The sequence below is a fragment of the Struthio camelus genome, chromosome 13 (genome assembly GCF_040807025.1).
Source record: "Struthio camelus isolate bStrCam1 chromosome 13, bStrCam1.hap1, whole genome shotgun sequence".
Taxonomy (NCBI): Eukaryota; Metazoa; Chordata; class Aves; order Struthioniformes; family Struthionidae; genus Struthio; species Struthio camelus.
In genome coordinates, this window is record NC_090954.1 from 5,810,749 (window position 1) to 6,387,464 (window position 576,716).

General features: G+C 44.1%; 10 protein-coding genes and 2 long non-coding RNA genes across 44 annotated transcripts; 5 read left to right on the top strand and 7 right to left on the bottom strand.

The window, feature by feature from the left end:
* Positions 1-210: 210 nt before the first annotated feature.
* Positions 211-21,462, top strand: MYOT (myotilin). Its single transcript, XM_009670182.2, has 14 exons — positions 211-273; positions 832-973; positions 1,499-1,522; positions 2,041-2,160; positions 2,574-2,829; positions 9,624-10,226; positions 12,351-12,501; positions 14,971-15,072; positions 17,132-17,181; positions 17,752-17,884; positions 18,990-19,197; positions 19,662-19,827; positions 20,368-20,501; positions 20,945-21,462. Exons 1-14 carry the CDS (start codon positions 211-213, stop codon positions 21,115-21,117), a joined length of 2,325 nt encoding a protein of 774 aa, XP_009668477.2. The 3' UTR covers positions 21,118-21,462.
* Positions 21,463-22,886: 1,424 nt separating this feature from the next.
* On the top strand, positions 22,887-36,136 carry PKD2L2 (polycystin 2 like 2, transient receptor potential cation channel). Its single transcript, XM_068960105.1, is given in 14 exon segments — positions 22,887-23,301; positions 23,614-23,747; positions 24,951-25,207; positions 26,072-26,293; positions 26,955-27,183; positions 27,738-27,908; positions 29,485-29,666; positions 31,185-31,305; positions 32,145-32,246; positions 33,798-33,876; positions 34,005-34,060; positions 34,833-34,954; positions 35,480-35,593; positions 36,133-36,136. Coding segments are annotated over 14 exon segments (2,208 nt in total).
* A 2,706-nt stretch (positions 36,137-38,842) lies between these two features.
* FAM13B (family with sequence similarity 13 member B) lies at positions 38,843-90,279 on the bottom strand. Of its 6 annotated transcripts, none has more exons than XM_068959345.1 (25): positions 90,087-90,279; positions 79,148-79,314; positions 78,047-78,237; positions 77,383-77,595; positions 73,223-73,400; positions 72,484-72,628; positions 69,645-69,802; positions 62,964-63,005; positions 61,796-61,951; positions 59,652-59,784; positions 59,384-59,407; positions 55,908-55,975; positions 55,092-55,146; positions 54,506-54,653; positions 51,812-51,877; positions 50,459-50,669; positions 48,933-49,062; positions 48,348-48,429; positions 47,834-48,063; positions 47,387-47,470; positions 46,139-46,234; positions 43,190-43,273; positions 42,921-43,093; positions 42,402-42,503; positions 38,843-41,168 (listed from the first exon to the last, which is right to left on the bottom strand). In XM_068959345.1, the coding sequence occupies exons 3-25, from the start codon at positions 78,201-78,203 to the stop codon at positions 41,045-41,047; spliced, it is 2,859 nt and encodes a 952-aa protein (XP_068815446.1). In that variant the 5' UTR covers positions 78,204-78,237; positions 79,148-79,314; positions 90,087-90,279; the 3' UTR covers positions 38,843-41,044. The 6 variants fall into 6 exon arrangements, with proteins under 6 accessions (XP_068815446.1, XP_068815444.1, XP_068815447.1 ...); XM_068959343.1 differs by having other exon boundaries at positions 90,019-90,279; XM_068959346.1 differs by lacking the exon at positions 90,087-90,279 and adding an exon at positions 89,831-89,947.
* Positions 90,280-115,769: 25,490 nt separating this feature from the next.
* On the top strand, positions 115,770-120,568 carry WNT8A (Wnt family member 8A). The gene is made up of 6 exons (XM_009670192.2): positions 115,770-116,001; positions 116,094-116,127; positions 116,342-116,480; positions 117,506-117,631; positions 117,852-117,994; positions 119,047-120,568. Exons 1-6 carry the CDS (start codon positions 115,931-115,933, stop codon positions 119,605-119,607), a joined length of 1,074 nt encoding a protein of 357 aa, XP_009668487.2. The 5' UTR covers positions 115,770-115,930; the 3' UTR covers positions 119,608-120,568.
* Positions 120,569-139,598: 19,030 nt separating this feature from the next.
* On the bottom strand, positions 139,599-153,218 carry NME5 (NME/NM23 family member 5). Of its 9 annotated transcripts, none has more exons than XM_068959356.1 (6): positions 152,513-153,218; positions 147,113-147,278; positions 144,455-144,660; positions 143,989-144,089; positions 142,845-142,963; positions 139,599-139,843 (listed from the first exon to the last, which is right to left on the bottom strand). In XM_068959356.1, the coding sequence occupies exons 2-6, from the start codon at positions 147,239-147,241 to the stop codon at positions 139,757-139,759; spliced, it is 642 nt and encodes a 213-aa protein (XP_068815457.1). In that variant the 5' UTR covers positions 147,242-147,278; positions 152,513-153,218; the 3' UTR covers positions 139,599-139,756. The 9 variants fall into 9 exon arrangements, with proteins under 9 accessions (XP_068815457.1, XP_068815456.1, XP_068815454.1 ...); XM_068959355.1 differs by lacking the exon at positions 152,513-153,218 and adding an exon at positions 151,657-152,016 and having other exon boundaries at positions 147,113-147,403; XM_068959353.1 differs by lacking the exon at positions 152,513-153,218 and adding an exon at positions 151,657-152,015.
* Positions 153,219-157,753: 4,535 nt separating this feature from the next.
* HNRNPAB (heterogeneous nuclear ribonucleoprotein A/B) lies at positions 157,754-185,296 on the top strand. 10 transcript variants are annotated; one of them, XM_068960205.1, is made up of 9 exons: positions 157,754-157,882; positions 158,186-158,508; positions 161,642-161,810; positions 161,905-162,063; positions 162,480-162,611; positions 164,257-164,365; positions 164,459-164,611; positions 164,690-164,774; positions 184,582-185,296. In XM_068960205.1, the coding sequence occupies exons 2-8, from the start codon at positions 158,222-158,224 to the stop codon at positions 164,758-164,760; spliced, it is 1,080 nt and encodes a 359-aa protein (XP_068816306.1). In that variant the 5' UTR covers positions 157,754-157,882; positions 158,186-158,221; the 3' UTR covers positions 164,761-164,774; positions 184,582-185,296. The 10 variants fall into 10 exon arrangements, with proteins under 10 accessions (XP_068816306.1, XP_068816312.1, XP_068816307.1 ...); XM_068960206.1 differs by having other exon boundaries at positions 157,761-157,778; XM_068960203.1 differs by having other exon boundaries at positions 157,843-158,029.
* LOC104153606 (uncharacterized) lies at positions 163,731-164,210 on the bottom strand. The gene is made up of 2 exons (XR_696310.2): positions 164,072-164,210; positions 163,731-163,808 (listed from the first exon to the last, which is right to left on the bottom strand). It is a non-coding gene; the product is annotated as an uncharacterized lncRNA (long non-coding RNA).
* On the bottom strand, positions 165,496-177,381 carry PHYKPL (5-phosphohydroxy-L-lysine phospho-lyase). Of its 5 annotated transcripts, XM_068960201.1 has the most exons (13): positions 176,834-176,986; positions 174,746-174,864; positions 173,704-173,863; positions 172,942-173,016; positions 172,020-172,107; positions 171,810-171,926; positions 171,499-171,581; positions 170,972-171,197; positions 170,553-170,707; positions 169,898-169,987; positions 169,569-169,699; positions 169,065-169,121; positions 165,496-167,583 (listed from the first exon to the last, which is right to left on the bottom strand). In XM_068960201.1, exons 1-12 carry the CDS (start codon positions 176,890-176,892, stop codon positions 169,069-169,071), a joined length of 1,356 nt encoding a protein of 451 aa, XP_068816302.1. In that variant the 5' UTR covers positions 176,893-176,986; the 3' UTR covers positions 165,496-167,583; positions 169,065-169,068. The 5 variants fall into 5 exon arrangements, with proteins under 5 accessions (XP_068816302.1, XP_068816303.1, XP_068816300.1 ...); XM_068960202.1 differs by lacking the exon at positions 172,942-173,016 and having other exon boundaries at positions 176,834-176,987; XM_068960199.1 differs by lacking the exons at positions 165,496-167,583; positions 169,065-169,121; positions 176,834-176,986 and adding an exon at positions 177,311-177,381 and having other exon boundaries at positions 169,197-169,699.
* A 5,280-nt stretch (positions 185,297-190,576) lies between the features above and the next one.
* Positions 190,577-377,182, bottom strand: COL23A1 (collagen type XXIII alpha 1 chain). The gene is given in 30 exon segments (XM_068960214.1): positions 190,577-190,752; positions 190,755-190,826; positions 190,828-190,917; positions 190,920-191,012; positions 192,539-192,625; positions 193,288-193,341; positions 193,838-193,864; positions 195,063-195,116; positions 195,212-195,283; positions 195,885-195,911; positions 196,762-196,803; positions 197,549-197,611; positions 198,201-198,290; positions 198,807-198,851; positions 199,744-199,797; positions 201,097-201,174; positions 201,691-201,735; positions 203,063-203,125; positions 203,718-203,762; positions 204,590-204,616; positions 205,041-205,067; positions 206,273-206,308; positions 214,240-214,266; positions 214,957-214,983; positions 217,424-217,450; positions 232,391-232,417; positions 236,370-236,377; positions 242,395-242,439; positions 372,794-372,863; positions 376,957-377,182. Coding segments are annotated over 30 exon segments (1,689 nt in total). The 5' UTR covers positions 377,176-377,182; the 3' UTR covers positions 190,577-190,704.
* A 3,958-nt stretch (positions 377,183-381,140) lies between these two features.
* Positions 381,141-392,920, bottom strand: CLK4 (CDC like kinase 4). Of its 2 annotated transcripts, XM_068959590.1 has the most exons (14): positions 392,789-392,920; positions 390,752-390,811; positions 389,947-390,098; positions 388,623-388,848; positions 387,324-387,414; positions 386,863-386,929; positions 385,669-385,785; positions 385,397-385,563; positions 385,202-385,296; positions 383,933-384,062; positions 383,501-383,583; positions 382,928-383,007; positions 381,591-381,678; positions 381,141-381,496 (listed from the first exon to the last, which is right to left on the bottom strand). In XM_068959590.1, exons 2-14 carry the CDS (start codon positions 390,803-390,805, stop codon positions 381,359-381,361), a joined length of 1,488 nt encoding a protein of 495 aa, XP_068815691.1. In that variant the 5' UTR covers positions 390,806-390,811; positions 392,789-392,920; the 3' UTR covers positions 381,141-381,358. The 2 variants fall into 2 exon arrangements, with proteins under 2 accessions (XP_068815691.1, XP_068815692.1); XM_068959591.1 differs by lacking the exon at positions 390,752-390,811 and having other exon boundaries at positions 392,789-392,905.
* A 166-nt stretch (positions 392,921-393,086) lies between these two features.
* LOC138069098 (uncharacterized) lies at positions 393,087-401,730 on the top strand. The gene is made up of 2 exons (XR_011143905.1): positions 393,087-393,486; positions 393,568-401,730. It is a non-coding gene; the product is annotated as an uncharacterized lncRNA (long non-coding RNA).
* Positions 397,092-481,882, bottom strand: RASGEF1C (RasGEF domain family member 1C). 6 transcript variants are annotated; one of them, XM_068959522.1, is made up of 15 exons: positions 481,672-481,796; positions 448,861-449,442; positions 432,704-432,886; positions 430,696-430,818; positions 427,921-428,058; positions 422,486-422,698; positions 419,387-419,461; positions 414,834-414,929; positions 414,107-414,209; positions 413,925-414,004; positions 412,888-412,983; positions 409,023-409,118; positions 407,503-407,626; positions 405,403-405,475; positions 397,092-399,393 (listed from the first exon to the last, which is right to left on the bottom strand). In XM_068959522.1, exons 3-15 carry the CDS (start codon positions 432,878-432,880, stop codon positions 399,291-399,293), a joined length of 1,497 nt encoding a protein of 498 aa, XP_068815623.1. In that variant the 5' UTR covers positions 432,881-432,886; positions 448,861-449,442; positions 481,672-481,796; the 3' UTR covers positions 397,092-399,290. The 6 variants fall into 6 exon arrangements, with proteins under 6 accessions (XP_068815623.1, XP_068815622.1, XP_068815621.1 ...); XM_068959521.1 differs by having other exon boundaries at positions 448,776-449,442; XM_068959520.1 differs by lacking the exon at positions 448,861-449,442 and having other exon boundaries at positions 481,672-481,882.
* Between the last annotated feature and the right edge of the window lie 94,834 nt (positions 481,883-576,716).

Below are 576,716 nucleotides of genomic sequence, written 5' to 3' on the forward strand. Positions count from 1 at the left end.
CGCTAATTTGTTGTTCACAGTCCAGTAAGGCATTTTCTCTTGGAGCACTTGAATGGAGACTCTCCCTGGGGTACGTGATAGGCTGGTGCACAAACAGCAGATAAAACACTCTGGCGCCTTCCTCTGCTTCAAAGTAAAGCGCCAGCAACACAGCTGGGTTTATGCATGTGAGAAATGCAAACTATAAAATCACTTTTCTTTGCTATATAGATGCAGAGTCCCTCTACGAGCCAGACAGGGCCTTCCTATGGAACCACACCTGTGTTTACAAAGGTAACGAGCAAAGGTTGGCTGAATGACATCGCTTCTTCTGCGACTTCAACCCCTAGCATTAGACTTTGAGTTTGACTTCTTCCTTTAGAAAACCCCTGGGGGTGGGAACACTGGTTCATTTACATTTCAAAAAATCACCATACTTCATTAGCAAGGCTATCAAACTAGTATCTTAATTGGTAAATGATCCTGAGAAACAGAACCACTCACATGAATGCATCTCATTTGTTTGCTACAAAGGCTGAAGCGGAATCTCTCACAGTAGCCTCCCTCATTATTGGTCATCCACTAGAATTAGATTTTTTTTCTGCATTTTTGTTTTGATTTGAATGCATGAGCAAGCTAAAGCCTTTCAATGAGTGCTGGTCTACAGGCGAAAAAACCCTTCACTCTCAACCCACTTCAAATATATCTAGAATCAAATCAATTATTTTAAGTAAAATAAAAGAGTCATGCCATCATCTTATTCACTAAAGGGTGTTTGATTGCCTAAGTGTTTCTCCATTTAAGCAATTACTACGTATGTCAGCCATTTTACACCATTTTCTCCTCCTCCAGGGTCTACAAAACATCAGAGCTACGAAGGGTCAATTAGTGGTATTTGAATGTCGTATTCGCACCACGCCAACCTTACAGGTTCACTGGTACAGAGAATATGACCCGATAATAGATTCTGCAGATTTCCGAATACTGCGGAAAAGTAGGTATCGCCATGCCTCTCTGATGCACAGTAATTTTATCGGGATAGCGATAAGACAGGAACAAGAACCACTATGAAAATTAGAGCATAGTACATGTTCATAGAGATAGAAGTTGGTTTAAAAGTATCATATGATCTGCAGTTGCAGACCGCTCTATAGAGCCCGTCCTTTCCTTCTCTGGGGATGTGCGCGCAGACCAGGCGTGATGGGAAGGGACTGCAAGGACATTAGGTATTAGTGAAAGCACCACTGAGCCACGAAGGCACTGTCACAATATACTGTAACTAATGATCAATTCAGCGATCTTCTGAATCACCTCAGAGGAGAGGGGAGAGGGGTTTGTACTATCAGGTTTCGGTCAAATCTGAACTTACCCTAGCGGGACGGTATTTCTCTTGATGAACACAGAGAGATGGTTGTTTTGCAACAAGGGTGACAGCTGAGGTGGTGAGTGAAGGCTGAAGGTCTTTCTTCCGTTTTGGCATTTACAAGCATTTAATTATTCTCTCTCTTATTTTGAGCAGAGGCTTGCTCATCAGCAGCTCCTGGTAAGTACATCACACATCTTTTGTTAGACATCCCATCAGTTAGTTTACCCCAAGCTTAGTTTTTTCCCCTCATCTCATCCAAGATAAAACAATAAAACTGAAAGGGTGGCCAGAAGATACGGGTTCAGCAGCAGACTAACGGCTTTCAAGTACTTGGTTTTGACATAAGCTCCTGAAGGGCCCCGGTTTATTTAGTAACACAATCAAATTATCCTGTTTACATTCAGCCAAAGAAAAACATCTTGTATTCTGAGAGACACTGGAAACTTATCAATCATACTAACCTGTGGGATTTTCGGGGTTTTTTTCCTTAAAGTCACAGGCAGAAAGATCCTTCCTTCATCTTCACCCCTTCCAAATCCCTTGACTTCCTATGCTCTTTACACCACTTCTTTCTGAAAAGCCCTATGGCCACCAAGCCCCATCACCAATTAACTGTCCCTTCGGCAAGGACCAGGTCCTACAGGCTAACATTCGGCCCTTACAGTACAACAGCGTGCCTCAATTTGTCGTTTCAGAGGAAGTCTGCACATTGGTTATTACAGAAGCTTTTCCAGAAGACTCTGGGATATTTAAATGTGTTGCTGAAAATGAATTTGGATCAGCGGCATCTAGCGCACGTCTCTCTGTCTCCCCAGGTAAGCACACAGATCTCTGAGCTGAACAACCAAGCTCAGGAGCCTCTGCTGCCACTCAGTATCCGGCAGAGTCGCAGGTATTCGTGAAACAGAAACACTTGTGTAGGCTCAGCCAAAAAGAAACGCCCCAAAAGCATAGTCCGCTTGGGTATTTCTCAGGGTTGAACGCAAGTTGCTCTGCGTTTCTGCTTCTGGCCTTGCTTCCCCCTGGGTCAGCGTAAGGGCGACAAGGTGGAGCTGCTGTTCCCTCGCACAAGGGGTCTCCCCCCCAGACCTTCGCCCCTTCGCCCCACAGCTTAGCCCAATACACTGTCAGTATCGGCACCTGTTCATCACAACGCACAACTAGCCCAGCTCGTGCTCGGAGCCAGCTGCGAACCGAACGACTGACTTGTGCACAATTCCGTTCCCAGGAGCAAAAGACCTGGAGAGCTTTGCAGGTGCTGCCCCGGTGCCGGCCACCACGAACAAATCCACTTTCCCTAGAGGCAGCCAAACTGCCACCATGGAGCGAGACGCAGCTGGCCAGCCACCCTACGGCACCCGGCAAGAGGCCCCAGGGCTAGGCCGGCGAGCAGGATCCACCGACTTCAGCCAGATGAACTCCGAGAGCGAAACCGAAGATTTTCCTGGCATTTATGAGAATTCACCTCAGGCTTCACCTCTGCGGTAAGGCAAAGGGGAAAGTCACATCCCTAGAGTGGTTTTAAACAACAGTTAGAGGATGAGCTTTCTAGCGACCCCAGCAACGCAACAGCAAAGGTCCCGTGCCCCATACCCTATCCGGGCAAACACGCACACGCAATAACCTGAGCTGTTTGCCTAGATGTCATAGGAACTTGTTACACCAGCCGAGCTACAGAACAGCACAGGCTAGAGCTGACAAAGTACAGAACTGTCTAAAGGCTCAGGTAAGTGCCTAACGGTATTGTCAGAAGTGCCTACCTGTAAGCAGCTTTAAAAGCACGGCCACGCATAGCCACCAGGAAATGCCCGACGCCACAGTCGAGCATGAGACAAAAACCACAGCATCTAGGAAATTTCAAATCACAGTTCTGTTGCCACCGATTTCCTCCATAGCCTTGCCCAAGACGCATCGCTTCATGTTTCCGTCCCCTATTCTGTCAAGCAGCTATAGAAGTTGGGATGTGGGAAGCATGGCGCGCTTAGATTGCACCTGCAAAGCACCCTGTGGAGGAAAAGCACCGACCGGGTGATCCCACCGCGTACAGCGCGAAGTGTCCCCTGGCATGGTAGGCCCTGTTCAGCAGATGGAAATTTTCCTTAAGAACAAAGTATTACCTCTCGTAATAGGACTCAACCCAATTTCTGCCCCGAATGTAACTCTCAAGCAGCTATTTACTTACTGCATTGCTATTTAGCTTGTTTAATTACACCAGAGAAACAAAACAAGTTAGAGTTTGTGTTTTCTTAGCAATTCCACCCAAGATTTTTGCAGTGTTTTTCAGGAGTTCGTTGGCACTATGTAGGTCTCAAACAGTGGCAGTTCAGGGGTCCTGGGGGTTTCAAGCCCGGCACTATAGTTCCCCAGTACTTTTTGTGACTGTAAGGCAGACGTGTGCCTCCCCTCTCAGCTGAATGCCAGCGGGACATTACAGCGATACTATTACATTGTGTGTAAATGGTTGTCCGTGACAGAAAGCGTCCCGTGTGTTATAGATTATTTTTGGATGTACTCAGCCACTTTCATTAAACCAGTTATTTTAACAATTCTGAACACCCTCCTCCAAGCTCGCCACATGAGAGGTCACGTTTCAACGTGGATTTCTCTGTGCACAGGAGACTTTTATTGAAGAGCTGACTAAAAACAGATTTTGCTTCAATAAGCTGCAAATCTGTCAAAGGAGGATGTCAGTTTTGCTCCAGGCCCTTCCATGAAATCCAGGAAGGGCCCGTGAAAGCAGCCAGGACCCGATGCAGATCCCACTGCAGAGTCAAAGCCCTGGCTGAAGTTGGCTTGCTGACTCCTAGTCATAAAGCAGACTAATACGGACCAGAGGACGCTACGGTCCTGTAAAGCTGCAGAGGGCTTGCTTGTAACCCGCAGTGAAGCTGCACACGCGCTGTCATCTTCAAATATCACAAGCCCAGCAGACAAATACCTCACTGTACTCAAGTAAACTCATGCTCAACTACTGCAGCCCCAGGCACGTAGAGATACAGCTGAATTTGCTGGGGAGTATCTAGTGCATGTCAGCATCACGTTGCTGGTAATCTTTACACATGGCTTATTTCCAACAAGGCAGGCTCTTAACTACCTGGTGACCAAAAACAAAAGTTTGTTATACAATCTCTAGCATAACTGGAACCTCTTGGAAGGCATGGAGGCAGCAGGACACATTTTCTAGCTATAGTTGTAGAATAGGACCTGTTTTTCCACCCTCTCTCCAGATTTATCAGAGGCCGCATGAGGCCTGTACTTTGGCCTTTCTACAAAGCAACGTGCAAGGAGGCTTTCTTGCAGATGAGACTTGCTGTTGACTTTATTGCTGCAGCAGTATCAGTGAGATGTGTTTGGGTGTTTATTTTTAAAGTCCCAGCTAGTTTGATATGCAGTATCTGGCATCCTACATGAAGGGATATAACCCCTAAATGAGCTATGTAATAGCTTCTAAAAATCTGGTTCATATAAAATGTTTAGTAGCGTAGAATGCTTTTGGCTGACAGCGACGCTGAACCCAATTTTGGAAGGTATTTACATGCCTCAAGGTAAAGAGGGAAAACTGGAATTTCTAGAAATATCCACCTGTAAGCATTTAAATGCCCTTAAAAAAACACAACTTTGTCACCATGTGCTTTGAATATCGTTATCGTTATCGGACTTAACATTGTAAATGCTGCTGTTAATTCAAATTAAGGAAGAGGCACGCCAGTATTTGCAAGGTCAGATCTCTGATGATTAGCTGTACAGTAACAGATTTAGTCCTGCAACTCTATTACGTAGCCTGTGCAGCTGCAACCATATTACTGAGGCAAAAAGAAATACCAGCAAAGAACACGATGCTGGAACAAAGCTTTTACTGGGAACAGCTATGAAGTCCTTGTACTCATACTTCTCCAAATTATTGCTTGGCAGCGGCCGCTCTACAAAAGCTACAAATGCAAGTCTACAAGACTGCCGCTACCAGCTACTCCTTTTTGAGCCCATTCTATCTGCAGCTTACTGTTTTCCTTCTCCAACTCTTTTAAAAAAGCAGAAAAAGCAGCCCATGCTAGACTCTATACTGATTATTAACTTTATTAAAGCAACTTAATACAAGCAAAAGGGGAAGCTTAAGGCACTAAGTATACTGCCAGGTCTTTGGGGGGCAGATTTAAGATTACTCAACAAAAAAAGAAATATTCTTTAGCTTTTTCTAGCCATTTGTTGCTATATGATTCAAGCAAAGAGGAGAACCTGATCAGATGCGCTACGTCATCATTCACAGAAAGAAGACTGAAGCGGTACAGAAGAGCTAAGCTCTAACACTTAGCAGTGCTGGCCAGAGTACTATTAAGTTACCCTAGCATAAGCTATGAGGTTTATTCCTCTACCTTTATCAGCTGAGCTTCTAACTCTTCCAATTTTTTTCCTACCTTTTGGATCTCGTGTTTTTCCTGTTCCTTGCCTTTCACACGCGGAGTCCTAATTATGTCCAGCCTTTTAAATATACAAAGCTGTCTTTAAACTGATGCCTCGCAGCCACCTCCAGTCCTGAAGGAAGCCTGCTGCGCTCTCATTGAAGTCCACGGGAAGCCCGTGAGCCGGAGCGCAGAACCTGACCTTTAGCGTGCTCACAGCCTCCTACAGCCCAAACGAGCATGCTGCCGTGACCCTCGCTTATATTTTCTAGTATGCAGCTCTCCCTGTGAATTATTACCGTGTTTTCTGCTTAAAGAACAACAAACAGCCCCTCCAGACAACTAAGGTCACACCTCCTCCCTTAATCATCACGTCCACTGCGAGGAATTTAAATAAATTAGCGCTCAGTTAAGGCCTGCTCTGTAGAATTAGTCCACAAATGGCAGGCTGATGTTTAAATGCAGGCATTAAAGGTGGATTAACTATTAAAGATCACTGTGCAGACAGACTCAGTGCGGTCAAGGGAGAGAAGAAACCTGCAGGCCCCACACGGTCGGAGCTGCTGTATGCACAGGGCTGGGGGGGGTTTAAGCAATGGTATGCATGATATGTAAGAGTTTGCAAAGTATAATTAAGACAGTTAAAACAGTATAATGCTCAATTAAGACATAATTAAGTACTGAAGGGATACAAATCACTTAATCTGCCAGCACTCTCTCTTCCCCTCCTGGTGAAAACAGTATAGCTGGATCTTTTAATGCAAGTAAATATGTATAATAATACATACAAATAATATAATGCTATCAAACAATATTTTACTGTATAGTATAAGTATAGTTGTCTGTTTGTAAGTGTTATTCTATTTATGACTCAGGTTCTTCAGACACTTACACACCTGTTTAATTTCACCACCATGAGCGATGCCTCTGATTTTGATTGTATAGGTTACTGTAATACAGTAAAGCGCAGGAGCAGGGCAGATCGACCCAGGTAGTGATGGAGATGGCCGTGGGATGAGGCCCTGAGTGTGCTGCTGATTAATTATTTAAATGAGACTTGTATCTAACTTTCAGGTATCTATTGCCTTTAAGCAAACAGCCTTGAAAGCAGTTCCAAGTTTTCTCGCTACGGATGCAGTTAGCTACAGCCAGTTAGAGTGAATGAAGAAAGAAGAAATTTCCCCGAGATGCTTAACAGAGGATTTAGACAGATGGACACATTTGGGCACATGAAATGGTCCTTCAGTGCCATTCCCTGATAGAGAGGTGACCAGGGATGGGGGTGGTGAGGACCACACCAAGTGCTCAGGGGTTTAACTCCAGGGCAAGGGCTTTCCAGGAGAGATGCCACCTCAGAGGCTGCCACCCGCCCCGTCCCGGGGGTTGGCGGTCGCCACTAACTTCAGCGGCACCGGTCCCTTGCTGTGCACGTCGGTGCTGGGACACCACCACAGCTGGGAAGGCAGCAGCACCCTACCAGTAGGGGCTGGCCAGGTTTCCCTGCCCTTCGAGAGCTCTGGCCCCAAACCCAAAGCGGGGGGAACTAGCTCAGGGCACAGCAACAGGCCAAAACCGCAGGATTTCAGAAACAAAGCTTCAGCTGCAGACTGTGCTTGAAACAGGCCCAAATAAACCACACTGGTGAGCTATAAACCCCCTGTGCTGAGGCCAGGAGCACCAGAAACGCCTGCAAAGGCACTGAAACCCTTCTGTGGCTGGGATGGAGAGGCAGTCTGTTGCCACGGCCAGCAAGCAGGCCAGGGCACAGCTCCAGGCACCTATCCTGGCCTTGCACCCTACCAGGAAGGTCCTGCTCCAAAACCCAGGGTAACCTGGTGGGGCTCAGCTCCTCCTCAGGCCTCACAGCTGAGAGGCTGCTGGGGAGCAGGATTGATGCTGCTTGCACTGCATGATCTGCTGACCACAGGCACCTGCAAAAAAAAAAAAAAAAAAAAAAAAAAAAAAAAAAAGAGGCTCTGGCCTTTAAATGAACTGGTGGTGGGAGGGCTGGGTGGTGGAGACTCTTATTCTGACACTGGTGTAGGTAGGAGGACAGGCAGGTCCAGCGGGTGTCATTAGCTGGCAGCACATTAAAGCCTCTGGTCTTAAAATGCTATGCAGAGGACTACTATGACAGTTGGTGTCACTGAATGACGGTCCCTTCTCAAAATACTGGTTAAAGCCCAGGTGGCAACTTCTACGCTGTAGGTAAGGTGTAGGTTTTTTTCTTCATGTTACCTTTTATTTCATATCTGATTAGCAAGCTAGTATTGCAGTGCACTGGGTAACGTGGCATCTTTGAAAGTGTATGTTTTAAGGTACTGCGTTGTAAGTGTAGTGCAGGAGGCAAAGAAGGAAAAAATCAGTGATTTTTAAAAAGTTAAATGTTTCTACTATTGCATGTGCTTTTCCAGCTTGTAAAGTCAGCAGTCTGTTTGGATTTTGTTTTTTTCCTCTAAATCAAGGTGGGATGATTTGAGGGAAACGTAAGCGATTCCTCGCTGTGACAAGTGAATCCTCACAATGCAGGGCAGAGGGTTTATCTAGAAAACAAAGTAAGGGGCAGCTTTTGTTCATAGCCTGTAGATAAAATAAAGGAATCTGTATACAGGCAGGGATATTAAAAAAAGCGTAAAAACAAGATTGAAGCAGTTTTCTGCACCAATGAATGAGAAATAGCTTGGATGCGCTCCAAAAATTTGAGCTGGCTTCAAATTTCAATACATGACAAGGGGAAAGTTAGGGAGTTTTACTAGAAGACTTCCGTTTACTTAATTTTTAGCTAATACTGATAAGTAGGAAATGAAGGCTCTGAATCTTTAAAACAGGAGGAGTGATGCCTTCAGCTGATCCCCAAGGGAATTTATGACCTCATGGAACCCTCCTTTGGGCTCTCCGATGGAAGGAATACAATATACTGGGTTTATATATAGCAGCAAAACAGCTGATCTCAGTGGGACAAGATTACAATTTTTTCCAGCACATGTAACTGTGTAGATTTATATTCTCATTTACATTAGTAGCTTTTCACTTATCTTGGTGAGGGGCTATTTATTTATCCTGGAGCTGAAGTTGTTTGTCATTTTTTAACAAACTTAGTCAGATCCCTTTAATTAAACTTTCCTCTTTTGTAAACTGATGGGAGGCCCAGTTTAGATATCACTGACCTGCAAAATACATGCAGCACCTCTAAGCAGCTCTGCTCACGCTATTTCATCCTATGACTGCATCATTCTGGCAGTTACTAGCCATAATAACCAATCTCACAAATCGCTTCAAACAGAGAAGCATGGTCCTTGGCATTCCAACTCCTAATCTCATTTGGATATAAAAAGCTCTGAATCCAAAAACTATTACAGAAGAAATTGGTTTCAAATATTTAGTTTTAGGCTTAAAAGAAAGTGGAACCTGCTTCATGCTTCCCTACAGTGTAGTGGATTTCCTGGCAAAAATAGTGAATTCTGCACATAATAGTACATTTAGTATTTTGACAGGGGTACAAAACTGCAGGCCCCAAAGATCTTTAATTAAAATGATATGTGGCAAATTACCTTGCTTCGCTCTACTATCTAAGGTTGTCTGTAGACTTGGGCAGGTGACGGGTTGTCACAGTAAACCAATTGCTATTTCTTTTAGCATTTACTAGGTTCTTCCAGTGGTGAACACTGCAGCCGGGTGACTTATTACTGTAATCAGAAATGTTCATCTAGTTCTGGAATAGTTCTAATCAACCCCGAAACTCTCTATTTTAAGCTTAAGGTTTAATTGTCCATTGCCTGAACTTCATGCTCTTTGGACTGATAATGACTGCTCACAAAACAGCATTTTTGCAATTCAAATTGTGCCATACAATTTATTTTATCTGTATTGTCTTCCTTAAGGGAAAATCCACACCAAGACAGCCTCTATTCTGCAAGGCAAGGGTTCCGCTCTATCCAGGAGCCCAGCCAGGAAAGCTTTTGTGGCCTGCCATCTAATTTTTACCAGCCACCTACCCAAAGCCAATTGTCACCAACAAAAACCCAGGACAGTTGTGAAACTTCTCCTATGAGTGTCCATAATTTCCCATCCGTTTCCTCTATGTACCAACCAACCCTGTTTAACTACGAACGTCCAAAACACTTTATCCAGGCTAAGAGTGTGTGTCAAGGGCAACAGCAGCCTCCAGGACCCGCAGCCTCTACAGAGTCAAGTAGACAAATCAAACAGTCCTCCATCCTAATACAGCCTCGTAACCCTAGCGGGCAGAAACTTTCTTCCTCCTCATCGCTGAGCTCTTCAATCACGCTCTCCTCGCCTTCCTGTAGCGCCCCTAAGGAATCCACATATCCCGTCACACCTGCGTCTGCGCAGTCTCCTGCTAGCTCATCATCTGGGCACCGGCTTATATCCATGCCTAACCAACCCCCCGCAGCATTCCTGTGCTCAGTGCTACCCTCACAGCCTGATTATAACAGCCAAGCTCCTTCTCCTGCGGATCCTCAGTAAGTACCTACAGGCTTCTAACTCCCGCTTGCTTTGAACTAGATTTGCCTGACCTGGCCTCTGCCGTGCACTGACCAACCCAAATCCAAACATCCAGGGGAACATTGGTTTTGATGAAGCTAACGCAACAACTCTGTTCAACTTCTGATGTTCAAGGCAGGACTTTGCATGAGCAAAGTGAATGAGGTTAGGAGGCTGAACGCTCGCTCTTGGTGTCTGTGTTGGATAGAGGGCTATAAACCAGGAATTAAACTACACAGCAGCGATGTAACTGGCTGCTGTGTGTCTGTTGTTCGGGTTGCTTTGAACAGTTCAGTTTGATTGGGCGGACCCTGCTTGTGTAAAGGGTATCCAGGGCAGAAGATGGGCATTCATCTCAAATGAATTTCTGTCAACAAACATGGCTTATATTGGGGGGGGGGGGGGGGAGAAGTATTTCCCACATATAAGCACAGTTAAGATTCCTAGCAAGTCTCAGCAGTATTTCCAGGCTCCACATCATGATAGGCCTCTAAACTTATCTACAATACAGTTTTCATTAATCATACATGCTAACAAAAAGGCAATTACTTGAAATTTTTCCCCTTCAGACCAAAGATCAAATTCTTTCCTGGATATGTATTATATCATTTTGCGTTTGGGCTGCAATCCAAATATCTCTCAAGGTCAGTGAGATCTCAAAGGGAGCTGGGTCTTGCCTTCTCACCACCTTCTGTTCCTGCTAATATTAGCTGGAGGTCCTGGGGAAAGTCAATGCAGGTAACACTCAACTGGAGATATTAGGAAGGTGCTGGGGGTAGGAGGGGTTCATGCTGACTTGGATATAAACTTTGGTTTAAATGTCAGTTTGTATTCAGGAAATCTGACTGTTTCTAGCTTTTGCTTTTTTTTTTTTTTTTTTTAAAGCCACAGCACTGTGGTGATACCAAGTGGGTTAGCTGTGACACTGAGTAGTGTTTCTTAAAAGTACTGCTGATGCAGCAAGACAGTATATGTGGGTTAGGCACGCATCTGGAATAACTACTGAGTTTTGTGTGTGTAGTGTAGGGCTGTTTGTTTTCACAGCAAAGAGCTTTGATGCCTCACTATGCCTTTCGCCTAAGTCTCTCTGAATAACTAAAGGCAACATCGTGCGAGTCAAGGATTTTCCTAATCATTTTACAAATGGGCAAACAGGAACGTGAGACTTAACCTGTTGGCCTTGAGCAAGTTATAAATCCAACCAGTGCTGGGGATACATACCAGCATTATAGCTCTTCTGCCCTATTCTAGTCAGCAGAACAAACTCCCAAGCTACAGAAGGAAGAGGATTTGGAACAGAAATAACTGCCTGATACAATCACAGCCTACAAGGCCTGACTGCATTTAAAAAAATCGGGTTAGATATTGTCAGCAAAGAGCTGTGACCTCTGGTAGACCTTCACAAGTCATTTTGAAGGATGCTCCTCTTTCCCTAACGCCTTTCAGAATCAAGTATACCACCTAACTTACTACCACAGCCAAGATTTCACTGTGTCCCTTGATTATGGATTACATGGGCTCCTAGAGACCCAGCCTAGCTTGGGTAAGCGTGGCTAGTTAACATCTGAACAGAAATGCTGCATCAACTAACTTTTTGGTGCACAGAAGAAGAAAACAACTATAAGCTCTTTATTCACACTAATCAACTCATTTGTGAACCTCCTGTGGAGGTGCCGCACCCGAGGCATTTTTAACAACTGAAATATAGAGAAATGCAGTTTTTGAGGGAGAAGTTGCTCCTTGACAAACTCGCAAGGCTCAATGGAGTTAGTGGCTCCTTCAAAACACTGCTAGCCCTACTGCATGCATCAGACCCAGGACAGGGGCCACACCAAGATTTAGGGATGCTGCCCACAGCAGGCTATTGTGACAGTGTTGTCACAATAGGGACACTCAATGACTTGGTTAGACCATGATGCTTCCCCCTGAGGATTTTGACCCCTGATTGTAACATCTACCTCATGTATCTCCCCAGTGCCTTACAGGTTCATTTGAGCCACGGTGTCTAGGTGGCAGGTTCACGTTTTCGCGTGTATTCTATGAAGCTGTAGTAAATAGCCAAGAAAGCCTACAAAAATGCCTTTCTCTTCTTGTCTGAGTAGGTACTCAAAACCGATGTATAACAAACAAGCTAGTATCAAGTCTATGCAGAAGACATCAGACCACGAGATTAGAGGAACAAAAGAGGCCCTCATTCAGGACTTGGAAAGGAAACTTCGATGCAAAGACAACCTTCTGCAGAACGGCAACCAGGTAAGGAAAACTTGCTGATTAAAGGACTGGTTTGCTCTGACTCTTGTTAGTGCACACAGGGATTTGCTAGAGGCTAGCTCTAGTGCCCCAGAGGCTGGAGCCTTCCAACTGAGCAGGAAGCAAAAGAAAGTCCAGGAACAAGTGGATGGCAGACCACTTCCCAAACACCCTTACTTAGTACCTAGACAGGGCCCAGTGAGGGTTCTTTGAACCATTTATGACTACATAATTTTTTGTGTGAGGGGGCAGAATTTTTTCCATTAGAAATTGTAAAAAGTCTTCCAGCAGCCATTTTTTGGTCTAGGCTCAGGGCTAGTGTGAAAGGTGTGGTTTCTGAAAGATTTAAATTCAACTGCTTCAGCGCCCAGCATCCTTATTCATAGTTATTTTTGCTATTAGAATGCAAATGCCTGTGCTGCTGAGGTAGGTTTTGGGCCCAGCTCAACCATGAGAGAGGCTCCTTCCCAGTAAAGGAGCAGCGTATTGTTAGGGCATGATGAAAGCTGGCCTGAATGCGTGGCAGGAGAGACAGTAGCTGTAAATCTATCTGTAGGCAGCTACTGCGGCAGCTGACTGTCTGCAGCAGCTGACTGTCTGCAGCTCTTACTGACTTCAGTAAGAGCAGCACTGACTCCTGAAAGCCATCTGATGCAGCAGGATGGCTGAGCTGCTACTGTCTTTCCCTCTCATCCTGCCCTCTTGGCCAGCACACACTGTTCAGGCTGTTCTTGAAACTGTGCAGTCAAATTAATAAGGCCAGGGTCTGGATTAAGGAATCTGTATATCCAGAGAAAGGTAAGTATTTAGAAAGGTGGCACAAACTTGCACTTTCTGCTGCACATCTTGCTGAATGTCACATCCATAGACAACTTAAAAACCCAATAGGACTGCTTCAGGGTTCTCCAGGCATGCTGTCACCCTGATTCCCAGTGCTAGGGTTTCATAAACCACTCCCTGAATACTTACAAACTGGGAGAAGCACCAATGTTTGGAGACCTGTTGCAGCAAGCATCACATGTGGTAAAGCTCTTTGATTTCTCTTTATAGAAACAAAAACAAATCAAGGAAAACACCTGAGCTTTTATCTTAAAGGCTATCTCCTATAAGAAGGTCTCATTCTCAGCTAGAGCAAGCAGCTCTCTAACGCAGGAACCGTCCTGCTGGTTGGAGGCAGACTGTTAAAAGCCCAGTATTTACAGGTTCAGCACTCTTTCCGCTGAAGTAGAAAGGACTTTTGCAATTACCTTCAGTAGGAACAGGCTTGTGTCATACATATGACACAATTTAAATATTGAAGAAAAACAAAATACTAGGTCAGCTCTGAGTTAGCGTGTCCCTAACTGGAATGTCCTAGCTGCTTTAATAAAGCTTGCCACCGCAAGCCAGCTTTTCTTCTCATAGGAAGCCAGGCTAAAAATAAGGCTTATGCACTCACTGTTCTGTGTCCCCTTCCCCTGTCCTCCAACAACGTCTGAACCTATTGGCCAGTCTCAGCCACACTCGATACAACAGTCATGATCTCAGGGATATTAAGTTCCCACAGGTTTTGCAAAAAAGTCTCTTGCTCTCTTCTAAAGAAAAGTCCCACAAGACTCCACAGGCCTTTTTCTACAAAGGAGCAACGGCATATATGCCCCAGACACAGGAGAAATTCAGCTGCAGCTTGTCCTCACTTCACAAATTCCAAACCCAAGAGAAACTTGTGGGAAGCAAAGTTTCCGGCGTGCTGGTGCTCACAGGACTAATGTGCTCAGTCTCTTCTAAAGTAACAAAACTAATAGAGCTTGAATTTAACGCTCTTCATATTTATCCCTGTGTGCTGCATCCATACAGTAAGAACCTGATCGTTACATGACTGAACGCATTCTTGCCTCCTCTCAAGGCAGCACACAGCATTTAATATGGCAGCTGTAGGTCTGGCATAAACTTTGCTTGTGCTTTCAGAGGTATGGGCTGCCCTTCCTCATTACCCCGGCGCACACCATGCACTCCCACCTGGCTGTGTCTGCCTCTGGTGTGGCTCGTGGCTCTTGCCGGGAGAAGAGGCCATCATTAGCACCCATCAAGCCTTTAGTTCCTGAAGTAAATCCACAGCTGAATGACTTGGAAAGTTTTCCCAGTGCTAACAGAAAGGTACTCTGGGACTTACTCTGGCTTCTGCGATGATGCCATCAGTTACCCATAAATAATCCCAGTGCAGAAAGAGGAGGCGTGGAAGGCCACAGATGGTATTAGAAAGGCTTTGATGAACAGGCAGTTTAATCTTTGTGCGTTGCAGTGGTGTATATATTGAGGCTGACTCCAGTAGGCATCACGGACAGCAAACCCTCTGGATCAGATGTTGTGTTTCTATTCAGCCACTGCTTTCAATGACAACGCCCTGAACCTGGGGCATATTAATGTGCTCACGAGATGAACTGAAATAGTAAATGGACTTCTAACTAGACTTCCTCTCCGTTCCGCTTTAAGCGATTAACTTATGAAGAAAGAATGGCTCGCAGGCTGCTCGGACCAGAAAATGCTGCATCTGTGTTGGAAGCACAGAGTGAAGAAAGCACGCAGAACGCACAGGTAAACGGGAACCTGTCCCTAGAACAGTGATTTCCCAGCGATTGCGTTGCAAGCAGCTGATACTGCAGTGGGGAGGCGAGATGGGGTTTCCTTGGTGCCAGTGCAGACTCAGAGGAAAGGGAAGGGGACAGCTTTCACTAGCAGAGCTCTGTATAGCTGGATTTTGAGGGTGTTCTAGGGGGGGAGTTTGCGCACTCAGTAAGTAGTAGCAGTACTTGCATCCTCTTACTGGGCTGTGATCTGTAAGAATGACCTCTCCAGGCAGGAATTACAACAGCTGCTACACAGCACACTATACCCTGCCTGCAGCAGGCAGAGAGGAGCACAGCAAGGGACACAGGTACACGCTCTCCAGCAGCCTGAGCTCACGCTTGGCCAGGGCAACGGGATTTACACCTGTCACTGTTTGGAATAAGTGACTGACCATAAGAGGTCAGGACCTTGGAGTGGGTTTGGTTGGGTTTTATCCTTTCAAGGAGGCTGCAATCATTAAGGGAAGACAAAGCAGTTATTTTAGTGACCCACATGCTGATAGCCACGGATATATTACTACTGGCATGTTGAAAAACATTTTAATTGGGGACTTGCATCCTTCATTGGTTATTCAGAACAGGCTAGTTAAAAGCTTTCTTTGGCACATCAAAGTTAATGGAAACACGTCTGTGATGCGGCACTGGATACCTGTGTTACCAAAGAAAGCATCCCGCCTGCTGCATGCAGGTAGAGGGAACCAGCAGGCTGTCATACACCTTTCAAAATGCAGTTAGCAAAGCTCTCCTCAGTGCAAGAGACACTTAAGATCACAGCAAGGGAGGAACACACAGTTTGAGTTGTAATGAAACTGTTTCTTCCCATCAATGATGGCCTGATGTCAACAACAGGCAAGCAGGGAACACTATGGATGTCACAGAGCAAGGGAGACCTCATCTTCCACAGAGAGCAAGGAACTGTTCAGCCAAAACGGGATGATTAACGCCTTTTCAGGGATGTGCAATGCTCCATAAAGAGTGGAAGGAGAGATTGGCTTACGTTTGGGAGAGCTTGTTTGCATTGTACAGTCTTATTCTTAAATGTTGCTATCAGTGACTCATTCAGCCTCCTGATTCCTCAATAACTTACTGTACAGTCAGTCTTCATAACAGAGCACTAGAATTATCATCAGCAACTTCATCTCTACAGTATCACTTCACAAGACAAAGAGCAATTACACAATACTTGTCTTAACGAGCAGATGAAAGCAACTGCCTTTGAAACTCTGCTTTGAACTTAGTCCAGCAAAACCTTTATTGTGTCACTTCTGCTGAATTTGAAGATTGCCTCTATGCTTGAAGTTCAAACCCAGGCTTAAGTGTTCCACAGGACTGGGCTACAGAGCACAGAACCAAGTATCATAACGGCTTAATGCAAATACCCTAGAAATTTCCATGCAGCATTTACTCTATCTGATTCCACTGCTAAAATGAGTCCCTGGTAATAAACTCTACTTGTATTCTCCAAACATCTAAATTCCTAGCAGGAATCAATCCGGGGTACTTTAAAAGATCCTCTCATGTGATTGTGGAGTTGTGAGTAAGCTTAGCTGGGGGCTATGATCTAGCAGGAAAAATATTTTCCAGCTCAACATGTGTTCATTGCTCCTGGTACCATATTTAAGCAGGCACAATACAGTGTTCTTGCCAGCGATTCCACTTCTATTCCTGCAGTAGGGAAGGACACTCCGTACTCAGCTCTCATTTTAGATACTGCCAGTATTCCCCTCTAACAAAGGTTACCGGCTTGCCAAAAGCCTTGTGTGCCAAAGGCAATTACTGCACCTATCACCTGCGCAGAGTGATGAGAAGTTGTCCCATACTATTAATAGTACTTGTTACTGGCATGGCCAAAAATCTAGGGTGAAGACCAAGTATATTAGCTCCCGATGCAAATGTCTTTACACCTTGTCCCAATGACTTCTGAAGCATTCAGTTTGCTTTTAAGCAGTAGTCAGTTTACTATCCTAGAATGGTTTTCTGTTCAGTTCTCGAAAGATAAATTAACTTACACTCTTTTTCTTTCCAAGCACCAGAATACAGAAAACATCAGGTTGCAGGTTCCTACAACACACGTAAGGTAATGCATAAACTTGCGCTGAGCTACTCCTTAATACCTTATTTCAAATATTTCTAGCAAATGTTATTCTGCTTTTTATTCATTTTTTTCTAAAATGAATTACTAACTTCTTTTCAACTAAAACGTTACCGTTTGTAGGTGGTTCAACTGTGATCTTAATCCAGTCAATTCTAAGCATAAGGTTAAAGGTGTAAAGACTCCATATACCCAGGGCAAATATGCTTCATACTCTAGATGCTAGCACATCTCTACTCAAACCAAGTTCCAACAATGTACAGAGTAACTACAGACCTTAGACCATGATGAAACACAGCTTATGTTATTCTTACAAATTCTTTGGGATATTAGGCCAAAGATCACTCTTCATATGTGATGCTCCTATATTGAATCAAACAACTTGAGCGAGACAAATGGTTGATCAAAATTCATGCCTAACCTAAGAGCTGAAAAACAAAACAGAACTGTACTGGATGCTTAGGACTGCTGCGGTATTCTGGCTGCAATCAGTATGATTTGTGCTGTGGTAACTTTTGCACAACTAATGCACCTGGTATTGTGTGCTTTTTTTAGGAGCAGACCGTCCTCAAGAGGAGACGAACGTGGACACGACTCAATCCAGGAAAAATTTTTTCAACCACGTTTTACACAAGTGCCTGAAGACGTAATTATTGAGGAGGGGCGCTTCTGCAGGCTCGACTTTAAAGTAATGCCAGCCTTTTAGTTCAGCCCCACTAACTCTGGGGTGTGTGCAGCATCCAGGTCTCTGTGCTGCAGTGTATATGGATTTTAATAAACCAGAGCACTAACAGCCTAACAGTAGATAGTGCCCGGTCTCTCTAGGCCATGTGAACCAGGTAATAGAGAAAGGGGTTAATTTCTCAATATCTTCCTTTGGAAAATGTAAGTGGGATTAGATGCATACGAGTACGGTTAAAGCTAAGTCGTGGTAAATATGTACCACCACAGAAGACTCCAGAGTCGTCTTTAGGAAGAATGAATATCAAGGCCCTGCTTCAGCAAAGCATTTAGGCAGGTGACTTAGTGCTTTGCACTGAGGCTCCCATGGACTTTGATGGAATGGAGCCGTGTGTCCGTGAGGACTGCCTGCCTTTAATCAGTCCTGGGGGCTGTAAGTGTGTTCTTGCTGTGGCAGATAACCTTGCAAGGCAATGCACTAGTTGCAAGCAAACAAAACACCTGAATGGCCTGAAAACTGCATGACAACTGTACCAACTTTAGGGTGAGACAGAACCTAGGTCTTGCACACATGCAACTTTATTGCAAGGAATATTTCCTAATAGTGACTGTGGTTTGCTTTTTCCTAGTCCCACCCAAGGTGACTTCCAAGCCCTTTCCTCACACAGATGCTTGCCCGCCTTTGGCATGACCTTCAGCCATTTTGCTGCAAATTGTTTAACTTCTGAATGTTTTGGCAATATGGAGGATGTCTGCAGCATACAGCTTATTTACACATATTATCCAAACAAAATGGACAGTGATGTTTTCACTGCTGACAGTGTTAGTCCTGTGAGATTAAATCAAAACTAGCCAGCAGGATGGGAATGCCAAGGGTTTGCAGGAACAGCATCCACTGTCTTGTAGCTAAAGCTCACCTCTCTGGCTTGTCTAGAGGACTCCATGAGCCTTCCTCTCTGCTCAGCACCACCTTAATAGTCAAAACCAGACAAGACTGTAAATTTCCGCTGTAGGGGCATGATTCCATCATCTAATGGCATCAAACTCCCTATAGCATTGAAGAGCTTACGTTAAAGCGGTTTAACTCTTCACTTCTTTCCTCTCCTTTACAGGTTAGTGGGCTGCCAACTCCAGATGTGATGTGGTATCTGAACGGAAGGATGGTTCATCAAGATCAGTTCCATAAAATGATAGTGTCGGAAAAAGGATTCCACTCATTTATTTTTGAAGCAGTCAAATCATCTGATGCAGGGACATATGAATGTGTGGCTGTCAACCGCGCAGGGGAAGCTTCTTTCGCAGTAAAAGTGGAAGTAATTGGTAAGACACAGAGCACTAATAATTACCCAGCAAGCCGTGGAACGTGTCTGTAGTCTAATGCCTTTCTCTGTGTTTGGGACATTAAAACAACTGGGAAGCAGAGGTGGATCTCCACCTATTCAGGCTCAAATTATAACAAATGCTTTACCTTTTCCAAGCCTATTCTAGTACATATATTTAGGTCTCAATATTTCTTCAAAACACTTGTCTTGGGATATCTAGGCGTCCTGTCCAGAATTAGGGGGTCACTCAAATTTAATATTGATGGAATATGTTGATCCACTCTCTTCCTAAAGGGGACTGTGTGCCTGTTATATCCTGGTGCTCATGGGAACTGCCTATAGGCTATGGAATTACTCTGAGACATGTGTCCTCCTAAATGTACACTTCTAAAAAGCTTAAAAACAAAGCTTGCTATTGACATTCAATACTACTTATAATTCTTTCTCATCTTTCCTCTTTAGCAAAAGAGCATCATACTCCTCCAACTTTCATCTTCAAACCACAAAGCAAAAAAGTTTTTGAAGGAGATACAGCCAGACTTGAATGCCAGATCTCTGCCATACCAACACCCCGGATTTACTGGAAAAGAAACAATGAAATGGTACAATATAATACAGACCGAATAAGGTATCCTACTAATAAGTTGGCCGTTGGTGTGTTAGAAAACAATAACCAGTGTGTGTTAAGTCAAATTTGAATGAGCTGGTTTCTAAAAGCAGCAGCCCCTGGCTAGGTATGCCCCTCGTTTACTACACATGACAAACAGGCCCCTGTGTTGGACAGACGCAATGCTCAGAGTCTCGTTTGAGAGCACAGAAAGAAAAACTCTGTGACCAGATGCCACTCTGAAGGCTAGCGGCAACCACAGTGCCCATGGGTAAGCAAGGCTGTAGGACTGAAACGTGCAACATATTCATCGTGCTCTGAGGCAGCAGGCGCTACAGGAGGGCTTTGATGCCACTGGAACGCTACCACAATGTGAACTAGTGGTAATCTCACAACACGGCAATGCAGTGTTTATATCTAAAGGATTTGCAGTGCCCTGCAAAAATTGTTCTAGAGCTTTCTCAACTCCTCAGCACGTAGGCTGCCTCTCTGACTTCGCTGTCTTTGTCTTCTCTCCTTCCTTCTCCAAGTACTTATACGTAAACCCTTTTAATTTTCCAGCTTGTTGCATGACAATACTGGAAGGATTTGCCTCCTGATTCATAATGCAGACAAGAAAGATGCTGGTTGGTATACAGTATCTGCTGTTAATGGAGCAGGTGTGGCCACATGCCATGCCAGACTGGAGGTTGCAAGTAAGTACCACATCACAATACCTCAGACTGCAACTTAAGCAGCCACTTGCCTTTGTATTCGGAACAGACCCTGAAGATTAACTTCATGAGGTTAAACTCCTGGGTAGATTTCTTTCCCGAGATACTGATGTAGACAAAAAGTAACTAGTCCAGGAAGATACTGCATTTGTTCTGTGCCAAGATAATGTGTGGTGTCCTTTGTACATTGTCTATCTGCATCTGCTGTCTGCGCTATTTAAAGTCTGCAGTTTGCTTGATACCAAGAAGTAGGATGAATGTGGTCCTTCCCATCAGTCTCCAGTTAGTGGGATACGGGGCTTACCTGTTAAATTTGTCCAAGGGGTTTGCTGTTTTACATAGCAACCCATTTGCTTTTTATCTGCTATGTCGAGGGAGCCTAGGAAAACACTGAAAGACACTTTTTTCCCCCCTCTCTCTTGCAGCACACGCAAAAAAACCAGTTCCAGCCCCTAAGCAATTGCGGGTTCGACCAACTTTCAGCAAGTATTTGGCACTCAATGGTAGAGGACTGGATGTGAAACAAGCTTTCTCACCAGAAGGAGAGTTTCAGCGTTTGGCTGAGCAGTCTGGACTGTATGAAAGTGATGAACTTTAACTGGAAATGAAGGGGAAAACTCACTTGCACCTACGAGAGAGACTTACAATATAGATGCAGTTAGAGCAATCACCATTTAACTAGCAAAATACCTATCCATATATTTTTACTTTGACTCTTGCACATTCTGCTGTTCCAATTTTACCATGTTAGATTTTATTTATATGGGGTGGTGAATGTAACCATTTACTGAGTATTGTATTTTAACCGTAAAGCCCAAGAAAGCAGGGCAGTTAGTTTTTATAGGTGGTTTTAGTTACACCTGTACTTGGTTACATGCTAAAGTAGATTGGTTTGTACTGCTTCTCTAATATCACTCTTGATAATATCAGAACTCTGTACTGCCTGAATACTAAAACCAAATAGATTAGAGTGTTTTTATGAGAATTTGTCAAAGACAAATAAAATTTTAAATATCCAGTATAGGCTGCGACTCTTCCTTATTCGGGTAAAACCAGCTACTGATTCCAGCATCCACGGGCAGCTGGCAAAGCTGGATTCGGACCCGGCTAAGTCTGCCCTTGTTCCCCCCACTTTTCTGCTGTCCTCGTTTCTTGTCCTCTGAATACCGATAGCTAAAGCAGCATAACCTGGATGCTGACACTCCCTTAAAACTAAAATATTTCAGTGAGGCATCATGGGTATTTCGTCCCTTGATGCACTCTCACATATGACCCAAGGCTGCACTGTTTAATACATGAAGTGTGAAGGCTGCCACGTTTTCCCTTTTTGCTCCTTTAATCAAGGAGTGGCAGGGACTTAGCCAACCTGACCGTTGGCTCTCAGCAAGCTTGCTATCTATCTGAATTATTCAAGTGGTTTGTACGCTGCTATTTGCAACCATGTTGCTCAAAGACACCCCAAACCCGATTTTTGCCAAACTCCAGCCCCCTAATGTAGCTCTGCTCTTTGCAGCTTACTTGTTTTAACCTGCAGGTGCTAAAGGAAAACTTGCAAAGCTGGAGGCAGCCTGAACTCTCCTGTTAGCACACGCCATAACACTGCTGCGAGTCACCAAATCTCAACAGCATCTTAGAAGACACTTTTATTCTCTGTAGAAGAAATGAGGTCTGAATGTCGTGCCACTGTGCTGTATCATCACATCAAACCCCAAACACTGACCATGAAACTCCCGGCGTAATTCTGTGGCTTCACCCTTCTCCACCAGGCCGCCCCCCTGCAATTTAGCAGTTGCACCAAATCAACTCCGCTGGCTGGAGCTGCCCCGAGGCCGACTAAAGCCCGCTTGGCCCGTTTGCAAGGCACCGCAACGCTTGGAGAAGGGCGCGGGACCCGCGCCGCGCGCCAGCGTAGGCCTGGCCCGACCCGGGGCAACAGCTCAGCGTCCAAACAGCAACCCGCGCGGGCATAAGTACACGTTTAAACGGACGCACTCTTTGCCCCGCTGCTTCTCGCAAGGGGAAGGGAACTTCCTCAAGCAGGAAGCCGGCAGGACGCTAAGCCCAGAAGCCATCAGACATCGTAATTTAATCACTTAACGCCCCGAAGAGCAGCTCTCCGCGTCGGGGCGGGGAGCGCCGCCGGGCGCTGCCGCTCAGGCGTTACCGAGCCGCCTGACGGAAAGGTCTAAACCCCTAAGAAATAATAACGACGACAAAACGCTCAGCAGCCCCGCAGAGCGCAGGCAGCGGGACGCCGGCTGCGGCCCTGCCGTCGGGCGGGAAGCGTGGCGGCGGCGGCCCCTGGGCGAGGGCGCGGCGCCGCCGCCTGTTGCGATTCAAACGCGGGGCGCGGCGGGTGCCCCCACCATGGAGCCGCGGCCGCTGGCGCCGGAGCAGCGGCTCAGCGGCGCCGGTGCGTGCGCCGGCCCCGGCCCGCGACCCAGCCCGGCGCCCCGGCGGCTGCGAGGGCTCCTGAGCGCCCCTCAGGAGCTCGGCGGCCTGCGGGCACAGCTGGGACCCGCGTTGCCACCAGAAAGCAACATGGACTCTCGCGTGTCGCTTCCCCGCCCTGCTACTGCAAGCCACCACAGGCCCCTTAGGGGCCTCCGGCGCCACCCCGGTTCTGGCACGGCTGCAGTGCCGAGGACTAACATCCTCCCCGTCTCTCGCTCAGGTTTAGGCGCTGTGAAACCGCGGCCCAGTTACAGCAAAGAGCTGGAGCTGAAGGCGACCCTGCGGGAGCTGCTCATCTACGTCGTTTTCCTGACAGATCTCTGCATCTGTAAGTCTACACCTGAACGAGGTGCCTTCAAACCACGAATAGTTAATCCGAAGTCCGGCAATGAACGAGCTATACGTCTTCCAGTATGTAACGCTGGTCGGGGCGGGGGGTGTAGAGTTATTTAATCCTTAACTCCACCTGCCCCCCCCGCCCCCAGCCACAAGTGTCATTTATAAACCGAAATTGCTCTGCCTGCGTTTTGCTAGTAGCGTGAGCGCTAACGGTGGTTGAAGAAGGGACAACATGTTTAGAAGCTGTTGTCATCCCCTTCTTTCAGTTCACAAGCATCCCCTTTTTGCCCTTTCTCCCTAGTGACGTTTGGAATGGTAAGCACAGACATGTATTACTTGAACAAAGTTATGTCGCATCTCTTTCTGGAAACCTCTTCCTCCGAGGCAGGTGGGATTACTTTCAGGAGCATTGGCAGCACTGTTGATTTCTGGAAGGTAAGGCTTTCGTTGCAAATGTTTTCTTAAGGAGCAAGATCCCGGCGTTAGTTCAAAGCAGCACTTTTCTCTCGGTTCTCCTAAAATCTGCGGGCTAAATGTTGCACCTCACAGCTGACAAAAGTTGAGTAACTTCTTAAAGTAAATGTGTAAAACAAAAAAAAAAAAAAGTCTGGGCACACATAGTAATATTGATACTTCTGATGGAAAGCCTGGATAAACAAGGAAAATGGTATGCTAATTAACTGCTCCATCACATTCTCACTATTAGGCTTTAACAAAGCAGAAGAATTTGGGGCTTACATTTCTTTTCATTTTCTGTTGTTAAAAAAAGGGCAATTTTTATAAGCTGTACTTAGTGCGGTTTCCCCTGAGCCAGCCAGGGGAACCTGCCATCTTGGTTCACCGCACACGCTGTTAGCTTTGCGATCACGTTTCAGTGATGGTTGTAAAATATGGATCTCTATTTTTACTACTAGGTGAAGGACTCCCCAAAATTACCAGGATTGCCCAGCTGACATTGGAAAGCAAGGTTTCTCCCCCTGCTTTTCCTTAAAAATGAAAATACCTGGTTATAACAATTCATTTGGAGGAACCACACTCCCTCTTATCATTCTGTCTGCTCTGTGGACTATCTCTAGTCCATAAAATAGCGAGCCCTTGCTATACAATATGCATGCTGATGTACTAGAAGCGGTTGTAATGCATGATCAGATGGTGCCAAACCACAAGGGCGTATGGTTTGGGACTCTGAGTAATATTATCCCCAAGTATAATGCTCTTTATCTGCAGCTAAGGAACACCCATCAACGAGGAAACTCTTTCCCCTCCTTCAGAAATAAGTATTTCTTCATTTAGATTCAGATGACTAAAAACACAATCAGAAATATATATCTCAAACAGGTTTTCAGAGAGTATGATTAACGTCAGATTGCATCAGAACAACATAAAACACTTGTGTATTTAAACGTATTTGTTTAAAATTCAACAGACATAGGTTTTCAACAAAACCCCAGATACATGCTATCATCTTGAGCTGACGATAGCAAGTCAGCTATTACAAGTCTCTCACAGAATTGCATAGGGAATAAAATTAACTCACAGAAAAAAAAGTTGCAAGCATACCTTTGAAATAAGACAGCGTGTCAGTGGTCATTCAGCTTGCGTCCTAGCTTAATACGTTAACCTCGCTTGTATGTACAGTTTGCAGAAGGACCCCTCTTGGATGGACTCTATTGGGACAAATGGTATAACAACAAGACATTAATCGTCCAGAAAAACAGCAGCCATATTTACTATGAGAATTTACTGTTAGGAGTAGCCCAGATTCGCCAGCTAAAAGTACGCAACGGCACCTGTTCCATCTACCCGTATTTCCAGACTTTTTTAAAAGAATGTTACTGTGAATATCGCTATCGAGCTGAAGACAGGTCAGCTTTTGGTTTAAAGAACGGGTCTGAGTAAGTATTCTGCTTCAGATTTTCTCGTGGCTTCTTTTGGATATAAATGTATAAGAAATTTTCAAAATTACAATACTTTCAATTGGAACCAGGCACCAAACACAAAAATGTTTTTGAAAACTCCACTGTTAAAACCTAACTAAATCCTTAATGCCACTCTTCTTGAGTTAGTAAGAATTGTGTATGCAGTGCGCTGAGTTTTTCACTTGTTTACATTGAGACAAATCATGGATTTGGTTTTGTGCCAACGTTATAGACAGAAATTTGGCATGAAAAACTTATAGAGGCGGGATAGGAAGAACTGGAAACAGTGAGCCCAGTTCAGCAAAAGCATATGTTAATGGATCTCTCTCCACTGACATCTCTGGAGAAACGTTCAATTATACGAGGTCTGAATTTAAATCACGTGTTTATAAATTGAAATAATGCTAAAATGCCCTGGAAACAGAGCCACATGGGCTGCCTCACACATTTCATTTAGCATTGATTTAACCCAGTGAAAGAGCCTGTGAACATGCCACACTAACAATGAACTGTATGAACTGGAGATGTTGCATTTACTTATAAAGATTTTAAGGTAGTAAACCATCTAGCCCACTTTGGGCAAAGTCCAGATTCATAAGCAATTGCTGTTTTGTGAATGTACTGAATAGCTAAGAAAAATAAATGGGAATATTTTAAGGCCATGTGTCTCATGCATACTTGATGTAGAGAGGAAATAATTACTTAAAGGTCTATCTTAAAAAGTCAGTTGTGGATGCAGTGGAATACGAGACCTAACAAGAAATTTTATATAATAGAAATTAAAGCTTACTTCAGTCCAGTTTCCTTAAGACGAGTGGCTTTGTTTCCCATTTCTGATAGATGGAAATACGTCTCCGTCTCCTCTTTATCCCCATGGTACTGGGGATCTGTGGGCTTGTACAGCAACGGAGGATTTATATTCACCTTACCTAAATCAAAGCAAGAGAGCATGGAGAAGCTGGTGTTTCTCAGGCAGAACAGCTGGCTCACTAGAGGAACCAGGGTTGTGTTTATTGACTTCTCTATGTACAACGCTAACATAAACCTTTTCTGTATAATCAGGTGAGTTCTTACCTTTACTACATGTGAAATGCAGTTTACTGAAGCACGGTGCTTCCTTAAGGACACAAGGAAAGGCTATTCACCTCTGGCATACACAGCTGTGTTTCTTAAGCAGCAGCTGGCAAAACTGCAATTCTTTAAAAAATGCAGAAATCCAGCTAGTGCGGGGAGCAGACACAGATCTTTCATTTCCAGTTTTTTAAATAGGTGGTCTCTGGTCTGTACAGCTGGTTGCTGCTGCCAGTTGGAATTGAGTGCATAACCTTTCGCGAAGTCAAATATCGGGTTATTGGTCCTGTTGCCAGCTAGTGGAGGGAAGACACGAGTCTTAAACTCAGGGTATGGCAGAGAGTATCTGCACTCCTGAAACACTGTTTCTTTAAAGACTTTTACCAAACACCATCCCTTGGGTGTCTCAAGAGCTTCTTGTTTTGGTCTTAGCTTTCCCCACTACATAGTACTCTCTTCACAGGGAACTGAGCTTTACCTTTACAAGAGGATCTTAGAGGTGCGGGAGTTATCAAGTTGCCCATTTTGCATAAGCGTTTGACCTAGAGTCTCAATTAGGTATTATTAACATAGTAATAATTCATATTATAATATTAAGGGCTGAGATGATTTAGAGTAATGGTAACTAATACCAGTCCCCAATTTTTTCCAGGTTGGTGGTAGAGTTCCCTGCCACCGGAGGTGTTCTCACCTCCTCACATATCTACTCCGTGAAGCTCCTCAGATACGTCACGTATTATGATTACTTCCTGGCCTCTTGCGAAGTCACCTTTTGCCTCTTTGTCGTCACATTCATAATCCAGGAAGCTATAAAAATAACAAAACTGAAAGCGCAATATTTCAGAAGTGTCTGGAACTGGCTGGATATGCTGGTGGTGGTGGTGAGCTGCCCATCAACTCTTACCTCTGTGCTTGCCAGCCTAGGGCAGTACTGGATAGGCAGCCAATGAGCCAAAATAGACCAAATCTCTTCCTGGACAGAGTCCGTCACCCACTGTAGTACACTGAAGAGGCCATGTGGCCCGCTGGGGTTCACAACACCTGAACTCTTTTCCAGCCTGGCTGTCAACTTGCTCTGGGGCTCCATGTCCTTTCCATCCCTTACCCATCTTTTATGTTTTAGCTGTAACATTTGCAGAGTTGGGAGGCCCAAGCACAGAACCATACGGTTTACCATAGTAAAATTAGAATGTATGCAGTATATTACATAGAACAAATCCAACATTAGCATAGTACAATTACAAATAATTTGGTCAATAAAGTATCATAAGAACAGTTTATGACCAAGCATCTAATAAGCTCAGGTTCTTGAAATCTAATCTATTGTATCAATAGATTCTATTGTAATCAATAGAGTCTTTCCAGTGCAAAATGACAACTCTGAAGAGAGGGAGGTAACTAGACTTTAGTTTCACTGGCTTCTGCTTTCCTTCAGATATCTATCCTTGCCATTGCTTTCAATGTCTACCGCACTGTAGAAGTGTCACTGTTAATGGAAGAGCTGCTGTCTAATTCATCCGTGTATCCAGACTTTTACTTCCTTGCATCCTGGCAAGTCCATTACAACAACATGATTGCTGTCAATGTCTTCTTTGCTTGGATAAAGGTACTGGCTCTTACTCCCTTTCATTGTACTCGAGAATCCTAGTGTTTCGAAGCATATTATAATTTGCTCTTACCTTTCCACGGGTAAACTGTAAAGGTTGGGCTAAAAGGGGGAATTTTGCTTATAAGATTCCAGAAGAGTTTAAAATTATTTCATTGCTTAGAGAATTCTCATAAACATGGATCACAAAATTCCAAGGCTGTCTAAAAAAAAAAATTGTGCCTGTGGACAGCTGTCTCCATTGGAACAACTGGGAAATAACCATGCCCAAACAGCCTCCTCAAACTCAGTCTTTTTGTAGACCTGCTGTTACCCGGTCACAGCCTGACCTATACAGATGGCATAGCTGTAATAGGTGAAGCTATTCATAGCTCTCATAGATAAAAGCTGTGAAAACACTAGCTAGTTTTTAGCTACAGAGGAAGCCCAAATGTGTCTGAACTTGATTCAGAAACAGCTTCAGAAACAGTGCCAGGACTCCTTTAATTTCATTCTTACTTGCAAATGGATTTGCTGGTCTCAGGACAGAGCAGCCAGCTTCTCTAAGATTAAGGGCTACTCTTATTCCTAACCAGGTGCTCTGGAACCAAACCAGTCCTGCATGTTTGCATGCCGCTACCTCTAATCTACCAAACCCTGCAGATTAGAGGGTCTGACCGGGGTCTGCATCCCTTCCCTTGCACCCGGCACACAAGCAGCATCTCCAGTTTGATCTGACCTCAGGACTTCCAGGGACTGGAAGAAATGGCGCTCTCTGCCAAGTCCCAGGCTGCTTACGGGCCATCTCTCCTAAAGCATTTGTAAAGCACCCAGCACAAAACAGCTGTGAAACAGAAGGGGGAGATGTTCATATTTGCCAGAAGAGATCACTCTTTAGATCAAACCCTGCATACTTAAACATGCTCCATCTCTGCTCTCCAGGTCACGTCCTTTTAAAATAAACAGGTTTTTGGCCTTCCTCCACCTCCCAAGCCAAGGCTGCACGAAGAAGCAGTTTGGGAGCGCTGGCTGTTGACCAGTTCTGTTACAGCCTTCCTTGTTACGTCCCTTCTTTGCCCCAGCTGCACATTCCCCTGCATCATCCCCCTGCAAACTGGTTACTATTAATGTAGCAGCACAACTATGTTCCTAATTAACAACTGTCATTGAACAAGGACAGTCTGATTTTGTTCAGGCCCTGTTTTAGGTTCAAATTAAGAGAGACGGCTCCTTACCAACTGAGTCCCACAGGGAATCCTCAGATGCAGGAGGGTGGTGTGTCTTGTACATCTCCTTGACCGGAGGTCTACATCTGCCAGAGCTGATTACACATCCCAGCACCAGGAAAGACCTGTTCATGTAAGATTAGCTTCAGCAATTAAACGTATTCGCCCTGCAGAATGCTCCTCTTCCCCAGAAATACATCCAGGCCTAGTGCTTCTTTCAGACTCATACCACTAACATATCTAGCATGCAACTTATTTCCAGGTAAGATTTAATCTGTAAATTTTGATTACAGATGACATTCCAGAAATTCTGTTAAGAAGATATAATATTTTTTGATCTCCCAGTAACTGTTTTTTCGATTCTCTTGCAGATATTTAAATACATAAGCTTTAACAAAACCATGACTCAGCTGTCCTCCACTTTATCCCGCTGTGCCAAGGACATCATTGGATTTGCCATCATGTTCTTTATCATTTTTTTTGCATATGCACAGTTAGGCTATCTGGTCTTCGGGTCACAAGTTGATGAGTTTTCCACGTTTCAAAACTGCATGTATGCAACTTTCTAAACCTTTCGGTACAAAGACCCCAGTTGCTGCAGGTCCAGTCTCACCTAAGCAGAACTTCAGAATACAAGCCTCCAACACCTTATACCCGTTTTGCAGAGCGAAAGCAACTTGGTTGGCCCTAGAAGCTGTTTGCCAAAGCCATCGCATGTGCAGAAGACACAACATATACAGTAAACAGCTCAGAGAGGCATGAAAGGGGAAGCTCAGGAATAGTTCACTCAAGGGGCATCAACATCCCGCAGGCTCTCCACATAGCTTTGCAGGACAGAGCGCGTAACCAGACCCCTGGGCAACCTGGCAGGCCTGGGAGCAGGCTATTCTCTTTTGCTTCTTTGAAAGCTTGACATTACCCAGCAGACCCGCTGCTGAGTGTGCAATACTATTCCCAGCCTGCAAACAACAGTGGAAACTGCTTGAGAGACCCAAGTGGCTCAGAGTACAGGCTGGCCATCTTTGCATGCAGGAATTACAGCTCTTTTAAAGAAACATTCAGCTGCACAGCTGAAAGTCCCCAAACCCCACCTACAGGCCATGTTGTTTTCTCCCCCCAAAATTTTACAGCCACTCACAGGAGCAGCAGCATCAGATCAGTTCCCCTTGGAATTGGGTTTGATGATCCCTGCACCTTGGAGCAACCCTAACCCATCACCCTCAGTGTGCGCTCTCTTCTAGTCCATGACCATTTCACAGTAAAGCTGGTAAGAAGTCACTTAGAAAAATGCACTTGACTCTGCATTTGGCATAACCTTGGCCCTGCTTTTCTCTCTGCACCTCCTCTCTGGGTCATGCTCTGTATGGCAGGTGCAAACCTATGAACAGAGTTAGGCAGCATTTGTCCTGGGCTTCTCCAACACTGTTTTCAATGTTCTTAGCTGTTTCATCAAACTGCAGCTCTATCCATTCCACCTGGATAAGTGTAGAGCTCAATGCAGTATGTCAAAAATTTAGAGAAAGTTCTTTAATTTACCAAATTGTTTGACAGCAGCCTTTAGATGTAGAATTAACGCACTCTTAGAGCATAAAATTATCTCTCATTTTGCATCCACTTGGATGCGACATAGTTCTAAGATGCTGCAATACAAAGGAATAAAGAAATGCACTGTCTTACCTAGGAAGAAATCCCCAACATAGGGACCTATGCTATTACCTTCTCTACTAACAGATGATGTGGGATCCCGGAGCTAGAATAAAAGGGAAATGATTAAAGAAAAATACCAAGTGGTTTATCCAAAATGAAAGTATCTTCTTTTCTCATGTAAGATGTTTAAAAAGTCCTTTGCCCTTTCAAATTCTCATATACATACATACATACATATATATATATATACTGAATATCTAATGTACCATGTTATGCCGGCTTCCCTTCGATTTCAATGACTAAGATGATGGTGAATCAGTCTTTTTCAATTGTATTCAATCTATTTTTGTGTTTTGTAATGCTTAAAATACTGCTCTGTACAAGAAGCCAAACAGTCACGTCGGTCTCGTCTTTTTACTCACAGCTTTACACAGTTTCGTATTGTGCTGGGAGATTTTAATTTTGCAACCATAGAAGAAGCAAACAGCATCCTTGGGCCTATTTACTTCATCACATTTGTGTTCTTTGTGTTCTTCGTGTTGCTGGTAGGTGTCATCTTAACAAACACTTACTTATACTTTTGCATAAGCACCAGAGAAGTACTGCTACCTTCTGTTGCATAGTGCCTGAGGCAGTATCTCCCCCCTAAGAAAGTTGTGCCTTATACCACTGGCTTGGCCCAGCAGTCCCTCAGTATACCTGGGCAAACAGAGACAGTTTGAGCTCTTTTGCACAAGTTCCCAGCTGCCACGATGTGACCCAGGCCAGGAGTTACACAGCAGCATTGGTGTGGTGCTAGTCTAACGCGCCGGCATACCTGCACTGGGTTAATCCAGTGCCCAACTCTCCTTTCCTCTAAACAGCCACAAAAGGGGCTCTTGCACCAGGGAACAAGCTTGTTGCACCTTCCACTCTCCTGCAGCACTCGTTTCTCCAGATTTTCGTTTCTAAAAAAATTAACCAGAAGCTCTTAAACACTGCAAAAATTCAGCCTTGTCAGATAGGAAGGTTAAAATTAGACTTGGGTGGGACTCTGTAAGCGCAGGTATGCTTGACTATTTGGACTGGTGTTTTCATTAGTTACTTCAGGTTGAAACACTGTCTGGAAAAGATGCAGGTGCATGACACGAGGGCCATCACCTCTAAGGAAGTGGAGCTTTCAGTTAGTCCTGCAGACAGGAAATAACTGATTCCTCTCCAGGAACATTCCCTAAAACTTTAACAAAGAATTTAACCACATCTGGAAACATCTGCACCCAACAAAGCTCTTCAGTTCCATTAGTTACATGCCCGAGCATAGAACAGCCCCAAATATCATCATAGATGCAACATACTACAAACACAATTTGCTCAGAAAATGTCTAACTGCATCCTTCCTGTGCAGAACATGTTTTTGGCTATTATAAATGATACCTATTCAGAAGTCAAAGCAGATTTTGCGGTGATACCCAGTCAAGAATTTGTGATCAGTGACCTCATTAGACAGGTAAGTACATGCTTCTGTAAGTACCTTCCTTAATTCAAGATAGGAAGAATTATATTGCTACCTCACTTGTGAAGAGCCTTAAATTAGCTAGGGCCCGTAACCATTTAAGAACACCCAATGTTTGATTTTTTCGTTTAAATTTATGACAAATGTAGAGACACCCTTCTATCAAGCCCATAGGAACTAATAATGGGTATTAATGGTTTAAATAGCATATGAATTCAGGATGCAAGGAGCCTACCTTTACCTCAGCCTTTTAAAAGCAACGTGTAAGCCCAGCCTGCTTTGTGATATATCTTCTCATCAACTTTTCTTTAGAGTTTACCACTGCAGTCCTTCCGAACTGAGAAAGTAAAGAACACTGCACACACGTTTAGGGATGTTGTCCGTGTAATTGAAACAAAGGGGCCCCACACCAAAAGGATTTCTTTGGCTCTGTTTTAGGGATATCATCCAGGGTTACATGCTCTGCTGTGGGAAGGGTAACGTAGCCTGCTTGCACTTGCCAGGTGTACCTATAAGAGAAGAGCAGGGAAAGGGGATCACCACACTGCTCGAGTCAGGGAGCTGGTGGAGGTTTTTAAATGCAGATCAATGGCTAAATGCAGCTAGAGAGGAAATAAGGGGATAACAGAGACTGCCAGTAGTTATATATAGTTTTTAAGAATTTTATTACCAGTATAGCTTAATTTTTATTCTGTCTTTAGTCCAGATTTTTCAGCCTTGCCTCTTCAGTTAAAGGCTTGGAAAATTCCAAAATAGGCCTCTAAGAAGGATCCGGGAAAACTAAACAAGTACAACTGTCTATCCTTAAAATTGCACCAAGTTGAGATCATTTTTACGTGCCAGAAAGGAACACAATGGGGGAACAAACCTTTCCCTAACTTTTTGGAAGCGACCTCCTCCTTTCCTGTCAAACGCTCATGCCAAAGAGACCACACGTAGCTCTGTTCCTGGGACAAGTCAGCACCTCCACCTAGAGATCAGACTTCCACTGGGGAATACAGCATCACCAGTCACATAAATACAGGACTTGAGACACCTATATGTTCAGATTGTGTTTTTGCAGGTCTGCCTTTATCGACCTCTCTGTAGAGGAGGGCTAGCAGCCTCATTTGCTTGAAATTTTTCTGTAGGTCTGCATGTATTACACAGACCGAAATTACATTGCTTCTGCACAGCACAGCTTTCAGGAGGGAAGGGGGTCCGGAGTCCCTGGCCTGCAACAGTACAGCTTAGGATCCCGTACCCAGGCTCAGCCCCCAACCAATCCTGAACTATTGCAAGATTAAACGCCAGAAACATCAGAATCCTGACTGAATTTGCTCAGATACTACCTTCAGGGATTTCATGACAAATTTGAGATAGAGCAGAGTAACTGCTCTGAGCTGAACAAATGAGAGCCAAGAAGGCAGTAAGACTGGTGAGAATTGTGCTCGATTGCCAAAGCATCATGCTGACCGTCTGATCCTTGCCTTCCAGTCACTGATTGCACAGAAGTGTCTCCGGTTCAACTTACAGTTTGCTTAACATGCTCTGTTTTCCTTGTCTATGTTCAATAAGGCTCTTGTCAAGCTCAAGTTGAAGAAACCAGAGATGGATATAAAACCAGAAGAAAAGAGCCTGGAGAGCGTGAAAAGGTAGGCTCTCAGCCCAGGCTTTAGAGTTTGCTATTACTCCCTGCAACGGGCACACACCTATTCTCACAGGATTTCTGTTCCTTCTCATTTGTGTGAATGACAAGCACTGAATTTTCAGCCACTACAAGAAAAGATATTCCTAGGCTTTCCAAAGGGAGCGCTGCTGACGAAAAGGTAGGCTTTATTCTTTCCTGTTTTCTTTCCTGTTCTTAGAAACTGCTGATTACATTTCAAAAGTTGAATAATACAAAAGGAATCACAGTTATACCTACCATTACTTACAAAACTATTTCTCCACAGAATTCTATTTTTAACATCACAGGAATAGCATTCAAGCTACACCTAAAAATAATCACTAATTATACCCCAAAGTTCAAATGAAAGGTTGTCTAGGCTCTGTTCAGACATGGTCATACAATACGAGAGCAGAGCTGGCAGCAGGTTGAGGCCAATGTGTCTTAGCAGTGATATAGAGTTGTGAGCTGGACATTTGCCCAAATGTTAAATTAAAATAGATGTACGGAAAACACAAAGTGTTTTAAAGCAGCCTGTTGGGTCATAAGACCTTCTGGCAGCAGGGAGAAAGATTGCTGTAACTTTTTTTTTTTTTTTTTTTTAAACAAAAGGAAAATTCCTAGCTGGCGTTAGTAACCCCATAACCTGAGCTAACCTAGTGCCAGTACTTCTGAAGCATTTATTTAAAAAAGTACTTCAACAAGAGAGGGAAAAGTTAGTCATAAGCACTCTGAAGAGAAACATTTATTCTTGCATCCTTTCTTTTTGGAAGGACCAGAAATAAAAGGTACTTTCAGATGGAGAAGAGAGCATGTTCTTCCCCATGTCTTTCTGCATGGGAGAGAGTGTAGCAGGTGTCTTAGTAAGCCATACTGGCTTATTTTGTGCTGTTTTTTTTTTTTCCCCCCATAATCCCTCTGCTGTTGAATAGAGCAACCCAAAGTTGTCACAGCTACAGAAATGGAAAGAGAATTTTCGTCAGAAGCATCCATCTACAGAGGACATCGGCTCCATCACTTCTCAGAGCGCCATTTCCCCTGAAGAATTTCAGCAGTAAGTGTCAGAGTTTATTCTTGCACTCCTCTCCCCATCCCAGGGCAGATATCATCCACATATCACCAGACTGCAACAGCCCTGACTTGGATCAGCCAAACCATTATAGAGAGACAGCTTGAGGCACAGGAGATGAAAAGTGAAAAATTACGAAGTCAGTAATTTTAAGGGATTATATTAAGTGCTTTTATACTGTCTGGCAGTGGCTACCCTGAGAGAGAGAAGGTGGAAGCAGAAAAGATGTTTAGCAGAGCAGTTTGCAAGGACATTAGTCAAAAAAAAAAAAAAAAAAAAAAAAAAGAGGTGGGACTGGAATTTGAAAATATTGTCCCTTTTCCAGAACATCTCCTTGTGCCAGCCTGCAGAGGCAGACTGACTGTAAAACCTTTTGGCTTATGAAGGGGTATTTCAGCACTAGACCCTTAGGAGCTGTCACAGTACAAGTGAGCAAATAGGAAGGCTTATAAATAGAAGTTTAAGGGGATCCCTATCTCAAGGATTTGTTGCTATGTTTTTGTGTCCTAGGCTTTTCAGGTACACAGCTGAGTTGGAGAAGGAATTAAATGAGGTTAAAAGAAAACTCAGTAGAATTATGAAAAACATGTAACAGTTAAAGAGCACTTCAGAGACAGTCACAAGGTAAAATGGATGAGCTCATACTGGCAACAGAGGTGGCCTTATTCTTCACGCAATGGAAATTCAAAGTCAAGAAAAAGCAGTTGTTCTCCCCTAATCTTTTCTATTTCTGGATAAGAGAAGCAGGAACCTCAATAAAAGCATACCGTTGTTGCTTCACAATCTTTTCCATGCAAGTTACAGATGGCTTTTCAGCTTGGACAAAAACTTACTGCCTTTGCTACAGTTCTGGGTAGGAATCTCTGCAAATACCTGAATGACATTTACTCCGTGGCCTTGTTTTAGGAGTGCTGTGAAGCCCTGATACAGCTGCTCTTGGAACCAAGAGAGCAGATTACAAGCAATGGCAGCTTCCTGGGCCTGCTCTGTTCCCTTCTCTTGATTTCTGGCCCAATTTAGCTCAATGCAACCCTCAATTACCAACTAGAGTCCAGAACATGGTTCATTAGCCCAGACTTCTCTAAATTGTTTTCGCTACTGCATCTGCCGCCAGTACTAATGGTTATTTTACAACAATTCTTGTTCTGTTATTTGCAAAACAGGTGACTTATGCCTTCAAGGGGGGGAAAAAAAAAAAGTCTGATTCCTCTTTCAGGAAAAAAATAATTTTTTGTCCAGGCCTTAATAACTGGAACCACTAGAGGGCGGGTTGTTTCTCACACACACACACACACACACACACACCCCCCCCCACCAACATGAATTTTGCCATCATGCCCTTTTTATTCCTAATTCCATTTATAACATTTCCCTAGAGACACTAGACGTTCCTGGGGTCAGGTAAGCAAGCGGGGCAGAGCAGCACAGGCTTCTTTGCTCTACCACTCCTCAAACCTAAGTTTTCATCTCCACCAGCACAGTACCAGTCATATACGGGCTGCTTAGCCACAAGGCATTACATCGTACAGCTGTAAAGAATAAATACCCTTTCAAAACATGTAAGGATTGACAATAAGGATGATCTTTACTTTGTAGGCCAGCTATTTTGCTAGAACAAAGGCCCTCGCACAGCACCTGGGTTTCCCCCACTGCCACATTTATTCCTGGAAACAAGATAAACTAGGTGTTACGTCCAGGCCAGAAACGATCTGCTCATGCGTAGCCATTAATATTTGTTCTTTGCTGCAGCTGAGCTACAGGAAGAAATAAAACACATGTCCAAATGCTGTCTGAGCACACCGTAAGAAAACACGGGGCCATCAGCAGCTGCAACACCCCTGCACCTCGAAGGAAGTTCTGCTGCTGTACATCTCGGCGCATGGCAAAAACCCCCAGCCTCCAAAGCATTCTGAAGCAGCTATAAACCCTAGAAGGATTTACAATATTACAAAGCCTTATTTATGTCCTGCGGAGTACTGTCAAGGTACATGGCTCCAGTCTCTGGAGCTAGATCAAGGAGAAGGAAGCAGGCAGGCATTTGAAGAGACCCACAGAGAACATGTCACCTGTGTTCAGTGGTTTGGTACTTTGGTCTCCTGGTCCAACTGAGACATCCTCTCACTTCTGAGAGGGAACAAGTTTAAAAAAGAGCCACCTCTTCCTTTCTGTTTCAAAGGGTTCTCATTGCTATGCAGTATCCCCGAACACTTAGCCTAGGAAGTCTAGATCACAGATTATCTCTCTATCTTAATTCCTAAATAGCCTGACATGCAGGAAAGCCGAAGTATTGTCTGTAACATCTCTTAATTTTTTTCCCCAGCAACCCTTCTGATAGAAGGATATCTTGAAACTTTTAGCTACTTACCCAGAACTTTGTGGAAGAGCTTCCAAGCACTTCTCACCCTCTTCCATACCACAGGAGACCCTCTTTATAGCCTGCCTCACTTTTCCTGGCAAGACCCTATTCCAGCTCTCACATAGTAGTCCAAGAAAACCTCTTTAAAGAGGTAGAACTTGGAATACTATAGGTTCGTGCTGTCTCGGGTTCTTAGGCAAGAAACAGCCTTGAAGTTTTGCCCTCCTTCCCCCAACTGTTTCTCATCCATTTTGGTTAACAATCTTCAACACTGGGCAGTTTTCCTTCATTAAAGTCTTTCTTCACTGCTTTAATTTTAAGCAGCTCCCAAAAACCCTCTGAAAGATTTTTGTCTTCTCATTAGCATCCTGACTACAGCAAGCTTTACTGAGTAAATAACCATAAGGAAAGAGGACTGGAGAACAGATTTGTAGCAAGACCTTGCTCGTTCTTCAAGCGTCTCCTAACAGTGGGTTTATTTTTTCCCCATCTTTAGAGGAAAGCACATGCCAGCATCTTGGGATCAACAGTCAGTCTCACACATGTGCACAAGCTACTGTTTCACTGATCAGAGGGAAGGTTATTCTGTCCCACCCTGAAGAACATTCTGAAGGCTGCCTTCTCACTCTCCTCTCACTCAGTTGTTCCTCCATTGCCTAATTTTTATTCCCTCTGTTTCTTCCCGTTTACCTGCACACTGTCACACGTGCACAAGCAGACTCTCCATCTTCAGGAATTTTTCTGTCCTCTGCCAGGCCTCACACTGAAGAAAGAAGCATTCACACCAAATACAGCAGAGTAACTAGTCTGAAGGACTACAAAATCACCTCTCATACGATCTTATACCAACATACTATGAAAAAAATCAATTTGGTCCAGAAGAAAAGCACCCTCCTGTGTTTATAGGATTGCGTGCCGTGGCAACGTTTATCGGCCACGAATACAGAAGTAACTGCAGTAAGTGACACTGATTTTAAAGCTAAGAGATCATTATGGATATAGAGGCACAGTCAAACACTGCTCAGCAGCTGAAGGTGTCACACGCCACGGGCAGTGTTTTATACACAGGAATGGCTGAATCAGCTCTCGGCCCCATCTCCTCCAAAGGTCGCTACTGTTAGAGCCGGAGTGAGTGTGACTCTCCGTCTGCTCCTGTACCGTCACGCAGCAGGCTGGCACCCAAGCAGGAAATGAAGCCCGTATCACACAACACACCAAGCTGCCACTTCAAGAGCCAATTTAGTCACTTCCCTGCTGTCTCTGCTGAGGCAGAGGCACAGAGAGGCACAGGCTAAATAGGCGAAGTACTGAAAGTGCTGTAACTTAGCCTAGGGCTGCATCAGCACCTGGGCCCCGCCAGTTCTGGTGGCTCAGCAGGCAGGCTGTGAACTGAGACCTGCCTGAGCAACAAATGCCCCGAAACTACACATACATACAAGAATAGTGAAGGACGCAGCATCTGTCTTTAGGAGATGGTGCTGGAGAAAAAAGCACACCGCTAAACAAAAATAAGACAATAAAGGTTAAGGTACTTTTATTATAAAAGTCTATACAATGCGCACCAGACATAGCAATGCAATTATATCTGGTTTAGTTATATATATTCCATATCTATATATCCATATAGATATATAGGTTTTGCTTTTACCAAAGTAAAACTGTTATATCACAAAATGCCTAGTTCTACCATTTATTTATTGCTCAACAAGGATGGCACAAAACACACTCATAGCATAACTGTTGCCATGCTTATCTACGATACTGAATAAACAGCCAAACACTGCATAACAAACACAAAGCAGCTGTTAATTCTGAATTGGAACCAGTCTGATCACTCACTCACTTATAAAAATATTGGAATCATATAGATTTAAGCATTATAAAGGAGGAATATATTATTTAAAACATTTAAATAGTGCATATTGACATTTTGCATGTGGTATATAAAACACAAACATTCATGTACAACACTATACAGTACACATTAGTTTCAATGTTTGGATACACCCGTGTCTGCAAACTGATAGAAAAGTCAACTGAAGTGTACATTGCACAATGGAACTGAACAAAATTGATAAATGGTCTCAAGACTAGTTTAACCTCATAATTCTTTAAGGTCCCAAATCATTTTGCTGTTTAAAAAAAAGGCATACCACCAGTGCTCAAAAGTTTTAGTGCTTTTTATCTGAATTCCAAAATTACATACCTACAAGCAGAGTAAAACAAAACAAGAAGTATTCTATAGTACACAGATGAAATCTGAGCACTAAAAATCCTACTTTCAACCTATTTCATATGCTTCATGACAGAACAGCAAGCCTATGAGGTTACATGCTAGCCACGTCTTACTTTGTGAGAAAGTTCATTTTTGGTCTTTCATAAAGCAGTGTGAGTAAAAGCTCCGTTGACATTAGCCAGTCATAAAAACATGCAGTGAGAGCTGGTGCATGCAAAACATGGCCACAATCAAACTGATATACTGAAGAAAAAAATCTGAGAAAGCACCAGATGAAATTAACACTTAGATTTTGCCAGATCAAAAACAGCTGCTGATGGCTGTTGTAGAGCATAAAGCTAGCGAAATCATCATTCAGCACAGCAGATGAGATCATCAAAACATTATTTAGTTTCAACTCTGAAGCTAAATCATGCAAGGCCCATAAACTGTTTTGCTTACATCATAAAGGTTAGATCACTTAGTTCTCCAACCGTATAACAAAATCATGATAAACAGCAGTAATTTCCTCACTCAAAACTGACACAGTTCACCTTGTGGTGCATATTAGCTACACTGATTTTAGCCCTTGATACCATACTTGTTTCAGGTACAGTGGAATTTTAACTGACCTAAGCCAGGTCTTTTCTGCTGGAGCTGTGCAAGTCTGAACACCATCAGATTTTCCATACACTGAAATTTTCATTATGTTCCTCAAATCTTCTGAAAGTGGAGATGCAGTATCCAATTCAGACAAAACACTATGTCACCACTAGCTGATAAACAATAACTGGTAAAATGATAAAAATGAACAACAGTAACGTAAGTCCTGTAGGCAGCATGTGATATAACTTTTCAGTTTTCCAAGTTTTAAAAGACACTAAGCAAGGTCACTTTCTGGTTTGTCCACTGTCATCTTTATCAAGGAGGATATGTGACCACTAAGTAGCAAAATCCACAGATGTTTATTATTTACTGTGTGAGAGGTGCAATTTAGAATACTAGAAATTAAAGTTGTTCCACAGCAGTCCTTTGAAAGGAATTTCAGTCCAGTTTTTAAATGTCCCAAGAAAGATTTGTGTGTTTAATTTGCTGACTTTTTTCCCCATAATAAAAAATAGGCAACAGGAGTAGTTCAGTGTAGCATTACGACAGAGGTAATTTCTTCAGTAATGCAAAAGGTTGATAATAACAAAAGTCTCAAAGTTCTTGAATGCTAAAGAACACAATACTATAGTCTTTTTGGAACAAGATGCATCTGTAATACAAAATTTTGATGGAAACTGTGTTTGCTAAAGTTGGATAAAGCAGTCTCGAACTCAGAAATCTTATTTGCTCTCTAGACAGGACCTACTTACCCTTCAAACATGTTATAGTGGCACCACAATAAAGTGCACAAACTGGATTCTTTCAACAGTGCATGACAAATGAACACAAGCACCCAATAAGTACAACGGTAGCATAAGGAAATATTACGTTACTCAATGTTTTGGAGGAACATAATTTATATTGATTTTGAAGAGTCTTGTTTGCTGATAAGGACTTCTAACAGCCTAAGTTTGGCTTTAATTTTCTTGTACTCCCTGTACTCATCAAGCATTGGAACACGGTCTTCTTTCTGTACGTTCCTATTAAAAAAAGAAAAAAAAAAAGAAAAAAAAAGGGAAGCACACCTGAGTTTCATGAAGATCCTATATATTGCAGAAAGTCAAACACAAAAGCAGTGACGTGCAGTTAGTTTAAAACAGACAGAAATATTTTTGGCAGGTGGTTCACCGGTAATAGGCATATTATTATATTTTAGTTCCTTGCAGTTACAATTGCCATAAACTAAAAATACTACATGGAAAAGCCAGTGCATTTGTTCAGCACAATTGCCGTAGCATAGTTTATAAAGCTGTTTGATCATTTCTTCTGGAGTTTTTACTAACAGTTTATGCAGACTTTTTCATTTCAGGTCCTGTGTATACCTTACAGAAAAATCCAAATAAAATGTAGGTACTTTTATATTTTCACTGTATCAAGACTGACCCACAAACTGATAGCACAGAATTATTCTTATTTACTTACAACTGGAATATAGTAAATTAATTTAACTATCAATAATTATGTTTAAATCAACCATTCCCCGTTAACCTCATCATTTGCCAAAGTCAATTGGCGTTATGTCCCAAATTCAGTAAGCATATGATGAAGCCATGTTAGTGAAATTTTTATGACCAACTGTCCAGGAGTTTATGGTTAACAAGAAACACAACAGAGATTGTAGTTAAGTCAGAATTTACGTCAGTCAAAAAAATGATCTACCTCTTAAGTGCTATTAGTTTTGTTCATGAGGTGATACACCTTGAAAAAACTTCCTATTTGCATACAGAGGGCAGTGGTTCAATCAAATTCATGGCAACATACATTCAAACAAGAAGCCTAAAATAACTAAACGATACAGAGAAAAAATAAAAATGATCCACCTCCTTTACTGGTAAAGCAATTATCGTTGTCTGAACTGGCATACCGGAACAAACAGCAAATAGCCAAACTTTCCTGCCCAAGAAACACCTATGTTAAAAATAGAGGGACAATCTGAATAGTTTTTATAAAAGCCAGTTCTTCTAATTTCATTATTATGCTTTACAGATTTTAACAGAGGAAACAAAAGACTCGGGGGCAGGCTTCCTCCTCTACTAAAAAAATACATGAGCTATTACCAGTTGTACCTTGAAATCAATCTCCTTCAAGAAATTTTTCACAGTAAAGATTAAAACAGATTAGATTCCATCTGACAACATTCATTAAAAAAGTGAAGAAATATATCGCTACAGAACAAAGCTGCTTTCCAGCATCTATTTTTCTGCTAAACAAACCTTCCATTCTGTTGATAAAACTCCTCTTCAAATTCTCGTAAAGTCTTGCGTAGCTTCTTTTTTTCAGCTCTGGCTTTCCACAGTTGCTCCAGCAATTCTGGCCTAAAAATTCAAGTGACAGAAAATACTGTTGGCCATACAGTAAAATTTAAATTCTTCAAAGCACACTCAAGAACAACTGAACTAATACTAAATTGACCTCGTCTCCAAGGGGTATGGCAGCTGTTTGATGATGAAATACTGAAAGCAACTGGTAGTTAATAAAATAGTGCAAGTTTTCTGCTGCCTACACAGCTAAAAGAGGTTGAAGAGAATGTAAAAGATTAAACAATTTGCTGAATACCAAAAGATCTTAGTCAGACACGTCAGAGGAAAGAACACTCATTTAATCCAAACAGTTCCTGATAAGCGCTGAACTTGCCATTCCCCTCCACCTCAACTTCGTATTTGGTGTCATGATTGTAAGTGCAATCAACACAACTGCCGTAAAAGCATTAGTCATTTCTTATTTATACATACATAGAAGCAGCTCGGGTGCTTGACAGCCTAAGGTCCCGGGTCAGTTTCTCTTGACCATCTTCAACATCAGATTCTGAATTTTCAACTGGGCTTAAAACAGATTGTGTTTGGACAGCAGTTTTTAAGATATCATTCAGGTCTGTAGACAAACCATCACTTTCCTCCTCTTCTTCCTGAGCAGTCAAAGTAGAAATTCAAAACAAATATGAAGCATTTCGGTCCCTAATTGCATCCGCTGCGATATATTTTTAAAAATGCATTGTACACACCTTAATTTCTTCAAAAAAATGGGCAGTTTCACCTTCAATAATGGGCTGTAACATCTGCCCCCGCCTCTTGGTTGATGGCGACCCCTGAAATATTGAAGTTTGTTTCACTACATGCAATAAGGCATTAAATGCTGTGCGCAGTAAAAATAATTTTGGTTCAAGTCACTGTATTTATCGAGTATTTCTTCATTCAGAAAATGAGAAGACTGTAAACATACTTACAGAACACAAACAGAAAAACAACCCCCCGAACACCTCAGATGCCTGAAGTATCCTTGACATAAAAGCAGATGCCATAGCTTAAAATTTAAGTAAAAAAGCCCTGAATCTCTAACGAAATACTACTCTGCTTTATAGGATTTACAAAGTTCATCAAGTTCAAGTTATCTCTGAATTTCGTATTTACTCTTGCTCCACCCAAACCAACCACAGACAGATTACAGAAGTAAAGTTGCACAAAGCCAGAGCTATTCCATATCATCTTCCATGCACAAAGTGGAAACAAGAAAGCCAATTTCCCTTTCTGAACTACTCTAAGGTCCAACAATTGGATGCGCCATATAAACAGTATCTGTTGCCACCTCAGAGAGGAGATGCTTTGCACTTCACCCTGAACAGGTGTTAGCTACCTGCTGAACACTTGCTATTAGCCCCTGCTCCTGTTTGTCCTCTAGGACATCATAAGAGCAGCCAACACCGTGCCATTCACCAGTACAGATACTCAACAGATGGACTATTTGAAAGAAAGACAGTGGAACATGAAAGCTGTGTAGACAAAGATCTGCCAAAGAACTTGGTTAACGAAAGGTAAATAGCTTCCTTCTCCTTTGAATGTGTCTATACAGGATTCAGTATACATGATTCAGTATACTATGATACCGTAAGAGATACCTCATGGAAGCAAGTATCATAAAGTAATTCTTAAAATATCTGGCATAACATATAATGTAGTCTAGAAGCTACCACTGAACAATCCTTGCTTAGCAGAGAGTTCCACTTCTCTGTCTTACAAAGTTCAAAAGCAAAAGCCTGCTAAAGGTATTTTGCACTCACTGCCTACAGACACAGAATAGGAAATACATTACCAAGACCTCTTCTGAATTTAAAATAGCTCTGGTTGGGCATCACCTACCCCTCTCTTTCACAGCCAAAGCCTTAAAGGGGGGAGAGGATGCATCAGACTATGTGATATAGTCATAAGGCTAATAATAAGACTATGACATGTAACCTCAGCTGAAGAGTCACAGAAGTTTTTTGAGGTGAAAGATGGGATAAAACTCAACCAGTCAAGGGCATGACCAACAACCTGTTGTTTATCAGTCATGGGGAAATGTTGAGGAGATGAAAAACAGCCTGTGTTTATGGAATTCAGAAAGGCATACCGACAAAGCCTTTACCCTGCCCATAAGCTGAAGTAAAACTTCACCGTACACGCCACTTTTCTAAAAAAGCAGCTACTCAGAACATTTCTGCAGCATAACTGATGGGTTCATCAGTTACACACGATACAACTCCAGGTGAGAAAGGATCTTTTAAACTGATGGAAATAAATCATTCAGTTTCTTTAAAAATTTGGAAATATCTGGGTAAAAAGAGAAAAGAAAACAATAGCTGGTGACCTGAGGAAACAGAAAGGAGAAAAGTAAATCAAAGCCTGCTGCCTAGAAACTTGTAGGAACAGTCACAGACTTGATTCATTAGAACTCCAGATATACCTAAGAGAAATTACCTCTTCATTAACTGCACCACGGCAGCATAGAAAGACTTGCACCTACTATAGTCAAGGTGGCAATAAACCAACCTTTACGACTCCTGAAAAGGACAAAAAAAGCCCCCTATATCGAATTGTACACGTAAAAGCTGTCCTACAATTCAGAAAACTAACGGAATTCTCTGGTAGAATAAAGTACAAGGAGGTTTTACGGATTTTTGTCTCTGTAGCATGTGCAAGAAAGGAATGATCTTGAACGGGTCCCTGTTATCTCAACGCACTTCAGCTGAGAGGGGATTGCTAAGAACAATCAGAGTAAAATTAGACAGCAGATTAAGTTGCTGCTGAGTAAGCCACTGCACAGATACATAAATCTGGTGGAGGACTATCTCACGTCAGCTATGCAATCCCTTCCTTACGAAAAGGTCAAATAACGAATATCAAAACTATGTTGTGTTGCAAGTCCAAGTCAGCAAGCAAGATTTTGATTATAGTTTGTGAAGAACAGCCAGTTAGCTGTTTGTCATGCCACAACTTTTTACAGATCATTGTAAACAAGGTTACATCCATCTCCTTGCATAATATGGAAATCCTTCTCCTCCTCATTTCTTGCACACTATATTGTTCATAAGCGCCTGCAGTACAAGACTGGCATGGGGGAGGGGGAAGAACTGCAAGTTAGAAGTAAATGAAGTAAAAAAAAAAAAAAATCAAAAAAGCACAGATGTTTTACAGATGCTGCAGACATCGATAACATATCTCACATCAGTGAAACATGAAGGAATGAAATGGTTCTTAGGTCAATCCTTTCACTCATACCTCCGCTGACAATAAACTGCACTCTAAAAGAGAGGCAGGCTTTATTGCAACTAGTGTTACTATTCTTGGGAAGACTAAGAATACAACGTGTAGCATGGAACTATACCTAGCACAGTGACTTGGGAATGTCTCAGACAAAGTTAGAAGAGCTTATTTACTTCCACCAGGAACCATCTACTTTCTAAGAGCTGTCAAGCTCAAAGACAGCTTTGAACTGCTCTGGTCTCAGCAGTCAATCAAATGCCCCAAGTACAATGATAACAACATCTTGCATCTTGCAAAAGTAAGATGTGTTTTATGGAACAGTACTACTAAGTACTACTACAAACAGTACTACTTGTAAAGCCAGCCTAGCACTTTAAAAGTGGAAGGGGGAAAAAAGGGGGGAGGGGAGAATAAATAGTATTTGTTTTACTCACAAGGATAGGAGTAATGCTTGCTCTAGTTAACATTTGTTTTACAAGTCTGTATCTGTCATAAAGTGGCTTCACAATATGTCTTTCTTCTCTAGTAACCTAAAGGCAGAGAAACCACAGAATTAATTCCACCAGTCACTCAGTAATACACAAGCAAACACAAAGTGCATTGCTTCTCATACCAGGCCTCCAGTCCACTCCGATTATGAATATAAGACTAATTTAAATTAGTGTATGGTGGGGTTTTTTTGGCAGAGAAAAGGGTGGGTGCTTTTTTCCCCTGCTTTCTCACTTTGACTCTATATTTTTCAGATGAAGTTTAAAAGACTTCCTAAAAGTTAGGGCAGCTCCAGTAGAAGCAAACCTTCTACCTTTAAAAAGCTGTGGAAAAGAAAAAAAAAAAAAAAAGCGGGAAGACCAGTAAACTAGGGAGAAAACTGAGTGACTAGCAATGGTGATTCTACAGAAATGATGGGGGCAGAGGGAGAAGGAGAGGGATTAAAAAAAAAGAGAAAGATGAAAATACAGAGAGAGATCCGATTTTACTCTCAGTTCCTGATCACTGTCTGTACTAACATAGTCAATCTTGAAGACTAGCCTGAGGGTTCCTAGGATTTTCTCCCAAGGGGGTTTGTAGAGCCAGTGCCAATACTGCCAAGATGATCATTCTTCCTTCCTTGGTTTTTAGCACTGAAGGCTCGGGCAGACTGACACGGCAGTGCTGCTTGCCTAGTTAACGTGTCAAACCCACAAAGTAAAGATCTTGTGATTGGACTAATGATACTGACCACTTACTAAAATAAAATGCAAAATTTCAGGAATCAATTGTTAGTCACTTACTCTAACTTCCATATATCCAATTATGTAAGATGTACACCTCATGCTAGAAATATTAGTGTCTTAATTTGTTCGTGATACCCAGAATAACCTTTCAAGCCTTTTTCCAGGATCAACAGCTTGTTTTAAAGACTTCTCTCTGCTACTCAAAGAAATACGGAGCTAAATTACATAAATCACATTGCAAACCCCAATACTCTACCGATCTGTGGAAAAACTGCCTCTATAATTAATCATTACATAAAATTCTAATTTTTAGAAGTCAATGCAATAACTTCCTGTAACAGTAACATGGAAATTGATATATAACTTTGCGCATTCAGAAAAAAACGGTATTAATTGCTGCTGCTACTCCTGTAAGAGAGCTACTGCTGTCCACAAGTATATGGTTCGATGAAGTAAACCAGGCATTACCGGCCGTCCATGCTGACTTTCATAATACAGGAGGCTTTTCTGGAGAGATGTTTTCTCTTCTACCAAATGGTCCTTTGTCATTTTCTGTCAGAAGAAAAATTCACATTTAATCAAACACAAGTCACTTCAACAGCTTTTCTACATTACCAGCTATACAGATGCCTTAGCCAAACTTAGCTTAGCTAATAACACATATCTCACCTTCATTCATTTAAAACTGTCCAATATTGTCAGCAGATACTTGCAAATATTTTAACAAATATTGAGCAAGGAAAACATGGTTCAACTTGATCATTTCCTCACAGAGTCTGAAGTATGGGGGCTTGAGAAAGGCTTACTAGACAGAGGCATGATTTTATTGATAAAACAACGTTTTAAGTGTTTGACAGTGCTCTATTACCCTCCGCTATTATCCCAGTAACAGCCTAACTATAAGCTTATGCTTACTTTTATATCTTCTGGCAAACATCTTTCAACTCGTTTTTCCTTTAATCTTTTCAAAATGAGTTCAAGTGTAGCTTCCTTGGAGGGCTTCTTTTCTTTCTGCACAACCCGCATCTCATCTTCATTTTCTTCATCCTCTTGGTCAAGAGAGGAGCCAAAACTTTTTGGAAGTGTGTTACTTCGTGGACGTGTTTGAGGTATGAATTCTCCATCTGAGCTCTTCTGCTTCGCATCTGACGTGAGAAAAATTACCCGATTCAAAAGGTTAAAAGAAATATCTTTCTCAGCTACTTTAATTGTGAATAAAGGACGTAACAGTTTGCAAAGGCAAAGTTTCTCTATTGCTAAACTAAAGTCACAAGAATAATTTGATTTTGCTTTTATAATAGAATAGGTCAGAATCTAGAAATTAAAGATCTTTACTGTCCCATGGAATTTTCTTGAACGACGTAACACTTCCATTTTAGTGATCTAGATATTTTGCATTTGTATGTAAACTGTCATTCATAACCCTTACCTTTTATCTGTTTTCTCAGTTTGGTAAGTTCAGTCATCCATTTCAAAACTTTTGGATTGGCTGCAATATCACTATAGGATGGCTGAAAAGTAATACAGAGAAACTACATTTGTGTAAAGACAAACGCGCACTAAAGCTTTTTATACAGATTTCATTCAATGCTTGATAATAGTTAGGACAGTGAAGGTGACTAGTATGAAGGATGCTACTCTCAGTACCAGCTCAAATCTCAGTGCATAACAGACAACACTTCTGAAAATAAATTTGAAGCAGGACACCAGAGATTGAACAAGACTGAGCAAGAACTGAACAACTGAAAAAGATGCTTCTGTCTCTCCCTTTACCTCATCTGATATCCTCAGTCTCACTGCATAAATGTCACTATCTGCCCTTCTTTGGGCTCAGGCATTATGGCTTGTTTTCTACTACTGCTGTTTTTCCCTTTAATTTTGCGGACAGCAGCATAAAACAAAATTATTCATCTTTGTGAACTCACAGCTAGCCATCCAGTAATGAACTACTGGAAGTAGCTTAGCTCTACCATGAGGTAATTTATGCTGCATAAAAGCAGAAATGGTAACTTACCTTACTGTTTTTCTCTTTTTCAAATTGTTCCTCAAATTGCTTTATTTTTTTCTGTAATTTCTTGACAAGCTGATATGGAGTCTTGTCTTCCCTTTTGTCATCTTTTGAGCTAAAGGATGCTCTTCGTGTTCTGTATTAAAAACATTTTTACAGTGTCACTCAAGATAATTAAACCAGTGCAAGCAACTGTATTTTTATATTTTCTTTTCAGTAGCAGATGACTAACTTCAGTATTTTTTTCCTCAAGTTTACAATTCACTCTTTTCAAGTTTTCAGAGCTATTTATTTACTGAATCAAAATACCTTCATCCACTGCCTTCAAAAAATGTGACTTTTTTGCTTTCTAGTTTCTGAAAGATCTCTCCACACAACTAGCGGGATTATGTAGTTTGAGATACTCGAAAATGCTACAAAGAGTGCAGATCCTTATTAGTTTGAGAATGACAAGAAGAGCTATTACAATTGTAACTTTTCTGCAGGTCAGTCATCTGCATCTTTTTAACAGTATTCCTCAATCATACTTTCTTCTGCTGCTAAAGGGAGAAAACTTAGACAGGTATGCTTTTGCATCAATAAATCTATGTTGCATGAAGAATCAGAGATTCTGAACTTGGTCTTTCCTGTTCCAAATTTCCTCATTTTGTAGGATTACTACTTCCCTCACAAGCACAGAAACTTTTCTTACACTACTTCTCACAACAACAGTTCAACAGTTGTTGAACCATCAGGTCACCAAGTTATTTACAGTTTTGGAGGATCACAATTTCCAATGTCACACAAACAACTTGCAGCTTCTTTAATCCAATCAGCTTTCACAAACTGGGGCAAACGGGCTTGATCCTCTATGTCTGCAAGAAAGGACTTGCACGAAGAACCATATGTCTTCACCATACTGCTGTCTTGCAACTCTCCAACAATTGATACTTTCCTAATGCCCTCCTGAGTGAAGGCTTTCCACAGTCAAAATGAATAATCTTCCCAGATTATTACTGCACACTTTAGTTGCAATGATTTGTGCAGCTTGGTTCTCTTTACTGGGAGTAGATAACATGCTACAGGAAACAAATCTGAAATAACGCAACGTGAAGATAGATATTCATGCTACCGAAAACTCCCTCAAACTTGCAGAAGATCGGGGACCAGCAGTCCGCTAGAGACTGGTAAACAAAGATATAAATACTTCTTCAGCCCAGGAAGTGCCATTACAGTAGGTGCCAGCAGCGCTGACTGAACGCCAGGAAATGTGTCTGTAGGCTTGTCCTATTTTTATACTCTTTCCCTCAGTGTTTGCCAGTGGCCAATTTCAGAGACGCAACACCATCCCCAAGGAACCTCTAGTCTGATCCAGTACGGCAGTTCCTAGGTATGTGGAACAACCGAATGGCCAAATAAAGTTACATTTGACCTTGCTCTTTAATTAATCATATCATGAAAACCCATTAGGTTCCTAAACAGGTAGCAAAATTTTCATACTGGTAGTCCCATCTCCTACCTCAACGCTCACCAAATTGCATTAAAATACATACCTAACAAAAGAAAGTGCTTTGGATGAAGAATCTAATGTTTCTGGATCATGCAAGAAACGTTGGCTTTGCCCAAAATCCAAACTACGATGAGACAATATTGGGTGACAATCCTCTTCCAATGGATGATTAGTCATTCGTCCAGCCTGTGGGGAAAGCTGAGCTTCTCCAGATTCACTGTCCTCCTGCCAGGATTTGAAAGCAGGAAACGGATCTATAAGATTAAAAAAAAAAAAAAAAAAAAAAGACACAAAATGGTACTAGTCTTAAGAGAGTTATAAACAAGAGTCAGAAGGAAACACAAACGCGTACCCAATGCTTAGTCTTGTATGCTATACAGGATGTGGTGTCATACACAAAGTGAATACATACAGTGAAATACATCAGAAAGCTACCAATTCTGTCATATGACAACTGAAAGAAAAAGGTACTGAAATGAAGTATGCACACTAGGATCCCTTTTTCAAAGTGTATCTTAGGAATATGCATCTCTGAACAATTCAATAGTGTAACAGTACCTGATTCGCTGATCAGAAATTTGAAGGTTAGAAGAATATATTTTCTGTCTGTTGCAAAATACTGCTGTGGAAATCTATTTTTTATACACCATCCAGGTGCTTCAAGGATTGTCCTCTTGGTTTTGAACGAGGCTAGGTAAACCTGGCAATGCCTCTTTAGGTATTATACTCATGGTTTAGTCTTTTTAAATTAGGGTTTTTTTTAATTACTATTATTTAAATCCATTTTGACACCACTGAGAAAAAGAGATTTGTTAATTTCTGGAAGGTAATTTCTCTCTTAAGCAGGGGATTCCAAAACAACAGTACATTTTTTAAAGGCCCATAAAAGTTAATTGCTAACATTCCTTACAATTCTCAGACACAGTTTTCTTGCTGTCTAATAAAAAAGCTGACATCCTTCCAAGCATTTTAATTTAAAATAAACCCCTTTTTACTTTCAGAATGCAGTTACCGATATCTTCTAGTGCAAATCAGAAATTTGAAAACTGGGTTCAAAGTGTGCAGAACAACAATAAAACCCACAAAGTAATCTTTTAAAAATAAATAAATAAATAAATAAATAAACAACAACCCTTGTACCTGCTTTCCATTGTACATTTACTAAGTATTATGGGGCTTTTGTTTCATTTTAAGCTAGAATCTTGCCTGTTTACACAGTTTAAGATACAAGAAGAGGAACTTAAAAAAAAAAAAAAAAGGAAAGAAAGTAAAAAAAAAAAAATTGTAGATCAGAATATTCCCAAGATATAAGGGACAGCAGGTGAAGGGTTAGTTAGAAAGCAAACCATAAACTATCAAAAGGCAGATAACTGAACGTATGGCGAACCATACTTACCCTCCCCTTCTCTCTGCAGATGCATTGTTTTGAAATCAATGAGGGGAAAAGTGATAGGGCATGGCGCTAATAAAATGAAAAAGAATGGCAAAAATACTAAAGTGAACACACAGCACAGTCAGAACAAACCATACATAACATGTAAAGCAGGAAGATACAGTACCAGGGAAAAACATCCCATCTTTTGGGCCAGGCCCTGAGCACACTCAGCTTCCAAGCAATTTCAGTGGCAGGTAAGGATGCTCAGCCCTTAGCAAAATTAAACTGTTTACTGAAAGGGTTTACAAACAACTGACAAAGGAATAGTAAAGACTTACTGTAGTTTAATAAAAGTCTCATGCATCTCCATGTTAACAAAAAACAAGTTCTAAATACAGTTTTGCTCACAGCTCATAAACGACAGAGATGGTAGCGATTTTCAAAAAAAAACAGGACAAATGCAGAAAAAATCTACTCAGAAATGTAGATTAACTGATCTGCATTTTTTCCTCTATTAGGACAGAAAGCACACCATGCTCATTTTCAAGGGCTACATTAGTTATAGGCCTTTAAGTTTTCCATCACACAGGCTTTAACATTCGAAAAATTTGAACTTTGAAAGATTTGAACTAGTACAGATTGCGCTACAAAAGCAATCTACTTAAACGGAACGCCACAAAGACCTGCGCTGCCGCGAAGACCGAGGCCCTAATAAAAACTCTAGACAAGACAGAAGAATAGCCAAGCCTCAAGTACTTCACAATGAAATGCCACATCTTGCAAAATATCATGATTTTACTACCCAGAAATGATATCTTTATATACAGATATGCTACTTTCTGCTCAACGTAAAGATCACAAAATGATTTCGATATATGAAACCAAGGGGTCTTTAATGAACGGAATTAAAGAAATAATGAAAATGGAAGCCACAGACCTTACTGGAATACGCATTAAAGCAGGTTAAAACAGAGGGTGCAACAAAACAGAACATGTAAGTAAACAATTAACATAAATAAGACATCGAGAACTAAAGTTATCAACTTGAGCAACAAGAACAAAAACTTGGACTCGGTGTCTTCAGCTGCCCACAAATTGACTCCTGTGACATGACATACTCCAAACGTACCATTTGCCAGGGCTCCAGAGGACCAACTGGCAAATATCCGACAAATATAAAAAAGCCAATCACAAACCGCAAGCTTAATCATTTTACAAAGGGTTAAAGAGTAAATACGGATTCATGCAGGGAATTAACTTGGAAAACATGGAAAAGCAAGCAGAACACAAAAATAAGTGCTGTCAACACTGGTGAAAAACTAACAATTTTCTAAGTTACTACTACTCGAGCTTCAGGACAAAGCTTTATGTGCTGACATGCTACAACTATCAGCTGCACTGTTAGCCTAATACATTCGAGGAATATTTCATTATGTTTAATGTTTATAACACAGCAGCCAAAAAGGTAATTGCATTCATTCTTTGTTACTAGTGATTTATGAATGTTTGATGGTAACGTTTATAGAAATCTCAATAAATATCTAACACTGGAACAGCCTGTTGGAAGTAAACTCTCATCCCTCTGTAGTTAACCTGTACTACATTTACCACTACAATGTACAATTTTTATAAATACGAAATAAATGGACTTTGGTTATCCTACTGCTGGTGATGGTTCATAATATTTTAGCAAACTACATCATTTGCATTTTTTAGGTGCAGATAGATTGATAATTCAGAATACCAACACCAAGCAGAAGACAGGATATAACATGTAAAAAAGCATTTACATGTAAACAAGTATTTTGAAAATAAAATATTGTCAAGAGTGTTTTACTTGGCTAGGGTAGAGAGGGGTTGTGTTCTCACACAAGCGTAAGGACAGCCTAACTGGTTATTTCCAGACATTTGACCAGTAAAGCTCAATAAAGTCACAAGTTTAGGGACTTGCTAAACCTGGAAGACTATAAAGAATCAGTAGTTTACAAAACGTAAAGAAACCTCTCTGAGACAAAACTGTATTTCACACAATCGAAAGACCATTTTGCTAACGTTTCTAAGATCCAAACAGCAGACCAAAAGGGGCACAAAAATAATACCCATTTGCAACCTAGCTTTTATTTGAAAATTGAGAGCTGTTTCAATTTGTCCAATGACAAGAGAATCAACATCTGACATTCCTGATGTTTAAAACAACCAACAGATTTTTCAGACTACATCAAATATAAGTGGCTGCGTTTAGTAGTTTAGTCGTTTTAAGTCAAATTTAGCTAGTATTAGAACTTAAATAGTTTACATTAAAAAAAAAACCATAGACGAGGAAAAAACAATGTGAATACCAGCTATATGACACAATCACAGAAAGCATTTTTAAGGAACCTGAGATTTCCAGGGTTCTGGAAAACTTAAGTCACTTAAGTTCCTTTAAAAACCCCCGCAGGAAATCTAAGCTTTTTTGCTATCTGTAGTTGCTCTTTTTGAAGTTTTTTTTTTCCTCCACTTCCTAAGGACCTTTCTTAATTTAGTTGTAGACAGTTCTGAAAAAAGATGGGACCTATGTCATAACTTGGCCAACGTTACCATACGTATAGAAACACATTACTCGGACCAAATTGAAGAAAAAAAGCTCAAGCTGTCAAACTTCTTGCTCTACTTTGTTAAAACATTTTTATCTATCGTGACTAACTGTACGGCAAACTAAAGGGTGAAAGTTACCTTCCCATTTGTCACCATCGGATACATTCTTCAGATCTAGACGTGGTACTTGGACACCCACAGCTTCCTCAAAAGCATTAATGTTGCCATCCCTTGACACCTCTGAATCAGTATTTGCATTAAGATCACAAGTCTTGCTGGTTGAATCCTGTATTTAAAGAATAGAACAGAATGATTTTATTATTATTTAGTACTAAACTGGAAATCAGGTAACTAACCAGTGCCAGGTCCAGCACTTCCAGAAGTTTTCTGCAAAAAATTATTCTCTCCTATCTCAAATAAGGATACTTCTATATTCAATATAGAATTACAAACAGAAACTTCTTTTTTCCACAGGAGTAGTCAGTTACTGCCCTTGTAAAACATTCCTTACACCAGATGCATAAATATAAGCCTACTGTGCTGCCAAAAGTTTCTGTGCAGACACGTGATAAAATCTGACAGAGGTTATGCAAACCTAGCAGCAGGACAACTAATATAACAGAAGTTCTTAAAAGTTAAATTTATTGGTTTTCTTCATATCTATGTTTAAAAGAAATGCACCAAAAAACTGTGTATTTGTATACATACTAAATCACAAACTTACCAGAAACATCTCTGAAGATATTTTATCGTTGCCATCAAGCAATACACTATTTTGCCTAAAACCAAGAAACAGGCTGGTTATCATTTTACATGTAAATTCTTAATGAAGAGTAAATATTATACATTCCCCTTACACGTTATTCTTAGACACTCCAGTCCAGTTTTAACAGATACGCAATACATTTCCTTGAACTGATAACTAATATTCTGGGTAGCAAGTGTTACATTACTTTCTTTTTCCTTTGTACTTCACACAGAACTTCAAACTGAAGCATGTAAACAACAAGCCGTCTCAACCTCAGCTCAAACCTTTACTTATTTCCAAATTGGGAGCAAATATTTTGAAATTCAACTGCGCTCAAACTGAGATCTCAGTCAATGCTGAACCCAAACTGCAAATGACCTGAAAAATTTTCTGGTTAGACACTGTATTACCAGTATTAATTCTGAAATCATTAAGAGTCATAAAATGTCCCAAAATGATTTGAGGAAAACAGTAACAGCGTTTTCTCTTCCATCTCTCTTGCCCAGAACATAAGGGCTTATTCAAGAAACATGACATCAATCATATAGGTTGGTAATGAGTTTCTCTTTTAAGTGCATGAAGTTCCAAGCCTTTTATTTCATCATCATAAAAAGATAACTCCATCTTATCCTTACTGCTTTTACGTGTGAGAAATTGCGTGTTTCATTTTCCTTCCCACACTGTAACGTTATACTGCACTGTGACCAATTACCAGAGTTTGGTATACTTAAGTTTCCAAAGCTGAAGTTACAGAACCTGCCACTTAAGTGATAAAATGAAATAAATTCATACCTTTCACTGTTATTTTCTCCATCAACTTCTGCATCTTCATCACATGGTTTCAATAGCACATCTGCAGTCTGTTGGCAAAAAAGTACGTTTAGAAAGATTTGGGAATGGTATTCTTAGCTGAAAACATTTCTGCAATCATCACTGACCACAAAAAGCCCTAAAGAACAAAAACATTTTTTTTTTTTAAATTGTGTGGGTAAGAAATTGTACTTGCTAACCATGCAAAACTTTTACTTCCAAAGCAAGGCCAGTAACCAGCTGTTTTACACAGAAAATAAACATCCATCTAGGATGTATCACTACAAGACAGATAATGGCTTTCCATTTTCAGATGAACCATTTTTTTTCCTGTAATTTTTTTTTTTTTTTTAAGATTTAACCAACACTTTCACTACAAACTCTCAATCACGGCATTAAGTTTGGGGTGACTAAAATCATGGCAGCAAGCATATCCTAGTGTCAAAGATAATCACGTTGGCTGAAAACTTGTGCTCAGCATGCGTAAAATGAAACAAGTCTGACAGACTTTCTAAAAGGAACTACTAATCCCTGTTACTAAATAAAGCGCCCACAGAACTGGAAAGGGATGAAGAAACGCTGGCAGTTATTCTATGACACCATCTCACAAAATAAGTTGAGATGAATACACATCACCATGTTGTTTACTAAAGGCTGGCAAAGGAAAGACTGATTAAATATATAAGATTGATTACTTTTAGTATTCAAGCCAAAGGCCAGTACTTGCTTTCCTCAACAGCATTTTATTTGGGGGAACTACAAGTAATTTGCAATGTGAAACATATCCTCCTTAAATAACAGACTATATTTGATTTCAAGTTTTAAGTTCTCACAAATGAACTTTAAAGTGTATGAACATAAAACCAAAGATCACTCAGAGTTCAAACATACGTTAACATCTGCTAACCGTACAAGACTGACAGTATTATTTGCACTTTATCAAACATAACTCCATTATTCTGTTTACATTACTTCAGTCCTCTAGCCAAATTTCAACTGAAGGAAACAATTTCCAATTACAGTACACTTGGCATATCCCAACAGATAATGTCCTCCCTGGAGATGAGCTGCGCAACTCTTTCTTAGTCACGTTTGTTGCGGTTGTGGAAACAACTGCTTCTGTTTCCACTTCAGACCCAAAGAAGAGCTCGTGCACAAGAGTTCATCTCTTGTTTCCTCCAACCCTGTATGCCACCTTTTAAAACGCCTTTCAGACAAAAGAATGACAGTACATTTCCCTTTAGTATCCACCCTTGTGATATAACTTTCCAATAAAATTTGAAATGGTATCGTAACAAGAACGTAGAAACTAACATTTAGAAGAACAAAATTTCCCTCCAAACCTTACCACTGAAGTCAACGGACAGAACACACCACAAAGCAGAAAAGGCCGAGAACGATACCACGTATGACAACAAGAGTGCATCTATGCATAAGCACGCACCTCCCAAGCATCAAATTTCCCTTTCATATTCTCAGCGTGTTAATGTACATAGAACTGGGAAGCCCATACATTTCATTAGAAGCATAATTCACATTTCTCAGCTGTTCTTCCACTGAAACTGCAAAAATACAGCGAAGAACCACTGGTTTAGAATTTTGTTTCTCCATCTGCATCTGTATGTTTTGAGTTTTGATTCCTGAGGCTCAGCGTATATTTTATTCAAGAAATCAAGAAGTAAGGAAAGAGTTAGCAGTTAATATGTGCAATCCACTCTCTATTGCTCTTGAAAGCTTTCATTGTAAAAAGATTCAATATCTAAAACAAATGTCACTTTGGAGGAAAAAAAAAAAAAAAAACGAGACGAATTCTTAACAAACTGTCAAGAAAGAGACGTGGCAGAAGTATGCAACTCTTCCCTGTACTTTCAGAACAGTTCCTGCAAGCACAGTATTTCATCTGGATTGAATAAAATATCATCTAATTTTAACATCAATTTTTGTGCATTATACCCTACAGGATAGTAATCTAATAATTTTTTTATAACAAGATTTGGCATTAACGCATCAGGAAAGAATCTGGACAATCAATATGTTCTGTGAAATTTTAATTTATGGCATGAAATTCTAAAGCAATATGCTAGTATAACAGCAGTGAGTGAAAAATTTGGCTCGTTAGGTGATTCAAAAGAGTTGCTGAGATCCATGAGAGAACAGAAAGCTAGATGAAGAACGCATTACCACAGTGAAAAGGACAACGGCAATGTCTTGTTTTAATGACAACACAGGAGTCCAGGCAAGAGTCATGATTTCACTACTCTATGGCATCAGTTTCTATCTTTTGAAGTTCACACAACCATTAAAATCTTCCAGTTGCTAACAGTAAGTTTACTTCTCTAGTCGTCTTTCAGGAAACCCTCAAATTAAGTTAAGGGTTCACAGACAACAGCTTAAAAACCATCGTAGAAAGTTCCCCTACAAAATTCACAGTAAATCTCTTTATCCACAAAATTAATCATTTAGGGTTATGACAATAATAGTATATTAACTAAATGAGGAACTATGGATTTGAACTTCTCATTAGAAGTGCTTACTTGAGAGCTGCATATGTGCTGTATTTCATACAGAATTGCAGAGACTCTTGCATATTATTGTTATACTTTCTTTTTTTTTTTCTTTTCCTTTTTTTTTTTTTTTTTTTAAATCAACACAAATTTTACAGCATTGCTTCATTGCATAAAAATACTCTGGATGAGAGACTGATGTCTCATAGTTATCAAAAGTGCCAGTACATTTCAGGGCATCTTTAGAAATTCAGACCATACATACTACAAATCATCATGTCTGATCGTATGTGGAGGTCTAATGATTTGCAGCTCAAACCAAAGCTGAGTGCTGTACGAGGCAAACAACTATTTCAACATTCACATTTTCTACAGTAACATGCTTCCATCTAAACTGTATACAAGGCTTATTTCTTCCAGTGACTCAAAGCTGTTCAATTAAGTATAACGTATAAAAGCAAAGCCAAAGCTAAATCTATGACATCTGATGCTCTGTGATCTGCTGTTTACATTTTTGGCGGCTTTCTGAACAGCAACTTCAAGTATCGTAACATTTTGTTTTCTGAGCAAAAACAGGTGTAAAAATAAAACAGCTCATTTCATTGTTTCAAACGCATGCTAGCATCACATCTTAGATCACCGCGCCTCTTAAACGCATGAATTTTTTGTACTTCGAAACACAAACGGTCAATCCTGACACTTCAAAAGACAATTTAAGTGTTGAATCTTTTTAAGAAGGTCACAAGCCTCATTTTCTTTCTCTTCTTTTTTTGAGTGCGCACAGCAGTACAGGGGGATATAAGCGTCTATCATCGCATAATACAGTGATAGGTGTGGTTAACTATGGGTTACGCCACAACCACAGTGCTAGATTTGTTCCTCCTCAGGAAGCCTTTACTAACACAGATGCTATTGGCTAGAACCAGTGGTATGTCAGCTGATATATCAACTTACCTGAGCAAAAGAAAGGGCTGGTACCTGCAAAAGAGAAGAAAATCATTAGTCAGGGTCCAGCCAAGCTGCACCAAAGTACGCAAGAACTTCTCTGCACGTGTCTAAGAGAAACATGAACAGTAAAAAAGGGAATTAACTGCACAAGCAACAGAAAAGTACCATATAAAGCTGTGTCAGAGCTACTAGAAGAACTCAGATCTCTAAAGCACTTCCTTGCTAAAGTTGCAACAATTAGCTGTTTTCACGTACAAGAAGCTTTAGCTCTCACCTGAAGGCTTTCTTCCTCCTCAGTTACAGTACGTTTCATAGCTTCACTGTCCAAATTGGTGCTAACCAATATTTCAGAGCACTCTCCTGTGTTCTTACTGCCACCAATGTCATTATCTTCAATAACATCACTCCTAAGGAGACAAACAAGACAACCTCTCAGCAACCTCTTCTTCCACCTTTTAAACAATCTTTTTTTTTTTTTTTTTTTTTTTTTTTTTTACACAATACATTTACAATTTTCTTACACAATAGATTTTTTTTCAATAAAAATTTCTGATCAAAAACACAGCTAATAGCTTGAGTTTCAATCACATGTAGGCAAAGTTTAATCATTTTTCAAAAGAGTAGCTTATATATACTTAAGAGGTTTTCAACAACAGTATTTGACGGATATATGAAAATGTACTTATTTGATTCTTGTATTAAGGACCAGTCACTCACCCTCCACTATGCTAAGGAATAAAAGCGCCAACAGCTAAAGACATAAGGATGCATTGAACCTACCATGACTACATGAAGTTGCTGTTGACTACACAGCTGTCAATATTCCAGTCAGCTAATTTAAAGCTAGTATAGATATGTTCCCCTCAGTGAGGGATCCCATTATTTCTACCATTTAATATTCCTAAAATTCAGTTTAAGGCTTGTAACAGAATATCCAAACTGAAATGAACTTAGGTCCATATACTTATTGCATGCCAGCATTCATATTACCACATATTACCAGCTGTAAACCACTGCAAGTCTTTGACTTCCTTGCCTTCCTTCTCCTCTCTCACAAATTCCAACTTACTTGTAAAAATGATTTTCCTTAATCAGGTATATAGATATTAAACGGGACAGCTTGGAATTTTACATTTTAACTAATTTTTCATAACTCCTGCAATTATTTTAAGCTAGTTGTAGGGAATTTGCACTGGATTGCCACATTATCTATTCATTATTTACTTTTTAATTACTATTTGACTGTATGTACTACTTGTGTATAGTCCCCTGGTTGCGCCACTTTAAAGGACCCAGACGACCTCTTTCCGGAATGCTATCGTGTATCATCCATTATGCTTAATCCACAGTGTTATGATGATCAGAAGCATTTGAAATACAGTCCCAGTGCCAAAAGAGTATATTAGTTTCAAGTCTGCAGTGATGGCACTTTTAGACTTTGCTGCTGTGAAGCCAGCCAGCCTTAAAAGCACTTAGGTTGCAATTGAAGGAATTCAACAACTACAGATCTTTCAGGTGATTACAGACTTACTTAAACATTCCTTCAGGGAAATTTAATCTTTAACACTAAAACTCAAGTTAAAATTGATCATTACCAGCAACCATTACTCCTTGTTATTGTCCTATGAAAATTTTATGATCGATTACTAACTTCAGTCCCACCTGTTGTCACAGGTAAGACTTAGAAACAGTGAAGATTTGGAAAACGGTGTTTGAGTCTCTGAACACTTGACATATTTCAGGATCCAAGTCACGAAGGGATTTGGACAGTTAAGTCCTACTTAAATTACTGATATAGGCATTTTTGGAGTATGGGTATTAATTTGGATTTTTTTTTTTTTTTTAAATAAAACATTGTCAGTGATGTCTTGGCAATCACTACACCCATAACCTGGAAAAACTTCTGGTAAAAATAAAAGCTGATTGAATGGGACAATTCCATGCAATTAAACCCAAACTGCTCATTCCAATCAGTTTTAGATGTTTTGCGGCTACTGGCAGCCAGAGCAGTGCAATAGCTATGTTGACATGAAAAGATATACTAAAGAAACTCAGAAGGCATCTGCGATAGCTTTTATATGATAAAACTGAGTCATAAGTAACACAAATGAGATTAAAATGAATGCGTTGGGTTAAATTTAACTTCTTGTGCTACTTACAGGTCAGCAGTGAACCAGTTACACATTACAGTATTTTGAGCTATACCATAAGATCAATTTAAAATATTTGCTTAAAGAGCTGTTGATTACTTGCAGCTGATAGAAGTTGATTTGATTTAAAAATGCAAGATAAATTTAATAGCAAAACTTAGAACTTTTGCTTGGCGTTGATGCGGAGGAGGGGGAACAGGGTAGATTGTTTTATAAAAATTTAGCTATACAATACTATACAATCCATTACAGATACAAAAATTCTTACTGGTTGTTAGATCCTTCCTCATCCCTGTTGGGGTTTTTTGCTTCATTGTTACAGCCCGATTTCTGTTGCTGTATATGCTTAAGATCGTGATCTAAGCTGCTCTGCAGATCGAAAAGGTGCTGCTCCACAGCCGCTCTAATTGTTCTTTCTAAAATGCTAACAAAAAAAAAAAAGCCAGACAATTCATGTTAAGAACCTCTTTCTTCTTGCATTGATCAGCTGTGCAGAAAGGCAGAAATATGAAGTCTTATAAGACAGAGGAATCTTTGATGTCAAGTATCTCGATGCAAAACAAACATACTAATCTCTCCAAAAAGACGATGGGAATTACTGATCTATTATCATTTATTTAGTAACATTTACATAGGAAAGTATTATGAAGTCCATTAACAGTATTTCAAAAGAGTATAATTAACACATTACAATGATTAACCTATTAAAAAAAGACTATATGCAAGAAATTATACAAGGCTAATATTTCTGCTACAGTGAAGTCTGTCTACAGGTAGGAGCCAAAACTGAAGCAGGTACTATTGCAGCAGTCAGTTGTACTCCTCCTGAACGGGGCAGTAATCTCAAGAAGACAAGATCTAACAAACAGTCGAGACAAGGGTAAGTACCGGATGAAGGACAAAGAACACACTTTAACAAAACGGCATTCTTTAAACGCAAACTACTCTGACGACGGCTTCTTAGCCAGCTCATCCAAAATAAGAATATAAGGCCATAAAAAAGCCCCCCAAATCAATCTTAAATTATTTTATCACATCTTTTAGTCTGTGATTATTTGAGATCCTCTTCAATAGTACATGCAATTCCACTTAACTAGATTCAGTATTAACATCTAGAAGCGGTATTAAAAATACTAATGTGAAGACTTCTATAATTTTGGAATCAAACATTTATGAAGTATCTAAGTATAAAAACAAAATGTTTTGGAATCTAGATTCTACCATACTGTGGTCCACACTTCTGCAGTCAACAATATGGACACACAGCGCGCATGAGTATTAAATTCCATAAATGAAATACTTCACACTAAAAATGTGCTCATTCATAACTGTAATAAATGAAGCCTACTACATTTCTTTTTTCTTGAAAGCAGACATATCTACACACGTCTTCATAACAACAGGGTTCACAAGTTTTATATTTTCATTATACTTACTCTGCAGAGGCTGGCAAGATACTTATGGGAGAGATATGAGCACTGCAATAAAAAAGCAGCAAGTTAATGTAATGCAGAAAAAATATAACACAATAGTCTTGAAGATAGCAGAAAATAACTTTGAAAACACTAAAAAATACTGCATGTAATGCAGTTAATTAAAATAAATGTCATAAAGCAAACACACTGGTTTGAAGCTACATTATTTGCAAGGTTATTATTTAGATGCAGAAGCCTTAAAAAAAACCATCATAAGATAGAAAGTTGAAGCAGCAGCAATGCAGATTTCTGTCTCTTAAGAGCCAGTACTCAGTATGTTATGAAGCAATGAGCTATCAGAGGTATGGTCTTTCCCAGGGGAAATACTAATCACTCAGTTTCAAAAGATTTCCTGACATCTTGCTTAAGAACGTAGATTTTAACCTTGCTGCCTAAAGCAAATTCTAAATTACTCTGCTTCCCTTCACAGTTGCAATTCAGAGAAATCTTCACTGCCTGTCAGATTGTTGCATATTTTTATTCTGCAACCTTCAACAGATGCTGCTGCAGTCTCCAAGCACAGCTACGTTTCAAGTGCAAGGCAGGTACCTCCCAGAGGTTTTGGGACAGAGTAAGCCATTTGTAAAGCACCTAGAAATCTCTGAGCACTAGTCACCAGTCTGAGACTTTCAAGTCCTCGATAAATCAGTGTGCCTACACAACTAAGTTCAAATAAGCTAACTCATGCACATGCTTTCCCTCTTCAATTTTCCATTAACACGATCAAAATTCTCTTTGTTGTAACAGAATACTTACGAAATTTTAGGTAAATAAATACTCAATTCATGTGGGGGGAGGGGGAGGACATGGGACACAACACAATATGACAAAGGCAGTAGAAAGAAAGGGTATTTAACTAACAGCTGAAAGAAACTTTTCATCTACTCTTTACCTTGTAATAAAATGCACGGCAGCCAGAATGGATTTTCAAAATGACTTTCATGAATGCATAAAGTAAACCCTGAAACACGGCTGGGGTGGGGGGCAGACTCCAACAAGACTGCTGCTATTAAACTGAAGAGCTACTTCAAGGACATACTTTTGGCTGATATTAGCCTTGCTTATGCTAAACAACGTTGAACAGTCTCTCTGCTTATCTTAGAATAATTTTAATACAGCAAGGACTGTCTTACTTTGACCTTACAGAGTTTGTTAGTAGTACATCCTCTGCTAGAGAGGTAAGAAAATCAGACCACCTATTCCGGCAAACTTTCTATTTCTTCTTCCTCTAACTAAATGCAAAGTGGGAAGAGGTGAGGCAAAAGAACATGAGCAAGAAAACTCTCCATTAGATACTATCTGATTAGGAAACGGGTTAAAACAATTATTTTAAAATGTCCTTTTGCCTTGCACATATTGCACTCGGCAATAAAGTGCGCTGTGTTTGAATTATACCACTTAAAGATTGAATGAAGCTGGTAGTTCAAAAGGTATGTTTTGTTTTTAAATGGCCACACATTTTTGAAATCAAGCTTTTTTTTTGTTTTTTTTTTTGTTTTTTTTTTTAGGTGAAGAAGAAAACAAAGCAGATCTACTCCAAATGCTTGGATAAAAAAGCCAGCTCCAAACTACTATTTCAAAATAGATTTTTGCCATACAGCTTCAGAAAATGTATCTGATGTAGGAGGTTGATCTTGTAGCGACCAATTTCAAAACCGGTGGATCAAACAACTGAAAACATGCTTGAACACACTGACACTTTTTTTCAGTCCCCGAAATGGTAAGAAAAAGTTCAGACCTTGAGATACTTGCATTTCATTGACGTATCTGTGCACAAGAGCTCAGCACAGCCCTAATGCTTGCACAGAACGTTGAGTTTACTGTTTTTGTTTTGACAATACTTGAAATAAAAAAAATGAAGTAAAGCTGTAAGTTCAGCCCCATGAACAAGATAAAGTAGGGGAGAAGCACAAGCAAGAACTTCAGAGAAAAAAAAAAGAGATTTCAAAACAAGAAAAATGTAGTTTTAAATATATAATCCCAGAATTTTCAATAATTCTAAAAACACTGTATTGCAAAAGGTATGCTTACTTTTAGAAAGTACCAATACATAATTTTTCATGTTGAAGTAAATTTACTATTAAAATACAGTCACTTCTAGGACAAAGGAGAAAGAATCAGAGGCAATCAGAGCACAGGACACTGCAACACACTAGTCGTCGAACGGAGGAAAAAAATTCAGTCAAGGGCACAAGTACAAATACTATTTATAGGAAACTGTGATGACCTGGAATCCTTTTATTCTACCACTTGAGACAATGAAGAACTATGTCAAGAGAGGGGAGAATAAATTCATCTCCAAAGAATCCAAAAGATTTCAGACATGGCTCATAACAAAATTTCCATCTTACTAAGTAACCTTCAGCCCTTCCAGCACAGCATCGTTCAGCAGTGCTTTTATTAAGTACCTTTGCACGTATTAGAGGTACTCAGCAAAAGATGTGCATAAATCAGCAGCATTCCAAAGCCTGAAGAATCCTCTTACTACTCAAAGAATATCTTACAACTTCAACTAATCACTTCAGCAACTAAACACTTCTTGAAAAAAAATGTACCCATCACTCTCAGCTGAAAATTCATTACAACTCCAGAACTGATGTACCGTGTTCAAGACTACTTATTTAAAAGCTGTGATTTATACTGCTGTACAGAGTCTTAACGCAGCATGACACAGCAAGACACAAAGGTAAACATCTTTGTTTTGGAATACTAACCCACCCCGGAGAATCCTTTTTGCACCTTCTCCCTACCCATAAACAGTCCTGTTAAAAAGATACTGTATTTTTCCATCTCAAGGTAACTAAAGATAAAACACTTCAAAGTTCTTGCAAATTTACTGACTGTACGTGAGTTCATTTCTCATTTAAAAATATATATATATCGATGGTGCCATTATTTCATTTCATAATATCCCAATAATACATTTCATCTCACACATTTCTTTTAAGTCTAAAAACACTTATCTGCAATCGTTCCAAAGTAAAATTTTTCTTTAATCCATTTACCTGTGCAGCAGAACTTTGCAGGCCATTCTGAGTATTTTTGCTATCCCGAATGAGCACTTCATGTAAAAATGCTTCATTTGAAAAATAGCTAAGCGCGATGCTGCCTGTTGGTTGTGCATAGTGCTTGCTCACATTCAATGGCTGCTTGTCAGACAGCACTCCTGGAGTGCTGCACTAAAGCCTGCAGTCTAAATAGAAATAGACTGCAACATGAGGTCACTCCTGACAATACGCTGCCCAATCAACATTTGAAAGCTTTCTTAACATGTTGTTCACAGATCTTCTATTTGATTGAAATAGGGATAAGTATCTGGATATTAAACAGAGAGCTCAACCCAAAACAATATAATATATTTTCCATCACAATATAATATATTTTCCATCAATCCAATCCAGTTGTTATATTTGGTTTGTCTTACTATATACACACACCTTCTCTTACTTTTGTGGTGTATTATGTCCTCGCTCTCACTGACCAAGCTCATTAAAGCAAAAAACAGACAACAAAAATATTAGATAAGTAGTGAAGAGCTCCTCCTTGTCTCTGCATTTAACATGGAGAAAGCAAGCTGTTTACAGAACTTATTACTGGTGGTATCTCATCTTTTTATACATCTCATCTGAAAAGCCCAAAGAACATATTAAGAGTTTTATTTTGGTCTTGTAACTGACAATATTTGAGATGAACTGCAAAACCTAAAACAATTACTAACTGACAAAGCACAGCAATGAAGAAATTCAGCATAAAGTAATGACAGAAAAGGATTTTAAAGCGATTGTTTCAATAGCTCCTCTTAAAAATCAGCTGCAATGCTGAGCGAGTAACTCTTTTCTACAAAAGCTGGGACAACCTTACTGAAAGCGCCATGCTGAAAGCGTCTGATAAGGGTGAGTATGATGTTGCCTTTACCATACGTAAGGTCAACTAGCGTACAACAGATGCTCCCTGACTGGGTGACAGCCTTCAAGATCACTCAAAAGGTTTCTTTTAAATAACATTTTCACACAGTCACTAAACCAGACTGCATTAACGATTATCCATGTTCTCATCAGCTTTCTCACACACGCAAAGTCAAATTAACACCATGGTGTGCATGAAGGTCACACATTTTTAAAAGAACAGAACAAGAAAAGAAAAAAGGTAGCAAGCAAAATCATAAGTAAGTTATTATAAAAGTATTTAAAAGGAAGATCATATTCCTTGTCATATGGATCAAGATGATCTTCCAACAGAAGAAACGTGCAACCTTTCCCCAAAAATTTTCCATAAAGAGTCCCCAAAACATATAGATACCTAGTTCCCAAAACCTGACAGTAACAAAGATGCAACAAAACTCCAAATTAAGGAACTGTACGAATCATGTTCTTAAGATATACTTGTCTTCCTCTTTCCCTTATGCAGGCCCCACATCAATACAAATTTCCCAGGAAATTGGCATTACCATGTGTTTTCCTGCTTATTTTTTTATATCAAGGAACTAAAAAAATTATTAAAGGGGCATTAAATGCAAGTCATGAAAATTTTTACGTTTGTAAATATATTTGTTTTAATAAGCTTCGATCAATATATACTATCTCATTCAGCCTGCATTATGTCTTTTTATGCTTCCTGCAGTAGTTTTGGTTTTACAGTCAAGATCCCCTTTCTTCCTCTAAAGGGTTCCTCCAGATCCCTCTCCACAAATTATGCAAAATGCTAACCATAATTAATGCTTTTTAATTTTTAATTAACCCTAAACATAGTGTAAAAATGTATTTCTCTTCAGGCTATCAAATTTAAACTCTCAAACTTACCAAGTTTGTCACTATTCCCACACTTACACATTCCACAAGCACCAAAATACCTATGAATAGTACAAGTGCTTTGAAACTTTAATTGGAACAAGGCTGCTTTCATAGAAATTCAAATTTCAGGAACTCTTTTTAAGTTGCGGTAAAATTAAGCAGCTATATTACTGACAAGGATAATTAACAATTACTGTGTAATTTAACAAAACAACCAAATTAGGATTATTCCTCATCCCTCCCTACAAGTTGTTACATGAAATGCCCATGCCAAACACATACCACAGAGAGAAAAAAGTAAAATTCACTGTTCATAGAAGGTAAACTATAAGCACAAGTAAAGCAGACTTAAAAATATAAACCTGTGTATTACAAGCAAGTGCAAATAAGCTCTCAGATGGAAGTACAATTTTAAGTTGACGTATATGCTTTATAAGGATAAATCTTAATTAAAAGCTGACTCCCACTCTAATACTCCTGCCCTTATTAGATTTCGCAACTTCCAAGCTTGCCTGCAGCTCTTTACCAGCACAGCCTATCCAAACTGATCCCTTTAGAGGGTCAGGCTCCACAGTAGGTAATACAGGGCCTTCCAGCTTCAGCAGCGATTATACCTGTCAAGACACTGTAAGACCTTGGCTTTTCATGATTCTTTCTAATAACTCTTTTCTAAAATACAGGTAACAAACCTCAACTCGTATGTAAGTGTCAGACTCCTACACCGATATAACAAAGAAACATCAACCTCTGAGTTAACAGCAGAGTTTAAATAAATTGAAGAAGGGTCTTTAGGTGTTTTATAAATATATTAACAAGCCAAATTTCACAACACTCTGCACTGAAAATAGGGTATCCAGAACCTTCATTTCAGCTCAAATTAAAAAAGAGGCCTGAAGAAGTTTCTGGGTCATCAAATCAAGTTTTCTACAATCACAAGCAACCTATTTTATGAAATCCCATTTATAACCTCACAAAGAAATCATCTCTAAAGCGCTCAAGGTGTTTTCCACATTAGTGCTACTAAAGGCCATGCCAGGGCCTTATTTCTCAAAAGTCCAGGAAACCATCCTCCAAATTCCAACCTAAAATGGTCAATATTATCCACTTGTTCTCACCAACACTGTCTACTTGGTCATATACAGCTCCTACTCTTCCCTGGTGGTTGCCTCTAGTGCATTTTTAGGTAGTAGTCATACCTTCACAGTCTTCATTACAATTGTTTATGAAACACATTATAATGTACTCTAGTGAAATAAGGAAACACTTTCATTTAAAACCTGACAAGATTGGGCATTAAAAAAAAAAAATAGATCATCTCGATAAACAAACTCTTAAAGGCTTTAGAATGAATTAGAGCCATAATAAGGAAACAGCTCTGTTCTCCAGCACGTGAGAAAAAAATTGTCCTAGGATTTCCTACGATACTAGAAAATAACCTTGGTTTTCAAGCAATTCAATAAACATGAAAATAAGGGGGAAGAAAGGGAGTGGTAGCAAGACAGCACTGAACGGGTTTGGACCTGTCAATATTCAGATTCTTTTACGTCCCTGCTACAAAATTTACTCTTTAAAGTAACACTTCACAGTTTCATTAAAATATGCCCTTCTCCCTTCTCACCATAAATCATCACATTTAATCCAACTTAAGTTCTACAGACTCTTTCATCCACTGAACTTGGGAACAGGTTTTTTTTTTTTTTTTAAAACACATTTTACCACTACAAGAACTCCACCTACTTCTAGAGCCTTCTCGCAGACATTGCGACGTATCTCCAATGTCTGACAGCTTTTCTCACACACAACAAACCATACTCCAGATGTAAAATAAAAATTCAAGGTGGAAACGAGTTACCTTGTTGATGCTGTAACGCTCTTGGAATCCGAGATACTCCCGGTCATATCTAGATGTACCACAGCAGGCCTTTCTACAGGTTTCTCTGTGCCATCTTCTGGAAGCTCTTCAGACTGCTCAAGCTTCACATCTTCCTCCTCTTCCAAGAGATCATTTATCTATACAAAGATTTATTCACAAGTTATTTAAAGAGCTCCATGGAATTACAAGAGCATGTGAATTATAAAAACACCCCTACTTGTAAGAGGGGAATATATTCCAATTTTAGAAGAACCGGGCACACTATACTTGCTTTTAAGTAAAACCATACACTAGCCATCATAAGAAAGCTACATAACCATTCGAAATTGTGAACAAAAACCTGGAAAAAGCAGCACCTCTGAGGCAGTAAGCGTACACAAGGAGAATCAAGAAACACAACAAAATACTGGCCATGCTGAAGACACGTGGCACAACCTGTCCTTCTCCACCTACAGAACAGGGACGGGTCACTTTCACCTATTCCACAGGTACTGCAAGGCTTATTCATTCCTGACAAACATTTTCAAACCCTTCTATGGAAGGCCATACAGAAGTCTAAGACTCTGGATTTTCCATGTACTGAACAAATGCTTATAATGGCAACTATAAGACCACAAGTACCAAGATCTGTTCCTGTCAAGCCCATTTTGTCTGATATTTTTTGTTTCTAAATGTAGGGGATGATTTCACTGAAATAGTAAAATAAAGTCAATTAAGAAATTAAAATATAGCCAACTGACAACTAAATAGAGCCACATTCTTTTTCTACAGGCAAATGAGCCTAAAACTTCCAAACATGTGAACAACAGAGCAAAGTGATTCTACTTGATTCATCAAAACTCTGATTGATGCAGCAATCTCCCAAACCTGTAAAGCCAAAAGTAAAAGCATCAGCAACAGTCTCAAGAAAAGATGCTTTGTAATATCCACCATGTGAGTAGAAATGAAAACTACTGAAATAAGAGAAACTGAATCTTAAGGAGTTTAAGATTCCACAGAAGGTAGAGTGGAGGTACAGCCTCCTCCTCCTCCCCCCCCCCCTTTTAAAGGGGGGGGTACAATGGGTACAATGTGTCACATGGCACTACATTCAGGGCAAGCAATTTATTTACCCTCGATTTCCTTCTGTAATTTCGAGAGAACGTAACAAGACAGGAAGGGCAAGCCCACCCCTGCACAGGGGCAGCAGCCCTTCTGCCTGCCAGCCCCAGCAGGAGCAGGCCCAAACAGGAGTGCTCTGTCGACATCTGCTGGAGAGAACATGAAATTACGGGGACACCCTGCTAGGCCTGGAACTCGCTTCTGCTACATAGCGAAAACGTCTCCCAAAGAGACCAGGCTAAGACCTAACGAATCAGAAAAAAGTCCATAAAATTAACAAAGTATGAGAGCCTAGACCAACTAACTATACTTTAAAGAGTGGGCACTCTAACCCAAAGCAGTAGCTTTCAGCCTCGGATTGCAAAACTTGCAGCCTAGACAGATGAAAAGGAGTACACAAGACTTTAGTAAATAGTCTTCTGTATGTAGCAGGACTAGGCTAGTTTTCAGTGCTAGACACATTCTTGCTAAGAGCTGAAGAAACAGCAAACATTTGAAGAGCTGCATTTTTTCACTAGAGCAGCTAGCAGAGTAGCAGCTGCTCGATCCAGAACTTGCTGCCCACGCTTGGCAGTCTGGACCAGTGGGTGAGGTGTCTCCGCTGCAGCAAAGAGGAAGCAGTCAGCTGTCCTAGTACTTGCCTCATCTGTCTCACTAAAGGAGGGGTTTGTGGGATAGTTAGTCTTTAAAAATTCAATATTTTATGTTATTTTACTTAGCAACTGCTGGTGATTTTCCATTTTCCCTCTAAAGAAAGTGTACTGTTCGTCAAGCCACCAAGCACCAGAAAATTCAGTTTAAGATTTTCCACATTTCTGGGCAAGGGTGTGAGCCAAGATTTTAGTAGTAAGTTTGGAATCCACCTCTTCAGTTATACACAAGTACTTCTTCCATGTATTATCACTCTTACACCATGACTGGTTAAGAGTTAAAAATATTTGCCATAACAAATAACGTTGTATCACAATACCACACGAGCAGCTTCACTTCCCTAACAATTCTCCATCTGTGTTAGCTCCAGCATCACATTAACTTCATGAAGTTAAAACTTACCGAGAGGAAAGGCAGAATTAGCAGTAATGGATACCACCAGTCACAGAGACAGGTGAACTTGGCAATCCTGACAGCTGAATGAATACTAGGATCCAGAGTATTTCTATTCTGCTCAACTTTCTCTCTCTGGTTTTCAGCATTTTTCCCATTAACATCTAGATGATGACATTTTTAATTTTTAGAATCAAAAACATCATTCAAAAATTTTGATAGAGGGACACACAATCAAGTGGAATGCAAGATCCTGCAAGTTTCAATAAGATATACCGAGACATATTATAGACCAAGACTAACAAAGTGCGGTTTTTGCTTTCACTTACAGTAGTTCTCCATTAAAATAGTTCTCCATTCCTAAAAGGTAATTAAAAAGCTATACTACTTATATAACATAACATTGTCTATGTCGGGCAGGATATTACTGCTGTTTTAGCACATGTCGATTTTTCTATATAGCATAGCTATCCCCCTCTCATTGCAAGCCACAATTTCACAAACACATGTATGTTAAAAAATGCATTTAAGGATAGAACTAGGCTTTGTCAGTTTACAAGAGACTACTTGAAAGGCATATTGAAGAAAACATATTTCAACTTATCTTTCAAAAACATAAATGGCTATAATGGACACTTAAGTGATAAAATATTGCCACTTAAAATATTCTTACCTGCTCAGTTATTGAGCTTAAATCATTAGTAGATGAAAAATCTTCCTCTTCATTTTCAAAGAATTCATAGTAGTTCTCCAGAAGTCCCGCCATTATTCTGCTAACTATTTCTTGTTCTTTCAGATCCTCCACATCTGTGTAAATGCTAAAGATTCCAATACTATCTTAGTTTGAAAATCTAAATCCAACTAATTCCCCAAAGAACTCCTGTGAATGACTTCTAAGGGCTACACTTCTCATCATTTGCCCTGTTCCACTGTGAATACACAGAACTTCAAGTATAACTACTGCATTATAAAAGTTTATATCAATTTGTATTTAAGTGTGATAAAGCTACAAATATTTAGTTAGTTAATTTTTCATGAGGAATATTTAAAAGTCAAGTAGCTGGCTGTAGAGAGGAATCCCCCGTATACATTCACACCTTAACAGTTTTCTTCCAGAACTTGTCTTTCTGTAAATAGGAATCTTACACACCATCTTTAAAAGCTGAGCCTCAGTATAACTACTGTAACGCAACAACCAGATCAGCGGTTCCAACGCCACAGCTCACGGGCAAGCTTTTGCTTCGATCACAAGCAAAATCTGTAAGTGAAAATCAAGGGGTGACAGGAAAAAAGATACTACCCAAAATATACGGCATACTTGCTACTGTTACTAATGAACCAGGAAAGACTGGACAGATTTACACTCTCAAACGCACATAAGAGTACTGCACGAACTTTTATAACCAACTTACTGAAAGACATCTGGGCCAAAGACTGCAGCCAAAGAACTTGCTGACCAAATTTCTTCATGATGCGATGCTACATTGGCTAAAAATTTACACAGAAACTTTAGCAAACTGTAATTAACAGGTGGAAGCTGCTGCAAGAGGAACCTCAACTTTCTTCCAAATTCATCTTCATTATTATAATCTGTAAAATGTAATAAAAATACTTTAATCATCACACTAATATATTTGATTTTTTCACATTTGATACTGATCAGCCTTTGGACTCGGGACAAAAATTTCTTACTTCTGAAGCACAAATACTTTGACCAGACCAGAACCTAAAACAGCAGGATTTGAACTGCATTTGCTTGGTTTGAGTTTTTAATACTAGATTTCTCCATGGAAAAAGGAAAAAAAAAAAGCCAACCAAAAAAGAAAAAACTTAAGTGTCCATCCCACAAATCAGAAGGCTATTTACAGTGGTAGTACTTCATAAACAAGGTCTTTACTTGGCCCAGCATCTGGCCCTCTCATTTCAGTCGCAGAATTAGTTTAGTCCTCTCTGAACTTTCCAAAAGAGCCTGATAATTCCTGTTTCCTATTCAGTTACTCCTCGCCAGTGATGTCAGAGGTTCGGTGTGGTGCAAGGAAGTGGGGAAACATACCAGAAAACCTTTACAGTCTTGTTTTCAATGCAGGGTACCATCAAACACTTTCCCTCACTATAAGTTTAATTTCTGCTATGAAGCAGAAATTAACAGCCTAAATCGATGATTTCCACTGCACTTTCCTCTGCAAGGACATTAGTAGTTTCAGCATTTTTCCCCAGTTAATGCTCATTCAGTTTTCTGACTACATCGGGGTAGTTTCTCCATATTCTTTAGTTTTACCATTTTTATATAACAAAAGCTAGCTATTTAAAAGTGAAGTTAAAAATCAAGTTTAAAAGTTAAATTTTCTGTTTCAGAAGAACTAACCACTTTGTCACTTTTCCCTCTACCGGCATCCTCTTCTCAACAGATGAGAAATTCTGCTTTCTTTTATGGTGCCTAACTGATGAGTACAAACAATCTCAGTGTACTCAACCTAACACACGCTTACTTCTTGCTGGTTCAATTTCAGACCTGAAAAAGGGTCACCAGAAAACTTTCTCATTCTCATCCCACATCCGCATATCACTCATCAAAATATCTGTCGCATTATCAGCCTTGCAGGCAATGAGGTTAAAAGAGTTTACAACTGCTTACGACCTAACAAGGAAATTCCATATAAAGGAAAGTGTCAGGAAAGCAAAACAGGAGAAAAAATGATGCCAACAGACCTCCCTTTCCTCCTAAAACTTTTAAAAATTCTTCTTAGATTACACCAAAAAAAGTTTGAAGTTGATGAGTGGCCAACTCTGTCCCTCTAGATGAGGCAGCTGAGAGGCACACAGGTTCTTAGTAGTCTATAAAAGAAACAAGTAAATTCCCTGCTGTATATATGTAACAATACAAAACAGTAACTGTGTAGGCTCCATTTGCTCAGATACAGTCAATATCTGCAGTGTTTGAATTCACAAGTGAAAAAGCACCAAAAAAAAGAAAAAAGTTCTCCTAACACAGTAACACAATATGCTGAATAGGTTAATTGTTAGTTTTGCTCTAGATATATGTAAGGAAATGGAACAGCAAAAGGAGAAACTAAAGAACTCTTTCACATTCATCCTTCAAAAAGAAAGGGAGCAAGATAGAGAAAGGTGAGATATACACACACAGATGTTTAGTCTTTGCTAACCTGCTTTGAACTTTAGTTTCTAAAACAACAGCCAGAAACCTAAAGGGAGAAATACTTATCTGAAAATGAAGTCGTCTCAATGTGGTCCATGGATACACACTTCTGGGACACATGGCCTAGCGCATCGGGGTCAAATTCACACTTCAATTAGTAAAATCACTTGCCTTCGAGGAACCACCATTAGGCCTGCACAGAACGAGCCTTGAAGGGTATATAGGCCACACCTTGTTATATAACTAAGTTGTTGCAAGAACTAAGCTTAACCTCATGATTAAGACCACCTTCTCAAGGGGGAAAATGCCATAAATTACATATGGATCCAAAATTACTACCACCTTCTGCGTTTTCATAAGCAATTCCTCTAACTAAGATGCAGCTGATCTTGTAATCCTGGAAACTAATAAAAACAGACATGACTATCAGACAGTCAAAGTGTCAAAAACCAAACCCAGAGCAGAGGAAACCAAACCTCTAACTATAGTATCAAGAAACAGTATTTAAGGGTTTATCTGTACCATGGGAACAAAACATATAGTTTAAGTCTTTCTAAAATCGCTTTCTTTTTTTTGTAGTGTAAAATGAAGTAAGCTGTAAAAATAGTAAGCTGCAAGTGAAATACAGCATTCCTCTGCCCATTTAACCAGTGGAAAATAGACTGGGAATTATGTGCTCTCCTCCTGAAACAACCCACATGCAAATCCTTCCACCATCATCCATTCAAAGGTGGGAAAAAAAAAACTCGGAATTTCACACGGTAGTTTACAAGTCACAGAAGAAAATTACACTGTCATTACACCAAATGAGCATACCACATTTCCATTTCCAGTCCTGATAAGACAGTACTGCAAACTGAAGTGCACAGTAGTATTATCTGACAAAAAAAGCAAACATCAACATCCCACATTATTGCCTTAACAATTTCATTATCGTCTTTCGCTATATATCAGCTTTTCCAGAAGGAAAAAATGGTTTACTAGCTACTTAGATCCAATGAACCATAAACTTAGGAACACAAAACAAATAGCAGACACATCACTCATGAAATTTTGTCTACTGACATCCACTTCAGTTTCTCATTACTGCACTATAGGACAAATAAGCGCACAAAACCTCAACTTTAAGATACTTAACAAGTTTCTCCAGTCAAGAGCTGCCAAAAATGGTTTCCAGAGCAGGACTACTTGGTGCCTTACAAGAAATACATCAGTGTTCAGTCTCCACTCACCAGGTATCCAGATAACCACACCATGTTCAAAGTTTCAGGGGCTGTACAGGTTACAAAGGGAGGAAACTGAACCAACTTCTCACTCTTGGAGACGATCCTCCAGTGCGGCACTTACTAAGTGCAGTGTAACAGCATATGGAAAAATCCCACTCTGAACAAGCAGGACTATCAGGAGGGTTGTCAACTTCTGAACAGGAATAAACTCAACAACAGAAAACTAGATTAAAAGTAGATAAAAACGTGCCTCTTACAGAGCAAAACAAGCCAAGCACTTGAAAAGAAAGACTAAGCAACCCTGGAAAATAAGTAACACTCCTGTAGAGAGAGAACTAACAAAATCCTCAGTTATGTTACAAGGTGTGGAACACTGACATCTATATACCCTTTGAGGAACGCACAACGCATTACTAATGGTAGTGCTGCAAGACAAAAGTTTTTACTAGTCAAGTTATGAATCAACTCCAACACTACACAACACAGCAGAGGCCAAAAGACCCAGGAGAGTGGATACATACCGACATGTTGGGAATTAGAATAGAAAACACTGCGCCAGCATATGGGTGGAAACTTGAAAGGGTAAGGTTCTGCAGTAACTGAAAAATATACTTAGCAGCAATATGCTGGCAACAGGTTTTTTTCACCTACAAGTGAATTTCACACAGAAGAAAAACACACTGGAAGGGCAGATATGATATGAGTATAGGATCTGTTTGAGATCTCTTCTCTGCTACAAAAGGTCAAAGAGCCATTGAATCAAGAGCATAGGCAGAGCAAATGCAATTCAGAGGAAAGAAGGGAAAAAACAAAGAGTTGCCTAGCGCTTTTAAACCATCAGTGATGGGATATCGTCAAACACAACTTTGAATCCAGTGGCTTTGACCAATGTCCCAGTATTCATGCACATGAATGCAGAATACTCAGAATAAGCACGACGACGTACGCTAGTTTCACTATCTTCCTGCATAATGGATAAAGTGCATCTTCAGAGCCGCAATGACTTTCTGAAAACACCTATTTATTTGGGTTTTGTGCTAAGAGAAGATATATTTGACTTAAAACAAATGCATCTTGACACATACATTATTACACAAAACACCAAAAATCCGGCGTCACCAAGCATCTCAATTTAAGACTGGTTTTTAACTCTTAAAAAAAAAATACACTACTGAAAAATAATTACTACCTTGCGAAAGTTGCATCAAATGTACGTGCAAGCTGCCTGGGATAACTGGCTCCGGAAGTTCCTGAAGAAAAAATCTAAGAAGGCTGATAGCTGAGGGTACATCTGCTTCCTTAACCAGGTCCACATCTTCTCCATTATCATACCGCTGCCGAAGCCACTCCACTGTCTCAGCATTCCCATTGACTTGAAAAAGTCCTTCTTGTTCCAGACCCCCTAAGATAGATGAAAGTTGCAAAAATAAACTTTTCTGATATATCACATACACATAACAGATCCAAAACACTACTAATAATCCAAGATGCACAGTTCACACATTTAATGAAAGATTTTCATGACAACAGTTCTGCAAGATGTCCAATCTTCTCCCCAGCAAACACGTTCTTATGCCCAATTAACAATACAATAATAAGGTAAATATTAGCAATGTCAAAAATGTAATATTTCCTACAAAGTACCCTACCAGGCTGACTATACTACTCTCATCTAGAAAACAGTGGTAAAGCAGACATAACAGAAGGAGTAAAGACAGGAAATACGTCTCTCAAAAATCATGGGCAATTAAATACAAGAAACTTAAGAAAATAAATACTCTTTTTAAAAAGCTTATTTTTAAAAATAACAACAGCTAAATATATCATCTAAAGTATAGCAAGATAATACATACCATGTTCCTCAATATAGTCCACAACATGGCGGACTATGAATGGAACCTCATTGTCTGGTTGCCCTTCTTGCTGCAGCTCATCAAGTGGAATTCCAAATATTTTGTTAGCAAGAACAGAGTTGCAGTTACTCAAGGAAGGGGAGGAGCTCTTCCTCATATCTTTTTGCAGCCAAAAATCAAAGCTGTCTTTTCTGTCAGATAAGAAGAATTAAAGCCAAAATCATACTTCAGTGTATGCTGTTGAATGTACTCCTCTGTAACACAATGTGCTTTATTACCTAACACAAATCATCTCTAGTCTCCTAATCAGGGCACTGATTTAACGAAAAGTTATGTTATGATTTCACACACAGCATAACAAGATAAATGACTACTGCTGAGGTGTTCTGTTCAATCCTTAATAGGAGACAGAGAAGAAAACATATAACCGCAAAGGAAGCTCAGTAAAATTCTAGTTACTGCCTAGTTAAGTAAGCTGCAAGAAACTTCATGGAAGTGAGACTCTTCCGTACATTTGCTGACAGCATTTCCCAGTTAGACGATTACTTACACAATAAAGCTTCCACATTAACTCAAACTCAAGTTCAGAAAAGACTCTCACTTCAGGGTCACCTCAAGTAAACTTCCAATGTCTGCCTCAATTTCAAAATTTCACTGAACATAACCCTCCTCACCAAAACAGTTTCTAGGATGCTCAGTGATAACATTCCTCCCATCATGCAGGATCTTGGGCATTACTTGCAAGCCTTTGCTAGATACAGGTTCTAGATAACAAAAGTATTAACACAGACAGTTTTAAGTCACTCAGTTGACAAACTCTGTTACTTAGTCAAAACAAAAATTTCTTCTAGCATCCAAGAAAAAACTGTCTCGTTCAAAATGAAAACAAAAGAAAACATAGCTTGCTTAAACACAAGCTATCACTTTCATATAGGTTGGCAAATAGGACAAAAAGTACACATTATTAGTCAGAACACTGCAGCTGAAAAACTTAATTCTCTAACTGTTGTATTGATAAACTGCAATAGACCGGCCAGACTGAAACCCATACTTTCCCCTTTTTTTTAAATGCCCAAGTAGTATTAAAAAAAGAAAACCTACCTCAGAGTACTTAAACAGCCGAGTTTGAAAAACGTTTTCTGCGCCAGCTGCCCTCACTGACCAAGCATTCTTTTGTCATTTATGGTTGTTTAAGATTATGGCAAAAGATCAGCCTGTAGTTCCTCATTGAAGAATAGCAGAACTCGATCAGTACTTCAGCAGTTAATCTAAAAATAAGGAAAACACTATTAGACCATACCATTTTCAATAGCTTTAAACTCAGTCACAAGTCTAAAACATTTCACTTGAGGCATTCACCTTGTCCAATCATCACCTGCTCGTTCTAAATATAAGACCATAATGACCACACTAGCACAGTTCGTGTGGGAGCTCACAAAAAAAGCAAATCCGCTTTTTCACTTAGAAGTTAACCAATCTCAAAGCAAAAGATAGCATGGGACATCTTAGCTGTGAGAATCACGAAATTAAAAAAAAAACACACACCTATGTTTTCAGACTCATTCATGCATTCTTCAAAATAAATAAGAGGTAAGTAGGTTAAATAGGAATGTTTTAAAGTACCTACTGTACTAACGCATTTAACAGCTACAAAAAATCTTGAAGGATCTCAGGCACTGTTTGAGCACATTAACTATAAACTTGGCATGAATAAAAACTAAGGTCGAACTAAGGAAAAACAGTTAACCCATTTTCAGTGACACATATGATCTTTTCTAAAAAACCGATTATGTGTCCCAGTTGCCAGTTCAAAGTCCGAGCGATCATGAGATCTGAATACAGAAAGCAACTTTCCACAAATTAGATTCCCTAGAGTTCTCCTAATTTTTTGCCGTGTAATAAACACACACGTGTATATACACACGTACACATACAGCCAAATCTAGACAATAAAATGGGTTTCCCTGGCTTTAAAGGTATGTACTGAAATCTTACTGTTTCATAATGGGAGACTGATACGCAAATTCGTAACGTTGACCTTAAAAAGCGTCTACCCTTTCTTTGCTCCCACACACTGGCTCTTGTTTCTTTATCACATCAGAACCAATTAACTTCATCTTCACTTTCTAAGTCCTGACAACCTACTACTCTCATTCAGTATCAAAATGCCAACTCCATTTATTAGCCTGTTATACCAGGAATCCAGCATACTTCAGTTATTTTGAATAACTAACAATTTTTTGTGTTCCCAGTCCTCCCCACAGTGCACCCATGTTTTGGAGTAATCAGCCATAAGTTTCAGATGAGACTGCTTCTACTTTCCTCCTCAGATTTTTTTTTTTGCAGTGAGGCCTACAGGGAAAAAAAATTAACATCTTTCATGCTCTCAGGTGTTGAAATCTTTGCCTATCAATATGAACAATGATGGCTGATAGTCTTTCCTTGTTCTTTGTCGTCTGTCCCTAACCACCTATTGTCCCGTATTACGCACACTGCAAACCTGTTGTGCTCCTAGCACAACTGGGTCCTGGTTTGAGACCAGGAATCTAGAAATCACGACAACAGAAAATGAAGAATTATAATCCAGTCAACAAGCTTTGCCATTTTCTCCTTTTTCATAGATGTGTTTTGGAATAACTCACATAAATGAACTCTGTTAAGGCTGCATAAATTTACAAGTCATTTTCAAATCTATCATTGTGTAGTTCTTGGTTACTAAAAAGATGCTGTCAGATTTCAACCGTGAAGCAGTTGTGCTTCTTGACTTCCTTGTAATTTACGAAGACACTGCCCAGCCATTTTTCTTATTATTTTTGTGCGTTGAGAGTCAGTATAATCCCTGCGTGCAGAGTAGATTTCAATCACTCCCAATGTATCGTGTAGTTTTCAAAACACAGAATTATAAATACGGAGTGGTAAACAGTTGATCTCCTCAACTTCTACTGAAGCCAATTCACCCAAAACAATGAACTAGAAAGACTCATGATAGCCAGCTATGGGGTTAGTAGCAGCTGTGAAAAATCTTTGATGGAGCTGCCACAATGCTTCAGGCTCTGTTACTAAAACAAACAAACCTACCTTCAAAACAAATGTTACCTAATAAAATGATTAGGTAATTTATTACCTAAAACAAATTAGAAGCAACCACTTCTTTATGCCATCATACCAAATGATAAATGGAAAGTTGCAGCTCTCTTTTCACAGGTAACTGTTTAGTTAGCTGACAAAAAAAGCACAGCCATTTTTACTAGGTGCTGAAGACAAACAGGCTGCTTGAATATTAAATTCATTCAGGAGACATGACAAAAGAAGGAATTCTGTTTTAGCTAGCTTGGCCATGTAACAATGAGGTTGACAAAGCTCGTTTGTCTCACTTTCCACAACAAGATCAATTTATAACCCGAGCTTACATTTTAAACAAAGTTTCATATAGTTCATCACCCAGAAGAATTATTCAAATTTTCACTGTCTCACCTGCAAACATCTCTATATACACTTAAATATATCACTATATACACTGATTTCAGAGCTTTTAAATCTTTGCCTTTTAGTACTTTGGAGGAACCTTTACAGGCTGTGATATAGTTCACCTGACCTTTACCAGCTCTTGAAAAAGCTACAAATCTAACAAAAGTTGTTATTCTGACTTCCATCAGGTTTTACCTCCTGTTATTTCCAGCATTCTAAAACTGAAGGGCAGGCTTAGACACTGTTAATAATTAAATAGTGCATCTCTACTTTTGATATCGATCAATGGCTTTTGCCTTTGCCTTCCCTTGACTCAGGAAGCACACCACTTTAATACACACAAGTCTGAAAACCAGGACAAGCTATCGAAGCTTCAGAATTATTTCTGCAGAGCCTTTACTGAGCTTTTAAAGAAAAATTTAGTATTGCTTAATGTTTGTAATAGGAGCAAACATCTTAGAAAATAGCAGCTGACCCATTCCATCAACTACTCCTACTTTTGTCCATGTTATCCAGACCCTTTTGAACATGTGCTTTTTTCCTCAATTTCACAGCTTTCCTGCTTCACTAGTGCTATGTGGTGAAACACAGTAATTTTTAAAGGTAAATACCAAAACCTGACAGTTTATTATTAATAATACCAAAACGTGACTGCTTTATTAAAAATATTTTGGTTCTGCCCTTTTCCATCTGCCCCCTTGTTACTGCAAATGTTTAACAAAGATCACTTGAGTTACAATAACGTTTTACAAATCTTAACCATAGAAAATTAAAGACACTCCTTATTGTGACCACATATTACTCCACAATATTACAAGAGGATTAAAAAAAAAAAAAAAAACACACACACACACCCTATGTCCTATGCGATATCTTGAGCTCAAGCATCTTAGCCACAAGGATGAAGTTTTGTTCTGTATTTTGTATTTCACTGCACCCAAAGAAAATTTTTTTTCTTTTTTTCCCCTCCCCCTATCATGCAAGAACTTCATAGAGTTTGCTGGGAAAGCTGCGCCACAAATCTCATTTTGCCATCTTAATAGCTAGCTTGCCAACTAAAAAAATAGTCACACCCACATATGAAATACCACTACAGAAAATACAGAATGCATGGGTAATTATCGATATTTGAAGGATAAGTACGAAAATTTAGCCTTAAATTTGGCTCACCTTTTACATTACTGGCCAACCTACAAATATATGGGTATCACTTAAACTAAAGCCCTCGGGGCTCCACCATCTTTTCTGAAAAGAAAGGAACGAAGAGACAGAAAGTAAAATAATTTAAAGAATAACCAAAAAAAGGCGTTGCAAAAGGTAACCATGCTACAGGAACGAAAACATTAACTCTGCACGTAGAATTTCTGTACCAGGTCTCAACTATTTAAGGAACTCTTATTTACTTATTTTCTGTACCTGGAAAGTGCTCCACATTGTCTGTGGAGCCAATAACGAAGCCAACAACTCCTGCAGTTCTGCCTTATTTTTAATATACTGTCTTATAGCTAAGCATTATTTTGTGGGATTAGCAGACAGCACCTGTGATTTTTCTGTAATATATGAAAAGTAACATCTAAGATTTTAGAGAAAAAAAGAAAAAAACACCGCAGGGCAGCAACATCGCCTGGCGCTACTTCTCAGGAAAAACACCTCAAATTTAGACTTTGGCTTTATGGGACCAACTTTTTCAGTCCACAATGCTGCTGTTCTGTACCTACCCACTCCCTGCACTGAGAGATGTAATGGAGCACGTCCTCCTACACAAATACTAGGCCAATGCTAACTTACATCCAACTTCCCCAAAAACGTTAAACTGCCTCAAAAATTAATGTTTACTTTTTTTCTTTTTTTTCTTTTTTTTTTTACATTTGATAACTAAAAATAATACATTATGTGACCTACTTATAATCAGATAATTTCTGTGTTGTCCCTGGTGACGCATACAATAAAGTTAATGTACTCTTAAATCCAAAGAAAGCACTGAATTCCTTTAAATCTAAGTTCGAAATACTTAAAATTACAGCAGATTTCAAGAATTTCAAAATTATAGCCTAAACTTATGTCAGATTCCAACTTAGAATCATGGAAGCTTTCCTCATGTAGTGACATCATCCAGAAGCAGCAGCAGCTGCCAGCTGTGAGCATGAGCAAGAAGCATTTGCCTGCCTGGGAAATATTTGTGTACCAACTGGCTGCAGAGCATAGCCTCATTCGGTAACTCCTCTACCCCATACTATTTCATTTAAGCTAAAAAGGCAACGAGCGTTCTCCTCCTTGGTATCAAGTTTTATCAAGGTAAGAGGAGACTTCTTCCCCATCCTGTATGTAACACAGGTCACGATCATAACTCTTGTTAACCAATGACATCTATGCCGTTTGTGTACTCATAGTACTGTTAACATTTGCAATGGATGAAATGCTTTCAGACAGAAGAGCTTTTGCCCATGCAATTTTCAGCTTTTGTTCAGCTAACAAATACAGAAAGAACATTTTTGCTCATTTGAATTAATGCATTCAAAACTGAAAGCATGGCCAGGTGGGGGCAGGGGAAACAGCTTGGAAAATGAGCTTTCAGTAAACAGGAACAACAAAAACTCAGGACACAAAAGTACAAGTGATACTTGTCACAACAGCATAACTGAAGGAAGCACTCAAAAATAAAGATATATAGAATATCCTCCACAAGAACAAAAAAGGATATTTAATTTTAAAGATATATTTGTACCCATTAATATATTTTAGTAGTCATAACATACAATCTATTTACAGATGTTAAAAAGGGCGGGGGGGTAAAGGCAAGACTAGCTTAGCGTAGATTATTTAAAAGCAATATTTCCTCTTTCTGACTGTCAGTGAAATGAGCTACTGAAAGCCATTTTAGTTAAAAGGCTGGACTGGCAAATCAGACAATTGGTCTCGGTTATTATTTTTAATTTTAAAAGCTAGTCTTCTTAAGAGTACATTCTCCATCCCCTTAAAGGCATAATATTTTAAAATACATAACTACAGAATTCAACTTGCAGTGTTCAAGGAAACCATTTTAGATCAAATGTCTTTTCAAGCAGATGAGATTTTCTTTCTCCTCTCATTTCTTAGTATGGTTATTTTATCTTCACTGACAGCTTTGCTTTCTAGTTAAATAGGAACTGAAAGGAAACAAGATTGTTGCAGTTTTGCACACAAGCAAAAAAGCACTGACAGAAGTATTTAACCCTAGCTTTTATTAATAAGCTCACTCCTTGCTTGCATACACCTTCACGTGTACTCACACACACCAGACCTCAATGGAACTAGCTGAAATGCTGTACTATCTGCCATTAAAACTTCTACCTTGTACCTACATAGCCTCAGAAAATACTCCATCTGGTAATACTGACAAAACAAGCGCAAGCACAAAGAATACAGCATCAGATTTAGAAGATGTGGAATGAAATTTTTTTCTCCACCCCTGGAAATACAGTAGCAACCCTTGCAACTTACAAATTAGAACTATTCAAATTAAGCATTTATGTCATCACCATGGAAGAAAGGCAACCGAACAATTCATGAAAGCTCTTCTGAGAAATACATTAGTCAAATGGACGGACTTTTGGTTTTCATAGTTAAAACTTCCAAGCTAGGAAACCGTAGTGTTTATTGAATTTTAATTGAGGGGGGAAAAACGTTAATCTACAGTTTCAGCACGCTGAACTTGATTACATTTCCTCTGAAGAAAGTCCATCATCAAATACAGATCTTCGCCAGAAGTGTATCTAATGTCTGCCCCCCAGACATCAGTCAAGACTAAAACCAGAATTTAGGAAAATATTATGAAACTTCAAATTTGAAGAAATAAATGAGGCTTTTATCAACTGTACTACAGTCGTTTTAGTAACGCCTGAAATACAGTAACTGATTTAAGCATCACGCCCCAAAATTTACAATTTTTAAAACAGCAAGCTGAGATCACTGAAATTTGTTAGTTGATTTTCAAGCCTTCTGATACACAAAGATAACATTTTATATTCACTTACTAGATAAAATCCAAAGGTTTTAGCAGCATTACTGTAATTCACGATTCTTCTGTAACGATATCTTAGCAAGATGAATTAATAAAAACCAGAGATGCCAGAAAAAAGTAGATGTTTGCTAGCTGCTTCACACCCACCACTGAACGCTGCCAGATTTGCTCTCTCAGCTGCTGCTGCCAATGCACATGTGCAGAATTATAAGGAAACTTCCTGCTAGCACAATCCCATCACATTCTTAATGGCAGTAGTTAATAAATAAAAAGGCTTCTGTATCTTGTGTAACAGCTAATTATATTCATCCTACTTGCCTCCCCCAAAGTAAAGCCGTATTCAATCGCACGTATACTTGCCAATATCTCAGATAAAATACAACCTAAATGCAATGGCACTATAGAAGTACAGTAAGGTAACTCACAGGAAGAAATTAGCAGTAAAACTACGCAACTTTAGAGGTTCATATTATAAAACCAAAGCAGATTAACAATTGTCACTGCTGTTAAGATGGACTTCAGAACAGAAGTCAAACTACCTCAGAGACACCAAAAAAGCAAACTATAAATATATAATGCACTTAATTTATTATACATAAGTTATCCTATTACATACATTTATCGTCAGCCTGTTGCTCCCCCTCCCTGACAGGTAAGCAGAAATACACATTGGAACTCAATGCATTACAAAACGTGATACACAACCCATTTGCTACAGAAAGACTGCCTCTGTCATAATGCTGACCACGTGTCATCAAAATAAAGGAGTCTTAGTATCTTCACTGGAGGAGTAAGACATTTTAATGAGGAGTTCAATTCTCTAGCAATGACTATTGAATTTGAGCAAAAAAGAGATGACTGCTAAAGAAATCTCCTCCACAAGCAATTCTTGCAACTTGACCATGACCAAATTTGAAGATACTACCAGCCACCACAAGGTTAGAAAACACACTGTGGAACAAAACTAGATTAAAAAAAAGTAAAGTGGTAGGATTAGACCAATGACAAGAAAAATGGAGATTTAATGAACTGTGAAGTTCAATGATGAAGAAAAAAGGCTTTCTAACGTGCAAACTTAAAAACACAGAGGGTAAAGGAAGAAAGAACCATATCAGTAAGATCCCAACTTTCATCTCCTTTATTTTGTCCAAGAATTATCATTTCACACAATCGAGCACAGATTTTAATCCTTAATACACTGCAGGGAACATTAAACAGAAGAAATGTATGAACAGAGCAGCCAGCAAGACTGAAACCTGGACAATCAATATATGGCTCCCTCCAGATACTCTGTTCTGATGGAACAGTCAGTCAAAATTCCTTACAAATGTCCAGACAATTGACTAAAATAAGCCATTTAAACCTCCCAGTATAAAAAAAGAAAAAAAAAACACACACACAATCCATACATCCTTTTTTTGTGTGAATTGAACAAGTCTTTGGTACAGGTTGTTTGAACACAAGCATAATGCAGTATCTTCATTTTAAACTCCAATTTGTTATACTCTTTATTTTTTTCTTTTCTTTTTTTTCTTTTCTTTTTTTTTTTTTTTTAAAAAGACAAATATACTGGATATAAGATTTCATACATTCACAGGTGAGAGACTGTAAGAGTATAATGAGTCACCACAACAGAACTATTCATTTCAGTAGAGTCAGAATAAGGCCCTTGATCCAGCTGCAAAATATTATACATTTCTAGCAGTGAATGAGTCGACGCATATGTTGCAAATATCAGAATTTTAGCACAGTAATCACCTTTTAAACTATGTTTTCTAAGACTTCAAAGTAAATCAGCTCTACAAAGAAAACGTACACAGCAGAAGATTTGGTAATAAGTACATTATCATTTAGATTGCAAGAATATACAGATTTCATCTGAATTAACTGAACTTTCCCAAGTCCCATCAGCTGGCGAGGAACCAAAGACAAAACTACAAAACCAAGCCTGAATTTACTAAGGCCTTGAGATAGCTAGCCATTATTCTGAAATAAAGTAGTTATTCTCAAGGTAAGATTTGTAACTTATTGCAAAATAATACAGTCAGTGAGAGACTCAAACCTCAACTTCCCAATTTCAGATAACTGAAATAGGGAGCAATTCTGGGTACATTCTCCGCCCGAATATAACTTTGACATGAAACATACAGTTTCTCTGCTGAACAACTGATCAACTGATATATCAGTCACTTTAAAAACAGCATTACAAGTAAAAATTCTCACTCTTTCAGATTCCACCAAGGAGGAGATAATATTTCCCTCCATTCTCTAAGTCTTTTTCAGCTGTGTCGGATAAAACCTACTTTTTTCAGTTCTTAAGTAACAGTCCTTACATCTCAAAGGATTAACAAATATATAACTCTGTCTGCAAGGCAAGAGAAAAAGTTAAAGGTTTACAATCTTTCATCTTTACAGATCCAAACACTGAGTTGTCCTGCAAGAAGTCAGCTCACTCTCATCCTAATGGCTACTAATTTTTTTATTTTGTGTGCTAACCTGGCAGCAAAAATAATTTGGTGTCATGCACAAAATAAAAGGACAATTTAAAGGTATACTCTTACAAACAGCGCTTCTTCTTCCTTAATGCTGCAGCGTCTGTTGAAAAAAATTCACTCAGACTTGGCAGGTTTTACTGACTTTCTAACGAGCCCTAGAAGAAGGCATCACTGCTAAGCTATAGACATTTGACTGGAGATCAAAAGATTGAATATTTGAAATGGGGAAAAAAGGGGGAGGGGAAGCCACACCCACACAGAAAGTAGGTCTATCACAAAACTGACTCATGTATGTTCCAAACGTAAGACAACTGCTTTTGCAAACATGTTGCTATGTACATTAAAAAGAAAAGCTCTACCTCTGGCACAACTCTCATAATGAGCCATACACGACAAACGTAAATTCAAGTTATTTAATGAGCTGTTAGAAAGGCCTCCAATATTACAAGCAGTGAGTACAGTAAGAGTCCGTATCAAGAAAGACTGAGCAGACCAAAACTGTAATTTGCCAGATTCAGATGTTTTGTTGTCTGTGCCAGACTTGAAAGAACTAGAAATTATCATGTGAGGTCCTGTCTCGACAGCTTCTTTTAAAGTAACTATGAAATACTACTTGATTGCTCTTACTGGAAATATTACTGCATTATTTTAGGAAGATGCTTTCAAAACATTAATAGAAATATTTGTTATCATAATTTTGCGAAGACAAGGAAATGACCCCTACTGTGCTAGATAACCTACAAAATACAGCGAAAAAAAGTAGATAAAGACATTCTGAATATCTTCAGATATCATGCAATAAAAAAAAGCACATAAAGCAGCTTACTAGTAACGAGCAATAAAAGAAAAGCGAAACATAAAGGGGCTAATGAGACAGCAGAATTTGTTGTAATATAAGCCAACAAACTCGCTTTTTTTTTTTTTTTTTAATTACATTGCACAGAAGACAGATAAGCTGCAAGGGCAAATTTCTAACCTAAACACTAATCCAGTTCAACAATTTATTCTAAAGGCACGTACTAACCATCCCATTCCTGAGGACACTCAAGAATACAAGCCAAAAAAAAAAAAAAAAGAAAAGCAGTGTAAATTTTGTTACATTCAGTTTCATTCCTTTTACACAGGTAAGGCTAGAAACGAGTGACTACACTGTATATACTTTTCCATCCTTTACCTTTTCCTCCCCTTGAGCCTGCCAGCAATAACACATTTAAAAAAAAAATGTGAAAATGCAACCAGACTAGGAAAATCAGGAGCAAACCAGTTCTGGGCTAGAAGTTTAAGTTGTAGTGTTTGATGTTCAGGGTTTTTTTTTGTTTTGTTTTTAAACGTAGAAGTAGTATTCTATCACTGGAGTATCTCATATTAAAGTAGCTCTTGGGCAGCAAGAAGCATTTAAACATAAACGTTTAAATCCCTAAGGAGCTCCCAAGAACAATGGGAACCCACACTGGCAGAGTCCTCGGAAGACACATTTGGTCTCAGGCTGGAGCCTTAAATCTCCAAACTGAAATTCTTAGTGCTATAGCAATGCCTTTGCGGTCGCAGAAGGTTTAGGGACCACCCTTCTTGAACTTCTGGTGCCAACTTCGCTGGCGCGGAGCTGCAGGGCCAGCGCTGCCAGCGCAGCTCCCCTGCGGGAGAGCAGCGATCAGCCTCGGCAGACGGCTCGGGTGAGGGCGCCAAGGCAGCCCGGCGGGCTGTCAGCGCTCACGTGAAGGTGCCCCACACAGAGGCGCAAGCTGGGAAGCCAACGCGCCGCTTGACAGCTCCGTCCAGCGGCCTCTAGCAACTTCGGCACCGCGCGACAGTTCAACCCACCCCGGCTCCGCCGCCGCGGGCGCCGCGACCAGGCAGCTCCCGCGCCCCTTCGCAGCGCTGCGCCCAGAAGGTTCCTGAAGCTGCCGCGGAAGGCGGCGGGATGCCGGCGCCCGCCCGGGCCCGCCGCGGAGGGGGTCCCGGCCCCGGCCCGCCCGCGCAGCCGCGCATGCGCCCCGCCGGCCCCTCACCGTTGCCGGGTGACTCGCCCTCCCCGCCGTCCTCAGCACCGGCAGCAGGTTCCTCCGCCTCTTCCTACCCCGGGGGCCGGTGCGGGCCTCTCCTCGCCTCGGCGCTCGCCTCGTAGCCCTCCTGCCGCGGCCGCCGCCTCCTCCGCCGTCTCCTGCGGCCGCCGCGCTGCCGACCCGGGCGCCGTCCGTCCCCAGAGCCGCTGCGTCGCTCGAGCGCGCCTCCGCGAGCCGGGGGGTCCCCAACGGTAGCGGCGGCAGCGGGCGGAAGTGACGCGCTGACTGACAGGTGCAGCGCGCGCCCCCCCCTCTCCCGCGGGGTCACGTGCTGCGGGGCGGAGGGGGGGGGGAAGGGGGAGGGGTCGCCGGTGGCGCCGCGGCGGCGCTGAGGGAAGGCGGGAGGCGGCGGCCGCGCTGAGGGGAGGCGGCGCCGAGGCGAGGGCGGGCGCGGGGGCAGCGCCCTGCTGCCCCTCAGCGACGCCTCAGGCCCCGCGTAGCAGCTTCTTCCCCCCCCCCCCCACCCCGCCGGGGCGGAGCCGGCTCCTGCCCCGGCCTCGGGGCTCGCCGCCGCCGGGCGGGAAGGCGGGCGGCGCCCGGGCGGCCCCGCCGCGCCGCGCTGCCCTGAGCCGCCTCAGACGCTGACAGGCTGCGACAGGGAACAATTCAGGCACTGACCGAAGGATGAACTTGCTTATTTTTGCCCCTGCGGTGATTCTGCCTTCTGTCCGTGCAGATTCAGCGGTGCCCGGGGCGTAATCAAAAGCGTTAATACCAATAACTTGAGATTCCTGTTACATTTTTGTGTTCCTCATAGCCATACGCAATCTACAGGAAGCATTGGCGTATTTTCTCAGCTAAAAGAGAGCACCGAGCGCGATCGCTCCCTAGCTTTTCCCAGGTGTGAGCGTGCCAGCAGTAACGAAGCACCCTTAGACCATGAGCTACTGCTTTTTAAAATACAAAATTTACCACCGTAAACTAAGTTAGCATTAGTGAGCATGGCGATGCAAGCTTACACAAGGAGCGTTAAAAGCCATGCCTAACGGACTACAGCTCCGCACGCCGCGCTGAAACTACAACAGCTTTTTCTGTAATGCAGAGCCTGCAGCCATAGGTGGTGGGTTTAATAAGCATTTACGGAAATTCAGATTTACTTAGTAGAAATCCTCTTAGGAAAAGCTTTTTTTTTTTTTTCCCCATTAATAAAACACCCTTGCAAAGAAATACGTGAAAGGAAAAAATGACAGAAGTAGGAGGAGATTAATTGAAGCTTCTAAATTTCCAATAGCTGGGAGAGTTTTGTTTCAGGTTTTACAAAATGGATTCTAAATTTTAATTGAAGAGATGCATATTTTTGTAAAATTCATTAAGAGTTTTTACATTCTGAATGTGAAGAAGGGAGTCACAGTGCTGCAGTAGATTAGCTTATTTCTTGATCTAAAACTATATTTTTCTGCCAGAAGGTTTGGTATCATTGGAAGTTGCTGTACAAAGACAATAAAATGCACAGGGTCAAAGTAAATGACCTCAGGAGGTTTATATTTTCTGTCAGTCTGCTTCCACAGCACATTTCTCCACTGGAACTGTTAATAAGGTTTCCTCACATCAGGAAGAGGTTCCAGAATTTGTATTTTGTATACATAGCTGTGTTCTTTCTGATTCATTTAGCCTCATCAACAACAATAAAGATACTGAATCAGAACAAGCTGGCAATTTTGTTGATGAAACATGGGAGAGAACGGACTCCAGCTGGCTCTTCAGCAGATATGTTGGCTACTTGACAGGAATAAAACTGCAAGAAATCTGACACAGAAAACACATGCAGGGAGAGAGGAGACAGACAGTAGAGACAGGCAGGTAGGCAGGCGTTGCACAGCACCTGTTTGCTGGTTTTTGAGTCCAAGACAGTATATTCCCTGCTCTGAACTGGCTCCGAGTATGCCATTTCATGCCAGCTTGTCCTACCTCCTTTCAAATGCTTCCAATGCTCTTTGCAGGGGGCAGACATATGCAGTCCCAGGCTGCCATTTTAGGCTTTTCTGCTCTTTTTGTATTCTCGCATCCTAGTTCTGAAAGTTTTGAGGAGAACCTGGGAGTCGTGGTATTTCAGACTTTTTTTTTTTTAAGTAGTTAAAAAATAGAGGGGGGAGAGAGGGAGCAACTGAATGAGCCACTGCATGGTTACAACTCCATCACACAGCTACTGAAAGTATCAGCTTCTCAGGCTGCTGTTAAAAATTACTATGGAGCTCTCAGATAGCCGTCTCCATCCCTTTCCCACTATCTCCATGTGCATCTCATGTTTTATGGTAGCATTTTGTCATTCTCCCACTTACAGGATACGCAGACTGCAGCACAGCTTGCAGATGCCCAGCCTAGTTTAAGCAGCCTAGTCGTGACAGCACGGAGCTCTGCACAGGCTCGCTTACCCTCTCCAAACCCACGGGCACACACAGAGCAGCCTCAGCGTGAGCAGGGGTGGTGCAGGTGCATGGCTGCAGTCACATCACGTGGCACAAGACTGTCACCACAAGTCAGGACATATGACACAGCACTGCCTTGCACAGAGTCTGTGACAAGGCTGTAGTGTGGGGCTGCTCACAAGGAGATGGACCCGTTTCCCAGCTGCTGCACAGCTCCAGGAGCTGAGCAGGTGCAGCCGGTCAGCATCTGGCTCATAGGACGAAAGAGGCACAGTGCCGTGGCATCCCCATCTCATCAGTAAATCCATGCCCAGAGCCACACCCCTAAGGGTGAGCAATTTCTGCAGTTCAGTGTGTTGCCTTACAAGCCCAGCTAAGTTGCTCAACCCCAAAGTTACAGACGTTCTGCTGCTAGGCACTCACAAAGCAACTCAGTAGATCAGAAAAAATATTAGCATAATTCCCTTGTTTTCAGAAAAAGGTATTCATGAGTGCAAGTCATCAATGTAAGAGTATTCATCAGTATATGTCACAGTAGAACCATTTCTCCTTCACTGATCCCTAATATGAGACTCCTGACCTTTACAGAAGGCTTCAGAATAAATACGTTCTGAAAACTAGCTTCTAATCAAGTCTAATTCCAGCAGCAGCCCTACGCTGCTCCACATCAGAAATTGAGCAAATGAGAGAAAAATAGCCCCGTCCTGACTGTGCTCACCATTGAGCAAGGCTTAGCACAAACTTAATCAATTTTGCAATATCATCCAGTCTTTTGAAGTTTGATCGAATTGCACAATTCTTTACCTTCATATTTGATCATTATCTTACCGGAATAACGTGGAAATCTGATGCACAGCGACGCAAGACTTGGTCTGCTGTAATATCTCTATATTACATGCCAACAGTTTTTACTTGGGGAAGAATTATTCCTGCATTTATGTATCTACACACAAATTATTTGACGTTCCTGGACTTGGAAGTGCTTGGTTTTTGTCTCAGACGGACCCTATTGGTATTTTACAAAGGTACTGACAAACAAGAGTCCTTTCAACACAAAAGAAGGAATGGCAAACAGTAACACTTGTCAGCTGGTTGCTCTGCAGAAGACTTTCCTTTCCTCTGTGTTTTTTCCAGAAAGAGAGGCATGTCCCTGAACTGAGTGTTTACTTTGTTCCTCTTTGAGTGTTATAATATTTTCTTTCTAGCAAGCATTTTGTTTCAGGATGCCCAGCACAAGACACCTGGGAGTGCTGGACACCCATAACTCTTAATGGAGGCTCTAGGAAGAGCAACTACTCAGTTCTTCTGACTCATGATGTCCAAAAGGTCACCTAAAAATCAAAGTCCATTTTTTAAAGCTTTGCCCTGTACTAACAAGTGAAGCTTCACAACACTCAAGCGAACAGGTAAAAGGCAAAATCTGTTTTATGGAAGGAGAAACTCCACACAGAGACATCCATAGATTTTTCCAAGACAAATTCCATCCTCAAGACTGTCTGCCATTACTAGACATATATGTAAGGATTTTTTTTTAAACTTAATTCAATATCAAAGGCCTGTGTTCTATGTAAATGTCAGATGTCTTCACTTGGTTTTCTACTAGAGCTTTATCATTAGAGTAAACAATTACACAATTTTCCCTGCTCTTGAATACTTTTGGGGTCTGAATCTTGAGTTTGGAAGATCTGCCTTTAGAGTACAAGTCTAGGAATATGGGACAAACGTGGGTTTTAAGGCTTGTTCACATCTTAATTGCATGGCTGCAGACTTAACAGTAGATAATTCTTCCCTTCTTGAAATTCAAGACATCGTAAGGTTAATTCAGTCTTCTCAGTTCCATTTCCTCCCTTCTGTTCCCCTTCCCACACTTCCCCCCCCCCCCATCTGCAGACAGCTGAGTTATCTGAATTTTATGCAAGCTAGTATTCATCCAACGGGAAAAATTATCCAATGTATGCACCAGGCACAAGCAAAAATTACAGTATTGCACACTTTCGTTTTTCACTGCCTAGCTGCTTTTGTCTATATTCACCAATCTGAGCTGTAGACAGACATGAACACAAGCCTCAAAGCTACTTTCCACTGAAAAGTTAACTGAGCTTATAACTTGAATGGCCTCATCCCTTTTCAATTCCTGTTATTTGCACTTGGAAAGATCTTTGCTTCAGCTGCAGTGGTGCTTTTAGCTTAAGTTGTGGAAAGGCTACAGTTCAAGTAAGCACCATTTGTCTGCTGCCAACACATTCGTCTCTGCTGCTCCCGTGTTATTTCGTGGTGTGGTCCCTCTCACTCAAAGCAGACTAACTCCGGCAGAGTCAGTTTGAACGTACAGGGCTCAGGTTAACCCTGTCATCAAGACATAGCCTTAATAAGACTGTAGCTGTTTTCTATATCTTATCTATATTTATAAAAAACAAGCCATAGAAGTAGTTATTGAGCACTTTCTGTTATGGTCAGATTATGTAGAGATAGCCATCAAGAGGCTAAATAGTCTAATCTTTTTCCTTTAGACCTCAGAGGACAAAACCAGCATTTAACAGAGCGTACTTACAAGCTTTCATTTAACCAGCAAAAGTTAACAAATGTGGAATCTACTGATTACCACTTTCTCATGTTAATGGTAGTTTTTGGTGACCCTGTACATGCTATTTAATATGTATATGCTCCAGCTTTGTCTGCATAGCAAGTTTATGAAACTGGAAAAGGAATTCTGGAAAAGATGATATATGAATCCCTTCAAGTAGAAATAAAAATTTTTGGTCTGGAAAAAGCCTAGTATCTTTTCTAGCTGATCTCTGTGAACTATCTGCTGTGTTCCTCTGCTTGAGCAGCCTTGTTTCCTTAGACAGCCGAACCTTTTCCAGGTTTATCTTGTTCTGCCCAAAACCTAATACATCCTTAAGCTGCCAGGAGGTCCCAGGCTGTTGAAAGTGGAATAATTTTGCAACACAAAGAAAACTGCTACTTAGGCACTCATCAAAAATTCATCTACAATCCTGTATCCCAGAAGTCAAGGATATCACAGCTCCCTAACTAGCCCAGCACACAGCACAACACAGCTGGAAGTGACAGACTCGCCTATAGTACATCTCTGGAGTAGATTATCATCAATACATGAAATCTTGCTATTCCAGCTGCACACTAGATGCCACAATCTAATCCTTGTGCTATTTCATCTCAATACAGAATAGTGTTTTTCCTTTTCTTTAAAGGAAAGGGTGAGAAAGTCAACAGTGGAACGTCAGCTCCACCGAGAAGCACTGTGCTGGCGAATGCTCTCAGTGTTCATCCAGGACTTTTCTGTCTTGCTCTTTTCCTCAGAGCTGTTGCTTGCAAGAGATGCTACTGTTACTGATGTCCAGACACAGAAAAGGAGGATAGGGGAAAAAAAAAAACCTGCAAGTAAAGAGCAGAAGTCATACTAAACTAGCAATGTTAGGCCAGTACTCATCACAAACTGTCGTGTGTCCTATAGCATATTAAGTAATGTGACTAATACATCACATGCTTCTTTCCCCTCGCTGTCTTTCGGAGAGGAGCATGTGCGTTTTGTGTTAATTTTTCTTCCTCTGTCTAATAATGCACACACACATTGCTACATTTGCTAGAAAAGGCAAGGCCAAAGCCAAGTGCGTTGTTTTGGAAGAGTACCTACTACAGTTTTGGGTCAGTCTCTAAGAAAATTCAGTTGCAGGAATCTCCATTTGGCTGAACGTTTAAGAATCCACCCCATACTGAGCTTTATAAGACTCAAAAGGAGGGAAAGAGGACATTTCCACTCCCCCTCTCTTTGGTTTATTCTTTTTGCTCTTTGCTGCAACGGGACTCCTGGTAGCGGCTGCCTGAACTCCAGAGCTCTTTGGGAAACAAAGGCTTGGAAAAAATAGCCAGGGCAGAAGGACTGTCTACATTGAGCCTCTCCTCTTCCTCCCCTCAACCTCTGCACACACCCACTGTTAAAGGCTTAATGGCCTAGATAAGGAAACTGAAACACCTCAGCTAACAAAGTGTATACTGGAGAACAAGCATCAAGTGTTTACACACTAGCAGTGCAGCGTTACAACCACACACGCTGCCAAAGAGAGATCCCTGCCTTAGTTACACGCCCAGGATTCATTGTCTCCTAGCCTGGGAACCTGTCTCCGTTCCCAAACATGAATATTTTTTTTGGCAGCAAGACGGAACAAAAAGCACAAAGAGAACCAAGAAAATCCTTTCAGTGAAGCGGTATTCCTTTTTCTGTTCCACTAAGGATGGGAAACCTTCTAACGCGTATTAGCAAGCCCAACCCTGCTACCTTTCTGAAAAGCGCTCAGTTCTCATTGGAAACTAAAGCAATTAGGGTGGTTACAGCATCCGGCCCAGTGATTTTGACCTTGAAAAAATTAATCTCCTACCTTTAGCACCAAAAATACCACAACATTTTGAAAATGAAATCACTGTTATATTTGCGTGGGTGTGTTATTTCGAGACAGCACTAATGTGATTATAAAATCAGTTGTGTCAGCTTATTGGCTCAGCTACAGACCCTGATCTGCTAGAGCGTCTGTTCCTCTGAACGGCTGTTCGCGTTAGGATGCCTCGTCCCTCTTCAATTCCACGTAGGAATAGATGCAATCTGATTCCCACTGTTACACCGAAGAGAAAGAAACCCCCTTCTTCTTGCAGTCATCCACCCAATTTCCATGAAACTTGGCCTTTCCAGGGCACATCTCGTGCCAAACATGAACACAGCATCCCCCAAACCTGTGAAAATTGTAACCAAGCAAGTCGCTACACCCAAACCCCACGGAGGCCGGGCTCACTGGTTCCAAGTGCCAGCCACCAAGAGAAAAAGCTGAGCAGTGGCAGACTCCAAACCTCACAGCCTCTCGCCTTAAACACCCCTCAATTTTCCTCTTTACTTGAGCTCCCTGTAAACGTTTCCTCTCACCTATTTCTGCATCCTGGTAGCAAGTATTTGTTTTCCTCTGTTTTTCTGTGGGTGTCTGACAGACACTCAGTGGTTTGTGCTGCAAGGCATGGTTTAATGCAGTAAGTAGCAGGTGACTCACTGGTGTCAGAGGTTTTGGTCCTGGCAGATTTGACTCAGACCTTCATCTTTTGGCAGTAGGTTGAAATAAAATGCAGTTTACACTGTATCTGAGGCAGTGTTTCAGCCATGACCCTACCCATATGGCTTTATACACTTTTATCTGTCTAGGATCTGTAAAGATCCTATTGCACTTCTGTTTTGCTTGCTCTGTTGGCTTAGCAGTTCTTTCACATTTCTATATTTATTAGATCATTCAGTTGCCTCCATGTACCGCAAAGACTGTTGTGGTTCAATGTTAGGGCAATCATTTCAATACCAGGTTTCTCTCACTGAAGGTGGCGATTTTGAAATCCTGCCATTAAAAGTGTTCTACCAAATAATTGCTTCATGGATGGTATTAGCAAGAATATCCTAGCTCCCAGTGAGAGTAAGCAGTGCCCGAGTAAAACATCTCCTACCCATCTTTCCCTCCTGTAAGCAGCTCATCTCAATGCCCTGGGCTGTCTGTTCTGGCTCTCCCCTGAGCGCCTCCAGGCCAAGCTCCATACAAAACTTTCCGTATGAAAACTACACAGGGCTGTACCGCACAGGGCATGTAAACACGAGGTTTGAATCCAGCAATAAATGTTTTGGCCACAGTTTGACCACAGCACCATACTAATAAGCTGCAGAGACTTGACAGAGAGTTTATGCAACAGTCAAGGTGGTTGTTACGGAGATGAGTAGCTACTGATTTGAACTGACAGTGAGAACATAATTTCTCATAATTACATTACATGGACTAACACTGTTCCACGTTCCTCAAAATCCCAACTCAATATCAATTAAAAACCTAGTCATCTTCAGTTTACAAACCCAAACAACTTACCAAAAGTGTTTTTAATACTAGAACTGCCCAAAAGTTGGACACTTAGAATAGTAGTGGTGAAAACAACAAGCACGCCCACTCTGTCTTAGCTTGTTTAGAAAAGCCTAAGCTCTGCTGTGGATACTAAGGCCTGAGCCCTTGACTACGTCCAGAAACGTAGATTCTTCTGCTTCACTGTCCTGAGTACTTTGTTTGCTCTTTATATCTGAGTTTGTGCCAGTCCAAGTGGTTTCCCCCTACAGATCTCTTTCCATTATAAGAATTCTGTCACTTGTAAAAATGACTAGTCAAGTATTTATGAATATTCATTCATGAACTGCATGCATTGTTGAAACATTCAGATCACATTTTAAAGTTTTTTTCTGAACTTAGGATCTTCTAAATCTGGTGCCCCGCCTAACACGAAGAGGTTAATGCTGACCCTTTGTAAACAGACAGTAAGAGCGTTCAGTGCCAAATCTCAGCCATGGTTAATGCCGAATATTCACCCAGCAGCTGCCTTCCTGCTTATTCCCATGAGCTTTCAGTCAAAAACACAGCTTTCTATTTTTGACGATTGGTTGGAGTAAAGGGAGGGAAGCAGGCAACTAAGTCCTAACACTAAACATTACTCGTACGCACAGAAATTGATTTTGCGTGGATGGTCAGTGCAGAGGCAGAGGCAGCCAAGCCAAACTTTTAATCCTAACAAAAAGGTAGCTATACCACTGCCAGGGCAATTTCAGGTCCAGAAGCAGCGTAGCCAGGTTTGCACAGTCTTGAGCTCAGTGGGATCCACGCTATCTCTTGGGAGCTCCAACGGAGTAGTGTTATCCAGGTTTTTCCACTGTTAAGGTCCTCTGTTCTCCTTTACCTCAAATAATTCCGGCATGGCCATACCGAAAAAGCTCTCAGATAGCCATTTGCCAAGGCACTCAGCAAATCGTCCATTTTCTGAAGATATGGAAAATGGAATGGATTAAGAAAGGAATCACTAGGTGGGAAGTAAACCACTATTTATGAATGCTCATGAGTAAAAAGAATGATCATTTCTAGGTGCGTGTTCATATATTTTAATGTAAACACACACTGGAAAGAGATTCATTCCTTCAAACATATCCACTTTCTCAACACACGAGCCTCAAAAATGCTGTAAGTCTGTTATGCCAACAGAAAAATCCACGTTACCTTCGCAGGGCTCTGAATCAGCTGTATTCATCTGCCCAAGAGCTGTCTCACAGCTGCCCAATAGACGTCTGAGTTCATTGTCTAAACTCCCTTTATAGTCAGTAGAGAAAAATAGATCCTCCTAGCACACGATTAATTTCGGCCTAAATTAGACGCTTCAAACAGATCAGATGACTGGCACTGGAGAAGTGTTTATTTCTCTGCCTTGACTGTCAGGGAGTCCAGACAAGTAATTCAGGTGGAGACACCACAAGCTATACTAGATGAAACCCACCCCAGCATCTTCGGAAGATGCACATAGCCCTTCCCTCCCAAACTGGAGGGCCTTGAAAAACGATTCCCCAAACAGCAGATCAGGAAGCGTAGCTGAAGAACATGGACACGAGACTTTGTAGCCCGAGAATCGTCCATAACCCTCGCAAGCAGCCGCTCTAGGAGGCGGCTACACAAAATGCCCACGTGCTGCACCGTCTCTTCTCCATTCAGTTTTTTGTCTTAATGCAAAACGCATCTTGCAGCTGAGCCAAATACACCAAAGAGCTATTAACCATTTTAAAGATTTTCCAGAAATCACGTCACTCAGCACCTAGAGAATATTCTCCACACCACTGCTCAGCCTTCCTCCCTTCTCTGCAACTGAAGGGATTCCCCTGTGAGTGAGCCCCGCGTGATTCACGCCGTTGGGATGGGCTGAGCAGGGGGGAAGGCTACGTAAGCAGGATGTGCAAACGTGGCTTCTTGCACAGTCAAGGCAGGAAGGTCAACCATGGGCAACTCCCAAGGTCCTACCTGTAGAGCAAGAGTAGGTTAGGCTGAAGGAGGCACTATCAGGTGTTTTTGTAGCTCCCGAAATGGGTGGGAATAAAAGATTCTTTGTTCTTTCCTTCAGGACGCATTCCTGGCAGCAGCTTAGTGCTCGCACTGTTGTTTATCTCTAGATTTGGCCCTGGATTGCAGCAATGCTACCACACCTGTGTTTAGATTCCTCTCTAGCCAAAAGCACGTGCTCCTGTGGACCAAAACGTGTTCAGAATATTCCCCAAGCGCTTTGCTGAATGGGTCTAAAAACTACACACGAACTAATGCTGCAACATCAGCCCTTAAATCAGCTCCAAACCTCAAATCAACTCCAAACCTCTGCATTATACAAGAAGAGAAGGGCAGGAAGGGAAACTTAAATATTATTGTCTTGGTAAATGGGAAGGAAAAAAAGAAAAATCTATGTTGGCGGTTTTCCATGGTCAGCTTCTCCGTTCCCCTCCCTCATCTAATTTCTGCAGTGGCAATCTGTCCTTTTCCTAAATGCTGAGCAATCCCAGCGGTAAACTAATCAATATTAATAGCGATAGGATAGGACTGGGGGGGGGGGGAGGAGGAGGAGAGGAGGGATTAACATGACCTTTTTAAACTCACACTGCCTCAGACGGTCACGAAGCAGCTGAGGAGAAAGCAGCCAGACGGTAATGACATGTGGTTTTAGTAGCTTTTCATTTGTTTTTCCTGTGCCTATTTACTTCTGTTGTCTCAGTACAGATAGCAATGAAATCAGGTTGTCTTAAGGAAGGAAAAAAATATAATTCTATCTGCAATCTCTGGGCCAAATGCATCCTTGATGGGAACTCCATTGAAATCAGTGGAATAACACATAGGATGACTTTTATCTTGAATTTCTATTAAAAGCAGCAATTAGATTAGGAAAGTTTTGACAGGTGGAATGTTTAAGGCTGGTATTTTTTATAGATTTCTTTTATAATAGGGTATAATCAAAAACACCGAGCACGCGACTTGAATATTGAGTGAGAGAGCAAACAAAGGATTCTATGAACCAGTCTTCCTATTGTTAAGCACAAGCGTACACAGCAGCTAATCCAGATATGTATGTTTGTATGTATGTACTTAGGTTAGCATACACAGAATTAAAGAAAGAATCCTGTTAAAAAAATCATAATTCAAACTATTTGCTCATATTGGATTTATGGTTTATTGTAGACTTGCTGGCTACCAATATTCCTTAAAATAGAGGTTTATGTCAGGAGGCAACGTGGATTATTGTCAAATATGCATTGTCTTTACTTGGATATTTTTGTTTCCATGTTCAAGATATGATTTCTTTTGAGAAATCTAGATAAATATCTATTTACATCTTTCCTCTTTTGCTTTGAAAGAGCCACGCTTTAGGGAGAGGTCCCAGATTGAGGTGTTAGATATGTGTTGTTTTTGAATAAACGTTTTTATGGAATTTTCATATTTAGAGCAGTAAGTGCCTTGCAGATGGCTGATATCACAGCACTAGCAAATAAAGCCATGGGTGTGTTTTTCCTTCCTTTGTCAGGACCCATCATGTCCGACAAACCAGATTTTGGAGAAATTGAAACATTTGACAAGACCAAACTGAAGAAGACGGAAACGAGAGAAAAAAATCCTTTGCCCACTAAAGAAAGTAAGTGTTTATAAGGCTATCTGAACTAAGAATAGTAAGGACATGATCTGTATTGCAGTTGATATGCAAAATGAATACTAATCATCGGATTAATGGCTCAAACTCATCCCTGACTTGAACTGGGGATAATGCTAAGGCTTACATTACATGCTGGGCTTCCAAAGAAACAAACAGTTTGTGTTTGGTCTGAAGAATTCTTTCTGATGGGATTGATCCTGCTGCTGCTGAAAGCAAGACCAGTTTTCCTGCTGCCCACGGGTAGCAGGATCAAACTGTGTGCATTTGCCCCATTAGCAGCCTCTTCAGAGGCACAGATATGCAGGTGAACTTTTGCAAAACCCGGGCTGATGAGGCAGCATTCCCAGAAGGTGCCCGTGCACTGAGTTTAACATGCCATCAGGCACGTGAGCTGCTGCCCTCCGCTGGGCGACCAGTGTCAGCCCTGGGCAGGAGACCTCCACACACCTCCTGGGGGAACAAGGCAACCAGAGGAGCCCACCTCTACCCTGTCTAATAGGCATCCTCCCTTAGCAGAGGGCTGCACCCTGGGCTTTGCATGCACCTCACATGAGGAACCAGATGAGAGTTGTGACTCATGTTCAGCTTGGGATGTGTGAACGGCAGCTTCTCGGCATTTGGATTGGAGTCTTTTAGAAGGGCATCGCTAAGCAGAAAGAGAACCAAGGGCTCCTCTAGTTAATAAATGGTTCAAAGGATTCTACTCTGGATGCATCAATATTGATAGTTGTGGAGCCACCACACTGTCCCCCAACATAAGAAACCTAGTTTTTCCCTCTGTGTTTTCTATCTCTAGAGGGTCTGAAGCTGTAATGAGAGGGTTGCATATCATGAACTGCACCCCACTTGCTGCACTGACATGGGAACACAGGGGTGGGGAGGGGGAAGAAGAGGGCAGCATTTCCAGGCTCTGAGAACTTAACATCCTCTGGATATAAGAGTATCCGTAGAAATGTGTTCTGCAGAATCATCATAACGGTTATTGATGACGCTTTGTTTCCTGTGTTTTTTCTGGCAGCTATCGAACAGGAAAAGCAAAGTGAAAGTACTTCCTGAGCATAAAATTGAAGATGTGATGGCTGCTTCTTCAGTGGGGTTTTGGCTTCCAAGTTGGGGTTTCTTCCTTCCCCTTTTCTTTACTCTGTATTTGTTGTTAATTTAATTTAACAAGCACTTATTCATTTTGTGTTCTCTGGGAAAGTTTGTTTTGCATTGCTTCAACAAGGAATTTTGTATTTGTGTTTGTATTCTTAAAATTGTAATTCAAAGTTCTGTATAAACCCTACTATTTGCCAAAAAAAAAAAAAAAAAAAACAATTTGCATACAAAAATTGTTTTCCTAAACCTCACAATAAACAGGTTTCTTCTGATCAGCTGTCTTTGCCACTTGCCGAAATAGGGTTTACACTGCGACTCTTATAAGTATCCTTATCACTTGTTTGCATTGCTGCACTGTCTAGAGATCGCGGAGAGGTTGGAGAGGGTTATACTAGGCACAGACAGGTCCTCCTGGGCCCTTAAACAGCTACTCTGCACAAGCACGTACATTTGGACGCTGCAGACTCCCAGAGCTCTGCGAGGAGCTACCCCACAGCGGATCATCGATATCCCTCTGCAGGTGAGGGGGGAACAAAGCGCTGACCCGAGGGCAAGAAAACATCTACCTTTGCCCGCCCCATCACTCCCACTGCAGCTGCCAAACATTTGCTGAAGCTAGGGAAGAAGGGAGCATCCCTTCCAGGGCTGCACGTCACTCTTGGGTGCTGCTCATGCAGCCCTGCTACCTCTCTCCACTTCTGGTTGTCCTCAAGGAGGCACCATTCCCACAGACACTGACCCACTGCTGTCACAGCAGCATGGGGACGTCCCTTCCTTCTCCGTCTCTCTCAAGATACCGTTTCAGGGGAACTCTGAGAGACAAACTTCATATGCTAATAGCTCCTAACATTTTATATCCACAGCTTGGCAGCAGACACGATCAAGATGGGAAGCCATTGGCCACTTTCGGTCGTATCCAAGTAGTTTAGCGGTCTCAAAGACAAGCGAGTTCCTATAAACTCTATGAAAAACTTGGTGGCTGGGCTGAAGGAAGACTCAAATTAGCGTCCCAGATGGCAGAAAAGGCTGTAGCACCATCCCACTAGTTGTTTGCTCTCTTTAGCCTGCCAAGATCTAGGCAACCTTGGCACCAGCCACAGTGCACAAAGCCTTTCACCCATCTGATCCAAAGTGAAACAGAACAGTTCTGCTTATGCACATAGTGCACAGGCTGGGGGGGGGGGGGGGGGGAAGAAATGAGAATAATAAATATTGTACCAAGAGATTTGGGGGAACAAAAGAGAACATTCAGCAGCGAACAGGTGTGGGGCACAAACCTTGAGAGCAAACAAGGTTTCCATGAGTCTTCATTACCACTGGTGCAATAATATCCACACTCGTCTGTGGAGGGTTTGGCAAAATTTACTCTGGTCCATGTTCTGTTTTCAATTACATAATACTACGTTCCCTCTGGAATTTGCTATCATCACGGAAGAAGTGCTTATTCTAGGAAGATATATTGCTGTCACTGAAACTTCAAATTGATCATAATTCCACTGTGAAACAGGAATAATTCCGTGGACTTCAGTGGAGTTACTCTGGACTTACATCAGCGTAAAGCAAGAGAAACTGGCCTACAGGCTTCAGAAATAGAAATGAACGGTTAGTGTGGTATTTAGAAAGCTCTCATTTACTTAGGAGTTGTTTGACATTTGTTTGAGGAGCGGTTTGACATTTAACATGAATGGCAAAAACTGTAATCAAACAATAGTAACCTAGCCATAGAACAGGCGACTTTCAGTGGCAACAAAAAATAAGCAACAGAGCTGGCCGAGAGACCAAGGGGGAAAAAAATAAAAATAAAAAAAAAACACACGACCTGCAGAACTAGTGAGTTAGTTAGACAGAGCTTCGTTAACTTTAGTGGCACTCGCCAAAGGGCTAAGATGGGAATTTAAATCACGACTCATCAGTTAAAGGCTGCTGCTACAAGCAGCATTTTGTTATTATGACCAATCTTTTTACATATTCTCCTTTGAGGACCTCACTCCCCTTGACATTTGACTCTAAGGAGGTTTTTAAAGTGTCTCCTAGGTTTCTAGTATTCATTTTTAATTAAACAGGGAAAGACGTGAAAGGTTGAGAAACAAAGAAAATAGCTACTTTATTTGCCTTATGACTCATTCATCCCCATACACTGGTGCACCTCATTCCAGCTTGAGGGTCAGAGAGTGTTTGACATTATTTAAGTACCTACTTTGACGGCAGTTCCTTAAAGGAGAGAGCAGACTTAATACACAGAGAAGCACCTACTGGAAACTAGTACAGCCAAGACCATCCAACTAGACTAACCGTCGCTTTTCTGAACAATTGTTTTGGCAACAAATAACCTCAGTCTACCCACTCCTTAGAGAGGATGGAAAGCTAGGGTTCGTCCTCGCAGGAAAACTGCCTGCCATAGCAGTGCTGGTACGCTTTCTTTTGGAAGGGGAGCAACTAGACAGAAAGAGCTTGTCTACATGGGGATTCATAGGAGGACGGTTCTGATTGAAGAGCTATTGCCATCAGTATATAATTACCCAGACTACTACATTTTTTGGCTAGGAGACAGCATTTCGTTCCATGTAACGATCTCCCTCATTCTCAGCCAGCTCAGAGCATGTGCCAATTCGTGGAGCACAGTAAGTTACAAAGCACCAAAAACTTCTTTCACGCAACTAAACTAGTGGTGAGCATCTGGGACTCCAAATTCTTCCAGAAACTCCAGTTTTGGGCTCTCTTCTCAAGCGTGCGCTTTATGGGACTAGAAGAAAGGCCTGACCAAAGCAGGAAAACAATTTTCTGCTTTTGTTCAGAGCAAAGGATGGCAGTACAGCTCTAAGGGCAGATGAGAGAGACCAGAGCACTGCCTGCAGCTCCCGCGCTGCTGAGACAGGGAGTTTGTCCCCACGCTTCCCCCCGCGCCGCTCCTCCTGCTTCTGCCACTGGGCTCACTCTGCCCCCATCAAAACTCTTCCTGGTTTAGCCATTTGCATTTAAAGCCTGATACAGTAAAACCAAAGTCTTAACACTTCATTCATGTAGCTTATCCTGCTGAAAAGACTACCTGGACTAACAAAGTTTAAGCCCAGTTCCCCACCCTGAAATGAGACTACAAGAATCTGTCAAGCTACAGCAAAGTACATAGCAGCTGCACAACTTGAAAAGCACTTCAAGATTAAAGAGCCGTTCTTCCCACAATTCACCCTGTTGCCCCAGGTTAAACATTGCTTTATAACAATGTTTGGAAACTACGTTCTCTCATCAGCAGCAGTTAGGAGAGGCCTGACTGTCAGAGACCTGACACTGCTGGTAAAACCAAGACACGGCTCGCAGCCCGTAGCACGTTCAGCCTAACCCCAGCAACGCCACAGGCACTGCGCTGCGACGAAAGCACCAGCGATGCCTAACGCGGGTCATTCGTGCAGCGGATTGCAGACAGGAACCAGTATAGATACAGCTTGCGTTCTTGCTTTTGCTCACCTGCTCCTTAGCTCAGTGCTCTGCAGGAGCTTGTCCTGCTTTGTACAGTGCCTCTTTTAGTCTCTAGAAGAGGTAGAGCAGGAAAAATACCCCAAATCCCTAGCTCTTTCTGTTAGCCTGGGGAAGACAGGGAAGAGGAGTTACTGCAACAGTTCCTCTTCCTCATTCTCTCTTCCTGGTCACTTCAGTCCAGGAACAAGACTGGATTATAAGATTAAAATTCATCAAGAGCAAAGACAGGTCTGGCTTTCTGTTACTTCAGTCAAATAGCATTACACCCCTTACCCACAGGGGGCCACAAACCAGGAAGCTGCTACTCATTCCAGGCCAAGAGAATGAATTTTCACCATTCCCATCATTATGCTAGCAAAATATTTGTTGCTGACATTGGAAGAGAGCTATGAGATAAAGACAAATCAAACCAAACCCATCGTGCCCACCTAGGAACCACTTTCTCAGTCTTAGCCTGCTCCTGACCTTTGCTGTCCAGAGAAGCATCCTCAGCCTCCGAGGCTCAGTGCAGCTAACAGCCACGGCTTTGGGAGCAAGGCCCTTTCCCATCCCCACGCAGGTGAGCAGCTGATGGAGACAGCTTCATCAGCAAACCAGCAAGCTCCAGGTGGGCAACTGAAGGCTCTTTGCTAATTACCAACAGCCCTTCACTGGGTTTGGTCTTGGTCCCTTATATAAACATGCACTACCTTACAACTCCTCCAAAGGAAAAGCAGCTTCTGAGCTGATACAGTCACAGCAGAAAAGTATTATATAGAGCTACATGCCAGCTTTCCTCACGTCTCCATAAAGCCAGCCTTCCCTCCTCTGTCCTGGGGAGAGGGTCAGCCTTCCCAGGACCCTGGCTGACTTCCCTGGCCGGCGTGAAGCAGTGCTGATTGCTCTGCATGCCACAGAAACCCTCATCCCTGATTTCCAAGGGGCTGGACAGAGGAGCCCTGTGCTCCCATTGTTTTCACGCGGGCACTGTTTGGTTTCGGAAGTCTCGTTAGGCAGGTGTTTGATAACAGCGAAAGGTGGTTCAGGACAGATCCTGAACCCAGCTTTTCTGCAAGGCACATGTAGGTTGAGTTTCAGTTCAAGCCCAACTAGAACCATGTGGAGCTACCGCTCACCTGGAGATACCACTAACCCCAGTTCAGATATCGCAGACCGAGTCCTAGAGCGCGTGGGGCGGGTTTCCAGATTATGAAATGAGACCTGTTTGGGCATACTCCCTTATCTGGGTCATTAGCTCCCTGGTTGCTAAGGCATCCTGTAGCAGATGTTTGGGTGTGACCCTCCAGCGGTCGGGGCAATAAGCTGAGCCTGGGTGGCTGGGGTACCTCAGCAGGAGCCGAGAAGCCCGGGCAATGCCAAGGTTCGGGACGCTGGGGCTCTGGCTGTTTCTGCTCCGTCGCTGGTGATGACACACCAGGGGTTTCCCCTGCTAAGAGAAGAAAGGGGGAAGAGGAAAGGGGAAGAGAGAGGTTGAAGCAAGGCCTAAAGGAATGAGGAGGCTGAGGTGGGCTTGGCAGGACCGAGGACGGACGCTGCGTGCGAGGAAGAGGTGCGGGGAGCCAAGCCGGCGGCGGCGAGGGGGAGGAAGCTGGGGGAGACGCTCGAGGCAGCGGGAACTTCAGCAGGAGCACAGGCAGATCTCAAGCCTCTGCCTGGCTAGCCCTTCGTTTCTCAAAAACAGCATTAAAACAACGGCCTTTTAAAAAGCACTGACCTGCTGCTGCCAAGCTGGAGGGAGCCTCCTACACGGCAAACACGGACACAAAGCGGGCTATGTTCTCCCGGAGCGTGCGGACGCCGAGCCCAGCCTGCTCCGGCAGCCTCACCTGCTCCTGCGCGGCCGGGCGGCAAGCCCGCGCCGTGCTCCAGCGCCCCGAACGCGATCCTGGCCACCGAGACGTGTCCCAGCAGCAAAATCCACTCAGCCTTGAACGTGCAACGTGACGTGGACGTTTGGGTCTGATCCAGAGCGCGTAGGAGCAGGTGTGCGTGTGGGTACGTGCGTGCGCGGGTGTCTCTGTAGCTCAGATCCAACGCGGTCCAGGATGACAGCAGGGTAAACTCTCGTTTCATTTTGTGTGGCATGTATCTGTATCGGGAAACGTGGCTCCACGTGCTTTTCCTCTTTTCAGAAGCGATCATCTGAGAAAAAAACAGTTGCTGGGGATGGTTTGCGCACATCTTGTGTGCTCTGCTGACAACAGCTCTTGACAACTCCTACAATATATTGCAAATCTTCCAATGCTTCACGTTTTCTTCAAGGCTCTGCTCCAGAATTCATTCGAATGGCTGAGAATTAGGAAAAAAGGAGATGGAGCGGGGCAGCAAAAGGGCGTTTCTAGCCCCTGTGGTCACAGAGCCATGTTTGGGCTACTGCCCCAGGCACCAAACAAAAAGAACAGGACTTTCAAAATGAAGTAACCAACGCAGGGATTTTAAGCTGCGCTCATGAGTTCAGGGGCAGCTCAATTTCTGAATGTTTGGATTTGGCAAGGTTGCAACGAGCAGGGAAGAAAAAAATGATGTGTGACTCCAAGTGGGTGTTTTCAAACAGAATCTTGTTTGGGGAAAATAATCCTTCTTGATCTGCTTTGTTTTCTCGTGATGCTGGAAATAATTCTCCTCTTCAGCGAGAATAATTGCTTTTTTCTTCTTCTGCCTCACCAACAGGGAGCTGACACAGGTCATGCCTGATCCGGGTCGGTGCCCCCATCGCTGGTACTATGGTGTTCCCACCTCAAAGTGTTAAAGAAATGCATGAGCAGGCCCTATATCATAGGCTGAGCTTAAGGATCAAGAGAGTTTAAAATGACAAGAACAAGGCCGCTGAGCCGGGGCGCTTCTGCTTTGCTTCACGAGCTTCTAGGCACAGTTGAATCAGAGCGGCTTTCCCACCGCAAGCACAGAAACAAGGAACTGTCCTTTAAAAAATAAAGCTCCATTTCCAACATATTCATGCAACGCAAACACTGAGGCTTTCAGCAAAGCGTGCGTTGGGCTGGACAACCTGCCTGGGACCGGCCACGAGCCAGGGCACAGCAGCCGGTGCTGGGTGGGAAGCCCAGGAGCAGGGCCCTTCTCTCCAGGGAGAGGGATCAGCAAGGGCTAACAGCGCTATAAGAGCTCCGTAATGGCGCTATAATAGCTTTATAATAGCTCTATAATAGCTATAGCTTCCCCTCTGCTCCTCGGAGCCTCCTGACTGGTACCACCAGGAGCAACCCACGCGGGGCTCCTGCTAACGGCTCCGGCGGCGCAGCTCCAGACGGGCCCGCGGGCAGCGAGGATGACACCGCGCGCGCGGGAGAGCCGGACTCGCCGCTGGAGCGTCCCTCCCGTCCGTCGCGTGCTGCCCACCTCCGGGTCACGCAGCAAACGGGTGTTTTGCAGTTTGCTCTGCAGAAAGCTCCAGAACGGGGTGGGGGGAAAAAAAAAAAAAGGATCGTTTGTCCCCGAAGGAGGCTGCCCGGGCGGCGTGAGCGAGCGGGGGATCTGCCGTGACGGCGCGGCAAACGCAGGCCTGCCCGACCGCCCCGGCCGGGAGCCTCGGGGCAGGTCCCAGCGCTGCTTCCCGCCGCCGCACCGCTTCGCCCCGCGCGTTGTGACCCACCCAGCTGCAAACCATCGCCTCTGCTTTCCGGAGACCGGTTGAGCATCGGTTGAGCTTTAAGAGCCCAAGCATGATGCACGCTGCCAGGCTTCCCGTTTCATTTTACTTCCTCTCTTTTAACGCGTTTCAGATTTGCTGGGGGGGGGGGTTGAAACGTCGGGACGCCGGCTCGGCGGCGTTGGCCAGCGTGAATTTGCCTCCCTGTCCGTGACAGGTAACTCGAGGCTGTATGTCCGACGGCAGCGGGCTCAGCGCGAGCGTTAGCCCATCCAGGCCCCCAGCTTCGCTTGTTTTATAGCCGTAGGGAAGACTAATACAGCTTTAACTTAACCTCGTTTTGTAAACGTCGCGCCTGCAGCTAGCTGCAGGGAAGCCCCGCGCTCCTTCCCCAGCCCCGCCGCCGATTGCGGCGCGACCCCCCCCCGGCAAAGCGGCGAGACCCCCCTCACCCCGGGGGAGCACCGGCGGCTTCCCCCGTCCCAGGCTGGCAGGCGGCTCCGGTCGCCGGCCCAGCCGGGCGCTTGGGACGTCGGTGGCTGCCGGAGGCCGAGCGCGGCGGTGGCGGGGCTGCGCAGGATGGGACGGTGCCGGGGGGCCCGCGCGGGACGGGACCGCCGTGCCGTGCGGACACGTCCCACAGGGGGGAGCCTCGCCACCAGGCTGCGGGGACGCGGCCGGCGCGCCCTCCCTCCACCTCCGGCCCTCCCTCCGGGCCAGCTCCCAACCACGCCGTAAGGCCTCAAACCTGCTTCACCAGACCCGGAGATGTTGCTGCAAGTTGTCACCTGAGCCCGGGCAGCCCTCGAAAAGCTTCCTCCCACCTCCGATGGCGATAAATGCGGGGCCCCGGCTTCCTCGGCGAGCTGATTGAGGCGTACGTACGGATGGGACATCAACGCTCTGCTCCATTTAAAGATGGAAACAGTTGGGTAAACCGCTACAAGAAGGCAGGCAGGGCAAGGAGGGTTTTCGGCAGCCCGCGCGGCCCCGGGGACGGCCACCGAAGCCTTCGTTCCCTGCCTTTGGGATCGCCCCTACGTCACGGGCAGCTTACGGCGGAAATGAACGTTAAGTCTGAAGAAAAATAGTCGCAGCCCACGTCGCCGTTTCGCTCCGTGAGACTCCAACTCGCTCGGTCGAAGGCCGCCGGCCGGCCCTGTCACGGGGCACCGCCACCCGCTGTGACGGGGGTCTCCCGATGGGGACTTTGGGATTCGCATCCCCCCCAACCCAGGGAAACGTCGAGCTGGCAGGCAATGACCGGGAAGGAGCTGACGATTCCCCTCGGTATCAAGTGCCCCATCTCTTCCTGGCCATCCGCGGGGGCGGCACCTTTCCAGGAGGGGTGAGCCGTCCCCTCGCGCCGGCGGCCTCAACGCCCTGCTGCCTGACCCTGCCTTCAAGGGACGCGGCTCCTGCAGCCGGCGCGGGGCGGAAAGCCCGCCTGGGACATCTTCCACGGCCACGGATGCCTCCGACGTTCCCGAGGGCTCGGCACCTCGTCTTCCTCCCCTCGTTACAACCCCCGCGGCCGCTTGGCCACCTCCAGGCGGACAGGGAGCAGCCGCGGCGCTTTCGCGGCGGGCCGGGTGTCCCGGCGGCTAGCCTAAATCTCGGCCGGAGCCCATCTTTCCGTGCTTTGCCTCTAGCTGATGGACAAAATGAGTTATTTCCTCCATCTTCTCCTCTCTTCTCCCTCCCGACACCCGGGGCGCAGGGGCCGCAGAGCCCGGCGCAGCTTGGGACGCCCTGTCCGCACGTCGCCTTCCTCCCAGATTTACCTGGCCGGGGAAGCGACCACATCTCCAGCCGGCTGGTGGCTGGGAAGGTCAGATCCTGCTTCCTAGCTGGACTCGAAAGAAACAAAGCCCAGAACGAGGAGCCTGGAAGGAGCCTGGAAGCCTCCCTAGAAGCTCCTTGGCTTTGGCGTTGCCGTACGGTGCCGGGCGCGTGTCCGTCAGCAGCAGAGCCGCTCGCCTTGGAGCCGCTCGCGCCCGGCCTCTCCGCCAAGCGCCCGCGCCGTACCGGCGGCTGTTTCGGCCATTGCGACAGCAACACCACCACCGAAAAAACAACCCCGCGCCAGCCGGCGCATCGGCACTGCTGAGGAGGCCGGGGGGGCAGGAAAGGCCAGCGGAGACGGGGGTTTCTTAAAACTCTCCCGTCACTAGAGAAAGTCCGTCCTACAGCTGCACCGCTGGGTGTTTTAACCTTGTTTTCAGCCCGCCGGACACCCGGCCGCTTCTGCGTGCCCAAACCCGCCCGGAGAGGACTCGGCCCGCGGGCTGTGTGAGGCGCAAAACCCACTTCCCCGGCCACCTTCATCTGCCATGAACATGCGTTAACCCAAACGGTGCAGGCAAGGCCGGTAGTAACCTGGTTCCCCCCCGCCGCCCCGCACCCCGAGGAAGCGAAAACTGGGGCAGCTCGGGGCGGCCCCCATCAAACGCCGCCGGCTCCCACCTCTCCCGCCCGGGGCGGGTAAGGGGGGATGTCATCCCTCTAATTACCCAGGTGGGTTTTTATTGTAAGGGAGCCGGCAACGCAGGATTTGACGCGAGGGGTCCGAATGTGTCACCTGCCCGGGGCAATTTAGCGAGCGGGTAGCGTTTTGTTTCGCTGCCGCCGGCGGCCGAGGACGCGGGCCGCCGGGGCGAGCCGGAGCTTCGGTAACAGAGAGGAAGAGGTGCAGCCTTCCCGGGGACCCCGCTGCAGAGCACGGCCCTGATTTTCCCCTTCCCCCGACAGCTGCCAGGCTCCCTGCGAGCCGTGTGGCCGCCCGGACGCTCGGTGCCCCGGCCCCACACACGACACGAGTGCGCCAGCCTCAGCCAGCCTGGCTGTCGCCTGCAAAGACTCAGGCTCAGGCGCTGCCCTGAAGCCCCTGTTTGCTGCTCTGTGCGAATATATGAGTATTCGGAAGCCACGTGGACCATCTCTTCTTTCCTATTTGCACACGATTTTGCACGCAGCCTTCTCTAAATGGTCTTATCTTGTGTCTGTCTGCCCTTAAAAAGCACGTTCTGGCGCGAGCAAGGTTTCACGGGAGCACGGGGCTGCGTGTGCTGTTAATGTCCCTCGGCCTAGGGCAGGTCCTGATCTGTTTTAGGGCTCTGACCATCCCGTGCAAAGCGCTGGCTGCTCGGCCGCATTAATTTCTTTTGCTCATCCAAAACCAAGCCGAAAGCAAGTTTCTAGGCAGCGAGCAAGCCAAAGCATCGGCTCCTTCAGCATCTCACAAATTAAGCTCGCGCTAAGGCAGCCGGGATCAGCAGGCTTTTGGCCCTGGCGACTGCCGAGCCCCTGGCTCAGCTGCAACCCTTCTGAACGCAGCCTCGTTTCACCAGCACAAACGCCGGCCTTTAAGAAGCAAAACACTGAAATCAGCTTCCGAGTAGCCGTGCCCAGTGCAGCTCTGCGGGGAGAGGTCAAGAAAGCCAGCCGGCTGCTCCGTGCCTCAGTTTACCCAACTGCAAAACAGTTTATTTAACCTCTTTTGCTGCAAGGCCATTGAATGAAGAGCTCTACAAATGCAAAGCTTAGCGGCCCGCCGAGCCCAGACTCAGCTTTTGCATAAAGCTCTGCTCGCAGGGACCGTGCTGGACCCGCCGCAAACGTCAGCAGCGCTGCAGGGCTCGTCCGAACGCGTTTCTTGGTTTGCTGCCAGCCAGCGTGAGCGAGGACGGTGCAAGTGGCTTTCCAGATCCCTGTGGCTTTAGCTGCAACCGACCGTGCGGTGCTGCCCGGGGCGGCCGCCGCGCGCCCCACACCTTCCCGCCCAGGGAAGTGGCGATTTTTCTAGCGTGCGATAGGAGGATCCTGTGAGAACTGACGTAACAGACAAAGCTGAGTCTTTTTAGCTCTACGAGCTCTCTCAGACAAAAAAATAATAATAACCAAGCTACCAATACGCCCCCAGGGATGGACGCACACGAAACCAGAAAATGACATGCCTGCATATAGGAAACGCACAGCAGAAAGGCGAAGAGCGTGCACGGCCTTCAGTCCGTGAACTTCGCTAATACCTGGGGAAGGCTCTAAGCCCAGGAACTGGCCTTTGACAGCTCTAGCAAGTAAGATCTGTTCAGGATGTTAACGATTACAACGCTGACTCCCGGGGAGTTTTGCCGTGCCGGCAGGAATACACCTGATTTGGGCTCGTTTGGGAGGTATTTTGTGTTCATCACTTTTGAACCAACCTGCTTTTCTTAATCCTCTGGCCGCACACAGCCGCTTGCAGCATTGCTATACTGGCTCCAAGTTCCCGTTTTGCACGGTCCGGAGTGAGATGTTTCTTCGCTGGTGGCTAACGCGCTTACGGGGAGCAAGACACGGAGGGTCTCCTTGCCCTCCGCATGCGGGAAAGGGCACTGCGCTGCACGCTCCCCGGCACGGAGGAGGAGTGGGGAGCGTGCAAACACAGCCAGCAGCCCGGACCTGCTCTGATAGACCTGTGCTGGGTGTTTCAGAGATACGACATGTAAAAAACATACGGCGGGTTGCTTGCTCTGATGCGTTTGCCATCAAAACCACCTTGCAAACACAACTTGGGCAGCGCCTTCTGCCCGGCCGTAGCGCCTCCGGCGGCAGCTGCTGCCCCGGATGCAGGGTGGGCCAGCCCCGCCGCCCGCCGCGAGTCCCCGACCCTGTTGGATTTGCAGGACCGGAGCGGTTCCCCTTCGGCAACAGGACCCCAGGTTTTGCCATCTCGACCGTACCCATGGGGTGAATGAAAGAACGTAAGAAAACAAGGAAGATGGTGCTGGCACGGCGCCGCCGAGGGTGGTGCAAGGCTCTGCCGTGGGGCTGCTCATCCCGCAGGGATCGCTGCCTGCCGCCGGCTCCGTGCAGCCGTTCGCCCGCGGGCACGGGCAAGCAGACCTGGCAGCTTCCCTTAGCCAAATGTTGCTGTTACCCCGTCCACAGCATTACAGCCCTTCGTGGTAGTGCCCACAGCTCCTTTCAGAGGCTCTAGGATAAGGGCTCTCCTGCCCGAGGCACGGCCGGGTGAGCCGGACGAGACCGAGACATGCGGCCGCGGAGCTGCCGCCGCGGCGGGCTTCGCCGCAGGGAAGCGGCTGCCGCTCGGCGCCGTCGAAGCAGGGCGCCAGGCAGGGCAGCGACGCGCACGGCTGCGGGCGCGCGGGCGGCCTCCAAGCGCTCCCGACACAGGCACCGCTGTTCCCGGGCTGGGAACGCAGGATCAGAGAGGAGGAGGGGTAAAAAGCAAAAAGAAAAACAAAAACAACAACAACAAAAAACCCCCGTGCCATTAAATGAATCTCTGCAAATCGAGGAGACCTGGGAGGTCTGTCCCCAAGAGAGCTTTATAAAGCCCTCGGGGGGCTGTGATCGCGGGGGGCAGCGAGGTGGCAGGGCCCTATGGAAAGGCAGCGGCGTGTTATTTCGGAGGGCAAAAGCTGCGCCAGCCGAAGGGCCGGGGCGGGCGCGCATTGTTAGGGAAGTTTGCTCTCCGGCGGGAGCATCCCGGTGACACCGCGCGCTGCCTTTTGAAGTGCGGCGCTAGGCGTTGCCTCGTCACCCATTGGAGCAGCAGCTTTTTTACCCCATTAAGTCATTGGGTAGCAAATGAATGGGGGGTTTTGACTATTCACAACTTCACCTTATAAATATCAGGGCTGCAGGTTCCCGCGGCCGCCCCGGTCCTGCAAAGCTCACCTTGGGCAGGAGCGCGGCGAGGCGGCCCGGCTCGTTCGGGGAGCGCGGGCGCGGACAGCCACGCATCAGCTGAAAGCAGCAAACTGCACTTGCTTGGACAGCCATGGAGACAAACACCTTCCTCATCTTCTCCATCGTGTGGCTCTACTGGGCCGTTTTCAAGACAGCAGCGTGGTAGGGCGCAACGCAGCTGAAAGGGCGTTTTTTTAGGGCTGCTCTTTAGCCGGTGTTGAATTATACGATTCGTTTTCTTTTCTGTCTTTCAGGTCTGTGAATAATTTTCTGATGACAGGACCTAAGGTAATTAACGCACAGCCTATTAGGAATTTAAGTAGAGCAATCTTGTTTTGCAAAGGGGAAATATTACTGTTCCAAGGAACCGGATTTCCCAGAGCATCTCGGCTCCGAGTCCTGCTGAGCAATGAGGGAAAGGAATCGCAGCCCTTTTATGTCTGCTCTCCTAGGCAACTTGTAAAAGGTGCTGGGTTTTAAACGCCACTGTTTCCCGTGCCAGGCTTACCTGACGTACTCTACCAGCGTGGCGGCGGGAGCGCAGAGCGGGATCGAGGAGTGTAAATTCCAGTTCGGCTGGGAGCGCTGGAATTGCCCAGAAAGCGCCCTTCAGCTCTCCACTCACAACCGGCTCCGGAGCGGTAAGTGCACCTTTACCTACCTTACAGCACCACGCCGGTGGCTGCGATGCCTGCAGATACGAGCCAGGGCGCACGCCAAAGAGAGCTAACGCTGTTAATTAGACTGACGAAGAAGAGCTTGTCTGTCCCCCCCAACAATGTTTATTTTCCTCCATCTATACTAGTCGGTCTCATAAACAGTAACGTTTTTCTGTGAATACCAGCTTCTTTCCAGACCTGTGTACGTGCTAACCTTGCGCTCAGGGCTTTCGGCGGTGCTTTGCTGCGTGCTTGCTCCAGCCACTCTGTAACGCAGAATTGCATGGAGAATATTGATGGAGGCACCAGAACTTGCAATGGGGGAGAAGCACAGGAAAGATGAAGGGAGAAACCAGAGACATGCACTAGGAAGCTGTCTGCATAAGAAAGTTGTGGATATATTTGAATGCTATCTACTTCAACAAGCATAAACCTCTTTTCTTCCAGAGTAGCATCTTTACTTGAATCTGTTGGCAGCAGGCTGAAGCCCCAAAAGAAGCTAAATTAAAAGTGCGGGTCTAGACAGCTATTAGCACAGGGTTGCCCACTGAATGAAGCAAGACCAAATGCAATTTTCCCCAGCAGGCGAGTTCAAAGCATGAACAAGCCCCCCAAGCAGAAAACGGGAGAGAAACTGAGCACCAGGTGAAGGGAGCGATAATAAATCTTGGCAAGAGCAGGACGGGGGACGGGAGCATCATTGCAAGCTCCAGTCGTTACCAAGAAACTCCATCCCACACACAGACACCTGGATAATATAGTACCAGATTGCTAAAGCTCTTGATACTGAAGCCTGAAGAGACTCCGGGCCCAAGCACTTTGCAGTTTACGGAGGTTTTAATTTCTGCAGCACCTTATCTTTTGCACAAATTGCTCTGTATATTTTTTTTCCTTCTTTTTCTGCTACAGTGCTGAAGGCTTCACCAAAGAACTTAGTTCCCAATAAAACAGGACTGATGTTATGTACGTTTGCATATGACAGCTCCTTTTTTCCCCTCTCCCCCTAGCTACTAGGGAAACATCCTTCGTACACGCCATCAGCTCTGCCGGAGTCATGTACACCCTGACCAGGAACTGCAGCCTCGGGGACTTTGAGAGCTGCGGCTGCGATGACTCCAGGAACGGCCGCGTCGGTAAGCTGCGGTTTCTGCTCTCTAAGGCTGCTCTGCCCGCCTGGGTTGGATGGCAGCAGAGATTTCGGATCAAAAAACGAGAAGGGCTGTTAGCGTCTCTCGCTGCCGTGACACGCGCGCAGCCCCATTGATTTCAACGCAACTGCCTGGGCAGAGCTGGGCCTGAAGGTCCAGCTCTGTCCTTGCCGTTCGCGGGACAAAGCGTGCGTGGTTTTTGCAGGTGGCCGAGGCTGGGTCTGGGGAGGATGCAGTGACAACGTGGAGTTTGGCGAGAGAATTTCCAAGCTCTTTGTGGATGCTTTGGAAACGGGACACGATACCCGCGCCCTCATTAACCTGCACAACAACGAAGTTGGGAGACTTGTAAGTCAAATACTAAGAAAAAGTTACTGTCTATGTTGGAAATGTAAGCAGAGATAATCAAATAATTTTGGGTCCCATTCTCCAGCCCTCTATGCCAATCAAGGCCTTGCATTGCTTGCATGGGGAAAAAAACAGAGTCAGAATCTCACCCTAAATCTGAACATAAGGAGCTGCAGAACGATTCATTTCTGCTTTCGGCTTCAATAGCGTTGTGCAGTGCAGTGAACTACTAACACACATAGTTTATTCCAAAAGTAAGGTTTTGTACTCACATAGTGCCCACTGCTTGGCTGCTCTGTAGAGCAAAGCAAGCACTACCTTACTTTCTTGCAATATGCGTTTCTAAACTATTTAGCAGGGGGAAAGCCACATTTTAGTAAGAAGAGGGTAGCCAGCTCCCGCTTGCCCCCCACTCCGCACAGAGGCACACAAGCTTCCAGCGTCTTGCCAAACCTCCTTGTCTGTAAAAACAAGGATGGCAACACTTAACATACCTATCTCATAGGGCGTGCCGAGGCTTAATCTCACATAGATACCAGTGATTGGGACCTTATAAATACCAGAGAGAGAGAGATAGGTAGATAATATCTGTGAAGTGCTTGGCCTGGAGGAGATGCATAAAGGTTTAGTATAATTATTCCTCAACGCTGTTTCACACGTTTTGAATGAAATCTCTGTGAAGGATGATGGGCTGATACGCCAATGAGCGAGGTGATCCGCAGCTCGGGACGGCGTGAGGAGGGCACGACCCGACAGATGTGCTTTTTTCCTGGCCTGGAGAAATACCTCCTGCAAGGGCTGAATAAAGAGCTGGAGACAATAGTCGGTGCCCACCTGTTATCTGTCGCTTTTAATTAGCGAGGTGGACAGATGTTTGCCAGGAACTGAACTAGCAGCAGCAGTTCATGTCTTGGAGTGACCTGAAGCCATGTCCAGCCTGAGCCATATTTGACCCAATGCCCCAAAATCAGAAGTTCCTCATACATCATTTGTGAGATTTCAATGACCGTGATCTCCTGCTGCTTCTACCTTCTCTACTTTCTCCCATCAAGGCTGTGAAAGCAACCATGAAGAGGGCCTGCAAGTGCCACGGCGTGTCGGGCAGCTGCAGCATCCAGACGTGCTGGCTCCAGCTTGCTGAGTTTCGGGAGATCGGGAATTACCTGAAAATGAAATACGACCAGGCCCACAAGCTGGAGATGGACAAGAGGAGGATGCGAGCCGGGAACAGTGCTGACAGCCGCGGGGCCACAGCAGAGGCATTCAACAACGTCCATGCCACTGAACTTGTCTTCCTGGAGGACTCTCCCGACTACTGCACCAGGAACGCCAGCCTGGGCCACCACGGCACGGAGGGCCGGGAGTGCTTGCAGACAGGCAAGAACCTCTCACAGTGGGAGAAGAGGAGCTGCAGGCGGCTCTGCACTGAGTGCGGCCTCAAGGTCGAGGAGAGGAGGACGGAGATGGTCACCAGCTGCAACTGCAAGTTCCACTGGTGCTGCACGGTGAAGTGCGAGCAGTGCAGGCAGCTGGTGGCCAAGCACTTCTGCTCCCGCAGGGACAGCGCCACCACCAACCACATCAAGCGGAGGAACAAGGGCCACAAGAGATAGACAGTGACCCGCCGCCGTAGCAGCTGGACATTTCTTTTTCAGTTTTCCAAGTTGGGCAACAAGCATCATAGTTGAGGTGGGGAAGGAGTTTTCTCTCTCTCCCCAGGGAGGGACATCAAGGGGGCTCAGAGGGTGGCAGGGAAAATCGCGCAGTAGGATCGGGCCTTCAGCCACATCAACACCGCGAGGAGACCAAGCACAAGGCGCAGGCGCCAAGGGACCGAGGTCCTTCCTGTTTTCATGCGTTTCCCTTAATATTTCCTGCTAGCTTCTTTCTTGCGGGGAAGTTGCTTCATTTGCACGTTTGACAGAGGGAAGGAGTTTGCCTCTTTGCTGGGCGCAGCTCCTTGCACCACCGCAAGCCCAGAGCAGGTGGCCGAGGCCAGCAGAGTGGCCCCAGCCCCAGGAAAACCGAGCTCGGGATCCAGCGCTGCAGCAAAGCTGGTATCATCCAGCCCATCCTTCCCTGCCGCTGGCCGTGATCCTGCAGAAGCTGCCGCTCGGGGCAGCATATGACCCTGTGGTGATGCACGTGTGTTGCTTGTAAATATTTTTCGCAAAAAACTTATGCACTTTGTAACGTGAGAAGGGTTTTCACGGGGCCGTGGTTTGCAACTGCAACTTCTTCTCTTTGAGGGCTTTGATAGGTTTACAGACAATATTTACAGATTTCACTCAACTTTCCCCCCCCCCCTCTTTTTTTAAGTTTTATGGTTTGGTACCAGAACCCCTCCTTCAAAAGGGACAGTAGTTTCCTGTATTTGTACCAGATGAAATTAAGCAGTTTACAATTCCTGTACTTTTAAAAAATATCAGCAGATAAGAATTCAGAATTCTTTATGCATAACTGTTTATTAATAAGTTGTTTTATTGCTCAGCACAATCTGTTTTATCTATATATTTTGAAGGTATGCCTAAAGATTTAGGTTTCGGACCATATTTCGCAATAAACACTATAATTAAAAATGACTGGCTTGCAGGATTCCTACTAGTATGACTTCAGGTGTAAAATTGCCTGTTCCCCCAAGACTCCTCATTATTAACCCAAAAGTCACTGAAGTCGGCAAGGATTGTTTTTGGGGTGGTGGGGGTTTTGGTTTGGTTTGGTTTTGGGGTTTGTGGGGGGGGTTTTTGTTTGTTTGTTTTGGGTTTTTTTTTTTTTTTGAGACCTCAGTAAAAATCGGCCCCAGCCTTAAATCCCCAGAGGGTTTTCTTTACTACCCGTCGCTGTAATACCTAACCCTTCTCAAGCACTGAGTATGCAGGTGCTGCCTGGCCAAAGCCGATTTTTTCAGCCCCAAACGTCTCTGTAATTTGTCTCTGGCCTGACGGTCCTCAAACAAAGCGAGGGGCTGCCGCGCTTTGATGTGGAAAGCGTCCTCGGCACTTGCTGCAAAACTCTTTCAGGAGCCCGAGGAGCCCTTTGAACTAGGGGCAGGAGAGAAAACTCGGGGCGACTTGTGAATGCGTCTGCTGGTTCCCTGCTGCTGGGCGGCGGGCGCAGCCCCACGCCAGCCCCGGCGCCGCGGGAGCCGCACCTCTGCGGGACCCTCAGCTGAGCGCATCTCCCAATTGCTCCCTTTCCAAAGGCACCCAAAGAGGCCACGGCGCTTCTGCCGCCTTTGCACCTCGGCCAGGGAGGAGGAGGAGAGAGGAGCAGAAAACCAGAGCTGTGCCAGCACATCGCGCCCGCGCCGCGGATGCGCCGACTCCGCTGTCCGCGGGTTTCCCTACGGCTCCTCGCGCGGCCTCGGACGCACGCTTACGCCAAAGCGGGAAGCGCAGGGGGCAAAACGTACCCATTGGGAAAGCAAGGCTGATTCACACGCGTTTGAGGGAACCGCTCCGTGCGAAAAGAAAGCCGAAAGGGCCAAGCTAGCGTGCCGTCCGTTTGGGAGGCTCGTTTGGTGCCTCCAGAGCAGCTCTTTCCAAAACTTGCGTATCTAACAGGCCACGCTACCAGAGCGAAACACCGCCAGCTTTTTTTGCCCAGCTTTGCCCAGTGGGGTTCACCTGCAACTCGCTGAAACTTAGGCTGAACTGGAAATGCTGATAAAGAACAAACAAAAAACCCCTCTCCTGCGTTTTGCCTGCTGGCTGGCTTGTCTGCGCGGAGAGGCACCCTCGGGTGCCAGGGCTCGGCAGCTGCCGCCTGCCCTAGCCCTGCGTGTGCCGCACAACCCCTAGCCACGTTATTTATCTAGTTTGACCTTGAGCGTTCAGCTCTTCTGCAGGCCTCGAGGAAACGTTATTCCACCAGGATAAGTCACAAGCAGACGCCTAAACCGTCCCGCCGCCTGCCAGCGCGGGGCTAACGACGGCGGCAGAGCGGGACTGCACGCTGCCGGGCACCCGGCGAGCGCGGGACCAGAGCTCGCGTTTGTTTGTGCAGCCTTTTTTCAAGCTAACATCGCTGCAGAAGGCAGGAAACGATGAGTTTGCAAGTGTCCGTCGCGGCGCTGCTGCGTGCCAGACCTGCGCGGGGGGAGCAGGGTACGGACATACGGAGGTAGAGACTGACATCTACAACACATCCGCCACGTTCCCAGCAGCTAGGTCGCATCCACTTCATCCACAGCATGTATTTAAATGCTGTAGAGGAGCTGATCTTCCTTGAATTTGTCCAATTGCTTTTTTTAATCCGTTTACGTTTCTGGCATCCAGAGTACCTAAGGCGATGAGCCATTTTATGCAAAAAAACAAAGACATGACTGCACATGGAAGAGACCTCAGGAGAAAGTTAAGTGCCGTCCCATGATAAAGAGAGAAAGGAAACGTGTATAGCTTGCAAAGATAATACCGAGGTCTGAACAAATACAAAAGACAACTATATTACTTAGAGCTGCACCTTGACAGAGATACCACAGCCCTGCAGAACGCCGCTTTCCCTCCCTCCTCCTTGGTGCTTGGATACAATAGTCATCAATTCTCCCTACGTTCACCACAAAACAGAAACTCAGGATCATCTCAATCCGTCACCGCTCCGTCAGGGAGCCGCTGCACCTCGAGCGCTGGTACTCGTCTCCCCAAATAACGCAGGCACAAACACTGCGCGCACGGGGTGGCGCGGGGCGGCGAACCCCGAGGCTGCCCGCAGGACACAAGCCAACGGGCTGATAGCGCTTCGGTGGCGATTTTACCTGAACAGTGAAATCCTGCATATCGATTTTCAAATAAATAACGGCAGGCATTGCGGTGAAAGGCTGTCATCTGCCGGCTTGCAAAGGCTCTTTCTCTAACCGCAGCCAGGAAGGAGCAGTCAAAGAGACGGAGGATGTCTTTAAACCTGAATGCAGTGCAAACTCCTGATTACCTGAAGTCAACTCAAATTTGGGACACTAATGCCAACCACCTGTAACTCATTTCATGCTTGGTGGAAAGGATAAACTGGCCTTAAAAAGCCTAGAAGAGGACTCTGACTGCCACCCAAGCATGATAATGATTCTAATTACAATGAAAAAGCAAAAATCTGAATCCTGGGCTGGCTGGGGCAGACGCTGCGGGAACTCGCAGTAAAGCCCCGACGGCTGCCCCTGCAGAGCCTTCCTTGCAGCCGGCCTGGCACCGCCGCCTCTGCCCCTCGGGGCGCTGACGCCCGGAAAGGGGTGTCGGGAAGCGCAGACGTCCTGCGTTGGGGACGTAGGAAAAGGGCTGGGAGCATCACTGAGCATCCCGGAGAGCTGAACAACTCAGACAGTCCTGGAGCGGCACCTTCAGCTTTGACTAGACTTTATCAGAAGTGTTGTCAGCAAGCAGTACGTATCGCCATAGAAAGAGTAGCCTATTTTAAAAGAAAACTCTGTGACAGACGTTGGCTGGGCCTCAAATCACAGCTCTCTCTGTGTTAGCTTACTACCACCTTCCTCACGTTATATGTGTGCCTTTATTAATAGGGCTTCTGAAAATCGGCATTCTGATTTTCACGGTAACAGCCGGGGCTAAGCCAGCAAGCTTTGCAGGTCCTTCGGATTTAATCCAGGAAAATTCTCATCCGTTTCATGTGTTAACTCCCGAAAGCCTTGGTGTGCTCCTGCTGCCGTCCGGGCGCGCGTCTCCCAGCACGCTCGCCAGGAGCAGCGCTGGCAGCTCGGCAGCTGCAGCAGCCACCGGCTCCTTTCCTTGTCTTCACGTTCCTTCTTTCCACCATGTGGACATGCCCCCACAGCTGGCCTCGGGGCTCCCCGGGGCTAGCGGGTCCTGTTCGTACGGCAAGGTTGACTAACCTCCTGTGAGCACCACCTGCCCGAACCCCTGCGCCCCTGACAAGTCTTTACAGGAAAATCCAGAAACAGATTCAGTAGTCAAATGCAACAAATAACCACAGTCCTCACCAGTGCTCTGCCCACCCCGAACAGCCGGGGCATGAGCTGCGGCAAGTCACCCGGGCAGCAGGGCCTTCCCGCCGAAGCCGTCGGAGGTGTCCAGGCAGCCCCAGCAAGAGCGACCTTCAGCTCCGTACTAACCTCCACTGTGTTTATACTGCTGAAAGATAGGGGAAAGATTCATGGGGAAAAGTCTAAATCCAGTGAAGCCAAGAGTCACATCACTATAAGGCAACTGTAAGCAAGGCGAGAATCAAATGTGTTTAACTGACGAGCGCCTTGCTGATGACTACAGCAGGAACAGGACAGTGTCTGCTCGATATAATGACCAGCGTGCGAAGGAGAGGGAGCCGTGAAGGTTTCACGCCGAACGGCCGGCTTGCGTAGGTGGGCTTTGCATGGAAGTGGCTGCACTTCAGCCAAGGGCTGCTCATCTTCACTAGAGTCCCAGGCAAGCTGAGGGCTGTTCTCCCTTCAGCTGCGACTCATAATAGCCCTCCCCTGGAAAGCACAGCAGCGGTTCACCAACAGCCCTGCCTTCAGTAAAGCTGGCCTCACTTCAGTTGTTAAACTCTTTGCCTTGTGGGCTACCTTTAATTTATGCTGGCAGTGCCCTTTCATGGATTATAATTCTATATGAGATGTTTGTGCTGTATCCTCCCCCTGTATTAAAGTGTCAGGAATATATCCTTAGGCCATCCATCTTCAGCACTTCCGCGCGGGCTTGGCGATTCTCTGACATGAATATTATGGCTCTCAACGCAGCGAGTCTCCATCACTCAAGCTGACAAGTGTTAGAATCTCCCCTCTTGAGCAGGGCGAGCGACCTTTTCATATGCAGCGTAGATCCCCGGTCACGCTGCATCTGCTGCAGTGAAACCAGTGAGTGCCAGCAATTCCCTACGGTCTTAAAAAACAAGTCACAGGTCCTTTTCGACTTGCAAAACCAGCCCTTAGCATGACAAAGTTAAAGGGCCTTAATCAGCCCCTGCTAACTCCATCCTCACAGTGGAGGATGGAAACGCATCTGTGCAATGCCTTCCGCAGGATTTATTGACAGGGGTTTGGGGGGAAACAGGGATCCCTGGCTTGGTTGGGTGTATAGACAATTTTTGTATGACAAGTTAGTGACTTGGAAATCGCAGCTCTAACCTTAAGCTACATTTTTTAATTGAGGTGCTTAAAGTTAGATCCCTAAACCCCAACAGCCCGATTTTCAAAGCTGCTAAGCACTGATACTTCCCACAGTGAGCGCAGAAACTCCACTTAGCCTACGCCTTGGAGAGAAGCAAAGGGAGAAAGCGGCCCTTAAAAGCCCCTCCACCTTAGTCTTTCACAGCGATGCTGCCACGAGGACACTCTAGTCCACGTTGCTTGGCAGAAAGTGAATCCACTGAAACTGAGCTGCGTGACAATTCAAATTAAATCCATCCTACAAAATTCATCTTTTCCCCCTAAATCTTCGGCTAAACTGGTGCCTAGTTTTTTTTGTCCTCTCTAGGGAGCAAAGGTACTTTGCTCAGAGCAGATTGCTACCTTCCTGCTCCCAAGTTCTGCGCAGTGGCTTCTAGCCAGCGCAGCACAACCGAAACTTGTTAACACCTTTTCGGCTCAGTCTTATTAAAGCTAAGGCAATTAACAGCTTCACCATTTACAAAACAAATCCTCTTTGCAACACCTGAGAAAAAGAGTTACAAGTGTTTCCCAAACATTTCTCAGCTGGGGAGAACACCTACGATGACTGTCTACCATGATGTATTTCATCTGGTCTCTCTGCCTGTAGAGGACAGATCCATATTTACGACAAATCCATACTGCACTTTTATCAGCAAGCACAGGGGGTATTCTGGAAAAGTTTGTAATCCAAAGGCTAGTCCAAGCACAAATAGGCAAATAGCCAGGGTGTGAATTTACAGCTCACCTCGTAGTCCACGTTCACTTCTGGTGTGGACACACATGACTGCATACAAGAGCCTTCTGTGTAAGGTAGGTTGTTCCCCACCAGAGATGTCCACACAGGTGCCTGGTGATGAGCAGGTAAAGTATTGCTGCTTTACACCTCTGCAGAGTGAGTCACAAGATTTTTTTTTTTTCTTTTCCTGGTTCTCTGCTTTCTCCTAGGATATGTCCCATGCCCCCGACTTTGAAAATCAGTGCCCTGCCTTACTATGCAGTAAATGCCCTACTGTCAAACGAACCCCCAAGGAGATGAGCAACATAACAGAAGATTGATGGAACAGACAAGCAAATAAATGTAACTTGCAATGTACTTTCAAAATAAATTCTCTCTTTTCCTCTCCCACCCACTCTCCCTTCCTCCAAATACACACAGTGCCTTCCTTGCGATCCCTAAGTTGCAAACAGGAAAGGTGACGTTCCCTAACTCAGGGAGCCTGAAATATTATTTGGGTGCAGAGATGACTGTTGTGATCTGTGGAGTACTACTGATACTCCCCAGTGAAATCTGAATTTTCCAAGCAACAGATGCTCAACCACTTCACTCAAGAGCACCCCCAACCAAAACAGACTCAATCTAGAGACTTCTGGAGTTTAGAATAGATGCTGTCTAAAGCCCCATGTCTTGCCCTGGGGCCACAAGTCATCTCTTTCAGGGAATCTGAAATGCGGAGAGGAAGGAAGAGGGAGCTGGTGGCAACTCCAGGTGCAGGAAGGAGCAAGGTGCAATGACTGCAGCTAGGAAATGTTCAACAGATGCAATGAAGAGGTAAGAAGAGCAGCAGTCATCTGGGATAGAGTGGGACAGGGCCAGGAAATGCAGGAGAAGCAGCCTAAATCTGCTTTAGAAGGGGAATGCAGAAGTTTAGAAGGAGAAAAACTTGATGGGAAAAAGAGAAGGAAATCTGGGGTGGTATTTTAGATTTTCTTCTCTTCCTCTTTTTAGTCTTCCTTCAACGTCCCAATGCAGCAATCGAAGCCATTTGTGGGCACACCTAGGAGAGAATAGCTCGTCGGGGGACATACGACCACGGAGCCTGGACAGTATACGGCCCTTAATTTCCTCCTCTGATGCTTTCAATAGCTCATAGTATGCCATAAAAGATGATAATGACGAGGTCAGTATAAAGACTGTAAAACAGTGGGGAGAGGTGCAAATGGTAACCTCACTTGGGCTCAAACTCAGGCCATATATGGACTGAGTTTGCTGGTTGCAAGCTCTTCTGTTTGGGACAGTGACTGCACTCCACATCTCACCACACAGCCTGGCCGCTGGCTGCCCATGCTCAGAACTGAATTGTGACAAGTTACATGATCTGAAATGTTCAGGTTATGAAGTCAGTGGGACTCTTGGCACTGATTTGAAAATGCTTTAGATCAAACCTGACAGTTCAGTCAGACATGGTCAAGGACGAGGACAACAGTTCTCAGGTCCTTCCCAATTCTACAGACGTCTCCAATTCATAACACTACGGCTTCTGGCCTGACCCTTCTAGGCGCTGGTCCATCAAGAATATAGCTGACAGCTTTAAATATAGTAATTTATATTTCTCTCCATTTTGCTCAATACCATAAAGTTAACCCTACTCTGACCCAGATCTCCATGCCTACTTGTGCCCAGCAGAGACTTCTGCTGGACAACTTCCATCAACTGTTACAGGGATAAGGCACCTCCTCCCTATCATTAAGTGGATTTCTAAGGCAATAAGCAAGAGAATAATTAAATTAACTCAGCCCTGAGTACCTCCTGAGGTGCCGAGCATTCCCAGCACTTCAGCAGCCCTGAGGTTCTCTGGAAAGGGCAGCTGGCAGAGAGCAGGTAATACCGGCTCCTCGGCAGGTCACGCAGGTGGCTCCAGGGGCACATCTGTGCTGGTGCAGGAGCACCCGAGGTAGCTCGTCCAGGACAGGAGTGCTGGCAAGCACAGCACAGAGACGTTCAGGATGGCTTTGCTTCAGCCAGCTCAGGTCCAGAAGTAAAAAAACCTGCATGTATAGCGTGAAGTGCTTAGGCTGGTAAGCCCTATCCCAGCCAAATACAGTTGTACTTCTTCCCAGCTGGAAGCACTATATGCTCATGGTTGTTTCTTGGCCCAGGGGGCCTTCTCCCAGGGTGGTGCTGGGAATATAATCTCAGGTAGCAGTCTCAGCCTCTGTTTTACCAAATAGCCTACTATTTAAATTCCCGGTGAAACATCCATATGTTTTTGACAGCAGCACATTCATTCCTCCCCTTGCCATCTACTACAGACAGACTCAGGCTGCAAGACACGCATCTGGGTTTCAGACAGCGCAGCATCCAGCAGTGAGCAGGTCACAGACATAGTTCAGCTCCAGCTCCAAGGCGTGTGGTTGTGAGTCTGAGCCAGTTCTTGCTAGCAGAATCGGTGGCGAGGCAGAGGCCATGCATGCTGCAGAGCTTTATCTCACTCATCACCAGAGAGGTCACAAATCACCGTCTGATTCCCTTTAAGCAGTTGGGAGCGCTAAATTGTACCTCTTGTATCCAAACACCACCTACTCCAATCTCAGACCCAAACCAGGTACATTGATAAGGAGATAGTGTAAATGGTCAAACAGGATGGAGCCCAAAATTCACAATTTCCTGTGCTTTAACTCGGCAAGCGTCCTATCAGTAGAGGAGTCTTATTTAGATCATTTTAGATTATCTCACTTTCTGAAGGGGGCTGTTCTGAGCCAAAGATTTGCCACAGTTCTGCTTCAGTAAAGAGGATCTCAAATTTTGCATAAAACTAAGTACAGAGTGCTTTGTACATTTTCAGCACAATTTTAATTATAACACAAATATTTAGATAGAGTACAAAATACTGCTATAAAGAGAACTGATAATGGCAATCAGTTTCTTCTAATAGGAGGCCGAACTGAGTTTTCAACTCCAGATGGTCTTTGGGGCACTTCTGTATACTCTGTTCTCTAAAGAAGAATTAATTAATTTCCACATCTTCATGATTTGTTCAGTACTGTATGTTTAGCCACCCTGCTTCGTAACCAAGCTAACCACTGACAAAAACTCTTTGATTCGTTCCTTTGAAATTTGGCTGTGGGAGGACGCTGACCTCACCCAAGGGAACTATTTTCCTAGAGACAACATGTCCTAGTGCTAGAAATGCAGTTACATCTTGGTAAGCTTTTAAATCCACACATGAAAATTAACTTGTCTATCATCTTGTGAATGCACTTTAGCTTAATTTTAAGGAGACATAAATGCCTTAAAACATTCCATTAAACCAATACACATATTTTGCTTTATTTTCCTAGACAGGCTATTTCTCCATTGGGTATTTTCAGCTTTTGGGAAAAAAGTATCAGCTAAGGAGTCATGGAACAAAAAACTGTCCTTCAGGTACTATGCACTGCAATAAATGCCACCCTGGCTTGTGTTTTGAGTGACAGAGAGCTATTTAAACAGATCTGTTCACCCATTAGATACTTCCTTTTGACAGCCACGTGGCAGTGAAGAAAAAAGCAATGCCTGAAGGCCGGAAAAATTAAAACAAAAAGCAGCAAAGCACTGCTGAGAAAAGTAAATCAGTGCTTATAGGAGGCCTGAGAGACACAGGGTCCATGATAGCTGCCCTCAGGAGTAGTTTTGTCATTAGGACTGCAGATGTCTGAAGCCAAGCGGTGGAAGCTCGTGGCAGGCCTGTGCCCCATGTTCTCTAGTCTGTCAAGTGAACGTCCATCAGTCATCATTCAGCGTCTATCAAACAGGATAGGGGCTCCTCAACAAGCTTTCAGCTACAAAAGACAGGCAGGAGCAATAGGACATGAAATCCTCCCATCTCACCAGCGTGTAACGGTTTCTGCAATGGACCAAAGACATATCCTTTTTTTCTGGCACACCGAGAAAGACCATACAGTTCTTTGCTTGATGGAAGACACAGATTTTGAAGACAGCTAAACAAAACAGACCACTAAATGACTAATGGCAAAAAAACAAGCAAAACGCTTAAAAAGTAAGGATTCAGAGACACTAGCCTTTTTTCTTAACACTAGCTGTTTCTCTACAGCCATGTTTGCAGAGGTTTTCAATCTATTCCTCAGGGATTTGACTGTTAATCCACCTACCAGTCCTTGAGAAACAGGAAGAAATCTGCTGTGAGATTTCACCTGAGCTAGAAGTGGTCCTCACTTCTTAAAGACAACCCAGCTGGTAAGACAGTACTTTATGGTCCCAGAGGCTGCAATGGAGTGTTTTCCATTGCAAATCATGTTGTAACAAGTTACAAAACGTTCTTTTGCTGGAACGGCTTCAGCAGGCACAAAAAGCAGCAGCAAACCCTCTCCTTAGCCATTCATGAGCCCCAGCAGCCTCCATCAAGCAGGCAGGTGGAGGGGATGCTTGGCCCCACCAAGACTGTGCACATAAAAAGGGAAAGCCTCGTCTTCCAAAGACAACCTAATAGCAGGTGTAGGTGAACAGCAAATAGATAATCCAGCAGGACAAAAATGGTTCAACATCACCCTAGTGCTATTCATCCCTCCAGAGGTGCCAGGCAACAGGGAGACAGAAAGGCAAGTTTCTTTTGATTTGGCCTCAAACTCCCATTATTTAAAACAGCTCAAGGAATGTTTTTGACTCTCTGGCCGTTTGTCCACTACTATGCAAGAGTAGACAATTTGCTTCCTAGATTTTGTTGCACTGGCTGGCAGAGAAAAACATGGCAGAGTAATCTGTTTTCACATCAGTGTACGTTTTCTCATTACTTTGCACTATGAACTAATGCGTCTGAGTTTACATACCTAAAAACACTCCTTGTGCATTAATCGTGTAAGAGGAACAAAAACTTTTGTGCCATGCCAATTTATTGATACTTGCACTGGAGAGCCTTCTCCCCTAGGGTTGCTCACTCCGTAACACAGGACGTGTTGGTCAAGCGGGTTGGTGTGCCAGAGCAAGATAACCAAAGCTAGATTAATTGTCAGACTTGGACATCTAAGGGAAGGATGTACAAGAGAAGGTTGTAAGAAAGGGAGTAAATTTATGCTTCCTGCAATGGTGAAGACAGATGTATTGACTGGGCCTGAAAGGATTTGAGCAAAGACGACCTTTATCTTTTCTGCAGCATGAACCACTAGAACTAATAGGCTTAAACTAGAAACAGAGCCTATGGATGAGTTATGATTCCACTGAATTCATAAACTTTTAGCTATTTTAGTATCAAACCTCAGTTTTGAAATGCATTTTTGAGTGTTCCAAAACACCCCACTCACTGAAGCCTGCAATCAAGTAAACTTAGGATAAAGCTGGCAAGTCACCATGCGAAGACAGGCTGCTATTGACCCACAGCTTTCTGGGGACAGCTGATGCAGCAAGCAATGCAGAATAAGCCCAGTCTAGAATAAAGTATGCAGTGAGCTTTTATTGCTGCTCTAGAATAAAGTATGGAGTGAGCTTTTATTGCTGCTCCCTGCAGGCATGGCCCCATTTTTAGGTGGGCACTTTTCCTCCAAAGTGAGGGTCTAGGCACCTCCTCAGAAAATTGTCTCTGTAATTACAGTCATTCAAGGAAGCGTTAGCTCTTCAAAACTAGACAGTGACGACGCAAGGGCTTGATTTCTCCAAAGGAAAGTCAGCTATGACAGCACTGAAGTGAAGGACTAGACTGCTCAGCCTATGCACAGACTTCAGAATACCCCAGGGTAACATACCTCGGCCCTCCTAGCCTCTCTCTGTTGCAGCCTTGTTTAAAAGACGTTAGCCTTCCCTCACCTCCAAGGGCCTTACAAATTTAGCGGAATGGGTTAATTGTGACTCATCTTATTATTTCTTCCAAAGAAAAGATCCAGAAAGTTACTGCATTCCCATTAGGTGTCTGCACCCCCTACTGTGGCTTGAACTTAAGACACCAGAGGAGCTGCAATATTAGCTGCACAGGAATGTTTTGGTTTTCCCTTGCAAAACAGGCCCATCTCTCCAAGTGTGAATGTGCTTCAGTTACCAAAACACACTTGAGAGGGAAAAAGGGAAATTTCCATTTATTGTACTTAACTGAAGAAGTCCCACTTCTACTGAAACCGAACAAAAAGACATGCCTTAACATGTTCCCCCTTGCACTATATACCAAAATAGTAAGCAAATTTTTAGAAGACAATTTTTTTCTGTAAAGATTAAATTCCCTTAAGCAATCTGCCATCTCTGGACCAGTGCTCAAATCCCACGACCTCTGTGAGCAAAAGCAATTTAATGTTACACATGTGCGCACTTAAAAAAAAAAAAAAAAAGCCAACTTTAATTCTGCAAAAACCACTTGGCACCAGGTACTGATATTTTAGATGCACAAGAGGCTCAGCACATCTTAATGGCGACTTCTTAAAATTCTTTTGCGCTTACACTTTGTCAGCCATAAAGAAGAAAACCTGTAACAAACCAGCTAATCAATACTACATGAAAATGAAACAGATGATTTTCAATGGAACTATACAGATAAAGGGCCAATTTCCTGTCAGGGCAAGGGAGTGAAAACCAAAAACTTCCGGTTTACACTAAGAGGGCGACATCCTCAGCTCATACCCAGATCGGCACAATACCATCCACCTCAGCAAAACTGCCTAAGGATGTGGCCTATCATCGTCTTCTTCAATACCGCTTTAAGAACAAACATAATATTGCTCATTTCATTTTAAAAATATACACATTTCCCTCACGTTACCTGAGGAAGGTCACATCACCCAGCCGTATCCAGAAAACAGTGGTTAGAGAAACAAATAGCTAGGAAGTTGAGCAGTCTGCCCGTCTTCGCTCTCTCTGTCCACATCAGGCCTGCAAACCTCTGATTCTCACCCAAGGGCAGTTTTGTTCAGTAAGATTATTAACATTTGCAAGGTGGAGGCTTAGGGAAACGTTTCATTTTAGTGACTTGCAGGAACAGAGGAGGACACAGGTAGTTGAAGGTGAGTTTGCGGAGAACAGAAACATTTCTGTCCTCGTTTGGCTCTTTCTCTGCCTGTTTCTCTTTGCTTCATGGCTCCAAAAGACAGCTTAACTGAACACGTTGGGTGTTTCCATTTTGGATTTTCGCCCTTAGAGGCTGCAGACAGGAACACAGAACAGAACCACAAGACGCTTCTGTAAGATGTTAGACCAACTGACTCTTTCAGGTTATTCCGCAATAATTTTTTTCTTTGTTTAAATATGCCTTTGCTGGACTGAAGAAAACTGGACACTAATTTCTGATCATTGATTTAGGAAGTCCAGAAAAAGCCATTAATAGATTTGTCTTCAGTCATTAGTCATAGTGATAGCAGCTTTCCTGAACAAAACCGTGTCCATTAGAACATCATATGTACATAGAAATTCTCTGCACATATTTACACAACAGCCACTCTCTCTGAGGAAACCTTTCAAAAGTATTAAATGCCAAATGATCCAGGCCCAAACAACTGTCAAACTATCCAAAACGCAGGTGTTAAAACTCCCCATTTCTATGTACAGGTAGGTCCTTAAATGTGCAGTTCACAGCAGCACATGTGCAGTAACATCTGCCTGTGCAAGTACCCATATTTCCACTCCAAAGTCTAGCGCAAGCAACAGGGGCACAGGCACTAACGCTTTAAGAATGGACTGTTTAACCTAGCGGTACGCTATGTATTGGATGATCACGGGAATATTTGGCTGTGCTCAGGTGGGAAAATTGAGACATTAGCCACACAGAGGGGCTAGCGGACAAGTACAGAGCAGAGTTCAGTAGCCTTGACTTGTATTCTGCTCCAAAACAAAGACAATGAAGAGACCTCCTCCACATTAATTCAAAGGACGTTAGATAGGGCTACACATCCAATACATGGCGGTGATTCTCCTTAATTACAAGCCCGCGTTTTTCACTGAAGAGATATGCTGCTAAGTGGATATGACATACAGATGGAACTAAAGAGGTACAGATTTTATTCTCGATTCTGTTGCTGCTGCTCCAAAGAACGACTTGAGAAGAGTCATTCCCACCTGCACCATTTGTGTGCTGGTAGTTCCCTTGTAGATCATTCTGACATCTGCTGAGAAGAGATGATTTAAATAAACTCAATACGATCAAAACTAATTTGCGGATTACTTAACATTGTTCATTACTGGAATCCCGTGTAATCTTTAAAAAAGCACATTTTGCAGAGGGAATGAACAACTGGAACTGTAAAGATGCATCATGACTGCTCTGTAGCGTGGTGATGTTCTTTGCCGTATGTAACGATGAGTTAATAGCAATTATAACCCTAAGTTTGGAGAATGCCTCTACCTTGAATAAGCACTCAGGTGAGGCAGTTTTTATTGTAGTTCATAAAAACGGCAATAAAAGGCTTAAAACCATGACTGATCCTAACTACGTGAACCTAATAATCAGTATGATAAACTATCATTTACATGACTAGGAAATTGAATGGACATTTCATTTCCTATGCTTTTGTTGCTCCCATTCAATTGCACTGATGGTGCTATTCAGGGAGACCAGCATGGTGCCTGTTTACAAGAGAACTTTGCAAAACAAAGACAGTCACGGTCAAAACTTTGTTGGTGAATTCAGTATATTCACAGGGAAGACCTCTGAAGAAAAAAAAAGGAATTCTGAAATAGCCTCATGGGATAGTTTGGCTGGAAGTGATAAGTTAGCAGAGAACGATCTCACGGCTACCTAGATTCACTGTGGCCAGAGAAAGAAGCATTTAGTCTCCAAATGGAGAGGCCTGATCAAACTTTCCTTGTCCAGGCAAAATACCATTGCATAACTCCCCCTAGCAAAATGGCATATGAAATAAAGCATGCTGCAAGTAGAAAGCACTATTGTCCAAGTCTGGCTCCAGAGAAATCAGACACAAACCTCCTTCCTTTAAGCAGGGGTGGAGGATGTGCCAGGGCGACATCTGACAATACATTTTAGATGCATGTGTAATGTGCCAGCTGAGTAGCTCCCAGAATTAATCAGATTTTCATTCTTCACTTAAATAAGAGAATTGAATCTCTCTGGATTTACAACGAAAGAACTGAAAGCGCAGTTGGGGCCAATATTTTTAAAGAGTCCTTGCTATGCCATAACTTTTCACAGTTCAGTTGCTAAATTACACATTATAAAAATAAGTAAGTGCAATTGAGAGACTGTTAATCTCAGAAGTTTAAACATCAGCCTGTAATGACTGCTTTATATTGGCCCGTAGTAAACTACTTTATGGGGCATGCAGGCGATTTATCCACACGCGTACGTTAAATACGCCTGGGAATTTTCTCACATACAGAGATGAGGCCTGACACAAAACTAAATACGTACAAAACATTGCTGTCATTCACACTGCAACAGGAATGCCACCCAGTAAGAAACAACTTTTACAACACCTAAAAGAGATAAGAAACGATAGCCAGCATAGCAATAAGATGTTGCTTTTGGAAGTGCAGAATTTCCTACCCTGACAATCAGTGCAGATTCTGGAAACATAACAAAAAACAACCGTCTCCTTGCAAAGGAAATGAGAGCTTAGGCACTGACTATAAATAGATTATAAAGAAGCACGGGTGGTTTGCAGAGTAGTTTACCAAAGCCAAGAGAATTTAGAGCCAAATTAGGTTCTTGCATGTAAAAATTCCCTGGACTTTAGGGCGAGTTCATATGTGACTACTCATCCAGACAGTCTGGGGCTGACAGACTGTATCCAGCTGCCTCTTGCAATTTTTCTCTCTAGTAATACAGAGGATCCATCCAGGCTGACTCAGAGATCCCAAAACATGAAAAGACTTTTAAGTAGAGTAAACTTGACGGTGAAGAAGTCACAGAGATGATAGTGTCATTTTGTTTATATATAATCAGGTTTCCGAACAGTACCACAGCCGAGCAAGAGTGACTCAACCTAAAACCCATCACTACCTAAAGAGTCAGGTTTTGAAGTAACCAGGGGAGAAAATACGATGCCACGCAAGACACATGTAAGCATACTCCGCAATGCACTACATAAACTACTTTGTATAAGAGCATCACCTCCCTCCAGCTGTGAAACGCTCACAAGTAGTAGATTGAAGAAAATTCTTAATCCTTCAGTGTTATCATTAATAGAGTATCATTCACCAGCTTGTCTGCAAACTGCTTTCTTCTCCCGCTGACTGCTTCTGTCTTGCAACAATGCCTCATTTCTGGCTCAGAAGACCAACAATAGGCTCTCCCTGGAGTTTATGGCAGTGTCTCTATGATCACCTGGTAGGAGGCGGAATAACAATAATTTGACAGGCATCCTCCCAAGGACACTCTGCATATCAGTCACGCTGCTGACACACTCCACACCCAGGAGCGCATCCAGACTTCAGAAGCTTTCTAGGTACAGGCAGCCGCTAATGGTGGACCATCTCAAAGATAGCAGGCTTTTCTGTTTCACTAACAACAGAACAAGAAACTACCTATTTCCTGTGAGGGTCCTTGCGATGTCGTTATACTGGTTAGAGCTAAGCCTGAGTAAAACAAAGCATATCAGCTAATCAGCAGAGGGGTCTGAAGCCCTACTTCCAGCCCAAGAGCAAATCTACCAACTGCCATTTAAAAGAAAACAGCACGGCAAAAGCAATTAAAAGTTAACTCTTTATGATGTGAAAAGAGTTTCTCTTTCCAACAAAAGGAAAACAATTACTCTTCAGATTTATACACGAAAGCTTAAAAAAAAAATAAGGAAAAACACACTATTTTCCAGTATTTTATGAGGATGCACTGCTGTTGGGTATGGACAAAAACAACATTTGCAGTCCAAAACAAGACAATTTATCTTGATCTGACTGTTACGGCTTAACAAATTAAAATTAACTAAGGCCCTTGTGTCTTTAGATCAAATCTGTTATTCTAATATGGCACTGAAAAAGGTAGAGTTTATGTCACTCCTTCCCTTCATATAGTGATGAGTCAATCTTCTTTCAGTTTTATCACTAATGTACCAATTTTATTTAGACCACTGGTGTGTAAAGGAAGATCCAGATCAGTAACTTCAACGAAGGAAGAAAGAAAAATTCCCTCTTCCTTCCCTAGATGAGAAAAATGAAGGTTTGCAAAAGTTCATGTAAATTTTTTTTTTTTGCTTAAAGTTGCTGAGTGAAAGTCCTAAGGTCCAAACAATGACTCTTTTCTGAAGCTTGGCATGCTACAACGCTCTGACTTATGTAGGCAAAAGGGAACTGGCTTGGATTGGGGTTTCTGACATCTGTAAAGTATGTTCAAGGTTCCTGGCGGTTTAACCGGCCTATTCTTAAAGATAATAAAATCCCTTACGAGACAGGAAGGCTGAACCATCATATACTTCAGACTAGCTCAATTTGCATAGCTCTAAGGATAACTTCCAGGACAGGTAATAGCAAGCATACTGTAAGTAAAGTTCCAAGATGAAGTCGGCTGAAAAACCGGAATTATGGGAAAGAGAGACTGAACGGCTGTTTTTATGGACATAGGTTTGTGTGAGCTCTATTCCAGCACTTAAGCAGTAAAACTAAATGAACCCATTCAATGTTAAATATACCCAATACAATTAAATAGGGAAGGAAATTATTTTGACCATAGAGCGAGAGAGGACGGGTCACTAGCTCCCATAGAGAGTAGTTTACCTTGCTGACACCACATCCTAAGACATGATTTAGTTCTTCTGTTTTTAACAAAGCCGTGTTTTCTGTGATGTGGATTTATGTCATTGGCCAAGCCTGGAACACTCTGGGCCAAATGAAAACCTAAAGTCCTAAGGAAAAGTCAGCAGCACTTCTTCCAACAGCCTCTCCTGTGGTGGTGTCACAGCTCCCCCAGGGGACCAGGCCGTTATGCCCACGGTCTGTTTTACGTTCCCAGGACTGACCTTCTGCCCACATCCTGCTTGCTAATGCAGATTCCTCAAGATCTCGGCCGTGAGACTTGCTGCATCAATACTTGATTTAGGTGTACAGACACAGTGGGTCCACATGGCAACCAACGGATGAAGGTAGCTTTTGTATTTCTGCCTTTCCTTTAGGCAAATGGGAAGTGAATGCCAACCAGCAACAGAAGCTGTTAGCTCTAACAGTAGAGACTAACTTCCATAATAGATATTGGCAACAACATTGGCAACATCAGCTGCTTTTGCCTTTCCCCTGGCCCCTCCTGGTATACCATAAGGGCCTACATACTCCTTATGGAAGCTGATGAATCTTCTACACGTATAAAATAACACAGGTCTGACACAAGTAGAAAACTCCAACAGTAATATAAAGGAGATATTCATTGTCGAGCAGAATCACATCAAGAGAAGTAAGCAAATACCATAGTAACTAACAAAGTGTAGGAGAACATGTTCTGAATTCAATGAATTTTTGTTTTTGTTTCTAAAGAAACATCCATCTCTGTCCATCTCTAAAGAAAAAATTTTGGTTTTGCAGACAAGAAACCACAAAGCAAAAGTATCCTATGACTGGAGCAATCTGACACTTACAGGTGGCAAAAACAATTATAGGCAAAAGAAATTGGTTATAAGCAGATCTGTTTACCGGTGTTTCTAATCATCTCCTATTTTTTTCTTCATATTTGAGGTTTGGTTTTTGTTCCGTCTGTTTGTCTTTTGGAGGGTGGCGAGGTTGCAAAAAGTCACAGTTGGTTTTTTTTAGGTCTCATTATTTTCGGGAAAGGTCATCTGAATGTTTATCCTTTGAGGTGGCAATACTGGTACTTTCCACTGAGAAGACAAATAATCAGCTGGAAAAAAAAATTAATGCTACAAATGACTTATGTTTCTGTAACTACTCAACTTGGAGAGCAAGGTCTTTTATAAAATAAACCATGAAACTGCTTGTTTGTTTAGTATTGGTCAAGCATACTAATACTGCGAAGTTGTGAGAACTATTTTGTTCTCTCCATCCTAGCCAGAAAAGCCATAAGATACAAAGCTTGAAGATAACAGCGTAAGCACAGCTCTAAAAATGCAAACGAACAGAAAAATTCTGTTCAATTACTTTATAAAAAGCGATCTTGCACTACCGTGCAGGATTAACCCACTGTCTTTTGAATAGCATGGCCCCTAACCCATTCTCTTGAAATTCTCTAATAGAACAAACTAAAGTGTAAACAACAACGAGGAAAACAAAAGAATTCAGCATACCTTTTAACAGCAGTAGAACAGAAATAACATCCTTTAGGGTGAGCTGTTGCAATTAAACAGCTTTCTTCTAAGCAAACGTTGGAAGACACCATCGCTCTTTGCCAGAAATATACCTGCTTGTGACTTTTAATGGAAATCAAAGACTGATTTATAATCATTGTGCCTTTTGCCAGTGAGACGGGAAAGATGCATTTAATGTCTTCCTCCAAATTATATTCTGACAAAATACCTCAGAGACAAGTGAACCACCTTTAAGAGTAACCTTAGCTAGGTGGTTTAATCAGCAATTACAGCACTGAAATCACTAATGTGCACCCAGGAATTGTTTTCTATGTTACATCCAGGTACCTCCCTTCATAACGGAATGCATGTCTGCTAAACAAGTGCTGCGACACAAGTCTCAGTTTCACAAAGTAGAGGTCAGCTGAATGCCACTGAGGAAGCTGCAGTGGTGTAAATAATTTCCTTCTCCCAGACAGCTCAATCAAGACAACTAAGGAAAACGGCAGTTAAATAACACCTGACGATGATTCTTTTTTCTTTCTTTTTTTAATTAGCTGGCACAATAAGTTTTTCATGTGATTCTATAGTCACTAAGTCAGCAGAAAAACTGCTAGAACTGTTAAATCCTTGTTCAGTGTAAGTTTATTTATCCTATGAAGATACAGGAAGTTATGACAATAACATTTACTACAGAAAATAGTAATTACACATCCAAGAACTGCACTGAAAATGATAATTCATATCTTTAACTTGGAATGCTTGAGATGGTTTCCCTTGAGCTCTCACCCTTGAGGCTCTGCCTCAATGGTCTGATGCTGCAGCCTAGGTTTATTGGGATTGTGTTCAATCAGCCATTCAGCAAGCCAAGTCTGTGGAACAAAAAGAACATCTTCAGTGTTCTGCTTTTTTTCTATAAAGCATATGGGAGAAAACGAAAGGCATTATTTGAAACTTACAAAGACTCTCCTACTGTACTGAGAAATGAAAACAAATAACCTATTTTCTAAATGTGAAATCTTCACAACTTACATCGTTTTTGAACAATTCATACTGATCTTTAGAAGACAACTTTCCTGTCAATGTCCGTCTTTAAACATTTCAGCAATACTTCAAATAACCAGAAGAACTCTGTTTTGGAATGAGGCTGTAGAATATGCACAAAAGTACTTAATGAAATATTATTTCTAATAACATTTACAGATACTTTATCTAGTTCTTCCATTAAATGTCATGGTTTTCTGCACTGAAATCACCTTATAATGCCTAAAACTTAAAAATGAAACACTGTTACTTTTTGAAATTCATTTGTAAGCTTTCCAGCAAATTGTACTTAAAAAACAATGTGGGAGGGAGGAATGTCTTGAGTTCTAACTTCATCTGCCAATGGCTTGGCTTGGCCTTAGGCAAATTAACCTCTTTGCCTCAATTTCTCCACTTGTAATGACAAGTTTTTAACACATCCTTATTTACTTCACAAGCCTGTTGACAATTTGTTTCTGCAATGCTAAGTACAGCCAACTTCATACTATACTGTGAAGTGGAAGAATTGATAGAAGGGTAGACCAGTAAGGTAAGTAACACTCTCCTTGTAATGCCAGATACAAAAAGATTGGTTTGTAAAGAGCCTGAGATAAACAAGCAGCGCACTAAGGCAATCCTCACAGGTTTGTCAGTGAGCAATAGCAGCAGAGCAGCGAGAACTCGAGACAGAATGGGGAGGGGGAGGAAAAAAAAGCCTTTGGAAAGACTATTTAGGAAAATTCGAAAATTTTAAATGATTTGAGCCTGACCAAATTTACCCTGTGTTCCTCACGGAATAGTCTGAGACAATATCTGTGCTGCTAGCAATTATTTCTGAGAGGACAGGCCAAGTTTCTGAAGCCTGGAAAAGGCCCATCTTATAGAAGGAGAGAAAGAAGGGCCCAACCACCCAACTTCAGTTTCAAGAAAGAATACTAGAGGGGAAAAAAAAAAAGTCCATCAATCTCCCTGTAAGTCGGCTAGCGGGTAACAAACTGTTAAGCAATAGCTAATATGTATTTGTCAAAAACAATCATATGACATCAATTTTGTCTTCCTTCTGTGACAAGGTCACAGACTACAGACAGGAAAGGAGTAAATAACAAGGATCATGTCTTCATTTTATTAAAGCTATTGCCACTGCCTCATGTGACTTTCTTACGAGCAAGGAAGGGATACATGGGCTAGATGAAGCTACTGTAAATTATTATACAACTGTCTAGAAAACTGCTCAGGATGTAGAGATTAATTGGAAACAAAATTATCAAAGGATTAGGAAATGTCAAGGTAGGTATGACAGGAAAAAATCAGTTTGTTTTGTACAGTGAAGAAATGACTGAAGGGAAAAAGATGGTAACACTTACTTCAAATATACAAAAGACTGCTGCAGAAAGGGAGATATTGCACTATTTCTAATGTCCTCTGGGGATAATAAAAAAAAAAAAAAAAGTGTTTAAAATTGGAGCACAGCAGAAATAGGCTAAATTTTAGGGAAAGCTTTTCAACTAAGTATAATTAACCACTGAAACAGATTGCCTAGGGAGATTGTAGATTCTGCTGAAGAACAGGCCAGACAAACATTTGTTAGGAATGGCTGGGTACAACTGGTCTGGCCTTTGGGCAAACGGACAGATGAAATGACCTCCTTGGGAACCTTCCATCTCTATTTTCTAGATGTCTGTAGGAACAGTGGTAGACATACAGATAAAGTGAAAGGATTATAAAGCCAGAACAATAACAGTGTGTTTAATCTGACCTCGTGTGTATCACATAGGCCACAGATAGGTCTCTGAATTATTTTTAAGTCTTTTTCTTCTGAAATGTATCTTTTAGAAGAATACAATCTTGATTAAGAAACTGATAATGATGTAGAATCCACCACAACTGCCAGTAAGTTGTCACACTGATTAATTATCCACATTCTTAAAGGAGTACTAGTGTGAATGACTGAACTTTCAGAATGAAAACAACATTTACCATGTTTTTTCCAGAAGAAAGAAAATTAATGTTGTTTAGAGCCTGGGGAAAAAAAAAAGGAAATTAACTCTACTCTTTCCACTCAGAACTGCAATTTGGATGAGATCCTCGGTTAAAAGCAATAATTTGTGAGAGAAGGGAAAGAAAGATGCATCAGCTTGAACAATCAGAAAGGGTAACAAGAATTTTCTGTAGGTCAGTCTGATCATTCAACTCAACGAATACGCAGTTTCACTCAGAAGCAGCATAGCTTTGCTGGTGAACTGCAGAGCAGCCCAACCAAATGCTAATTAATGCACGTATAGCCAAGATAATTCCTTATACTAAAGAAGGATTGATACCACTAAATTAAATAAACACAACAATGACAAAATATAGACAGCCGTGCTGAGAACGCCAGCGTGTTTTACGCAACTGTGTAGCTACTTCCAGAGTGATTAGTATCTAATACCGTTTAGTATCTACTGCATCAGAGACGTTTCACCTCAAACTTGTCCCAGAAACAGTAAATTAAGTAAAGACTGACATTTGACATCATATGAGAGCACCTGTTTACCTTTCCTGCCATCATATGCGAATTCTGTAACAACTATGGGTTAGAAATATTTTTATAGAAGTCTCCTGAAAAATACTATCATTTCATCAAAGCTGATTTCATTTAGTCCTGGCCTTGGTTTTACCTGTTAACCAACCAGTCAACTTCTTGGAAGGCAAATGTTATTCTGTCTACCTTATTAGCAGACAGCTGAAATAAATAGCATAGCTTAGCCTTTAACAAAAAAAGGCAGCTCTTCTATAAAAAGGGATCACGAATATTAATATAAAGTAAACGTATCACAAGCATACAACGCAATACAGATATACTGTGCATACCATTGGATCCGCTGGCTTCTCTTTACAAAGTGCAGTTAGTCCAGCTAGTAAAGTAGGATTTACATAAAGGTTCAAGTAATCCATAGCTCCCTGTCGAGCTGGAATTGGCTCCACGATCACTGTAAAGAGTAACCACAGGTGTTGGAAAGCAACGTGTACAGTGTTTAAAAAAGGCGTTCTTTCCAAGGTTGTTTATATGCGGGTCTATATTTACCTTGATGTTAATATGTTAATAATACATAATGGTTTGTATAGCTTCTTACACAACAAACTGCAAAGAAACTACTTGAACTCCTTTACAGTGTCCCTGAGGTGATCTTACTAATTATAGCTGATTATGAAAAGTGAGGAAATCAGACCATCTGGGAAAACACCTACATCCTTGAAGATATATTGGGGGTAAAGGAGAAACAATATGTCCTGCGTTTAGTACTTCCTTCTTATAGCGTGAAGCTGGGTTCTTAACGGCCTAGAAGTCTCATGTCAACTTCAGCTTTGCTACTGGAGTGAGGAAGAGAGACATACGGTTTACACGAGGCAAAGTTTGTAGGGAAGTGCAATATATTTTATTAAACTAACTGAAAGAGCTGGCTTGCTTTCTGCATCTTTCTGTCAAAGACGAAAGTCACTTCTCAAATGTTACACTACAAACAAGGACTCTCTCCCAACTTTTACAGGTTCTATGGCCCATTTCTCTGGCACTTAACTCTGGAATTGCACTATCATGCGAGCATCAGCAGCTGTCGAACAGGAATTACTCAACCTGAGCCTAAGAAAAGAGTCAGTCTTCTCAAACCAACAGGAGCCCCTGGGCTGTCACTGCCAGAAAAACATGCTGAAGTATAATAGCTTCCCGCTTCCTCTCATTTACTAGCTTTGTCTGTTCCAATTCCGTTTCCAAACCACAGAGTTTGAAAAGCATAAGCAGTCTCTGTAACTACAATGGCTCTTCAAATAGACTTTGGTACGTCATTCATAGCAGCAAATATCAACTTATACGGAAAGAGATTCACATTATCTTAAAGCAAACAAGCCCAACCCCTTCTAAACCAAATCATATCCAGGATTTGGACAGAGGCAAGTAATACCTGGGAAGGGCACTATCTTCCCAAAGACTGGCAATATATTAGTTACACCATTTTACCTTCTGGAAACATGAATCGGATTTCTCTTTCTGCTGAGGAAAAGCTATGACTGCCATGGAGTGCATTCCTCAGATCATCAGTCCCATAGATTGCCCTTAAACTAAAAGCAAGAGAAAGAAATGTCTGGCAGGCAACTGCAAAACCCTTTCAAGTCTCTACGCTTTGAGAGCATATAAAAGCAATATACATGGACTACTTAACAAGACACTGGCTTGATGATTTTGTTTTCAACAAAATAAACTGCTAACTAAAATTTGTATTCACGCACTCAGCATTCTCCATAAAATGAGTGAATTTTATATACTTAAAAACAACGGTGAAAAGCTACGTTACTTGTAATTTCTAAGAGATAACAGGCCATCCCAGATTTGTATTTCTGTTGTATGGAAGAAAAAAAAAAAGAGAGAGAAATTCTGGTCTCAATTAAAAGAATGACAAAATCCCACTGACTTCACAGTGAGTTACCTGTCAGGGTGAGTTTCCCTAGCTTTTATGCTGTTTGATGGTCCAAGCAACTCCTTCCAGTATGAGATTGCACAATGTCTGGCAAGAACCATGGCAACTAAAGGTCCAGAACTCATATAGGCTGTTAAATTAGGAAAAAACATTTTCCCATATTGGTCTGCATAAAAGTTGCTACATTGCTCTGGGCTTAATTGGAGCTTCCGTTTCTATAAAGCGTAAAAGAAAACAAGAAAAACTAATGAAGAACAAGAACAGCCATTTTTAAATTAGTTTGACAAAACATCAAAACATTTGCAGAATGTTTGTAGCAAGCTATTCTCTCCAGCTATTAAGCTTTCTCTAAAGTAATCTGAAAAGAGACAACACAGCACTTTGGGGCCTCACAGTTGTCTTGCTGAGTATGGTCACATATCCATAAAAAGTGTGACTGCAGCACGGACTGGCACCCTCATTCTAGTTTTAATTCTCCAGCAAGGGTAACAATAACAGTGAAGCCACAGCAGCCTGGGCTTCAGCATAGCCTCTCTGCCCCTCTACGTACTCAGTGATACTTTGGCACGCAAGGTCTATAGTACTGTTTGTTGACCACTGCTGTTAATTTTCCTTGCTAAATGAAGATAGCTTGCTACCTAAGGTAGAATAGATACACAGTCCTTTGGTGCAGTCACAATCTCAGCTGCAGGCTGAACAGATCCATATCGAGTCCGCCATCTAGTGTGATTCTCCCAGAGATGATCCTCTCTGAGAGTCAGAGTATTATAAATGTAAGTTTTCTGAGTAAATTGAGCAGGTTTGAGTTAATTAAGCACATTTGAGTAAGATGCACTCTTCTACACAAACTACAGTATTTTAGAACAGCTGGGTGACTTAATGTACAGCCAGGACACAGTACAGAAGGGAAAAACACTGCAAGGTCAGGATTTACTTACTCAGCTACTCCAGCATCATGTTCTGCATTTACACAGTGTTCTCTTCTACGCATACCATTAATTATGCAATTGTTCTATTTTTCATTCAGCGTACTAACGCTTTATGATTTTCAGAACAGCTATCTAGCCTGCAGGCGGCCAGCGTTAGGACAAGCGGGGTAAGCTGTCGTAAGGCCATTGTGGGGAAAAATAAAATAAAATAAAATGATGTAAAAAGTGCACTCCTTGAGACCGAGCTTGTGAAACAGGGTACATTCAGTGCCTGCTAATTTCAGTGCTAAAATCACTGGCGACATCAGACGCCGCTATAAACGTTTTCTCATCTCGTTCTCTTTGTCTGATGAATTTCCTACAAATAAAAGAACCAGGGAGGTGGGTAAAAAAAGAACGAGTGTGAAAGAGCAGCGCTCACAAAAATAAGAGAAACGCTACTCTCTCTCTCTCTCTATAAAAAATATATACAGAAAGGCAGGCCGCGCTCACTGAAAGGCTCCTCCGCAGCGCCACACGCTGCCCTGGCCGAGGCATGAGGAGGAGGAGGAAGGGGAGGAGGAGGAAGGGGAGAGGAGGAGGGGCAGGAGGAGGAAGAGGCGGAGGGGGAGGTGGTCCCGGCGGAGGCCGCGCCGCGGCCGCCTCAGCAGCCGCTGTGTGACAGCGCCACCCGGCGGCGGCGGCGCGGCGCCACCCGCCGCCCTCGCCGCGGCAGCGCTGCCGCGCAGGAGGCCGTACCCGCCCCACAGCGCTTCTTCCCGGCCGGAAGGCTGAAAGCGAGCAAAAACGTGCTGCCAGGCACGGAGCCAGCGTCCCTAGCCCTCACTGCCCTTGCTGATGTGCGTGTCCCTCGTTTCAGTCCCGCCTCTGTTATGTTTCCCCCAGGGTCTCCCCCAGCCGGAAAGCGAAGCCGGATGGGGAAAGCCACACGGCTCGCTCCCTGCAAAGCACGGGATGGCCAAGCGTTCCAGAAGTTTGCCGAGGAAAAGGATGGAGGGAGGGTAAAAGGAAAGGCAATTCTCCTCTCTTGTCACTTACTCTGTTTCAAATGCTTTTTAAAAGAGTCTTAAAAGAAGACTTAAAGAAGACATTTCCGTGTTAGTTAAAGACAAATTTCCCCTTAACACATCCTCTGCTCAAAACCTGGCTTTAAGAGTCTTCCCAAAAAGCCCAGGGTTTGACACGAGTGCTCTAGGCAATATTCCCATGACCACCACACCAGATCCAAAATTCAAAAAGACAAACTCAATAAGGCCTATTGAAACGAAACATTTGTTGTACATCCCAAAAGCTATAAAGCCCATTTACAATAAAAACATCGGAAATATTTTAAAACATGTCAGATGGGTCAGAGTCAATTAATTCTGGAAGTATCCACTTGGCAAATGCATGCTATATGAAACACTGTGATACTAGAAAATTACACTCTCCAGAGAGTTACTCTGGAGAGTCAACACTAGCTGCTACATATCTTTGCTAAATTAGAGTTCATGAACAAAGTCTGTGTTTTCCCGCGGTCAGCAAAATAGTGACTATGTCTATCAGCAAGGTCTGTTCCATCTCATGCAGCAGCAAAATATATCCTTCCAGTATCTGGCAGTGGTGGCTGGACATATGAAAAACACAAATTTATTTTTGGATATTATCCTGTATTTGCTAGCTTAATTGCTGACAGTTAAGATAAATACTGTTCTGACTTATAAACCGCAATTACTTTATCTGGAACACAGTCTGTTACCTGAACAATCAGGAACCCTGATCTGAGAATGATATCTTCTATTTCTTCTTCTTTATCAATGACATCTGGTTTGATGAGGGCCAGAGTTTTTTCCACAAAAATCTGAGGCTCAGGCATTAACATCTGCATCTTGGCTTCCAGCTAAAATTCAGGCGCTTCTTCTGTGCTGCAATGATATCAGTTCATGATATTTGGAGTTTGTCGACCACCCAGTAAGGTAGGGTGACATTTATTGTGTACTGCAGGAGTGAAGCAGGTTATCCCCAGTTCAGAACATCCATGCAGGATTTTCTGTGGAACAGTTTGCATTCTGTAATTCACGCTCCCGTTTGCAGCGCAGTAACGTTTTGCAGAAAGTAAGCCAATAATTAAATGTTATTAGCCAAACATAAAATGACAGCAACTATTTCTAAAATTACACCAACTCGGACAACGTATGAGGGAAAGACAGCCGTTGTCCTGTGGAACAAAGAACAAAGCTAAGGCACAAGCTCTCATGGAAAAAAAAATACTGAACTACACTAAGTGCAAAAAAAAAAAAAAGAACCGGGCCTACTGTAGTACCCCCCTAAGTCATGTATGGTCTGCTAAACCCAAAGGGTATATTATCACGTACAAAGATTGTAGTGTGGATTGGAGCTGGTCCAGCTGCATGCCTCGGGGTATTTCTGCATTTTTATTTAACCGTTATATTTATGTACTCAAGAAGAAGCGCCAGTTTTTTATGTAATTGGCTCAGGCCATCAGTGAGTGCTCGGGATACAGAATTGTCCTGGGAACTGCGGAGCCCACGTGGCCTGGTTTCCTGTCGATTTGTGACCACTGCCCTTTTCCCTTCTTCTCTCCCCCTCCACTGTGACAGTCCTAGGTCTCTCTCCATCTGCGCTGGACACAGGCAGCATCTCCTGTAGGTCCCGGGCTGCCTGGCGGGTTGCAATTAGACTCTTCCAGCATGTCTGAATCCAGACTTGTGCCTCCCTCCCTACACCTCTGTGCTCCCCCCCCCCCCGCCCCGTAAGCCCTTACGTTACTGAAAGGAGTCTGTCTCAAAACTACAGCAGGGTTATGTCTGGTGGCCCCAAAAGCTGTGAAGCCACCAAGGGAGCTCGTTGCTCTGGGAGAGACGCGAGCAGGGAGCGACCGCCCCGGCAGGTCGCACACACACGCGCGCGCACACACACAGAGTTTAGAGCAGCCGAGCGGGCAGACACAAGCACCCCTCCACGGACACCAGCATCCCGGCCGGGCCCGCGCTCGGCGAACACGCGAGGAAACGGCTCGCTTCTCTCCACACGCCCCCCGCCCCGCCGCCCCCAGGCGCTTTCCCGCCGCCGGCGCCATGCCACGCACCTTCGCGCCCCGCCGCCGTTGCTAGGAGACGGCGGCGGGGCCGGCGCCGAGGCGGCCGCAAGATGGCCTCCGCGCCCCGCCGGCGGCCGTTGGCGCGCGGGAGGGGGGAAGCGATCAGAAATGGCGGCCGGGGAGCGTTGCAAAGGGCGGCAGCCGCCCTGTGCTCGCTGCGAAACGCTCCTCGCAGGCCTAGGGTACCCGCGGTCCCCGCTGCAAATACTTAAGGGGCACGTTTTCCTGTTTATTAGCCCCTTATACTCTTATTACCTAAGGGAAGTAAGACGATTTATTTATGTGGAGGTTATCGAGTCTGCTTTCTCCAGGACAATCAGGAGCTGAAAAGCTTTCTGTCAGTTCATGTGCAGCAAAGAATGACCATAAGCTAGGCTAATTTAAAGACTGGCAGTAGTATTTATTAGACTAAGTGGTATTACTGGAAAAATAAATTAGCTGCTGAACACACAAGCCCTTCTTCAAGTTACTTAGTTATTACTATTTACTGTAGGAGCACGCACAGTAATGTTCCCTTTTTATATGTGCAGTCAAAATCTCCCGCAGAATTTGGGAGCTCACAGTATATAGTCTTACAACATACCAGACATCTTAGATGTTTAATACTGGTTTCCTGCGTTTTAATTTAATTAGTTCCTATACAGCACTACTTGACTCAAAAAATAAAGAGTCACCGCCTGTCTGAGTTAATAAAACGTAATGAGATGCTCCACGAGTACCAGAGGTGGCGAGTGGCGAGCAACGCTGACACCCGCCAGCGCCTGCGCGCCCCACGTCTCCCCGAGCCCTGCCCCGGCTCGGCTCGCTCCTGCGAGAAGCGTGCGCCCACAACCAGACCAGTTATGCCGCGTGCGTTACGGGCTCTACATGACGCCAGCCCCCTCTCACACGTTGCGGAGCCGCCACCGACCTGGAAGCCCAAGTCGCGGCTTGTGCCGCGGCCCCTTCCTGGCTGAACGCGCGCCAGCTGGCCCGGCCGCGTCTGGGCGCCGGCCGCCTGACGGAACAGATAAACTACCCAGCTTACGCTGCAGCCTTTCCTCCTCCAGCTTCGCTCATTTGGGCCTTGCCTACCCCCTTGCCAGCGTCCCAAAAAAATCATGGGGTCCTTGTTATTGTTAAGGCCTCAGTTGTTGGCCAGTTTCAGCTGGGTCTGACACGATGCATTCAAGAGTCCTTAAGAGGAGACTGACAGAAAGCGAGGGATGGAAAAAGAGTTATATAAGCTTGATTTTTTAAGTGAAGCCAAACAGAAAATATATGCAGGGGAGAGGAGGTGACAGCCAACGCGCTTTAAAAGAGCTACAGATACTGATGCTGGGTACCCCTGATTAGTATCTTTTGCTATTTCTCTAACAAGTTCATTACTAAGGTTATTGTTAAGTATTAAAAAGGAAAAAAAAAAGAAGATAAACCCAGACTTTGCCTTAATCTTATTTTTCATTAAGGCGTTTTAATTTTCATCGGTTGGTATATCTTTAAGAAGTGAATGTAAAAACAGGAAGAAAAGTCACATATCACTTACCAGCCAATTTTAAATACGCTTTAAATCAAAGAGGGAAAATGTTTGTCATTAAAATAAATAAGTAAAGGTTCCAAGAGGAAAAATACACACGCCTGCATAATTCAGGTACAGCTGTTCCTGCATTAGGATAGGTGCATGGCATTTGTTTCCTCAGCAGAGACAGCTTATCTAGTATTTAATTCAAAGACATTGTAACCACAGCAACTACACACAAATAGCAGGTAAAAGTGTTTTTATTACAGGTAGGCTAGTAGAAAGATTTGGGTGTTCACCTGCTTTTTAGTTTATTTCAGAGCTAATTCGTCAAAGGTCCTTTTTCAGCATAAATAAATACAAGTCCCACAGCCCTACCTTAGGCTTTGAAGTTGAAAGGCCTCCTCAGCGTCAGCAAGCAGTTTGGAATTATTATGTAAGAGATGATGAATTTAATTTCTCTTGTAAAACACTGCTACCATTAGTCTTTTGCAATTTCTTTATTGTTTGCATTTTTTTCCAGTTACCCAAGTTAGGGGAAAAAAAAAAAAAAGTTCTTTGCACCCTTATATACCCAAGTTTCCCCATGAGCGGGGGGGTCCAGTGGACTTCACTCCTTCTCCCCTTCCCCCCCCCCCCCCCCAAGCCCTGGGCCATCTTTCTGTGTCAGAATTTCTCCTCCTCGCTGTTTCCAGAAGCATTTCTGGAGGGCGGAGATTGTCTAATTTTAGTATCTCGGAGAATCCCCATCTCTCCAATGAGGAGGCCGCTGGATCTGAAGCTTCAGCCAATTATTCTGGGTTTCCTCCTGCTATGCTTCCCACGATGTTTTAATAACACAGACCCAGAAATTTAAAGCGGCCCCACATTCTGAGAGAAAATAGCGTTGCGTGTTCACTAACAAAGATGCAGCTTTTTACAGCAGTAGAATCTCAAAGGTTTGCTCTAAAGCCTTGGATTCCATAAACCCAGCCTTTCAATCCTATGTTAATGTAATTATATGCATGTTATCGTTATAACATTTGAAAAATACATTTCTGATAACTAAAGCCTTTCTGAAACATCCTCCTTCAGAAGGCCAGGGATGTGACTTTGTAATTATAATTTTGCTTTTTTCATCCCCCCCCCCCCAAACCCTATGTATAAAGAGCATTAGTTACAACTCTGCATACTTCTCTGGGCATAGCTTTGCTGCTGTATCTTATCTGTTAAGAGGTTTAACAAGCCTTAGTTGTCTTGCTTATTTTTAGCTGGCACAGAGTATAATAACACTGAAAGATTCTGGCTGTGGGTGCCTTTGCATTCCAGTAACAAAAGATAATATTCTTCTTTTAAAAAGTGTACTTATTTCATGGCTTTGTATCCTACTAGTATCAGAAGGTGGAGAAATAAATTACCTGTAGTCTATTAGTTTGAAAACAAACAAACAAAAAAGTGTAAAATAGCCTCCCATAAGAGAAAAGAAGAGTGAAGAAAAGCTAAAGAAAAAATAATGACGAGTTGCACTGATTACAAGTGAAGCTTGCACACCTTTCAACTTCTTTTGCCTTTTGATGTTAAGCACCATAAGCATTTATTTGTTTTAGAAATGATTTGCTAGTTATACATTTACCATACATACAACTTTCTCTGCCTCCGTCTTTTAGTATAAGCTCTGCCCTACCTACCCACAATACTGCCTTACCTTCCACACTTGCTTCATCCAAGCTTACTTTTGCAGTGTAAAGTGTCTCTGACGGAAATCCTGTGATCAAGCTAACTTCCTCTACTGCAAGGCTGTTCTCCCCTCCGCTTCTGCTGCCTCGTCGAGAATTCTACTTCTTCAGCTTAACCACACGCTTGTAATCCTGGCTAGTTTTTCACTACTGCTGACTAACCCCTGCCAAGCTTTCCCTTCTGTTTTCTTCTATTCGCTATCTCACCCTTTTAAGATAAAATTAACAAAGCATTCTCTTGATGCTTCCCCTTTCTGCAAGTCCCTAAGTAACAACTAAAGTCTTATATCTAAACGCCTCCTGTAAAGCCACCACTTGCCCTTTTAACCTCACCCTATTTCATTTCCTCTCTGACCCTCCCTAGCATCCGTATAGCTATACTTCAGTCTCTTCCACGTTGAGAATAAAAAAATAAAAACATAGTAATAACCAAAAAAAAACTTTGGCCAGAAGCGTCTCTTTTCCTCTCACTTTTATGAGTCTTCCAGTCACATCGCTCTCCCAGTTCTACCTTAAAACCTCTCCAAGCCTACTTTTGCTTCCTCTAGCCATCTGGAACGGTTCCCAGCTCTTAAATAACTCCTCTGGCTTTTCAGTCACTAACTACTGCTAACATAGCCAGCTATCTTCCCATCTTAATTTTTGCAATTATTCTCACCTATCGCTTCTTCCCCAATCACTGGTTCACCTTGGCTTGTCAGTACCTTCCCTTGTGTTTCTTTCCATTTTCTGCAAGAGCACTGATGAGCTCTATTCTTGATTCTCTCCTCCCTTCCCACCTCCTCATAACTGAAAAACCTCATTGGTAACTACAGATGTGATTACCTCACATTAGTGTCTCCTTTTATGCTTCAGGTGTCTCCATTGCAATTTAAGTCTTGGTAATGAGCTTGCTAAGGCTGACGATCAGACTGAAAACCAATTACCTGTTGGCTGAGTTAGTTTACAGTGTGCTGTGCAAAGGAGTGGGTGTAACCTTACAGCCAGGAACGCGGGGTCTGGACTCACATTGGTCTAAACTGCTGTGGAGCCTGTAAGCCAAGCTATGATCTGTGTTATTTATTGACATGGCTGGGAATCTTGCTCAAGCTCTCTTCTTCTCAGTTTGTGCTGACATCCTTTCCTCTGGCCTCAGCAAATAAATCATTCACTTCCATTCAGAAAGCTTATGCAAAACTATTTTCTCAGTTCATTGGTTTAACTATGTCAGTTCTCCGCATCTTTCCAAAGGCACAGTTTCCCTATCACACACAAAACTGTTAGTCTTTAATTGCAAGCCCATTCACACTGTTTCAGTCCACTTTGGTTTGACAGTGAAAGGTTATCTCCTATTTCCATCAGCTGGTACAATCGAATGCCATTACTGCATTTCCAAATAAACCCCTTCATGTTTTACCCCATGGTGTTGCTCAGGATGAGCTGCCCTTGAATGCCTGTGAATACAACTTCAATCTCCTTCCAAGGTAACTACAGTACAACACAAAAAGCATTGGCTTATTGTTTTCTATAAAGTTCCTCCTCACCTGTACCAAGATATTCCTTCTTGGCTTTCACCTAACCTATAGGCTTCCTGGAGCACAAACTCTCTCTCTGTTGTTGTTCTACGTGGTGTTTAACGTAATATTGCCTTGGATTATCCCCGAGGCCACTAAGCTCAATGATATCATCCAGGCTGAGTGAATGAATGTATGAATAAACACATACAAATCTTTTATATGGCAAGTTACAAGAGACAATCAGTTAAATAAATGATGTTTCAGAAGAACTACGATAGGTCTTTTCTGTATCTGGCAACGTACGTAGAAAAATACTTAAAGTATATATTCCAGTTAACTGAAAAATTTTAGAGTAAGTTCAGAAGTCAGCAGTAGCTATAACTATGTGTCACCTTGGTAGCTAGGTTTGGATCAAATTGTGCTTTTAGAAGTCTGACCCTAAATACTGTCAATGCATTTTTTTTCAAAGTAGAGTAATTTTAGTAACATAGGAAGATTTCCCGGCTGGTTTTGAAGTTATATTGTCAATGTTTCCTTAAATGCATATTCTCTTCATCTTAATTCCATGTAAAACCATCCCTCTTGCCATTCTTTCTTATTGTGAGCTCTTGCTTTCACCCATTCCATTAAAATCAAGGGGATTACTTGCATCGTTATTATCAGTAAACCTATTTGTATATACTGTGCATAAGGACTAACTCAGACAGAAGCTTTATCTTGAAGGTATTTTGTATATAGCAGGCAGTCTCTGACCTGAGATGCTTACAGTCAATTTAGACAAGACAAACATAGGGTGGAGGAAAGGGATCGCTTACACCAAGAATTTCAGGGCAGTGAATGGTATGTTGGTTCTCTTCCTAAAGAATGGGGAGGACTAGAAGAATCAACTCAATGGGCATGACAGGGAAGTATAAAGAAGATGAAGAAGAAAGGAAAAGAGGCAGTAAAAACAGGTATGGCTTAAAGCTGGTAGGACTAGACAGGGAGGGCATGGCATAGAGTAAACGAGTTTGGTAGAATGGCAGAATTAGGCCTAAGATCCTGAAGTAAAGGTAGAATTCAATTCAATTTACACAGGTAAAATTCAGTTGGATTTCAATCACTGTCACGAATAGTCACCGTAGTTACAGGATTAAACAAATAGCAATGATCTTTTTCTCTCAGCAGTAAATATGTCATATAAGGATTAGCACCCAAGAAGGTATGTGTCTTTTTTTTATTTTATTTTGATTAACCACAGACTTTGAATGTGGATGAAACACAAGACCCAAACCTAAGTCACATCCCGGAGGAAGTATTTAAAATAACCTGAAGGCATGATGGGGCCTGATACTAATAATCATAATGGCACGTAGTCTCAACTTTCTCAGTCTTCAATGTACAGTCTTCAATGTGTAAACAGTGACATTGTTAGTCCTGCACGTCACTATCAGTTTTCAAACCAGACTGCTTTTGCCAGTATACAGCCACACTGTTATCCTGCTGTTGGGTATGGGACATATAAAGCATCATGTAAAATAGTAAAGAAGAAGAGATTAGCTTCTAAAATAGGGCAGCTGGGAATCATGGCTAGACTGGGCAGCTGGAAACAGACATTTGGAATTGCAAATATGGGAGAAAAAGAGAGATGGAACTGAGTGGGGAAAATGCTCAGTTGGAAAAGAGTCTGCAAATTTAAAGAAAGCAGTCTTAACCAGGAAAAGATAACCTATGCCAAAACACCAGTGCACAGGCTATGAAAGGAAAGACAAGACAAGTTCAGCAAAATAAGAAAAAACTGAAAAAAGAGAGAAAGAAGAAAAGAAAGGAAAACATACAGAGAAGTCTAAACGAGAAGATAGATAATCTTGCAAGTCCTTAGCAAACTTGATGATTGGGGCAATGACTCTTGCAGGGAAAAGAAGTAATGAATTGTATCATCAAAACCAGTCTGGTTATATCCATCAGCTGAGCCTGAACTTACATGACAAACTCTCAGGAACTGTTGCCAATTTCAGTTTACTTTCATATGCTGGTCTATAAACTTGTAACTTAGGAACAGCTATGCTTCTACACTCAACTGCAACTGCTACATACATGAAAACCTCCAAAAAGAAGGTGGATGGGACAGAAGGGGGGTAGCATTAACCACTTCAGCCATCCTAGCTAAGTCTATCTGCAAATGTGAGTTTGGCCATAGTGCTCCTGATCCACTTAAGCAAACGCATGTTATTTTTCCAACTGAAGCATGCTGCCTGTGTACTGTATAAATTAATTGAGGTCATCTGACAGGCAGTGGCTTAGTTGTTTTTAATCACAAACCATACCTTACAGCCACTGCTTTTGGGTACAGATCTGATAGGCTTACACTCTAAGCCAAAGCTGCCTGAAAATCAACAGACGGTCTCTTGCTGGATATGGGATGTGTTCCTTTAAAATGGTATACGCTAGAATAGAGAACATACTTTGAAACATTTATACTGTCTTTATTAACCCTTTGCTGTTGCCTTGGCCCCATAGCATGTTCAGTTCCATAAACCTCAGCCTGAAGAGTTGATTATAGAGCTTGTCCATAGTGCACTCTACTCTGCCAGTGGACTATGTTGAAATGAAAATCACCTGAGGTGAAGATTTGAGCTACTGTAGCCTGAGCTGAAAGCATGGTAGAATGCTAACAAATTAATATCTTCATGAATTGAGCATCTGGCTGACACATCCTACGTATTAGTATGTTTTACTACTTTCTTATATCCTTGAAATTACTTGTGTTGCCTGCTTCTTAGATTACTTTAGTACTTCTGTATTCGTGAGCAGCAAAAACGTGAGAAAAAATATGTTTACAAAAGCAAATAGCCAATATCACTGAGGATTTAAACTCAAGGAGTTAAAACAGCTGCAATCCTGGTAACAGATATTATGCAGTCTTGCTGCACACGTGCATGGGAATCAAAGCAGACAGCTCAGCTTGGACCAGTTGAAATGATGCTCATGACATGTACCGCAAGCACCAAAACAAAAGAGTGGCTTGGTGTTCTTGGCTGTAGCGGGGGAGGGGAGCTATTTTTTCCATATGCTCACACAATACTAAGTTTTCCCTTTTTTTTAATTGCTTAAAGGTCTGGCTTATAGCCTGAAGCAATAAAATGTTTTTACTTAAAAAAAAAAAAAAAGTGGGGGCGGGGGTTGGACTCGTAATCTGAACAAATCATGTTATTTTGTGCTCATCTTTAATATGCTGCCTGCTATACTGCTAGGAAGTTTACAAAACCAAATATAACGTCCTCTATTCCAGTTTCTCTAAGTTGCTACTTAAGAAAATGAATCCAGTAGAGGATAAAAAGCACTGTAAAGGCAGTTTGCCCAAGGACAACCTGGATCCTAGACTAGATTACTAAACAGCAACATCTATCACCACTATATATTTTTATTCAGAAGTAGCCATGTGCGTTCTTCCTGAATTGTAATAACAGGAGCAAATATGCAAGTCGAGCCAGAGGAGCTATTTGCCAGAGGGTGGAGCAAGCAAATAATAGTGCATGCATTCATTACTACAAAAATTAGGTAACAATTGTCACTTTTTACCTAGAAGCAAAGAACGCAACATTTTTTTTTTAAAGATGTGGTGATACACTTTGACTGTGTCCATGGCTAAATGAGGTATTTGGAATAGTAAACTGTACAAGAATTCAAAGTACGATTACACCGTGCGTGTATGGGTGAGCGGGTGGGTGTCTGCCGCGCTCTTCATGCACAGCTTCATCAACAAGGTTGATATATCCTCGGGCAAATGGAATTAAGGCCTAGGCACACGCTCAGGGCTCCAGCTCCCGGCGTTATGTAACAACCAAATCTAAGTTTCCATTAAAAACAATAAACTCCGGCGCTCTCAGTTGCCAAACCAGCAGAGCTGGAAACATTAACCAAACCTCTGGTACTGGAGCAACTGAGTCAGTGTTCATACCACACCTTAAGTGAAACCACTGCAACTCTTTGTCAATAAATACTACGTTCAAGTCGCAGCAGCGTTTCCCGTCGTTGACCGGGCAAGACCCGAGGGCCTGCGCAACCCCAGGGCGGCTGGGCCACGCCAGCCCGCCTCGGCGGCGGCGGCTCCCGGCAGCGCCGCGCCCGGCACCAGCCGCACAACCGCGCCGGTCTTCGAGCCGCGAGCAGCTGCCGCGCTCCCCCCGGCCCGGGCGCTGCCCCCGCCGGGGTGGGTTTCGTCCCAGCCGCCGCTGGCGATTTTATAGATCGCGTCGAGGGGCCGGTAACGTCGGACGGGACGGGGCGGGGCGGGGAGGGGAGGGGCGGAGCGGCCCTTCCCCGCCCGGGGACAACGGCCGCGGCCCCGCAGGCCCCGGGGGAGGCGGTGCTCCCGGGCAGCCCTAGGCTGCCGCGGCGGTAACAGCACGACGCCCGCCCGCCTTCTTTCCCCTGCCGCACACGGCAACGGGGCCGGGCCGGGCCGGGCCGGGCAGGGAACCTGCCCTCAGCGCTGAGGCGAGAGGCGCGAGGCCTCCCCTTCCCTCCCAGCCTAGTCCCGCGGGCCGCCATTCGCCTCACCCCGCGCGCCCCGCCCTCCCCGCGGGGAGAGCCAACAGGAGCGGCCGAACCGCGTGAGTGACAGTGGCTGGCAGCCAACGAGGAGGCGCTTTGTTGCTGTGTGACCGAGGCTCCGGCAGTATAAAAGCGGCCACGCGTTAAGGCTCCGGGCCGGAGAGTACGTGTCTCGGGGGGAGGAGAAGGTGGCGGCGGGGCCGGTGCGGGAGCAGCCGAGCGCCGCGGGGAGGGGTGTCAGCACCAGCGCGCGTGGGGGATTTTAATCCGATTCCGGCCGGCCCGGATTTTATTGGGAGCGGGTTTTAAAGTGAGTATGAGCCGCGGCCGGATGGCGACGGCGGAAAAGGGGGGGAGGGGCGGGACCGGACCGGATTAGACCGGCCCAGGCGGGGAGGAGGAGGAGGAGGAGGAGGAGGGGGGAGCCGCCTTGCTGACCCGTGAGCGTCGCGCTCGTGTGTTGCAGGCGCCTGTCGTGTCTCGCCTCTGCGGACGGGGCAGCATGTCCGAAGCGGAGCAGCAGTTGGCGGCCGCCGCCGGCGCCACCCAAAACGGGCACGAAGCGGCCGAGGGCGCCGGAGAGCAGCAGGCCGAAACCGGCGGGGCCCCGGCGGCGGCGGCGGGCGCAGCGGCAGCAGCGACGGCGGGAACGGCGGCGGCGACGGCGGGAACGGCGGCGGCGGCGGCGGGAGCCGGACCGGCGGCGGCGGGAACAGCGGCGGCGGCCGCCAGCCAGAACGGGGCCGAAGGCGACCAGATCAACGCCAGCAAGAACGAGGAGGACGCGGGGTGAGCGCCGCGCCGCGCTCGGCGGGCCGCGTCTGAGGCGGGAGCAGGCCGCGGCCCCCCCCCCCCCCCCCCCCCGCCCCCGGGCGCCATGTGCGGCGGCGGCGGAGCGCGGCCGCTAGGCCCGGCCCGGCCCTTCGGCGGGAGCGGAAGCGAGGCGGGCGCGCCGCGCCGCCCTGGGCTGCGCTGCGCTGCGGCCGGCGGGGGAGGGCGGCGGGCGGCCGCGCTGCGGAGGGATCGGGCGGGCGGTGAGCCGGCGGCCTGCAGCACCAGCGCTTCCTTTGTTCTGGAGCTGCCTTTTGTTGGCGCCATGTGGTGGCTGGGGGAGGGGCGGGGGAGCGGGTTTGTTGCCTTCTCACGCTGTAAAATGGAAGGGGATTTACCTCCGCGCGCTTTGCCGTCCCCGCGTTTCCCTCTTTTGTTTTCCCTTTTTAACGAAGGGAGCGAGGGAGGGGAAGAAGTTGCTTTCTGTCGGGGGTGGGGGGCTGGCTCAAACTTTCTGGCGATTGCACGCCCGATGAGCACCGGCGTTGGTGTCAACGCGAACCTGTTTTGTTTAATACATATAAAAGAGCCGTCCTGGGCTTGGAAGCCACTGGGAGACTCGGTGTTTTTGGGGAGAGTGAAGGAAAAAACAGTATGATTGAGATGGTGTGCAATGTGTCTAAAACAGTAAGTGTGATTTTTGGTGTACTATTTGCGGCATTGTCAGAAAAAGGTTTTATTTCTTAAAAGTGTTATGTAGAGGACTTGGGGCAGTCTCTGCTTCAGTAGCTGCATCCTTATGTACAAATTATTTCTTGTCATAGCTGATCTGTTTATCTTTTTATGAATATATATTCTTGACTCAAAAATACCTTCCTGCTTCTCAGAGGGTCTTTGTGATTCAAGTGACTCCATGTATTTAATTCAAACTGTTACCACTGGGCTCTAAACCGAAGGAGTTGTCTGCTTCAGGTTAAATGGAAAGCTCTAGCCACAGTAGAATGATAGACTTTGGCTTTAAGGGAGGAAGCAAGACTTGTACTCTTCCTGAGAGCTCAGGCAGGATGCCTTCTGCAGACCCCATGAGGACTGAGATCTAGGCCTGTGAGCTCTGTGCGAGTTTCTTGTTTCTTCTTTGATTTTTTTTTTTTGCTTTTTTAAAGTATTCTGCTCTGAAAAGTGAGTTGTTTTCCCCTTTCTCACATAGGAGGTGACAATTTTTGACCCAAAATCTGTGGAAGGTTCTAATTTTCTAGGAAAATTAGTTACAGGCGTTCAGCTATGTGAAAACTTTAACACTTAAAGTAAGAGCAGTCTGAGGCACCAGCATTTAAGTATTGTTAATAGCTAAACCGTACCTTGATTTATGAGTACTAATACACTGAGGAGAGATATGTTAAGTATCTGTTAAGTATATGTTAAGCTTGCAATTTTCCAGTCTGTGTGGCCCTCTGAAGGGGAAGCCAAATAACTTCTAAGACTATCTTAGCCTTAATTTTGAAGGCTCTACCATGTGTTATTTAAGTACGTATATCCAGGTATTGATCACAAGGGTTACAAAACAAAGGATTGTAAGTTAAAGTATATCTACTGCTGTTGTAAGAGGTGAAATTAGCATGTGGCATATCTACATGTGTACAGTAGCACCATCCCTAGTGCAGAAACAACTTGCAGGCACCCCCCCCCCCCAAAATCATGCTACCACCATTGAATTTCTTTTGAGCATTCTGTAATTGCATTCAATGATGCTGGGGTATGTTATGCATAGCTGCTGTCAGTCTGTACAGATCATAGCAATCCTGCAAAATTCCTGCTTGATCAGTAAGCTGTTCTGATGAGAACGAAGCCATCAAGTTACCTTGCTTTCACCCATTGTTGAAAGCCTTAGTAAACATTTTGTAAAATCTTTTCTGTAAGGCTCTATTGTAAGGGTTCTAAAAAAGAAAAAAAAAAAAGGCACGCAGACTTCGGTTAGAGCCTTGTCTGTTAAGAGTGCACAGCTTCATCTTCTGAAAAATTCTAGGTTTAGCCTAAAAGGGAGATTTTTCCTTCAGTTGAAGGAAAAATCTAGAAAACATATACCTATGTAGTTCTTTTTCATGTTGCCTTTTGAATATAAATGGATGCAACTTTGGCAAATCAAAGTTATACATTAACACCAAAAGCCAATTTTGTTTAGAAGTACTCTAGTTTCTAAAGTGCTGCTAGTTTCTAGTGCCAAATTCGGGTTGCTTCTAAACAGAGCAATAACTCTGATTTAATCTATAGTTAGATAAAAAGGCTTAAATGCTTTTAAAAAGCTTATTTGTTACCTTGGAAACTCTGAAAATAGAAAATATGGTTGTTTTAATTTGAAGAACTGAGACATTTGAAAAGTGCTATACTGATTGGTCTTATTTTTGTTTATTGGCTTCACTTCTGTATCACGTTTCACTAGTATTTAGTCTTCTGAGGTGCTCCAGAGACTATTTTGTGTAGGGAAAGGTGGACAGGGAAGAACTGTAGTGTGGCCTTTCATAAAAGTGAAGACTAATAGTCTGAATTTGTAGTACTAGTGAAAGTAGAATGAGATTCAGTAACTAAGCAGGAAGAAGTGCATATTGGGCTGGTTACAGACAGGTCCAAAGTCCCATCTGTTGTATGAGACTGTTCTTAGGGGTCACAGATACCTGATCTAAATTCTGCAGCTGGTTCTGGAGGTTATAATTTTCATAAGCGTTTGTCCAAAGAGTAATGGAGCTGAAGTATTTGGCTTTTGCTGCCCTTCTGTAGTGTGAATGCTTTCAAAGCAGTAGAATGACCCTAGGTTCTTTCCAAAACCTGAACTGGCAGTACTTGATAATCAATACAACTTTGCAAATACTGTTGAAAGAACATAAGTTTCTGATGGGGAATGTTTTAGGCAAATTTTACTGTATTTCTTAAGTCTGTAATAAGCTGAAGGGTGCATTGCATCATTCCTTTGAGAAGAGGAAAAAAGCCTTGTGCAGTCCTGTAGCATTGCTAGCTTTTGACAGAATGCAAAATTACTTACCCTTTACAGCTGGTCCTGTTTCTGACAATGCCTGGGGTGCGTGTGAACATCTTGCTGAATGTGCTTTTCTGTAGTATTTCCTGAACTTAACTCGCTCTTACCTCCTTGAAATTTCAGGAAGATGTTCGTTGGCGGCCTCAGTTGGGATACAAGCAAAAAAGACTTGAAAGATTACTTCACCAAATTTGGTGAGGTAACCGACTGTACGATAAAGATGGACCCTAACACAGGAAGATCCAGAGGCTTTGGATTTATTCTCTTCAAAGAACCTGGGAGTGTTGAAAAGGTGATTTTTTTTTTTTTTTTAAGATTCATATTTCAGTTTCTTAACTTGTAGTGAAACTTTTCAGATGAGTTAATCTTGCCCAACTATCTTTCAGGTTCTGGAACAGAAAGAACACAGGCTAGATGGACGATTAATTGACCCCAAGAAGGCCATGGCGATGAAAAAGGATCCAGTGAAGAAAATATTCGTTGGCGGACTTAACCCAGAAGCCACAGAAGAGAAAATCAGGGAATACTTTGGAGAGTTTGGAGAGGTGTGTAACATTATCTTAGTAACCACTGAAAATAGAGTAGTGTCTCACAGAGGTTAGTGAACTAATCATTTGCAAGTTGCAAAGTACCTTAACTGTTCAGATACGTTAAGTCTTTCATAACTGACCAAGAGGTTTCTCATCTTGAAAGCACAGAAGGCAGATATTGCACTGAATGCTTGCACTGCTAGTTAATTCCAGTCTTTGTTAACTCAGTCCATTTAATCTTATGTTAAAATGCTGTAAACTTGAAACCTCTGGTCTGAAAGCTAGGAATACTATCAGAAAGAATATTTAACTTTGGTATTACATAATATGCATAGATATGAAACTTAGTTTTGGTTTTACTGTCCCAAATGTTATGTGCTTTACTGTCTTGCTAAAATACTGAAGTCTGAAGTAATATTTCATGTCTTCAGATTGAAGCAATTGAACTTCCCATGGATCCAAAGACCAACAAAAGGAGGGGTTTTGTGTTCATCACTTTCAAGGAAGAGGATCCAGTGAAGAAGATCTTGGAGAAGAAATTCCATAACGTCAGTGGAAGCAAGGTAGAAACTTTGACTTGTAGATCTTTGACCAAGCTTTTAAGCATAACACCACTACATCTGTAATCTGAGAAGGATTTTGTAGACCTCTGATTTCAAGGTCTTCAAACTGCAGAAGACAGCTTGCTATTTACAGTAGGCTTTTTTTGGCCATAAGGTCGGTTCATAGAACCTGCCAAGGTTCTTAGCCAGTATTTGTGGCTTTGATGCTCTCTATATGTTAGGCCTTTTCATATGTAAAGGATCTAATAGCACTGTGATGAAATACACGTAGGAAGATTGGCTTGTCCGTGTACCAGTATAGCAGTAGAAGCTATTCCAGCAGATGCATGTTGCTTTTCAGTCTAGGGCACTTACATAAATTCAGTGTTTACTGGTGCTAACTTCAGAATGACAGAGTAACCGCATGCTTAGGGCCATTTGTGCCCAGTCTCCTTAGGTGCCTTTGGAAGTGTGGCAAGCAAGACTTGTGATTTGAACTACTATAAAAGTGGTGGGAGAGGGTCTGAAGAGCTGATGGTGATCTGGTGGAATAGCTGATAAGTGTACAGCAGTCCATAGGCCATAGAGGCTCAGGTGTCAAGCTAATGAAGAAAGGACTGGAGGCAAAGGATGAGTGCTGGCTGGATGTGTCCCTCTTCCCTTGCTCTGTGGCCAGTGCCAGCCACATAACTGCAACTTCAAAGCCCGTTAGACCTGTTCCTATTGCCTGGCACAGTGACTTGCCCTTAGTTTAAAACTGGTCTTGACACAGCACAGAGTAAACATAGGCCAACTTAATGTGTTGGTAGCTATCATGACACTGCAGTTAGCAATAAAGTTTTGTTTCTGGAAGAGATGAAGGCTCATGTGCAAAGGGAGCTGAGAAATCATATCAGTGTATCTTGCAATTATGGCTTATTTTTGTGTTGTAGCGATTTAGAAAAAAAAAAAGTAGATTACCTGGAACCTTCTGCATGGGGAACTCCAAGCCAAGTTTGTGTAGGTGCTACCATCACAGGGAGTTCTTCTGTTGACAGCAGCAATAGTTTTCCTCTCAGATCATGCACAGATTCAGAATATAAAAGCTGGCTGACCAGTTTGAAATGCAGCTTAGGAATATCTTGGAAATGACAATTCTGGTTGTTTTTCAGTAGTCTTAATATTTGACAGGTGATACTTGGAAGTGTTGGTAAACGCGCTTCACAGTGCGGAACAGATCTGCAATGCACAGGGCATATGAAGGTTGCCAGGAAAACTCATTTTGGCTTACTTAGAGCTCCCGGTAGCTCATCAGGTGAAATGGTCTGAGGGCAACAGCCTAGACTTAAGGTTGCTGCAGGATAAAGACAACCACTCCTGCATGAATAGTAGTGGCTAGGTAGGGTACTACCTCTTCCATGGGGAAGTTGGTGGTAGGGGAACAGGCAACATAAAGTGCTCTGAAAGCAGTGGCCGCCTTGGAGCAGCTAATTGTGACTTACCTTTGCCCAGGCATCCAATAAATCAGATGCTGTTGGATGTGCAGCAGTCTTGGTCACGTGACAGGGAGCACAGCATGTACACCTCCTTTGCCTCTAGAGTAACTTCTCTGGCTTTCCTAGGAGGCTAGGTTGGGCAGTGCTGCTGTAAAACAATATACATACTCTTCCTTGGTTTTTATTTTCAGTGCGAGATTAAGGTAGCACAGCCAAAAGAAGTATACCAGCAGCAACAGTTCAGTAGTGGTGGAGGAAGAGGTAGCTATGGAGGAAGAGGCAGAGGTGGAAGAGGCGGTGGTAAGTACTACACGCACTACTTTAGTATGGACACTTTAAAAATAAGCTGTGTGTACTAAAACGGGATTTTGTGGATGGTTTTCCCTTCTATAGCTCAAAGTCAAAATTGGAATCAAGGTTATGGCAATTACTGGAACCAGGGTTATGGGAATCAAGGATACGGCTATCAGCAAGGTTATGGTGGCTATGGAGGCTATGATTATTCAGGATATGGGTATTATGGATATGGACCAGGCTATGATTACAGTAAGTAAAGAGAACTGTATTGGGTATAAGCAAACATAACTAATTAGCAGTTTAATGCATTTGTTCTCTTGTTCATAGGTCAAGGCAGTGCAAATTATGGGAAGACACCAAGGCGTGGTGGCCATCAGAATAACTACAAGCCATATTGATCAAACTTATTCAGGTATGCAGTGGCATGGTCTCTTTTGGAAAATGACTGCATAGGTTTTGTATACAATGCTGTAGATGGATATTTCAGTTCTGTACCAAATTTAACTTTACAATAAATTTCTATGGCCTGTTAAATGTGCATCTTACTTGGAAGAGCTCCCTGGAAATGTTTTACATGTTTAATACTTACAGATACTAGTTGTCTAGACAGTGTGGTGTGTAAATTTCAGCCTTGCTGAAGATATTAATTAATGATTTTATTAATAGGTTAAACTGAAACTGATTTTGAGGGTCTGCTTAAAGCTGCAGCTCTGCATCTAGGGACTGCCTCTTGGAGTTAACTATGGACTCTGCATTACTCCAGTTGTACAGAATGAGATGCATCTTAGGGAACCAGTGTCACTTTCCACCTTTTTATTTTGTATTGTTTTTGTGTCATACATTTCCTGTAATGGAAGTGTTAATTTTACTGTACTTTTTGGTACCTTTTTGGAATCTAATGTATTGTAAGGTATTTTACATGTGTTCTGATTCACCATGACATGGATATTGAAGCTATCCTAGCTTTTGAAATAAAAAAGGCGTAATCTAGTGTCTTGTGCCATTCTTCAGCTTACGTATTAGTAAAACGCCAGTACTTTGTTCCGAGAACTTAGTTCACAGCAGTACCTTGCTAGATGAAAAGCTGAGCTTAAATGCTCTTAAACTAGAGGGCTGTGTTGATAGTTGTGCTGCCTTGCAGATAAGGGGCAGCTAGAAACTGCAGTCGCTGCTGCCTGGAGGCTACAGAAGAGAACTTGGGTGGAAATCCCCAGCTGTTATGGATGTTGTACTGGAGTGATGTTGGCTCATGTTCTAGACAAGTGCAGTGGCTCAGCATAACTGTATTAGTGTCTGCATTGTATGGTTCATGTAGGTGGAACCAGAGGCAGAGGTTTCAGGTAGGGCTTGGGAGTCGAGACAGTCTTGCAGGAGGAAGCTAAGAGATGTGTAAAGAGCTAGCTGCACTTCCTTCTTGTTTTACTGTTTAAAGTCCGAGGGATTTACACAAGTTCTTAAGTGTTGTACGCCTGTCCTGAAAGACAGGCTAGACAAATAAAATCACCAGTGCAAAGCCTGAGTTTTGCAGCCTTTTTGTATACCAAAAAAGGCTGAAGAACTTCCACTCAAGTTCTGGGAGGGAAAACAACAAAGCTGCTTCTAAAGATGCAGCTCTCTCTGAACATAAGTGACCAGCTAGAAATACGGCCTCCTTTTCTGACTGGTTTTTCACTATTTTTAGGAAATAACTATTATGTAATTTTTCTGTCTTGCTGCAGAATAGTCCCTCCTAGTCTTTCATAAATACTTCCAAGTGCTGCTGCACAAAGTAAACTTCTGATCTTTGCAGTGATCAGTTTGAGTCTATTTCCCTTAAAGCTAAAATATAACAATGTTTTTCTTATAATAAATGCTAGTTGAACATACAGGAATTTCAAGTGGAACTAAACTTAAGAACAGGTGTTATTAACCTTTTCTCAACTTTTTTTTACAAGGGATGCAGCTATTGCTGCAGGAATTAATTTATAACATGCTGCTCCCTACTGGCTGTCCTTTAGAAAAACAAACTTGCTATAAATTTAGAAATACATGAGACTTGTCTATATAGACAGGAGCTTATACTCTTGGGTATAAACAAGATTTAAAATCTGAGAGTTGACATGACAGCTTTATAGTTGGAGTTACCTGATGTCCAACTTTAAAAAGAAAATGCAAAACTGTAGTCCATTAAAACAAGCGAGTACAGTACGTACTTAAGTCTTCAGCCTTGAGACAGTAATACTTTTAAAATTGTAATGTTTAACTATTGCATCCTGTTACTTGTTCTCTTGTGAGCTAAGAGGTAGCAGAATGTTTTTCTAGCAGGCAGTTTGCCCTCCAAAGGGAAGTCTACTGTTTCACTGTACTGCTGCAGGATTTCTGGCTAGTGTGTTGACAGCAGCTTGTTAGCTGGCTGTTATATTGGTTCTTTTTGGAAGTAAGTCCTCAGGTTAAGGCTTCCTTTACAGATGATACGGCCTTAAGCAGAAACAGAGGCTACTAGCATGTTGTTGCAGAGCTGGCTTTCCCTTTCTTTGTGTGGAAAGTTTGATATCAAGAACATCTAATTACCTGGTGAGGATGGGCTTGTACGTAAGTTTTTCTCATGGCTGTAGTGTGCTCTAATTCACTAATCCTACATGGATATTTCTTGAGGACAGAGGCTTTTCTAAGAACAGGTCTGAGAGCCTTTTGGCCCTCAGCTCTCTGTTCTTCTACGATGTTACGAATCTGAGACTAAGTTTTTGACTTAATCTGCTGTTTGAGATCCCTTGCTGAAGGTGGAGCTACTAGGACCTTATTGGCATGAAACTGGCTTCTGAAACTTGTCAGAGGAGCCAGGGAAGGACTGAGTGCACAGGCAGCTCGAATGTAGTTTGCATAGGCAGCAGCAGATGACAAAAACAGGAGCATCTTTTGGCTTATCTTAATGTTCAAACAGTTGCAACTTGAAATAATATGAATTTGGAAAATGTAGTTCATAACAGCTACTAGAAATATTCCTTCATAACCAGTTTCAGATCGGATGTTAAATAAAACCTAATCCCACATTTCTGCCACAGTTAAAACAAACGATTATAAGATTGATTTCTCCTAAAGCTTTTACTAATAACAAGATAACTGAAAATAACAAAATCAAAGGTAACTTATCTGGTTTAAGACATGCTAGGCTGATGATTAAATGTGCATTATTACAGTAGAAAAATGTTTCTTAGTGGTAGATCTTGAGTATTGCTTGAAACCTATGGAAAGAAAAAATGTTATGTTTTCTTGTAAAAGCATCATTAAAAAGGAATCTACTTCATTGCCTCACTTTCGCTTACATAATATGTAAGTGTCATTTGATAGTACTTTATTCACTGAGAGGCTTTTTGCATTCTTATTTTCTACATGAAATCAAGGCATTTTTCTTGCTTAGTTTAGACTGAAAAAAGTACGTTAAGTCATTAGTCCTCAGTAAGTTAAACTGGCACTTGTGACTAATCCTTCTATTCTTAAGACAAAGTAGTACAAACAGCTCTGTGTCTTGCCATTAACCTGCTAAATAAAATATTAACATATTTTTCTTGTGCCTGCTATGAGATACTACTATTGCACTGAAAGAGAAACATGTTTCCCCCCTTAGCTCAGGGACAGTGGTGTGAATCCGGTGCGATGGTTAAGGCTATAGCATTCTTAGTGATTGCATGAGGTATGTTCATATCCAGGTGCCAGAGTTTTACTGGGCACTTGGTTAAAAACACACCTAGTTGTCTTTTAATTGGAGTAGGTTAAAGGAGTTGCACAAGGTGTACTGACGTATGTTGCATTGAGTTGTTGTGTTTGTGAGGAATTATGAGCAAAAACTTAACTGTAAAAGTGTACGGTCTGAATGCATGGCAAAATGGGTAGCACCTAGATGTTCTCTGTAAGCAAGCTACAAAGGGTCCTCAACAGATGTGAGGAGTTGCGAGGTTTGGAAAACTTTTAAGGGCTGAGCCTTACTGATGCCCAGTTGAACTCCTGAGTATAGGGTTAGTGATAACAGCCCTGAACCTGAAATGATCCTGATGTAGTTAAAAGGAAAATGCTCAAGAGAACAGAAGACAACATAATTTTGAAGTGAAATATTAAGACATGAGCTGCAGTAGTACAAGTGCTTCACAAAACTGTCTCAGCTTAAAAGGACGTTCACAAATTGCGGCATGCAGATTGTAGAACGCTGTAGCATGTGTTCTTAACGGGAGTTAAGGGAAGACTTGCTCAGAGGTAGTTTACCTTTTGGTTATATCAGGATACTGTGTAAAGCCAACTGTGTCTGTGTCTGAAGTTACTGACTACCCTGACCAGCCAGTGTAGGAGCTTTATTTTTGCCGTGATATGCATGTATGGACATAGTGTAGCATGCATGTCAAGGGTTGCTATCAGAACTTTGCAGATAAGCATGCTACCAGTAAACATTTCTGGGACATGTTGGACCTACCTTGCCCACAAATGAATACATATAGTGTTATGGGAAGTGTCAGATTGCATGACTGAAAGTAGCTGTGAATGCCAGATGTATGGAAGCCTGGTTTGTGCCTTTAGATTGCCAGAAATCCCAGCCAACTAATTCCATGTAAAAGAGCATCTCTGAGAAAACTTGGTCCTGCTCTGCTGCCAGTGACAGTGTCTGAACAAGCAAAATTGAGGAACCCTGGCTTTTTAAAATACTTGTCAACAATGAAGATAGATAGACAAATACCTGCTCAGGTAAAACAAGTGGATGTTTCCTGTTGGCTCAGGCATTCCTTTTCCATATCTGGAGAGAGATTTATGCAACAACTTGGCAAATGCATAATACAGAGACAAGTTTTTGGACTAACTTGGTTAATACTGTACACAAGTTGTATAAAAAGCTTAGCGGCAAATGCATCAGGATTATGACTTTTAAAATGAAATTTGGACAGTTCTTTCTTACCAGGTCCCTTGCTCAGGTAGGTAAACACCTTAGGCTGTGCCAGAGCAAAGCTATTTTAAGTCTTATACAACTGTGGAGTAAGTAGACTAAAAATTTTAGTCTTACTTCTATTTTTGTTAGGGAACTTTAAAGCAGAATTAAAGACTAACTTCCGTATGTGCTCAGCATTTACCATCTCCAGCTGTATTTTAGGAATTCTGAAAAGCAGGCTTAGCTGCTCAGCACTGGTTTTAAGGCAGCTCATCAGCAACCACTGTAAAGCAGTCTGTGCCTTTTGATCTGCATTACCTGTTAGTATTTTGTCAATTGTGTCCACAACAAATTTTGCATCCTCCATATTGAAGCACATTGGGGGCTTGAATTTAAGCACATTTCTCCCTGGCCCATCTGTACTCAGTAGAATATATTCTTCCTTAAGCCTGGAAAGAGGTGAGGACAAGAGTTATGTCTCCTGTTACATCTTTCTCAGAAAAACGTAAGACCGTGCCATTTTGCACTGACTCTTTTTTTCTGTGCCAGTTGGCTATATTTTAACAACTGCTGCAAGATAGATTACTTTGAACTTTTGATGTGTGCTTGCCTAGCACACGGAGGAACTAAAAGATTGTCCCCTGTACCTTGTTATTAGATACTCTGCTTCTGCTGTGGCTGGGGTCCTTTCTGCTTGATCCTTAATTAAGTCCACACCAATGAATAAGCCAGTACCCCTTTAAAAGAAAAGCAAATACTCAAGCTGTAGTTGGAAGAAGGAACTGCAAGTGAACTGAAAAGATGGAGAAAAGGCTTTTGTGAGAACATCCCTTAAGTGCATGAGAAGTAATATTTTTTTGGCTAGTAATGGCAAGGATACTGCTTTGCAGAAATGTAATATAATACAGGCTTTTCTCTGCACAGAATGGTAGAGCAGGACAAGATCTTAAGTACATTTTCCATCCAGCTTGTTTGTTTTCTTCTGTGTACTTGAGGTGGAGTTAAAACAGGAAAGTGAATTCCTTTAGCAGCTAATAAATCAGAAGTATGCCTTCCCAGAGCTGTGTTGAAATCAGTAAGGCGGTACTGCCTTACAGGTGGCAAAGCACATCAGGCTTTTGATCAGCTCAAGCCAGTGACTTAATCTACAGCAGGCTGATTTTTGCTGAAAACAGATTAATTTCTTTAAAAAACAATACTGTCTTATGCAAAATTACATGAGTTGGATTTTGGGTTGTTTATTGCTATCGTCGTATGAACCAAATCAAAACGAAGCTGAAAATGTAAGTAAGTTACTGATACCTGATATCACCAATGAGGGGATGCTTGATTTTCTGTTGATTGAGCAAGTTCATCAAGAAGTTGCCTACTTCTGTGGCATGAGCTTGAAGATGTTCTTTCTCAATCACATCTAACACAGCTAGTCCAATGGCACATGAAACTGGGTTTCCTCCAAACTGAGCAAGAAAACACATGCAGACAGGGAAAGGAAAGATAACAGTCTTGTCACTGAAAGCATAGCCTCAGTGATGCATGAGCATACTGGCGTTTATATCAGACGGAGCCAAGACACAGGAAGATGTACACTGGAAAGATGTAAGCAGAACATTGCCTTCACTGTAAGGTGAATAAGCACTAATAAAAACGCTGCGTGATTGTCTGTCATGGTCTTAGTACTCAGTAGTTGTAGAGAAGGAAAGTTTGGTTAGCTTTTTACTTACTGTATTAAAATACTCCACTCCTGTGGCTGCAAAAGCTTCTGCAACTTCTTTTGTTGTTGCTACACAGGCAATGGGGTGCCCATTTCCTATTGGCTTCCCCATAGTGACAATATCTGGTATAAAATCTTCTCCCTGAAGCTGGAATGCCCAGAAGTGCTTGCCAACCCTGCCAAAGCCAACTTGAATTTCATCAGCAATAAATATACCTCCTGCCTTGTGCACATGCCTGCAACAAAACAGGTTTTATTGTACTTTAAGAGGAGACTGAACATCATATTTGGTATTTAAGAACATGCAGAAATCACTGCCTTACAAACCTTTAGGAAGAAAATGTCTGCAGGTCTATATTCTGTACTGATTTTAAAAACAAGTCTTTGCCACAGAAAGTTTACGTTCTAATGTAGAAAAGGCAGAGGTATTTTTGTGCTTATAAAGAGCTATGCCACAGTAGGCAGAGACTTCCCTATCATCTGTATTTAGTAGGTATTTTTAAATTTAAAGAGCTAAGATAATGGATGACAACTTACTCTGCGACCTTCTGAAAATAGCCAGCTGGTGGAATGATCTGACCACCAACACTTGGCAGAGATTCAACGAAGAAGGCAGCAATCTGAAACATATGTAGCATGTAATGTTTGAACACATACAGATAGTCACTATAATTGCGTTAACAATTTCCAAGCTCTTCATCTTTAGATGGTTCTTGCAAAAATCCTTTATTACTTGATCTTTGCTTTTATACAAGACTATCACATAGCTCCCCGATCACATGTGGCAATGACAGCTGCTCTTGCTCATTTCTAAGGCAAGATCAATGATTTAGGAATCCACTTTTTACCTTTCTGCCTCTCTTGTGTGCTTGCTCAATAATACTTCTCACTTCATTAGCATAGGCTGTTACTGAGTCTTCATGGTCTTCTCTGTATATTCCCCTGTATGTGTCTGGAACAGGAGCCTACGCAAAGCAACAGCATCTCTTATTCAGTATATCATAAATAAGACTTAGTAAATTTACAAGTAGTCAGTAGTTGTAGACTAAAGTACATACCACGTGGACCCATTCCTTTTGTCCTTCTAGATTTCTGAATTTATATGGGCTTATGTCAATCAAGGATGTCAGATGTCCATGGTAAGCACTTAAAAAACAATCAGCAGAACTAAGCAGTAATTTCTTCAGTATGAGAATTCTTTGGGATTAGCATGACTGACAACTAAAGAGTAGACTGGCTATGTCAGCTGATGGGGAATATAGTCATTTAGCTGAGAACAGCTCAGAGATGTCTATCGATCAGCTTAGTAGTATTTGGATTTTTTTTGCACGTCTAACTAAATATAAGGCATGCAGGAGGACAGTATTCTACCTCGTCACGAGTTTAAGAGGGCCAGTGAGTAAGTCAAGTGCAGTATTATGAGACTGTAGAACACCTGGAAGGGACTCATCTGGCCTACTTTTGAGTATGGTCCAAGATACTGCCTGAGCATCTCATTCTACTGTTTGACTGCGCTCGTGGTGAAAAAGTTTTTCCTTATGTCTCATCAGAATTTCTCATGCTCCAGCTCTTGTGTCCATGACCTCTTTCCTTATAACCACCCATCTTTCTTTTGAGTCTGGCTCTATTTTTTCTTTGCCCTCCCATTAGATAGTTTTAGATAGCAAAGATCTCCCCTTAGCCTTCTCTTCTCAAGGCTGAACCAACCCATTTCTCCTAACCTCTGAAGCTTACGGCTCCCTAATACGGCAGGCCTCGGCTGGACTCGGCTCAATACATCAATGTCGATCGTGTATTGGAGAGCCCAGCCTGGACGCAGTACTCCAGAGGTGGGCTCACAAATGCTGAACAGAGGGGAAGAATTACTTCCCTCAGCCTTATGGCAACACTCCAATACAGCAGATGTTCAAACGTGCGCTGACAACAGACCAAAATTAGGCCTTGTACCCCACATTAGATAAATATTGCCAATATACTTACTGGTCTAAAACTATTATATCCTCATGTTTTGTATACTGTCGCGCCATTCTTAAGGCAAGATCATTAGCTTCGGATCTACAATTGAAAAGTTTGATCAAAGCGTTGCATTGAGGATGTCTGAGTTTTGAAATTCTGACCTCCCCTGCAATGCTGTGTGCCTTCACAGAGAACGCACAGAGCTAGACGCAAGGTACTGACCGATTCCTTAGCAATATACAGTGCTTTATACACTACTAGGTAAGAGTGTTTAGAAGAAACCACTAAATCCTTTTCTATAAAGCTGGAGTATAGAAAGTACTTTTGAAGCAGTTTCCCCACCCCTTTTTTTTTTGTTTCCCCAAAAAGCTACAGTTTGCCTGGGAAGATAAAATCCTCACAGGCAAAAATATGCATTGCTATACTAAATTTTGATGACAGAAGTAATTCTAAGCTCAGGACATACGTCAGAAAGACCAGAAACTAATATGATCAAGCTTTGAGTTACTGTTTTCGTAGTCCAAATAGAATAAAACCCTTCTTAAAGCGCTAGTTTAGTTTCTTGACAGGGAGCTTGCTAGATGTGAAATTCAGAGCCACAAATCTTCTAAAAAGGACAACAGGTTCTTCGAAAACAAGCACAAAAAACTCAGACCACATTTTTTTCTCAGTGTATAATCATTGCACTAGATCTCACCCGGTTGGCTGTTTTGATAAGTAAGTATGCTTGTCTGTATATAACTAGCAAAAACATAGCATCACTTCTAATATACCTGACTGACTTACCCAGAATTCAAAAAATAGAAGGTGCACAACTTCTCAGGTAGTGTTTTTGAAAGTCTCTCTGCGTAATCGACCAAGTTGTCGTGAAGATAACGAGAATTTGTATTTAACAATTGATTTTGCTCATGGGCTGCTTTTACTACATCAGGGTGACAATGTCCAACTACAAGAGAGCGTAGAGAGATGGGTGTGAGAGTTCTTTCATGTGTATGGTGTTTATCGACAAACAAATACATACTGACTTTGCACCTATATTTCTAATAGTACAGAGCTGTTGTCACTGATTGTATTTTGTCAGTGGGGCATTAAATGATATCGTCAGCAGAAGACAATATGCCTTGAAAGATTTTTATTAAAAACTTTTTCCTGTGTTCAGAAAGTTTTAAATTGGCTCTTATTCTTATGTTCAGTGGTTTGCATTTGAGTACTGGAAACTGATCTGCTAAAATGAATAGTGTCTAATTTGATATTTTGGATTGAGACGCTTGAATAATTTGTTCATAATAGCTAATAATTTTGAATAATTCGGTGTTCTGTGCAGGTAAGCTTTACTTTCAAAGAGTTAACGTGCTTAGCCCTAGTAGGATATTATTGACAGCACTAATCTACAGACTAGCAGTTTCAAATACTGACAGAAAGAAACAGCTATTTAATAAAACACAACTCAGGCACCACTCTGAGCAGTGGTCCTGTGACAGCACCCCCAGCAGTAACGTTTACAAATTGAACTAACTGTCAAGTCATTTGTTAGTTTTACAATTAGATGCTTGATTTGAGCTTTCATGCAAGAAGTCCTGTGAATGTTAGATGACTACATTCCTATGAAGACAGAACAGAAAGCAAGTCTGGAAAGCGTCACATTCCTGTACACAGAAATTCAAATGTGGGCAATAATTTCCCGAAGTATAAGCTCAAGAAAGATTTCTTCCATTTTTCCAATTAGGCATCCCCTCGCCCCACACAACGCAGCAGTCATAAAAAGTACTGATTATTTCCTGTTATTCTCTGAAAGACAGGGTACCAAATTACCTGACTTTTAACTTACCATGAGCAACGTTGTTAATGCAGTCGAGATATTGTCTTCCCTTCTCGTCATACATATACTGGCCTTTTGCCTTGACGATCTTCACTGGATCATCAGAAAAAAAGAGCTTGCAAGAAGAGCTGTAGAAAATATCAAAATTCAAAGTAAAACTTAGTGAAGTCTAAAAGTGAAGTAGTTCATTCTGCTCGTAATGTTTTCAGTTAATTAAGAGAAGGACGTTTTTTTCTGAGTTAGGTGAAAAGTGCTGTCATCCTACTTCTAGTCCCTAAAGCAGAGCTCGGGGTGGGAAGGAGAACTTTGACTTACTATTGGACCTGCAGCGGAGAAACGCTTTCCAGAATTGAAAATACTTTGCTAAGAACGTCCAGCCACTGAACAGATACAGGACTTGCCTCTAAAGTTTCATCTCATCTTAACTGTGGTTCCTTACTGTTTACACTGTCTACCTTTTGTGTTCTTGAAACTCACTTTGGTGCTTGTCTCTTACCTTATGGTCGTTCTCTTTATATTCTTGGTATTTTAAGGTCCTGTTTCTCCTGATAGAGTGATACAGATGATTCTTATGTCCCCATAGAGCTTCGTTACCTTAGCTTGAAGCCTTGAGTGATTTTTTTTTTTTTTATTTGCAGGGCTGGGTCTGCTTAAGTGGGTTTGTTTTGTTTCACTTTTTAAATAAATTGCCAAACAAAATTGGAACATGTGTGTGCCTAGAAGTTGCATTTAATTCTGGCTGAAAGTGCAAAAATGAAGTATAATGAAATATCATAGTTTCTACCCAGTCTGTTACATTTAAAGCTTTTCCTGCATCATTTAGTAAAAGAGTGCTTATACAAAATGAAAAGAAAATAATTGGACCATAGATAATAAACCTATTGGCTAATAAACGGGAAAGGGCAAGGATAAACTGAGAAAACAGTTTCACTGTCCCTCCCCTACAGGAATCCTATAGGTCCTGTATGAACTAGCCAGTAAGATGGAAAAACAGCTTGCTTTTTTTTTTTTTTTTTTTTTTAAAGTTAGCATGACTGTTCAAGAGATGCTAAGAGAAGGCTGGTACAGAGGCTGTGTCTTTGTTCCCAATAAGTGGGCGAATCAGTTACAAAAAGATTAAACGTGTATCTAGCACAGTTCTAATTCCAGAGTTCACTTTCAACCCAACTCTTACTGTCATAAAACATTTACTGATTAAGACTGAGCACGTACCTAACCTTGATTTTGAAAACAACATACACTATATTAAAACGTTCCTACAGTCAAATAACACCAGGCTTATATTCTGCAGAATATAAGAATTTCTTAGGGCAACAGAAACAAAAGTAGCAATTGGCAATTTCAAAGAGAGTTTTGTCAGTTACTTAATTCTATCAAGTTGGGCAGACATACATTAACCCTATCAAGTTTTTGGTGCTTTTGAAAAAAAAAAAAAAAATTCCCGAAAGGCTATATCAGGTCAGACTAAACCTCCGCCTAGCTCAGCATCCTGTCTCTGGCAGCAGCCAACAGCAGATGCCTTAAGAAGAGTAAGCCAACAGGGCAGGCGTACAGCACTATTTTTCCAGTACGGCCTCCAAGCCGACAGCGATTTTGTGGTTTGGGTTGTTCAGATCCAGGTCATGCTCGCAGCTAAATTATCAAGAAGTGGATCTAAGCAGTTTGAAGTATTAGCAGGCGTGCTAGGTAGCACCCAAGTTGTAAGGAGCCTTTTGCTTTAATGTCATAATTCTGCTCCTCCCCGTCTCAGAAATACGAAGGGTTGTGTTAATAATTTCCCTGCTATAAATCCAGATTTAGTATAACAACAGCACTAGCCTTTCCCCCTCCGCGTCGCTAGTTTAAACCTAAAACAAATCTTAGAGAAGCAAGGGATCACCCCCGCGGCCCGGAGAGCGAGCGCCCTTTCCCAGAAACGGGCCCGGAGTTGCTGAAACTGCTCTCGGCTGCAGGAACCCAGCGGGCCGGGGCAGCCGGCGCCAGCGGCCGCGCCTGGCGGGGAGGCGGCGAGCGGGCCGCGGCGGGCGCCGGCGCGGGACGGGGAGCTCGGGGGGCGGCCAGGCGGCTCCCCGGCCCGCGCCCGGCGGCTGCACCTACCCGATGAGCTGCCTCCGCAGGGCCAGGGTCTCCTCCCGGGAGCGCTGCGCCGGCCTCATGGCCGCTCTCGCTCGGGCTGGGGCGGGCCAGGCGGTGCCGCCTCCCTCCCTCCCTCCCTCCGAGGGCCGGGGAGGAGCCCGGCGCCGCCGCCGCCACCGCGGCGCCCCCTGCCGGCCGCAGCGCCGAGCGCGGCAGCGCTGCCCGGCTGTAGGTGGCCCCGTACTTACCGCCCGGTCACGCACCCGGAGCGTGCTACCCAGCGGTGCCGCATTCAGGGCTGCAGGAAGGAGCACCTTTCCCTTGACTTTTAGCACAAGCTACCCTAGGAATACAAGCATTGCATGGGCTACAGCAGGGCTGTGACAGCGCGCCTTCCTTATCACAGCTAACAGCCCCTGTCCTCCCAGCCACTCCCCCAAACCACCCACAACAGCTGTTTAGTGAGCTGGTTTTGCAAAGAATAGCACAGTAACTCACCAGTGCTTTCGGACTCCTCCATCTGGGAGGCTGGACTCTGCCCATCAGGAGCAGTGGCTTTGTTTCAGAGTTCCCGTAGCACGAGCTGGGGGGAGCGGCTGCCTCTGCAGGGGTCCTGCAAGGCTGCTGCCACCTTACCTGAAAGCCGAGTGCAAACTGCAGCGTGTGGCATTGCACCACTGGCAGTGGCGTGTGGCCCCACATCCCTCTCTGGTACCAGGTGCCTCAGAGGTAATAGTGTTTTCAAGGCCCTTCATATCCTTACAGTCCTAACATTCTCTTTAGAGGTATTTATAAATTGAGGAAGTTTCTTTTACATTACAAAACAATTCAGGGTGGTGGCCTAGGTGTCACAACTGCATTAATTGCTCAACACATACTCCACTGTCCAAACAAAAGTTGAAACGAACCCTTTACATTTGTCCTCCGGTGTTTGCTGGTGACGGATGAGCAGACCGGACTGACTCCTGAAGAGCTATATCCTAGGAGGGGCAATGGGTTAGGATTAAAGGGGGACGCACCATCACCAATTAGAGTGGTCATTCTCCAACAGGAACGGCGTTCCTGTTGAAGACTGGAATCACTAAGAAGAATGGGAGGCTGTAGAACCAGAAGGGACGTCCTGGGGTGGGTGCAGTCCTCCACCACTGCAGGTGTTATATCCTGTAACTGAGTTCATAGACTTATCAAACCTCAGTCTAAAAGACAACAAATTCACCCCCCCCAAGTACCTATTTACGTTATTTTAAACAGACAACATCTGCTAAGAGCCCTCTAGCAAAGGGAGCGAGCCTTTCTCAGCTACCGGCTTGTCAGACTGATGCTGACTAAACACAGTCACTGATAATTATCTCTAGTTGCAACTGCAACAAATTTGATAAACACAGGAGCAGTTAAAAGTTTTGTGTAATAGGGAGGAGCCAAAAACAAATTGTCATGCACTTAAACAGTGTTGAACTTTGGAAGCAAAACTCCCTTGTCGCATAAAAGTCAGTTTTTAAGTAACAAAAGACAGTAGAGGAAAAGTTAATAAGGGTTCTTCATCTTTATTTGAACTTCTGTCCAATTAAGCTATTTAGTAGCTATTTATACGAACCTGAACATTTACAATTTGGAAAGTTTATTCTTGGTTACAAATGCAGAATTAATTATACATATTCACACAATTGTAAAAGCAGTCTGTACAGAGAGACCATTTTAAAAAAATCTAGTATTCACTTTTATTACAGATGAAAGCTCAAGAACGCATGTTTTTGGAGGTCTCAGAATAATGCACTGTTCCTTACAGCTTTAAACTAGAAATAAATGATACAGTACTAATTAATATCATTTTTACATGTTAAAACAATGTATAAGTAATACTGTTAATAATGCCTTCATTTTTAAAGCAGTTGTTCCCCAAAGAAATGAGTAAATAGAACACTTTCCATGGCACATAACATGATTAAAAATTGCAAAGAGTTTGCAAATAAAGATGTTAAGTACATTTTTTGTATTTTTTTATATATATCTATATTTGTATTTTTAAAGGTGATACATTTTACAGAGATTTAGGTCAGCTTTGTATAAAATACCATGTAAATACATTCAAACAAATGGTTTTTGGCAAGATGTGCAAACTGCACACGCACGGGAGTAGCCCTTACTCTTACAAACAGTCTTACTTGAAGTGATGCAACCACCCACATAAACAAGGGACACTTGCCTAACGTGGTAGAGGATTAAGCCTTATCAGTATAACTTCAAACAAATAAGGACAGATAATGCACATATGGCATGTATTTTCCTAAATGTATAAATAAGTCAGATTTTCATTCAGATTTTAAATACCAACAGTTAGCTTTTCAAAGTATGTAGTCTCAGAAATTGCACCTAAATGCTAGAATACATACCAGTTTTAAGAGATTTTTATGTCCAAAGTAAATTACTACAACAGAGCAGGTAACTTTGTCTCAGGTTTGATTATCAGCTTTAACTGGGGTATTTTATACTGAACCATCTTCTTAGGAATAAATTTGGGGATTTTTTTGTAAAGTACTGAAAAAGAACTACAAATAATTTATGTTATGAAAATTTCTGCAAAACTTCGTGCCATCTGTGAAGCTACCCAGCAAACACACCAAGACTCCCACTCTCTTTCTAGCTAATGGCATTTTACCTCTTCTGCCTAATTTGGAAGTTCGGTGGCTAATATAGGTGCTTAGTGCTGTGCAAAACCAGGAAAACCAGGTCCTAATTTTTTTTTTAAATTACAGAAATGCAGATTTGATATGCACCCACTTCATAAAACCATGTAAAAAAAAGCATACAATTCAGTTTCTAACAACACGTTAAAAAAAAGCAGCAAGCGCTATTACTGTCGTTTACTGAGAAATGTATTTCAGATACACGAGGCATCTCCGTTCTAACCTTTTTTCCATTAATATCTGCATTATATAAGAAACCACACACAGGCACACACAAAACCAGTTAGCCAGCTGTGCCGTTAAACTAAACAACGATGAGGCAACTTCTACCAGAACTTAGTGGGCAGGGATTGATTGTTGTCCTAAGACACAGGAAAACCACAAATGCTAATGTAGGTCTTATTCCACTCCGTTGCCAATAATGCCACCTCTTGTGCATTCAGAACGCATGTTTCCCATCTTTCCTGTGGTTTCCCCCAGGGTAGCGTGGAGTCCTACAAGCTATTAAGTCCTTCTGCCATTCATTTTTAAGAGACAGGTTTTCAACACTTAACGTTAGCTGCACATTATACAATAGTTGAACATCACTTTTGTTAAGCCATCTAATGATACACAGATATATAGGAAAGTCACAATAATTCAACTAGGAATATGGAAATACTTGCAGAAGTCATTTTTAGTTTAGAAATGGAAACTATAATCAAGGAAGACAGTCTAAGAAATAGATTTCTACTTACTGGTTTACTTCAGTGAGCAACAGATTCCCCAAAACGGAGCTATGAAGGATTTCAAACTGTACTACCTTACCGTCAGGCCGGGGACACCATTAAAAGGCGGGAGACTCCAACAACTCAACAGAGAGACTGGAGCAGAGTGACCAGATGTTATTCTCTTCCTTATTTGCTATAACTCTTTTTTTTTTTTCTTTAAATCACTGTTGTAAAAGATTTCAAGAAGTATTTGTTCTTACATAAATGTGGTTCTGTAAGGTTGCCAAGGTCAGTACCTCCCAAGGCAGCATGCCACAGTGATTGCCTTCCAAGCTTAAGTGTCTTAGGCCTCCCGAAATCTATCAAAATACTTCATTGCTCACTTGGAAAATCCTCCAGGTTAATCAACTGGAAGCCTAGCTGTGCTATAAAGCACACTAGCAAACATCAAGTAAAACTTAACTGTGCACTTCAGGTAGAGCAGTACTGAGGTCTTCTCCATCCTCAGGCCCATACGGGAGGCAGCGGGGCTAACTCTGCTCTTAGCTATAATAGTGCAAGTTGGAACCAAACTCGCTCATCAGATTTGGACCAGAGACATACAGCATTTGTCTCAGATAAGCGGTTTTGGAACACTAAGTGTTCTTAAACGCTTTTATCGTTTGTTGTTACTAGTATTTTTGTGCCTCTTCATATAAATCTGTTGTCTGTAAAGAAAATAATTTGAAACTTCCTCCCACTAACATTTCAATAATGGAAACTTGGCTCAAAGCCTACTAGAGATCGATTTTTTTTGTGTAACACCATAGATTTATTGTCTAGGTAACAACTGGACTAAGAAGAAGAAATGAGACTGTGATGTAGCATTGCCCATGACAGAAATACAAGATTTGGAGGAAAAAAAAGTTAAAATTTCTACTTCTGCACACCTGTTTTAGAAAAAACTATTCAAAATGCAAGAGATGCACCCTCCCTGTGTGTCCTGTCACTTAGGGGACAGTATCAGGAAAAAACAAAAAGTTTCTTTTCCCTCCTGGCATAAAATTTGTTTGTATATATGACAGATATCCTCTAGAGGGCAGCATTAAATAAGCATTCAATGGCCATGAAACCTAAGGCATGCTACCCGCTACCTTAAACAAACTTACTGAATTCGCAGGCTAATGGGACGCAGTTGTATCAACTGAGGATGACTGTTTGCCATTAGCAAAACTGGGGATTTCAAGCATCACAGGGCTCTAACTAAGCTCTGTGTTACAAAAGGGTGAGGCAATTTCATTGTAGCCCAAGAGTCCGGTACGTGTGGCCGATTGTGCCACATCTACACAAATCACAGCTCCTTCCCGAGCTGTGGGCTGGCTGGACACTAAGCACCGTAGACCGAAACGTTTGCTGGTGTAAACTGCTTTAGCACTATTACAGGCAATATAGTTGTGCCCAGTTTCACCAGCTGAAGCGCGACACCGAGTTTCCATTTTGGGGGAGAAGGCTAAAGTAACCAAACTAGAAAACAGGCTTTCTAGCATGAAAGCTTTGGCCATAATAAGCATACAACTTCACAGTTTAAGCAATCTTTAAAAGCTTGGGTAGTGACCTGTGTCATTCTCCACAGAATACATTTAATACGTATTTTGCCTTGGACAGCATTCAGCCACTCCAGTCCATCATGACACAGGATGGCTTGAACTGCTGAAACCTCACACGCGTTTCACTGGTTTTCTTAATTTCACATGCTAAATTTATGAAATGACAAAACATAAAAACTCACTTAAATATTTCATCTTTTGGTTTCCCAAAAAGGAAAAAAAAAAGAAAAACACACCAGAAGGTCTAGCATTCGTATTTTTAAATACGAATTACACAGGAGAAAAATCCCTATAGAAATAAATTCATCATTATATATACAGAAAGTGTTAAAAGCAGCATGTACTTGAAAGAAGACTCTCCCTTAAGAAACTAAAGCATGTGGCAATATCTTTTCTTTTGTTTTAAGTTAACTGAATCCCAATGCATTAAGGCTTGGAAACATTTGCAGTTTGGAGTCAGGCTGGGTTTTCTCTGCCACCTGTTTCATAACCCAGAGAAATATTCCTGAACTAACAGGCCAAGCCTACACTTAGCTCAGCTGCAAAACTCCATCTCATCCACCCCTCGGACAGGCCAAACCATGGGGTTCACGCTCAGGCGAGTGGCACGTCCGGGGCTCGCGGTGTGCTTTCGGCACTAAACCGGAGTTGCAACCAAGGGGGATGTTTGATCTTGTTTATCTTCCCCCCAAACATGTTCCCAGCAGAAGCTCCGGGGAGCTCTCCCCGTTCTTAGCCGGGTGCAGCATCGCCGTTCCTAGCGCCCGCGGCGCCGATTAGTTCTCGAGCGACGGCCCCAAGGGCGCTGCAGCAACCGCCCTACCTTCGCCCAGCTGAAGCAAAGCAGCACCCAAAGCCACCCGCGCAGCAGGCGATTCCAGCTGCAGTCACACACCGGACGGGCCGGGTGTTGGGGCAAGGCAGCTCTGCCCGCAGAGCTTCGCGGGCGCAAAACCTTGTAGGGGTTTTGGTGAGTTCTGGCACCCTTAGGGCTCAGCTTGGGAGCTTTGCTTCCAAAATTGATCGTGTTACACTAGGTCAGAGGGAGGATGTTGATAATATCTGGAAAGATGTTTGCTGGCTATGATTTTAAGGAGAACCTTTAAGCAACCTTTAACCTTAAGTCTACCTTTAAGCAAGCTGCTTGTCCTCTGCTCCTAGGAAGCAGACGGACATATTTATCTGAGCACAAGGGAAATCACCAGGCCTCTATCGTCGCTTAAATCAGACCAATGAATTTTCTCCTGTTCTATAAACTAGAAAACAGAGATAAACATGAACTTGGCTGTGCTTTAGATTTCTCCAAGACCAGTAACTTAAGTGTTTCAACCAAAATCTGTTTACTGATGAACTCATGAAGCTAACATGAAGTATCTTAGTGGTTAACATAAATCAGTTGCTTGGTCTCAGAAGGACCTGTATTTCATAAGCAGTAGCAGCCGCCTTGTCAATCACCTTTATTGCTACTGACATCTAGTGGTAGCATTTAGCTGTATTTCTGAATTCCTGTAAAACAAACTTAACATCTCTCAAGTCAGGAAAAAAGAGAGCGGTTTCCTGGAGGCTGGGGGAAACCCCACCACGCTTCGTAAGAGGCTGAGATAATTACTGAGTTTTGAGAGAGGCTGCCAGTACTACCTGTGAGTAAAATTCATCTTCATGAGCTACTTGCAAATTCAAGTATTCAGAAAGACCCACACAAACATTTTCATATAGAAGGAGAAAATAATCAGCTGATCTGGCATGAATTTGCTGAGCAAAGCAAAATCTTGTTAACTCTTCCCAATGAGATTATGACTCTGCTGAAGCAATTTAACAATCTAGTCTTCTTTTGAAACGCGTGTTTGGAAAGCACACAGAAATCTAAACAGATTTTCTCTTAGACCCCATACTATCAATATGAAATGCACAGTTACTCTAACTAATACAGTTTGTCGATCTGCATTAACTGATAAATAAGGGTATCGAGCTCAGAATCTACAGACCAAGGGCGCCCAGTTAAGCCCACGAAGGACTTTCAGTGCAGATCACAACTGTAATCCCCTGCAGTAGCCTGGCTTAGGGATCTGTACCTCCCCTGGAGCTCTGCTTGCACAGGTTTCAATTGCTTTGGTGCCAAAAGGGATTGGCAGACCAGGCTTATGACCAGCAGATCCTTGAAGATCTATTGGTTGACTTCCTCATAGCTGATGCAGCAATAGTTGCCGCATACTGCAGGATCCGTTGCCGCATACTGCAGGATCCATTTCCACCAGCGTTTCTAAAGGAAATGAAAGCGGCAGAAGTCCAGAGGAACTACTGCACGTGGGCTGTTGATCTGTACACGTGCAGTAACTGAGACATCCAGAACATACTCAACTCGCTGTAAGTGCATAGATGAACCTGCTTTGTATGTGCTGGACTCGCTGTACTCAGGATGCACAGTTAACCTATGCAGAGGGCATCTGCCCAAGATTTTCAAAGATTATCATGAAAAGATTTGGCAGCCAACGGGTTAGCACTGACAGGCAGGGACACCAGCCACAAAGTCCTCTGCTAGGAAGATGATTCCAGCCTTCCTCGTCGACCGGCATGAAAACCTCTTGAGTAATCAGGCTGTGCCTTGGGAATGGGGAAGAAAAACCCCAGGGAAGAGGTTTAGTCGATTTAAAGAGAGCTCTCTTCCTCCAGCATGAGCAAATGTCTTTGGGTTCTGCGGCAACAGAGGCTCTGTGTTGGGAGGGGGAAGGCAGAGCTGTTAGAGCAATAGGTAAAGCACTATTCTGGTATTCTGTATCAATGTTTTGCAGGCCTGGCAGTGGTCACAGTTGATGCCTACAAGCACTGGATATTCCACAAGTTGAAGACGGAATACTGACTTGTTTACCTGAAGATAATAGGACTTCGGGGTATTTCCTCAGAGAAAATACAAATTTTAATATAATTTCATAAGCTTTGGAGGTTAGCTTGTCTTGTAGCTTCAGTGATATCAAACTTCTTCAAGTAGGAGCTAGATAGAAAGCTGTTTAGTTTTTGCCAGCATATGTAAAACAAGACTTTTCTATCTGCATTGTAGATTGTTTGTGGACACTTCCAGATTCTTGTGCTTTTCTGCAGTCATTCTGGGGACTGACCTCTCATTGATACCAACAGAAGTTCCATGAACAGGACGAGCGCAGGATACTGAGCGTAGAGGCCCCACAGCGTGATTTGGAGTAGCGTATTGCTTTAGTTTGGAGACGACGGGGGGAGATGGGAAGATCAGCTGTATAGTAAGGGAACAATTACAGGTCGTCTTCCCAGTGACATCAATGAGAGATTTGCCTTCAACCTTCCACAGAAGAATTTAGCTTTAATTTGGGAGGGTAAAGGGGTTTTTCAAAAGCACTAAAGCCAGTGGGAGCTTGTTTTCCAACTGCTCCTTATGCCTTTAAGCCCCCCGCCCCCCACACACCAAAAGCGATAGCTAACATCATGAAATGGAAGTAAATAAAATGCATTTTCATTGCTGTTTGAATTACATAATTCTTGTTTCTTGATTTGTTAGTTGATCTGCACAGATTTAATCTATATGGTGACCAAGAATATGGTCAATAACTGGTAAAGATGCAAAGTATGGCCACAAAACAAGCAATGCATAGGTACAGAACCCAGGCAGCTAAGACAGGTAGAAAAAATTCACTGCCTACAGCCATAAGTCTTTTACGTCCACATCTACCAAGCTAGATGTCCCATTTATCTGCACATAGCAAACAGTCCCCGCTGACTAGCAGGATAAGTTCAAGGACAACTAGGACACAAACACTGATGAGAGCATTCACAAACATCAAACTTCACCCCGTCTCCTTGAAGCGCTGAGCGTGTTGCTACTGTTCTTCAGGATACCAGAGCGAGAATTAACTTTGCACTGGGTCAGTCTGTACAGGGCAGATTGCCCTTGGATCGCATCCCTCCCTCAAATCCTCCGTCTCCAGCTGCCCTCAGACGTGCAGTGGAACAAGGATCTGACAGAGGGTTCAGATCTACTCAGTATACAAAAAATGACTCCCCTTCCTCCTCCTCTTTGTTCTTTAAGGCCACAGAGCTCTTTCATTATCTGGTTTGATGTCATGGACAGGCTCTTAATTTCACCTCAGACTCCTACACTGAGCAACTTGTATTTGGCTGAAGTATTTCCTCCAGAAATGATCGGTCAAATCAAAATGGCATTAAAGTGAATGGAGATCCAATCACTGGTCTGGTTATCATTCATCAGCCTCACTATTAAAAAACCATGGCTTATTTTGTGCAGCTTCAGCTTCCAGCCGTTGGACAGATCTTTGTACATATTTCTCTGTTCAGTTTAAGAACTTGTTATATAAAGTATCTCCTCCCTGTGAAGGAATCCAGTTGCCTCCTGATCTTCATTTTAAGCTGAACAGACTCCTTGTAAAGATTTTTCTTCCTCCCTGAAATATTTTTATGGCTCTTTACTGCACAGTCCCTTAATTTTTTCAACATCTTTAAAAATGTTAACAGCGGAATAGTTTGCAAATTTTTTATTGGTCTCACTAACGCCATATGCAGAGATAGAAATCATAATCCTCCTTTTATTCATTACTCTGCTCTGCATGGGATGCGCCTGAGATCAGATAGTTTAAAGAGACGAAAAAGGGGGAGAGAAAGAGGAGGACAAGAGGAACACGCAGACAGTTACAGAGTTTACAATTAAAAACCAAGAAAATCAAATACAAATGAACCCTACAAACCAGGAGAATTAAATACTCCAACCTCCCAAGTTTTGGGAACTCCAATAGCAAACAACGTTATTTGCTCTGTTGCCTAAGAAAAGGCTTCAGCAGAGCCCTCCCTATCCTGCAACTCTTCACTGAAAGTATTGCTAGGTTTTTGTGTTTTGAAATATTGCAGCTGAGGTTTTCTAAGGAATTTGAGTTCTGCAGTAACAGAGCATTTGCGTATCTTCAGTCAAAGAACCCATAACGGGACCCAGAGGTGTTTCCTCTTGAGATAAAAGTTTCTGTTGATAGCAGTGAAATATCCACAGGTAGTCAAGATTGTTACTTTTAACCAAAGGATTGCTATTTCCATCATAGCAACAGCAGGCAGCAGTGAACGGAGCTTGGCTTTGTTTCCTCTGCAAGTTGAAAGTCCTTCTTTTCTTTGGCCAGATGGTCTACAGCAGCTTCTTTCATTTCTAGGGCTGCATCCTTTTTTTCTTTTTTGTTTTCAGCCAGTTTTTTTCACCCTTTTAACGTGCATGTGCAATGCAAATACAGAGTTGAGAGTCCAGTTAGGATAGGGATCGTCCCTCCTTCATGCTATAAGGCACACCAGGCAACACATTGTCTCAGTACTGTTAGTTCACACAGCCACATCAGCAGGGAATACTCTTCGTTCCCAGCTACTGTCATTGGTACCTTTACCAAATCCTGATGTTACCATGCATATCTTATGGGTTTGGGAGCTTTACAATATTTTCAAAGTCCATAAATGACAGAATCCAGTATAAAAAAGGTCAATATATTACTGTTGAAGGGTTTTTTGTTCCTTTTTTATACAAAAAAATAGATCAAAATATATCACATTATTTACACACTGTGCTTCATGCTTAGAGATCACTGGAAAAGAACACACAGATAAAAAAAACATTTTAATTAAAGAGAAACGCTCCATCACGTTTACTGATTTTCTTGTTAACGTTGTAAGGATCGATACTAATTTTTTTTTTTTCTTAACATTAAAAGTACATCCAAACGACTTTCCACAGAATTAGAGCCTTTTATATGCTAAGGGCATGCTTACATTCTAACTGAGGGCTTGCAACGTTAGTAACATGCTTGCTGTTAGCTTGAATTACGTCCCCGTACCATATGTTTGAAATTGGGTTAGTAATTCCCTTCTGCTCCGGTGGCATAGCCATGTCGGAGAACGACATTACAGCACCCTCTTAAAAGTCGGGATTAAAAGCTCATCTTATGGGAGAGAGCTGTCTAATCGCTCTCGTGGGAGCCGTCTCTTGCACTGGACGGCCCCGCGCTTAAACACTGGTCGCGCTGGGGGCGTAGGGCGAGACGTTTCCGAGTTATCTGACCACACGCACCCAGATTTCCCGATTTAAACGCTGAAGCAGCGTAGTGGTTGCGGAGGCATAATTACTGTGGCAGGAAAGTCTGTGGGGAAATGAGCACTTTGCAACTCTGATAGAAAAGGTGATTGTCTAGAAAAATCTCAGCTAAATGATACAGTGTGAACGCAGGTTATACAAGCCCAATTTGCAGAACTGTGCAGTCTTTGCATGACCGGTTCCTAAACCGCTCAGGCCAAAATAGAGTCCCAGTCTGAGCTAGCCTAAAAAAGGGAATCACTACTGACAGTATTAACCAGAGTGATTTTTCATCGTTAGCAAGTTTTTGGGGTGCAGAAACCCCCTTTCGCTTCTTGTGCGGAAACCAGTCTACAGCTGTGGGGAACAAGGTACAAAACTAGATGGGCTCCTCTTCTCGCAAGGCATGACGCTTTGTCTGCAGGGTATACCGCCTACTGCTTAAAGGAAACGTAGCCGTACAAGCAGTCACCACGCAGCCAAAACCACTCTGCCTATTCAAGGATATATAATTATTATTACTGTACCTTATGCCAACATCCTGCTACTGGCAGTCCATCTGGTCCCTGCAAAAGTGAATTTACAGATTTAACTTCTGTTGACAGTGACTTAAGTGTCACAGCACCCCAAAACCTGAAGTTCAGTCCTCACAGCGATGAAAGACGTAGCAGCACGATTCAGGATAACTGCCATGCAAAACCCATAGGCTTCATACGCACAGACAAAAAAAATACGCAATATAATCTGTGTGTTAGGCATAATGCAAAACTGAATACAGCCCAGGGTGAAAAAAACAACCACACTTTTTCCTTTAAACAAAAAGGAAAATGTAAGCAAATATAAAAATTTGGAACAACAGTTAGTTCATTTCATAATCTGCTTTAAAAGGTAGTGATATTTGCAGTCAGACGTATACATGGAAAACATGATGTGGCAATGTAACTCTTGTTAACGTGTGCATTTCAGATTGTGGGGGGAGGTGAAAAAACTTTTTTTTTTTTTTTAAATGATATCCTGGTTGTGTTAAATTCGATTCTGCAGTGCTTAATTTCTTTGAGAAATCCTGAGTTGCTGAACTGATTGGAATAGGATGAGTTGTGGACTATGCAAAGAGAGTAAGCATGGAAATACTTGTCTTTTTCTGATGGAGATGCAAGAAAACGTACGGAAATCAGAAAGCCAAAAGAGCTTACCTAGCAGGAGGAAAACAGTGAAACGGAAGGGACCCCTTAGAAGAGGAATGGACTACGTATGACCAACTCTCTCATTCAAGATACTTTAGAAGAAATAGCTGACTTGCCTTGCCTTTTCTGATGTGGGATTTTTTAAGGCTCTTGGGATCTCTGATTGCACAAATTTCTGCAGGTACAGAACAGCTACCGAGAGCCAGGGGCGCTGCCCCTTCCCTCAGAGCCATCTCCACATTAACTAGGGCTTGGAAGTCACACGGATGTGTTCGCAGCGGAGATAACTGCTAGTGCAAATATAGGTCAAAAACGCATTTCCTACATTTTTTACTGTGAATGTCAGTCATCACATTTTTTTGTATTCTGTATTGATTTTTATATGTAAAATAGCCTATGCCCAATAAAACAGATGCAGTGAAAAGTAAGGTCACCCTCTCTAGCTACTCATAGCACAGCACGTCAAGTTATGTTCACGTACTTTCCTATAACGTAAACAGTAGTTAGGTACCAGGCAACTTTTTCTGCTGATACCAGTCAATATTTTGTTCCATATCTATTAAAAAAAAAAAAAAAAAGTCCGACCTGCATATTTATCAGAGTTGTCTGGGGGTGAAGGGCAAAAGGGGCAACAAGCAGGGTAGTAGTTTGGCCTGGAAAGATCCTGACATGCTGCGTCCTCGCACGCTGACGGTCACAGGGATGATTTCTGCCCTGGGCCTTTTCTCCCTTCTGCGCACTCAAGGCACTCGTCTTGGCAGTCAGAAAATTCCTCACGTTTTTATCGTGTTTCACTCAAGTGATTCCAAAGTGACTCGTCAACTTAAAAAGTGATTTGCAAACTCCGTGTAAGGCTCGTGCTACAAACTCTTGGACTGAAGGCAATCACCGAGGGCACAGCACACCGCCGCCGCACGGCCGGGTGGAGGACGAAGGCACTCGCGCGCAGCATGCAACTAACCCTTAGGTATATAAGCAAGGAGATAGGTAAAGTGCTTTTTTAACTAGCCACATAGTAGTTCTATATAGAAGAAACCACCGACTGCTATTTACAGTGCCTTCAATATAGGTAGGTATTGTGCCTTGTATGTAGTTAAGAGGGGAAATATTTGGTAAACATGACCATCTCTGGGGAGTAAATATGAAGAGTCGAAGAGCCTTCTGCTAATAATTGGCTTCTTTGACACATATGAAAGCAATTTAACTTTCTGAAAGAGAGACAGCTTACTGCCCCTTTGTTTCTCTGAAGACAACTGCAAATCATCTAATTTGCAGCATTTTCTATGATGCAAAAAAAAAGGAAAATAAAACAATGACCTCTTTTGGCTAGTCATGCAGCGTCCTTGCAGAGGACGGAGTACGAACCTTTTGGAATAATCTTTGGATGTGAACCTGAGCGCACGCAGAACTACATGCCGCCACAGTAAATGCTCTTTTAATGCCCAGAGCGTCAGCGAACCCCTCCAGCCACCGCTCCGTAGAGCTACGGCGCTCGCGGCCATTCGGCGGGAGAAAGCTTTTCAGGCGTGAACCTGCCTTTGCAGGGCTGCAGGAAGGACAGGCAAGAGGGGGTCCAAAATAGGTTGCAGGTGGTGAGAGAGACAAGAACTAGTTTTTAGCACCTATTACAAACGATCAAGCATTCCCTACCTGATCTCCCATTGCCTCCACTCCACATCTAAAGTCATTTTAACCGCGGGAAGAAGGCACAACACGTTGGCCCTCGGAGTAGGAGGCCAAAGCGAAACGTCTTGTTTGCGCTCTGCTGATTTATGTTCCTTTCTCTCCCTAGAGGGATTCACTCCTTGGGAAAGGGCTTTGCAACAGCAGAAACGGACACAAACCATGCAAGAAAGGGAAAAAGCAGACACTATACCAAAGAGCAGGGCACGCTCACCCCATCCAGGCCTGGTAAACCTGGCTCCCCTTTGTTGCCTTTAACAGTACGATCTCCCTGTTTAAAAAAATAACTGCTTGCTGAGAATCATAAAGGACACAGGAGTTACTTGAACAGACACCAGCGTTTCAGCAGAAAAGCAAAGCACAGGTTCAAAATTTGACACGTCCATTTCTGATGACACAGCAAGCCAACAGAATTGTTTTACGGTTGGGAATCTGCAGACACCACCAAGTCTCATCTGGGAAATACCTTGTACGCACAAACCAGAGATTCACATTTCTAACTGCAGTTAAAAAGATGAGGGTTAGATCATTCAGCACGTGGAGAGAAGAAAGGCGATCTATCACCAGCAAAATAATTAATTGTAGCTCACGTTTACTCTCTAAGCAAAATAAGGTATACTGGCAAAGGGAGATGTTTGCTGGTAGAGTGGAGTTATGCGACAGCTTTGATTGACAGAGGTGTGCTGGCAGAGGGAGAATAAAAAAAATCACACGTTTACACAAGGTCTAGCAAAAAGTGGGTTTTTCGAGCGAGTTTAAGCAAGTACCCACCACCACTAGTCCTGTGTAGTTGTACTTAGTTCTAAAAGCCAAATTTAAGTAATTTTAGTTCAATAGTTCATACAAATTACCTTGTTATCCAGCAATCTCAAAGCATATTATGGAATATATCAATTATACATGATATATCAATTTTTAGTCATTAAACGAAGAGCAGTAATGAAAAGGAGGTAAATTTACCAGGCCAAGTAACTTCATATAAACCACTGCAGGTTTTTGCTGGGGCCGATCAAATGAACGAGACATTCTGGAAGCTGACTTGAGAAATACATCCCTATCCCTCGGACTCATCAACAGCAAGGAGGGTTTTCTGGGAAGGAAAGAGGGCTTTTGGGCCGTTTTTGTGCACATGCTCCATGTTGGTGGCCCAGTACCTGCCTGAGAGAGGACACATCTCCGGTACCAGGTGCCATCTCAGCTGGAGAAACAGCATCTCTTCCCCCAGGCTCCCTTTTCGGCAGCCTCAGAGGCTCTAGCTCGTACACCGCTTATCTCGGCAGCGTTACGGAGCTGCTCGGCCACCAACGCCGACCAGCTTCCCTGCGCGGCAGAGCTAGAGCCAGACTCATCCCGTCTGATTCTCATCAGAGATGAGGGGATCGAGCTGGCCTCTTTTCAAATTGCCTCCCATCCGCTGCATCGCGTTACTCCCTAATTTCAAATGTTCTGAAAAACTAAGCAAGCAGCTTTCAGCAGGGCCCGCTATCTGCTGGAGAGCCTTACTGAAGCCCATTGTTCCTGATGACAATGAGAAGGTCTTTACACAAAGATTCCTTATTTTTACTGCTGTGGCTTGTTCCCATCTGGCCAATACGGAGTCACTACAGAAAGCTGTGAACTTCCAGCAGTGCAGATAAAACAAACCATTAAGAAAAGTGAGAAAACAATAACCATCTGCTCTGATTTACTGCAAAATAAAGAACTATCGAGTGCTGCTTCCCCTTCCCTGGCTGCAAAGCTGCAGGCCCTTCCAGCCGCTGCCATGCAAGCTTAAGAGGAACGAAATAAAAGACTTACCACTGGACAAGGCTGGTCCAGCCCAGGAGGGCCTGGTTCCCCTTTCTGCCCTTTAGCTCCTTTTCTCCCTGGCATTCCTCTCTCACCCTGTTGCCACAAGAGAAAAATCATGTCAAGGACAGAAGGGGTGAGAGGCAGGAAAAGAACAACTTGGTTTTAACTTGCACAGCAATTGCAAGTTCCTGCCCCACAGCTAGTTCAAATGAGGGAGATTTGCACCAATGTAACCTCAACCGTGGAATTACATGAATGTGCAAATCTTCAATTAAAGCTGGGTGGGAATATTTTGATAGATTTTGATAGAGTATATTAATTTTAAAACAGACTAGCTCAATGGCCCGTTTCTGCTGGAAGGTGGGTCAGTGCCCATCAGTAGGTGGTTTGGGGCAGCCCTGCCCTCCCCACGAAGCTCCCTGGCATGGTCGTGCCCCCTCCCAGCCCTCCTGTACTTTTTTTTAAGGATCCCTGCGACAAACCCTCCAACTCAGATGCATTTTCAAGGTCTGTGAAGCCAAAGCGCAAACAGGAGCTGCCAGGCTCCTCCAGTGCACCCCCAGCGTTTGCAGGCTGCAGGGGTGAGAGGCTTGCAAAAACGCTCCCCAGGCCATAGGAATTGGCAGCTTCAATCATCCTGCCCTGGACTAGGGCCATGCAAATACTAATGCAGCCAAAAGGAGCAGCCAGTTTGCCCCTCTTGCACCCCTCTCCTGCTGCCCCCAACAGCACTGGTACAGCCACGACCCACTTACCTTCTCCCCTCTTTCACTTCTTTCTCCTTTCTCTCCTCTTAGACCTGGGAAGCCCTATCATGGCAATTTTTAGGCAAAAGAAAAAAAAAAAAAAAGATTTGTAAGTTGACTTTGTAAAGGTCTCAGCATCTCAGCTCCACATAATCAACCCCAAGCGATCAACCCGGCCTCCCATGGTGAAGAACGTGACATTTGCTTCCTTTTTGACTTTGTCTCTCAGCAATTTCTTGGGAAAGCTTGTGCTTTATTTGTAACATTTTATCCAGTAGAGATTTTCATTTTATTGAGTCTAGTACAAATATTCTCAATAAAAAAGAGAAACTCCCCCAGCACCTTAGCTGAGAAATAATACATGGTTTGGAAGAGTTATAGCTTGTCTGAATTAAGCTGTTTCCTACTGATATACTGTTCCACAGGGCACCTGTTTAATTCAAAATAGTATATACAACATTAGCTATATATTTTCATGAGAATGCCAATCAATGTGATGGTCTTCACGTGCATGTTGTTCATGTTTCTACATATCACAATTAATGTGTTCCATACTCACGTCTAATCCTGGTTCCCCTGGCTTTCCCTGCAGTTATAAAAATAAGAAAAAAAGACATGCCATATTAGAGTCTGATGTTGTAGGCAGACTTATATCCATTTGGTGAAATACTAGTGAAACAACAGGAAGAGCTTGCACAGCTTTCCGTGAGCTCGTTGGATTGCAGTTTTGGGCTCAATATACTACTAACTAGTCATTCACGCACCTAACTAGTCATGCAGCACTTACTAGACCCAGTTACTGATCTAAAAGTGAGGCAGACCCTTGAAAACAGCAATTCATTGATGCTATAGCTCTGAAGACAAACGCTGGTAAAACTAAGAAACCTAGACAAGTAAGAGGAAGCATTTATGTCTTTTAATAGGGAAGTTAGAGACTCTTGAAGGCACTGCAGTTACAGCCTGTACATCCCAGAAGTTGGCTTCTGCAGATTTACAGCAGGGAGGAGCAGCAGGCCTCGCACTGCCATTTTCCCTAAATATTGACTATCGAGGCGTCAGATCCTCCCATGATACTTAAGCTCCTGTAAACAAGGGCGTAGAATTCACCTGAGCGAAAAGAAAGGCACCAAGCAGCCTCCTGCTGCGCGGGCTACTAAAAACGTATTACAGGTACTAAGGAAAGGGGTTTTGCTGTCGCAAGGGTTAGATGGGTGGATGCAGCAACGCTCAGTCTCTAAAGCCACCTCTGCAGAAGCCTGTTTATTAGCGCTTCGCCTCCTCCCAGAATAAGCGTCCCTTAACGTCCAACGGAGCCAGAGGGAAGGTGGTGGCTGCCGAGGGCCCGGCGCCCGGGAGCCCTCCGTTCAGCGACGCTGGCGTCCTCCTCATCCTCGTTACCGTGACCAACTGCTCTGCGTTTCCTGCAGATTCGGAGCTCGGCAAATATCGCTCGGTCCTTTAGCCAACCGAGGTAACGCACAGCTGCCGCAGCAAGCCACCAGGCACGTTTAAATTAGTTTTATCGTCCTGCTCCCAATTTACAGTGTCTTAAGGCAGGCTTAGGTTAATCCTTCTACACTAGTAGTAACTCCTAGCAACTCTAGTAGTAAATCCTTCCGCTCCTAAAACAGCGACTTGAAGTGAACTCATCCGTGACAAACGCAGCATAGTGCCGGTAACTCCTAGCTGGACCGGTGGGACCACAGAGGACAGGGGTTGCTACAGCCCCTTGCTCCTCTTTTAGGACTACAAGAGGATTTCACCGCTCCCACCCCGGTGGTTACCTTCTCTCCTTTGGTGCCGGGTAAACCGATAAGTCCTGGAGTACCAGGGAGACCCTTGCGGGAGAGAGAAAAAAAAAAGGCATTTGGAAAGCTGCTGAAAGGCAGGTTTCTGTCGTTAGTCAGAAACTGGAGGTGGGAAAGCTACTCACAGCTGGTCCAGTGTCACCACGTTCCCCTTTCTCACCACTGTCGCCTTTTTCTCCTTTGGCACCGTCCAAGCCCTGCGTAAATGAAGCGATGTCAACCGAGCAGCACGCTACGGGGCGCGGGGAGCTCGTGTCGACGGAGGCCTCAAAAACGGCCTCAGACATGCCGGGGGAGTTGCTCAAGGTGAGGAGGACGGGCCATGCCCAAAGGCAGGACAAACGGCCAGGCCAGCTGCGCTAGCCACGAGCGGGATCACGCGGCCCTGGCGAGGACAACCAGCCGGCGCTGTGTGTACAGGAGCAGGACGGAAGAAAAACTGCAAGATTCGGACAAAGCTTACACCCTCGCTGCCATTAACGTTTTCTTCTTGACTAAACTCTATGCGAAATATTTCAAAATAGAGGTTTAAGCCTGAGAGTTTGGAAAGCCTGACTCGCATGTGCTGCAAGCAAACAAATCCTTCTTCGCCGTGGAGTCCTAAGAGCAGAAATGTATGTTGAAGGACAAATGGCCTATTTTCCAAAATGCCAGCTGCTGAACAACACAATCAAGGGATGTGTTGTCACAAACAGTGACAAAAAAAATCAGTCCCCAGAGCTGACAGTCCTTTGTGCTCCTGTAAATAATGCACTGGCAGCCTGGAAACAGTGGGTGACATTTAGTTGATTGACTTACTTTAGGCCCCTGGATTCCTGGAGGACCCTGCAGGGAAGACAATGGTGCATTTGAAAAACAGAATTTAAAAGCAAATCAAGATGTTTGCTTCCCAAATCACGTCTCATTAAAGCTACGGGTCTGACTGACAACGGCCAAATAGTTGCTTTCAAGACAGGTAGTAGTTTATTTGCTTCTCCTATGTCAAATCGGTGGGAACAAAAACTGAAAATTGCTGGATTGCACAACACGCAACAATAACACTCTTAAAAATTAACTCTGAAGAATGAACTCGGCAAAAGCTTTTCTGAAGAGAGCTGCAACGTGCTCTGCAGCCTCGCTACCCCCTGCTAATCCTGCCTTTTGCTGTCCAAGGGGACCGTCAGGATCACGAATGCAGCAGGACATCAGCCCGGGTGCTCTCAAGCATGGCCCTCAGCATCTCCAGCCTCCAGAGTTGTGGGTACCAAACACTTTAGAAACCCTCGTTAAAATCGCTGACTATGTTCGTCGCTGCCCACATCCTCTCCCGCTACAGTTAACGGCCAAAAACTCATTCACTTTGGCAAATTTGCAGGAATTCAGATGCCACCCCCATGGGGAACCGGTCTTCCCATCCCACCACGTTGTGGGAGGTTTTAGCTTTCCGTCCCGAGGAGAGGCGCGGATATTTGCAGGACCTGCCGCAAACACGGACGACGTCCTTTCTAAACCGGGCGCTCCTGCCTGTCTGAAGGCAGCACCCCTGCCATGGCTGCTCCCTGCTTTTTCCACATTCCTTACAGCAGCCCCCAGCGATCGAACAGAGCAAAACACCCCTCGGCCTTCTTCAAATCAAACGCGATACCGAGCGTACGGCGCGCTCTGCTGTTGTACATGCTGCTTTGCAGACTCCTACCATAGGGCCGGGCAGTCCGGGAGGTCCTGGTTCGGGGATGATCTGTAGGAAGGAAACACGGGGCACGTTAGCGGGGCTTGGACTGGGCAAACAGGCAGCGTGGGAACGAAACCTTCGCGCTGCACGCAGTCACCTCAAACCACAGACCGCCCTAGCTGGCAAGGCAGGGCATCGCAATCTCATCAGAGAATTGCTTACAGAATTTATAAGCAAGTGAATTTGCTAAGAAGCACATAAACCTAGCTAGCCTCAAATCAGAGGAGTTTCACAAGCTACTTCACGTATTTACTATTCACAAATAGTGATGTCATTTTCCACCCAGATGTGAGAGCAGCCTCTCTGATTAAAACCAGAACAAAATTAGAGCTCTCGTGTCATTAATAATAATAAAAAAAACAAATCAAAATCCACCAAGCTTTCCTATTTAAAAAAAAAAAAAAGCATGAAAAAGCAAGGAAAAAAATAGCAAAAATCCTATGAAACTGGAAGGAAGCTCCAGAGTATTTTTAGAGCAAAACATAATTATAACAGCAACATTCAATATCTCAACGGTCAACGCAAAGCCTAAACTGCCTTTGCAGTGCCGACTACGCAAGACGTTACTCCAAAATGAATCAGCTGGTGAGATGCATCTGAGAGGTCTCGTGGAAACCGGTTGTGTTTTGCTTCTCTCTGCCACAGTGCCAGTTACTGAAGGCGCTAGCGCAGCCTCCCCGCGCTTGGCTTCACCCGGCCTCAGCACCGACCGCGGCTCGGAAAAAGAGACTTTGCTGTGCCAGCGCCTTACATGATTATTCTGCAAACACGGCAATCCCGTTTCTCCTTTTTCTCCTTTTGGTCCATCAGCTCCCTAAAAGACAGGAATTTAACGCTAATGTTACACATCTTCCAGAAAAGCAAAGAGACAGAAGAATGCAATTCTCTTCCCCTATACCACAGTCTTTGCGCAAGCAAAGTGCTTGTTCGCTCCCAAGGGCACTGCTGTTTAAGAAAAGGAGCTTTTCTGGTTTTTAATGTTTTTTTTTTTTTTTTTTTTTTTTAGCTCTTTTTCTTTCAGGGACTCCCTTACTCCACACTGAGTAAAACCCCAGCTGTCGCACCCCGGCATGCACAGCCCACGGCTGCCTTGATTTTCTCCCAGAAGCAAAAGCTTCTGTTTTAGGGCAACCGCTGCCTCTCGGAGCGCGGGGCGACCTCCCGGGAAGGGAAACGGGCCCCGGGGACCGCTCTGCAAGGGGACTTCGGATTAACACTTGCCTCACCTCGTGCCTTTTGAAATAAGGCACCGGCACCACCATTAACTAAGAAAATCCAAAGCTTTGGCGTCCTCCAGTCCCGCAGTAACACGGCGCGGAGAGGCCGTGGCTTCAGCGATCAAAACCCGGCCGCCCACCAAGCATTCACGCAGCAGACACACACGGACAGAAAGACGGACATACCGGTGGACCAGATAAGCCCATTTCTCCCGTCTCGCCTTTCTGCCCCATGATGCCTGCGCTTCCTTGGTCACCCTTAGCTCCTTTGGGACCCTGCAAGTTTACAGAAAACATCTTCCTTCGGAGGAAATTCTAGACATGCGCGTCCAAAAGAACAACAGGCATCTCTGCCTTTCCGTTGTTTTGCTCCGTGTTGCAACGCGGACTCACAGAAACATGTTTTAACATTAAAACTTGCAAATATTGATTTCGCGGGTGCAGCACAATTTCGCTCGAAAGGAATGCAGCAATTTAGGATTTGGGAGGGTTATTACGGCATTTGAGACAGCGTCTCACGAACAACTCATAAAAGCGGCCCGTCTAACCGGGCAGACGTGGCTACGAGCAGCGTCCTGCATACTCACAGCTGAGGGCAAGGCCGTAAGCCAAGGGCAATTCATTCAAAGAGGTGCAGCTGAACGCTGCGGGGAAGAAACCTCGATTTCGGTGAAGGCCGAGATTTACTTTTAAAATTGCCAGCTATCACGGCCACGTAGTTAACTCCTTTTTAACCCAGCTGCTGGGCGCTCTCCTGCAACATTTCCTTGGATCAAAGCAAACGCCGCGTACCTTTTCACCGTCGAGTCCGGGCGGCCCAGGCAAGCCCAGCTCTCCCTGAAGCGACACAGAGAAAGCAGAACCGAAGGTAAAGCAAAATCAGAAAATAATCCTAGGAAAGCATTTGGCAAGGAAACGAGCCGCTCGTTTTTATCAGCTATTGTGGCGAGCAGTTGAGTGTTTCAAGGTGCAGCAGCCCGACTGACATCTTTGGGTTTCCATCCATTACCCAGCTCCACGAGGTAATCGGATTTGGCCTGCACTGAGAGACTGAGAAACGCAGAAATCCTGCACCGCGGCCACCCCTCTGCGAGATGCTTTTCTGCAAGCTAGGTTCTTCTTTTAAAGAAACTAGAATTGACTTTGAATTATTGGCTATCGATCGCGGACCGGGCGGGCAGCGACGATCTCACGTAGACACAGTAAACAGGCCGTAAGCGGGTGCACGGGGCACCCCGAAAGCGCAGATCCGGCTCAGGGGGCACCGACGGAAAGGGGAGAGCCGACGGTAGCGCAGGGACGGGCAGCACGAGCAGGTGCCTTCAAGTATGTTTCCCATTTACATCCGACTCCCACCACGCGCACGGAGAAAACGCTGGGAGGGGCTGGGATTTCTCCCATGCGGGATAGGGAGCGGATGCGTTTCAAGGGCACCTTCCTCTAGAAGAGGCCAAAGACCAGGCAAAGGACAAACCAACCTTCGCCTTTTGGGTGAAAACCTACTTTTTTTCCACCAGGGAAGCCGGCGGAAAAAATAAATAGCCCTTCTTTACCACCTGTAGCCTCAGCTCCCGCAGCCAGCGCTGCCCGTTGCGTTTTCGGCTGGGAGGTGGGGTTTTTTTGCCCGTTTCGAGGGTAAGCGCCGCGGACACGCGAGCGCCGCACGAGGCCCGCGAACGCCGCGGAGCGGCTCTCTAGGACACGCGGGCTGCGCGGCGGCGAGTCTGACCTTGGGACCTGGCGCGCCTTGAGGGCCTGGTGGGCCCGGAGGACCCGGCGAACCCTGCAACAGAGCAAAGAAAAATCGGCATAAGCACGACCGCGCCGGGGCTAACGGGGTGCGCGTTCCCTCCGCTGCCGGCGCTGCGCCCGGCGGCGATTTCCGATCGACGTTCGCGTGACCTGCGGTGGCCCGGACGCGGGGACGAGCTCAGCCAACGTCGCGCAGACCGAGGGCCCCGTCCACCGCTGCCGACGCTCACGCGACGGGGCCGGCTTGAGCTACGTGTCTTCAGAAAGCCAACGCCGCTGGCTCTAGGCCTGAGCCCCCAACCGTATTTCTGCTCGTTCGCCTTCGCCCGGCTGCAGCCGGCCGCGCTTTGCAGCAGCACCGCGCTGAAGACGCCCGCAGCCGGCCCGAGAGGTGCAATTAAAGAGGGGAAACGAAGGCGTTTGCGTCAACGCTCACAGCGGGGAAACCCCGCGCGCTGTTTTTCTTCCCAGGCACTGCGGGGTGCAGAGCTTGCAACGCCCTGGAGCGAGGGAATATACTGCGACTTGCAAATCATCTCCGACGGCAAAGCTCGCCGGCTCTCCCGCAGCCGAAAAACCAGGCAGAGTCACGCGCCAGCGCCCGGCACCTTTGCCCGCTACTGTAGATTGAAACGTTGTGTTTAATCGCACAGGACCTAGCGTCGAGCGATCGCTTCTCAGAGGTCCGTCCACGAAGCAACGGTAAGCGGGCAAACAGCGGCCTCGAAGCAGAACCGCAGCGGCCACGTTGGGCAGGTGTTAACGCTTTGCCCCGTCAGCGGTCCCGGCGCGCGGCCTGCAGGAGACGGTCCGGCTCGGCGGGCGAGACCCCCCAGCGCCTCTCCAGCCGCCTCCGTCCCCGACCTCGGCTCGCAGGGCCGCCGCCGCAGCGGCCCGGGCACGCGGCGGTCGCCCTCGCTTGGGGCATCCCCGCAGCCTGTTACCAAACAATTATTTAAAGGCAGCGCCACGTCGAGTCCGTTCAGCTTCTCCAATCCTGGCGGAAACGGCTGCGCCTCGCTCTTCCGCCCGGCACAGGCGCCGGCTGGCCTGCGCCCGAGCCCCGTCTTCTGGCCTACGTTTACCGCCTCGAGTTTTGCCACCACGTCAAACCGCCCCGCAAAGGCTCTCCTCCTCGGCAGGTCCCAAACGTCCCGAGCTCCTGGGGGCAGTAACAGCGTCCCAGGCGCTCCCGCCTGCCACCCAATCGGCCCAATCCTGGCCGAGACCGGCCGCTCCTCGACGCGCGGAGCCGTCCCGGGGAGGTAACCCCGTCCCAGCTGAGGATGAAGTCCCCGGCCCGTAGGCGTTACCTCGCCCCTGGGCTCACCTTGAGCGCGTCCAGGATGCGGCCGTCGTAGTCGATCACCACGGTGTCGCCCTGTTCCCCCTTCAGGCCAGGCGGACCCTGCAACCAGAGGAAAACCAAATCGTTTTCTTGCGGCAGCCCCAGGGCTGGTGCGCGAGAAGCGGGCAGTACCAGAGCAGAGACCAGTACGCACCACCCTGGCGCTTAGGTGCTCATCACCTTACGAACACCTTTGCTTAAATCAGTGCCTAGACTGACGGCGACAACTGTCATCCAACCAAACCTCAAAGGGCGTAAATACGTGCAGTCGAGAAGTGCACTGAAATCGTTACTTAATTACGCCCACTCACAGCTTCCCCTCTTGCAAAACAAAACAAAGGGGTCGCACGACCACACCGGCAAGAAAACGGGGCTTTACTGCGTTTCCCAGCACTGCCTCCAATGCCTGGGCTCAGTATCCGCACGATCTGTTTAAATACGAACCACCTCTATTTTCCAGTAATGAAACGAACCTTAAATTATTCAACAACGTGTTATACAGATAGAGATGGCAGAGAACAGGTCAGGTAAACACGCGACGCCAAACTAACCAAGACGAAACCTGAGCGTTCCTACCCGTGGTCCAATGGAGCCGACTCCTCCCTTCTCACCAGGTTCACCCTGGAAAAGAGCATGGCACCTTTGATGCAGAGAGAGCCAGGAAAATAAGGAATATTTGTCTTTGAAAAAAAATCCTGTAGCTGCATGAGGCACCAAGATGCGTTTGAGATGAAAATTTTTATATATATGTATGTGTTTATACATATATATATGTAGCGTGGCACCGACTGCTCCCAGCAAAAAAGCCAAGATTTGATTTCAGAACAAATATGCTTTGCAAAAAAACAACCTTCGTGCGGACTAGGTGACAGCAAGAAAACTTTTCCTCATCACGTAGGGAGCGGAAGAACTGCCCATTCGGAGCCGGACTCCCTTTAATTATGAAGGGCCGTTCCCTTATAGAGCTCTATTTTCTGTTACCAGCGTGCCAAGCTTCAACTCTTTGTGCTGAAGTTTCACATGTCTGTGCTTGCTTTAGGCTGATTTTTGCATGTGGAAAATTTCAGCTGACATGCTTAAACCATTTTTGAGGGCGAGTTTAAGGAAAAAAGCTGTGCCAAATTTTTTTCTCTTTCTTATTTTTTGAAAGTTGGAAAGCTGTAGGCACTCCCACGTTGGCAGCCATCACCTAGAATTTAGTTCAGGAATCAAAAACGTACCTTTTGCCACATCTATGAAAATCTATTTGTTTGTCAAATTATAGGAGCCCTTGAAAGAGTAAAAACTGTATAAACAAAGATTCTTCATCGGAAAAAACTCAATTCAGCAGATCCTAGGAGGAGAAGTGAGTGCTACTACTATGTTTTTAGAAACACAATGGCTAAGGGCCATTGAGCCCACATTTCTTCATCATAAATGGTTTCCTGCCTAACATGGAGCCACGACTGTTTGGTGCAGAAAACACGACTGGATATGGATCCTGATAAATAAGCAGCAGCTGCTGGGGGGGAATAGCAGCTCATGGATGCTCTCCATGTCGTATCATCACCACTTAACCTATCAAGGCTGTCTTATCACATTTCTTTGCAGTTAAGTAAAACAGTAAAGCATTTAAGTACTCTTGACTTTGGAGAGATACCGCAGTAATTAATATACGAAAATCAAAATATCATCAGAGATTTAGCTCTCTGGGAAAAAAAAAACAGGGAATTCAATGGAAAACATTGAAGATGATTTTAAAACCTCTTATATTGTTTTCATTAAAATACCAGGAGAAAGTAACGTACTTCTCAAATCCCCCCCCCCCCTTTTTTTTTTTTTTTTTTTTTTCATTTTTGGCATTTTATGAGACTTTTGGAAAGCAAAGGCTTAAAACACCTACACAGCAGAAACACGCTGCCTCAACAGTGCTGCTCCCTCACTTCCAGGCTAAGGGACATGTATTTACCTTGGATCCTGGCAAACCATCTGTGCCGTTCTCTCCCATTGGACCAGGGCTTCCTTTTTCTCCCTGAAAGCAAGACAATTTAGGTTAAAGCTATATGGGTAGGATGGAAAAGCAGGTTTCTTCAGGTTATAATTGTCTTGCTTCATCTTTACTGTTATGAATGAACAAAGCTTTTTGCTTTTAGCCTAAAACGCATCATAATGTTGCCTACGTGCAGATAGGAGACAAAGCTTCCAGACTTAACAGCGTGGTTACGGGTGATATGCTCAGCTGCAAAGCTAGTCCCAAAACTGCAGCTGTGAGGGAAGGCTCCCGCAAAGAGCCTTCCCCTGCCGCTCCTCAGATCCGGGCAGTAAAAGAACCACATCCCAAATCCCGACTGCAAGCAACTTGCCCGATTGATCTTGCCAGAGACTGTTCTTGGTGCAATTCTCAGGAAGGGCCACCAAATTGTGCGTACGGACCAGAGCCCCTCAGAGCAGAGGTACGTGGCAAGGGATGGGTTATCCTTCCCTTTCCCGTTTCTTTGCTCTTTTGTAGAGACACGCTTCATGGGCAGAATGCATACGTACAACCCGCCCTGCCAACGAGGACATGGGATGACGCAAAGGCTGCCGAGCACGTACGGCTAGACAGACACACAGCTGCAACGCACCTTAGCGCCCACAAGTCCTGGCTCCCCTGGGATCCCGTCATCACCCTGATGGAATAAAACATAATGAGTGAAATGGAGAGCTCGTACGCTCGCATCCACTGCCTTCGGAGACCTGCAGGTCCCATAAGCCGCGTTTGTGTTGGGCTCATCCCGCGTCCTTGCTCTCCCAAAGTGAGCTCGGTTTGCAGGTCCAGAGGAGGTTAATTCTGCCAGGCAGTTATGGGATTTTAAGCCAAATTCTGGCCTGAGAAATGCACGCAGCCAAGTCTGTTTTGGGGCAAAGCAGTAAGAGAATAAGGCTGAGCGCCATCAGCACGCTCGTTTCAGTTAAAGGCACTGGTTTATTTATTACTTGACAGCACTGACAGAAGAAAATATGGACAGCGAGGACACATGAATCTTCTACAGGCTTCAACACACAACCCAAAGAGCCCGTCCTTAAACAAGTGGGAACTTGCTTCCTGGCCCATAAGAAGGGACCACACAGAGGCTATGCATGCAACCCCTCTTCACAGTCCATCCCATCGCGAGGGCCTGTTGGGAGATAACATCCTCCAAATGCTTCTTGGGTTAGCTTAGATTATTTGAGTAAAAGGGCTCAGATCTACTGCTTTGTTTGGCATTTACTGTTTTATTCTTTGTCTACTGGGCAGATGTGATTCCAGCTTCCAGCCTGTTTGTTGTAATGAAAACCATGCCAACGGCACAGCAACGGCTGCATTTCAAGGTCGCTGAATGGCAGCTCTTTAATGGGACACATGCGAGAAAGCCCAGGCCATGAATCAGGACCAAAACCACGGCTGCTTGCTCTGTTTCTGAAAATGTGTCCCTAGTCTAGCACTGAGCAAGACAAAGAAAAATCACTGTTTTACCTTTTTCCCTTGGACGCCAGGCTCGCCCTTCAGCAACAATCACCGCGGAAAAGAAAGACGTTAAGGGAAATAACAGAAAATAAGACCAATTGTATTGAAACCCCAAATTAATTGTAAAGTAAAAATACCAGACTTGAACAATCTCCTTTTTTCCCCTCAAAATGCAAGAAAGCACATTCCTACAGCCCAGCTTCCAATCCCCCACTCCGCTCCTTCCACGGCCCGTGTCAAGTTTTAGCTTGGACAGCGGTTGCGGTTGGCACGTTCAAACAGACGTGGGCAGCTCCAAGTCACTGATTAATTTGATATCATGGAAATACTGCATCTGAATTGATATGGAGGGGGTGCAGTTGAAATAATTATGTTCATCTCCACCCCCTTAGCATAGCAATATTTCAAGAACTCTTGACTTGGAAAAAATTAGACAGATAATGAATTACTTACTACCCACCTTTGGTCCCGGAGGTCCCCTGGCACCCTGTTGAATGTAAAATTAGATGGTATACTTATTTGACAATAAAACATAACAGGATAAAAACATTTCCAAGAGTACTTTAATCCCCATGAAAACAAGACACAGATGCCAACTTCTCATCCCATCTTCACTTACAAATACAGCCACAAGTTCTCTGTGTTGCCAGTAAATAATAAAGAAAATATTCTCTTACTGCTTGTGTATTTTATGTATAAACAAGTACCTCGTGAAGCAACCTAGACCTTAACAGTGCCCATGGAGGGACAGGATGGCAAGTTTACAATACTGTATAACTGCAAACGCCCAAAATGAACACTAGCTCTGCAGGCGATGAAGCCACAGAGCAGTTAGTGCAATAGCTAATAGCGCTAAAATGCCCTTTAGAAAAAGGGCTGGTTATCTGATATTACAGGCCAGTGGTCTGTATTAGAGGCAGCAGGCCCTGGCCCAGGCAGGCACAGCGTCCTTAGGGAACTGGCCACAGGAATCACTTATGGCTTCCCAGGTAGCTTTTTCCATGACGAAGATAGCTAACACCAACCACCAACCCACCGCGCTCGTGTTACCCCAGGGTGAATCGTTTCAGCCAGTGCAAACGTGCTCTGAACGAATCCCACAAAGACTTCCCAGGACACATCACCAACCTGCACCATTAACACGGTCTTGCTTTGCCTGCGCTGCTATTTACACTGCAAGGAGCGCAAGCTGGGCCAGCATGCTGGTTTTTAATGCAACAGCCTTCTGGTTCAGTTTTGCTTTCTCAGCAAATCCGGCATTGCTGAATTGGAGTTGTAATGCTAGGAGGCTTCGGGGAGGGGCAGGAATGGGCGATTTAGGAGCAGCACAGCACCCCAGAGAGCCACAGGGGCAAAACTTACCTCTTTCCTTCCCATGGGCGCAGGTGCCCCTGCCCAGGCTGGGTAATTTCTTAAGATGGAGCACTGTCCATTGAGAACATCTATCATTTCTCATATTTTTTGGCTTTAAGAAGTAATGACAAGTAACCATTGGCTGCAGAGTGCTAAAGGGTGATGTAAAGCAACCCAGGTGAGAGCCACGTGCACGTGTGAGATGGGCAAGCACACCACTCTCGCTAGTTAGGCTGTTACTGCCAGCACGGACACTTTTGGAGAATACTAACCGTGAGACCGTCCTCTCCTGGCTCTCCTTTAAAACCCTGAAAAAACAGAAAAGGTCAATATACTAACCATGAGACCGTCCTCTCCTGGCTCTCCTTTAAAACCCTGAAAAAACAGAAAAGATCAATATAGGAGCTAACATCCCACGTTCTCCAAAACACTCAGAGATACCTAAGGATGCTCAATAGCACCACATTTCTGCATATTTATTTACGAAATGAATTGCCAGGGATCTGAAGATTTGCAATAGGTTCGAAGGCTGCCCATCAGGGACGAGAAACACTCTGGGCTCTCTGCTGCGATTCGGAACAAGTACGTGCAAGTACATGTTGCAGCTCCAGCTCTGTGAAAGCCAAAACAGAGCCCAGAGAGCCTCCCCTCCTCCAGCAGCCCCTCACCTCCAGCCGTGCCTCTGCCTCGTGAGGAGCTTTGCTGCTCGAGCGACCACCACCTCAATCCGCCCATCAGGCGGCTCGCAGGGGAAGAATTGCAAACACCGCCTGAACCAACTTTCTAGTTGCGAGAAAGGAAGTCAAATTCCAATTTTGTGGAAGAAACCAGCTTTTCGTTGAAAGGTCATCAGTGATGGGAAGCAGAACCAGGCTGCCACCCCCCCAGGACACACATCTGCCCCCTGGCAGCTCCTCCCCATCCTCTCCCTCACCGGGCTGGGAACTACCCTGGGGGGTTTAGCGGGAGGTGCCCTGTTACTGCGAATATTTCACTTCTATGGTCCTTACAGGGGGGCCTTGAGGTCCTCTTGGGCCATCTTTGCCTGTATCGCCAGGAGGCCCCCGGGCACCAGGGGGTCCCGGTGGGCCAGGGGGGCCAGTGGCTCCATCACGACCTTGATCGCCCTGCAAGAAGTTCACACAAACATTGTGAGATGAAGCAGCAAATCAGCAAGCCGGGCAGGGGACTGACGTGTTCCCCCAGGGCTCCATGCAACAGGCTGGGGCAAACGGCTGAGCTGGCAGACGGCACCCATGCCCCAACCCACGACTGAGCTACGTAGCTGGTTCAAGTCTTTTGGTTCTTGCTCCTCAACCAGGATTTTGCTCAATGTTGTCCAACAGGATTTATTTTCCCTTTAAGCCCTGCACGGCACTCGTCTGTGTGGAAACCACTGATTTGACAGCACGCAGAAATAACAAGCACCCAACGACATGCTGACATGGGGCATGCATGCTCTTCCATAGCTTAGTGGATCACATCGAAAACGCACAAAAATCGTAGTGCTTAGTAGTTTCCTTTATACATAGCCAAGGTTATGCATCGACATACAGTGCAGCTTGCACCCCACTTTGCAAGGATGTAAATAAGAAAGTAGCAGCCATCTCCTCTTGTGACTGGCCAGGCTCGGCACGTCCTTGCTGAGGACGAGAGCGCTGGCTCCGCGCGAGCTTCGCTGCCCGCTTCCGGGCTCCCGCCCCGCCGCGGGACGCCCCAGCCCAGCCCGGAGCCGCTGGGCACATCTGACACGGGCTCAACAACACAAATCCTCACGGAAAGGCAGGCTCGTAAATCTTTTAACAACATCTGGACAGGATACCAGGGAGGCAGGAACAGGGCTGCGTTTAATATGCGGTCCACCTTCAAATCAGGGACAAGTGTGGGATTTTCAGAAGTCCTTAAGAAACTTAACTGCACAAATCCCGCTGCCTTTCAACAAGATCTGTGCTCCTAAACCACTTGCGTAATTTTTAAAAACACTATTGTGAACCCTGAGTGCTGCATCCAACTACGTCAAGCCAAGGGACTCCCACTGAATTTTGCCTAATTAAAAGAGTTACATTTTGAGTATTGAGATTTAGACAACTGCATTTTTAATGCATTTTATTTTACAGTACCATCCTATGAACATTTATAGGACTTTGTCCCCACTTCCCTGAGAGGATCAAATGCTCACGTCCATGACTTTTACCTCTCCTTACTTTGACGAGACTCCCCCTAAACCCCAACGGGATTTTGCTCAAGCACACCTCAAAACAAGCACCTCAATGTAGCTCATTGCACGTACAATTTAAAATAGCAATGGCATGCTATCAGTCAAAAAGAAAAAATCCACTCAAAAATCACAGCAAACCAGAAGCAGCAGATTCAACACATCTACCTTGAGGATTCGTCGGCTAAAGACAAGCTGATCGTTAGCCAGAAATCCATGACTGAGGCGGGGAAAAACCATCTAGCCAGGTAAGCAGGAGGCAGAATAGAAAAGAACGAGAATTTAAGATGAAAGTACGGCCAAATGGTGAGTTTTAAGGGCTATAGACAATCTCTAGCAATTTATCTCCAATAATTAACTGATACATGAGTAGGATATAACCTAGCTAAAAACCAGTGGTCATTTTAACATTCTGGATTCAGTGGAGGCTTGGTAAGCAGTAAACAGACATAGGAAAACAAATAGCTTTTTGTTAGCTTAGTGCACAATAGGGCATTCAAAGCTGCTGGGGTATAGAAGCTTCCCCTACTGCAGGGCTTTTCTGCAGAATAAAGAGCATTATTCCAGCAAAACCCATAGGAGATACATCCCAGCATTTCTCCAGAGACCAAATATTATATTTTTTCAGAGGCTAAAATGAATACTGATGTATTCCCCAGTCTGCAAAATACTGATAAATCTCTCAGAATTATTTGATGCAAAAACAATGTATTCAGACCATGTCACTAGTCATTGCTATTGTCTTTTAGCCTTTCTACTTAGATATCTAGAGAGAAGCAGTAGGACCCTTTTTTCCTCTGGACAAGACTGGCTCAACCCCATCCAGCAAACACTGTCCCGACCTGGCCCTCAACGAGAGCCAAAGGCATCTGCTGTAACGTGAAATGACTATTTGCACTTCATCCAACACTAAACACTGTGTGTCCTATCAAACTCAGCAATCTCCCGTTTTATTTTAAACAAGCCCTGCTACAGCTGGGCCCATGAAAGTGAACAGCCCTTAGGGGCTATTAAATACCCTTTCTGGCACAGGAAACGTCTGGGCCATGGATAGTCAGGTTGCCAGCAAATATTTAGGTATGACAGAATTAGATTCTTGCTCTGTATTTATGCTCTCCCACGGGCATCTGGACATGGGGTACGTGGCTGAACGGAAACCAGCATTTTCATGCTTTCCTCCACCAGCTCTCGTGCCCTCTATGCTGCTTTTATGGAGCCGATAGCTGGGTAAGGTACCAGAAAGCAGCATCCTTGTGTTGGTAAGTTTTGTACCATCTCCTTATCGTTTATAAATTCAAAGTGCAATGCTAGGTGCTCTTTGAGTAGAGGATCCTGTGATGTTCTCTTCCCTGTAGCACCCAGCTGCCTCCTCGGCACGCACGGGGATGGCCCAAAGTGTCTTAGCCCCACGTGCAGCAGCAGCCAAGTACAAAACGAAGGGAGCAGGGATTGCTGCTGCTAAAATTGTTAAGGTCTTTGGAAAAAAAAAAATCTTAGCGCAAACAAACCTTGAATGCTAGCGCTTTCCAGCTTTAGACTACTTGATTTAGCTATTTTAACATAGTGGTCAAAAAAAAAAAAAAAAGCAGCCATGTTGTTTTATGTTGGCTTTCACTGAAAGCTCTGCAGGAGACTCTACGTGCTGAGCATTTATGTGCAATTTGAGCTTGGTAAACGCTATCTTTTTGCGGAAAGATACTTTTAAACTGCAGCCTAAACTGTAGCCTGTAGATATGCCAGTTTAGCCATGCGGCTGGCCAGCACTTATTTCAATAGCCTCTCGGCATACAGTGGTTACCGCAAACATCTTGAACGGTGCTGGCAATTGAGCAAGAAAGCACCAAATACACCAGTGGAGACAAAAGTTTTTTTTTTTTTTTGTGACAGGCAGCTAGGCGGATGCTAAGAAATGAAGCTAGACAGCCTATAGCCTCCAGACACCTTTGCGACATGTCTGGACGCCAAGTCAAGCTAAACTGTGAACCAAGATGCTATCAGTCAAGTCATCATCAGGCTGGCCACTACCCCCCAAGCAGGAAAGTGCCCGAGATATTTTTGGCAAAGGCCATAGTTCTTCCTTTGACTTTCCCTCAGCCTGACCTCCTCTAATAACTCACGCTACAGTATCTCCCCTGCTGGTAGGAAGTTACATACTGGCTCTTCAAGTTATAAGGCACACAAGAAAAGACAAGTTGAAATGTGTTTTCTCCTTCTTGAGAACACAAGAAAAGCCCAGATGTGCAAAAATTCATCAGTCCCACCATTTGCCTAGACACTTTGTAAGTGAAAACAAGATCATACAAATCAGGATAATAAAGCTAGAGCTAGCTCAGGGAATGACTCCGGCTTGTAAAAAACAGCCATTTTTAGAGGTGTAACAGTATGTTTGATTTTCAAATAGAAATACAAACACGAATAGCAAGGCACAGTGGCCCCAGTCTGCTTCTGCTCCCTCTTGTCCCCCTGGTGCTGGAGCTCCTGGTCTCCCTCCCTGTCTCCTGCTGTTCAGCCTCCCTGACCCTACAGCAACACTGCTGCAAACTCCCAACGTTTCCCAGCACTAGGAGAGCCCAGCTGCTGCTCCTCGGCCAAAAGGGGCTGTTTGAGCAGCTTAGCCTATGAGCTCCTTAGGGAACCAAGCCATTGCGTGAAGCTCCTGGTTAGAAACTTCTGCGGCAACGTCCATGCTGCTGCACCCTAGACCATCTCTGCACTGCCGGCGGTCTGACGTGAAGGGACATCTGCTCTGCATTTCTCCCTGCAAGCACGCCTGCGGGCGTTTTTTCCGTACATTCAAGGATGTCTGTTTTTCATCCTAGTTATAGCAGGGAGATGAAGAGCACACTGAAAGGCTGGGCCCTTGGCACCTCTCGCGCATGCGAGGTGGCGAGTCCAGGCTCCCCAGGCAGAGTAGCACTCCAGGAGCAACGCGTGGCCACGCTGCGCTTTGCACCGTCCTCCGGAGGAGATGACCTGTCTCTTCATCAGCTTGATCGTTTCCTCTGCATACAGTCCCTCCAAAGCCACCCCAAGGATTATTCTTTTTTTTAATCTGTCATTCCCAGTGATAATATGTTTGTGTTTGTTCACACTCTGTCCCTACTCCACCTCCTGTAGACATGAACGTTTATGAGCTAAGGTGCATTGGATATATTAATAGTTATTTCTCTCTCTGTTGATACGCTGACTGGCTGTGACACATTTCTCACAATCAGCTAAACAGAGCTACTGCTGAAACTTTAGAAATAAGATAGGTTTAGTTAAGAAATAAAAAGTAATCTATGCCAGATGGTATCAAGAAGTTTCATATCCCATGCACAACCATAAATTTCTGTAGAAGTAAAGGAAATTAATTTCAAAGCTGGACACTGATTGCTAGCCCTAGCTGTGCACGGCTTGGCTGGGCTAGTTTCTCCCCCTTTCCTCCCAAATTGTTTGGGAGCCTTTTTCTTCCTCTTGTAGAAAAAAAGCATAAAGAACTACAAATGAAAAAGTAAAAGCTAGACAAATGCAAATCAGGGGAAAAAAAAACCACACATTTTTATCAGTGAATTAAAACCCTAGACACGCATTACCTCGGAAGCCGGCACCCAGAGCCCAGACTGCACCTCTTGCCCGAGCACGTCCCGCAGCTCAGGCAGGAGACAGCTCCTGCGCTATCCAGCAGCGTGAACCAAGCACGGGGCTCCAAGGCTGGGAGAGCATCTCCTTCGGCACCAAACAAGTCCCCAGCCCAGCGGGGTGACCAGGTGGGCTCTGATGCAGCTGCCTCTCCTGAAGCCGTCCAGATCCCCAGCCAGAACTGGGGCCAAGAGTAAAAATAAATCACACTCGCGTGCAGGTGGGTCACCTCTTAAAGCCTTTTCAGAATGTGCAGGTGGGCAGTTAAACGAGGTCAAGACCTGATGCTGAGCCACTCCACTGCCAAGCAGGGGATAAATCTATCTGAGAAGTCATATTGGCTTTCAGAGCCAGAGGGTATCACTTCCAAATGCAGCCAGGGCAGTTAGGAGCTGTTTCAGAAGATGACACCAACTTTGAAAAGTGACTTAACAGCCTCTGGGCGGGGGGAACTCTACTCTGAAGCATCACTGCCTGACATTAACCAGTGAGACCCTAGCTACGTTTCCAAAATCCCCACCTAATTCATCAGCTAACTCTACCAGCATCAGGTTCCTCAAGTCCTAACAGCACCCAGGCACCATAGTACTTTGGCACACAGAGAACTAAATTATTTGAAAGCTTTTGCATTTCTAATCGCAAACCAGCAGCATCTAACAAGTAATTTGTTCTGTCTAGCACTGCACAGGGCACAGTGTTTGTCATTGACATGAATATTGGCATGCAACCCCAGGTCTGCTCCCTTCATTTTGCTTATGCCTTGCAGGCGTCCCAGCTACAGCTGCCACCAAACGGTTCTCCAAGTCACGCACACGCAGTTATGAAACAAAACCACCTCCTTGGCCCCAAAGCGGTCATTAGTTACTCTTCCAAATACAACATGCTCCTGCCAAGTGGTAAGACCAGCCATGGTTTTAAAGACTTTAGCTATGGGATGCTCGGGTTCAATTCTAATGGCGATGATTTTGTCCAAGAGGAATTCCCTCTTCCGTTACGCACTGGCTACGTTCACTTGCGGAACACAGCTCACAGTTCACCCTTCTCGCAGGAGGAACTTGTGAGAAATGATAAGGGACTCCCACAAATCAGTCACCCTCTCCTCCTACAAACTGGTTTGCTATACAGAATACAAGACTGTGTCTTTACAATAAACATCTGGGTGGCAGTGCTAAACGGTAACGAAGCAGTACTTGTACAGGTAAAAACCCAGGAGCAAAGAAAACTATTCGCATCAGCATCAGCAGAATCACAAGACATGTCCCACCAGACAACATCCCATTCTGGCTGGCTGTATGGGATGGCCCTCATCTTCTCCTGCCTTGGGAGCCTGACTCAGATTTGATTTTGGTGCGATGATGATGAAGGCTGGGATGACTTCTTCCACTTTTCATATGTGGATTATCATCCACTCATGCACATTTTGGCCAGCATTAATGGGCCACCTTAATGCCTCTATCTAACTCTAATGAAGTGTAAGGGGGACTCTTCAAGATGAAGAGTTTGAGCACTAGGGTTTTACTTAGTAGCCCCACTCCTGTCTCAAAGGCAGGCCACGCTCACACAAGGCAGACCAAGGTGTTCTCAGGCAAAAGCTGCTGCGGCACACCAAAATCCACAAGTGCTGGTGCAGACTGCATTAGCCAAGCAGTTTGCGTGTGCTGGGCACAAAGGGACAATGCTGAGAACGATTTATCAAAGCAGAAACTAAGCCAGCTCCTAATCCGGCTTCTGAATGACCATCACCTCGCCCCCAACATGTGAGATCCCGTGTTACTGCAGTTATCGCTATCACAGCTGCGACAAATCTTGATTTCACGGGTCCCCACTAGAGTCAGCTCCACAAAACTCCATTAATTTCTACATGTTATAGCTAGAACAGTTTTCTCTCATCAGTTTCTTTAAACATTTATTTTTGATCGAAGGCAGTCTACAGATGAAAAAATGACTAAAAATGAATTTAAAAAGAGATGTGTTGAAAAACCTAAAAAAACACCTCGCTGGCATTTTCCACTGACGCTGCCATGCCCATTGCCAGCGTGGCTGTCGCCGCACTTCCCTGAGGGTAACAGAGACAGAGGAGAAGCTTTCCATCCTGTACAGCACCACTGTATGCCGGGCCTTTTGCCTTGGGACGCTGGATGTATTTGTACTAAAACGCTGGCAAATGACCATAGCTTCAAGCGAAGCATGGAGACTGTCTTGTCTTTGTCACGTGGGAGGGAGAATCAGGAATAGGAAAGCCCAGGAAAAGTTAAACCTTTCATTAGGTGCCTGGAGATCTTGAACTTTTTTCCCCATATTCACAGTTAGGAAGAATAACAACAGATAGAGCTTCAAAGGCAAAAATAAAACGTTTTCAGAGCTGTTAGCGTTCTACAGCTTGCAGTGACAGAGCTGCACAAAGCTGTGTTTTCTGCTATGACCAAACCCAACTAGGGTTTGGAATAAAACATGTCTTCTCAGTACTTACCCTTGGGCCGATGTCCCCTGCTTCACCCTGCGCAACATGCAAAACAGCAAGGGTCAGCTATTGGAGTTCAAATTTCAAACGCAAAGGACAGAGCGTAAGGTCAGCTGGACTAGGGTACTACACACACGGGAAGTGGCAGGAGTCCTATTGCTTAACATATTCAAAACCAGGGAGGAGGAGGATTTGAGACAATACAATAGGGAATGATTCTGCCCTGGCAGGCGATGAAACAGATAATAAATCAGAAAGAGTGGATTGTTTCCAACTCCAAGGCTCCCCTAGCACTGCTTATGTCCTACACATGCAAGGATTAACATCACTTTCAGTACAGTCATGATCTTTCTTTGGCTTCTTTATTCCGTGGGAGGATGTCAAGCCAAGGCAGCAATGGAGCCCACAGCCTTTCAACTCCCTTGCTCTTGGAGGAAAAGCAGGATGAAAATTGTATGCCACTGTCCTAACCCCCAAGGGGTTATCACGAACCCCATGGCTGGGATGAGCTTTAGGTCATGCTTGTTCCTCCAACATCTCTGCAAATTCTTTCTGCCCTCCCCTTCCGACGGCTCTTTCAATAGCCGCCGGAGAATCCACTGTCCTGCTTCCGCATCCCAAAAAATCCCAGGGCAACAGCACTCTGGCACATTGGGGAAATTTGAACTGCAAGAACAAGAACAAACTTCTGGTTCCCAAAGAGATGAATGCTAAGCAAATCTTTACCTTTTCCCCTTTGGGTCCTGGAGGCCCCTGCAAACACAAAGAAGGATCACAATTAAAAAACAACAGAATTGGCAATGGGTGCCCTCTTTTTCCAACATCAAAACTAAAGAGATCACATTCACCCGTTCACACGGAGTCACATTCACTATTATTTTGTGTTGTGTGCCGCTGCGCATGAACAGCATACACCTAAAAACACCATCAAGGTCCTGCCTTGGGCCTAAAGAGGCTCAAGAAGTGCAAGGCAAGAGGCAGCGGCACGAGCCAGCAACTCAGGAACATGTAACTCTAAATAGATGCAAGACATTTCTTAAAGGACTAAATCACTTCTAGAAAAACACATGCTCAGCACATCATTACAACAATTATACATCTGTTTGAAATAAACACGGAGGATGGGCTGCTTTCTTTGGCCTATTTGCTGAAGACATAACTCATACCCCCTCCAAACGGCTTTCTGTAAGACAGGCAGGCAGAGACGCGTTAGAGCCCCAAAGAGGAGCCACAGAGCCATCGTGCTTTGATGTGCCTATTCCGTGCTTGCCTTAAAGGACAGAAACATATTTAAGCTTGGCTCAGCCCAATTCACGGTGCTTGCTGAAGCGAGACCTAGTGCAAGGCCGTGTGGGAAGGAGGCAGAGGGTCAGCGGGGAGGGCCGCAGCAGGAGCATCTGCATACTTGTGCAGCACCCCTCCTGCTATTAATTTGCCTTTAAGCAACCCTGTTGGCCCCCTGCTTTCGTGCACGAGATCACGAGCAGCCTGGTTTGAGTTTGGCCTTTCGATAAGTTTGCTTTTTCTTTCGCATTTCCCTGCCTCTTGCCCAGCGGTCTCACTCAGCTCATGCGCACAACCTCCAGCCTTCTTCCATTGCTATGAAAGCTTGCATTAGGACATAGAAGATGGCTCTAATCTACATCTATCCCTATTTTTACCCTTCTGCTCTTCTTTTAAGTCAATAACAAAAAATTGCCTGCTTTGAATTTAAATTGCAAATTGCCATTGACAAAAATGAATTCAAGTCTTCTAGAGAGAAAACTAGGAATTTTTCCTCTTTCCTTTTAAAGTAGGTTTTATTTGATAAAAACGTAATTGGAACTATAAAATATTCCTGCCGGGTCTGGGGGGAACAAATGGGTGGTGGTGGTGGGGGAGCACCAGTCCTGCAAGACTTTGCAGGGCCCAGTAACACAGCACCTAGTGTTAGACATCAGCAACATCTAGACGCATCGCCTTGTTTACACGGACTTTCATGGCGAACGCGACTGCTAGCAAACAGGTCCTAAACTGCCTTCAGCGCCTTGGAAATTCCTTAAAAAGGGAATGAAAAACACATGGGGGCTGGCTCACTCATGAAACTTTGGTATTTTTTGCTTCAAGGGGAGCATGACAAAACAGCAAATCCAGCCTGGACATCTGTGTGTAACAAAATGGTAGCTTTTCTGCATCTTTAGAAGGATGCTGCTGGCCTTGGTTTCAACTTTGGGCAAAAGCTCACAGGCCTCTAAACTCACAGGGTCACCCAGGCTGCCTGATTTCACATCACAGCGATAAAAAAAGCTGTAGCAAGACATTCCCTAACTGGCTAGACATAAATACCAGGACTAACTTTTAATAGCAAAGATCAAATGATTTCTGCCCCCTTTGAAAATCGCTTTAAGGGTGAGCTTGAAAGGATTTCAAAGGGTGCCCTCTAGCGAACGTGGAATAAAATGGCATTTGAGCACAAAACACCAAGGGAACTGTGAGGTCCGTTAGTAACGATCCTAGACGAAGGAACCCGAGCTGGCCAACGTCCGCTTAGCGTAAAATCAAAAAGCGTAAAATCAAAAAGGCAGTAGGAAAACAGTGGTGTACCTGACTGTCCAAAAGGCTTCCAAGCAAAAAAGAAATCAAGAGAGCAGCTTGTGAAATGAAGTCCAGGATGTTCCCCAAAGCATGACGTTAATAACGAGCATTTGCTCCACATCCAGTCCACAAAGCCTCCGTTAGCCGAGCTGGCGCACCGGTGGGGCGGATGCAAAACACCCCCTTTGTTTTCGGCACTCCGACTGGGATAAAGGGTCTGACAGCTAAAAAAAAAAACCACCTCACCTCCAGTTACAAACTGAGCGCAGCGGGACCGAGGCTATTTTATCGTATCGTTCCAAAACACCAGCGCCCACCAGCACTCTTTTGACAAGAAAGCCTCAAACTTGCAGATTCTCAAATAATCTTCACCTCATCCAGTGGGACTGTTCCCACTGCCCCAAGGGACTGTGCCCGGTGTCATCCAGCCCAGGCTCCCAGTTTAAACATGTATGTGTTACAGACCACAGAATGATTTTTCTAGATGCAATCTTGCCTCACAAACAGCTATATATGTAGAACTTATTTAGTAATAAATGAGCATATTTGAGATTCTGCCCAACTACTGCGGAGCAGCGGGAATGAAGACACAACACATTTGACAGTCAGCGCTACTTACTGGTTTGCCATCCAAACCAAGAGGCCCCTAAAAAAGGGAAGGAAAAAAACAGTAATATGAAAAAAAAACAAACTCTTTACAAACATAACAATAGCAGTCATGCTGTGAAAGAGACTCTACTTACACACAGTACAATCTTTGGCTACGTAACTTATATACCTAATCCTTCGACCATGCGATCCAGTGAGAACGTTTCACAGCAGCAGAGCAAGAGGCGTCAAACGTTTGGCAGAGTACGAAGGAGCGTGAAAAGAAGCGACAGGCTTAGCAGCAAGGACAGGGTGACACTGTTCTGCCGTGCATGGCGCTCGGGATGCTGAGATTTTTAAAGGCTTTAAAAGAGAAGCAGCAAAACATGCCCGATCTGGTTAAACCGAACAGCTCCCGAAAGTGATTCGCAGGCAACCTGGGACCTGAACTGTTCGGTTTCTCAAAAGGACTCACTAAACTCCATCCTGCCGGCAGGTGTGCGCACGCTCGACCTTGCTCATCATATCAGTTGTACAAAGTTAGAAACGCACAGGTATTGGCAGGATCAAACACTCAGTTCCTCTAATTCTTCCCCAAGTCCCTCCCCCCTTTCTAGGGTTGCTGCACGAGATCTACAGTAAGAACATATGATAAATGGTTACCTCCCCACAGTTTCTGGCAGGCAGCCCTTAAAGAACATCAAGCCATTAAACGTATTGGGCAACGTTTCCTAAAGTGATAAGGCAGGTTGGTCACAAGTGAGCAAAGCACTCGGACACCTCTTACACATCCCAGATTTCAAACGCATACCCAAGTGCACGCGTTCAGTACATAAGGATAAACTTATCCTTAAGAATAAGGGTAAACCTCAGACTGACCTACAGGGCGATGCCCGACAGCAGATTTGTTGTGTCCCTGCTTGGCAACAGCCAGTGAGAAGAGACAGCTGCAAGTGCTTCATAAGCTAGGTACCAATTATCCATAAGTAGCAACATATGTGCATTTTAACACATGATTTTGATCTACATCATGACCTCAAACTTGAATCTGGGGCTGCTTTCATCATTGCCTACTGTAAATTCAAGGGCTACGTTCACAAAATGGTACCGTGGGAGGAGCGCACATCCCAGCCACGCGCATGCAACACGCGCCTCTTCCTGGAGCCTCCTACAAGCGTACTGAGCTGAAAGGTCTTCTCACTTTACAGTGCTATACACGTGGAGGGACTACTAAAGTAAATGTAATCTGGGCCATTGTATTACTCCAACAATAAAGCATCAAAGCTTTCTATGTTTCTCGGAAAACTAGTTAGGGTGAACATTTTTTAGTTCAGCTTAAAGCCTGTGACGATGGTTAAGCAAGAAAGAGAAAAAGGGATATTTGTGTAAGAGACGCCAAAGGGTTGCACGTAAAATAACATCCTTCCAGCTCTTAGCTCCAGCCATCAACCACGAATAAATCAGTTTGCAGCAGCTGTGGTGACCAGACTTGGAACATCAAGCTCTGGGAAACACACAACTCTGTTAGGAAAGAGAGTTAAAACCAGCCCAAATGCTGTGCAGTGCATCACTGCCTACGTTATAAGAACTGGGGAACTGTACGAAAGGGGTTTTTACCAGAAAATAAATGGGGGTTTCTTTACATATAAGATTTCTCAAGTTACCAAACAAATTATACACTCTGTTTACATAACATATACTATTTCTCCACAAGGAACTACAGGTACACAACTGCCATGTAGTATTGGTTGTGTTCTTTAATACCAAGGCTTACAGATCAAAAGCAAATTATCCCTTCCCCGGACAAACACTGCCTCCATACTTCCTTGCCTCACGTTGGTTCTTCACGTTATAATACATTTTTCTCACTAAAGCCCTCCAGGCCCGATGCTAAAGCAGAAACCTATATCTCCATCATCTCAACGGTAACTAAAGATTTTCACTGGGATTAAAGTGAAGCAAGTCTTGATCGAACTATTTGGATCACTCTTAATCCGTTATTACGCTTCCTCATTTAACGAGGAACGTGCAAGCTCTGTGCATGTCTGTAAAACCGTTCAGTCTTCTCTGAACGAGTGTCTAGATACTTTTTCTATTTCTTTCTTGTTTTAAAATGACATCAGAGAAGTTATGTGAATATACTCAAGAAAGCTGTCATGTCCAAGGAGATTTTTTTCCTCAAACTATGATTGCTTGAGCTGATTCACCTGATGCAGCTATCAGTGATCTCCAGAAATAAAAGGTGGGAACCTACATAAACAGGGAACCTGGAGCCCATTCAAGTTCTCAAAGTAGAAGTCCCAGGGGCTAAATAAAATTTTACAATACCAATGCATCAGCTTCAGCTATTCTTGTATCTGTCTACAAAGGGCCATCCAGAAGGAAAAACAATGGCCTATTCAAAGGAAGCTTGTTTGAGAGAAACCATTTAATGCTCAAGAGAAGCGATGTTCATCAGACTTCGAAAGGAGCCTTACAGCCAGCCACTACCGTTGAATGGACACAATTGTAATTCAGACTTTTAACTATTTTGCTCGTCTAGGTTGGAAATTTAATTGACTCTGCTCTACCTGCCCAGCCAAATATCTCCACGAGCAAGGACAATGTTTCAGAGAGCATCCAGAAAACATCATATGTGTAAATTAGGAGGCTGCATTTGAAATCTAGGCTTACTTAATTCACAGCCTGTGATTCTCCAAACATCCAGGTGCCGAGATCATTATCATTTCTTATTTGAATTCTGGCCTATGTCATTTTAATTAAAGATGACACAATCTTTAGCTTATTTGATAACTAAGGAGCAGAAAAACAACAACCAACCTCCTACTTCTCCAGTCAAAAAACCTCTCTGCACAAGTCTTCATTTTTGGGGACAAAAACCACTTCCACTTATGAGAGCAGCACAAAGCCCAGGAACATGCAAGTCTGCCTGATGACCTGCTCCGGGGTCTGCACAAGGCAAAGCACCACAGTGGCTTCATGCTGGTATTTTTGCCAAGGGACAAATTTCCCTCACCCTCTTGCCCACGCTCTATTACAAACCTCTTGCTCCGAATCACATAGAGCGATCACGCTTTACATAGCTAACTGCTTGCTAAATTAAGAGAGGATGAAGCATTTCTTCTAGAACAAACCTAATGCTCTGAGACGAGGCAGAGAGAAAATTTGACCAATTTTTCCTGAAACGCGGTTCTGAACAAAACTGTCACTGCACCAGCACGGCGGGGCAAAAACAGCCAACAGGCACTCTGGGCAGTGCCAGAAAGACGGCACCCCGGTAGCGCACCAACACCGCCAACATCCATTCACTGCATATCAAAGGCCACTTTTAGCTGATAATCAAATAAAACCTCATTTTCTGACCACGCACAAGTAACTATTGCCTGTGCTTGGCACCAGGCCAGAATAACTCTGTGGGACATCATGCACATTTGAAGAGAAAAGAGGAAATGTTTCTCTGTCAGTTTGATAAAGAAAATATATCCGCCACATCTGTTTGAAGCCCTCAGGTTTCCAGTACTGGGAGCAGCGAGGAGATGGATGAGCAGGGAGAGCTGGTGACACGGAGCAGAGGTGAACGAGAAGTGCAATTACTCTCCTTGTATTTACCACCCCATAAACAGCGTGTACACGCTGCCTTCCTGCTGGAATAACCACCAAAAGCCTGGTGCGTCTCCACTGCCATCGCCTGGATGATGAAATCATTTATATTTTAACTTACGACACAGAGCCAAGTCAGATAAGACATGGGGCTTGAGCAGAGGTTACTACTAGATCATACGCGTTTGCTGCATGCCTTGCAACGCATGCAATGGCAATGCAACACATCAGCTTTAGAGGAAGGAGCTTTGCTCAGATAAAGTTTCAAACAAATTGTTTGCGATTTTTTTTTATTTTTATTTTTTGGCAGTAGGACCTCAGAAGGGTTGAGATGTAGGACTCAAATACCACCTGTCATTGTAAAAACAAGATAGGCCTAAGGCTGAGAGCAGCTGAAGCCTTGGAAGAATTTTAAGTTTACCCGAGGAGGGAAGATGTGAAGTTTGCAAGCTCCGATGGACGTGCAAAAGCTCTTCCAGGAAGTAACAAATACTTCCTCTCTACAACCCTCACCCCTGCACAGAACGCACCTGGACACCAGACTGGTTACCTGGCCCCTGCCCTCCACCACTGGTGCCATTACTACTGCTGGCAGAGATGTTACTTGCTCTAGCAACACTACAGCAATTTCAAAGGGGACAAATATCTAGTGAAAACAAAGCTAGAGATTATTAAGAGGACAATCCTTTCGAGTTGGGAAATCTTCTCTCATGGCTATTTTTAATGTTTCCTGCTCTGCTAAAAATTAGCGCCAGGATCAAGAGAAGGAACCCTGCAGTCAAATTTTAACAAATTCAAAGGCCTTGCTTCAAACTCAGTCTCCGTGGTTTAGAAAAATGGTCAAATCTTAAATTCGAAAAGAAGGAAAGTGTCAGAACAAAAGGGCATAACAATATATTAGTATCCCTGCAATGGGCCCTAGGTTACGAGGCATCAAAAATAACGCGGTTTACAGCGCAGCCCAGGGAGAGGACAAGATGGTCCTGTCCTAACGACCACGCTGGAAAAAGCTGCTGGGGGGAATGATGTCTGCTGGAGTGCGGTTCTTCAGTAGGTTTTCACTTTAGGAGAAAGCTTTGGAAGAAGCTGTGGACAAGCACTCTCTTCTTGGTCCTGCTGTGCTGGTGGAAGAGGGCTTTGCTATTTGCTTGAGCCATCTAGAATGGAGACACCTGGGACGTTACTGCAGTAGCTGCGCAGATACGGAGATAACTGGCAGTGGCCCCACCACTACCAGCAAGACCTGGCTGGGTGGGCAAACCACCATCCTCCCACCACAGCACTGCAGACGCAATTCATTTCCCCCTGCACAGACATCCCTTGCTGGACTGTCAGTAAATTAAAAACAGGATTCATAGCATAAGCATCATGACACCAGCACTCAGAGAGGACAGCACGCCGCACTGGCCGGCAGCTCTGAAACGCATCCCTACCCAGGCCACAGTGAGGTGTTTACACTACGGTTTGGCATACGCAGATGATGTACAGTTTTTCCTCCATCTAACGGGAAGGTAAGATGTCATGGAAGTAAAAGATAAGCCAAACATAGGTATTTATTAACTCACTAAGTCGTACTCTGAATAAAAAGCTACTTTAAATCTCATCTTAGACTTCACTAGTATATTTATCATGACAGCAACAGGTAAGAGAAGTCGTTACCACCAGCGGCAGCTCTTGCTCTGGGATAGCTCCAGATTTACAAGCATAATAAGAGATGTCACTATAAAAAAAAAAAGTTGCACCATATTTTCATTTGACTCTGCTGATACGCCAAACTCTCCACGTGGCATAGCACAGGTCGTAGGAGGACTCTGAACCCATTGCCTCTTCCACCCCTACGAAGGCGATGCCCCAAGCCTGGAGACACCTTGACGTGCAAAGCTTTAGGACACAGCTCAGTGCTGCGGTGTTCTGGAGTGCGACCATCTTCCGCTTTGGTTCTGCCCCTCTCTTTTGCCGGCGTTTGTTGTCCTCCACAGCATCAGAGCCAGGCTGTCCTTGCTCACCTAATTCACTGCATTTTGCTTTGGAGCAGAGGGCACTTATGGCTTCCCCCACACCCTTCTCCCTTGATGCTCCAGCCCCACACGTCACACATGCCCCTGCTCCCGAATGGGTCCATACCCAGAGCTGAAAGCAATAAATTTCCCCCTCGGATGGAGGTGTCATGGGAAGGATGCAGAACAACAGCCCCATAAGGGCCCAGCTCATGTTCACAGACCAAATGGAGGAGGGGGAGGAACCACCACCACCACCACGAAAAAAATCCCTTTTCTCTTCCAAAAAAACAGTCCGTCTTCAGACTGCCAGGCAGCCTGTATCCATTCTTTGACGGAAACAGAGCAGAAAAGAGCAGTAATTTGCTGAAAGCCCTACCATAACACAAACCAGACCTCTGGGCTCCGTCCAAGAGCAGCCACCTCGGCGGCCGGGTCTGTCCTTGCTGGGCAGCCGGCCGGAGCGCAGTGCGACGCAGGCACCCTTGCACAGGGCTCACCAATACTTGCACAGGTTTCCTTAATCTTTAGAAAAAAAAAATCTTTAGGAGGAGGGGGGAAAAAAAAAAAAAAGAAGCTTTTCTGAAGCCACTTTTAGGCAGCAGACAGAAGCTGCCGGCCATTCAGCCTCTCCTTGGCATCTTTGGCACGAGTCCCCTGCAACGCTGCAATTCCCAGCTCTCTTCCCAGATACGGCAGCAGCATTCACCAGGATTTCATTGGAGGGAGAAAGGCCCTTTTCCCCCTTCGTTAGCTGCCTCTTCCTTAAACACCAAGATTAGACTCCTGCCATCTGTTCGCAGGACTCCCTCATGGTTTTTGTTCTCGAAGACATTAAAAAAATGCCTGGAAGCAAGTAAAACACTAAAGAGTCCAAAGGTACAGAAAGCAAGGCCTGCGCTAGGGCTGCATGGGACACCGCTTGGACTTGTGAGCAAGATTACTCGGCTAAAATGCAAAGGATTCCCACAACAGAGCCATTTATTTTATTTCTCCCAAGGTGAATGGAACAAGCCAGAGCAACAAACTGCCGCGACTCATCGGCTCGCAAAGCTCTGCGAGGAGAATGAGCTGTCGCTCCCCGCGCCTTTGCACGCAGGCACGCCAAACCGCCTTATCTGCCGCTGAGCTCCATTTCAGAAGCGAGAGCTCACTCATCTGTGCATCACATTGCATCAATTTTCTTCCAGAACAAAGTGCTTTTATGGAGAGAGGGGGAAAAAAAAAAAAAAAAAAAGCAGCGTCCCCCAACTTCCCTCAAATTTCTGAGATTTAAACAAGTACCATGTGTACCATGCAATTGCTTTTTTTTTTTTCTTCAAGCATTTGGTACCCAATTGGTTTTTTGGATATTTTGTTTAATGTCCAACTATTACAGGAGGAGACAGCTTCTGTGGTGGGAAGGAAATTTTAATGTCAGTTAGCAATTGTTTTGGAGGAACATTGACATTTCAGGCAAACATTTTGGCCTCTTTTACTGCCTTTATACTCTAAGTCTTTCCCCCCGCAAGCACCACTCCTGTTTTCCAGTTGCTTGGATTACCTCTCTTTCGGGGCTAATGAGCAAACTTTGCAATTCTCCTCTGCCTACAAGCCAAGCCTCAGCACCACGTGTCTGTGCCCAAATGCCCTGGGAACGCAAACCCAGATGCACCCGCGGGGCCCTCGCACCAGCATCCTCATGGGGAGCCTAAAAAAAGGCAGCACATGAGGGAAGCAACCAAAGTCCTGGTTCAACCAGGACGCTCAGCTGGCAAATAACTTTTTCCACCGCCCGCGCTCGTCACCCCAAACGTGAACGAGGGTGCTGCCAAACGCCGAGCAGGGCGACTATCTGAGCCTAAGCCCTCCACAGAAGAGCCATGTATGCCTAGCATGTGATTTGGACAGAAAAGTTCCCTTTGCAGGTGGCAGCGGCGCCTTCACAACCCTGCGATGGAGAGACCCCCCCCTCGGCCTCGCCAGAAACACTGCACTAGGAGCAGGAAGTGCAGCAGATAAACAAATGCATCTGCAGTTTCCCTGCTGGGTGGGATATAAGACAACTTCTCATTTCCCCTCATGGAAGAACTACTTCTAAAAATCAAAGAAAAATAAACTGCTGCCCTGAAGAGCTGTTCTTTACAAAACCAGTGTTGTTTCCACATCAGAGAGCAAACGAACGGACACAACAGGACAATACATAGGATCTGCTTTCCCTGCTTAAAGAGTTTTCCCTAGTAGGAAAATAATTATGTGATTTGGCCATAAAATTCATGCTAAAATGAGAAAGACTAAAACTACAAACGTTGTTCTTTCTTCTGCCTTTTAGGCTCTTACTGAGAGAAGTACGCTCCGTGAAGCATCAATGTGTGAATGAAGATACCCAAGAGAACAACTACAGGGCTGAACCCTAAATAACAGTCATGACCTTGATGAACCAATCCAAAAAAAACCAAGTATCTAAATAACAGAAGCCTTTGTTTGGAGGACAGATACCAATTACATGACATAGCATTTGAAAATACCCAAAGTCTAGCGATACAGATGTTAAATACGAACTTTTTCAGTTCTGTGCGTGTACAAACCAAAATACCCATTCAACATGTAGGCCCTCCATGCCTGTGCACGAGCCACCACCCAGTGGCCAAAAAGCCTCCGAGAGCCACATGCTCTCCCTACAGTCCGTGAGATTGGACCACGTAACGCGGACTCCCACGTCACACATGATTTCTGGCAGCCTTCCTGAAGGGTTAACAGCAGCGTGTTGCTCCCTTTTGGGCACGGGGGCAATCTCTAGCTATGCAAGGCTTGTTCTGAGATGCTACCGGACAGGAGGCCGCATCCCAAGTTGTGCCCAAGCACTGGGCTCCAGGGGGATAACTTGAATTATTAGGACTGGGAGATACCTGCATAGATGCAGGCAGTGCAGCAGGCTGTCAAATTCCAAGATACTTCTACAGTTCTCCTGTAAAAGCAGTTTATTATTATGTCATGTCTGGTATTCTGGTGTTACTGCTTCCAAACACCTAGCTAATCACGTCTCGGAGGGTTTTGGCCTACTTGGAGCAACCACAACGAGAATGAGGAAGTGCCATCAGGAATTGTCTTTGGCAGATGTTACTCATTTCTTGCGCATCAGCCCGTCTGCACTCTTAACACGTTTACGAGTCTTACATAAATGGCTTGCGTGGGCTTTCCCTTGCTGAGTTATCTCCGCTAACTGAAATTCTTAATTGCTCAGGGGAAAAAAAACCCCACAGCCCAGCTGGTTATGGCTGAGGTCTAGAGCTGCCACCAAACCATGGTCCTGCTGCTCCACAGAGCTGCCGCGCTGGGGTTGTGCGAGCCAAGGAGCCAACGTCCTTATCCCATTTGCTCCTCTAACTTCTCTCCCAGACATAAACTCAGAAATGACATTTGGCTCCGCTTTTTGTCTTTAAAATTAATTAAAAACAGAGCTTACAGTCCTTACAAGTTCATTTCCAGCTCTACGTGTCACAGCTGACTTCAGTGGATAACTCTGGATTTATGACACTGTAGCCAAAGGAAGATATGAGCTCACTGCGTACAGCTTTAAAAAAAAAGTTTCTGAGGATGCTGAACTGCTTATCTCCTTGCTCCTTGTTACAAGGTGGATTGTAACGGTAGGGGAAAAGCTCTTCTTTATGGCAGAGTATTTCAGCTTTGCTTAGAGTAAACCTAGCACAGAAGCAACAGTATGCAACTAGGGTTAAAAAGGCCACCAAAGCAATGCAAATAATTAATAGCAAAAAATGCTCTCTCCCTTATTAAAATTCAATTAACTTATTATATGGTGCAGTTATCAGTCATTAGAAAAAGATGTTCTTACTCAAAATTGAACTATTTTGAGGAAGAAGCTTCATTACTTCTAACCAGGCGGAACTTAATGCTCATTTATCCCTTTTCCCTGCCTGCTTCTGCCTTCCCCAAAGGCTTCCCACCATTACAAGAGATGAGCAGAAGGATGCTTAGGCTCCTTCAGGCACCACACATCACAAGCTTGATTTACAAAATTCAGAAGGTAAATAATATAACCTGGAGGAATCAAATGATAACACTGTTCAACTAAAAACAGACACTAATATTCCAAGGAAAACATATAAAATAGGAGATGACTGTTTCATACCACGCTTTTTTTCCTGCAAAGCCTCTTCCCTACTCTGCTTTTTATTAACGAAGACATGCACATGAAGTAATCCCCTTCATTAATCAACTTCTTTCTTTCAATTTCTTCCCACTTGAAGTGACAATCCTCCGTTTAGATCATGTTTAAACGGTGTAGCAGAGACTGACTTTGGGCAGGGGGGCGCGTGCCAGACATCAGATGAAATTCTTCAGAAACAGAGCTCAGCTTCAAAAGGCCTCTGCACTAGAAGGGAAGAGCGAAGAGGATAGTTTCTGGTGAACGGCAGATGCAACTCCTCGCTTGGGAAGAGGAGGGCAAGGAAGCACAGGCATCACTCCCCTCTTGGGGCAAGGGGAAGAGGGCAATCTCTTCTGAAAGCACCAGCTGACCAACACTTTTGTCTTCCATATGCAATTTGACTCTATTAAGTGACTACATAATGGGAAGATCTGACTGTACTGAAAGGTTAGCTGCAAAGCCTACTGGAAGGCGGGCTCTTCCATCTGGTCTTCATTTGCTCTTTTTTCATCTGTCCCAGATGCAGCTGTCCGCACCGCTAACGCAAGCAACACGCAGCACCCCTGCACTCGCCATCTGCAAAGCCAACCTGCACGTTTCTGCTCCAGCTTTACGAGGAGAAAACGCCCACCGCTGAGCTGATGTACTGACAGCATATCAAGTCAAGGGTAACTGCTCCGTGGTGGAGGACCCTTCTCAGCCTCATCATGGGCAGGAGAACAGAAAGCTGGAACGGCACCAGGCCCGGCGCTGCCACCCTTCCGCTCACACAGTTGCTTCCTGGCCCTCGCAGGCTTCAACTCCTCACCACAGAAAGGCTGCTCAATGCCAGCCTGGGGGACCCCAGCCCTGGCGCCTTGTTCTGCTGAATGAGAAACACATTGAGATTGTCTTGTTGCTCGCACATCTGCTTTTCCTCTGTTCTAGCACACGCTCAAGCAAACCCAAGCTGTGGAGCTGTGCTTTAGTTCGGGGCCAGGCTGGGCTCTCTTTTGGCCAGTGCAGAAGGTGCCATCCAAATTTTCCTCCTCGATCCGATCCAAAGGCTGCTGTCATCTCTCCAGAATAGCTGCTGAGGGGAAGTGCCAGAGCAAAACAGTAAGTTAAACCAGTATCTCCTCCTGCAGCTGTGGTCAGCAATGCCGTCTGCCATGGCAAGGAGACCTCAACAACACAACTTGAGCCCCAGCAGTGCCCCACACACAGACGCAAGGGCTAGGGACAGCAGGAATTGCCTCTGGAGAACAGGACGTGAACCAAACGCCCGGGCCAGCGCGGCAAAAAGGGCCCTACAAACCGTTCTGCCTCGGTGCTTCCCACCTGACTCCTACCACACAGCCAGGCTAACGGATCTTGAAGGCTTTTCCTGATTAAGATCGTTCCTGCACAAGTTCCAGCTCACTGAAGGAAACGTTTTAAGTTGCTATACTTAAAAAGTCCGTAACCACAGTGGGCTCACGCTCTATTTCCATTTAATTCATTTGATCCTGATACTTGAAACCAGAAGGAACTTAGGGCAAGACGCTTTGTTGTTACTGTTGGCGCACGCTTAATTGTTGAACGTAAGTCTGAAAGATCAGCTGGATTAAAAGATCTGCTCCAACTAAATCTTAAGTCCTTATACGCACTCTCTATTACTACGATAGCTCAGCACCTTCTAGTTTTCATGCCTTTATGCACTGAATCCTGAGCAAGGAATTGAGTTTACTGTTTGGAGCCACCAAATAATCGAGGTGCCTTTGTAGCCATCAGTTTTAACCCATCTCCCACGCAAGGTCAGCAGGGATTCACGGACAAGGCATCCCTCCAAGGCGCTCGCCTACTCAGCGCACTCGAGCAGTAGTATCCTGAAGTGGTAAATCACCCTATAACTTCATTCATTGCAAGTAAACTCCTGTCAGACTTTGGATGGAGCTGAAGAGCTCCATAAAAACATTTGTAGAGAATTTGGACACAGAACAATGAAAACTCTCTCTCCTGTTCCCACGGGTTACAGGAACGTTAAGAAACCATTGCAGTTAAACTGCTTAGTAAGAGAGAAGGAGAACAGTAAAATCTGTGCAACAAATATGTTTTCATAAAATCAGGTACTGCCATAAGTGTTGTCTGAGGTGTTTTTCTCATAAAGAGTGTTTTGGCTTTGGAGCCAAGAAAGAGTTTTGGCTTTGGAGCCAAAACACTGAAGACTATCTTCTCACAAGTGCATTCATCTGCGTTATCACAACTTCAAGAGGTGCAAGTTAGGATCTTAGAGTAAGCAGATTTCCACCCCAAAACATGAAACAGATGGAGTCCCTAAAGTAGGATTACCATCCCAAATTGCTAGGTGACCCAGAGGAAAACGTTGCAGCAAACAAAACAAAAAACCAAAACAAAGCTACAAAAAGGGGGAACGCAGGCAGGACCCAGGTGCAGATGGGGAGATGGACAGACACGCTGGAGATCAAACTCACCACAGGACAAAGCAAACCAGGCACTACTAAAATCCAGAGCAACTTGTGGCCTCTTGTGCCAGTAATGAAGGTGACACGAGTTGTCTTTTTACGCGACACACAGCAGTGTTTTACCTGCAAAGGTCTGGAGAGGAGAGACGGGCAGAGCGGGGGGAAGAGGAGAGACTCCTCTGTACCTCGCAGCGGCTGGCTCGCACAGGAGCCAAAGTGAGGAGGGCAGCGAGCTGTGCGCTTGTGCCGCGTGAAAGGGCCACCGCCGGCCAGGCGAGGCCGCGGGACTCCCTCCTGCTCGGGCTGGATGCAGCCTCCATCACGCGCAACTGCACCACGTGCAGAGGAGAATTTTTGTTTTGCAACTTATTCACTCGTTAAGCGCGGTCAGAAATCTGGCAATGCAAGTTTCACCATTCCAACATCGGCTTTGCCTCAGCTGTTAAAAAATCCCCAAACCAATTACATTATCAGCGAGCAGCCGCCCTCACCCCATCCCCAGGCAGTCCCCAGCCGCGTGGTGCTCACAAAAGGACACCCCGACACAGCCACGCACAAATTCCCTTCAAGGCAGTCAGAGGACGGAGTTAGATTTTCTTTTTTTTTTTTTTTTTTTTTTAAATAAACCACATCTATTAACAGAGGTAACCACAGCAGGATGAGTAATGAACCGATCTTAAGTATTTACCTGCTTAGAGCTTATTTGACCACCCTAAAGACTGCTAAATAATTAAATCAGTTGGACTAAGCAACTAGATGTAATAAAGTTTGGCCATATACTTCTACTGAGTGAGACTCTCGAGTCTACTTGACACTCGACTTTCTCCCTCTTCGGGTATACCAAATTGCTTTGGAAAAGCAATTTTTGACACCTCCTTATCAGACATAGTGGCTTACTGCAGCCGCAGCCAGGCAAACGCAATGCACTTGCCAACATTTTGCAAAGCCAGGAACAAACCCAGCTGCCCAGTTTGCCGGGATCGCAGAGCTCCATAGAAGAAGGGAGAGGAGGTGGCGACGTTTCGGGGATGGATGTTAACGCCGTTTTGCAGCGCAGATCAGCGGGCAGAGAGGAGGCCGCTGGGCTGGGGCTGCCCCCCGCACCGCGAGCTGCGACCGGTGGGCTCCCGGGGCAGCGCGGCCTCGCAAGGACCGGCCGGAGGGCGACGCTCCGAACCAGCGAAAAATGAAAAGCGGTTCTTGCCTTCCAGCATTTCTGGTTTCCGGAGGCCTGCGAGTAATATTCTGCATTGGCTGAACATGACACCAGAAGAGAGAGGAAAGGGGCAAACCCGCCCCTCGCCCAGGGCGCTGCTCAGCGCATAACTGGTTACCAGCACCCTGCGAGAGCTATTAAACCGCACAGAGTTATTAAATTGCTATTAAGCAGTCCAAAGGGCTGCCTGCCCGCCGCGGTTTCGGTGCTGCTGCTGCTCCGGTGGGGACGGGGGGACACGGCCCGTGCCCGGGAGCCCGAGCAGCACTGGGCTCCCTCTCCGCCGCAGCCAGGTACCGCCTGAGGGAGACAAACCCCCGCGCTGAGCCGCGGCCGCTCCCTCGCCAAAACAGCCCTACGCGCTAGAAATTACCCCAGGGAAGCTCGACTTCCCTGCTGCTCCTTTCCGCTAATTTTAATTTATTAAAACCAACCGGCGAGGCCGCTCTGCCCTTCCCCGTTATCGATGCAAGCAGCAAGGGCTGCCTCTGCAACATCAGCCCGCTCCCGCGGCGCCCCGGGCTCCGCAGCTCGCACGGGTCCCGGGGAACGAAAGTTGGGATGGCTTTGTGTTTCCTTGCTAACGGCTCTCCCCGGCCCTCTCCACCCATCGCACGGGAAACTCGGCGGCTGCTTCTGCGGCTCTGCAGAGGGGAAGCGGGCCAGCGCGGGCGAGGAGCGCATCTTCCCAACGCCGCCTTTAAGAAAGGCCTCGGGCACGGGAAGGAGAAGGCTGAACAGTTTCCTTCCCCTTAGGAAAGGAAGAGCAGGATAAACGTTCAAGAAACCTTTCCAGAGAGCCAAGCGGCGCAGGCTTGACCCCGCTGGGAGCAGGAGCAGCGCTGCGGGGCGCTCTAAGGACGTCGGCTTTGCACCCTGGTTTTCACCCGCCGCCGACCCAAAGCACGCGCGCTCAGGGGTCCCTCGGCGCCCCGGCGAGCCCTCGGCCCCCGAGCGCGCAGCCCTTCGCGGGTCTGAACCTCAGCGAGGCGCCTGCAATCCGGGACCCGGCCAGGACGAGGTCTCCGTCTCCAGCAGCCCCAAGTTTGACGACTCCTCGCCGGAAAGTCAGCTCCCTCTAACGAGGGGGCGTTTCGGCAGCACCCGTAGGTGCGGGACAGGCATCGAGTCCTGAATGACCCTTCCTCCACCCCGGGGTCCCCTGCAAAACCTTCCCTCGCTGCCTCAGCGCGACACTGGGGAAAACCGTCAGAGATGGCGAGTGCAGACCTGCCTCCACAAATGAGGGTCTCCTTCAGCCACCGTCCCACGTTTTGGCCAGCTACACCTGTGCACGGGGGCAAATCCCAAAGCCTTCGCTAACCTCGAAGTCCAGCCAAGTCTCAGGCAGGAGTCCGAATAATACCATAAAAGGCTCAAGTATTTTGCCCCTGTAACTATTAACGGGAGAATTTTGTTTGCAGTCCTGAGTTTGAGGGCTAAATCCCTCAAACGCTATCACTGACGAGGAGGGAGGAAAGAAGTAATAAAGAGCTCGAGACAGGCCAAGACAGTTAAGCATCACGGAAGGAGAGAGGGGACCACGGAGCGCAGGTTAGAAGAGCACAAAAAATAAAAGGAGTGGCAGAGTTACCGGGTAACCATCGCGTCCTGACCGCCCCTGTGGTGGGGGAATAAGTGAGATAACAGGTCAGTGAGATGCACTCGTAGCAGCCCGACAACCCACGGCAGCGCGCGGGACGCGGGCTGCTCCGCTCCCCAGGCGGCCCGAGCCGTCCCCGGACACGCAGCCTCTCGGGGCAACCTGCCTCCTGGAAGGGTCACACCTACACCCAATTTCCAACGCCCCCCTCCCCCCCCAAATCCATCACTGCAGATTTTCAGTCTCATGCTTTGCTTTAGCTACTTACCGAGGGTTTTGCCAGCGTGCCCCCCGGCCCCTGCTGCACGCTGGAGCAGCGGGCAAGCGGCGCCGGGCCACGGATGCGTGCAATGCATGCTAGATCCTCGCTGTACATCTGCCCAGGGCTCAGGCACGTGAAAAACGCCCCTCCCGGCCCCCCTCGTGGGGAGCAGCCGGGGAAGCTGCTCTGCTCTGGGGGGATTTTTGCTGCACAAACAGCCAGTGACAGCACATCTGCACGGACCAGAGCGGGTTCCCATCGCCAGTGGCCAAGGACAACCCTTAAGCGCCTCTTGCAAGCACCCGATTCCGAGTTTCCTCCTCTTACATCCCCCCGTCCTAGGGGACGCAGCAGGTCTCCCAGCTCCCCTCCAAGCCTTGCTTTTGTTTGCAGCGAAGCCCAACGGAAAGCTGACGCTACGGGGAAAGACCTCGTTTAAGCCGCTAACAACCTCTGCAAGATCAGCAGAGCAGACCAGCGCAGCCCTGGGGGATGCTGCACCTTTTCCGCTCCGCCGGCAGATGCGCGGGAGCCGTTCACAGCGAGCGCTGGCGGCCCGAGCCTGCTGCAACCCAGCTGTTCGGCAGGCTCCCGGCTAGGAGCTGTTCGGTATCAGCCGGCACGCAAGCAGGCAGTAAAGCGTCTATCTGGTACAGCGATGTCACACGCTACCAAAAACATAGGTTACGTCAACATGCTGTGGATCTACAGTTAGATTCACGCGTTTGTTAGGGCAGGAGCAGCTCTGATGGTCCTTTTACAGCAAGTGCCCCCGCGGCTTTTAATTGCAGCACTATTGATTCTCCCAGAAACTACAGTGACTTCAGCAACCACGGGTTTAACCGCTTGCAGCCTCGGGGCGGTGGGGGGAGAACGCACAGCGAGGGTTTTAGGAAGACGCGTGGCAGCGGAGCACAGGACGATGAACAGCAAACGCTCGCAGCCGGCGCTGGCTGGTGACTCCCCAGGCAGCACGCTAACGCACAAAGGGCTCGTTGCTATCTAGGATCGTAAACGCTGCGTTACGGTACGTGGTGAGACTATCCTCCGGTTGCCGAAATGTCCTGCTCGGCAGGCAGCGTTAATACCCGCTGAAGCAGAGGTTTTACAGCGCATCCGAGGAGGCTACCCCTCGCTCCGCAGACAGCATGATCAATCACCCAACAGCCACAACTCCCGCACCACAAATTCTCATAATTTCATATACACAACTAGTTTATGACAGCCAAAAATAAAATGCCAGAACAACTGCTACTAGGGAACAACAGAACCGAGAATACAAGTTTTAGCAGAGTGCGATGCTGTACATGTAGGACGTAATCGATTCCTTATGGCCAAAAATCAAGAAACAGAAGAAACTAATAGACTTAAATGCAGTACTGTTAAAATAAAATAATATTGTGGTTCTGTGGGTTCTAGGACTTTTATTCTATATTATGGTTAAAGAAGTCTCCGGCAAATACTGTTTATGCTAAAAACGTAGGTTTTTTTTTTTCTTTTAAACAAACTAAACCAGGAGTCTTCTTTTAAAGAAGGGCAAGGGGAGAGAAAAGAGAAAAAGTCTTGTTTGCGTTAAATCTCCCGTGCTCCGTTTGCAGTTCCATAGTGCCGTGGGAACCAGGAAATGAAACCAACTAGAGACAAAGAAAAATTAATACTGCGCCATATGTTGCCCAAGCTGAATCACATACAATAAAAGTGAACAGATAGCACACGTGAGGAAGCATAACGCAACGGGTTGCGTGTGGGCTGCTAACAGCCTGCGGGCAGGATCGGAGCCTAAAGCGTTAAATAAATCCCTTTTAAATAATTCAGAGTACTTTAAACAAGAAAGAAGCTCCCCAAAAGATGTTTATATGGAGTTTTAAATAGGCAGTGTCCTCTTCGTTCATAACCTGCTATTAAGAGAAATTAAATTTTTCTAATTAAGTCTAATTCCATGAATTGCAGAGGAGAAACCAGCCCACTCAGCACACACCACCTTAGCTGCTCTGCGGGGACCAGCTCTGACGCCCGAAGCGAAGCCCGCGAACAGCACAAGCCTGCTTTCGGCTGCCCTCGCGCATGGCTGAGAGGAAGCTCCCTACAACCTCGTAATTTTGCTCCGCTACGTTATTGCATATACAGATTTTGCTGAAGCAGCAAAACATCCACTGAGCGTGGCAGGGAGGCCTGGGAGCCAATATTCACCTACGCGTCGTGCCAAGGAATATGGAATTCACTTGCAGATTGTTCTGCTGTAGTTAATGCCTATTAACCAGCGTTTCCAAAACCCATGTAGTCATTTTTATTGTGTGGGTAAAGAGACTCTGTTACAGTTTTTAATTAGAGAAGATTTACAGGAAAGCTAACTCATTGACAGATTAAATTTTTGCACACAAACTAACAAGGCAAACTCATTTGTTTGCACTTCTCAAGCCGTTCAGAGTCTTGGATTTATTGTTAATATTGGGCACAACTTTTAGAACAGTCTCCGCTCTCTTCTAAGAATGGTTAAGTCAAAGCCGTTAAGTCTTAAATTTTCCCAATTTGCTACTTCCAAATCTGGCCAAATCATCACCGTGCTCAAACTCCTCTTAAGCCCTTAGGTTACAAAAATGAACTTGAAATAGAAGCAAAATTTCAAAGGCCTAAAAGGTCTTTAAAAGCACAGGTAAAGTGCTGTCAAGCCCAGGAGAACCAAAACAACGACATTATTTCTGCCCTTGCACGCTACATGCGTTTCCCATTCAACTTTTGGCTTTTAAACAAATTTACCCAACTGGAAAGTAATTTGGCCGAGAGTCATTAGCAAGCTCATTTTTATGGAAACAATCCCTTTCCCAACTCAGTGAGGATCCATACGAAGAGAACAGCGGGAAGAAACAACTCCTATGCTGCAACCACTGACGAGAAAACACATGGGACAAAACTCTCCTCCCGCCTTCGGGAGGATGAAGGGAGAAACAAGCAGGAACGCCAAATTCCCATAATTTCTTTTGAAAATCCCGTAGCAACTTGGAGAGCACAATTAAACAATGTTTTCTTGCTCCAAAAAGAGCAAGAGGGGGAGAACGCTTTTGTTGCGGGAGAACAACAGATTTGGAAATGGTGGTGGGGCAGCAAAAGGCATGCTTGAACACGTGGAAGGAGTTAACACGTTTTCAACTATTACCCCTTCAAACAGCAAATTCCCCATACGTTTTGGGCTGGAATTGGTAGGAAAGCTCGTTATTCTCCCAAGAACTTCAGAGACAGGAAAAGCCCGCTACATCTTTTCTTCTATCGCTGTTTGTGAGGCTACCCAATACAGTATTAAATGATGGAAACAAAACAGATAAGAAAAGCAAGACAGAGCTTTAGAACTAAAAAACACCAAAACATTAAAATATTAGTATAGCACTCTTCTGGGTAAACGGAAGCTGACTAAAGAACTCTTTAAAAGGAAAGCTCTCTTTACTGAATATTTGCTAGGTTTAAAATTACTGAAAGTCCCTCTGGGCAGCAAGTTAAATATTTTAAAGCTTTTTTTTTTTTTTTTTCCTTCAGTCTATTTGTCTACAATCATGAAAAAAAGAAATACAGCAGCATCTGGAACCAATTTTACTTCCAGACACACCTCTACCAAAAAAAATGCTGTTCTTTTGCAATGACACAGAAAGAAAGGGGGAGGAGGGCAAGGAGAAGCCTTAACTTTGTTGATCCAAGAGTAAAATCCATGATACTTACTGCAGGTCCTGAAAAACAAAAGAAAAACAAAAAGAAAAGTCACTTAATTACAAAGAAAAAAGTATAATCTGATAAAACAGCACATAGCAGAAAAAAATATATCAGGACATTACAGCAGTTGGCAGTTCAACCCCAGTTTGGTGACTTTCCAGATGCACTTAGACAGGAGCTTAACTATATCTGACTGCACATCAGTGGAGCTTTGCCTGCAAAAGCCTTCAACCTGGAGTTTTATGAGCAAAAAAGTGTTTTTACTGCGTACCTTACTTGCCTCCTGGCGTTAAGAGGAGCTGGAGATTTTGCAAAAAGCAAAGCTTTGCCACCTAAGGGCTGCTTTGGCAGTGGCATGTTGCAAGGACACAGCCAGAGCTGACCTCAGCCCATGCAGAGGCCACCTATAATGTGCAAACCCCAAACATCGCTTGGTCCCCATACGTCCCCCGACCCCATCATACACCACACTGAGCTCTTATGACTATCAAACATCCTGGGCACATGGAAGCAATTGCAAGTAAATCTATAGAAAAGACCCTATCATCTTGGATAGGCTTTGGATACTGGGCAGCAGGACTGATGTCTAAAGTTGCATTCATGGCAGTAGGGGAAAAACTATATTTTATATTTATTACAAAACTCAAGAAAGTCTAAAAATCAGGGCTCAAACCAACTAACAAAAAGCAGTATTCACCGCCCAGAACTGGCCCGCTAACCCGTGTGCATCAGCTTGACACGTTCATCTTCGCACACAGCCCAATCCTGTGGCCGAGTACATTGCGGGCACCGATGGAAGAGGCAACCTCCAAATCTCTGTTCCAGGAGAAGCCTGCTTTCTTTAGCGCTAAAATACATACAGGCTATTAGCTTCCTTTTCCTCGGTTTAATTTCTTATGAATACAGAAGTCAATGGATCTAAGCCAATTTATTAACTGAGAATCTGACTCAACATAAATCTGATTTATTAACTCACTTACACCAAGCTGCCCACAAAGGCCCTTTTGTATAAAAGTAAAAACTGAGCCTCAAACAAGTAGTGGTCAGGAAATTATTTTAATATGGGATTTCAATCATGTACCAATTATAATCTCCTTGGAATTCGTTGCTTTTTGCCTTTTTTCAGCTACTGTTTTCTCCCAACACATGCAGGCAAGTGCTCTTTTAAAATGCCTTCCTTTTGAGTATAAGGATTGAAGTTGGATGGGTTTCTGTATAGGCAATGTAGGACAGTCTTCGTGGACATCAGCAGAGTTACGCTCATCTTCAGCCACGCTGTTGGCAGAACGTGGCCGGATAAATCTTCATGAAGGTATAAACGTATTGAGTTGATTCCCCGCCCCGTCCCCCGCAAGAACAACTTAACATTCTGGCGTAACTGCAAGGGGTGAACATCTAGTATCTGAAACCACAAGGGCATATGGACATCGGATAATGCCTAGAGACTCTTCAAGAATATAAGCAGTTGCGCTAGAGGGAGGTGAAAACAAACTCAAAAAATAAATGACCCAGATTTCCTGATCGACTAACATTAAGGTTATTTTACATATCCAAAGACCTATCAGGTCATGGCAGTATTGTCCTGGGCAGCACACAAACTTAACAGGAAATGACGGTCCTCCCTCCAGAAAGATCACAGTTATTTGCTTCCAAATATTTTTGCAGCTTAGGAATTTTGGGATGATCTACCATTTCTGTTTAATCTGTAAATCGTTCACCATCCAAGCTTTCCTGCCATGAAAGAGGAGGGCAGCGCTTGGCAGTGAAAACTAAACTAGCGAGACCTTTGCAACAACTCCCAGGGAGACTATCCCACATGCTGGAGTTGGTGGGAGCTTCACTACTGCCCTTAATGGTCAAGGGACCGAGCTCCAAGGTAGAGACTTGTATTTGTGGCCACCTGAAGAGGTAAAAATGACAATTTCAAAATATATATATACACATATATATTGCATATGTACTTAAATGCCTATAGAAACATACACCCAATTCCTATTTGTGCTTCAGCACTGCTGCACAGGGGGAATGTTCTCTCATAGCAGAGAGGCTTGTTACTGAGACCAAGAGTGGGACAGATTAGATTTTTCCTGAAATTCAGTAGAAGCCAAAGTCCTCTTTTAGTGAGGTATATGTATGCAATTGCTCATAACAAATACAGTGAGCACTGAAAAGTGCCAAATAAATGAAAAGCTCTGCATGATTTACCCACCCACATGCACGCACGTACACAGGCGCTTGCTGAGTAAGACCAACGGTATCTTTACAGTTGCCCACAACCACACGGCCAAGGGATTTGAGAGTGCATTAATGGGTACAGCATGGCATTTCAGTACTTGCAGGGCCAGAGGAGGAAAAAAGTTTCCCTACAGAGAATTTTCTTTGGTTTTGTTTCTTAAGAGCAGCTTTAGATTCTTCCCCATTCCAAATCAGGGTATTCCTGTACACTGAACAGCTGTACAAAAAAAATTACTTTGAATTAAAACTTTGCTAGAAGTTCAAATTAAAGAAACACTTTTAGTGCGATGTAAACGCAGAACAAAAAGTCCTGGGGTGGCCGGGGGAAGAGAAAAGACTATTTCATCCCATTTCAACAATTTGAAAAACATTTTCCCTACAAGTGTTTTTTGAAATGGAAAATTTTGGGTAAGCAAAATTTGCACTGCTAAGTAGGAACTGCAGTTTTGTCGAGTCAACGTTTTCCACTGTAAAATGCTTTGTCAAAAAATTCCCCACCATCCCTGCCTGAAAACGGCCAACTGGTGCCCCTTTCCTTCGAGACCGCGCGCAGCCAGCACGAGCAGGCGCCACCGCACGCTGCAGCTGCCAGGATCGGACGTCTGCGCGCAGACATCAGCTCTCGCTTCAGCACAACGAGAGCAGACGGATGCTCAGACACTCCGCAGACTTTTCAAATTTCAGGTGGATTTTCTTCCCAGTTGTTCATAAGAGATCTTGAGTTTTGCATTGATTTTTTTCAAACCCAGGACGAAAGAACCACACCGCTATGAAAGCCGCTCGTACAATTTTCCCACAGTCTGCTCATGCAGAGACTTGGAGTTGAACTGATATTTAAACGGCCTAAATTCCCAATCCTGGATCCGATTCAACTGCAGTTCAGGAATGTCCAGTGGATCCAGTCTTCACAAATGTAAACGAATCCTTTCAGCTGTGTGTTTGCAAGAGCAGGAATAATGTCACTCTTGCACAAAAACTAAAGGTTTGGGAAGGAGGAGGCACGCGCTGGGGGCTTCAGCAGAGCTCCAGCTCCCGGCACCGCTCCCGCAGCGCCTTCCCACCACGGCCGGCGCTAACCCCTCCGCAGCCCCCTGCGCTTTGGCGAGTCCAGCTTTTTGAAGCGCCAGCAGCCACGATTGCCCCATTTCAAAATGGTCTAAGTAGTTCGGTTTTGCTAGGAATGTTTTAAAATGAGTCTCTTTATGGCATGGTGTACTTCTGTGGTAGAGACCACTTGTCTCAGCGTGCTTCCATGATGATGGATGCTTAGCTCGGAGAAACACAGAGCTGTTGGATTAATCTTACGATCCGAATCCATCACAGAAAAAGAAAAAAAGCAAAATTCAGGCTTGCTTTAAATCAATAGAGGGTGAGATTGAAAAGGGACAGGATGAGCTCTTAAAAATTTTTCTGCTTGTTTATAGAAGACATGCATTTAAAGTTGCAATACGGATCAAACATTTATTCAACGTTACCGTTCCAACAATCGCTAGAAAAAAGCGCTGCCTTTGGCAAGCCCAAAACCAGCGCCGAGCCTGCTGGCTCTGCAGCAGCACCCGTGCGGGGCTGCGAGGCTATAACCACGTCGGGCTCTGGGGATGGAAGCTATCACGCTAGGCCAACGCAGCGTTACTCGCATTTATCAGCTGCAGCGAAGGAACAAGGACCTGGTCTATGCACTATAAGGCTCTCAAATAAATAAATATACATTCAAGCTATCTATGAAAACAAGCATTTGGCAGCTAAGCCAAAAGCAATACACGGAGGGGAGCCTGCTCTTTGTGTTTCCTTCTATCTGTAACACAGCGGAACGATTCTCGGGGGCTGCATCGCATTAGATGTATGAAACGACTTTGCCCCATCCCGTGTGTCTGTGCGCGCGCACATGTTTGCTGCTGCCTTTGCTTTGTTTCAGAGGAAGAAACCAGCTCAAACATCGGCTGTGACTGTGGGGCCTATCCGTCCCCTCTTCCCAATTGTATCTTGCTCTCCTCAAATTTCTTTCACAATTGCAGAGAAGTCCAAAGAGGATGCATAAGTCATTACTGACGACGTAATTAGTTCTTTGTAATGCTTCTTGCTTTCCTGCTGGTCCTGCGCCAATTCCCTGGCAGCTTCTTGCTTCGTAAGAGGAGGGAAACTCTGTGCTTACCGTGGGGAAGAACATGCCAGCAACACTCCCAAAGCTGGGTCAGAAACACCACAGCCGATGGCAGCATTGCTCTGATGCTCATGCATCAATGCAAGAGCAAACGCTGCTTCCCAGACCCGTCGGCACAGACCGCCGCGAGCGCAAGCAAAGGGCACGGCTAGTACTCAAACTCAGCTGCTGCGAGAGCCAGAGCTCCCTTGAAAGCTTTTGAGCAGGTTAGGCAGACACAGGCTGTTTACAGAAATGCTGCATATAAATACTGAATTCACCTCCCCGGCTCCCCTTGGGTGAATGCTGTACTCTACTCGGGGCTTTAAGGAGCACAGTGAGGTTTAAAAAAATAAAAATAAAATACAAAAATCAAAGCCACGTGGTAGGCAATTCCACTTGCACAACTTCTGTGGAAACAGGGTTGAACGAAGGGGACTGGGATCCATCACACCGGCCGATCGCCGTCCCCGTGAGTCCAGCATCCACCCTTAGCTGTGAATAATCCCTGATGCTTCAGGAGGGAGCAAAAATGCCTCAGAAAACACATGGTGCCCTGGGAAACGCCATCAGTGGAAGGCGGAAAGGAAACGCCTGCCTGCCTTCCACGACAATTGCTCTATGGCCCTTAGCAGAAAAATCCCGATTCCCACTCCTCAGGATTAAAAAATAGTTTAGAACATCGATGGTCGTAACACTATGCTGCTCTTTTTCTGAAAGCTGGGCCACGTGTTGGCCCTTAGGTCCTGCTGGAGGGCCGAGCTGACCGGGCTCTCCACCACCGAGATCTTCCCACCGCAACGCGCTCTGGGCTCCCAAGCGGGTACCGACCGCGCCGGCCGGCCGGCAGTCGGAGAGGCTGCCCCTCGGCAATCTTGCCGCGCGCCCCGAAAACCTGCCTGTATGCAAGGGGCAGCAAACAGCCATCTCTTTGCTAAGCAAAAATCTTCCCCTGCCCATTAACGTACTCCAAATTCAAGGTCCTCAAGAGGTGAAAAACCCTTGAATCTCACCTACCATTTTCTAATCTGTAGAAGAGGCTGCAAGCTCCATGTGGCTTTCCAGGCACTTTTTTGCTCCAACCCCCAGATAGCAAAGGGGGCATATTATTAAACCAAGCAGCTCAAATGAAAATTCCTCGGGAGGTCAGCTTGCATACGACTAGGCACATCGAGAGCGGGGTGACGTGCCCGAGGCCAGTGCAGGGACTAACGACGACAATTCGGCTGTCCCCAATGCCGAAACGTGGACACAGGCTATCGCAAAACCAGGACCAGCAGGCAACGTGTGGACGTGTCTGAACACAGCGCTCAAGGCAGCACACACTTCCCACAGTATCACATCTGCGGTTTTTCCTATTTTCCTCCCTGGAGTAACCCATAACCCTGCTTCCCTTCTTACCGTACAGCCCTTCTTCGAGAACAACGGGCCGGAGTGCTAGAAGAACTGAGACAAAATAGAATATCCCACCCCACCCCCCTTTTTTTCTTGTAAAGCATCATCGTTTTTAGCATCAACGGATAACCCCGCACGCAGGGGCGTGGGAAGGCCCCGCTCCACAGCCCTTTTTGATAAAGGAAACCGGCCTCTTTATCAAAGAGGGCAAACACACTCTAGTTATCTGCCGGGCATGCATCCCGCACGGCCCTCGAGGCTTACCAGGTTCTCCGCGCCGTCCCGGCTTCCCACGCCTCCCCGGCGGGCCTGCGGAAAGCAGAAACGGCAGTTAGTCGCCCGCCACGAGTCGCGGTCGGAGGACGCGCCGGGACCCCATCCTCCTCTTGTTGTCCTCCCTCCTCCTCCCCTCCCTTCAGGACTGTCCAAAATAGTAGGCTGCAAGCACGCATTTTAAATAGCACATGACTGCAAAATGCACTGCATTTTGGTGAAAACGCCACCCTTATCTATTGCGTACAGCACCTCCGGGTGCTTTCATTTTAAATAAGAATTACCGCTGCCATCTTTTACAAGGCTGCATGCCACTGCAGTCTTTCGCATTTCTCCCCGCTGTGAAAAAGCAGGGGTCAGAAACCGAGTTAAGCCGCGAAACAGACTTTTTGGTACTGACTGGCGTTGCCCTCGTCGTGGGGGGAACACCGCACACAACACTAGTGCCAACGGTGCCCTCAAACACTCACGTTTTGGAACAACGTTTCACAGAATCTACATTCGAATTTGTATGCCGCCGCGGAGCAAGCGGCAGTACTACGCATAATACAAGTGGCAGTCACGGTTTTTCAAATCTCAATATTTAAAGCATCAAAACGAGGAACAGAAACCTTTTGTTACTGATCCGTACCCAAGTCGGAAGAAGTTTCTGCACAGAGTGCTAAAACAACCTAGATCTGACCACATATTTACTATTTCAGGCCCAGGTTTCAGATACAAAAACACTTGCTTGTCTTCTTACTCATCTAGGTAACGACAGCTAAATGATCAATAAGAAAAACCCTAAGTGACAAAATACCCTTAACCGAGAAAGAAGTTGCGCTCTCTGCACAGCCAGTAACACACGTGCCCTGTACTGCTCCAGCACCGGTCAAGCATCCAGCTTTCTGACAAAGCTGCAACATCCTGTACTTCTGGGCTGTTAACTAACGTTTTGCAATCTCTCTGCTGCAGTAACACCCTCCTGCCGGCGAGCTGGCAGTTTCCACGCTCGGTGGAACGCATGCATTGCCGGACGGGGACAAAAAGCTGCTTTTTGCAGCTAGTTCTGGAGGAGCATTTGTTGGGTGACAGCAACGCTGGCAACGGAAAACCAAGAGCAAACTTTTCATGTGGGAAACTCCACTGTTCCCTCTCCTTTCTGTTGCTTTTTCAGTTTTAAGGGAAGGGGACAATAAACCAAGACTGTTAAATATTTCTGCGCTCCTATCAAGATTACCCCTCCTATATAAACATTTCTGGGTCTGAACGTGCAACTGCGTCTCTAGCCACGACCTGGAGCTCTTCTCCTTAACCTTACGATAAACTTTGCAGCGATCCCTCTTCTCAGCCCATTCGCACATCTTCAGTGGACAGTAGGCTCACATCTTCAGTAGGCTCTCCCGGGCTATATGCCCTTTGGCATCAAACATCAGGAACGGCCATCCCCGCTGGGCCACCCTTGCTACAGAGATGGGACTTTCCAACAGGAGAACAAGGTGAGCAACCCAGGACTACGTTGCCACAAACGTCCTACCCTTCCAAGGACTTGCTAGAGAACATCTTTTGGAGCTCCCTAAGCAACTGGGTCTCAATCCTCTAAGGGACAGAAAAGCCCGTTTTCAAGCCAGCCTTGGGAACCAGACTGAGCACCACTCTACGTGGAAAGACCGCGATGACCAGGTGAGCTCACGATCACGAAGTATCGGTGCCTACGCCGCTTTAGCTGGTTCGATCATAAGCTGCCAGCTTTGCTGAAAAATAATTATCCCAAGTATGTATTTTCCGGCCAGCTAATTCGCGCGATCAGCGGCAGGTAACAGGTAAGCGACCACGCAGTGTTGCACGCGGGCAGAAAGTTGACCCTGTTCCAACCGAAAGTTAACACGCTGCGAAGGGGAGCCCGCGAGCCTCATTAACCCCCTCCTCTGACAGTGGAGCCCAGGCATAGCCCAGCAATTAAAGCTAATCTGCTGCATGCCTCGGTGCTGGCGCGCGCCAAACTCCCCGCTAACAGTGACGCTCCAACCTCTGGGCAAAGAGCCCGAGATTCCTCAGCATGCTTCGAGCCCTCCTAAAGCCGCGTGGGAGGACTCGTTTTCAATGCGGCTCTCGTTCAGTCCTTTGCTGTCTTTTGATAGCCTTCTCCCACGCACGTTTAATCTAGCGCTAGTCATTAACTATTTTACTTTACCTGTTCTGCTAGCAGTAATGAGAAAAAACGCAGCATTTCTCATCAAGTAGAAGACGTCCTAATGAAGCTGTAGGAGAGGGAGGCCAAGTTTTTAACAAATGACTAATGAGTCTGCTATCTATGCTTTTAAGCGATTTAGAGGAAGTCAAGCTGGACTCAGGGCTTTCCTCACGCTTGAGCTCTCCAGCGGCACTGATGGCATCTCCAGTTAACTTGTTTTCATAGATTTTGAAAAGAAAATTATTTTTTCCCCACTGAGAACGCACTTTCACGGACTAAAACACTATACGGATCTTTTGCCTCAGCCTGCGTAGCTCATTTCTGCCCAGAAACCTCTGAAGTGAGAATCTGGGAAACCTCCAAGAAACCAAAGATTTTGTTTTTAAAAAAAAAAAAAAAATCTCAGTAACATTAATTTTAGAGGGATTTCCCAACACTTAGGCCAAAAAGGGAAAAATTGACTATTGCCTACATCTTTTAATTCTCTCTCTACAGTCTTCCTTTTTCCGAACGAAATGCTGTAAGATGTGTGTAATACAGTTAGAAGTACAGCATGCTTGTAGGAACCATGAGATAAATCAAAGTTGAGAAAAAAAAAAAGCCCTTAATCTGTTTTACTTGCTGTTTTTATCTGAAAACAATTTGATGAAAAATGTAGATTTAGGAAAGTAGTAAAACTGTAATTTAGAAGCAACATATAGAACTCTATTGTCTTTTAATAGTCAAACATGGAAAAGTCTCCAAGGAGAGAAAATTTTAGTGGGAATTCAATGCAAGAATACATCCAGCACCCAGTTCAGGCAATAACCTTGAGCTAGTCGCAATCCCGTTACAACAGGGGAAGGAAACCCAAACCTCACAGGTGGGCCAGAGGCGAGAGCAGCACAAGACAACACTCAGGAGTTATTAGTGTAGCCTGCAACCTAGCCTTCTCCAGATGCAACTATACATCAAGTCCGCAGTCTGCAGGACTGGAAACGATTACTTTGGTGATTTCTGAGCTGCACCAAGGGGATGGTTTTTGATTTCCACAGGGTGCGCTGCGCTTCCAAGTGGGCAAAGCAGTGGTGGACAACGTCCACAACAGCCCCACAAGCAGCAGGGCTCCTACCAGAGCCGGGGATGCTCTCCAGATCCTGTCCCAAGTGTCATCAATGTTCGCACGTGAAAAGAGATGCCTACACCTTCCCGGGACAGAAGCACCTTACAGTGCTGGGCATGAAGCTCATCTCTATTATGCCTGTCATTTCAACCTTCTTGAGAAGACCATAAAGAAAATTGAGGAGGTCTGGAAAGCTGTTTGAAGATAAACATTAACTGTAAACTGTTACCATCTCCTAGGATCTTGCAGCCTGATGCTTGTTCAATATAATTAAGATTTATGCTGCATTAATATCAATTGGGTAATAGCTTGGCCTTTTCTCCCTACCATATCAGCCCTGCTGTATCAGGACTGGGAATTCTTTATTTACATTTTTATGAAAGACTGTTTTAGGAAGGAGAATAAATACAAAGCATAAAACAGTCTATTTTTAAACAACTTGTCACTTCCAAGCTAAACAGCCTTAATCCAGGGCATAATATGCAATTTCTGACAACACTATGAGCTTTCCAGTGAGATGACAGATTCAGTAATGCAAAGACAAAGGAAGAGCATGAAAAATGTTGCCTTTTGGAAACCTTATGAGGAAGAGCTGGTAGGTGCAACTACAGAATAGCTACTCAGGAGCAAGGTAAAAAGTTCACATTAAATAGATCAGACTTAGCTGATCTACTGGAAGTAGCTACTTATGTCATCTAAAATGGGCTTGTAAATGAGATATTAAAATCAACATTATAGTTCATGTAAAGTGAAGTGCCAAAAGCATGTACTTCTCCATAGGGCAGTAAGTTATCCCTGTTTGAACTACTTTACCCAAGAGAACCGCAAACGGGGCCACGCAGCGCCAGGTCTACAGGCCTACGGCACCCCACGCGCTTACTTTTTTTTTTTTTTTTAAACCCCATGGAATTAAATCAAACCTGGTCCTTGATCCATATTCCCAGACTTGCGAGGCCATATCGCTGGCTCCTCTCGCTTGTACTTCAGCAGCAAATTGCCACCTGCCTTACTGTTGGGGGATTACATTTTACATCATTTTGGAAGGTCAACCCACTCACGTGCTTGGACATTATATATTTTTTTCTTTTCAGTGAGCTTGAAATAGTTTAGATTCCATTTTCCCATCTTCCCTTTTGGCATTTTTCAAACCATTTTCATCACTGAGTGCTTTTTCAGCTAAAAATGAGTTATCCAGAAAGAGAGCCTGAACAAATTGGCTGCTTCAGCCACTCTCAGAAAAGCACGTTTTTTTCACATGGCTTTACTGAGAAGAAAGGTGAATTTTGCAGGGCACAGTCGTAGGAACTGCAGCTCCATCCTAGCCGGCTGATGTAGCACAAAGGCCAATTTACTCTCCGGCTCCCCAGGGAAGAGGTTTATGGTTCATGGACAGAAGTTAGAGCCTGAGTTGCTTGCTCAGCTGATACTCATCAGGTATTTAAGTCAGGCAGCAAAGCCTGAGACCGCAGATCTAAGATTAAAGAGTTTTGGGTCACAACGTTTTGCATGAACCTTTTTGGCTTTGGATTCTAACGCAGCCAAAGATTCAAAGCAAATACCAGAGGTAGATTGGAAATATGCAGCACCTACGGTCTCCAGAAGTTTTCCAAATAAAATAAAACAAAAAATTTAGATTACTTTTGAATTTGGCTCAAGTACTCTAACTCCACTCCCCCCCCCCCCCAAAAAAAAAGAAAACCCACTGGGCTATATTTTACATTAGCCAAAAAGCCACCCAGAAAGTAACCTTTGCTTGCTATCTGAGGAGACTTCACGGCTCAACCTGTGATTCAGATGCTTTCAAGATACAGAGCAAGCAAGCTTCTTTTCCTTTATATCTCCATGGAGCTTTTCTAGCTGAGGAAGCACACAAGTATCCTCCTCCTCCCAGCATGTCAGGCATCTCTGTGCCCAACCTCGGGGAACAAAATTTAAGAGTACTTCAGAGTCCTAGATCGAATGTTGTCCAGCATCAATGAAACATATACACTCAATATATACTAGCTCAGGATAGCACAACTCTTCAAAACCAGAAGCATGTTTAGGGGTGGGTTTAAGTGTTTTACTCAGTTCTAGCTAACAGTGGCTCCTCTTTGCTTGGGTAGAGGCTTGCTACAAAAGAAAAAAAATTAAGATCATTCAATGAGTGAAGTGAAATGAAATATAAACATACACTAAAACAACTCAATGCTCTGATTATGCTCCCATCTAAAAACAACTAAGATTGCACTGTTTGCTCTGTTAACGTTGAGCTCAATCGTGGCTTCTCCCCCGCTCTTAAATCAGTTTTTCTTTTTTTTCCCCACACCCAGAGACAGTTTCTTCAAACAGTCAAGTGCATACAGCTCTTTTGTTTAGCCATCAGAGCATAAAGATAAACTGAATTTGAGATATAAATTAAGAAGTGACTGGAATAAAGCCACAATTGCACTTACATCAAACATGGGATTTTTCCCTTTTGTTATGGCTGGTCTCGCTCAGGCCATTTGCAGATAATACCCTGGCACAGCTGCAGCACAAGACAGGGCAGGAGCAGACGTATGGAATATACCCCCTTTTCATTTTTAAAACAAGAGGATGCATATTTTGGCAGCTGCACATGCTGCCATATGCAAGGTAGAAAGGTTTACATGGCAGATCTCAATTTCCCACATCTGCACTGAGGCAGCTGCCTTAGCACAAACCCTGGAAGGAGATGGTAACTTTGGAAACCTTTCAGAAAGTAAGCATCTCCACAAACACATACTGTTTCAAGTTTATGAGGATTGTGACCATCTCTTTCTTGTAAGAGATGGTTCTTGCAAGAGATCTCTGTTCACCTTACCTATATGTGCTGTAGCACGAGTGCCCTGCGAGACTAACTCGCTGTTTGCCTGAAAAGAAATCTTTAGAAGTCTTTTTAACCTATCCCCTAACTCATAGTGAAGTTATCCTCAGTTCAAAATTTTTTTTACTCTTTATTGTTGCTGGTGACATAAAGCATCCAATAGCGTTAGAAAAGCCAACAGAAACGAATTAACTGAATTTAAGAGAGAATCACTGCCCAAAACTCAGGGGCTCAAGCAGCAATAACACTCAATTCCTAGAAAGGTTTTTAAAAAAAAAAAAAAAAAAAAAAGGGAGCAAATAAGTCTCTTCTTTCAAGAGACCTGGTGGTTAGACAAACCAGGCACAGCATCATCGACACAAATTTGGAAAATCAATATAGATTCCTTTTCTGCAATAGGTACTAGATAGAAAATCCTGTGATATGAAAACTGAGGAGCGAAGCAATACTAAGCGCACACTGGCGTCCTCCTTCAGCGTTTACCTAAAATTAACCATCCATATAACCATCTTCAGTAACAGGTAATCTGAAACATTGCTGTGTGGAACAGATGAGCCAACTAATACCCCCAAGTCTGCTTTTACCGAAAGCATCTGTAATTAGGCTTTTTTTGCAACTGAAGTAATTGCTAACACGAAGCCTTCTTCTGGAAGGAGCAAGAAGTCACCAGTTACCAAGTTCCAGAGAATTATTTAGCAGACGGAGCAGAGGACTGCTCTAGCTGAGTCAGTAAATTTGTCCATATTACCCAAACGCAACAACTACACACACATACTGGGAGCGCTTTTACAGCGTCACAGTTGGTTGCGTATTTCTTCCAGCAACACAGTTATTTGCTTTGCTTCAAGAACTGCAAGACACTTCTGTAAGGTAAGCAAGATAACGAAGCACTCATTGCTTCCTTTGGTTTTCAGTTACAGCCCCACATTTAAACAAATTTGACATGTTGGATTACAAAAAAGTCTCTAGCGAAACATTCAGATCGACACAAAGTACTTGGGTTTTGATGAATCGCATTTTTGGAGCACAGAAGTACTCAAAACTAACGTGCACTCTACAGAGTCAGCTGTCCACATTCAGGATCCCACAGCAAGAAATAAAATATTCTCTGTCATCTCCAATATTGCTCAATATGAGAAAACAGCAAGAGCAGAGAAACCGGCAAGCAAAGAGAGTAGCTGAGCAGTGCAGTTTTTCATACGTCCATAAAAGAGCCCTGTAACTAGACAGAAGTATATGTTTTACAGACTTTAAGCAAACAATCACTTTTTTTAAAATTTAAATGTTATTCTTATGTGAACACATCTGAAGACAGAGTCTATGGTTAATGCACCATTTTGGCAGATTTTCCACCCTCTGTTTCTCAGCTTCCTAAAAAGGAGAGCGCAGTGGGGCATGTGCAAGCCATAAAGCATCTGCGGGAAGTGGTCAAGCCGATCCTAAGAGCAAGCCCGTAATCATCACGCAAATAATATTAACAGATTTAGCATCCATGTTACAAATGAAGTCTAACATAAAAATCAAAGTCTTCCAGTTTCGAAACTCCTCCAGCATTGCACTATGTTATGTCACAATTAACAGCTTTTTTAAGATGCTGGAAGTTCTTGCCACTGTCTTCAAAAGAAACCATTTTCTTCTGTTCAATCCCTCCAGAAGTTTTCAGCGTGCAGAAGGAATTTACTCGAACCTTCATAGGATTACCTTGTTTCCCACACATCACCCCAAAAAAACAGCCTACTACAGAGTAAAGTTTTGAGAGTAGTCTATCTGAAGCAAACACCAAGTCAGCTCCTGGAGCTGTTGCTATTTTGCATGATTCGCACTACCAACTCTCCTCACAGGCCACTGCTCCAAGATGCTACAACACTTCCAAAGACAAAACAAAAGCGCCGTAGCAAAGTAGAACCCGATCAAAAACCACGCAGCGAAATCCCTTCCCACATGGGATGTATATGCAAGGAAAGTGCCATAGCTAGTAAGGTTTTATTCTATATGACGGTACCAGTAGCTCATCACGAGCACATGCGCGTCCCAAAAGACATCACAGATCGAGGGAAATCAGAGAGTACAATATAGAGATTTCAGTTTTCCTCAGGATTGACACCAGCCATTTGACTTTTGTGTGCTCCTAGCCAAGTTCGGTACAAACAGCAGCAGTGATCGATTTTGAAAACTTAATAGGACGTCAGTTGAGCTTCCAAGAACGCCTGCAGTCTCCAGTAATCAAACCCGGCGATGAGCAACAAGCTGGCCTAGATTAAGGTTTCTGAAAGTTAAATAAGGGATGTACAAAACCTAACAAATGAATTGTATCATTTAATACATAGATAGTTGTGTTACACAAATAAATGCCTCTTTAAAATATGCATATTAACAAGGTTGGCCATTTCAAAATCAGTTTACCCAATATAAAGGAGCCAGCAAAACAACTGCACTGCCTTTGACTGAAGGCACCAGCTCTCTGCTAAGTGATCAACGATGGGAGCAGGTGACCCTTCTCCCAAACAGCTAATGGGTTTGAGCACCAAAACAAGACTCGAACTTGTGAATTGACGTTCTCCCTAATTAACCAAATGAGAAGTCCATCTAAGAAAGCAGACCATCTGTAACAGCAGCCAGTTGCCAACCTAAGAGAAAAAATAAAGTACTCTGCCATGTGCAGAGCCATTCTTCTCCCAGTGAACCCCGATTTGGGGTTTCCCAAGCTGGGAGGTGACACACAGCTTTCAGGATGCTACATTTTGCCAGCTGCCCAGCACCACATCAGACCTGGAGGCACGGATGCACACACAGCCCTATATAAAGACAGGAGAGGGATGTCCGCTATTTGTATTTCCTTGGACAGACTTCCAGAGCTACGTGTTCAAGTTTGCTGCGAGCAGGTTTCTCAAGGTGGGGAACCACGGCTGCCAGTTTCAGGAGAGGGTTTTGTAAGATGAAGCATACTAAATATATTGCAGCATAGAATAATATTATGTTAGATGACTACTGACGAGGTGTTACTCAATTTACTGTCTGCACCAGTTACAATGCGTAAGATTGATGATCTTTTTGACAAGATAACTTCAAGGAAACATGATTCAGACCCCAGGAATTCCACCCTACCAGTAAATGTGTCTGTGGAAGGGCTCCGGGAAAGGTACCCTGAGCAATGCCATCGAAATACCACGCAGCCCACAGGAAAGGCTATTAATAACATTATTGTGACCTTACCGAGCATGAGGTTTGCCTGACGATCATGACAGCAGATGCAAAGTGATGTGATGCTGTTTTCATCACCAGTGTCAGCAAAACACCATCAAATTGGCCATGGGCAGGATGGAAGAGCACCCAGAAGAAACACAAGTGAAAGCACCATATGAATTGAGCTGGAAGATTTAATGCACTCAGGATGCAGACTAGATGACTTGAAAGATTTCCCCCCCCCCCCATTTTCTTTGCACACAGATGTTTACACTGTGCTTAAAAATCATGCCTAAGCACCTAAACCCGTTTAGAAGACTGTAGTTACTTTTAGATAGAAAAAAGACAAACCACAATATGAAGCTAAAGGAAAAAAAACGCTTCCAAATTTCTCATTTTCAGTTTCTAATAAAATGAACGATTTCCAGAACTAGCAAGAAAACTCTTTGTTTTGCCCTGGGACAAATAGAGGGTCGCTCCCTGAGATTTGTCCATAGCCCTGGACACCACCTAAGGCGCAAACCCTAAAGGAGAGGGCACTAACTACCACAAAGTCTTTTGGACACGGCGTTTTTCCTCCTTTCTGCTAGTGCATCTGCAATAGACTTAAGCTCTAACTGCACACTTACAGCACAGTTCAGTGGGTATGAAGTAATTGCTTTTTAGATTCTCTGGAAACTAAAACCTTTCACGAAAGGGCAGGTACCTAACAGTATATTCGGCAGATCTAGCCTTGTAGGGAATATTCTGCCTATTGCATAGCTATGGAAGTTTTCTTCATGGAAACCTGACCTTTTTTTCTAAAGCGTACAGATCATTGGTCTAAGTTTAGACCCTACTGGGCCACAGTATTTTTAGCTATTTTCAACCTTCTTTCCAACCTCCCAATGATGTACAAGTGCAATTTGATGGAGGAGAAACTGGACAACTGAAGACCGACTGCCCTAGATATACTTGCTCCCGGTTATCTCCTGTACAAAGAAATTTTCGAAGTTGATAGAAACCTTTTCCTAAATCTTTCAGGGATACAAATATCTGCCTTGTTCCAAATTAAGCAGTTCCCTGAGCACGATGTTAGCTTTGATGCCAACAGGCTTAATTATGGCTAATGCTCCACTGATACCTAGATCTACTGAGGGGGGCTTCAGCTCAGGCCGTGGTGATCTCGCAGTCGGCCCTCGGGAACGCGTTTCCCACAGTGGGATGGTGTCCCACGAAAACCTGAAGAGTGGCCACTGAAGGGCATAGCAAAAGAAAGGAAGAGAAGAAGAACGAGAATAAAAACATTGAGGAGAAAGAACGGGATACATCAAAAGCCAATTACATTAACAGCCAAAACAGAAAAGAGTCTCTAGGCTGTTATTAAAATGTACCTGTATGTCCTGCTGGAATAGCCTTGCAAGGAGGCATTTTCCTACTTGGGACGTATCCTCGAGGAGGATAGGAGGTGCGGAGAAGAGGAGCCTCAACCCGGTAGGGGCTTTCCCACATCAAGGTTGAAATTAGAATGGAAAAAGTGTCAAATAAAATGATTTCACCCCCAGAGCAGCAGAAATAACGTACTTTGTTCTCACAAATTGGGACCAGGTAGGTTGGCACGAAGTCTTTGGCAAAGAAACAATATAGCCTCAAATTTGAGACCAGAGCAACAGCATTAGATCACTTACTCAGACTTAAGTTGTGAGCAGCTGTCTGGCTTTTATTTCACACAAAAGCTTATACTGCAAAAGGAATTCTTGGCCTGTATTCAAATGCTATATTTGTTCGCAAGCAGTGTTTCTCGTTTTAGTCCTGATAATGCAGTGAAATCAGTGATGAACAATTTTTACAGACAAGATGGAGGGGGGGTAAGTACTCTCCCCCCCAAGACTTTGGTTTTGTTGTGTTGAAATGCATATTTAGACCTTGAGTTTTCACCACACTTAAACCATCAAGCATCTACTCCTTTCAACTGAACTTTTAATTAAAAGTACAATTGCCCTCTCCCTCTCAGGACCCTGGGCAAACACCAAATTTGCTGTGTGTAAAGAGCTTGCTTTCCCCGCCATCTGAGAGGCTTTAAACAAAGGAATATATGAACTAACTTTTACGGGAAAATACAGTTTCCGTTATATAGACAGAACCAACACATGCTACAGTCATATACACTTCTTAGAAGGAACGCGCCATTTCCTGGAGCAAGTGTGAACGATCAGAACATAATCTTTTTTACTGCCATGTATCCGACCTGCATCACTCAACTGCCAGCAGGAACGTATGGAGGCAGTCCCAGGTTAAAACGCTAACCGAGCTATAAATGGTCATACTTAGAGCTTGATAAATCAAAACAATTTATGCCTAACCTAGTGGATGGAGTAGCAGGTGTATCTGTCACTGTCTCCCTTTAAAGAATTAACTCCCAGCCTGCATGCTACTCCGGGTCAAACCTGAGGCCAAGTAGGCAGGAGTGCCATGGATAACAGATATTGGTAAGAAAAATCAAAGAGCACTAACGTTTTCAGGCTGGATGCAAGCAACAATTTCACAAGCTTCTGACCATCTCTGCAGTAGCAAAATATTACACCTGCGATTAATTATAACTGCCATCAGCATGCAAGAAAAGGCAAATATAGGATACCTTGCCACAGAGGCACCAAACACCTCTTTGGTCACACTCAGCCATAGCGAAATGGGCCACAGAGATCAACAGAGTCAGAGAGCGGTCAAGGGGAGCAGGTGCCAAGGTGGGAACTGACGTGCTAAGCACACGATTAGCAGCGAGACCGAGCCTAAAACGGCAGAGGAAGACCACTGTAAGGTGTACAGGCGTACGGGAAAACATAGCTGAGATACCAGAGAGCACACAGACATTTCTTTGGCTTGCCCCGTGCCTCCAGGGTGGTTGGCACAAGGGGAGGAATAAGAGTAATGCAGCCACGAGAGCCAACACTCACAGAAGTTGCTAGTGCAAACCTGGGTTACAGCCCGTTTCTGCCATACTCTGGGCTGCTCTGGCCCGGAAGTCGGTGGCAATGCTTGGTTTTATTCCCGGGCGAAGAGGGGATGATGTATTGCTCGCACATCTGCGTAGTGTTTCGGTAACAACTGCATTCTGGACAAAAGTCTTCTCTCGGGCCAACGCGTTGCACCAAAGAGCTTCGAAGCCCAAAGCTAAGCCAACATCTTTCCAAGTGGTGAGGTAGTCTGTGCAGCTCCGGAAGCGCACATTAAATTTATGAATTACCAAAATTACCGCTATGATTTCTTTAAAAGCGTGTTCATTTGCTTACTTGATGCATCTCATTTGATTAACAGTTTGTTTTATTTGGCTGCTTTGGGATCACTGGTCTTGAAAACAGCTTAGAAAGCCATAATGAAGTGACTGACTTTGCTCAGCTGCTTTTTCCAGATGCTTAATTCATTACCTAACTGCCAAATACATCTTTCAGAGATGCTCTATTTTCAGCTCCAAATTTGCAGTTGTCTATAAAGCAACAGGTCTATAAATCTTTCGACGTGGCAGCTAAACACATTCCCTTTCCATGTTTTAAAGTAAAAGCAGCTCAGGATTGGTAGGATGAAACGGCAGCAGGGCGGGAGACGCACAGGGCTTTTTGAACAGTGAAAAAACTTCTCCAGCATCAAACAGGAAATTTAAATTATTTCTGACAATACGGGAGGTGCAAGTTTTTACCTCCAGATACTTGAATTCGTTATCATCTGCGCATTTTTAGAGATCAGCTAAACAAATGCTGGATGGCCGCTTTAACTCACCAAATGATATCCAGGAAAGGTTCAAAGTTTGAGCCAGGATGAAGTATTGCTGTTCTCCAAACATTGAGATAAGATGAAAAGAAAGAGGCAATTATTCCGAGCAAAGCTATCCAATATGTTACTAAGTTTGCCTATTACCATCAGTTTCCACCTGTATTTGCAACATCCAAGTTTGAGAAAAATGGTGTGAAATACAGTGGAAGTGGGAAACGCCACCAGAGAAATAAGGGAAGGAAACATGCCCAACAGTCCCAGTTTTTGCTCGGTTTTAGACAGAGGCGAAGGGCGAGACGGCATGTCCGTGTGCCATAACCAGGGGCAAAAGACTTGCAAAATACAGTACCAGCACATGAGGCTCGGTGGGAGACTTAATTTCCCAAATACATTAATTTGAGGCTTAACTGAATGCTTTATCATCTTCTGTGCCATTTGGTTCCTAGACCCCTGTTTTCCCAAGCACTACTCCCTCCAAAGTATTGCAAAGACTTTTGCTAAATATCCCTGTCTACTCTGTTCTTGAAAGATCACAGTAAAAAAGGCAGCCTTCTCCCCAAAAAGGGGCAGCAGGGTTGGCATTCTTCTTTCATTGATTATTGTATGATGCCTATTGCCACAACTTGCCAAGTTTTTAACTGAAATCAGACTTGGTTCAAGACACAACACCATAAGCTGAATCCTGCTTTCAATTTTGCTTTCTGGATTCCAGGATACGCTTTTAAAACTATTGACATACTGGATCTAATTTCACCTGAGGATCTAAAAGTACTTTAAGAAGAAACTTTGAGAGTCCTGCACAAATGCAGATATATTGCTGTTGAATTCCAAAATGGATATAAATGAAGTCTCTGGAAGGGTAGTTAACCACGTATAAAAGCATTATGGCTAGAAAGTAGAAGAGTATACAGGAATAAAAAAGAAATCTAGATTCCAGTTTCCTGCTCAGAATTCAGTAAAGAATTACAGTTCTGGGTTTGGATTTTACAGATAATTAAAAAAATATGAAGCCAAAGTAAAAACTCGAAATATATTTTGTTCTGCTTTGTAACCAGGTCACCTGCACCTTTCTCCTAGTGCTGCAACTCAAGCAGACGTGCATGTGGCTGTGCACCTATGGCAATACGGACTTCCCATCAGTCATCGTATTTTGGAACAAATGCAAAACTGCTAATTGAAATACTACTACATAACTGAGAGCCGGTACTTCATGCTGCATGTTTCTCTGTCATTGAAAAGCCGAGCCTAAATTAATTTAATACAGAGAAATGAGAGAAATGGCATTTACTCTGCTTGCAAGTAGAAAGTCTTCAGAGATAACGTACCCAACCTTCACTGGAGTATCGAGAGCCCTGTTTCACCGAGCACTGCCACCACCTCCAAAGGCAACTTGCAGAAGCGGCTGATCAGATTTGTAAATCAAGACTTATTTTATATATTGTACTAGCTATACAGCTATATTATTTTTACCAGCTATGCACTGTAACCAGAGAGCATGCTGCAACTGGAGCTAAAGACTTGGTCTATGACAACATCGGTTGAGAGGGAGATGTTTCCTTACCTGGAGACAGACAGGTAATGTGCGTTACTTGGGTGTAATGGAAATACAAAGAATGAAGAACGACATCCGGTTTCTGCCTAACTTGGCTGTGAAATCTCTCTCTTGCTGATGTGTCTGTTTATCTTTTTGCTTGTGTTTGGAGTAAAACTTTTTTTTTTTCTTTCTTTTTTGCTCCTCGGCACCTGCCAGCAGCAGTCGCCCCTTCCAGCCCAGTGCGGCACAGGGCCCTCCTCCACTTCAGCCTTCCTTGACTTTCTGCATCAGTGCATCTCAGCTCTCTTTAAAAGCTATTAATAAACGCACTGGGATTTTTTTCACCTCAGTTACAACTCTGCCACTTTTCTGCTTTTCATAGTTCCCTTTAAAATCCTCCTGTTGCTGACAAAGGCTATTTTCCACCTTCGTTTTCATCTGGCACTGCTGAATTACATATGCGTACACTTGCTGTAATACTATGGAGTAGAGTAAATCTTGCAAACACTCTGCTTGAATCCGCATAGTAATAAATCAGATCCTCGGAGAACCTACGTGTCGGGGGCATAAAACTGCAAATTCCAAACAAAAATGCTCAGAACTGCCATAGCGTCGCCTTCCAGCAACTTCGTAGCCATGTAGGCAAGCAGCTGTCACTCTGATTGACAGGTTGACGTTAATGGTCCAAAATAAGCCGGCTGACTGACAAGCTAGGTCCCTTTTGTGTCTGATTTTGCTCAGCAAACCATTTAAAACATGTCAAACACACTGCAGTTCAACAGTTCCCTGTGAAACCCCTGCCAATTCTATTCCCTCTGGAAGAGGTAATTATCTTATTTATAGGGATTGGGGAACAAATGCTGCATTTCTTCTCCATAATCATTTATTAATTGTTCTCATATTGAAAAGCAGCTTTGGTAAGATAAATAAGATCCAGCCCTCACTCGCAGTGCTGCAAAGAAAGTTAATTTTGCCAAAGGGGGGCATCCCAGGGCCAGTGCAGCTGTTTTCTCTCTGGCCACCTCCCCTGAACCGGAATGTAAAACTGGAGAAAGTATTTAGGAAGAAAGCTACCTGCACAATGGAAAGAAAGAAAGAAAAAAAAGTCCCAGCTTACATATATATCCAGTATGATTCAAGTTCTGAGCGTTTATTGTATTACTGTTATAGCAACCAGAAGACTATTATATATAATTTCGCAGAACGCACACATGCAAGACGCCTGCTCCAAAGATGCTGCTATTTGATATATGTATATGATGACAAAAATGAATTTGAATAGAAAACGGATGGAACAAAGGAGAGAAACAAGAACTAGGATGTGATCATAAGCTTCCCATGGTTACTTAACTCCGTCATAAGTAACTCACTCAGGTTTTATTATATCATTTACAACCATGCAGAAGGAATCACCTCATTCTTGGAACTTCATTCTTGCAGATGACATGACTTGCTTTGTTCAGCTCTCAGATCATGAAAAAGCTCCTTTTAAACCTAACAGAGGTGTGAGTTTTGCCTGAAAAAGCATAGTTTGATGCTTACAGGAAAAATAGTTTTCTGTAGCTTTTTTTTTTTTTTTTTTTTTTTAAAACTACAGCAGGAAATTACAAGAAACTAAAGTAAACTGGACACTTGACAGGATCATTAGAAAATATTTACACTAATATATCTATAACTGCCCAAAGTAAACAAACAGTTGCCAGCAGCACAACTTAAGCTGATAGAATAAGAAATAAACACAAGAATAATGGATGGGTTTGGAACACATCTTTAGCGTGTGCATGGCTGAAGGGGCCTCCCTGCCCCAGCCTTGCTGCAAGAGCCTGTTTGCTGCCCTGATTCCCGTGACAACGCCCTCCCTTTACCGCCCGCCATGCTTCCCAGCAGACATGACCAGGGATGTACATTTGAGCCTTCGTTTAAGCAAATGAAGCCCTCAAAATCTGAAGAATTCGCTCATTCCTCCTCTGATGATGATGCAGCCCAGGACCTACTGAAATAGCTCCTGAGGGACACTGGAGAAGTTCACTCCCCTGGACAACCCAACTGAAGTTACAATCATTTCTAATTCCACAACACTCAAGTTCAAGCAACCGCGAGAGCAGCACTGCTCTGCACTGATGCCGAGCTGCCGAACGGCTAAACCAAGAGAGCGCCTTAGCCTATGGCCAAGGAGCTGCAGCTTAGTTTCCAAAACATGACTCTTAGCCCTACCCAAGGTGCAAGTTCACCAGCAGAGTGTCCTCCTGGGATCTGAAAGTGCTTCCCACACAATGGGCCCCCCGGAGCCGAGCATCGTGCAGGTGCCCTCCTGCGGCCCCTTCCAACCTGCATTATCCCACAGCCCATTGCATCAATGGCCAGCTCGGATGCGATTGTCACCTTCACGGCTCCAACCACGGAAGCTGGGCAAACTTGTGCGACTGCCATACCCACACGGCTACGGGCATTCACGGCTGTGCAACAAGACCTGAACAGACAGGCACAAAACCAGATGGATTTGCTCACAGTCAGATAAACCAGAATCAATATTAACGCACATTCAATCAGAACCAGCGTGACAAGGAGAGAAATGGCCGAGAAACACTTTATTCTTGAAGTCCTGCTGTAACCTCAACAGCAGCACCTAGCTGGTGGTTAGAGAACGTAAGTAACGACCACACTAAATGCAATACGGTCAGCACCTTCTCACCTTCTCCTTTCAAATCCTTTGCTGGCAGCAGGACCCTCAGCAACAAGTTTGCACTGGAGCCAGGGGGCTTGCACCCTCCGTTTCGGTTTAAACCCACTCGGTTTTGGAACATAGAGTAGCACGGCAAGAGGGATGTGGCCACCAAGCTGCAACCCCAGAGAAACCCACATGCGAGGGCAGGACAGTTTTGTTTTCCTTATGGTAATTTCATACCACGAGCTTTTATAAATCTTTTTTTTTCTCCCTTGATGTCTTGTTCTAGAAACTTTACAGAAGTGGTTATATATCAGCTATGCATTTTGCAAAAACACAGAGGAATTTCCACCTTATTCAGGGAAAAAGCAGAGGCCTCTAGCGTGTCACTTGGACACTATCATGACATGCATGGAATAAGAGCCTGCAGAGATTAAACCCAGCCCACGGGAACAAAGGATATTGGAACTGCCAAGAGAAACATTAACTTTTCTCAAATGTAAAACGTATTGGTTCAACAATAGTAATTTGCATACAATGCACATGCTGCACAACACCAGGCAGATTTACAACAAAATAGATAATTTCACAAAGCAAACAAGAGCGGGGCACAAAAATCAATTTTTTTTTTTTTTGTCATGGGACATCAGGTAGTGAGTCGTCCCCCCCAAAAACCCAACTAGAATCAAACAGTCCCAGAGGACTTTTACCCTTCCCACCTCCACCCGCACAGGAATCTGCACTGACACCAACAGCGGCTTTGCGATCCTTCCTCTCTCCAGACTCACAAAGCTCCTGAAAACAGCACAACTGGTTTGGAAGTGTCTAGGATGAAACACACTTGGCATATTTTCATTTTCCCCCTCATTTTTAGCCTCAAACTCTCAGCAGTGCCACTGTAACCCCTAAGTTCGGTCATTCTCAGCCTCTGGCTCTGCCAATTACCCCAGTCGTGACCCAGAGAGCACTCAGATTTAATTGTCCGCCTGAAACATTTCCAAGCTAAATTTGGGCTGCCAAGAAGGCATCCACATTCCTCATTTTCTATCACCCTTGGCTATATATCTTGTTGGCCAAATTATCTTAACAGAAATACTGAAATGTTTGGATGCGAGCGCATGTATAGACTCGCCTCCAGCGAGAAGCTTGTGTTGCCCTCTCCTGCCCAAACCCCCCTGGATCCAGCTTCTTTCAGAGCCTCAGCAACCTGCTCCTTTAACCTGCCTGGAAAGCACGGAGGCTGTCCACATGAGTTTGCCCAAGTGAAAACAGACTTATTTCCAAAACTAGTCCACTGCTTTCTTACAGAGAATCAAAGTCTGCTTTATGTTTTTCTGGCACGGAGAGATGGTCTGCCTGGTGGCATTTGGGACACACTGAGCCTCCCAATTCACCCCGACATGGAGGTGCCTGCTCAGCACCAGCATGGGAAGTCAAGGCTGAAAGATGACTCTTATATTGAGGTGACCAGATAGGGGCAGCGCTCTTCTATGCTTCCTCATCCCGTCTGACAAAGATGCTGAGAGAAAAGAGCCCAACTTTCTTTACTGAGGGATGCACAAAATCACTTCATGCCTTCTAGCAAGGATGGTTTCCATGGAAAAGTCAAGTACAAACATCATCCGCAAAACTACTGTACAATTTCCATTTCCACAACATTTTTAAACAGCTGTCTGCAACAGAATAAACAAATATTTTTGTTTAACATCTACTAACACATTTTATCCAAGAGCTCTAGATTAGAGATCTGGTGTCTCATGGGAGGAACGAGTTTTCTGGGGGAGAGAGACGGGATCACATTCTGCTAAAAACAAAACCAAATCAAAAAGCATTTTGGCCTACATAAAAGTTAAATTTTAAAATGCAAAGGTAGCTAGCCTATTAATTGCCCCCCCCCCCAAAGAGACTTGCAATCATCACGTAGATTTAAAAGAACTAAGGAGTACTGGGGCTGGCTATTCAGGTTCCTTTCCAAATACTAGCCTTAATATTTCAGCCCTTTCCATAAGACAAGACCTGTTTTTCCTGAGACATCCAAAACTAGATAACCCAAAATAAAGATCCTAATTTCACTATCAGAATTACAGGCTGCTACATCTGTGTGGTGTTCAGCACGACTTGGTTGGAGACTGTGCTCTTGCAGCATGAACAGGAATTTTTACTTTGCTTGAACATGAGGTTAATACCAAATGAACTGGAAGCATCACCACTCACCATTAAAATGAAACGTGCTCCTTCCTTTCTGTGCCACACACACAAAAGCCCCTCACTAAGCTTCAAACTGTTTTTTAATCTCGTTATTAAATGAAGAGTCTTCTTTCTTTTTTATCTTAGAAAATAAGAAAATTTGTTTGCTTATGATTTTTTAGAGCAAACTTAGGAGGTCAAATGATGACATTCAGACTGTTTCGTATTTGAACTTCGGTAGTCTTCTCTCTTAACATCAATTAAAAGAGCACAGTAGCACAGGAAAATGTAAAGATTTTAAATCCCTGGTAGGGCTCTGGTTCCTCATTTTTGAGCTCCTAGTTCCAGATGAGCTGAAGGGAATAGGCTCACGAGCACATTTTAAACGGGCTTCTTCAAGTTAATCACAGGCTGAGTTAACCAGTGCAACTGCCCAGGAGAAACAACATTTTGCATCTCCTGAGGCCAGTCATGCTTCAACCCATGAGCTGTTATCTCTAAACAAAATCTTTTGGCAATACAGGAGTGCAAGGGAAACGCTTTCCTTGCCAAGTCTTCTTGCACTGAGGTTCCCAACTAGGCTGTCCACTGACGTTTAAGATTGCACTGAAATCTTAATGCAACTAGACTGAAGCTGAGGGCTAAGTCCTGGAGGCTTGGAAATAAAATAATAATAATAAAAAAATATTTACCCAGTCTGTTTCTGCATCTGCAAACAGACCACAAAGGTTTTGCCTGGCTCAGAACTGCTCCTTTCTCAGCATTCACAAATTTTGGCCCTAGCTGTAGCTACTTCAAAGACAATCGATATGGCTCAGACAGAAAACAAAGCTGAAAACACAAAAATAATGCTGGCTTTTCAGCAAAACACTGGTCATTTAGTGGGATCTCAGAATTAAGTGCGAATTGCTTGCCATTTATCTTGTCACATCCTTTTGATGCATCATCTGCTATAAACCTGTCCACACAGTAGTTTTGTCTTCATAATCCACGAAGAGTCAAAAAAAGTAAACCAGACTGCCGTTTCCTAGTCGCTCTATTTATAAGCCCAATATTTTAATTTGCGAGCTTCATTTTTGAATGAGGGATGGGCATAAAACTAACAATAGCTCTAATTGCATATCAGAGATGTGAGAATTCCTCACGCTCCTCCAGCACAAGCTTTGTCCAAGACCTCCGCAAATGGGAGGCTTCATCTGACCATCTTCTCAAACTGTATTACTTCAAGACAATTTGAAAAAAAAAAAAAAAAAACTAGTAAAGAAAGGAGCTGGTGAATATCCCTTGCTGCCACAGGCTTTTCCATGCAAACAGCAGACTTCTGCTGCTCAAGGAGAGCTATGTTTTCAGCTATTGCTGGATAAGCTTTTATTCTTCTCAACTGAACAGCATAAAAGTGGGGCACATTCCCAACACATTGAGCCTTCTGCAAATGAGACAAATAGGCTGCTGAGTCCAAGTTTCTGGGTTCCGTCTCCCCTGGGCCCCCCACGATCCTGCTGGGGGATGCAGCATTTACAGCAAGGACTGTGCCAGTTAGCGAGGAGGAGATGGGTAGATACAAGGAATGAGGAGCCAGAAATTCTGGGAAAAGGTAAGGTCATCCAGCACTAAATCAGCTTTGCCTGGAGAGCCCTCCCATGTTGATGAACACATACTCGGAGATTTTTAGAACGGCCGAGACATCAGCGGGGCTTAGTGGAGATTTAGGACAACAGTGTAACTAACACACAAGTTTTGGTTTCTTTTTGCAAAGTGTCTATATGAACGCGCAAGCAAGTAAAAGCACAGATTTCAGCAGGTGCTTCCTTTGACTTCTCTACTCTGCTTAAGCTCCAGCTTAATTGCATCTCTGCCTATACCTTCAGCCACAGACAGACCCAAGGAGCTCAGCTACCGCTAGTCCATGCCTGTTGTGGTGGGTGAGCTCACAGGTGTTATAGCCAACATGACGAGATTCAAGATTTCAGATCATCCCAGTAAAATACAGGAGCTGTCTGCTCATGGGAAGAGGGTTTTTTTTTGTTTGTTTGGTTTGGTCTGGTTTTTTTTGCACAGCCCACCTTTGCATGAAAGCAGTGTCCCCGGAGCTGCCCTGTAGCCTGGCAGCCCCATGGTGCACCTCACGCCCAGGCCTCCTCCCAGGTAAAACACTCTTAACTGGGAGGGAACAGAGAAGATACCCTAGGAAAGTCAGAAGAAAGGGAGGGAATATTAGTGGGAGCTATTGCAAACACGGTTTGAGGACGTGGCTGTCGCAAGAAGTTAGCCAAGTTCCTCCGCAATTGCATGCAGCAGCTAGGAAAGCTGACGGAGTCAAATATCCATAAAGATTAATTTCCTGCTCGGTGGCAGAGGTGGTGCTGACTGGCTAGGTTTAGTAAAACAATGAGCATGTCAGCTGGACCATAAATTGGTTTAAATGCTAGAAAAATTATCGTTTGGCTGGCTGGGCTTAATGGACAACAACCTGTCTGCTGCGGACACAAATTAATCATGCTCAAAAACGAACAGAGCATTGCAGCCTGTCTGTGTACGCGCAGCCATAAGGAAAAATTGAGAACTTCATCAGTCTGGATGACCAGCCTGGAGCACAAGGCATTGCCCTGGAGCATTCCCCTGCTGGGCATTTTAAATAGGTAAATGATATTTTCGTTGCTATTACGATCAAAACCATTAACTTCAGTTTGCAAATTCCTTAGGAGGAAACCGACGGGGGATCCAGATGCCATCGTGCATCAGCTCAAACAAGAGACGATCAGAGCCAGAGCGTGCACTGTGGGCGGCACGCTTCCTGACTTGTATTCTGCCCTCGTTCAAAGAGCAATAACCAGCTAAGCCCTCATTTGACCTGAAAATAAGTACCACCATTTCAGTTCCTTTCACACACTCACAACCTATTCCAGTGCTACGCAGGCACAAGCCACGATCTTTGCCGTAAAGTCGCCTCAAGTAATTCACTTATGTCACAAAGCTCGTATTACTGTATTATTCACTGCATCGTGACATTTTTAATCAGCCTTTGCACGTACTGTAGATGCCAAGGAATTGACCTGATGGTTAAACCATTGCTACTTCTATAACTTATTACAAGCCAAATATTTCACTGTAGTAAAATACTAAATGAGCTAAATGAACATTTTACTTAAATTTATGAACAACAATATTCTCAATTTTCAATAAAAGTTAAATACAGTACTTAACACTGAATTTAATTCTTAAAATTTCTATAGAGCCTTTCATTTGAAGAGCTCAAAGATCTTTTATACAGTATTGCTACTCACATTTTACAGATAGGGAACGCAACTCCTAAACATTCAAGCTCTTTACCCATTAACAGCAGTTATGGCCAGGAACAAAGTCAGGTTTCCTGGTTTCCAGTGCAATAGGTGAGACTCCTTCTGGATATTGACATTTACATCCTCCCCGATTACCGGACTTTAAGAACCATTTAGATCTTTCCCACACATTAAATTCTTGCTTTCAAGCATTTTTGTAGCTAGAAAACTCCTCCCTTTGGTTCTTACTTCTGCAACTACATTCACTTCTTTATCCTGTAATTCTGAAAGCTGAAAACTGAGGGCAAATTTTGCAGAAAATACTTAATCTTTTTACATTTATTTCCTGTCTGCAAGAAATAACCCCGTATCATTCATGATCCGTCAGTGGCACGTCACGATACCAATTCTGAAACTCTCAGCTTCTGTAAGAGGACAGCATTGATCTAGGTTGAACTTCCTTCACAGGAAATAGAGAACAGCCAACCATTGCCATGTCTAATGTACCAAGGCCTAAGTACTTGATAGAGAGCAGATGTGTTTTTAAGTGAGTATTTCGGACACAAAAAAAATTAATTCCTAAAAAGTTCTGCAATACAATGACTAGGCTTTTCCAATAAAAATAGTATTAAAACTGAAAACACCCTGAGTTTTGTCAAAAAAGTCTTTTTTCCTGCTTTCTTCCAAAACAGATAGAAAACATCAGATACAAAGAACGTTTCTAAGCAGAACGTCCTGCTCCAATGTCTTCACTACGTAGATGCAAAAGATCCCAGCAAACATCAACATTATCCCAGGTATCCTAAAGAGATACAGGACATGACGCTTCCCTTCTCCCACCACCACCAGTCCCCTCCTCCAGCAAATCTCAGCTACTTCAGTGGCAGTTTTCCAGGTCCACTGGATACCCCTGCAAAAAGCAGTCATCAAAGAGAAGACTGAACTTTCTGTATCCCTTCTTATATTACTGCTCATGAAGAGAATTAATCCTGTTCAAATATAAGTCAGAGCAGCACATGGGCTGCTCAGAACATTTTAATAAGATGACCACATTGAATTAATTTCTAACGTTAAGGCCTCAAATACGTAAGCAGTAATAGGCTTCCATGTTTTTTCTCTGTAGTAACAAAGACGGATGGTCACAAACATCTACCCTACGCAAGCTGCATGCCAAAACAAACAAAAAAAAGACTTTTATCTGAAGTTAATTGAAATTTATCTTCATACCAATGTGAAACGACACCTTGAGGACAGCATTCTTCACTATGAATGTTTCTTTTTACCTTTGTGGTTTCTGTGCTTTTTAAACACTAGCTTTGAGCCACATGTGTCTACATCAGCTTATCTGTTGCTTTCAACTTCTACGAGCCCCTGTTTTTACTCAAACAGGAAAGAATACAGAATGTTCTAGTTAAAGTCTATTTTTGAATATAACAAAGCTATGCAACCCTATTTCCATTTTCTGGTGTCTCCTACAAACAGACTATCCTAGCTCATTAGGACAACAGCTTCTTGGCAATCAAGTCATTTTTCATTGTGACTGTAGGAACTTATTTCATTAATCCTTCGGATAGTTTGCAGACCCGTGCGCTTAGCACCAAACAAAAGGACCCGCGCTCTGTCATCAGGCTACACCCTGCCTAGCTCATGTTTGCAGGCGTGGTTGGGGGTGCTGGGGTGAGGGAACAAATCACGCAAACCCAAGTCAGAAAAATCGGTCTGAACAGCACTATGCCCTCATGCGAGCAGGTCTTCAGCCCCACGTTCCCTTTGCAGTTTCCCAGCTATTGACTAAATGAGTTTGTTTTCACTTTTTTGGTACTTGGGAGCAAGTAAAACACACAGGCTTTTTGAATTTGCTCTTTTCTGCGGCAGACATGGAATCTAATTCTGAAAATCAAGCTGCAACCTTCTACTTCTCAACTAGAAATTTTTTTCCAGAGTCACCTCACACATTTAGTCAGTAAGAAGTTGTCTGCATTTGTATAACTGTATGTGTTTAGACAGTTTTGATGCTGTTCTGCAACTTTGCCTATGCTATAGGTTCATCTTGGTTTAGGGTTAGAAGGACTTGGTGCAAAGCCAACCACAGACCAGTCCTTAGCAGACGGTAGCCGAGATTTGCAGCCCCGCCAGACTGCAAGCTCCGTGGTGGCACTGGCTGCTTTCCCCAGCAAGCTGAGCACAAAACCAGGGTCCAGCTCTTAGCTGATGCTTGGAGGCAAACGACAACCGCTTAATATTAAGTAGTAATAAAAATGCTCGTATTAACAATAGCGTGAAGCATTAACATGTACACGTGGTCACCATACAACTAAGCCTTGCAAAAGAGAGGGGTCCCCTTCGCAGCACCCAGCACCTCAGGCTGGAGGGAGCACCTTCCCTTCCATGGCCAGCAGCACCCCAGACCCTGGGGCTCATATTACCAACCTGTCCCTCCCTGCTCGCTTTGCTAGAGCGGCACCATCAAGGTGGTCATCTCTCCTTCTCACTTTTTTTTTTTGGTTGTTGTTAAGTTTTAGTGAGATTAATGCACTCCCAAGGCATAAAGAACACAAAATTAAGTAAATGCATTCAACTTCTGTATTCTTCTGGCACGCTTCAAGAGCCCCAAGGATGGACCTTAACAACGCAAGTCTTGGCTCCAGCCACAGTTACTCTCCAAAGCTGTTTTGCTGTGGACGCTGGTCCAGGCCCATTACTCGTTGCTGCTAAGTAATTATTCAAACAGCAGGACATGTTACCTTTGCAAACATGTTTAAGCAGAACATCCAGTTTTGGTACAAGATCAAACTAACTTCCTTTCCTAAGCTCCAGTTTATCTAAAGTCCTGTCCCACTCCAAGGATCTTCTACCTCCTATCCTGTTCGGAGGAGGAAAGCCCACATCACAAGGCTTCCTAGAAATAGGCACGCTCGCCTTACTTACGTGGGGATTCCTGCTCTGAGAAGACAGGACAAAGGCGGGGGTGGGGGGGAAACGAGGACAAAAAACCCAGGATAAAACTCTGAAAATTGATCTTGCTTTCATGACACAGCGCCCGTTCCTGTCTGAACAAAGCGCACAGAAAAACCCGGTCTTAACATCAACCACCTCCAAGTATTCTCTGACGCACAGAGCCAGGAACGAACTAACAAGGCACAGAACGACGACGACACAAGGTCCCTCTGCGCGTCTGCTCCGCGGGACGTCTGCCAGGAGTGACTTCAAAGGAAACGCCTGGTTCACGTGCCAAACAGCAGAACCCAACCGATGTCCCAGAGACCTCCAGGGACACGTGGGGCAGCTGGAACACCAGGAGCTGCCCAGAGGCTGGAAAGCCCTGGCAGGGTGGGACACAACGCGATGCGGCAGCCGCTCACGATAGGCATGCTAACACCGGCTGTACTAGGGTCAGACACGTTCAAGTAAAGAAATTTTGCCTGTAGCCCATCATCAGTGGGAAGCAGAGAATGCCTATGGCAGGTGCTCCCTAAGGGGAGCATTTGACAGTTTTTTGGGTTTTAAAGTATAAATACATTAGTCGCCACTTCAAACGCGTTTGCTACAGAATACATCAGCATAGAAACAGGCAGCAGAAATTTCTCAGACCGTCTTTACGCTCAAATAACCTCTTCAATTTATTTATTGAGCAAAGCACGTTCATAAGCTGGTCTTTGCGAAGGACACCTTCTGCAAGTGCTCCTCTCCCTGCTGCTGGCCACAGGCACGGATAGGCCCGTGGCCATCTAACAAGAGAAAGGGGATTTAATTTTCTCCCCTCAAGTTGGGAGGGAACATCCTTTTCAAAATGTTATTGAAATGATAAAACATTTCACTAACCATACAGCTGCAGAGCAGCAGTGCTAGAAGTATGCACCAAGTTGAAGAGCCTGGTAGACTTTTATGAGTCTGCTCCCCCCCAAAAAAAAAAAAGAACAAAAAAATCCTGTGCAATTCCAAAACACGCAGACAAGCACGCAAAGCAACCCCTGAGCAACCGCTCCAGGAGCGGCTGGCAAAAGGAGGGGAAGGGGGAAATCATACTGGTGGAAAACCTCCAGTCAGTACCAACAGCACAGCTGAAGAGCCCTCTGTACTACGGTTTAATTAATGCACGGCAGCGGACATTAGCTGACTGGCCCATCCATAGGGCCACCTTCAATCTGAATATTGCAAAACCCCATCAGCTCCAGGTGGACAGGGATGGCAATATTTTTAATTAGGTGTATGCTAGGAGTAATGGTCAAAGCCAGCGCTGAGCATCAGTGTGCCCGGCCCTGGACAAACACGGGGCAAAGACCCAGTGTCTTGCCCGAAAGGCCTTATGGCTCCTTTTTTTGCATGCAAACTATGGGGAGAGGAGCAAGACTGGAAGCGGTTACAGCCTCCCTTCCCCTCATCCTGACACCTTTCTCCTGTCTTTTTATTCAAAAGACACAGAAAAGCAAATTCTCACGAGGCCCAAGTTGCTCAGCAGACGCTGGCGACAGAGGAGAACGAGCAAGAACGAGTTATTTACGCAGGGAACTGCCAACGCTCTGCAAGCCCCGTTACGGTGAAGAGCTTTTAGCAGCTTAGTTCTGCCGTTATTTGTAAGAGCGGTGCAACGCGATGATGACTACGACGATACTGATGGATGAAACGTGTGGAAGACGAGGATTTGCTGCAGGCCCGCAGCGCGCCAGTGCTCCAGCAGTGACCGCGGCAGGTCTCGACATCTGCTGCGCCTCCTCTCGAGCGGCCTGCCCGGCCCGCGTGAGGAGCTGCAGATGCCCACTCTATTTATCTACCAACTCAAAAACTTTAAACAAAAGAGAAAGGGTGGTCTCGCTCTAGGGATTAACCACAGCAGGGAGGTCTCCTGTTCCCCAGCTTCACACAGGCCAGGGAAAGCTGGGAGATAACTAAAACGCCTTGAATCCCTCAAAATCATTAGAACCAAATATTTGCAAAATAAGAGCTGAGCTGAACGCTCTCGGGCTAGAGAGCAGGAGGCAGCCAGGGTACCTATGCAGAGGAGTCCCTGCCCACCCCATGCTATTAGTCAGGAGAGAAACGGCCGGCAACTTCGTTACATGAGTGAGCAAGAGACACAGAACAGAGCAAAGAGAAGAGGCTGGGGGCAGCGGCTGCAGCTGTTTTCATCGCTGTCAGCCTGATTTCAGCAGCAGCAAGAATTCTGCTTTTTGCAAGGGTGCAAAATATGCAGAAAAAGCAGGGGTACAGGAAGGCTGGGGAATCACGGACGATCCCCGGCACAAGGAGCCCCCGCCTCGTCGATCTGGAAATCCTCTGCTACGGGCAGGCTTTGTCCAGCTGCAGGACCGACACGCGTATTTTAGAAGAGCAAGAGGAGTGATGCAACGCAAACGCAGGCAGAAGCAAGCGTGTCCTTCGATGCCTGGTTTTACATGAAGAGGCCCGATACAACCTCTACCAGCTTTTGGATCAATCCCACACAGCTGAAATGCAGGGAAGAGGGCTGCAGACACCTGGCATGCTGGTGAGGAAATGAAAGCAAACTAAAAATAAAGTTTTTATTTAAAAAAGTTACATATACAAACACACCACATACGCAGACAGATTGTGGTGCAAGGTGTTATATACTTGATTCCAGTCTGGGTTTGTAGCCTCCAGCAGTTTAGTCCCCAGGACGCAGATTTCTGAGCAACTGCTGTTAAAGCATTTTCCAGCCATAGGTCTCACACCGATTAGTAAGGAACCACAGGGCCTAGCGGAAAGGTGTTACAGCCTCTAGAAAAATTTCAGCATGCTTAACAAGCATTCCTCTAGTCCTCCATGCTATGGAGACTAACGAGCAATAGATGAGCCCTGGCATCTCCTCGAGACCGAGCAGGAAAGCACCAACTGATGCTGCACCTAGAGACTCCGAGGTGGCACCTAAAGACCCAGGGGAGAAACAGGATTCCCACACGTGCTTGGACTCAGTCTTACCTCCAAGCTTTGACAAAAACCCCTGGGAGCCAAGAGATCCCCAGTCTGGAGCCACGTGCAGAACGAACCGAGCTACAATAACTGAAAACCTTCAATAAGTGCTCCAGCCCATGCTTCCAGGATGAAACTGAATCACAACAAATTCATTTCCTGGCACAATTTTGTGGGAAAATAATAGCATTCCCTTTCCAGTTTTATTGAAAACTAAGTTCAAATTCAATAGCAACAAATAAACTAAAAACGTCCCTGGCTCCGGAAGAAAAAGAACCTGCATCTCCTTTACCTTTATTAACCTTGAAACTGTTTGTCTGCTTTGGCAATGATACATATTTATAGAAACAAAAAAAAAGCAGGGGGGGAGGGAAAGAAGCCCAGAGATACCAGTGATTTACACTCCCAATAAAGGTCCAAGTTAGAATCTCTAAAAACTTTGCAAAAGGCATAAAAAACAAGACAGTGAGGCATAGAAACTATTCAAATGTCTCATTTTCCTCTTTGCAAAGCAGCTATTTCTACCCTAAGAATTTACTGAAACATTAGACACCACCCTGCGAAATAAATGCAAACTGCACACAAGTCCGTGTTTTTCAAGGGTCTGTTTCTCCTCCATTCGACAATCAGATATTGGAAACCCAAACAAACTGCTTTGAAAATTGAAAAGACTGGGACACAAGAGGTTTTCACTGCTTGTATCTCATGGGAAGCAGAGAAGGAAATGGCAAAACAGATACTTTCCATTAATTCTGTCATCTTGTCAGATAAATAGTCAATATTTCAACAATCTAGACCTTCCGCTATGACCTGAATTCTATGTTGTACAAATACGAGTGTAAAACACTGCTCTCAAACTGCAGAAAGAGTCCTTATTTTGCTTAAATTTATAACAATATCAGAACATAAATTTCCATAGTTCAGTGTCTGAAGCATTTTAGAGAACACTTAAAACATTTGGAAAATTTAGGGGAGAATCTTGCTATGAAAGGAGGTACCACATTTCCCATCCCATCTGCAACTTCATTTCTTTTCTTCCCCCCCCCCCCCTTCTCCCTGGAGTTTTCAGGTTCCTATCCTGTCTCCATTATTAAAAAAGCTAATGATCTGCAGTCTATGTCAAATTATTTCTTGTTCCAGGTGCTTTTCTTAATCCATTAAACAATATTAGATCTAGTTTTAGAGCTAGTCCTTTAAAAAAGTCAACATCATTTTCCTTTCCATCCTAATCTTTTCCTATTCTGCACGTCAATCAATTATTCCTAATTCTTTTCAGCTAGAATATAAAAAAATTAATCTACTTGAGTGTAATGACTGTAAGCATTATGTAAACCAAGCCCGATTCTGTTTTATGTTAGCTGCTGTTTTATATTAGTTTTATATTATAATTTATAATAGAGATATTGAATTCATCCCCAGCCCCCCTGGACATGCGCACCCAAGTGACAGCACAGGTTGAGGGAGGTGCCAGCTTGACAACACATAGGAGAAACCAACCATAGAGAGTACTGGGCTCCTTCGGTCCTTGAGCATGTCTGCTTTAAAAACAAAATTTGGAAAAGGAAAACCCATTTCTGCCCCAAACAAGTCCCTTCCTTCCCGCCCCAGGATGGCGCGAGGCAGGGGCAGGTGGGCACGGCAGCCCGGCCAAAATTCACCCCCCCTCCAAACCCGTACGCCAAGCGCAGGGCCAGCCTGGCCGTTTCTGCTGCTTTTCAAAGGCCTCACTTTTTGCAGCGGGACTTTGATCGCTCGCTTCAAACATTTCAAGAGCTTGAAGCGGGCACCCATGGCCCGCTGATTTTATTAGCTGTGTGGGAAGTTTTAAGCAGGTTTTTTTTCCTTCCAAATGTCTTTACTCATCACTGGCTACCTTCAGGTATCCAGTTTTTCCACTTCAAAAGATGTTGTTTCTGATTTCCCACATCAGCCTTCATGCCAGCAGCTTTAGAAATACGAGAAACAGACCCTGCACACGTACAGCATCCGGGGAGCAACCTCCTCTTGGACAAAGTCATTGATGCAACATTAACAAGCATCCATTTTTATAGGCTTTGAAGACTTTTATGTACTAACACCAACCCAGCTGGCAAGAAATAAAATAACTTATATCTGGAAGAGATGCTCCTTTGCATTTGACTTGCCCAGGAAACCGCTCTCATGGTTTTTCAGAACTTCCCTGAAAAGCAGAGAAAAACCCAGAAAGTTTTCTTAGTTTTCTTTCTTTCTCTTTAAAAAAAAAAAAAAGATAAAACTCTTTAATAAGTAATTATCACACAATACAAGAGAAATGCAAACGACACTGGGCAAGCACATTCCAGTAACGCTGCCCAAAGCTCCCTGCGGCTTATCACAGCACATTTCAACATTGTATTAACTGCACTTTATTCCTAGCAACACCATCACCAGCGGAAAAGCAGCGTGTTGTTGAAAAGGCCAAACCACACAAAATTTATCTCAAGCAATACAACTCGATACAGAGAAAACACGTTCCATTAACAGGTGGGTTTTGGGTCAAAGTTTCCGATACTGAGAAGCGTCAGGTGTTGGTATTAGAGCAGTCCGTTGGGAAGCGAAGGTAAGCAGCAGAAGCAGCACTTAGATCGATGCCTGACAAAAGAAACAGTCCAGAAAGCTCCTTTATCCAGCGATCGGATAACGCAGTCTCCGAAAGAGACACACCACCTCCGAAAACCCATCCAACTCGAACGCATTTGGAAATTATTTCACCTTTAACAAAGCCCATCTAAAAGAGGTGCCACGTACCACCGTTGCTGCAGCTGCTCTTCCGCTTGCAGCTGGAAAAAGACATCAAAGCCGAGAAGTCACCTTGAGGGAGCCAACCCGGAGAGCCGGGAGGAGCGGCAGGCTCGGGCGCGAGCCCGTGCCCCCGCTAACGCGCGAGACGCGCCGGATCGGTTTCAAAGCAAATTTTTTCATTAGAGCATGCCGACTCCGCTTGCCGGGGAAGGAGGATACTCCGGGAACGGCAGCTGGATTTGAGCCAATTACATCGGCTGTAATCAGATTATACAGTAGTGACTTCAGAAATCACAAGCATGTCTGTTATCAAGCACCAACCAGACTGACGTTAATTTGGGCTAGCTAAGCTAAAACAGCCTTTCAGCGTCATTTGCTGATTCAGATCACATTTACTTAGTGGACGTTAAGTATTTCTGCTCAATTATGCTTAGGGAATTGAGGTGGTCACAGCCTCTTTCTCATTTGTGATAATAAAAGTCAGTGCCTTTCTGAAAGAGTATCTGCTTACTTCAGTTAAACCGCTACTTACAAATCAGAAGAAATACTGCCCCTCAGTCAGCGACATAGCCCGCAAAGGGCCCATTTAAATACACGCTGGACATCTCTCCCCAGCTGGAGTTCTTCTAAGCTTTAACATATCCAGTCCTTGCTCACAGGCAGAATCTGAATAACACGCAAAACCTTTCTGCCCACCAGTTCTTTAGGCTCCCTGCTAAGGAGGAGCCTAGAAAAGGCTCCTTTTTGCTTCCTCAAAAGGCACCTTAGGATCATTATAAAAACGCACTGAATTTGAGGGATGCAAACACATGGAGAGTCCAAAACCACTTCTGATGAGAGTATCAGTCGAGCCCCAAAAAGCACCTTTGTAGGGCAGCTGGCAGACTTACCGCCCACCGCGATTTGCGCCACGCGGAGCAGACGCACACGGGATAACCTGCACCCCGCCAGCCGCAGCTGCGAGGAGCTTGGCACGGGCTAGTTTACTCGGCTCCTTTGCAACAAGGAGCGTAAACACATCCCAAGCCTCATTTGGAGCCGCACGCACGGCGCACAAATCCCATCTTTGGACACAAGCCTGGAGGTTCATTTCCCTCTCGTCAGCGTGATAAATGCCAAAAGCTAATGGAAGGCAAGGGGAAACAACATTTAAAATACGGGGAGTACAAATCCTGCTCTAGCACACGTTTGAGGGCAGATGCAATTTGCCTCAACCTCCTGCGGAAAGCGGCCAGCAGCCACCCCCAAGAACCAACCACCTGCTAAGAGCAGCCCTGAGGGTGCCTGCTCCCACGCCAGCACGTGAACCTGCTCCTGCCTCCAGCCCAGCCCCTTCCCACCCCCCCGCCAAGATATTTAATCGCTACCTTGAGTGCAACGCTGAATTTACAGGCATCACGAGGGATGACACTGCTACGGCTCGGAGCGGAGAGGGACCTTGTGCGGCCAGTTTCCAGCACCTGCCAGCACAGAGTCGGGACCAGCCGCGCCAAATCTCCGTTGGGTGCCTTCAGCCCGTTTAAAGGGTGCTCACCACCTCAGCTGCATACAGGTTTTTTTTTTTTTTTTTTTTTCCTCCTATTCTAAGTCAACGCAGACTTAAGAAGTTGCATTTCAGCAGCACACCAAGAGCTTTTGCCCAGCTCGCCCACAGCCCGCGACGTGCCGTAGGACGGAAAGCAGCGCTGTCGGCAGCGTGTTACCAGCCGCTGCGTTTCCAAGCCCTCCTCGACTTCACACAGTCCCTTTCTTGAGTTTGCACGCGAACTGAGTTGAAGGACAAACGTGTGCCACCACCAGGGAACGGCACGGAGCTTTACACCAGCACCCTGCTGTGCTCACAAGCCCTTTCCTAACTGCGGGGCCTGAGCCTCGCGTTGGAAAAGCAAGAAAAACAAAAAATAGGGTCTGATGGGAGAACCACTCTCAACCCTCGCACACGTGTGGTTTCGGGGAACCAGCTGCTGAGGATGATCAGCGACACCGTGGGCAGGACACACGCAGCCAGGATCAACAGTCCAAACCCAACAATTTTACTCCAGAGATTTGACATGAAAATCAGGTAAATCATGCTCGCAGGGAGACACGGACAATGCTTTTACCCCTCTGCTGCAACAGTTCCTCTATTTAACTTGAGAAAGCTGAAAAACGATCTGAAAGATAAAACATGCCATTGAGGATATTGCATATTGATGAGGCTCTGAACAGGGACATATCCCTTCACGACGTAGCAGCTGGATGAAACTATTCTGTTTATAAGGCTAGGATTGTCGTCAGGGATTATTAGTGGAGGCAGCCAGCTCTTACGGGCTTTGCAACTTGCAATTTAATAGAAGCCAAAAGCAAACAACGCCGTCTGTAGGGTTCAGCATTAAGGCAGCTAGGGCAGCGTCCCCAGATGGCAGCTGGGATACAGCGCTGCCAAAGGAAGTTAGGAGGCAGAAAAGAAAGAAGTACGTTTGCCTTTATCAGCTGTCAATTAAGGGCAAAACTGAGAGGGAGTTTGCAATAGCAGTGGTAAGCGAGCGCAGCAGCCAGCGCGGGCGGAGGACGGGTCGGCGTGCCGTCACGGGCGCCGTGCCCTGCAGCCTCTGGCCAACCCTCCCAGGCTCCTCTCGTCGCCCGCCCCACAGCCCCGCGCGGGTTCAACGCGGAAATCCGAGCGAGGCACCGAAACCAGCATCCCTTTCCAAGGACTGCACCCAAGTGGTGCGGCAAAGGCAACGAAGCTGCTCACACCCGAGACGGACACCAGAAGCAGTCCACGCCGGGGATCAACGAAGCTAGTCCGACTTAGGGAAGGAACAAACTCTATCGAGCCCATGGAAAGCTTCTCGAGTAGGGCTGACAGGTGTGGAAGAGAGTCCTGCAAACCTACGGGCAGAAAGCACAGCAGAGGCACCAATGCTCGGCTTCCCCGCTGGGCAGGGTTTCTTGCTATTCTGAAGATCACACGAGAATACGAACAAGACCAGCCAGTCCAGACCCTCCAGGCTGTTTATATACACACACAGATATACATATATATAAAATAAAATAGTAACCTCCTCAACATGCACATACAACTCCGTCATTTTTACTGAGAACATGAATTCCTCTCCGGCAGGGGAGCAGAGCACCTTGTCCCCAGAGCGGTTGCTCAGGAGCTCAGCGCAGCCTTGGTGGCCTCGCTGGGTGCATCGGCGCACGCTGCTCCCGCAGAGCGTCTCCCCTAGCATTCGGCCTGTCCAGGAAGAGCAGCTGCATTTCTGGAGCCTGCTTTTTGGGCAGGTGCTTTTCTCCTTGTCCCTTAAGATGGTAACTGAAGCAGAGTAAGAATTTAGTGACTAGAGTTTATTACAACCCTTTTTAAAAACACCTAAGCAAAAACAAAAACAAAAAAACCCCTCCAAAAGCCTAGACGTTTCAACATGCAGAACTAAAGCAAGAGCCCCTGTGAAGAGAGGAAAACAACCTTTCTGCTGATCCTAGTCCAGAGAAAGCCATACGGATTTCCTACAAATTATTTTAACAGATTGAAAAACAGGTACCAATATGGTTAATATCAAAACCGATTAGAGGCTACGACAAACACCATATTCAGGCAACTCAGTCTTCAAAATTTATAGTGAAACGTCGCTAGTCGTTCCCGAGCACAGACCCGACACCACCCCAGATTCAGGCAGCCAAGCGCCCAACCAGCCAGCCGCGTCCCTGTCGCTGCGCACAACATCTGGTCACCCAGCGAGGAAATACCAAGGATCGTTTTGGTTTAAATTCCGATGGACGGGATGGCAAGGGCTCGACGGGCTGCTGCAAAAGGTTGCAGGAGAGCGAAGGGCCCCCCTGGAGTTTGACACGGAGGCCTCAAACGAGAAAGATCCCTTCACTAAAGAAAAGGGAATAATCTGCTATTGCAAAGCAGGGAAGAAAAGAACAACAAACCAGGAGGGAAAAATGTACCGAAATATTTACACAGCTGGTTTTGCAGGACAGTGTTTTTATGATCGGCTCTTTTTCCAGCCAGACTGTTCAAAAAATTATTTTACTACATAAGCCGTGTTTCCACTGCAGTGAAAGAAATAAGCTCTATAAACCCAGTTCACATGCTGTACGACGACTTCACTTTGCTGGTCCCGTTTCAAATCCAGGTGCATCTTCAGAATTCCGGCAGGTCAATCTAATGCTCTTAGATGCTTTTGTAGAAAGAAAGCATTTAGGAGGTTGTTTCTCGTTATTTTTCCATCCTTCGCTCCTCCACGAACACAACCAAGTGATTTCAACAAATAATTCTTACAGCGAACTTCTTTCCCTTCCTCTTAAAAATGCTAGTTGGACTTGCTAAACGAGTCAAAAATTAATTCAAAATTGGAGTCATTCAAATGCAAGATAATGCTGAATACACTGAGAGCTATAGTAAAAAAATTCCACTTCTGATTTTACTCTTGTTCCCTATAAATGAATGTCAGCACAATCGCTACCTTAGGACTCTCAAATAAAACAACACTGGCATTTTCACCAGTGCCTGGACATGGCATATACAAGCTCACATCGGCTTTGTTTTAAAGGAGGGCCCTTTTAATCCACTACAGAGTTCTCACACTTCCTCCGCGTACACGTTTCTTAAATTGCCGTGAAGAAATACAATAAAACTAAAGAAATTGAACTCCAGAGAGAAGCTTGGCTCAGCGTTGCCTTCAGAAACCTTTCCACCCTCACATGTAACGTAGCCTTTCGGCTCCCAGTCTGTCCAGTTCATTCCTACTCAACTAAAACGCTTATCTCGGCACCCGCCCCTATTTCATTTCCCATGTTGCCATCATGTGCCTTTGCATAAGCACAGCACGTGGGCTACGCAACCCTGCAGCAAATACAGCATCCCTCTGCATAGAGGCATTTGCTTTTAATGAATTCAGGCTGTGGGAGAAGCTCTGTGTGTTGATGGTATGGCACAGTTGGCTGAAACATCACAAACATCCAACATCGCACAAAGGGGAGATCAGGACTGTTGGGCAAATCCATTGCTTTGCACGGCTTTCCAATAGCGGATCCCTTTTCAAGGGCAGCTTAAGGGACGATGTGCTACGATGCCACTAGCATGATGCAGCTGCAAGAGAAGCCAATGCAATTTTACCAGGCACTGAGGAGACCTCCTTAGGAAAACCCCATATACCTTTGATCACCTAAGTGCATGAAATCAGCTCAAACTGCTCCAACTACAGAAAAAGAGCTCTGAGAAGACCAGGGAACTCTGCAGCTACCATCTTGATCACAGGACCGAAGGAGCCTGTTGCGTTTAGCCTAGAAAAAGAAGAGACGACAGATGGGATAGATTGCCATTTACAAACATAACAGAATGGATATACACCCAGTTTTGGGGTGGGGTTTGTTTGTTTTTTTTTTTGAAGCTGTTTAAACTACAGGACACTGTTGGCAAAATAATAATAAACTGACCATGAATAAATTGATGCTGAATGTCAGGAGTTTTGTGGCCAGCTGAAGATCTGGAATAGTTTTCAGACAGAAGAACATACACAACAAAAAAACGCGTTTGGAGACGGTGTTCTACCAATTTAAGACTAGGAATAAATAAGCATGATTATTTGCTGGGAATTGGTCTCAGCAGATTGATTGTTCCTATATTGTTTCCACCTTCCTTTCTGAACAATATGGAGGAAGTTGAATCAAAAAGCTCCCCATAGGGAGCTATGTTGGAACACACTTGATAGTCCGTAGTCACCAGAGCTGAACTGTATCTATAAAAATCCAATTCCCCCTTGGTAATTATATTTCACATGTGTTCCTCCTTCAGCACAGGAACTGGACGTCTCAATGACGGCATTCACTGGATAACCGATTTAAACATTAGTTGACGCCAGCTCTTCATTCGCTCTCCAGCCCTAGTTGCATCAGCCCACTGAAGGCAACCAGAGTACATCAACATGTAGCTGCCAACGGCATGTCCTCACAGCAAGAGGGGGGTAAAGCAGAAGCCATATGGAAAGATGATATTACTCAATGTCTATCTTCTTATTGTATCTGTCTATAGGAGCTACTTGTTCTCTCTCTCCCCTAGATTAAGCTAAACAAGGTTTTTTGTACTTTCAGTCCCTTCCATTTAGGGCATGCTCTCACACAGTTTCTTAAAGCTCAGTGCTCTTTCTGGCTTATACTTTGATGTCAACGATGAATACGAAACCAGAACACTAGCCGCCCTTTGAGAAAGGTGTCTGTAGCACCGTACAACTTTGATTTTTCCAGGATATTAGTGTTACACATTTTGAAAACAAACCAGACGCAAACAAAGCATAAAGCAGAAGGATAACTATGTGGGCTTTCCACATGAAGGGCCTCATCACTAAATAGATTTTGTTATTTTATAAAATATTGGTTTTGAAATAACCTTGCTAAAGATAAAACAACAATAAGTGACTCTAATTTCTTTGCCATACTTTGTCTTTTCACTCATTTTGGGTAATAATGTGAGAAATACTCTGCTTTTTAAGCAAATTTTCTTCTCCCTGAACCTTTTAGTGTACTCAGGCTTGGATCACAAACACAATATAAATCATTTGAAAGAGAGTCATACAGACATTTTAAAATAACCTGAAACATTAACATATTTGTTTTCTTAAACACACACAATCATTTGGAGCTTAAGTACCTGACAGTAGCAATTTAAACAATGTAAAAAGGAACAGATAGTTTTATTTTATGCACGTCCAGTAACTCATTAATAGAAGATGAATAGATTTTTAACATATGGTGAAATGGAATCGTTTGTTAGTTTTTTCAACCCTGTTGAAAAGTTTATCGAAGCAGCTATGGAAAGTTCAAGTTCTTGTAAATGGAAGGAACGGTACTCAGCAGTTTAAGATAATGTATCAGAGCTTTAATAGGCCTTCCCAGTAAAACGGCGATTAGAGCAGACGATTATTCCTTTCACAGTTTAAAACTTTCACCTTGCTATATAAACTCTGATACAGTGCCAAAGACAGCACGGCAAGGGGTTTTTGCTTTATTCGTTTGAAAACATCAACTTCAGCTTCCCCAGACCAAAACCGAGCAACAAACTGATTTTCTGAATTGTCCTAAATTCAGCTCAAAGTCGTCATGCTACCCAGAGAAGGAAGAAAAGCGTGGTGTTGCAGCTTGACTTGCATTTGACTCCGTTTCCTTACCAGAGGGCAGGAGACATCACCACGAGCAACCCCCAGAGCCACAGACTTTGCTCCAGCAAAAGGTGCTGATCGTTACAGGTTACCCACAGTTATTTTTACGTTGTGGAAAACAGAGGAAGAGATAGAAAACTAAATAAGCTCCCAAGGCCAAAATAGAGCTTGTAGAAAACGGAAGGCAACAACACTACTGCATGGAAACATCTGGCCTCGATGGGATGGAGACTAAAGCTTTCTCCCTCCGTGTTAACAGGAACACATTGAAACCTGAAAATGGCTCTGTCCCATGGAAACAGGACTTTTGTCATTGAGGCTCAAAATCTTGACATCAACATCAGAACGGGGAAAAATGACTCCGCTACTTCTGCTTTCCATTGAAATAAAAGTTTGCGACAAAAGGAAAACGCATGCATTTGTTTTCCTCGGAGAGTTTTCAATCACTGCAGCGTGTTTAAGCAATCCGGCTGCATCCAAGTCCTAAAGCTGAACAGAACAGAGAGGGCAGATGATATCCTGATGGCGAGAGCGGCTGCGTAAATCATCTCCAAATGACAGTGCCATATACAGAGAGCCGCTTAATCTGGAATGTGCCAAACGGTGCTTTTCCTCATCTGGCATCATCTATACATCAGCCAGCAGCTCCTGCGGGGATTGTAATTCTTGCCATAGACAAACGCACAACAGATGCCTGCATCCTCGCAGAAGCCCCTCCTGAAGTCAAAAGCAAACTTCCAAACAGTCCTGAGCCTCTCAAAGCCACCTGGCTACCAACCTTGAACACTGTTTCAGAGCAAGCAGGAGAGGATGCGGGGAAGGGCGAGTAAGCAACTGCAAATTCACACCCCCAACAGTCCCCAGCTCCTGTTTCTGATTAGGTGTTTCCATAATAACATGTTTTAGAAGTGTGCAAGTGTTATTCAACTCTCTTGTCCTTTTTTTTTTTTCTCCTCCAAGTAATAAAGGTTGTTTCCTGCCCAAGTTCTCTTTGGTCAGCTGCTTGACCCCGTTTAAAGCAATAAGGAATAAAGCTATATGCTTTAGGTTACTTTATCATCGTTATGCTTTATTACTACAGTAAAGTAAACCTCTTCTGTTAAGCGATCAGCTAGCCACACTGGGATAGGTGAATATTGCTGTGCGCAAGCACTAAAACATTGAATATCACTGGAGTACCTAACTGGGGAGACAAGTGTTGGGCCAGTGCATACTGTACAGTACAGTACACCAAAATACTATTTACTGTAGAGTAAATACATATAGGCTTTGTCTCTGGCCACATACCAAGACCTCCTCGTGCTGGCAGTGGTGGGTCGGGCTGCTCCAGCCTCTGACCTTGCACGCAGTCCAGCCCTGAGCAATTTGAGCAGCGCAGACAGAGGGCACAGGCAACACGGCTCGCGTCACAGCCTGCGGCTGGGCACTACCTACAGGACTTTAGTAGCCCAAACACACCACCGTTCGGTTAGAAAGCTCTGTTTTCATGAAGGGAGACACCAGGACGAACAGCTGGTGCCCAACCGCTTACACAGTCCCATCAAGCGACCGCCGGGGCTGGCTCTCACAAATCGTCAGGGCTGTGGGCAAGAGGACACACAGCCAAGCTTGCCAGCACAGGCTGTACCGCCAGATTACTGACCACAGCAGACTGTTATCGTTAGAGAAACTTTTCCAAATGCTAATTTAAAATCATAATTGGACTGGAACATGCGATTACTTTGTCAACCAGAAAGACGACTTTTGCCCATCGCTTACACATGTGGTTTAATTTACTGGACAAAAACATGAGAAGCTGGAAGATGGATGTGAATAAACAAGGCCTTTTCTGATTCAATGCAAAGTGCTTCTAGATAAGTCTTACTAAACCTCCTGGGTTTGAACTGAAGTACTTGTCAACTATAGATAATTCAACAGATTGAATGACTATTAGCACAGAATCATTGCACGGAAAGGCTGAAATTGGAAGCAAATGTCCCACTGAATCCTTAGTTTGTCAGCTCAAGCATTGCGTGGGCTTGGGCTGCTCATCAAGCTGCTGGAGAACAGGAGCTGTGGAGATTCTGGGCCAGTGATCAAACATCCAGCCTTTACAGTCCATAGTCCAGAACTGGAGAGAAAGCTGCACACCCAACCCCACACATTGCTTCCAAGACGTGGATCGGTTCATGTTTGCACGGAGGCAACCTCAAAGAGGAGCACAAAGGAAGGGGGGGGGTTGCATCTGGTGGGGGGGAAGGACGATGCCCCAGATGTCTCGCAAGACAAGTCCAACTTCTAGAGAAAAGGGAAGGGAAAGGAGCAGGCAGGAATAAGAGAAAGCTATCAACACAGAGCCTTTCTAGTCAGTGATGTCATGCGAGGTGGATGCGTTTGCAACAGACTGATAATCTGAGCAGCTTTCCAGAGCAAGGTGTCGGGCATCACACACTGATGGGGGGGAGCAAGTCCAGTAGCTGCACTGCAGCAGGGTATCTGGATGGTGGGAGTCCTGGTGAACTGGGACATTCGAATAGCTTTATCCAGGCAGGCCTGTCCCGGCAGGGAGGCAGAGCGAGATGCGAGTGTGCAGGCCGCAGTGACGGTGGGAGAGCTCTGGGACAAGACCACAGGCTGCCCAGGCAGCGCTACAGAGAAGGGGCACAGTCACTGTCCCTGAATCCCACCCTGCAAGCTCACCATGAAGACCTCGAGATGCCACAGTTAAACTTTGGATCTGAAACGAGCCAGAACTACAGCGATAATGGATTATTTCAGGTGCCACATAAGCAACAGTCTCTGAATTTGGAGAAAACATTTTTTGCTCCTTTACATTATAGTTGAAAGCAGAAGTTGATGTCAACAGATTCACCGAGATCAAAAGAAGAAAAATCATCTAGTTCTGTACACTCTATGTCAATAAACAGTTGCGGGAAGCTGTACATGCCTTATAGATACACAGACACACTTGCAGGACATACTTGGGAGTTACTGGCCTGTTGAGTTTCGAAGGGAACTTATCTCCAGCTGTTTCGGGGTCTGAGTGCTGCCCAGCACAGTGGCTTCCTTCTCCACGAGGAGGAACTGCATGGTTTCAGACCTCCTGAGAGGCCAAGACCTGCTCTTCTGGTTGATATTCTTCAGCACTTCAAAGCTTGGACTGAGATTTGCTGCCCACTCAGCAGACTGCTATCTTTGGCATCCCTCCGTATTTAAGGAACATTAGAGTTTGACCATTTGCTGGCTTTTCAGTCTAACATTAACAGCCAGTGTCCACAAACTACATCCTGAAACTCTTACTCAATCCCATGCAAAGTTTGCTGGGGGAAGGGATGAGTAAAGGTTACAACATTGTCTTATTATTATTAGTGAACACACAACAGCCGTACATCCAAATGGGTATTTTTGCAAGCCAGAGAACAGTCATACTTTTCTAAATCTTGGCGGCCCTTCAGGTCACTGTGCAAAGTTCCAGGGGGCATGAATTAGCTTATAAACCCATAAAAATCTAATTACAGCTGATGATCATCCTTTTGTTTACACTGTACAAAAATGCTAGCTGCTTCTGATACTTGTGTAGGAGCAAGATTTACCATCAGTCTTGAAGTGGTTTCTATCACACTGGCACAACTAAAAGCGGCGCATTTAAAACAGAACTGAACCCACACCACGCTCCAAGTTTCTGGCAAATAAAGAAAAAAACTCATTCACGAAGAATGAGTTTTACTTCTCATTCGTATGGCTACTGAAACACTGCTTGATCCAAATTAGTTTTTAAGTTTAGAAAGAAGTTTGTTCAAAAAAGCAACACCACATAATACAACTAAGTTCCAGCTTAAAGAAAGCAACATGTGGGAGATCCTCCCTCAGTCTGCATTGAGACAAATCAACCCTGGCCACACAGGGAAGCGGCTTTCTGATCTTATGCAACCCTCTACACTACCACAGCAACACCTAGATATACCCACACAGAGGAGAGAAAGCAAATGTTCAGGTAATCAGGGTTACAGTGATGGCATTTCCCAGCTCCCAGCCAGACCCAGACCCAGACCCATCCTATCACTTTTTGAAGGAAAGGGAAGCGATCCTCCAGGGTCACTGCTGCAGGACTCCCCAGGCAGGTCCCATCAACCCACTGTAATAGGGAATGAGCAGGAGACAACCGATTTTCCCCTTCACAAGAGCTCATTGCTCTTTGATGTGCCCAGGACCGCTGCAAGACACTTAACCAAAATCCCGTCAGGATCTGTTTGCCCCAGTAAGAATTTGCTGGTCCAAAAATCAGGCTGCAGGGAAGCACCAAATAAGGAGGCTACTGACAAAAGGGCCTATATTCTCCTCCCATTTCCAGGAACAGATAGCATTTCTGACTCCAAGCCTGCTTGCACAGGTCTTAGGAAACAAAAAAGCCCATCCTATCAGGAGCATGGTCTAGCTGGAATCTGAATGACTCTGAGTAGAGTCTGCCAACACAGCAATTCTTGGAAAGCTGCACAAGTGCAGTCAAAAGTGAGATCTCTGCAAGAAATTCCATCAGATATACAAACTGTGCATAAAAAGACCAGCAGCAGGCAAATTCAGGAATTTTCAAGGATAGCTTGATTCTTCCCGTCCTATTCTTTTTCCCTAGTGGCAGTTTATTTCAAGTTGATTTTTCTGAGTTAAGTGCACGCACAGGTGTCATAGAAAAGGCAAATGTGGACACTTCCCTTTCAGCTACTCAAATCGGTGCAATATAAGCATATACACTTGCACGGTGCTGCTCATGCTCACCAGTCATGCCATGGCATCCCAGCTATTGAAATTACACTAGCAGCAAGCATCTAGAGCGGGGGCAGAAGGAACAAAGACAATTTATCCCCACAAAAACACCAGTCTAAAATAAGCATCCTCAACAAGCAATCCTGTTGTCGGTACAGTCATAAATAACAATGGCAGTAAATCAATCCCTTGAACAACAGGCCCGGTTTTATTGCTCTTAACACCCACAGTATTGCTGGTCAGAGCTGGTTCTGTTTTCCTCATTCTTCAAGAATTCAAATAGCTGCCGCTGTTCAAATGATAATAACAAAACAGTGAATATCTTTCTGTAGCAAGTGGCCCCTGTATAGGCAGGGTCTGGACCATCCCCATGCCAGAGCACACAAGAGTGAGATGCTTAGTCCAGAAACCAAGATATTCTGCCCTTCACTGCAAGTCAGGGATTGACGATATTGGTATATTGGAGATATTCCCTCCAGATTCCTTCCCAGCAGCCTGCCAGGACCTCCGCAGGAACGGATGGAGAGCAGCCACCCACTCTCTCTGCGTTTACTTCTCTCCTGTCCGTCTACTCTCCCCAACTATGTCCCAGCCCCAGCTGTGGCTATGTGCAGGCACCAGCGCAGGGCTGGCCCTAAAGGCAGCGCCTGCACTCAAGTTAACTAGCATCTGATACAGGCAAGTTATCAATCTGCAAGCAGGGTACTGTTTATACATAACAAAAACGCCAAAAAAGAAAACCCAAATGTAACAAGATGTGTTTATAAACAGAGAATAAGGTATTTTAATGATACATGACAAAAAACCAAGAACACCCCTAAACCCCCCCCAAATATTAACATTATTTCTGTGTGAAAGAATAAAGACTTGCAAGGTACTACCAGGTGCTGCAAAAACTCAAGTGAAAATAAAATCCTGAAAGCCAGTACTTCTCTTCCCAGACTATTTTTTACAAGGAGGGGAAAAAGAGAAAATTAAAAAAAACACACGAACACCACTCACACACAAAACCTCTAAAGATGTCCCTCAATGAACAAAAACTTGGGTACTGCACCATGAATTTCTAAATCTTGGATTTTTCGCAAGGCTTTGGAGCGAATCTTAGTGATTGTTATGGGAAGCAACGCTCTGGGGCTCTGGGGTCTGGGCTTTGAAGTCATGGAAGTTTCTTAAAAAAGTCTGTATGACACTTCCTCTGGTGTCCTCCCTCCGAACATCAGCTTTTGACCTTTTATCCTTAGAAAGGCATTTTGACTCCTGCTCTGGCTTACAAGGGAATCAGTTTTCTGTGCATGTATGGCAATATTTTAACTTCTAAAGCTTCAAAAGGGGAAAAGCAAGCAACTACCCATGTGCCTTTTACCAGCCTGACAGCGTCACATACCGATTGCAGTCGAGTTGACGTCCAGTTGTCTTTAAAATGAAAGCAGGCTGTTGTAGATCAGACACTACATACGTGAGAGCCTTGAAGGGAGTAAGTCGCAGCAGAATTATGTTCTCCTTTGGGGTTTCAACTGCCAGTTTTGCCGAGTCTTTTGGTCCAAAAGAAAAAAAAAAATTCTGCAGTTCAAACACCACCATAAAAATAGACTGCCTTTACATGACACTTTACTTAACCTAGCTACTAGCCTTTGGTTGTTTCTTTGCCTTGAGACCAGTAAAGCTGGAGGATTTCAGTTTTTTTTCTATGCCAAAGTAAAGGAGGAATTTGGTTGCGTAGCTACGCTAACACCCAGTTACTACCCAAGTAACCCAAAACATTCATTGTTATCCAAGGTAATAATCCTAGTAAGAGTAGGCTCACTAGCAAGCCGGTGTTGCTTGCAAAGCACCAGGAGAGATAAGGGCAGGAGGGAAGCTCCATTACATATTAGTAGTATTTGAAACCCCACTGAGCACCTAACAGAAGAAAAGCTAGAGACTCCAAGAGCTGACTAGGGAACTAGAGGATTCATACAGTAGGTCTCAAGCGAAAGGTGCTCTCCGTCTTTTGCCAAGCTGTCATTACTTCCACCCTCATTTCCAGCTGAGGTTGTCTAGCCTTAGGATTACAGTTAGGTTAGGATTACAAATTCTGTCTATATGAATTACATTTACTTTAGCATATCCGTTTTAGGCATTACAGAACGGCTTGCTAAAACTAGGGAAAACTCACTTGCAGCATTAATAGGTAATTACAACTATGGGCGAGAGAAATTTAAAGCATAATTACCCTTTGTAACACAAGCTAGGATTTTCATATGGGTTTTTTGGACATGAAAGCGTTACAACACAACACTTCAGTGCTGTCCAAGGACGAAAATCACATGAGTCACAGGTAGGCATTATAGTTCACATCGACGTGAGGTTCACGAACCAAGATCAAGGCTTGGGAGCCAAATCCAGATCTCCAGAAGTCTGTGTCCTACCTACCAAACCACACTATTTCCTCCTAGGCCATTGCACAATCATGTACTCCCCCAAAAAAACAATTTCCAAAGAAACAAGAAGTTGGCTAATTGCTGCTTAGTTTCCCTAAGAAATTCCCTGCTGGTTATGCCAACGAAAGGGTGATTGTGCCAGCACTGCCTGTCAGAGCTCGTATGTACGTGCATGAACGACCTGCCTGACTCACCAGTCAGACCATAGCCCAGTTTTTGTCCTAGGTCAAGAGACTTCAGAATCAGCAAGCTACTAGAAGCAAATCCTTTTTATGAGGGATCCACCACAGCCATTTCTGCTCAGAAACTCCTATGGCCTCCTACTACCAAGTTGAGGGAGGAAAAATTTCCAAACCCAGTGAAATAGACAACTTTATTTGCTGTCAGCACAGTGCTTCCACATTATGCTAAGCTTTTGGCATGCAGAAGAGGAGTTGTTCCCTTTTCATAGGGACTAATAATTAAAAAAGAAAAAAATTTGAGCATCTCTCACGTATTTTCCTTTTACAGGTTGCTCTTCAGCGTTTAGGGCAGAGTCGAGAAATTGCATGAGCCTAGCTACCTGGACCCCTGCTGCTTCAGGGCATCATTTCTGGAGGTCCAGTTTCAGCAATCCAATTGTAAGAATCTATAGCTGCCTTCCCAAACCACAGGTCTTATTTCACATGCTGTGCTGCTCAGCTACTTGCACACAACAGTCACCTCCACTTTAATCACATGGGGTCTGGGCAGTTTTTTCCCTCCATTTGTGGATATTTTAGCAGTACTGAGGCTTTGACACTATCAGGAACTATTTGCAGAGACTGGAGATCAACTAACTTTCTTAACAAACAACACCTTCACGTCTCCCTCTGACATAAGTTTTGGTTGCTGATTATTAAGAATTACTATTTTTCCATTGAGTACTTAACATACTAATTTGGCCAAATTTGTTTAAACTTAACTATGAAGGAAAAACCAAAATCAGATAATCCTTCTACTTTTCTCCCAGAGACACCATTAAAGCTTTTAAATGGGAATAGACACACTATAGCGTAACGCACAGATACTTGAAACACGGGAAAGAATAAAGCACAACAGCCCAGGATTTTATGGAAGAGACCTAAAACATGACATTTATTAACGTGCTTGTTTGTTTAGTAGATGCAATACCCCAGTGTCATTTTCAAGGAAAGCAGATTTTAGTTCTTGAAAGAAAAGAGCGTGTTCAGAACAGTACCAAAACTAGATTTTAAAACATACTATTTTCTCTTTTTAAATGGTAAATGAAGGGAGCTGCTAAAGCAAGGAGAAAATGATTTCCTCTGCTAGCAAAACTACGGTGGCTCTAAGCAGAGTGAAAATCCCACTGCAGTACTTGTAAGCTATGGTGCTATGAATTTACTGCTTCCCAAGAGCTAATTCCTGCAGCTGCTTCCCGACGCTCCAGCTCTTCATTTCCGCTGCACCAAACACACCTGGCTGAGGAAGGACAACCCCAGAGACCTGCTTGTAGACATCAGGTCAGATTTACTCCGCTCAGCCCAAGGGGAAGGAGCTCAGCATTTCACATTAAATACAGAGGCTTGCGTTGCTGAAATTGTTTTCTCTCCAACCCCACTCCAAACCTGAGGACTTTTTTTTTAAAATCATTTAGGAGAGGAAAAAGTGAACCTTATTTTTCCTTTCGAGATACATCCACAAATCCCTACTTCTGGTCAGGATTTGATGTCAAGACCCCATGTGGAAGGTCACCTCAGGCCAGTACAGCTGAAGCCCTCATAGGAGAGGCTTTGGGCACAGCCATGCTCCACTTAGCACAACTTAAAAAACCTGGGGGTACACCCATACAGCAGTGAGCACACAGCTCACAACCGACCCCGTTCCCCGCTCCTTCCATAGTCGCGCCGTGCACCTTGGACACGGCTCATGCACTTCCAACAGCCAACTCATTTCCAAACCTCTCCAACAGTTGAGCAAAGATCGCAGTGTAGGCACTAAACTCATCACAAACTAGGAAACATCCCAGCCTGGGACAAGCCACTGTCTCATCGCATCCCTCCCCCTGCACTGGCTCCCCTCGCTGGATAAATGGCTCCGCAAGTGTATTAGGCAAGACTAACTTATTTAGATTGGGTTGAGCAGCTGTTGTAAATCAAAATGAAAGAAAAACATCTTAAATGTAATCTCTGTTCATCCATTTCTTGCCCATGCCTCATCTCCCATGACCTCCACCCTGGAGCCTCACTACGCTTGCGGGAGCCACAGCAGGTCCCTTCCACCTCCTTGGCCCCTTGGAGGGAACCCCACAACACATCTTCGAGTCAGGTCCAACTGTGAATGCTGCAAATACATATGGCTAATTTACATCTTTTAGAGGATTTTAACGCTCTCTAGGTACAGCTTCGGGAACCCACATTCTCCAAAAGCAGGTTACGCTCCTGTAACGCTGCTTGGTGATGGCATGCTCATATTGCTGCGTCAACCACTTAGGCAAAACCCAAAATTTTATTACCGACCCACGCGAGAACGTTGGCAGCAAAGGGTAAATCCGTAGGTTGCTGCCGGGGACCGAACGCCGAAAGGCGGAGGTGGGTGGTGAGACCAGCGAAAACCAGCCGTCGAAACAAAACTCGGAGCTGGACGGTTCATTGGGGAGGCCAATGAGAAGTTTGCTGTCGCGTCTCTGCGCTTCCAGCTGCGCGCATCGCACTTCAAGGAGAAAAACCACATCCCTCCTGCAGAGCTTCCCCCCAGCCCCAAAGAATAAGAGGGACGCAACCGTCAGTTCAGCGAGCGTCGAAACCTTTGCTTTTCAGCCACGAGCACTGGTTTTCCACCCTGCCTGCGCGAGTTGCACAACAAGAACCAGACCCACCCTGGGGGGTTCAGAGACGGTATGTTCATTGGGAACGGTGCACCGCACCACAGGAGACGCTGTTTTACTCCCTGCCCAAGAGGAAAAGGGGCTGGGAGTGGGGAGGATGTGCAGTGCATCCCCCCCCCATCCCACCCAAAATCAATTTTTGTGAACCCTGGCGCAAACCGTTTCCACCCAAAGGGCGCTCGCACAGCGCATCGACGCGTGTCCTCTGCCTCAACAAAACGTCATCAGAAACAACTTGCAGCAAACGCAGCGGTCTGTTCTCCTCGAGTTTCTATTAGGAGCATTACCGAAGGGGTTAAAAGCGATAGGGATCTTTTGAAATGCTCTGCAGCACATACTTAACGAAAAGAAACCTATAAGGATATGCACAGAGCCAGTATTAGAAAGCCACGTTCGCATCGAAGAACTAAATCACCAAAGTCAAAAGGCGGCGAGCAATTTTGTTCTCAGCGCAATTTTACCGTGGCATGTTTTAAGGCCGTTTGACTGACATCAAACTCACTAACACATCATTAACAGGATTTTTGTTCGGTTTCTACTTGGATGCTTTTCCTGTTTCAAATCTCCCCTTATAAATCTCAAGTTAGATTTTATATAAGGGGATTTATCAATATTTAAAAGAAAATATGAATGCAGCTGGTGCCTGAATTCGATACGGTGTAAAACCGCTCCAGCGTACAACTTGATCAGCAACAGGATGCAACAGGCTCGTCGCAGCCCTCTGCTACGGTTATCGCAGGGAAAGACCTCTGCTGCAATTCCTAGCAACTTCTGCAAGGGTGGGGGAGGAAGACATCTGAGAAGCAGCAATTCTGCAAGGAAAACGTGAATAAGAAGAGCTGCATGTCAGATAGAAGATTGCAGCATAACAAGGCTGTAAACAAGGAGGAAATTTTTATAATTTCGCTGTGCTCGTGCCGGAGACCAGGGTGGCAACGGCTCACGCTTCAGCTCTGGCACAAGCGCAACACTGCTGTCATGGGGCAAAGAAAAACCACCAGGTGGCCAAGAGACAACCAAAGAGGACCTCGTGGTGCATTGACTAAGCAGAAATAGTATAAACGCAGACAGGACAGCTATGATCTAGTGCATGCTGCTCCCTCAGCCCCAGGGAAGTGCAAGAGAAAGCTCAGGTCGCCCGGAAGAGAAACATCCCAGCCAGCGGGAGCAGGCGTTGGCTCTCAGCACCATCTCCCACCCCAGGAGGTGGGAAAGCTGTTTCTCGCGGCTTTTACAGTGATCAAAACAGCTTTTTTGGAGAGCCCAACCTTGCACAGGAGGAACTGGAAGCGAGGCAGGATTTAGCAGGGTTTCAAGCAGATTTATCTCGCTTTAGCTTTACAATACTCCAAGCAGCCCATCTATTAACCTTGCGGCCAAACAGACACCCGACTTTCCCAGACCGTTCAAGCCGAGACGTGGTAAACAAGGCGGGCAGCCCGGGGATGCTCCGCTGCCAGCACCGCACTCCTGCCGGAGGCTGGATGGAGCCCGTTCCCGCGTGGGCGCCGTTGGAGGAGTGACGCAAGGAATTGGGAACTGGCAGCAGGTAGCAAACGTTTCACCTCCAGGTGGTTGGTAGGACGCCAGCTCACTTTAGAAGCAACTATATATGTGCGTATATATATATATTTATATATATACACACACACACACGCTTTTACTATTCAACAGGGATCTAACCACATGCTAATGAGCGTACTGGCCTCCTGCCCGCTGCCGGGAAGGAGCTGCCGCTCAGGACCGCCAACCGTCCCGACGTCACCGCGAGCTGTGCAAGGAGCTGGCCCCTCATTGCAAAGAAAGACTCGCGAAAGGAGGGGGGGGGGGGGAAAAAGAGTCACACTCGCAGGAGACTATTTGCCACCATGTAAACAACCAGCATGCCACAAGCTCTTAAATAATAGCAATTATTTCATATAATAATTAAAACAAGACAATCACAGCACTAACTTTAGCTCAGGTACGACAGCGCAAGGAACGAGGGAGCACACAGGGAGAAGCGACACCACCGCTTCAGCCCTGCAATGTCTCTTCGTGGCCCCCTCCCTTCAAAAAGGCCTCCCCCCGGCTAAATCCCATCTTAACTACAAGTAAATTGCAAAACAAATGTGGATTCTCAGATGACTAATTTTAGTTTTGGATTTGTTCCCCTCTTTATTCTCACCCCTCCCAAAAAAAAAAGCTGTAAGGTATAATGAAACCAGCATGCAAACGCAATGAGAAAAGCAGCCTGAACGCCCCTGCGCGACTGCTCCGAGTTAAGTAAGGTTTGCTGAGATTGACAGCAAGGCTCTGCCCTGGCCTCAGCATGCACCGGCTCGAGCAGCCTCCTCCTGCGCAGATGCCGACACAACCCACAACGGGGAGCCAGGCATTGAGCAGGGTCTGCAGGGCCCCAGAATCGTCCATGCTACCATCAACTTGGCACCTGATTGATATTTCTGAGATAAAATTTGCTCTAGATAGAGCAGGTAAAGAACAGTTCATGTCTCAGCTCTTTAGCAGAGATATTTCACGTACTACCTGAATGCGTTCTGCTTTGGGTTCAAACGTAATAATTAGAAATGCAATATTTCAGCATTTAAATTCAGCCAGTTTCATCTCTGGACATCTCCAAAAATATGGGAATTATTAGCCTAAGGTGAAGGTCATATGTGTGTTTTAATAAAGTCATACAACTTCAGCAATGACTACCAGGACTGCAGCCTGGAGGGGGTTGTTATTTTAAAACCAAATTAAGCCATTGACTCACCATGTGGCCCTGAGCTGATCGCTGCGGGCTTCCCTGGGCCTTTGTCGAAGCAGCTGAAAACTAGGTAGAAGCAAGCTGAAAACCAGATGCTGCTTCTCCTTGGTAAAATAAAGTACCCAAAAACCCCTCTTTCACAGCTGAGCAGAGCCATGACACCGAGCACTCGTGTCCACGAGCAAGATCATCTGTAGCACATGGGCAAGGAAACCCAGGAGGAGGCCAAACCAATGAGCCCTCTCTCACCTACCAGCTCTTATTCCCTCTAAAATTAACCCCCTTGCCACTGTTTCGCAGCATCAGTTTGGGGCTTTCCAGACAGATTTTGTCCGGACAATTAGCAGTTGGCCGCATACAGCCTTACTCTTCCGTGCTGAGAAAGGGCCGTTGCGGCTATCTGAGCGCGCAGCACCCAGCGGTGCCCAGCAGGAGCTGGGCCAGGTTCAGAAGAGCCATTTCCCCATGTTATTTTACGTTACTCCGAGTCAGTTCCCGACTCGTTTCCCCACGCGAGCAGGGCGCACGGGTGCTGCTAACACTGGCATAGCTGCAAGCGAAGCGCTGTCAGATGACAGCTTCAAGTAACTCCCTGCTTCAGTAGGGTAACCAGGAGCAGACCTTGGCTCCTGCTTCTTCCAGATCCTCTGTAGCTCCAAATCTTAAAATAGAGCAAGGGATATGCTTCTCAGCTCTGAGGTTTTCGTTGTCGTCGTTTTTTAAACTCCCTTCTCTGAGTCTATTTGCAAAACCACAGACCAAATACAAGCCATTCTGCAGTCACGATACTTTTTGGTAAGATTTTTTGGGGGGGGGGGGGGCGGGGGGGAGAAGGGGAGGGGAGGGAGGGAAGAGTTTGGCAGGACCTCTTCATAAACTACGCACAGAATATTTCAAAGCCACGTAAAACTTCATTATGTATTAAATCAAAACGATTTCAGAGTTGAAGCAGCATAACACTTTACGGAAGAATTTTTAAAGCAATGTTTTTCACATGGTGGCATTTACCATGGTCTCAAACACGAAACATGGGCTGGAATCACGCAAGCCGGCCCATGGGCCCTGGTACATGCGCAGAGCGGCCCCCTGCATGCTATTGCACTCTGATTTTTAACACTTATTAGCAGCAAAGAGACAAGAAGTTCCATTTTTTTTGCTCCTGGAAAAGTATTCAGTAAAAGGTATAAGTATACATAAATACATTGCATACATGTGTGCATGTTTACATAAACACACAGGAATCGCATACGTATGCACTCACACACACAATACATATGCAAAAAACATTTTGCACTAATACCCTGTTAACTTTGCAGGTGACATTTGAACAAAGATCTGTTTGGGGGTGGCGGGGGGGAAGCTGAATCAAAAACCTTTGCGACTGATGTTTGGCCAGCAGAGATGGTAACTCAGTCCTTCATCCGTAAATTCAAAGCTACAACAGAACATAGTGTTTCCCCTCCTTTGGGAGGGAGGGAGGGAGGGGAGGAAATCCACCTCTGCCCACCCGCAGTCACAGCGAGCTCCAAGCCTGGGTGATCTCACACTGCAAGATCTTCCTGGTGAAGCCCCAGAGCCCCTTGCAGGGCTGGATGGGGCCACTCCGAAACATTATCCTGCAGCCATCCCACAGGGAAGTTTTAGGAAACGAACGCTCCCTCCTTTCCAGCATTTGCAGAATGAAGCCTCAGGCAACCAGAAAGGCGGGGGGGGGGGGGGGGGGGGGAAGGTGCTAAGCCTCCTGGCCTCCGTCCACATCCCGTGGGACACCCTGCTGCCACAGGGCCCAGCTCTCCTCCTCTCGCAGGCTACAAGGATCAGCATATTCCCTTTGTGCCCCTGAGCCATGTTTCCAGGGAGGAAATAAGCACCAGATTTATACTAGTTGAGCAATCCTTTCTGTTGATTAGTCCTTCAGCCAGATCATCTCTCCTTTAATTCAGAATATTTTATCCAAGGTACTCAAGTTACAAAATTAGCCTTTAGTGTCTTCAAGCCATCTTTCAGCGATGCCATGGGCGCTATTGCTTTTTCCCCTAAGGGCAGTGTCAAGGACATCTCCCGCGTCCTGTTTCATCAGCCCACACAAGTGCTATCTCGACTGAGCAGGTGCACACGCATGATTAACCAAGCTCAAACAAACAACAGTAAGATTAGCATGCTAAAATCGGCAGAGTTTAAGATACAAAACCGCCTTTGCATCCAGTCTTGCTGGGTCATTTAAACCCTGACCTTGGTCTGCTAGGACTTCTTAAAAGAAGCAGGACCTTCAAAACCAATTCAGAATTGTTCCCTGGTTGGCTGCCAAAATCACCACCACCAAGGTCCGTTTACTGGCATAGTTTCTAACAAGACCCCCCTCCCCCACCCTGTTCCCAAAATTGTTTTCTTTTTTATCTGTAGAGAATGTACAAGTAGTAAACCAATGCTCTTTCCTGAAAATGTCCTCCTTGGAAACCTATTGTGCTTGGAAATGTGCCATTAAATTCAGAGAGGAGAATCTGTTTATTTGCACATCAAGTACATCTTATTGTTTCTGGAAGTCGGGTATGTAAATTGTCAAAGTACAAATTTATTTTTCCACTAGCTTAAGTTTTCTGCTCTATAATGACCATAGTCCAAGAAATAGCATATGTTTCAAAAAGCCACATTTTAGCATGCTGCATTCACGTATCAACATATCCGAGTGGAAAAAATCTCCTACTGGTGTTTAGGACCTTATTTTTTTTTAAGTTGACTCTGAACACAGCTCCAAGGAGGTACCGTACTTGGTACCTCTCAAAATAAAATCTTTTATGCAGAAAGCCATTAGTGACTACTAGTTTTTAACACACTGATCAAAACATAGAAACATGCACAAATATTTTGCTGATGTCACTACTCCACTGCTATTAATCAATTCTTGTACAGCTTAAAATATCTCAATGAGGCAACATTATCCGTGTAAAGGCACGCCTTCCTACAGTTTGATTTAGTAGCTCCAGCTCTGTGGTTCTTAATGAAATGCTGCTGCTAATAATGAAAGGATAAAGGCATAAGGGATGGAGTTAATTTATTCCTCAGATGTCCTATTAGCTGCTCTTAGTAATCACACGAAAGCTGGAGGCTGTACATGGACCTAAGACCTAGCTGTCCCTGGGCAGGACACAAGTTTCTTTCGAGTGCTCTTGTTTTACTATAAGAGCAGAAAATTATTTTTGAAAGTATAACAAGAATTGACTCTGTGTCCTTCTAGTGTCCCAGTGATGTGGGTTCTCATGTTTGTGCAGAAAGAAAACTACAGAGCTTGATCACAATCTCAAATTTTGATATCAGAAAATAGATGAAGACAGTAGATGCACACAGACTGGACTGAGAGCTGTTTATTTTTTAAAGTCCACATGGTATACCATGCTCCTGCCCAAGAAATCACATGCTAAAGCAGAACTAGTCACTGGTGAAAGTCAAGAAATGCTAGACACAGTTTAGCACAAGTCCAGTGGGATTTCTCCTGGACTGCATGGGATTGGAGAGCAGGACACCCATTTCAGAATCAAAATCCACTTTTTATCAACACTAATAGCAGAGAATAAGAAACCTTGTCTAAAAGCAATCATCCATCAGATAAAACACCCTACAGCTTTTGTTGAGAAACATCTTGAACTTCACAGCCTTTCATAATCATAATGCTTTATGAAAGATTTCCCCAACACTTGCATTCAAGAAATAGCTCTTCAAGGTGTCCGGATGCAAAACACTTTCAGAGGATCACTTTAGTACCAAAGAGCAAAACTCCCATTTCACAGCACATTCACAGAAATATGTTTTAGGAAAAGTTTACTTTCCATATGTAAGTATAAGTCTAAAACTTTGAGTGAAAAAACACTGCATGCTTTGGAATAACTAATATTCTCAAGTCTTGGGAAAAAGGGCACTTACTGGCTGAATATCTCTCCTTTTATAAGCAAGGTACTTCTGTCAGGTCGTAAAAATTCTGTCAAGTCACAAAACTGAAGTGTAGCTACTATGCAGCACAAGCAAGATCTGAAGCTACAAGAGAAAGAACTTGTACAGTCAAAGCCAGGGCAAAAAAATTTTGCTTTCCAAAGATCTTCCTACAGTCCTCATGACTGGAGGCTAACTTAACAGGCTGAACGTGCGCATTAACGTTAACTACACCAAATTTAACATCCAAGTTTACCAGGTTCTCACCTTAGAAGTAAATCAGCAACATCTGAAGTAAAATGAGCACAAACTTGGCTACATTATAGCCCATCATCTGACATCATTTGTTAAGAAAGCTGTGGCAGAGGCAGAATATCCCATAAAACTAAGTCTGAGTGTTAAGACTCGGACCGTGTATGAGTTTGTGGTGTTTTGTGAAACTTATGTCATACATTAAGGCTTGGCAGTAGTGTTACTTCCTTCTCATTTTCTGTTGTTCATTAAACATGTTGGGAACAGGGCTTAGGTTGTTATTTCTCTATTGGATAATTCTTTAGTTTAAATGCTTGTCAGAAGGTGGAAGGCCAAAGGGAACTAAAATAAAGAAGATAAAGAAACAAGATGAAAACAAAGTAATGTTTGGAGGGTGGGGGGCAAGGGGGGAAATCCATGAAGTAGTAAACCAACAGATGTGTCAGGTGTGCTCAAGACAGCAGGCCAGGCTGCTCCTCTGTATGCTTGAGCACGTCTGCTTCTTAGGAGACCAGAGGCACAATAAAGAGAGGCCAAGCAGCAGATCTGGTGCCAATTCTTTGAGAGTTTGTCGACAACATCTGTGCTCGCATCAAGCTCTTAGATGATAAAGATAAACCGGGCTTTCCTGCAAACAGCAGTTTGTAAAATCTAGAAAGGAAATCTGGAACAGGGTTGAGAATTAGCATTAGGGCTGCTTTAATCATCTCAGTTACAGAGCAAATACTGCTTCATTTCGGTCGAAGCCCGTTCTTGTGCCTCCGCAGCACCATAAACTGCTGAGCATGGGGCCCCGGGACTGCCAACACCAAAATTTGGACAAGAGCCACAACAGACTTGCTTTGGGAGCATTGGGGTTATCCCCATTTCAACTAGGGCAATACCGCAGTGTTTGTAGATGCCAGACAAAAGGATTAAACATTAGCCTAGACACCTCCACACTGAGGTGCTACAGCTGCCAAGAAAGCAGCAATCTGGGCTAGCTCAAGAAACTGCATTGTATTGCTCTCCTGAGCTGCTCATTGAAGAAAGACCGAGACTACCACGTGCTGTACTGTATTTATCTTTTCCTTCAAACCCAAAGCCATTGTGCCATGGTTACTCTTTTGTGTCTTACTAGTAGAGCAGCCCTTTATAAACGCTCAAGCAGCAACCACAGGACAGCACCTCCGGAAGGCTGACGTGTGGCGGCAGCTCTCGGCAATGGGAACAGTTACAATAGTTCAAGCAGATCGTATCGCCCTCCACTAGCCCAAAGCCTGTCATTCCCACACAAAACAGCTAGGTAAATTCCATTATGTCCTTGCAAACTTTGTGTCAATGTGGTATGAATCAACAAGGGGAAGAGGCACACATGCCTAATTGCTCTGGGAATAGACTGGCTTGCTTACTCCAAAGGAAAGCAGGGAATTTATTTAATGCAATAGGTCAATTGTGCAGTACTACATCCCCGGGGAAAAATTCTTCTCTATCAAGCAGTAACAAAAATAAATAGATCACTCTACCCACCAGTCACTTCGAACTGCTACAGCCCATCTGTGTATGAAAGTGGATTTTAAGAGAGTTACTCATAATAAATTAAACTCCAGCTCCTCAGTTAAGTTATAGCCCCTCTACTAAAACAAGATAGCGGGAAACAAGACTAAAGGAATGCACTATAAACCTAGAAAGACTTATCAAAACCTAAATTATAAGGAATATCTGCAAACTGTATCTCGCTACATCATTAAAGTAGACGTTTTCTACTTTAACCTCTTCCTATCAACACATGTTATCCACCAAACCAATTTCTCTGCTTAGAAAATGCGAGCCATATTAATTTGATTATTTGAATTGCTGGTACTAGAAAAAAACACCACAGTTAAGTTAAAAAAAAAAAAATAGCCCAAGAGTATATATCCAAGATGCTCATTACATTTTACAACATTGGACATAGATTCAAAAATTCAAGCCAACCCTGACTAACAAAATCTGCTTAAAATTTATGGATGTATTTCAGCTTGTTCATAAGAGAATGCATAATTTAATGTCACTAGAGAAACATTTATTAGAATATGTATCTGTTATGCATGAAATATGAGAAGAAACACACCAAGGGAATTGATATTTAGCCACACAAAGACCTACATTGTTCCTTCTGCAGGAAGCTTTTGGAAGAACAAATGAAATCTCTTAATTGTTCTGAGCTCTAGAAGTAACTCGAACACAAAAACAACTTCTGCTTGTATCTTTGCCATCAAACCTCTAATACAGCCTTCTTTTTTGTCATTACTGCCTTGCAGCTTCAGAAAGCCTGCTTCATTTTAAGGAAAACAGAAGAATCCCAAAAGACATAGCTTGAGTGTATGTGTGCTGGTGTGGATCTCATCAGCTCAGTAGTAGGAATGCAAGCAAGAAGTCTCCAATAATCCACAAAAAGGAGATGTGTGGATTCAACCCATACCTCTTGAGGAGAAGAGAAGCCAAAATTTAACAAATGGGCAGGTAGAGGAAAGCAAGAGGAAGAACTCTTTCAACACACTTGCTGAATCACATGCAGCTCTATTTACCATTACAGTGGCCTGGCAACAAAAGGTCTTCGCAAAATAAATAACCTTAGAAACCCATTATAGTTTTTAAAGCCCTTTCTTCCTGGAAAGGGCTGGAGAGGGAGGAAGGAGAGAGGCAGATAGATACTGTTGAAAGATGCCTCGAGTCCTCTGTCAGCTGTTTCTGTCTTGGATCTCTGAAGACTTTCCACTCCATAGCCCCCCACTTCCATGGGGACCTTTCCCCAAACTAGACAAAAATAGCAGGGAGCTCACCATTGACTCTTATTGCTATTTCCTCCCCCTACTGAAAGCCATCACATCGGCACTGACACGGGGGAATCCTAGACACAGCACTGAAGTCTGGCAAGCCCAGATACTACTACTAAACTTCTGTTGTTCAGGGAAGAAAAGTAGGGGGAGAAGTTTCATCTCCATTCAGCTTTGTCCTCACTTGAAGACAGCAATGCTCATGGCTGTGCATTTGTCAGTTCACTGCAAGTCTCACCTAGTAAAATTCCATGAGATAGTTACTTTTGAGATTAGCAGCTCCTCATACCTCAAACTGTTACTGTGCAAGAACACCACAAATCGCCTCATTTTCAACTACGTTTGGTCTTATGCTAGACAGCACAAAGCAAGGACTACTCTTCTTAAGAGGTTTTCTCCCAAAGGCTTGCCTATGGTACAAAAACAAACATAGTTTTTCATTCCTGCAAGCAACATTGCACTGAATCCTTGGTGTAGACAACACAGAATTCCGTTATTCACAACCTCAGTTATATACAATAAAAATCAGTGACTTTACATCCAAGTTGGCAATACCAGCATTTGAAACAGGCATAATTCAGGGGGCTATAGAACAGAGTTTAAAGTCTCTCTGATGGCACTCAGCTCATGAACTCACTTTCAGATTCTCAAGAACCTCGTTCATTTTTATGTGGTCATGTTGAAAACACACATCCTCTCTAACGCACAGCTGAGGTGTTCAGAACTGCCTACACGGATTTACAGCTCAGGGGAACACGTCCAAACAGAAGTCAAAGTTATTGCAGGGGCCAATCACAAGTGTTCTCCAATACCTTGAACCCTAGTGAGAGCTCTCTAAATCCCTGCCCTGGTAGTAACAGCCATTTAGCCGTCAATAAAACTTTCAGTAAGAGTCAGACAGGCCCATGAAGCAGTGTATGATGGAAGGCTTACGGGAATGATTAACATATCTTTTTGGATATAGCACTTTCCAGTTTCAAGATAACAATAGGGAAACAAGACTGGAGAGGACACACTATTCTTAAAGGGAAACTAAGGCAGAAATATTTATCCAGCTAATGCATGAACTCATAAATCCTTGGGCAAGAACCCAGCAATTCTCAGTAATGTTTATTATTCTCTGAATACTTTCTAATAAATTCCCTCTTTACTACAAAGCCTGCCTGATCCAACAGTACTTATTTACTCAGCATTCTCTCAAGTGGCTTACAGATAGACTCAAAAAAAAAAAAAAAGCCACAGTGCTTTTAAGAAAACTAGATTCTCTGCTTGGATGCAATGACAAATTTCTTTCCATTGTACTCCAGATGGTCCTGATCCTAAACCCCAAGTCCACCAGCCAGACTCATAGGTTTGGGGAAGTTTCATGCACCTAACCTAACCAGGACACTGAAGAGGGTCTGTTCAGCAATGCAAAATCCGGGTATCTTGAGGTAGATATTGCCTAGAAGACAAAGGGGGGGGGGGCGCGGGAGAAACAAACAAAACAAATACACACACCCCCACCCACAAACATCACCACACACTCAGAAAAAAGCAGCAGCAAAACACATATTCTCAAATCCACCAGTTCTACGGCAAGCATCTTTCACCTCAGCTACAAACACCAGCCTAGCAAGATAGCTAAGCAGGTAGGACTCCCTCCTCCACCAGGGGAATAGTTCATTATTCCCTTCACATAGCAGAACGGATTTTTTTCCCCTCCAATCCATCTGCTGAGCAGCAAAATAAAGAAACTCAAATCCTGCAAAGGTAGATGAATTCGACAGAGATGCAAGGCCACCTGGCTTACGGGGAAGTCTTGCGCTGTTTTAATCTGCAAAGCCATAAACATCGTAGTACCTTGTGCACAAAAAATAATTACCTCCCTTATGTGGTTGCAACCTGTGAAGGTGTTTTGAGCTCTCTGGGTTCAGAGAAGGCATGCAGATGCGGCCAAGCCCCCCCAGGAGATCCTAGCCTCCGTAATGCCACGCTCTCCAGGGAGAAAGGTGGGTGCAGAGAGCACGCCACGAGGCTTGCAGGGGCAAGGGAAAGGTGATGGGAGAAGTCTGATACCTTCTGCAGTAGTAGAAGGTGTGAGCAAGCAAATACTCCCAGGAGCCAAGGATAATTGCCATTAAAACTGTTCAATGTTTATCTGTCTGTTTATATTTTAAATTTACTTGAAATATTTTCTTGACTTTTGTTTTTACTACCAACAGTACATGACACTTTCTGGCAGCCAAGGAACGATCAAATCGACAATGTATTGAGTCCCGTTAACTTCTCCCTAAAAGCTTCAGCAATGTTTCCATACCACTTGAGAAACTATCATCAGTTTGTCTGTCACACTAACAGCATTTGCGTTAGGCTTCATTAACAGCAGGACAAGATAGCACAACGTAACGCCAAGAGTCATTAACCAGTGACTACCACGTTTATCTTCAGCTGTTCTCAATGGAAAGATATTTGAGGAGGGAGTTCATAAGTTTCAGAAAAATCCACAAAACCCTCAAGCGCAACAAGCTCTGCTCCCATTTTCTGGTGGGCTGATGGGTGCGCAGCTCCAGGAGTGCTGGGGAAGCAAAGCTGCCCCAGCAGGAGCATTGCAGGGCATGGCTGTCCCCCACGAGCCACCCACCCCACTGCCAGGCCTGGAAAATGCAGCCAGCTGGACCACGACTCCAGAAAAACAAGACCATGTGGCATTCACCTCAAGGGGGAGAAAGAGAGGAAGTTGCAACTATCTAAGAGACTGAAAAATTTAGAAGACTATCCTCAGTGCTGCACATGGCAGCAGGGTTTAGTATATTCAAGCTAAAACAACATGTTAGTAGCACTTTGTTTGGCGTAACACTACTCAGTGGATGAATCTGGAGAGCAATCCTGAAGGGCAAACTTCTCTTAACCCTGCAAAAGGCATGTGAACTTAGTAGTACAACACTTCTGGGATGCATATTCAGCACATCCTGGCATCAGGCCCAGGAACATAAATCCATTCCTTACACTGGATTGAGCTTGCCTCAGTCTTTCCATTGGACGCAGGCCAGAGCCCCGTCCATCCCCATATCAACCTTCTCCGCACCCCTCCATCCGTCCTCCATGCACTTCAAAGGCCCCGGCGGCTACAAACTTTGTGATTGCATGGGGGAAAGGACGTACTGTGGAGCTCGTCACGCCGAATTAAGAGCTCGCGGGAAGTCACCCACGAGGCAAGCGTTGGGTTTGGGAACCCCTGGCGCTCTCGCATTTGGGGCCTTTTCAGAACATTCTTGGTAAGATGGAAACCTCGTTAGCCTGTGGCACCATCAATTACTAGTGGCAGCAGGGGGAAAGGCGTTCTCAGGGGAAGGGGAGCCAGAGCTCGCATTCGTGCAGACAGACTCATCATCCCCTCTTCTTGAGTTTCTTATTATAAGAGAAAATATAAGCAAGACCCCCGAGGATCAAAAGACAGTGTCAGATGATTCATGACCGCCCAGTTCCTCTTCATTTCAAGAGTGACAAAGTAAAATAAATTAAATCCAGCTGACTAAAACAAGCCGACCTAATTCACGGATGAACCAGGAGAATCAAAAGCGTATGACAGCGGTTGCAGGACAGCCTGCTTTTACATGCAAACAGCCCTTGCTGTGTAAATGGCCAATTAATTTACGGGAGCCAGATGTCCCTGTTTACCACAGTTGTTTACCTTACCGCTCCGCTCTTTGATGGATTGATAGATGTCACCATTTTTCAGCAGCGGATGAACAGCGGGGCTAATGCCTCCCAAGCAGAAACCCCCTCACTAGCCTAGATCTGATAATTTCCTTCTCCCCAAACTATATTCTCTTATTTCCAGCCTTAGTTTGCAGTAAAACAAGTTAACTTAGTAAGTGAAACAAAGACTGTCCTCCGGCCTTTAACCAATTCTTGTAATAGAAACCAAAGGCAGAATCTCCCCTTACCAAAGTAAGCAGAGGCACTGTTTCCTGACACGCACGCTACACAGCTCCGGTACAGATAATGCAACATAAAATTCAATGCAGAAAAAAAAACTCAAAAGTTTCCCCTAAACACATCATCTATCATATTTAAAAATGCCAAAAAAGTACAGGAACAAAGAGACATTAGATATAGTCACATCCTAGCATTGAGATAACAGGCAGAGCAATTTTTTTTTTTTTTTTTTTTAAGAGATGCCAAAGTTTTGCAGAATCAGAAACCAGCTTTATATTTACAATATGCTAAAGGTAAAGCTTTTAAGTCTAAAGACAACTGGCAAATTACAGGAGGTGGACTGTCCTAGCCTGCTTGGTTTCCTATTTAAAGGCAGAGAAACAAAGGGAGGGCAAAAAAGTTTAAACACAGGCAGAAAATAAAATTAAGATGTCATTCTTACTATAATAATGTAATATTTTGTGGTAACCATTTTTAGCAACTATTCAGCAGTTTAGCATGCAAAATGAATTGCTTAATACAGTTTGTGAGAGAAGCTGCCACCAATCAATGTCCCTGTGCTCTATTACAGTAAAAACAGCCAGTGCATGCTGCCAACTGTTCTGTGCACGCTCTACACACCAACAGGAAAACTGCGTTTCAAGATGAAGGGGAAAATATATTATCTCACTTCCATATAGGACATCAGTGTTACCCATTTGTCCCCTAAATAGGGATCAGCAGTGGATTTCCAAACCCCAAACCAATACATAGCCCTAGGTCTACAATTTATTAACCCTGCTCACAGTAATCACCCTCCGGGGAGCACGCACTCGGATATAAACACTGCAGCCAGCTGTGCCAGTTGTTTGCCATTTGCTTTGGGGCCTTTCTGATAAGGAACAAGATGTAGATTGAGGCTAGAAACCCACAATAGTGGACCAGTGAAACAGCAAATTTTCAGGCCAACAGATTTTTTTTGTTTTTTCTTTTTTGAGGAGCGCTGAAGCTCACATGTGTTCTCTAGCTTTTTTTTTTTTTTTTAATTTGGTTATTCTGCTTGTGTTTACTGATGTTATCAATAGTTGTGCTAGAAGAGATTTAAATTAGAGATTCCTTTGTAACTGTCAAAACACCCACTTTGACGCAAGCAGCTCGGGAGTCTGGCACATTTGCATCGTACTTTTAAACTTATACACTTTACACACACAGCTCTGACTCTTCCCCCACCCTCCCACCCCAAAACTACTAAGAAATAGCTCTCTGCAATACAAACTGTTCAATGGCAAAGGTACTCTCTCCTTAAAATCCCAAGCTTCGAAGCATCCATAAAAGTTATTTCATTGATCAGATCATTTTTTCCATGGGTCTTTGTAACAAAATAACGCTATTCACAACTAAGTCTTGAGGCTTCCAGCTCAATTTTTGCTCAAATACGGCTTCTATTGCCTACCATATTTATCTTGGTAAGAACTGACATGAGCTGAACAGAAACAAGAGTTTAGCCTAACATTAATAAAGGCTTGACAGCAAGACAGCCATCAACCTGAGCAACATACTTGAAGTGATGCAGTTGAGGTGTGTCCAAGATATAAGCCTGCCTATAACTCTTAACACCTGCACACTTAAAGGGTGTTCATTCGGATTAACGCAACCAGCCTCATTACTCTGTATGATCAGAGTATTAAGTAAGATTGCAACCAACCAGTTTTTCCCCTTTCTTCCCCTTATTCTGCATGCTACTGCTGCATGGAAATCTCTGCAACTTTCCAGTCAGGAGGAAGCACAAACTACTAAAGGAGAAAAGCTACGCTCCTTATTTCCCACAGTCTTCCAAGTTTAAAGATCAATATTGTATTTTCCTCCGCAGAGTTTCATCTGTTCCATCTTCAGTCTAAAGTGTTCTCAGCAGTGAACATCTGTTAGAAAATCTCTTACAAAACCCCACTTAGTCTACGGCCCTTTAATCAAAGAAGGGTGAGGGTATTAAGAATTTAAAATAATATATCCAAGTTTAAAAACAAATACATGTGTTTTCTATTTGACAATGTGTGTTATTACTTTCACATTCTGACCTGTTAAGTACACATGTTCTACCACAAGTCTCTCTGGAATTTTGGCAAGGACCAGCATTTATTTAATAAAAGGCCTTATTAATCATAGAACTGTATCGTTGATACTTTGCATTTACACAGCACATTACTTTTTCAAATAACTCCAACATTAAGTAATTCAAACAGCCTATATATTTGCATAGATGGACGCACACAATTGTAAAGGAAATCAGGAAACGTGTTCACATGTTTCTATCTGCAAGAAGTTATCACAACTAAATTCTTAAGTAAATTGAAGAGAGCATAGTGCCAAGAATAGTGAACCATGATAGAAAGCCTATAACCAAAGCAAAATTATTCCAGTATGTTTGATAAGGATTTGAAGGTGGGATTTCTCTCACCTGATCTAACTTGCATACAACAGAGATCTCTATTGCAGCTGGTCATCCAGCCTCTGTTATAGCCAAGGGAAAGGAACAGTCATAATTTCTCTCCTCTTAACTCCGAACCAAAGAGGTCAGTTGTCCCCAGAGGGCTGACCTCTCACCACAGACCTAGGTCAGTGACCTCAGACCCAGAGAGCCATGTTGGACAGTATGTACATTCAGGCAGATTAACTCAGCTTAACTGAATGGGCAGCTTAACTAATTCTAGCCATATCTTGCCTACTTAATAGGATTGATTTTAATAACATTTAATGTAGCACCTTAAAGGATCAAAGGCATTTTCTTGCTAATAGAAATGATAACATTAGAACAATTTGTCAACTACAGTCATATGTGGTTACTTATGAAAAAGTCTTTCCTCCCAATGTTCATTTACAGTTTCTGGAGCCAAAGACTCTTAAATACCTCCAAATATCTTACACTTGTGGTTCTCACACTGGCAAGTTCCCTTCCTTATTTTAATACAAGATGACTCAGCTTTGCAGAACGGGCAAACAAGCCTAGTTCCTTTGTCACAAAGGAGACAAACATTTGTTCAACTACGCCACGCTTTAACAAAGCTAGGAAATTTCACATGCAGTTGCCTGAATTTGAGACATGAAGCCTTTTTCCCCTCCAGAGTGAAGGGGGTGTGCATGCAGACCTAGCAAAAAAGCCCCCATGCATTTTCAGACTCATCTCATTCAGAAGCCTCTGAATGCTAGGGAAATTAAGAGGAAACTCGAGGTTTGGTTGGTTTGCGACACATAGGCTCAAAAAATAGCTCCAAAAGAAGCAGTCTGTGGGCATATTTGAAAAAACTGAAAACTTGATTCTAACCAGAAAACTGCTACTGAATTATTTTTAAATGAAAAGAGAAGGCCCAGTGAGTACTCCAGAACAACGACCTTCTCAAAAGTTTGCTGACAGGAAGGTTTTACTGAAGGGCAGCTACTATTTTCACACTGCCTACTTTGACCTGTTCATATAATTTTACTCTGCGCTCCTGTCTACGTGGCTGTGACCACACAGGCTGCAGTGCTCAGGGCAATGCTATTTTTCAGATACAGGGATTGCTGAGCAGTAATCAAGAACATGCCCACTCTGGCAGAGGCCATCAAACCACAACACACATGGCCTGCCCCAGGCAAGCAGGATGACCTGCCACCAGAAGCAAAGTCTTGGGGGATCCTGCTCTGGGGCATGCCACCTTGGAAACCACATGGACCCAGATCCACAAAGAGACCCAGGCTGTCGCACAGGGCCCAACCAGAGTGGGGTTTATCTCCTGTGGCAGTCAGCGGGAGCAAGGCATTTGCTTTACGTTCTCCTACAGCTGCGCAAAGAACTGCCTGTGGTCTTTTGGTGCTCACATGCCATTATAACAACTGGCCCGTGAAACCCACAAATCCAGTTTTCTCCATGGTGGGATAAGATTACACACCACGAGCAGGAGCAGGATTTAGACATTGCAATAATCACCAGGAATGAAAAGCTTCCAGCTGCACTGCATGAGTGAGTCCAGCAGCTCCTGAGGAAGAAAGCAGCACATGGTGCCTCCACTGCCAGTTTTGCTGATAAACATGGCAACACCACTAAGAAGTTGAAACATGAGCACATTTGGGATGATGCATCTCCTTGTTATGAACCCAGTCACTGCGTCCAAGGGTGGGAAACGGGCAGGTAGTTTTCCCAGGCTGAGGATCCTATTGCACTCAGCATGTGCCAACTCCCCAACAGCAGATTCTGTGCTAGCGCAGGACTGCATTTACACTCTTCCCCAGCTAAAAACCCCAATCAAGCCAACCAAAACAGCCCAACGTGCTCTTCTTGCGCTCAGGCAGGTACTCGAAAACACACACTACAAGCCTTGGGTGAATGACTGCCCCTACGACAGCACACAATACTCTGGTTCTCCAGGATCTCGCTGCTGATTTGCCTGGCAACACTTCAAAGGATCACAGAGGAAAACCTACCACTCTTCATTGCTGTGAGCAGAATAAGGAGCTGGGCTCCTGCAGCAACAGACGCTTTGGGAAGAGCGAGCCCTGTGTACCACAGCTTCCCCAGTGACTTTCCAGCCTCCCGCAAGCCTGGCTCAGAGCTGAGCTAGCTGTGGTCTCCCTATATTTAATGGTCTCGGATACGTTTTCTTCCACAAATCTATTTGCACATTTTTGAAACCACATCAACTTTTAGAAGCATACAGTGTTTCTACAGCTTAACTAGGCATAGCGCAAAGAAACAAACACTGTCATCTGATCGCTTTGAGCATAACACCTACCACTGTCATTTGACGCTCTCTCGTCCTTGCTTTGGCAGTAATCATTCCTATTTCACCTTCTTCATGCTATTTTTGATTTTCTAGACCTCTGAGTTTTCTCTTCAAGTTGTCTCTGTCAGGATGAAGAGATCTATTTAACTGTTCCTTGTATACAAGCTGTCCCATATCTCTGATCATCCTCTTCACCTTCTCTGCACGCGTTTGAGGTCTATTATCTTCTCTTCTGGGAGGCAGGAGGAGAGTCACACACCTCACTTAAGTTTAGGCCTGGCCTGCATCTTTATCTCATCTCCCAATAATCTACTCACTCCTCTCCCACAGGACTGACTATTCCACATTTCTTTTTTTTTTTTTGCCTGGCCCTCAAACAGCTGTTGGGAGATTACAACACATATATATCTTGTCATTAGAAAACAAACCTCAAACCCCCACGTAGTGGAGCAAAAAACCCAACCCCAACCACATCCATGGTCTCCACAACACATGTTCAGCTCTGACCTCCCTCGAGGAAATTCTCTGGAGAGCTTGCAACAGATGTGTCCTGCAGGCTTGCCCTGCTTTTATAGAAACCACTTGGTCAAACACCCCACCACAGGTTTCAGCTACTATAACAACTACGTCCTCCAAAGCTTGAGGGGGGCTTGTTTGGAAGGAAGACATAAAGAAGAGTTCAAATGAAAGACTGATGGAAGAAGATTCCTTGGAACCAGGCATATCAGAAAAACATGCATTAAAAAAGTACAAACAGAAAGATTTAGGAGGGCTGTTAAAATATCTCTTTCTCCACAAAGAAAAGTTACACCCTGGATGCACAAACATCGTAAGAATTTGTTCAGGATTCTGGTCAGGTTATTTCTGTATCTATCAAAAATCTGCATTTACATATATCAGAAAATGAGAAAATTCAACCTGACAAGAAAATTATTTTCTCCTACTCATTAGATAATCTGTAGCAATTTTAAATTATGACAAATAGTCCACTGTACATCTGACTTTTAGACATACACAACCAGATTACTCCTCAAAGACTTTGCCCTCTGAGTAGCCAACCATTAGTCTCAGAAGTTTCAGGTTTTCTTCCTTATTTCCAAGGAGAAATACTCATCCTTCACCCACGCAACAGAAGTTCTCCCCTTTACATCACAGAAGTGGAGATCCCACACCAAAAATACTTCTTGAACCTCTACTTTTCAGACTTCATCATAACAAAACCTGAAAACTAGAAGATTTCTAGCTGAGCTCACAGATCTCCTCTCTGAAAGTGAATGAAAAAGCATACTTCAACGCAATGATATTCCTGCTACAAAAACTAACACCCAAGCATTTGCAGAATATTTGAGAACTTGGTTCAAGCATATAGTTTTAACTGGAATCAGAGTCCTAAGATAATAAGCACACCTCAAAAATTTTATTTTTCTATACAAAAAACACACACCCAAAACAAAAACCCAAACTATTTCCATTGAGCGTCTAACCTTCAGATAACTAATGGTACCCTGACATCCTGGTGATATTCATTAGAGAGAGAACTCAAAAGGGTGGCCCTCAGAAACAGGCCAGTGCATTACTTCAATAGCTGCCCCATTGAGGACAGCTTCAGGAGAACAACTGTCAGAGGTTTACAACACTATTTGACCCCAAATCCAAGCCCTATCATCATTCTCTCTTTTATGGAGACACACTAGCATGTTAGTATATATCAAAACCTCTTTAATTACTGTGATTTCCCTTTGGATAATCACCAGGAAAATATATGAGTCCATGAAATCCAAGTGGTAAACAAAACATGCACAGGAATAAGAAACTGAAAAAGCACGAATAACATCCTTGCTCTTATTCGCGTATATAAGAGCTTCCCTCTGGGACCAGAGCCTGGTAAAATTCCATGTTTACACTGCTTATGAAATTCAAATATAGACAGAACATGCAACAGTACAGATCCCTTTAAAGATTTCTTTAAAGATTTTATTGCCTCGGGTTCAGGTCTGGTAGAATTATGAAGGTCTTCCCAAGCAACAGAGCAATAAAGGCTTTACAGCATCCTGGAGAGTCAGCATGTTTGTTTTTATCTTTTGAGGCTTCTTCTTCAGCCTTCCTCCTCTTTGAAGTTCATTGCAGAATTGAAACGTTTCAGCGTTTGCTGGTACTACCCAAACAAAATTTCTGCCGCGCATCAGCCACAAGGTTCACCAGCCCTTTTAGAGAAGGGGATTGTGTTACAACCTGAAGATAACTATTGGAGAGGAGCAACCAGTCCCTCCTGTGCAACATGTGATCAGGGAAAAATAGCTACAACTGACAGCTACAAAATAAAATTTGCTTAGACAAAATAGGAGAAGTCTACTAATACAGCTGCAGAAGCCAAATTATCCTGCCTTTGCAGTGCCAGCCAGTTTTCCTGCATAAACAAGCACAGCCATTAAAGGCAGCCAACAGCCGAACATTAGGTTTCGCCCTATACAAAACACACAGCATAGGAGACTTAGAGCCCCCAAATGATACGTGACCACCTGTTTCTCGGGCAGACACATCTTGCATGGTGCTCATGCCACCACACTCACACTGGGGATACCATTACACTGCCATGCATACCGGGCCATAAATTAAAGCAAGAGCCTTGTCATTAGCGCCAACAGTTGTGTTTACATCTGGAAGTGGCAGAAAGCATTGCAAAGTCCTGGCGCAAGGGGCTCTCAGCACGCGACTCCTCCAGATGCTTCGAAAAAAAAGATTAAGCAAGTAACATAATGGGTAAGTGTCAAGCCCAGAATTAGAGTGTCTCTTCTTCCTTTTTGTTTACTACTTGTATTTAAAGACCTTGCAGGTTATGAAGCTGTCACATCAAGGGGCTGGAGAATGACAGCTGCAAAACTCATAGTGGCCATCTCTGTCTGCACACTCAAACCCAGCATTGAGTCAAAACAGCAGGATATGGACTTTTGCAAAACAAAAATTTTATTTATTAATTTTCCCAACTCCTCTTCTCTGCACACTTGTAATGGGCCCCCTCCACTGACTTTTGGCTAATTTGATATACTGCTGTTGAGACCATGAACTACTTAGATGATATTAAGAACACTTAAAATATCTTTTAAAGCAAAGAGTCATCCCAACTGCCCATTTCATTCTTAAAAAAAAAAAAAAAAATCATTCTGCCACTCAGCACAAGGAGAGCAGTTAATGGCAAGGAAGTATCACTGGACTCTGAGAAGGTAAACAGTTTCATAAAGCAAATCTGTTCCTTTCTGACCTTTTAGGAATGACTACTCACTCCTTAGGTATGAGCACCCACAGGGGAGAAAGCAACTTCAGCAATTGTTCCAGTGACTTGCTCTTCAGCTAAACAACTGGATCCATGTTACTCATCATCAAAAGCCACATGCATCCAGCAATGAGGAGGAGAGCATAGATCTGCTTTACTTGGTTCTTCCAGTAAAACATCATGTTTTCAGGGAAGAAAAGCAACAAAAGCCTTTGTGAAGGGAGCAGCTGAGTGCTGCTCTCCATTATGGAAATTCATTTCCTCTTTGCTAGCTAAGCAGCAAAGGGTCTTGCCAGACAAATTTCACCCTTATTAGCGCTGCTTATATGTTTTGGCATTCTTACTGCATCCCAGTCACGCACAACAATCATGGCCAGCATTGCATAAACAGAGTGCAAAGGTAATCCCTGGCCCAAAGAGTCTCCTAAACACACTAAAAGCCCAATCAAACCAAGACAGGAGCACAAGAAAGAGACTGATCAAGGTAGTACCATTCTCAGTGTCCCAGCAGCCAAGTCTTCTTTTTCTTTTTTTGTTAAACCTCGATAACTATGGAGAGATTTATGAGTGGGAATGGTGGGAATGATGAGATGGCTTTGCAGATGCCTACACGCAGCTCCTCCCAAGCATGAAGGTGCTTGTTTGAAAACATAAGAATTGAGCAATAGAAGAGCTGGCACTAGCACTGTATTATATTTGATGAAGATCACTTGTTTTTCTTCAAAGTTGCAACACTGACTGAGGTAATGCAGAATTCATGTTTACTCTATGGCAATTTTACAACTGTACATCTGAAAACTGAATATATATAGTTTATTTGTAAATACAAACAGAAACCAGCTTTTGCAAATGTTGACAATCAATTACAATCTAATTTGTGAAGCTGTGTTTTCTGGTTGGTTCAAGAAACCTGTAGGGCACAAAAGCAATATCAACATTAAAAGGTTCCACAGTCACAACTTCAGCAAGTAAATGAGAAAGAGCTGGAAACACAAGCCTGGCAGAGAAGGCAGCTCTCTAACAAAGATCAAAAATAGACAGCAACAGGACCGTGGCGCCTTTCGTCCTCTAGAAAGTCCAGCCCATAACGGCAATCAGTGCACGTTGCTAATGCTCGACGGCTGTTCACGTGTTGCGCGTGCAAGGCATCAGGGACACCAGCCAAGCTCCTGATGTGCAACAGTTCAGATGGCTGAAAGGACCAAGGCAGGAAAGGCCCATGCCAAGCATCTCCTGGGCGCTCTCGCGGCAGCCGGGCACAGCAGCATTCAGCAGCTGAAACCAACCCTTAGGCAAAAAGCAAGAAGCAGGGAGTGTGCTGAAGAGACGTGAGAAGAAATGAAGCCATCTTCAGCAACACTTTTTTTGGCAACATATAGATGACCCCCCTCTAGGCTGAACAAGATCCCTTTTCTATTCTTTTTAAGGCCCTGGAGAAGTATACACTTATAATCTACTTTAAGAAGCATTCAGTACAAGGCCACAGGCCAATCTGTCTTCCACAACATATTTTTTTTTAAACTACCCCTTTGCTACTTCATAATTAAGTTAAATAGTAAAAATTCTATACAATTATAATTCAATCTACATAAACTTCGGAGGTCAAGAAGGTGCATCTTATTAAGAGAACGCTGTGTAAGGCAAAAGCGCATCTTATTCCTCCTACAAGTCAATGGGAGTTGGCCAACTCTGTCAAATCTGAAGTCTCTTCACCTTAGAGAAAGATTTTCAGAATGGCCAAAACTATTTTAATTAATTCTTGAACTAACGTTTTTACAGCTATCTGCTTATTTGCAACGCTCAGAAAAACATAGTACATGTCTGCAGCATTTTTTTCCTTAAACTCGCAATATAAAATCCTAACAAAAGAAGAAAAAGGAAAGAAACAAACTTCCTGCAAAATAAAAGACCTTGAGAGATTTCAAGAGAAAAAAAAAATATACTGAGCTTAAGTAATAAAAGCCAAGGGAAAGACCAGCAAAGCAGGCATTCATTCATTCCATCATCCATAAAGGAGTACTTAAAAAAATTCTAATTAAAATGCACAATAATTTACTTCCCCTTTATTGAAACTCAGGGGAGACACCTGAGAGAAGAGGAGAGGTCTTCTCACTTGCCATTTTTTCCCTCCCACCCTGGTAAAAAGCTGGTAGTTCACTGGAGTTCAAGATCATCAAGCATACGGCAATGAAACTTTGTTATCGCAGAGGAGGAAAAAAAAAAACATCCTTGTAAGGTAAAACAGGCCAGGTCTCAATCTGGCAGCACCCTCAGCAGGAGCAGCACCCACCCTGCACCATTGCTAGGGAGTAGGGGGGTGGGACAACCCCCCCAAACCTCCCCAAAACACCTGAGCTTTTTTTAAAAAAAAAAAAAAAAAAAAAAAAAAAAAAGCTTGCATCCCTGTAAGGTGCAGACGGATGAGCAGCCACCGCTCTCTCCTGGGAGCGGAGCGGCTGCAGCACATCAGCAAGGTGATCTCTCTGTGCACACCACCAAGCAAACTGCTCTTCTCAGCCCATCCTGAAGCCCAACATGGATAGATGCCAAATATCCAGATAACACCCAGTCATATTTTAAAAAAAAAAAAAAAAAAAAGGGGGGGGTACAAAACCAACCCACTTCCCCCAAGAAACCAAATCACTTCCCTGGGAATCTTCATTTCTGGGGCATTCCTGAATATTTCTGCCGTGACTCTGGAGAGCGGCACCAACTCCTGCTGGCTGCCAAACCATCTGGGCCATCCAGCTCAGCTGCAAATCTCAGGCTTCAAGCAAGTTCAAAACTAACTAAACAAAAGATGTATTTTTAGGACTGAGGAAGGATCTCATACTCTTGTGGCTCCTCTGGGAGCAGCAGCAGTCTCCCAAACAGGAGTGAGGAGCTGACACAGCAGAAAGGGAAGACTGAGAGCAGGGACGGGGGAAAAGTTTTGGGACTGCAGAAAACTAAAATAATACATCATAGCTAGAAGGAGTTCAGCACTAGGAGTGCTCAAAGTGATGGGGAAGGCTGCCCTGGCCAGGCTGCGTGGTGCACCCTGGAGTTTCCGTGGGCTCAGCAAAGTCCCTTCTCCTTTTCCCTTAAACCATGCTCCAAATAACTGGGAATCTTTTGAGAAGTTGCTCAGAAGCCCACAGCATCACTGAAGTGAACTGCGTTGCTCAACTGTGGAGAATGTATATGGGAAGTTTTAGGAAAATGTTTAAAAATACTCTCATCCTTTCAGTATCACAATGAAGCAGCAGCAGGACGCTTCCAATTTGAGACTCAAGCAAGAAGCTGGAAAGCGTCTTGCATTTTTTGGTGACAGCTGACAGACAAACTAATCAATCAAGTGACAAGGACACAGCCGCAAAGGTAATTCATATAGACTTTTAATGGCTTAATGCGTTTCGCTTATTTCCTGCGGCATCTGTACTATTCCTACCCAAAATACAGTACAGCACTCCAGCCCATAACCCTAGTAGTTCAACACTAAATTATACTCCCATCACGCAAGTTTATTTTTTGGCTTGGCTAGGAACAAAACTGACCCCCAAACCCCTCTAAAGCACATGCCAGGGGAGCTGCGGTGCATTTTTCAGCAGTCTGCCCTCAGCACTCTCCAGGCACTCCTGACCTTTCAAGCCCCCTTCGTTTCCTGCCCCCACTTTGGAGATAGCTGCCTTGAGAAATCAGCAGGAAAAAGGAAAAAAGACAACCTCCCCCCCCCCCCCCACCACATTCCCAAGGCAGCACCTCCTGAGCCACGCTCATTTTTTCTGCAAGCACAAAGCCCAGGGAAAAATCACCCCATCCCACATGCTTGTGTCGCACCATTGCTCACGTCTAGCAGAGGCTCAGTGTTAGCAGCGACCGGGGACCAACTCAACGCTGGTATTTCACCAGCGCAGAGCTGCCAGCAAGAAGCTGTGCCAGTCACTAGAACTAAAAGCTAAGTGCAAACACTAACAGTATTTTAGTTTAAACAAACAAGAAAACCCCACCTCCCCAACTTTAGCATTCGCTATTTTTTTCCCCCCAGATCATGTCATAGCAGGCATTTTTTGTTCCCCTCCAAACTCCAGGTCCTGAAAGCCAGGAATTACATAAAAAAAAGGTACTTTCCAGAAAAGAACATTCCTGTCCCCATGGCTGAAAATGAAGTTTAGAAAAGGAAGATTTGAATGCCATGGGGGGGTCTAAACAACTTGAAAAAGTTGTAAAGACACACATGAACTTCCATAAAAACATCACGTTTAAGTTTTGAGATGTGACAATTCTACCATTAAAAGTTAAAGTCTTTCCTTAACAAGCTTAAAAAGAAAAAATGCAAGCATACAAATACTGATTTAGTACATAACCAATACTAACTGTCCCCCAAAAAAACCCTTGTGTCCCGTTACACTCGTGCCCAGGAGCCACAGCAAGAGCTGGTTATCCCCACCGCCAGAAGCCAGCCAAAACCACAGGACCCGTAAGAGCCAGCACAGTGCAGGAGAAATGCAAACCACCCACCCAAGCCTGTGCCGGCGTGTGGATGGGAAAGCTGGGCGGGGGACAACTCCCAGAAGGAAGCCACTTCAGCCATGGTTTTATGCGTCTGCATGGTTTGAGTTAAACATTTCTTGCAGATCTAACTACCTGGAGGACAGTGCAGGCTTCCCTCATCTCTTCACAGTTTATGGGAACATAGGATCTGATTTTTAGGGAGGGAGTATCCCATGGCTCCCACCAACTCTGGGGAATCCTTCACATTCTGGGAAGGAGCAGGGAACTAACTTCCTAATGAAGCTGAAAAATGTATTAATGGTAATAGGATCCTAATAGTCATTTAAAAGTCCATGAACACACAAGAGATACAACTTTTACACAGCACACTGCCACAGGAGGCATGGCAACACCCACTTTGAAACTTAGACACGAAAGCACCTGGTGTCTTCCCCAATAGGAGCAGGTTGTCATTCACATCAAGCCTCCAGCAGCCATTCGGCCACATGCAGGCAGGCCATCTCCTCCAGGACACCTGCTGATGCCCTCTGGGTGCCGGTGGAAAGAGATGAGGTTTTCCAGCAGATCCAAGCCCAGGGACTATTCAGGAGGAAAGCAAGAAGACATTGCAGCAGAGTAGGAAGGCAGGTACTGATCAAGTTTATCTAGTTAAACAAGAACCACTAGGAACATATTACCCATTTCATCATTTCCCTGTCTTTTATTCAGCTGAAAAAAAAAATTGTTTTTTTTTCCCCCCTGAAAGCCTTTTCTTCAGGAAGGAGCACAGAGGGCATGTTTCCTTAGTGCTGAACGGCAGCATTGCAAGACACAGGATAGCATCAGCGTCACCCAGCACAGCTCCTGAACAATAGCACGCACTGGCCAGAGCAAAGAGATTAAACTTAAAAATTCCCTCTGGGAGCTGGGGACTGCACATTTGACTTTGTATACATGCCATAAACCACCAAGCTCTCCCACATCAAGACAGATAGTCACCACTAAGGACTATAAAGAATTTCCTTCGCTGCAGAGCATTCATGTGCATTGCACAGATCAAACTTCTTTTAATGTAGAACACACCAAAATTGTAACACAGAATTTTCCATCTTTTAACCAAAAACACAGATGAGGACAGGAAATGCCATACTACTGCCAACTCACCCTGGCTTGGGATCAGATTCTTATCTCTTCCCAAGACAAAAGGAGAAGCCATTTTACCATCACCGGCATGGAAATGAAAACCAGGACAAGAGTCACTTGCTCCTACCTTGGGGTTCACGGCGGGTCCCTGCTCTGCAGTACCTGACATCTTCCTTGTCTGAATGCCTGGCAAACAAAAGGCAGGCAAAGGGCCTAAGGGAAGAAGCATCAGGGACTGCAGGGTTGAATCCTTAACAGAGGGAGCGCTGAGGAGCAGAGGGATGTTTTCACTCAGCACGATGAGAAAGAACAAGAGCTTCAAGGAAGAGCAGTGATAAGCCCATGTGAGGCTTGTGACACGTGAGCCCAGCTGCTGAAATGACAGAGAGCTCTGTGGGACAACTCAGGTGCTACATTCACAGCCAACATCGCTGTCTCTGGAGGGGTCCTGTTTAGGAGGGCTGGGACTTCTGCAGCTGCAATGACATGTCCTTCACTGAGAAAGGCCCACAACACAACCACAGCCTCCTAACACATCAGGAGAAACATGAGTATAATAAGTGCACTGAGCTTCTTTGCCACATCACCATTATTTTATACTAGCTGTGATGCGATGTATTTCTTTTGTGTAGAGCTTATAATTTCCCCTCTCCAACATCACTGCACTGCTGAGTTTAGGGGAAAAAAGAATTTGTTTTTCCCATTGAGCAAAACTAAGGTAAAGATTCATCCTATTTAAGCTTCTAGCATAAGTTTTTTTTTTTTTTTTTTAAAAAGATATCCTTACAACTGCTGGCATAAGGGATTTTGTTTGTTTGTTTTTTTGAAAATAGCGTTCATGATTTGGGTCATTAGGAACAGTTCTGGGGCATCATGCAAGCCACCGATTGCTGACCTGCTACTGCATAGGTCATAGCGAGCTTTTAATAACCAGCTAACAGCCAAGACATATTGGCTTACTGATGCTAATAACACTGGAGCAGGCATTTTCAGTTCTGACACCCTGAAGGATTTCATCTTGTCTAACACTTTCCAAGTTAGCTCAAAAAGAAACGCTTAAAAATGATTTCACGATTAGCCCTTTAGGACAACAAGGGTCAAAGGAGAATTAGCAAGTCCATCAGAGCTGAGAACATGGCAAGAGCTCTACCTTGCATTTGGCTGGCTTGTCTGAATTTTACTGGGTTTACAGCTGCTTGCTTGGTTGTCTGCATCAATGGTATATCCAGAATTCAAGTCATCCCACAGTAGTACAAAGACTTAGGAAGAAATTCTAGTGCAAAGAGTTTCTGTGCAGAATTACGACTTGGTACAGTTTGTCCGAGACCATCACAGCTCACCTCTCTGTGCAAGTTCAAGCCTAGGCTATGTACAAGGTCCAACTAGCAGCAGTGAATTGAAATGTCACTTGTTTCTACCAAAGTCAAAAACACAGATTCTTCTCTGATTTAAGCAGAGCAGCTAGAGAAAAAGCAGTGGGTCTGCTCAGTGTTCCTGCTCAGGGCATGCCTCTGGGCAGCAAGACACAGGCCTTCCAAGTTGAGTTTCAGATGAGTTAACACGACAATAAGGCAGTCCCCAGCCCTACAGCACAATCCGTGCTCCAAGGTCCCTGCTCAGACACAGTCCCACCACAAATGAGACTCTGCACAAGAGCCAGCCCAGCTGTTGTGCAACAAGCCAGCTGGGTGCAAACCATTAAACTGTCCCATCTGAGGTTAAATCTTTCCAAATCCCAAATGGTGACATGAGTCTCAGGTCACCCTTTGTGGTTCCTTTCTGGAGAAGGATTATTCTTCACATGATGACAAGGGCCTGGAGAAACCATTCCATCTTTAAGCTCTTCCTCTCACCGAGATACTAGCCAGGCAAGGTTTTAGCTTTTTAGGAAAAAGTGGACCGCTTTCAACGCACACATGCCAACGACTGCAACAAAGCAAGCAAAAACCTGAACAAGACAACACACAGGAGTGCTGTCAGTTAGCAAGATTAGAAAGAGTCTCTACAGACCACTGCAGGGGAGACTATCTTCAAGACAAGGCAGTAAGAGAAGTTCATTCTTAGTCACCTACAAAAGATTCAGAGAAGCATAAACAAAAGAAAAACCTCAACCCAAATTTAGCTCAGAGCAACACAAATTCTGCTAAGAAAAGTTCTTTGAAACAAAGGAAAGAGAAGAAAGGTTTCTGTGCCGCTAAACTGCTTTCTCCAGCTTTTCACCATTCAGAAAAACACCTCATTAACGGTTAATGTCTACATAATGGCTTGTATTTTATCACCATCTGATTTTTTTAAGCTCACTTCTCCAACCTTGTCAGTAGACATGGCACCTCAGACCACCACACTAACTCTGTAACCTGCACATCAGGTTTTGCAGCTTTTCTCACCTTTTGATGCAACTCAAGACCATTTAGGCCTCCTCAGCCCTCCGTTAACAGCCACTTAAGGCTAGAGTTCATCTTCTACACTCAGATGTTTCAACGCCCTATAAAATTTTATGTTAAAATAGCAGGCAACGCACAGAGGCGGTTTATCTGTTAATAAACCTGCTGTCATCTGTTTGAAGCAATGCAACCATTCCCCCTTGAACTCCTCTCTTTGCTCACCCAAGGGTGGATTGAACTTTTGCCAAAGAACATGAAGCACGAAGTCAAGTTTGTTGGTTTTGCGCTTTCTTTTCTCATTTCAAGTCTTCCCCTCGTCACACTCCTCTCCCGCAGGCAGCGGGACGTTTAGCAGTGATGAGCTGTAACATCACTGCACTTTCCCTTTTTGCTCCTGCAATCCAAAAGTGGCTGCTGACGCGACAGCAGGGACACTTGCACACTTCCTCTGCTCCAGGCAACCTACTTGTCCAACACGTCCTCTCAAGGAATCACCACTTAGCACCAAATAGATTAGGAATGAAAATGAGAACATTTAAGCCCAAAAGCCCAGCATACGGCTCTACCAGTTCCCGTACAGTGACTGAACACAACATGAAAAAAGAAAAAACAAAAACACACACACAAAAACCAAATAAACAGCAAAGCAGTTTCTGTGCAGCCACACAAGGAACAAGGTCAGTTCCCATTTTTTCTCCAGCTCAATCTAGCAGGCTCCAGAGGTCTGAGCATTTCAGATAAGCACCGAGTAGGAATGCGAAGTCTGGGTGCTACTGCCAGCCCAAATCTGAACGCTCTGCAGCCTACCCAGCACTGCTCCACCAGCAGAGCCCGTGATGGATGACTTGCCACTGCTTGGAGTCTTAAAAAGGAGATTAGATACTGCTCTAAAAGAAGTAGTTTTAATCTAGTTTTAAAGAGAAATCCTGCAGGCTGGCTAAGGAACATAGATTTAATGACCCTAATAATTCTCTCTGACTTAAAAGACTCTAATCTGTAATCTGGGGGGTGTCGGGCAACTGTTATCCAGAGCTGAGATTACAGATCTGTAGCTCCTACACAATCGCATAATTCTGTGTGAAATCATGCAAAACTTAACTCCAAGAGGATGGCAGGAAAGAAGAAAAAAAGAAAGAGGTGGGGATAAATACAAGTAGCTTAGCACTACTGACCACCCGATTTACAGATGACCACTGCAAACTACAGTGGATCTATAGCCCTTTTCTTCAAAGATCCAAACAAGCCTCGACTAAGTAGTTTTAAGATCCCTATCCAAAGAGGGCATTAACTGCCATTCACCATCAGGACAAAACCCACCAAAATATAGAAGTTAACAAACAAACAACTTAATGGATTTAAAAAACAAAAAAGTGGATAAAGCCGGTTTAACCAGCCACCCTTGACCCTAAGCTCTCTTTTCCATTAGAAGGGGGCAGCTGAGACACAGGACAAAGCCTGCTGCTGCTCCATCCTCTCCCCTGCTGCTCCTCCCAGGTTTGTTTTGCCCGGATCCTGGAGCTAACCGAATTACACACTTCCTACGGTGCCAACTCCCATGTCGGACACTGCATCAGGCACCTGAAAGCCCTGACCAGCTTCAAAGAGATGTGCGAGTCTCACCTGCTCCCCGCTTGTAAGGCAGACCAAGTAATCAGGGCTTCCCTGCACCCAGCTCTTCCTCTCCAAAACTCAGGCCAACGCACACTCCACCGCAGGGTCACGGGACCCTTCATTTGGGAAATATTTCCAAGGTTGGATATTATTCCCTATTGCTCGTCCTCAAAACAGGAGACGTGCAAGACCGCAGCTCACAGCGGCTTCATTTTAGGGGAAGATGACTGATGCCAGACAAAGACTGTTTAAAGTGTGCGCGTACGTGCGCACACCATTGCACCAACATGAAGATAGGCACGAATGGGGAGGCAACTAGATAATGAAGTCCCTAGCAGAGCTGACTAGACACTGTCTAGCTAGGGGCTGTCCTGGTTCAAACTGTTCCAGAATCTGGCTCCTTAACTGGTTAAAAAAAAAATCTTCAGTTTGTGAGCTAAATCTACTAATCAAAATACCCATTTGAAACTAAAGATTTAGGTGCAAATTGACACTTTGATGCAAGCTGTTCTTTGAATTAACAACTCTGTTTCAAGTGAAGCTTTTATTTTACGATGACATCCCATTTACATGTCATTACAATATCTTTAAGTGCTTTGTCTTAATTCAAAAGGCCAACACTTCATCAAGTGCATTTCCAGGTTACCTTCTTTCCCCATAACTTACTGTTCTTTTCAGGTCTTGCATTATAAGCATGTTATCCTGCCACATGAAACTTTCAAATACCACCTATATTCTGGGAACCATATTTTCTAAGGGGCATGACACAGGACAGATGACACTTCTGGTGTATCCATCTCCACACCAGTAGAAAAAGCCATTGAGATTTCCCCAGCCACTTCATCCACACGACATCCACATCAGAGGGACGTGGCATCACGTCAACAAAGCAGGTGCTTTAAGGGCTCCTCTCCGGCACCTAGTAAGATGCTAGGGCAGTGTACAGATGCCACTTCTGCCAGGAGACAGGTCCAACCATAGGGTCAGCACCCAGCAAGACACCAGGGCAGGGTATGGATGCCACTAGCGACATCCCTCTGCTTGCTAAGGTGTCAAAATAGCTTAGAAGTACTCCTAAGGGCTTCAGCTAAAAACATGATAACATAGTTTTCAAAGGTGCTTAGGGCCTGAAAACCCACCGAGTTCAGCTGAGGTTCTGCACCTTCACATTGGAAAAAGAGCCAGCAAAACATCATGTGTTTTAAAGAGGTGCTCACACGCATCACTCATTCCGTTTTCAGCCCAAACCTTGTCCTATGCACACAATCATCTTGTCTAGAGAATACAGACATTTAAGAACAGTCTTTTAAAGATGGGCCTTTGATCCTGTTCCCAGTTATTTATTGAGATTCACCCCAGAGAGCAGTAAAATGTATGAACAGATTTTACATTTTTACCAAGTTTAACGAAGCAGAGAAAACCATGTGCATTTGAAATATGACAATTTGTGCCAGCGCCATTAAAGTACAATAATATAATCTTGGTTACATCTGATTACTTTTTAAGGTTGAGCAGAAAAAAAAAAATATTTGTAGTCAGTTTGGATGCCTCTGCCGCATACTTCACAGCCCTTCTGTGCTCCTCCATTCACCCTCTACCCAAAGCAATATTAAACAAAGGGAAAACACGGAGATGTGTTGTACACAAGTCCAAGCTGCTTAAAGAACAAGATAGTTTTGTCCAATAACCCAACTACACATGCACCGTTTTTGCAAGAACAGAGCCCCAGGCAGCTTGTTACTACTTCATTTACGTTCAGCCCTAATTCAACATGTCATGCAAGTGGCACAGGAGGGAAAACGAAACCAAGAAACCTCCCAACCCTCTTCTTACCCCTGAACTACCAGACCATCTGCAGTTTCAAAGACATTCGAGCAAGCACAGCTCCACATCTGCACCCCGTTAAGATCTAATTTGAAACAACTGCCATTTGCTATCTCCCTTGTTTTTCCTGAGTGGGGCAGCTTTGATGTTTACCCATTGACAAAAATATATAAGAAATAAGCGTTACAAAAACGTCAACTGGAAGGTAGAAATTCTCTTTACACAAAGAACAGGTATCAGTACTGAGCAAACAGAAACCAGAGCCCTGGCCCTTCACGCCTCTGCCCCCCACACACAACTACTGTATGGGGCAGGCAGATGCTGACTCGCTCCTTCGCTTTCTGCTGAGTAAGCGCAGCCTGCTCCCATGGCACCAGTTTCGGGAAACAGGAATTGCCTGCTACCCCTATGACAGCGCCCTGGGGCTGCTGGGTAATGGGGGACAGGGAAAAAATAAAATTAAAACACCCCATATTCCCGGAACAGGCATGTGGGAAAATCCCAGTTGCTAACCCCTGAGGCCACAGCACAGGCCCCCACCAGCTCAGTGAAACGCATCGGAGCGGATCAGGAACGGGTTCCCGTGATGTGCTAGCAAGCATTTCAGGATATAAACCTGGATGTTTGCTGTTAGAAACTCTGTGCCTCACTGAGTTTGATTTGATACAAGCAAGTAACAGCAAACCAAAAAGTGAACCCAGGAGTTTCATTCCTGGCAGATCTACCCTAAACCTTCCATTTTTTTCTTCCAGTTGCTCATACATTAACTCTGGATTGGAGCTCTGGCTACAATCTACCATCTTTTCTGAATATAAAGTTTGCATAAACTGCTCATTGACAAGGAACAATTAAATCAAAATAAATTAGTTTTGAATTCAATACAGTAGATGCCTGGCATTTTAATCAGGGCAATAGCTTTCAACTTCTTCAACCTCCAAAAGAATACAAATGTGTTATGAAAAACCATCTATCAGCTTCCAAATAACCAATGCAGTTAAAAAGCTGACATTGCCCCATGTGTTTAATCCTACTCTGTGACTCATACTTTTATCCTTTTAATGAAGTTATTATTATTGGAAAACTTCTCTTGGCTAAATCAATCTCTGTAGGTGCCACACGAGTTGAAGGCTTATGAAGTCAAAGAGGGCTCTTGGCTTTTAAACTAGTCAGCTGGTGACCAAATGGCACATGTACTCTTTAAAATGCAGATTTCATTAAAACAAAGCAGTTGCTTGCCTTTGCAAGAAACTTTACCCAAGCACAGGCTTCCTTAGCTAAAGCAGAGGTGGCCAGAAGTGTATTTAGCATACAGGAGTTCTCCAGTTTGTTTTGGTGGGAATAAGGAAATAGGGCAAAATGCTGAGAATCACAGAATTACAGAATGGTTGAAGTTGGAAGGGACCTGTGGAGATTATCTAATCCAACCCCCTCCCCACCTCCGGCCCCAGCAGGGTCACCTAGAGCACATTGCCCAGGACTCTATCCAGACAGCTTTTGAACATCTCCAAGGACGGAGACTCCATAACCTCTCCGGAAAACCTGTTCCAAAATCAGAAAAGCTTCAAGGGGCTCTGAAAATCCAGAAGACGGCAGCAAGGAAGCGTCAACTACCTCCAGAGGAAACGCAGAGCAGTGGCCCAGCAGAAGAACAGCTCACCTTCACAGGGCACGTCCCTATTTGCATTCAGCATGAGCAATACTGCCTTGAAGTCCCACACCGCCCTGCCAGCACCATCACTTCTCTGAGTTTCATTTAAGAAAGGCACATTGCAGATAAAGAATTTGATGTGGAAATGTCAGTATGAGCCTGAGGAGAGGGTTGGGAGGGAGGTGCATGGGTGCCTCCTCTGCATGGGGGTCACCCAGAAAGGGAGCGAGGTCCCTGGCTCCGCACAGTGGCAGTGAAGCGGCTCTGGTGGCCTTAAAGCACAGGACATGTTTTGGGGGTTACGGAGGGATTTGGGAAGCAGTATGTATCCTGTGCTTGCCCCAGCTGGCTTTGGAAGAAACCCAAAAATTTAAAGAGCAGAGGAAAAGCAACTTAAAGAGATAAGCTTTTGAGTAATTGGGAGCTCTTTCCCCAGTTCGACAGGCAGGGGATCAGGTCACCAGCAGATGCAACTTGCCAGTATTTTTCTATCATCCTGTCACCCTCGCAGTAGTCAGAGGCCTGCTTTCCCAGAAATTCAGACTAATGTACACAAACTTGAGGAGGAAAAGCCCCCAGTAACAACACTTTGGATTAAACCCATCTCAAACAGATTAATCAAATTTTAAGTTATGCATTGCACTGGCAAACATGCTTTACAAAGCCATAGGTTATAAATATTTACAATTTCTGCAGCAACAATGCTGACAAACAAACAACACACTGCTCATCAGGAACATGCTGGGCAGAAAACATCGGCCTCACAGTAGTTTCAGATTCTTCCCGCATGGATGTTTCAACACATGGTTGAGCTTAATGCTGCCACCCCACAAGGGGTTTGGGCTGAACACTGCCCTGGCAGGGGCTCTCCCACACGCTCTGAACATCAAGCCTGGGCTCCCACCCACCCGGCGCAACTGCAGGGGGGAACAGAACACAGAAGGTATGGGGACAAGAGGAGAAAATAAGGTTGATTTGAATCCTTAAAAGTTTACACCAACAAATGGGAAGGAGACAACGTAGGGACAAGATGAGAGCAGGGTGAATCAGGCTCTTCTGGTGGCAACATGAGCCGAGTCAAACTGCCAGGGAAGAGGAACACAAGGGAGAGGTCTTGCATGGCATCCAAGTGGATCCACGGCAGGATTTGCCAGACTGCACCATCACAGATAGCGCAAGACCGTCCCCCGCGGTGGCAGCTAGTCACTGACGGATTTTATGGAGTGGGACACCCTTCCTAGCGCAGGGCAATGGGTGTTCCTCAGTGTGGCAGGTACATCCCCAGCCTGAAGAAGCATCAAGTAAAAACCAACTGTAGAGGGTCTTCCCACCTCAAAGTCCCGTGGGGAAAAGGCTGCCGAGATTTTATCAAAAAGAGCTGCAAGCTTCCAGGAAAGTCTGAGTGCCTCAGTGTGGTATTTCAGAGCAGGGACATTTTCAGTTTGCATAAGTAAAGCTGATTAATTGCTGAATTGACTTCTGAAATCCCCCTGTAAACTAAGTGAAGCAACTCAGCTTAGAAGTATCTCTTAATTAAAAGCACTAGCTAGCTAACCAAGTCTCTCACACAGCTATTAATAGGTCTGAAGAACTAACAGCTGTCAAGAAAAAGATAATAAATAATGAACACACATGCACACACCTTAGACAATCCTCCCTGCCTGCCTGTTTAGCATCCGCTAACTTTTCTCCACTTTTCTTTGAGAGAGAGATATTCAAGGGTCAGAATGGATCATTTTGGGACTCCAATCACTTGGAAGTATTTTTCACCACTGTTTGAGTACGCAAGGGAAGTTTCTCCAACCAGTGTTTTGCTTTCCCCACAGCCTGGGAAAAGCATACTTCTCCCCCGTGTTTTCCTGGGCTCAGAGCACCAAGATGCACTAATGCCCATGAGTGCATGCAAAAGAAACTTAGGATGTTTTGCTGGTCACCATGCACTCCAGACAGTCAGACTTGCTTGGTTGCGTTTTAGAGTTCTTCTGCAATTTAGTTCTGAACCAGTCCACGTCAGGAGAGCTAAACACCACGTCAACCACAAGGAGAAAGGTGAAGCCATGCCCTCCCATTTGGGCAGCACCTAGCCATCACGTTAGCCTACTAAACGTGAAACCGCAACCCGTTTGGGCATTAGGTGCTCACAAAGCACCCAAACCTAGCAATAGCGAAAGAGGTCTGGAAAAGGGAAAGTAAGAGATACTACGAACAGCATCCGCCCAAGTCTTAGTTCTCCTGGCCAGAGGGTTTTGTTTGTAATGGAATTTATATTTTAGTGATGCCTACTCTTTTTATTAAAACTAGTGTTTTTAAACTATTTAGACTGAAAATTATACTTTTCTCTTCTTCTGTAGAAAGCGGGAATGAAATACTGTAACAGCTTCTCCTGCAAGACTAGTAGCCCCATGTCTGCCCTAGTCTGCTGATGTAAAACAGCATAATTTTCAAATTCACTACCTTCAGTGGTTCCAATTATCATGTTTTAAACAATGGCAAAGCCACTCTGCATGACCGTAGTTAGAAAAATATCAAATGCAACAGTAGCTTCCACACAGAGACCAGGCAGCATAAAGCCAAGTTTTTATCAGGAGAACTCTTCCAAAGTCCTGAAAATAGAGACATTATACTGACATTTATGAATCGTCTGTGCTGCAAGTGTGCTCTTGTTGCCCAAGGATTACAGCAAGAACAACTCTTTTCAGAGAGAGCTTAAGTTACATCCTTTGGGAACGCTGTGTGCAATCAAATTTATCCTTCCTTAATTTCTTAGATGGTTTACTTTATTAAATAAAGAAATCAAAATCTGCTTGCAGCTGTCTTGAACCTTGCAGTCAGTCTCTGAATAAGCAGAACGTCATATGAGGACAGTAATACTGGGGCCACCAATGGCCCTGTGTTACCCACCTACACTCAGATGATAATAATTAAAAGAGTCTAAACATCTCTTCAACCATCTGACTTGTTCTCAGGCCCACAACAGGATGTCAGCAGAGAGCACCATCTTCCTCTGCAGAAAGCTGACCTTTCAGCTTGCTGCTGACTCAGACGGGAGCTGAAAACAACTGCAATTTAGTCTTCCCCCGAAGCCATTTGTTCTCCCTCCTTCAGCTCACTCCCGAGCGCAGTAGCCTTCCTCACTACACTGCCATTTCTTGCCTCCTAAGCACCCCGCTTGCTTCTCCCCCCAGTATCCTCCGAAGGCTCTCAGCTCTATGCTTTCTTTGGCGTTCACGGGTTTGTTCAAAAGAGCTTCTGGGCCAACATGCATGCTATGAGCAACAAGAGTGAATATTTGCGCAAGAATCTCCTTGCTTGAAAAGACACCTACTACTACAGGACAGAATTTTATTCCTGGTCAAAATATATTGCCCAGAGATATTAACTAAGGAGTGACTTACTGGAATTCTAGGTTCTCCTTTTTCAATTTTCTGGGAAAGGTGGAAATCCTCCACTCCACCCCTGCCTGCCTGATAGCCCTCCCTAACAGCTTTCTTCTCTTCAGGGATTTGTTTCAGCTCCACATCACCTAGGAAACCTGCTCATCTCTGATCCTTTTTGGCAATTCTATGACATGCTAGGGGAATTTCCATCATCAAAAACACAGTGGCTCTACTAGCTTAGCAGGTATTTGCTGATCCGAATCCAAAATTACTCCAGTTCTTTCTTGCAGCGTTACAGCTCAAAGACCCAAGTTTTCAATAACCTTCACACCTTTCATTTGGTGCTTTACAAGATGTGTTATTGCACTGCTCTGACAGAAGAGAAACGCACGGCACTTGACAGCCACCCGGAGCATCAAATGTTTAAATGTTGTACTGACTGCTCAACACCAAAAAAATTAAGGTTGCAAGGAAAAAAAAAAATCACTTAAAAACCAGGATATACAGCCAGTAAAGATTGATGTTGGATGTATGAGCAGCAGTGGGGACCATCAAAGCATCTCTGGACAGCTGGGTCTCCATGGTGGGCAGGACTGAAGCACTCGTGTGTTCAAAAGCATGTCTGTCTTTTACAAATATATCTGCTCAGGTAATAAAAAGATATTGCCTCTACCCTGCAAAATGTAAACCTGCATAACACATTGTTGGTACAAAATTTAACAATGTGACTATACCTTACGAATTCCACAGAACAGCTATTGCTCTCCCCGAGCACAGGGCCAGGGAACGATCCACTCAGTGAAGCCATGCAAATACAGCACTAATTAACTCTGACGATCATTTGCTATTAAAAAGCTCTTACCAGCCCTGTCAGGATTGTGGCACTAGCTAGACACTTATCTTTTCTGGCAGAAGTCTCTTCATTATTTAGTCCATCAGCCCAGCAGGCCAGGATGGGTTTGGCATCTTCTGTTTTCTTCAGCAGGCTTTAGTAGTTGTGAATGCAATAACCAGACTGCCTTGCTGAAGACGAAAGCAAAGTGTAGTTTTTGTACACTGATAAAAATCAGCCAGGTACAGCTGCCCCAGGTATCCTCCTGGGAACTGGAGCTATTCCGGGCAACAATTTTATAGCCCCATCCCTGAGAAAAGAGCCTATAAATGCAGTCAAAGCCCCTCGGCTCTCAGGAGCTCCCAACCGTGGGAGCTCCAAAGCCAAACCAAAAGCACCGTTGTTGTTGCCGTTGTCTCCGAGTTCTGGCACGCATTACACCAGATTACTTATAAACCAAACATCCAGGTAAGTGAATAAGCGCATGGTTTTGCGGCACCGATTGCAGAGCAAGCCCTCCACCACCATTAGCAGCAGGGGACAGATTTGCTGGCCAGAGGAGCAGAGCACATTTATCCCCCTCATACACTTCCTCCTTTCAGTTCTGCCAAATCAAAAGAAACTTTCAGTCTACCACAGGAGCCCAACTCAGCCGGGATCTTCACCAGACAGAGGGGGCTAGGATGCAAAGCCAGCTTGTCTAGTTTGGAAAACGCTCGCAATAAACACTCCAAGGCACGTTTTAACATCAAAAAAACACTACTTCAGAAACGACCAGCAACGACAGCCAGGATTTATGTCAAGCCATCCACCACAGTTGTGGTTAACAAAACTTAGTAGCACAAGCCTCAGCTTTCCTTAACTAATTTTTTAAAATAAATTACGTTGATTAGAAGTGGAAGGAAATGATGATTGATCCCCCAAAATAAAACAAAACGCTCGGTCGAACTGACATTGGCAGAAGCATGCCGTCAAGAGACCCAGTGATTGCAGCTCCACAACATTTATCCTAACTGAGTTCTAAAATAGCATTTCAGATTTAGACAAAAGTAATACAATTGCCCATGAGTTCAAAATTCTCTTTTCTTCCCTAAACTGTTGAATTCAAGCTCCTCATACAGAGGAAAGCTATCTTTTTTAAAACGTAAATGAAACTCTCTCTCCAAAGCACTAGAAGGGCTCGGTGCGAAGAAGATGCAGTCAGCTTGTGACATCCCTGTTTCAGGTCATGTTTCTCAATATAACTATCCCAGCTATTTTACACTATTACAGCCACTTCATATTTCACTATTGTGCAAATAAAAGAGTTATTAAAATAGCTCTTAGAAACCTACGTTACTCTGTAGAGAATTCACTAAAAGATTTGACAGCAATTTCCTAGTTGGAGTCATGCAGATAACTTCCAATGGACTATAATTAATTAGTAATACAGGACTCATGCCATCTGAAAGCATATGCTATTAGATTGGCTTTTAAACCGATGGGGCACCAGGCATGAATCTGAGCAGGCCTGAAGTTACTACAAATCAAGTTTCAGTACACTGTTCACAAACTGGAACACAAGACATTTTACTACATTCAGTAATTTTCAAGTTACAGACATGAGTCTTCTCTTTTTCAGTATGAGAAATGAGCTTCCAGCCCCAGGTTTTAATTGCAACCTTCCATTCCCCTCAGTAGGCATCGTGGAGAGTCCAGCTGTGGCAGTTCAGATTAAAGACGAACACAGTTACCAGGTCATCATCTCCTTCTATGTTCACTCTGGGCTATCAGTAGAGTAGCTGTGGTCTTGCTACTGCAAAAAAGTTAGAGGGATATAACAAGCCTTGCAGTACCTTTGTCCTTGCAACCTACAAGTGTTCTTTCATGAGAAACCTTTCTTAGTATTTGCCTACATGTTTATGGTTAGTTTAGAAATAGTTTACAAAAACCCAAGATGGGCAGGCTTTTCAGGAGTGCAAGTGCCATAAAAACCACCTATCCAAGGGAAATTATGTTCCTCAATCAGCCTTTTCTGATCAGACTTTCATTTTCCAAGATTATTATCATTTAAGATATTTCTATGAAAGCCATGAAGTTTAGTGGGGTCTTTGCCTAGTTTTGGCTACTTGTGCTATTCCCAGTTTCAGGCTCAAGAGGATTATCTGCTCAACAGCCAAACTTGCATCCTTTGCTGAAGCATGATGGACTTGGTACCTCACTCGGTCAAGTAGTTGTATGTTTTCTGTGTTAAAAGGCTAAGTACTTGGTGCAACCAATTCCTCCCTTCTGAGGCCTCCAACAGAGCACATAAACGATATTTTAAGCGTACAAGCCCAAGCAATGCATGCAAACGTAATTGCTTGGGCATTTCGTGTGCTTCAAGGCTATATTGCAAGTTGATTGATTTCTTATGGCTGAAACAGCCATGTTCAGGCAACATTAAGCTTTGAGTGACAGTATTTCATCTGCCATGTGTTAAGGATCTAAATTAAAGAGGATAATCGCATGTTCTTTTCTAACCTGACAAGAGGAAAAAAAGAAAAGATATACCAATTGCAGTGAATTATGACACCTATACATTTCCTTCCCTTTCTTGGCTACATAACATCACTGAACAAGTAACTTGTTCAATTTGGGGAATAAGAGGAGATGAAATGCTTAAGTCACTACAGGAATTTATTACTGAAAAGCACCAAAGCAAGGCCAACATTTTCCTCTCGGATCTGCGCAGAAGATTCAAGTTGCGATACGCAGCTCCTGCTCCGCGTGTCAAACTCCCAGGGAGAGGAGACTATCGGCAGCAAAAAATCAGCCAGATGGGTTTGAAATATTGAATTTTGTCCTTAGCCATCAAACAAGCTCCCTGGTGAAGGTTCTCTCTAGTTTAGCACAGGAAACTGGTTTCCATCCCGTCCTAACACGGAGATTAGAGTGACAAGCATGGGGTTTCACACTGCATTTCCAAGATCACTTTTGCTTCATAGCACGCACAGTAACACAATACAAGTGTTTCCTTGAGGGAACAGCCATTTTCCTCAGACTTCCAGGCTGTTTCTGAACCGGATGGACCAGGTTAACACATCCATCAACTCATACATTGAAAAAAACCACACAAATCAAAAGCGATGCCTATAAGGAGAGACAAGTCGAAGCAGGGCTGGGGCTGCCAATGCAAGCATCAGGAGGCAAGGCTGGTGAGAAATGCACAATTGGAGTTATCTAGCCCAGAAAAACCCCGCTCCCAAAGGACAGGTTCTCTTGTGGAGGAAACTCCTCTGTACAACCCAACGGTCAATATTTTACAAACATTCACACAATCTTGCCTTTTTTCCCCATTTTTTTCCCTTCAGCTGAAGAGCTTTTACCAAGCTATTGCCAGTAAGTGGCAATACCTTGATGCAGCATCCTCCCACTGCCACTTCTCTGCCAATCATCGTGACAACCAAAGAGTTGGCCTAATTAAAACACACTGATTCCACTTAAAGAAATCACATAGCTATTTTCTCCTCAGGTTACCCATTTAAAGCATGGGACTAAAATGCCTCATAAAAAACTCTAAGGTGTACAAGCACCAAATGCTATAGGGAGCTAGGGAAAGCAATTATCCATCAGTTTATTTAACTTGCTAACCGAAAATATTTAAGCAGGAATTTCATGCCGAGATAAGCCACTCGCTAAGGCAAAGGTTTATGGTAAAGATATGAGCTATTGTATGTGTGCGGGCATAGGTTACAGCACAGAGAATTAGGCTTGGATGGCATTTCCAATTTAATCCCTTTTTTCAGTTGCAAATAGCTTTCATAAACAAATTTTGCAGAGGACTACATTTTTTCCATGCATTGTCCGAGCCTGAAGGCAGTATTCCTTAAAAAAAAAAAACAACACTTTAAGCAATGTAAAGTTAGAGTTAACGAGTGCAAGAGAATAAGAAAACACAAACCAGGTTGTGGACAATCTGTTGGTTAGGGAAAAGAAGCAAAAGGGAAAAGAAGAAAAAAGGAAAAACACACAGGAAAATTTATTCATGATTATTTTTACTTAAAAAGAAGAATATTTCTGAACATATGGGCATCAGTGTTTCCAACTGGGAGAGGGGAAACCTCTGGGCTAGATAGTCAGCACATAATGAAATCCGATCCTTTCCTCAAAGGCCCGACAGTCTGAGGGCCAACTCCTGAAATTCAGAGAATCACAAAGGTCAGAAACCAAAGTCAAAGTAATTCACCATCAGCCCACATGGAAACACAGAGAAAGAAAAAACAGAAAATGATGGTTTTCTTTTTCAAGATAATTAATGCATACCGAGTCAAGTGCAGATAAAGTTAAAAATATTTAATAAAAAGCCAGCGCCACAAAGTCAACACAACATTTAGTGAGAAAACCCCTAACTTTCCAAGATAACAACTGCTAATTCCTCTCAAACGATTATCTTCCTAACGAATATCTTGCAACTTCCTTTGAAGACGGCAAGCGGGAACCTGTCTTTCCCAGCGACTCCGCTGCCCCCCTTGCACCAGCCCTTTCCGAGGGTCTGTGAGAAAAAGGCGATGGGAAAAAGTTTCCACGACCAGCAGAGCAGCGCTTTCGCGTGCGTTTCTCTCGAGTTCTTCCTCCGCTCCCAGCATCACGACGTTATTTCCTCTCCGAGGTATTCTTTATCGCCGGAGATTAAAGGCGCATTCTGCGGCTGTTTGATTTGGCCTGCGCTCAGATAAACAAGTAAACTGCAGAAACGCAGCAGCCAACAAGCGAGATCAGTTGAGCTGACGGCAGCCAGATAAAAATAAGCAGGTCAGGGTCTGGTTTGCTTCATTTTCTTACACATCATCTTATCCTGCTGCAGAGTGGGCCTACTCCCCCCTTCCCCCCCCCCCCCAAAAAAAAGCTACACCAAAAAAAAAAGCTATTGCTCATTTACACAACATTTTTAAAAAAGCAAATTTGATTTTTGGAAAAAACTTCATAGCTGGAGTCAGCATTTAATACCACCATCTTTTATTTTAAGAGGAAAGGAAAAATACCTTAGCTCTTCCCCCCCCCCCCAATTTATCTTATTTTATGGCAGAAAAAGATGGTGTTCAGTGGCAGATGCATGCCTGTGCCCACACAGACTCTCTATCACACCCCGCTCACATTGCCCTAAACTAAACTCAACTAAAACATAAAACCTCTACGCACCTTATACACTCAAGAGTCTCCTGAAATTAAGCGCAAAACAACAATGTAGAGCTGCAACAGCCAGGAACAGCAGCACTTTTTCTGCACTTCAGTTTCCCCCCCCGCCCTCTTCCCCCAAAACTGCTGAGGTTACACACAGGTCATTTCAACTGGCCATTTACTGCAAAAACTGTGGCACTAAGAGCTCAAAGCTTGGCAAATTTGATCAGCTCTAGAGGATTAAACTTCCTGCATCTCCCAAGACACATTACGGCAAGCTGCCCGCTCCTGGATAAGTTTGCCAAAAGGTATTTTAGGGCCATTTCCTACACTAATTCATTCATGTTTCTTTTTGTAGTTTTTAATTATTAATAATTGCAGGAGGGAAGCTAGTAAAAACCTTAATTTGAGGCTTAAAAATAAATGCAATTCCTTTTGCAAGGAAAGGCTAAAACATGGTATTCATGGTGTACTATGAGAGCTTCATTGATGGTTAAATGGAGAGGAAGACATTCAGGTCATTAAAGTTGACCGTTAACAGGTTTTTCATAAAAAGGACAGATTCAAGGTGAGCCAAAAAACCTCCACACCTTTAGGAACCCACACTTCATAGACAGTTTAACTGAGGTAGGAAGCAACATACGTAGGGAAGGGAGACAAGTTTTTAAAGGAAGAGAAGCCACAGAACCGGTTTGGGAAGCTTCCCACCACCAACACATTTTTCCATTCTGAAAAGGGGCTTTGAGACCAAAAAAGAGTCAATGTTTAAGTTCTCCCACAACAGCTGAGGGGAGGGGGCCAGGAACAGTCCAGGAACGCTCCCTCCATCCCATACTGACCTTTCTTGCTTTTAAGAGAATTATCCAGGAGACCCAAAGCAGGAGTCACAACACTGTGACACTGTCGCTACTTCCTGGTGGGGACTCTTGGGTAGGACTACTTTTGGGTCACAAAAGCTCAAAGTAGCATTTTCAAAATAAATATCGTTCCAGCGTTTTACTCTGGAGGCACAGTAGTACGACTATGTTACTGACACTCCCCTATCTGCCCCAGCCCCAAATTGCCATCAGACCCAACCTAGGCCTTTTCCTCAATTCTTACGAGATTTAGTCAGTCTGCTGCCTCCAACACCATTTCCTAGGTTACACGGGGCATGTGACAAGCAGGAAATCAGGTCTCCAGCAAGGAAGAAAGAAACGAGGCTCTAAGACAAAGATCCACTTTTCACGAAAATACGCCAATAATAAGACAGGCCAAGGGTAATAGAAGATCCTTTTGGAAACAAATTTTGAGAGCAGAAACAGCTTTTAGTTTTCCCTGCCATATCAAGTGTTTATATGGAGCTAAGGATTGAGCTCTCTACTCCTATCACAGATTTCAATGTGCTCCAAAAGGCAAGTTTTACATCATTTCACAACTCCCGATACACAGATGAAACCCTGTGGCCTGTAACACTCCAGTGAGAGGTTAATAACAGTTACGCAAGAAACCAGAAGGATTTAATGTTAAAATATATTTAACAACAACAAAACAGCACATTCAGCTTGGCCACAAAATGAAAGAGGGTAGTAAACGTGTCATTTGGATCACTTCAAATGCATGGGTGCTTTCCTTTACTTTATAAGCTCATAATCCCACTGGGCTTCCTTCATCACCCACCTACAGACGCATGCCGAGAGGAAACCCAACCCTCAGGCAGCACCTTGCAGGGCTCCCACTGACAACCCATGCCACGAGGGACTAGACTCTTCCTTTCTGCCCTCTGTAACCGGTTGGTTCATCCCACTCCCTGCCCCGAAACAGCCACTTACGACTTCTGGTGAAGCACTGCTTTCCCATCTCATGTGGGTCCGTTATCGCGATGAGTAACATCCCAAACCCCAGTCTTTGGCACAAGTGTTTTACGAACCTATGTATCATGCTTTGCTTTTTAACAAGTAGGGTCCCATAGCAGGAAGGCTGCAGCATCAGAAGACGCCGTCAAGCTGTGTAACCGTTAACAGCTCAGTGGAAGTTGTTCTTTATAAAAAGATCAGCAGAAAATCCAATTGCTACTAACAGCCATGCTGCCTACAAAGTTGATAGGCCTACAGGAATCCAGCCATGTGGCCCACGTGTATTTGAAGAAAAGGCAGATTTATTTCAGAGCAGGGTTCCCCCGCCACCACAAGAGGAGGAAAACATTTGCAGTCTATGCACAAAAGCCAGCAGACAAGAGACTGAAATCAGAGGATCAAGACTTCATCTGGTCCAGTGGAAGAATTTGAACCAAGAAAGAACATGGTCAAGCCAACCCGATGATATAAGCAACTGGCTTTGGCAAGAACCACTACCAGCCTGGCTGCATCTTACACCAGTCTCTTAGAACCTGCTCCTTCTCTCATTCCCCCCAAAACAGATCATCTTGCACACCAGCCTGGTACGCAAGGTGGAAAAGGCTGAGGCATGGCACCGAAGGGGACGTGTTCAACAGAGCTTCATGCCCGCGAGCTCTGTGAGGAGGTAAGCTGTCCCACCACAGCCTGTCCACGCACCCACCTCCACCACACCATGGAAAGGTCCACAGGGATCAGTGGGGGGACGACCTTATTGGATCCCGGTACTGGGGGCACCAAGGACAGCTCAGCCAGGAAGTCACAGCCACTAAGCCTCCTGTGGCCACCACTCAATGAGAGGCGAGAAAGAGCAACCACCAAGGCCAAACCCCAGGGACCCTCTGCCCTGCTGTGGTTCATCTAGGGGACTAGGAAGGAGGAGGGAGAGCCACCAAGATCTGGAGAACAAACAGCTCTACAAGAGTACTGCAGTGCGTGCAGCCTTTTTCTCAAGCATGGACTTGAGAAGAAACGGCTAGTGCTGAACAAAACCAGAACCAAGCCAGATAGGATTCAAGAGATAATTGTAAGAGTGAATTAATACCCACCCCTATGCTAAGGGGGGGAGGGGTGGGGGGAAGAAAGCAGCACACAAGCATCTTCAGTATCTTAAGTTTAAGTCAGAGGAACAAGCCACCTCCCTTAGCCTGGCCTAACAGTTGCACTGGAAAACCAGACCTGCAAAGTCTATAAAACTAGTCCATGACCATTCCCTACTAAATCTTAACATGCATTATTTTGGCAAAAGTACACATTTCATTTCACAAATTAAAAAAATTCACTTCTTTTGAAACCAGAACATTATAAAGTGAACAAAAACAGTACACAAGCAGCAGGATGCTTATTTATTTCTTATAGAGCCCAGAAGGAATGCAATTTAAAATGTGCAGTTTGGCAGTTCATCACACAGCCCTTTAGACTGCAGAATTCTCAAAGAAGAAACTAAAATGACCAAGATGTTTAACTTTGAGAAATGCCTACCACAAACACAAAAACCATCAGGCATAAGGACGTTTGTCGGAGGCACCCCATTAAACTCATCTCTTGTGCAACTCTGCGGACTCAGAGAGATTGTGGCAGGAATGAGCCTGGCTTGTGACCGCGAACACATACGTGCAATACTATTTTTACCATTGCATCTAAGAATTTCACGTGAATAAGTAGGCATTACATTAAGTACATGAAGGGGGGGGTTAATTAAAAACATTTATAGACTGCAGGTGAGAGATGTTAAAACCTGCTGGGAAATCACGCATATGTAAAAGTTGCACAAGAATGAACACACGAGATCTTATATTCACTGCTACTATGACAAATATAAGCCCAGGCTGCCTCTTTTCCTCCTCCCTCACACTGCCCCTTCCTGGGCTCAGGGAGCTGGAAGTGCCCAGCAAGCCAAAAAATCTGAAGTTTTTTTTGTTGTGAGCAGTGAAGGAACAGCGACTTTTTGTAGGATGTGTTGTATGTAACCATCAAGCCTGCTTGCCACTTGCAGTTAAAATTAATAGGCAACCTTGCCCTTCCTTATCTAGGCAGCAGTTATTCCCTAATACACACAGTAAAGCCATGCCAATTTTTGCCCTGCGGGCCCCACGAAGCGCTCAGAGCCTAATTCACATTATCTGGGATCAGCCAAGGCAAAAATTTTAGAGGCTCAGATATTCAGATATCTGCTCTCATTAAGCAATTTCCTGTGGCATTTGCCTGAATGGCTCCAGTCTGCTGGCAGAGACTGGAGAGTCGTAGCCCTTCGCCTTGCTCCGCTGGTTAATCTCCGTAGTGGTAGAATACCCCGAGCTTCCTCTCCCTCACGCGGACCTCTCTAAGGGCTGCTGCAGTGAATGCTTGGGAAAGGTAATCCCAAAAACTTTGGGAAAAAAATCCTTCCGAGTGCTTCCAACTCGATTAAAAGTTATCGCAGGCTCTATGGGAGCGTAACACCACGTTACGCTCATCTGTCAGATTAGGAAAGGAAATTATTAAAGCCCTCCTAAAGTAGTCTGATAGAGGAAAATAAGTAAATAAAACTAGAGAACTGGTGTCAGACCTACAGCAAACAAACAAGAACCAAACTCCCATTTCTCCTGCAGTTTGCCAAGTAGCCTATTCCCAGCCAAGCTTCCAAGACCTGCGTCAAGTCACCATCCCAATTTATTTCAGTCTTCATCCATCAGCACTTTCCCGCAGCTCCTTTAACACCACTGCCCTTGTTCGTTTGCAGGCAGGTGGTAATACTGACTCCAAAGTCAGATACTGGGGAAAAAACAAAACAAGTCACAGGCAACCTGAAAACTTCACATCTCACAAATACTTCCGACATTTTAGGTTCTCTTATCTATCACCTTCAGAATTAACTTTTTTGCCCCATTGCAAGGCTTAGACATCTGTTTTAATGAGGACTACGTTCCTCATGCAATTAAACAGCACAGCTTGGCAAGGGGGTTAATTAAGCCTTACAACAGTCACAGTAAGCTCCCAAGCATGCATTGATTTGAGTTTTCTTGCAAGTGAAAAAACATGAAAAATTTAATTGCAAACAAACAAAAAACCCCAAGCTAAATGCAACCCAGAATTAAATTTAGGTCCATCTGAACTTAATTAGTGACATCCTACAGGAGGGGCCTGAATTCATAAATGCCTCCTGAAAACAGTAAAATTTGAGTGGAGCTTACAAGACAGTGATACTGTGGACTTTTTTATGCATCATTCATAATGATACAATTTTCTCTTATCTCTCCACAAGCTTTTTTCTTCGAGACCTTAACAACACTAGCTCAACTGGCTACATACCCCACTTTTTTTGCTTTCAAAAACAGTACAAAGGGCACCCTTCACGTAAGGGCTTATTTTCATATCTCAAAAGAAAAAAGCAAAAGCATTTTGTCTGCATTAAGCAGCCTTAAAGACGTGATTTGAAGTGCTCTGGAAGCACTTATATAATCGAATTATAATTTGCTTCATTTGTGCTTGTGGTCTCTTGTGCACTGGACAGTGCACAAATCAAGCATTTTGTACAATTCAATTACAAATATATTCAGGAACCTTTTAATCTCATATTAGGTTTCATAATTGATTCCTGCTGTCAGCATCAAGTCTTAGTGTTTGGTAAATTCCCTTGAATCTTATGTAAAGTCCAATGGCAAGTTATATCAGATGTTCATATGAGGAAAAAAGAAAAATACCATAATTCAACTGTAATGTGCAGGTTTAGTCAGATTTTAGAGACTGAATTATTAACTAGGAAAACAGGCGGGGAAGCAGCACTTGTGACTCATTCCCTGCTACTTTTAAATTCAAGTTATCAGATGCTTTCATACCCAAATATTTTCTTCAACGTAGACAAACACACACATTTACAGAAATAAGTTTTCCATGCAAATACGTTAACTAAAGGCACTCAGTTCCTACAGGAAACGGAGTCAGTGATGTTCCCTCGGGCAGCACTCATGTTTTAACCTGGCTCTCCCAAGAACCTTATCCCATCTTACCCTACCAACACGCTGGCCTGGCCTCCCGGCTTCTTCACATCAACCATCATCATTCCACAAGTTGAATACCCCGAGACACGCATCCCTGCCTGCCTATCCCCTCATCCTACGCTCTTGCAAAAACATACACTGTCAGATAATAAGTTTCATAACTTGTAGCAATCTGTTAACATCCACTGTTCTACAGAAGCTGCATGAAGCTTTACTGCCTCTAGGACCGTGCAAGCAAGCAACAGCTACAAAGAGAAATCAATCAATGCTATGAGGCAAACAGGCAGATGCAAGCAAAACACTTCATTTAACAAATGCAGAGACCTACAGACAACACTTGAGGTCCATTTCAAAGCCCAGATTTAGTAGAGTGACTGGTGCTCAATTCTCCATTTGTTTTGTCCCGAGGTTCTCGTGTGCAGTTTCATGAAGTAGCCTCCAATTTTTTCTGAAAGCTCCTTTAGGTGCAAGCCAGCAAGGAGGAAACCTCTGAGCAGCTACCTAAAGTGAACATTTTGGGGGGGGGAGGGGGGGGGGGAGGGCATGACACACATTACATGATGCTTCCCCGCACCATACGGTGGGGTGCAAGAGGAGTGGGAATAGAAAAGAGAAGAAATAAGTTTTCCACCTTCCACACCATGTGTTGCGTGTTTAAAAAAAAGAACGTTGTCTATGGTTTCAGCCATAGACATGATATTCACAATCAGACCACATCACAGTTGTGAACTGTGCCTCAAAGGCACCTATCCTGCAGCAGCCTATGCACTTAGAAAAAAAAAAACCAGGCCTGTTCAACAAGAATTTTATGATGATAAAGTGATTGTTCACTTCTAAAGCATCTTTGCCACTCTGTTACGGCCACATGAGCCTTAAACAAAGGAAACAGCATCCCAAAAGACCTAAGTGTCCATCACTGCTCAAGTGAGATATTCTGGATGGGATAACTGTTACTACAACACATCAGCTTAGGCAATACAAAATAGGATTGTAGCTGTGCAACGTTGCTCCTTTTGGAGACCTTATCCTACACATTGGCCTTACAAGCATAGGAATGAACATGTTCTGTCTCAGTATCTCCCTTGCTTAGAGTTGGGGCAAGATAAATTGTTTGAATCACCAAGGTTGTAAGAACTTCTCCATTACCCCTTATTTCAGTAGTGTGCATGAAGAGCAGCTATGTAAAGGGTACTTGGAGCTTCTGACTCAGTTTCAGTTACCTATAATCAAGAAAGAAAGAAGTTTTCCCACTTGAAAACCCTTGGGATCACCAAGGTCTGAGAGCCAAGCTAAGTCCTTCCCACAGGAAGGACAATACCCTGCTAATGGTGCATGAACCAAAATAAAATCCAGCTTCTTCCATCTCTGCAGACTGATGCTGTAGTGTTAAGAAAAATAAAATCCTACCAAGAGCATTTGAAATACATATCTGCTAAAATGAAGGTGCTATTCTCACACTAACTAACATAGCCCTGAGTTTCAACATTTACAAAATGTTTACAGCCTTTAAAACTTGCTAAGTTAATTGCAGAGCAATATTACACTTTCAGATAGTACAACTCAGAAGGGAAACGTCACATTGCAGGGGGACCACCCACCCACAAAAAAACCCACCAACCTAAAGCGCCAAGTAGCAAGTTGAAACAGTGACCACAACGGTTTCGCACTGGCCGTGCCAGAGGGCTGATGCCTGCTTCAGCAGGCGAGGGGGAACACGGGAAGGGCACAACCCAGTTGAGGAGCCGCAGGCATCCGTTTGCCCAAAGGCACCATGCAGCACCTTGCGCCGAGCATCCCCAGGACCCAAACCCGACTGCAAGCGAGGAAAAGAGACACAAGAAGAGGCTGAGACCTTGTGCCTTCATTTTTCACATGTAATTAACGCACAAACTTGCAGGGCCCAGGTCACCAATTCACATCAAGGAGTCCACAATTAGTGGCAAGAAAATAATTGGTTATTATGCTGGTATCAGGCTGGCACTGGCTGCAAACACAAGCTTATCTCAGAAAAACCCTCTACAGAAAGAGAGCAAACAACTGGCAGAGAGCAACCACCGTACGCCTGACTCATCTGCCCTGCTTCTGCACAGAGGGAAGGTGCAGGAGAGCGAAGATGACTTTGGGACCTTTCTCAATCATCATTTTAGAAGCCTAAACATATTTGCTGATGGAGACACACGAGCACATACACACATCCACAACCTCCTTCCCCATATCAGACAAAACCGTTAACTCCTCCATGGGGAGGAGACTGAAGGCATAAAACATGTCATAGCAGGGTGCTTAACATCAATAACTGACCATGATGCAGAGCGTAGCAAGCAAGCTGGCTAGGCCCACAGCTATTGGGGAATCAAGTTTCAAGTGCCAATGGTGCATTATCACGCACCTAGCGCCAGAAAGCCTATCAGTTTTACATTTAGCTTCCCTAAATCTTTCAAATAAAACCAGTTAACGCATTAACCTAAGCGACTATGAGAAATGGAGAGCTCTGCATAACTTAAAATTGACATTTTCTAATGATGCAATTTTCATCTTTGGGTCTGAAAGAATACGCCTGCTAACTTTTTCCCAGTAAGTCATTAAGAAATCCTGGTCAGGCATAAGACATGCAGATCACTTTGCTATGTTTATTCTAGGGAAAACACAATGTTAGAAATAGCTTTGTATGAGATGCATCTAATGATCTGTAAACAATGAAGCCAAAAAGCAAACATTTTGTGCATTGCCCACTGACTTCTAAATTTGTTTTCCCCCCAAAAACAGCATAACTTTCTTGATGGTATGATTTCTAGCAAGTGGGTCAGGGAGGAAACAAGAATGAAATAACACCAAAATTCACCGTGCTTTGAAGATTCATTTTCATTTAGCCCTACCTGTGACATCACTATTCCTTTCCAGATGTCAGGCTAAAATTAAGCTCTTTTAAAAAAAGGACTTTGATATCACAAGGCTGATGTGTACATTGAGAGCCAAAGAAAGAACAAGAGAAAGCAAGCCAGAAGAACATAATAATGCAGCAGAAGATACCATGCAGTCTGCATCTGAGAGAAGTAGGAAATTCCTGCAACACACAACACCCAAATGAGAGCCAGATGGATTTCCTCCAGTTACTGTTTACCTAGCCCGAGAAGAGGGGCCAGATTTTAAAGAACTCGCTCTTAAAAGTAATTATACTGTGAACTAAAACATACACATTCTGGACAACTGAAAATGAGACATCCACGCAAGTGTCTGACAGATTTCACTATCCTCCTCCTGTGCTTTAGGTTGAAAATTAATTTCAAGTACTTTCTATATTGCTGCATCACACAACTGAACACCAAAAAACAAATCGGGTACAGTTACTTCAGGTACTTGCATTTTTCCTTTTCCCCTGCCTGGGTAACAGTCACGGGGATTGCAAGCCCTCAGGTCACTGTTTACTGGTTTTACTGTGCATACAACAATGGTCCTTAATTGGGGTTTCTGGGTGCTGCATTTAACAACATCACACATGCAGGGCCACTACAAAAGGAGGGGGAAAAAAAATCTCTCCCCCCTAGAAGCCCACAGTCCACATACTAATTTCAAAGCCTGAAGATGATTAATTTTAACTACTGAAAGCTTCAGTAGCCATTAACATGGCCATGTTGTGCTTTTCTTCAAGTACAGCAATATTCTTTTTTTGTTGCTGTTGTTCATAGCCTTTGGGTATATGACCTTTTCTATATTTATATGGAGCAGCTGGTGCAGAAAGTTACTATCAATCCATCAAGCTAAGGCAGAACAGTTCACAAAACAGTGTTTTCATATTACACTTCCTCTGTTTTTTCCTTTCCTTCTTTCCTCCATCTTTGAAGAGATTCAAGTGCCTCGTGGGTAACACTGAGATATCACTTGTGTTTTCCAACTTTGCAAAGATGGCCAGGTGCTACAGAGCACTTCCATGCCAACACTGCAAAGAGCAATGAAAATACATCTGGCAAGTTCCTCTCTGAAAATGAATCATGCACAGGAATGGGTGCTCTAAGCAAATGCAATCCAGTTGGTGCATCATACTGTAAATGTGTTCAGTGCTCAGTGTAAACGTGGGTCTTTCCAGAGGACACAAGACCTTTTGGTGATTTAATCCATGCTTTATAGCTGATCTGGACATTTTCCTAACAGAAGGAAACACCGATCAGGAAACATCTCCCTCCTGCTAATAATTCTGAATGTTTTTACCCAAAAATATCTCAGATGTAGACCGAAGAAAGTTATTGACGAAAGGTTTAACTCAATTCTTTATATTTTTAAAAGAGCATATTGTGAATTATTTGAAACTGCAAGTAAAGTTCAAAGTCTAATGACTGACTCAGGAAAAAAAAAAAAAGATGAAACGTGAAACTTCCATTTCTTCAATATTTTGAGACAGAAAGGGTGAATTCCATGGGTGATGAGTAAAAGTCACTACAGTCTGCCAACAATTCAGTCACCTACTGCTTGAGCTGCAGTTCATCTAGAGATCTCATTCATGGATGAAGACCCTAATGTGGGATCTGTTGCTTGCAACCAAAACTGAAAACTCCCAAGGAGCTTTGCCTTATCCCAGTTCCTAAAACAGGAGCTACTCACACACCAAGTGTGAGTAGGCAGTGATATATTCTCTCATTATCCCCACTGAAACATGTCTTTGAAAGCCAGTATAACCTAACTCTAGCATTGCAGTTCTGTATTTCTGTTGTAGATCATAACAATATCAGATTCCAGAGCAGCCAAATTGGTATCATTTGTCAGGAGCATCAAAAAAAGTTAAACCACCACCATATAAATCAGGGTCAAATACTTTTGACAAGGAACAGATTTTTAGGTTTTAATCTAAACAAAGATTTGATTTTTCCATTCACAAAGACGCCTGCTAATTGAGCTGCCAGAAAAAAAGACACCAAACTATAAGCCTGTTAATTTACAGACCACTAACTGTTTGAAGTAACATATTAAAAATAAAATCCTCCCCTTTCCTAAGCTAACTCTTCCTAAAGTGAGCCACAGGGAATAACCTCTGGTCAATTCTTTCCTGCAGCCAGTCTGTGAAAGTGAATTTGATTTTGTATCATGTTAGTTTTTTCCATGTATAACTCAATTAGCATGAAAACCTGTATTAAAACCACATCCCAATGTGTACTGGCTGCAAGAGCATAATATCACTAACGCAGATCCCAAGCTGTTTCGGCCAGAGAGCTCTGTCATCTCTTTCATGAGCACATGGCATTCTGGCACAACACAGGTCAGTGTTTTTAGAGACATCTGATTTACCTCAAGGGTACCCTGAAGAGACAGCCTAGCATGAAAACACATACACATTTGTAAAGGTCATTCAGAGAAACATCTGCTCTTGATTCAAGCTGAAGACTCATAACTAATCACTGTAAATAGTTACTTAAACAATCTGTTCTTCAGCAAAAGCTACTCAAAAGGAGAAGTTCCTTTCCATGCATAAAATAACTTTGTTATTCATCTCTTGATTACAGAAATATTGGGAGAAAAAGGACTCCAGCTGAAGAGTTATATTGTGCCCCTCTATATGATCACAACAACTTACCTAAAGTAATTCTATTGCTAGGACTTGCAAAATTGAGGTTCAGATGGGAAAAGTTTAAGGCATACTAGAGGAAAAAAAAAACACTACCGTGGCACTCAACTTACTCTTCATAGGACAACATGACTATTTGGTTTTCTCCCAAGACTTTCCTTTAAGACTGAAGCACTGACCAGGCCCCAATGCCATGCAGGCCCTCATCTGCAGGCCAGTTATCAGCCTGCCGTAAGGGTGAAGCTGGACTTCACTTGCTTTCATATTCCAGAATAACCTGAGCCAGGTGCCCTGGATGACCACCAGGGCTACCAGGTCCCCACCAGCTGCAGGAATACAAGAGATAGGCAAGGAGGGAGAACTCTGACCTTATATGAAATACCATCAGGGATATCTCACAGCACTGTGAGAGATTTTGATTCAGACTATATGAGTTACTGGCAAATTTGCAACAGCTGACCTTTGGGGGAAGGAAGGAAGGAAGGAATGGTTGCCACAGTGAAACCTTCCCGACAATCAAAGGAGCTTTAACACACATCTAGAACTACCCCACCTCCTCTGCAGCTGAACACTCAAAACCTGCTAGCACCATTCTAGGAGCAAGGTGATAACATTTTGACAGTAATTACAATGCACTATGTCAGTTTTCAGTCCTACTAGCGAGTCCTAAACAGCATCTTGCATTGCCATGGGTCAGAAGAGCATCCTTGAATGGACAAAGCACTCATCTGACTCAGCTGTGCTTTTCTTATTCACCCCCAACTTTGCCACCCTGTCGAGAAGGGCAGAAATGCAGGACTGTATGTTGTCCTGAGAAGTAACAAACTGGATTGTTGCCCATCTCGTATACAAGTTACTGTATTCCCTCTCGTACTATACTTATTTTAGAATAGAAATAGGGGAATAGGGAAAAGAGATACGTTAATGTAAGCATGGATGTTTTCAGGCTAAAACTATTCAAACCATTTAGAGTTTTCCAGATAATCCAAAACTTCCCCCCGCCAAGTGATTTTCCTCATGGTTAATCAACACACACACACACACACATTTAATTAAAACATAAATTTAACTTGGAGGTCAGAATTAGTTGAAGGCCTTTTGGTGCTCAGAAGGGAAAAAAGCAATGAAAAAATACATTCTACACAGAAATCTTATTTGCTCATTGGATTTCCCACTACCCAGTGAGAAAATACTCAAGAGTTTTCTGCGGCAGCCCTCACAACAAGCTGGACTATTTACCTTCTCCTTCAGCCTCAGGGGTTCAAGTGATGTTTATATAAACAGAGATCCTTACTCGGCAAACTTCTTGGTTGCAGATCTTGCTGAGCCCTACAAAAGCCAGCATGTAAACAGCCTGCTCTCAGTCTATGGCTTTATTATGTAGATACTTAAAGATGTTTGATCTTACCCTCCCGACCACAAATACCTATACACATAAGTTCATAAAAATCATGCTCCAGTCTGAAAAAGCACTCTGATGCTCATCAGAAGTCTTGCAGATAGAGTTAACTGTGAAGTAGTAAAACCAGTAGGCATCTTCATCTAGTTTTGAAAGAAAGACCTAGGAAAGTCATTTATGAGCTAACCACTGAGCAACAGCTGCACATGGTTTAAGTCTGATCATTAATAAAACAAGAGGTAGCTATTTTTGCAAGCCAGCTCTTTTGAGAGGTGTAAACCCTATTTTAAAATTGCATGACTTTGGCTTACTGGCAACTATGGCCACACATGGCAGAACAGCTACACCAAATCCAACCAAAACCCCATCATCCATCCCCACACTCAGTCAACAACATATCCTCGAGGAAAACGTAAAAACAAAACCAATGGGGAGTGGTCCTGCCCTGGAATAGTCTCTTAACTGCCAGCAATTTGTTCAGTTTTGCCACTTTTCTCTTACAAGGAGCTGAGAGAGGTGGGTTTGTTGCTTTGTTTTTTAATTTTCCAGGATTTTTAATTCACATTTGCTTATTTGCAGGTGGAAGGTTAGAAGAAAAAAAGCAGCACACTAAGTAGTTACTTCATACATAACCCTGAACAAAGCCTGTTCAGCGAAGCAGAAAGATTCAGGACTATACTTCATATTAAAATGTGAGAGACCTGGATGTCTGCCCATCACATTCACAATTACATGTCTTCTCTGATACTGTGCATACTTTGGAGCAGAAAGAGGGCTTTTGGGAAGTAAGAACATCTTGCCAAGTTTCTTCCACTATTAAAATACCCTTTACTCAACTATTCAGCAGACATTCTTCTCCCAGTATTGAAAATATCCTGCCTGAGATGGCACAAACTGTAGCAAGGAAAGCCAGGTATTTTTAATATATCTATGCACACACACAGAGGTATGCATTATACACACACCACTCTCACACAAAGAATCCTATGTAAGGGGTCATGAAAAGAAGTCATCCAGTTTTAAAGGCAATGAAATCAGAGTCTAAGCTAAGCAGTGCTGCAACGGAGAAAGCATTTATGCTGTAAATACCTACAATGAATATAGGTATCAGTGTGAAAACTCAGTCTGGCACATGGCACAGTTACTTATGGTTAAGTGTTCAATAAACAGCTGCTTAAGATTTTAGGTATGTGAAAACACATTAATATGCCTGCCTGAAAGATTCCAGGACAGCCATAAGCATTGTGGGCACCATAAACTCAATTAGTTCAGTAAACAAACAAGTCACTGATATACCATTCAGGAAGTGTTCAGTGGCAAATTATGAGGTTTGCGTCATGCATCCCAACTCAAACAGAAGAACTTTTTTTTTTTTTTTTCTCCACACTACATATAGAGATTTCCTCTTTAAACCAAGGACTATCTGGAATTGCTCTGCAGAGTACTCCATATGCTTAGGACTATGGATCTTCATTCATATCCAGAGGAGAGAGAGACCAAAACCAGCTCTGAACATAGGCTCACAAACCAGTAAGCTGAACATATACTTACGCTATAGGAACATTTGCTTAAATTATTTCCAATTCCTGCTCCCCAGCAGTGAGATTGTTTTCAGCTTTCTACAGTAAGTGTTGGATGCCCATCAGCAAGAATACAACCAGATCCCTCCCCCAAGTCTAAATCATCTCTTATGAATAGAGAGAGGGGAAAAAACAAAACACACTCATAATAAAATTACTTAAAATACTAGTAACAGTGACTGTTATTCTATTTGGCACAGCAGTGACTACAAGCCCAAGCCACAGACAAGGAACATCCTATACACTGCAAACAGACAAGACAGAATCAGACCTGGGCACCGCGTCAAGCAGTGCTTCCTCTTTGCGTGACTGCAAATAAGCGAGTGAGTGACAAGCATAGTCCTGAAGGATGGCAAGAGTTACCCAGTAAGACAGACTTCAGAGTCTCAAATATAACCTAGAAGTTCAAAGAATCAGGGATAACTTACAAAAGCATTTTCACATTAAAAAAAATGACCATTTTCTGTACACCGTGAATTGCCCTTAAAACTTTAAGGGGAAGTAGCAAGCCTGTGGGGACTGTGCCCCTATCGCTAACCTGGAACAAGTTAAACTCATCTGCAGCACTCTTAGGAGATCAGATTTGATGGACCACATTTCATCAGGTATTCTGCTCATTTATTTTCAGGATTTCCCCTCTACAAACACCAACCATAGGTAGTAAGTGCTGCTGTGCACAGAGCTTGTATTTAGACTGGAGACTATTAAATGACACCAAACTTGCTTTATTGGGGGGGGGGGGGGGAGGTGGAGGAATATCATCATACTCAACTGTGCTATCCTGCCTGGCTTTCTCCAAGGGTCTGACCTTAGGCACCACTGCCATAGGGAAGATGAAACACAACCGCTATTGCTTCTTTCGGTAACCACAGCACAAGCTATGCTAGTGCAAAGCTTGGATAAATATATCCAGCACCTAATTCTGTCAAGTTTTCATTTACATCAATGGATTTTTTTTTTTGGTAAATAAAGCTGCTGGCACAATCCACAGCAGAGCAGCTTCTCTGGAGGCCAGAGCCACATGTGTGAGGGACTCTTTATACCGTGGTGGTACCAGGCTGGACATCCCCGCCTGGATGAAACAAAACCTGTGCAACTCAAGCCAAAGTACACACTCCCCAAGCCACAAGTCAACACCAATCTAAAAATCTCTTTGCAAATCCCAGAATGGAATTTTATTAGGTCTAAGCTACCTGTGTGAAATTCAACTACCACATTAGGAAGCAGAATTTAATCCTCTCTTCCCAGCAAGCGGAAGAGTTCATGTTTTCTTTGGCAGTCAGGTCCATTTTAAATGCACCTATTAGGAAAACCACAGCTGGAGAGAGGTGAAAGGTGCATTTTCAGAGCAGATATTATTTGGTAAATGCAGCAAGTACAAAGCTAATTTCAACAATGCAGAAAAGCCAGGCACTCCCCCAGCTTTCAATAAATTAAATGCTCAATACAACAGCTTGATTTTTCCAGTGCCATGGAAAAACCTTGCACTCTCAGTGAGTTTTAAGCCACCTTTTTGCGAGTGGACACCCCAGAAACCTTTCACGTTAGTGCATGAAGGAGCCTTGGAAAGTTGGATCACAGTTTTAGGCTCCTTCCTTGGGAGGTGATGTCTCTCCCGCTCTCGAAGCCTGGGTCCCTGGTAGTCACCACCATGCACTGACACCCCGCTTTGTCTCCAATTCTGAAATCCTCATTTAGCAAAGGATAAGTAGCCAAGTTAATTATTTCTAATTAAATATCTGAGCAGGGGACAACAAGAAAAAGCATCTCTCCTTCCAGCAAGGGTCAGCATGACCTTAAGATCAAACTATTTCTTCTACCTCACCTTGCCCAAGGCCAGACCTCAGGGAAGCTGGCATCTCTAAAGCCATTCTCCCTACCACCTCTCCCAGGAGAGCTGCCAACAAAGCATGGGTGACTGAAGCACTGTGGGAAGGGCATCACATCCTGCCCTCTGGGAAAAAAGCATCAGAGCAAGTGAAGAAGTCACTACTTGCATGAGAAAACAAATCGATGCAATCCCACTATACACCTTTCACACTAACAGAGAAAGGCATTAGTGTACAGCTGGAGCCCAATGCTACCCAGGGTGGTTTCTAGCTTTTTTTGGTCTTTGCTCAAGGCAGACATTGAAGATGAACAACAGTTAAAAGGTTCTGTCCAGAGAGGATTTTTACTCCTTGGGTTAGACACTGGCTGCTAAAACTCATGTTTGTCTCAGCTCAGGGCATGGAAAGTTCCTGATTTTAAAAGGAATTAATCTGTTTAACACAGACTGTATTAATTAGGTTTTATGCAGTACTGTATTCTGTACTAGAAAAACACCACCACATATTTATCAAATTTTGAACCAGGATTACTGCGTTTTATTGTTTCATAAACTTTGAAAATGACATGTCATGATCTATTTCATCTCAGACTCCACTTTCCATCTAGAAACTGTTACATATGCTCCGAGGAAAAGTCAACCCCATGGCACACATACGTACTAGAGGGCTCTATTTGCAAATAAAAATTATCTGTAAATGATTCTCGTGGAGACCAATCTTCACAGGCATTCTGTGAAGCCAGAGCTAAATAGCAAGCAGCATTTGCAAAAAACCATATATTTTCCTGCAGGCCAAAAAAAGAAGGGAAGGCATACAATTAGCACAATAACAGCTATTTGAAGCTAATGGAAACCCAAGACATTAGCAAAGCCAGAGATCTCTCGCTGTGATTTAAGATCTCCATGGAAGCATGCTTACAGAGTTAACATCTAGCAATCCACAAAGCACCAGTTTCTTGATTAATATTTCATCATCATCAAAGCAAAGCTACAAGGGATAGAGTAGAGGTGGACAAGCCAAGTAGCTCTGTTAACACCTCCGGCTCCCTAAATAGCAATGCTTGTCCCAAGGCCCTCCAAGGCCAGATACAGCATCATGCTGAGAAATCAGGGCTGGCCATCACCAGGACTCTTTAATTGTAATTGGGTTGACATTAATGGGCGATTTGGGGATAGGAGCACATTCCAAAACTGGGGATTCTTCCCACGCTGCCACCCAGGATCGCAGCTCTGGGCAAGAGGTACAAAGCAGTAGAGCAGTGCCTAACACCACGCACCACCATGCAAGCGGAGAAAGGATGAGGAAAAACCAACTACAGCTGTTACACCAATGAAGCAGCCACCCTTCGTAACCACGGCCCAGGGTTTCCCCTGCCTGCTCTGCTGCACACCAAGTTATGACAACCGACCCAAAGCCATGAAGAATACAGCAGAGCTGGCCGCCAAGCACGGTGCGAGAGGAGGGCTCCTCCTCTGCCCCATGGGGGTCAGGAAACCACTCACCACCAAGTCTCCAATGACTTGGAGAGCCTCAGAGCTCTCACGGTCAGGATGTTGGTTTCGGGGGGGGGGGGGGGGGGAGGGGAAGAAGCCTCAACTCCAGCCTCAAACACCTCCCAGAGAGGCAGACCACCGCTGGGCTGGTTCCTCTCAGGGAGCTTGTCCATTGCAGCAGATGGACTCAAAAGAACTTAGGAGAACTATATAACTGATCTTTTGCATATTCTTTAGGTTTTATGCTCGTTTCCCTCTTTCCTGGCAGAAGAGCGGATACAAAAGGAATCAAGTGCAGTATTACTTGCCAAATAGACAGACAGAAAAGTCTGTCCCCTGCAACAAGTTATTAATCAATAAAAGTCAAACTAGCAGTTCTAGAACTGTAACATCTAGGTCAGTTTTGAACATTGATGACGGCATCTGCCTCTCTCTGATCTTAGGTGATATTTGACATTTGTTTGGCTCTCGTTTCTCCATCAGCAAACGCACTCCTGTACATTCAAAGTGCCACTGTAACATCTTGTCTGCACTATTGTTAGGACAATGGGGCTTTAAGAAGCCTAGAGAGTTCAATATTTAGCTGGTAAGTTCTGAAACAACAGGATTTACAAGTGCAAGAAACTACTTCTTTTAAAAAAAAGAAAAAAACCTTCTATTTGAAACAGTTTGCTGGGATTGCCGCCAGAATCTGGTGGAAAGTTTTCACATCTGGGCCATACAATTAAAATGTCAAAGCCAGAGATTATTTAACATATTAAGAGGAAATCTACAGAAAAGCCACACGTTTTTAAGAGTCATATTCTTCGCTGAAGTATGCCAAGACTATCTCCTCATTCAGCACGAGCCAACAGCTCACAGACCAGCTATTACAACTGCTGAAGGCTCTAGCTGCTTTTAAGCTCTCAGTGCTGCTTTGGCCCCTTCACATCACACAGATTTCTTCCTCCTTCTCAGACAGGAGAACTCAAGCTTAATAAAGTTATGTCAGTGTCTGAAATAACACTCCAAAATTTTCACCTAATAATTCTGGATAGGAAAAAATCCCCCCGCCCCAAGCACTCATAAGCCACCAATGCCCACACAGTTGTGCAGAGCAGGCAAGCCCTTGCTGGAGCTCGGGGGCCCCCAAGGAGCACAGGCAGCACCACTGGGATTTCCCAGAGGATTCGCAACCTGTCTTGTCCCCATCACATGGGCACAAAACCCTGGAAGCTGCAGCGGGGTCCAACATCACAGGTTTTGTTGAGTCCGAGCTAAGCCTCGATTTGGATAGCAGCACCTTTACCGGGAAGTAGCACAACAGCTTAGCAATTGGCTAATGGGTACCACAACATGGAGGAAGTTATTTTGGTGGAATGAAAGCAGAACTGGAACTGAAAGGCCAAGCTATTTAAAGAACGGTGCCACAACACTAGTGAACCTATGGGTAAACTGCCTGCGTGAAACACAATACTCATCTGCGTGACCTGTTCAGCCAGAGACACTGAAAGCTCGGGGCAGGGGGGCACAGGGTGGGGAAAAAACATAACAATCAATGAATACACAACCCGAACAAGAAAAAAAAAGTCCTAATAAAAACCTTTCAATCCTAATAAAAATATAAATAAATCTATTTCAAAAACAGAATCAACACTGATAAAGAAAAAAGCTAAAATAAGGACTGCTTAAAGTTACATTTCCATTAGGCACCAAATTAAAATTATGACTGATTTGCTGCACACAGCAGAGAGACCTGGAATTAATTCCATTAACTAAAGCATGGGACACACTGAACAGAAGACACGCCAGCCAGAGCCCCGGCACACATACCAGGCGATACAAGAACGGCCATTTCCATTGGCGAAACCCTGGACGACGCTGTGACGAGACAGGAAATACAGATTAGTTGATGTGCAGCACCAAATGGGGCATATGCAAGAAGCCAGGAGGTAACTCCTCTACCATCTCCACCAGGGGAGCAAGGCCAGCACAGCTCCCCCACCAGTTCCCTTTCATGTTGGATTAGTTGGCCTGCAATGTTTGAATTGCAGACTTTTTTGGGGGGGGACCCCAAAGCTGCTGCTTACTTGATGCAAAAGATGCTTTTCCTCAATGTTTATGACAGAGACTTGTCTCCCTCCTTTTGTTTTTAATTATTTATATGCAAATTCACTTGGGGAGGGTGGGAAGACCACGAAGGAAATGACAGGTCAAGACAAACTGGTAAGGAAGACAAGTGAACCAAAGAGGGCTCCTCGAACCCAAAACACCTCCAAAAGCTTCGGTTTGCTCTTCAGTTTAAAACATGATTATTTATAGACAAGAGCAGTAGAGAAGCATGTGACCAGAAATGCAAGTGAAGACGTAGATGGCTACATGTTAATGGTGTTTACAGACCAAGGCCAATCCAGGCAGTGAGACATGCTCGTCTCCAACATATTTTTGCACAGATGAGCTGGTAGAAGCAAATTCGGCTGCAGATCTCCAGCTGATCAGAGCTGGGTGTGATGCTTGGCACCTGAAAGCATCAACTCAACCCTGTTCTGTACCATTTACAGCTCCAGCCACTTAAGAAAAGACACACCCTCCCACACTTTTTAAGAAAGGACAGTACCCAGCAAAGTTTAGTTCTCTTACAACAGCAGAAGAGGTTCCCCACTGCCCTTCCTCTGCAGGAGCCCCATAGAGGTGCTCCACAAGACGGACTGTACATTTTCCCTCCCTGGAAAGGGCAGCCCCAATTAGGACTTGGCTGCACAAAGCTGATGAAGCAAAACACAAGCATTTCACAGCCCACAGTGTTCCTGGCTCCCGTTCAAAAGGTTGGCAGCCATGAAAGCGAGGCACGGGGGGGAGGGACAACTAAGGGGAACCACAATCAAACCCTTCCTCCCCAGGCTGATCTTGGAGATATTCTGTCCCTTAATTTTGCTTCTTTCTGCTTTTGCACTTAAAGCTATCAGAGCAGTTAAGTACAGATTGCCTTTAATATGCGCTATTATTCAAAGTCTCAGGTGCTAATGGCTGTATCATCCACAGGCTCTGTCAGCATCTCCTAACCTGAATTAAAGCTGAAAACAGCTTTAATAAGTGCCCTTGATCAGGAGTTCCTAATCAGCCCCACAGCTGAAAGCAGTATTTCAGATGGACCCACTCACTAGGCTGTTTGTTACTCCCTGGCTAGCGTACAAGCCCAAACAGCAGAGATTAATGCTTTCAACCCGGGGCCCTGTTTCACATTCAGCTATGCTATTGCAAACTTCCCCCGACTGCCGGGGGTCTAAGAGCAGGGAATTTGGCACCCAGCACATCAACTCTGGCACCGATCAGCAGTGACTCCTGCTCAGGCCAGCCCGCATGCCCAGCGCAGCCCCACAAACAGCTACGAGCTCGTGTTTTACCAGAGCACAAGAAATACTATTAGCAGTCACTGCCTGTCACAGAGCAAGATGCCTTTTGCTTTTTTTTTTTTTTTTAAATGCTTTTTTGGCACCATGGAAGGTCTATGTTGGGGCAGGGTGAAGTCTGACAAACCTTCATGTATGAAGGAAAGATTGCCCAGGGTTAAAGCAAGCAAGCAATAGCAAAGGCAGTGCAATCCCATTGAGTTGGGAAGGCCGCCACATACAGAAGCCAGCTAGTTTCAAGACTAACTTCTCAACTACTTGGAAAGCTTTTTCATTTCTATGACTCAGCTGTCAGCAATAACAACCAACTATTACTTCTCCACCTGCCATTTTCTGCACAAATCCCATTCTGCTGCATTTCCCCAGAGCAAACAAGTCAACACCTGGGCTCAGTCCCACAGCTCTCCACTCAGCCTTCCACCGAGCAAAACAGAGACTTGGGATGATGAAGCAGTTTCAGAGCTCACCTCAGCCTTTGCACGCAAGTGGAGAACAGCTGTCCAAGGAAGGCTTCTCAAATACTCAAGCTCTGCTTCTTTTAAAGAAAAACTAGCTTGGTCACAAGTAACGGTTTATATGAGTCTCTTGTGCAACAGCTTGCTCAAGAAGGTGGCAGAATACACTCTGTCACTGCAATTATTCTACAGTAAAAGCAATACTTTCCACTAGTAAAGTACTACCAAAAAACAATTCAGAAGATGAAGGGCCCTCAGCAGAAGCGTCCTGTTAAACTACACCATCATTGAGAAATTAGAGCTATGTTTAACACAGGATTAGCAAGCACTACTTAGCTACGCTTAGGCTGGTACTCAAGCACTTCAGCCTTCTCCTAAGGATTTCTCCTTAGAAATCGCCTGCACTAACCTCTGCCATTTGGCATAATCACACTCAAAATAAAGCCCTGCTGCAGGCACAGGCTATTGTGCACCTGTACCACATACAAAGGAGACACAGGTCCACACATATGAACACCCCCTTCCTGCATCCCCAAGTGGGGACACGGCTGCCAGAGGGGCCAACAGTTGTCCCCAGAGCAGCAACAGACGGCTCTGGAGCAGCAGAGGAGAACACAGAGGACAGAGATGACAAAGTTTCAGAGGAGACCTCACACAGCACAAGATAACCTTAACGCAAGCAAACACCTGTAAATTCTCATTTTGTCACACTGTCCCGAAAGCTGTGACACAGCAAACACCACAAGACTCACCACAGCCGTGGAGGGTGCAGAAACAACTCCAACCTCGCTGAAGCCACCAGGCTCAAGTCCCAGCTAAGCACCAGTGAAAGCACTGCAAGCTCTTGGGGCATCAGAGACACAGAGCAACACTGCACTGACCTGAGACTGACTAGAAGGGAAGTAAAGGAGCTACTCAGACAAACCTGTGAAGAAGGTGCTTCATTAGTAGCAGCAGCTGTGCCTATTTAATAGCAATAGCCCATAAAAGCACTGCCTCTGATTGCTGGGAAAAGGAGTAAGGTATGTGGAAGGGGAAAAAGCAAGAAGTGAGCAATGTTCTCCTCTGCAAAATGAGTGAGAACAGCTCTATCACCTCTTTCCCTGAGATATTCAGAAACAGGAGAAGCAGTCTTGATGCTCCGCTCCCAGGGAGGAGATGCTGCAGTGGTTTTTGGTTTATTCCCAGGGACAGAGGGGCTGTGGGGAAGGGAAGGGAAGACACCAGCAGTATGGGGTTAATGCTCGGCATATGTGATTGCCAGCTGGGGAGGGTGAGGAGCTTTCAGAGCATCAGAAGGGGAAGGGGGGTGTCGGAAGGTCATTAGCCTTCAGCTCGAGTCTGTGAAAGCTGGCAGTACTCCTTGCTAAACATATCCACTGGGAATTGGCAAGGAAAGGATGAAAGTCAAGAGACTGTATATAAAAGAAAGAGAAATAACATATAACATGTTGTGATTTTCCGGGTTTGATACATGCTTTAGCTCCGGAGCGATGTTGCTATTGCTCAATTTGCAAACGGCGCCTCTCAAAGAGCAAGCGAGGCCTGGGAAGTCCTCTCCCGAGTCCCTTGCACTAATCCAGGGTCACGGGGTTAAAGCAGCACAGCCTTTATGGCTTCTCAAGCCAGAGCTCTTCCTTTCACAGTGAGCCAGCAAATGTGAACTGTACAACTAAGAAAAGAAATTTTGCTTTTTTTCTTCTGAAAATGAGTACTGGGATTTTTTAAATTGCACTAAAAGCCTTTAGACAAGCAACTTTTAAAGTCTGTAAAGTGTTTTAATTATTTGGCCCTGACAAGGATGCTGCAAGGCATTGAGAGGTACCGCCCTCCCCAGCCGGGGCTGACAGTACGTCCAGGGATTAGCTAAGGAGTACAAGGATCCTGATGCTACGCAATGAACTGGGATCTGGGATCCCAAATGACAGAGCTTCGGCAGGGGGAGGGCACACCGTTCCCGCCCAGCTTTGACACCCTCTTGCGTTGCCACGCGGAGGAGCCACCTCTGCATTAAGCAAAGCGTCCAGAGAAGGGGGAGCTAAGGCACTGTATTTTTTGTTTATGGCAAGGCACAGTGACACAAAGCTGTGTAGGGAGGGAAGGTGAGGGAAAAGACCGCTTCGGTTGGGACCACGCTGCTTTACACCCAAGCAGATCTTGCCATGGTCTGGTGGAAAGTCCACATCTGGCAAGGCAGGGACAAACTCCTCTGGGCACCAGCACCAGGTTTGACGCCGCTGGGTTGTCACGGTTGGTCGGCACAGGATTTCTGCCAGCGGTACTGAACCCATTGCATAAAGCGGCTGAAATTCAGGGCAGCAAGGTAAGGGCATATAGGCACGTGGTAACGGTACAGCCATAGGGAACCCCAAAGAAATGCAGCCTAAGCATCCAAAATCGGATATCAGATCAGTTCCAGTGCAATGCAGTTCGACAAAGCCACTGAGTTCAAACAACAAATAATCACCGGTTCAAACCAAACCAGCATGGAGCCACCGAATTTCATCCCTTCCCCTCAGTGCAGCCCCACAGGGAGCCTCCTGAGGGGCGAGCGCTCCGGCACAAAGCCATCCGGCAGGCCGATAAGGAGCAAAGAGTAAGAGCTGGAATAACCAAAGCCCAGAATAAAATCCAGTAAAGGAAGACGGGCATTGATTAACAGAGTAAAAGGAACATGTTTTTCACTCCCTGCTCCTTTGTTTTCACTCCTTTTTGCTTTGTCCACTGAACCTTAATAAGCACTAACGAGCTTCTCAGAGCAGAGCTGCCCGAGCGATGCTGGCTGCTGCCAAGGGACCCTCACGAGCTCAGCTTCTCCGTTAATTAAAAAGGTGGTGTTTGAGGGTACCCAAGTACCCATTTTAACAAAATACAGTCTCCCTTTCTCCCTTTTTAGTGGTTTTTTTTTTTTTTTTTTTTTGCATAAGAGCAGGGAAGCCTGGCTTTTATCAGACTCGCGTGTCTCGTCACCCTGACACCAATATCTGCCATCGGTACCCAGGGCATGATGTGGGCTGGGAGGCTGCTCAAATTGATGCACTCTGTCCGACCCTAGGTCTGTGTGAAGAAATAGTTTAAAGACTGTGGATCTTTTCACTCCGAAAATGCAACAGAGTTCCTTAAAGGCTCCTAAGTTCACATTAAAGCAGGCCTCAGGCAGCTCAAGTATAGCGCTTTTTATCTAAAAAGCTAAAGTGATCCACATAAACTCCCAAGACTGATTTAACTCCTCTTACCTCTCAGAGAATTTAAGTGAGCTTGTGGACCTAAAACCTGTTTACAGCCCTGATCAGGGTGGACAGAGCAAATGGAAAAATCAAAAAAAAATCAAAAGTTTCCAGGAGAAGAAAATGCAGCAGAAAAGAGAAGCACATGCAACTTCTGGCCAGGGTCGGGGCACCTCCACCGTCCGCACTGCCGTCCCGTGCGGGATCGGCACCCACCCCGGGGAAGGCAGGAGCAGACGTGCACCAGCGAGAGCACCCTTCAGGACTCGCATGAAAAAGCCACGCTTTAGGATAAAACGTTTAGGACAAAAAACTGAAACAAGCACATGAACACAAGAAGTCTCTGTGTCCGTGGCACAGATGAGCATCGTTGCCCACGCTATTGCAGCTAACCCACTACCAACAGCACGTATCACATCTAATCCTCTGCCAAGAAATAACTAGCTCTTTTCAGGCAGGCTGACACCAGCTGCCAGTAGCCAAAAAGGTAGGCTTCCTCCTAAAAAATGGGACCTACATTCCTTGCCGTTTCCTGTCAGGATCCGCTGTTGCAATCACGCAAGTCCCTCGAAGGGTGTGCTTTATTCTATAGATGTGGACTCTGGGCACACTATGGTTAAGCATATTCAAGCACTTGCAGAATAGCGACCCTGAAGCACCATCATTTGCTAGCAGCTACTGCCAAACCTCCCCAAAACACGACACAGATCGTATCAATATCAACTGTTCTCATTTTCCAGACAGATCTACTGGGGGAAAAAAAAAATCTGGTCAACATCTCACCCAAACTCTTCAATCTCTCTTAGCAGTGAAGCAGCACAAACCTACTAGCTCCTTCTCCGCTCAGCGTGTGGGCAATCCATCTCAATTACACTGACACTACCTCACTAGAGAGCAGCACCTGCAGTGACTGCTTAGAGACAGCACAATACAGAGAGAAAATCCAGACAAACTTTAGGCAGAAAGAAACATTTCCAGATGTACTGTGCTAACAGAATTCATCTTCCAATAGCTTTTTTCGCTGTTGTTGTTGTTTTTAAAGTCTGACCACAACCATACAAATGGTTGGGAACTCCATCAAATCTACTTAATTTTTCTTCGTAAATACTCCCCTCTCCATGTCATACTTTTCAAATTAGTCCAAGAGCTCAGGGCATCTGTGGTAAAAATGTATGTGGTGCTTAGAACTTGAGTTTAAGAGGTCCATTCAGCCCCACGTTAAAAAGAACAGCTCTAAATGTTACTACAAAATTGCACAGGTTCTGGTTAGAGGCAACTTAAATTCTGCTCAACTCAGTTTGATGAGTGCAAAACGTCTCCGTGCTTCAAGTTCAGCTCTTCCTCCCAGGCCCTCTTTTGAGCAAACACCTGGGCAGTTATTCTCAGTAAAAGCTGCCCTGATCTAGAGCTCTCCCACACGGGCCTGCTGGGCAGCGAGGCTCTGCACGCTGCTTGCACAGCTGAGAGCTGCAGTCACCTAAAAAGAGACCAGAAGGAAAGCAAGAAACGCAGGACTTGGTGCAAGTACATAAGAAATATTACACGTGGGCCTGCAGCCAAGTCCCCCATGTGAGTGGTCTTCACATAAATGGTCCCAGACAACGTAAAAGGGGACTTCCAATGAACTATGCATGATTTAGCAGGGGGGATGGACTAGATGATCTCCAGAGGTCCCTTCCAACCTCAGCCCTTTTGTGATATTGTGATTTTTGGATGTGAAACTCAGTATTAGGAGTTAAAGGAACTGAGCTCCAAGCCTGAGCCTTTCCTGCACCATTAGAGGTCACTGAGGGCGCAACCCAGCTCGGCCATCTCTATCACAGCTTGTTTCATAGCTCAGATTTTTCTCTGGGAGGGTAAGTTGGTCTCCAACCTCCCACACTGCACCCCTCACACAAACAGCCTCAAGACCAGCGGCCTGTTTTTTGTCTGATGCCTCCCCTTTGACCTGAGCGGCTTGGGTGGCCCCAGCAGGGGGTTAGAACTGCTCCCACCATCATTTTGGAGCTAGGGAGCACACAGACCTTCCTACCATGCAGAGGTGAGGGGCTGAGGGATTCTTTGGTTAGCTCGGACAAGGTCATAACATTCTGACCTGCAGAACTGCGTTGTACTTCTCTCTGCTGTACTGAAACACAGCTGCTGTCTTCAAAGATATAGATTGATCAGACAGAGCTTCACTTCCTGGACAATATTTTGATCTGATGGGACTACCTTTGTAAGCGAAAATTGCTCCAAGCCATATAGGATTTCAGCTTTGGGAACAAAAAAAAAAAAAAAAAAGAAGAAGGTAATTTATATTACACAATCATCCTCAGCCAAAGATTGACTTTTCTTGGTCTCCAAGTCTTGTCATCGTTGCAGACGTTCTCAGAAACTAAATCAAAAAAGCCAGCTGCACTTCAGTAGAAGCCAGGCTTTCTTAACATCTTCAATAATAAAATAAACCACCAAGTTTAATGGTGAAACGTATGCCAGAAGCATCAACAAAAGCATCAAATGCAACCAACACATCCCCAAACCTCTACCCCAACCCAGATTCAGTATGACCTTAGGAAGTCCTAACAGATGGGCCTGAGGTCTTTAACTGATACCTCCCCAACTTCAATTTGCAGAAAGAGGTGAACCGCTGGTGTTAAATTATCATTCAAAATACCAGCGCGCTCTCTCGAGCCCCGTCCATTCCTCTTTTTCTGTAAGACTTCCTCTTTCTTCAGAAAGAAGAATCACCATCAGAGAAATAAAAGTCAGGACAAGAACCCTAAATCATGCTGTTACTCTTGGCTTTATATTTAAACAAAACATTCTATCAGAGCCAGGCAAAGGTGATACAGGAACAAGGAGTAGCAGAAAGTCCACCAATCTTTAGAGACTTCTACAAATGAGAGCTGATGGGGTAACTTTGATACGTCACAGGGAACAGCCTTCCTCTTCCACCCCCAGCATCCCCAGCTGAACTGCCCTGAAATGCTTTATGCTAAGCACGCGCTTTACCCTGACCTTGCTGGTTCTACTTCATCATGGCTACGCTGCAAACATCAATCACAAGCGATGCAAATAAATATCAGTAACAGGGCTGGCTATTGCACTGTGCACCACCTCCTGCGAGCCTTGACATCACATAGAGAGGCTTCAGAGTTATGGTGTTGGCCTAGGGAGAACATCTGGTGGAGATGAATTGTTTAGTGGTGAAAGGGAAAGTAACGTAACTTTTGAGATGTTTTTCTCTTGTGTTACCGGAGGCAAAAGCAGAGTAGGAGGGCCGCAGTCCTTTTGCAGGGATGAAATTGAAGAAGCACATTGTATTGACACCAGGCTGCCGAATGCTAACGGTAAGGAGAATCTTGGCACCAGTGTATACTCTGTCACATGATAAAACAAAGACTGATGGTGACAAACATAAGAACAGGTGGAGGTTTAATTAGGTCACTAAACCATGTGATTGTAACCTGCAAGGCTAAATTCATGCAAATTCTTACGCCCACCACGCTCGTTCTCGGAGTGGAAAGCAAGCCTGAAGAGATGACAGCTTCCCGTCAGGCCTGGATTCTCCGTAAAAGTGCTGTGACTATTATTGGGTCACAGTTGGGAAACAAGGAGAGTTATTGCCTCTTGAGTCCAATTCAGCAAAGAAAAAAGAAATCCAGTATTTTTACTGTCTAGTTTATCATGGCAGGACAGGTGCAATTAAAAAAAGATCAGCAACTGAATCTGTTCCCTTGTACTACTTGTCCATGCCCCGTGTCACCATGAGGAGCTGTCACTCAAAAAATAGCTTACCTTACATATATGCATGGAAAGGTCATTTCAATGGTAGGTTCTTGAAGGGCCCAACGGAAAATCCAATGGCTTTGGAAACTGTTAGAGAGCACACGTTCCCTGGTTGACGCTCAGGATTAACACTGGGATACACTGAGGTCATTGGCTACTAAAGATTCTCAGAAAAGTAGCATTTTCAGGCGGGCTGTAGCTTTCTCACTTACTCACTTAGGTTATTGCAGCTTCAGCTAAGACCATGAAACTCTTTGGCAAAAGAAAATCCTACCTCATCACTCTAAACTGCTGGCTTAACTAAACATTTCACTCCAGCCGACTTCCCGAGAGTGTTGTCAATGAAAGAAGAGCAATGGGACAGTCGTAAAGCCAGAAAGCTCTGATGGGTTTGATCGAACACAGCACACCTCAGTTCCACTGACACAATACAGATGAGTAGCCCCAATACTCCAGGGTCTGTTTCTCATACCGAAGGGAGCCGGGGTGAGAATGTTTTGATGGAAGCCTGCTGTCACAGATTAGGGGATGAAAGGACACTTCTTTCCAGAATAAAAACTACACTTAGATGGCAGCACAACCAAGCAAACCAAGCACTGGGAGATGAGAGGCCCCACAGCAATCAAGTTCTGTTTCCATCTCTGGTATGCATGTGTTTTACGATCTAGAAATGATTTTTTCCAAACCTCTTGGAAGGGTGACCCTCCACTCCAGTTCTTCAGTGACTGCACACAGTAACTAGAATTTCTTCATTATATTTATATATTTTCCTCTTTTAAGCTCTTTGCCTCTTTCAAGTGAACTGTGAGACACACTTTAAGAAAATAGAAGTTCTCCCACCTCTTTATGCTTCTACATTTGAAACAACACCTACAGCTTTAAGCATGATTGCAGCTGGCAAAATCTATGCTTGGCTGGTGTTTTGGGATGGTACAGCAGGGACAAGAGAGAACTGCAGCGACCCATCAGTTGGATTCACACCTCTGTCCACATGTGGGTTTACGGACAGTCTAGGACTTCTTAAGCGGAGAACCAAAAGCAGAGGTGGGCTGGGCAGACTGGGCTGTTTGTCCAGCCTTTGCCTGGGCTGGTATCTCCTGAAAGAGGCTAGCGCGACGGTTATTTAAGACAACATCTATCGAGTAATGAAGCTAAATGCACTGACTGGAGAGAGCGGAGAGGCATGACTGATATAAAGTCATACTGCTCCTTTGCTCTGGTTTGCTTTTCACTGCTGTTATCTCCACACTCCCAGCCACAAGCTCAGGTGATCATACTTATTTTACAGCCTGCATTTATGCAATGCAAGTCATTAAATAGCCTTCCATTTCCTGGTGGCAGGGAAATACGGCAGCTGTCTCTGCAGGAATACATCAACGATAGCTGACTGCCCAAAATCACTTTTGCACAAAGCTTTGTGCTAAAACCTGCTTCTATCAACACTGCATGAGCAGCAAGATCAGCCCAAAGCACACGGGGTTTGACACACGTTCTAATCCCATTACACACCGATTGGAAAGAACAGCCCCACCAGCTCACTGAGATGGCATAAAGACACAGTAGAGCCAAGCCAAACGCAGTCTACTTTCAATAATCAGTTCTGCAAAGCCAAGTCACCACTCACGCAGTAACATTCATCCATAATTTGAATAAGAAAGAGAAGGAAACCAGCTGGAACCTAATGGCAAGCCCCTAGGTGAGTCAGCTCGTGAACACTAAACCAAACTGCTTCAGAGGCTCATCTCTGGGAAAACAGAACTGACGGGGTTGGCAGCGAAAAAAATCTGGGTCTTGATAAATGCCTTCACACGTCAAGACAAAGATAAAGTTACACAAGGCCTCTCACAGAGGATATGGTCATCAGGTTTATTTTTATAGTTTTCATTACACTCAAAATAACTTTGGCAGACTCAGAAAAAAATAAATTTTCAAAGCCTTCTCCCACTGATGTCACCATTTTTAATTAATTTGTGCTGAAGCGGTCTAAAGATGAATGCTGTTGCGAAAGGGCCAACTCCGAGTTTAGTGCTTCGTGTCTTAGTATTCAAAACCTGGAGTTGTACTCTGCTCCCAAATGCCGTCAGAATAAATGCTGCCCTCAGTCTCAATGGGCGATGGTTCTGGCCCAGCATCTAATGCCAGTGGTTTTATGAAAGCCAAAAACTAACCCAGACTGCCTTTTTACTTACTCCTTTAACTCTGCATCAGTGTCATTGCCGGGTCTGGGAATAATGCCAGTACCATGCTATTTCCAGGCTTGGAAAGTTTTTACCTGCCACACCGAGCATTTAAATGTCACCTCCAGAAGGATGTCAATGACAATGACCATCACTATTGGCTGACACAGCAGCTGACACGGTAGGTTGTTTTTCTGATTACTTCTGAGTTTTTAGAATTCAGGATGTGCTTTCCCTTGGACTGCAGCGGGACCTCAGGCCGAGAGCGGTCCCTTCACACTCCTGGACCCCAAGCTCACCTTTCCTTCACGCCTTCAGTTAAAGCCTTCCTCTCTCTCTACTTCCCACCACAAGGTCCTCAAGAGAGGTGTGGAGCAGTGCCAAGAGCAGCCTTTCCAATAGAGAAAAGCAAGCCAACGTGACCAAAAGTCATCCTGCCATCACCACGACACACATGACTGCTGTTGCAGTATTAGCAAACAGGGGACATAAGTACATCATTCCTCTGCCTTCAAGAGGGACTTTGGGCTCTTCCTCCTATTTACTTCCATCCATTGCAACCCCTTCTTGGGAACCACCCTGTGATCCACGGATTCCCATTAGCAGTGATCCTGAAGCCACGAAACAGCTCCCTAACCACTGCTTTGAGGCTCCCAAGGACGGGATGGAAACAGGCATAACTCCGTGACTCAGAAACTCTGCTCCAATGTGAGATCATTCTGCCGTTTAGTCACAACATTTCACCAAGTTATGTTTGCATCAGCCAGGCTCCGAGCGGGCGTCAGCTCCCCACCGGGCTCTGCTCCCCCATGCCGCGCGGAGCTGACACCCGCTTCATCCTGCAGCATTTGCCAATTTGGGAGCTGTCCCGGCCCCGGCCCTGCGCAGACAATCGGCTCTCTGTGCCCAGCAAGGGGACCCCCTTCTCACGGTGAGCCCATGCTGGCCGATTAGGATCTTTTAAGAAATCTTAGGGTATCGCTAACCACTCCAGGTAGCTCATGGGAAAAGCAGGCTAGCCGTTCCCGCACATGTGGTGCACAGACACCACTCCAGATGTCCTTGAAGGCCGTTCGCTAACATCCAAAGGGATTGAGGAATGGTAGCCAGGAAGGAGCTGATGGAACGGAGCTGGCAGTAATTTTTATGCTCAAAGAGACACACAACGGCATTTTTCCAAAAGCTGTAAAGACCTGTGATCAGATCATATTTTGAAGGGCTTAGGTTTAAAAAACGCATTAAATACCAAGTAAGTGCCTACATTTAAATAGCATGATTTTTTCAGAAGTCCTTCCCATCCAGTTTTTCTTATTCATTTAGGCGCTTTAACACTTGACTTCTGGCTTTTTTTCTTTTTTTTTTAATCCTAACAAAGGCTTTTCTGTGCAGGAAAGAATTCTGATTGTATTTGCAGTTTAATACAATAAAATCCTGTTTATATTAATACTGCAACTAACAATGTGGTCCTAGCCTCCTATGAGCAAAGTCAGAACGAGAAAGCTTACCCTGCTGAAATTAAATGAATGGTAATACATGGGAAGAGGACAAGGTTCTCATAGGAAACGGAGATAAGGAGGATTTAGGAAAAAAAAAATTGGTGATGTTGTTAAGCTCTTTGTCTCATTCTAAATCATGGAAATTACAGAGAAGTACTGCGTTTTAATGGTTTCATTAGTAGAAAAACATCACTTAAGGTGACAGTAAGGAGTATCTCAGATACTTCACTTGACTGGTATGCAAAGCAACTCAGAAGCAGAGATTACAGCTAATTCCAAAAAGAAATATTTGCTTTCATTTGATATTTTTCCATATCTACTTAATTATCCTGAAGAATTCATGATGATTTGGAAATGCAGAACTACAGCTCCAGATACTGAAGATGTAAAATAACCAGGGAGGTGATAAAGGGCTTCTCTCACAAGAGTGTGAAACAAAGAGCCCGCATGATAGAATTTAGAATATCGCATTTGGCCTGCTGGATAACATCTGCCATTTGTCAGTACTACAAAGCAAACAGAGGCCTCTGCTCCTTGATCTGCAGCAATTAGGGAAATTCTGTTGTGCTAATTACCTGGGGAGACAATGCAGGGAGAAGGCAGATAGCAAGTGACATTTGAAGACAAGACTTACAGCAGTAAAAATAGTCAGCTATTTCAAGTAGCCAGGAACCACAGAACATAATGGCGCCAAACTTCTCAAGCAAGTTGGAAAAAAACCTCATCCGTGTGTTTAAAGTTAGGGCACAAATTTAAAAAAAAATAAAAAGAAGAAGAAGAAGAATAAAAAAAGCACAGCAAGAGAGCCTCTGGAGTCTCTGAGTCTGCAGAGGTACGGAGGATTTTAAATGCTCTGCTTCCCCAAGTACACATGGTTTGAATTGACTAGAAATGGAGCAATCCGCAGCGCTGCAGTATGAAATACCACTTCACTATTGGCGTTGCCAAGCCATTATTGGGAAATATTTGTCACATATTAACTGGAACATCAGATTACTATACTCAACATTTAACACTCTTTTGTAATATATACACACATTCAAAAGCATATGACACCATCTCAGCATGCATTCGACACGAAGACAGGCATATACATCACAGAGCAGTCAGGAAATTCAGAGTTAAGGGTCCTCAGCGACTCTGAGAGCAAAGCCTAGCGAGATGTTAACTAAACAGGCACATGTTAAAAAAAATAAAAAAGCATATGCTGAAATATGCGTGCAAGAACAGTGCACAAAGCAGATGGCAGCTCAAGTAGGACGTGGGGCACAGGCTGCAGCCTGTGCGGAAGAGCCTGGCAGTTTTGCACCTTCAATCGCAACTATACCACGAACAAAAAAAAACGCCGTGCAGGCCCACGCTCGGGGCGAGAGGGGAGCCAGGGACAGAAAGTGTGGCTGGAGCCGCAGACGAGGAGGTGGCACAGCCCTGTCTCGCAGATGGCTCCGCCACACAAGAGCATCCCGGGGGATCCACCAGGTTAGCAGAACTTCTGCTGACACGGAGCAGCCTCTTCCCACCCCCTCCCCTACGATCCGAGGGAAACTCCTTGAACAGTGGAGCAGCGTCCCTGGGAGCAGACTCCATTTGCCTTCTCGCAGCCCGTGAAAGCCATACGGGACACGGCCTGCAAATGTTCATCCATCAGGTCCTCCATCGGAACGAGGTGGCTCTTTGGATTTCATTTCCCCTCATTCTCCCCCTTTATTGGGTTTAAAAAGGAGCGTTTGCTCTTGTGCTCCTAATAATGCCATAATCCAGCTTCTCGAGGTCTTGAGGGACCTTTTCACAGAGCCTCAAGAGTCCTGGCAAGGCAAACAGTGCTTTTAACAAGTCTTTCATACCTCCGGTTTCAAGGTTTATTTTTGTGCCTACAAATATAAGGAGGGGGAAAGGAAAAAAAGAAAAAAAAAGACACCAAGGAAAAACAGTCAAAGGCCACACAACTGCAAGCATAACACAGACAGCTCCGGTCTCGCTTTTCGCCCACCTCCAAGCGCTCGTGAGTTGAAGGCTGTCCTAAATGCCATCTAAACAAGTGTTCCTGCACCTGCTAAATTTTATCTTACGCTGAAGGCTGTACGAGGCTCTGATCCAGGGAAAGAAGCTGAGCGCAAGGGGACTAAGGGCCTCTCGGCAACGTATTACAGGCCTGGCTCCGAGAACGACAACAATAAAAATCCTGAGCTGCTGTTTCACGGCGAGCCAACATGTGGGGACAGTCTGTCCTCGGCCTGACCAACGCCAGCATCACGCAACTGCTGCGGCCCCGGCTGAAATAGCTGGAGATGCTGGGGGCGGGGGAAGGAAAAAAAAAAAAAAAAAGGAAAAGGACAAAAGCAGGAAAAAGGCCGCGCTCCTGACCGCCGGAGGTTACGCAACGGGCTCGCCAAGGCGTTTCTAAGGCCAGCCTGCACCTGGCCCAGCTGCAGCGCCTTCCCAAACTCCTCCGAACGTCCCAGAAATGCCCAAACTGCAAAGGAGCCAAAATGACCAAAAGTGCCCCCCGCCACACACTTTTCTTGACTAAATAAAACAGAACAAATCACTTCAGGTTCCCACGAAATTCCGCAAGCCCGGAGGTGCTGCAGCAGGTAAGGAAGCCGCCCGTATTTCCCTTTCCTCAGCGCCCAGGTGCTAACTTTTTAAGCTCTTTCTTTCCTCTGATTCCGATTTCTTTGCGGCGTTCGTGAAATAGCGGGGCCCCCTCTGCTGGCCAGCGAGCCCTCCGGCTCGCGAGGGTTCCCGCCGCCGGACGGCTCCAGCCCGGGCTCCGCTGCCGGCCCACGTACACCGTTCACAGTTGCACTGACGGCCTTACAAAAGCTGCAGAGCAGCTCTTTCCTAATACCGGTTCTGCGAAAAGCCGTAGAAGATAGTACTTAAGAAACGGAGTCACTTTAAAACAGCCCCGTTGAGCCACGTAACCGCACAGCCGCCTTACTGCAAAGTGCAGAACGGGTGTATCGCTCTCAACGCTGATTTAGGGTCCCACCAGAGTCAAAATAATGCAGTCTTCTAAGTTTTAAGTCGATCGCAGTCCTCTCGTCCCTGATTGATTTTTAGTATGTAGCAAGCTGCTTTCATCAAAGCAACTTGCAAAAGCAAAACCGAAAAATCTCCCACCCCTAACAAACCTCAGCAAAAACCAGTAGAGAACCCCAAACCTCACTTCAAGGAAAAATAGGTCTTTGGTTTAGAACCAAACAAAATCAAAGACCCCGCTCTGGGGATCGGGGGGGTCTCCCGTCCCCTCCCCAGCTACTGGTTTGTGCTGGCAGCGTGGGCCCAAGGGAATGGCAAGAAAGTCTCCCTTTTTACCAGAGAGATACCAAGACAGAGATTATACTGGTGTAATGAAGTAAATAACTACTACCGTTGTTAGCTCTTCAGCGGACTTGCTTTGAAACCAAATCCAGCCATAAGATGGAAGTCATCTTAAACTTGGCTAGGCTTCTGGAGGGAGAAAAAAACGCAAGAACTAGAAGGATCTCACCTATCTCCATGCCCCCTCCAAAGAAGGCATGATCTCTTTGCCAGTGGCTACTTTTCGGTCCACGGAGGCGAAGAGAATTGCGCCTCAGTTGTTAGTTCGCAACTTGGTGTTGCACTGTTCGGTTGCAACTTGGTCAGCAAGGGCTGCAAGTTCTTGGCACGTTTCTGCATTGGGCTTTTAAACTACAGACTGGAAGACTCTTCAGTCTTCTTCAGAAAAAAAAAGAAAAAAAAAAGTGTGAAAATTCCTTCACTTTAGTCAAGAATAGCTGAAAGGCTTCATGACAACTAAGGTTATGACCACACTGCAGCAACTTTGCTTTTAGCTTGCGGGCCGGTCAGTGTAAAACACGGCTTGGCAGCTTGTCCTCCTCTCAGTGCTGCACTCAGGTCTTTGAACAGAAGAGCTCTCCGTACGTGCAAGCGTAATTGCTATTGAGTGGTGGTAGCCAGCGTCCGCCGCAGATGCCACGTAGCTTTCTATCCACAAGAAAAGCATTTTGCCTTCCTTTGGTTCACAGATTATTTTGACATTCGTTCCTAATGACTGTAACAAGTATTTCAGCAGCATGTGGGAAAACGCTGGCCCTCCTCCCTTTCCCCCACCTTTCAAACGCAGCAACCAGCAAATCCATTGACCCTGAACAGAATCGGGACTTTCATGTGCCACAAAGCAGCCTCTTAAATCTCAATTACTTTCTGCAGAGAATAGGAAAAGCCTCTTGACCACTTCAGCACACCAGCAGCGCCCAGGTTACGCAGGCTAAAGGGAGTTACAACCGAGAGAGCCCTGTGAGCCCGACCGACGTGGTTGGGTCTACCTTGTGTCCGCGGAAAGGGCAGAGTCACAGGACAGAAAAAAACAGATATTTGTTGTCAAGAAATCTGAGGACAAAGTCCAGGAAAGAAACCTTTCTCTATACACACTTTCGCTGAGAAGGGAGAAAACCGACTTTGACCACCGTTCTCATAAGAGCTGAAAAGAAGCTTGATTCGTGTCTCAGCTGGTCTAGTCTGCTTACAAGGCAATTACGCACACAGGACGTTCACATTAGCCTCCCGCTAGAAAATAAGCTATTACAATTGCAGCGGTACCTTTAGAAGAGTCATCACTGAAACATCTAAGAGATTATTAGACACAATCTTAAAGGAAAAAAAAACACCTCTCTTTTCTGTCCTATACGGAATATTGCTGTAAGCTGTATTCTGTATGTGAGACCGCACATTTGTCTATTTTGCTTCCACCTGTAACACTGAGAAGCTTTTTTTTTTCTTTAAAGCCCACCCTGAACTAACTGCTGCTTTGGAAGGCTTCGCACCACGCCTTTGCGTTCTTCACCCTCAAAGCCCTGCACATCTTTCACCCATCTTTCACTACTTCCCTGAAAAAAGAAGAAAAGGTTTGAAGTGCACCAGACCAAAGTCATTCATGCCATTCAGCAGAGCACTTACAAAGTATTTCTCTAAGTGAGATTCCTTTACAAACTAATCTAAGCTGTTTATTGTTTCCAAGGAGCATGCACTTCCAAAGCAGAACAGGAAATTTTGACAGTTTAAGAAGTTCATTAAACTCTGAGAGGCAATTTAAACAATCAATGACAGCTTTCATACAGCCAGGCGGTGGGTGCTGGAGAAGTCGCTACCCTCCTAAAAGGCAGGGAAGCTGCAGCTTTTAATTATCACACTTACATTGAGCCACAGTGATTTTATTACTACTTCTAAATTGTTTTGGCCCAACAGCCAGGGCTCACAACTGAGTAAAGCTATTCACTCTTCTATGCTTATAGCCCAACATCTCCTTTATCCAAACCTCAAACTCCTTTATCCGTAAGCAGGCCAAAGCAAGGCAATGGAAGAAGTTAATAATCTCAGTCACAAGAGAGTGCTTCGGCTTGGAAAAACACTTATTAGCATATTTTACTTGATACAGAGGAATATATAAAATAGAAGAGGAATTCAGTGGCATCGACCTAGGGAGCACGCGACTCCCTGGCAGCCTGGCCTGGGCCGTGCCGGCGCATCTCGGCTTACCTGGGGGGCACATGCAGTCCGACGGAGCCTCTCTCACCGTCCGCAGCTTAGCTAATCCTTCACCCAGTTTCTGTGCAGAGGAGGAATAAAAATAGCCATTCAGAGAATGCATTATATCTATACGAATCCTGTGCATGCACACTAGCAGCCAAACTGTCTAGGACACGTCCTCTAAGGCAGATGAGATAGCTTTACCCTGTATCGTCCTGCTTTTTTTGATAGTACCTCATGCTGAAATAGCACACGAAATATTTGAAGTTTCTTGAAACAACCCTCACACACGGCAGGTAAAGACTCCTCCTGCGTATCGCATACGGGCACCTCGGAAGTCATCCGTGAAAAGCACCGGGGGCTGGAGCTGTCGCACCGTGCAGGCAGCACCAGGCCTCTGTCAAGATTTCAGCATCACCTTGGCCTCTCTGCTGGCAGAAACGGTGCCGCAGAGAACCGACTGCCAGAGCGAGGCAAGCCCCTCAGGAGAGCCCCTCCGCGGCAAGCACGAAGCTGCTTCCGAAAGCCTTGGGTATTATACAGGAGGGTTATACTTACAGAGCAGATGTGACCTGGCTTTGTACTTAAAACTCATGTTATGTGGAGCATTACAGTTTTCTCGAGCAGTCAGCACGTGACTTGCTTCACTGCAGCTTTAACGCGCCGGGTGGCTTGCGGGCGGGACGCAGGAATCGGATGCACTGTTGGGCCGCGAGATGGGCAAGGGGATAAAAGGCTCCAGCGTGAGCCCCGGAGCACCCAGCCTTGGGCTCGGGACTGCCGTTGGCGGGCCACCGCAGTGGCTTTCGGTGGGAACGGGGTGTTCACCACCCCCAGCACCACTCAAAGCCACCTTAACATGGGACCACTAAAACAAGTAAAAACGTGTTAAGACTAAAGCAATGTCTCTGTGGCATATTGTAGACAGATGCGAGCTTACTTTGCCTGCTCTCTAAGCCAACCCAAATGTTCCTGCCTGCATTTAGGAGAGTGCCAAGCCCAAGTTAATAAGCCCTGATGACAGGTAAGTTATATTAGCTCAGGCACGGTGCCTCGTGACGGAGGCAGACCCAGGAAGGCTTGGGAGCAATTCCTCCAGCCCACAAGAGATCTGCTTTCAGTCCTTCAGGAATCTCCTGTCTCACCTAGAGCATTTACCAAGAGAGAAACCCATGATCTCATAACTCGAATCCACATCCAGTCACTTCAAAGAGAAAATTCAACGTACTTATTGAATTCAGCGTGTTCAGACCTGAATGCTACATAGCTGAGGACTCAGTCCAGGTTCAAATATTTGAATACTGTGGACCATTCAGGAATTAGGCTACCTGTGAATTAGTTTCTGGTCCTTTTAATTCTGGGGATTAAAGAGCTTTATCAGTCGTTGAAATTCTATGCATTTATTTCTATCTGCTCAGATGTGCTACTGAGAAGTACTTAACGGAACAGCATGGTTTCATAGCACCTGACTGAGAAGATGCCCGAGGGGTAGTATAAACAGCAGAATTATCCAGCTGCCTGCTACAGATCATGCAGTTTCCTTGAGAAAATGGGGCAAGACTGAAGGTATCTAAAAATACTTTCGGTGTGGGAAACAAAAATTATCTAAACAGTAGGTCCATTCTTCTGACAGCCTTTTGCTGTCTGAACATTACAGAGTGACTCAATTTTATTCCCGTTTATTTTAAAGTACTGCTGATGCTGAAGGTGGCCAGGGCAAATGCAATAAGCTAGACCATCCTTGTAATTCGGCAGGCACCACTGGGAAGGAACAGCAGAGAAGATATTTTCCTTTCTGGGATTCTTGACAGAGTCTTGTGTACTCCCATTGAATTTTTCTTGTCATGAAGCTGATTAATCTGGACACTCTGTGGCCAATATGGACAATAAATCCATTGTGCATAAAACAGTCCGGCTTTGTTTACAACAATTGGATATTTCTATAATCCTCACATTAACATTTTCACTACAGTGTTAAAACTATGCACTTTGAATTCAAACTTTTGTTGCAGAACAAGTGGAGATGCTTCCACGTTTGGACCACATTGCTAAAAAATGTTCGAGAGCGTATCAGACTCGGGATCTAGAGCGTGTTCTGCTCGAGGAACACCCACAGGAAAAATGAGGTCCTGCAATGTTAAAATAAGCAGTTTCTCCAGAGTTAGATGGGTGCCTGTCACAGGGCCAGAAACTAAGCCCTAGTTGTCCAAACCGGCTTTTATTGCCTAAACTACGCATTTATCCTTCCTTTATTATTTCCTATCCTCTTTTACTTGCCAGATATTTAAGCAACATTAAAAGGAACAGCAACAAGCATTTTAGTATTGCGCTTGCTTCTTTTTACATGCATCTCTGTCAGAAACCATGCCAGCAAAACCCGAGATTGCTCTATGTATTGATGCTTTTGGTGCAGTGACAAAGAACAAAGTATCACGGGTCATGTCCAGAGAGCACATGGGGCTTTGGTTTCACTTCTGAATTATTGTGGTAAACTTCAAAGAAAGAGAAAAACAGAATTTAACAAAAAACTGACCCCAGGCACCAGTTGATGTTCATGTTGATGGAAATATTCTCTTGCTCCACAGAAATTCAAGCACAGAAAGGAAGGAAGCTGCTTGACTAGTAAAAGGTCTTTGTAACGGAAAGGAATTTGGTCAAGAAACATACACTTTTTGAAACTTTAATGTATGTGAGTAAGTATGTTTAAAATGACTATTAATAGATAGTATGATGACTAACATGCATTCCTTCAATCTGTTAGTCATTTCAAAATTTGCTTTCAGTATCCACAAAAGTTTGGTCATACTAAACGTTTCAACAAGCTCACTCTCGCACTAGAAACCCAATTGTGTAGGTTTTTTTGCTTTATTTTCCCCTGCACAAGCTCCATCTGAGTGTTCACAGTACAAAATGAGCTTTCCACACTTAACTAAATCTCAGCAAGAGGCTGCACATGATCTTAGGCAGTGCCACAGAAACCATTCCCATTTCTAAGCACATTTATTGGAGTAATTGGAACAGATCCGCTGCCATGACTGGCAGGCTAATTCCTCACTGGAGCAAAGAAGTTAACTAGATTTTGTGATTACGGCTTACAAGCACCCCTCTGTTCTGGTATTCAGGGTTTGCATAAAAACCTATTTTAACATTACCCTTTATCAAGACACGGCGATATGACCATGTTTTCAGGAGAACGGACGTGCCACGGAGGTGCCAGCAATACCCTCACCATAACCCAAGCGTAGCAAACATGCAACACATGCAACGGTCTTCCCAGCGCAGCCTCCTGCCCCCCTCTCTCATGCAGAGCCTTTCACACAGTGAAAGTTTAAGCAACTTTATTCCCCAGAGGTGTTCACAGCGGGGAGAAACTGCATATAAATACATTTTTGCACGACTGAGGCTTCAGGACTGTACCATTTTCAATGCAGCACCGTGTTTTACACACCAGTCAGGCCATTAATAAAATGCCAGTGCAAAGCCTTCCCCAGATGTCAGAATTCATCACTCGGGTGCGTCCTGCAGGAATCCTGCAAGCTGGGCTGGATCTTGCCGCAGTTTAGGAACTACTGTTTGCACAGAACTAGCAAACTGGCTCGATCTGAAAGCTTTTCCTGCGAGCGGGGGGGGGGGGGGGGGGGGTCTTCCCTACACCCCTTCCATACCAAAAAAAAAAAAAATCTCCGAACCCAAAACACAAGAGTCTGGGGAAAAATAAAACTTTAGGCTCAAGTGTAACTTCTCGCAGAGATTTGGTTTAGTTAAGGACAAAGACCTAAGCGTGGATAATTGTTCTTTCAGCAGGAGAAATCTTTCAGCACGGAAATCTTTAGCATCTCCAGAAGACGCCGGGGCAGAGAGCGCGGTAGCTCGTCGTTAGTGCTCTCTACCTGCCGTAAATCAGCTCAGCACCGCGGGACCCGGTGATACTTCATGCTAAGCAGCCGAGATAACCGCGATCCCGCTCCTGAGTTTCTAACAAGGAAATTATAGCCCGGTACATCCGAAGATAAGTAGTTTTACAAGTACTCGGATTACCCTTCCCGCTGAACAGGGCGAGGGAAAGGCTGCTGCGTGTTTCAGCTCGTATTGCCACCTGGGACACTGCTCAGCCGGGGAGAGAGGCGAGCCGGGCAGGGAGGCGGCCGCGGGGGCTGCGCGCCGCTACTCACCTCGCGGAAGAGCTGCTCGACGCGGGGCTGCAGCGCGGCCAGCAGCGCGGCGGGGCCGGCGGCGCCGCGCTCCTCCAGGGCGGCCAGGCGGCCCTGCAGCTCGGCCGTCTTGGCGCCCAGCAGCAGGCAGACGGCCACGGCGCTGAGCGACAGCAGCAGGCAGAGGGCGGAGGTGGCGGTGACCGCCGCGCCGCCGCTGCCGCCGCCGCCCGCGCTCATCGCGCCGCGCTCCGCGCCGCTGCGCGGGGACCCGCTCGGCTGCCGCCCGCCTCCCGCCGGCGGCGCATCCAGCGCCCGCCCCGTGCGCTGCGCTGCGCTGCGCTGCGCTGCGCTGCGCTGCGCGCCCGGCCGCGGGAGTGGCGCCGGCAGCTGCGGAGCGGCCGCTCTCGCCGGGCTCGCCGCGCCGGCCCGTCTTAAGCGGAGGAAGCGCGGGGGGGGGGGGGGGGTGGCGGCTCCCCCCCCCCCCACCTCCCCGCTCGCCGCGGAGGGGGAGACGCTCCGCGGGCGGCCCCGCGGGATCGCGCGGGGCTGATCCCACCCCCGCCGCGGCCGGCCCCCCGCGGGGCTGCGCGCTGCGCCCGGGGGCGGCGGCGGCCCGGCCGGGCCGGGGCAGGGCCGGGCCGGGGCGGCCGCCGCGGCGCTCGGCGGGGGGCGGGAGCGGCCCCGTGCAGCCGCCGCGGGGGGCAGCGGCCCCCTGCAGCCCCCGCCGCCGCGGGGCCGCGGAGCTGGCGCCCCCCAGCGGGGCCCGGCGGCCGCCGCGGGACCCCGCGCCCGGCGTGCGAGCGGGCCCGGGGGCAACGCGCTCTCTCCACTGCCGAGAGTGGAGAATTTTCAAATTCACGTTTGTTCCTTTTCCTTCTTCTTCATCCCCCCCCCCCCCCCCCCCCGCGCTTGTGCTGCAACTCCCGTTTGGGCTGTAAACTCTTCTAAGGAAAAGACCTTATCTGCAAACCGCAATGGTCTTCTACCATGCCTCATAAGGGCCTGATTTTATCAGGGTAAAATGCCCCATCTGCTTACGGGAGGCTCTGGACGAGAGAAGCCTTTGAACCAGAGAAACTATGCTCACGTATAAACAGTAAGTACCCCCAGACTTTGGCTGTTTATACCAAACCTCCGTGCCTTTTTTCTCTCTGCTACAGCTTGTATCACATCAACTCTTAACTCACCTATAAAACATCCTCAGATAACTTAGTGCTTGTCTGGACTCTAAGCACATAGCACACAGATCTAAAGCTGCTCTTTGCCTCTTGGCCACGAACTCTCCATCCTGGGAGTACTTCTAGGAGAGGTGGGTGGCACGTAGGACAGGGCTGCAAAAGCACGCATTTGGGTTGGAGGAAGCCAAGAGTGGTGTGAGGTATCTAATAACTGAGTTGATAAAGGACATGTACCTGAACAACTAGACTTTCAAATTGTACAGACACTGCTTTCTGTCGTCACTTTATCCAAACCGGTCATACTGCTACCAGGCAGTATTTAACGCCTTCCTTCTCACCTTCGGATGCCTGAAGGCACAAGGACCAAAAAAGGAGATTATTGCGAGCAACCCCTTCCTTTCCTTCTCCTTCCCCTCCCCTTTTCACCAGCCTTCTGAGACTTCTTTTATGAGCTCTATGAGATCAGCTGACTTTACACAGTAGAATCAATTTTGGGCAGCTTCCGGGGTACAAAGCATCTTGTCCCAAGTTGCGTCCATGCGACCTGAGCTGTTCTTGTAACAGATATATCTGGAAACTGTACAAGGAGAAAGGGCCAATTACTACTGTAGTTACTAAGGCCTCTGACAGAACCCCTAACCTCTTTTCTGTTAAGTTTAACCCCTAGCTCAACTCTTCCCCTTCCCTTCTGAAGTTCTTTATCTTGCACGCTGTTTGCACTTTTAAAGACAAAGCCTGTTTTGTTCACTTAAAAGACAGCTTTATTTTATCCCATCATCCATGTTTAGTAAAACGGGTAACTGACCCGTTGTAGAAACAGACAGTGTCGGTCCGCCTGGTCAAATGATTCACAGATTTGCAGACCATATTTTGTTTATGGAACAATAGCTAAATTTCCTAAGTGGAGAAAAACATGCAAACAGATCTTACTATTATTTACCAACAGCTATAGGTGCAGTTAATACATAGCTAGAGCTGAACATGCCAGTATTACAAACTACCCAGCTACATTCATGTATTAACAAGATAATGGGGTGTGCGTATGTAAAAGTCTTTTCCCTAGTAAAGATAAAACCTAGTAAAGATAAAGAGGGCAGCCCAGAGAACATGAGAAATCTGATTTATTAAAGACGAGCCCGTGGCACCTGGCTGTTCCTCAGCTGCTAACAGCTCTGCGCTGCTCCACTCATGAGCTAGCGGGCGCATGCCCCTTTCTCCCTCCAGCCCACAATTTCTTTTGTGCATGGTGTAGGACCTGCAAAACTACTTGGCACCTTGCTGCAGTTGCTATATTAATCTTGATAGTGCATTTTTAAAATTTACTGGAAGAAAAAGTGAAAAATTTTCAACAGGCTAGCATGTATTTTCTTCCTCTTCCAGCATACATCTTTTTTTAGCAGGTGCAATGTGTTCTAGTAACTGCATTAGCAAAAGCTAAAAATGACTTCTTAAGCACAAGTACACAATCTAATTTCAATAAAACTGTTTTCTAGTTACAGTTGTATAGTTATAGCAGCATATAACCTTACTTTTTTTTCAATCACCCTTTGATTTGCATTGCTTGGTCACAGACGCTGATAGTCCGTGCTTTACCTCTGAAGGTGTGGAGCGGAAAGTATTGTGAAAAGAAACAAGGGAAGGAATTCACTCCTGTCCTCCTCACTTCTACCCTGGTCGCTGCTGAATGGAAAGGTATCAACTGTTACATTTTCTGTCACAGACAAAAACCACAATGGAGTAAAATTCACATCCTAGGAGGAGAGGGGTTCTGTATTATGAGATATAATCACGCACAGCAGGTGGCACTGATTATCGAAAATAAGCTTTCAGAGCTTTCCCAGCTATATTCTGCCCCTAATCATAGAGAGATGCCTGGAGCCTTTTGCAACTTAAGCCTCCTTCCTACCTACACATTAGTGGAACAGGGACACCAGCGACACAAAACCTGAAAGCAGGCTTTTCACAGAATCACCAGCGATTCTGTGAAGCAGAATCAGTTTGCTGTTTCTTTCCTTAATGATGATTTACATGCTAAACCGGCGTCAGCTATGCTGTCAAGACTGCAATAAATGGCTACATCTTGCATACCGCATACAGGCCACTTGGAATAAACTCTACCTTGAAAGCCTTCCTTACTCCTGCTCAGCAAGCTGTCCATACCACATCAAACAAATTAAAACAGCATTGGAGCAAGACCAAAAAATCCCAACTTAAACATGGCAGAGCAAAAACTGCTAAAGTAGGCTAATGGGGCTTAGAGAGCAGTACCACCTTCTTCCTAACTTGAGCATAGGTTTAGGAGTTACAACTGAAAATCCATCCTCCGCCTTCCTGTATGATGACTGGTAACAGTGTTTCTCAGTTGCCACGGCTGCTCAATTTATTAATAACTACAGATCAAGCTTCACACAAATATGTGTTTGAAGACTCGAGGATTATCTTGTTACTATTGCAATAACAGGGCTTAAATATGCTACAACTGAGTCACAGTATTTCATCGGTGAGAACAAGAGTATATATCCTTCTCAGCATTTTTCTACAGGGGCAGTGCAGTTCTGAAAAATCTTACCATGAAAATGCTGCTCTTTAATGGATCAAAACGATTTTGAAGGTTTAAAATGTTATTTTTCAGACCTCCCCAATAAACACTTACCACTGAAAGCATCAGACACACAAGTTTCCAGGAACTCTGACTAACCAGCATTCAGACAGCAATGCACACTGTTTAAATGGGAGAATGTGAGGACAAAAGTGACAAAAAAAGTTTCTACTTAGAATATACAACCCTATCTTCAGTCTTGCTTCAGAATACTATTGCAAAGCTCTACACAGCATGGTTAGGTAGTCTGAATCACTTACAATCCTTTCTTCATGTCTGACTTCCAAAGGAAGATAGTTTAAAATGTTTTAATTAATGTGTTTTCAAGTACTGTTTAGCAAGCCCATGGTCTCATCTAAAGTTAGATGCTTAACTAGCCTTCTCTACAAAAAGAGAGGGAACAGCTTCAAAAAGAAAAAAGCAACTTTCAAAAATGAAAATGTCTTTTATTTTTCATTTTGATACCCATGATTAAGACTACAACTGTTCAACAAGATAAACGTGACAGTTATACAAAACATATGTAATTATTTACAGACTTAACTGTACAAAATAATTTAAAGTTTACAAAAGTTTCATGCAATCTCTGTTGACTGACACAGTCTAGGTAATCTCCTTGGAGAAGCATAAAAGATCTCTGAATTTACTTCTTTAATGGTTCAAAAAAAGGATGCTGCAAGGCTTCATCAAGGGTAATTCTTTTGGCTGGATCATACTCCAACATTCTGCGAACAAGGTCAAACAGACTTTGATGATCTGTGTCTTGGCAATGCATGAATTCCTGGGGGCGCGGAGGGGAAGAAATAAGTAATTTAGAGACATCTTTCACAACTGCAAATTTAACTGAGAATAGTAATGAAAATGTTCTCTCCCACCTTTAAAGGCTTACAGCGTCTCCTAACATATCGACCTGCAGAACTATGCTCATCCCAATCCAGCTGGTCATGATGAAAATAGTGCTTTCTGCATGAGAAGAAAAATAATTTAAAAATAGCGTCAGTGTTTCAACTGGGTGGATGTTTTTCCATGAAGTTCTGAAGCATCTCCCTCTGCATGTGAGATCCAACTTCTCTTTTGCTAACATTTATCCACAGAGAAACCTGATGCTTTTATATTACCATTGTCACAGTATTACATCCACGTTTCAAGAGAATAACTCGGTCTCATCTACTAGTAACAAATAAAAGACAGAATGTCAGTCTACTGGCTTTTAAAATATTTCTTATAATATCTACAGAGTTTAAAAAAAATGGTTTACAACTATGTAACAAAATCAGATATTCCCAAATATCTTTATGAATATAGCAAATACATGAAAATGCCAGTGCAATTACAGTTCTAACAAATCCACAACTCAGCATCACATTAACTCTGCTACATAAGTAGCACCTTCCAATACTAGCTCACCCTAATGCAAGCGTAGCTATCTAACTCTTCTCTTGTTTTTCAAAAAAGCATTAAGAATCTGTTATGGTTAACTGTGGCCAACTCTGAATGCATTACCCAACTCAGAATCAGAGAAACTTATGCTTTACTGAAACTTGAGTCATAGGATTACCTAGATCAGCTGGCAACAAGACAACTTACTTCAGAAAAAGAATGGACCGTTAAATCTTGCACGCTCTGGCTTTGGGGCATTTGGCGGTTAGGAAAGAATCCTGTCCTGATTGCTTCTACTTACATTGGAAATGGGATACTTTTGCTGCCTGTATTATCTCTGAGGAAAAGCAGCAGATCACTGCAGCCCACGTGCAAGGAATACGAAGGGAGGGTGGAACAGGTTGGAGCTGTACTAGTAAGAGCAGGGCTCTCTTCTTCCTCTCGCTGTAAGTCTTCTGATGACAACAGGTTGTTGATTCCCACAGTTTACAGAACAAAGGATATCTACTACTGTTCTGGTGACCGTACACACTTAGCTTTACATGAGACTTAGCTTTACGTGAGCACGTTCATACTCAGTTACTGTTCAGGAAGCTGATTTTCGGCTGCTGGTAACTCAAACTAAAACCAGAGACATAACACTCTTTTCGACTATATAATTTAGCTAAATCTGAATGTGATGTCTTGCAACAGACTAACAAGTCTGGAAGTCCATTTGCTGACTAAATTTTAGCAGCTCACAGTGAACAATGGAAACTTTAAAGCTCCTCAAATCACTCTTTTATAATAGCAAAAGATCAGGCAACCTACTCTTTCTGTAAGGGTAGCTTACCTGGATTTCTTGATCATGTGAGCTGGCAGAGGCCCTAGTATTCTTTCCATCATTGCCAAATGTTCTTTGCTATCATGCGTCTGTTGGGAAAAAAGCAATGCACTTTTCACATTTTCCTACTCTCAGTTACTCGGTAACAACACTATCTATAAATGAGACGTGTTCCAGAGCATCACAGCATCGTTACACATTACCACATTTTAATTAAAAATAAGACTATGCAATGCAGCTTGTTATACTATACTACTTTCCACGGTGAAGATGGCCCTGGCAAAACAGAGTTTATAAACCAAGTTTTACACATGCATGTTTTATTATTCTAATTTGAGGAGCATCTTCAAATTCTAGACAGGCTTCATTGTTCAAAAAGCTAAAACAGGTGATCTTGAGTAGTCTGAAGGAGATGTACAGACATCACGTTTTCGTATACATGCTGTCTTTACAACCTCTTCTATACAATACTTAAAGCCCTCTAAGGTAATGCCTTTTGCACTAACAATTAAGTAGATGTCATTACAAGATTAAATTCTGGAGTCTGTAACAAAAAGGTTCAATTCAGCTTTATGCACATACCTGAAATACTGTGAATCCCAGGTAATACTCAATTAGAATGCAACCAATACTCCAAACATCACAAGGTTGTGACCATCCCAGTGCTGCAAAATATGCAAAGTGTACGTTTCACTTTCTAATACATTCCAAACATAATCCACAAAGGGTATGCCAAGTCTCCATCCATTTCCTGATATGTTTTTCCCTGCATGCCTCTCCACAAAACTTAAAAACAAATGTCAAAACACATTCCCTTAAAGTTTTCAAAATATTTCTTTTATTGTAAGAATAGAGAGAAAAAGTTGCTTTACTCTCAAGAAGTTTAATAGCATCATCTGTGAGAGACTGTGACTGAAAAATTAGAATTGTGAGCATCTACTCCAGTTTATGAAATAGGAAGACATTTGAATGAATTGTAATTAACTGTCAAGAGGCGTGAAAGTCTTTACTTACCTAAAATAACCTCCGGAGCTCTATAATGTCTTGTAGACACTAATGTGCTGTGATGTTCATCATCAAAAGTTGCACTTCCAAAATCAACAACTTTGATATCTGTGTTTTTTAAAGTGCGTTCATCCCGCTTCTGTAAGAGAATTCAAACACTCTTCATTAGTATTTTTAAATGCATACTTAGGTAAAAGCTATTCATCACATTATCAATTTAAAATATCTTCAAAATACCATTTGACATAGTCATGCTAAAATTCAAACCCACATTAACCCCTCCAATCCCTCCCAATATTCCCATTCAGTCCACTCTCCAAGAAGAAAAAGGACGAGCTGATAACAAGGCAATTTAATCTGAACATTTAGAAATAGCTGACTATCTAAAGACCTTGCCCACTGTAACAGAACTCCTCTTTTGTTAACTTTAATATTAACTCAACTTCAGAATTAGCTATCTCTGCCTGGATTTTGGCTATTCATTGGTATGTACAATCATTTATACCATTTTAACTCTAGAATAAAAAAGCAAAATGGAATTTTATGCATAAGCTAAAGGCGGTAAGTCAATACTGCTTTTCTGTTTCCAGAAAGTTGTTATACTCTGAAACAGAGCAGCAATCTAAAAAGAAATCTGTATTTCTCCTAGTGCTAGAAGCGATTTGTGCAGCGAAGCGCTCACCCTAACATTGTGTTCTAGGGCTTTCTCAGATTTAAAAGGAAGACGCTGCTCAAGAACATTCCTATTCTGGGCCTCTGCCAATTTTAACACTGCCAGCAGTCAACATTATACGTTGATGACAAAAAGAACACCCAGCAAGGACACTTGTCTTTGCCACCAAGCCAAAAACTGCCGAACTGACAGGCACTTCAGACACCCTTAGAAATAGCGTAATTAGATACGAAGCAAGATCTGACATCCTTCCCAAAACAAAAAGATGCTTTTAGGAAAGGGAATGAAAGGGCTTCTTTAAGAAATATAAAACAAGAAAAAGCTGGCTAAATTCAAAGCTGTTAACACAAAGTCTCCTAAGAATGCCGAATTCCATTAAACAGCAAAGGCCTTAGCTGTTATCAGATTAAACAGTTAAGTTTGAATCGGAGCAATATTACCAGCTTAGCAGAAAACTAGTGCATCTCAAAGAGCATAAAGGAGCTACAAAACATAATCCCGTTTATCATTTGACCTTTCACATATGGCAATTTTTTTTTTTTTTAAAGTTCAAATGAAGACCAAAAAACGTCTAATGAGGGCTGGAAAGAAAAGTGCAAACTTACCATTTTAGCATTGTACTTCACTATGTAATCAGACTCCACAAACAAGATATTTTCCGGCTTTAAATCTGTATGAGTTAATTTATTATGGTGTAAAACTGTGAGGGGGAAAAAAAAAAAAAAAACAGTAATCCATAAATAATTTCCTTAAAAAAAACCCCAAAGTCATACTTGATAAAAGTATTGAGATTTACTTACAATTTATAGACTGACAAATTTGATAGGCCATATTTCTAATGTCATTAATATGAAATGGCAGAAAGCTGTTTTCCTTAATAAAATCGTAAGTACTAAGTCCCAGCAGCTCAAAAACAATGCAAACATGGCCATGATGATCAAACCATTCCAGCATCTGGACACAGCGGCTTAAAAATAAAAATAGTACATATAAATACATGAAAATTCAACCTGTTGAATAATTATCTTTTGCCAAAACGTTAGTATGTTGACTGATCTACTTTTATACTTACAAAGTGCTGCTTGGATCCATGGTATTTAAGTGTTCCAATACCTGTATTTCTGAACGGGCTGCTTCCCGGTATCTACCAACATTTTTCACAATTTTAACTGCTACATGCACTCCTCTCCTTTAAAATAAATTAAAACAACACAGACTGTATCACTTTCTTGTCAAACATCTACAGTCCCAAAGTACCCTGATTTTAATAAAAGGAACCCAGGAAAATTAAAGATAGTAGAGAATTACAAGTATTATTTAGGGAATTTGACTTAATCCCATTTCAAAGGGAGGATTAGTATTACGCTTCTTTTTTTTATTCTGGTTAAGATCAAATACCCACCATATATTTTACGTTAACTATTTCTCAGACAGTCTTATCTCATCTACGAAAGAATAAACATCAGGAATCCATCTGCAAGATGATTCCAAAAAATTATCCAAGATCTCATTCAAGAACAGTACAAAAAATTTTAACAACTTCTCTACAACTTGCTAACTTTGTTCTGGCTCTTCTTTCGCCAACTGAATCAGTGGAAACAAATAATTTCCAGAGTTCAGAGTCTGAGCATTTCATACTAGTGAGAACTAACAGACCTGCACTTAGTATGTTTTATAACACTAAGTGCAAGGAAAGGAAACTTGAAACAGAACACACATACACCTAGTTCATCCTGCCAGATTCATTCGTGGACAATTAAAATTGGTCTCTGCACAACTGTTTAGATTCTAATGTCTTAAGAATCTTATCTGCCTTCACGACAGGTTCTCAAGCTCCCGAACAGACATAACTAGTGAAATGACAGAACGAACACACCAAAGGCAGAGGGGAGGAAAAAAAAAAAAAAAAACCCACAAGCGCATCACAGAACTGCGGATACAAAACATATGGTTAAAATGACTTTAATCTGGAGTTTTACTGTTTAGGTGTCCTAGCACACCTGCAGACCGGATGACTGAAGAACTTTAAAAACGATCAGGGAACCTCGCAAACGGATGTGATATCTGAAACTCCTTAAAAACGCTCATCTAGAAATAAGCTTACCAGATAGCTCTCATCTAAAACAGCACTTCTTTCTTAAGTATATTTTAACGTTTCATTTGACCCTAACTTACTATCAAAGAAAAAGTCTTTGGGCTTTAATTTCTCGGCTAAATAAAGTGCATTTTGTCAAGACGTGTAGTTAAAAAGGTAACTGATACTTACATATCATGATCTATGCACTCCACTACTTTTCCAAAAGCTCCTTCTCCTAAAGTCGCAACAATTTCATCTAAAAAGAACGAACACAAGTCAGAATTATGTAACTAACCAAACAAGAATAAACAATATTAATGTAGATTTAAAAATGTGCCATTATAAAAACATAATTACTTTAAATCTCAGCATTTCAATGTGTTATTTTATTGGACAGGTGTCATGAAAACAGTTAGCTACAAAACTATCCCTTGTTCTAATCTCAAGACTCAAGTTCATTTACTACTTGGAACTTTTTGAACACAGTATTTAAATTCTACAGAAAAGAAGATATGCAAAAAAAAAAAAGCACAAAAAAACAAAACAAAAAGAGCAATGAAGATTTCTTTAGCCCCCCTCCTCTGACATACTATTCTAAACAAGATTTTTTGCTGAAAAGTTTTTAAAAAGTGTTGAAAAATGTTCTATACATCTTGCTCTTAGAACGTCTCCACTTTCACAGATCAGGTGACCCTCCTCATCATCCTCTACACTCCTGGATCTTTTCCTTCGGTGACTCTTCTGGAATCGGCACCAAGATCGTCCAGCCAATCAATATATCAGAGTGAATTCAGGGCAGAATACGCAATTCATTCAGCGGGGAGATATTCAGGCATTCAGTTACGCACCAGGCCACGAACAGTTGGCAGGAGCAATTTCAAATTCAGTCCCCAGAAATTCACAGGGCACAGTTTATGTTACAGAAGAAAAACATGGCAAGGAACAGATTTTCAGATAAATACTTAAAGTGATAAGGCAACAGAAAAAAACAACACAATTTTGTCTCTCAAACAGTGGCTTAATTGAAGACAGATTAAGACTGCAATGTCACTACTTCTAATACTTTGCTATCAAATAGCAAAAAACAATATTTATTTATACATCTAAGCTTAGAGTCAGGTGAAATATTTATATTTTTAAAATGCACAAGTTTTGTCATCTAAATAAAAAAAAAAAACACTATCAAGTAATTTTACTTTCCTCGTGTTCAGAGAAACACGAGAAGAAAAATTACTCTAAAGTCCTTGATCTGCAATGTATAATCTAATACAACATTATGTTTCTATTGCAGAAAGGGTGACATAAAACACCTGGAGTTGAAGACGTATCAGTGGGCATGAAGCCAATAATGAAAAACTCAGACAGCATGCCTCAAAAGAAGGCAGAGAGCAAGCATATCCCATCTTTAGTAAGACATTAGCTGCCATTAGTGAGGCACACGACTTAAAAGTTTTCTGGAATTAGGTGTAGAACTGTGCAGCTTGTTCTTATCAATTTACAGACATGCATGTTTCATCCTGCCAATTAAGCATACATTAAAAAGGTACATTACTTCAATTGTTTTTTAGTAATGGGATGGATGGCATCTCACAGTCTACCTGAGAAACAGACATTTCACTACGCTGTAAAACTAAAATGGTAACTGCATTGTGAAATAGCCACCTGTCTTCATTTTCAAAATACATTTTTCAGGAGAATGCCGGTGATATAATTATTGGCCACCAACATTCCTAGATACAATTAGGACTGATGATAATCCCCCCAAAACTCTGATCCAAAGTCTCAACTAAGAATATATTCATATGCTCACAAATGGATTCAACTACAAATCCTTTATTAATAAAATAATTTTCCCCAAAGTACTGTGACCAGGACTTGAAGTTCTAGCACTCCCTTAAGAAGTCTAGTACCACTAATTCGTTAATAATAAAGTTAAAAGTTACTCATACCGAATGTGATTGGTGACTGGAGCAATGATGTCTCTTATGCTTCCTTTTATGACTACTTTTCCTGCTCCGACCAGAGGATTTGCTATAGTGATGATGGTGACTCTTTTCATAGTCTCTGTGATAATGCCTGTGGTCATATACTTCACAGAAGTCATTTCTGTATTCCTCAACATATCTCCGGTCATGATGGTCTCTTTCATTTATGGCTCTATCGTCCAAATAATGACTGCAAATATATTTTAAGTGAATGTTCTCCACTTTAAAAACTTGAGCTTCCAACAAGATAAGCGACTTGAGCTGAGTTACTGAGTTATATAGTATCCGTCTTTACACCAAGAATGTTTTGTAACCGACTCCCTCCCCAAAAGAAGTGGAGCTTTTCACGTTACTTTATTAGGAAGCTAATGAGATTGTCAGTCTCAAATACATAGCCATCCACATGAACAATACATAATCCATCCACAGTTTGCACAATAAATAGAAATTCAGACTCAAAAAGGGGATACACTTCCTAGAACATACTGAACAACTCAATCACAATTTCTAAAGAAGTCACAGGATAAAGCGCTCTCAATACAGCAAAAAAACCCTCTATGCTTTCAACACTCGCAGTATTTAAAAAACACAAAACAAAGAAAACCCCTGAACAACATCCTCTGGAGAGTCTGAGAGAAGTCAGCATTGTTCTCAGTGTTCTGCATTAAACACAGTAAAAAACAGAGAGAATATCTGGATCAAGCATCTTTTGCCCAGAAAAAGCCCTTAAGAAAGCTGCAGAGGCAAAAAGCCCCCATACTGCTGTACACCTACCCTGTCCAGCATTTTATAAGCATGAATATGAACTCTTAAAAGAATTCCACAGGATCCTCTTCTCAAGGGAAAAACAGAAAAACACATCCTTCCAGTGAAAGCAGTGTGGGAGAAAAAGCAAACCATCTCCAAATTAACCAGATAAATCTAATTCATACTTACCATCGTACTAAGTAATTAAACAAACCTTCTCTTTCCTTGCTTTTGCTCAAGTTAAGAAAAATACATGAAAATACCTACGTTTTACTTGCAGTTTAATATTAAATGTATTCAACACCAGTACGTAACTGACAAAATAGTGACAACGTTTACTGCTTCTATTAAAGCATTTCAATTTAATGGTTTACATGCTGTTTTAAGAAAACCAATTACCTCTCGAGCTTGTCTTAGGTGAGCCAAACCTTAAGGCAACCTTAAGGAACTCTGGACACTTAAAAACTCTTTTTCTGAAAACGTATTTATTTCAATATATATGATTAGAAGCATCACTGCTACTCAGTTCAGAGTCTTATACCTTTCTGAAAAGTGATGTGGTTTATAGTGCTTGTTTTCTTGTCCACTGCTGTGGGACCTTCTCCTGCGTTTATGGCTGCTACTGTGGTTTCTCTGATCCCAGCTCTTTCTATCGTCCCATTCAGGACAATGAGTTCGTTTAGAATGCCGCATCTGTCATTTAAAAAAAAAAAGAGAGAGAGAAAAAGAGAAAGGGGGAAAAAGACACACACAAAAGCATTACACTGTGCTGTTATTGTAGTTTGGTTAAATACTAGAAAGAATGACTTTCTGAAATAGTTCTTTTTCCCTGCTTACCCCCTCTATTTTTTTGGTCTTGGGCAAGGAGACATAGCTTTCTCATCCTAACATAGTAACACTTCAATCTTGATTTGCGTTTCGTAACACAGGCTCGCTCATCTTCACTTAATACCTTCCAACATGTAATTAAAGTCTATTTTAAATAAACATTTAAGTGACTACACAGATTTCAACAGAAGACTAATGAAGAGAGACCTTAACCTTCAAATATTACCTCCAACAGAATCTAAAGTTTTAGTCCTTCATACTATATTGTAAATAAATTACTACATGAAAGTCATATATATTCAGTCAGTCTAAAACTTAAGTGTTCACAGAAACTTATATACATACCACTGTTAAACAATCAGATTTTAAAAATTATGTCAACAATCACAAAACGAACCCTGATAAATTAATACACAGCTCCACAATACGATGAGCTAACCCGCAGATATGGAACCCTATTAGCATGCAAGTATCCAAGTATTTTACAGTTCAGCTGATTTGCCAGAGACAAAACCCACCAGCTTCTGTTGCTGGATGTTATATGCAGGAATTCTGAGTTCAAACGGGTACATGCATAACTGAAAAACAAGGAAAGTAAAGCACAGCTGTAGAATTAAGAGTAGTTCAAAGCCCAGCATATGTTTTCACTCTTTAACAGGGATATTTAAAAATAAGCTCACATATCTATTTCAGCATATTGTTTCCGAACAATGAGCAAAAAATTGACAAGACAAACTTTCCACATTAATCACTGACACCAAGAGGAGAAGTTTAGGCGCAGATAGCACTAAGGATTAGTGGTATTCCGATCTGTAAACTGACACAAAACAGTGTTGATTGCCTCTACACAAACATATAAACGGCAAATATTTTCACAAAAGAAGTTTTCTGACACTTTTGTACAATATGAGCTAAACTAGTAGTTAAAAAAAAAAAAGAAATCCAGTACCAATTCCATTTCCAGAAATGTGTTTTCAAAATACAAACACTACGCAAAAATAGTGCCTGGTATGTCCTTTGAACCAATTGGGATCCAGGTCTCACAAAAATCCTATTTATTATACGTTACTAAGAAATGAAAATGCTCACATATCTAAGGACAAACAAAAACGCCCAAACGATCAAAACAAAACTAACAACAGTTAGTATTTATTTACATGTCTGCATTTCTTATCTTTTCCTTCTCCCCAGCTCCAAAGCCATTTTTCTCTATTTTCAACCTATGCAACCCAAATTATGAAACACATTCAGGTTTCAGTCATTCTTCCTCTGGCATGAAGTTCCCCCTCCCCCCCCCACTCAGTTATAAGGTGAATTGAGGATTTTAATTATGACTCAATTTTCTCCCTGTTTGGCTACAAAGTAGGCTGTGATTAGGCTCTACAGTGAACAGATTTCTAAATAAATCCATCATTAAAGCGTCCTGTGGGGCGGAGGGAGGGGAGGGAGAAGGGGAAGGTGCTCTTGACACAGAAAACTTGAGCAAGGTTTAGTTAAGATTATTGCTGCTTAGCTATGCTGAAGTCCATATGGAGATACTATAATTGAGATAGAATTTGCAAGTTCTGTTCCTAAAGAAGCCAATTAAAAGCAAACGAGCAGGTTATTGCTAGTCTTAGTCTGCGCAAGGCCCAAACCGGCCATAAACCATTTTACAGTAGGAGCCACCTTAAGATTTTTTACTGTTACGCACTCCCTGTAAATTCACGCACTGAAACACTTCAGCTTACGTAAGTGACAGCTGACATTAACATATGCGTTCCTATAGAGCGTGGGGTCCTAACCCCTATCACAGGTCGTTTTCACTCCTCCGTTCTGCCATAGGGACTCTCAAACAGTGGCCAGGGGGCTCTCCTAAAGGATCCATACACAGAGTGCCTGGAGAAGGCCACAGATGTCTTGCCACGAGCTGCCTACAGGGCAACTTCTAAATACCCCTTCTCGAAAACCTGGCAGGCCGTACGACTCGGAGGAGGCCAAAGGCCATTGTTCAGTTCAGATGGCCAAAGTCCACAGGGCTGTTCCGCCCCGACCCGAGCGTCTGGGGGCCATATGCGCAGGAGCGGGTCTTACAGAAGACATCCGCTGCCCCAAACCGGGCCACAAAGACCCCTTCCCCGCTGGTTTTTAGGAGCCGGCCGGGGAGGAAGGTCTCGGCTTCGTCGCCCCCTGGGCAGTAAGACAACTCCGCGCAGGCCGGGCTGAAAAACCGAGCTGCGCGGCCTCCACCCGCCAAGTGCCTACCGCCCACCGGGCGCAGCTCGGCCCGCCCCGGCCCCCACGGGCGGCCCCCCAGCGGCCCTCCTCGCCACAGGAAAGCCTCCCCGGGGGGGTGCTGTAGCGAAGATCCCTCCCCCCACCTTAACACGTCCGCAACCAACCCCTCACGCAGGGCTTTTCTCTCTGCCCGAGCCACGGAGGCGGCTCCAGCAAGCTCTGCTCCCCCTCAACTTTTCCCTCTCTTTCAGCCCCCTAGGAACGCATGGGAGAGAGGAGGGGGGGTAAAAAGAGAAGAAGAAAAGAGACCGAGGAGGAAGGCCACCTCCGTCACTTACAGCTGAGAAAAAAGGCGAGCGAGCCCGTATCCACCCTGCGCACACAATCAAAATGGCGGCAGCTACTCAGCGCCGACGAACCTCTTCCTCCCTCCCTCCCTCTGCCGGGGGCCGTGCGGAGTGACGTCACACGCACAGCGCGACTGGTGGCGGGGGGAGAGGCCGGAGACCGCCCTCTAGGGGGGAGAGGTGGGAAGTCCTCCAGCCCCGCCCCCTCCGGCAGAGCGGGAAAGCTGGGAGAGGGGCGGGGCCCGCCTGGCGGCGACGGCGGCGGCGGCGGCGGGCGGGGAGGGGCGGTGCTGCGCAATGGCGCCGCCTGCTGGGGCGCAGCGCTCGCCGCAGCCCCTCCGGCTCCCGCCCGCCGCCTGCCGGCTCCCGCAGGCCGGGGCCTGGCCGCCCGCCTCGGTGAGGGGCCTCCCGCCGGTTCCCCCCACGCCGGGGAGGCTCCGTGGGGAAGCGGCCCTTGCGGGCGTGAGGCCCCAAACTCAGGCTGGGGTTCAAGCCGCCGGGCGGAGCGACCGCCATCGCCGCGCGCCTTCCTCCGCGGCCAGCGTCTCCTTTTGAAGTCGCACCATCAGTTAATTCCTCACAACAAACTCACCAAACGTTGCATTTAAGTAATTTGGGGTCCAGATTGATTGATGCCACTATTAAACCAGGCTTCGTGCTCACGCTTTAGCTGTAAGAGTAGCTAACAGGTAAGTCCCCGGGGGAGTCTTTGCGGCGCGGCGCTAACAGGCTCTACAGTGAAATCTAATAACATTGATTTTCTGTCCAAGTCAGCAAGTCGCAACCACCCCATCCTCCATGAGTCATTGATCTGGCCGCTGAAAAGAGAGTATTGGCCTTCCCGACTGAAAGTGAATCGATGCTTCGAGCCTTGGGGACAGGCCGGGAGCCCATCCGACACCTTGCAGCCGAGCGACCTGCTGGACCAGGCAGCGGGGAGCGCAGCGGCCGCCCGTCGGTATGTTGTACCGAGGATGCAATTTCTAACTGATACCCAGAGCGTTTTCTGCAGTGAGGCAAGTTCAGTAACGTGCTTCCAGCAGAGACAAATATTCGCCTGCTCAGGGAAAAGCAAAACCTTGGTGTCACAGGTCTGAATGAGTACAGTTCCTTCCGTACAGTGGAAAAATGCTGTTACTAACCCCTCTAGCAGGCATTTAAACACTGAATTTCATAAGCCCAAATAGCTTTTCTTTTAAGCAAAAAAAAAAAAAAACACAGGGAAAACTGGAACTGAAATGCAGTCTTCAAATCTATTAACTCACAGTGTCATATCTGGGGAACTTAACAAACCTCTGAAGATAAGTGGATAAATTGAAACTACCCTAACGTAATCACTTTTCCAGAATAATTTTAAAAACTTTTACCTCTGATACAGTAAGATTTGGCAACGGAAGCAGAAACCAGATTATCTAAGGTGTAGTCTGCTTTTTATTGAACAAATGCTGGTGTTTTTTCAATGTCAGTCCCTCAAATTATTAGCAAGTAGTACTTTAAAAGAAAAAGACATATGTTTCGTGGTTTTAAAATTTTCATTCAAATACCTCTGCCAGGGGGTTTAAGGTAAGCATTTAAATCTGGATTGCACTAGAGTGAAAATCCTGTTTCTCTCCCCCCCCCCCCCTTGTTTTTTTTTAAGAAGAGAAATGATGGCTGTTGGTGGCTGTTTGTTGCCACATACTGTAAAGAAAAAAATTTCTGCCTCACGGTTCTTGTCATAGACCAAAGCTGTCAATATCAAATATGGCATTGATGCCAGTGGTTTACTATTTCTCCTTTAGCATGGAAATGATTGGCTAATATTTATAAAGACAGCAATAACATCTGCAGTGTGTTAAGAGTTTTCCCACAATCCAGTGACAGAGCCCCTGCATAAGGAATTCTCTCAGAACGCAAGCAACAGAAGAAACATAAAGAGGCATAAAAAGTTATAAACAGAGAGAGCAAGCGCGAGACCATGCACACATAAACTGATGCTGAAGAGAATATGAAAAAATGGCTGTAACTTGAAGCAGGAAAATTTTGATGCCAGGGTCTCTTGGGTCTCTCAAGTCCGCTCTCGGGAAGAAGGATTTTCAGACTGGGATGGCAGGGATGAAAATAACTTGTTCCTTATGCAAATGTAACGTATGTAACCTAGCAAAAATTTATCACTTTCCCTCAGAGGTTCTCAGCTGAATCAATGACAACTGCAAGAGGAATAAATCTACCTGAAGTTAAGAATAATTAGCTGTTCATTTTGAACCTCTTTGAAAAAAGAAAAGTGGTATATAAAGGTTGTACCTTCTTCATATCAAATGTACATAAAGAAAATTGAAGATATTTCACCTTGAAGCAAAAATCTGACAACACGTTTTATAGAAAGTATCCTGCATAGACAAATTAGAAATCAGAGTTTCAAATATAGCTGTATGTGTGCCAAATAGAATCCAGTGCTTTCCAAGATACCTCTGTAAACGCTGAAGAGAATAGCAATATTAAAAGCAGCTAATTTTCCTTTCTGTTCGGAAGGTGGCAGTGGAGACCCAGCAGTAGAGAGCTATCAGGGCTTCTGGAATTTAGGTGGGATCTCTGAAGAGGATAAAATCTGGAGAAGTTCACAGGACGTGACTGGGTTATGTAGCAAATAAAGCAACAGCCCCTCTAGACACGGCCATTTTTAAGATGGAAATGATCTCACAGTGAAGAATCAAGTCAGGGGAAATCTAGTCTTTACAAAACTGGGAAGGAAATTATTTGAATGTAAATATAGCTATTTCTGTTGTCAATCCTTATGGTATTTACTTTTGTTTATATCAGATATCTCCTTGTTTAATTCGGCTGTGTAGTACCAAAGGTATGCACAACTGGAAGAAGGAATAAGGCAAAATACAACCCTGTTCTAGACTGCTTTATAACAGTAGATTACTTTAAAATTCAGTGCAATTATCCTGGTAGGATACCGCTGCGCATTTATGAAAAGCTACATTTAAAACATTTGCTTCAGAGTGCAATTCGAGTGCTTTACGTTAGGTGATCCATCCTCACAGCAGTTACTCAGGAGAAGTAAAGCTCATTTAGTTTTCTCATTGTTCAGATACAAAATTTAAAGCAGGGCTTGTCTGCCTTGCCCAAAGCCTCAGAAAAGACTCAATAGCAGAGCCAAAAATTCCTGACTTTGAGTACTTCCTGTGCTGTACTTGCTTTCTTTTAATTAAAGATGTATTGGTTTTGTTTTTTCTTCCCTCTGGTTAGAGGCTGGTTGATTAGTAGTTGTGCTTTGCCTTTGGTTGTTTCTGGATTTCTGCAGTTCCATGGTTTGGTTCTCAGAGCGATGGGGAGGATATCACAGATCGTTGCAAAGCTCATGCGCTCTTCTACAGCTTCAGTGTCTCTCACTCTCTGCTTGTGGCACAGCGGAGTCTTCTGCGGAATAAAATGCTTTAGCCCAGTAAAGTTCTGGAGGCTCGTCACAGGGAAGCCTGAGTGAGCTGTAGTAGCCTACATCTACGTTGTATGGGAATTCAGCCGGATGACTTAACAGGCCCTTTTGGTAACAGCTCTGACACCATGAATAAGAACACTGCACTGAAAAAAATAGGTTGCACAATAAAGTTTTGCAGGCTTTGGAGTCAGTGCTACTACTTACCGAGACCAAAGTTACTCACTTGTGCAACAACAGGCAGAGCTAGGCTGCGCTGAGTAAAAGTAACAAACTTAGAGAAGCAATGTAGCACAGGTTCCTATGCCTTACATCAAGGAAACCCAACCACTTAGGCGTACACAAAAACTTCACCTCTGAGCCTCTTTTTTCTTTATTTATATTTTAAGCTATCTGAAGCATGGATGTCTCTTACTATACACGCTTACTGAAATGGGTCCCTCATCGCAGCTAAAGCCCTCAGATTACTGCAATACTGATTGTACCATGCAGTTTTATAGGAAAAGGTCCTAAAAATCTCCAGGCCTGTGTCAGCTTTCTCTCATTATGAAGAAGCTTTGAGTCTGGGACTCCCTCCGTTCTTGGGAAAACATTTTATTATGGGAATTATTAAGAAAATGTGTCTCTCTTTTCCTTGTAAGGTACAGTGCAGTGCAATCTCCTGAATACAAGAGGATAAAGAAAGCAATAGTGAAGTAGAAACCACAGGTACTTTGGGGTTTACAGGTATATTCATGAAATGCCTTGTTGAGTCATGGATGTCTTTGTGTTTTTAGTGTCCCAGAGCAACAAGAGTTTCTTTATAACTTGTTCTGTAGATTTGTAGTTGTTGAAACGTCTCCTACAGATAAAGCTGAAGAAAAAAATCCACACTGCTGAGCCATTTTTTTATTATTATTTTTGTTTGACACTCACATTACAAAATTTAGAAACCATAGACAGTTCAGGCAAACTGTTAAAACACAGTATAAATTAAGGTTTTTTAATATATAAATTCTATACATAGGTAAGTTAGCTCAAACATGACTGACAAAAAGATTTCATAACAATCATACCACAACAGTATAAAAAGGCATGGGAGTAGGATGGGCACTATAATCATGAATGCAGGTTAAGACATTTTCCACAACAACTATAAAGCGTAACAATGACCATGCTATTCTTGCAGTGTTTATGCGGGGTACAGTATGCATGTTACCATTAACATTTTGCAAGTTCTATGTACAGTCACAAAATCATAATAGCCACTTTCAAGTAACCTTACTGTTTTCTGCCTGTGCAATTAGTAAAGGGTCAATATTTGTTTGAGGACTTCTAATTAAACAAAGCTGTGTGTTTTGAGTATTATGGATGGTGTAGTGATTTTAATTTGTCCTGAAAATGCTATTCATAATATAAAATAGCTTAATTTAAAGAAAAAGAATATAGGAAAAGCACAGCCCCTCATTACTAAGACTCATGTGATCAGTGTCTACCAGTCTTTAAATCCATATTTCTTTTATTTCTCATCTTGACTCATGCTTTACAAAACACTTATAATTCGGTTCCAATTTTTCTAAACAATTTTTACTCTATGCTTTTAGGTCTGCGAATCAATGTTTCAGTAATATGTTTTTTGGAGTTTGCATATAAGACAGCTGCTACTGTCACATTTCATAGAACTTGCTAAAAGTGCAAAAAATCTTAAAATGTTATTTCTCACCTTTATAAACTGATGAATACTTGGTAAGAGTCAAGAGTTCTGAAACCTAGAAGCCAATTTATTTTCCATCAGTGTTGCGTACCAGCACTTTTATTTCTTTTTACAGACTGGCTCCTAAGGGAAATAATTGCACATTTGTAAGAATCATATCTTGAAATGCTTAAATTTAATAGCTGCGTGCTTGTTATCTTTCCCTAAGTTTTAAGAATAAGGAGGATTCTATTGAAACAATTCCCTCTAGTTCAAGGCAAGAACATACGGAAAGTGGTAACCCATCTTGGGCTGCTCTGGAAATCACCTATGATGTCAGCTGTTCAGGCTATAGCCCCCAGTTTTCTCAACTGTGTTTACTTGTGTGCCAAGCATCAAGGAACCATCACATGCTTAGTTATTTCAAAAAGACTGGGATTATAGAAGCATAATTAAGTAATTAAAGCAGTGATGTAATACTGACCAGTTACAGTTCACTGAGGAAGTCATTTTTTCTGGAAGGAACCTGCATTCCGGAATTTTCTGGACAAAAATCCATTAAAATGGCTGTGCACATTTTAGGAGGGAGTTTCCTGTCCAGATATTTTACTTACAGGAATTCTGAGCTCTGAACTTTATAGCCTTCTGCATTCAAGAAGGCCTGGGAACATTGCTCTATTGCAACATTAGGCTGGGCTGGCAGTGTGAGGGCCACAGGGATGAAAGGGGAAGGACTCCTTATATTCTATTCTGACAGCTCTGGGGTATGATTATAGAGCCGGCATGTGGCAGAGAACTTGAAAAATGTCCCCATGGCATTTTGCAAGAGCTGTTTATGGAGGAAAATACCACCTCTGTGGAGAGAAGGACATTGAGGGGAGAGAGAGCAGCCTAAGCCAGTCTGAATTTACAGCATTGCAGTCTGAGTCTGGCCACAGTGCAAGGCAGAGGATGTAGACAGGAGTTACTCGTCCTCAGCTTTTTTCAGTAACTGAGGTTATAGCTTGAGTTTCAGTATCTTGCACCTGTGTAGAGTGCATGACTCATACAAGCTATTAGCTTCTAATATACCTCTTGTATAATGTATAAAAGTGCAAGACGTGATGCCTTCTACCAGCATGAACTTACTGTATTCAGTATTTTTTTGCATATCTGAAAATAGGTAAGAGCTCTATTTTTAAAAGAAAAGTAAAATAAAGAAATGCAAAAGGGAATAGCCTCCAGATTGGTTCCATAAAAAAAAAAAGGTAACCTGCTTGCTGGCGCATTTGCTCATCTCGGAGACTGGCTTTCTGCAGCGCAGCTAACAAAGTTGCATAGAAAGAGACACACTTTAAGGCAGTGTGCTTTCTTTCCAACATACCCAGCGCTAACGCAAAGTATTGATACAGCTTTCTGCATCAGTATTTCACCGTGTTTTCTCCTGGCTTGGTCTTCCTAGCTGCCATTGATATTAATGGGAACAGCGTACGCACAGGTATCTTGCTCCATTCTGCTGCCATGCTGTGAAATATGAATGTTAACAACCATCAAGATATTTTTCCCTTTTTTTTTAAGTACTTATTTTTCCTTGCTGCTTAGATCTTACAATCTCTGTCAACTAAGTAAAAAAGCCTCCACTCTTTCAAGTCCTTTGGAAGAACCCCTTTTAGTTCAAAGAATTTTCTCATAATCATTCTTTTGCATGGAGGAAGAAGCGCGCTCTGCCTCAGGTGAACTTCCAGAACTTCCTGCCTTTCAAAAGGGATGCGTCCCAGCTTAGGCAACCTAAGGGACCAGGCTCAGACATGAATTTGCATGTCAGCTTTGTGCAGGATCATCTAATCTCTGCATCCCCATGTTAGTATAAGTGCTGCCACACAGACACCAGCTATTTCCGTCTTGTTACCCAGTCACATTCAGTAATGCCCTGCAGCAACTACTGAGGTAATTTCACTCAAGAGATAACCCTAGCACAGAAGGAAAGGAAGTTTTTGGTCCCCAGTTGAGCCTCTGAGCACTGACAAGGCCTCTTCCATGTTTCCTTGTCACTCCCTAATCCCATTCTGTGATTACAATGGAACTGATCAGTTCAAAATCAAGAGGGGTTTAATTTCCACTGAAGGACGCTCCTGAGACAGTAAGGCTACTTTCTACCAGTCTAAAAAGAGGAAAAAAAGTCTTAAAACTTGAAGGTCAAATGCTGCTCTCAGGCACATGATTTAATTCACTGCACCAAATGTAGTCTTTCAATTTGCTGCTGAAATTTCAACAATGTTAAAAAAAGCTTTTGCCAAGGCTGAATTTTCACCCTGGGAAGTGCACCTGCCCATCTGAGAGTTGCACCTGCCTCAAAAGAAAGGACTATACCAGTTGCCAATGTAATTTAATCCCTATGAATAACTTCAAACTGTTCTACAGTTATTAGTTGCTGGACTGCTCCAGAGCCTGTCAAAACCAATTGGAGTCTTTCCTCTAGCATGTCACCGTGCTTCGGATCAATCTCTCTCTCTCTCTCTCTGTGGAACACAGTCAGTGTTAGGCCAGATAATATTAACTGTGTAATATTTTTACGCTGATATGCCTAACTAACAGATACTCTTTTTAACAACTGCAACTACATATTCAGTAATCTGAGTTCTGTCCTAACCTGGATTTACAGTCACGTGCAAACCAGTTCTCACATGCTTTAAAAAAAGGCTCAAAAACCATTGCAAGAAAACATGATAAAGTAACCAGGGTATCAGTAAGGGACAGGCTTCATTTTAAGTAGGTGATTATCTTATCACCAGTGAGTGATCACATGAATAAAATATTTTCAAGCTGAGAAAAATAGCTCTATATTTAAGTTGTTTGAAGTGCCTTAGCAGCTGTGTCCACACTTTGTTACAGCACAGTCTCAGAAGTGGTTGGGAGCACAGTTCTCCCCTGTCTGTACATCCTCCATCCATGCAGGGAGCTCCTAGCCAGCTGTCTGACAATAGTGTGTTACCTGCCTAAGACAGGGATAACGATATGCTGATCTCAGTGCGCTCAGATACACGGGGTTTCTGTGCGCTAGGCTCACTTCAAGGGTTTTTGCCAGTATGAAAAGAAATCTGATCTGGAGATCAGCCTGCATGTCAGTCAAGCCACACCTGGTAGACCTGTACTTAACCATCCATCCACCTTTAATTAGGTCACGTGATTGATGCTGATGTAAAACTGAGAGCATGCTTTTCAGATTATGCATCTTTTGAAAGGCATCGAGCAAGTTCACCTACTGACTTCAACCCAAGCTGAAGGCACAAGAGTTTCATCATTATTTTTCACTGGGCTTTGGATCTAGCCCTGTGCTGCAGAATGGCATCCTTAACAAATAAAAAAGCATGGCTTTTGCAACTCCTCTGATCACACTAGAGGAGGTGCAGAAGAAGCGGTATTTGGTTTTCTGTTAAATATTGCCATGTGCGCAGAAGTTATGTTAATACATCTGGAAGGCTCCGTATTACACAGTCACGTTTTACTAGGTTAGGGTTTTGACACTAACACTGCTAAACTATAGCGGTAGTTTTGCTCTGTTCTCTGTATAGCATTAGCTCGAGCAGTTGTCAAGGAGGCAAATCCACCGAAAACAGTGGAGTTAGAAAGCCGTGACATTACCATCAGTAAGCTGTCTAGATGTTAGTCTAATGACTATATGGCTTACAGTGGCTAATGCTTGGTCTTAAGTGATACTGCTTTCTTTTATACATAATAAGAGCTCTTTTCATGTTACTAGCAAGAGAAAAGTTAATTATTGGAGGTGTCTTTTTTAATCACTTTGTATCTTGCGTAATGTTAACATAAGACTGTTAGAATAAATCCATTCCCCAAATTGTCTTCCTTTGTTTTCAGCTGTATTTGCACTTTGTTAAAGCTGCTGGTGAAGCAAGGCTCTAACTGCTCTCCGGTCTTCTGGAGTTGTACTGTCTAGTTAGGCCAGATATGAATTACAAATGAAACTGACAGCTGTAATTTAAGGCTTGACCTTGTTTCTGTTTAAATCAATGGGATTTTGGCCACTGAATTATATACAGACAAGCAATGATTCCTAACGCCTGATTTTAGAAGGCACTGTCTTCTCACTTTAAGCTACTTCGTGCATTCATCTCCAAGTCATCTTGCAAGGTGCAGTTGTCATCTCTGAAGATCAAATACTAAGGGGCAGTATGCCACATACCTCTATAAAGCAATGATTGCCTAAGTAGTCACTGAGAGATAAGGGTGTTCGGCACAAGTCTATTTAAATGTGTAACTACATAAAGGCTTAAAGATAATTTGGTGCTTTTGAAAGTCCCACTAAGCCCTTAATACCTCTGTAAATCTAACTCTTATGCTCCCTTTTTTAGCAGAGGTTTGAGAGTTTTGGAGTATGAAAGTGGTTCAGTTTGCAACAATGACAAAACTTTATGACATCTAATTTAAATCATACTTACAAAATCGTATGAATTCACGGAAGGTGCCAAAGAATGTAAAGTATTATCATAGGAAATCACATTTGAATTCATGTTCCGGGTGTTACGGTCTCAGCTGTCCTAGCCTCCTTTGGCTCTTTAGAAAGGGAGTGAGGATTTGTATTTTAAAAAGCAGTTTTTAAGGAAGGACTCATCTACCTACATTAGATTTCAGATAAATAAAAAAGCATAAAAGCCATTTCCACCATGCTGTCACACTGTGCCAGTTAAAAAGGTGTAGACATTAAGAAAAAATGACCATTTAAACTAAGGAAAAAAATGACACACACAAGCCTTAGCATTGTTATAGCTATGTTTATGGTTATTGCCTCTGGATTTGGTTGGAATTTAACAGGCTTTTAATGGCATCATTTTGGAAATGGTCCTGCCTTAAGGAATGGCAATGTGTGTACATTTCTCTGTATAGCTCTCCGCTCATGTACAAAATTTAACAAACAACATATCGATAATATCACCAGAATACTTGCTCCTTGGCTGGGACAATGATGTACCATCCTTACACTTAGTTCTTCCATACAAAGGCTGAAGTTAATGAATGACATTCTTATGTTCCCTTGGCTTGAACTCATGCTCCAGTAGACTTATATGAAAAGGAGAATGGAAGCTCTGCCTCAAGCCCCTATGCATGCACATCTAGAAGTAGTCCTGCTCATCTCAAACAGCAGAACTCGCAGCTGGAAGAGCAGCAGATTCCAGGTGGCCATGATCCAGACTGCACAGGCCTTCACAGATCAAAACCCAACAGAAGAACTGCATTACAGACACTACCAAGCTTTAGTATTTCACACAGAGCGCGTCTCAGGCAGCTGTACCCTGGATCACCTCAGTAGTCCAAGCTGTCCTCAAACACTGGCTCACTATTACCACATATTTCAACAACTCACTCAGGCACAGAAGACTGTTGTGAGGCCTGGCAGCGGGAAGGAACACTCTCAGTTTTCTGGCTAAATGCATAGGCCAACACAGCTAAGTTTTCTGATTAGCTTCACTTTTCAATACCCTATAGCTGTTTGGACTTAGTCTCTATTGAAATAAAGCTATAACTAATTTCAAAGAAAGGGTTGTGTCTTCCCTTGCAGACACAGAAAGACTGGAACATCTGAAAGGCGAGTATCAAGTCATTAATAAAATGCTGAGTTCAGTATCACATGGTATTAGGTTTCACTTAAGCTTTTGGTGGTCTTTTCTAGGGCAGGTGGGAGCAGTCCTTCCACATACAAACAATTAGTCTACTGTTAGGGCTTAGTTTTGAATCTAATATCCATATAGTCCATTATAATTTAATATATGTGTTAAGATAGCACCACGACCATTGTACAAGTATAAACACAGACATAGTTCCTACTTCATATTATCTGTAAGGAAGCGGTGAACATGACTTAGACGCTAAAAATAACGGAAAAAATGGTTATCTGCTCATGAAGGACACATTCTTTACCTTAGTGCATTGGTCTCTAGAATGGTACCCTTTGTCTCTTTTAAAGCATACCACGTAGTTCCCAAATTTAGAGCTATTACCTCCCCCTTCCTATCCTCTAGCATCATGTTGCAAAATAAACAGGACTGTATTATTAACTGGATCCTGATAGACTTTTTTACCCGACAATGCAATTTCTTTTTCTTTCAGGGTGATAAAGCCCTCTAAAGAACACATATCTTTGCATCAACCAAATTAGGGAAGACGCTACATATATATATTAATTAGAGGTGAGCTGAGTCTGGAGCCATTTTCTTCTTCAGCTTTAGATGTGGTAGGGGGATCTCTAAGCAATACCATCTGCACTCTGTGCCCTCCTCAAATCTGCCAAGATTCACAGTAAGAAAAGCAACAACAGTGGTGGGAAGAACGACTAAGCAATTGTCACACTTCAACTTGTTCTCTGTAAAAATGCATGGGATTTGTATGACTCTCCCATGCTGATGAGATCTTTATGTGACGTGTGTATATATTTCTTATATATATTATATATATACACATAAATATGAGCGAGTGATATGAGTTTTCATCCGCTGGAAGCTTATGCTTGTTGCAGTCAGCGCATTGTTCAACAAGGCTGGGGGACTGCTGATGTAAGATTAAGTCCTTCTTTCTTCATTCAGCAATTAACCAGATTGCTGCTGTGTCTGATTTAATTTTATAATCCTCAGAGGGTTTAAAGAGCTGCTATCTGAAGCACCTGCTTCTGAAATAAGCGTGTATATTTTTTGCCCTTTTTTTGTTTTTAAATACTTTTTCATTCTCTTTTGCAGTACCATGGATCTCCATGTTCCTGGTTTTCTTGTTTTCCTTCAGAGGCAAAAGTTATAGTGATCCTGATGCAGTTCGGGCACAGCCACAAATAGTCTGTCCTTCCTCTGTCTCATAGAAAAGCATTATTGTGCACAGAGTTCTGTTGATTTCAACGGATGAATCCAGTTCACCCATCATGTTAGGCAGTCAAAAAACCAACAAAAACCCAAACAAAAGAAACTGTCTAAATCCCAAACAGGCATCTTTGGAATCAGTAGTGCAAAATGTTTACAGATTTTTTTTTTCCTTGACCTACTGCAATAACCTCTTAGTCTTCAAGTCTTTCCTAAAATAGTGGATCTGCAAATTTAAAACATAAGAACAATGATAAGGAAGCAACTGTAACATTTTTTTTTAAATCACTGCTTTTATTTTTGACTCTCTTTGGATTTTCGTTTACATCAAACCACTTTATGGTGCCATTATAAGACATATAAACGGTGGGAAGATCCAATTAACATGGGACATTTTTCATCTACACCAGGCCTCTTTTGCACCGGAAGAGAATTGCCAAAATGCACTAGTGCATGGTTTTCTTGAAATGGTCGATAACTTGAGATTAAGATTAGATTTTGTGAGTGCAGCCCCAGCTCTGAAGATTAGTTATAAATTGAAAAGACCTCCATCAGAGGTCACATTTTAAGTGATAGCACTTTACAGGCTTCAGGCCCAGTTAAGAGATTCCTTGACTGTCAGTGCAGCACTTTGAAGGTACTTTAGAAACGAGCTGATAAAATGAGTGGTTACCTTAAGGATTTCCACCTGTCTTTTTCAGTCTGGTTTTCTGGACTTTCACTTTCATAGGAAGCCAGGTACAAACCTGGAGAAGATAAAGATGTGTTATTTCAACAGCAGCAGTAACCCCCTATCTGTTTGCTGTCTTGTAGGTCTCCTATGCATTTGGTCTCTTCTTGCCACTGTACCACACAATAAATTGAACTTTTTAAAACTTCGCGGTTCCTCGGGTAGCTGCTGGTCAGTAGGACTCTCACGTTCAAAACATTTCTGCCTTTCGAAATCCGTTATGCTAATCTTGATGGAACAGTAAATGAGCTCAGAGTTAAAGATGAATTTGTTACAGCAATATCAAACAGTTAAACGGTCTCTGGTTTTGAATACAGAGATCTGCACCTAATTTATTCCATCACAATACTGCTACCAGAGGTGTTATCAGAACCTTAAAAAAAAGGGAGAGAGCGAGCTGACAGCTAAACAAACTCTTTTACATTAAAGATATTCCTGTCACTTAACACAATTTAATCTTCCTCAGCAATCTTTCCAAGGCTTTAAGGGACACGGTATCGTAAAAAGGACACAAATCACCCCTCAAGATAAGAATGAGTTACAGAAGCCAGAACTGGAACACAGGAATAGAAAATAGTTTCGTTTGTTTGTTTTTTTCCTGAAAAACTTTGCACTGTATGCTGCATTTCATGGTGCCAAAATACGTCTAGGATGTAGAGTCTCCTCTGCACAAGCTGGCAGTGCTTTAACATCTCACTGTCTTTACAGACTTTTAAAAAGTAGGTTGTGATTTGTGTTCACACACATTTCCTCATTTGATTGTTTAGTTATGCTTTCCTCTTTAATGCCAGAATCAGTACTCAGTATTCAAATCTGTGCTATAATTCAAGAGCATTTTAATATTTAAGAGTTGGCCTGCTATTTCTCCACGTTGTGACTAGCATAGCACAGCTGTATTTTGCATAACAGCGCTGCATCTCTCTTTAGTATGTTCTCCAATTTTTATTCAGGGCAGATCTTTCTGAACTGCTCTTCCCCCGGGTAACAGGAGAATTGTGCCTTCTGCAGAGCGCTTCTCATGAAAGCGGTACAAATATAGTGGAGCATGAGGGAGAGAGAATCTGCAAACACCACTTCGGAGATGCCCCTGACTTTCGCAGTCTGCTCTTCAAGAGCCTAAATACAGAACAAACGCCTCGGCCTGTCTCCTTTCGGTACATAGTACTTTAATCACATTAATTATTCCATTTTGGCAGTCATTGGGATTTAGGCAGGATTTTTGAGACTGCATGTTGTCTTCTGAAGTGGTCTATGAAATAAAATCTCTCTGGTCTGATTAACTTGAATGGGTACAGAAAACTGCCTATAGAATCTAAAGGAAAAATAAATCCAGCACCAGTTTAGCTTATGGGAGCATAGCTTTAGATAATTTCTGTGTGACCCAATATACCAAGAGGCAACTGACACCAACCCATACGAAATGGCACAGTCTGACATGCTGGATATCAAACTGAAACAGAAAAGAGGACAGATAATAAGAAAAAGACAATCAGAGAAATTATTTCAGAAACAGGGCTTTTCATTAGCTACAGTTCAAATTAATAACTAGAAAAGATTTTTCTTAAAAATTTTTTGCTGTAGATAACATTTCTTTGCTGCTGTGAAGGGGATCAGCTGGACTACCACTGCCCTGAGCTCTGTTCGTTGAAGAGATGACAGTGTTCATTTGCAGAAGAGAGCAGTCTTGGCTCCATCAATCACAGAATGAGTTTTGTGAGAGGACAAGCGACATCCATAGCAATCCGTGACATGGTTGTGTGGCCTCTGCTTGACTACAAAAAAAAGGGCCATCACAGCAACTTACTAGGCAGTGCCTCATAGAGGAGTTATGAACAAGAAAAAAGCAACCAGCCAGCAACTTCATGAGCTAGAAGGCAGTATTTGCATATTGACAGACGGGGGACAAACAAGCTGCAAGACATGAAAGCTAGAGACGAACTGAGACTGGTCAGTGACAGAGATCACCAGAGCATGGGTCAGGGTGTTAATGAGTAGTGATGAAGAGACATATTTTCCGTGATCAGTGTTTGTACAGGGTCTTACCATCCTCAGTAAAAATGGGAGCAGTGTGCAAGTAGTGGATGATGTTAGGGTCCTGTTCAAAGGGACATTCCACTTGCTTCCAGGTTATAAATTCTCCTACTTGCTTAGCCAGTTCCAGAAATTTCTGTAAACATAAAAACATTTATCAAGTTACAGGGAGATTAGGTCACTAAATCTGCATCTGAGCAGATCAGGATCCCCCATGCCAGCCACAGGGACATTAGGGAAAAGCAGCCTTGTATGGTTTTAGGTGGGTGCATTTTCCCAGTTCTTTTACAGAAGAATGAGACAGGAAAGGGTGTGCTGCATTTCTCCTTACAGGCAGTCGCAGTACTTGAATAAAAATGCATCCATGAACAAGTTATGGGTTACACATATGAACTTGAGAACAGAGGGCATAAACTTTGATGGAACAGGAAGGAGCAGAACTTAATATACATACAGAAAGCAGAGTGACTCCAACTTCTTGCCACTCCTCGCCTTCAAACAGAAAACATGCGTGGCAGAAGGGTTCTGATAGAATTTAAGGGGATTCCGAGCTCCGTATCCTGTGCATTACTCACTAACTCACAATGCCAATAACTAGAGGAGAAATTTAATGTAACAAACAAAAAATATACTCTAGAAATGATTTCCAAAAAATCTGAGAGCTGAAGAACTGTTTTCTCATTGACACTGGGCAGTTCTTTTGGAAGTACCTCGTCCCTGTCCTTCCACAGGAATACAAGAAGGTAGCACTTGCAGTGTACAATGCGATATAAAAAGTCTGAGTGCCTGCACACTGCAGTTAGCAAAAAATAGCACTAGTGTAAAACCACCCTCTCTGGCACAGACCTGGGATTACGTAGGATACATGACTATTACGACCTAGTGCCGGGGCAGCAAGGAGAACGTAAGTCCTTCTAGTGGAGTTAATGGAAATCGTTTCATGTAAAACTTACAGGCAGGAGATAACACACACTGATTCTTACACCAACAGCATGACTTCTAACTCATGAATACCGTGACTCTGTGTTCTATATATAAAGTCAGCTCACATTCTAATTTTTCTCTAACGATGACAACTGATTTCTGTCTTTATAAAAAAATGAGTAAGTGCTAAAAAGGCAGATAAAATAAAGTATGAAGCATTTTATATTGACTTGTTTATTTGTGTATATAGAGAAAACAGTTTTTCTTGTTTTCTGAAAAACTCATCTCCTCCTCCAAGCCATTATGTATAATCATTTATACTGCTGACACTACGTTTCTATCAGCCAACCCACATGAAGCAAGTTAGGATCTGCCATTCATTCAACATTGGAAAACCCCTCAGTTTGGTTTTTGATCTGCTTGCAATGTTTATATAAAATATATGGGGTTTTTTAAAGACATTCTGGGACTGGTTTATCCTTCAAGCACAGTCACTCAAGACTGCCTGTTTTGGCATATCCAGTCTTTGTCAGTCTGCACTGAAATTACAGGCAAGTTGTCTTAGTGCTATCAGAATGGGATGGAAAAAAACATTTTTCAGCACTTACTTCAAAGTTGACATGTCCATTTGGAAGGCGATTAGCACATCCTTCATTCAAAAAATAAATGTCTTTGATCAATAGGCTGAAGAACGGGATCACAATCTGTGAAGAGAAATGGCATAACTATTATCTTTCCCACTCACTATTTTCTCTGCATGAAAGAGGAGCTCAATCAGGAGAGAGGAGAAAAAAAAAGAAATACTAACTTTTCAGTGTGCTGTGCACTTAAAAAGCAGTATAGTGATAGGCAGGCAAAAGGGCAGTAGGGTACAGAGACAACTTCACCAATCAGCAGATGACTGTCCTCTGGAATAAATAGGCTCTGAGCACAGTGGCAGAGTAAGATGACTAAGAAAATACCAATGACCCAGTTTCTTAACTCTCAGTATATCATTAGTAACACTGAGCATAGAAAGAACAAAATTAAACTGCAGACCTTTCCTCTCTCTGTTGGGGTCTTTATCAGTAAAGATGTTGAATAGACAAATCAAGCAGTTTAAAGACAGTTAGGAACCAAAGAACAGCAAGAGGGGAAACACCTAGCATAGATGCAATTAGGTGACCACTACTGTCTCAGAACAAGGAAAGATGGAATAATAAAATTTGGTGGCCCAGGACTTCTCTACAGACACAGTTTATCACCAGGAGCAGCTGCATTTTCAACAGCTCCATTCATGGCTTTCTCTTGAGGTGTGAAACTGCCTTTGTAGTGCCTGTTTAGTATAACCCGGCTTCTCCAAATTAACCTGTAGAGGGTGGGATTGAAAATACACTTTATATTGAAAAGAAAGTGCCAAGAGTAGGCAGAGAGATCTTTGTAGCACTCAAACTAAGCCCTAGGCATCATCCAGGGCAAACTGGCATACATTAGTGATCCTTCTCTCTAACCTATCAGAGTCAGATCTTGATTTGCTATAGGTAAAACTCTTGAAATTTTTAACAGAGTTGCAGCAGGGATAAATTCAATGCTAGATGCGCTACAGCATAAAGAAGCGGCCGAGCTCCTGAAGTGCATCCCCAGTAGTTCAGCAGAGCGCCAGGACACAGCAGACTTCCTCCAAGCCCTCTCATGACAGAGTTCTGAGTTACGAGAACGTGAAGAACCAACCCATGACAACGCTGACCTCTAGAAAGGGCTCTGGGACCCGATGTTCAGACCTGAGTCTTCATGACTCCTCTGCAGCGGTACTGTGACAGAAAAAGGCCAGGTGGAAGGTTTGAGCACCCATCTCTGAGCATTTTTCTGCAGCAGCCATGCCTGTCTTTTAGGCCAGTAAGCATGGACTTAATCACCATGAACAGATAGGAAAGTGCATCGCATGGCAGAGTTTTCCAAATGTTTCTGCTGGCCTATTTGTAAAGTAACTGAACTGTAGCTAGTTAAGTGTGCACCAAAGTTCAAGTGCCTTCACGGCACGCAAGGCTGGCCAAGGGAGCTGGTGACAACAAAGCAATTGTTCAGTTAAGTACTTAATGTCCTACAGTTATTGCATCTCACGCTGAACGTCAGCTGAAACGGTATCTGAAATGGACCTAGAACAGGGCGGCAGCTGTTATTTTCCAGTCTGTGGCCTTCGTGATGCAACAGCAAGCGCAAGCAACTCACAGACACTAAAAAACTAATTGAGGGAAGGCCTCTCCAAGCCACTGCCTACTTTTCCTGTGAAAATGGAAGCCAGCTTCTCCTTCAGCTAAAATACCACATGCAGGGAACTGCTAAAGATTTGCATTTCTGCCAGCTTTTTTATGGGACAGCCATAGACAAACTCTCTAATGTCAGTACAACAGCCATAAGAAGGCTGGACTGACACTCCAGGAGCCTCTGGCATTGTCCTGGTACCCCTTACTGGTATAATAAAGAAATGGGGACAAAGCAAACTCAGTATTTTGAGACCTAACCCTACCAAGTGCTGAGCTCTCCTGTCAGAGTCAGGTGGGGTGATTTCTGGTCACAAGCTAAGCCAAATGTGTTTCAGGGCCCATTTTTGTATCATCCAAACTAGATGAATCAACCTGAGGTAAGGAATGTAATTCAGCATATGGTTTGTTTTCTACCAAAAATGATGACACTCAGTAACCATTACGGCAGCTGTCTTACAAAGCGGAAAGATACTCACAGAGAGCTGAAGCCAGATAAAGATCACCAGCTAGGAGCTGCTGCCAGGTTCTGCCTAATATTTTTCTGCAGGCAGATGTGAGCTTGTTCTGCCCTGCTCCACGCTGCCTAGGAGCTAGGTCACCATCGTTAGTGGCACTAAACATAAACTAAAAGCCTTGCTGAGGGGGAAGGTATATTAACGTGGGCTCCATGCCATGCTAATACAGCTACAAAGCCACCAGTCAGCTCAGAGTGTGGGTAGGGCTTGTTCCCATCTGCATCCAAAAGGCAGCAAAGACATTCCCTAGGACACCATTCTCCGCACACATTTCCATGGGATTTCTGTCTTTGGCTCCCCATTTATTTCCCCACTAAAAGTATGTCAGCCTGCCTGTTTTGTTTTCCAAATTCCTGTAGTAAAAGCAACGAAAATGGACATAGCTGCACTTTAATGCTGGCTTTAATCCAGGCACTTTGCTAGCATAAAATCTGGGCTAATGCCAGAAACTCATATTTTACTCCCTTCTGATTCCCCTCCCCAAACCACCCAACTCCCCGCACGCCAAAGGACAACTGCCTCCCGCAGAACGAAGGAAGCTAACGAGAGCAGACATGTTCTTCTCCATAGCATCAGGCAGCAACGAGACACACTACTGCACTGTACCTGCTCCCAACGTTTCAAAGCCATTCAGAGAAACGGCATTAGCACAGTGCGGTGTTTCCCCGTGGAATGACTTAATTTTGGGGATGACACAGGTCAGCTGACTACATAGATAAAACCAGACTTAATTCCCACCAAATACAGCCCTCTGAATTCTGCATGAAACATAACCCTTTTTCCTTACCAGTTCTCTCACTCTGCCCTATGGTAGGTTTATTGCTGCTGCTGTATTGCATCTCGCAGCTCGGAGAGCTGCACGGCAATGCCTTCCTAGAAGTCTGCTCCTGAGCGAACACAACTATCCTACCTGTGCCATTTACACACAGGGAGAAAGGCTGGACTGCGGTGGTGCCCGAGCGCTGCTAGTTCACCGTCTCTCCCTGAGGATGTCATTTAGCCCCCAAGCTGTGCGTCTGTTTAAGCGCTGTACAAAACTCCGCGGCCCAGGTAGCAGCCCCAAGGAAAAAAGGAAGTAACATTTCTGGTGAAGCTGCCAGTTAAATATTAGCTCCTCCAAGCTAAAAGCAGTTTGCCTTCCTGCAAGGCAGCCTGTCGGTCTGCGACGAGCGCTCCCTCCCAAGCACGCGCCTTCTCCCACGAGCGGAGGGGCCCTGCAGCCATCACACGCGCTTTGCGGCGGCCGCTTGTCGAGAAGGGGATGGAGAGGGCTGGGATCTCAAACTGTTATAAGCCTCATCCAGTTTGCAGATAAATATTTTACTTCAAAAGGTACGCTTTGCTAATAGCTTGTCACGAAACAAGGTAACAATTTATATCAAAAAAGTGATCATGTTTTTACAATTTTATCCATTTCAGTAAAATAAACAAGTAGGAATCTTGCTTATAATAAGCAACAAAATTCCTTAATTCCTAAAGCATGAACGACAGGATCTGCTGTATCTAGCACTGTAATATACCCAGCATGATTAGGTACTAAGTCAATTTACATTTCTGATCGGATTCAGCAATGCACCAGCCTCGGCCCCGCAGAAGGAGAGCTGTTCATGCAAAGCACTTGTGCTTCAATTGCTTCAAGTGCTTGAATTGTTGACCCCAGCAGCGACACTCCCCTCCCGTCTATTTGGAGGGCCAGGAGCTGTGGTCACACCTACCTTCTCCCTGTTGCTGTGGGCAGTGAGGGATCTGTGAGCAGCCCCTCGCAGTGCCGTCCTGTAGTTATAGAAGTTACCAGTAGGGTCCATCTGGTGCTAGAACAGCAAAAGACACTTTGGTTAGAAAGCAAACTACGTCCTCCAAAGATGGCTTTACCCGTAGCTTTCCAAACCCTAACAGAGCCTAGCCTGCATCTTTGCAGGCCACATGTTAATATGGCCTGCAAATATAACATATAACGTTTTATATGTTAATATAAAATACAACCACATGCGAAAAACAGATGTGATCCATAGATACAACGACAGCTCTAGAGGCACAGGCCATGGCTGTTTGTACCTTTGATTTATACTAATAAATGATTAAGCTTTTATTTGGAGAAAAATTTATTTGTAGAATGAGGTGATGTACCTGGACTACAGGAAGACTGCACACTTCACACATGCCTAATTCTGGTTCCCTCAATAACAAAATGCAACCAACCTGATCGAATTCTTTGAATAGGCGGTGCAAAAATATGCCCTCTAACCTCTGCTGACAGCAAGCCAAATTCCAGGAGGAAGGAGGGTCAGTCACTAGCAGTACCACATAGCTGTACCTTCACATAGCTAGCAAACTCCCAACATCATGCATCCCTTTTGGTCTTCTTTTCTGTCCAAGGTAAAGCTTGGGAGCTTTGCATTCACTGTTGCATCCATGACCAAGATAGCATATTGCAAGGCAGAATCAGTGCTGTAAATGTTCCCTTTGTAATATAGTTTCTGTAGAATACACCTGTTTCTGACCTGTCTTCCCCAAGCCATTCTTCATTTTCTTTTAGTTTCTGAACTGTTTATCACTTTTTTTGCTATAAGCTTGAGTGCTCTGATTCCCCTTTGCATATCAGTAGCTTTCCTCACTACCTGATAGGCATCTGCAGCCAGAATCTGGCCCTCTGCCTGTGAAACATGTCTACAAGCATCTTATATTTTACTAACAATGTGAAAATTCACAAACAAAAAAAAAATCTAAAGTTTTCTGTTTGGTTGGCTTTTACCTCAAGAATAAAAAATTTGGCTGTTTTGACTTTTGACCAAGTCTTCTTTAGCCTGGAAACTGGACTCATGTTCATTCCAGCTATAAGGAAGGAAGAACAAAAAAGAACAATGAGCGTGAATCAGATTTTCCCTTTTTGTCCATGACAGATGATGGAGAGCTCTGTTGAGAAGTAGTACTTACAAATGATTGCCATCAGCGAATTAAAATTCCCTATGTTAAAACACTCTCTGGCCACATCGATGAAGAACTCTATGACTTGTGCTCGTTGTTTCTTTTTTGCAGGCTGCAAATTAAAAAAAAAAAAAAAAAGTTGTTACAAGATAGGCAGAATGGGAGGGCATCTCTGGTACTTGTTCCACACATAGGGGCGCTCATGCATAGCTCCAGCTGTCTGCTACCAATCGCAGGCCCTAGTTCTCTTCCAGCAATTGAACGTATATCAGTGACTAGTAGTCTCTAAAATCAAAGCTTCCATTGCAGTGACGCAGGAGAAACAGCAGTTCCCAGGCTTGCCTCAGTTGATGTCCCACGCAATGGGAATTCACCTGCAGAGCAAAGCTTCAGGCAGACAGATGACAAACAGTGCTCCACTAGAATCTTTTCCAGTAGAACTTGCATGCGGTAATTCAAGGCTTTTTTCCCCCTCTCTTTTCCCTTGCAGGGTTCATTATTCCACACTCTGCTCCTACTACATCAAGAAAACTGTATCCCCTGTGTGTTGCCAGTTCTGTTTTGCAGTACGTTCATCATTTATCGGGTCGCTTCTGCGAGTGCGATATTACTAAAACGTACTGCCTGATGCTTAGCTAGGTCATAAGAAATAATCCCCAGGTTTGCTTATTAACATACCATCTCAAACTGGTGCATCAAGCACGTGGTGAAACCTGGCCACATACAGCTTACTCACCATGCAAATTTCTGTTGCTACAAGATAGCAGAGTCTATTGAACCATTTCACGTAGGCCTCAAGGTTACTTGTCTTGTTCTGTTCACTGAAACAAGTCTGGGGGAGGAAAAAGGACAAAAAGACACATAACTTTCAGTTAGCTGTCTGAGTCCTAAGATACGCGCTACGCAATGGTAATCACTTCGTCCCATCTCTCTGACGCGCTCAGAGGATGGTTCATTAAGGGCAGAGTTCAAAAAGTCAGTGGGTAGGTGGGTGGCTGGTAGTTGGCTCTAGCCGAGTATGTCACTATGCGATTCACATCAGCAGATGGAAAATAGCCCCATTTTACCTGCAGCAAGTGTTCACCAATGCACGGTGCACTGAACCTTGCTCACTGGGATATTAAGGGGCGCTGCAGGACCCACAGAGTAACAACAAAACACTGCAGAAAAACTAAATAGGACAAGCACAGCCTTCCACAACATGTTCAGTTGGAGCCTTTCACTCCAGGACTTTCTTCACTTTAGTAAATACAATCACCCGCAGTCCCTTTCTGGAGGGGAGGGTCCATAATTTAGCGAGGTGAAGAAGAGGCAAGCAGGAGACAGTTATAGCTGCTTCTTTATGGGAAAAATTATTTCCCTTGCTCTCTTGAGTGTTCAGGATCTGACGATCAAGACGGCTCTGTCTTGCCAGCTGCTCTGGAGCCAGCCACCTACTTGCATGAGAGTCTTCATCAGAAAGGGCCGTTATAAGAAGCACATTCTCCACTTTTTATACAGAATTTTATATAAGTTCCCACAACTGATACAGGCTGTGGGAGCAGATATTTGGCTGAACTCTTCCAGTTCCTTTGACTTCAACAAATAATTTGACTTCAGTGGAGGTATGGCAGTTCATGCAGCCTAAAGACGTTGCTCGGGATCATGAGAATTTGAGTTCTTTTCCCAGACCTAAATTCTGAGAAAGTTCTAGGACTCTCTGCTCTCTAGACTTCACGTGATTTACTTAAATATTCATTAACATCCACTAGAGGGTATCAGAGAATACTGAATTTTTGTTTTATTAGGATGAGCATTTCCCAGAGCTGCCATAAATATGTGCCATCAAGAAAAAAAATCACAGTGCGCGAACACAGATCCATTAACGACAATAGGAATGTCCGTATTACATAAGTTAAACAAATACCTAAAAGCCGTTAAGGAATGTGGACTAATATGATTCCCAAGGCAATTAAAAAAATATATATTCACCTATGATTCTGTAGACAGGTGTTCAGAAACAGAAATCATGGGGAAAGTCTTACTAAGCCTAAAATTCCTAGCTACTTTAAGAGTAGATTACATATCCAACAGGAAAAATACATTTTGAAAGCATTTCAAAAGTAACTATCAGCAAGCAATACATGAATATCAACAACAGAAACCCAAATCATCCCCCGGCCTATCAATAGCTGTTGCTTTTCTTGCTCTCTGTGTTATTTCTCATTCTCCCTTATAGCAAAAAACTACATGAAACTTCAGCTTTGCTCTGTATACAGTATTTCCAACATAACACTGCTGTCCTGTGCCAGGGCATAAGAATCACAGCTAATGCCACAAAACTTGTGAAAAACGCGCCCGTTTGAAGTTGAACCTGACTGCTTTTTAAAGTTTAAGCTTTATAAATGGCAACAATAATCTCCGCAGGGTTGGGGCATGATCGGTCACACCACTTAAGGGCTGAGAAGTTTTCTGCTGCTCTGCCAGGTCCTGCGAGATCTCTCAGCTATAACATACCATAGTGCAGATGCTCTTCTCGGTCATTGCTGGGACTCCCCATCAGCCTGGCAGAAGAGAACAGTTCCAGACTACCTCTGCTTTCATCAACCTTGCTGACTTGAAGGCTAATAACTGAGTCATGCCATGTCTCGTAGTTTTTGCTTTACTAAGTAGGCCCTTATTAGGGGGAAGACCTTGCCTTCAACTTCAAAGGCAATGCAGTGATGCATCCTTTGCTCTTGCCCCTGCTCTTTTTCCTGTCATTAAGGACTTCACTGAAGTCACAGATGTTGTACTGATTTGCATTTGAAGAACCTGCTTAACTGTATATTTCTGTCTTATTTTGACAAATCTCTTATTTATCTCGGTCTGTTGAGACAATTTGCTCAGATATCCCACTCTGCCATTATTTTCAGGCTCTCTGCCTTTCTTTCAGGCTCTCTGTTCTAGTCTTTCCTGTCCCCCATAGCTGATGTTTCCTTACATTTACTTTGTAGCCTTAATTTCTCTTTACAACTCAATATTCCTCTGTGCTGGCACTGTGCTCGGAATTACAGATAGAGCTATTGCCAGATGACACACACAGCCATTGTGCGTACCTCAGGCTATCACCGCACATTTCCTTCTTCCTCTCAGCATCCCCCGCCCAGGGCTGTATCCAATTTGATTTCACTCACTGCTGCTTCTCCTCCCATTCTTCCCAAATTCACTCAAATTCAGTGCCTTCATTTGATCCCTTTTCATTTCACTTCGCAACAGAGACGATGACTTCCTGAGACACTTGTCCTTTTTCTGTTGTCCCTCACGTTCACAGCAGGTTGCTGAAATCTCATGAAGATTGGTTTGTCCTTTTCACTGTGTAACACTCCCAAGCAAAGATTTATCAAGACCAGAGTAGGGGGTGGTGACTGATGGCTGACTGAGAGCACATATGGGCTGGTATACTCCTTTTCACCTGTTAGAACTCTTAGCTGTTTCCAGCTGTGACCTCTTCTTGTCTCTGGCAACTTCATCCTCCTAGGTACACCAAAGATGATGGCACAGAGGTGACAAGAAAATGCAAAGCTCATGTGCCGTAAGGATCAAGAAACACTAAGACAAGTTGCTGCCTTGCAGCCAAGAGCACGTGCCACCCATGAAGCCATTTCTTGAAGCTTGTAAGGAACTATTTTAATTGTGGCTCTCCTTGACAGAAGTGGCTGACTGAAGGATATAGCAGCTACAGAGTCTCTTCCAGATGCGCCTGGCTGGTAAGCAGCACAGGGATAGTCAAAGGGCTGACGCAACCAATAAATCAATCATCGTGAGGGTGGCTCACTCTCACCATGGACAGTTCAGCAGCTCCACATGGGAGCCCATGACTCCTCCTTCAGCCTCTTCCCTTCCTTCTCCCAGCAGGAGGAGACTGCAGGAGCTGTTCCTGGGCGCCATGGTATTGGAAGCTAGGTGAGTTTCTGCTTTTCCAAGCGGCAGAAGAATGATTTTGTTGTCATTAAATCTGAGCGTAAAATGCTTAACTGCAAGTTTCTAGATTCTACCTAAAATGAGATGATTTTTAGTCCATCTTTGATACACTGGGAACTCCTACAGAGGCAGTAAGTTTACTAAAGGTATCAAAAAGAGACAGAATTCTTCTCACCCTAGGACTCTCGACTAAAAGTTGACTTGTGTTGGCTAATAGATGTCATTTTCTCAGCGATCAAAAGCTCCAATAGTATTTTCCATTAAGAACAACTCCTTAATACACATCTAAGCCCAAGAAAGCATCTTCCTCAACACACGTTTCTGCAAAGTTCTTTGCTAATAATGACAATTATTTTTATCGCACTCAGAGCTTTCATATTTCTGACACACCTTAGATGTCTGAGGCTTCCTTCCTAAAGGATGTGATCCATGTTCAGAGTACCTAGAACAACAGCTTTGCTCACTGCCCTCTCCCTGCAACCAAGTGCAGAACTTACAGAATTCCAATGAGAGAAGCAAGCCCAATGTTGCACTTTTTATCCATCCATCCATCAATGTTTCTTCGCCATTAGGAGTTATTATCTTCGGTCAGCATTATAAACAGAGGTCTTTCTGTTGTTTTCAGCATCTAAAGATGAAATTTTGTCTTTGATGCACAATCTCAGTAGGAGCCCATACGCAGTTCTGAGGATGAATTTTCCACCCTCTTTCTTTTCTGGCAGTATGTGAAATCTCAGACTCTCTCTCTCTGGCCAGGAACTGTTTTTCCTTATTGAGACACTCACTGAAGTGTTGCTTCTAACCCCACTGGAATCAGTGGAAATGCTCCAACTGGCTTCTCCAGACTTTGGATGAAGCCCTGATCAGGCATTCCATCCCCTACAATGCTTTGGGTTAAAAGCTATTGTGTAGAGAGAGAAGAGTACATTGATTCATGACACACTGACTCATTACTGTAGTGTCTGGGCATACGCTATGGGCATTACATCATGTCCAAAGTCTTTACGCCTTCAACGCTGGGAACAGACGTTCCCTGGTTCTGTACAGCCACAAGCCATCTGCCCTGATCAAAACAGGTTAGGAGGAATGAGCTAGAGGCCAGGACATTGGGATGCTGGCCGTCTCTGGCTGGGACATATTCTCATCAGGAAGGAATGGCAACGCCCTGCCAACGAGAGAGCTCTACCAAAGGTCCTGTCCCCGCTGTGAGAATATAGGTGTCTGCCAGTGGGTCTGGTCCTGCTTGACATGTGCCCCAGGCCCTGTTCTTATGGATCTCATCAGATCAGTTCACCTGGAACAAACACAGTTAGTGCAGGAGACATTTTGCATGTAGACAAATCATACCTTGGTGCCATCCAAAGGGTCTTTATGTACAAACGCCTGCACAAATTCCTCAGGTCCAATGTGACTTAGCCTTTCCTTTTAGAGAGGGAAAAAAAGAGAGACACAGCAAGAATAAGAAAGTACCCCAGAATCTCTTCTGTTTCTCTTGGTAAGACGTTCCCGTTATCTGTCAGCTTTGAAAGGGAGTTACTGAACTGGTAGACAGCCAACTAGCACCAGACATTAAAATTCATAAGAGCAATCAGAGTTATTTCAGCAGAAAGAGGAGAATGAGAATAAAAATGTCTCATTACTGACAAGCCACAGTAAGAGCCCTCTCCACCGCACAGAGAGAAAGGTGCTGGATGCGCAAGGCCCTGTCTGGGAGCCAGGAGACCTCAGTTCTGTGCTGTGGACCAGCATCTCTCAATAGCATTGTTTCCCAGCTGTTAAAACGGCAGTAATGCTGTGACTTGGTAACCATAGCAATCACTCGCTCCTTTGCACACACAGCGCTCTGACCCTACCTCCCTACTCAACGAAGCTCCGGTGGTGCCCTGGGGTACTGGCTCTGTGCCACTGGGGAAGGCAGGCATTAAAGGTGCATGTGCTTACATTAGAGGCATTAGTTACACAGTGGAGTGTCCCAGGCACTACCCAAAACAACAGTAAATAAAGAGTACATAAGGGACAGTCCCTCTCCACCAGCTCCTGAACAAACCTAGCAGTCTTAGCAATGCCTCTGGGTGCTGTTCAGGAGGAACATTCCGCCACATTAAGAGTAAAGGACCACAGTTGGGCTGCAGACTAAAAATAAGCTGGCATTTGTGATCCTGCCTCTGTGGGAACTCCCTCTGGCTCCCCCAAAGAACCAAGCTTGCTGACAAAAGAGGGAAGGAAGCTCCTGATAGTGTTTGGTGGAAGGTTTGTTTGGCATTGGCCCTGCAGCTCTGGAGGAGCTGAGCAGCTCTCCCACGCTTCTGGAATGTATGGTCATGGAAGCCAAGTTGTCCTTGATCCGACAGCTAACAAAACTTCACCACCACAGGAAATTGCTTCCACTTTACCCCAGCTTTTTCTCTGAGACTTGACATCTATCATACCGACAGACCTCAAAACTGTTGAGAAAAAAACATGACGTGAGGTATGGTATTTTACAGCAGTTAGCACCATGATTAATTATACTGAGTCTGGCTGCTGCTGAGCCTATTTAACCTATTTCTTAATGAACTAGGTCCTCAGGGCTACCTTTTCATATACACTCCTTAACTCCCTTTGACTTCTGCTTCTGCCTATCAGCACAGTTCAGTTCAGGTTATGAAAAGGGAAGAGAAGATCACTTCCACCTTCTGTGAACAGAAGAAGCCAGTGCTAGTGACTGAGCTATTGGCAGGGCAGCACAGCCTGTACAAGCTCAATGGTCTAGGAGTCAGAAGATGGGCACCAGTCTCCTTTTTATCCATGCTCTGGGTCTTGGGCCATTCACGTCTCATTCTCTCTCTTTCCCCAACCTGTGACAGTAATACTACAGTCTGCAAAATGCTTTGGAAGGCCCTCAAGAAAGCTGAGCCCACTAAGCTATTAGATATCAAAGATGGTATTTTTAAGAAAGCAGTATGTCACTTCAACTCCCCACTTAGCAGTTCAGGTCCTTGGGACACGCTTATTAGAAGCAACTACTCCCGAAAGATTACAGGTCTCCAAGATATTCCAGAGAAGATATTTTGTAACTCATATAGCCCAACCTTAAGATACTGAAGCAACAATAAAATCAACTTTTTACATAAAATAAAATCAAAGTTTTGCTTAAGTGGAAATTTTATGGCTACTCCCATGGTATTTCTCTTGGCTTCTCACCTCGACACTGATAACTGTACAGAACTCTTACTAACAAATAACCGTTATGAAATAAATAGCAAGTAATTCTTACTGACAAATAAGCACTAGACAGTTTCAGTGCACAGTAATTGGTGCACAAGATGCAATAGGTGGAAGAGAAGATAGAGCACTGATTATGAAAGAGTGGAACGAAAACCTCTGGCTGTGTCCCAGTTTCAAGAGTGCAGTTTGGTTACAGGGAATCTCCCCTTGGAGGGTAGTTGTATTGCGGAGGAAAAGAAAAACAAGAACAAACTCTGGGCAAAAGAACTTGTATTATCTAGCTTAAGCTATATAAAACCAAGAGTGCCAAAGTTGCACGTTCTGAAAGCAAATCATGATCCTAAATCAGGGGTTTCTGAGCTATTCCACTTCTTGAGAACTACTTTCAAAATCCCCAAAGATAATTCAAAGATATTCACTCCAATCCACAGTCCAGTTTCATTTCATGTTGGTTTTTTTCCAGCCTTCCTCTCAAAAAATGAACAGTGTCTAGTGGAGGACAGGCAGTGGGGAATCATGAGAGTACCGAGAGGTCTGCAGATAGCAGCAGTGAGATTACACTCTTCTGTGGACATCTAGGTCTACATGGAGGACCTGACAGTGGGAGAAGAACGATGTGCAACACACTGTCAGAGGCATTGGCACTGCAATTGGAGCAATTATGATCAAAAGCCTGTTTGAGAGTGAGCTACAATTCAAGGGGGGAAACAGCAGGACTTTGTGTGGAAGTGGGGAGTGGTTTTTCTGTTTGCACACCCTTGTATGCACATGCAGAAAGTTCCAAAGGGAAGAAAGAAGAACATATCAGGCAAATCAGATGCTTTGCGTGTCTGCAGGAATGGATTTGAGCTGCTAAAATTTCCTCTCAATTAATAAAAGAGCTAATAATCAGCCATTCCATTAACACCTACAGGTTGTAGGGCTCACAGCATCTTATAGAAGTCAGCAAATGGAACCCCTTGACCTTCCTGGGAATATGACTCACATTTTACAAATATGCAAGCTGAAGAATAGAAAGGTAAAGTGACCTGTCCCAAGATACACAGAAACACTCCTACGTATATCTTGCTTCTCAAGCATCTCTTTTAAACTGTCAAACCCTGCCTCCTTCTTCAGTGCTGATAAGCATGGGATGTGCTGCAGCAGTGCAGATGGCTTGGTTGTGTCTAGAATACTTAGCAGCTGGTGGCTTAAAAAAAATATCTCTGACTGCAGAAGTTGGAAACCATTCCTTCTTACCAACTCCACGTGTGTGAGCTGCTGAGCCAGAGTGTAGGGGTCACTGCAGACACTCAGGATTTCTCTCTGGATTGATGGAGGTTTGCTTTTAAAGGCAACCAGCTTATCAGAGACAGCAGCACTGATCTTGACAATCCCTTCTTGCCCATGGCTGAGGGTTGCAAGCTTCTGATTCAGAGTTTGCAGCAGCTGATTCATCTTTTTCCGGTAGGCCTGGAAACGTGGAGAGTGAAAGAAATATAAACCACCCATGGAACTTGACAATAGAGTGTTTTCTATGCTGAACTTTCCTACCGCAAAATAATTCTAAGCCAGCAACAGGTTACCACTTTATTTTCAATGAGCCTATTTCAGAATAACCAGTTGCCTTAATTATAGTTCTGGGCTTTGGACCACAGAAACAGACTGCAGTCAAGAGAGAAGAAGCAAGCAGGACTGGTGGGTTGGGCTGGCAGCAATACTAGCATACTCCTGCTAACACCAGTGCTGGTGGGATTGGAGGAGAGGTAATGCTATTAATACGAGTTACACCAGCTTTCTGGAGCAGAGCATTTGGTCCCCATCCTTTATGCTAGGGAGAGTTCTTGGCCAACACTTAGCTGTTAATGTTTCCCAGTAAATCCCTATTTGCTAGGAATAAGAAACATTTCTAATGACATACTCTCCATCCTTTTGAGCTGAGAGCACCAAAAGCATGCCTACCCTGTTGGAGAGATCTGAGCATTGCATAGCTTTGAGTATTTAATATCCAAAATGCTAATTGCTATTGGAGGAAGCTCATATCGTATTCCAAGCACAGCCATGTGCTCAGCAGGATGATCATTACTAAGTTGCTCAGGTTGCTCTCAGAGCTGGAACAGCTCTTCACAGACAATAAGTGGAGCCGCTGGCCATAGAGGATGGGCAGAAATGCCTTCAGCTCTTCATGTCTGACAGATGCAGACATTATAAAACTGAGATAAACGAGAGAACAGGTGGATGGGCTCTAAAGACAGAATTAATTGAAAAAGTCCTTGGGCTAAAGCCTCATGTGGAGCAGAGGGTGGCTGTATCCTGCTAAAGAACAGGGCTTCATGGGCTCTCCCTGGAGGAGAAAGCAGCATCAGTCGCAGGTGGAATGGGTACTTGTTTGACTCCAGAGAGCACGATCCCTTGGGAAAATGCTTTGCATGCTGGCCTACTGTGAGCTCCCCCTCCTAGCACACAGATACACAGCGGAGAGATGTCCTGGCTGCTCACAAGTTGACTAACTCCTCACTCCCCCTCCAAACAGAACTGAGCCACATCAAATTGCCAGTAACACCAGTTTGTAGTCTGTCAGGGCATAATCTGAGCTGGCATGGAGCCCTCCTCTGATACATCTGTACTGCACAGATGGACACCATGGCACCCTCCATGCAGTCCTGATCATCACACCAGCAACTTGGCCAGAGCATGCCTTCCCATGAAGACCAACACACACCTGTGTCACAACCCAAGCTGGACACAGCCCAAATGCACGTTTGGAAAGTGCTCCTGCACCCCACAATTTAGGTACAGCCCTTGTCTTCAGACTTTTCTAGACTGTGGATAGTCTGAAGTTGTAGGTGTTGACAGCACTCACATTTTAGGTGTCCAAGTTACCAGGAGCCAGGCTCAGTGCTCTTCTCACCAACGCAGGATACCATCTACATATGGAAAGCACTGCATCCTACTGCTTCACAGTCTAGAATAACGTTCTCTCATCTGCCCTGCATTCATTATGGTCCAAGGCTGGAAACCCTCACAACATCCCAAGAGCTTCCACTTTTGCTGAAAGACTTTGTCATAATTGTACAACTCTGCTAGCAGAAAGACTGGCTATTGGGGTACCTCTCATTTTGTGCACAGAAGATGCCCTCTTGAGCTGGGCTGAAGCATGATCCAGTGGTCAGGCTATTTTGCAAAAATAAAGCTGACAAGCCCAAAATGAAGTAAATACCTAGAAGGCAGGAGGGACTCCTCTATGAAAATGTTCAACACATGTTTCATTTAGAGGCACATCACAGAGGAGGAGTGAGGCGGAGAGTGAAAAAAAAAATAATTGAAGTAATTTCTAAGAATATAAAAACCATTCTTTCAAATTTCATCTGCTCCGGATGTACACTGGGTCCCAGGAAGAGAGACTGCCTGGCTTGCTTCACATAAATCCTCACTCAGACAGATGGTCACCCTTTGATTTACAAAGGCCAGCCTGGACCTGCACCACTGAACAGCATCTGAACGTTTCTCTGGTTTATACCCCAGGTGTGTTTGCAAAACTTGGCATAGCTTTTGAAGCCCTATGAATAGAATAGTGGTTTTTAGTGGAATTCAAGTGGTGACATATTTTGTTATTTTGTGAACATATTTTGTGAACTGGGGGAATTAATTCGGGGGGGGGAGGACTGAAATCAGTTTTCCACAGAACATCTGACATTTTTGCTAAAAAAGCTTCCAGCTGAAAACCCAGTTCTCTTTCACAACGCAGTTTGGATGAGAAATCTTTGACCAGCTACATCTGTGCAGCACCAAACCTTGTCTGGATGAAAAGCCAGACAGCAGCACAAAACTGCTTGAGGGACAAGTATATCAACAAGTCTTTCAATAAACCTTCATCAAGAGATCTAGTTTCACTTAGTTTTGTAGGAAATATGGCACAAAAAATATATATAGACAACAGTAAGCAAAGATTCAGGTAGGCCAATCAGCAAGAGAGAATGAAATGAAACAGACAGTTACATAAATTAGAGCTTTTAAAGAGACTGAGGAATTTGTTGGGTGCACCCTTTCCTGGAAAGCTTTTCTGTGAATATTGGGGGAGGAATTAAAAAAAAAAGAAAGACAACATTTTTTGCCCTTTTAAAAGCATTTCCTGCTTTCTTTAAACTACATTCATTAAGTGAAAATGACATTTTTCATTACTTTTGACATGCTGGTAATCACCTTGCCACAAAGTGAACCCCCATTGTATGGGAGCTGCATGCTGGACTTGCTATCAACCTGTTTTTCTTCACTCCCACATTAACAGTCAAAAGAAGCATGCTACTGTTTAATATTTAAAGAAAATCTTTCATTCTTAACTGAGAAAGTTCCTCTGAAGACAGCAGGCCTCAGCAGGTGGCTTAGGAGCTCAAATTTTAATTAAAATTTCTAACTCTAAATGCAAATCACAGCACTTGCTAATAAACGCTTCTCAGCATGGACACCCTTATAAGCACATCACAGAGCCTTTAGAAAGTGGACTATACAAAGGACAGAAGCATATACTGGAGGGGAAAATCCCGCATTAACCTACATGGACTAGATGACCTAACAAATCTTTCAATCTTAAATTTCTGTGATTCACGATGGGAACAACTTTCTTCCAAACAACTAACGGGCACAACCACTCTTTCATGCTGCCCCTCAAAAAAGGAAATTTGCATTTGCAGGATACAAGCTGTCCCTTAAATTAATTATTGATTTCACTCAGGCATAATCACTTGCAATTACAGTGCCTAGTAGTATTTGAAAAACAATGATTTGGACCTAATCCAGTCTGAGGTCCCTCAGAGCACCTCTAAGCATCAGTACATAATGCTAAGCACCACATTTGCACACTCAGGTGCGCGGCAGTCGCTCAGGTCTGGCAAATATGTTCATCAGGAACATAGTTAATTTAAAGAAGGCCGCAGGACGGGTCACCTGCCTCCTGCTGCTGGGGTCAAGGCCACCCTGGCCCTTTCTGGCAGCCCTTTCCGTTCCCTTCAGCTCCACTGAAGCGTCACACTGCTTCCCCATGCTCTTCTCTCCCACGGGCCGGCCAGCCCGACCAGCAGAGCCGTGCCAGCCTGCAGCCAGCCCCAAAGTGCCAGCAGTGGTGCCAGCCCAACCCAAGAGCAGCTGTTTCCATTTCTCTTGTTTTTCATGTGGGTAGGAGGGTCCAATTTCATTTCCATCCTGCTTCAGCCCTGCTAATTGTTTCTCTTTTCTCTCCACCCCTCTCTCTTCCAGCCTCATGGGTATGCGCTTTTTGTTATACTGAATTGCACACATCTGTGGCCTGAAGCCAGGCCTTGATGTAGCCAATCGAGCTGAATTCTTCCACATCTCATGGTTAACCTAGAAGTAATTAGAGACTGTCAATGTGCTGTTTGCCCATATCCTTATTATTTTCATGGACTTTCTGGTATTTTTAATGTTTCTGAATTAATTTAAGGGGTTCACCCACCTGAATTTGCATGCAGGTCTCTGAGAGTCTCTGTTCATTGTGTCCTGCTCTGCCACACACACATCTCATGTATTTGAATGCCAAGAGCGAAACTTTATAACCATCTAGACTGAGCTTCTGTGCAGCAGGCCACATGCTGCTGTCTTCTTCTGCCACTTTTATGCCTCAGAGAACCCACGTGTCCATAAACATTTTTTTGAAAAAGTAAGGATTGTCCCTTGCTATCTCTCCAGGTCAGCAAAACAGACTGGATTCAAAAAGAGCTAACGCCCCAGCCCCCATAGATCCCGTGATCTTTAATGTGGATCCCAGGGGCGTTAGTCAAGCTGTGATCGGAGTCTGCTGCTCTGCATCTGCTCACTCTCTATCTGGATCCCAGCTATACAATATGAACCAGCTCTAGCATCGAACCTGTGACATGCTTTGCACAGGACAGGAACATGCGAGCCAAACTGTTGTCGGACTCCCTAATGAAAAGATGATGACAAAAAGTAAAGATTGTTCCAAATAAGTTACTAGACTGTGAGGAGATGTAAGCTAAGGAATGAAAAATTAGACTTCTGGGCAGGAGATCAAGGACGTATGGAAACAGGAGAAGGTGAGAAAAAATAGGACCATAAACCTCCCTTGCTGGTTCCACTTTCACAAGCACTCATTTTCATCGAGAAAGGAAGCCTTCTTCAGGTACCTTCAAGCAAGTGGTGATCTTCTTTAGCTCCCCCATGCAGTCACTTGAAGACTGGCTGCTTGCTCCACTCCTCGTTCTCTAAATTAGACATCCAGGAATGCTCCATGAGCCACTGCTTGGGCAGAATGGTTGGTCTTCAGTCATGATACTTAACTCCTCTGCTAGACTAGAATTTGGGAGATCACAGGGAGGTTGCTATCTGAACTGTGAACACCACATTCGGTCTATGCTACCGTTCAAATCCCTCATCTGTAAAATGGGAGCATTATTCTCCTAGAAAGTGGTCTGCGGTAGAAAAATTGCACTGATAACTCTGATGTGTTCCTATGTCACTGCCGCATGAATACCTAAACGGGGACACATGGCTTTCAGGGAAGCTACTACAGGTTTTTAGCAGCAGAGGAGAACAAAACTAAGAGTTCCTAGGAACAGGCATGGAACAGAACACAGCAAGTAACAGGAGAAACAGTAGGAGGAATCAAGTGGGATAAATGAATTTAACATCCTCATGAAACGTTCCCAGCCAGACATCCTCACCTCATCACATGGGGCTATCCTGTGAATCATGTCTTTCAGATGGCCGACCATCCGCTCTTCCTGAAAATCATATGGGAATGTTTCTGTCCACTCTGTCAGCAACTGTAAGATTTTGGGTCCAAATTTTCTGATCCGTGCCTGAAAAGGAAACCAGAGTGATGGATATGGATTGAAACGTGTTTACTCATTACAGTCCCAGAAAATATGTATCTCCCTGAACGTGGGGCCAAATTTCAAAGGCGGCACTTACGGTTGCACCTGCAAAATCTCCACATTGCGAACAAGTAGTCTGGTGCACAAATGACACATTTTTGCATGCGAAATGTACCAGTGTCTATATGCATGCACAACTGTCTGTTTTGTGTGCGGATTTATGTATTCTGCCCACGCAATTGGCCAGTTTACAGGTGGATGGACATATTTTGTTAGTGCAGCCTTAATACCTTACTTTAAAACACCTAGCCTTTTTGCTGATTTGGACCACATGTTCCTCCCTACAGCCCTCCTGTGCTTTCATCATTTCCTGAAAAATTGATTGCAACATTATTTCTTGACCAACAGAGACGTATCTTTTGCTTCTTTGCTTCCTGGCAGGGGGATGTACTACACAGTGACCACTAGTAGAGGTAACACAAGGAAGAAAAGACAGACAAAATACAGGCACGTCAGTACCTTCACCTGGACTACTGATGAGGTTGCCCTTCTCCTACATGAGCTCAAGGTCATGATAGGACAAGAAGGACACTCACTCACATAACACACAGCTGCTGCCCACTTTGCTTTTCGTGTAGATTTGCCTAACGATGCAGGAGTAGGAATAGTCTGGGGATGATATGGGGCAAGGAGGGGAAAGGGGGGAGAACAGCACTGTTGGTGCCTTACTATTATCCCAATATACAGCCAGAGCAGCTGCTTCCAAAGCTTTTATCCTCCATTATTCAAGAACACGGAAAGAGGAAATTGAGTTAAACAATAAACTGTATTTTTATTTACAGAAAACACAGACCAAAACAAACAGCCTTCTTCTGCATACGTACTGTAGCTGAAGCGTACCCTGTAATCAGGAAAAATTATACTCTTGAGCTCCACAGCTCTCTGCTTTTTAACCAAGGTGGTTAAAACGCATATTTCAGCTTTCCACCAACAACAGGTTTCAATGAACCACATCTCTAAAAATAACTGCTGTCAGCTAGCATTAAACTCACGCTCAAAGACCAGCAGGTGGCTACTAAAAGGAAAGCTTTATTGGAAACTACAAAGGTCTGGGGATACATTTGCTCCAGCTGTGTAAACTGCTATTATGAATTGAAGGAGAGGACTTCGTGCAAGTCACAGGACGCGGCTCGAGGGATGGGAGGTCACTTGTGTGCAGCCGCAGTTTCAAAGTCAGCCCTGCTCTCAGGAACACACAATCAGCTGGGTCCCACCAACTCTGCATTACTGCAGGGCTGTCCGAAATGCAGCTTCACTCAGAAGCAGCTTCCCTTCAGGCAGATTGGGAGGTCTTTGTAATAAGATAATAAGATAATGTCTCTCATTTCTTGCAAAGTTTGACGAGCAGCAGTAGTTTGCAACGCTCACATTTTAATCCCCATAAATTTGCATCAGGCATAGCACCTGCATCAGAGAACAGAACCTATCGCACCTCAGAAAAATTGTTTTGGATGCTGCGACTGACACAAATTTTTCCATTGCGCTCAGACAGCGTGTGCAACTCAAATATCCGGCATCTACAGAGGCTGCCTGATTGCATGCTGCAGGGAAGGTGGAGCTCCTGTTACTCTTGCAACCAGCTGCCTGGGCATAAACAAGCACATGTGCTCAGATGCTGGTGATTGATTCAGTACTGGATGCCAAAACCACCGTGTTTTCAGCTGGGAAGGCTGATCCTGAGACACATTTCAGAATTCTGTTTGAGCTTTTGGGGAGTTTTTTGGGTAAAACTGTAACTGACACACGTTCTTCTCTCCTCCGCTGCACTGAAGATATATCTCCTGCTCCAGGCAACGCACTGGACAAGTTTTCATCCATACCCCAAGGAGAGCTGAGTTGAATCTGGCACTGAACAGGATCCAACGGGATCCGTCTCGACCGCGCTGCCTTTGGGATTGCCAGCAGACGCACGTGCGTTGTCACACGCTGCATCAGTCTGCTCAGTCCTTGGGCAAAAAATCAGGAGGAGCGGAGACACGGCAACAGCTTGGATTTTCCCATTTCGTTAGCTTGTCAGATCCCGGCTGCTGCTTCCGCTCGCTCCCGGCGCGCCAGACGGAGCCCCGCTCCGCAGCGCGGCTGCGCGAACGGCCTGTCAGTGCCAACCAGGGGCGGTCGGCGGGGAGCTGCACGCTCTTACGCCGCGTTCACGGTCACAGGAAAGGCCGAGGGGAACTGTTACACACTGTACCAGCAGCAAGAAAGCAAAAGGGCAGACGCGTTAAGTAAAAGCGGGAGAGCGCTGGGCTGGCGCCCGCGCCTCACAGGGCTGGGTTTACATCCCACCTCCTCGCATCCTGCAGCCTTCCTCAGAGCCTTAGGAGAAGGAGGAGAATCACTTGGGAAGACTGCGACAAGGGGAAAGACAAATTAGAAGAGGATTCAAAGTGACTGGTGCCTGGAGCGCCGCTCTCGGACACCGATACTAGGATGCCTCAATGTCAGGATCTCAGCAACAACCATCACCCTTATGAGGATGCTTTTGTTCAATCCAAAGGGGGACCAAGGACTCTCTGCCCCTTGAAAATACCTCACGTTTTTCTGCTGTAAAGCCAAACTAACCTTGTCCAGCACCGGGTCATCCAGCCGCTGCTGCTCAATGCACTTGTGACAGACTCGGGACAGAAGCTCGTGGGGTTCGATGAAGAGCCTGGAACTCAGCAGGAATGTGAAGATATAGGCTTTCTGCAGAAAAGAGACAAGCAGACCTCCTGTAAGCCAGCCACCATGTGGCTAAGATTAGCCAGAAATCCATGGTTTTTGCTGTACTTCAAAACAGAGTTTCCCACTCAAAAGCAATACAGATGCTGGAGCACAGCCCCTGCTTAGAGAGGAAATAGCTTTTCATTACACGTGTCAGTAAGTCACACCGTGACTTACAGCTGCCAGGTGGATGTCTGCTCCTCTGTGTTTATTAAATACAAACTTTTGAAAATTTACATTTTCTTTTAAGCAGTAAAACCCATGAGAGCAAACAATCTGCTCTTTCACAGCAAGGCATTCGCACTGGGACAAAGTGACAGACCTGTATGTCTAAAGGACATAAGGATTCCTGACCCTGAAACTGGTTACAGAGGGCACATCCTGCCATTCAGACCCTCCCATGAGTTAGTGGCATCTCCTACCTTCTCAGCACCCATTTCCAACCCTTGCCTCCCCAGACCCTTGGATATATGCTGTGGGGAGGTCCAGGGAAGACTGCCTCTAGCTCACTTTGCAAGAGCTAGCCCAGGTGGCGGAGACAGCAGAAGCAGGGAACCCTGGAGGCCAGTGACAAGGAAGTGACCATTGCTCAGGCAGCCCTGTGCCACGCTGGGTTGGGAGCTGTAGACCTTAGACACTTCCCTTCAGTGCCTTGCCAGTCTCACCCTGCCTGCTTTAGGGAAAGTTTCACTCATTCTACTAACTCCCCAAAACGTGCTTCTACCAGCCAAGCTGTGTCAAGCGCAGTACCACATCACTGAAGCTGTAGGAAGGAAGACTGTTGGATAAGTCACTGGATTATTTAAAATACTCCTGCACTGAATTTAAAATATACGCATGAATCCTCATTCGTTTGCATCACGACCCCTCCTGGCGCCTGGATTATCTTCTTCCCCCCAGACCTAGCCATGCTCCTGAGCGACGGGTGAAATAATTTCATATCATACATTGCTTACCGGAAATCTCACAGCCTAATCTTGCCATTACCTACTTTTATTGCCTTTCTGTTCTTTTTTAATTGATATGCTCCTTTACGACTTATTTTTAGCTGATCAGAAGCTGAGCTGTGGCTAATTTAAAACATGCTGTCTGCTCTGCATTGATAACTTTAGTGGTCCTCTAAACTGCCCAGAAGTCAATGCTACTCTGGTGCTTTGAAATACAAGCCTTTCCATAGGGACACATTAGCACTTAAAAGTCTTCCAGTCAAACTCTGCCCTAAATTCCACTGAGAACGTGCAAATCCAGTGAAGTCAATGGCTTGCAGGACCATAAACCTGCTTTCAGTTCCGATCCTTATATTATCAGTGAAGAAACAGTGAATTTTCACCGATGGAACAAAGATCAGGATCTGGGCTCTGCTGTCCAGACTGTAAAGTCTCTGTGCATGTAACCCTAGGAAAATTAAGAACCCATCATAATTCCTCTATTTTCACTGAGGGAATGCTTTATACATGCAGAGAAACCTTGACGGTTTTAGTAGCTGCTGAAATTCAGCTAATTTAATGCCAGTTCAGACTCAAAGTTTTTTGCTTTAGTTTTCATCTAAACCTCTCTGGGATGGACTGCTATTTTTGAAGTGCTCCTACTGCTAAATCACTAATTCATCATCACTACAGGTTTTTTTTTTTTCCTCTCTCTTCTCTTATTTAAAGGCAGTATCAACTTTGGGATCCGCTCTTTCATGGAAACAGTTACAGAGCAGCGCAACAGCATTTAAAGCCATGCATCAATATACCAAGCTTTAACTGTATGCAGTTTTTAAATAAGCTCTCTTAATTCAAAATTGAACATATTTGCATTTTTGCATAAAGTGCTGTCCCAATTCATCAAAATTAAGCTGTTTATTATACTGTGAATTGCTTACTTCAGGGTAGTAATCCGTGGTAGGTATAAGATGCTGGATTAGAGCATCCAGAGATGCTGAGGTAAGGTTTCCATCCTGGAAGATCAATCCTCCTTGTTCATCTTCTTTTGAAGTATGTAGATGAGGGCTGAAGCCACATGGGGTAAACATGCTGGTAGACCTCAGCGTTTGGGGCATCCCTTCCTGCAACAGAGATAAATTCATGTCAGGAACAAGATCTATCAGATGTACAACCAGAGTTTCAACCGTCCTCTGCTGATAACTTGAAAAACATAAGCCACTAATGAGAGTTTTCTGTTCACAAAATTAACACAAGCCCTCCATAACACCCTCTGCGAAACCCTCTTTCATACCAGCAGGTCACACCTGCGATGGGAAGTACACCCACAGGAAAATGGAACATTTTGCTTCTGCTTTTGGGCTGCAAAATGACGGAGGCTGCTTCGGGCTCCCATCCCAGGCGAGATCTGTGGTAACCCCCCTTTAACTATAGCCCAGGGCAGTCCCAGGCAGGAGAGGCAACGTACTTGGCACTCGAATTCAGCAGGTTCCTGAGGAGAGCAAAGTGGTAGCTTTGAACCTTCATCCCTCTGAGAATGAGTCTGGAAGGATTTTGGGTGAGAGAAGGAGGAAAAATGGTGCCAGCCAGGGCTTGCTCAGGAAGGACCTTGAGAAGTGCTCTGTGGCTGCTGAGGGACAGGAGAACTGCCCGAATAAGCAGTTAGGGGCAAGGGCAGATACAGGAGGATACAATCAGCCAAGGGGAGGATGGAAAAAGGAAAAGAGAGGTGGAAGGAACGGAGAACGTGGGAGCTGAAGAGATTAAAGAGCAAAGAAAAGAGAAATGATGAAGACGGAAAAGCCAGATACCTGCGCTATTTTTGGAACCTAAAGTTACTCAGTCCTAGATCTATACTTAGGCACTAAATATATGTTTCAAAAGGATCCTGAGCACTCATCGACTTCACTAGAGCTGCAGGATGCCCAGCACCTTTGAAAAGGAGGCCATGCAAACTCAGAGCACGCAGCCCACCTTCCAGGTCCCTTTATTTCAGTTTTCCAGGCTGTACTGGTTTACTTTCCAGACTCCATCTCGATTTTGCAGCTTACAATCAGCTTTCATTGTTTCTTCTATTGAGCAAAGTTGCTTTGCTTCCAAACTGGTGTGAGTGGTGGCAGATTTTGCCCTGAGGGCTTTAAAGCATCTCCAGCTGCCTCTGCGACCCCCGCGCCCCAAAGCTGCTCTGCTCTCAACTGGAGGCTGCATCACACGACTTGGACTGGGAAAAGGACAGTGCTTTCTCACTCCCCAGTCAGCCAACGCACCATCCCGAGCAAGGGTCTTTGCAAACACCAGCCCTCCGTGACCTGCCAATCTGCTTCTAAATTTGATTCTCCTTGGGGTGAGGGAGATGGGAAAATACCGAAAGAGAAGAGTCCTAGTGCTGATCTCTCTTCCCTCAGGCAGCTATGAAACATTGCCCAGGCCTCCAGCTCTCCCTCCCGAGCACCAGCTCTGCCTGCTTGAAGGACCATGTCTGCCCCATGCTGCCCTACAGATTTGGCTTGAAAGCTCGCGTTTGTGTTTCTCCCTCACATACATCAGGGACGTGCTGTAACGCAGGCAGCAAACTCAGCTTTAGCTACCTGTAGAGCATGTTGTATTTACTCCTGCAAATATCCCTGTGCGCCTAAAGCGCCTCTTGGCCTGGCACAACCCAACTACTCCCCAAAGCTCAGGCTGCTAAACCTTGCCCAGTCTGAGGGGTGCCAAAGTCACGAAGGGCGATATGTGTCCGTGACCCAGGCAGCTGGGAAGCCCCAGGAGAGGCTGTGAGCGGAGCCTAAGCACCATGGGATAACAAGCTTCTCTAGTAAAACACGACTTTATCCCTCAGAGGAGGGCCTGCTCCCTGGGAGCCACGGTTCAGTTTCTGCATCACGCCCCATCTCCTGGGAGCCACGCACAGGCCGGCAGCGCAGCCTACCACCGGGTTGAGCAACCAAAAAGAAACCACAAGTGTCAAATCCAGCAAATTCCTGCCTCAATGGAAAAAAACAAATAGATGTCAGGGATTTTAGTTTATTTTATTTTAAAGACCAGAACGTCCAAATGTCATCCAAGCCAGAATGGAAGCTGAAGTATCTAATTTTAATGAACATGCAGATGTGCACGTTAATAAGGCTCCAAGAGCAACTAATTGCTGCTTTTTGTACACAACTCAGACTTGGTGTAGTAAATAGGAAAGACTGCCAAATCCCATTTGTTATTTCTAATGCTCTCTCTGTTACATCTTGTTTCTATGGCAATAATCCCAAGAAAGATTACATGTCCATATAGATCAAGAAATAGACCTCATGGACATATAGCTGTCTAGATGAGGAAAAGAAAAAGTTAAAACAGCTGTGAATTTATAGGACACATCCTTGCTTCAATGTAAAATAGAGGACTCAGTAATAATTTATACAGTGTAATCCCTCACTGTCAATGCCATTTTTATTATCAAACAGAAACACATCTGAACAGGATATTGCTTAAACTTTTGCATCTCAACACATGAGGAAACTTGACAAAACACACAGTAATGCTACTTAAGAAAAAGTTACCGTTATTTTTAAAACTGAATAAAAACAGCTGCACAGCTGTTGTTGACGCACTTTGGGGTATTTTTAAGAAATCAAATTTGACCTTCTACTGTTAGGTTCCTGGGCTGACCTCAAATTTGCTGGTGAGGCCTGGGGCATATCTGAGCTGCTGCCTGGTTGCTCCCACACCTGCCACTTAAGGGAGTCACACTTTTGGCGTAAGAGAAAGGTGCATATGTTGCAGTCCTGAAGGTGTTAACGTCATGCTGTCTTGCTCACCGCTGTCTGATGCGGTTACAGTAGAGTGAAGGCCAACTATACAGAGACAAAAAGCTTCTTGCGCTACTACCCTTGGTAATAACTAACATTTGTATTAGGCAGACAGGAGTTTAAGACAGTGACTTCTCTGCTTACAACATCTCATTTCTTTTTCTGTTCATCCAGTTTCTGAAGCACTCTTTTCAAAAGCACTAAACAGAAATAAGATCTTGCTTTGAAACAGAGTCTAAACGTATGCTTGCCTGCAGTAGGCAGACAGCTAGGCTATGCTGTCAATCAGAGGCAGAACACAGAATTGAGGAAAGTACAGGGAGAGCGGAAAACAAGCAAGCAAACAAGAACCCCGGGGAGATTTGTCTTACTGCACCCACAGTGGTTTGCGGCATGGAAAGGGAAGCAGGTGCAGACAGAGCCAGACCCTGCTCAGAGGAGCACAGTGAAAGGACAAGAAGCAACAGTCACCGGTTGCAAAAGGGAAATTCCAGTCGAACATAAGAGGAAAAATCTCTCCCATGAGTGCAGTGTGAAGCCGGAACAGGGGCTGAGAGGATGCTCAGGCTCCACCCTGTGAGGTTTTCAAAACTCAACTATTCCAGGCCCTGAGCAACCTGAGTGAACTTTGAAGTTAGCCCTGCTTCGAGCAGAGGTTGGACTACAGACCATGAAAGGCCCCTTCTGATTAACTTTTCTATAATTCCAATACATATTTTTTCCCCATCAGCTGCAATATTATTTCATTTCTGGAATATACTATTTCAGAGAGAGACTGTCACATGATAAAATGAAAGCTTCTTTTTAAATTTAAGCCATGGCAAGTAAAAATTTAGTCCAGGTCATCAGATATTTATAAAGTTGTTCATTTTGTATGTAAAACTTTCTTACACTATGCCTGGACACAACAGCCCACGTGTGGTTAAAAAGGCCAAAACCTCATTTCAAGATCACTTGAACCTAACCTGAGATCAATGAGATTTAAGCATGTGAAAATGCAGTAGGTAAGTGCTTTCCTGTCCAGTTCAACATACAATGTTTTGGTGAGCCTCTCATTTCAGAAAGTTGTAGTTCTAGGCTGCAGGTGCTACCAGTGTGTCTGCTCCCCCTTCAAAATCTTTTGTATCATTTCCCCCTTTTCAACCAAAATTTCCAGGAGTAGAGATCTCAAAAGCCCCTGAGTTCCTATAAGTGCCACGAAGCTCAGCAGTAGAGTGGAGGAGAAAGACCCAAATTAGTGATCCCGTGGGCAGGCAGCAGTGATGTGAGCTGATGGAGCACTGTGCTCCAAAGGACCTGTTTGGAGGGGAGAAACCTTAAGAAAACACAGGAGCAGCTGCTGCAGAAGCAGCGTCAACCAACCTTGCTGAGTGCAGGAAAATCTACTCATGCCATGGTAGGCCAAAACCCCTTTTATAGATTCTGCTGCTCTTACCCATACTTATTAAGAGCTGGAAATTTCCACCAGTAAACATACCGAAAGGCTGGTGCCCTGTCTTTGGAAAGACGTTCTGCTGTACACTGGACCCAAAACCCAATTTAACGCTTGTGCGTTCGGCAGGAGCATGGACACTTTGCTCTCAGCACGCAGTCTCTGGTGGCAGCGACAAGGGTAAAATATAACGTGGGCCTTGAAGGACCGCTTTGATAAATGGGCTCTGGGAGGAGCGCTCCTGGTAAGTGGTCTCAGTGAACGGCATCCTTCCGCACCCTGCCATAGAAAATGACTGATGATACAGGTAGCTGTGCACATGCCAGCATTCAAACTATCCTGACGCTGTAAAAGACTGAAACCTGGAGCTGAGCAAATGCCTCTAAATATATAGGGGGAAAAACAAACACACACACACACACCACCCTGCAAGGGAAGGGAACTTACTGTTGGGACCAGGCTCTGATATACAGTCTCCTGCTGGACGGGAGAGGGCAGGAGGTATAGCTCCTTCCTTTTGGAAGAACCAGGTTATAAAATGAAAGAAAGCAGGTTAGACTCTGTACTGACACCCCCACAAAGGCAACAGAAAATGCTACTGAGCCGGTACTGTAGCATTTTCACAGAAGTGTTATGACCACCCACAGTGGCAGAGGGCAATTAATAATCCCAGCTCAACGCAGGTCGCCCTGAGCAAGAAGGCACAAGCAAGGTCCCTCCTTGTTTATTTGTGCACTTTGCAACACTGCGTCCCGGGGACCCTCCGTCCCCAGGAATGAGGGGGATAACAGAGTCGTTCCAGGCTCCTTGATGCTCTCCATGATGTTAGGGCTGTGCATTTGGCCAAGGATACCCCGATTAGGAAAAAAACAGCTGAGGCAACATCTTGTTCAACTACAGCTCTTCTGAATAGTAAAAAGGGGCTTTGCTAGGAGTGAGCCCACTTCCACTGCAGAGAAAAATGCACTTTTGTGGTGTTTTATTAATAACTGAAACAACGATCTTCTCCCTTCCTGCTCTTGTATTTCTTTCTACCTCTCTTTTCTCTAATTACTCATTAGTCCTTAGCTTTCACCAGTTTTGAAGTGTTTTTTTTATATGTTCTTTTAATCTATTACATACATTAAGATTTGAAAAGAAATAAAAAACAATAGCAATACACTCCTTTTTAATTTTTCTTTCTCCACTGGCCAGGACAGCTCAGTATCCAACATAGAGATGAAAGCAGGTAACCCGCAAGAGACTTCTCACTGCAAATTATGCTGCTTACACAAAAGTATTTGAGTAAGGACTTGAATCACGGAGCCAAAAATTGGAATGAAATGATGACCAATGCTTGGCAGGGAAGCCAGCTGCATACTTGGCACCTATCTGCATCTGCAAGTATCTCAGAATCTCTGGGAAATGGTTTTCCACACCCAAACATAGGAAAACTGAGCAAGGAACAGCTAAAGAAACAGCTGCCTAACCATGCATGTAACACGGGCCCATCTATCTGCAGAAAGCCTGTCTCCTCTCCCATTGCCACTTCTCCGGTCTCAAATGCAGACCACCGTGCAAAAGGTGCAACGTGCTGGAGGACAGCAAAGGGGCTGCCAGCTCTGCCCTGCTTGGTGCCAGCCAGATGAGCTGTGGCAGAGCTGCCAAGGTAAATACCTCACCAGCCCTTGCCGACTCCAGCAACTGCTGCTACCAACGCCCCCGTGGCAAGTACAGTTAATAATTACATGGACACGAAATGTTCAGGAAACATTTAATATGTTTTTCAAGTGGCTTTGATGTGATAAGTGTTTTATCCTTTTATCAAAAACTTAATCACACTGTTGACTTTTGATCTTTGTTTCATCTCTGCCTTCCATCTGCTCTGCCTCTCTCAAGGGGAAACAAAGAGCCGGTACCTACCATGTGACAAAGGGAGCACGGCTGCAGACTTATCTTCCCTCCCACTTAACTTTCAGATTAACAAAATAAATAAAAACCTTCCCACTTCAGGGATGAAATACGCAAGCTTTTGAAGATTTCCCACCAAAAGTGCAGGAGCTGGTTGGAGTGTTCGTCTGCGACGCAGGAGAGGCTCCTGTTCTGCTCCCTCTCACCTACTGAAACGGTGGGCTCCTCCTCGCAAGGACTCAGAACGCGCGAGGCAACATCCAGTGAGCACGAGCAAGGCATTCACCGAGGGCATGTGAGACCCAAGGTCAAGCATAAGGCAACAGACTTGAACAAATATCCCTAATCTAGAGTGAGCTGGATGGCTTCATATGCCAGTCTGGGAACAGAGGTGGGGGACATCTCTCACCCCATTCCGTCTTGTCCCTGCAACATCTTTATCAAGCCAACTTTCACCAAAACCAGAGAGTTCAAGGAAGTGAAAATGATTCACACTAAATGAACATTTTGGAAGAACGAACACCTGAGAAAATTCCTGGCGAGCTTTAGTAACCAAACCTAATATCCAGCCAGTGCTATTCGCTCCCTGTGACGCTTGAAGAGCTTTGCTGAAGGATTTGCTCTATTATGAAAGTATTGGGAACTAAGGGACGGAAGAGCAGAAGAGGAGAAGTGATCACAAGCAGCCACCATCTTCTTTACATGGACATTGGCCGAAATGATTCAAGGGACTGCATGGGGCTGCTGAGGAGTACCTGCAGCGCAGATTAGATGAACAGATCTCCATCAACGTTTAGTTGCACTGTAGTACCATCGATACTAAGGTCCTCCTCGTTCTCATTCACCTACCTATGAACCCTGCCCCACGCAAAAAGTAGTATGTGACAGACAAATGGTAGAAAAGGAAATCAGAGCGTAAGGCAACCTACTCGATACGACAGGTGGGAGAGAAACCAACTCCCAGCTCTATTCAGTTGGCCCTTGGGCCCAAGCAACAGCTGGAGTTACCAGAGAGGTAGCTTATAAATGACTTTGAGCCCTGAACTGACACTAAAGTAGGTAAAGCGTGAAGGAGTCAGAAAAAAATTGCACTTGGAACAGGTTGTACAGTGAAGGCAAGTTTGGGGCCCTCCTCACTGAGGACTTTACAGACAGCCTAAAGGCAAAAACCAGAGCCAGGAGGATTTTGCTGTTAATAAACACATGACTTGGCAGGAAGACACTTTATCAAGGATGGCTGAAAAAGACAGACACCTGTGTTTAAGATTAGACTGAAGATAATTCTGTAGGCTCATTATGCCAGAGCTTTCCCAGATCTGTAATTGTTGGATGTAAAAACCGGCTTTTACACCTCAGGTTTATAGCTCCCAGTGCCTCCTTGACTGTGGACAATCAGCTTGGCCATAGTGACTGTTACAAGTATTAGGGGATCTGGACATTGTGGGAATACATCCTCTGCCCTGCCCAACAGAGCAGAGGGGAAGCACTGAACTGGTCCATGGCACAGGCTCACGCTTATGCTTTTCCTGCTGCTGGCCAAGCCAAAAAACACCCTGGTAAGACCTTGTCCAACAGCACTGGCCCTTCCCTGCTTTCCCACGTCCTGCCACTTCTTTTTGTGCTGACTCCCTCCACCACGTCCAACATGTTCCCCTTCTTGGTACCCCCTCAGTAAAACATGCCCTGCTGTCCAGCGCCTCCTTGAGTCACTGTCACGCACACTGCCCATCCGCTTCCTTGCGCAGGCGCTGCCCTGCTGGTATCTCACCCATCAGTTGACTAGGTGCTACTGCGATGCTCCGGGAAGGAAGGATGTGGTGTGAGAGTTCATGCTAACTGTTCTCACCCTACAAAAGCACATAAATCTATCTCTCACCAAATGATGATATAACGGCCTGTTGCTAAACTAGGGCAGGGAGCATAGGGCAGGGAGCAGTGCCACCACGTCCAATATGATCTATGGGAGTCAAAGATCAGGGTTTCTAATAAAAGCAATGTTCTTGGAACGCAGAGAAATCAAGGGTTTCTAACCAAGTCTTTCTTAGGTGAGCTCTCCGAGGAGACGATATTTGTCAGAGTAAGTTTGCCTTGCATTGCTGTAGGATGTAACTTCCCGAAGCAGACGTCAAAACTAACTGCCTACTTGGAAAAATTCTGCTTGGAGCATGTAAAGCAGACTCTGGCATACAGCTGTATTTCCACCCTTTTCTCGAAATGAGACCTCTGCTCAGCTAGAGACCTGTGACATGCCTGCTTCCCGGTGCAAGCTTCAGTGTTGGGGTCTGCACTTCGCCAGGGTGCACCCAACTAGATAAAACAACAGCCTCACTATAGGCACAGGCCACAGCTGGTGCAAGAGGGCTTGTTCAAGTGGAAGACATCTGTGCTAACACAGAGCCCTACTGCAAAGATGGAAAGCTGCAACACAAGCATTTGGGGGAAAATCATCCATGCTGACAATCCCCTAGACCATGATATGAGGGAAGAAGCCGAGAGAGCAGAAGGGAGCACTGTCCTTCTGCTGGCTGCACTGCCCAGAGGTGCAGAAGGTACCTTTGCTGCTTTGCGGCTCAGTTACACACTCCCTTTGGGTCCCAGCAGGACAAGGAGCGAGTCCGCCATCCATTCTCCTTAACACATTCACTATTCGTCCCATCCACTGGGGAAACCTGCTCCATGCTCTCAGCATGAGACATAGTAGGGTCTCATCTGCCTCGGGTAGCTAACCAAGTCCTAAATAGCAGTAGGCTATTTTCAAACTATTCAACTCTGCAGACAAAAAACTTAGGAAGATAATCATAATGACTTAAATTCAGATCTTTCTCTATTTCTTTTATGAGGAGAGAAGCAGAGGAAGGAGGAGAAAGAAAAAAACTCCAGAGTTTCAGAAAACAAAAGGAAAACCACTGCAAAGTAATTGCTTCCATTTGTCAAGGCCACGGTTATAAATGTTTTTTTCCCAGCAGGAGTACCTAGCACTAACAAACTCATAATGCATTTGATGCTGATGTAATCAGGAAACAGAGAGTAGATGCAACTTTCTTTTCACCTTTTCAACAGGCCATAAAACATTCAATTTACAGTCCATGAAGTTGTGAGATTGCACAAAACTCAACTTGTCAATCCCAATAATATTGAAAATGGTAAAACGAGCAATATAGTGAAGCTACACAACTTAGAAACACAAAAGAATCACAAGAGATAAGAACTGAGGGACTGTAAAGGTGGGAAAGAAAACATGCAACTGCAACATTCTCCAAACAAAATGACAATGATTACATCTAGAAGCAGGCAGGTTCTCTTTCTTTGCCTACTCATACCTTGCATTGGCTGAGGCTCTTCTACTCAGATTCCCATAAATGGGATTACAAGAACAGCAAGTGAATTTAGGGACTTTGGTTTTCAGGTATCTAATCGGAATTAAATGAAAATTCTATTTCCTTTGATGCCATCTGATTCTCACCTCTAAGTCATCTCCCTTTCCAAATAACTCATTCCCCTAAAGCAGGTGCATCCACAGCCCTCTCAGTGTTGAGATCAGGAAGGAGTAAGAAAACTTCTGCTGAACCTAAACCACCAAGAGTAAAAAGCAATCTTGTGTAAAGTAAAGAAAATGAGAGCAGAACAGTTCCAAAATGTGTCGTGGCACATGGTGACCCCGGAGGAGGGGAGGTACACAGGCTTGGAGAAAACTTAGAGATGCCCGCAAAACTTCTTTCTGTGTAAAATCTCTTGAGGGGAGGCAAAATCCCAATACATACCTGGTTTGCCCCAAACTGAAGTGCTCTGGAGAAGGACTGTTCTGGGCGTTTCTGGAGTCTGACATCTGGGTGAGTCACTCCGCATCCCCATTCCTGGAGAAGGGAGACAACACACGGCAAAGCCCCGGCCCTCAGGACAATGGGGCTCTGAAGAGGATGCACTGGGAAGCTCCAGCCACGGAGGAGAGCAAAGATAGCAAAGCAACTGCACTACGGTTTCCATGGTGCACTGCAGAAGCATGTAAAACCTCAACTCTTTTAATCCAGTTTTCCCAGGGAAAAAAAAAAAAAAAAAAGACCTCTTCTGTTTAAAAAAAAAAAAAGTTTACAACACTCACATACTAAACAATTCTTGATGGATTTCCAATTTCCCCAAGAAAAAGTGTTCTAACCACAAAGAATAATTCCAAAGCTTCACTCTGGAAATATGGCCCAGGACCTCTGAACCAGCACCAGCACCTACGCCTACGCCACTCCTGAAGTGACCTGAACACACAGCCAGCCTGCGGGTCTCCATCCCTCTCCCTCCTAACAGTTGGGCAGATTGTGGAGCACAGACTCACATTTTTGGCAGGCGCAAAAGGAATCTGGTTTCTTCCTTTGCAGCAATCCTCTAAACCAGAGGGGTCCTGCATGAGCAGTGATAGCAGCTTAACTCCGTTCCAGAAATGTTGCAATGTGACAGAAACAAGGTTCAGCTCAAAACCCACAGAAATTACAGGGCTCTGGATCTCATGTATTTAGTCAGGGCTAGAACAAGAGCTTTTATTCTGATATACGCACCTAACTGCATTCAAAGCCAGCTGCTTGGAGAGGCATGTGTAAACCTACCAGCTGAATTTGTTCTGTCGTGACAATGAAAAAGATCATAACTACTGTTGTACTAGAAGTTTACAACAGATATCTTGTAATCAAAATACTACAGTGAAAAACCAACTACTCTAACCAATTGCCTAGAAATCCAGTGGACATGCCTCAGAAAGAGGCCCAATTTATAGGTAAGGAGGAGGCATTTAAATCAATTACCGCTACAGCGCTTGCAAGAACAAGGTCACCTTGCTGAAGGAATATTTCTGTTTATGCTCATGTCCGAGTATTTTGTTCGATGGAGAAAAATGAAAACCTGATTATCATGAATTTGGTGGACTGGTCTGAAGTAGAACGTAAATCAGAAGTGAGAAGATTTATGGCCAATTAAATTGAACACCAATCAAAATCCCATTCAGGCAACAGTTCCCTGGGGGCTTCAATTTGTTAGTGCCACATTTTTTTAAATAACTTTCTTTTTCATGTAACATCAGCAATAATAAAAGCCCTTCAATAACAAGCAGAGAGCAGTGAACACGTTGTTTATCTTAAAATGCCATCATCGCTTGGAATCAAAAAGAATTGAAACCACACACTGTAATCACTGAGAAACAGCCCCGCATAAAACTACACTGGATGTAAAAGCTTTTTCTTGGTCTCAGAACAATTCCTCTTTTCCTTAAATTGGTGCAAGTCTGAAGTATTTCTCCTTACTGTAAGAGAGTGAGTCAGGATTAATCCTGGCATGAGAATGAATGCAGCCTCCGACGTCTCCAAATCATTAGCCCAAGCCTGTTCAACTCACTTTCCTAATACCGGCATGTGAGGTACAGCGTTTGTGGCATAATTGTGCCTCATCATAATCAGATTTTTAAAAACATTATGAGGAGAACCCCATCAATATATTCCAGATGCCCTTGACAGTATTCAAATGTATGCTAAACTCAGCAGTCTGGATTTCTCTCACTTACGTTAGGCTAGTACATGCATTTTCTGCTCTAACCTGCCCTCAGTCCCCTTGTGCCTCCCCCTGGTAAAACTCTTAGACAACACAAACATTATTCTGGGGGACGGGAACTTTTTTTTTTTTTTTTTGCTTTAAGAAATGGATAGCTAGAATAAGGGAAATGAGAGTGTTTAAAGTGGGGATGAATAATTCTATCTTTTGGTAAACAGAGAATTGTAAAATTCACCCTGAGCAAAGTCAGGCACAAATAAAGAGGGAAATCCCAGCCCAAAACCAAACAGGCAGCGTTCCCAGAAACCACTGACATCAACAGGAGCCTTTTGGCTCGTTCACTTGTCTCTGAAGGGCCACCACTACCACTGCCTGGAAATCAGTCAAAACTGTGATTTTCTTGCTTCGACAGAAGAGGTGGTGAGGAGAGGAGGTTATTTAATGATAACTAACCGTTGTCAATCTGAAGAGTTGCGTGGTTTCGTAGGCCAGTCTGGGCTGTGACATGATCAAAATCACCTTTAGAAATAAGAAAGCTGATGCGGGAATTTTATTTGATATCCAAATACAGGGGTATGACACTGCTTCTGCCTTCAGTCCCCTTCCTCTCAAGGGCATTCTCTTCAAGAGCAGGTCTGGAGGAACCAGAAGGGCTTTAAAAGCAGCAAGGCAGAGTCAGGCCCCTGCAAGGCCATCGGCTTTGCATGAGCAAGGACCCCTCTCCCCATCCAAGTGAATGTTGCCTCCACCGGCTGCTGCAAGAATTACAGTGGAAAGCCCGTAAATAAAACAAAAATGCAGACCTAAGTCCTACTCTCACGACATCTCAGTGAGAACAGGCCCTGACAGGAATAAAAAAAAACCCGCCCACACTAAGCAAAGCAATTCTGCTATTTATGCAGAAGGAAGAAGGAAAGCTGTATATCAAACAAATAATTACACGAGCAGCTTTATCAGTCCCTGCTGACTGCCCTCAGCTCGGTTTGATGACTCTGCCCGCGCTCCGCAGGTTGTTCAGAGAGGTGCATGTCACAACATTTCATTCACACTCCTTTCATTTATTAGCACCTACTGCTGCCTGTCTCCTAGTCAAAAATCTTAGCGTGCATTTATAAATTAGTCTCCTGGAGTCTGGCAGGGAGGTTTCAAAACCTATAAATCATATTTTTACATTCACACAAACTCACCCAGACAGACCCCACATGTATATATGAATGCATAATGATATATCTTAGCTATTATATACATGCACTCATATAGACACACACACTTTTATACAAGCATATTCACACACAGTCAACTCTCCCCCAACACGTAAATACAGAAATTCAAATAACTGTCTATCACTGCTCTAGTTTGGGTGGGACAGGACATTTTATTTGGCTTTGGGCATTTTTGCCAGATGTGCTAAAATATTTAAGGGAAGAGGGTCTAATCCTTACGTCGGAAAATATCAAAAGCAGCAGCAGCATAAGCTCTGCCGGTTAACAGCGTCAGCTTATCACTACCGTTAATTACGCTGTACTCGAGAAAAGTTCAGTTACCTGATTAACACAAACATCATATGGATTTTGCTCTTAATTGCCACAGTTTGAGGGCATCCCTCAGATTTACATCCCCCCGCAAGGCCTCCTCTGCAGCAAGCCCCTCCGCATTTTGGCATGCAGCTCCCTGCCGGCAGGATGGACCAACATAGCCCTGGATTTATGGCACTTGCATCCCTCTTCCTATTTTTGCCTTCTCAAGAGCTTTGCAAGGGGTTGATCTGAGCGCACTGGCCTCTGCTCCCCACCGGGAGGGGGAGAGAGAGCACAGGGGCAACGCCAGCGTAGCCAGCACCAGGCCCTGCTCTTAGCTATAGGTTTTGGTTATTTCATCCTAGCTTGCCCAAAGGGCTTCAGACTAACAAGCAGGCTCCGTGCTGCATAGCTGGCATATGGGTGCAGCTCCCTAAAAGAAACAAGCTCGCGAGCTTCCAGATTTCCCCTTCTGGGGCGCCATCTGCACCCGCTCCCAGGTCTTCCACCCGCTCCGGCAGCGCAGCTCGGCGCAGCCGGCAGCGCATCGCCCCTCGTCCGCCCGCCAACGGCGCGAGGCGGCGAAGCAGCAGCGTCATCCGCAGCCGCCCCCAAGTTTGAACACATTTGCTCTGTGATATGCTCAGCCCACGCAAGTTCAGCGTGCTTTTGGCCAGCCAAGGAGTCTTCCGCTGACAGATCTTCTCTGGCTGGATTAAGTATATAAAAGAGACTCTGTGGGCAGTAAAATAACACAGCAAGGCTACAGCTGGCTAATAAACCCCTCAACTTCAGAAACAGGAAATCTCAGCTGCAGCCCAAGCTACGACACCCTCCCGTCCGCCGGTCCCCGCAGGCGGACGCGGGTGCCCAGGCAGCTCTGCCTTCCCCTTCCCCAGCGAGGGAGGGGGCACGTGGGACCCAGCTGCCGAGCTCCCTAATTGCTCATTAGCGAGAATTAACTTGGTGAGCCACTTGTGTGATCATTGCTAAGAGTCTGTCACTGAAAGGGACTGCAGGCATCAGTTCTGTGCTTCCTATCAGAGCGCTGGCGGCAGCACGTTCTGGCTCCGGGATGCACGAGCTGCTCCCAGACAGGGAGGAATCGCCCCTGCTCCGGCGAGCTCCTCGCTGGCCTCACGCGCTGGCCGCGGCGCAGAGAGGTGCGAAGACGACGCTGGGGCAGACAGACAGAAATCCGCTCCCTCCAGCCACCTCCTGCTCTCTAGTTCATACCCTGAAGGAAGAGATCGAATATCCATCCAAAAACTGCTACTGTCAGTTATTCTCAGTGCCCGTATAAAAGTTATAACCCTCGGGAAGTAGCAAGCACAAGCCTGCCGAGATCTAAGCTCGGGACCTTGGTGAAATACAAGCGTATTGGAGGCACTGACTTGAAATACAAGGGGATGAATCCTCTCTTGGCATCGCTCCACTGACTTTGGTAGCGTCAAAGCCAGGGGTGACTTTGGTCCAAGACATACACAGAATAAAGCTGAATTCTGCACTGCACTTGCCGACCTCATAAGTCATCAGCAGTTGAAATGTGGGTTACAAAGCCAACTTTCACAAAGGACGCGTTCAGTTAGCAGTGGGAGACCGCGCTGATCCGAGCTGTGTGAGCACGCCACCGAGATGTTTCCCACATAATCTACATTCATGCCATACTTTTTGGAACGGCTCCTTAAAAGACAGTGTCAAGGGTGCAAATCCTATGGATCAGTGAGATATGTGATCCAGAAAGCACAGGCTGTTTTCAACTCATTACTCCAGTGTTTTGAGAAGCCACAAACACCACATTCAGTTTTTCTTCATCCATCCAAGGATGCAAGGTAATGACTTGCTTAGTTTACAGATAGCCTGGATGGCTACCTATACGCACCTCTGTTACTCTCGAAGCAGGACATGCTGTACAGGAATGCTTTGTCTATGTATAAGGCCCAACATGAAATATTAGTACAATATACTAACATTGGATATATTTAAATGATATAACCAACCACTTGATACAAAATTTGAATAAGCACTAGAGTAGTTACCCTGTGGCTAAATGTCTCACCCTAAGACTCCAGACCTGCACAGACAGAGACACAACAGGACTTTAAACACAGTAGGAGAATTTCTGATAAAATTATGCATATACAGATATGCAACTATATATAGGATTTGCAAAAGGAAGAGTCTAGCGTTACCTGTAATCTCTCAAGTGCATAGATTTACACATGCAATTGAAGAAAATCATTGACTTTCCACATACCAGCATGGGAAATTAGATGAATCACATGCTCAAATTAGGTCTGGCATCCTCACATAACTGGGGCCAAATTTGGACAATCTTATTTCTCTTCAGTGGCCTCAAACTCAACCAGCCCTTGAAATCAGTGTGACTACTCCCAATCTACGCTTATATTTCATGTGATTAAGGGGATCCAGCTCTGATCCCCAGACGCCAACAATCACCCACATAAATATTTACAGCAAGTTTACATGTTGCCTTTAAAAATTCAGTCTCTGGTATTTGCAAATTTTCTAGAAGTGCTAATACCCAAAGCAGAAACATGCTACTTGTCTTAAAACAGTTATTCAGCTAAATAATCATTTCAACTTGAATAATTCTAAAGGAGCTGAGCCAGCCGCCCGCCTGCTTCGAACAAAGAATATTGACAGGAGTGAGCAAACATGGGTTTATGCTCAATTTAAGGCAGTAACTAAAAGAAACATACAGCATGTTCTTAAACAGATACAAAACAAGTGGGCATATGTGCTAGGAGAAAGACAGGCCTCAGAGGCTGTTTTTGCACTAATCTCTAACAGAATTTAAATAATAAGACATCAACAGCGTGTCTAAAACCTGCACAGATGGGCTTTCTCCAGTCCCAGGGCGAAACACACTGCGCACCCCCAGTCTTTGCAAATGCTGCTCAGGTGGCACTCACACACACGTTTGCTGCAGCAGAAGTTTGCAGGAGAACAGACACAGGGCAGATGCAGATTTCCTCATTAAATGCTTTGCTGGAAAGCCCTCAGCTGCAGCAGCGATGGACACAGCGCATGAGAATCTGATTACAAAAAGATCACAACTCCATAAAGAAACGAGGCTGTGGACACAAGGGATGTAATGAAGAACAGCCTTCAACGTCACGTAAAATGCTGTGAAGACACGGGTTTGAATATTGACTTGCAAACAGTACTAATTAGATCTGAAAATATAAGAATGGCCTGGAAAGTCACACAAGCCTTCAGCAGAGTCCTCGACAGCACTTATACAACTGAGGAGTTGAAACGTCATCAGCAAACAGCGATCCTCCTTCTCCCAGGGCGCTGTGACATTGGACGTGTGTTTTGGACTTCGCGTGGGGTTATTCTGGCTTCCAGGATGGCACTTTAAGATCCGGGATGCTTTCCCTGCATTTCAAATGTCCAAAGTTCCCTTTTAGGAGTCCCTGCTACATTTTCAGACAGCACGGAAATTTCACAGTCGGTATTTCCTTGATGACACGCAGAACGACGGAGAGAACCTATTTACAAAAGAGCCAGAGAGGTAACCAGCTGGAAACCCACGATGAAGGAAACTACTTGTTACCTCCCCAAGGGAAATGGGGAAGAGTAAAAGTTAATGGCAGCATAATCAGGAACTCTTCAGGGATACCAGTTTATAGGGCATGAGCACCTCTAACTATGAGACTTGTTTGCATATCAAGGGGCTACAGGAGAAGGTGTGTCAGCCAAACACAGCTTATGAAAATATGGCTATCTGTAAAGCCGATAGCTTCTTTGCATGCAAAAACACAATCCTCCTAACATTCAGCTTGGCAGCTGAAGGCTAAATAACATCAATGTGTCTGTTTTGGGCAGCCTGCACAGTGAAAACGCTTCCTATGACATTTACGCTGTTTTCAGTAGACATGCCTGGGACTCGGAGAAACAAGCTGCTTTGGGAGATTAAGGATCCCCTCAAAACATCCAAATAAAAGAAAAAGAAATACTCATACTTAAAAAGTACCCAATTCCATCATGTTGTTTTAAATGGTCAGTGAAGAACAACCACCTTGAAATTGCTCAAAAAACGGGAAGCTATGTTACAAGAACAGGATAGGATGCAATTCAGTTTTGGACAGAGCTGTAGGCATTCAAGTCCCTCAAAGAGTTTGAGCAGATTAAATTGCAGAGGTACTGCAGTGACCGAGCACAGAGGAGCAATGGCAGTTTGGGTACCCTTCAAACACCAAGCGCAGGGCTGGGCATGTCTGCAGCCGTGCCACCTCACCTGGCAATTTCTCCATCTCTGAGCAGGACTAAGAGTCCCTCTCCGGTCTGGTATGGGAGACCTTCCAGGGAAATACAAAGACTCACGTCTGCATTTTAATGTGACATTTCTCCTTTGCAGTTTGCCCATATCCAATTTCCTACTCTGCAGCAATCAGCACTCTGTTTGAGCGCTATCTTTTGCGTAAAGATATCTGTGAAGATAGCTCCCCTTCACGCCAATACTCCAATTCACTTCCATTCTGCCCATTTAAAGATTCGCCCCAGCAGTTGGTGCAAGAGCAGAGGAGCTTTGGTCAGGTCTGCGCTCGGACCTTCCTGCCAACTGCAGCACAAAACTCTCCTTCCCCTCCTGCACCGAACGGGTTGGCAGTATTGCTGCAGACTATTCAGCGATATGAAAAGGACTGATTATTGAAAGTGTCTCACTGGGATAAGTGCTCAAATGCATGATTTTATTATTAGAATCTGTTTTGTTGAAAAGGCGGATATTAGCCAAGATTACCTCCTTCTGTTTTGTGATCATTTCTGTGAAATCTGCGTTTTGGCCAAATCTAGAAATTTGGGGAAATTAAGTTATTTATCCTATTATGGCACTTTTACCATGCTAATGGCTAATATACTACTTCATTGTCAGGGAATTTTTAAATGTGCCTGCCATTCATAAATATATAATTACTTATAACATAAATATATAATTGTTTATAACTTTTATGTCAACATATTAAATATTTAGATGGATACCACATAATTACCTGGACAGAAAAAAATTCTCTCTTATATGTGGTCCGATGCACTAACATTTTCCAGAACTATAGCCCATTTTTACTAGCTGAATCACTTCTCAGCAGGAACTCGATTCAGAAATTCCCAAATCCTCCACTTTTTAAAGCATTCTTTTTATGTTACAATGGCTCTTCATTCCACTCCACTGACGCACCACAGGCGGTAAAAAGCTCAAGTCAAAAGGTTATTCTGGAACTCAGTCCATCATTTTTCAATGCCCATGTCTACAAAAGCGGCTAGGAGCTCGTAAGCTCAGAGCTACACTCAAATAACAAGAGGTTTTGCTCTAGCACCATGTTTCCACACTCTCCAGAATCCCATCATTTTTATTCTCTCACATCTGCAAATCTTTGATAATTTTCACCTTCTCAAAGACAGTTCAACGACACTTTCGATTTGCAAGCAAGTTCAGGCAGGAATTTTAGCAGATGAGTAGCTTCACTATCTGCATGCATTTCGCTATCACATTAGTATTGGCCCTCTTCCAAACGGGAGGCTTGTCAGCATCCCAGAGAGGTCTTTGTATTCAGACCAAGCCTTCTGCTCAGCTGTGGGCACTATCTGCAAAGTGACTCTATGAAAATGACATCATTGTGTGGCAAACTTGTTCTCGCTACCGTAAATTTGTTTGGCATGCAAATCAAACCCAAGCTTTTTCAAATTGTCAGCATCTTGAGCTCAGTCTTGCAGCTAAATACCACGTTGTGTTCTTTCTATTCCACGTCTAACGCATCAGCAACAATGAGAACGTAGCAATCAAACCTGAGCTGGCACTTTTTCTGATGACTCACAAAGCTGATTAAAACACAGTTGCTCTCCCAGATCTGCACTGGCTCAGAATTGCAGCATACGTATCAAAGAGGTCTCTCTTAATTCCCCACCCTTTGTTCCAAAAATTAAACACACACAGAGAAGAGACAGATGCAGTAATGGAGTGCGCGTTTTCCCATCATTTGTAACCAATCCAGCCCTTAACTAATGGGACTTAATATCGTCGTACATTATGATTTCAGACGGGTGTCTTTGCTCATGCTGAGTTATGCTCTCCAAGAGCAGCAGTAACAAAACAGCATGCTCACAAATTGAAGCGTTGAGAAAGAAGGCCAGAGTTAGACTCTGTAAGTCAAAATGACATTTAGTAGTATAACAGCCACATAACCGCAAGATACAGGCTCTTAACCCATAGCAGGCTTATTTCTAATGCTGTGCTTGTCACAGGTGACAAGAAGTTACGTACTCCCCAGACAGCACTGACACATAATAGAGAAACCTTCAGTCTCTCCGAAGGCAAAAATATTTGTCCTTGTCACCCAGGCGAAGGATGGTAACCCCAGCCCAGCATGTGTTGTAATCACACCTGCACAGCGAAACCAGGGAGAGGAAAATTAAAGTAACAAAGAGGTAGTGCCTACCTTTTGAATCAATTTATCCTAGGGCATGCCTGTAACCTTTCTCCGTGAGATGCTGCTGTTGGGCAGTGGCAATGTCTTTAAAAGTCCCTCTAGCAGCCGGCAAATATCGACCTCCAAAAAGCCAGCCCGGCTCTTCTCTGTGAACCTTGCCTGTGACTCAGCATGGGAATATGCCTTCAAAGCAAGAATTTCAGAAGGCATTCTCTTAAAAAAAAAAAACAAAAAAACAAAAAACTTGCGAACAAACAACTTAGTTCATTGCAAATCGTTCTTCCTTTCATTTTTAACTGCACCAGGAATGAGCTTTTTGGGGCTACTATTTTAGGAGTTTAGGCCCAGAGGAAGTTCTGCCAAGTCCTAGCAAAATACAATGTAATTTTAAAATTACAGTCTCACAAATTGCTGCTTAGGAGAACGATCATCTTTTAATGATTGGGCACGCTGTCTCAAATCGCTGCTTTACATGCGTTAGAGAAAGGGCCACAAGAACACGTTGCGGTCACTGCTCTAACTCCTCACAGCCTGGGACTTCAAAGACATCAGAACATCTCCACATTATTAATGAAAATCCCAGAGAATTGCTCTGCACCATTGCTATTCAGTGTGAACTTGGTTACTATGCTGAAATATCAGAACAGTACTGATGCAAGCCTGTTCACGCGTTGTTACAACTCCAAACTGATACCACACGGCTACAAAAAATAATAATACCTGACGTCTCCCAGATATATAACTCCTTTGTGTTATATAAATCTGAGCTGGAGCAAACACTAGATAATATCACACAGAGATTGGGCACACCAGAGATCATCTAACCAAATCTGATACTCCACACATAGCAACCTGGATTCAGCTGGATGTGGGCCTCAAACAGCAGTGACTGGTGATCTCTGGGCCTCAGCACAGATCAGAGAGACATCTATTTACCTTCCTTCAGACCCCTCTGCAGCTTTCAGCGCTGTCAACAATCACGTTGTCTGGCAGAAGCAAAGTTGTCCAGGATAACACAGTGATGTGGTTCTACCAAATAAATAGGAGTGATGCCACCACCACCACCAAGCCCCTCCCTTGCATCACCTTCTGCTCTGCCCCCATTTAGCATCTCCAGGCACCACAACGCAACACGACATGCCACGAGGACTGGAGAAACCAGCAACAGGCAGCCAAAACAGGGCCACTTGACCTTTCTTCTACCCAGCCACCCCATCCCACTAAGATGACATACCACATCTGGAAGGACAACAGCCAGCTGGGAAGTCGCTGGCTGAAACTGAGCCCAGCCTTAAGAGAAGTGATGCTACCCAGCAAAGAAAAGTGGTTTTGAGGAAGTTCCAGCTACAACACAGGCTCTTCTGGCCAAAGCTCCAAACAAGCCTGTCCCCTGTGCACCCCCCTGCCAGGGCCAGGCTGAGGGAACAGCCACGCTGCTTAAAGCCTTGCTGGAAGGCCTGCGGGCCAGTGCAGCACGTCGCGGCCCCCTTCAGCTGGTGCCTTCCTCCAGCCAGCTACAGACACCCCATGCCCGCAGCCACACAGCTTGCGACGGAGCACTCGTCAGGCAGAAGCATCATTATGGTGCTGCACACTGCAGCTCGACTTGAACTCACATCTTGAACTGAAACCCCAAAGGCTGCTCCAACTGCTGCCTCCAGGCAAGCACGATGCAAGGATGAAAGCAGGAAGGATGTGGATTGACCGGTGAGCACAAGCTGATTTATCCAGGGAGAGAATTCACCACTGAATTTGCCCCAGAAGGAGGGGCAAATTCACTTCTAAGACTTGATAGACTTGGGGCTGGGGGAAGAGCTTGAGTCTGTGCCTCGGTTTTCTTGCTTTAGGAATCTGCAGAGCTCTACTTGCTGCGGAGGCTGTAACCTAGAGCATTACACTGCACAAGACTTATGTTTTAAGCATATTAGTAACACTTTAATGGTGAGGGAGGCATTTCAGCAAACAGTAAATTCTGCAGCTCTGTTTGGTAGAGTTATCAATAATCTGCTTAATGACAAGGTGCAATTTACAGCAAACTGGCAGTAGGACGGAGATATATGACTTATGTGAAACAAAAAGATAATACAGTATTATTCCATTGACTGTGTGTTCTCTTAATTGCCTTGTTATGCACACTTGGGGCACACAATCTATCATGGATGAAGTTGCTTGTTCATAAAGCAGTACATAAGAATTTTTAATCCAAGATCCCTCTAGCTGCATTTCAGGATTTATTTCAAAGTCGTCTTTAATTTTTTTTTTAAATTTCCTGTAAGTTTATCCTAATATTGGGAACCACTCTTCTGAAAAGATGAACTGCTGTGCTTAGTTGTGCTGCTCGCACTCGATTATGTGACTGCTTATTGAAGCTTTATTAAGTAAGACTGCACAAAAAGGCATAATTTGCAAAACAGATTCCAAATCTCTTTGTCGCTCTTTTGCTGTCCCTAAGCTTACGGGAGGGCTGTTGACCCTCAGGACAAAACCTGACTGATATTCATTCATATATGCTAAAGTGACCGGTGCCCAGCTTGCCAGGTTCAGTGTGCATACAACAGATAACACAGGCATCAAGAATACCCTTTGTGCAAATATAAATAACTTCGCCAAACTGAATGCCAGAATTTTAACACAGCAAACGAACCTCACCCCTAAGAATGAATCTGACTTTCACATTAATACATGAAAAACACTGGAAGCTTTCAAGAGCATAGAAAGACACGTTTGAGGCTTTAAAATTATTTAAACGATTTGTTTTCTTTTCAACATTAACTCATCTTCAGGTGTCTGTGTGGGAGGGCAGACAGACAGTTACTCAATTGAGGAACTTTGTTACCATTATACAAAGATGGAAGAGCTTAATCAGCAGTCTGAAATTCTGAAGAAGGTGGGCTTTAGACCAGGCAAAAGTCCAAATGCAGGAGGAGAGACTACGGAAACATCATTTAAGGGAACGGCTCAGATCTAGCTTGTGTGTGGTTTTCCTTCTGCTTAGACTCCCAAGACTCTCGCAGATGGATTTGGTCATTTCCCTATGAATAACTAAAAAGCCCAAGGTGCACATTTTTATACCATATATAGTGATAAGAATGTAAAGTATGCTGGGAACGAAGATGAATTAATTTATTTTATTTGTAGTTTTAATTATCAGGTGAATTCCATTTACCACCTAGAATGTGAATATGTTTTATTACAATAATAAGCCTCAGGCACAAAGCCAAAAAAGACCTACCAAGCAAGGGGGAGGGGGCATTACATTGTGCTGGCTCGTGTTGAAAGCACTTGACATTTCTCCATTTCATTTCCTAGGTGCAAGATCATAAATAAGCTCAATAAACTGTTGCTTACAGCCCTGGCCAATTTGAAACCCTACCTGATAGATTTATTTCAGGTATACTCTGTCCTCCAAAGCTGCTGGGAAACAACAACTTATCACTGCCCAACTGCTATTTCTAGACCCTACTCTATCTGTAGCACCAGCAAGCCATTCCGAGTGCTTGTTTGCACAAAGTTGCTGGAATGACTGGAAGCTGATGGTTGCCTGCGCTCATCACCAAAGAGGTAACAGATAGCTGAGTGGCTTTTAACTGTTGCACATCTCTTGTCCTGCCAAAAATAGAGACCACATCAAAATGCAAAAATAGATCTAGATCCTTTCAATTCATATCGCGCCACTCAAAATACTCCTTGCTTCATATTACAACATTGGCCAATCTTTTTCTATAGCTTTACTCGTAGTAATCAGGTTGACTTGCATTGGAATAGTTCAAAGCTACTCCCACTTCCTCCCGCAGAAACTATCAGCTTGACTTTACATGCCATTGGCAAGTACAGAGCAAAGGTCAGCTGAGGGTGTTTCTCCAGGTGGGCACTTGTTAGAATATGCCCACATGTGTTTGGCATCCTCCACACAGATGACTGATGTTAACAGCATTGGAACTTGGACATTCCAATTTGTAAAGAGCTCTTAGCTTAAAACAAGCTACAGATGAGATGATCGCTATCTGCTCTATTAGTTCAGGTATATGATGGAATCGGTGAGACCCACTCAATCCAGGGATCCTACACCTTTGTGGAAAGCACTGCAACTGCTTTGTACAGCTGATGCGCACTGGTACCCTCAAACATCAAAGAGTCGCAATGCATACCTATCTTTGGGCTCTCCAACACAGAAAACAGAAAGCTGTTGCAGACTCCTGCTGTTAAGATGCTTTGGTTGACGTTCCTGCTTTAAAACACACACACACACACACACACACACCAGCAACGAACCCTGCCCCATCCATCCCATCCCTCCGGTCCATTTGCTGCCCACCATACTCTGCAAGCCCCGAGTCCTAAGGCAGCTCTTGCACATATGCAAGGCAACAGTTTGGCCTCTTATCCCAGCTGGAGCTCCCAGGCAGAGGGAGACCGTCCAAGAGATTTCAGCATTTCCATGGCTCTCCATGAATGACTTCAAAGGAACATGCAGATCCCGTCTTCAGGAGATTACCTTAAACTGTAACGCCTGCGTAGGCAAGCTTGTTCCAGTCTTCTATCCTTTAAGTTGCAGGAACTTCATGCAGCAACAGAGAGAGAGAGTTAAAGACAGCATTTGCCAAAGCCTCTACCTGGGTCTGCAGAAGGGTCTTCCAGCTGCCAGAGCTACATGGATGATAGTGTAACACCTACAGACTATCTTATGGGACTCAGAGGTGTTCATTCCAAGATGCACAGCAACCACCACCATTTTGCTTAATAAGTATTCAAATCCTGTCCTGTTTTGAGTTTCAGAATTATTTTCACTAGTTAGTTTACACAACATAATTACATTTCCACAAATACAAAGCATGTTTCCTGTCACGCCTTTACGTTCAAATAAACAGCTCAGTAATACATAAATGCATCTGTCTGCAGATGGCAAGTTACCTGGGAGCTTTGGGTACAATCATTACAGGAAGAAACTTTGCCTGTAAAGCAAAGAACAGGAGTTGCATCCGTCATGAATAGTAACTATGTTGTATTGAGAAGGTACATCTGGTGTTCCTGCATGCAACTGCTAAACCCAGGGAAAGCTCCATATGCTCTTAAATTTCTATTTAGTGCTGTCAGACAGAGGCTTCTTGGGCTCCACACAACTTGCTATGGGTGGGCACAGCATAGTCCTTGCTCATGGCTCTCTGCAAACCCAAGTGCTCTTTCACCATTTGGACCTTCAGCAGCACCACAGCTGTGGTTGCAGTGAAGTTGCAAACACTTTTATGCTCTCTAACGTGCTTTTAGATTTTCACAAGTGTCTCTGTGATTGACTGACATCCTTTGACATCCTGTTTGGATTCCCAGACATCCCACCAGGAAAGCACCGGAGAATCAGGCAGAGAGAAAAGTCACATTCTCCACAAACAGCATATTCTGCAGTGGCATGAATATATCAGGGAGATCTCAGTGGTGGACACCTACGCTGTCCTTGACCTCTGTGCCTTGCTCATGCCCATTGAAAGAGCAACGATAGGGCAGAGAGAATAAAAATCACGTGGCTGTGGTTTTCTCCCAGCTGAGCTTTAGCTCAATATATTAGCACATTGCACATTAGGTTGCTGACTGGCACCTCAGCACCAGGGTGGAGGATCCGTTGCTCCACTTCCCAGCGCTCTCCTCCAGCAACGCTTGGCAAAGCCCGTTTGCAGGTTGCTTCTTTTTCATTACACCAAAAGAAACGCGCTAATGAGCCTAAAAGTTACAGGGTAGCAAGGAAAGGATGGGTACAAGTTTTCTTCTCCCAGATGAAGGCTTGGGTTGTGCCATCCCGTGCTGCCTTATGCCACCTAACAAAACGCTCTGGCCTAGCTTTGTATTAGCAGCCTGGAGCACAACTTCACCTTCCTGCCTCCGAGAACAGCCCCTGCTTTGCATAAATCTTTAATGAAACACTCTGCCTGAAGCACTGATGCCTACGCACAAAAGGCAGAGTTGAAGGAAAACATGGTTTTGCCTCCAAAAAAACGAAAATTACATTTGCTATGCCTCTCCAGGGTCCCCGGAGCTCCATTAAAGACAGGGTACAGCATTAAGAAAAGCGAGGTGCTGGGAATAATTGTAAGTACTTTCCAGAAAGGCAGGGAGGAGGGTAGTTTAACTGTGGCACACGTTAAAACACAGCAGGGTCGATCCAGCCTTCTGATGTGCGTGTCTAGTTTCCGCATGTGCAGGAGATTACAGGCTGCGCGTGCAGCGTTGCCAGCCCTGAATGCTCCTCAGCAATGAAACGGGCTTCCCACAGATCAGGAGGCTGACATTAAAGCCTTGAGATTTAAAAACACACGCACAAGTCTATCAGTTTTATATTTCCTCTGGGACTCTGAGCGTTTACAGTGAATGCTGTCAAGCGTTTCACATGTTTCTTTTGCGAATGTAAAGGCTATAAATGTCCATATCTTCCCCCCCCCCATCCCCAGCACACACTAAGTAGAAACAATAACAGCAACAGAGAGTACCATTGTGATCCAGGACTAGGAATTATGGTTTCAAGATAAAACTCTTAGAGTATTATGAAACTAAAGATAAAATTGCAGTGGCTGGCAACACAGTGTGATAAGGATAGTTATGGTTCTGCTGCAAAGCAGTGACCAGGAGATGTTGCAAGGCCTGTGGAGCTGAGAATGTAGCCTGGAATGCAAAGAAATCAAGTATTTAAGGCTTTGTACTATAATACTTGATTGATGTTTTCAAAGCAGTCTACAGGAATTAAGACATGTATCTTCCATTAATCTTAATGCAAAATGTTTGCTTAAATCCCCAAGACTGCTTTGAAAAAGAAATTCGCAACTTCATAGTCTGGGTTGGATGCCTGAACTTTCATTTTAGTGAACGTTCACATCTGCATGTAGGCCCCAAGTCAGTAAATCATTTAAACATGTGCTTTAACATGCAACAGCCAATATATGCTCAAAATTAAGTAAATGTTAAGTGTCCCATTGAGCAGAAATAGGTTCTCACATGGTTCTATGTTTTGCTGAACCAGTGCCTAAAATGTGCACAGAGGCTGCCATAAGGAAGTCAATATTTTGACAACAAATACCATCGTGTAACCATGCTTATTCTTATAAATCAAGATGAAAGGCAGTCTCGGAGACGCACTCTGAGACATGCTCATGTCTCTGAGACATCAGATACTTGTGAACCTTGGCTTTGTCATACATATTTTGGGCTCTCAAATCAGGGATCTGAGAACTAAGTTGAAAAACCGGGCCCAATGTAATATTTTTCAAATAACCCTTGAGATTTTCTGAGTAGCAAGAATCTTGGACTAGGTTTTCTGTATCACATAATAACTTATAGCAAGGATTAAAAATAAAGCAACCAAAAGACACAATCGCTTGAAATAACAGGAACAGAGTAGTACAAACCATCCTCCCCAACTGGATTTAAAATATACCAAAAAGAGAGGGCTTGAGCAATCCAACGTGCTTTCAGCTCCCTTACCTCTGCAAGCACCCGTTTGCCTCGCTGGCAGCTCAGGGTGCCCAGGGGACAGGAACTTAACCGAGTGGCCAGAGGTAGGAAGGGTAGTTATTCCCTTTAGGGTCAAGTGTTTTGGGAAGAATCACCACAACCATTTGGACCTAATCCCAGGCTTGCCCTCAGTGCCCACTGAGGCAGAAGGGTGGAAGTATTTGCATCCAGCCATCCAGTTCTCACCCCGAGCAGCCTGAGAGTTTGACAATGAATTAATGACTCCATGCACACAAAATTTTAGCCTTTTTTTTCCCCCCAAAAGCCAAACTACTCGTGTCTGCATTTTATAACCCAGAACCCAACACTAGATACGTAAAAGCTCAACAGTTTTTATCTGCAGATGTACCCAAGCTAAAGTCTAAGTGGCTAAGACAGCAGTTTGCTGTTAAACGTAAACTGGGGTGACCATGCACAGTGGGAGGGAGAGATCCTGCTCTCTCCCCAGCCACTGCCTGTTGCTTCCCTTGCAACAGATACAGCAACTGGGAGACAAGTGGGATGAACCCATCCAGTCTGCTGATCTAGCAGAAAATACATACATCAAAAGAAAGAAAAAAAAAAAAAAGCCAGGGATTCCTCTGTCCCTTATCAAAGCTTAATGTTCCCCACAGAATCAGGCCGCTGGCTCGGCTCACCTGTCAGCCACCCAATCCACCAACCTGAGGCAAAGGAGTGGGAGGAGATGCACACCTGGGAAAGAGGAACGGGACTGTCCCTTTTGGCATCAGTTCACAGTTTAACTGAAGTAGGGCAAAACTTCAAATCATGCTCCTGGTGAGCAAATAGCATCCAGAACGTGTGAGGGCAGACGCAAACTAGTGCTTTTTGGGGCTAGCCAACAGACAGAGGCAGGTTTGCAGAATAACGCATAACCAGCGCATGCAGAAACATGCACATAAGTCACAGCACGTGGCTGGCAATCTGTGTAATACTTTCTCGCAGCTGTGCCAAGAGGCATGCTCAAAAGCAAGTTGCACATTTGGCATGTCAATCCAAATGCTTGGCTGAAGCTCTGCCCCGCACAGAGGAGTGCCACTTTTAACACCAAACCCTGCCCTCCCAAGTATATTCTGCTGCGTGTATTTTTGCAACGGGGAAGGAAGAACACATGTGATAGAAACACCTAACCAGGGTGCCTTTATGGAAGAGATGTCAAATGGATAGGGTCCCTTTGCGCTGCAGGTATACTGCATGGGCAGTCAACAGGCTCAAGCAAGCAGAAATCCACCACAGCCGCTAGTTGTGGGACAACTGCACGCACTTCCACCACCTTCCTGGAGCAGGTGTTGCAGTCCAAGCTGCATCCATGTTGTCCCAGGGACAGATGCTCAGCTACTGCCAAAAAACTGAAACAATCTTTTACTCTTTGTATTGGTGCTTCCAGCAGAGAGAATGCTGCAATATTTTCCGCAGCCCTTAACTCATATGCTCTGTGGCACCCAGCCTCTTAGGTAGACTTCCTTGAAATACCACAGCAAAGGCCTTGAGGATCTCTCTTCCTATCCACACCTTCCCAAACATACACTGACTCCAACATTATGGCAAAACAAGGACTTTTGTAAATAGGTACTAGGAGCCATGGGGCACACGCGTACCACTATGACCATCTTGTCTAGCCCTGAATATAAAATGGGGTTTCCTTGAATTCATTTCTGTGTGAATGACAATACCCTTTTCAGAAAAAGGAACTCTCTTTGATCCATCCGAGTAATTCCTCTGATGGCGACTCAGCTGCAGCACCACTGGCAGATTGCTCCGCAGCTCTCTGATTATGCTCAGTGGGCATAATTACACAGCTCAAATAGGCTGGTTCAGGCACCACTGAAGACAAATCAGAGCAGGAAACTATGGCAAAAGTGGTGCATCCACCTGTACAAGAGCCACACGAGCACCTTGGCTCAAGGAGAATGGTAATAGGTGCCTTTACAGCCTCAGAGAACTGAGCTCCAAAAGATCTGCTGCCCCAAGTCTTGTTTGTTTTTCCCTACAGCTATATCTTGCTCCCAAGTGGATGGGCCACTTCACGCTGTGGTCCCAAACGTGCATTTAGTATGCATGACGGCACTCCTGAGGGCAACGCCTACACCAAGCAACGCGAAACATGCTGACAAAGGCAAGGGAAGTGACCTGGAAATGACAAAGTGAAGCAAAGCAAGGAGCAAAGATGAGGCGGCAGAGTAGAAACATTTGCATGGTTATATTGATAAAGCCCGCCAACGAAAGGCGACGAGTTTTGTCTAATTCAGCTGGTGCACTGCAGGCGTTGCTAGGTGTCTCTAGTTTGGGCAAGAGCTCTGTAGATTGGCAGCCAGAAGATTAATATTGCGCCGCCCAGAAGTAGTGGGGGCTACACATAGCAGGAAAAAAAAGAAATGCTACTTTAGTTTTCTATCACGTAGAATATTGCATTGAACAGCCGAGATGTAGCATCCTGAGCACAGGAGCTGCTTCCTGGCAGCAAGCACAGATCTGCCACATTGTTCTTAGCAGCTTAAACCGTAATTCTTTAAGCTAAAGTCTCTCTTCATATCAGGAAGAAGCAGAAAAAAAACCACTTGTAACACTTGTAAAAGGTATCAGTTGTAAAAAAATCAAAGTTCAAATCTAAAAAAAACCAAACAACTTTTCATGATAGATGAACATTGCAAGACAGAAAAGAGTTCCCTTAAATAGATGCCAGTTAATTAATGAGATTTGGTAAGAGAGTGCATTTCCTGCGCAACGGACTACAGACTTCCACTTGGAAAGTACATTATGTTAGACTGGAGAAAGGCCTATTATTCTGGAATAAAAGACTGCTCACTGGACAGTTCATACTAAAATAAGTATTCCAATAATATCTTGATTCAGGAATACAAGCAGTATATTTTCAAGTAGAGACGAAGCAACCCTTAAATATACTGATATCTCTTAAAGGAATTAGTACAGTAAAAGATTAAGCTTCTAGTAGCCAGAGAAAACACAGTAGCTGGGCCTGTTGGCTTATACAAAAGCTCAGGAGACAGCAGGACGAGCTGCCTCCTGCGAATGTAAGACCCTCGGGGCACGTGTATGCTCTAGGGCATAGAGTCACAAACTGGCACCGTACCCTGCACTACACCAGCCAGACATCACGTCTCTCAGCCTGTCTCAGTACCATGGGGCTACAAAGTACTTTTATTTGAGCAGAGCGCTATGACCTAAGCGGGTTTGTGAAGAGTTAGCTTAAGCGTTTGGGCACCATGCTGCATTGCAGAGTACAGACCGGACGGGGCAAGCACCCACAGCACCATGGACTGACTCGGGCTGTTATCAGCAGGGTGCAAGGCAGCGATGGAGACCACACATGGGATACACACTCCCACTTCACACTGGAGGAGGGGACAGAAACGGCAGCTTTGTGTCACAGACCCCCAGCGCCTGACACCCTAAACTCTGAGAGGTCAACCCAGAGCAAGTGATGCTTACTGAGCGCTTCACCCAGTGAGCGCCTAAGCTTGTAAGTCACAGGGGTGGACGCTGTCTGACTAGCCATCACACAGGTATCCATTCCCTAGGCCAATCGTTGATAATCCTCGGCAGATTCCTGACACAGAAATACTATTCAAGTTATTCTCCAGAATAACAAGCATCATCGTTACCTCCTACCGAACGCATCTCTGAGCTCCCCACCGCAATCAGCCAAAGTCAGCTCCCTGGGATGCCAAACTCCTGACTTTCACGACGGTAAATTATTCATAGAAGCAGCATCACGTTAGCAGTGCAAATTCCACACCATTATAAATATTTTCAAGTCATGACTTTCCTTCTCTTATACCTGCAGAGTCTTAGACCACACTGGTCTCTTCACTCCGCAAGGCTGTTCCCACATGGAGGACTGACCCCAACTTCCTGGAACACAGAGCAAAACTCGGAAGAGCTCTCAATGTTTTCAGTAAGAAATGAATGTTTCTTTCAGTGCTTTCACTGAGTTTTCCTCTTCCCCCAAATACATTCTCTTTTCCCACCACAAGGCCCAATTATGCATACACTCCATCTTCAGTATAATCAATATATTGATATAGAAGTGAAGGCCTCTCAGTACATCTTTTTATAGCTTTAAGACCCCGACTTTTTCCCATGACAATTTGAATTAAATCCATTCTAAACCTTAACTGTACTTCTGTACCAGTGATTTCCAATTCAAAGGCTTTGTGTTGCCAAATACACACATACGTGCACATCTCCTATTAACAGTATAAGAAATACCCGAGTCCCTTAGGATTCTTTCCAAAGCCATTTTCCTATCAATTAGCCATACTGAAACATCGGTGTTGTTTAGTGCCTTTACAGTAGCTTTCTCTCTACACAGTGGTCAGAGAAGACAGGACCATGTTATAGAACCATATGTCAATCTTTTCATATGCAGATACTAAGCCCTGCCTTGCCTATAATCACATTTTTTTTTTGCAAACACATCTACGGAAGAAGGAAAACAATCCCTTAGTATAACTTGTTCATGACTCCACTTACACATACCTATTTTTGGCATTTCAGAGCAGCACTGTGGAGCCCCAGTATCGGAACCAGCACTATGTCTTCAGTGACTTGTGTGGCATGGCCAGTACTAGCTGTTAACGCAGATTTTGCACGTGTTAACAGGATGACCAGGACTGTATGGCAATAGGACACAAGAAAAGTATTTCAGAGCAGCTGGAGCGCCTGCGATGCACCATACCCCGATCGCCCCAACAGGTCACCCCCGAGACACCAGCACTACTTTCCATCTCCACGCCTGGCTTCACACAGCCAGCTGCCCTGTGATGGGGACGCAGGCAGCTTGCCAAGAGGTGGGCAGCAAACACGACACGGCTGAGAGTCTGCAAGGACCTTCTCCTCCACTCTCCAGCTATCAAGATAGCTGCAGAAGCAACGGGGACACTCCAGTCCCTGGACGTTCCCCCAAACCTTGATCTACAGTCAACCCTCCAAGAAGCTACTTGCATTTCTATAATGTCTTCAAGACTGCGCTAGTCCTCCTCTGTAAGCTGCAAGTAAAAGATAGGACTAGTCCCTTCCACAAGTCCCAATGGCCCAGGCATGATGTCTGGAAGCAAATCCCTGATTTCTCAGTCTCAGTGGTTTTTAAACCAATATCAACTGCAGTGTCCTGTTAGGGAAGGCATTTCCTAATGGGCGTTTGTCCATTGAGATAAATGCACATTTCTGTGCTCTCAAAAACTCACTTTTTCTTGATCAAAGAAACTGAAACTTCTGTGTTGCATAAAGCACTACAGAAATGAACACACACTTTTCCCAGCTGAAAAGGAAAAAAGAGAATCCTTCCTATATAAATAGGGTAGAATAGACACTTCAGTCACATACCAAGCATTTTACTGAGGTTTGGGAAACAAAAGAAATATAAAATTTGAAGTTAACATTCCCCATGGAATGAGATTGCAGATACTTGTTTTACACCCTACTTGAAACATCATAGTAATTTTCATCTGCCCTAATAAAAATAAATCAGAAGCTGATCCTCCATTCATTAAAATTACTATTTCATGCAATAGTCACAATGTTTGAGACAGATGTGCCCTTTGGAACTCATGTCGCAAATAGAGCTGAATTTAAGGACTGCAGTGTGCATGAATTTATTTACATCAATTCTTTGCAAAGGAGGAGATTGTCATATACAAAATGCAATGTGGGCAGCTAGAGAAAAGCTTCTAACACTGAGCAAAAACTCTTGGCTTTCATGTGGAAAATAATCAGAACTAAACACAAGATGTTGAGAGAAATAATCATATGGCATGACACCAACTGCTGAGTGACCAGCAAAGCCCCATTCACAGGATACTTATTACCCAGACATGAATTAATGAATTAGCAAACAGTCCTCAGGTCTGCAGCTCAGCCTGGCACAAAGTTGCTCATTTGCAGAGCACGATACAACTGGCTGTTAGACAGGAGAAGTTCAACATGCATTAACAAAGTTGTCCCTCACTTTGTGTTGCTGTCTGCAGTACAAATCATCAGCACATGGGTTCTGTCAATCCCATCACCCACTGTTTTGTGAATGCTGTATCTAGGGACACTACAAAATACATCAGTACTCCCAGCCCTAGATGGAGCATCTTCATGCCCAGAGCCCAGAACTGAGAAAATGAAAGAGCTTCGTTTGAGTAATTAAAATAAAAAAAGCTGGAAAGATAATGTTTCATCTTTTGAATTTGCATACAGCAACTCCTCCTGATAACAGCTCAGTCTAAGAAAGAGCTGCACGAAAGGGAAGCGCTGCACTGGGCAGGTGCCACAGGGTGAGATTTACTCCAAATCCTCCCGGGTAATTCTGCGGCAGGCTTGCAAGTGTGTGCTTTTCTTTTGCAACTCAGGATGGCAATACGTTCAACTGCACTAAAGCAAAATTGTCAAGCACACAGATTTAAGGAGATGATACAGTGAAGGCTCAGGGAATAGATATCATCGTAAAACGCTGCAGGAAGAAACTGCTTGTTCCTTGCTCTTTACTGTCACGTGTCCCCCTTCTTGTAGTGGATGGGGAAGGCAGAGCACAGTTGTTTTGGAGGAAAGAGAGGCTAGGTTAACCTCTTCTTCAGCTCCCGAAGGCATAGTCTCTTGACTCAAACCTAACCCAGCTTTCTCACCACCACCCTTCCTCTTCTCTCTCTAAAAAGACATTGGCTGTGTTCACCAATGCAAACTGCTGCATTCCTGTATGCGAGGCACCACATGTACAGTGACCCACTCTGCTCTTGCAAACACCATCCAGTGAAAGTTAAGTCTCTTAGAAAATCAAGGAAGACCTTTCCTGGGTTCTTCTGCACCTACATTTCTTGTACTGAGCTCAGTAGTAAACCATGGCTACACGAAGGCAGGCTCAGTACTACATAGGAGTCGTATTAGCGCTCTTGAAAAAATCTGCTTTCAAGTTTCTGAAAGCCACATAGAAAAGATATTTGCAGCCATCTCCTTGGTCCCTGTAAGCACTCAGTCCTGGCAGAGGCACTGTAGATGCTGGAAAAAGAATCCAGCAGTCTTCAAACCCCACAGCGACATGGGCTGAAGTCTTCTACCCCAGTGCTGGCAGTGCTTGATCGTACATGTTTTTCTCTTTCTGCCATATGCCGGAACATGCTCTCTTTAGAAAACACCTATTTCATATAGTCTTGTCACCGTTTTCGTATAACTCATACAAATGTCTCACATTTTTCAAGTGGTGTCATAAAATGTGGGGCTGCACACACCACAAACACTGACATATTTCACTGTAATACAATCCAGTAGCATCAGAGAACATTTATACAGCTCCTTATTTTTATTTTTATTTTTTTTATGAAAGTTAAATGATCCTTTTGGTGAAATGGTGATTTACACGGATAGCATCTTTGTTTCTAGGAAAAAATACTAATGGGGGAGGTCAGAGTTTGCAAATTAACTCATGGGTACACATTGCTCTGGTCCTTTTATAGGGGAGAAAAAAAATTTCTCTTCTCCCCAAGATTCACTGTCATTCATCTTTCAAGCTGGTCTTGCTAAAATAGTTGACTCAGTAACTAGAAGAAATAAGAAAGAGCTAAAGATATAAATAAAATCTATACATCAATTACTTTATCCTGAGTCTTGAAACAAGTTTCTGTGATACGGAAGTTACCTTCCTGAGATAATTTTGTATCTTAAGGTCAAATACTTTTAAATGAGGAAGCAAGTGACACTGCTTACTAGTGCAGGGCTATTACTAAGCAAAGGTAGCTGTATATGGTGATGGGCGAAAGCATTCCCAGGCCCAGGAAGCAGTAAGATTTCAGAAGGTTGTTGAGTCTAAGTCTTCCCAATTGCTGTTTTACTAATTCAGGGGGGATCAGTTTTGTCACAGTTTTCAAGCAATTAAGTGAAATGTAGCATTAATTCCTTGTTTACCTAGTGAGGAAGGACAACATGTGTGCAAACTCAAGTGGAGAAAAAAAAAACCCAAAATTAATCAGAATGGTGTGCTATTAGCACACATCATCTCACGCACTGGTAAGCCAGTAGATCAGCATTTGCTCTTCCTGCAGTGCTCATGGTGGGGACCACGTTAGTGGCCTCAGCCCAAGCAAGTAATAAAATACCCAAATCTTACATCTTTGCTCTTGTGCTTTGCTCTCTGACAGCAATAACACCCTTTGAAGGCCATGCCAGGGTGACTCTGTCATATTACAGTGTTGTAATGTTTGTATATGTTTTCTGGTATTACATCTTTTCTTTATATTTCAGGCAAAAGTCTGTTCACATTTCTAAGGACATTTCACTTTAGCTTATATCTTTGCAAAAAAGATCTCTTCTGCTTCTAACATTGAACCCATGCCTCTTCTATTTGGCTAGGGTCAGTCTTTTCAGTATTTTAAGCACTCAAAGAACCCAAAAAACTACTCATAGTCTCATGTGAAACAAATCAGTGCTTTTTCTACAGCCAGAAGACAAGCAGATATAAAATTGCAATACTGGTGTTCCAATTTCCATGGCTGGTAGAGCCTGGTCCACTCTCCACCATATAATCACTGAAGGGCTTCCAACACCACTACTTACATACTGGTCTGAATTGGTGCTAAACTGATGTGATGCTGGGGGATGACTCTTAGCATGTACTCGCCTGTCTCCCTCTGATCTGCATCACAGTGACCTGCACTGCTTCTGTAGTGGGTTTCCCGGCATGCGAACCTCATGAGCCCCGACACGTTTCAGGCTCTGGTGTCTCATGCAGCTTATTCTGAAACGTCAAAATGCAGATTTCGGGTACAATTCTACCAACTGCGGCCTTTCTGGCCTTTTCCCAACGCTCCAGGAAGGAGCTCGGTGGCAGCATGTGGCCAACAATCTGGGAAGATGACCTGCCACTGCTGCAGAAGTAAAGCAGGAACAGAACAAGGCTGCAAGGGTCTGAACAGGTTGAATACACCATACGGAGCACACGGAGAGAAAAGACAAACTGTGCTCCTGGTGGGTATTCTGGGAGGGGTCTGGAGATGATCAGCATTTGAGGAACTGGAGCACCATTGTGAATGGAAGCAAAGTCAGGGGTCTGCTCCCAGCAGGATCAGCTGGCCTGGGATTTAAAGCACCACCAAATTCACCTGAGATGCTTTTGTTTCATAGCTGACCTTTGGACCACACCAAAGCAGGAGCTTTTTATGGCACAACATAGACAGTCTCAAGAATTAGTGGCCTTCCTGTGCCTTTCTCTGGGGCAATCCTCATCTCAGCACAATGGGAAAAAGCCACCCAAAGGAAACACGGTACAAGCTCTGCACACAGAACCAGGACAGCAGATCGTCACAGAGAAGTAACACTGGAACAAGAGCAAAACTGAAGACATCAGCACATCAGACAACAAAAATGTCAAATCTCTGCCCCCTCCCCTTTTTTTGCATCCCAGAGTCTTTGCCTGTGTGTCAAGGTAACAGTCAATGGTGGGGTTTTTAAGCTGGTAAAAAAAAGCATCTCAGCCGCACTGACTGCTGTCGCAAATGCAGTATGGGGAACTGAGTTGCATCTTGGACCCATAATGTTCACTTTGCAGACACAGAAAGGAGACAAGCAATCTATGGTTTCATAATACGCCCAAGGCAATTGTTCCAACCTATCCCAGAGCAGCTCTGTTGACTGGGGCTTTGGCCCCGAGTTCTGGCAGGGGTTTCTTTCCCTGCTGAATCGGCCAGGCAGGTGCAGTGTCAATTCGCATGGCTCCAGCATTTGGAAACCAGGAGCTATCTGGAGTAATGCAGAAAAGGGGCTATTCCATCCCCCTTATCAGCACGGAATCACCTTGGAGACATCAGCCAGAGTAATCTGAAAGGCCCAAGTGGCACTCTCCCAAACACCTTCCCCTTGGGAGGCAACGTAAGAACAAGATCTGCTAATCTGAAATAGTCAAGTCTCGCTGCTTTCTCCACAATTTTCATTTTGGTTCCTCTCTCCATCCCTCTGAGAAACCTTTGGCTCACTCCTGCCTTCAGTCCAGATGCACTTCTCTAAATGACATCAGTGAAAGCTCTCCAGGGCACTCTGGCAGCGTGCAAACCGCACCTTGAAGGGAACAAACACTGGGTTTCCAATTGCTCTTTTTGTTCAGACGCTGAAAAATCATTTCTATGCACATGCGTGCTGGTTTTCCTAAGCCTCTGCAACAGAGGATTGAGATTTGTCTTCAAGCTACGGAGGAAGCTCTGCACTGAAGGAGGATTTCTGCAGTGACCATGATAAAACATACAGGGAGCAGTTCTCCCTTTCCCTTTGAAAGTAAACCGCCTCTGCTTCCTGCTCTGCTGTGTGGGACACATTGCTCCAGGGTGCTGGAGGACGGGACTGCCACTCTCCCTTCTCCGGTCTGCCTTTGGGGGTCTGAGGCAGGAGAGAGTGCCAGATTTGTGCAGTATTTGTTTGCCCTCCCACAGAGGGGCAGAGGAAGCACAGTTCAAGAATCAGGGGACCAGGCTCAGTTTTAGGGTACCAGCAGTCAATTCTGTGCTCTGCTTTATCACCGAGCGGCCTCTAGACAAGTCCCGTAATCTCACCGTCCCTCTGTTTCCTGTCCGTCAGGAGTGGATAACAGCATGTCTCTAACATGGAAGGATGCCTTGATAAATGCAGTAATTATCACCAGGCACCCCTCCCAGCAAGAGAGAAAATAGAAGGCATCTATTCGCGTGAAGAACTTCTAGTTATAAAGCCACTACCAGAAAATTCTGCAAGTCAAGACCCTGGAACCTGATTTAATTAAATCAATGGGAATTACATCATTAATTTATAAGCAAGCTCAAATCTAACAGGAAATTGTTTATATTGACCAGCATACAAAATCCTTTCATATGCTTACTGGCTGCTGAGAGCAAATGCATTTTTATTACTCCTAGCACTGCAGAAGCCTGACATCAAGCTGCCCAGCAGTACTTCCACTATCGAACAGCCCATGCAACCCAGCTGCACCTACATTGCTCCATTTGTCATCTCAACATACCATTTGTTCCTCAGAACTCAGATCAGATTACATAAAGCAGTTGTCATGCATCTTCTCAGTCCTGGCCATTTCAAGCACTTCACACATTCCTCTCTACATGCGCTCATAAAAATCACTTCCCATATGACTTTTTTTAAAGGGATCTCATCAAAACATCAAAATCAAAGGTGTTCTGAAGACAGAACCTCAGATTTCTTGTGCTATTTACTGAAATACCCTTACATACAATACGGTTTATACAGTAGGGGTTTTTTTTCCCCCCCACAACATATCACTGAGATATTTGGACATGTTTTGAAAAGGAGAAGAATCATGTTAGGGAGAGAGGCAAGAGACAGAAAACAAATCTTAAAACAAGCTTCTTGCATATAAAAGCCTACAAAAAGTAAAGCCTGGTTATCATTAATAGCAACTATTAGAAAGTGGTTTGAAGTAGTTTGGAAAGATAATTCCAGCGGTTGTCTGAACACAGCTTTAATACACAAACATTCAATAGGTTATTTATATTCCATATATTCCAGGGAAAGATTTCACCTACCCAAGTACAAAAGGCTAGATTCTATTCTCAGTGAAAGTACCAAATTTGGAGCAACTGGAACGGACGTGAATGAGTCACTAGATGTATCTCATTTTAACAGATATCAGAAAATTTACAGAAGGAGATACTCAAACCCCTAACTAGATCTGCTGTTGTGTAGATAGCATTTGCTGATTTATTGACTGCAAAATGCTTTGGATCAAGCCTTAGTGTTTGCTAATATCACTGCTGAAATTGGCCTTTAATGGTCCAGTGCAACTTCTATTAACAAGACCGACCCTTATTTTCTTTAATGGGAGTTGAATGAAGTTGTTATATTTTCCTGATCAGATGCTAACAGCTACATCTAGACCAATTAATCTGACTGACTGCATCTTACCTGTTATGAAAATTCCAGATCTAAGGCTACAACAGCGAATTCCAATTATACTGCTGCTTCCAAATCAAAAAAGGTGCTGAGAAGTAGAAATCCACTTCTGCTTCACTTGGGTGTAATTCTGAAGTAACTTTGGTGAAGTCAGAGCAGCTCCAGAGACATAAATACAAAGCAACAGGGGAATCCAGCCTACTAGTCACATCACATATTTCATTCTTCTGCATATTTCACAGTAAGACACCAAGTTAAGCTGCTTATTAGACAGCACATTCTCCTAACCGCTGCCCAGATTTGTATTTTATGTTGGTTTTGCCATCAGAACTGACAGTGCATTAATCCTAATACCGCTGTCATTTGTGGTTCCACTTAGGAAGATACTTGCTTTAGTACACAAACTGGACAGCTGTTAACAACCCAAAAGACAGGCACATGAGTAAAGCCATGAGAGAGACTTTGGCATAACAATCCCTATTTATATAGGCCTCTGTTAGACATTTTCCTAACAATACTATACTCTTGAATATCTGTTAGTTACATGATACTGTGGCATGTGCTTCTGAGCCCCACAGCACACCAACTTGCAATTAATTCTTCCTGAAAATGACCTAATAACAACTAATAACTGTGCCAAAAAGAACAAAAAAATGTTTGTTGTTCAGAAGGATTTCTATGGAACGGAGAAAAATCCACCCAAATTCTATTCATTCGTTGGATCACTAATAGCTGCATACTTGTCACATGATCAATTTATTTCTGAGAAATGCTTAGTTAAAGCATTAGTTAACTCTGATCAAGTTATCCTAGAAAACAAAAACAAACACAGCAATGGCAATTTCAAAACGCATGCTGCGGCATGGCAGCTTATGAATGAAATGCTCTGTAGGTGTTTGGGTGCATTTCTAATTTACCAGGCGGTGGTAAGAAATAAGATGCCTGCACATGACAAGCTGCCATTCTCCTAGCTGTGTATACTACTTAATGGTATCTTCTGCAGGATCTTAACTAGCCTCATGGCCAACTTCTCATTCGAGAGACAAACAACAGGATCGAAACGGTCTCTAGCAACTGACAAACTGCACTGGCTCTGCCTTTGTGAAGTTTGTATCGCAGGGGTTTTAAAGCAAGAATGTCTACACAGAGAACAGCTGAAACGCTGTTCAACACATGCAGACACGGAAACAAAAGAACAAATCTTGACGTGCACAGAGAGGACGTTAAGGCTTATGCCAGTACTCTCCATGGAGGCAAAAAGGAAAAGTCTTTCCTCCAGGCTTTAGCGCAGCAGCACAGAGGCTGCTGACCTTGTCCTCCAGTGGTACTCAGAGATGTGCAGCGCAATTTGCCCAGCTGCTCTCACCCTCCATCTCCTCTCCATGGAGAGAGGCAGAAAGGTGCCAGGGACACCGCTCCTTAGGAGAGACAAACATCCTGGCCCATTACCTGGCTCTTGGCTCTCCCACGTCGTGGGCACAAGGTATGAGTGGCTCCGCTACATTTAAGGCCTCCCACGTATACTGGGAGAGAAGGGTTGCATCTCACCTCACTCTACTCTGAATCCTGCTTTCTACCTGCATCCCAAACTTGCATAAAATCACTGTGAACCTCACAGAGAAAGAGGTCCACATCTGACAGATCATGGAGGACCAAAAAACCAAGTATTCTACAAGCCAGTAAGAAAAAAATCCCTTCCCCAAACAGCTAGTAGCCCATGACCTTAATCTGCGAACGCTTAGGCTCACTGTCCCTACTCACTTCTGAAGGATTGCTTATATGCCCCAAATTACTCAGGTATTTAAAACGTCTGCAAGATCACTGGTTTAATATACTTGTCAATTTGTCCTAATAACGCATTTTAAAGAGGGGAAAGTGAAGAGCGTTCCAGCCCTGATCTTTCAAACCTTGCTTGCTTCCTGAGTCAGCTGCAGTTTGATGCGATTGAGACAGTGACCAGATTTTAAGTGACAGGCACCTGACTTATTTGTTTTGGTGTGGTTTTGTTTGTTTTAACTTCAGCACAGAACTATCTGATTCTGTCAGATCAGGTCTCTGTGGTCACATGCCATGACAAAAAAGAGTAAGTCAGGAAGCTCAGTTACCATCCTGTCTTTTACTCTATTTTTGTTGTTGTTGCTGTTGTTTTCTGTTAATAGCTACTGGGTTTTTTTTTTTTTTTACCCCTGATCTTTGAGGAAAATGAAAAGGATCCACTAGTTTGTATACCCCAGGTGACAGCAAAAGGTATTGTGTAAAAGCTCCTTAAGCATCTCCAACTAGTAGAACCATAGGACTTGCAGCAGCTCCAGTGTTTTGGATAGCAGAAAGGGAAATAGGAGCCAGCCACTACCTTAGTAAAAAAAGCACAACAAACTATTAGCGTAAACTTAGCCTACACGAAGGTTTTGAGCCTTCACATCCCAAACACCAGGGACTCCTCATTCTAAAGACATGAAAGCCTGAACCATGGATGTGGCAACTGCAGGATCAGCCACTTGGGAGCATAACACCAAAGTCAGCCATTTACATGCTCAGCTTTAAGCAAGCCCCATGCTCAGGGAGAAATCTCTAGGTGCGCTTTTGAGCGCATAACTGAATCCTGTGCAGCCTGGTGAGACTTAAACTCTTCTGTACATACCAACTAGGAGCAGACTTGATTGAAGCGTGCACAGAAGTGCTTCACTGATTCAGGGTCACAGGGCAATGACTGGGTCACAGGATAATTTGTACAATGCTTCCACACACTCTTGATCTTTCAAACTGAATTTCTCTAATGTTCCACTGTTTGCAGTTGCATCTTGGTAAACCTTGGTAAATTATTTCATACTGTGCCATCTTAACGATCAAATCATAAGTGACCCATGTAACTGTAACCTCAGATTCCTTTCTCTGCATATGGATAAGGAAGCTCTGCAGAGCTTCAGACCACAAACAAGAAGATGGATTTGAATGAAGGGACTGAAAGACCAGAAGCTCTCAACAGTCATCTTTACTCTTCACAAACTCACTAAGCACATGTTGCATCTTGCTTGTATTTCCCTTTCTGTACAGCAGAAGTCCACTGAGAGCAATCCAAGGACTGCCACTGAGACAAGGGAGCCTTGATGCTTTCAGAGAGCATTTTCTCCAGGGTCAGCAAGGAACACAGGGGAGCAGCCAACACAGCAGAACAAGGGGTTGTACAAAAGTGCTCTTTGCCTGAAGTCCGATCTCCTGCCCAACCGAAGAACTTCTATATCCCTCCATACTCCTCATTCCTACACCCTCTGCAGGGTGGGAGCTCAGGAGAAAGCACCAGGTCTTCTTGTCTGCAGCAATGTGGAATGTTATAGCTTCTTGCACTTGTGGCTCTTACATCTGTTTTGATTTGTAGAAGATAAATTCTCTGGAACGTGAGCCACAAGCCACAGTGACCAGATCGTGCATGCTATATGATGTTTATACACATGCATTGAAACAGAATATAGGTCCACGTCCTCAATCAATGTAATCAGGAAATGAGCCATGAAAAATGTAAATAGCAGCACATTAATAATCTGTTTCATAGCTTAAACTAGAATCATTGGAATTTCACAGCCAGAGACTTTTAAATAGGTCAAAAATGCAGTAATCACACTTAATGATCACACTCCACTATGCACTGCATCAGAGCTAGGAGCAAGGGAACATGATCAGCATGGATATGAACTACCAAAAACGCATTTAGTGAATCTCAAGCAATATTTATACCAAGAGCAAAACACACAATCCAGGCCAAAGTTCTTTACTTTTGGTCCTGCTGTATGAAAAGAAGCTGCAAGATTCCACACGAGCATGTAGATCAAATGCTATACTTAGGTACCTTCCTTTTCAACGGCACTGTGGACTAGCAAAGGCTCCAGACTTTACCTCTTACAGCTAGTTAGCCTTCTGTGGTGAAGAGAAACCTTTCCCAATGAGGAACGTTTTATTAGACTTGTCCGTGCGCATTTCATCTGAGGTACACAGAGTTAAAACATTCCTCGATATCGGCATTTTGAATTCTTTTAAAGGAAAGACCAAGAATCCACCAACCAATCACGATAGTCATCTAGGCTCCAAATCAGGGAAACACTACAAAGTTTTCCTAAATTTAGATACAGGCTTACATTCCCCTTAGGCCAACAAGGCTTTACGTACAATAAACAAAGACATGGAGAAATGGTACAAAGAATCAGAATTTCACTGAAATGGACAGTATCTGCTAATTAATCCCGTCACGCTGCTCAGACATGACGAAAAAGGTCAACCAAGAAAAAAAAAAAAAGACAGCTATATTCTCTGTATCAAACCAGGGAAACAAAGTCAATGTTTGCCTACTGTGAAAGTACAAAGTCAGCAAGGGAGACCTTTCCGAAGTTATATAAGAAGGCTACAGAGAATTTTTTTTTCCCCCTCCAGTCAAAACTGGCTTCTGCTCCTAAAAAACAAAGCAAGGCAAAAGATGAAAGGACTTCTTTTCTGAAGCCAAAGACGAAGAATACAAAGATTATTAATGACTAACAAGTCTGTCCATAAATGCTGTGAGCTTAGCTGTAGCAGGGACAAAAAGGAGGAACAGCAGCGCTATGAACTAATCGAGTTTCTGATCTAACAAGCGGTGATGAAGGCCGATTGGGTCATCTGTGGAAGGGAGTGCGAGTTTAGAAGAATACAGGATCCCTACAGAGGATAAAAGGAAAGAGGAAAGATGCCATTATATACACACGAAAGCTCAGGATGATTGCGGTTTATTCGCAAAGCAGGTAGTGAAAGTAAATTCAGAATTAGAGCTTGTCTCCTTCTTTCACACGTGTTTGTGCACACAGGTACGTGAGATGTCTATCCTGCAGGAAACACCAGAATTTGGGAATCATTTTATAATGGAAGTTAGACGTAACTGAATTTTTGTGGAATGAAATATTATAAGCTCTCCTCCCCCCACCCAGGTTTCAGATCTATCACTTTCCTTACATGGTACTTCCTAGGCACAGGAATAACAGCACATTAGATTTTGATGAGTCAGCATTTACCAAAGGAAAACTTCAAAACGTATATAGGCTTGCTTTTGTCACCATTATTGACTCTAACGCAAAGCGAGAGAAGCCCATCTGGGCCCTGCAGCTTCCTGGGATCCCAGTGTCCACCGAGGGCCCAGAAGCACCTTGCTGACAAAGGGTGGGCACGTGGCTGCTGCCACGGCTAGCCTCTCCCATTCGCGCTCCTGCGTACGTGCCGTGTGCTGTGGGGCAACATCAGTGCAAAGCACTTTCTTCCACATTTTTAATTTACCCATTCGCTTTTGAGAAAACTCTTGGAACTTTAGGAAACGAAGCAAAACAAAACCAGGCAGTTTGGGGGCAGGGGAGGGAGTCAGAGCCAAAGGTAACACGAAGCAAACTTTGGATTTGAAAACAACTGATTTGTTTGCCAACTTGTAGGACATACACACCTCGTATGTCTATTTCTATACGCATGGACTCAAGTTCTCTGCACTGTAAAGGTATTCTGAGTATTTTTAAGTCAGTCTGAGGTCAAAAATCATTGCAATTGCAACAGAGAGGATAGGGAAAAAGTCCTTTCTTTAAGCTGTAGCTGTTCAGGTAATAGCAGCCTTGTGACAGCAGCCCTTCCTTGCTCACAATATCCAGCAAGACCAAGAGCCAGGACGGATACAAAATTTTCTTGGACACTCTTCCCCTTCACCAGCTGTTGCTCACTCCTGCAGACAGACCGTATTTTGGACTGGAGCCTGACGCAGCAGATGATATCAGAAGTCTCGGCGCTAACTCCAGAGACCGGTGGATGGAAATTTGGGGAGCGTTCTGATAACGTGAAAGATGGTGATGTTTAACCAAGCGCTGCCAGAGAGCTGTGCTGCTGTCCCTGCCATACAGGGCTGGGAATGAAAAGCTGCAAGTTCAACACCCAACTCTGTCCATCACCCCCAGTCGTCTCAGGCAGATCAAACTCTCTCAACATCTCCTTCTGGAAAATGGGGATAACAACATGTCTCAGCAGTATCATGAAGGTTCGTTAATGCTTGTAAGCACTTTGAAGATAAAAGGCATGAAGACAGCAATTAGCAGAGAGATTTCTGGCATAGACAGACATAAATCCAAAGTGTTCATATCATATACTTTTTCAGATAAGCATAGTAGCAGATCAGCTCCCTGCATTTAGTGGTTGTGGGCTCCGTCCTGCCAACACACCAAGCACTCAGCCTTTGATCCAAAAAATGAGTCCGGGGAGAACGTTCACATGTTTAATCATCTGCTTAAATCCTCTAGATCTCTAAAGCAAGTAAAAGAGAAAAGCATTCCCCAGCTCCAAAACAAACACAAATTCCCAGAGGTTATTTGTAGGACATGAGCAAACGTTCAGCCACCAGAGGAAAGGCCTGTGCTACGCACCTGCTAAGTTTCTGCATCCCTAAAGAAACACACAGGTGGGAAGAGTATCTGGAGTGAGTTTGCTTAGACAAAACATTTCCAGCATAACCAGCGTGATGCTATTAAAAATAAACACCCCAAGGCACTCAACTACTATCCTGCAAGCAGAAAGGGTCCTTGAGAAAGGAAAGGAGAAAAAAGAATAAATGAAGTTTACTAAGAAACTCACCACATGGATTTAACTTACCATTATGAATTAATTTGCTACTATTAATTCCTTAATTTACTGTCTACTGGGAGAAAACAGGTCCTCCTCAGCAGACAGGCACTGCCACCCGGACAGGGGAGTGGTGCGCCTCACAAACTCCACGTGCCTTGGAGCAGGCATCGTCAGCAACTAGAAAGCATTGTCTAGCATCAAAGAACAACTTACTTACTAAACTAAAAGCTTTAGATCGCCCTTAAAGCTCTGTTCATTTTAAACTCACGCTGCTCTGTATCACTGTAGCTACCCGAAACATCTAATTCATTTTTACATCCTGCTAAACTTCTGGCCCAGCTAATGTCTTGGGGTTGTGAGTTCCCTATAATTGTTGGCCAAGGTGTGTGCAGAAGTCTCCTCTTCCATCAACCCTACCTCAACCTATTCCCTGCAGGTGCATCCAGCCTACAGTCACTGCAGCAAGGAGATAATGCTGCTTTGGTACAGGTGAATTAAATACAGCAAGAGCAAACACCAGGGGCATGAGAGTGCACGGAGCTCCACACGGTCAGAGATACACTACTGCAGAACAAGAAGGGCTTCAAGCTAAGCCTATGACTGCAGTGTAGACATATCCCCAACCAGATCAGTATCTGTAGCACAAACAAATAATTGGCTTCCGGAGATAATTTTCAAAACTCTGTTAAACAAGCATGTGTAGTGCGAAAAGCCTCAGGCAATTAAAAAGACCACTATCCAGAGCCTGATTGCTGAAACAGATCTGTAAACATTACCCAGCTTACTCACAGCAACATCACGCTTAGCCAGCGATGTGAAAAGGACAAATCACTCTCTTAACAGTCTAAATCACCCAAGATGCTAAACAAGGCTGCTAATTATTTCTAAGGCCTTAAAAAAAAATCCTTTTAATATTATTGTCCCCAAATTTGATTAAATACCACTTTAAATCCTTTCAGCTAAACATCATTAGGTAAAGTTGGCTTCACAGTGTAATAGAAGTGTTTTTTCCTCAACTTATAGCTTTTCTGTGAGACGTGCTGTATTATAACATAACATACCACCTTTAACTTAATAAACCAAAGGGGATTGTATCAGTCACATCTTATAACGGGTTAAAAAGGCAATTTTCTTCCTTGGCTGACTGAATTACAACTATGTAAAATGCTCTGCTTTACACCAGGCAGAAGCATATTGCTATCCTCACCTGCCATAAACCAAAAATCACAAGGGGTGGAATTACATTGCTGAAATGCTGTTTCTCTGACTCCTTTGCAAGGAGCATTTCTATCCCAAGGCTTATAGGTACTACAGAACTAAAAGTACGCTACCCTTTCAACCCGCTTGCATGAGGTGGCCAAGCCCATCACTGGGGAAACCCCCTCTTGAGAGAACTAAATGAGGTGTCCCAGAAGTCACCACTGTGACTTTCTTCCCTGTCGTTTTCCAGGAGGAAGAAGCACTGTCTCTCCTTGTGGGCAAGCTGTGAGGCGCATCACCAAACCCAAGCAATCTCAAAGCATCTCTGATAGCCAGCCAGGACCTCTCGGACATCCCCGGTGTCTTCACCGGGTTCCGTGCCTCCACTAGTGCCCTCCAAGCAGGACAGCTTGAGCAGATCTTCACTGCCAGCCACTTTTCCCTGGCTAGAGCTGCCCCCTGACTTGTTCTTTGCTCTACCTTTTCTTACTTGTAATCTATGAAGAGCCAGAAGGTAACAACTGACTGCACTCCCCATCCTTACCCCTTTACCCAGTCCTTCCCTGCACTACACAGGGCAGTCCGCTCCTCCTGTCCCAGTAAGCTGTGGAAAGCTGCACACCAGCAAGGTGCGTTTGTCAGTGCTGAGGCAGGAGATGCACCCAGGCAGCACGTGAGCCCAGTCATTGCCTGCTCTGGGGAGCCCAGTTATCACACAACAGGAGCTGAACCTATGCCAGGATTGCTGGCATAGACCTTTTGTGCTATACCGGCCTAAGAGCAACAATTTAATGCCAGTCAAATTTCTTTCTGATCTGCAGATCTAAGTCCAGAATAACTCCAGTGAAGTCAATTACCAGTGTGGAGTCACTCTGGGTCTTGCCTCCAAATAAGGATCCTACGAAGCTACTAAAACGAAGACAATTTTTTGATCTATGAAATACCTGCCCAGCAAATTTCTTCCATGAAACATAAGTGTTAATGTTTTAGATTTTGGTAAGAACACAAAACACGCCCCCTCTGCTCAGAGAACACAAGGACAGACAACTACAGCGTTACACCACAGCCACGGTATTAAACAAACACCAAGTCCAGAGAATACAATTCAGACACAAACGGCTCCTCCTCCACGTTTCTCTTTCCCCCTCGTCTCTCAGTTTTCATGCCGTGCCAGAACGCTGCTGAGGGACCGCTGCCCAGCAGGGATCACTTGGGCGAGCTACCACAGCACCCCAAGCTAAACGGCGTCACTCAGTAACACCCGGGATCAAAGCCACCTCTAGCAGGGTCCACGCCACTCCTGTGTCCTATTAATAAGGCACTACGGACATGCTCACGCTGTAAGCACATCTTTGACATAACAGGGCATGACAATTTCTGCAGAGCCACAGAAACGCAAGGCATACAAATACACCCGAACGCTGAGACCACTTCATTGTTTGTGAGAATATGCACGTTGCACCTGTTACGGCCAAGGGCACTCGCTGCTTGTGCCTTGGAGCTGATTACTTCGGCATCCGACAGACCTGTCCATCTTGGCCGACTGTTAAATGCCAGCAGCAAATAAAACACAGCAAAATTATTCCAAGAAGAGGAGTCATTACCAAATACGCACAGAGAGATCTTGAAACGCAAGGCAGAGAAAACAAACCACAAACTAACGTTTTCCTCTGAGCTTCTCTTAACAACGGCTGAGTCAGTTTATATTAAATTCAGTTGAAAGGAAATAACTCCGAGGTTGACCCTGGTCGAGCTTCAGCCCGAAACAAGCGTTTGGAGGGGAGCGGCAAGCCCCCCGGCCGGGGTTCCTGCAGGGAAGGGGAGAGGACGCGGCGCCGCAGCGGGGGCTGCCCCGGCCCCGGCCCCGTCCCAGCGGCGGGCAGAGGCACCGCCGCGCCCCCCCGCCGGGCAGCGCCCCTCCGCCGCGCGCGGGGCCGCTGGCAAGCGGGGAGGGCAATTAAAATACAAAGAGTAAAGGAGCCGCCGGGGGGGGGGGGGGGAGCACGCAGCATCCGCGGCTGCGGCAGTGTGGCTGCGGGCTGACCGGGGGGGGGGGACGGGGACGGGACCCGCCGCGAAGGTCACGGCGGCGCCGGGACTCACCGAGCTAGGCGCGCCTGCTGCCCCCGCTGCCGTCCATGGGGGCGGCGGCGGCGGGACGGGAGCCCGCTGCGGGCGAGAGCCTGGCCGCGGCGCCCCGCCGCCCGACGATCCGCGGCATCTGCCCGCCGCCGAGGAGGAGCAGGAGGAAGAGGAAGAGGAGAAGAGCCGTGCCGAGCTGTGCTGTGCCGTGCCGTGCCGCTCCGCTCCGCACCGCCCCGGAGCAGCCCGGCCGCAGAGCGCCGCCTGCCCGCCGCGCCCGGGATGGGAGCCCGGCTGAGGCGGGAGGGGCGGCGCGGCTCCGCTCGCCGCTCCCCGGCCGCGGGGCAGGTGCAGCCGCCCGGGGCGGGGGGGACGGGACCGGACCGGACCGGACCCGCTCCGCTCCGCGCAGCCCGGCGCCGCCCCGCAGCTGCCGGCGCGGGGGGAGCCGGAGCGGCACCCCCGGGCTGCGTCGCGGAGCGAGGAGGGGATTGGAAGCGGCGGGAAGCGCCAGTGCATAATGTGGCCGGGCGTGAATCAGCCCTGCAAGGTTTCTTAATGAAGTACAGATGTTCCCTAATATAATTATATTTGCTCTTTCTGATAATTGGCTTTGGCAGTCGTGCTGATCGAAATCCCCCAGCGGGGCTCCGGCGCAGTCCCTCCCTCCCGCTCCCTCAGGGACAGCAGGAGAACTGGTGCCTCTGGCAGAAACCACAGCCAGACCCCAGCTCGGGCCGGGCTGTGGACCTGCAGCCTGCGGGAGAGGCCTGCCACGCACCCAGGGCTGCTGCTCCTGCGAGCTTTGCATTTAGAGACCTGTCATTTCGATTGAAACTCTGCCTTGGGCCGAGACATAGCTCACAATCAGGTGAAGATAAGGGGTAATATCTATTTATGTATTTTTTAAAGTTCACGTCCTCAGAAAGAGAAATGACTGGGCCACCAGTCATTTCTGTAGAAAGAAGGGGTGTGAGACCTCAGTATACAGACTGAAGGTTATTGCAAATGCTGGTGGAAGGCCACCTTTTTGAATAGGAGCACAGCAGCCCTTTGGGATAGCGATAGGGGATGTCTTGGATGGACAGAACAGGACCAGTATTTGCCCTGTGCTGTTCTTTCACTCTACCTGCTCTCTGAGCAGATCAGGTGAGCTGCAGCTGCTTAAAACCCTCCAGTTCTCCCGAACCTGGTTTGTCTTCAGAGAAATTGCCAATGAAGACATGCTAATACAAGCCAGCTGTGAGGGCGTTTTATGCATGTGTGCGGGGGAGAATGGATCAAACCCACAAATACATCTCACCGAGGACAAGCAGCCAACATATAGTAATGATTTCTAGTCACTACAGGCCCCACACTAGATTTCTTTCACCTGATGACTCAAGGCTGAACTGTGGCTATGCCACGCTTACTGACACTTGGGTGCTATGAGGGCTGTGAAAACTTCTCAGCTAGGCAGGGAGGACTAAGGAATTCTCCCAGCCCCAGGACTGCTCAGAAGTCAGGGAAACCTCTTTGATTGCAGTGAGATAAGCGATACTGTATCTTTCAGTCACTATTTTTCACATTCCTGCTTTTTGTTCTTGATTTAATTGAGGTCCCCAGAGAGAGAAGGCACTGGAAAGGTGAAACATCAGAGGCAGCTGGGCATATTCCATGAGCCCAGAGGCTGCTGCAGTGAAAACCTGGGGGGCAGGACAGAGATGAAGAAGTTAGGACTATCCTTTCCTCTGGTTTCAGTTCAGCAGTGGTGGAATCTTATCTTCGAAGCATATAAATATAGGAAAGGTGAGGGAAACACAAAGTCAACACAACCTGGAACAATGTAGTTTGAGCCAGATGGTGAGGAGCCTGACAGACTGATTCCTCAGTCTTTCTCCTAAGTTCTTTTCCACAAATGTTAACTTTTTTATTCTTAAAAACCCATCATAACAACAGCCTCTGACTCGTACTTCCCTATCTCCATCTAAAAACAACATAGAAATAACTTCAAAGGGTTACCCTAGTGTGGTCTTTCTCCCAGGACAGATGAAGGAAAAGGTTAACCTTAAACAGGGGAGTCATCCAGTTTGAGAGATCTTAAAGCGCAACTAGTCTAGCAAACCTACCTTATTGACAACGTCTTTGTTTTTCTTATGCTTCATGGACATTTCAGAAGGACCACGTAGTCTTCTCCTCCCCCTCTAGTTCTACAGATCAGTGGTTTTCAGCTGTTCTTCATTGCTTCATTTTTTCTATCACATTTCCAGGTGTTAAGCTGATAGGTGTGTGATTTCCAGGGATCTGCTTTGTCAAAAAGAGGAGGAACAGTATAATTGCTCCTCTCTGACCTCTGTTATATTTCCCATCCTCCACCTATTATTAAAGGTAGATTGTTCAGAGCTGGCTTCAACTTGTCCCTTAGATTTCCAGCATAATCTTCTTCAGGCTTTGCCCATTTAACTGTACCTTTTGTTTCTGCTGCCCTTCCACAAGTATTTTTGTGTTATTTCCTTAAGCTGTTCTCCTGGAAATAGAAAACAGCTTGCTGTAGAATTCAGCTAACCACTGATTTTGGTATCTGCTTCACTTCATTTTAAGAATAAATGCTTTCTTAAAAGAAACAAAGTTACATAATTGTTTGATCCTGAACAAATCAGAGCAATGCCTTTTTTCCCTTGGTAAAAGGCATCTGTCCAACATTTTATTAACTTTGCTAATTGCGTTAAGCATCATGCAGTGCAGAACAGTCCTCAGCTGCTAATTCCCAGTGCAGTATAGTTTAGTTGACTGTTAAATGAGAAAAATCCATAGCAGGGGGGAAAAAAGTCATTTTAGAGCCACAGTAGCAAACAAATGATCGTACATTTCTGAATTCTGATCAGCTTCTAACAAGGCTCGTATTTTATGAGCTGCTAGAAGATGATGTGAGAACTCGCACAATAAATGTGACACGCTTCTGAGCTGTTTAGGTACAAGTGAGATTGATTGATAGTTCTTACATGCTCAGACGTTTATACAAACAAGAAAAATTAGTTTTCTATATGTGAGTATTTTATGCAGATTTTTATGCAGATAACTTGTATCTGCTTTTTCACTTTGTTACGTGTAGTATTACATAGAAACACAATAATAATCTGAATTTACATACACAAATTACTGGAAGGTCTGGGTCTGGCACATTCGGAAGTAAATTCTGGCTGGAAACATTAGCCGTCTGATAACTTTTAGGCAACTACATGAAATGAAATAAGTGTTTGTCAAGGGAAAACACATTGTTATGAAAACTGGAATTGTTATATTCTCAAATGAAAATATAGATAGTGAAAAAGAGTTAACCAGAAGGTTCTCTCCTGCCACTCTCCTGCCTTTCTGCTTTTCTTGTTTCCTTTCCCCTTTTCCTGGGGTGCAATCCTGCTGTTCAGAAGCAGAGAGCCTAGGATGCAGAAGCAGCAGTACCATCTTGCAGATCTAGAAAAGCAGCAGACCAGCACTCAAAACGGGGGGTTGACAGATGTCCTCTGGTCCAGATTGGTGGCTCTACTGCAGGGATCAAACATGCATGTTCCAGAGATGGATCTCATCCAGGATGTGGGTGCATCACACACGTAAGGACTGGCTGTGCATGGTAGTTTTGATGTGGGAAACGTTAGACTTTATATTTTTGGACTTGACAGCAGTTAAGATCTGAGTTCTCCTCCACAGCTATGAGAGGAGAAACAAGGTTATAGGGGACCTATGGAAGAAGCAGCAGCTGCTCTGCAACCACTGACAGGCAGTGCTTTCCTAATGACATGTATCCACATTTTCTGTTCCTTGTCTTAAGAAGTATTAGGGAAAGGCTCAAGGTTCAACCCGGTTTCAACCATGCACAATTTTCCCCTCAGCCTCCTCCAACTTAATTACTTTAACATCATACTGGGGAGACAGTTTATCCCTCATTTCTGGTAACATCTCTACTAGAAATTAACGTGGCTCAAGTCAGCATACAATGTAGTTCTGGGTAAGAATGTAGGCACCTCCTGTTGGTGTTTTTCCAACTTGTAATATCTCATGTATCTTAAATTGCCATCAACATGTGAAAATCTTACCAGGATGTGTCTCCGACAGGGATCTGAGAGCATATGTCTCTTTTGACAGTGCTTATGTGGAATGGCCGTTATTTCTGCCTTTTCCTTTTTGATCACCAGGGAACTCATTCTAAGGACGGCCTGAAGAAAACTATATGGAAGGAAGCAGAAGGAAAAAAAAAGCCAGTCAAGCTATTACTAACAATATTAGTTTATATTACTTTATATATGTTGCTTATTATTAGCCTGTTTAAACATTAATTTCCCTTCTTCAATAAAAACTGTATCTTTAAAGGACCCTTGCCATGTCCGTTGTCTTTGTGACAGGCAGTAGAGATGGGCACCAATTACATTGCTGTTATTTAGTAAGTTCTGCAAAGTGCCTCGATGCAGCAGCATTGTAAATTCTCAGTAGCAGCTAATTGTCTCATTTTAATTCATTTTTAATGAGATACCTGAGAGAGTGAAGAAACAACACGAAATCACAAAAACACAAAAATATTTTTAAGTTGGCCTTCCTTATTTCTGTCTTTCTACAAAAGGACTTTCTATTACGAGCACACACAGATGCAGTCCCTTAGCTTCACCCAGCTTTAACAGCATCATTGTCTACCACATCACAGACAATCTCCCACAAGGCAAGGAAAGGTGATGGCAGAACTGGTAAAACGCCATGGCCTCCATCTCCAGAGAGCTGCCATGCAAGGAACCCAGAGAGAACACGCTTCCTCTCCTCGCATGTTCTGGATCTCCATCGTTTCTGTCTCTTGAGGCAACTAAGCCACGTTTGCTATGTTGCTGGAAGGTGACAGAAGAAGGGGTAGGTTTGTCACTCCTCATCATTTGACATGTATACGTCATTCTCGGATAAGAATAAAAAAAGGTGGCCAAGGGGGATGTTTTCTTCATTAGCTTCTAAATCACACCAACTTTTTCTGTGACAGTGGGGAAAGGTTTCCTCTGATAGTCACCAGCTTGGAACTAACCCTAGGAGCTTAGGTTATGCAATAAGAGTTGCCCCAAGATAGGGAATTTCTATGTGAAATTTCTGAAGATAACTGTTTCAGGCCAAATGCACGTAAATGAATAGCTGTCCAGGAAGAAATTACTCCTGTCAGGCAATGGGATGAAGTTTTTTTCGTTAAGGTAGATTCCCACCTTCCTGATTGTCAGTCACCTGGCTTAGGGCAGCTGAGGTTCTTCCACTATATCTTTCTGTCATGTCCGCAGCCTGATGTGCTCTTTATATGGGCTTGACTCTCCGCAGAAGTAAACTGCCCTCCTGCTGTGAAATCTACCAAAAGTAAGATTATCCAGTGTATGAAGACTGCAGCCCCTAGTTGGGGGGGTGGGGCTATATTCATCCATTTTCCCCACACACATGCATAAAACGCCCTCACAACTGGGTTATATTAGCATGCCCTCATTGGCAACAAACAGGAGATCATTCGGTCAAATTGGCTTTTCTGCAAAACCATTTATCTTTAGCATTTGTGAACCTGGGTCATTATCAAATCTACAGAAACATCTGTTAAAGAAATAATTTTTAGAAAATGCCTTTCTTTTCATTTGTTAGCAATGTGACAATTTTTGCCATCTGAGGCCCATCAGCAATCGCAGAGCAGCTGGATCACAGTAACCACAGGAGTCAACATCACAGGAGCAGCATCTCCAGTGGCCGCCCGAGTGACAATGGCTCGAGGCCCTCACAGTTGTGCTAAGCCCCATCCTGGCCCCTCACTTTTCATGGCAATCTCTATCTTTAGCTCTGAAATCTTTACAAGAATCTGGCAAACAGTCAGGTTTACAGGAAGACCTACAAGTTTCAGTTGTGGCTTGGAAGTAACTGTGGATGCTCTCTTCCACAGAGCTAATGCTGTAAAATCACAGCTGGGCACCTCTGGTTAGTGCAGGCCTGCCCAGATGCCTTAGCCTGCAGTCACTAACTTGTTTCAGCTGAGGAGAACTCTGGTCCAAGCTCAGTGGCTTTAATGCTTAGCAGTATATTGATATTTTATACTGTTAGTATGCCAACAAACTGGCTGCTTCTTACGTACTATTTTAGCTGCTTAATGCATAAAGGAGCTTTGCATATGTGGAGCAGTAAGACAAGCAGCTTGTTGATTCCGGTAGAAGGGCTCTTGAGCCTCTGGCACAGCCACGGTAGAGTGCCTAGCGCAAACACGCGGAGTTTTATCTTGCTCGGTTGCAAGACTCCCCTTGAATTTTGCTACTTCTGCGAAATGCCCTAGAGTGAGGTGAGCTGGCTCCTTCCAGAAGGAGCTGCAAGGCTGCTGAATTTGTTTGAAACATGGGGCAGAGGGTTATGTTGTGACCATGGGGTCAGGGGGAGGTTCACTTTTGGCAAATGAGTATGGATGTACTGAATCTACTGTTACAGAAGTAAAAAACAAATACTGTAGCACTTAATAGTCCTTTGTTGATGAAGATTATTTTGACAGTCCCTCTAGAAAGCTTATTTTCTCACTGCAAACCAGTTTTCAGGCTATTTTTGTCCTTGCTGTATTTCATCGCTTTTTCTAAGATGGACCTTTTCCCTACAGATGACATCCCAGTTTCTTTCCAGACATGGACAATGGTGCAGTTGAGGAGGGTGACAACAACAAGCTTCTTCTCAAACTACCATACAAAAGACTTCAGTCAGGGTATTTACAACAAACACAGGCGTCGAGTGTGAGGGCTTCCATTTCCTGGCAACGTTGCTCTACACAGCGTTTGCTCTGGAAGGAATCTATTACATCAGTGACCTCAGGGATGTATGCTGAGATACTTTCATCAGGGTTGAAAATCACAGTACAGAAGGGGGCTTCAGTTCTTCTGGCCGGACAGAACATACCCAGTTTGGGAGCCCCTAAGGAATTTCACTGCTGTTAGAGACATTCTTTAGCTCATCTCGGTCCAAGGATGGCCCTGATTCAGCAAAGCATATATTAAACTTTAATTTCTTCAATTAGATTTAAATATGTGCTTTGGGCTGAGCATATGCCACAATACCCACAGAAATCATAGCACTGTTCAACGGGTAATTTGTTTTGGCCAGTGAATCCCTCTGTAGATAGACGTTTTGTCATATTTCCCATCCTCCTGTGTGCTGCTTGGATCTCCTTGTTGACTTTATTCTTACATTGCTAGGCACTCTTTCAGGCACAGCACTTTATTATTTATTAGCACAACATCAAGTACAAACGAGGCTGCAGTTTCTATAGCTCTCGTAATACCAGTAATTACAACAGGAATGGATTTAAGCCCAGGCTTTATTGTCTTCCTAAGTGGAGGCCTATATTTAGAGCCTTTATCTTTCTTGTGTTTTCCTCTGCGTGCGAAATGGGTCTTTACTCAGCCTAGCTTGCTTTAGATCCCCACAGGGCAAATTATCTGTGGGTGAAATGGCATCTATTTGAAAGCAGTAATATTAAGTGAGAAGTAAAGATTAAAATGTCTGGAAAACTTTTAAGACTTCAGCTGACATTCTGAGTAGCGGGGTGACAGAAGTGGCGTTCCTGTGCGACTCGAGAAGCGATGGAAGAGCAGCATGTTTCTGCAGTAAGTTAATCTGTTGATAAGAACCGAAAGCAGTGGTCAGTTAAAGAGCAGGTTCAAGGGAAAGCTCAGCCCAGGCTACGAATTTACTGCTTCTGTGATAGAGAATGAGGTTTGAAAAGAAGTACTTTAGGGAGGCAGGCAACTGGCAAGAGGCTGGGCCAAAGCCCACTCTGATCCACTGGTATAAAACCGATATCAGGGGGAACAGATTCAGGCTGATAAACATCAGTAAGATTCAGTGAACACTGGAATTGGCTGCTTAATTGTGTGAGAGTTGTAAGAGAAAGATGAAGGTGTATCTAAGTCATTATCAAAGGCAAGTTCTAACACTGCAGGATAAACATTTTGCTGAAGGGTCTTTCTTAGGTATCAGGTTTTTATCTGAATTCTATCAACTGCATTCCTAGGAGGAGAAGGAAGAAAGCCTGCAAGAGCAAACCCTCACCAAGAGAAGGAATAATATATGCTTGATTGACAGTCATGTACTTTTTGTTTTAAATTAGATTTTTCAAAAGGGTAGGGCCAAGGACTTTCCCTTGCAGAAGATCAAGGGTCACATCCTTTACAGGTCTAACACAACTCAGTTTCACCGACTCCTTTGTTGATTTATAGCAGCTGAGTGTCTCCACCAAAAAGATAGACCAGACATGGAATCAGGAGCACACCCATGCCTGATCCAGTCATGAAATAAAATATGATTCACACCTCAAGCACAGGAGAAGTGGAATGCAAAAAGCAAACAGAAGACAAGGTGAAATGTAATTACATTTCCTTAATTGTAGATTGGGGGGGAGAAAAAAAGGTGTAACACTAAAAATTGTTCATTAGATTCTTTCTCTTAAAAGTCTGTAAACCATGAAGGCAGGCTCTTTCTTGAATCCTGTTTTTTGGTAGAAGAATAAATATTGTTGTAGGAATCCTTGGAACATACTTCCAATTAAAATCTTCAAGCAGAAATGTATTGCTAATGTAAGCTATTAAGCTGTGCTGAAATATAAGATCATATTTAAACTGAAAGGAGGTAAATAATCCATTGCTCTTATGTGATTTCCATTGGCAGAAAAGGAAATAATGCAGAATTACGATAAACGGTGTAGCCAGTAACGGAAGCTGTGGCTCGAGTCCCTGAAGGAGACACCACCCAAAAGCGGTGAGTAAAGAAAGCAGTAAAGTAAATAAAGTAGTAGTAAGACTGAGAATGCAAAATCTATTTTGTAAACCACAGGTGTGAACGTAGAGACTTCTAACCCAGTGACTAAAACTCCAGTATGTAGGCACGGCAGGGTTAGTGAAGCTTCAGCTAACCTGACAGTGTGATTTGTGGGCATTTAATCCTGCTGTTTGACAGGCAGGTAGGTGTATGCATGTGTGTAGTGGTGCATGGGCGGTTCTCCATTTCAACCCAAAATGGAAGGTGACAGTTTACTTTAATTAGTTTTAACTGGTTCAAATTATGTAAACATTAATTTCACACTTATGGGTTGAGATAATAGATACTGTCAAAAAAAATATTAAAAGAAAAATGTGTGCACAAGCATAGAAAGAGTTGCTGCTCAGCAGCACAGAAGAAAAGAAAACTCTCTGAAGAGCTCTGCCAGGGAGATACAGCAACTGCCTTGACCAGGTATTACCCCATAGGAGCAAAGTGTTTTCTCAGTGAAAACAGAAAGCAATTTTTATTTTTGCCACAGAAGATATTTGTGCTCACTCTCTGTGAGAGAGTCTGTGTGACTTCAGGACCAGTAGAGTAATATTGAGTGCATCCAATATAAAATTGCAAACAACAATTTATTTGCCTTTCCCATCAGAACATACTCTGTTCTGACTGGGGCATAATTTTAAAGCTCAACTCTCACGCTGACTCTGAAAGATTCTATCAAGAAAGAAATCCCCCAGATAATAGAAAATTGTCCAAGTCCCTACTCTTCCTATTCTCTTGCATCTCAGTCTCTCAATATCCATGCAGGAGTTTAAGCACGCTCATCATTGCTATAATAGAGCATCTTTAAAGAAGGTTTTAAAAGGCCAACAATTCTTAACAGTGTCCATGTCCCCATCCCTCCACTGTTGTCTCTTTTCTTCCCTTGTTTCTGGGAATCAGTTATCACTACAGGTAAGCTCTGGTAAGGAGAAAGGTCTTGCACTGAGTTTGGAAGGCGCCAAGATCTGATATCATTGTGATCTCTGGTAGCAATAAGTCCTGCAGCCAAAGGTTGCTTTCCTGGAAAACTCTGATCGGGACTCTCATCCCACTAGCATTGCCTGTTACGCCTTGTGGATTAGAGGTAACGTTTGGTCTTGAATGTAAAAAGTCAGTTCTTGAAATAACCCCTGGGAGCTGCTCATTATCACACCAGGACTGGCCGCAAGAGCAATCGCTGCAATTTCCCAGTTTCTCATTTCACTACCGGTGCTGTGCTCTGCTGAGCGCTCTCACAGCGCTGACTGCAACAGGCTGCGGGCTGCCCAGCGGGGAACTCAGCAAAACGGACCGGAGCTGCTCCTAACAGCCTCTTCACTGCCTCACATCCCCATGCAGCGACCACTCAGAGCAACATTTTTTCTTAGAAAGACATTTTGTAGGTTAACACATTTCCCGGAAGCTCGGACAACAGCGGAGAGGCTAAACTCGGACTGTTGAACCTAACCTACTCCATCTCTGAAGCTGAAATCTGGCAGCAGTAGGCTGGCCCCAGCTCTCCCCAGCTGCAGCAAGGCAGCCAGGCCTGCGCGCGTGCCCTTCCCTCCCCAGCTCTGCCCTGCTCCTGCTTTTCCCATAGGAGGGCATCCCAGACCCTAGACTCTTTCACGCAAAGGTGCATATACACAACAGAAAACAGAAAGAGAGCAGACAGCCTCATTCCATTACTTTCTGATTTAGTCATCCAGAGAGTTATACTTACATAGTGATAGTAAACATTGTTATCTCTGTGTACCAGGTGGGTGTGAAATATAACTTGAAGGACACACTCTCAAAGCTATTATTGGCTTGCTTTACATTGTAGACTTTCCTAATAGAGCTGAATTAACTTCTCTGTACTATATCACAGAAGGAAGCTGAGTTTATTTAATATCCAAAGATGCCAGCCCAGACAGGAGGCAACATAGCCCTCCAGCAGCAGATGGAGAGGAAAAATACAGTCCAGTTCTCTAGTGTATTTGTTATAACATCCTTCATTGCCAGCATTCAATTAGTCAGCGAGGTTAATCGTTAGCTAGAATTCTTTGTCAGCACTGTGTTTCCTTCCTCCTTTCTGCCAGCGTTACCTGTACGTGCAGCCTTGAGCTTGTACCTCTGCAAAGGTAGGAACTGACCTGGGGGCAAATGTGAAGTTTTCCCCTCCTCCCCCAAATTCCACCCGGGTGAGCAGACAGTGCACCAGACTGCGTTATCCCCACTGCTGCCCCATTTTCCCACTGACCAAAGTCTAATTCAAAAAAGAGCAACAACCCAAGCCAAAGCAACCACTAATGATGTCATAATTACTCTTAAATTTCAAGCCAGAAAATTCACCCTAGTCATGTCACTTCCTGTGCTGAAATCAAATTGCAGCAGATGCACTGCCCGCACCAGTCAGAACTAGTTTTCATTGCCTTCCCAAGAGGGTTTACTGCAGCCCGAAGCTGTCAGGAGAGACAGCAACTCCTCCAGAGCAGAGACACTCAAGAAAAAAAAAATAAAGAGCACGAAATGAACAGTCATATTCCACACGTGAACTCATTTCTTCTGAAGATGAAATAATAAACTTGAGAAAGAGAAATCCAGATTGTGAACTTCAGATCTCTTCCCAGCAGAATACCCTTATCTTGCTCCAGACTGAATACAGGCATGAGAGAGCAGCACAGCTTGAGATGTGATCACTTCTTCTCCTTTTGTTATGAGGAAGTTATGGGAAAACCATGCCAGGAAAGATGATTTGTCTATGAATTAGCCAGCCAAAGAACTCGTGCTCTTGCTAAACAAAACCACTAACAACAATAATTCAGGCTCTCCAAAGAACATGTTAGGGAATGTAAAATCTGGAGACCAAAAGACAAGCCTGGGTTGGGGGGAATACTTACTTCCCTTTGATGTGAACAAACTATTCAAGTCCGTCACACCAACGGCGTGCCTTGCTTAGATCCATGATGTAGCTCTGAATGAGCAAGTCTGCGCTGAGCACGGTGCAGCATCCTGAGAGGGCATCGCCTCGTCCGCGCAGGGTGGACAGCAGGGCAACGTAGCTCCCGTCAGCACCGCCCTAACTTCCGAAGCGGGAAAGCTGCTGCCTGTGGAGCTACCTCAGTCAAAATTAGGTGAAATACCTGCAACACACTTGATTGTACAGGATAGACTTGTGGCTTTGTGTCTCAGGAACGCATTTGGGGTTTATTTTCTCTGGTGCTTTAGAAAAGGAAGCTCTGCAAGACAGTGCGGGTTACACACAATTGCAAGGCATTTAGCGAAGGGAAAGGATTTTAAAAAGCCATTTACAGGACTTTGTTACAGGCCCTCTAAGGCAGGAGAATAACTGGACTATGAAATAACCAGTCAATATAAAAGGATATGGAGAGGCCCAAATCCTAGCAATAGGAGATTTTATCTGTCCACACAAACTAAGAAACACCATCGAGGAAAATTAGATTGGAAATTTGTCTGGTTTTGGTGCCGGATTGTGCTTTTCCAGCTGAAGAAGTGTATCTGGCTGGGAATGGAGCAGTGCAAAATTTGACCAAGCAATAAAGAGCTCGAACTGAAGCTGTAATAGCTGGGCAGGATGGGCAGAACAAAGCCCAGACTGGAAAGGTTAAAGGAAAGGTGCACCCAAAGAGAGGAACATCACTCAGAACAGCAGGCAGGCAGGCAAACTAATCTTTCAAAGTAGTGTTATTGTGCGATGAGAGGCTGAATCTAGGCATCATGGTGTTTATTCCCAACAACATCGAAAACTTTTGTCTATGTTGCCTACCAACCGCACAGCTGTTTGGCAAACAAGACAGCAGGAGAACTGTTGGCTCTAAGGGGCTCCTGCTCTGGGCACGAACAGACGAGCAAAGAGGCAAGGAAAGGATCTAGCATTTCAGCCGGGTGGCGAGAGGTAGTGCTTTGTGGCACATGGCATACACTAGCAGGTTTATTTTCCATGAGGAGGATGAAGTCAGATGATTTTTCCAAGGCGTCCTGGAAAAACAGCCCCCGGAGTTGAAGCCGAAGGTGGAACCTGTGGGCGCCTTGCAGGTAACGTGCGGAGCGAAGGCCAGGCGCACACCAGCGGCTGCCGCAAACCGCGTGGCGAGGTCGGTCAGCGACGCTGCCCGGCGAGGACGCACGCGACGGCAAACGAGGGCAATGGACGGAGGCGGCACCGGCGTTAAATCTGGGGCGGCGGAGAGGGGCAGCGAGCGGCAGCCCAGCTCCGCAGCTGTCGCGGCCATGCCGCGCTCTCAGCCGCTGCGAGTCCTCCTCCTCCTCCTTCTCCTCCGTGGTGGTGATGGCCCTCGGGTTTCCCCCTGCCCGGGGCCGGCGGCGCGCGGGGGCTGCCCAGCACCTGCCGCCGGCCCCGCCGCGCTGCTGCGACCTGCCCCCCGGCACCGGCGACACCGTGATTAATAGGCAGAGAACAAAGCGACTGGCAAAGATAATTACACAGCGAGTCAATTGGCTGGCAGAGTTAATTATGCAGGGAGCCAAATGAGTGGCGCAGCGAGTGACTGAGGCAGAATAAAGAAACATTTGGCAGTGACAAATGGCAAAACAAGTTCCTCAGACAGGGGGTCAAGCGGGCCGGACAGTAGATGCATTTTGCAGTAGGAGAAGCTGGCACGGTGTCAGCAAGCCCTTGCCGCGGCTGCCGAGCGGCGTCGAGCGCGGCTCCCCAGGCAGCGGAGGAGCCCGAGCGCGGCCGCCTCGGCCCCGGCTCTGCCTTTGCTTCTGCTGCTTAATTACTCCGCAACCTCGAGCCGCTTCACTTTCCTCCGTCTCAGGACTGCTCACTGCCCCCTTTGCGCAGGATCAGTCGGTACCGCGTTCTCTTCGGCCAGATATAAAGCGGGCGTATCGAGCTTGTGAACACGTCCTCGCACGCGTTCTGACGGCCACCATCGGCAGCAACCTCTCCGCCGCGCTCGTGAGTTTAGCAGAAAGCAGCTGCTCCTCTACTGCAATCACCATTGCAAAGGGGAAGAAACACACGGGCTCCGGCGGAGAGGTTTTGCTATCACACGCTCACTAACGGGCCACGTATTAACGGGCAGCCAGCGAGGATTTATTTCTCCTGACTATGAGCATGACACATTTGGAGGGCTTAGTGAGGGAAGATGGCACATAGCTTTGAGAACCCTTTGGGAAAGGTTACGTACTTCATTTCCATGTATTACATTACAAAAATAGTAATATTGAGCTCTCAAGTGGCCTGCAAAGGGCGAAAGGGAGACGGATAATTGTGGCCTTTTTATTCTTTACACTTGATAAGCAAACCCAGAAGCGTTCAGATTCTCAAGTGTCTGGTCTTGTTCCTTGCTTGTTTCTACGTTAGATATCCTGCACAGACATCACAGCTAGAGACCAAAAAAATTGTGATAATGCTAGAAATAGAGAAACAAAATTTGAGCTATTGAAAAAAGAATGCTTAATCCTGCTGTCTGTAATACTTTGGGTTTTGTTGACACGTACTTTATTTTGCTGGCCAGTCGGTGCTGCTGGACAACGGAAGACTTCAAGTCAACATCTATAGTGAAAGCTCACGTGTCTATAATAATGCAATTTTACAGCCAAGTTCTCTAGTAAAATAAAATAAATGGAAATCAGCTTTCTTTAACTTCCTACAGAGATAGTTTTTCCAAACAGTCCTAGTGTTTTCCATAAAAACTCCATTCTTTGCGTGCAACATTTTCTGGCCTTACTCTTGCACTTTATTTGAAAGCAACATGCTTATTTTGGGGTGAGTTATACTAAAAAGAAGGAAGGAAAACAAGGGAAAGCAACCCCAAAACACTAGGCAGTTTAGAACAAAGAAAAAGCAAACAACAATAGCAAAGAATAAACGTGGTACATGAAAAATAAATCCTTTCTAGGTCATGCTTAAATTTGCATTAATGGCCTTCTTGTCAAATTATCTCAGGGGAACTTTAGACTAGCATGCAAAAGCAGCATGATACAAACTAGATCCATAATACTTGTTTTATTTACCAGACCATTTTCTCCAAAGGAAGTAAATATCAGAATTTTGAGGGATCTGACTTTCATCTTTTATAAAGAAAGCTCAGTTGGGAAGAGTTCACTGTAATTAGCATCTAGTCAAATAATACATGATTCCTTCCTGTATTTACTCAGCAGTGTGTACTTTAATCATGGAAAATATTAAACTGACCTTAACCATCTCCTTCCATAGACTGGCTCAGGAGCTCATTTGTTCAGCTCTTGGATCAGCTCTTAGGGAAACAAATCTTACAAAGCATGCTTAAAAATAAACGTAGAGTATTCTGAAATCTGCATCTGAAAATATACTTAATAAACAAGGTAGAGAGTGGGGGGAAAAAAAGACATAAGCATTTCATCTGCACGCCTGATGTGTAAGTGTGGTGAGGTCACCTAAGGTTTGTTGCTGTTGTTTTGGAGTGGCAGGTTGGAATTTTGATAAGTTTGGGAAATTATTAGGGATCCTGGCTTTTATGGTGTGCCGGTGTCCCAGTATGCGGGGAGTACCTTGGTGTTCCTGCTGCTTTAGCTGACCAAATGGAGTTCTCCTCCCATCAGGGGTTTGGTCCACGTGCCCCATCAGCTTGAAATGAGACCTCTGACTATAGTCTTTTCTTCTTATCGTGCAGCTGTACAGAAAGCGTGTGTTATCTGGAAGACACTCCATGTCTCAAGTGGTAGCGACAGTTATGTTTTACACTGCTGCCTCTCTCCTGGTAGGTCATGGCACAGTCAGTCAATTAAGTTTCTATTTAGAAAATCTGGAAAGGTTTACTACATAACCAACCTACCGCTTGTACTAAGGGAGCCTGAGATAATAAGTGGGCCTCTGCGCCCCACTGAAGCACCTCAGAGCGTGGAGGTAGCAAGGCTGTCTAACTTCCAAAGGAAGCATCATTTGTGCCACGGGAATGGGGGACTGCACCAGGAAGCCTCTTCTCCTATGCAGAACTCGCCTCTACCACAGCAGTATACCAGCATACAAGGAGACTGCCGTTATCATCACTTCAGGCTGAAAAACCTGAAATAAACCCTTTTGAATTAACCGTCATCTCTAAGCATAGCTAACTGTTGCTAAGTTCTTGGACCTTCTTGAAATTCTTCTGACTTTTAAGCTAGTCAAAGCTTTGCAGGTGCCATGGGAGTAGAGAACCCAGCCCAGACATTGCTGCTAAAGGAAAAGAGCCTCAACAGGGAGAACAGAACAGAAATAAAACACGCCAGCAGGTGGAAACTACTTACACCCACTTAATGCACTCACCAACAGTTACAGGGAGCAAGCAGTGGAAAAATCATGCCCAAAGACTATTTAAAGTATTTACCAGCCAGGCTAGGGCACAAGACAGCTGCTGAAAACTTGTCTTTAAAAGCTAAAATTGGCATCTACAATGAATACAGAGTTACCTGTTTCCATCCTGGCATTCAAATTCTGCTTTTTGGAAATGTAAGTCCCATAGATTAACGTGGTGTGATGAGCAGTTCTACTTCCCTGCTCAACCATGGTTGCTTTCATTATCTGCCATCCATCTGTACCACTGGTATGCTTGGCTCTTTTACAGTGTTGATCATGTCTGATTTAACATGCCAGGTTACATTAACAGCTCTGAAACCTGAACAGCCACACAAGCCCTGAAAAAGCAGTTGGGCTGCTTTGCTGTTGTTACACATTATATTCCCCTCCTCGCTGTCACCAAATTCAACCTGAGAAGCACTGCTGATACTTTCTGCCAGCTGACCAGCAGCTCGAAAACCTGCAGTTTGTAAAGTTTCTGGGCGCCCCTCCTCTCTCCAGTAAGTCACACTAGGGACTTCCCTGTATAAGGAATTAGGAAGAGGAAAAAAAAAAAAAAAAAAAAAAGCTTTTCCTCGGGCTTCCAATGTAATGAAAAGCTTTAAAGTTCAGTGAATTCTAAGAATGCAGCCTTTAGAGCTCTCACGAAGAACAATGAAAATAAGAAAATCTCATGTTTTTCATATAATGGCCTTACAACTGTTAGAAATTTCAGATTTTTGTGGAAACTTAAACTGGAGGTAGCTCACAGTCTTGTCAGACTGCTATATGATTAAATAGTCTATTAATCAGAAATCAGATTAACAACACTTTGTTAAAGCTAATTACGTGAGGAAAGCCAGCCTGTTGTTGCACTGCCAAAATATTGGATTTTTTTTTCTTATTCATTGCACCATTTTAGACCAAATGTTTTGGCAGCTTAATTAGAAGCAGGTGGTGTCGTTGCCATAATTGCATAGAAGTCCTCGTATTTTGTCATCATGCTTGATAAGAGCTATTGATTCACCATGAAAGGGAAGCATCCTGGCTGGCCAAATATTCCAGCAGCCTTTATGGGAGATGCAGTGCACCTTTAGATGGGAAGTGCTTGGCTTAGAGGATGCCAAATATTTATTTCAGGTTTGGGAAATTACTGCCTTGTCTAGCAGGGAATAGTTGAATTAAACTGAAAGCCCTCAATTGCAAATGAAACCCAAAACCACTGCAGTCAGTGGTAAAGTTCCCATTGAATTAATTGGCACCAAAACTTTGCTGGCTTTCCTGAACAGAGCAAGACTGATTTTTCTAGGATAACTGTGGGGCAACTCCACAAATACAACTGAGATGAGAACTTGGCTCATTAATCCCACAGTTGGGCTGTCTTCAGGCCAGGGAAAGCAAAAGGTGAGCGTGGCTTGCGCAACATCTCAGCATCATAACCTTTGGCTGCCTCTTCCCTAGCAGGAAATAAGGCTTCTCTCACCAGGTCCCACCAAGACTTATGCTGAGGCTGGAAGAAGACTGGCCATCTTCAGTTCAAGGTACAGCAGAACATAAACACATGTCAAACACGTCCTACAGTCCCCTCACCCACGCTGCTACTCATTCACCTCGAGCTTCAACTGCTGTTGCCACCTTCACAGATCTCACTTCCAGTGGGATGTCAACTGGGGCAGACTTCTCCAGTTTAAACACTCGCAAAGCTTGAGTTGTACCAGCTGGTACAAATGGGAAATTTGTGTCTCATGCCAGCTAAACGGCTGATTATTAAGAGTGACAGAGCAAGTGTAGGTGGCAACGTTACAGTCTACATCCCAAATAGTCAAATACCTCCCAGGCCTCAGATGGTCTATCTGGACTAGGGGAATTATGCCATGGCACACAAAGGAGTAGCTCAACCAGCACCAGATTCAGCCATTTTCGACACACTAGACTGACTTATGATAAAAATCCAGAATAAGGTCTTTGAACTTCAATAGATCCTGAAGCAGATATACAAGATAATAGACACCTGTATTTTTAACACCTTTCCCCCTTTTACCATTTCTGCTATCCCTGTTTTTTCATCCATATGAATTATCTTAGCATTGCCTCCCTTCAACTGAGCTCTAGGGGCCCAGCATAGCTCGGGTGTGAGGAAATCCCTCTCATGGGGAAACAGTGCTTCTAACGTCAGAGACCTATTAATCAAAATCAGTACAGACTGTAAGTAAGGAAGTCCATTAAGCACCACATTTCCTTTTAACCTTCTCACTTATCCCAGAGATCTTACTGCCTGTTGAAAGTTAGCGGCAGGACTCAATTTCCCATCTGTGCTTGCTAATTTCTTGCTGATCTTGGAGGTCTTAGACCTTTCAATCCAGATAGCTTTTCTAGGGAGAATGGGGCTAAGCTAACATCTGTCAAAGAACAAACTAGGAAAATCACTTGGGGAAAATGGTGGAAAATGCTCAATTTCCCATGACTCCTTGGTCATTTGGGGAACTGTTTGAAGAACTCTTGCTATGCTCCCCTCTGCTTTTTCTGAATTTGGAGCCCAACTCCTTCTTACATATGAGAGGTAGATCAGCTACCAACCTAAAAGATATTTTGATTTCTCTGCGTTGGGATATTTCTGAGAGTCTGATTCTCAGGAACAGCTTCGTATCAGGAAAAAGGTCAGTATTTTCCCCGTTCATCTGGGCACAGTGCTGAAAAGAATACATTTCAGCATAATCAATCATACATTTCATCCCATTTCTGATGTATGTAGCAGCTTTAAAACCTTGTAGCTCTTATTATATTTAATGCCAATAACCTAGTAATAATCTTATCACAGCTGTAGCTCCAATGAAATACTTAATATGTCACAAACTCTTGTGAAGTGCAATCAGCTCAACAGCCTGAGTAAAGATATTGCAGTTTATCAGATTTTAGGTTGTTTTCTCTTTACAGAACTAATAAATCCTGAAAGGTATTGAAAAAGCCCAACAACAAATAAAGATTATGAGGCTATAAAAGATCATATTTATTTAAGATATTTTCATAACTAAAAACAACAAGTATGGGCTGGCCCTTTGGGTAAACTCCAAAGGCTGCAATGAAAGAAAAATCTCATAAAATGATTCCCTGGACTTTTAAGTTCTCAAGAAATGAAACAAGCTTATCTTACAGCATTCACCTGAGATGAGTGCTCAGCCACACTGAGAAGCAAGAGCCAGGCTTGAAAACAAAACTCACATTGTTTTTATATACGGAACGGGGACGAGAGGACGGGATTGAGCAGTTACCAAAACTACAGCTTGATTTGTATTTCTGCATTTCTGTTTCAGACAGACTTCAAGCTCCGAGTGAGCTCCAAGCTCCATCCCGCGCCACAATGGAGTTCTGATCCACCCCAGATTTAGCAGAGACAGCTTCCCGCTCCCTGTGGCAGTGTGCGTTTTACAGAGTGCTACTGCAGTCAGTTCCCTCTTTTCCAAGTGCATTGCTACAGAGAAAATTTCCATGTTTCATTTTTATTATTTTCTAAATGAAATGGCAGGGAAGTTTCCTCAAGGGGAAACTCACCACTCAGCCTTACAAGCTGGCTGGTTCAGCATGCAGCTGAGTGGTGGAAAAAACTCTGTTGAAGCTACTGCATGAATATCAATGCCTTTGAAAGGCTCCGCCTGGGCTCCCAGACGCACTGGCACAACTCCATTCGGTTTGGTATTGTGCTGGGGCCAGGCTAGTTCAGGTGCTCCCAAGCTGTCATCCATGAATACAGCCCGAGCAGCTGAAGACTTCCTTCTCCATCAGCATACAGCTGAAAGCTTACAGCCAACAGCAGTAACAGTGGTAAATGGGTAAAACGAGCTTGGAAAACCTTGCCGAGTTGAAACAAGAATATAACTCCTTTATTTTTTCCCAAGGGGAGAAAGGAAACATTGGCAGTTTGCACACTCACAGGTGGATGGCACATTCTTCAGCACCACATTTTGCTTCATTTAATTACCTAGACATTTTCTGTTTAAATTAAAGGTGTTTCCTGGAAACTGAAGTATTGAAGACACAAACAAGCAAAGTACGTCTGTAGATTTGAAGATTTTTATGATGGAGGGTCATAGTTCAATTTACAGCGTAACAGAGAGCAGAGACACTCTGCACATCAAGCTTACAGCTTCTGTTGGGATAACCGTGTATCTTTGAGCTGTGCTGTATCTGTCTGCTAGTGACTGCACCTTCACCAGAGGTAATGCTAATCAGCCCATTCAGAATAGCGTGTCTCTATGTTCCTACATGAGAAACTTTTCAGATTTATGTAATTTTTGTTTTGACAGACACGTGGAAGTCATGCCAAGAATAAGGCTGATTTCCCTCATGAAAGGGTCAGACTTGAGAGCAAACACTTTCCGTAGCTCCATAAACTACCCAAGTGGACAAGTATGCTCACTATTGCTCTGTCTTTTGAAGTCTGGAATATGGTACTTCACAAAAAGCCCAAATCACATCTTACTGGAATTTATTTGATAGTGGTTCTCATTCTCTAAGTTACCTGAAATGAGAATGATTCCAATAAATACAATAATTTCAGACTAAAAACGTTTTTTTTGTTTGGATTTTCATTTCTTCAGGGCAAAGACTGAATCTGCCCTGCTAAAATCATTTTTCTGTGTGGGTAACCCATTTTTCCCTGCCATCTTTCCGCAGGTCCTCTCCTACACAGGCAGAGAGCTGTCTGGGCTGTGCATAGGTCTGGTGTTAGCAGCCCATTCCAGACTATCATTTTTTCTCCTTCACATGATCAAAAAAGGCAAAAGATGCCAACCCATAAGAGGGACCTGGGTGGTCTCATTGCATGTCCCACAGCACATGATATTTCTTTCATTTCAGACTCAACTGTACTGTGCACCAAATGCACACTGAATGCCTCCTGGGAAACCAAAGTCTTTCAGGGAGAGCAGAATCGGAAGGCTACGTCAGATTCATGGTTTAACCAACCCGATATCCCATGGCAGTCAACAACAACCTCTTTGGGAGGAAGTGTCAAAACGCCCCCGGGACAGCCACCGAGTAGTACACCTTCCTAGTGTGCGTCTTCTTAACCTCTAGTATAAGAGATGTGTTTATTCCCTGAAGCATGAAGGTTTAACATGTTACAGGTCAAGGGCAACTATTACAGGAATCTAGCATGGCATTTAGGCACATTTGGCTTTCCCTTTGTGAGGGCCCTGCCCACAGGCTTCATTTCAGCTCAGCCCTGGGCCTTCAGTCCCTGCCTGAGCTCTGCCGTAGGAGTACCTGTCTCCAGCTCTGCCACACAGTCTGCAACTTACTTCTAGCTTTAATTTTAGCAGCTCCTGAAACGGTCTATGAAATGTATGCTTTTCCACGGCCATTATCATCTCTATAGTACGTAAAGTTGAGTGGAAAGTGTTTTTATCTGAAAACCACTTAAAGCAAAATGATCGCCATCAGTTTTATTCGCTGCATGCAGTGAATAAAATAAATTTATAGGAAGAGAGTAAATATAAATGAGAGTAAATTTATAGGAAGAGACAGTACAAAGTGTGTTTTGCTTATGCAGTTCTTATGTCTTGCTAGTTCTGAGAAGCTGATGGTTGGCGCTACACAAACACGATGTGGGTAGAGCATGGTTATAATATCTCTTTCATACCAGCACAGGCATCTCATGACTTAATATTCTTATCATTAGCATTCACCCTTTGATCATGTACTATTTATGTTTATGCTGGTTGATTCACACTCCAAATAAGTAACAATAAAGAGGGCTTTGTTCAGGCCAGGCATTTCCTTTATGAATGCTTTGTAGTAACAGTGATTATTTGCTTGTTGTTGTCCAATACTGTTATCACTAAAACAGTTGGGAGGATGCAGCAGGCATCTCCCTTTCTGTTGCAACCCCTGTTGTCTTCAAGAAATGCCACCTCAAGCAGTCACAGGCTGCACAGTTCTGGTTATGAAAGAATATCACCTGTGACCTCACTGACACATGTGGTGCTTGAAACAGCGAGGAAGGGGGTAAGAGAGCTCCCTTGTGTGCTTAGTCCTGGAGTTTCCCTGCAGTGCTTCAGGGAAGATGAATTAGAGCCATTCTCATAGGTCCACTAGGTTTCTTTTAACAACGCTACTAGCCTGGTCCAGCGTTCCTTGCCACGGGTAATAAAAACTCACAGGTCAGAAGCGTCCATGAAATGGGATGGACTCAGGACTCTACGCACCAAGACTGTCTGTCGGAGAACAAGCGTACAACTGGCCACGCCAGCATCAGCACCTTTTCATGGCAAGCCCTCGTGGGGACCTAGTGCAGATTCAGCACTTTGTGAGTTTGCTGAGCAAGGATGTTACTCAGAAGCCCTATCAGATTTCTGGGATACGGACACCGGTCCAGCAGCCACAAGACTGAAGAAGCATGAAGTCACTTCTAACATGGGCTGGAGTCCTAAATATAAAAGGCTGGATGTCCCACTACCAGTCCCCCAAGACCCTTCCATCTCTGCTTTCCTTATACTTCAGTGCTTTCAGCTCTACTCCAAAAGCTTTGACCTTGCAATCCTTAATCAAGAAAATCAAAAGCAGATTTGCAAGATTAAAGCCTGTAGCATCAGGAATTCAGGCTGAAAAGGAGAAACTCTTCAGTGCTCAAAATACAACAGAGAAATATAGTTTTCCTTATGTGTTGGGGCTGGGGATTTCCAAGTAGGTGTGATGGAGGAAGGCACCCAGATCCCACTGAAATTCCTAGAAGCCTGGCTCCTAACTGCATTAAGGCACTTTAAAAATCTCAGACATGCTTATTAATTGTTTGTGATAAATTTTAAGTGATATATTTGCCCTTCTGTTTTACAAGGCAATAACCCAATTAATGTGTGGATAAACTAGGAGGCCAAAGGGAATTGGATTATGCCTGAGGAAAACAGAGGAGCAATTAAAGTATCGCTGTTATAGGACAGATTGAATTAACATAGTAATGAAAACATTCCTCCCTGTTTGGGAAATGGGGGCTAAGTCTCCAGTTTTGTGTCTGGGGATTATGGGCTGCGAGAGCCCCTTGTAACAGTCCATCAGTTGACATCACAGCTATCATTTCACTGCACGTGAGGTAGCTACAAAGGAAGGGTGAAAAAGCAAGGATAAAAAGATTAAAGCTTCGTGCACCTCTTTCTCTCCCAGTGTTCGACTCTCCTGCTAACCTCAGCCCTCCCTCCCACATCCCCACCCAGGGCTGCTGCTCTCCTGGTTCCCAGCAGCACTTTAGTTTTGAGTCCAACTGAATATTTTAATTAACAGAGAGCAACTTATACCTAGAGCGATCTCATTAAACACACAAATCCAACACTGGTCATGATTTGCCCTCAAAATTAAAATGGTGCCTCTAGGAAAACATAAGACTCTTACAAACCCACAGAAAACCATAACCATAAACCAAAACACTTCAGAGTAACAGAACAGCCGCATTCTACCCAAACTGCCAAGCCTTTTGCAGGATTGTAATTCCAGTCCACGGGCCCATTTGGCTTTACTAAGTATAAAAGTCATGCGTAGAAAAAAAAAAGGATATAGAACAGTTATTGCTAGTTTATGGCTTCTCTCCCTCTATTGTGTGAATGCCAGGATATAGTTTATAGCTCATACAGGAAGATCAATGTGCACAATGGTGGAAAATGAATTATTACTTAGTGTAACAGAACGGCTTCTGAAATCATGATGATAATGCTTAATCATGTACTTTGCAGACTATGTTCCCCCGAGTCATAAGGATGCAAAACAGTGCTGGAAATACATTAACAAGAGAAAGAAGGACTTCTACCTCTCCTATGGCTTTGTTAAAACTCTGCATTTTGCATTGTCCTTTCCGGTGATGCGAGTGCAGGCCTGGGAATATTTAACAAACCGACAAACTAATGAGTTTTGCCAATGAGTAGGTTTTCAAATGTACAGCCAGGCTTGGATTTGTTTTAATGGAGAGTTTTGATAACGCTATGTTTCAACCGCGTGCTAAAAAGTTGTTCACACACCAACAAGGATTATTTTCTTGCTCAACTGGGACATAGTAGCAGAAAATTACTACTCCTAATCCACGCGCTTGTGTTAGCAACACTGCAGCAACCATATAGAGGTGAGGTGGAATGATGCGTGAACAAGCTGGCAGTAGGTATCTTTTGTTTTCAAGATGAAAAATGTATGCTATCCTGACAAGAAGCCATGTTTCAAGCCAGGGCACCTGCATGCACTGTTTGGGCAATCCAGCTTCTCAGCGTCCAGGCTGAGCTCAGCACGTTAGGTAAAATAAAACCTATTTTCAGAAGAGAGATTTTGGAAGACGATATTTATTCCAAAATGCACATATGAGCACCACTATGTGTGCTTTTAAGACTAAGGACAATTCATAACTGAATAACCTGTTTTGGGGATGTGGTAGACTGTCCCTTATATCTAAAAGATATATTTTATCTCAGTTAGACTGTAAGGCAGAAAAACTCTACGATATTATACAAGTCAGGCTTGATGCTTTAAATGGCTTAATACGTTCCCTAAAATATACAACTACAATTTTTAGAGCCAGCCATACTAATCCATAGCAGACTATTGTTTAATTTCCTAGATTTCTAAAAATCTGCCTATCAAGATCTGCACGTTAGCTAAGCAATCAGGGTTTTGCAGATTTCTCTTAAAAGTCCAGAGTATCCTCATTTGAGGGTCTGGATTTGAAGTCGTGATCAAAAAGTCTCCTTTGACTAGCTGAGTGTGACAGGGTCAAAGCAACAGGCTACCCCAGAGCAGTCTCTTTGTATGGGGTATATTTGCAACAGGCAGAATGGGGAGGAAGCTGAGCTCAGTTGCTTGGCCCCCGGCATCCCTAAGTCCTGTGCAGGAGGAGTTCAACGGCACCAGCTCCATCTGTACTAGCACTTGCAGAATTTAACCTTGAATTTAAAACAAGAGTAGAATTAGGGCAAGTTTCTTGCTTAAAGTCAAAACAAAACCAGAACTATATCTGAATAATACCTAAAAGTCCAAGACAAACATTCCCACTAAGTCCCTTCCCCAGAACACTAGGCATTTGTAAACAGACTTTCCCATCGCATTGCACTGTGAAATGAAACACGGCTTTCTCAGGGCCCCGAAGGCTTATAGCTGAATGGCTAGGTCTATTGTGGAATGGCTCCACAAACAATTTTAAGTCCCCTTCAGTGTCAAACTCTTAAACCTATTCTCCTAACCCATACTAATTAACAGCAGCAGTGTCTTTAATCACATGTAATCAAGTTGCAAACTTTCATTCCTCTCCATGCCCATAGATGATAAAACTAACATTGCACACATAAGCCCAATTTTGCAAAAATCAGAAGCACACTAGCCCCTTTCCAAAAATTCGGGGCAGGTTTGTTTCCAGTGTAGGATGGCTCTGCTCCACAGATTGCCCTGTTAGTCTATAATTAGCTCATAAAAAAATAAGACATTTGAGGGTAACCAAATCTGCCTTGTTAACTGTGCTTCCTGGGGAAGGCAACAACTGCTAAGGGTGGATTGCACAGCAGAGCTGAGATGTTCTCACAGCTCAGCACCAAAGAGGGCAGAAGACCCTGTTCTCTACCTTGCTTCTGCTCTGACATTTATCACCCCATATGGTGATGAGCCAATTCAGTGTGCCGAACCAGCAAAAAAAAAAAAGTCTTTTGGTTTTAGTGAAGTCAGTTTTCTGCTAGGTTAACAAATAGATTTGGTGCAGTGCAAGGTCCAGCAAGCATCAGATCCAACATGAAGCGTACAGAGCGAACAGAAGGGAATAGGAGAGAAGCCAAACAGTCCTATCCTTTTTGGCACCAGTAGGTTGGACCTGCTACCACTCATTTTGTGTAAACTAAGACCATAGGAATCCCTGAGAGAGAGATGGCAGGTCTGGCCACGTTCGCCTTCCTTCCCGCAGCCTTCAGCATCATTCACAGAGCTCTGACAGCTCTGGACAACCTGCCTCAGGCTTTTTTATACCTAGCAAACAAAGGCACAAAGACATACCAATCACTTGCACTTGCATCAGTCACGGCAGACAAACAGAAACTGCTTCTTGTGTGAGATGACCAGCTGGGAAACCTCGCAGTTTATGTTTGTCTGCACCCTTGCAATTACTACGATATGCCAGCTGCAGGCTTCATTCTTATGCACTGCTTCACCATGGGGCTGTGCCCTGTGGATCCAAGCAGCATGCTCCTAGACACACGCACGGCATGAATTCACCACCCTCTACCCAAGCCAGCAGGTACCATGACAAAGACACAGCTCATGCTTTGGAACGGGCTGCTGGCCGACTTTGCCCTTCTTATTTAAGTTGATTTGATCTCGTAGGTTACAGCGTTTGAGAAGACTGCAGGGAACCCATGATATTAAAAATCAGAAGAGCTAGGAGAAGCCAGCCCTGAAGATTCCTAGCCAGAGCTGAGCAGTGGTTATCGAGCAATAAATACAGAGCAGATGAATTATTGAGGAAAGAGAAGCCTTTTACATGCAAAATGTCCTTAGCAGAGTTGGATGAAACACTGACCACAAATTAGCTATTCAAAGAATTTATCCTATTTTTGGCTCATAAACCAATCCCAATGAATACATCTATTATTCCTAAATATTCATCAAATTTCAGCCAAGGGGTTATTCGCTTCAAATAGTCAGCGCTCACTATTTGTCACGTGCCTCTAAGCTCAGGACGTTGTTTCTTCCTCTTTGGATGGCAAAAAAAATTTTTTTAAGTAAGAGGATGGTGGATGAACGGCAAATACTGTGTTTCAAGGTAGAGTTGTGTGTGAAAATAATTAACCCCACTAAGATGCAAAAATGGCAAAAGCTTAAACAAAGCAGACAATCAAAAAAGAGCATCATCCACCAAATACAGAAAGAACACTACTTTGATTCCTGAAAATATTTGCAAATCTCTTTTCAGCCAGTCTGGACTTACTGATAAATCCTAATGGAAGAAGAATGAAAACTACATGTGATTTTTATGATGGTTTTAGGAGCTTGTTTTAAAAAGGTACACAAAAAGGTGATCTATCACTAGCACACCATCCTGGCAACACTTCTTCACAAGGATTCCCTCCATTGCAATGAATAAGGTCCTGCACTCCTTGGAGTTATCACTATGGCATTTTAGCTAGAAGATGAGGAAAAAGATCACGAAGACTAAGAGATAACACAAGGGGCAGAAGGTTCATACCTGCAGTAAGGAAGCAAAAGGCAATTACAAGATCTGGCCCCGCAAAAAAACAAAAAGTCCTCAATACATTTAAAGGAATGTTCTCTTTTTGGAAATTCAAAACCAGTTTGAAGAAGTGATGGCTGAAAAAAATGGGACTTGGAAGTATATGGGCAAAATTCATCTGTACATTTCTCATTTATTTTTTTAGTTAACATTTCTGCACATTGCTAATATTTCAGCTCGCCTGCAATATAATTCAGAAGACACAGTCTGAACCCGGCTAACACAAAAGCTGATAACTGTGTATCTGTTGCAGCGTGCATCCAGCATGCAGCAGCTGTAAATTTGCCCAGGTTGGGTTTCTCAGTTCACCCAGGACCCCTGCTGTTGTAGTGTGACAGTTATTGGAGAGTTACCGTCTGCCTGGGCATGTGCACACCAAGTCCAGTGTCCTGATGCAGACATAAAAGATCAACGCTCATAGAGGCAGCCAAACAAATTTTCCAGCCCATTTGATTTTCAAGCGCGCAACAGGAAGATCTGAAAGCAGTTTTATTTTTTTCACATTGAAATGCTTTTAATCTTCCCTGGAAAGGAAGTTTCTTCAGATTCCTGCCTCGCTTTCTTCTTTGCCTCTCCTCAGACTGCAGCCCCTCTGCTTTTTTAACAAGCTTTCAGTCTCTTAACACTTCTGCTCATTCAAACGTTTCTTAACAAGTGCCTAGAGAGGGTACAAGAAGAAGGAAAATGATTACTTTCAATCCCTTTGCTAGTCAAACTCTTACGTTTTAACTGCACTTGAGCTTAAATTCATTAGCAAATTATAGGTGAAGGATTTGGAGTAAGAGTCAAAGTAGCTTGCATGAAAATGATTCCCAGCAGTCTGGTTCTTGAGTGGCTAAGGGAGAAAAACACACGGATATAAACATTTGTCCTTTTTCATTTTACTTTTTTAAAGCTATTCCTCTAAAACATTTAATTTTTTCTTTAAATGGTTAATATTAATAATTCTAAAAATGGAATCACTTCAGTGATTCCAGCTTTTTTTCTTTTCTTTTTTGAGCTAGAGCTCTGCTTGTATTTTCAGAGATTTAAGGCAGTCAGCATTCAACTGAGATTATCTTAACTTACGTAAAGACAAAGATCATTCTGTGGTTAAGGCCCCACTAACGTTCAGGAGAGTTAAGCGCAATTCAGCTTCTGCCATGGTGTATTTGTGGGACCCTGGGGAAGTTATTTAGTCAGTTTGCTTTCAGCAGTAGGCATATTTCCTCCATCTTTTCTATTAGAAAATAAACAGAGCTTACTAGGAAACCAGACTTTGGTTTCAGGAAAAAACAAGTTTCCAGAAATATCTTTGGCCAAAACCTACAGCCTTTTCATGGAACTGAAACCCTACACTATTTATTTCATTTGATAGGGGATTTTGGAAAGGCTGGGGCTTCTGGGGGAGCAGGAAGTAGTGACCATTCAGATATACATAGGCTCTCTCAGAAGTCTGAAAAATTAAGTAATTTCCGTGAAACTAGTCAGATTTGACAACTGCAGAAAACTATTTCAAGAAGTTCCCTCCTAGTCCTGCACATGAATTCCAACCATAAGCTTTTCAGGGCAGAGATGACCTCTAATCACCCAAATGTACAGCACCAGCCATTGGCTCAGCTCACCACATGCTAAATAACGGCATGTATCTAATTAAGAGCAACTTCTTTAACATGCAAGATGTATCTTACGGAATAAGAAGGAAACTTTTGACAAGCTGCTTTCAAATATCTCATTTACACTGCAAAAGCTTCTGCTTCCTGTAATGGGAGGGAGAGGAGGCAAACCACAGGTAGGACAAGGCTCCCCCCAGGTGCCTGTGCATACAGCTCCTGCCAGATCAAAAGGGAGCCACGCATGGAGTCTGAGGGGAGAATTTGGCCCCTGGCACTTTACAGAGAAATACGCCAGAGCACGCCTTGTATTTAGTCAATACCCTGCATGTATCTTTGATGTGTGATAACAGCGAGGCAGGTGAAAGCATAAGCAGAGGCCTAACAAGTTATAGCATAAGTGGGAAACACAGTTACAAGTCCATGGTAAGTTGAATGAAGTAACATTTGTGCTTCTCTGAGAGCCTACACGCACACCTCAGCCATGAAACGATCCAGGCAAAGGCACAAAAGCACAAGATCCACAAACTTGCAGTTAATCAACTTGGAGGTAAGGTGAATCACCTGGAAGCTGATACAGCTGCCTTTGGTGTAGGGGATCAAAATTAGGAGATGGCCACAAAAAAAATGCAGGGGCTGAGCCTCAACCATCCTCAACATCGCAAATCCCATCTGAAAACTGAAGGCTTCCAGCAGTTCGCTTCCACCTCTCCTTACTTTCATGATCTTTGTCCTACTTGGAAATTAGCCAAGAACAATTCCTACTTCCAAAATTATAAGATGGCACTTGAATAATCTTTATTAGGCTTTCAGGAAGGGAACCTTTCCCTGCTGGTAATATGTTTCAAGTGCAGGACAAAGTGCAAACATTTGCACGTTTTGCACTTGCAGGCTTATGGCACAAAGCCTTTCAGAAAGGAATGAAGGTACTGCATAAATGAAGTCAGATTTTCTGCTCTCCATCTAGCATTTTTGGTTCTTTAGGGAAAAAAAAACATCCTAGTTGGATTTTTAAACTAGGCTTAATTCAGCACAGAAAAATTGTGCAGGGAAGTCATGTTTGCACATGCTGCAGGTGTTTGAATGGTAAAAATAAGCTACTACGTAGAAACAATATCATTATGCACCTGACAAAGGCAAATAAGCACAACAAAAACAAAAAAAAGCGGCCTGATTTGATTGGCTTTACTTTCGTAGGATGTCTTTAGCAAACTTTTACTCTTCTCTGATTTTATGAGGAAACAACTGCAAAAAGACTGGAAAATATTCCTCTGAAACACTTCTGTGTAAGGCAAGGAGAGAATTTAAATTCCCTAAAAAATGAAAAAAATGAGGCTGCTTTAGAACATTCTTATCTCCTAAATAAATCATTTTCTGCCAGTCTTAAAGATGTGATTGATTTGATGGCCAGAAAGAATGTGACTACCGAATCCACTTGTTAGGGGCTGACAGCCATGAATCATAAGCATTCAGAGAGGGACCAAATGTCAGTTCAACCTTCTTAGTCCTACAGAAAACATCAGCTACTCTTATCATTTTGGCAATCAGTGTCACTACCAGGAGATGGGAGAAGGAAGAAGGCTTGACAAGGGGGATGTAAAGATTGGCACCTGATTCCGTCTGCCTTGAATATTGAGAACCTCCTAGTAAAAGCGGAATTGTCACTTAGAATGGATGGCTTTTTTTTTTTTTAAACCAAATCTTAATATTGTGATCAACCTCATTTTCCAAGTTAGTGTCCTTTTAGAAGACCATTATGCATAAGTATAAATCCAAATAAGTCCTTCACCTGTCAGCATCTCCTAGTTGCCAAGGTCTATTGCCCTTAGCAGTGAAAGCAGCTGAGGACAAAAAGAGTACGAATGCTGAAGGGAAACCACCACAGATTGGCTGCAAGGGAACGCTACCAAGGTAGCTGTGAAGAGTCATGCTGCCAACATTAAACCATTTTTAAAAGCTCCACATGTTTTCCTGAGCTTCTGGAACTTACTCCCAAAGTTTTCCTTGTCACCAAAAGCAAATATCCCCCAAAACCATATTTTTAACTCTTTGGTATTAGTTTGCTGCCCATTCTCAGCTGGAAAATGAGACCCATTTGCACATATCTGGCCACACCACATCCCAGGGCCTTCTGGACTCTAGTCTCGCTGACCACAAGATCTTTGATACTGCAGTTTTCCCAAGATGCCTTTCTCACTCCCAGTGTCTTTTCCTTCTTTGAATATGAGACTGCAGAAAGATGTTGCTAAAATGCATTCCTGCCATTTCCAGGCAAAACCACCAAATATCCTATCTAAATAATTTCACCAAAGATAAACGGTGAATCAGAGATGTCTCCCATATTAAAATTATGCATGACTTTCAAGAAATGCTGGGAAGTGAGACATTGAGACATATATGTTTTCCCTATTAGCTGTATTTTAAAAGTTGTTCTAATTTCAAATTAGCTTTGAAAAATGACAGAAGAAATTTGTTTGAAAGGAAAAGGATTTTTGAAATAACAAGATGTCTATCATACTTTTTTTTTTTTTTTTTAAAAACAACCTTCACACAAGTGCATGCCAACACTCTTCTGAACCATATGTGGAGTTGTGTTGTCAGATAAAAATCTTGCATACCCCATGCAGGAACTACTGAATAAAGCTGTTTATATTATAGAAGTAAACAGAAAAATTTTGGATGATTCTTTGCACTTCAGCATTATAACCAGTTTAAGGCTCTTTCATACACATTAAAGTTTGCATTGTTCAAAAAGCATCAAATTTTATGCGTAGAAACACACATTGCAATTAATACGATCTTTTCAGCTAGAACATCTGTAGTTCACTACAGAACTAATGCTCTTCAAGCCAAGAACTATCTTTTTGTTTTGTGATTATGCAGTGCCTCACACCAGAGGTTTATCCTTAAACCAATAATTCTTCTGATAGAAGTTTACCCTTTAGGATCAATCTGGCACAGGACTCAACAGCCCCATTTCCAATGAAGTAAATGCTTGCAACTCCCTAAGAAAGCTGAGGATTCAAATTTACTCTTATGGAAATAATCAAAAAAGAAGAACTCCAGGTGTCAGCTCCCTGATTCTCTCTCCATCATCACGAAAACACAAGAGCGAGAGCCAATGCTGCAGCTCATTCTTACTGAGAGCTGAAAAGCATGATCCAGCTGCTTTGGCTGGTGCTGCTCTCCAATATCTCTGGAATTCCCCCGGCGTCACTCTCACTTTGCAGGCAGCGTGAGTCCAAGACGTTTGTTTGTACAAAGCATAATGCTCAGCACACGGTGCCCTCAGCACAGATAGAGCCATGTCAGGCTGCCATTACAATGCACAGAGAACTGCAATCTGAAGAAATACTCTTTTCTTCTCCCAGCTCATCATCTGTGCTTCCCTTTGCTTTCTTGGGATAGGTCAGCTAATCTATAGGAGGCTACCAAGGGTGCACCCAGGGTGCTAGTGCAGGCAGTACAATCAGCTGCAGTGATGGCGCATTAAGTCAAAATCTTGACCAGAACAGCATTGGAGATAGCAGGCCCTATAGCAAAGAAGTGTCCAAACACGAAAGGTTTTACAGCTAGTGGTGAGTTTTTAGCAGAAGCCACTCTCCTTTGAGTCAGTGCTCAGTGCAAGTTTGAGAGCACAGCTCTGCTGGAGTGGACAGGTCTGAGATTAAGCAAAGTTGTTAAAGATCTTGCCTCATGTTTTGTAAGATAAGAGTACTGGGATTAGCATCCTGGTGGATACCTTGCTCTGCCATCAGGGTTTTCCCTCTTACTTGTTCTAACTATGCCCTGTGGTTTCTGGGTTATGAATGGGTCCTTACCATTCCTCTTAAGCTATTGAGTAGAGGTTGTTTTCCCAGGTCTGGTCCAGGCTACAGAAAGGACCAGTCCTAGTTATCTTCTTGGTGGTGGGTCTAACCTTCTGAGCAGGTGCTTTGAAAACAGGAGCACCTACGAGTCTGTATCCAGGTCTCCCGCTAATGTTTGTTGATGGAGAAGTTGCCATTGATGATTTATATTGCAGAGAGACTGTGACAGTAGAGTCCTACCATATCAGACCCTAACTAAGCATGGCTGGACAAAAACCATTGCTCTGATATGGTATCATTTACAATGACAGTTCCCATACCAAAGTAGCTGCAATCCAAATTAACAGAGCAGATGAGCAACACAAAAAAAATAGAACCGTGTCAGTGAGTAAGGGGGAAACCAATGCACAAACTAAGTGATCTGCCCATAGTACCACAGCCTTCTCTTTCTGCCACAGACCTTCTCTTCCTTCTAAGGCCCAATCCAGTGTTCTGCCACAAGACCATCCTCCCTTGCTGCCCTAGCATGTCTACTCCTTCATCTTCAAAAATAGGACTAGTATTAACTGCCAGCTTTGAGTGGGCTGCATGCATCCTAAATGTTTTAAATACTAGCAGAATACCACACGTTTTGTACTATACAACGGATGCTTCTATGGAAAGTTAAGAGTCACTATTCCAAATTGCTCTCTTGCACTATTAAAATCAGTCTGATTTTTTGCTTTTTAAAGAATTTGCACTGACAGCAGCCTCTCATTTTAAAAGGAATATAAATTTTTATCAAAGCCTACTAAAATGCAAATTGTTGAATCTTCGCTATTTTGGAGAATGATATTTATGAGTTGGCAAACAGTGTACTTACCATCTGAGAGAGCTTGTCACAACACACATAAATTAACCCTCCCCCACACACAGAGTATGGTAAGCCAAAAAATAGATTTTTCTTTCTTCTACTACAGACTACGGAGAATTATCTTCTTTGCAGAGCCTCTTGTGATGTATTGCTGCTCAATCATGCATGCATCTTTGAAACAGCATCACAAGTTCTTCCTGACAGCAAGGAATGTGTTCCTACTCCAAGGTTACCTTTGTTCAAAATATACAATAGACACTAGATGCTAATGAGAAAATAAATGCACAGCGCAGTCTTTGGAAATGGCACTGCTGAAGCCATCACCTTGCCTCAAGCAATAAATTCCAGGCGAGCACAGACTGTTTTTAAAATATATCTCCTCACAGACTAACAAGCATTGATTATATGTTTTTCTTTGAGTAATTGCCAATATCATTAATATGTTCAAAGTTATACTTTACTTAAAACAGAAAAGGACTATTGTACTCTTACAAAGGAGATATACTAAGTACAGAGACTAAAATTCACCTTGTTCTCAGGAGAGACTCCTGACAAGCCCCCATCTTCAGTCAACAGGGACAAGCTCAGTTAGAAAACAGGGTCATACGGTCACCAAGGTTAAGAGCAGTGACAGATCAAGGGAAACTCCTTAGGTCCCACAGCTAGGCACCCATCTTTTCAATGTTGCACAACAGTGTTCAAACATCATGTCCTGGAGTAGCTTACTTGGAGTCCAAGGGAGTGCTCACGCACCTGCAGTACACGTGCTAGCAAGGCCTGGACAGACGAATATCCTCATGGGAGCACAAGAGGATCAGCATACCCCACTGACCCATCCATTTAGTCAGCCTAGGAGAACTACTCATACCAGGTTCTCCCCTAGCTGTCTTGCTTCCCTGAGGCTGTCAACATGACCAGCATGACCATGATCCATCTTCTGAACAGTCTACTTCAGAGGGCCAGATTCTGCTGGCTATCTCCCTCACGCGGGAGCCCATGCCTCCCTGAATGGTCCCAACCGGCAGCCCCCGTTCAGGGCTTCACGAAGAAGAAGAGTTCAGAAGCTCTGCAAGCGCTTCCAAAGCAGGCAGATGGTCCAACTCTGACTGCTCTTTCATCTCCAAGTTGAAATGAGTTGTGTTCTCCTATGGCAACCTCATTTAAATCCAATTAACTTAACTGAAGATGGTTTGCGGGGGCTTTCCTCCCCTTCGCCTGGTACAGAAACACCAGAATAAAATCCTCCTTCAGAGCTGTTGCAACATATTGGTAGCAATCCTAGACCAGGAGCATTTAGCTCCATAGCCTATGTCAGTGCAGTCTTCCATTAGCAGAAGGGCAGGGCACAGCTCAGTTCCCAGTTGTTAGGAGGAACACTGCAAAGAAGAGTGAGGGCGGAGAAGGAAGCAGCTCATTTTCTCACTGTGTTCCAGTGGTGTTTCCTGATCTCTGCTACACCTAGGGTTATCACTACATGACAACCAAGTGCTTCATTCTGGCCACCAAAGAACTGACTCTAAGTGTTACAGAAGATACTTGTTAAAATATCCAGTCAAGCAGAGCTCCTCACCTCTGTGGACAAGGAAATTAAGAATATTTCTCTGTGGAAGGGTTTGCCTTACCTTCTTTAGGAAGTTCCAAAAGTGTCATTGGGTTAATGAGACAGGGTGTAAATCATAGAAGAGTCTGCATGGAAGACCAGATCCACAGCTCCGACCTCCATTCTGTAATCAGAAGAACCATCTCTCAGTCCTTCATGCCTCCCAGCCTCTCATCAGGGAAATGAGTTTCAAAATGAGACCTGGGTTGATACTTGTGGCACTTATCTATGTCAAATTTCCTCACACTGCCACTGTACGTTTCAGCTGAGCTGTTGAAATCCTATCTCAAGGAGACAGTTGAAACAGAAGAGCCCTGGATAAGGAGTGATACATTTTTCCCTACACAACGGTATAGATAAGAAATAAGCTGCTCATTTATCGATTGTCAGCATTCTAAAAATGCTAGAACACTTTCATTTCTGAATATCGTCCTTAAACATGTCCTGAACAATTAACTAGTGTAGAGAACAAAATAACTAGAGTCCAATGCAGATAAGAGAAATATCTTTGTGGAAGAAAAGCCTTAAGAAATCTGATGAACTTCAGATATATATCATACACATTCTAAATTTAAGATTGAGGGTAATTATTTTAATGTGGAACTTTCAATCACTGCTCACCCTACAGCGCTTCCCCATGGATTTGAGTTTGAGAAATGCAGTAATGACAGCATTACCACTTGTAATAGAAGAAATCATTATAGCATCATTATCAAGGAATTACTCTTGCAATTGCTAATAATTCCCACATTCACAGTCAAATAAGTAATGCTTTCCCCATTAGTTTAATTTTCCCCTGAAAGGGTCAGGTAAGCAACTATTCTTATCACTATGTTTTAACACACCTGTCTGCTTCTTTGTCTAAATAGATCCTAATCCTCTGCTGTCAAAGAGCAATGCGTCTAGTCAGATAGTTTCACAAGAATTGAACTACATGATCTGTCAAGTTACCAGGAAGGTAAAAAATGAATCCCTCATGTTTGACCTAGTTCTACAGTGTATTTTAAATAGAAATCACACCCTTCAGATGAGTTTACAACAGGAGAAGAATGATAACTGAGGACAGCATAAGACATTATCCTGCACACATCCAGTTGTTTGCAATGGCTGCCTAACTACAGCCATTAAGCAGCGGCTCATGAGAGCATTGCTGCAAAATTAGTGGGGCTCATAGGGATACATTCTCACTTAGAGTGATTGATCCAAAGCCCAGTCAAGCTATCAGAAAGAGCAGCCCAGGTTCAGCGTTCAGGACCGTGTACTGTGTGTGGGAGAGGGTTTATTATCTTGTTCTTCTGAGCATGCAGACTTCTCCAGGGAGGCTTAGGCAATGAGGTCTTCCATCCTTGGGTAGCCCCCATTTCACCAGCCTCCCACTACAGATGAGAGTTCAAGGAAAAATTTAAACCTGCAGTTTAACAAAGTGCATTTGCATGAAGTATTTCATACCAGAATGAGCCACATATATTGGAGCCATATACGCTGAGGCTTTAGAGTATTTTCTTTCTCAAGAGCCAGGATGCAATTTAGTGCAGAGGAAGGATGAGGTTTCTTTCCTGGTCCTTCCAATGAAGCCAGTGGCGGATGTTAAATCACAGAAAGTGTTCTAATTTTCCTTGCTTGTTTATCCTGGGCAAAAATTTGGCAACTCTGATCAGTTTTTTGTAAAAAAATTGTCCTGCAGCCTCCTTATGTTATGCTACATATAGTTCTATTGAAGAGACAGCTGCAGAATTCAAAACATGGCACTCCCCGGGTACTATAACCACCTAAAATGACTGCAGCCAGTCACCTTCTCACTGCAGGTAACTGGTAGCTAGGAAGACCACAGCACTCATCTGTGCTCCGTTTCTCTGAGCTTACTGTGACAGTTTTTCCTCCATGGGAGACCTAGGGAAAGAGCCGAGCACAGCAAGTGCAGGTGCAAGGAGACATGTCTGTCGGCATCCTTATCCGAAAAGACAGTTGCGGTCACTGCTCACAGGGTTTTGGGACAAGGTTTTTGGGGGTTGTGATCCAGCTCCATTTGAGACCCTAGCTCCTTCATATAATGCCTAAGTGGGAGCGAAAATCTAGTCCTAATCACGGGCACTGAATTTCTGAAGTCCTTTTGTAAGTTCCAAGCACACAAAGAAATAGAGAGAACAAAACAATCAACCTTCTGACACTATCGTGCACAGTAAGTTAGATGGATGTGCCAATAATGCATAATTCTATCATGTTCCCCTTCATCCTCCCGCTTAATTCTTTGCGGAAGCCCTCCTCACTGAAACCTCAGAGCTGCTTTACCTGAAAGCTGATGAATACATTCATTGTTCCTACACAACTCTAAGGCATATAGTACCTTAGCAAATTAGACATTCAATACACAGAGGAAAACACTGTAAAATAGTACAAGAAACAGCAAGTAGCACTTGGATTACTATCCATAATTAAACAGAAGCTATTGGATAGTAAATCTGCTGATGTTCCTCACGCAGATTTTTCCCACTTCAGTGATGTTATATATCATTGCTTTACTTCAGCTCATGTTCCCTTAGGACTGAAGAGGATCTCTTTAGCCACCAAACCAACCCTGCTATCACATATTCCATGCCATACAGTCCTTCAAAAGACGATCATACATCAGTTTACGGCTACTTCAAGTTCTTTGCCCACATTACACTTAACATGAATCTCTCCTAAATCCCTGCAGCTCTCAGGCTTAGAAACCTTCTCATGTCCAGACTAAGTTTATTCTCAACTCAACCGTAAGTGTTTTAGGGCTAAGCATAGAATACAGCTATTATGCTCCAAGGATATAAGACAAAGTAAAGTTGGCATGGAGAGGTAACTGATACAACGGGAAAGCACTGGGCAAGCTTTCAGATGCACACGCAAACTACACAGCTCTTCTTCTTCCTACTCTCCATTCCCCTTGTATTTATAGCCAGCAATCACGCTCCCTTCTCGGTCTTCATTACATGAGGCTACGCAAGCCAAGCTGTTTCCTCCTGTGAAAGCCTCAATCTCTTGTCTTAATAACAAAGGAGATTTCTGGTTCTTTATAGTGAGATTGTGAGCCATAGTGTATAACTCCCAGCTTCTTCAGTGCCTGGGATGGCAGCCCACTGCTCTACCCTTTCAAACACTGCAACATCAATCCCCGAGAGGCCTTCCAAGGCCCATTGAAAGAATGGAAACCAGAATTTCAAGAATTGTATGAAGCTAATTTTTTTGCTTTTCACATGCAGTCTTCTCAGAAAGGAAAGACAAAAAACGTGTTTACATTAACAATTGTCGTATCAGGAACAGAAGCCTGTTTTCTGGGATTGAGCGAGGATTTCCATTGTTTGATACCTAAAATAATCTGGGTGCTTTGCTTCTGCTCTTTAATACTATTTATAATTAAAAATCCACTTCTTGCCTCTCTGTGCAGTTTCCCAACTTTAATGTTGATGGAAAGTAGTGGTGAAGGGCATACCACAGAAGTGATTAATGCCACAAGTAGGAATTTTGTCCCTACATCACTCGTACAAATGAATATGTAGGCTGCTTGACAGGAAGGTCTCATTCTTGGATGATTCTAACTCATTGTGCTTTGTAAAGCCCTGAGGTTAGATAAGTTTTCTTGCTTTGAGTGAAGGAAAAAATTGGCATTCCTCCAATCATAGTAAAATGAAAAATACCAAGATCTCAGAGCAAATTATTCTAGCAGAGTGCTCAGACTGTGGAACTTGAGCCTGATCCTGCAGATCAGAGCTTTGCAAACAAAGCCCTGTTTTTACAGCAAATCACTCCCTCCTTATGCTATTGGGATCTCATCTTGCAAATGCCATACAAGGACCCAGATCAGCTATGAGATGCCCCCATTTTCTATTGTCACACAGGGCAGCGGTCTTCAGGGAGTCACTCTGCCCAGAATCCTGGAGCCCAGGGAAAGAAGGAAGATGGGAACAGTGCTTTGGATCAGGTCTCCCTCCTTAAAAATCACTGAGAAGTCTACATGCAGGGGAAAATGAAACAGTGGCCTGTGTAGCCTTTGACTTTGGCTCCAGAACAAGAAGATGAGCTTGCCTGCCCCTAAGCCTAAGCTAATAAATTCTATTATAAAGCAGCTACATTGTTTGCATTCACAAGAAACGATCACTTCCCTGGTCTGTGACTGCTTTGTACAGCACCTAGCACTTTTTTTCCAGGGGGAACAGACTGTTTGTCCTATTTGTGTTGCAAGCATTCTGTTTACAGAGACAATCACCATGCTCAGCAGACTGAGTGCTGGATAAAGATCATAAAAAGAATTTGCCATGAATTAAAAATGAACAATACTTAAAAATCCCATTTCCCTAGTCTCTCAGCAGCACGCAGCACAGCAAGGTAACTTTTCAAAGAAAGCCTCATCAGCTCTGATGGTTTATAAAATGCAGAGCCTGACCTGTTCAGCGTTTACATAGTTCACTGATCCATCAGGACGCAGTACTAAACACCAGTACTCAGGACACAGATATTTCTCCACCTTGGCCCTTTTTGACCTCCTCATACAGTAATGCATTTTTTCCCTACTTGCCCTGCAGAATAGACCCACCTTAATTATTCCACAGAAGACCAGTGATGACCTAAATTTATTAGAAAACTGAGGAACGGTCATACTAGACTGAAGCCAGACATCATATCGGAACTAACTCACAGCACTGTTATATAACTCTGCAGCCAAGAGTGCAGCGCAAGTCAACAATAATATCAGCCTGCAACTCAACTCTTTGAGATCAAAACGCAATGCAGCCTTGCAGGAAATCACCTCTTAATCAATAGCCCAACACTGCCAGCAATTTTCTGTTCTCCCCTGTCTGCTGTAGGCTTCCAGCATCCTCCAAAGTCAAGTCAGATCAGAAGTCTCGCTAGAGCTGCTGAGCACCGTGAAGACTTAAACAGCAGCCACAAAGCCAACCTGCCTGGGCAGCAGAAACTGTCCACAGGCACAGAGCACCCAGCCCAGGAGGCGAGACAGTTTGGGGACTACAGCACTGATTCCGTACCAGGAGACCAGGGCTCAAGAGAGACCTTGAACAAGTCATTCACCTCCTCTGCAACACAAAAGGGCAGATATTCCTCACTAACTGCATTGTTAGAGGATCAAACCCTTTATTAATTACAGCTTGTTGTCACTAAAGTTTTTCAGTGCCTGACTCCCACCACTGTGAAAGGGTGTTAGACCTAGATCGTAAGGATGTATTAAATACATAGGCTGGCTCCAGAAAAGAGAAGTTAATTAAAACCCACTCAAAAATCATTGTGATTAGAAATAAAATAGGAAGTGTGAAGTAGTCATAACAGAAGACTTATTCATGAATACAGAAAAGGCAAATCATCCAACTGGGTACTAGTGCAGAGAGATTGCACACTGCCCTAAGAAGCGTATTTCCCAATCTGAGTTACAGTCGAGGCGCTTGCAAGCATAACAGCCTGTGTGGCATTTCCCTTCACTTTTCAGTGCCATGCACGCCCTTGTACATGCCCAGAGCAGTGGCAGCTTAGAAATATAATCAGTATGGATTGATGCACATACAAGTGTTCTATTTTCAGTATTACATTTTCCGAGGCATTCGTTGGGACTGAGAGCCAAGCTGGAGGACAGAGGCAGCTGCGCAGCAGATCTGGGGCAAGGCAGAACTTACACAAGTTAAGTATGAAAAATGAGACTATGGCTGGAATATCAAACGTACACAAGAAAGCCAGCTTCCTGACAGAGAGCAGTACCATTGCTTCAGCACTGTTCTCTCATGCAGGTAGAGGTGTGCTTGTAGAGCCTTGCTTTTTTTCCGGGAATTGGCAGGTTAATATCGCTTTTCACTGTGTGCAGGATGGACAGCTGCCGATTATATCCAAATTATGAACAGGTTAACTATCTGCTTGGCAAATCAGAGAAGACAGGTCCCTTTGTGTGTATTTCTCTCCTGGATAGAATTTTTTTTCTTCAAAGAAAAATAATACCCTGCATATTGAACCACAAGTGTTAAAAATACATTGATGAGCCTGACTACGAATTAGGTCCTGAGCTACCCCAACCCTCTGCTCCTGATAAATCCCAGAGGATGCTCAGATCCCAGCAGAATCACATTTCAAATAACACGTGAGAATTGCCTCAACAAGGCCGCTCAACAAAATACAGCCTCAGACCCTGGGGGAAGTCCAGGCCTGCGTCCAGATAATCGCCTCTGGTCCAGTCTGCTACATCTAATGACTTCAAGGGAATAACAATAAACTAATCTAGCTGAGCGCCCAGCTTTTACTATAGGCTGAACCCCTATCCCACCTGATAACCAAGGGTAAACCCACAGCACTAGTGAATTAGCATAAGGTCATGGGGCTGAGACACTGTGTATAACTTCCTAAACAGCTTTTGAACAGTAACATCTAGAAGAATTATTATTTATATTGTGGCAATACCCAAGACTTCAATTAGGATTGGAGTCCTACAGTAGTAGATACTGTATAAACACATAAGAAGCGGTTCTCCTATGCCCCTTCTTTCCTGAGGCTGTGCAATTTAACCAGAGGCAACGCTTAGAAAATAGTGGAAACAGCCCTAATAGAAAATCATGCAGGTTGAATGCAGCAATGCAGATATGTAGCCCAATAGCTCCGAAACACTGACATCTTTTAAGTAGCTATTTAGTATGTATCAGCAGTTCCTTCCAGATGTACCTTTTTAGACAAGGAATCAGTTTGATTCAACTTGCATAAGATCCAAAAGCTTTTTTTTCTCCTTCCTCCAAACTCTAATTCACAGTCTTCATTAGTGATTGTTTTACAGTGGAAGTAACGGAGCAGGAAAATGAAGTACTTAATATACCAAGCAGTTAACTTAAAGCAGCTACTTAAATTCGTGTACTGCTCAGCTTCAACTCCAGTAGAAGTTGCTTTTTTCTGTCCGCTTCTCTGCTGGTGTGCATCAGCGTAAAGGCCAGGGAATGACACCCACTTCCATCAGATAAGGCCATTTCATGATATTATCTGCCCGCCCTGAGGAGCGGGCTGAAATTCTGAATCCCATGGGTCATTCCAGTCTGGAGAAATAATTACTGGTGGAGTCAAATATCTCTGACACAATCCTGTTTGCTTTCAAATTTTACACAAAGCCTTGCTTCCCTTCACCCCTCAGGAATGAAGCAGCAGAGGAGAGCTCCAAGTCCCTTTTTAGCCAGCAAAAAGCTGCATTCAGCATTTTCTCCAGACTGCGCTGCCAGCGCTTTCTCTCTGTGCCTTCTCTGGCTGCTGTCCTCCTCAGATGGTCTGATGCCTCTCTCCGAGAGCCCTGCAAACCTTCGCAGAACAGCATCTCGCAACACAGTGACTGTGACTTAAGAAGTTAAGGTTTTGATGGATGCTTCAGAGTATGAAGGGGAAGATCAACTATTTGCTGTACTTTTTTGCAAATGAAGATGCAGCCATTAGCGCCAAGGTTTACTGCAACTCAGCAATTCTGAGGTTTAATGCAGCTCTTAATAAAATTTATACTTTTGCTCTAACATATATAAATATTTTTATACATCCTGCTCTAACACCTAGACAGGGCGTCTGCCTCCCCAGCCCCTTCCACCATTTCTTTCCTTGCCGCTGGGACAGACCCCAGAGCAGGGAGTTTCACTGCTGCCCTTTCAGCTAAAGGGCTGGTATTTTGGCATTGCAACCGACTGAGACTTTTATATATATATATAGGTACAGATTTAAGGCAGCCAGCTGCCTGGCATTAGGCACCAACCGACAGGCAAGTTAGGAAAGCGCTGCATGGCGTGTGCTGCTTAGCGTTTAGCGAAACACTCCAAGGTTGAAACGTTGCCACTGACTGACTTTTTTTTATTGTCACTGTGTATTTACGACGCATCTTAGTTTCATTTTAACCCACATGCTGAGGCAGCATCCCACTGTTTTGCTTTGCGTTCCCAGACTGCGGATTGCATCTATAAAACACGTGCACAGGCACGCAGGGGCACAAAAGCCAGCGTTGCACAGGCCCCTGTTTCCCCTCGCAAGTTTGCTCGGGGGCCGTACTTTGGCCCCCGCTCCCCCCCCTTGTATCTGCGATTGGGAGACATTTGCATTAAAACAAGTCTTTAAAGACCCTTTGCATTTGCTACAGGAGCCACGGCTGGGAACGTGGTGTAAATCAATGTGCTAAGGGTAAGAAATATTGATTCCCCTCCGAGGTGTGTTTGCAGTACGGCTGAAAGACCTCATGTTCAGAGACAACAAATCGAGCTGTCTCGCAGCTCCGCAGCGGGTCGGTCAGCGGCACACGAGTGGTGCGATGCCACACGGGGACTGCGTCCCTGCCGCGCCCGCAGCAGGGCCGGAGAAGGAGGAAGGTGCTCCCAAAAACACCGACCGCACTGGGATCAGCGGTGGGTCTGACGCTGGGAGCAGCGGAGAGCGCGGGTGAGCCCTGGCCGAAGGCGCATGGCCCACCCAGCCAGCCCCCCAGGAGCACAGCGTGGGGTGAGGGTGGCAGCCAGCATCTCACCATGGTAAAGCCACCCTGTGGTGGCCCGGGATGCACCTCCTCCTGGCCCTGCAGGTGAGGGAGGCCATTTTGAGGCGGGCAGTGAGGGTGGCCATTTTGCAGCCCCCAGAGGCAGTACCCAGCTCTGCAGCCTCACACCTGCTGTGAGGTGCCCCCTGTGCCCACAGGCCCCTTTCAGGCTGTTTTATACCCTTCCTCCCCCCCCTTCCCCCTCCTCAGGAGGGCAACTGGCACCTTCCTCCTAAGGGCTGCTCTAAGAGTAACCAGGCCAGCCAGAAATGGCGTCGGGGAGGTACCTCATGGAAACCACTGGAGCCTTATCTGCGACGACATGCAGGGATCAGCTCCCTCCTGGCAGCTGTTTTTCCCTCACAGATTTACCTACATCGGCCTCCTCAGCTCCCAGGAGGCCGCCGGTCAGTTCACAAGTGCAGCGCCCCAGCCTGCGCACTCACACAGGAGCGGACGCCTGCCAGGAGCTCCACACGGGCTGGCGGCAGGACTGGGACCAAATCCCTGTCCACCATCTCCCAGTCCCATACGCCAGGCTGCCTCCTTCCTTGTATGGCCCTGCTCTTTTAAAGGGGAGATGGCTCGCAGCGTTGTTGGCTCACTCCCAGAGAAAGGGCCCACAGGGAACGCGCCAAGATGGACACAGCACGCCACACGGAGCACCAGCTCTGAGACTGGCGTGGGGGAAACCCTTCAGCTGCTTGCAGGCCCCCAAGGAGGCAGAAGCGCTGCAGGCAGCTGAAGTGTATTAAGCCACATGAGCACAGGTTTTAGTTACTTCAGGAAGTTAATTTCAGAGTTTTGCCATTTTCCCTCCCGTCCTGCGGGCCCCAGTGACAGTCATTTGTCATTGCTGCTCCAGAGAAAGGCGATTTTCAGGAAGCCAATGAGGCATTTGACAAGCTTTCCAGTTAAGTGTGGAAACATCACACAATGTCATATAATAGCACTGTAAGCAGCTACGCCTCTCAGACGAGTTGATGGTTACATCTCTAGGTAGTGATGAAAGCTCCTTTTGTTAGGGTAAAGAAAGAGCTCGGGGAGGATATGCTTCAGCACAGGGGAAGATATGAATAGGCAAGAGGTGATTAGAGGCTCAGTCACACAGACATCATGAAAATAAATTGGTGGGGAAATCAGAAACCCCTTAATAGAGTGAGCCAAATTCTGCAGTCTTAACTTCACCCAGCCTCCCAGTGACAGTTCAGCCTTGGGTCACTTACTGGTAATAACATTTCTTTGCTAGAGTTTGATAAGCCTCCTCTGTACACATACCTGATTTACATAAGCGTATAGACAAACCCTGCCACTGATATTTGCTATAAACTTTCCCAAAGCCTATATTGAATTAGCTTTTCTCCCCAGGCGATCCGGGGCCCTGTGTCGAAACCCGGCAACACTTCCTCACAGAAAGGCAAAGTCCTGCCTGACATGACCTGCAGATGTTTGTTTAGTGCAAGAAGCAGGCTTGGATGAACAAGAACTCTTTTGACCTTGCTGAGCAAAGGGTTTGCAGAGACTTTATAAATATTCTTTATTTTAGGGGCAATTAATTGAATAGAGATCAGCTTCCTTGTCAGGTAGGAACAATAGGACCCTTTTTCCTCAGCAGCACGGGAACACACCTTCCTTGTCCTGCCAAACTCCTAACCTTCTGAAGTCCACTACTTTCCCAGCTACCTTTTCCAGCTAAACTCCTCCATCCCAGGGAAGATTTGATTCATAGTCTGGATATCGAGCAGAGGTCAGTGGGTATAAGTTACAGTAGGAATGAATAAGTTGAACATCTTGGCTCCAGTGGAGAATGTAACCTAAGATGAGGTACAGCCTACTTCAGTCAACACTTCCTTATCACCTCTTCTTATCTTTCTAGATGCATCCTGCTCTTCCAGCTCTTTACACATAAGAAAAACCTCTAGCTCAGGCAGAGTAAGCCAGTTCTGAAGTTATACGTGAATAGTTTTAATATATGTGGGTATCAACCAAAGGGCAACAAAACTGGTTTAACTTGCATACTGAGGGATCTAGCAGAAGGTTTAAGTGATACCAGTCTTGGCTTGGTTCTGAAGGTATGACTGTTGTCTCCATCACAGTTTAGAAATAGGCATGCTTTTACTCCAGCTAGCCAGTTCTTTCTAATTCTGCTTCTGAAGAGCTGAAATATAGAACTTATTTCCTTGTTGTCTTGCATAGCTCAAGAACCCATTTTGAAAGAGCACAGAGGTAAAGCCATTTTCCTTTCACATTGACCTGTGCCTTCACACCTGCATTGCACTGGTGGAAATAGAGAGTTAAGGGCAAAGGTGAAGTTTGTGATCAACAGTCAGGAGCTGGCCTGAGACTTCAGAAGGGATTTCTCCAGAAGCTAGAGAGCATCACAGACATCCCTGCCTTCTAACCAAAGTACCAGCTGTGTTTTCCCCCCCCATCCCCCAGCCTGACTTCAGGAGCACCCAAAACAAATTTATTTTTAATACAGGTGAGAAGAGATGCAGAGAGACAGAATGAATCTCTCATGCCAGACACTAGACATTTTGCTTAACCGTTACAGGAAGAGGCTGGGACACTTGATAGAGGTCTTGAGATCCTAGATAAGTTAACATAAAAAAGGTAGATTCAGAAGTGCTCGTGTTGATGTGATCTGTTATTGCAGATATCCCATTTAATTTAGTTCCAAATGCATTGTTTCATGCAGTCAGTTTCCAACATTCTGTCCATAAACTGGGATGGAAAGGCCACCTAAGCGCAGCCAGTATTTTACAGTGCCTTTGCTGTTTCACGTGGCAGTTGTTTCCAGAAAAGACCTGATCCTTCTTGAGGCCAGTGCTCTGTGAACAGGTAGTCAAGCATGCAAATTCAAAAATTCTCACACAAGAACCCAACACACAAACCCCACTATTGATAACAGAAGTAGCTGCCTGGAAGAGCAAAGTGAGTACACCCTCCTATTTGACAACAGAGATCTTCTGTGGCCTTAAACAAGTCCATAAGAGAAGATTTCAGAAGCTCTTGAAGGAGCATGTACATGGACACGTGTGTACATTTGCCTTTTGTTAACAGGGTCTTGTTCCCCAAGCGACCACAGACTCGGTGAAACGCTGGATATGCAAAAGCAGTAAGACAGGGCAACGGGTAATGGAACGTGGAGATGTTTGTCCATTCCTCCTAACTAATAAGAGGAAAATACATCAGCCATGAGAAATAAGGCAGCTAGCTCTCCTCAAAAATCCCTGCAATTCATGATCATATTGTGCATTCAGCAGGCTCAGTTTTTGTTCTGGACCCTTACGATGAATGAGAATCTGAAACAATGAAAAGGAAGAAATAGAACATGTTGGACTTGCTCCTACTGCTATTTATAGCAACTCGGTCTAGCTCCATTGATTTCAGTGAAAGCTGGATCAGGTTCAGAGGCACCAGTTTAAACTGGGGCAGTGTTCAAGCATGTATTTAACTTCTCTGGAGTCCATAAAACTGAAGCATCAGACTCCAAACTGAACATATCCTGAAGTGCTATTGCAAGGTGAATAGCTTCACAGAAATCAGTGAGCAGAGAATCCATCCCTCTAATCTCAGGCATCTGCACCTTTTTTGCCCAGGTCAGTATTATGGGCTATCTCCATTTTATCTGTGCGCTCTCCGAGTGAGGTTTGTCACATTCCCAGCTGTTTCGAACACCACTTCCCACACTGAAACGGCCACAAAACAAGACCATGTTTGTAATAATATAAAGCAGTCACTTACCCCTGAGCAAGTCATTTATCTTGGACCAGAATGCCAGAGTAATAACTGGGATTAAAGATAAAGCAGTCAAGACAAAAGAAAGGTAAATCAATCACTACATTAGGATATTTGAAGAATCATTTGCATGTACTTTGAAAGTATGATATTTGCTATTAAGCCTCGCTGTAACAGAATCCCAAATTCATAAATATTCATCAAATAACCTTTCAGCCAAACTTAGTGACTATGATGGTGACCAGCTACTGAATTCAATCTAATTGAAAACCTGAGAAGTAATGAGATGATTGCGTGTCTGTCTCTTCATTAAAGCAGTATGCAAATTTGCATAGATTAATTTGTGTCAGATTAATAGCTCCACTCTTAGCTTATGCCAACAGGACTTGTGATCAATACAGAGTTTTAATTTCATTTTGTACTCCCAAAATACATGGCTTTGGCTATTTTAGAGACAGGAAAAAAGCACTGAATGTCAATTTTGCTCCTTCTGTCGTTTTTTTCTTCTTATTATTTCTTGCATTATGCTGATTTTATCATGATAAAATGTGCACATGATTAAAAAGCAATCAGTCTCAGCCACAGAGACCTGAGCTCTGGTTTGCTTCCCTGGAAATAAAATCACATAGGAAGGCTCAAATCCTCAACTACATCAAATTCAACACAAGGTGGTGTATGGCTGGGGTTGCTGGCACTGAACAGCTAACTTGTTGGTCTCTTATACGGCCCAGAGCAGTCCAAGGCTGCTGGGGCCCTGGGTATTACGGCACAACTCCGCCTGTCACAACTCCTCCCAGCCTACTATGCACTGCCCTTCGAGAGGATGCAGAATTCGTGGTACCTATACAAATGTTCAGTCCCCAGAAGGTTTGAAATATATTTAAGCATTCTAACCTTCAACGGGCTGAGATCTGTTAGGAAAACAATGAATCCTTCATTAATCTGAATTTAATAAGAGGGATAGACAGTGCACTCATTTACATTTTCAGCTTGTTTCTATTTCATTTAACCTACATTTTTTACAATCAGGTTCTATTTCAGGACATTTGATTAATCAAACTCAGACCATCTGCTGCAGTCCTGTCTCCTGCTGATCTGCATTGCCTGAAGTCAGCGACACGCTTCAGGGCTGCAGTCTCACACTGTCTCTTCCTCTGCCAGCTGACTTATTGCAAATCTGCTCCTTTCACCCAAATTACAGTGACTGGGCTTTGTTTACTGCTGTGACCATTTTAGATAGCTGTAGTGCTAGACAATTTGTATCAAAATACAGGACATGTGCAAAAGCCAGTTATACAACAAACTGTCATATTAGCCTGAACTAAAGAAATCATGACAACCCAAAGAAAAACAACTCTTTGCTAAGATAACTCAAATATTTCTGGTATTCAAGTACTTCTGGTACATAAGCAATTTTAGCTTCCTTGCTTGTAATTTACACTTTCCAGCAACAATGGGGATTCTGCAGCCACATGTCTTCTCTCTTGTTCAGAGACAGGTCCAGAAGTAAGAGTGCGAAGAGCTAGATGACATGAACTTGTGCAGCTCAGCTGATTTTGATAGGATTAGATAAGGTTTTTTGGCAGGGCATGCCCTAGTACTGGGTGTAGCACGGGCACAGAGATGTACGTTACTGCAGCACATGTTCGTGGATGTAAGCACTACACTAGGCAGCTACATTTGGGAGGGAGGGAGGGGGGGAAATATGGCCCTTCAACAGCTCTACCACCCAGCAGATCCATAGCTGCTGTCAGAGTTAAGTGGGGGAAAATAGCATGGTTAGATGGCAATAAAGCACAGTATGGGTTTAATCACCATATGAGACCTATTTTTTGGTAATGTGCAGGCTTTCTGCAGAGGGACAAATGTCATCTCTCTTGATGTTAGATGTAGCAGTTGATCTCTGCAAAGATGAGTGGGAACAGAGTCTTCAGAGAATCAGCCCTCACTTCAGAAATCAAAACCAGTAGCCAGAATTTCAGAAGATATCTGTGCATTAATTATCAAAAATGAGCTTATCTCGCTTTCCATAATAATTCCAAAATGATTAGCTGAGTACCAACAAGCCAGTTTCCAGAAAGCACAGCTGTTTTTATTCTTGTCTTGCTGGCTACCGCTAAGCTACTTGCATTTGCCGAGTTTCTGAATGCCTGAAGATAGAATTCAGCACACGTGAGCAATTGTCGAGTCAGGAGAACTCACTAAGAGGCTTACTGCTTCATTACCAAATGACACAGCATGCAAGAACAGAGCCATGCCCTGTGCTAAGACCCTATAGGCTAAATAAACAAGTTGAGGTAGTAAGATAGGAGCTCCAGAGGCAGAGACTGGCATCCCAATACATTCTACCCAGTTGTTTCCTCTAAAAGCTGGTTTACCAACAGCATCTGCAGCAGAGAGCTGACAGAAGGCCTGAAGTCTACATCACACATCCTAATGGATAAGGGCATCAGAGACGGGTTTGTTACCCTAAGTAGAAAAAACTGTAATGCTATTGGAGCCATTCGCCTTGATATTCACCAGTAGAGAATACTGGTCTGGACCTCCACAGCATTTTGCCTGCTAGAAGGCACAAGCAGCAGGCAAGGTGCACGATTTCAAAGTAGCGCCTCAATTTAAATGGACAAGGGAGATAACTGCAGGCTCAGAATCAGAAGTCCATCCAAAGAAACTAATTTCTACCAGGGGTGCCAAAAGTCTGTTACTGTCATGAGTAATGCCCAGCTCAACACATCACCAGGTATGAGCACCTCCCTGCTGGCATCTGTGGAGCTTCAAAAGGGGCAGGGACTGCACATGCTGGGCTCGCCACTGGAACGGGACAACAGCTACCGGAATGCCTTGGATAACATGCATCCTCCAGCTACTGAGGCTAACAGTAAAGGAGAATTTCATTTTGGCATAAGAACAACATGAGGGAATAACATGATGCATTGGCAAGATTCCAGTTATATGAGGCCAAAGAGGCAGCTTAAAAAAAAAAAATTAGGCCTTTATTGATCGAGTAACAGTGATGTTGCATTTCAAAACAAGCTTAACACGTGCTAATTTCACTTCAGTGCTCATGAAGATGAGTCAGCTAACTGAGCCTGTCCTGGATCAGGCACATTCATAGCAGCAAAGAGATTCCTTGCCTTAGTGGAAATGTTTTCTTCTCTTTAGTAAACACACCGCTGGGGGGAGAGGCAGGAAGAATGATTCCTCTGCCCCCTCCTTAAAGCTTAAAGACTGCCAATCCCTCAGCTCCAGCTGCACAAAGTAGAAATTAAGAGGCATCACCGTGTTCAAGGAAATCCCAGTAAATAATGACTATAACATCCAATGCTGCAAACAAAGGAGGAATATTTCCCCTCCCCTTGCAAATGAGGAGCTGAAACATGGACTAAGTGACTTTCACTGAGTCACAAAGTCAGCAAGAAGCCAGGAACAGACCCAGGTCCTGGGTGCCACGGCAGCAGATGACAGACTCATCCTCTCACTGCCCTCTACTCCCTGCTAGCTGACTATCTCCTCCGAATACCTTTGTTCTGCCCTTCACTCTGGAGGAGCCAAAATTTATCTCCCTGGCTGCAGTGAAAGCAAGCTCCCGCTGCCAAGAAGGCTGCCCTGGAAACACAGGGAAGGCTGGCATGTAAATCAAGCAGTGGTGCAGAGTCCCAACATCTTCTTCCACTACTCCAAAATCAGTTCAGCTGGGCAGCCAGTCCAGTGGGACTAGGCAGTCCTGGGCAACAAAACTGGTCCCTTTCTTCCTAGTGGATGAACTGGCAAACTCAAATTAAAAACTCCACTTTCTGTAAGCCATGAATTTATGGGAAACCCAAGCAGCACAGCATCCAGAAAAGTTCACCTACATGAGAGTTCACATTCCCATCCATGTTGCACATGTATATTTTTTAATCTCATGTCTCCTCCACGTGAGGAACATACATGCATGCCATACTGTCAACTCTCCGTTATCCTGGAGTGCATTATGTGACTTTTAGAATAAGTCCATCACAGACACAGAGCCAAGCTGGGTCTGCATGGCCTCATTAGCATAGGCACAACATTACTGGAATTTGACTATACTATTTGCTTTGCAAGACCATCGTGAGTCTGAAAGCAGCTCAATAACTTCCACTTACTACAAAGAAGCCATTCCACATTAGTTCTGCTGCTTGCAGAGTATCTTGTTTCAATTGCCTGTGCTTATCAAAAGTCAAGTTTCAACGGCTTCACAGAGGACTTGAAACAGATTCTGCAGTAAAAGGACCACAGTAGGCCAAATTCTCTATTTTCTTCTTGCTTTCATTCTGTCTGAAGACAACTTTTACCCCAGGGCTAATTATTAGAACCTTGAGTCAGACTTTCGTAACAGAACCCATTCTGCATCCTCAACTACAGCATTTGCTATCGGTAGAAAGTATAATGCTAATATCATGCAATAGCTCAATAGCTTGTAATGCAGAATACACCTCATTTTCCATGACAAAGGTATAGTAATATCAAGAAGCATTGCAAACCAACCGTAATATACTAAAACAGGACTTGCTTTACCAGGATTGGCATTTACTACAGGCTTATACGGTTCATTTACACAGTACAAAAGACAATTGTGAAATGACTGGAAATGTAATACAGAAGAACATAATTGTGCTTGCTGGAGATTGATAGGTGGTCATGTATGAAAAGTAACTATCAGAAGCAAAAGTTGGATCATTTTCTCAGTTTCACTCCTGTAAAGCAGTGTGATCCCATGATCAAATAAAACCCCATAAGTTTATTGTCTAAACAGGTCAGGCTGACTTGAAGGTGGAACTAATGTCAAAATACAACTTTTTTCGACCTTGCCATATTCTTTGCTGGCCAGTTGAAACTTAGATATTGTCGCGTTTAATTGAAGTCCAATATTTCCAGAAAGTAACCGATTTTGATAGATTATTTTTATTATTCAGCCAGCGCTATTGGTGCTAATCATACATTGCTTTGTTTGTCAGGAATAGACTTCTGTTTTCTTAAGCAGAGCAGTCAACTGAACTTCTCATATCAGGCCCATTTCTAGCATCAAAATAGGAAAATTTAAGGGTCTAGGAAAAGACCTCCATTTTTTCTTTCTGATGCCATTTCATCAGAATGCATTAGGTGGAATGCCTTCCACCCTGCTGAGAACCTGCAGTTTACACCCCTGTAAGGCATGAGGCCCAGGGCAGTCTGCCTGGCTGCCATACACCTGGAGCCTACAGATGAGGGAGAAGAAAGGTATTTCAATGTAATCAGACATCGAGTCCTTTGTGGGTTGCAAACATTATCAAGCAGAGATCCTCAGCTTGGAAAGGATAGTTACAATAAACGTTCAGATAACCTGGAAAGCACTAGCTACTACAGAGCAAACAACAATTCACTACTGGGCAAAAAAAGCAACACCTCCCTGCAAGTTCTCCCCCCCAAAAGCTCTTATGCAATGCAGTCACAAGCCCAGGGAAAGGTTTGCTTCTTCTCCCCGTTTTCCCCCCTCAAGGTCCTAGCCCTGTAAGTTAGCCTGTTCTTACACTAGTATAAACCAGCAAAAACTCCTATGAACTCCACCAAGAGAAAATTGACATAATGAGAATCTGAATGGTTTATAAGTACAGGCTAATGAGAAAGAAGGCTGAAGACTGCTCTTTCTCCACTTTCAAATTTCAGATGTAAAATGAGTCCTTTGTAAATGTGTCACCTGGCCCGCTACAGTGACACACAGCTTACAATGACAGGTGGATGCTACAGACACAAAAGGCCAAGTACTTCATATTCCTCTGGGTCAAATACCTTTCCTTCCTTGTTCCATGTTTTTGATTTCCAGAGCCCTCACTGCAATAGGTATTGAGCTCTTCCAAAAAACAGTGCATATATATCCACTGAGAGCTGCTGAAAACTTATGAAAGTTTGCTCTCATCCAGAACAATCAATATTTCATAAACAGTATATCAAAAATCAAGTATAACGATGGTGACCAGAAAGCCAGTAGAATCATAACAGAAGTTTCCCAGTAATAAGTGAACTTGCCTCTATTATCATTAATTTTTTTTATGCCCAAACAACACACAGACAACTATAGCTAGTTTTAGAGAGGATGATAAGTAGTTTTAACAAAAAGCAAGCACAGACATTTCATATTTGTACAAATCCATAAAGAATAGGTGATTCTCATCCCACCTCCACCTTCACTGGGACACAAGCCTCCTTCCCTGGCAGACTCTCCCAGGGCGCTCACAGGGGCATAGGAGCAAACTGTGAGAAATCCACCACTTAATTTCACCCTCACTCCAAAAGGCACAGAAGTGAAACACTGCAAGTGAGAACATTCAGCATCAAAGTAGCCCAGGGACCGCTGCTTACCTGAGTCTTCAGAAACATTCAGATTGCAGGACAACTTCATAAAACTGTTCAATGCAGTAATAAAAACCCAGGGGAGGGAAGGGGGGGCACCTCAACACACACTGGAGTAGCTACTCCCGCATAATTAATAGCTCTTTGGAGCATGGCTATATAACATCTTCTGGGAAGGTGTGCGTTGCAGGATGGAGACCAGGGGAGTGGAAGAGAGAGCAGCTGGCAGTGATTCAGGGCCATTCATCAACTAAAAGGATAGTCCCCCTCTAACACCAGCTGCTGTTGGGGGATGTGAAGTGACTCAGGTGATGGACTGGTTGCACCTGGAATGACTTACCAAATGTGGTTAATAGCTCTCAGTAGCAAAACGTAGCCCCCCTGCTTAGCTCAGGAGGGTCTTGCTCTGAAGGCAAGCCTGCCAGAGACACTGTGTGCGTGTGTGTGTCTTGCTGTGCTATGGAACAATTAGAGCAGCTAAAACTGAGATGCAGTAGCTGACCTGATTTCCAATATCATTTTGATCCTTGGTATTTTATTAATGGCAATGCACCAGCCTGAGCTGCAGGACAACACAAACGAGGAGCAGAAATGAAGCACAAGCGCTATAGCAGCCGCATAATGTTCCTTTGGGAGATTTTTTGCTCTGTCTCAATAAGAACAGATGAGACACGAACATGAAGGAGTCTGCCTTCAATGCTGCAGGTCTGCCTGGGAATAGAGAACTCCTGGGAGAAGAAAGCTGATCCCTCAAGGGGAAGATTTCTTTTTTCAAATGACATTTAAAGACCACGTGGCCACTTTGTATTTTAGATACAACACATAAGCAATAATATTAACGCTTTGAATTTGCACAGCACTTCGCATTAGCAATCCTAGTGTGCTTGACAAACACTTAAAATGGGCTTTGCCAGAGCATCTGTAGGAATTACGAGTGTAATTACAGAATCTTTAATGTTTTAAAAGAAATCCCACTCTCATGTTAACTTCCTCCTCATGATGCCTCTGTGCCTTTGATATTAGCAGGGTCAGGGTCCTCAAAGCTTATAAAAATATGTGCCTAAAACTAGGAAGCAGATTCTAGCACCTAATAAATATACAACTTAACAAAAGCAACCTGGTTTTCAGGAATTTTTTCCATGTCGTTGTTGTGTCCCAGGAGAAAAATCCCTTTCCTTACGAGGTGATTTAAATTCCGCATCTTTTCAAGCCTGAGGGTGGACTTTATCCATCAGCTATAAGAAGAAGCATCCCTAAATACAGCTGTCCTTTTGTTTTCAGAGCTACTCAAGGACATTTCATGCCTGCACCAGGCCCTTTGCACTGGCTATCACAGCTCTAAAGTTAAAAGCATGAGTGGGAAGACAGAAGTTCAGTGCAGAAACCCAAAGCAAACCCTGCTGGGACAGCTGCGTGCAAAGGAGCAGGTTGCATTTCAGCCAGGAGGCTGTGCACTGAAAAGGGACCATATGAAAAGGTGACAAACCGGGCCCTGAATCACCGAGGCAGAAAGGCTGCTGTGTTTGGCAAAGGGCTAACCTGGACCTGTGCCATAGCTTAAGTGTGCAACACCGGCTAAATTCTCCCGGCTGAGGAGGCTGCAGGGTAGGCCTATTTGGGACATCCATGGGACATGTTCTGGCATCCTGGGACACAGGCATGTGTGAGAAGAGTTAAACCTCAATGACTTTGCCTTCCTCGGTGTCTCGCAGCATACAGGAACAAGCAGCTCGTTGTTCCTCACCAGCAGCCGAATGGGGTAAGGAGGCAGGAGTCATGCTGGAAAGGATGGCCTCTGGGCACTGTTATCTCCTGGCTGGAGGCTAAGAATAAAAATGCTTCATCTTGCAGCAGGATGTCTCCCTTACTCACTGGATCCAGGGCACAGAATGACGTTTTAAGTAGAAAGTGCTGGTATGGGGACGTCTGAAACGTGGCACTCAATGTCTCTTCATAGAATGTCTCCTCATGTCTTACCTTGCTGTTGCCCTCAGGGGTGGCTCTGTTCCCCTCTTCCCACTGACAGAATAGCTCACACCGCAGGGGAGGCTCTCAGTCATCCGTGGAAAGCAACACTAACTCATCCCCGAGTTCAGAGGCAGCCAGCTGCTGGCTTCCCTGCAGTCCCCCTGCGATGACCACAGGTACCACCTTGGCTAGAAGAATGATGATTCACCACGTATTAGAGGCAGCAGCTTCAGCTGCTCTGCTGGAGCAGAGCTTTGTGTTGAGCTGTGAGCTCTGGTGAGAGCTAGACCTTTGCCAGGCAAATTTATATATTTTGTCAGCCTGCTGGAAAGGAGCCTTTGGATATATTTTCAGCTTGTGTCAAAACACCGCATATGTTATTCTGATCCCAGTGCTTACGTTCTAAAATGCTTTAAATCTGCTTTCATATTTGATATTTTTAAATAAGGAGTGTTTACACGTACAATACCATGGCGACAGGAAAATAAAAATAAAGATAAGGGAAAAAATCCACTAGTGCATCAAACTCTATTTAGAATACATGCGCCATTAACATATCTAAACTAATCAATAGGGTATAGATGTCTTGTGAGTACCATTTTGATCAATAACAGAATAGGTATTACGATAAAACCGTGTTACCTTATACCGTAAAAACCTTATAGATTTTAAGGCCTCTGCCCAGTTCATCAACATCCGCCTTATAATTAACCCCAGAGAATGTGAATCAATCTCTTCCTCCAACATCAGTTCCTCCAATATCCTCCCTGAAATGAGCCTTCGCTCTCTCTGACCTCCAGTATAACGACCCAAATCGGAGCCCATACGAGTTGATGGGACTCTTTCTCTTGACTTGCCACTGAGCCCATAGAGGTGCCCCAGCCCACAGGCTGGTCCTGCCTTGCCAGCTGCTCCCATTGCCGTCTTTCCTGAGGTCTCCTCAACCTTGTGGCCTAGAAAAACCATTTCAGCTACTCTGTTCCTCTTTCTTGAGGAACTGTTGGCCCCTCATTCATGCGAGTAGAGCTCTTGGTACTCTAGTAACACAAACAACATGAGTACATTCATTTTATAACAAGAAAATTCACAAAACATAAATAAATATTCTTATGAGTTTCCCAGGCATCAAAGCCAAAGCTAACTTTCAGGAGAGCTCTATTTCAAATGAAGAGAAACCCAGAAAATACCTGTTAAAAAGATCAATGCTCTGCAAAGATGATTTCTGTTGAGCTCTGAAAACAAACTGGCTGCGCTCACAGGCAGTACTTATTAAGGTCTGGCAACAGGGAAACGAGAACACGCTGCAGCTCTCCCTTGCACTGCATTTATTACAGACACTACAGACTACAGTTCTTCTAGTTCTTGGATCTTAGATCTTGAAGTTACAACCCCAGAGGGCCGTAAAAAGTTGCAGCTGTCATATATAAATCAGTCTTCTTCATAAAAATGACATGGTTTGACATGCAGGGATAATATTATAAGGTAACTACCACAGAGGTTTCATGCTTGGATATGTTCAAAAGGATGCTTCTCTTTATCCTTGACCACAAATACTTTTTGATGGTTTCTTGTCAGCTGTGTGAAAGCCTTAAAGAACTGCTATCTCTGCTGGGGTCTGCTCCTTGGCTGAACTTTTCATTAACCTCTGATCATTCTCCAGAGCATTTTTTACCGAGCGACTGAAGAATTTGAAGTGCTACAATGCATTCATATGTGCGTGGGGGAGAAGAAGAGGAGCTGAAGATTTTTATAGACAAGTGTATACATCTTGTACAAATATGCACCTAAATTCTTAACTCTGAACAGGGCTGGAGGAAACAGAAACTGGTTCTTCTGTTTTTAAGATTTTGCAAAATCACATGTGAGGCAAAAAAGGCTTTATTCTCCCCAGTTGACTTACAGGATGAGAACTGTACCTCTTGTCCAGCCTCTTCACCTTAGGGAAAAGAGCAGGAATGGTATAAAGGGACTTTATAGCCCCCTGCTCAGTGTGACTGTCTCCAGTGCAGGCACTCCGGAGACAGTCTGGCTTCCCGAGGGAGGGTGCGCCCTGGGTTTGGATGAAGCCTGGCCAGAGAAGGTGGTGGTGCTGGGAGGACTTCAAGCTCTGCTGCAGGCTATTGGGAAACTACGGGAGCCTGCAATCCCCTGGTTGGTTAGAAAGGGCACAGAGAGATAAAAATCCAGCACGCTCCCCTGCCCTTTTTGGCTCCGAGGTATGGTATGGTTTCCCCCCTTCCCTGGTGAGCTGGTTAAACCCCGGTGGGCTGCCTGCGTGATCTCGCTTCCAGAGACAGTCTGTCCTGTCCATACTGGGCCTTCAAACGAAGAGGAACTGGAAGCAGAGGAAACATGGTGGTTTCGATGCCAGCAGCCATAATGCCGCTCTCCAGCCCCATCTGAACTTTGCAAATGCAACGGTAATGAAAATGTAATTAACACTGGCTCTTGCTCTCTGCTGAACTAATCAGCGCTGGGAAGGCTTTGTCCCCCTGCGAAATCTCAGCTTTCCTACCAGCTGAATTTTCATATGCACCTGAAAGGCAAATAACCAAGTGGAGCAGGCAGTTTGGAAATGAAGGGTGAGATGCCTGCTGCCCTCCTGGGGCAGCTGGTTGCATGGCTGGCCACTAGCTCGCCAGTGATGCTGTCTGGAGGGAGAGGCACGATTTAGCAACCCCCCGGAAAAATGAGGGTCGCACACGTGCCACAGAGCTGCAGCTTTTTGGCACAGTCCTGAAAACACTGAACACAGGTTCATTCATTAGGTGGAACAGCTCATTAGAGCGCTGTAGATGACGATTCCTGTTGTGATACAATTTTCCTTTTGTTCCGTTCCTTTGCAAATTTTACTTAAAGGATTTTCTCCTCAGCAAACACATCCTGCTAGCATTTGTTCACAGAGGTGATTTTATACATTCAATTTTCTTCGTGTGATATCGCAGCATTCCCCACGCTCCTCGCATCTCTTTTTTTAGCATGCCTTTTCTTTCTAACAATCATCAGGTCAAACAGCACGTTGAAGTGCAGGGTAAACTTGCAAGCTGGCAGTTGTACCAAATTTTGAAGAATACGAAGCAGATGTGGTCGTGATTCTTCCACTTGCCCCTGCCTTTGTCAAGGCAGGTTAATTGCTTCCTCGTGCAAGCGTTCACGCCGGTGCCAGAAATGCCATTAAATTCAAGCATGCTGGGAGGTGTAGTCCTGTGGGAGATTTGTGTTTGCAAGGAGGGTATGGGACTGCATTTCTGATTTTGTGGCTCACCCTAACTTGTATTTTAGATGCTTGTGTTTTGTTTCGCCCAATAGGTTTCACTATACTGAGAACATAAATCCCTGTATGTTTCTATGAGTATAGGAGTGTAATGAATTTGAAATGCCTGAGAATAAACACGGCTCTTCTGTTCACAGCAGCTCTGATATTTCCAAAGAGGATTAAGTAAATAAGAGCACATTACTTAAGCGTAGCGAGACACAGAAGCTGAATTGATTTGGGGATTTAAGGGTGTTAATTTTGTTTGGGAAAACACTCAAAGCGAGTGCCCTTAAAAACAAATAAATGGTGCTGGTCTTTCCAGCTGACTGTTAGAGAAATACAGAAAGCTTTCAGGTGAGGTTTTTCACTGCCTGCAGCCTTTGCATTAGGCAGCGCCCGGAAGGAGCAGCGATGACCATTAGCCACGTCTGGAGACACGGGTACGCGGATGCGTCCTCCCGCTGACAGTCCCGTGCCCATGCCACCGTTCGTGCCCCTCTCTTCTGGGCTGAGGCACACATTTTTAGGGCACGGGTTTTAATCCGTATTGATCAAATTCCTGGGGCAGCCCCACACAGCGGTACACGCGAGGGGATGGCAAACCGCCAGAAACAGGTGGGCGCTTCGGAGCTTAGCATTGCTGCTAGAGAAAATGCTTGGGTAACTGCACCCGAAGTTTATTTCTGATGGGAAAAAGGATCTCTTTTGATGATGTATTTGATATGAAAGGGCACGGTGCTTCTCTGCGTACCTTGCAATAAAAGGAAAGCGGATATGACAGCTGAGGCTTTGCAATGTTCGAAAAGGGCCTTTCAGACTCTAAGACAAGAAAAACAAACACTGAAGGACAAATTTATGGCTAGAATAACAGACTGGTAGGTTTGGGGGGACATGCTTGAAATAAGCTTCCCTTGACAGCTTCTATATTTGTCTCACGCTGTCTATTTTCCATGCGCTGTCTCCACCCCCACTAAGTCCTGAGCTCTCAGTACAACTGGAGGTTCAGCTAATACCTCAAAGCCCACTGAAGTGTCTCGGGAATTACCCGAGGGACTGCATCCGCAGTGCTGCGGAGCGGGAGACACTTCACTTGGCTCTTGCGGTATGAACAAGCAATTGTTGGATGCTCAGGGTGTCACCAGTTAAGAAACAGAACTAAAATCTGCAGAAGATGATTCACAAAAGGTAGCCAAATATTTTTGGCCACCAACACAAAAAGACAGCTTTTGTTCAGCAAAGGAGTCACAGAAATGGGAACCCAGTTTCCGAATCTGAGCTAGGTATAGCCGAACACTGTTACCTATACTTCAATGTGGGAGGGAGAGGAAGATACCACATGTGTTTATGTGTATGCATATGTATGTGTTTGGAAGTGGTGGTTGCTAAGGCAGTTTGACAGCTTTGGGAGCTGGGTGCGCCGTGGGGAGCAGGCCGGGTGGCCCGGAGCAATGGGAGAGGAGGATTTCGTACCCGCTGCGCTGCCCTGCAACGTGTTCTCTTCCACCGAACCTCCCTGCGCAGCACTGGCATACGTCATGTTGCTCTGCGTTTATATTAACAGTAGAAATTAACTGATGCCAGGTGTTTACAGCCCACTAAATATTCTATTTTCTTTGGTTATGCTTGACTCTCTGCTATATATCCCGCCAAACGCTGGGGACACTGTTTGTGCTCAAAGTCACATAACCGTCCCTGTCTTAAAAGCAACCCATCTGCATCTGCGTACTCTCTTTTCCACTCATTGACCAATCTTGGTCACTTAGCTGCCTTGCTAAATACATTAGAAGAAGTAGCACCAGTATAGATTTCTTTTCACTAAGCTTTTAGTTTCTTCTTGATCTGTTTTCTCTTCAGGAACTGTATTATCTGCTTTTACTGGACAAATTCTCAGTTTCAGGTTACTGACTTTATAAACACATCTCGTGATGAATTAAACTACTTCATAATTCTGTGAAATGTTCTAAAATGTAATAGAATATCATTCCAGGTTCTAAAAAAACCCAATAAATTGCTTGCATATTGTGGCCTTTTCAAGTGATGAAAAGTTTAATTTCCATATACCCATGCAAAGCTTTGTAAAGAAACTGTTTTATTTTCTACAATTTCACAAAGTTGAAGAGGTAGAAAAACTACCAGGATGATTGTTACATAAATGACTATACGAAAAAAACAGCTCAAGCGTACAACACATTCAACTTTTATATTCTCCTTATATGTGATAGATGGATTTCCATTTATATTTCTTCACTCTCTGGATATATGATATGATTTTCAGAGAGTTACCCACACTCAGGTTTTGGCTGTTTCTACAAAACAGGGGCACAAGATTTTCAGAGAATATCATCATATTTCTGCCCTTGCAAAGACCTGCACATTTATTTTATCTTTATACTGCAACACCTCCAACTGGTTCTGCGGACAAATCAGCAGGAGGGGGGCCTGAGTATTTTCAGCTATTTCTTTAGTCTAACAGGTAAATCAGGCTAGAGCAAAACGCTGAAAAGGAAAAAGCTGCACAGTAGATGGTGTTACTGAAGATTTCCTTTCCTCTCCTAGACATTCTGGGAATACAGACAAATTCACCAGTCTGAACACGTCCCAAAGCCACTGCCAGTCCAGCACTGTTTTTCCAGTTTTCAGCCTAACCATTGTAGCTCTACTTTTTAGTAATGCAGACGCCACGTTTGTAGCAAAGGGAGGTTACTACCGCAGTAGTGGCTATTTACAGCCGCAGAGTTTATGAGATGGAAGTGACAAATTCAGGAGCGGGAAAATCTTTGGAAGGCTCTTCCACGCTCTCTGGTTTCCTGTAACTCTGAGGAGTCTGTTCGCATTTGGTTGTCAAGGCACAGACGACGTGTTTGCACACGGACAACCAAACTGCTTCAGGGTCGCTTCAGATTTCCCACTTTCTGGAGTTACCCATATGCTTGTTTCTCCATCAGACAGTCTGAGCGGGATAATGCAATCTGCGGCAACTGCATTATCCCCTCCGAGAGCGCTCAGATGCTGCTAGAGACACCAGGGCTCTCTAATGATTGCTCAGTCAGCGGGGAGCTGGGCAGGCAAATCCCTGTGGACACTGCCATCACAGACAGCTCTGCACATGTGACACCTTTGGGTGGTGCTGAGGATGGTAAATGTTTCCCTGCTTGGAGCGGTAACCCCGCTGTGCCCATGTGCGATAGGGCCGAGGGCCCTATCCCAGCACAGCTGGCCAGCCTGGTTTGGCAGGGAGGAGCTGCACTGGGACTCCCCATCTAACCCAGCATGGCTGCTCTGGTTTGGGTCAAGCTGTGGGCCATAAACTTCTCATACCTGCAGTTTTTCACAATACCACCAACAAGAAAGTGCTTTGGTTGGTGGTATTTTAGTTTGAGGTTTCCCTCTTGCTGCCCGTGCTGCTCCATTTTTGTGTTGGAGGAGACAGGTCAGTGCAACATGCTCTGCTTCTAAAGCCAAGGGCAAGGAGATCGAAGACGATGATCCATTCTTGGGGGACAACCAGCCCCTGGGAGTACTTCATCCATGTGAAGAAAAGCTTGACTGCGCCTGAGGACAAGTGTTGTCAGCTGTAATCTTTATTCCAGAGTTTTCAGCAATGTTTTTCTCAAAACCAGAGGAGAATGTAAGTTTTTTCTGTTGTAAAGCTTAGGTAAGGGACCAATATTCTAAAGGCCTGAGGAAGGGGAACTATTTCAGTATACTTTTATGTAAGGAAACCCTGAAAATACCTTGTCTTTTGCTTAAAAGAAGTCTTTCTTACGTAACTCCCTCTCCAGAAATATACTTGAGGCTTTCAGCAATGGCAAGCAAAAGCTAATAGACAGTGAGTGCATCAGCTAATCTGCCGTTGTGTTAGGTAAGTTTATATATTGGCTTGCTAAATAATAAAGTACAATAAATTAGTTCCTATCAAGTGTTTCCTGAATGCATTTCAGCAGGAGCTCATTGTTATTTATTCATCTGTTGGATTGCATCTCTAAAAGCCAAAGCTGCTAGGAGAGTATATGTGACTAGAATAGTCTAAGTGGGGAAGCCATGAATCAGGAATGAAGCTAGCAAGTCATTAATTAAGGAGCTGTACAGTCAGACTTGCATATTGTGAAAACTGCCTAATATCTGTTACTATCTTGTTCCAGTTGCAGAGGTGTCACTATTTGTGCTTCCTCAGATCAGCACAGCAGCTGGAGTGCAGGACTGCCAACAACGGAGCTTTTGGCAGTAAACCACTGTTTATGGTGAATATGCAGCTCCTGGTGCATGAGATCTAGATGTCAGCCCACCAGCACGGCCGGTCAGCAAAGCGTTGCAGGGCTGGAGTGCTGCAGTACAGAAGCACCGTGTCCCGGGGGAGGGGGGGGGAGGAGGAGGGGGCGGAGGGGCACAAGACGTACTCTTATGTGCCGTAGGACTCCTGGTTGCAGCTGACTTCTCCCAGCTTGTCCTCTTGCACTGTTACAGGGATGCTGCGGGCCAGACAGCTCCAGCTCTGTCCCATTCCCCTAACAAGCCAGCAGATAATCATAGGTGAGTTATTTCCTAACCCTCTGGTTTTCTCCCCACTTACAAATGGGACTGATATGTTTTAGTCTCACATACCTGTTGCAGGATTTAATGTTGTAAATCGTCCTCAAAATACTGGCAGGTACCGTAGAGGCTTCTTGGATTAGAGGCATACTCCCAGCTCTCCCAGGCCACCCATCACTTGAGGCTGTGCAGGGCTCAGAGGAGAGCTAAAGAGCAAAGTATCAGCTTTCTGCTTCTAGCTTGACATGGATTCATTTATCTTCCTATAAGGTATACAATATTCTTTGTATCCTATATGGTGCCAAGTCTACATTTCTAGCCACATCTTTCAGCATGTGTTTGAACGGCCCCTACCGCAGAAATAGTCGAGACAGAGACAGGAGGAAGCAAATGACATAGCAGCCATACTTTAAAACTGAAAACATGTGAGATGCTCCAGGTCTTATTTCGCTATGTTGCTTTTCTGTTCTCTCTCAAAAGGCCTCGGGTAATGTAGTCAAGAGAAATGTGCCTGGCTAGCACAACTGGTCGCTTTTTCTGTGCCATTACACTTGTAGCCCTTTTGATTGCACTGTCAAAGTATGGCTCTTAACATTTCAATGGCAATAGAAGTATGTACTTAAATTACACTTTAACTTTAATTATCATTCGAAATATGTACAGTTACTTAGCCAATTTGTGTTTGAAAATGATGAAGTGGAAGATTTGCTGGATATCAGCAGCTGCTCAAACAAACGAAAAGCAGTTTCTTCTTTTATTTACCCTGGAACAATAAGCACGGGTATAGCATCTGGTCCTCCACTAGGTCTTTGCTTCTTAACGCACCTTCCAGCTGGAATGACTGAGAGTCACTGCGATCTACTGACCTTCCTCAAGGTCTCCAGCGATGCCACCCAAAGCAGTACAAAGCATCCTAGCTGGATACCTTTCATGCTAATCCCTGAATCAATACATTTCCAAGATCATTACTGGGCTTTCATGCACTGCCAAAAGATTCTGTTCCAGCAGTTCTCTCATTCCCTGTCTCGTTTATTTTTTGGAGCGCTCTAGATTATAAATCATACTTCCATTGTGTAATAATCGGTAACGTGGGAAAACATTTCTTTGTATCTTCCCAGACAGAAAACAGAAAGCTGTTATCTAGAGAAAGATGGAAGTTCAAACTGTAGCTGAAGTCCTTTTCAGTCCTGGAAGTGCAGGTAGTAGGCGTGGAGGATGCTACTGTGCATGCCTTCTGCAGTATTCCCGATGGGAACAGCAAGATCAGTCTCGTTGCCTAATATTAAGGCACCTGGATGGCAACTGCCTATGGCTGAAACATGTATTTTGTGGTTTAAAAGGCTATGTGTCAAGTGACGACTTCATCAGAAGCATGCTGCAGACTTCATCCGATCACAGAATGGGCAAAACTTCCACCACCAGTGCTGACCTTACATTCTCAATGTGCTGGCTCTTGGCACAAGACCCATGGGGCAGTACAATCCCCTCATCTCCAGGGACATCTTGGAAAACAAACTGCCTGTTATTGTGAGTGGGAACAAAGTACTGGAGAGCAGCAGGCACCTTTGTGCTCTAATTAGCAACAATGGCTAAAGCTCTTTAGAGAAGGGACTTTCCCACTGTGTGTTTGCAGCGAGGGAGCTGATCTGATGAGGGCAGCTGAATGCTGCGGCACAAATAATGAATTACACAACAAGCACTATGAGACTGGTTCACTTGAGAGAGAAAAATAAACAGGGCAAACAAAGAAATGCATCATGTTAGTCAGAAATCTCATGTCAAGACCCAACAGAAATTCTTACCAACTTCCTAAAGAGCAGAGATTACAAACATCATCCTGTAAGCATAAAAAATACCTTTGCACACCAAACTTTGCAGCATTTAGCATGTGCCCAAAGGGCAAAATGAGCGCAAGTTTCTTTTTCTCTCGGTATCCACAGTTTCTAATATAAGCCTGACCTTTTAAAGAACCAGCTTGGAATATTCTTTCCCAGTGGCAGTGAAGAGTTACTACGTGATCTCTCCTCCAGCAAGAAAAAATTAACAAAATATTTATTTCGACCATGGTTGTATATTAGCCAACCAGGGAATCTAGCGATGTGCAGGGAAAACATTTGTGTAATAAACTACGATAAGGCCTGTGAACACTGCCAGTGCTGCAAAGCTCTGGGCTCAGAGCCACTCTTCTGGCTTCATTCTGATGTTGCTATTGATCTAAGTCGTAGCGAGATGATCACGGGAGACGCTCCTCACATTATTCATTTTGGATTTGGGGTTGGCTGGGGATTTTTTCAGTTTCTCTCATTTTTTCTTTATTTCTGCTATTATTAATACAATACACCGTTAACTAATTTTGCAGGCAAACAGCTCTCACCTCAATTGACTCGTTATTAATCAACAGTGACCAAGGATGATGCATCCTAATACATTCAAGCTATGTGACCAACCACGGGCTTGTGAACTACCTGCAGCATAATGCGGGGAATAGCTGCCGCTGGAACATTTTGAGGGGCACGCTGCAACAAAAGTGGGGCCCCTTGACTTCCACATAGCTCCAAACTGAGCATGAGCCAGCAGACCTACTTTATGGAGACACATGGTGAAGCTGGAGCCAAGGAGGAGATGAGAGATGCCAGCTCTCCAAGAGATTGTTATCTGACAGAGGAGAAGAAAAACACCCCACCAAAAAAATCTGTTGACATGATGATGCCCTGCTTTGCACAGAGAAGTGACACTGCCTACCCGTTAGTCTGCACCCAGGCGCTTATTGCTTCTCAGCGGGTGAGACTCAGCAGGCTGAACTTGTTATTTGGGTCTGGCATTCCTGCCCCTGCTGACCTCCAGTCTGATTTACTCAGTTTAGGCAATTTTAAGACAAGATATTGATGATAGTTCCAATCACAGCATCAAAGATGTAATGAGTGAATAGACCAACTCTCAGTGGCTACTGCTTTTTGCCTATTTTGCAAACAAGCACTACTCAGTGGGACTCACCCAGGAAGCAAGAAAATCCATGAGGAGCCTTTCGGGAGCAAAGGAGGAAGCTCAGACTTTGAGGGGTGCCCATCTGGCTGAGTTACTGAGCCTTGTAACGCAAGCTGTGTGGAGGGCACGTGAGACATCCCACCTTCAGTGCTTCCTTCCTTTGTGCTTATTTCCCCCTTTATCCGAAACAAAAGTTGCTCAGAATGAAAGTACCTGTTTGCTCTTTGTCTGTGGAAGCACACAACACCTACCTGCTCTGTGATACAACCTCCCCTGCACACACATACATCAAAAACGTCGAACTCATCTGCAGCGGTTGTCAGAAATAGTTATCACTGTAGCCTGAGCCCTTGAGATTGCGAATGGTAATACCGAACCATCCAAACCAGAGATGTCATCCTGTCACCAAGAATGACAGATGATTATGGCTCTTTCCAGGCACCTGTAATTAATGTTACTTTCTAACTTTGACATGAACATCAAGACATTCAGTAAATGGGGAAAATCCTTTGGAATCTATGGCTTTCTTTCCCTGTCCTTGCTTCTCTCCCCTTCAGGTCTTTATTTAAACAAATCACCGGCTGTTCACCATAAAACATCTTAGAAGTGAAGCTGAAATTCAGAACACCAAATAAATACAGGGATAAATATAACAGCTAAGGCTGAAACACAGGCTTTGGATAGGCACAGTTCTTCTCTTTCAGTGTTGGAACACAAATAATGCTGGAGAGCACCTTCTCTCTGGTATTGGCACAGAGGACTCACTGCATGTCCTTTTGTAAGATAATCTCTCTATCCTGCTGAGAAAGTCCAGAGCCAGGCAGGCACCAAGGAAATGGCATCCAAGGGTCATTTTGGTTATCTTGAAACTCAAGATTGACCGCTACCAATCTCCCATTTCTGTCTTATAGCATCTTTTTGCATCTGTCTGTTCGTGTTTTTGCTCCCAGCCTATGGCAGCAGTTTTAGATAGGGTATATACAATTTAATATGTCATGCACTGCATTATGTCAGCAGAGGGCTTATATACGCAAAGAGCGTGGTTAAAAATTATAATTCCCTGCTACATATCCAGCATCACTGTTTAACTATATGACGCTGAATGTCAGTCAAAGAATGATTAGACTTTGCTGGTAATAGATAAACAGCAAAATGAACAAGATCATCTAAGCTCTCCAAACAAAATCATGTATTTTTAGTCTATGGAAATTCAAACTAGGACTCAGCCAGAGAATAGGAAAAAACAAAACAAAGATTATTTAAAGCTTATGTTTAAACAGTTACAGCCCAAATATTTACTGATGGCACAAAAAAGAAATGATCTTATGTTTTGCAATGAAGAGCTGGACCCTTTAATTGCATAGGAAGCCAGGCTTGGAGAATCAAAAGAGAAAATAAACATGCCCCCTGCAGAATTCACTGTAAAGCCTTTACATTTATTTACATTCTCATTTCTTTTTAACCTACATTCCCCTAGACAAGGGGATTGTTTTGGGTAATAATCCTTCTCATATGGGCAAGTCTACACAAAACTATTTGCAACTCCTTTAAAATATGGATTTTGGAATCTACTGTAAATCCCTTTGGCTGAGATAAAAAAGCCTGGTGAAGAAATAACATGCCGTTTAATCTTTGGGCTCATCAAGTCCTGGAAGATTATTTTGACAGTTAATTTGATGCATTTAACTTAGCTTCCCGTCTACACTGCTTGAAGAAAGCAGTTTTTTGCAGCTTGCTGTTGTGTAGGAACATCTCAGATAGCTGCAGCATCTTTTGAAGAAATATTTGCATGGGCAAAGAGCGTCTTGCTGTCCCTGCAAAGCCATCAGGGCATCCCGATTGCATTTCCCCTGGCTCCAAGGGGGTAGTTCCCCCCCCCCCCCTCCACCGGGAGGACAGCAAGCTGGGACAGAAGCAGAGGCAGAGCAGCTCCTGCGCTTTCCTTGCCTTTGCCTGTTGTCCCCAAAGAGGAGACGGGGAGCCAAGGCATGGACCCTCACGGGGTCACGCCATCGCCCCGCTCTTTCGGGGAGCCCCGAAGGGGAGAAGGAATGGCCGCAGGGACAGCGACTCTGAAAGCGGGTGATTTTCCTAAGGCGAAGCTTGCCCTAGCGAGCGCTGCCCGTGCTCAGTACTGGAGCTGACTGAGGCTTCCAGTCATTAAGCGCTTCTGAAATAGTTCTCTGGATGTCAGAAAACAAGGGAGGCTTTTGTGTTACAAATAACAAAAAGTAGGTCAGATCCCACAAATGCAAACAGACAGGGGAGAAGGAGCTCGTGGTTCTTTGCAGCAGCCCTTAGGTAAAGCTTCATAACGAGGTCCGAAAGCCCCCCCCCCCCCAAGGACAGCCGGGAAGCGAGGCTTCGCAACGTGGTGTGCTGGCTTGTTCCTGGGGCGCTCGCGGCCAGGCAGCCCCTCGCATGCAGGCTGCTCTGCAGTGTGACGCCCCTGTGACATTTGTGCAAAGGACTGCATAAAAATGAACAGCATTGCATTTCAGGAGCAGAGGTCAGAGCCTGCCCTTGGTTTAACAAAGCTCTTTGTTCCTGGGTGACACGTTAAGTGGTGGGCACTCCCTTGGGCCGGTACAGCCCATTCAACATCCCTAACAAAGTGAAAGGTGAGGCATTGCTGGACATACATAAGCAAGCCAGGCTCAATTTGCCGTTCCGTTAACATTTTAAAAATACAGCAAATGAAGCCTAGTTTAGCCCTCTGTCACTTCCGCCTCGAGGATTAAGGAAAGCAGGGACTTGCCACCTGATTTTAGGTTGTGCCAGGCATGGTGGCGAGGAGGAGCCATGATGGCACCAGCCCAGATCCACGCCTCCGAGCCCTCCCTGCTCTCCATCTTATTGCAGCAAACGCCCTTAGCTTAGCACAGCAGCATCTGCGTTCATTGGCCATTAATACCAAGATAAGGCCTATTTTAGGCAAATATATCTCATAGCCTCTAGGTGCAAGCAGTGCTCCTCAGGTGGGTGAGAACCGGCAGGATGGCAGGACCTCACCTGCCTCCTGCGTCTCCGCTCCCTTTCGATCTCTCCATGAACACGGCAAAGGAGCTGCAGAGGGTAGGCAGGACCTGGGAAAGTCACAAACAGCAGAACGAGGGTCATTCTCACAACGACCAGTCCAACGCTTTTCCCTCCAGGCTGAACAGCCTTCTGCTGCCAGTCTGCGTTGCTGGGTGGTTTTGGCCAGCAACCCATATATTTAGCTAGGCATGTTCTTGTTCTTCTCTTTCAGGCTGCATGTTATAGGGGCAATAAGCCAACAATTTTCCCAGGCAGAGTTAAAACTGTTACACCACTTAATTAAGCTGTTATTTAAAATACGCTGTGCTGTTTCTCCAGCCTGTTGAAGACCTAGAAGCTTCAACAGCTTGATAAATACTTGTCTGCAACCTCATTCTATTTTGTGAAAGTGCACTTTAATTACCACCCTCTATCCCATTTGCAGCCAGTGTTTACAAATTGTCTGCTGGTGTGCAGATAAACGGTAATACCTTTTGCTCTCAAGATGATGCCAGCCACCCATGCACGGGAAATCATCTGAAACAGCAGCTCCTGGAGAGAAATAATTGGAGATACAAAACAGTTTACAGGACAGCATCTCAAAGCTTCTCAGTTCACAAGAGAATATACTCTTAAATGGGCCAGATATTCCAATGCAAGGAACTGGCTTAGTTGTATTGAGCTATCATAATAAAGAAGAGCCAAGTAACCACCTATTAATTATGTCCCCAAGATCAGTCTACAACACAGTTCTTCCATCTCAAAACCTCAGGGTCAAACAGTTTGGTTTCCTCATTTTCACCTCCTATCCCCAAACCATAAAAAAAGCTTGAAGCATAATCAGGTGCAATTTCCAGAAACAGAACTGCAAACCTGAAGACTCCCAGGAGCACATTCCACACTTGCAAGATTTTCCTCAAAACACGGGAGTGTCAACAGTCAAAAAGCTGGCATGACATCCTGCAGTATGTTAACAAGCTTCACAGCAGCTTTTCTGACTCGTTGGAGATTCCTTCGATATGAATATCCCCATTCATCAAGCCTGGCTGCAAATCAGTAACAATAGCAAAAGAAATTGATATTTCTAACAGGAAGCAAGGCAGCTTTCTCCAGGATGCAATTTCCAACAAGCCATCGGAGAGGTTTTGGGTCACCCTGCCCAGCTGCCAGCTCCCAATGCTCCTTCTGGTACTGCAGTTCCTTGATGGCCCTGGGAATTGTGCTCACAAGCCACAAATACTTTTTAGCATTTTAGCATTGCACAGTGAACTTCCAAAGGAGCTCTCCTCCTGTGAATGCCCACAGCTGTGTCTGAAGACAGAGGAATTTGGGAATGCAAGTTCCTTTCATTTCCTCCCTTAAATTTTGCAGTTACTCAGCCAAATCTACAGTCACCTGGAAACTCACACAAGATTTTGCAGGTGGTGTGACAGCGACAAACTCTTTAGCTTTATGGGAATTAAACCAGAGTTTTTCACAGGGGAAGGCAGCACTCTAGGCAGACGTACGAAAGTGGTGTTTTTAACCCATAACACTTGCATCCTGTTTGCATGAGCTCTCACCCACCCATAGATTGAGGGAGGTTTAGTGGCTTTTTGGGGTCCACTTGAACCCATGGCCCTCTGTGGGGGGAGAGGGGGGCGAGGAGGGGTCAGCTCCTGTGCTCAGTTGATGTCCATGAAGTTAAGCTCCATTTTCACCAGTAAAACTGAGATCAGAGTCAGTCCTTTCAGTTACTGATCCACGGAAGACTACTCAGGGTGCCTTGGCACTGAAAGGCAACTGAGAAACTAATTTGCTAGCTGATGCAAGTTGCTTCCGTTTTGCATCACTGGACTGCAAGCATGGCTGTGAATCTGGCCAGCTACATCTGCTGTAGATGACGTGATCTTCCCTTCCATCCTGACTGTGTGACCCAAAGTATTTCTAATCAGAGATTTAGCATATTCTTAGCATAATGGAAGTGCATAGTATTAAAAAATAATTGCATTTCTTCATTATTTTTATGGCTTAACAACTACAGCTGCCAAATACTTGTCTGCAGCTTTCCTATTATAAAATTACAGTTGAGAATAGGAGTTCATTTGCTGCAGCTGACTCACTTTGGGCCTGATTTAAGCCCATTAAAATGTCTTTCTGCTGTCTTGAGAACAGTTTGGATCAGGCTTTGTTGGTATTAAGCACACTTGAAGCAAGGAAACTGTTCACTGGCTGAGGAAAAATCCTTCCTACCAGATGTGCAGAGAGGGGCCAAGAGCATGCCTGGTATAATTCTGCTAATTTGAGAAGGATAACAGCAGGAAAGGACGGGGCCTTTTCAGTTTTAACCTTCACTCTGCAGGTCCCTCAGAGTTCTAAACTGGTTAATCACAGAGAGCGGCAAGAAAAAATTCTTGCTATAAATATTCACAAGACCACATACAACCCAGCAAATCCTGTCTAAATGAAGGAAAATAAATCAGGAGAGGATACTGGCCTGCTGATTAAAACTTAACACACACTCCCCGTGATGGGCTGACATTTGCCTGCTCTTCAAATACCGCAGTCACACAGACAGCCCCTCTAGCTGCCAGCGACATTAAAAAAGGAAGCTCCCTTGATTTTAGCAGGAATGATGGGATCAGCCTCCCAGGTATTAAGCTACATGCAGGAGGAAAGGCCAGTGATGTGCAGCCGGTGATGATGGGATGAAGAAGGAGAGCTTGTGCAGCACCCCTGGCTCCCCCCAGCTCTCCAGTCTAGCAGCCCCGTGCACACAGTCAAGTCCTTCCCCGGGCAGGGCGGAAAGCCCAAATCCTGCCCGCTCGGGTGCAGCCTGCCCCATCACTGCAAGCATGGACCGCTGCGGAAGAAGAAACTCATGGGCGTAGGGTTGGCCATTGGCTCCGGCAGAGCTGGCAACTGCTCGGGACAGGCCAGCGCTTACTTCGCCTGTAGCAGAGCCCTAGGAAACCAGTGCTGTCCATGCTGGGAACTTATTTCTGAAATTCATACCCATGTAAATCTCTTTAAAAATTAAGGATTCCTGGGCTTTAAAAATCTGATTACCCTGCAAAGCACTCAGCCTCTTTGGCACGTGCCCATACCATCTTCTTGCTGATATTAAAAGCAAACCTGCTTGCAGTTGTATAGCTAGATCCGAATTTGCTTCAAAGAGAACAAAATAACAAAACAGGAGAAATAATAAATAGAAGAAAAAGGAGTATCCTCTTATACTCCCTGATTAATTTTTCATTTACAATTGTTTTCTGTGCAGCGTTCCAGAGTTCAGGTAGTAACATTAAAAATTCCCTATGCCCTCTGCTTTGCCTAATTAAAATTGACAACTCTCATTTTGAACCACAAACATAATTACCTAGTCCTCCTCACAGGCTTGAGAGCTGAGATTGTTTGTTGATAATTTATGAGCATCAGATAAGTCGAACAACAAAGCCAAGGCTCCAAGAAACCTCTCAGCTCCTTCCTTTGAAGTGATGAACATGTGAACAGGAGATGAACCCGCTCAGCAAATATGAAGGTCCCTCTTTCAAGGCTCTCTGCTGTGCCTTTCAACTGAGATGATGACATCCACACACCTTGCAGTTTCACTCCCTCTTTAAGCATTAGGAGGGATCAGTAAGTGCTGGTTTTCAAAAGGGTTTTCAGAAACATTCGGTCAGATCTTCTGAAAACTAGCCTGGGGTGGCTCGGGGCTCCCTGGCAAGGAGGGAGCGTCACCCCACTCACAGCTGTCCTCCTCGATGCTGGTGGTGTGGGAGAGGCCGGCCCAGGGCACACCAGTGGGGCTGTCTGCTCTTCAGCTTTTGGGGAAGCTTTCAGGGTTTTCCTTGTCACTATTTCAGAAGCCACCTGGCCAGCACTCTGCAGCCGCCCCAACCCCAGGAGCCCAGCAGAGCCCGGCTTGGCCCCAAGTAACGCCATGATGCGACTCTTCCCAAACACTGCTTGAAAGATTTCCCTGCACCAGAACTTAATACAAGATGTTTGCTCCTAGATTTTCCAGTAAAATATCTCTTTATCATCTACAAAAAAAAAAAAAGAGGCTTAGCAGCTATATAAAACCTTGGCCACAATAAATAAATGTTGCATTTAGTGTTGCTTATCCAAAGACCTCCATGTGTGCTAGCAGCTCTCACTAACATCACAGCAGTATTAAACTAGTTCGCAGGCAGGTGAATGGAAGCAGTGAGCAGGTGAAAGTCTTGCTCAGAGCCACAAGCCCTGGGCTGGCAGCAGACCGAGCACAGGCGCAGTCTCCAGAAATGCCTACCAGCGTTCAAGACTTCTTCCTAAGTATTACAGGGCTATAAGGGGAACGCAGGGGGCTGCTGATGGAAGGAGGAGGTCAGCAAAATACAAGCGGCCAGGACAGCCAAAGTTTTTCACTTGCTGCGGTATGTTTAACTTGCACATCTGTCTGAGCAGCTGTTCCCAAGCACAGCTGCCAGCAAGGAGAGCGCGGTCCCACCGGCTGCAGCGTGGCGCCCGGCTCCTCGCAAAGGGCAGGCTGGGAGAGGGGAGGGAAGGGTGTTGGGATGACAGTGATGAACTCAGGGTTGACAGTGATAACTGAATTGGGTGACGCTAAGGACATCTCTAGTTAAGTGTTTTGATCTTAATGCAGATATTTTTATTTTAGTTGTTTCTTCTTGCTGTATGAACAGACTGCAAGTAATAAATACCTCTTGCCCCCAAGATGAGACAGGTAGGAGACAGTAGTGCAGCAGAGGAAGCGTTACACCCATAGCCAAGCCACTGTCCCACCCATCAGGCTGCCTCTTCTCCAGCCGTCAGGGACAACCAGGCACTCGGGGATGGACGTCACTTAATAACGCTCCATTAAGTAGTGATATACATCAAGTCTGAGCCTCAATAACCAAGTTCCTTCCTTCAGCCAACGCGTTACCGTGCTGAGGGGGATGAGGGAGGGGAGCAGAGAGAGTGCAGCCTGAAGCCATGCCGGAGCTGAGCCGTTCTCCTACACCCTCGGAAAGGCAGAGTCGATACCTCCGAGGGCCCTGGGAAAGCAGCCCTGTGCAACCAAGTCATTCTATATCATCTGCTTTTTTGCAAGTGCGAGTTTCCTCCCCTCGCCCTAGGACACGGGAATATCTGCTGCATAGCAAGACAGCAGCCGCTCCTGGAGCTGCGGGTGGAAAATCGGGTTAATGGGCCCAGGTGGGGCGAGGAATTTTAATCACACATGTGATATAGGTGGCTGGCACCAGGTGAGGAGAAGGGGAGCAGCAAAAAGAAAAAGAGAGAGATGTATTTCAATGACTGTTTGCTATTGGGTCTATTTAGAGAAAGCTTTTCCCAGCTCTGTGTAGTGTGGGCACTTCTGGGATATGAAACACAAGTGCTACTCAGAGCAGAGCAGCAAAGCCCCTTCTCCAAGAAAAACTCCATCTTTCCTATGTTTGAAGATAGACATGCGGTTGTTATGTCTATCAACTCTTGGACAGCTTGACCTGCTGCAACTGCCAGGAATGTGGAGATTGGAGGAAAAGAGAGGAAAAGAGAGAAGGGACTGAGGCACAGAGAGAGGATTATTGGAAGTCCATGTATAAATGGAAAATAGCAGGCTGAGAGCTAAGCAAGATCACTGAGCAATGCAAAGTGCAAACAGACAGACCAAAGCTATGCTACTCCCTGTAAGGTCAAAGCTTTCTGTAAATTCACAGCAAAAACACGTCTAATGTACTCTCTTTTCCCCTGGACTTTACCCACACCAAAGGCCGTTTTATATTTGCATCAAAAAGAAGCTGTAATTCTCTACATGACCATATGCATTTATCCGGAAAGGGCAAAAGAGTATGACCCGAATGATTCAGTTCCTTCTACTGTTTATGAGAAACTTAATACACTCCTTGAATATGTGTGCCCGCCCATTGCTCCTGTCTGAACTGCAAACAGCTCGCATAGTACCATTGCTATGAAAATAGCATTGCCTCTTTATTAATTCCACCTGCTAAATTACTTGAATTATCAAATGAGTATGTTTTGGGTAATTAAGATTTCCCTCCCCAGAGCTGGTCTAAGATGATAATAAAGATGTTTGGATGGATTCAACAAAGACCAAAGTGCCATCATTTTCCATTTAACCTCTGTCCATGCTTAAAGGTCCATTGGGTCTAACATCTGTAAACTTGCTATTACCATTGCAACAGAGTAGTTGGTCCCCAGCAGGGAAAATAATTGATTCCATTTACAATCCCCCCAAAAGACAAAAAGAAAGCAACTCTGCTGAAAGAAAAAGACAGAAAAGAGAAGCCGAAAAACTTTCAGGAATCACACACAATCCTCCTCTCTGTTTAGACCAAGATATTTTGATCTGCTCTTGGTTTTGGGCTTAATGAGGTTTGGTTTTTTCCCCAAATTTTGGGTTTTCATTATGAAAGGAATGTAAAGTGAGAGATTTGAAGGAGGAAAATCAAAATATTTCATTCTGAAGGTGTTAAAATAATGTTTTGACTTTCAAAAGCAAGTTTTATATGAGCAGCTTGGTGAAGCCAAGAAGAATTCCTGAAACCTTTGGATATTGACAAATCCTGGAACTGACAAATCATTCAGCTTAAAACGCAGCCCATCTCTGCTTCCAGCCGACTTGGGAGCTTTCCTCGGATTTCAGATTGTTCCAGACCCCTATCCCCCTTCTATTGTTTTACCTCAGGTTACTGTCATTTCATCAATAATGGACATGAAAAAGACAAACCGCTAAAGAGCAATTAATAGCTATCCCTTTCCTTTCGTACTAACAAAACGTTCCACTTACAAACCAGCTCTGCGTGGTCTAATCTAGCCACAGGCAATGATTGCCTCCGTTTGTCACTAATCCAGCCCAATACCTGTGCAGAGATCCAGCAGGACCCAAGGCCTGAAGCAGCCCTGAGTGCTGGCCTCATGGACCTAACCCTGAACCGAGCCAGGAGTCTCAGCCCCCATAAAAGCCCAAGGAAAGAAATAACAGTGAGCTAAGGGGGGCTCAGCACTGCCCTTAGTAGTCTCCTGGCCGCATTTTGAGTTAAGGTCTGCGCTCTAAAATTTAAGGTTTTAAGACAAATTGACTGCTGCATCATGCTCAGTCTCAAGAGTGACAACAAGGACAAGGCTGAGGATCCCCAGAGCCTCATAGTCCCCCTTTCCTTGTCCCTTTGGCTAGTTTTCAGTTCAGGTTTGTGCAAGCATTAGGGTATAGCTCAATGCCTGATTTATCCATACTATCGTTCCTGTGCCAGAGAAACTACTGAGATCTCTATCAAGGAAGGAGAGAAGAAATTTTCCTTCTCAGCTAAAACCACAGACAGCTAGAAGGTCACCCCAGGTGCCTTTGCGTTGTCCCCAGGGGGCAAGAGAAGCAGCAGAAGTCGCAGAGGTGTATGAGGTGGGCTCAGCAGGTCCTAGGAGCATCTCAGAGAGAAGACTCTTCTCTCTTTGCTCATCCTTCTTTGCTTTTTTTTCTAATCATGTCCAGGTGTTGCATTAAAAGGTACAGAAGTCAGTGGGTGCACAGCTGGTGGCATCAGTTCTTTTCACAGGTTGGCCATGCGCAGGAAAAACAACTTTCAAAAGCCCCTCCTTAACACAATGTAGGTCAGAATTTCCCCAACACCCGAAGAAATTATAGATTTTTGTTCCTACCATGTGTATGATTAAAATAACTAGTTTCTGCGATTATGCTGATACTCAAATATATGTTGATAGGAAAAAAAAAAAAAGAATTCCTGAGTTTAAAGCAGACCCAGGTCGGTGTGGGCAGCTGGGTTGGTGAAATTCCTGCTGAGGTGTTTCTCTAGCTCAGCCCGTGATCCTGTCCAGTGACCTTACTGGTGTCAGCGTGACTTTGGGTACTGAGCTGTGCTTTCCTGTCACGTGCGGTCTGCTCTGAAAGGAGAATTCCTAGCTTTTGGCACCATTATCAGCATGCATGAGCTGAAATAATTATTCAAAATTTAATCACTGATACAGTTATCAGAAGTTTCTTTTAATTTGCACTGTTCAGCATCTTAATTGTGCAAGATCCAATCTACTGTGCCCATTATTCAGTAGATTTGGCAAGGATATCTCAAGGAGAAGACGACTGTTGCCACTGATGCAGGAGTAAATCCTCAGCGTCTGTTGTTTATAGATAGAAATAAAAGGTTTTGTGTTAATTAAATGCATGTATTTTATTTTGTTGTGGAAGCCTAGCTGTTAGTGACTTTAGAACATGCTTCAATCTCTAATGATTTACTTTATGCTGGTGAGATGGAATAAAATACACTGCTTAGTTTTGATCTGGTATTTATGCTGCTCTTACCTTTAACCAGAGCAATTTACAGTTGCCAGCTATTTCACTCTTTCCAGCCATGGAGTGAAGTAGAGAAACCCTGTCACCGATGAAGGGTGGCAAGCTGAAGCACGGGACAAATTCAGTGGTTTGCAGAGTCGGGGGAGTGCCACAGTTTGCACAGCGCCACAGTGCAAAAGCAGGACTGGAAACCAAAAACGGTGAATTATGGTGTTGTGGCCGATCCCACCTCTTCCACCCGGCACTGTCCCTGAGCTTGCCCACGCCACGAACAGTGCAAGCACTTGTGAAGCATCTCCTGAATCAAAGTTTACATCCCAGCATAGCAGAGTAGACTGGCACTGATTTTGCATTGCTTTAATCAGCGAGTCTGCTCCTTTGTCCTTGCGTCCTGGATCTTTTGGACCCATGGCCCAGAGAGGAGAGCCACAGCTCAGGCTCTCACTACCTACAGCCTGGGAGCTCCTGGGGCAGAAAGCTCACGGCTTTACGGCACAAATTGGACAAGTTCAGTCAATGTCAGTTTTCTCAATTTTCCCTTATATTTATCAGCACCCTCTTGTGGAAAACTCTTGAAACGTTAGCCAAAATGCACATGACCCAGCACACAGTCGGCCAGCGAGCTGATGTGACTAGACATCATGCCACTGACATTGGTGGGTTTTTACCCACTTTGAGCTGCTCCATTTCTGCCCCATGCCACAAATGGGGCGCAGATTCCCCTGTACTCCTGAGCTAGGAGTGCAGTCACTTCGAGGAGACGGCTATTAGCAATTCAAAATATGGGCACAGCAGGTGATCTGCTCTCAGGCAGGTTTGAGGCATCTCAAGATGCCTGAAGTTTATCTATTCAGGACTAAACACAGAGCAGTCTCCCTCATTGAGCCACAGCCCCCACTCTCCCATCACAGCACGAACAGTACAGGGCAGCACAGATGCTAGGTTAAACCTGCAGAGCGTCCCTTAGCAGGCGCTGGCGTATCCAGCTCCACGCAGCATCCCATTACAGCGGCAGTGCCTGTGTGGTGGCTAGTTAGAGCTGTGGCTGCCACATAAAACGTTTTTCACCCATTTGGACTCCTACCCTGCTGCTGGGGATGCAGCTGGGGATGCAGCTGGGGCAGGCCGGGGCTCGCTGGGCTCCACGCTCTGCATTGAAGGGTGGCAGGCAAGAGAGCAAGAGGAGAAATGGGCTCTGCTCCTGGGAACCCTTTGGCTTTGGCGACACTGTGGGACATGGTGCCCGGCTCAGGTAACTATTGAGTCAGTGGAAGCAGGTGCAAACACTCATGGGCCCTTCTCTGGGCTCAGGGCTAGAAACATATCCTGAGCAGCATCTCCCACATCTCTTCCTGGCTGGGCTGTTTTAATGCTCTTTCCTAGGCAAACTTGTTTCTGAGCAACACGCTTCCCTAAAGGCATATTGGGCAACTGTCTACTGACTAAATGTGTGTAGGAGTGCACTCGACAGAATAAATCACTTGTGTTCAGTGATACATCTTTAAAATTAACGTTCCACCAACGAGCTTCCGAGCAATTCACATGAGCTCAGAAGACCAAAACAGGTTCTCCAAACAAAGAATGACACTATAAGGCTTCCAGAGCAGCCGCAGATAAGGAGCCAAGTGTTTAAACCCAACTTGCTCTCTTCCTCGGCTGACAAACACAATCCATCTCTCTGTTTCGATCAGTCCCTCAACTTTTGTCCCTCTTGGGACCACAAGCCCTAGTCACACCTCAGCTTGGGAAATGGCCGTGAACCAGCCCTTGCTGCCCAAATCAAAGCCAACCCCAATGTCTGCTTAGAGCTGTGAGTCCATGGAACTGGCGTCTCCCAAGGAAGCCAGCCCCAGGGATGCCCCTGCACATTCCTCCTCTTGCCCCCGAGGCCCTCACGAGGTTTGCGGTGGGGAAGGAAGCACAACCTCCGCCAGAACTCAGGGCATTTTGAGAGCAAAGAGACTCTCCCACAAAAGCTCATCCCTTCAGCCTCAGGGAGTCCTCGGCCTTTCATGCTTCAGGATTGCAACTAATGAGGTCCCACCAGCCCTAGGCAGCCAGCAAATGAGGACAGCCCTAAAACTGCCTGTCTCATCCCCCTGGGAGCCCATACCACAGGCCAGCCCATCCAGCAAAACCTGCATGCCATCACATCTCAACTTTCAGGATTTTACAAAGCAAGAATGATCTAAAAGTTGCTAAAACTTCTATCCCAAACACCTAGGGCTCACATGGGTGCTTTTCACTAACAGAGTAAACGGGTTCCCCACGCCTCTGTCCCTGGGCATGGAGATGTCCTCTCCAGCAGTGACCACTGTTGCTGGCTGCCCAGTGCCTGTGCTGAACTCTTAGGAGCAGTGGTGGAGAGATCAGAGCCATTTGGGCCTGTCACTTTGATGCACAGAGTCCTGCTTTGTGGTCATAGGCCTGTCTTTCAGTAAATAATTAAAATCAGAGATGGTTTCCTACAGCCAATGGGATTTCTTGGATTACAATTATCAGAGAAGTTCTTAAAATGCAGGAGTGTAAATTTATATACATAACTGTTAGATAGAAAGGGAAAAACTCTCCTTTTAAATTACCAGCATCTTAGGCTGTTCAGTCCTGATACCAAACCATGGAAAACCCTCTGCAAGGGCAGCACCATTGTCTGTGTCCTCAGAAGAACTAAAATAGGCTAATATATGCAATACAGATTAAACCAAATATAATGTAACCTTCATGATTATAATTTCTTTTTGAGATCTACACAGGTTAGACTTTCTATATAATTAAATCTATAGATTGCCTTTGAATGCTTACCTTGCAATTCCTTGAGCTCTGATGAAAAGTGTGCTGTTGACAATGACAAGATTTATTGCACCTAGCACTGTATATTATAGCTGCTCTGCTAACCACAGTAAACAAGATATGAAAAGCAATCATACAGATAATGCCACGGAGGAACAAGCACTAGCTTCATCTTTAACCCTTTCACCTGCCTAAATGCTAAAAGTGCTGCCTAATAAGGGTCCACATTTCTGCTGCACCATCCAACCTGATGGATTAAGAATTTTGTTTCTGCAGTAACAGAGTCAAAGCTTGGATTTCACTTCTCCCCATTTCTAAAGCACCACAACTTAGCTTACCTCTGTCGCTATCAAAGGGCTCAGCCCATGCCTGGAGGAAAAATAAACAAGTGGAGCAAGGCTAGCTGCTATGTATGCTGTGTGCTAGTTAGCAAGAGTAACAGGGCAGGACAGTCGCCCTCCCCATGGGAACCAATCTTTGCAGCATTTTGGCCTGCATTTAAGGCCTGATCATTGCTGGATCGAAGCCCACCCTTTCCAAGGAGCCTAAGCAGGGCTAGGACAGACCTGTACTGCTGCAGTCTCAGAGGTGCTGCCCAGTGAGATGTTGGCAGCTCATGATACAGCAATTTTCTTAGTAATGTTTTGCATCACAGAAGCCTGGATTTGACCCTGGAGACCTGCAAACATTATTTAAAGGGTGAATTTCCAGGTCAAGTGGAGCCATATAAGCTTAATCAAGTCACTGCTTACAAGTGGACTAGATCTCTCACTGGCCACACGCCAGAGAATATTCCTACAACTCCCTTTTTTTTTACTTTAAATCGTCACCAGTTCAGAAGGAAACAATTCAAAGACAAGAGAAGCAACCATAACAATGAAAAAAAATCTATTTCTCAATTTTCCTGTTCAAGTAATGTAAACAATGAACACATATTCCTTGCACCTAATCAAATAAAACCCTGCTAAATTTTAGCATACAGGGAGAATGAAGAAGCAAGCAGTCACTTTCTTCCTACCTTATGCAGGGAAACCATTGGCCATTTCAACCCGGGGGAATGAGAAACGCTCTACAAGCAGGAATTCACTGCTCTATGCATACAATTGCAACAGTTTATGGGGCAGATAAACCACAACCTAGAGAGGTGAAATAATGAAGGTCACGCGCGGCGAGCTGGGAGCAGAAGTAGGAATAGAGCTCGGGCATTCTGGTTTCTGCACTGCAGTAATCACATTACCATTACAGTATTTTCTGCCCTAAAACTCTGTTAACCATTTACAAACAGGGTAGACACTGCAGAGAGATATTTTATGGCTCCTTTTCACAGGAGAACTGATTTCCTTTCTTTCCTGCCCACTTTTTTCCCAGTTTTAACTCCCTATCCCCAGTCAGATAGAAGCTAACACAGTACTTTTCCACACAGAAATATCTCAGAATAATAAAGCAATGTCTTGTAAGCAGCGCCAGCGCTGCACTGAGACGAGGCGATGGCAAGAGAGGGGGCCGCAAGGGCCTTGCATTTAAGCACAGACCAAATTGTGCTATCATCAAGAGAAGAAAAGTTAAAATGTGCTGGAAATAAATGTAAAAATAGACCGGGGTCTGCAGTCCAAACAGAGTGTATATTTAGTAGTTTTGAATGGGAAAGAGAGCAGAACATTCCTGGAAAGTGGTCAAAAAGCACCCAAGGAAGATTAAAAGATTTCCAAGTAGAGATTTTTTAAGTCAGATTGCTATGGATTTTGGAGAAGGGTGTTAATCTCTGACCCTCATAACAAAATACATTCCCCAAAAGCCATTTTTCCAGGAAATGTAAGAAGGATATTAGTTCTGGAAACCTCTAAGAAATGAATAATTTCATACACAGCACTTCTGAAATACAAGGACCTTCAGCCCCATCGACAGATAGGCCTGGGAAAGATTGGGAGAAGCGACCTAACCTTTTCCTCAGCCCGTCAGTCAGGGGAAAATGCTCTGACAAATGTTATTCAGGCTCTTCTTAAAGATTTATTGAGAAGGAGACTGGCCCATCCACCTCTTCTAGGCAATCCAGTCACTGGCCTCGCTTTTTCTAATGCCCAGTATGTACCCTGCTTGCTGCAGCTTGCCTCTGTTATTCCCTGCCTCGTCCACCAGATAAAAAAAAAATATTCACACACTTAAATCAAAGAAACTCGTGCAGGATTGGGTCTTCTAGCATTATACAGAGACAGCAGGAGGCTGTAATCTTCTGTGAAAATGACACTAATAAGGATGACGATTTCCTAGCAAATTCTTCCCTTGTTGCATCTCTTAAGAAAATAAACCTCTGTGGCATCTGCTGCTTTTACAGCTCAACGGCATGACACATCTGCTGGAGGTAGAACACGTAAGAGAGAGGGCGAAAGACCTCCGAGAGCCCACTGAAAGCAGTTGGTGCCATAACATTTGCCTTTACAAACATGGTTCCTCATGACTTAAGATAATTTGGACCCATTTATTTTTGCCCCGGCTGAGAAACAACTCAAGATCTGCATGCAACAGTAAATATGCTGATTTTAAAAGATTAACAACAAAGAGTTAAATGCAGACCTAGCATCGCTTTGGGCTGCTGAGGGACAGCAAAGGCACAGCACATTCACTCCTTGGTCTTGGACAGTGCTAGGGCCCCGGTATGTCTCGCTCCACATCTGCTGGTTCTCCCGCAGGCGTTTGAGCTGTTCTCCCATTCCTGCCTCCCCTCTGCAGAAGGCTCCAAGCTTGCATCCAAGATGAAACTTGTGCTATGCTGCAATAAGGGAAATGCTATGCTGCAATGAGGGAAAATTAGAAACTCAAGACATCCTGCTTGGGGAAAGAGCCTGAATTTATCACCAGGAAAATGGTCCTCTATGGCAAATAATCTCATGAATGGGTTTCCTGAATTACTGTAAATACTCCAGAAAACAGCTGATTTCTCAGAATAGGCAAGGGCAAAATAAAAGTTTGTTCCTATACTCCAAAAAAAATGAAAAATCAACCTCAGTAACAAATAGCAGTGAAGTAAAGCTAATGTTTGCAGACGAAGTGCACATGCCTATTTGACTGAAGTGCTCCCATAAGCATCTATCCAGGATGCAAAAGCAATGATAATTCTCACCAGGCACTAGGGTTTTAGTCTATTTGTAATATAATAGGAGAATTGCACAGAGATTTCTGCTGTATTGATTTTGCCTAATGGAACATGTTCGTATCCTAGGGGTACGATGCACTTGAGTCTGTGCAACATATATAAAGGGCAAGAGAGATGCTTCGCTCCTATTCTACTTGACTGTCAGCATTTAATTAATCTGGGAGCTGCAGGGCATATTCGTAGTGCAACCAAAAAATCTAAAGACAAAACATCAATTTATGCTCTGAATGCCCCAGTGTATTAACATTGTAGTCTTAGAGCACATAAACTGGAGGCTATAAGCTGGACTGCTAGAAGTGGTTGAATGCCTGTCAGGTTTTCCCCCTCTAGGTCTCTGCCAGACACTCTTTATCCTTCATAACATCAAACACTTTCAGTAGGAGGATCTCTTTGATACTGATTTTCTCTCTGATTCTCCTGGCACAGATGAAGGAACGTGTCCTTTGTACTGGGAGGTGTAATGAAAGTATACGACATTTCATTATCTACAACCACACACGGTACAAAGGAGTTGTGCAAGTTCTTTGGGAGCATCCTGTAACACACCGCTGGGTTGTTCTTGGTTATCACCAGCTCCTCTACTGTTCCTAAATGCCACCACCAGGCAGTACATGTTCAGGTTGTCACTGAGCCTGAATACAGCCTGCGTGGATGATGGGGTGCAACTTAGCATAAACCCTTTTTTTGGCTCTGTCCATTTTTTCTGTGCTTGGTGGCATCAATCGTTGACCTACTAAAAAACATCACTCATCTTTTTTTAACAGCTTTGGATCTAAACTTAGAAGGCTAACCTTTAAAAATGACTTTGGTTTAATTTTTGTTTATAGGTTTCACTCCTTGTCAATGCCACATGCTGTCAACTGCTTTGCTGCTCCGCTCTCTCTCCTTTTATTCCCACCAGCAGCAAATAGCTTCTGCCCACCCACAAGTAGCTGTTAAACATCACTTGATTTCGTTCACCAGAGGTCAGCAACAAACAATTTCTAAAAATAATTTTTGTTTATAAGTCTATCCATACCAGAGCAGAGCTAATGCCTCCATATGTCATCAGGGAACCATGCAGATTAGGTCAACGTTTTGAAACCTGTCCAGTAATTTGAGGTCCTTGAGAGCTCCCTCCCGGCTGCACAGGACTCTTAGCAAGTATTGTGGGCCAACAGAAGTGGATTGGCAAAACCTTGTCAGGGACACTACATTGCCTAACTTTCTACTTGCTCTGCCTCTCTGAGCATAGTGACTACAAAAAACAGCAGGCAATCATCTTGGAGAGGCAATGTTTCCAAGGAATTAACCAAAAAGGGGGAGAAAAACCCATCACAAGACAGCTTTGTTTTCAACCTCCCACACTTGACAGGGAATACACAATTTAGGGCCATATCCAGGAAACAAATGATTTTGTGACCTGCTATGGCACTCTCCCCACTTAGTGACAACAAGCCTTTTCCTGACACCAGATGCAGACCAGATTTTGCCACGAGTAGTTGATTCACTATGAAAAGCAGGTGTTGATTGATTTGGCTTCTTCCAAACATATTGCGACTCAGAGATTAAAGACCACGTGGCAAAGATTTAGGAAACTGCTGAATTTTATGGGAGCATCTCTCAGCTACAAAGCAACAAAGAAAGAAGAAAGCAGTCTTTATTGTTTTTCAAACCTTTGTAGGCTTTCAAAATTGGGAGGTTGGGATTTTTTAGCCTTTTTAAAAATACGATGGCAAAACCTACCCCTACACTGCTCAAGGTTGCTCAGAAGAGGGTTGGTTCTGGTACCTGCAGGCTCAGATTCCCTTGCCCTGGAATTTGTTGTCACAGTGTGTTCCCCAACAAAAAAGGCTTAGCATTTGGAGAAATGGTGCAGAAAGAGGGACCCACATACAAAAAGCAACAGAAAGACAACACGTAAGAACAGTCTCTGCCATTAAGAGATTTATTTCGTGCAAGACTAATGTTTCTTTTCCTTTCCCTTTCAGGAGAAGCTTAAGGGGACTATGCTAAAACCCTAACCTGAACTATGATTTATGTACAGTAAGAGAAGCCATGCTAAGGCCACCAATACTTTCTAAGAGTTCCTCCACGGAGATTCAAGGATGGTTAGCCAGCCCCTTCAGTTCAGTCAAGTTATACTTCCTTGAATGCTCTTGTGGAGACAAAACCAAATATCTCATAGCTGTGCATGAGAAGCAGCAAAGATCTTAGGCATCGTGGGCGTATGGGCCATAAGCAACCAGATCTTTGTCTCCTGGTTTTGGCTTGGGACAGGCTGCTTTGCCTTCTGCTCTATATGATCAAGACAGCAAGCACCAGCGTGTTTCAGAGAAGCGGGTGGACAACTGAGACACCTTTGTCAGAGCAGACACTATGCCAACCAGGGCTGCCACCGTCCCAGCTAAAATATCATGAACAGCAAGCAGTTCCTGGTGTGCCCTAAAAACTAACTCCTGCTATACAACCCAATAAGGTTTTTGTCCGTCATCAGCACTGGTAGAATAAACAGTGGTTAAAACTCAGCATCAGGTGCCTGATCTTCAGTTCTGAAATTAAAAGTAGATGCAGCAAGCACAGAAGTGCGTAGGAAGGTGCCCTACCCTTTAGCAAATTCTTCACTGTCCCATCTGCCTTCCCACGTGTTAAATCCTGGAGACGCCACTGGAGCACAGATAACTGGATATTGGATTACAGCCAGCTCTGCACAAGTAAGGGCACATTCAGGCCCAAGATGCTTTCTGGTATCAGTATCAAGCCTCCTTTCTAACAACTAAAGTTGCTTAAAGGGCGTTATAATAGCTGCTTGAATATCAGAGACACTCCCATTTCTGTTTGATTTCTTCATGTGATAATGCATTGTCAAATGCACACAAGGTTTGCAAATCTGCTCTCTTCAGAGACAGCTGGGAATACCCCTGGAAAAATGTGAAAAACACAGCATGTGTTGGGAACAGTGCCTCTCCTTCATTATTCCATGTAAATATAAGCAATCTGACCCCTCCAAAGAGACTTTGCATTTCTCAGAAAATGACCATCTGTTAGGCAACAAGGGGCACTCATTATTTAAATTGAGAATCTATTCCCTGCTGCCATTTTCTCTCACAGCTCGTTATAAGAGAATCTCTCAAACATCTCATTCCCCTAGCAGAATAAGCCGAGTTCACGACTTACCACCTCCTTTCCTAGAAGCTATCATCCATAAAGACAACTAAAAGAAGCCAAAATATATGGAACAAGAGAGCACTGGATTCGCCACCTAAGGGAGTGATGGAAACCAGAGAATATGCATAGAGGGCCCAGTAAACTGTGAGCCTGTAAAAGTGACTCTTGGGCATCTTATTACGAGATCTACCTTTTTTTGAGGGAAATAGGTATGAGTGGCTGCCTGAGGCCACATGGAGGTCTATCCGCAGGCCGAGGGTGGCAGGGGCTGCCCTTCCGTGTTGCTGATTGCACACTGCATAGGCTGCTTTGCAGGCACTGTTACCACTCCTGAACATTTCCAAATAATCTGCACTGTAATGGGAGAAAGAAGGTGAAGCCACCCAAATATCATAGGTTACCATCTGTGAAGCATGGCAACACCTTATCTGCAATTGCAGAAACCTAGGGATGGGAGGAAACTCAGCAGAGCATCTACTCCGACTGTTTTCTCCACTGTCTGTTGCTGAAGAAGAGACAGCTCTGGGACAGGGGGGCTTATTTCTAGCTAGTTTCTTTTGTTAATCAAGAGGCATTTTTTTCAACAGGCCAAAAAATTCATATCAATAAATCCTCAACTTGACATGATTTGCTAAATGTCTCTTGTTGTAGGGCTGCACAGTTCAGAGAATCATTAATAAGAAACCAGAGAAGGGATCAGGCACTGAAGCTAACAGGCCTCCACGCATTTGCTGCTCTGCCTCGGGCTTTCTGCAGGCAGCCACCTTGTCTCTCCAGGCCTCGTTTCCCAGCTATAGCATAGACATTATGGAAAAGCCCTATTTCTCATGGCCTGAGGGGGACTCAAAAAAAGTAAAGATCATGAGATATCCAGATACTTCAGTGGTGAAAATAAGGGAGGCTGGCTATGAGCCCACCGTAGTAATACCCAATAACTACTTAGTGACTGGCTGGTGGAGTCGGTCCAGCTTTTAGCAGACTGCCGTCTCTGTCACGAAACGCCCAGCACACCAGAGATTTAGTGGGTATGAAAATGTCTGACTTCCCTGCGGCTTGAAAGACAGCACAGGGAAGCTCGTGCCAGCCGCGATTAGAGAATGCTGGGTTTGGGGCTGACAATGGCTCATCGTCTAGAGGTACGACGCATATTAAGAACTCTGTTTGCTAGAGGCAAGTTGCATGGCCAGGCACCGGAAAGGACTGTGAAGTACTCGGATTCTCAGCCGGAAAGAGCCTTGGGAGTGCAAGCTATTTATTAAACCAGAGAAATATCAAAATGCTTTTAATATTTTATGTGAAGGAGAATTAATCTTTTTTATTGTTTTTAATAAGGAAAATTTTAAACGTTGTCAGAGAAATGGGGTCTATTCAAAATAGCTGTAGATTATCTACAGGCAATCTCAGCCTGTGTTTATTATGGATATTGTCACATTGCAAGATGCAAAAATAAGAATCAGCAAAGCACAGCCTGTTGTGTCAAATTGCTTTATACTCTAAAAAAAAAACTGACAGGGAGGGGGAGCTTTAGGAATGCCGAAATGACATCAGTTCTTCTCTTGATCAAAATCAAGACTGAACAAGTAGAAGTATGTGATCTTTCCAAGTGCTGAATGCCAAGTGACCCCATACCAGGAAATTCTGAGAGCAGCTTTATAGATTGAGCCTGACATTTATCAAGAAGAAGCAAAGAAACATTTAGTGAATGTACAGGGATTGACTAGAGTTGGTAATAGGTGGCCATGAAGAAGCTTGGTCAAATGCTAGCACAACTGTGCAACTCAAGAACTTGTGAAGAAATCCCATTAAATGTGACTAATCACAAAGATTCGGAGGGGAATGGTTTAATAATGCCTGGTGCTTGCCTCTATACAGCATGACTTTTTCATACGCCTGCATGTTTTGGCTGGGAACTTCAGAGAAATTGAAGCTCTGCATCCTAGTCCTTTGTGTGTTCAGTGTACAGTCACAAAAACACCCTCTGCTAGCAGCTATGTTCTGGGGAAAAAACAAGCAAAGTCTCTAGTGCAAATTTAGGAGAGCTGGACAAAAATAAATAGCAGAGCTCGTCTCTGAAGTACTCATCCGGAGAAATCAGTAGAAAAACGAATCAAGGCTACCATCCAAGAACAGCAATGGAAAAAATATCCTAGAGACAGCAGTTCAAGCAGTCAGGATCAGAAACGGGCAAACGCCAATAGCAGAATATGGCACTGCTCGTCTTCCCGCGGGAAGGCTTCACTGCTATCACAAGTGCTTTGCCCCAGGGGCCTGCCCTAGAGGAATGGGCCGTGCAAGGTGCAGACAGGCCCCGACTGCACACGCAAACAGCGACTTGGTTTGTTCTTGATGGCTCAAATTACCTGCACAGGTGGAACTGCAGCAGAAAGCCCTGCTGAAAGCCAGTGCCTTCTGCTGCACAGGCAGGAGCCCAGCCAGCGCAGCACCCTCACTACCCAATTGCTACTTAAATCAGAATTCTGAGGAACGTTTAAAAATTTCATCTATGCCACTTGGACACATGCCTTCAGGCTGTTTATCTTTAAATGAGATGTCACATGTAATTTAGTGGCTAGATTAAGTATTGTTTTTCACTTTTAGCTGCATTGCTGTGGGCAGCCCCATATCAGTGCACACCTTCATTCTTCATTAGGAGAGATAAATGAAAATGGCACCATTTTTCTGAATTAAAGTCCAAATATCTGACATGTCAATACCGTAATGGAACAAAGCACTACAGATTCCTAGAGCAGGTGTTTAATTTGCATGTTATTACTGACAAGCAAGATTAATGCCTTACTAAATACTTATGCTGCAATAACGAGAAAAGCAGAAGGGGTTTTACACTCTCAAAATTGCGAACAAGGACAAAATACTGCAAGTTCATTTTACTCCTCAAATTGTTCCATCTTTATAACAGAACGAAAATCTTACAGCTTTGGTATTTTTAACTGACATTTTTTTTCCTAAAAAAGCAGCCTGTGGAATAAGGTGCACAGGTAGGAGAAATTTGTATTTGGATAATAACAAGAAGGTGCTGTACTGGGCATGCTTTGCCCTGATTTATAGGAGATCTGATGGCTCTCCCTGTCTCTATTGCCAAGCAAGTTTGGAAGTCTTTCTTCTTTCTCTGCCTCCGCTTTTCTAGCTGTAAAATGGAGGCAATGATGCCAAGCTTTCTTTCTAAAGTGCTTACAATACCACTAAAGGTTCTACATAAAATCAAGAGTCTGAAAATGAGAGCAGGTTGCTCAGTTCTTTATTGCAAGCTGCTGTGGATTTTTTGCTTTCAGATTGCTTTCAGATTTCGTAGACAGTGGGACTTCTCCCTCAGAAAACTCCTTCTGTATGAAAAACAGATAGGCTGAAAAAGTAAATCAGAGAGATCTGCCCAGGCAGAGAGCAAGTCCACAGTTTTGGAGAGCCCTGCTGCATGCTGTCCAGCTGGGGGCCATGGCCATGCAGACAGCTTTAACCCTGGCTTGCAGGCCCCACGGTAGCAAAAAGCCTCTAAACTGGCCCAGCGTTACATCCCCTGCCATTTCTCAAGGCCTAAATAGCATGAAGTGAAAATGCACATCATTTTGTCCATCGCCTCCTCTTACGCTGCAAAGACGTGAGCCCAAGGAAAGCCCTTTCCATCGACTGCAACATCTCAGATATATCAGATGGGCCTCTGGCTACCTCAGCTGACTGCTTTTGCCTCTGTTTCCCTATTTGGTTGTAACAGCCCTGGCAATGCAAACATCATCCTCTCCCCAACCAGACAGCAAACCAACCATGCAGAAATCTCTGGTGGCCCCTGAACACACTTGATTCCCTGAAGAGCTGAACTTGCCTCAGTTTTCCTTAGCTGCAGGTGGCAACCACCTTTTATATGCAGGAAGATGAGTTTCTGAATTTCCAGACACCTCTTTTCTTTAATGGAAATACTTCTGCAGGCTTTTTACGCTCTATTACACGCAAGATGAAAGAGTTAATTAGATGAGGAATTTCTCCGTCATTAGGACAGTGTTTTCCTGCAACGCAGGGAGCTGTCACGGATGGCAGGATGATGGCAGAGATAGTATCTTAAACACACAAGATGGGTCTGTATTCATTTAGGCAGCTAAATGGCTCCAGGCCCCTCTCCAGCACGGGCAGGCAGGATGCTGCTCCCACTCGCTCCCTAGACCCGTCCGGCAGCACAGCTCAGGGCCACAGCAGTAGCCACAGGGCAGAGTGGGCTGCTGTGCGGGGTCGGGGGGGGGGAGTGGTTGGAAAGCTGCAGAAGAGCTTTGAAAAAAACACTTAAACCTCATCGCTGGGCATTCTGCCCCCTCCTACGATGTTTCTTCCTTTCTAAACTAGGACCTGGCTCTCTAGATTATTTCCTACATGTGCATACAACTGGGGAATATAACAGGAATCCAAACTGCTTCTGAAATAATAATAATATAAACAGAAATGCAATTAAATTACCGCTCACGGCCGTTTGCTTTACAGGAACTCCTCTGCTCTGCAAAGACCTGCCACAAAAATGGAGCCGGACCAACCCTGCTCTCTGCATCACTGACGTGAACGTGGAGTCTCTCCCTAGCTGCAGGAGAGCGCCTCTGGATTTATCTCAGTATTGTCATTTTGATGGTGAGAAAGACGCTTGCTTTCAATTTGCAGTTGCATGAACTTACACACTCTGTGTACCCAGCTTCTGCACACCACTGCTGATGAAACTAGAAAAGGCTCGTGCTTCCTCACATGTAGGAAGAAGCTATAGCAAAGTGCCTGTGCTGGAAGTCTGCTGTTTTACAGTGAACACATCATTTGTGATCCAGTGGGATTCCAGCCGCAAGCTAGAGCGCTGTGAGAATATTCACAGCAAGTAGCAGTGAATTTCTGGGATGCTCAGCACACCCACCTTGGTGTCAAACTTTCAGGCCAGAGCAATATTGCAGAGTGCTGTGAGCATTTGGCATGGAAGGCTGGATTTGCTTGGGATTTAATGCCAAAATGCCTTAGGATTTTGTAGGCACAGAAAGATGTGCGGTCCCTTTGCTCCAAGGCCAGGTGCTCCCACTTACTTATGCACACTTCTTCATAAGCACTGATCCACCCACATCTTATACTAGTGCAAACTGAAATCATTTTGTTCAATCCTTTTCTTTGGCACAAGCCAGCAAAGCTGAGCTCTGCTGCCTTCAGTTAGCGTGAATACAACAAAAACAGCAATGGTTTTGGCCCAAGGGAAGTGCACAGGGGTGAAACCAGGTGAAGTAGTGGCAGAATTCCAACAGGGTGCATGTTATAACAGTTTTAGGACATCACAATCATGCAGTGTCTTTATAAACCAAAACTCAGGTGCAAACTCAGCCCGAAAGAGGCAAAGACCTTTTCATGGCAGCCCACAGATCACATCTACACTTTGACGTTTATAGCAGCGGCCTTCCCAGGCAAAGTCCCCCCACGCCCTCCAAAGTATATACACTGGGAGGAGACAAGACCCTTTGCCCCTTAAAGGGCCTTCTCTGTCTCTCTACACAGGCACCCACCAGTTTCACAACCATATTTCTCTTTCACTCACTGCCTTGCTCTTCTGTGGTTTATATTATCATTTGTTGAATATATTACAGAGGTGTGGTATCCAATTGATCTTGACCTATACAGCTTTAGTAATTTGAGGTCTTGTTTTTTCCTGGTACATGCATGTATCACATTAGAGTGATGTGATCAAGAAAAAGTCCCGACTTATTCAGTGGCTAACCACAGTATGCCCTTAAGAACTGCCCAGACGATCAGTACTCTTCTTCCATGCATTCTCCTAGAAAAGACTTTATTGTTTCGGAGACAACAAAATAAAGGCTACTCTTCACTGGCTGTCAGGTTAATGATTCAGAACAGACCAGCATGCATTGAAGAAAACAAGAGTTCAAGGAGCAAAAGTGGAATTAACTGCAAAAAAAAAGGAGAGTGATGTTCATGTTCATTAACCTCCCCTCGCCCACCAACACATCCTAGGCAGATCACCCTTTGATTCAGCATCACTGAGAACTCCTCTGCAGTGTCACTGTCGTCAAACCACTGACCTCAAACCAAACCAGTCAAGCCCAAGAGGTCAGCACACGCAAAGTCTGTGTGCAGTCAAGGCCCCTGCAGGGAAACGGGACTGTATCCGAGCTGATAAAACAGACACTATGGAACAAAACATGCATCCCTCACGTCAGCATTCACCCAGATTCGCCGCCAGCCCAGCTGCATCAGGACAAACAGCTCATGGAGATAGGCCAAGCTGCCACCTGCACAGGTGAGTCAGGGCTTACTGAGCCCTGGGTACCCGGCGCACTAAGCCAGGGACAGAGCCATGGCCAGTGGCCAAACCCAAATTCATTAGCCCTCAAACGCTATGGTCAAAGTTCCCTTTGCCAACCCACACAACAGGTGAGGGGCTGTGCTTAAACAACAAGAAGGAGTTGAAGAAACCCAGGGGACTCTGGAATGGGAAATCATATAAACCACATCACTAACAGGAGGCAGGGGACACAGCGGCACCTCCAGGCGCTCTGGATCTACCGTAAGTCTCTAACCAGGCCCCAGGATCTCCAATAGAGGGAGAATAAACCAGGCACCTGCGAGCCCTGTGTGGGAGTCCCCAATGAGCAACACCTCCCACTTGAAGGAACAAGCCCGAAGAGTTAAAACACACACAGAAAGGGAGGAATTCCTGGAAAAGTCAGATGGCCTGTGCCTGCCCCCCTGCCCTGTTCCCAGTCAGTGCTGAGCTATGAGCAGGGCAGGTTCACCCTTTCTTTGGGTCCCGATACGACCTGTACGGTGGTGCTGGTGCTGTGGCCCCACGTCCCAGGACAAAGCTTGACTTCCTGTGCAAAGAACAAGCCCGTCCTCTTGGAGGGCATTGAGCGTGATGGTTCATGGGACAGCTTTCCTATGTTTGCCCAAAAGCCTCGCTGACGTTTCGCTTCCTCACCCTGCAGTGGCCAATGTCTCCACGTCCCCAGCCTTCTGTGTTCGTGGGAATGAACTAATGGAGCAAAAGAAAGATGTGCTTAACCTACGGCTGCAGCCCAAACCGGGGGAGCTGGGTGCTTTTTTGAGCCAAGACCTCACTTTGGGTCTCATTTCTCCTTTGAAGCCTTTTGCCATTTGTTTAAGCAGTGTGAGGACAACCCCAGAACAATTGCTTTTGTGCGAGGAATGGGCCGGGCTCAGACCAAGCTCTAACCTCAGGCCAGAGGGGAAATTTTTGAGTTAGCACCTGCAACAGAGTCCTTCCAATGTTTTCAAATGCCTCCTCCCTTTCTCTGGCTTTCCCTCTGACAGCAGACGTAATTTGTCCTTTTCCACCACTTTCCCTTCCAAAATATTACAAAATAAATAATAATAATAATAAAATGCCCTTAATTTCACAGTGTTTTAAAAACTCGGTTTTACTGAGGTCTCCTGGCTCCCATGAGATCCCCATGCCAGCCAGCAAGCCCTACTGCCCGACCGCAACAGCTGGCCGATTCTTGGCAGCTTCCCCCTTCCCAGCGCCAGTCCCATCAGAAACGGCCTCTTTGCATTGCTTTGCCCCCTCTGCTGTAGATTAACCTCCTCTAAAGGTTCTCCCACTGAGGGAGCCATGGGTTAAGGTACCACTTCAGGAGAGCAGCTACTGCTCCCCCTGCATGTGGGGGCAGGACTTTGTCAGTGGTGAGGAGCCAGCCAAGGCCACCCACTCATTAGAGCTGCACTTAAGGAAAATATTTTTAGGTCTGGTAGAAACCATGCCCAATACCCTGGCAATTTTCCTGGAGAGAGCGAGACCTGGGCACTTTAACAAGCACTGCACAACTTTCATACTGAAATCACAACCTTACTATCCCAGTGAGGGAAACTGAGGCCAGGGAAGTAGGAAACAGCACGTTGGAGAGGAGGGTGGTATCTTGCATGGCCTATGCATGAGCGGGGGATGGAGGCATGCCTCCGGACACACCAGGGGAATGTATGCCCCAACATCCCTGATACACTGCCCATGTCCAGCATCACTAACACACCTCTGACTGAAGGTGAAACCCTCCTGCATGGCCCCTCATCTCAGCGAAGGTGAGCAGCATCTCCAGAGGCACTGTCCTGCATGCCCCACCAGTGGGAAGTGGGCGGCAAGGGGCATGCAGGGCACTTGTTGTGGGGCTGCCGTAGGCATGCCA

Coding starts and splice junctions, on each gene's coding strand:
- PHYKPL (XM_068960197.1), bottom strand. CDS start 176,892: ATGAGGCCGGCGCAGCGCTCCCGGGAGGAGACCCTGGCCCTGCGGAGG. Junction 172,108..172,941: donor GATATAATAGTTTTAGACCA/GTAAGTATATTG, acceptor TTGTTTTTTAAG/TGCTTACCATGGACATCTGA. Junction 170,708..170,971: donor GAGTGGAGTATTTTAATACA/GTAAGTAAAAAG, acceptor TTTCTTGCTCAG/TTTGGAGGAAACCCAGTTTC.
- FAM13B (XM_068959345.1), bottom strand. CDS start 78,203: ATGAGGAAGAGCTCCTCCCCTTCCTTGAGTAACTGCAACTCTGTTCTT. Junction 59,785..61,795: donor GAGGAAGGATCTAACAACCA/GTAAGAATTTTT, acceptor TTGTCTCCTTAG/GAGTGATGTTATTGAAGATA. Junction 48,064..48,347: donor ACTGAGAAAACAGATAAAAG/GTAAGGGTTATG, acceptor TTCTCACGTCAG/ATGCGAAGCAGAAGAGCTCA.
- RASGEF1C (XM_068959520.1), bottom strand. CDS start 432,880: ATGCCCCAAACGCTGAGGTCTACCAGCATGTTTACCCCATGTGGCTTC. Junction 414,930..419,386: donor ACCCTTTGGATGGCACCAAG/GTATGATTTGTC, acceptor TTCCTCCCCCAG/ACTTGTTTCAGTGAACAGAA. Junction 412,984..413,924: donor CCAAATTTTTTATTCTTGAG/GTAAAAGCCAAC, acceptor TTGCTGTTCTAG/CACCAGATGGACCCTACTGG.
- CLK4 (XM_068959590.1), bottom strand. CDS start 390,805: ATGTACCCGTTTGAACTCAGAATTCCTGCATATAACATCCAGCAACAG. Junction 390,099..390,751: donor ACATCCAGCAACAGAAGCTG/GTGGGTTTTGTC, acceptor TTTAAATGACAG/ATGCGGCATTCTAAACGAAC. Junction 385,297..385,396: donor AATTTGTCAGTCTATAAATT/GTAAGTAAATCT, acceptor TCCCCCTCACAG/TTTTACACCATAATAAATTA.
- MYOT (XM_009670182.2), top strand. CDS start 211: ATGCAGAGTCCCTCTACGAGCCAGACAGGGCCTTCCTATGGAACCACA. Junction 974..1,498: donor TTTCCGAATACTGCGGAAAA/GTAGGTATCGCC, acceptor TATTTTGAGCAG/AGGCTTGCTCATCAGCAGCT. Junction 17,182..17,751: donor GTTCCTACAACACACGTAAG/GTAATGCATAAA, acceptor TGCTTTTTTTAG/GAGCAGACCGTCCTCAAGAG.
- NME5 (XM_068959356.1), bottom strand. CDS start 147,241: ATGCAGATGTTAATGCCTGAGCCTCAGATTTTTGTGGAAAAAACTCTG. Junction 144,661..147,112: donor CAGGGTTCCTGATTGTTCAG/GTAACAGACTGT, acceptor TACGCTTTATAG/AAACGGAAGCTCCAATTAAG. Junction 139,844..142,844: donor AGAAGCCAGCGGATCCAATG/GTATGCACAGTA, acceptor TTTGTTCCACAG/ACTTGGCTTGCTGAATGGCT.
- WNT8A (XM_009670192.2), top strand. CDS start 115,931: ATGGAGACAAACACCTTCCTCATCTTCTCCATCGTGTGGCTCTACTGG. Junction 116,002..116,093: donor GTTTTCAAGACAGCAGCGTG/GTAGGGCGCAAC, acceptor TCTGTCTTTCAG/GTCTGTGAATAATTTTCTGA. Junction 117,632..117,851: donor CTCCAGGAACGGCCGCGTCG/GTAAGCTGCGGT, acceptor TGGTTTTTGCAG/GTGGCCGAGGCTGGGTCTGG.
- HNRNPAB (XM_068960205.1), top strand. CDS start 158,222: ATGTCCGAAGCGGAGCAGCAGTTGGCGGCCGCCGCCGGCGCCACCCAA. Junction 162,612..164,256: donor ATAACGTCAGTGGAAGCAAG/GTAGAAACTTTG, acceptor TTTTATTTTCAG/TGCGAGATTAAGGTAGCACA. Junction 164,612..164,689: donor TGGACCAGGCTATGATTACA/GTAAGTAAAGAG, acceptor TCTTGTTCATAG/GTCAAGGCAGTGCAAATTAT.